The sequence below is a fragment of the Globicephala melas genome, chromosome 21 (genome assembly GCF_963455315.2).
Source record: "Globicephala melas chromosome 21, mGloMel1.2, whole genome shotgun sequence".
Lineage (NCBI taxonomy): Eukaryota > Metazoa > Chordata > Mammalia > Artiodactyla > Delphinidae > Globicephala > Globicephala melas.
Window position 1 is genome coordinate 13646963 of NC_083334.1, and position 565664 is coordinate 14212626.

The 565664-nt window shown below is 39.5% G+C and overlaps 5 protein-coding genes and 1 long non-coding RNA gene across 51 annotated transcripts; 4 read left to right on the top strand and 2 right to left on the bottom strand.

The window, feature by feature from the left end:
* Nucleotides 1-27427: 27427 nt before the first annotated feature.
* Nucleotides 27428-347230, bottom strand: SORBS2 (sorbin and SH3 domain containing 2). 38 transcript variants are annotated; one of them, XM_060291645.2, is made up of 28 exons: nucleotides 347059-347230; nucleotides 234108-234309; nucleotides 199736-199872; nucleotides 122715-122764; nucleotides 117869-117961; nucleotides 113198-113224; nucleotides 112831-112955; nucleotides 98204-98342; nucleotides 94387-94559; nucleotides 89224-89290; nucleotides 88495-88539; nucleotides 85775-85964; nucleotides 82986-83100; nucleotides 75129-75287; nucleotides 74354-74437; nucleotides 72516-72572; nucleotides 68292-68341; nucleotides 65442-65629; nucleotides 61498-63078; nucleotides 58857-58945; nucleotides 57443-57489; nucleotides 53160-53274; nucleotides 52946-53074; nucleotides 51381-51584; nucleotides 36169-36258; nucleotides 35480-35529; nucleotides 31689-31795; nucleotides 27428-29576 (listed from the first exon to the last, which is right to left on the bottom strand). In XM_060291645.2, the coding sequence occupies exons 4-28, from the start codon at nucleotides 122722-122724 to the stop codon at nucleotides 29515-29517; spliced, it is 3996 nt and encodes a 1331-aa protein (XP_060147628.1). In that variant the 5' UTR covers nucleotides 122725-122764; nucleotides 199736-199872; nucleotides 234108-234309; nucleotides 347059-347230; the 3' UTR covers nucleotides 27428-29514. The 38 variants fall into 38 exon arrangements, with proteins under 38 accessions (XP_060147628.1, XP_060147629.1, XP_060147627.1 ...); XM_060291646.1 differs by lacking the exon at nucleotides 347059-347230 and adding an exon at nucleotides 165284-165339 and having other exon boundaries at nucleotides 234108-234680; XM_060291644.2 differs by lacking the exon at nucleotides 234108-234309.
* Nucleotides 52722-419443, top strand: TLR3 (toll like receptor 3). The gene is made up of 10 exons (XM_030831266.2): nucleotides 52722-52805; nucleotides 66703-66781; nucleotides 97106-97230; nucleotides 314432-314564; nucleotides 396702-396871; nucleotides 409397-409478; nucleotides 411568-412019; nucleotides 413770-413961; nucleotides 416151-418003; nucleotides 418235-419443. Exons 5-10 carry the CDS (start codon nucleotides 396716-396718, stop codon nucleotides 418461-418463), a joined length of 2964 nt encoding a protein of 987 aa, XP_030687126.2. The 5' UTR covers nucleotides 52722-52805; nucleotides 66703-66781; nucleotides 97106-97230; nucleotides 314432-314564; nucleotides 396702-396715; the 3' UTR covers nucleotides 418464-419443.
* A 12476-nt stretch (nucleotides 419444-431919) lies between these two features.
* On the top strand, nucleotides 431920-462137 carry FAM149A (family with sequence similarity 149 member A). 6 transcript variants are annotated; one of them, XM_060291786.2, is made up of 14 exons: nucleotides 431923-433036; nucleotides 443568-443678; nucleotides 443965-444103; nucleotides 446559-446701; nucleotides 448020-448145; nucleotides 448817-448987; nucleotides 449571-449761; nucleotides 450829-450983; nucleotides 454443-454546; nucleotides 455017-455226; nucleotides 457962-458082; nucleotides 459520-459598; nucleotides 459731-459831; nucleotides 461897-462137. In XM_060291786.2, the coding sequence occupies exons 1-13, from the start codon at nucleotides 432351-432353 to the stop codon at nucleotides 459802-459804; spliced, it is 2310 nt and encodes a 769-aa protein (XP_060147769.1). In that variant the 5' UTR covers nucleotides 431923-432350; the 3' UTR covers nucleotides 459805-459831; nucleotides 461897-462137. The 6 variants fall into 6 exon arrangements, with proteins under 6 accessions (XP_060147771.1, XP_060147769.1, XP_060147767.1 ...); XM_060291784.1 differs by lacking the exon at nucleotides 459731-459831; XM_060291785.2 differs by lacking the exon at nucleotides 461897-462137 and having other exon boundaries at nucleotides 459731-461602.
* LOC132594418 (uncharacterized) lies at nucleotides 459110-468168 on the bottom strand. 2 transcript variants are annotated; one of them, XR_011377141.1, is made up of 4 exons: nucleotides 467761-468168; nucleotides 465366-466523; nucleotides 461525-461576; nucleotides 459110-460167 (listed from the first exon to the last, which is right to left on the bottom strand). It is a non-coding gene; the product is annotated as an uncharacterized lncRNA (long non-coding RNA). The 2 variants fall into 2 exon arrangements; XR_009560588.1 differs by lacking the exon at nucleotides 467761-468168 and having other exon boundaries at nucleotides 465366-466701.
* Nucleotides 467282-488563, top strand: CYP4V2 (cytochrome P450 family 4 subfamily V member 2). Of its 3 annotated transcripts, none has more exons than XM_030831363.3 (11): nucleotides 467282-467885; nucleotides 471918-472030; nucleotides 472419-472504; nucleotides 473304-473494; nucleotides 473907-473976; nucleotides 475452-475578; nucleotides 477544-477729; nucleotides 480750-480852; nucleotides 481663-481797; nucleotides 481891-482070; nucleotides 483302-488563. In XM_030831363.3, the coding sequence occupies exons 1-11, from the start codon at nucleotides 467672-467674 to the stop codon at nucleotides 483472-483474; spliced, it is 1578 nt and encodes a 525-aa protein (XP_030687223.2). In that variant the 5' UTR covers nucleotides 467282-467671; the 3' UTR covers nucleotides 483475-488563. The 3 variants fall into 3 exon arrangements, with proteins under 3 accessions (XP_030687223.2, XP_060147773.1, XP_060147774.1); XM_060291790.2 differs by having other exon boundaries at nucleotides 475524-475578; XM_060291791.2 differs by lacking the exons at nucleotides 481891-482070; nucleotides 483302-488563 and having other exon boundaries at nucleotides 481144-481791.
* Nucleotides 488564-503107: 14544 nt separating this feature from the next.
* On the top strand, nucleotides 503108-523027 carry F11 (coagulation factor XI). The gene is made up of 14 exons (XM_030884036.2): nucleotides 503108-503162; nucleotides 509540-509702; nucleotides 510974-511080; nucleotides 511753-511912; nucleotides 513144-513253; nucleotides 513967-514126; nucleotides 516428-516537; nucleotides 516630-516792; nucleotides 516883-516989; nucleotides 519507-519675; nucleotides 520924-521099; nucleotides 521785-521880; nucleotides 522429-522568; nucleotides 522842-523027. The coding sequence occupies exons 1-14, from the start codon at nucleotides 503108-503110 to the stop codon at nucleotides 523025-523027; spliced, it is 1902 nt and encodes a 633-aa protein (XP_030739896.1).
* The last annotated feature ends 42637 nt before the right edge of the window (nucleotides 523028-565664 follow it).

Below are 565664 nucleotides of genomic sequence, written 5' to 3' on the forward strand. Positions count from 1 at the left end.
TGTGAGTAGGCCTATGTTTGGGCTGCTGGGAAGAGGCAGTGACGCAGAGCAGTTTAGCACTTAAAGTTAGAAACTGCTGATGTTGTAAGCAGGGATGATTTCCTGGATCACTGCAAGTAGCAACACGCTGTGTGGGATGACTGTCACCCAAGTTCCCATTCACAGAGACAGCATCCTTGGTCATTTTCTTTGCTGGTCCTCCAATACTTCAGACGTGTTTTTGTTCCTCTCAATCTGTGGATATTTTACTCCTTTCCCCTTCCACCCCCTAAATGCCCTTCTTCTTCTGGAGAAACCTTATTCATCTTTCAAACGTCATTTCTCTGACACCCCAAGGAATTCCTCATTCCTCTAGGTAAATATCTCTACTTTGTATATATATATTCTTCAAGGACAGGGATTATGTCTTATCTGTAGCAAAAGCAGGACTGAACCTAGTCTAGGCTTCGAATCCCTGTTTTACCACTTACAAACTCTGTGACCTTAAGAAACATGGTTAATCTCTCCTTACCTGTGTTCCTCACTTAAAAAACAGGGCAAATAATATCTACCTAATAAGGTTACTAATTAAAAACTAATTAGGATAATGTATGTGAAACACCTATCAGAGTGATTTATTCATAAGAACTCAATAAATATTAAATTTTTTCTTCTTCCTTTCTTGTCATTTGTATTCACAGTGCTCGGCACAGTGCCTGGTATGTAGTAGAAACTCAATCAATTTTGGTTGAATTTACAAACATTAAAGTTTACTGATAGTTTACCACATCCAGGCACTGTTCTAAACCCTACAGATACATACTAACTCATTTAATACTCTCCGTAACACCATGAAGAAAACATTTAATATCCTCCTTTTATTTATGAGGAATCCAAGACACAGAGAAGTTAACTACTTACTGAGGCAAGCCCAGAGAATAAGTGGCAGAGGCAAGATTTGAATCCAGGTAGATGCCACTCTGAAGCCCATGCTCTTATCTTAACCTTTCTTTTTTTTTTTTTTTTTTTTTTTGCGGTACGCGGGTCTCTCACTGTTGTGGCCTCTCCCGTTGCGGAGCACAAGCTCCGGACACACAGGCTCAGCGGCCACGGCTCACGGGCCCAGCCACTCTTTGGCATGTGGGATCTTCTGGACCGGGGCATGAACCCGTGTCCCCTGCATCGGCAGGCGGACTCTCAACCACTACGCCACCAGGGAAGCCCTTACTTAACCTTAATTCTACAGGTTGATAGTTTACATATGATGTTGGACCTTCTGGAAATTTTCTGATGGTGATGATCTGGCCCACTCAGAGAGTTCCAAAAGTAGGATTGCCCTGTGCCTTGAACAAATCTATTCCTAGTATACCTCTACAGGGACTTCTGACTGCTCTTAAATTCTTGAGAAATTATTTCCCAAATAAAAAAGAGCCAATTCTTTCTTTCATGGGAACACCAGCTAGTACGGACATCCACAGAACTTACTCACGTGAGCCGTACTTAGAGGTTGCTTAATTGTTGTTAAGCCATAGAGGAGTCAGACGTGGCAGTTGCCCTTGATGAATAACCACCACCAACAGCAACAACTACCATTTCCTGAGCTTCTACATGGAAACACTACAGAGTAAGTCTTGCTATAGCTTCATTTTGCAGCTGAGAAAGCCAAAGCTCACAGAGGTAACTAATTCGCCCATGGTCGTAGAGCCAACAAATGTTTATACCTAGGTCTTCCTGACTCAGGCACTATTGGGGAAGCAAGAGCAGCAAAATTAGAGAAGCTGAATGATGGCTCCATAGTGGCTTGTCCTTGGTTTGTCTCAAGAGGAAAGAATGCAATATATGTTATCAGTACTCTCCTGGGTAGAGTTTTCACTATCTGTGTGGCCTCCATGAGACTCTCCTGTTATTTTAAGTTAGTAGCAGCGCAGAAGAGGAGCAAAAGACATAATGCAGGACGTCTTGGGTTTGAGGCTGGTTCCCCACTTAAGTCACCTAACGCCTCGATTTCTTACAAAAATGAGAATAATAATGGTACTCGGACTTCCCTGGCCGTCCAGTGGTTAAGACTCCTTGCTTTCACTGCTGAGGGCCCGGGTTCAATCCCTGGTCAGGGAACTAAGATTCTGAAAGACGCTCGGCCTGGCCAAAAGTTAAAAAAAATAAAATGGTACTCACCTCAAAGGGTTGTTGTGAGGATTAGTTGACATTACAAAGGTGCTTCAGTAAGGTAAGGCATTTTGAGGACATCTATTGTTCTGTCTGCCAAGCTTCTACGAGACAGAGAAAGACATTCACTTATGAGTGGGAGCATAAATAGAGAAGACACATAGGCAGAGAAGCAAGGATGTGGGCTGTTTATCACACACAGATTGGTAGCATTGTCACATGTATATCCCTGAGGGGCAAGAAGGTAACCCAGTTCATTAATTTTCTATTGCTGAATAACAGGTGACCACAAACTCAGAAGCTTAAGACATATAAATTTATTATACCACAATTTCTGTGGATCAGGAGTTCAGGCACAACTTAGCTGGGTCCTGTGCTCAGGCTCTCACAGGCTGAAATCAAGGTGTCAGTCAGGGCTGTGGTCAGATGAGGCTCAGGGTCTTCTTCCAAGCCCATTGATTGTTGGCAGAATTCGGTTCCTGTGGTTGTAGGACTGAGGCTCTCAGCTCCCAGAGGCTGCCTGTCATTCCCTGCTGCATGGCCCTCTCCACACATGGTAGTTTGCTTCTTCAAGGCCAACATGGGGACCTCACTCCAGTCTTTTGCTTAGGTGTCTTATGTAGCAATGTAATCAAGGAGTGACTATCTTACCATACTCACAGTTCTCTCCACATTCAAGAGGAGGGGGTTTTACAGGGTGTGTGCACCAGGGAGTGGGAATCTTTGCGGCCATCATAGAGTTCTGCCTACCACACCTAGTCTAGTCCCTAGAATCTTTCAGTTTTTCATCTGTATTCCAGCTTCCTGGCTTCCCACACAATTCCTGTGTCTCTCATTGCTAAATATTATACTTCCTTGAGTGAATCAAAAGACCCTATTTAACACATGTAAGAAGGAAGCATAAGAAAAACTTTCTTGTGATCTGAGAAATGAGCATTTCTAGTGAAAAAGGAAAAAGTACACATCAGACATATTAATTACTCCTGATTTAAATATTAGTTTAATATGAATTTTGATTTCAGCAAAATAGGGATTACATGACCTAAAACTATAGTTCCTCTAAAGTCAGACTTTTTCATCAAGAAAAATAGAATGCTTCAAAATAATTCATTTTCTGACTATTTAGATGGAAGAATATTTTTCTATGATAAATTTCACTTTAAAATTAACCAATGGGACTACAATAATTTTCTCTTTTTTCCTAACTCACTATGTAATTTTTCAATTTATGGGGAAGCCAGAAGATGAATTTCTTTGTAGGAAGTGAAACATAACATAAATATTTTCTCAGAAGAGGCCTGCACAGACAATATTAATTATAAGTGATGAAATGGTATAACCTTATGACATCTAATTTTGGCTGTGTTTTAGTGTATTGATTGATGGAATTCAATTTCCTTTTTACTTTATTTAAATGCATTTTATGGTTCCTGAGCAAAAGCCTGAAAGTGAGCAAACATGATAAGACTAACGTGCACAAAGTACACATTCCTTTCCAAACTGGAAAGTACGTACATTCCTTTTTTTTTTTTCCTTTGGTTACTTGGCCAAATAAGCACAGACTGTACTTGTGAATAAGTCAAGAATAAAGTCATAAACTTCAGGAGTGCAATGTTGAAAATTGATGTATGTGAATTTCCACGTAGATGAGATTCCATGGGAAGTCAGTACTGATGCAACAGCACAGAGTTGACTGTGCCTCTCACCCCTGGTTGGGGTCTCCTTGGGGCCTTTCCTTTCCTCCTTGCATTAGTGGGCTGCAGGAATCAGTGGATGGTGATGCCACCTCTGTCGCTGGGAGAACGTGGGGCAGACATGCTCCAAGTTTTCTAACGTTATTGTTTTTGCAGTGGATCTGGGTCTCTTTTCCTCAAATACTAACCCTCAACACAATAGGATCAATCTGCCCAATTTGCTCTTTCTTGTTCTCTTCCTTTCAGTTTGAAGGCAGCCCAGATACAGGTGGTGAGCAAACACTTGCTTCTGTTTTGCTCCGAGTCTTACTGGCACTTAAGTGATGGTATCTGTATCACGGGTACACCCATGGGGTTCCTGGGAAGATGGAGCCTCTGAGCTGGATGCCAGCACTTCTGGCCCTGTAAAACTGGCCCCCGCACCCTCAGGTCTCCCTGGTCACCAGCATCTCTGCTTCCCAAGGGGACTGAATGGACTTTTTACTTCTGGTGGTACCTCAAGCTTATGTTCAGCCAAGAATATCCCACCACAAACTCCTTGAGTCCCAAGCCTTACAGCTCTTGGTGACACATCTCTTTCCATTACCGTGGGTAGCCATTTGCCTATTAGCACATACACTGTGACAGCATGGCTGGTACATCAGCTGCACACTTGGCCCAGGATCCACAATTTTTCTACCTAGGCCCTGCTGTTGTGTCCGGATCCATCCTCCAGGCACCCTTCTCCCGTCGTTATGATAAATGTCTCTACAGTCCTTTGCTGTTCTTGGGACTCACATAAGGTTATGCTAGTTCATCAGGCATATTTTGAAACCTTCGGCTTTTCAGCAGAAAAGATCAGGACACTATTCAGTTTTCTTCTAGGTCCTCTGCCCCTTAGTAAGCTCATGGTTGTAAAATGATACACAGGGAAAGGCAGCACCCAGTAACTTTAACAGCTGAAATGCAGATAGATATGTTGATGGGAGCTGACATCTGTCTCCTCAGCCAGTGATGTCCAGGACTCAAGATCTTGCCATGCTCTACGTGATGTGAGGGTAAGGAAGGGATGTGAGTTGGATCCATACGGTGATGACTGAGTGCTCACAACATTCTGGGTATAGTGCCACTTACTTGCAGGTAACAGTGTTTCTGCTCTCAGTAGTCCTCTCTGACTAGATTCCATTTATTTCTCTTTATGTGTTGAAAAATTCTGCAGTTGCCAAGAGGCCTTGTGTGACTTGTTTATCAAGTGGTGTGATGACAGAGGAATTTTTCTCCAAAGCACTGCCATTATAGACAGGGTTCTGTCACTCTCTTGATTCCAGAGCAATACCTTCATGTTGAAGTGACATTTCTTCCTGGAGCATTTACTAATTGTCTCCTTAGGCGTGGACCTGTTCCTCTGAGTGATAAAATCCAGGTTTGGGGGCCTTAGCAACATTTTCTCCAATGTTTCCTGTATTCCTGAAGCAAACCCCTTCTGGTTCTGAGGGAACCACACATCTCTCTGCATGCCAGAGGGTGTTTGCCAGTGCCTGCTCCTTGGGACCAGAGATGAGCTTCTGAAAAAATATAACCATCCTGGGGCCAGAGAGGAGCTAAGTCAGAAGTTGCCAGATAGCTTGAGGAAGGAAAAGTACATTTCTCAAGGATAAAATAGTGTTAGCCTGTCAGTATCCCTGTCTCCCTCTTTTTTTTTTTTTCTGTCTCTATAGATTTACTTTTTCTGGACATTTTACACAAATGCAATCATACAATATGTGGTCTCATTCCCAGTTTTAGAGGAAAAAACATTCAGTCTCTCACCAATAAGTATGATGCTAGTTGCAGGTTTTTCATAGAATCCCTTTATTAAGTTGAGGAAATTCTTTCCATCTCTGGTTTTTGAAACTTTTTATCATGAATGAGTGTTTGATATTGTCAGATGCTTTTTTTTTTTTTGGCATGTATTGACATGATCATGTGTTTTTCATCCTTTATTCATATTATTATATTAAAATGATTTTACATTGATTTTTAGATATTAAGTCAACTTGTATTCCTAGGGGAAATTCTACTTGGTCATGGTATATCATCCTTTCTATATGTTGTTGGATTCGTTTTGCTAACGTTTTGTTGAGAATTTTTGCATCTAGACTCCTGAAGAATATTGGTCTGTAGTTTTCTTTTCTTGTGATGTCTTTGTCTGGTTTTAGTAGTAGAGGAATACCAGCCTCATGAGATTAGTTGGGAAGTATTCCCTCTTATGTTTTGTGGAAGAACTTTGAAGGAGTGGTGTTATTTGTCCTTTAAATATTTTATGGCATACACCTATGAAGACCTCTGGGCCTAGTCTTTCTTTGAAGAAAGGTTTTCAATTACTAATTCAAATTCTCTATTTGTTATGGGTCTATTCATGTTTATCATTTTCATTGAGTCAATTTCGTTAATGTGCACATTTCTATGAATCTTCCTATTTCATTTAAATTGCCTAATTTGTCAGCGTAAAGTTATTCATAGCATGCCCTTATAATCCTTTTGCTTTCTGTAGGATTGGTAGTGATGTCTCTCTCATCTGTCACTCCTGATTTTAGTAATTTGAGTCATCTCTCTTTTCGGTTGGTCAGACAAGTTCAGGTTTCTCAACCTCAGCACTATTGATATTTGGGCCCAATAATTTTTATTACGGGGGGAGGCTTTCATGCTATGTAAGATGTTTAGCAGCATCCTTCCCTGGCCTTGGGCAACCACTCATCTGCTGTTTTGTCACTATGGACTTAGTTCACATTTTCTAGAATTTTATATAAATGGTATCATGCAGTATGGACTCTTTAGTGTCTGGCTTCTTTCATTCAGCATAATGATTTTAAGATTCACCTATGTTGTTGTGTCAGTTGTCCAACCCGCCTCCTCTCCTGGCTTTTTTTTTTTTCCTAAGTAGATTCTATAGGATGGATATTCCACAGTTTGTTTATCTTTACCTGTTGATGAAGAATTGAGCTGTTTCCAATTTTGGGTTATTATGAATAATGCTGCTTTGAACATTTATGTATAACTCTTTGTGTGGACTTATGGTTTCATTCCTTTTGGGTGAATTCCTAGGAGTGGACTGACTGGATCCTACGGAAGGTGTGTATTTAACTTTTTAAGAGACTGACAAATAGTTTTTCTATGTGGTTGTACCATTTTGCCTACCAGCAGTGTATGGGAATTCCAGTTACTCCACATCCTTGACAACATTTGGTATTTTCAGTATATATCAAATTTTCTTAAAGTGTAAATTCATGTAAATAAATGGTTGCAGATATAAACAATTATGTATATTACAGGTAATCCTGAAGAATTATTGTGTTTTAGTAACTGTAGTAGTTTTTAGATCTCCCCCTTCTTTTCTTCTCTTACGTTGTATTAAATTGGACACTTAGGAAAGAAAATTCATATTCTAGTCACTAGTGGACAATTTAACCCATTATAGCTGAAGTTAACAAAAGGCACAGCTGTTAGTATCCTGGCAGGAAAAAATTTATTTCTCAAATCTCAAAATTACAATTGGGGAAGAATGGAGAAGAAAAAAAAAGTGATTAAAAAATTGTATGTGGAGGAGAGGGACTAGGTTGGAATATGGTGATTTCCACAATAGTTCTAATCATATATGGTCACGTTGCTGTCCTCAGACCAGAGCTCCACCTTTAGATTTCAAAGACTGGGCAGCCAAATTGTGCCAGACCACATCTATTAACCTTGAGTATGCTTTCCACTCAGTTTTCCATTTTCCACCATCACTCTCTGGCCATGTTAAGAGGGCCTCCTAGGAGATCAGAGGTCATGAGAAGTTGGCAGTAGCTGTGACTGATTCTCCAGTTTTCTCTGTAGGCCTTGATGCTGACCATTGCTGCCTTTACTATTAAGTTATCAGCAAACAAAGAAGCTGGAGCCGGGCTGGGTGAGTTGGAGGATGTGGGTAGGGTGATCCCTACCGGCCATAGCGAGTACCCTGGGAAGTTGTGAGTTGACGCGAGCTCCCCTGTATATGGTGAAGGTGTAGAAGAGCACAGGGGGCGCCAATGTAAGATGAGTGTGTAAAAGTGGAGAGAAAAAGGAGAAAAGATGAGGAGGTAGAGGAAGAGAAAATAGAAGGAAAGATTTTGTGACCAAAGAAAAGAGCTTTTAAAAAATACAAACAATATACAACAAAGTTTCCCATTTTTACAGTAAAAATACTCACTGTGATGTCTGCCTGCTCGTGCAACGGCATTTTTTTGGTGGTGGTGGGGGACCAGCACCATAGGAGGCACCTGTTATACCCACATGTGTCAATGCAGCCTTACCTAAATCATAGCACGTGCAGGATGGAGGCTGGATGAAGAGAAGTGGTCCTGACTTAGATCGGAAGCCTGGCTCTGCTGCTTACCGACCTCAATTCCTCTGGGCCTCAGTTTCCTCATCTGTAATGCAGTGGAGATAATATCCTTATCAAAGGGCTATTGTGAAGATCAAAATGAGACAGCATGAAAGTTGGCACTTGATATAAAGGTTGTCTGTTTACCATATTTTTGCATTTTCCAGTTTTGAAACATTATTCATGAGGGTTCCGTTTTGAATAATCTCTTAATTGTCATATATCTTCGAGGACATAGTGAGAAGATAGGATTAAAATAATTTCTTCTGGGTGTCTTTTACTTTAATTGCTTTGATTATTAGTAACCCTGATACTTGCAGACAGGCAGCACTTAAAGGATCATGGCTCACAAAGGTTTAATTCTTTCCACTCAATTACTGAAGCTTAGCATATTTTAGTCACCCTCATTTTAGATTTCATACTATCTGGCCTTGCACAGTTGCACCAAACTATCCTTCCCTCTTGAGGATTCTCTACAGTTTTTCTCCATTAAACCCTGTAATGAGTTTTGTTACCAAGATGCCTGCTGTTTCCATGCCTACAAGTCCTGTTTTCCAAACTGGCTTTTCTCAGGCTGGCAAGAGTGAACCGATTTAACTCCGGAAACATTGTAAACTTCCTGAAAACTTCAGTAGCCAGGAGTGCTCCCACAGATCCTCTACAGTGTTCTTTTTTAAAACATCTTTATTGGAGTATAATTGCTTTACAGTGTGTGTTAGTTTCTGCTTTATAACAAAGTGAATCAGCTATACATATACATATATGCCCCCATATCTCCTCCCTCTTGCATCTCCCTTCCACCCTCCCTATCCCACCCCTCTAGGTGGACACAAAGTACCGAGCTGATCTCCCTGTGCTATGCGGCTCCTTCCCACTAGCTATCTATTTTACATTTGGTAGTGTATATATGTCCATGCCACTCTCTCACTTGGTCCCAGCTTACCCTTCCCCCTCCCTGTGTCCTCAAGTCCATTCTCTACGCCCTGGTCTTTATTCCTGTCCTGCCCCTAGGTTCTTCAGAAACTTTTTTTTTTTTATAGATTCCATATTATGTGTTAGCATACGGTATTTGTTTTTCTCTTTTTGACTTAGTTCATTCTGTATGACAGACTCTAGGTCCATCTACCTCACTACAAATAAGTCAATTTCATTTCTTTTTATGACTGAGTAATATTTCATTGTATATATGTGCCACATCTTCTTTATCCATTCATCTGTCGATGGACACTTAGGTTGCTTCCATGTCCTGGGGATTGTAAATAGAGTTGCAATGGACATTGTGGTACATGAGTTTTTGAATTATGGTTTTCTCAGGGTATATGCCCAGTAATGGGATTGCTGGGTCATACGGTAGTTCTATTTTTAGTTTTTAAGGAACCTCCATACTGTTCTCCATAGTGGCTGTATCAATTTACATTCCCACCAACAGTGCAAGAGGGTTGCCTTTTCTCCACACCCTCTCCAGCATTTATTGTTTGTAGATTTTTTGTTGATGGCCATTCTGACTGGTGTGAGATGATACCTCATTGTAGTTTTGATTTGCATTTCTCTAATGATTAGTGATGTTGAGCATCCTTTCATGTGTTTGTTGGCAATCTGTATATATTGTGTGGAGAAATGTCTATTTAGTTCTTCTGCCCATTTTTGGATTGGGTTGTTTGTTTTTTTGATATTGAGCTGCATGAGCTGCTTGTAAATTTTGGAGATGAATCCTTTGTCAATTGCTTCATTTGCAAATATTTTCTCCCATTCTGAGGGTTGTCTTTTCATCTTGTTTATGTTTTCCTTTGCTGTGCAAAAGCTTTTAAGTTTCATTAGGTCCGTATTCTTTTCTTTTTCAAAATCAAATTTTCTGCTCTCTTTACAGATACGATGTTTTTCTGTCTATAATATAGCATCCATCCAGGCTGTTCTGCAGTTCTCAACAAAAAACCCTGTCTTCCCACCCCTCCTCCTTTCCAGAATCTCTTGAACGCTTTGATCTCCAGCTGCTTTTTTAGTGATTTTGGTTTCCAGAACTTTTACCTGTTGTGGATGAACATGTAATCCTTGAACTGCCTTGGCGATGACTTCCCATGGCGTCTGACACTGAAGACTAAAAATAGCAAGATGAAGCCCAAAGCATACTCCAAGGAAATAAGGTCGAATAACGTAACTGGATTATTCTTGGTTATCTTGCAGATATCCGTGTGACCAGACGTCTGCAAATGGCAGTGAGATCATTTCTAGTCGCCTTTTAATCTGTTGGCAGCTGGCTTCTGAAAGCTTCTTGAGAGTTTTTTCCTTTATTTCCCCAAGCCAAAGGCAGCCAGCAGTTTTGAAACTTTCCATACTGGCTTGTCATTTTGACTTTCACATGTAACTTTGTAAGGTTCCTTTTCCTTTCTTTCCTCATTTCAGGCTTGTTTTGGTGGCGGGGGGGGGGGAGGGGAAGGTAGCATTCTACTTTTTCACAGTGGTTGCTAAGAAAGCATCTTCTCTTTTTATAGGTCCCTAACAAATAGTGACAGCTGAGAGACAAATATGGTGTGGTATTTGCAGGAGGATGGAAGGCGGCCAGCAATTAGCAGCCTCTGAGCACCAATGCTCACAATGAGGCTTTTGAGACACAGGGCTGGCATCATGCTTCCACAGATTGCTTGCAATAATTTAAAAAGGTGCTTGCCTCATGCCTTCAATGACAAATGTATTTCCAGAAATCAGCCAGGGTTGTATAACTTGATAGGATTGTAAAATGACATAGTCTTTTCTTTTTCAAAGAAGCCTTTGCTTATGAACAGGAGCCAGATCTCCATATGGTCTATATCTATTTTTAGAACAGCGTTCTAGGACCTTCGGGTCAGAGGCTGGAGTGTCACCAACCAATAAAGGGAAGCCAGGAGTAGTTTCATTCATGTTCACCCTTTGTTTGGGGGCCTTTAGTCCATTCTGGTGGTGTTGCCCTAGAGCAGGATGGTGTCGATTGGACTGGAGTTTGGAAAAGCATTATGCAAAGAAAAGAGAAAATGAAGTTGTCTTTCTGTCTAATACTAATATCTCTGTGGGTATTTGGATTCTTCGTTTCCTAATTGCAGTATAAAAGAAATGGTTACCTGGGATAAAACAGAAGGCCCTGAAACGATGCTTATTGAAAAGGAGGCCTAGTGGAAGGGGGATGAGCATCTAGTCTTCTGTCAAGGAAAACAGAGAGCGATGGGTGATGGCGGGGATTATGACAGTGAGGACCTCTTCTAATGCCCTTCACACGTGTATCCACTCATTCAGTGCCCGCCACAGTCCTAACGGGGAGGCCCTGTAATGACTGCAGTTTACAAGGAAACAGAGGGCATATGTCACTTGTCCAAGATACGCAGTAAATGGTGGAACTGTGGTCTGAATCCAGGCAGCTTGATTCAGAACCAGTGCTCAGAACCATGGCACTCTGTTGCTTCTGTTGGGAGGCCTCAGTTCTCAAAACCTCAACTCGTGTTCTCCATCTTTTAGTTTGACCGACAGCACTTCTGGTTCGGGGGAGACTGCCCCGAAAAAACCTTTCCACCGATTTAGTGGGGAGAATGCCTTGCTTGCCTCTCTTTTTTTCCCTAACCCTCCTCTAAGGGGACACTGTGTGTGTAAAATCCTGAAATGACTGTGGAGGAAAAACATGAAACTTTGATATGCTAAGAATGGTAAAAGATTTAATGTTAATTTTTTCCCCAACTCTGTACACTGTACACAATGTGAGCTTCTCAGTTCAGTACCAGTATCTCCGGATTTTCTTGAACCCAGGAGTGCCTGGATTTATTTTTTCTGGGGTCTAAGTTATGTCAGAAACCATCCATAGGCACGTGGTATCAGGTCATCAGTGGAGAAAAATTCGAGTTCCTATTGGAGAGACTTCAATCCCACTGGAGAGCTGAGATACATATATGTCAATAGAAAGCTGATTAAGCAGCGTTTGTCCTTGGCTTCAGGATGAAATTCAAATTTCTAGTCATCAAGGTCCCTACTTGCCTTTTCATCCTCTTGTCGATGATTCTGCAAATGTGATTCTCTCTGCCTTTAATCCCTTCTTGTCATTCTTCGCTTCAGAACCTCTAGTGTCAATTATCTCCTTTACTAGCTCAGATGATTATACAATACTTTAAATACTTATTTAAAAATAAACCTGGAGAGCAAAATACTGGGAACAACGTAAATTCCCATAGACAGGAGCCTACTTGAAACTGTTTGGGGCTGAACGGAGACTTCTTTTTATTTTATACTCATGTGATTATTTTGTAAAATTTGCATGTTGTTTTTAAAAAGAAATCTAGCTAATTAAAAATGACCAGGCTTCAATTACTTTTAATGTTTATTGAGCATACCTTTTATGTGGCAAGGATATGAGGGAGGCCTCGGGAAGCTTCTCCCCTGGGCAGTGAGGGACAGGTGGGATTTATAACGTATGAGAGATGATACACATACAGTGGCTTATAATACAGCCTGAAAATGCTCCATTGACAGCAAGATTCACTTGTCATGGGAGCACAGAACAAGCAGTGGAGGGTAAGGAGGGGTGGGAGCATTAAAGAAAGGTTTACAGAGGAGATAATATTTTGGCTGAATTTTGAAGGATTTATTCACCCATTCAAAAAATATTGTTGAGTGCCTACTATATGCTAGACTCTATGACAGGCGCAGGGAGGACAGTGGGGAAAAAAAGGCCCAGGCCCACCGTCACTGTGGATGCAGAGGATCGTGAACTGGCAGAGGCCAGGAGCTGGCAAGAGGAGGCTGCCATGGGCAGTGGTCTGGGTGGCCGAAGGCAGTGTTGGGCTCAGATGTCAGCGGCAAGGGAAGCCATCGTCTGCCAAGAGTCCAGTTGGGACCAGCCGTGCCGAGGGGCACAGATCCAGAGCCCAGTGTTGTCAGGCCATTACTGTGCAGAGGCCAGCAGAGGAGGCCGGCTCCCCTCCCACCAGTGCTAGGAGGACTCCTCAGGTTTCTGCTATACCCAGATCGACATGGGAAGGAAGAAGGAAGGGGAGAAGCAATCCGTTAGTGAGTGTGCTTTAAGCTTAATGAGTCTGTACCAAAATTAAGTTCTCTTAAACTGGAAATGTCTGAGATATTAATTGCTAAATTTGAGCGAAAGTAAATTTTTACTGCCACCCAATGGGGTAAGAGTTCATAGGGGCAGTTTGGTTGGTTACACAGTGTATGATCCAACTGGTACGAAATAGCTAAAATAGGCAAATGCATAGAGACAGGAAGTAGATTAGAGGTTACCAGGGACTCGGGGGAGGAGAGAGTAGGGAGTGACTGCTAATGGGTGAAGGTTTCATTTTTTTTAAATTAAATTAAATTAAATTAAATTAAATTTTTATTTTTTTAACATCTTTATTGGAGTATAATTGCTTTACAATGGTTAGTTTCTGCTTTATAAAAAAGTGAATCAGCTATACATAAACATATATCCCCATATCCCCTCCCTCTTGCGTCTCCCTCCCACCCTCCCTATCCCACCCCTCTAGGTGGTCACAAAGCACCGAGCTGATCTCCCTGTGCTATGTGGCTGCTTCCCACTAGCTATCTATTTTACATTTAGTAGTGTATATATGTCCATGCCACTCTCTCACTTGGTCACAGCCTACCCTTCCCTCTCCCCATATCCTCAAGTCCATTCTCTAGAGAAAACCATAATTCAAAAAGAGTCATGTACCAAAATGTTCATTGTAGCTCTGTTTACAATAGCCAGGACATGGAAGCAACCTAAATGCCCATCAACAGACGAATGGATAAAGAAAATGTGGCACATCTATACAATGGAATATTACTCAGCCATAAAAAGAAATAAAATTATTTGTAGTGAGGTGGATGGACCTAGAGTCTGTCATAACAGAGTGAAGTAAGTCAGAAAGAGAAAAACAAATACCGTATGCTAACACATATATATGGAATCTAAGAAAAAAAAAAGGTCATGAAGAACCTAGGGGCAAGATGGGAATAAAGGTTTCATTTTGAAGTGACAAAAATGTTCTGGAATCAGACAGTGGTGATGGCTGCCCAACTTTGTGAATATACTAAAAACCACTCAGTTGGACACTTAAAAGGGACACGGTATGTGAATTACGTCTCAATAAAAAAATACATGCAAAAGATTAGATCAGTTAAAGAACATAAGGAAGCTACGACTTTCTTTATACATCTGAGTAGTTATATGAGTAAAATCCCCTCCAGATGATAATTGTTAATCAAACACTGATTTTCCAAAAATCCTAGTCTGGTACCATGTTATCTATATGTAGATAACAGTCTACATATAGCTTTACGTTATTTCTACCAAAAGAATAAACTTCAAGAAAACCCAAAAAACTCAACTAGTAATCAGAATTCAACTCAACTACCACTTGGAGCAAAAAGTACTTAGATAACTATGCAAAAATAAAGCAATCCACAAGGTATATAAACTCAATGTGAAATGACACTTGTAAATTCAAAAACTTTTGGTTAAGTCAGTGTTTTATCTTTCTGATTTCCTTTATCCTTTGAAGATAAGAAATGACAAACATGTTCTAAATTAGAGTGCTTCTTACTGCTATTAAATGTACTGATTCAGAACAAATTTTTGAATTTTTAGAATTTTCCTTCTTTACTTTTACATCTATTGATATTGTTATCACAGAAAACTTGTATGTGGAAAATAAATTACCATCATTCTGTTTGAAGAGCAAGACTGGAAGTGGGCCATTTCTCATATTGTTTTTATCATTCCTGCAGTCGGCTTGGCTTGGAGCCCCATAGTTGTTATGGACCTCACCATTTCCTTCCATCCTTAATCTAACCATTGGCCAAGTCTTGCTTATTTTATTTTTGTAACCCCTCTCACGTGTATTCCACTGCTGTTGCCTTAATTTAGACTATCCTGGGGACTTCCCTCGTGGCGCAATGGTTAAGAATCCTCCTGCCAATGCAGGGGACACGGGATCGATCCCTGGTCCGGGAAGATCCCACATGCCATGGAGCAACTAAGCCTGTGCGCCACAACTACTGAGCCTGCGCTCTAGAGCCCGCGAGCCACAACTACTCAGCCCACGCGCCCACAACTACTCAGCCCACGCGCCCACAACTACTGAAGCCCGCATGCATAGAGCCTGTGCTCCACAACAAGAGAAGCCACTGCAATGAGAAGCCTGTGCACCGCAATGAAGAGTAGCCCCCGCTCGCTACAACTAGAGAAAGCCTGCGTGCAGCAACGAAGACCCAACACAGCAAAAAAAAAAAAGAAAAAAAAATGTAGACTATCTTTTCCCCCACCTGGGCCAGCATGGCTGCTGGCTTCTTGGCCTCCATCTTGCTCCCTCTAAAGCCTCCAGGGTCGTCTTCTTAAAGCTTTGTGCCACCCAGCTCACTTCCTACACACTCTTTATTTTTGAATTGTTTTATTTTAGTTTATTTTTTATTGAAATAGGGTTGATTTACAATGTGTGCCAACCTCTGCTGTACAGGAAAGTGACTCAGTTTTACACACACATATATTCTTTTTTTAATATTGTTTTCCATTATGGTTTATCCCAGGTGATTGGATATAGTTCCCTGTGCTGTACAGTAGGACCTTGTTGTTTATCCATTCTAAATGTAATAGTTTGCATGTACCATCTCCAAATTTCCAGTCTATCCCTCTCCCTCCCCCCATCCCTTGGCAACCACAAGTCTGATCTCTATGTCTGTCCCATACACTCTTACACCACGCTTTCCTTGATTAAATCATCACTTTCTTCCATACCTCGGTTTATCTTCTTTACAAAGCTATATCATTTTCAACATTTCTTTCCTTTCTTAATTCTTTTTCTGTGTGAACTAGAGAGTTTACACCTTTAAATGCTTCTAAAATGAAGAAACAGTCTTTTCTTTTTTGAAGCTCCTTAATCATATACCATTCATTTTTCCTGTAGGGTGAGAGTTATCCCTGTCAGCTGCTTGGAACCCTTTCTGGAACAAGGAGGTAGAGAAATAAACCACAGACATTCGTGTCTTGATTATTTATCTTGGTCTCCAGAAAGTTTTATGCCCGTAGCCAGAAGGTTGTGTGTGTGTGTAGCATAATTATTTCTCTCTGAAGAAACTTGAGTATGTAGAGAAATATCATGTTACGAGTACACAGGACATTTTAGTTCTTATCTCTCAAATTTTCTCTATATTTTGTACTTTTTTCTAATTACCTTCATTAGCTTTTAGTGTCCTCCAACTCTCAGTTCACCTTTTCCTGGTGTCTGTTTTATCTAGGTACGTACTTAGGCCGACTCTTTTTCTTAAATAACTTTATAATGGAGATACAGTTTAAAAATATTTATTTTTTTCCTTTCTTGAGTCAAAAACCTTTGCCAGTTCTGCCCTCAGTATTCATTTACATAATTTTTATAGGAGAAATGCCAAGAGAAAGACCAAGGTAATATTCATTATTAATATTATATGATTGAAAAGCAGAAGGATATAAACTATTGTTTTTGCAAGCTATCTCTTGAGAAAGGCTTCCTACTTCCCATTATCAGATTAATAACTGAGCATAGATGCCTCTGTTCAGAGAGTTTTTTAATAGTGCAGAGAGAGAGCCCAGCATATTTAGCTGGAGTAGGTGGGGGGAGGTGCTGGGTATAGTGGAAGTAAAAGCAAAGCTGGGCCATATTCTGTCCTGGGAAATGGAGGAAAGATGGAGAAGGAGAGGAAGAATGGAGAGAGTCAGGTGTCTCTTGATTTTCCCCCCAGAGGCCTATGATTTCAGGTGAATTAACTTCAAGAGAGTCTGGACCTCAGGCACATCAAAGTAAGCTGGGCAAAGCAGTGTGACCAGGCAGACAGGGGGCCCTGGGGTTTAGTTTTGCCAAGCTACCGTCGTTCTTTGTCCGATGGGGATGCAGAATTGAGAAGTGAGGAATCTACAGTAGTGCACATGATGGTAAGGTGAGGTGACCCCACAGCAGAGGCTGGAGGAAGGGCACGACAGATGTTCAGGAGTCTGCAGCCTGCAGAAGCTAACATGAGGCTGACTCAGCCAGGAAGTGACCATCCTGAGCAAACCAAGGGTGATCAGGTCGCCAGTTACACCATCCTCAGATTTCAGCCCTGAAGGCCAGGAGACCCCCAGGGGACAAGGGACACAGCCCTGGAGACCAGAAGAGGTAGAGGACATCCTGCCCAAGACCCCAGGTCTTTCCCACTAACATGAGGACATTGAACCCTCCTTCTTCGCATTCATCTGGGAGCTATCTTGGGAAGGAAGCATAGGAGGGGAGGCTGTTCAGAAGGGCTAAGCATTTTCATCCTGCTGAGTGATTCTTTCCTAATATGAGTGCCTAAATCTTTGGAACAGATTGCATTCAAACAGGGTTAGGCATTTGATTAATTTTACATATGTATTTACATATTACAAAAATATATATTATTTTATAAATATATATACACAGATTATGTGTATGTATATATATATATATTTCTATTAACCAGAAGGTGGCGATTTGAAAGCCACAGTAGTTAAGAAATTACATATTTTAGGCTTTTTTAACTTGTGTGTAAATTAAGTCTTTGACTTCATTACAACTTTTTCCTTATATCAAAAGAAATACATCTTAATTATAAGAAGTTTAAAAAATAAAAGTATCTGTAATCACTGAAGATATGCCCATAGTCAACATTTTTGTGAATATTTTTCTAGTCTTATTTCAGTGTCTATACAGTCATGTGTTAGGTTGAACCCTATGAAATGACTGGTATTTGACTGTTTTTGTCTTATAAAATTGTTATTTCATAGGGCAAACCTAATACATTTGTTTAGGTACACACACACCCCTCTATTTTCTAGGCATATGTAAAAATATACATTCTTACAAAATGGGATCACATTGTTTTGTAGCATTTTTTCACTTAACAATGAATTGTGAACATGTTTATACATCATTAAATATTGTTCCATGAGGCTTTTTAAAATGATTACATGGTATCCTATAGTAAAAAGTGCCACAATTTAACAATTCCCCTATTGTTAGATATTTAGGTTTTATATAATTATTTGATGTCAGATATAACATGACAGTCATATTTGTAGCTAAAAATTTGAACTCATTCATAATTATTTGTGATGACTAAATATATATAGAATAAATCTATAGAAATAATAAAGATATATTAGAAATATATGTATTTATATTATTATTATTTATTATTAAATATATATATGTAGAATAAATACAGTGAAATGGCATTATTAGCAATGAATATATAGTACTTACAAGTTTTTGTTATGAATTGTCAAATTGTCATTGAAAAATTTTATCTAAATTGGTAAAATGTAAATTTATTCCCACAAACATGATAAGGAAATGAACTTTTGCATGGTTGCCAATTTGCTAGATAAAAAATAATAACATTTTATTTTTGATTCCTGGGATTGAATAATTATTTATATGCTTAATACTTCCATGTTTATTTTGTCTTTATCTTTTAAAGAAAACTGTCTCCTCCTGCCCTTTGTTTTGTGCTGTATGAATCTGCCCAGAAAGGAGACTGAGCTCATTGTCTGGCCTCAAGTCACTAATTCCTGTTCCCTCCCCAAGGGCAGAATTTCTCGCCTCAGAACCAATGTCTTTGAATTTCCATTTCTTTGAGATCCGTATCCAGTTGCCACTCAGTCTGCTGTTATTTCAGGAAAACATTTCCCCTAAAGATTTCATGGACAGTTTAGAAATGGAAGGAACTTGATGATTCAATTGATTTTCTTCATTTTACCAATGAGGATATTGACCTTTTGGCCATTTCAGTAACTTTCAATGTCACAGATCAGATGAGGAGAATTCAGGGCCCTATAATGGCGCTCTAGGCTTCTAGTCTGGTTGTATAATATATCCATCACCCCCAGTTGCACTATGGTTTCTGCAGATAGACTAGATCTCTGTGTTGGAACCGTCAAAATAGCTCATGGCTGGTAGCACTTTATCCACATTTCCTGCTGTGTTCTTTTTCTATTTCTAGCTTCTAACTCTGTTTTTATGTCACTTCCTTCTTAAGAACAATTAGCTTATATGAAAAATTACAGTACCTCCTGTTTTATAGGATACAATATATGCTTTAAAAATCTTATTAATTAAAAACATTTTTTTTATGCTCTATTCTGACTGTCCTCTTCAAACATCTAGACTCTAAAACTTGGTATTGCAGCCAAGAGGAGCATTTACAAGTAAATCCAAATGTTTGATGCTAATTAAATCAGTGAAAATGGTAACTTCAAAAGGAAAAGAAGGGCAGGGAACTAGCCTTTATTTAGTGCCAACTATGTGTTCAATTCTGCTTTTATATTTTTATCTCCTTTACTCCTCAAACATTATGTGGCTTTTAAAATTGTATCCATTTACAAGCTAACTGAAGTTGTCACCAGTTCAGGGCCACTTCCTTAGAAACCTGAGTCTGAATTTGAACAATATGCTTTTCATACTGTTTTACTGATTTGTGTTGGCAAAGCAAGGCATTCGTTCTATTATACTTTTTCTTTTGGTAAATTCTGAATTCCAGAGCGATCCTCAAATAATATGTCATTATCAGCACTCACACACAGTCAAAAAGGAGGCTTAGCTACATTTGGATTTGAAGTTTACACTGTGGTCTTCGTTGTTTCTTTAAATCTTTTCTTGCCGGGAAAAATAGCTCCTGAGGTAGGAATATTATTCACGACCCCATTTAGAAAATAGGTCATTTCATCTATGCATCATCAGTGTTGAGAAGTATGCTGTGGTTTTCAATACAGCTGTCTAGCAATTCATCTTTAATAGTGAAAGAAATACTAAGCCCATTAATCCCGGGGCAGATGTCTGCTAAGCATGTTGTCATATCATCTGACAGCTGACCAAAGGCATAGCTGTGTGTGTTGAGGGATGTTGGGTGGGTGGGAAGACTAGATAGCCCTAGCTCAGAGTTCATAAACATTTTGAGATTCTTTCATTAGAAGAGAGAAGGAGAGAAAGAGAATGAGGGAGAGGGAGAGAAGATTATATGTTAGGGGCCTCATTATAAATACTTTGAACAAGTAGGCACAGTGTTTTTCCTAGGGAGTAGGTCAAAGATCAGCTTGCTAATTCTAACACATTTCTGTCTGCCAGTAACTATCTTTCTTAGCTGAAGAGTTGGGGAGAAAATGCCAGTAATTCTAGGCAGAAGCCTATACTATCAGCAACTCTGATAAGCCATCTAACAACTGCTTTGTTTGTATAGGAGCAGCCTTTGAAGGGGGTATTCTTACTAAAAAAGTAAGCCTACAGATGGCCAACAGACACATGCAAAGATGCTCACCATCTTTGAATTAAACATCTTCTCTCGATATTGAGTCACCAAAATGAGCTCAGTGGAATGATCAAAAAGAGTTGTGTCTTGCTGTGTCAGAGCTCTGTGTCTCAGGCCCCAGGGGTGCTTAGTTGAGAAGTCGGCAGCATTCAGTCAGGAATCTTCAAGCCAGGATGCCTTGAATGTGTGGTCTTGATATCCTATTCCTTGTATCAAAACTCATCTGCAGAAAAGCCCAGGGGTACTGGCTCAAATACAGGCTAGCGTTTTTTGAGCAACAAAAGTAAAAAAGTGCGACGGGTTGGCATTGCATTAGAGACCCAATAAAATCAATGTTTATGCCAATCTAATTCTGAGACCAATTTTAATTGGTATAGTTAAAGACTAGAGAGTGAGTTTTTAGAAAAGGTATGCTGATTCCTTGCCATTTTTTGTCCAAGGGAATTTTTCCAGCATAAGTATTATCTATAAATTCTTGAGCCTATACCTCATCATGACCTTATCAATACTTACACCCTTAGGAAAAACATTGATATTTCATGAGTACCCAGTCAACAACTTCTGATATCATTAGCTTTCATTGTCTACCTTTTTGTAGTTTAACTGTCCATATGTATCATAGTGCATATCTCTCTCTTTCTCTCTCTCTCTATATATATATCTAAATGTCTATAGATAGATAGATATTTATAGATAGATAAATAGATATTTCTTCACTGGCAAACAGAGTTGATTGAGTGTTTCAATACTATCTTCTGTCCCTTGTGGGAAGAAAACTAGCAGGCTTCTGACACTTCCTTTGAAGGGTCTTTTCAGTGTGTATTTGAGATTACTTCTTGAAGAAGATCATTGAGAACATGGTGAAACAAAGTAGATCAAATAGTCTGGTCTTGTGGAATTAGGTGCCAACTAGAGATCTCAAAGGAGGCTGAGAGCCCGAGGCATCATCTGAAGAGACATCGGTATCTGTGTCCTTTCTCTTTTTTGTCTCCTCACCTCACCCTTTCCACACTGTACAATTATAATTTAGAAATGTTCTGTGCTTCTCATTGAGGGTGTAGCCATCATGGAAGCAGCATTTGCAAAACTTGGGAACCCAGGGTTTTGAAAGGTTAATAGAATAATACAGAAATCCCTGGAGCCTATGGAGACCTAAAAGTCTTTGAATATCTTCTCAATAGACCCCATACAGAGAGCTTCAGCCACTAAGATGAGTTCAGCCAATTTGTCAGAAGGAGACGGTGTGTCAATACCTAGTCTTATCTTCTAAAGATTCAGCAAAATGTTGTTTAATGACTCCATAAAGTATTTTATTACTGAACTCACTGGAGGTACTGACTGGGCTCTGATTAATGTGCAGTCATGTAAAAGACAATGGAGAAAGTTAAGATCAGAGATAGGGACTCATCTCCCTATGAAGGATACTCCTGTAGACTCAGAGCCTCTGCTGTAGGATGGCCTCATGGTGAGTTTCCTTGTCTGTGCAAGTTTGTGTGTAATTAACAACGAGTAAGAAGATCTTGGTAAAATTTTACCCGTCGGGGAACTATAATTTTTTCTGCATTAATGAATATACCACTGGTTATTTTTTATTGGGGTGTCTCTTTATGTGCATGAATGTGTGCGTGTGTGTGTATGTGTATGTGTGTGGTATGTGTAGGGGAGAGGGTTCTCTTCTCTGTGAAGGCATAAGCTGAACTATTTAACAGTTATCCTCTGTTATATCTTGTTTTTATATGCAAATTTCAAATTGAGGATGGGGGTTGGAGGATGGGGAATTTCCATGTTGTCACCCCTCTGGGGCAAGATATTTTTTCTGTATTTATCACCCATGAACAACTGGGGAGCAGAGAAAGAGTGGAGATGAGTGGCCCCAAGAGAAGGACTGTACTGTTTTCCTAGGGCTGCCATAACAACATACCACAGAATGAGTGACTTAAAGAAATTTGTTTTCTCACAGTGTCTGGAGGCCAGAAGTCCTAGATCAAGGTGTTAGCAGGGTTGGTTTCTTCTGAAGGCCTCTCTCTTTGGCTTGTAGATGGCCATCTTCTCCCTGAGTCTTTACATGGTCTTCTCTCTGTGCTTATCTCGGTCCTAATCTCCTCTTCATGTGAGGACACAAGTCATATTGGATTAGAGCCCATCCAATGATCTTATTTTAACTTAATTACCTCTTTAAAGCCCCATCTCCAAACACAGTCACATTCTAAGGTACTGGGGGTTAGGACTTCCACATGAATTTGGGGAGATACAATTCAGCCCATAACAAGGACTAAGCTCCTCGTTTTGTATTTAAACACAGTCACTATTACTAAAAATGTTGACTAGAGATGAGAATATTCCCACTCTTTTATTCACCAGGAACATAGGTGTGACTCTCATATTGTAGATGGTGTGAATAATTAGAGGGGCACAGTTGGATGCCTCAAGGGAAGCCTAAGGAGGTGGCACTGTCAACTTCTCACTCAGAGTTCAGGCTAGTCTTGTCATAAGTTCCCTACCGTCTTTGTGTCTTTGGGAAGGAGGTGAAGTCTCTCCCTACCATCCATGGGACCTCTGATCAGGTGACCGATTTCTGAACTTAATCTACCCTCCCATGCCCAGCCCTTGACTCCACCGTAGGAGAGACCAGCCTCTCTGCCCTGGATGGGCTTCAGTATCAGGTTCAGATGCTTTCCCAGAGGCCCCATTTTGCTCAAGGAGATTTTCCACAGTTTAATGTTCATCTGTAAGCACTTGTTTAGTTGGTACCTTGTGCAACCTCACTGACAATCTTACTCCTGGCATCCCTGGCCTTTATGCACCAGATGCCAAGAGCAGCTACATTTGTGACAACCAAAAATGTCTCCCTACATTGCCTTACGTCCCCTAAGAGAGGGACAAAATCACCCTGGGTGAGAAGCACCGTGTTATACGTTATGAAAATATTTTAGATCTAACTTTTCTGGAATGTATCTACTTTCAAAATAAATTATTATCTGTTCTCTCAGTTTTGATTCAACACTTGTACACTTAGCTAACTCCCAGGATGGTTCAGATACTGTATCCAACTGCTCTGCGTTTATACATTTATCATTTTAATATCTCTCTTCCTTTAGCTACCCCTTAGCTATAAAAATGCCTAATGCATGTGATGGCTTATGGCAAGGAGATAATAAATACTATTTTCTTCTCTCTCTTTATCTTTTCTTTCCTTCCTCTACCAATTCCTCAGATTGCAACAGATTTTCTAGCCTAGTGGTAATTCTGTAGTTCTTACCTCTTGGCTTTGTATTAATTGCATTTTCATGAATCCTGGGGATTAACTTTGGCTTTTTCTCACTATTTTTATAAACCTTGGTAATGTTGAAATGACTTGAAACATGATTTATTCACTTTATTTCAGAGTCCTGTTCAATGTTAAATGTAGGTTGTAAAATAATATGTTCAGTATGATTCTACTTTTGTTCACATACTAAACACACACACACACACACACACACACACCACGCTAATACACATGTGTAGAAAACACTCTGGATGTATATGTTCCAAATGGTAATCTTTACCCTAAATGAGACTCTTAGTGATTACATGTTTTTTCTTTTTGCTCATTTATATTTTCTAATTTTTCCTACAATATACATCTGTTGCTGGTGTAATTAAAAAAGACAAAAATGCTTTACAAAGTCATTCTCAAGCTTTCTGTATGATCAGTGCAAGATTTGACACTCATCCACGTGTGTTGTTAATGGTAACAAGAGTTTTGTTTGAAATGGCACTTATTTTTGGAAGACACCAGGACAACTGAGTCACCCGTTGTATTTTAGGGAAAAGGATGAAACAAGAAACCCCAAAGGAACAGGTGAAGATTCACTAGGCAGATTTCTGTCTTGTACTGAAAGTTTTTTGGGTCAAGATAAATGTATGTGCATGAGCTCAGATGGAACTTTCCTGAGCTACGGAAGGGCTGAATTTAGCAGTGAGCTAAAGCTCTCAGTCACTTAGCGCATCATCCAGCAGAGAATAGCTAGTGTGTCCTGGGGCTTTGTATACTGAAAAGAGGTCCAGTAAGCACACCATGTTCTTAGAGCATGCTGGCCTTGCCTGTCTCCAAATGGCTCCACGATAGCAAGCATTTCCCAAAGCACCACCAGCTGCCAATGTGACTCACAGGCAACGGCCTCTAGGATCTTCATGAATCACAGCTCACGGGCAGGCTCCTGCTCAGCTGAGACATGTCAGTAATTGAAATTATATCCTCACTGGTTACTGTGTACTTTTAGAAACCCAAATTAGCTTTCCTCAGGGAAACACTGTTGTGCTGGGCAAGGCATACACCTGTTTCTCATCATCTTGTTCACAGCTCATGCTGTTGCAAGCGCCTGGCCATTCGTGATGGCAGAATTTGCGAGAGGGAAGTGGTGGAGAGGGAGGGAGGTGGATAGATGTAGTTGTTTGACTTGGAGTGCACAATCTGATCAAAAGTGTTTAGCACCGGGCTTGGCTGGCTTAGAAGAAAGAGTACAAGCTTGGTAAATAGATACCAGGTTTTGAATCCAATTTCCATCACATACTTTGTATTAACATCTTAGAGCCTCAGCTTCCTCATCTATAAAATGGGCACAGAGCAGATTTCTTCTTAGATTTGTTGTGAGGATAAAGACATGGAATACTTGTAAATAACACATATGGCAGACAGATATAGCAGACATTCAGTGTTCCTTTCCCTCTAGTCACTTTCTAGGTTTGTTGCTGACAATTGGAATAGACCAGGGGTTCACAGGTTTTTTTTTTCTATAAAGGGACATATAGCAAGTGTTTTAGGTTTTGTGGGCCAGGAGGCAAGATTGAGGGCATTATGTACATACTTACGTTACAGAGAGAAAACTAATTTCCACCAATTTTTAATTGATGAAATTCAAAATATAATAATAATAGGTTAAAGTTTTTCTAATATAGACCGACCAGTGAAAAGAAAGGGATTCTTTTTCTGGGGACACAGGATTTCACTTAATTGGGGCTCAAAGTTATCATCAAATTTATTGCCCATGTTCATCTGTACAAACCATTCTTAACTTGCAGACCAAATAAAAGCAGGTAGCAGGCTGAATTTGGTCCACAAGCTATAGTTTGCCAATTCCTGGTGTAATCCGTTCACCGCTAATGTCAGTCTCTGCTTGTGCTCTAAACCAATCATCCATGATAGGTAAATAATTTGAAATCATAACTGCTACATAAACAACTATCGGAGGGCTACCATCTGGAAAGGAAGATGAAATAATTCAACCTTTAAATAAACAGGCTTTTAGAAGCTGACCGAGTGCTTATTCTATTTGATCCATTTGTGGCTGCAATCTGGAAAACAGTGGGAAGAAATTACCAGGCCACACAAAGTGACCACGTATGCACAGAGATCAAGCAGTGGACCATCATGGAAATAGTTACTCACACAGGTTCTTTGTTTCCTGTCAAATAAGAAATGGACATGCCTGTTTGTAGTAATCCCTCTAAAGGGGGGATTAAAATTTGGCACATAAAATAATGAGTGTCCCTTCCTGCTGCCCTTCCGCTGACCTGGCTGGCAAGTTAGTGGACAGATGTGAGTCCACAGCAGATTGAGGCTGGTGAGTAGAGAGGGCGCTTGACGGGGCTCGTTGTGTTGGATTCACAACGATGGATCCGACTCCACCTGCCAAGGTGGCCGTCAGTGGCACAAATGAGATGCACTTAGGAATTTTTGGTGTGTATTGCTTTTATGCATTGACATAAAATCAAGTAAAACAGGTCACCAAGCATCAATTTTTGCAGCAAAAATAAATCCATTCTACCCAGAATCCTGGCATTCACAGTGAGGAAGCACGGCAGGAGGGTCGAACTGTGGCTGTAGCCGTTCTGGAACCTACAGCAGTGCCTGGCTGGCTGTGACAGAAGTCTAGGCACAATGAAAAGCTGTTCAGGGATTCTTGAGCCCGGGGCTTTGACAAAGTTTCTGCTGTATCTCAGCAGACTCTACAGAGGAGCAGATGATAAATTCTCAAGTGGGACAAGGGAATCCAGATTTTGATGCATGTGGTTTTAAAATCCCAGATTTATATTTCTAGCGTGCCGAACACTTGGCAACAGATTCTCTTGGAGAGAGTAATGACAAGCAACCTCTGAGTACACCAACAGCATCCTTCATTTGATCAGATTCAGATTCACCTAGTTAAATTACCCATAAATGTTCTCATGAAAACAGGGACGAAAGAATAATATGGGTCATATTCTTTCTACAAAGGGAACATGTTTTTGTGGAAAGCTAATACATAGTGGAAACTATCCAGTGGAACAGAGGGGATCAGGGTGGGTATTAGGATGAAGCAACATGATAAGACATTGTTGATAACTGAATTGCCAACAGAGGAACGTACGTGTTTCTGAATACGTGAGTGATAGATATGGAAGAGGGCTGAAGCACATAGAGCAGAAAGGACTATGCTTTATTAGAAAGGATCCAACTAGAAGAGCTAGTTACTTACTATCTATGTGAGATAAAGGAATGACACCCAATGGCAATACATAGTTTGAGATTCATTGAGATCTTGTGAGTATTAACAGTGTCTGCCATGCCAATGGTGATAAAGCTTTTTAGGGCAACTGAAGAAAGGTGAATTTGGAAAGTGCTTACAACTTCTTGTAACTAACTTCTTCTTAGAAAAATAGCTATTTTTGAGGCAGAAATATTTTAAAATGTGTTGTTTTAGCTGAAGAGCAATGTTTAGCCAAGGAGTATTTAGCAAATGAGCTTTGGTGATGGGTTTAAAAAATATTTCTTCTCTGAGCTTATGCAAATGCATCTTTTCTCCATTTGTGTGTCAAGAGAACACAGAGCAAATGCATTTCCTCTGAGGTTTATCTAACCGATTGGGATAAAATACACAATTCATGTAAGGATAAATGTCAAGAAGAAGAACTGAAGTATACTTCCAAGCAAAATTTATTAGATGTCTATTCAAGAAAAACACAATGACCTTTGCTTGTAAGAATTCAAAGTCAATTACCTAAAAGCTAGGTATGAATATTTTTCCTTTTAAAATCAGATACAGAGAATAGAAACATTAATTTTTCTTAAATATGACAGGCAACAGATATTGAATTTTTTCTCATAAATGGCATCAAAGGTAATTATTCATTTATCAGCAAAGCTGCATGCAGTTGACCTAATTTCAAACCCAAAGCCTTTAAAATATAAAGCTGGCTGTGAACTTGACAGTAATCAAGGTAGTAATCAAGGCTACTCAAAGATGTTTCTTTACCTTCTTTCTAATGAAATTCCTCTCTAATCGGTAGTTATATACATTTCAGTTTGGCTGCTAAGATGTTTTATGTTCATAAACTTTTGCAGAAGTGCTGTCTTACAGAATTGCACTGTCAAGGCATAATGATGATTTGTGGGAGATGTAAAGGGTAATCTGTTGAAAGTGTTTTAGCTTAGTTTAAAGGAAGGATAAAGACCAAATTAGGAAATTCCCCTGTTTTCTCAACAACTAAATAGTCCATACAAAAAATGAGCAAACATATGTACAAAATTCTAGAGTCTACATGCATTGTGAAAAGATCAACCACTGTTCACAGAAGAAATGCCATAAAAAGTTTTGTCTATAAGGTGCTCAGGATCCAAATATGAATAGTTCTTATGCAAAGTCATAAGAAATACAAAGCTAGTTCTCGGGGTATGTGTAATTCAGGCACTGTTAAGCACATTAAATCTTTCAGGTCCCAATATCATCTTCAAGGTTTCTACTGCAGGGCAGAAAATTTAACCTGAATGATTTAACATTGCTTCTAAAAAGTGCCTAATGTATTCTGAGGAAATATTTTACACACACTAGGAAAATCAGGCTCAACATATTCCTGTCCTCAAATGTAGCCAGGATTCTGAGTTCCAGAGAAGAAAAATAATTATCATAGTAAAAATAATTGTACTGATCATAATCCTTACTAAAACCAGCCTTAATACTTGTGATGCTTCTGAAGTACTCTATTTCTATAAAATAATATGTGAGATTCCTTTACATTTCCATAAATGTACAACATATCTTATGGATTGTCTGTTCTCATACAATCTCAAATGTGTATGTGTACACACAGTGAAATCTTACCTATGAATATTGCTTACAGATGCTTTCAAGTGTCTATGTTAGAATGATTCTTTGCACCTCTCACTAACACTGCTTTCATTTAACTTTTATCAGATAAATAAAACACTAAGAGCTCATTGTTCATGATGCTGATTATTACATTTTAATATAAAATAGCAATGCAACTTTACAACACAATCGTTTTCTGTAATCTAGCTAAACCTCTTATATTCTCCTGATTATTACCAAAGGCTCTTATTCACTTATTGTTTGCACTTCTAAAAAGTACAAAAAAAAAAAAATCCTGCAGAAGACTCCTATTTGAAACTCACATTCAATTCAACAAAATCACACTCATTCGAATTAACTTTCCTACTCTCGCTTTAGATTCTGTAATCACTGTGCATATTACAACATGTAAGTGCAGGCAAACAATAGCTGAAGTACAGTTGTCATATCGTGTAAACCAGGACACTAGGCAAACTCGTGAAAGGAAAATATACTGCCAAGCTAAGAAGGTGAAAATGCAAACCCCAGCAAGTAGTAATAAACAAGCTTCTGGTTGCCTGAGGGGAGAACATCTTTCAGAGTGGACAAGAGAGCCTCCTTGAGACACTTACTTTTTTGCCTCAACTACTCAACTGTTATTAAGTATAATGATTTTCTTTCTGCTGCCGCATATTGACTTTTCAAAGTTTAGAGCAGACGGCAGGAATATGCACTTTCACATCGAAGCAAATCCTCCAATCTCCCCACCGCAGCGGCAGTTCCATTGCTGGTGGTTTGGTGGCAGATGGAGATGGTGATGGTGGGTGACTTCTATTGGAAACCAGAAGGCATAACAGCAGGAGGCCTGTGGAGATCTTTCAGGCAAGGTTATGCAGATGTGGTGCTGAAATGCAGCATAAATAATGGGGAGAGTGATTCACAGCCTCTTGACATAGTTCCCGGGAAAAGTACCAAAGAATTTGGTTCTTCTTGAGGTTCCTGAAAATAGAAGTGATACATGAAAGAGGGGTAACAGCCATTAAATGTCAGTTCATCTATGTGGGCTTGAAAACTCACTAAGAGAGCAAGCCCTCAGGGTTTGGAAAAGAGAGAAAACTCACTTGAAGGGATAGATAGGAAGACAAAGTAAGCAGTTTTATCTGTTTTGCCTGATGCCTCTGTTGCCTCTTGAGCTTAAATGCTGTGCTTCCATCACACCGGGCTGAACAGAAAGCTCAGCCTCTCAGTCTGAGGGGAGAGACAGTCTTGCTGAGGAGGTGGGCTTTTGTGTTTTTTTTTTGCGATACGCGGGCCTCTCACTGCTGTGGCCTCTCCCGTTGCGGAGCACAGGCTCCGGACGCGCAGGCTCAGCGGCCATGGCTCACTGGACCGGCCCCTCCGCGGTCTGTGGGATCCTCCCGGACCGGGGCACGAATCGTGTCCCCTGCATCGGCAGGCGGACTCTCAACCACTGCGCCACCAGGGAAGCCCAGAGGTGGGCTTTTAAGTACAATGATACTCAAGTCTGATGAGGCTCCATTACCGAGGCTGCTAGACAGGAGTGAGGAGTGGAATAGGAAACGCAGCTGGGAAGTGACATTTTCAAATCCAATCTTCTCAGTTAGGATAAGGCTGGCCACGTGATAAGGTAGGCTGGAAAAGCACCACAGCAAGGCTTGGTTCTGGGAGCAGGACGTCTGTCACAGCTCCTCAGCACAGTGTAACGTGAAGGCTTTACTGGGGCTGCCATCACTCTCCAGTTTTATTATCTCATACAAGATCATGCTGAGCGCCACAGCATTCATTTACAAATAGCGCTGCCAGGGTCCTTAATAAAATATAGAAAATTTGAACTATTTACCAAGTCACTAAAGAAAAGAAAGATAGACCACTACTAGTGGGCGGGGGTTCTATCACTGGGCATGTTTCTAATATGAGGAGTAAAACCAAATGCATAAGCGGCCATCATTATGATCGCCTTTGGATTAGAATAACATGATTTCTTTGAAACTGTTTGGAAGAGCTAGTGCACTAAATTCGTCCTTATGATTTCCAGCTCACATAGAGCGAACAGGGTCTCTACACTTCCCTTTTGCATTTACTGTCCTGGTTTGATGACTGATTTTCTTTATCCCTGTGTAGGTAAGCCATTTTACCTTCTTCTAAATGGGGGATTAATATAAACAGAGGCAGAGGCTTGTGGCTGCTAATGTGGCCTTTGCTCTTATATTTCCCCACTGTTGGCCTGTCTACAGAAAGCCCTTATTCCCTCATCTTTTGTCTCCTCCATCCTCCTATGCCTCTGATTCCTCTTTACCTCTTTCCTCTGTGACTTAGTATATGATACTCTTGTCTACAAAATTTTTCTCAGAAAACCTCTAGTTTTCTTTTAAGACGGTAAGAATGGGATTGTTTTTTAAGTGGTGAGAATGGAACTTCTACTTGGACCACACATTAAAGCGAAGGTGAATCACTGGTGTTTTAGGGCACCTACAGCAGACCTAGTCATGGGTGAGTTGTTCATTTCATCTTGTTTTCTCAAATTAGATCCTCACTGCTGACGACTAACATTTACCACTCAACAAGGGTATTGGTATTTTGCATCTAGGGAGCAGTTTCGTTGTTTTTGTTCTTAGATCTCAGTCTTTCCTGGTTGGTGCTATTTAAAGAAATTTTCTTCTCTCAGTTGAACTGGAAACAAAACCAGCAGAAAATCACGTATACCTGAAGCAGTAAATACTAAACTATATTAAAAATGCAATTGCCAGGCTTCCCTGGTGGCGCAGTGGTTGAGAGTCCACCTGCCGATTCAGGGGACATGGTTTCGTGCCCCGGTCCGGGAGGATCCCACATGCCGTGGAGCGGCTGGGCCCGTGAGCCATGGCCGCTGAGCCTGCGCGTCCGGAGCCTGTGCTCCGTAACGGGAGAGGCCACAACAGTGAGAGGCCTGCGTACCGCAAAAAAAAAAAGTCATTGCCTTGAGATTACATAGTGCATATGGATGTGTGAAAGATCAAAGGCATTATGAAATCAAAGAAAGCTTGACTATCGCATCCAACCGTGCAAGGGAGCAAACATAAGCAAATTACAAAATGGCCAATGTACACATACCCACAAACCATCCATCATCACATTTTTCCATCACGTCAATGACATCACTTTCTCTGAGCTCCAGCTCGTCTTCATTCCTAGGAGTATAGTTATACAGAGCCTGAAACCTTAAACAGGACAAATGGACGCGTTAAACAAAATCTTTATGCCTCTGTGAAACTACAGAAGAGAGTATAATATTTATTTTACTTTTAACATTTCTATTCTTATTAACATATTAATTAGGTAGTATAAGTCTTTGGTAAGCATGTAAAGTAAGTAGAAGTAGTTAGGCTTTCATGGGAATTAGACCACTCTAATAGCATTTCAAAACTCATAATGGGGAAAATTTATGGAAGATTCTAATATCCATAGTTGGATTAAAACATTTATAAATTGGACCTGCATTTCAATTGTCCAGTCATGGATAGCTATCATTCGGACATTAAATGATAGTACAGAATATAAAAGAAGTGATATGTGCATTATTCAGCTATATAAAAACAAGAAGGAATTACAGTTTTAATTAGCCATAATCAGAAGCAAGTAATTGCAGCTTGCAAGTGGAATTTTCAAAAGATTCTAAATTGAGATGCACAAAATGTCTCAGACACAACTTCTAAATCACTGTATGGGAATTACTATAACAGAGAAGTGTTCTTTGTTTTTTTTTTTTTTGTTTTTTTACCAGGAGGAATTCTTTAAAGCAGTTTAGTTTCATAGTTTGAATCAGTGTAAGTGGTGATCTCAAACAGTAGGTTAGGGACATACGTTCCTTTTTAAATGGGTCTCAGAGAAATTGTGTTCAATGTAAAAACTCTCAAAATAATCATATAAAAAAGAATTACTGATAGAATGCTGCCACTTTCTCTGTCTGAATTCTTTGAGAACACATATTTTGTTGACATTGATCAGTAGCAAACTCAGACATTGAATTTTTGGTAATAAAATAGCATGCATATTCATATGGACTGGCATTTTGGAAAGACACAAGTTCTAGCAGCTCGGGGTCAGGAAGCATTTGATATGCAGTGAACATGAAAACTTCATATTACCACTAAAATATTATCAGTATGTGAGGGGGATTTTTTTTAAAAGTTAGTGAATTTGTTTCTGCCGTTCTTCATAACAGTTAATGTAATTCTGCCAATGTAAGAAAATAAGAACCACATTTCAGGGCACTGTGAATTTTTTCAAGCCAACTTTAAAAGGTTGATAATATTGGATACTGCTCAGGAACAAGAATGATTTATTTTGATTACTTCATTCAGTCAGAAAATCATACTTTGGTAGAACAAAACTATTCTATCATGTCACCTGAACTCAAACATCATGTGATACACTGGGGCCTCGGCTGCATTGGCTTCTCTCCCTGTCCTTGAACTTTTCACATTGGGGGGTCTGGATAAAGTTGGATTGGGGGAGGGTGTATTGGGGAAAGAGCTGATAAGATGTGGTGCCTATCAGCCTCTCCTAGAAACATTATCTTCCCTGGCCTGAGAGCAAAGCCTGAAATTCCAACGTTAGAGATTTCTTCCCCTGTTAATATTTTGTCCTCCTAGTAAACCTTTTTAACCACTTGAGCTTCTGAGGTCTTCTATGGAAAAAGGATTCTCTGATTGTGGGGAAGGACAAAGAAAGGTAGCCTGAATCCCAGAGCCATGTGGAAAACAGACAGGAAGGTCTTGAATACCGGCATTCCTTAATTTGGATGTTTGCATGGGCCAACCCTGGTTGGAACAAATTATTCTGCTGTTTGATTTGAAGATGCTCAGGTGAAGGAATGGAGGAATATCTCTTGTCTATCCCTGGGGAAAGTTAATTTCACCATAGTTCCTTTTACAATCTCACATTTGAGGGAGATAGGCATTCCTGGGCTGTTAATTCCATGGATATACATTGCATCTCTCACTTTGGGAAACACTGATTCTCTGAGCTTTTCAGGCTTCAGCCTTCACCCAGGCACATCTCCAGCCACTTACAGAGACAGGCCTATTTAAGGCCACAAACCCCAGCTGCTTGAAGAATCTCAAGGTCCCAAGAGATTAAAAAAAAAAAAAAATTGGCATGAACTCCTTCACTTTGATATGATGAAAGCCACTATGCTTATCAGAGTTTACTTACCATTCTGGTTTAATTAGACCACCAAAAAAAAAAAAAATTTGGAAGTTTCATGGAAACATAAACAAACCTTCTGGAAATCCTCCTGCCTCTGCTGGCTTTCAAAATCAGTATTGCATGACAGGAAATGCAGTCGAATTACAATAAAAAAAATGCTGTTTTGAAAGATGTGTTGGTGAGATGAATGATGGTGGTGGGGTTAGGATGCCTCAAAAAGAAATCTGTCTTTTAAATAGGAAATGCTCAACCAAACTTGAAGCTCTCTCTATAACTTGCAACTTCTTCTATAACATATTTTACCATACTTCTGAATTGCAGTGACATTATAACATTATGTTCCTATTTTCACTCAAAACCTATTTCTTAAATGAAAGAGATTAAGTGACACCCATCTAATTGGCATTGTGATCAAATAGAAATTTAATAAAGAATGTTTTATGTCCAAAGCAGGACACTGAAAATGCCTTTTTCCACCTGTGAGCTCATAAACACGAGGAAGCATTAACTTTGTGACATGAAACAGTGTGACATCACCTACATCTTAATTCATAAATTCATTAAAAGCTGCTGATATAATGTGTTGATAATGCAGTAAACCTAAGCAGCCTTGGGATTTACTTTTTGTGATGTGATCCCTTCATCATTTGTGTAAATAAGGAAACACAAACCTTTCGAGTTACAAGTTATATTTAACATTTTTCCAAGTAAATGAAATTTTGAATTATTTGTACCTCCAAGCTATTTTTTCATAGTCTTTTCCTTAGCAAATAAAACCTTTCTGGCTGTACTCCGTGAGAGCCAGTTTCAGGTTAGAGATGGTTTCCGAGGAGCATGCTTTTAGCTGAGCACCAGGTCTGTGAGGAGTGAGGTCACCAGGCCCCCCTGGTTTGCTCTGCTCCGGGGGAGCAGAGCTTGGACAGTGGGCAGGAGGCACGCTGTGTGTGCTCAAGTCAGCCTGACGTGGTTTAGTCCTGTAAATGTTCCTTCCCAGTGTCTAGCTCTGCACTCAGAGTAGGCAACAGCCAACAGGAAGTGGATAACATCTGAATATCTCTCATGGGCAAAATGGGGCAGAAGGAGACCCTAAAAGACAATGTGTGACACCTTCAGATTGATTCGACTTAGAAAGGAGAGGGGATTTGAAAGAAAGTGTGAAAAGGCATTTTCCTGGTCCTCTGGGTAGTGAACATCGTGTAACTGAATGACAGTGCATGTTTTAATACTGCCATTTCCAAAAGAATGGAACTTTGGAATTATGCTACTAACGTATCACTGTAGGTCTACTTTGACATTCTCCTGCTCTTCAAATATGTGTAAAAACAATGTTAGAACATTTTCAGTGTATCTTTAAGGCTGTAGTTACTAGAATCTACGTGGTGAGTAGAAAAGAGCGGGAGACAGATTCATGAATCTTAGGAATCACTGCAGCATTGGAAGGGTTTTTTCTTAGTGCATAAATCAAAGTCTTCTCTGCAAAATCACGGATTTTTTTTTCTTAAATTAGCTTCTGTTCTCTGTTGTGAAAGATGGAGACTATTGCAATTTCTCTTAATCTGGGAGATGTCATCTCATGTTAGTTACTCTGATCTCTTTCATTTGCAAAGTTGTACCATCCTCGCTTATGGTACATCAGTTGTCCATTTTGTGGGTCAAGGTTAGTCTCGAATTTAGAAGATAAGAAGAATACTTACGGTTCCCCCCCACCTTGAATGTTTTCATGAGTAAACACAGGACGCTGTGGCTGAAATGAAATGATTTTCAATGTAATCAATGCTTAAACTGGTACTAATTAAAAGATAATTTGGATAATGGCATGGCACTTTTCTTGACATTTAATATTTCCTGTTGTAAAAAACCAAGAGGAAGGGAAAAAAACCAAATAAAGGGTTTCTGCTGGATTAATAATTAAAGTATTTTGAAAGGTGCTTTAAATTAAATTGAAATAACCAAGGTTCAAATGTTTTGAACATATCTGCAATCTTGTCTGCTCAAGCTTTAAGGAAGAGTCAGGGTTTAGTCCCATTGATTTTTCAGAGGCCAGGAACATGGCAAGAACATAGACACCAAATCACTAGACTGGGAAGTCTGGACACCTTCATACAACCTTATTCTTCAGCGTTTTCTCAAACAAGCAAAGAATAAACCACATTTAGTCTAACAGCAAAGTATCCACATTCATTCTAATATACTTTTCCTTCACAGACAACATTTTCACATACAGTACAGATAAACATGTCAAGAGGCAGACATGTCATGCTACATTTGAAGTTACACTCTCTGTTCTCAATGTGGAGGAAACACATGCATTTTTAAAAAGAGAAAACAGAGAGTATGAAATAGCATGTAACAAACAATATCCAGGTAACATGTAACATTTTACCTTAGAAGAGAAATATTGGTAGAAATTCCCAGTGCACTGAACTCTCAAAAGAGTTTCCTTTCTTTTTAAACTAAGCATCAAGACCAGTATCTGTAATAGATACTTATAATATTGGAAATGACAAGCCTTTGCGTCCCATATATCCACATAAAAATTGCAATGAATGAAAGTTCACACATTTCTTGAATATGTAAACACAATGTAGTTTATACCGACTACCTAAATGTTACCTTTTAAGGGGGGAAAAAAAGAATTTCAGTTCATTCATAACACACTTCAAAAGCATTCTCTTCTAAATGATGGCTGCATGGTAAAATGAGATAAACCAGAGTTTGCATGGCAAATTGCATGGCAATTGTAAGTGATTCTTTATTGATGACTGCATTCATTTTTAGATCCATGTCTTTAGACCTCAGGGCTAATTCCTGGATCCCGGAGTTAGGAATGGATTACTGAGAGGCTGGGAATTCCCCCTGCAGACTGTCCATAGAAACCCCATTGGTCCAAGAACGGAGGGGGACTCTGGGGCTCCTCTGAGTCTTCGAGTCTACAATCTGCTCCCTTCCTGCGTTCTTTATCCACTCCCTTCCCATCCAAGCTGTCTATCTAGCATAGTAGACTAGGTGCTTACTACTAAAACTTTAAGCTTTCAGTTAATAGTAATTGGAAATGTTTACGAACAGTATTCTTAGAAATTTCACTCAACAGTCTGTGCATGGAATATATAAGCATAAGATTAAAGAGTGGATAAAAATTATCAGACACATGTATGACTTAAGAGTATAATACTTACCCTATAAATCAACATAAAATAACTAACAATGTATCTATTATTAGAATTATAACATATACTATTTTAAGAATGATTAAGACTAAACCATTTTCCAGCCATTTTTATGGTCATTTAATTCAACATATTATTGAAATCAGTTTAAATGTATGAAGAGGTAAAATAAGTCATTCATAAGCCTATATCCTATTACCTTTCTACAGGTTCTCATCCAGTCATATATATATGATGTATGTCATATATATCTTATATATATGTTTATGCAGAAATAAGATTTGTATATATCAATTGCTATTAATATTTTGTAATTATTTCCAGTTTCCTTTTCTCAGTCTTCCTTTTCATTTTAAATCACTGCAGAATATTATTCCCTTACATATCTGTCTATACCTTTTTTGGTTGTCTTAACCATTTCTCTCTCTCTTTTGTTTTTGAAGTTCAGATTGATCTCGCCCTTTTCACTATCATAAATAACAATACCATACAATTTTTATACAAAGAACTATTTTCTTGTTTTGAACTATCTCTTAGGACACATTTCCAGGAGTAAAATTTCGGGCCAAAGATTATGCATTGAAGCCACACGATATTAAAAATGCTGGTGTTAGTTACTCAAACACACTATATTTAAAAACGCAATTAAAAAAATCGAAAATGCCATGTTTTGAATCACATACCAAGATAGCAATGGTTCTCTCACAAAAACAATCATAGAGCAGTTTACAGTGCACAACAAAGTTATAAATAAGGAAATATTATTTGTTCTTGTCTTAAGAGAAAATCTTTTGTAAAATATATTTCATTGTGCTCTAAAAATGGCATGCCTATTTCCACATATTTAAGCCATTCTAATATTTTTGAGTTGAGTAGAAGTTTCACTTTGATATCACGGCATCCAGTGCTTGGTAAAACTGGCTGGTCTAATTTCATTGCTCCCTTACGTTAAAATGTGAATGCAACTTTCAGGATTAAACTGTTCATTAACGTAAAACAATCTACTTATAAAATCCGTATAGCACCTTTCCGTTATTGTGATTACAATTCCCCTGGTTTAATTCCTTTAATTCAACTCATCTCATAAATCATTTCAATGAACCATCTCTGTGGCAATTATGAAAATTGGGCTATTGCCAGAAGTATGTGGCTTCGTTAATTCTACAGGCCTCTAAGTCTTAAGAACTTGTGTTCCTGGGTGTGTCAGCCAGTAACATCCTTGTTTTTACTCATCTTTCTCAATACTTCCTTCATATCCTTTAAAAGGATCTACCCCCACTGTTTTGTTTTTTCTGAATCACTGGTTTTCTATACTGTTCACATACTGAGGCTAGGATTTATCACAGCTTTTATTAGCAGAGAAGTTGTGTATCTATTATAATGGTGACTTTTAGAACTTTTCTGAGGTTACTTTTGATAGGAATCATCTCCATGTGAATATGGATAGCTAGGAGGCAGTTTTAAGGAAAGATGACCAGTTACAGCAACTGAAATAATTTATTTTAAAAGTCTTTTGGGACTTCCCTAATGGTGCAGTGGTTAAGAATCCACCTGCCAATGCAGAGGACACGGGTTTGATCCCTGGTCCGGGAAGATCCCACATGCTGAGGAGCAACTAAGCCCGTGTGCCACAACTACTGAGCCTGCGCTCTAGAGCATGCGAGCCACAACTACTGAGCCCACGCGCCACAACTACTGAAGCCCGCGCGCCTAGAGCCCATGCTCCGCAACAAGAGAAGCCACTGCAATGAGAAGCCTGCGCACCGCAAGGAAGAGTAGCCCCCACTTGCTGCAACTAGAGAAAGCCCGTGCGCAGCAACGAAGACCCAACGCAGCCAAAAATAAATTAATTAATTAGATAAATAAATTTATATTAAAAAATAGTCTTTGGTCAATAGAGGAATAAGCAGCACAGATACTTATGAGGGCATGTTTGTGTCTTTCCAGTGTTGGCGATGACTAACTATATGACCTTGGATATGCACCTCAGCTTCCTTATCTCTAAAATCAAGGAGGTGGACAAGTTGATGGTTTAGATCTTGTCCCCCTCAGGGAATCCATAAAGGAATCCACGTTTCCACAGATATATTTCCTCTGATACTCATTCAGTTGTCAGAGAGCTATGACAACTGGTTTTGGTTAATTCCCAAGTGTCTCAGTCATGTAAAAACAATTAATTTTAAAACAATAATTAAACTTCATTTTTCAGATCAGTAAACCAAAACCCAAAGATAATTTCTTAATATCACAAATAAGCAAGAAGAAGGAACAGAACTACAATTCTGACTCTCACTCTTTATTGCATAAAAGCTTACTATGATGGAATAGATAGCACAGGCTTTTTAAAATCAACACCTTAATTTTTTTCCTTTAGGCAAGTGTTTATGTTCTGTATGGATACCCAAACAAATTGTCGTAGAAGGTTGTCTTTTGCGTTTCCCCCTCCTTATAACTGGGCACAAACCCTGGGGCAAAGACCTGTGAGGTATCTGCACTCTTTTGCCACCTAATGGTGAGTAATGGCAGCAACATGTTAAAAGTTGTTTTGCCTTTGGACAGCTCTCACCAAGTTGCTTCAGCCTGGATTCATTTTGAAAGGATATTTTAAAGACCACAGAGCGATGTGGAAACGATATTCATCTGTTTTTCTGACCATGTTATTCCTATCCCACGTTTTAAATTCTTGAGAAAGGATCAGTCTTTAGCCACCAGTATTTTTGGTCTGTGTTCATTTGTATTTTCACTATCTGCTCAGGCATTTCTATTACTCATAACTTCTTAGCGGTTTTGTGATAAATATAGAAGATACATGAGTGACATTCAAGAAGCTCATATGAGCTGTGAGTTTAAAAAGATGATTTTGAAGTTAACAGATTGCAGTCACTGTGCTGGAAATTTTAAGCGAGAATTATGTCATATTTATATTTCCTTAATGAGTCTTAAGAGCACAATAAAAATGAGAAAACCCAATGAAACATGCTGTTTTTATAGAATCCTAAATATTTAGCTTTTTCCTTGGCAATGCAACAATCTTTTTTTCTCTTTTAGTGTAGCTGTTTTTTAGTGTTGTCAAAAGCAGATACAAATGAGACAGGTTTTAAACACATGCTAATTTTCAAAGCCAGAACCAATCACAAGCCACTGCTCATAAGAAAGTTGGTTTGAAATATCCTAGAACCTTAGGTATCAGTAAAATATATACTTTTCTAGCTGAGATAGTAAGGCACAGTCTATCCTAAACCTACCTTCTTACCTGTGCTTCTGCAGAGGCATCTGGAGGATTAGCTATATCTAGTACTAGGTAATTCTTAGGTGAGGATTGACCATTACTTTAAATACTAATGTGGGAAAATCTTTGAAAGAGCTATTAGCAGTTCTAGAGTTCTTATTTTTTTTTCCCAGAAAATGTTAGGTGTGGTACTTGCCAACCAGAATTAGATGAAATTCTCTTAATAACAAACAGTACCATGTTTATGTTTCTAGGCGTATTTTTCTTTCTTACCTTATACAATTATTTTAAATATTTAAATTATTTTTTAAATTGTGAAAACACAACTTTGCCTAAATTAGAGAATATAGAATATTTGTGTTCCACACAAACACATATAATAGAACATATAAGTACATAATGTAAAAATCTGACAAAGAACAAAACTTATGGTGACCCAAAGCATACCATCTCATTGACCCATGGGAATTTATGGATGGGCCATATTAATTTTGGAAAAGTTTTCTTTTTTGGCTCTGGAAAGCCCTTCTGTGAGAATCTCTCCCAATCAACATTCCTCATTCTCTATGGCAACACAAATCTCTGCCTCAGAAACAAAATCAGGTCTTATTAGGCAAGGCAAAAAGCACAAAAATGGCCTAAATACAGAGAAGTATCTACATTTCTTAAAAACGGAAAAGGAAATCTGTCATCAAGTCCTTAAAAGCTTGCAGAACCATAATCATGTAATGGAGCATGTAAGATTAAACCAGCGGCCATCAAAATAGAAATGGGAAAGGACCGATTCAGGCAGAGATGAAAATTCTCAAACTCCTCGGCTGCCGTCCTCAGTATTAATGGTACCAATTAGAATCCATTCATTTTCCAGGGCTGTCGATGCCATAGAACTAAGTAGTCAAAGGGAAAGTAATCTGACCTTTAAGTTCAATCAGAGCTGTCAAGAGACTGGGAGCCCCTGGAGTCCAGAGAAGCAGAGTTGGCTTGAAAGGGTCATGGAGTAAATGTGGCACGTGTCAGCAGAGCAACAAGATATTTTACAACAAGGGCCATGGGTTAAAAGAAATCCACATAAACTGAACGACACAGAAGCAAGCATCCCTGGAAGGGTGTGAGTTCAGTATATGATTGGCAGCAGCTTTATTCTTTGCACTAGAACTAGTGATGGGAAAGCAGTGATTTACACGAGATGGATGTGGAAGACAACATATACCACACCCTTATTTGTACAGAGGAGAATTGGGGCATGTCTTTTGTCACTTTTGGAAAGCTTACGCACACACATAAAGGAGAAGCTCATTGCCCAGAGACTCAGGATAGGATTTTCGTGTTGATCTGACTTCATAGCTGCTCATCATCATCAGAAAGGTCATTTCCTTTCAAGGGTACCTCCAGCCCTACTTCATTGGCAAAGCACAGCAATGACAACTAAGGAAGAGCCAGCCCACTGACGGCGGAGGGGTGGCCAGGGTGCCTGGCTCAAGGTGGGGCGTCTGATCCTACCCTGTGGGAACCGCTGAGCCCTCTGACTGGTGAACTGCAGGATCTCCAGGACATCACTGGGCTACGCGGAGGCTTACCCAAGACAAGTAGATCGCTTTTTAAATCAGCCTGGAAAAGCCGTAAGAAGTTAATTAGTTCTCATCTTCATTACCCAGCCTTCAGAGGAGCTTTCCTGTTTTTTTTTTTCCATGCACACACAGCATGCCAAACTCCCGAATGAGAGCAGAGCAGGAAGGGTTAACAGTCTGCAGACAGCTCTTCTGGCGGCCCAGAGTTTTCACAGCACAGGCATCAGTCGCTGCTTTACTAGGGAACTCACAGGCAGAGCAGAGAGAGATTTATAGAGGGAAGTTGGTATAGGGAAGATGTTTGAATGCAGTGTAGATGGCTAAGAACACTTACAAGAAAATTTATGTCTTTAATAGAATGCTTAACAATTGGTTTCAAGATACTCTCAGATCTGACCTGTTTTCTTTGTGTTTATTTGAATAGATGCAAGGTAAGAGCCAGGGAAATTCTGCTTCATATCCATCAAATTTCATAGACAGTGTCAATCATTTGTCACAGGTAAATTTTCTAATAAAACACATACAAAGAAAATATGGGGAATTCCCTGGCGGTCCAGTGGTTAGGACTCTGCGCTTTCACTGCTGAGGGCCCAAGTTCAGACCCTGGTTGGGGAACTAAGATCCCACAAACCTTGCAGCATGGCCAAAAAAAAAAAAGGCTTTTCTGGGGGAAATTGTGAAATACTGTTTAATTAAATACAGAATATTGTTCTAACTCCAAGCACCTTGTGACTACTTTGGTGTTCTTTCAAAGTAAGATTTTTAATATGACAGTGAGTAAACTAACCTTTCTTGTGTGTATGTTTTATTTTCTGTCCATTCATGGACAAGACCTAGCAATGTACTGTCTAGTATTTGATTTGGCTTATGGGAACTTTAGCAGGACTAATGGACTTTTTTTTTTTTTGCGGTACGCGGACCTCTCACTGTCGTGGCCTCTCCCGTTGCGGAGCACAGGCTCCGGAAGCGCAGGCTCAGCGGCCATGGCTCACGGGCCCAGCCGCTCTGCGGCATGTGGGATCTTCCCGGACCGGGGCACGAACCTGTGTCCCCTGCATCGGCAGGCAGACTCTCAACCACTGCGCCACCAGGGAAGCCCGACTAATGGACTTTTAAATAAAAGCATGTGCTTTTCTCAACTCTCATTTAGGAAAAAGTTCATAATAATTAGTAATGATTGACCTCATATCTTCAGTCTCTGGGGATGAAATGCATCAGGCATTTTTCTTTAAGGCTTGGGGCAGAGAATGCTTCATGTTCTCCAATATCCATTCTCTTCTTTGTCATCCCAGTAACAGAATCCCAAATGTTAGGTAGGCACACGGCCATTCTTAATAAGGTCTATTTTCCAAACTTCCTTGTATCTAGATGTGCTTATGTGGTAAGTTCTGACAGATGGGATATGTGCGGTTTCTGGAAAATGCCCTTCAAGGAAGAAGACATAAGCTTCCCTCCCCTTTTTTCCTTCCTGCTGGCTGGAATGAGAAAGGGACTGCTGGAGCTGCTGCAGCCACTTTGGACCATGCAGTGGAAGCTTTTCATTGAGCATGGTGATGTGCCAAAATAAAATGGAATCTCCTGGGATCCCTGATGACTGTATAGCCACATACCAACCCTGGATACCCTACATTTATGCATAAGAAATATATATTTCTACCTTGTTTAAGCTCTAATTATTTTGAGTCTTCTGGCACTGCAGCTGCCCCAATCTTGACTAATACAAGGGTTCTATAAACATCAAGACTCATAGAGAAAAAAAAGTAGCTGTTGGAATGACGTGGATAAACAACTGGAAAGATCATTTGAACATATTAGGAAGAATCAGGGCTTAATTTCATGTTGGAAACTATGCTCAAGGGGATTACCTTCCAGTGGGATGGCTCTAGGGTGAGGAGACTTCCTTCTGGGACCATAATAACTGAGTTCCTTGGAAGAAACCCAAGAAAGAGTCTTTCTCTCTGTTCACAAAGCGCTTCCACTGCAGCTTGAGTCCACATTGCTGCAAGACTCTTTTACAGAATATTCTTAGATGGAACTTGAAGCTCAGCTTACAGCAAAGCTGAGGATTATAATAATTTGTATTATGAAAAACCAATATTTAAAAGATGCTCAAAGACTAGAGAAAATATTGGATTCTGATTTATATATCAAACTCATAATTTATATGTACATTTCAGTCTTCCATCATCTATAAAGTCGTGGTAACTTTTACTTCCATGGAAGATTTTGGATTGCATATGACAGACTTACATTATCTCAGAAAATACTTTAAAAGAACAAAATTGCATTAAATTAACATGAGTTAAGTAAAACAATGGCTGATAGGGGTTGATAACATTGTTGTAATGATTTCATGCATACTATACTATGCCTATTAAAGCATTATTAAAATTTTATTTTCTTTTTGCTTTTAGTGCTAGGTTACTTTCCTTCTTTCTAATGAGCAAAATTTCTAACATTCTTGAAATGAGAGAAATAGGAAGCCTTCTTAAAGGATTCACATCAGTTTGTTACTGTGTCAGATGTGGATTAAACTATAATAATGGCCTAAAATTTGTAGTTGATGCAATTTGTATGTATACTTACAAGCATAACTTCAGTCAACTTATATTCTTTCTATGAGTAAAAAATAGATTTATAAGGTTTTCAGAAAAAGTGGGGGATTAAAATGAACATTCGCTCTCAAATATGAGATAAAAAAGAGAAAAAACTTCATTTTTCTGGAGTTGGTTATTTGATGTGGTTATTAAAGTATTCTTTTAAAACATGGTTACTGTGAATATCTCCATTCTCTCATACCATTCTGGGAACAACGGAAACATACAGAATGTATGAGATGAGCTTGGTTCTTGCAGGAGAATCAACCTGTTGAAGTTCTGGTTTTGTCCTTGACACTACAGTGGTGTGTTCCATGTCTCTACATTTGAGAAGGCCGATTCTCAAGTTACTTGCCCACTTATTGACTGAGCTTAAAGGCTGAAGAACAAGTTAGGGAAAGGCAAGGAATAAATATTTTGACCTTAAAAGAGAACCACAGAGAGAGAAAAAAAGGCAAATTCTTAGACTCAGACATTTTCTAAAGAATTATTATTATTTAAAAAATTTCCTAATTATTTCCTGCCAGCTAAGATAAAAACCTCAAAGGGCAAAGAGCAATATGTCTTTAAAATATACTACATTTTTTTCAAAGATTCCTTTCCTACGTAAGATAAAATTCACGTAGATGGACTATTTCGGTGGATAGATTTGGTGATGGGGGTTTGGAAGATTGCATAAATGGCATTTCTCAGGTGTTGGTGCTTCCTAGTTCAAAAACATGACTCTACCAGAGCCTTCGTTTTGTATTGTTTTTTGACTTATGTGCAGAGGCTCTCATTTCAGGTGGAGAAGATTGAGTGTGAGGTTGAGTCATTATTTGAAGTCCTTTTGTCTAAAGGAAAAGGTTTCAGGATCATTCTGGACATAGAAGTAAAACTTTTCTGAGATGGATTAATTTCATGCTGTGGTTGTCACTGCATCTCTTTCCAAGGCCAGTCATTAACTTTGTTAAAAATCTTTTATCATGGTATCCTAAGAGGGAGTTAAATACCAGCAAAGCTGCCAGCCAGCCAACAAGTCTCAGAGATGGATCTTTGTTAACTGCTACAAAAGAAGCCTCCTTTCCACATCCTCATTAATTTACTTCAATTTTGTGGAAGAACAACGCTCAAGACAGTGCCAAAGATCATCCAGCCCTTAGGCTCTTCTGAACCTGCTGATTGGTTGGGGAACTTGGGAGGCAATGAGCCCACTAAGAAGTGACAGAGAGTGACAGGCACAAAGCTGACCCCTTTGAATGGGATGGTTCTCCTGCTGACCCTCAACTTAAAAAAAAAAAAATCTAATAATCGCTTTTTATTCTTGTGTGAAGTTTAGTTTGTTCTTCTCCTCAATCTAAGTCTAGCTGCTATGCAAATATATCTTTCAAATTTTTGGACAGAGGCCATGCTAATGATGTTAAAACTTAGCAACCAATATCGAATGGCTTTTTAGATCTTGTGAGATGGCACCAACCTAAAGACGCACATCTAATTAATTAAGTTCATTGAAAGACATGCAATAAACCACACTCAAGATGCAGTTACCTTTAATTTTGGTGAGCTTATCTCCTGTTGATAAGAGTATTTAGGGAGGAGCGGAGATGAGTAGGGCTGGGTAGGCTGAGAAAGTGTGGGGACCAGGTCAGAGGCAGTGGCCAAGGAGGAATGAGAGGGAAGGGAGGAAAGCAGACAGCTGGGAAAGGATGTAGATGTTCTATCTCCCGAAGAAAGTGAAGATGGCTTAAATATTGAGGAAAGACAAGGTGCAATTATGCTTGTGTCCAGCATGAGGTCACATGCTTTTTAGAGAATACCCCCCACAGCTAAATAATTTTAAAGTTACCAGATACCCTGGGGCGTGTGACATTTATGACAAATTCTTGCTTTGAAAGCACTAACTGTTTCTTCTGCATTTGATTCAAAATTCCCAGTGGCTATGATCAGTTTCACTTTTTTCTGATATGAGCAGCTGGAGATAAGAACCCCCATAATCTACAGTTGTATAACGTAATTTGTGGGATGGGTCCTTCTAAACACTGAGGAAGAAAGCATAAAACCCTGCAATGACTCTTTGTAACTTGCTTGTGAAGTAGATCATAATTTATAGTCAGTTTGCTGCAAAGCTAGGGAAGTTACGACCTCTGTCTGTGCATGTGCGTGCATGGTGGGAACTGGCTGTGAAACTCACCCCCTGAGCACCACGCTGTGGGTGCTGCCTGCAGCCAGCAGTAGCAGTTCCTGGGAACCAAGCCACATGTCTAACCACATCTTAAACTTGATTAAATTGAAGGGGAAATTAGTTATTTAAGTAATTGACTTAGAAATCTGTTTGACTTACTGCAATGAATGAATGATCTCTATTACTAAGCAGTGTGTTTATTTTATACGAATGCAGACATGGCTCCCTTCTTTGTCCAGATGACATTTTCTCACCTGGTTAGGGGACGGCCAAGACTCAGGGTTTTGTGGGTGTCCGGTGGCCTAATGGGCACTCACCATGATTTAATCCCAAGAATACCCCATATAGACCAAATGCCTCTACATTTGTTATTGGTAAGATCTTAATTGGAAATTATGGGGTTTTAAAACTGATTTTCATTTTTAAAGATTTCTAAATAGAGGAGCCATGGGGGAAAGTGACTTGCTTAGTGGCATAATATGAATCATGAATTTTGTTCCATAATTTCAATATTTGCCAGTAATCATATTTGCTTTTTAATTCACAGATTAAATATTTGAGACATCAAGTTTTGTTTTTGTCTTTTTTGAAAGAGAGAAGCTTACAAGCTAAAGATTTAGAGCATTTCCCTCTTAACTGATTAAAATTATTGCCCAGGGTTCCTTGTTTGTAAGGTGAATATGTAGGACTCAACTCTTAGGTCGTCACCAACTTAAAGCAGTTACCTCTTCAGAAAGAGTGGAAAGGGAACTGCAGTATATTTTTCTTTTTTGTTTTGTTTTCTTTCTCTTTCTCTTTCTTTCTTCCCTTCTTTTTCAAACTGCTACTGCTACAAAGATATGGTGTATAGTTTTCTCACCCTGGAGGTGAACTAATCTCTCTGTGTAGCAATTTCCTCATCCCGAAAGTGGGAATAATAATATAACCCACCCCACTGAGCTTTGAAAAGTAAAGATGTAGCATTCTTAGAAAGCTGCCTGACACTCAGTAAGAGCTCAACTATTAGCTATTATTATGAATATTAAAATTAGAAAGACTTTAAATTACAAAAATCTTTAAATATGGATTTATAGTAATAAATAAATAATGGAATAATATCACATATTTACATCATCTTGTTAAAATTTGGTGTGTTTCTATCCATCCCTCCATCCCTACCTCATATAGTGCTGTGTTTCTTGCATCGAAACCTTCCAAGACAGTGTCAAAATTGATGTTTATTAATATGGTTAACTGTACTAGCTAACCGTAGTAAGACTGGTTAGTTCTTCAGGAATTAGGCAAAATTAGAGTACCTCTTCACTGGGTTTTGCTGCATCGCTGTCTTCCTTAGGACTCCTAGGGTCTGTGGGCATTGCTATTGGAAATTTTAAGCGGTCAGCTTCCCTCTCTTCTTCCTCCTCTATGTGCAGGAGTGGTGTCACCTCTGTGCCATCGTGGCCACACCACAAGGCATCTGGTTCTTGAGATTCTGGCCCTCTTCGGATACCTGCCAAGACCCCCTCATAGATTTCCTCATCTTCTTCTCCAATGACGGGGAGGGTTTGGGGCAAGGGACCCACACTAGCGTGTGCAGAGGTCACGAACTTATCACCTAGGACCTCAGGTACTTTTTCAGGGCCTGCAGAACCCTTCCTCATTGTCAGATCTGCAAAATGGTTTTGAGGTGTCTTTCTGGAATCCTGAAGTGGCGCTGCCCCAGGGGGCTGGGCTGCAGCTGAGGTCGCACCCAGGCGGGGGAGAGGTAGCAGCGAGGAGGGTGGCTTGGCAGGTGCAGACGCTGGCGGCAATGGGAGGACAACAGAGGGGTCCTCCTTAATTTCAAGGGTGGTCTCCTCTGGGGTATTTGGTTTGGCTTGGTCAGCAGGTAAAACTAAAGCACCAAGCTTCTCTAATTCGTCCAAGAAGTTGTCCAGAAAAGGAGGTAGTGTTGGGGCCAAAGGCTTTACCAGTGGACACTTGGCTGTCAGGGACAGCCACCCCGGGGTGATTCCCTGGAGAGCTCCTTTATCTGGGCCACATGAAGCTTTGTGCAAGGGAGGGGGGACTGGTTCGCTGGAAGCCAACTTAGAAACGAGCAGGATATATGAAGTTAAAAAAACATGAAAATAATAATAATGCATTAAAACACAGAGACAGAGAAATGCAGAAAGGTATGATGGTGAATATAAAAAATATTTTATGCTATGGTCTATATTTGCTTATAGTTTTTGAATTTAAATACATAAAATAATTAGTATGTTAATTAAAGATTTATCTGAATACTTTATACTAGTATTTGGAAAAGGTCTATTAAATGTCAAATGACACGATAAAGCTGTCATAGAGATTATAAGAACAGACAGCAAAATCTTTAGAGATTTAATTTACTAGACTACTTCTTTCAAAGCAGGTTTCCAGATATTGATTAAATGTAAATGACTCTGAAATAATGTTAATGTAGAATGAAAACCAATAATGAAGCCTTTTTTATTCCCAGAATCTGTTTAGTGTTCTTTCTTCCTGTGCCAAATCTTTTGAACCTTCATCATTTTCTCACTTGGGTTTGTGAGGTGATTATAACATACGGCATAAAATATTTTTACATCATTATATGTTAACACATTTCTAAATGAATAAGTTCTGAGAGATATTTTTTAAGAACAGAAACCCATGATCAAAACGAGACTGAACTTACATAACTGCTATTTCAAAGTTTTAAAAAATCCAAAGTAACTGTTGACATAGAAAGGGAGCATATAATGCGAACAGGAATAAACTTCTGCTAGGACTTCCATTCTTTTTTTCAAAAGCTGGACATTTTATATAATCTAGTGGAGGTCTAATTTATGAAGCTTAATCTCCTGAAGTAAAAAAATACTTCTGTATATCAATATTATCACTATATTTTGGATACATTGAACAAAACAGAATTTTTTATGTAAATTCATTAAAAGTTGTTCTAGAAGTGTTGCCTAGAAACATTCTAATACATTTATGTATTGTTTTTGGACTAGGAAGAATGCTATATGCTACACATATGAAGGCCTTGAGAGAGGCTGGTGGAAGACATTTTACTTTGGTTCTTTCCAGGTCGATGATTTGGGTTTGGAAAGAAAAAATCTTCAAGAAAGACTGCACTTGCTGGTTGACTGTTTAGGCTGACACGTCACTGGTGCACTCAGTACTCTTGGTCCTTGGGCCTTAGTATGGATCAGTGCACAGTGCACAGTACACTCTCCACTTAACTTTTGACTTCTGTCCTATGATAGGAATGGGGCTTTAATAGAATTTATTTAGAGTTTTTAAAAACAGAAATGTGATGCCGTGTCACCATGGGGTGGGATAAATGAGATTAAATGTCACAAAACATTTGTGAGCATCCTTACAGAAGATTCAAGACTAAAGGCTACATAGCACCTTTAGTGCTAGGAACATTATGTGGCTGAGGAGGAAAGGTCTTTAAATTCCATTATCGTCATGGCTACTGCTATCCCATTACTACCTGCTGCTACTACTACTCCAGCTCCATGACCGCCACAGTCACGAATATACATGTTAATGGGTTCAAAGTGCTTAGCCTTACCGTGGACTTGCTTCTACTGAAAGTTAAATTAAGTATCCCGAGATACCTATATCACAAAAATATACCTATAATACAAACATCATATAATTATCTTTTCTTCCAAAAGCATTAGAATTGGATTCTACTATATTAAAGGCAGAAATATCAGAAATAACATCAACTTACATTTGAGTCCCTCCTAAAATAAAGATAGTATGTCAAGAAATGTGATTTGAGTATGTCCAAGAGTGATTCATAAATCACAATGAATTCCCTCCTCTATTTATAAATATCAGTCAGAAAATAGGATATTTAACGTTTAGTATATTTTGGGTATCATGGTTTAAAAGTACATTACAGTTCTTTTTCTGAAAATGATTCAGTTCAAAACTACTGAGAAGTTCCCTTCACTTAGCCAGTGACATCATAGTATACATTACCAGTTGGTAAAACCATTAAATATTTTTCAAAATTTATGAAAGTAAGCTTTTCAACGTATTTTTCCCCAGCAGTGAGAATAAAACAATAATTAGTTATTAGTGAAATTTGTACATTTCTCGATTTACAAAATGTAAAATCTGGTATTCTAAGAGAAAACTTAGGAAACTGAAAATACGTTTAAATCATATTCTCAGCAAAGATTAAAACATTGTGATCTAAAATATTACATTGCCAATATTATGACATCATGTAAGAATTTCTTATATTTTAAATAAGCCTTTGTAGATACACACTTATTCTTTCTTATAAACTATTATTTGAAATTACAGTCGCTTTGAAATTTATCTGGTAGTTCTTTTAAGATGACTGAATGGTGGATAAGACAAAGATATGGATGAAGATTCTTTTCTTACTAGCAGTAGGAACTACTGAAGGAAGGATGTTGCTCTAAATGCTGAGCTCTGCTAGTGAAGTAAATGTACTAAAGAAGATTCTGGAAAATTTTATAACCAATCAAACAAAATTGGAAAGTACCAGACTGTTCCATTATCCAATGATAAAGGATTGAGAGTAATTGCTCAGCAACCCAGTCTTCAAAGAAAAGTAGAATAAATAAAATGCCTAGCCTTAGCCCTTTAAAAGAAAATGCTTCTCTTAAGATAGTAGATTCTTTATGTAGTTTCCCTTTATGTAGCTTAAACCTTTATGCCAGCACCCATAGGAAAAATTAAATTATATTGATTTGACCTGGCACTTAGAAACATAACATGTAAATCTTTTGCTTTGCCATAGATATGATGTTGTAATCTAATGTCCTAAAATCATGTACCGAGTATGTTACTCTGAGCTCCCAAATATTATACTAAATATGCTAGAATGTTTTCTTACCTTATTTGAACTTAAGCTGTGGATTCTATCACTAGAATAGCTGTGGGGTATTGGAGGGTCAGGGTAATCCTCAGCACCTTTGGTTGTATTCTTCTTGATGACTTCTACATAGGAAACAGGGAAGATGCCTTGTCTGTTGGTTCCTGGAATTTTACCTTCATACCAGTTTTGATCAACTCTTTTAAGAAGAATAATTCTCTCTCCCTGTAATGAATATTAGGAAAATGCATTAGAAATAGAGATGTGATAACATAAAAATTATAATTGTCAATGTTTTCTAATAAACAATAGTTTTCCATCTGGGAAAGCCTTATACTTCCAGTGTTTTGTTTTCGTTATGAGAATGCAACTAAAGCCTCAGAGCTTACTCCCAAATTATGGCTTATCAACATATATGCGGTTTAATCATCCATTCACAACATTAGAATCTTTCCTAAGGATATTTGGCCTTATACATGTTCATATTGGTACTGTGGGAAATGACATGTGTAAGTTATTTCAAAAAGCACAGTAGTTTAACCTGCAATGTGTCGATGACAGTACCATCATCTGATCACTGACAGATTCAAGGGAATGACCTTATGTAGGAAGAGCTTCAGAAAGTGCACTATAGCTTGCTGTGATGGTGTATCTGAAATGGGTTCTAGAAGTCAACCCCTGGAAGGGATGAAGTTGGATAGCACAATGTTCTTCTTCTTTATCTACATGTTCTGAGTTGTAACAAAGAGTGAGGCTAACAGGACAGGGCAAAGCTAGCATCCTAGATTATGCATAGCTGTGGCCAGGGCTGACATCCACCCGGTCTGCATCAAGATGGTGTAGCACCAGCATCCATTCTGATTGGTGGGTGGCCATGCCATAGCGATCAATAATATATATATATATTTTTTTTTTCGGTACGCGGGCCTCTCACTGTTGTGGCCTCTCCTGTTGCGGAGCACAGGCTCCGGACGCGCAGGCTCAGTGGCCATGGCTCACGGGCCCAGCCGCTCCGCGGCATGTGGGATCTTCCCGGACCGGGCACGAACCCGTGTCCCCTGCATCGGCAGGCGGACTCTCAACCACTGCGCCACTAGGGAAGCCCAATAATATTTTTTATGAACCCCCTGGCTTTTGCAATGATAGAACTTTCTACAGTCACTATTCCTGCTGGCTGCAGGATCAAGCCAATGCCACAAGACCCAGTTTAAATTTTGAATTTGATATAATTTTTGAATAGTAAGGCGCAGCAGAAGAACACGATTTTGAACTGTATTAAACTGCTATTTTCTTTTGATGTTTCCACATGTACAGCTCCTGATATGTAGCCCGAGGCACCCCTTGGAGACAATTTGGAGCCTCCCAGGCTAAACCACAGAGGGAAAGTCTCTCTGAGAAGCTTTGCATCCCACAGGCACCTCATCTGGAAGGACATAGGAGTGGCAGGTAACAGTGACTCAGGGCAGCCTGATGGAGTTCTTTGCGGAAAATGAGGGAGACACAAAAATGTCTAAGGAAAAAGATGACCTAACTTAGTTGTGAAAATATACAGCCTTTCAAATGCACCAGTGAAGAAAGCAGGTTACCTTTCTCAGCGATAGCTCCACATTTGTGTCAGCGCTGAAATTGTATTTGGCTACAGCTTCTCCGATTTCTCCAGGCTGGGCAGGGGGAGGCGGTCTGGCAGGCTGTGCTTTTTCAGGAGGTGTGAGTTTCTATGAAGGAGAACAGTTACTTATGCTTGACCTGTGGTAATCCTGGAAACAGCAACCACGTAAGGAGGAAGGGGAAGGGACTTACCTCCACGTATGAGATTGGGAAAATGCCCACTCTCCCGTGGTGCTCTCCCTCATACCAGTTTTGATCAATTCTCCTGAGGATGTAGACAGTATCTCCTTTCTTAAATGACAGCTCCCTAGAAGAGATACATTTGAATGGTTTTTTTTTTTTCCGGATGTATGGCGATTATTCTTAACATCAAGATTCTCGCTAGATCTGTATGTGGCTGGGAAATATACTTCCAATATTGAAAAAAATCTGTTGAGTCCAGTTAGATGAGGATTTTCCTTGAAAATTTTTAGAATTCCTTTGAAACACTGTAACTTTAGAAATGATTTCAAAAAGAACAAATGTAAACATCACATCTGATTTAAATCACAGGCAGATTAATATGAAATTTAAAGGTGGGGACAGACTTGCTGTCTAGTCATTGGTTTAGAGTAGAGGAGTCCGGAAGCTTGCCATAAGGCTGGATTCATTCCGCAGCGATTTTTACTTGTCCTGAAGCTAGTTGGTTACTTACTTCTCTCTCTTTCTGTCTCCTTCTGATATGTTAAAGCTTACAATAAGGAAACCAGTATCATTTAGCCTTAGCACAGAAGTGCCAACATGAGAAAAAATTTTATTTGTGGATCCTTGAAGCTGCTTGACAGGCATTTAAGTAGAATATCTTGATAATGAATTTATTTTGTGAAACAGAAAAGATTTTATACTTTGATTTTTCAGTGAGGCACAAAGATAAACATTTTTAAAAAGTGGAGTATAATTGACCTGTAACATTATATTAGTTTCAGGTGTACAACATAATGATTCAGTATTTGTATATATTGCAAAATGACCACCACCATAAGTTGAGCTAACAGCTGGTCACCACATATGTTACAATGTTTTTTTTCTTCTGATGACAACCTTTCAGATGTACTCTCTTAGATACAGTACAGTATTATTAACTATAGTCACAAAGATAAACGTGTTTCAAGTGCAAAGACATGCACAGATGGCTTGTAACCGCCTTTATATCTTTTGTTTTTTAAATAGAAAAATATTTTCAAGAAACTAACTATGCTTTTCCATTTGGGCTGTTTCTAAGGAGACAGTACGTAAATTGGAGTATTTAATTTTAAGTTATAAAGACATTAGTCATCATAAATAATTCACGCCTAAATTCTCACCCTCACTGCTTCAGGTTTTTATGGCTTTATCCCCCAGGTAATTGTGTCTCTGTGTTATTTTGCCTCCACAATTATGTCTCATTGGAGGGTACTTATTTCAGATCTTTTGCCAAGAGCCCCATTTTCACACACATCTGCCTTCCCACTCCCAAATCTTCTGCGTTGCTTTGTTCAGAATCTTGAGTTGGATCATTTGTGTGTGCAGAGTACATAATGGAGAGAGGTTTATATCAAATGTCGAATATTTTGTGTTGATTAAAAGAATTAATTGAAAAAAAGTTGCATAGTAAAAAGAATTATTACACATTTAGAAGTGCTAAAACTTTCACATTGAATCTGTGTTAAATTTTCAGTAACCCTAAAAGCAAACAAGATTCACAGGGCCTGACATTCAAATACAGTACTTCCCTCTTTTATGCAAGTGCCTAATGTAGAAAATAAAACCCCAAATGTTTAATGTTTACAAACCAACTGTTTTATTTATACCAGGTATGTTTTATTTCTGGAAATGAGAGTAGGAAGCTTAGCTTAAAAGAAAAATAATTAGTTGTCTCTTATTTACATTTTTTTAAGTGTGAAAAGATTTCTATGTGTAAAGACTTGTATTTAAATTTTTGAAGTCGTCTAGAAAAAACAGTGGTCTCACCCTCCAGTTTTCAAAATTATGTTTGTCTCATCTCAGAACTAGAATTTCTTTCTAAGAGTCCCATTTTGACCAGTTTGCTCCAACCAGCGCCTACCACCTTTGAACAGTGGCCACTGACAACCTTTGGGAATAGCATTTTATCTCGTTTTCCTCCTTAACAGTTGAGACATTATGTTTGGTGAGTTACTTAGTTGTCTTTTTGAAAATTAAACTTTCTTGTGTTAGGTAAAGAAAAACAGCTTTTAAAACAGGTAATTATTCGAAACAGAGATATCTGTCTCTTGTTTGTAAGATGTTAGGCACAAAAAGCACTCACATCTCTTGCAGGACATTTTGTCCTGCCCAAAATGTCCATGAGACATTTGGTCCACATGAAAAGGTCCTTGATATTTGGTCCTGTCCAGAACAATTTGGCATGAGCCAAATATGTTCATGGACATTTTGGATAGGACCAAATGTCTGCTAACCCTCACATCTAGCTAATGATTGAAATGACTTAAAAATGTGGCTGGTCCTCCTGAAACTTTCAGTGCCCTCTGGGTGTGTGAACCTTTTTTTTTTTTTTTTTTGAGGTACGTGGGCCTCTCACTGTTGTGGCCTCTCCCGTTTCGGAGCACAGGCTTCGGACGCGCAGGCTCAGCGGCCATGGCTTACGGGCCCAGCCGCTCCGCAGCATGTGGGATCCTCCCGGGGGCACGAGCCCATGTCCCCTGCATTGGCAGGCGGACTCTCAACCACTGCGCCACCAGGGAAGCTCTGTGAACCTTTTTTTAAAGCTGCATGAGTCATCCATAACCTTGATTTTTGTGTCAGGTACATAACTACATTGGGGGTGACAGACAACCGCTCTTTACATCTCCTGAGAACAGAACAAGAGGAATGTGATTAAGCTGCAATCAGATAAACTTATTGATGGTATGGGGGAAACAGTTTTTTTTCTTACTAAAATTATGGGATGGTTTCCATGGGTGATTGTTCAGTTCACTTCTCTGGAGGCTTATAATACAATTAGATTTCGTTGGTTGAGGAAGACCTTTGTGAAAGTGGGATGGTGCAAACAGCCCTTCAGAACAGCTGTGTCATTTACACTCCCACGGGCAGCGTGTGGGAGAGTGGGTTTCCCTGAACCTTTGCCAACGTCAGACGTTCACAGTGAGGATGTGGTCTTGGAGGAGGGTGAGGGGCTGGGCACTTGGAGCAAATGCAATCCAGTGACAGAGTCAACACCACAAACACCTCTCCTCTGCACTGTACCTCATCTTTCTTTCAATGCCTGTTTCTAATTAAGGTTTCTCAAAAAGCCTGTGAGCCCTGGGCATATTTTATATGCCCTGTTATTTCTCAGGGCTTCATACATCTAAGGACACTTTTGATCGATTTTCACAAAGAAGAAATGAAATTTACATGTTTTATGTCATTATTTTATAAAACTGACATGCCTTGTACAAATTATCACACCATATCCAAAGAACAGTAGCTAGGACCATAGTGTAGTAGAAACAGAGCAGATGTTACTTATCTCATCAAAAAAAATTGTAAGCTTCCCTTCAGGATTCTTTTTAACCCCAGATTTAAGCCATATTTGACATCTTCACTTCTAAAGAGAATTTTCTTATTTAGTTAATTTAATTCCCAAATTCTGAGTGATTTTATTTTTTATGTCTTCTGTCAGAGATAGATTCTTTAACTATTAATTCATATAATATGCATTTTTATGAATAAATGCTTTGGTTATTGTATATATATTCAGCTAAACAGCACGGTATAATTTAATGCCAATATCTTGAATTCTAATGGAGACCAAAGTTTCTTAAGTAAGGTCTGTGACATGGGCCATAACAGAGCTGGAAAACTCACTCCTATTTAAGCCTCCTTATGTGCTTAGTACTAGCCTTCCCCAACCCTATGCTCACCTGATGAACAAATTCCTAAAAAAAAAAAAGGTAAAAAAATTACGAGACAGGAGTATGAAAACACCAACATCAAAAGACCACAGGATAGAACTGTGCTCAGAGTCTCTAAGCTCTGAGTATTGAGAAATGGAGATTTTACTGCAGGAATCTTCATAAACAATTCTAGTCTTTAACCACAAGCTATCCTTAATATAGTTGGATAAATAAATGATATAAAATTCTCCAGTTAAGTGTTACTCCCCCAACAATTTATTTTTACTTCACTCTCCACATGAAAATTGTAGAAACAACGATCCTTAATTTCGTTTTTTTTTTTCCTATCCTTTTGAACTCATTGTGCTCTAACGTGTTTGGTGTAATTTAAAACTCAATGTTTCTCAACTAAACTCAAAATGAAAATAAAATTACCCACATCCCAGTCAATTCAGAAGGAACCATTTAATTAGAGTAGATTGCTGAATTGGGAATTAGGTCTTATTTGTAACACATCCCAGTGCAATATTTGTCTTTCAAAGTATTATTAATGTATTTAAAGTCAACTTAAATCATATAATGAACACTTATCTTACTTACTTGGATGTCTGAGCCTTAAAATCGTAAACAGCTTTTGCAGGCAATTTCTGAAAATGAAGGAAATGGTTAGCGCTAACTTAAAATTATGGATTTCCTATAAAAAAGCAGTTTCACATGAATTAAAGAGAAATGAAACCTCAAGGAATGATTAAACATATACAATTTAAATCATTTATGCAACTTATAAATAAATCAATTAGTTCTTTATTTAGATATTTAAACTACAACAGGAATGTAACAGATGACTTATTCACCCTAACTATTGAATATCATATTTCATCTTAGGAACTAAGGTAAAAGAATGCCATAAAAGGGGACTAAAATGCCTGCAGAGGATTCAGTCCTAGGTATAATTTTGGCTTTTCCTGGGATAATTATGGGAGGTCAATTGCTGTATGTCCTAAGTATTGACACAACTTCTGAATCATAATAAAAGGACTGGAAAAAGACATGAGGGAAGTCATTACCCCTTTTACTAAATACTAATTGACATAGTAGCAAAGAAACATTAGCCCACTTATCACTGAGAGGCTCGTTAGTGGCCAAAAGTATAGGCTGGTCACTTTATATTCCCTGGAGAGTTCAGGAATTCTTCAGCACACAGTAAACCAGCTGCTCATCTTTGAGTCATGATACGATGTGACTCGTGCCCACACTCAAGCTTCGGGGCCCACAGATCTGCCTGGGCCACCTGTAGCTACTTCCTCTCTGATTCCAATAATCCCCTCACCTCACTCTCTTTCCCTGTGACTCTGGTGAACTTTGGGCAACCTGGATCATTTCTGACTTCTTTGGGGGTCCACAGGCCCTGGACTATGTCAGACACCTGTAGAGAACTTTCTAGAGTGCCTGCCAGTCCAAGACCAGCCTTCAGTTTCTATCAAACCTTCATGGCTCCAAGAAAGTACAAGCCAGACCTCCAGCCCTGGCTCAGGACCATGGACAAGAACCAGTAGGTGGGTGGTTCTCAGGGGCAGTGTTTTTTTTTTTTCAGGGATCCTCTCTAACAAAAGCAGGCCAGCAAAAATTGTTTCTATGGAATTTGTATTGATTGGCAGCACGGCTGACCTAGGGCTGTCCCCTACATCACTGGGCCAGAAATTTGTACAGGGGAAACCTTCTTCCTCCAAGGGGCGGCCCAGCTCAAGACTCTTTAATTTATGGGTGTCAGGTCAAGATTCAGAGAGTCACTGTCAAACTGGATTACAACTGGGGGAGACCTGCCGCTAGGGTCAGAATGCAGCTGGCTTCAAGTCCTTTGCTCGGGCTCCAGGGAAAACTGTTTCTAGTTTCTCTACCATCACTTTTGTGTTTTTAATCTGGGTTCTTTACTGGTTTTGGAGGTAACTTCAGCTGGCAAGTGCTTTATCAAGTATATTGGTGAAAAAGACTCAAATGATACTAAAAAGACTACCTCTTTTTCTGGAGTTCCTCTTCTTTCCCTTGGTACACTTCTCCCCAAATCGGTCAGCGTGGATGTGTAACTTCTAGGGGACTCACGGTCTATTGGAAAGGACGGGGCCAGAGTGAGATTCCACTTAACCAAAGGCAGACTTGTTTAGCCATTTTTCCTGGTGGCAACTATTTACCCTTCACATTTGGAGAGACACTGCAATGGAACACATGGGTCTAAAACTCATGGGTAATTGTAAAGGTGTGATATAAGACAAAAACAGAGCATTTTAAGAGGAAAAATGGATATTCTCCCATTTTTTCCTTTTTCTGCAATACAAGATTGCAGAAGTATTATAATCATAAATATAAATATAATTGTAACATTGCTGATATAATTATACTGTAGCACCTGGTATAGACAATTTGCAGTTACAGGGATTGTTCACTTCAAAGATTTAATACTTTCTATTTCTATTCTTTTTGCCACCAGTTTATAATTACTATGATAGGGCCTGGAGAAGATGGAGAAGGTAGCAACGACTTAATTTAAGAACATAGTAATGAAAAAGAGAGAAAAATAAAGTATGATGATGACAGAACTATGTCATGGCCATTCTCTTCCCTCTTTCTCTCTGTTTTTATTTTTTTAATTTTTTTGCGGTACGCGGGCCTCTCACTGTTGTGGCCTCTCCCGTTGCGGAGCACAGGCTCCGGACGCACAGGCTCAGCGGCCACGGCTCACGGGCCCAGCCACTCTTTGGCATGTGGGATCTTCCCGGACCGGGGCACGAACCCGTGTCCCCTGCATCGGCAGGCGGACTCTCAACCATCGCGCCACCAGGGAAGCCCTCTCTCTGTTTTTAATTACTTATTGAGTCTGAAGATGGCATCTTAAAGCTTAAGGCTTAAAAGGCTGTTACCTATTGCCTTCCTTTGTGCTCAACTATCTTATTAGAAAGTGAATATCTATTCCAATAAACAAAGGGATAAAAATTTCTAAACAGAATGTGTTGCATTGGTTGCCAAATTACTTATGAACTATTGCATTGTTTTTGTTCACCTTAAAACAAAATATACATGGTTAATTACATTATAAAATAATGATTGCAAGTATCTATTAATGGTATCTTATATCGCATGCATTATATGTGGAAATGTAACGGATATTGAATAACTGGAAAAGTAGCTAATTTACTAAAACATTAGGTTATGACATGTCTCAATCAGTGAAAATTTCAGATTGTTGGCATTGATTTAGAAAATTTGAATTTACCGTTTTTGAAGCATGTCATATAGTATAAATGAAAGCAAAGATAAATACTAATAAGATAAACAAATGTGTGCAATGGTAACTAACAATTGGGCTATATATAGTACATTAATATGACATCTGAATTATGTCTCTTTTTTGCCTATAGAGATTATATTCTATGCTACAAATTCTGAATTACATGAGTTTGAATCTTGTTTCTGCTACCTACTGTCTGTGTGACTTTGGTCAGATTTCTTGTCCTCTTTGGGTATTGATTTCCTCCACTGTAAAACAGTATTTACAATATCACCTAGGTTTATGCCGTGTTAAGTAGATAATGTATGTAAAGCACTTTGCAGTGTCTGGTGCATAGAAAACTCTCTTGACAATCCAAGTTTCAGCCTGGAATACTCATTCCAGCTTCCTAAAATTTACACAGTAAACAGATGCACTTTAAGCATTAATGAAAAGAATTGGATAAAAATATCAAAACATCCTGTGTTTTTCAGTAACGTAAACCTGAAAAAATGTCCTCTGTATTTGAATTGCTATTTGTCCTTGTGTTCCACTTTAAGGAATAATCCATCTATGAAAATGAAGTCGAGAGTCACTTTTATCCTAAATAGTCTAATTCAAATGTCAGTATAGGGTTGTTTTAGCAGAAATAGAAAATAAATTAATTAAATAATGGAAGGGAAGAGAAAATGAATACAATGAATGATGGAAATGAGACATATATAGAGAGCTTAAAGATATATTCACAAAAATTTTATCCCAATTGTATCTTTTAAATGGAGAAAGTTATTAAACAAGTCCTATTCTCTTTTAATCGCCGATCAATTACTATATTACATATTTTGGTTTGCTTCCTGAGTGTTTTGATTTAGTATCTTCTATATAGAATGTCAGCAAATTATTTATTGAATGAATGACTATAAAGTTAATATAAGAATCAAGGAAAAGACTGTTAAACTATTGGTTTTGATTCATTTTCCAACAAAAAAAGAGCTAATGCAAAGTTGTCAGTTTCTTAAGGATACTGATACTCAATTATGATTTTTGCCTTGAAATTCTTTTAAATTGGTAAAATAAGTTTAATTGGTTGTTTCTATGTAACAGTTGTTTCAACCCTAACATCAAGCTACAAAATGGTTTTCCCTTTCGATTCTGAATGAGTAAATTTTTGTGAATTGATTATTACTTTAAGCCACACATCAAGTCCAGATATCCCATGAGCAAATGAGAACTATTCAGTAAGGCACGTTTGCACAACAAGCATTTGCTTCACAATGCATAATGAATCCAAGTGGTCTCACAGCTCAAGAATGATGAATGTAGGAATGGAAAATGAAAGAGCTGGAGGGTGGGCATCTGAACCACAAGGGAAAAGATAGAAAAGTTGATCCACCTTGGAGGCCCAGTGCACTGTCGTGGTCTTGGTGGTGGTAGTTGTTGTTGGTGTCGTCTTGGAAGGAGGCACTGTGAGGCATTCTCCCACAATCGTTCTGGTACAATGGACAATGAATAGCACCTTCTTGAGATGGTGGGTGGAAAGGCTGGTGCATGGGGCTCCTTTTTAGAGCTTTGAGTGATGAATTCCTTTCTGGAATATCTGGCAGCAGTTCACTGATAAGACGGTGCAGTATACTGTTGTCTGGCAAACTTCCCCTTCTCTTTTCAGCCTTAATTTGGTCACAAATGTCTTTAAGGGCAGAGTCCAGAGCCTCAAATACAGATGTTTTACATTTTGCCTTTTCCATCTGTTTTTTGGGAGTTGAATTTTTTTTCCTCCGAAAAGGCACGGGACTGACTAGAAATGCCAGTTTAGAAAGGCCAGGGTCCATTTCTTGTCTTCTGGGCTCTTCAGTATTTTCATGTTTAGCTCTTTCATGTTTTAACATTGTTGTAAATCGAGTATAGGAGGCAGGGCATCTGCCTTTGCAGGAGCTGATGAGGTGCCGGTGATGGTGGTGGTGATGGTGGTGGTGATGGTGGCTGGATCCATAAAAACTTTCAGAGGATGTGAAAGAAAAGTGATCAAAGTCACTCTCACTGCAAAAGGACGATCCTTCTACATGAAGGTAATCACTGTGGTCAGACACGACTCCATCCTGGTCACTATCAGAAAAGTCCAGATGGGTTCTGGGCTGCACATCACTGGTGACCTCAATGTGGATGGGCACCAGGGTTTTAGACTTGTAGCTTCGTTGTACCTGAGAAGGGTGTCTACTTTGATTTTCTTCCTCCAACAAAGACTCAATGGAAAATCGCCTTTGGGGACATAAACCATTTTGTTGTGGTTCTAGGGTTACAGGAGATAACATTTCATCTCCTAAATTTGGCATGGATTTTGACTTCTGAATCAACTTTTCAAATTCAGAAATGCGGGTGGGGACCATGTCCCTGGGCACCTCCTCCGTGGAGGACTGGCTGCATCCATGGAGCAGAGCCCTGTGTTGCTGCTCCTTTTCGTACTGCATTATTCTTGACTTTACAGAGCAAATCACCTCTGAATTCATTAAATCCTTGCGGTTGATGCGGTGCATTTTCTTGTACAGTTTTAGGAACCCTGGGGCATCGTGGGCTGACCTGTGTCGGAGCCTTGATCTGCTATTACTGCGGCCCTCTTGGATGTAGGGGGAAGCCCATGTTACGGGGCAGCTCTCCTTGGAGTCCTCTTCACATAACAGAGAACCCATACTTTCTGACTTGGCTTTCGGATCAGGAAAACTATCGCAGTCATCGTTTAAAAGGTCATCACAGCTACGGGATTTGATTTTGGGGGAAACCGTTTCTTCAGTGCTGCTCCAGATCTCTGCGTTTTGCCGGGCCATTTGCCAGCCATTTTTGAAAGTAATGGCCCTCTGCGAGTCATGTGGGATGTCCAAATGCTGTCTGTAAGTGTTACAGTAATCTAACTCATGGGAGGGGTTGCCGTTGAGCCCTGAGTAACTGCAAAGGGATGGACATATTTTGCTATCGTCCCCACCTTTTATTCCAGGGCAGCGTGGTGGAAGAGAGACGTCGGAGAAGTTAAAAGGCTCATAAAGAGGAGAGCATGTCAGTTAGCATCAGATAGCACAGCAAAGAGAAAGCAGTTAGTGGAGTTTAATCTAGACATTGATTGTTATACGTGTAGCTTCAACTTAGAGAAAAAAGCCTAATTCTAAAGCAAGGCAATGCTTTGGCAATAAATGTAGCTTTGCAGATGATAGTTAACAAAACCATGTATAAAAAGTAACTGGTGTCGCTAATACGCCTATTTCTATTGCATATTTCATCCATCTTTCTGCAAATATGGTATTCAAAAATCCAGTAGTGCCTTGTAAGCTAATAGCATGACCTGGTAGTGACTTAAAAGGTTTGTAATTAATACCAAAAATGCCATAGATTTAAACATCTTAATAGGGTCAGGATTTGAATCTTATTTGATTTATAATATTATTAATTATTAATAATATTATTAATTTATAACAATAAAGAGGTAAAGAGTAACTTATAAATTTACATTTAATTAATACTTCCATAACCGTATCAAATAATTTTTCATGGGCATTAGGTAGAAAAAGCTATAAGACAAAATACTTTCCCAAATTGCAAAATCAAGTTCAGTTGCTGTGAACTATTGCTGCTAATATTTTTCTAAGAAAAAACCCAACTAGCAACTCTTTAAACAAATGAATTTACCTCTTTAATTTCTCTAACTTCAACCTCTTATTAGGCAGTTTCCCATAAGGATAACTGGATATAATGTAAAACTTTCATCACAGTTAAATGCACTTGCTTTTTTCCAGGAAGGGTCTTTTTAAAAAATCATTTGCAATATAATAATGTAGAGCTAACCCTGACATCAATTTCGAATATCTATGGAAATAGTCTTTTCTTTTATGTTGCTGAGTTAATTAATAAATGAGAGGCCAAATTACATCTGATGGGACATTTTCTTCTTAGAAACAAGCCTAGTGGAGGAAAACAGCTCTATTGACAGCTCCTGCCTTCTCCAAATTCTTCAAAAGTGATAAGCACATTAAGTAGCTGTGTAGTATTTGAGAAAGGAAGTTGACTTAACACCCCCTAGGATAAAAACAAATATCTAAATTAATCAGAACCCTTTTAACTTTTGGGTGGTATCCAAGCATAATGAGTCAATGGCATTTCATGACCTATTGGTTTCCTTGGGGTATTTGTTTATATAAATGAGTAGAATCTAATACGGGTACTTCTGTTAATTTGAGGAATGGTATAGTGAAAGGGGATCCCTCCCTGTGAATCTCCCAGTAAGTAGTCATAGCTTTACTAGGCCACGGACAAGAGCTAGCACCTCCTGCCTATCCAGAGCCCAATCATCAAATCTTTTGCACACAGACCAGCTAACTCTTAGCTTTAATTTCATGTGGCAACACTTTCAGTGCCTACATTCAATCTGCGTAGCTGAATCTCTGCTACTTTATGGAAACTTCAGTTACAACTCACTTTCTTCACACACTTCAAATTTCTTCTCTCTTATGTTTCAACCCCAGAGGATTGGAGGAGACCCTGAGTCCCCAAATCCTAGGTACCTATGGATACTGGTTCATTCCTAGGTCTCTATTTTGGGAATATTCCTGTTACAGCTGCAGTAATGTGTAACTAAACAGAGACTTGAAGGAGTGACATCTTCCTTTCAACACAATTCACTAAATTTCAAGAGAGGAGACAGGCCATGCAGAAAATTGGCTTGGTGATATCTAAACTTTACAATTATGGCCTGAAACCAGTTAGTTCTTACTAGTGGACTGTTTTGAATTGAACACTATGTTACACGCAGAACATGGATATTCTACTGTATGTATGGATATTGACCAAAATATAAAGCAAGTGATTAAAGAAACAACTTTCATAGGTTAGACAAACTTTTGTCTAGAATTAAATAATTTAAAAAATCCAAAACCAATTTACATTTTAGGCAACAACATTCTCTGTTGCTACTTCTAGTTTCTATTCTATATATCTGATTAATTTTTCTAGTTGTAGTAACATTAGAAAATGTTGACAATATGCAAATGTTTGGAACTGTAATCTTTTAATAGCCTGACAATACAATATTTCATACTTTAAATTTGTTCCAGAAAACACACACAATATATTTGAAGAAAGAAAGCATTAACAGATGATAAGAGTCCTTTAAGCCACTCAAATGGTTCACCATCCTGATTTAGTCTGTGTATAAAGAAAGCTATTTTTCTGAAACTATATTTTATTTTAGACACTATTTACATGCTAACTATTTCTGGGTAGTTATCATTGGACCAGCTCTCCCATAGTTAAAACTTAAACTAGTAAATTGTTTATATGTCATTTATTGCTGCTCACCTTTTGCTCTTGATGGGGAAGAAGGAGAAGAACTAATGAAGGACTTTGTCAGGGTGGAGCTTGATCCTGGGAGGTCTGCTCGACCTGGGCTAGTTCTGCTTGCAGTTGGATCCCCCAAGCCCCTCGGCTGCCCCACCGCAGGCTCGCTCTTCCTCCTTTTCCTGAAGTCACTGGCCATGCTTGCAGAACTGAAAGAAGGAATCAGCTTCAGTTTGGTTGGTGTTGCAGGGGGTTCAACTTTGAATCAGAAAGACTAGTGGAAGGTGCTGGTGGCCATGGTATGCCTCTTATCTCCCATCCCCCAAACTGCATTCTTAGGAATTCATTCCTTGATATTAAAAACTATTTCTTTATAATCACCTCTTTGAAAATTAATAGACTCATCTGCAAACAGTGACAGTTTCACATCTTCCTTTTCAATTTGTATTTCTTTTATTTCTTTTTCTTGTTTGATTGCTGTGGCTAGGACTTCCTAGACTTAATTTTTTTAGAGCAGTTTTTTTTTTTAATCTTAAAATCTTTTAGAGCAGTTTTATGTTTACAGAAAAATTGATTGGAAAGTACAGAGAGTTCCCATATACTCCCTTTCCCTTGCACACATTTTCTCCTGTTATTGACATCTTCTATTAGTGTGGTACATTTCTTACAGTTGATGAATCATATCAATATATTATCATTAAATGTAATTAAAGTCCATTGTTCATATTAGGGTTCATGTTTTCTGTTGAACATCCTATGGGTTTGAAAAATGTATGATGACATGTGTCCCTCATTACTGTATCATATAGAGTAGTGTCATTGCCATAAAAGTCCCCTGTGCTCTACCTCTTCATCCCTCCCTCCCTGTGAACACCTGGTGATCACTGATCTTTTTACTGTCTCTAGTTTTACCTTTCCCAAAATGTCATATATTTGGAACCAACAGTATGTACCCTTTTTAGATTGGCTTCTTTCATTAGCAACGTGCTCTTAAGGTTCCTCCATGTCCTTTTGTCGCTGGATAGCACATTGCTTTTTATTGTTGAATAATATTCCATTATATGGATGTACCACAGTTTGTTTATCCATTCACCTATTGAAGGACACCTTGGTTTGCTTCCAAGTTTTGGCAGTTATGAATAAAGCTACTATAAACATTCATGTACAGGTTTTTTGTATGAACATAATCACCTTTTAAAGTAAAAATTCTCCTGTTAGTGTAATATTTTGTTACTGACAATTCAGTGTTAGGATTTGTACCATACATCTTTTCTCTATACAGAACAGTTGCAACAACATGAATATATCTGGAGGAGGGATGCCAAAATGGAGGAAAGGATTGGAAAAAACAAGAAGATCTGGTAAGACCAATTTTTCTTACCTCGAGCTTTCCCTATGGCTTTTCCTAATAATCTTAGCTTTAAAAAACTTACACTGAAATTCCAACGTTTTTCTGTTTAAATAATGAATGACCAATAATCTGATCATCAAATAAACTATTAGAGTCCTTTTACCTGGTTGTATTAAAAGGTGTCGACAGTTTGTAAGGGCAGGGACTTTATATCATGGTTCTGGATCTGAGTGTAATATCATTTAAGACAAACATTAGTGAACGAATATATACCTCACATAGCATGCTGTCTGTCAAATCATTAGATAAAATTCCACCACCACCAGCAGCAACAGCACACCAGCTCTTATGAACCAGAAGTATGCTATTTGCTTTACTGTCATTATTGTCTTACACAGCATGCACGGCAACTGCTGAGCTATGTGCTGTTGTCACTGTTTTACAAATGAATAAATGTAACCTGCAAGCTTTGCAAGTATAGAGGTGGAGCCAGACCTCAGAATTGGTCTGCATTCTTCTAAAGAGGACACCCATGTTCGCCTAGACCTGTTTTTGCTGTCATTATCCTGTCACATGAGTGTCTGTGTGTCTCTACGTAAATCCTTAGATCAGATTAGAACTAACTAAAATTCAAACATTTTAGGTGCATACATAATTGTAAAAGATATAAAAGAAGGGGTTCAGGGAGCTCCTTTCTCAGTGACATTAATGCTGTTGAATGGCACACATGAAACCAATGTACAAAGGACCCAGTTTACTTTTCCATTTATGTTGATAGAAATCTGTAGAAGGGCAAATTATTGTTATATAAATATTTGTTGTTGATGATATGATATGGCTGGGAGTTTGCATTATTCATTATTGTCATTCTACTGTGTCTGAACTTCTGTAATATTTTAAAGTAAGAGTGATATTTAAAGCCTACGAACAGAACTTGCCTTGGTAGACTCTTAGCACAGTTAGGACCTACAAGTTATTTTGCCAACTGTGTAAACTTCGTATGTTATGGAGCCCAAGTTTCAGTTTACTAGAGATAAAATCTTAGGGATTGAGTATGTTTCTGTACTTAGAATGCCCGGTATATAGTAAGTTCCCATTTATCAGTTGTAACAGCATTCCTGATTTGTGTGGTCAGAGTATAATGAACAAACATATGTAGAACATAATTTATAACATTTTTTCTAACTTATTACAGTTTTTTCAAATATATCATCACATCATCTAACAATATTGAAAATTAGATGTTTATTATACTTATCTAAGGAGAAGAAAACTGGGTATGGAGGAGACAGGGAAGGCAAGAATTTCTCAGCCTGTAATGGAATCTAGAATTATTTTACTTAATTTTTATACATTCTTGAATATGGTCATATAAAATGATGCAGAAACAAGTTAAAACAACTTCATGAATTATGGTGCTTAAAATAAAGATGAGGGATACATAATTTTTCATTTCTAGTTCACTGAAAAAGAAACCACTGATATAGAATATCCTGGTTGCATAATAATGAGACTCTTACCTAGTGGGTCTTTCCAGGCTCCTGTCTATAGAGGATTGATACAAGGAGGCCTGTTAAGATAGAAAGATAGTTCCATGAAAATTTTTACCATAGCATAATTTTGTTTGTCCCTGGACTTTATAGTAGGCATCCTAAAAAGAATACTGTCAAAATTGAGATTAAAAATACCATTTACTTTGGGCATAAAAATGTTTTCCAGAAGAGAAATCATGCAACCTAATTTCTACTTTGTTCTTATCTACTTCCTCTTCTAATATACAGTCATCCCTTGTGGTATCTGATGGGAATTGGTTCCAGGACCTCCCCAAGGATATCAAAATCTGAGGATGCTCAAGTCCCTCATATACAATGGTGTACTATTTGCATATAACCTACCCACATCCTTGCGTAAATTATCTCTAGATTACTTATAATACCTAATACAATGTAAATGCTATGGAAATAGTTGCTGGCATGGAAAATACAAGTTTTGCTTTTTGGAAATTTCTGGAATGTTTTGTGGGGGAATATTTTTGTCCCTAAGTTGGTTGAATCTGTGAATGTGGAACCCACAGATATGGAGGGTCGACTGTACAGCACCGCTCTTCTCTGTGTAACTCAAAATCTTCATAAATCAAACATTGCCTGAGGGGGGAAAAGAAAAATCAATAACCACTCCTTCATGTAGAAATAGACTAAAAATAGAAATTTCTTACATAAAGGAATGGTTTGATGTTTAAAGAAATATTTGTAGTCTTCAATCCTTATAAAACATAACCTTCTTTATAAATTTTTGTCATGTTGCCAGGTGTTATTTTTATGTAGACATAAAATGTAAGCAGAACTTCTTTCATTGGTTAACATAGACATGACTTTTTAATAAAAACCACAGAATTTGGTTTGAAATTAAACTAGACTACCTGGTTCTTAAATCAGGTACAGATTTATATCTTTGAAATTAGTTATGTTCAGGGTTAGTTTAAAATAAATGATTTAATGAACCAAAATATAACCTTTCTTTAGAAAAGTGTACTTTTAACATTTTAGTCAGAAAATCAGCTCTCAGTTATCCATGGTTTTAGGGACAAAGAAAAATAGATGATACAAATTGATAAATAATTCCAAATGCTTATTGTACACACCATTTTCATACTTCTTCATTCTGAACAATACAATGAAACAGATATTAAACAAAACTGTTAGATATGAATTTGAGATGAAAGTAGTTGTGGTATGATGTATGATGTCTAGGATGTATAGGGAAATGCCTACCAAGTATATACACACACACACACACACACACACACAATCCCCCTTGTGCATAACTCTAAAATTGCTTCTATTAACTAATATTTTCATTTTTACTGAATGAGAATGGAATTGCCCAAAAAGAAACAAAAGCATCTCTCTGCAAGAGAATATTACCCTCTCTTTTCTCTAGACAGAGAAGAGCATATTATAATACTTTTAGTTCCTGTAAAACATTTAGATTCTGAATTTCTCAATAAATATAAAGATAGAAGAAAATTGGTCTGCTAATCGGATAAGTTTACATGACTATTTTAACTATTCAGCTACTCTGAATTGGACACCAGAAAGGTGGAAAGATAAATACTAAATAAGAAGGATGGCAAACAAGTAATTATATTCTGATTTTGAAATATTAATTCTACATGTTTGCAGAAGAGCAACACCAAAGAGCCTCAGAGCACTGCCACCTGTGTGGCTCACAGCTTTCATGGGACATCCAACCACAAACCACAGTTGGCCATCAAAAAGTATCCATTGTGGAACACTCTTAGAATACCCCTAGAGTGATCAGAAATTTTGAATCACCAGCTAAATGATTTTGAATCATGAGCCTAAACAATACTGTAATATGAAATAAAACATAGTGTAAGAAGTGAAGGCTCTATACTGATAAATTAATTGTGTTTCAGACTTAGGCTAAGAAACTACAATTACTCCTCCTTGTGCTGGTTTCCACAACCTAAAATAAACTGAAACCAGTATTGTGATGTGTGTTCAAAGGAAAGGTTCAGTATTAAATTATAAGGAAACAATAAAAAGTCTAGATAGATGACTAAGAGAAAACCTTGTATGATAAGTATATGAATAGTACTCATTCTGAAATGGAAATTGTCTCCAGAAAGGAGGTAGCTATTTTGCCTATTATGATCTACTGAGTATTTACATATTACCATTATTTTAATAAACCTAAATGAAGGTCATGTTAATAAAATACAGACACTGAATTGCTCTTTCTGCTATGTGATTAAACTTTGCTTAAAAGTCCTTAATTGTTCTTTATTAATGCCAGCTTCTCACTTATATTTATGGATTAAAAAGTATGTTATTCATGGCATATACTAGGCAATTGATAAATGGTAGCTAAGATAATGTCTAATCAATTACAAATTTTACCAGAAATGTTTTACGTATGGTTATTAGAGAATCCAGTACCTTATCAGAGGATTTTTTAACACTGAAAAACCATGATGTGAAGTTAATAATATAGTTAATATGCTATCAGAACATACAGCACCCCCTTCTCAATCCCTAAGAGATAATGCAAAATCAGTTTACCATCGGCAAAGTGCTTCTTTATGTGATTTTTTTTGCCACTACTGTTAACATTACAGAATGCATAGAATTAAGTTTCTACTATTTTTATCCCAAGGATTATTGTGTAATGTTAATTATAGAAAAGTATTTCACAGAAATTAATGGTTAATAAGAAATAGTATTAAGTAAATAATTTGTTTCTAAAAGATTTGAGCTCTAAATATATCTTTTGGAATTGCTAAGAAGTATGGTATAAAGGAAACAGCACTGAAGTGAAGGTTAAGCGATCTGTTTTTTATTTTTAATTTGCCACCATATTATCATCTGATTTTGGACATATTTCTTAAAATAGTTGGACTCTACTTTTCTTGACTGAAAAATGAGTGAGTTAGACATGGCGATTTCTAACTCCATTTCAGTTCTCAATGAACTAACTGTCTTAAAAATATCTTGGAAATATCTGACCAAGATGTCTGAGAGAAATATCTGACCAAATTGAATTCCAAAGTAAATTCTTTGGCTGTTCATGTGTTGAAATGATACCCTTTCTTCAGATCTAGAGGTAACATGACACACAGAATAGAACTGCTTGTTGTATTTGATTTTCTTCAGATTATACACCTATCTATAGCAAATAAGCCTTTAGAAATGATTGAATTCAATAACCCAGAATGTTTCTGGTTACTCTATTTTACTTTTTATTTAATATATAAATATTTCAACACTTCTCTGTTTTAACATACACTGTGATGCATACCTCAGGGGAAATAATTTGGAATTGCAAATTGGTCTAGAAAGTTGGGTATTTCCTCCTGAGACTGTGCCTGCAATTCCAGTTGTGACTATCGTGTGTCAGTAGTATATCCTGCAGCATAGGTATTCTACTAGTTTTGTTTTCTAGTTGCATGTATTTAACTGAGTTAAGACTTTTCAATGAAAATATTTATTTTTCATACTCTCTTTGACTAATTCAAATAACACTTTACATTGCCAGGCATAAATTTTTTTTTTAACCTATCAGATCGTCATGAGCATTCCTATACAGAGATGGAAAATGCAATTCATCTCATTTGCCAGTGATAATCTATTAGAGTGGCTGCCTGGATTATAGCATTGAGAAGGATTAGTAATGTCTGCCAAGGGTATCTGACTGGGAAGTTGTGACACGTGTGCCAGTTATTTGTCAGCCCTATTCTTGATTTTATCTGATGCTAAAGTCCACAAATTGTATTTAGGAAAATGAAAGAATTAAATTTTAGGAATATGTGAGACATAAAAATCCGATTATCTAAGAATATAAACCGTCATTCTACACCTCCAAGCATGATGATAAAACGGCTCTGAAGAGAGTTCTAGCAGTATTTTACTCAGTATAATCAAATATATGCACTAACAGTACTACTTTTGCTTTTTGATTATCACACTCCTGGATACCAGGATGCATTGAATAGTTCACCTGCAAGTAATGATCGGAATGATTCTTCACCTATGTTTCACAAAGAGCCAACAATTTTGGTATAATTAATGTCCAGGCAATGATACTGGATACAATCTAGTGATGCAAAGACAGATTTTCAAAAACAGCTTAGACACTTTAGCGAATTGTAAAACACAGATGTTCAGAATCACAGTAACAGGTCCTAAGAGAGAAATCTGAAAAAGAGAATAATTTGTTTTTACCTCATTGGAAACACCAGAAGAATGATCTTGAACATAGTCCAGAGCCTTTTTAGGAGGCTGGGTGTAGATGCACCACATAAGCAGAAGTGTAGAGATGGAATGGAGGAGAATCAATGGCAGCAAGGAATGAACATGTGGAAAAGGTGACAACAGTTAGAAATTGAGCGCTGACAGTATCAGATACACATATAGAGTGACATGAATGGAGCAAAATGGGTGTAGCCCAGGAGGAAGAGTGCGATGTTCGTAAATATTCTCAAGCACTGGGCGAAATTACTAGTGATTTGATTAGTATATTTATAAACTCATTTCATCAAATCAAAACTAGCGCTCCTAGTCTCTAGCCACAGAGGAATGCAAGGTACATTAAAAGAACACCAGAGGAGCAGGTGGACAGCATGCTGGTGAGTTTCCATGTGTGGCCTGAAAATGATTGTAGAAAAACGCTGATAATTTAGGCTCAAAACAGAAATTGGTCCTATCCCTATAAACTGTCTAATCAACAATAACAACACATATAAATTAAAGCTAGGGAATTTTTTTTCTCTAAAGTAAAATGCATTTATGTGAGTACTTGGATTCAAATTAGGAAAAATATTCTTCCTATTAGTTATAGAAATTCTAAAAATATTATTTGGTTTATACTCATTTACAGTCACTTTTGATCCAGTTCAATAAGATACAATGAATCTAACCAAGTCTCCTTTGCATTTTAGGGGACAAAAGGGACTAACTACTATAACCACCTAGTATATAATATATGGTCAGTATATGACTGTATAAATCAGTCTATGACATGATAAAAGAAAGATTGTACTCTCTGATCTTTAATCAAACTTCTGTGCGGTGTATTCAGTATGTTCTTTAAGTGTTTAAAATTCAGAAACACCAGTGAGAGTATAAAAACTATGTAACTGACAGACATCAAATGCACTGCTGTCGGCGGCTGCAGTTCCCCAGTAAAACTCGAGTTAATAAAGGAAATTGCTATTTGAAGCTTGGGTTGATGCTTTATCCCAAACAGATTAAGCAGTTCTCGTAAGGTCCACCTTTGGTGGAGGTCTGGGGACTAGAGGAGTTGTGGTGGTTTTCAGTAGCAGGAGGAGAAATCAAGGTCCACAGGGTTTCCTCGTTTTTCCTTTTCCTTATATCCCTAAGGGCAAATGAGACATTTTATAGTGGGGATATCCTGGCAGTATATTATAGTGGGGATTTGCCAGAAGTTTTTGTTTTTCTGATAGGTCTGAGTTTAACTTCTGACACTGCCACTTAACTCTCTTGGGCAAGTTACTTAACCCCTCTGGCCTCCGGCTTCTTACTGGAGGGACACTGTGAAGACTCAGATCATTAGTATGGAACCCAGCCCTCTCCAGGTGCTTGGTGATTCCTCAGCAAATAGGAGCTATCATAATAGTAAGTTTTATTATTGTAAATTTCACAGTGCTTTTCTGATTGAGCTAGATCCAAATGGACTGTAAACAAATACAGATCGTCTATAAATCTGTAATAATTGTCTGACTATTCTAGGACCGATACTATCTCAACATTTTGAATCTGTAATCAATCAGATATAAAATAATCTAATGCATGATTTGGTGGGAAAGAAAAACTATATAGGAAGTGTCTGACATGTTTAAATGTTTGGTAGAGAAGTGAATGCGGGATAAGATGTACCAAATTTGTGTGTGTAGAATATACTTTTTTCAGAGTATTTTTGGTGTACATAGTATTCAGCTTTCGTTCTCTAAATGACACCTATCTCTTCTGATAACGATATGTTTTATAAATCAAACAACATTCTCCTAATCGTTTTATATTAACAGTCTAGCCTCACTTACCGGGCGTCCAAACTCCAGTTCTGAAAAGAATTTATACCAGGGCTCATTTTCTAAATCTATGTCATCTGGATTTATGCGATCAGTCTGGAGCAGATGTGAAGGAAAAGGGAAGGAAAAGTCACACTGAGCTAAGTGAGGGCAACGCTGTGAGGCATGAAAAACACATACATTCGCACACAAACATGCATCAACTCTCACCCAACAAATCTCAGCCAGAGAGAACAAAGGAAGTAAAGTAAAATGGGCAAAATTAGGATATGAAGGTGAGCTTTGATGGCATCACTTAGGCCCCTAGTTATTTTCTCCTCCATCATTTCTAGTTTTCTCCTTAGCTTGATGCATAAACTATGACAAACTCTCTGTGACAGTGAGATTGAGCATTGATAGCACAGCAGGATATTAAAACAGGCTCAACTCAGTCACCAAGTAGCTCTTCTGGGCGAGTCACTCCATCGCCCCTGCCCTCATTGGTCCCAGCGTGTAAGCCTGGAGTCAGCAGACAGTTCGCTCAGGTGCAGGCACTTGGAGAGCCTGGGGAAGGCAAGGGGTCACGTGGGAAGAGATACAAGGTGGGGGAGGAGTGAGAAGTGCTGGGAGACTGTTAGCGGGTTGTTTGGCATGAAGAACCCGGGGTCTCGGTGAGAAACAAAAGGGCAGCAAGGTGGGGGTGATGGTGAGTAGCCAGCCTCTGATTATCTTCTTAGCCTCTGGGGAGCAAGGGCTGCGTCTGAACTTCCCGACGGCATGAGATAAGTTAAAGAAGGAAGGAGCTCACCCAGATGGGAGAGAGAGCCGGGGTGCACGCGCTTGGTGTGGGAATGCTGGTCCTGGGCGGAGGGGAGGGGCTACCAGTTACTTCTCCATATGGTGACAGAGAAATAGGCTTCCGGCCAGGGTCCCTTGGAACAGGTGTCGGAGTGGTTGGGAGAGGGGGCTGTAAGAAAAAGGGGTGAAGGAAAAACTGCTTCATTAGATGAAGGTTCTCGATGGAACCAAGAGGTCACCAGCTAGCGGCACTTTGTGTCCTGCCTTAGGTAAGGCAGGAGGAAACGTTCAGGAAAGGTGAAATGTCCCCGGGGTCTCAGATAACTTAGGAATGGTCCGGATCACTGAAAAGGTGTGAAGACAGGAAACCTTCACAAAGTGAAGAAAGACCACGTTTTATGAGATACCCCGAGTATACCTTCTACCGGTCCACCTTGAGCTAGAGAAATGGACCTGGGTGGAGTTAGGTTTTTCATATTACTGTGGTCGGTCAAGGTTGGGGAAGAGAGAGGGAGAAAATCCCACCCTGGTTTGGTTAACACTTTAGAGAAAAATTTAAAAAAAAAATTTTTTTTTTTTGGTAATTAACTTACACCCCTCCATTGGTTTCTGAATGTCATATTTAAGATACAAAACCTAGGACTGTTAATATAAGCAGGTTGAGAAAATATATACATATTATATATATATGCTTTAATAATAGAAAAAAAGAGCATTTATTTTACCCAGTGATATCCTTAATCTTTTAAATAATACATGCCTGACCAGATTCATTCAGGCCATTGATTTTACATTAAAAAGGGATGCTTAAAGTACTACATATGGGTTATGACTTCTTTGAGAATTTATTACATGACCCTAATTAAGCATGGAACAACTGGACAGTAATATTTTAAGTCAGGGGAAAAATAAAAAAACTCCAGTTCTCTAAAAGCCATTCACCTGGGCCAGGAGAGGACCTATTCCAGGAGATATATGATGTGCTCATGGCCTCAAAGCAGATCCATATCATTCCCTTCCAGTTCCTAAAGAACTCAAGGACCTCCATGGAGTAACTACATCTCAGCTCCAGAAGAAATGCTCTACAACCTTGTGATCTTGGGTGCTTTGAGGTATGCCATATTCAAACAAAAGCCATCATTAGACATCAGCTTGTCCGAGTGTTTTGTTGGCCTGTTGCATTCCCAATAATTTTGTTAATAACACACAGTCTGTATTTAATAATCAATTATATCCGAAGTCTTTTTAGAGATGTGCTTTTTATTTCAATATTTTATGAGATTATAATAGTAGTTACAGGCAGTGATAGAAAAGTTTGAGACATCATAACACAAGAGCGAAAGGGCCTATGGTATCAATATGTGGTGACCATAATGATAAAGGCCATGTAACAACCCTGTGACATGTTTACCGTGAAGCACTAGGGGATTAAAAACAGACTATGATAATAGTTGTGGTGGTGTCACAAAGCCTGTGTCTGGACAAGCACAGTATTGAGATTGTTCTGTTCTTTCTTTTAAAATATTATTATATTTTATAATGTTATGGGGAACATCGTATAATTACTATGAGAAATGTTACAGAAATTTTGAGATATATTCTCTTACTTAGTCAACATTATATTTGGTTTTACGTTTCAGAAGTAACAGTGAAATTGATAGAAAATATTCTGGTAATTAATTTACCATTTTCTGTTTAATTAAAAAATTTGTTTCAATTTATCTCTGGTTCAATAGTGCAAAAGTAGTAATTGAGATTCTGATAGTACTGAAATACTGTTTTTCTCCAATCATCATTTAGATTATAGCTGCAGTATGTAGGTATTTTGTGGAATAGTTTGGCTGGAGCTGATATTTAAGGTAGTTGACACTAGAGAGAATTTTCCAGTAATTTTGTTCTGTCTGTAGAGACCCAGGACTGCTTCCACAGGAAAACTAATCTTTGGCTTTTTCAAATCTCACTGTTTCTAATGTTATATCCTTAATAATATTATTAATTCTTGATTTTATAATCTCTGTTTTCATGTACAGTACTTTATTTTGCTAAGGGGAGATAGAAACTTCTCTTAGAGGAGACATTTGTTTAAAAAACATTTTGAACAGTAGAGGGCAGCAAATGTAGAGGGCCAAACAAATAAGTATATTTGGTTACAACTTCACTTCGATTTCCACCTTAAAAAATACATACAACAAACAAATATACTAAATCCTGATTTATAGAAATCTATTTCTATGATAGACTATGGAAAAGGGAGCAGAATATCTACCATCCTGCACCCTACCTTGGAATGGCAACTTCCCATGAATTACGATTTTGTAGATTAAAACTTCAATTTATCGTCTCAATGGGCAACTGTCTAGAATTCATGCCAATAGAAATTAGAAGAGAAAACCCCCGCAAGGATAATTGGTAATTATCCATAACTTTGGAATTTAATGAAAGGCACATGCTTGAGCAGAGCCTCGATGGTAAAGAAATGGTAAGTGGCAGAACTAGAATTTTCTATATGCTGTAGTTGACCTTTTGAATCCCTTTAGTCAGGAAACAATTAAATGTATTATGTAGCAAATCTTGAGTCACTCTAAGGTACACAGAGGCCTCACAAAAGTCAGTGATACACATTCAGATGGTCAGCCAACAGACAGACATACATACTAATGATCTCACTAATTCAGCACTTTCCATGAGTGACTTGAAAGTTTTTTAGTCGTTCAACATGAATGTTAACATTCAGAAACTCATTTAGGAAGCATGATCGTGCTCATAAAAGACAACAAAAGAGCAGAGATACTGCTGTCCCTCTTTCTACCCTCTTTTGATCTCTTTTCATTTTGAAAAACTCAGCACACCTGGGCTTAACAATGAACATGGGGTCATGAGCTCAAGGGGAAGTAAGAAAACCTAAAATTATAAATCACACACAATTCTTATTTAAAGGTAACCTATTTTTGAAGTTTCGTTTTCTACAGTTTAAAAGCATTTTGTTGCTTTTCAGGTTATAAAAATTCTACTGTTCTCAGAATTCTTATTGTGGGCATGGGATTTCTATGTGCTGTTCCGAACAGAAAAATTGCCAACGTCATTTGGTCCTTTATAACTTATGCTCATTAGATTTTTAAGCTTTAATGACATTGGCTACTATGTTTTATATCTATTGAGATACCACAGTAAATGCTCTACACATTGTTAGTTGGGATAATTTTTTATGGTTCAAACCAACAGATGAAAGTCTCAGAATTTTATAGCTTAAGCTTTAAGTGACAGTCTTCACTGCTAAAGAAGCTTAAGTTTACTGAGGGCTTAAATTGCATTTCAACTCTGCCCTGTGTTTTCAATGCTTTTTCTTTCACTTTTACCATTATGTGCAGGTTTAATTATTGTAGAGGAAGATAACATCTCCCCATTATTTTCTATTTTCAAGCATAAAGGTATCCTAAATAAGTGCTTAATTGAAGTTATATTATTTTATTTTCATGTGGTTCACCTATAAACATATCCAGCCCAGATGGGATGTAGAATTTTTATTAATATAATCCAAGCAGAGAGTTTGCATGATTGTCTCATGGAATAAATTGCGGTTCAGATCAGTTTAAGATAAATTCCTGGTGATGGCAAAGTATTTTTCTAGATCAAACATTTGGCCCATTTAGTCATCATTTCTAAATTTATAGTCAAATGAGCATCTAGGCACTTCAAAAATTGTATTCAGGGGCTTCCCTGGTGGTGCAGTGGTTGAGAGTCCGCCTGCCGATGCAGGGGACACGGGTTCGTGCCCCGGTCCGGGAGGATCCCACATGCCGCGGAGCAGCTGGGCCCGTGAGCCATGGCCGCTGAGCCTGCGCGTCCGGAGCCTGTGCTCCGCAATGGGAGAGGCCACGACAGTGAGAGGCCCGCATACCGCAAAAAAAAAAAAAAAAAATTTATTCATTTTTACTTTCCTGTTAAAGAATATAAATGCATATTCCATTGATTTCTAAGGAAGAGGAGAATTCTTTTGGCCAGGGTCAGAGGAGGACTTCTCTTCCTCTACCCCCTTTGTATGCTAGGGAATCATGGAATTCGGGAACCACAGTTACTAATAGCAGTGTGTGGAATCCCCCGTGTGTGCTTTGATGGAGACCCATGGTGCCTTTTGTCACTAGAAATGTACAGACTTCATAGATAAGCAACAGAACAAGGATTAGGTCCCACCAGCTTTACCCACTAACTGCAAGGGTAAAACCTATACTCATTCCCTTACTGTTAATTCAGTGTATATTCACTGAACACCTACCATGTGCCAGGCATTGTGCTAGGTGCTGGGGATTTGACTGGTGCACCAGTCGGGGTCCCTGCCTTCAAGGAGCTTAAAGTCTAGTGAGGGACCCAGACAAGTAAACAGGCCATTACAATTCAGGGTGGTGAGGTGTAATGCCGTGTGCTGTAGGGGGGCTCACAGCAGGGGAAGCTTGGCCCCAGTAGTGTCCATTAGTCAGGATGGTGCCCTGGGGGAAGTGAGACAGGCCGAGGGGGAGATGGGATTTTCCACAGGAAGAAAGAGGTGGTGGAGAGAGTATTCCTGGCAGAGAGACAGCCTGTGCAAAGGTCCATGGGGGGAAGATTGAGAGTTCTCTGTAGAGCTGGAACATGGTGAGTGAAGCAGGAAGGGCAGGAAGATACTTGAGGCCGGAGAGGTCAAAATGGGGGCCAAACCACGAGGTTTTTTGTATATTACATTAAGGAACTTGGATTTTGCTCTAAGGACACTTGAGAGCTGGGAGAAAGATTTGAGCAGGAGGTTTTCTAAGATTGCCCTGGCTGTGGTGTGGAGACTAGATTGGAGAATTAGAGAAAAGAGTCAGTGGCTGTCATTCTAATATAGGCAATGGACAATTGTGGACCAGAAGAGAGGAGTGGCCGTGGCATGTCTCCTGGGAGGCAGGACTTCGAGATGGCTGGGGAGAGGGGAATCCGAGATGACACTTGGGAAAACTGGGCAGACGGTGGCATCATCTCGGAATTCAAAAGAGCAACAGAGCCAGTGTACCAGTCAACCCAGCGGCGGTGTATAATTTACAGACGTTAAAGATGAAAAGAGCAAAGGAATTCTCACAAACTGTCTTGGAGGAAAAAGACATGAAGGTGCCTAAATCTTGCAGTCCTTACATGTTGTACGTGTGCTGTTCCATCACTCTCATTTAGCAAACCTGCTCTCTATCCTCTCTCTCGTGTGTGTCCAAGACACTCTCAAATCTTACGTGAACTCTATCAAGATACAGCCACTCTCTGCAACAGCACCATGCCCTGAGCCCTTTGTTTTTGTTTTTCTGATTTAGAGAGGCAGCTGGAATGGATTCAGGGTTGATGAAAAGAAAAAGATAATAGTCGAGTCCTATAATAAAAACCTGGCCAAAATGATAAAGATGATTAGCTCAAATCATTTTGCGTAAGGCTGGCCTTCAGCAAAATTGTTTAGGAGGGATAAACATTTTGGTTCTTTCCATTTCTTCATAAGATACCCATTTTCATTTCCTTCCAAGTTTCTAGGTTCCTTCCACTGCTCCTTTCCTGTGGCAGCAGAGACCCATCCGTACCCAAATCTTCAGCCATACCCACATTCGAGATCTTTCCATTCTTCTTAGAGCTAGTTAAGTATACTGGTCTTCTGTCCTAACTACTCAGGGCCCAGGTTGCTGGTAAAATAAATCCAGTACACTAACATATTATAAATGAACAAATAAACTAACTTATACTGCAAAATAATTAAATAATCAAATACTCTAATTAAGGTGATAATGACTAGCAGCTAAGTGTGTTTTCGATTTAGCTAATCCTGGATGTGCAGCAGTATGGTGGTGATTAAGTGCACCAGGCATGAGTCTGCCTGGGCTCAACTTCCAGGTCCAGCACTCACCAGCCACGGGAACCTGAGCAAGGTTACTTAATATGTGCTCAGCCTCTCTATCTGTAAAACGGGAATTCCATACATCTACTTCATAGGGTTGTTGGGATCATTATATGATATAAGGCATAAATTACTAATTATAAGGCCTGACACATAAGTAAGTGCTCAATAAGGAGCTACAACTACTGCTATTGCTGCTGTTATTATTATTGCTATTTTTAAACCAGGAGCCTTCAAAGCTTTAACCCAAAGACATGAGTAAAGTGGAAATTTCAGTCACAATGACGGGCCTGTGAGTAAGCTCTTGATGGGGCGAATTCATTTGGTGTGTCTCCGTTTTAACCATACAGGAGATGGTCTACTTCTCACAAATGTGGCGCTACTCTGCATATTGATTAAATGATAGACTCCAAGTTCCTTGAGGTAAAGACTATGTTTTGCTCACTGCCGTGTCCCTCACACGTAGTACGATGCCTGGCACATAGGTGGGGCTTCACAGGTTTTGCTGCATGAGTAAATACTAGAAATATCCTGACGGGACTGCTTCCAAAATCAATCCTGTTTCCTGACATCACAGATACAAAAGCATTCCAGGACAGTGACATCCCCCAACATCCTAAGAGTCTCAGACATTGTTAGAATGATCATTAATGTTTCGTTACTTACATTTAAATCTGAGACTCATTATTTTGCATGATTATTTTGTTATTTTAAACTTTATGCAATGGTGATATCATGGTTCACCCACTTCTCATCTTAGAAATTTCAAAGATCATGATATTCAGTCATATAACTTAGAGAATGGGTTATATGTTTGCAATGGAACCTGCAGTTCGGTGGTGTTCCTTTTTTTTCTTTCAGTTTTTCTGGTAAAGTCCTGTTACTCTAAAAGGTATGAGTTATCTGAAGAAAGGCAAAGAAGGCTTAGAAAAATATCCTGTATGAATTATGTGATTATAAGGTTTTTGAACATGTTTCTCAAGAACATAATCATAAATACAGGGTTTCAAAAACTAAATGAAGGACACTTATATTGGGTGTGGTGAGCAACGGTTTCTAATCAAATTTCAGGGCTGGCCTTATGTTATATACAATAATGTGGTTTCTTGGATACTCTTAAAGGCACTAACAAAGAAAACTCTCTTTTTCCTGTTCACTGACACCTAAAATTCTTTTAAGACAAAGACAAGAGCAAATTGCAGCCAGGTTTTGATAGAGGGGATGCAGAGGAATTATAGAATTTCAAAGAGATCCTGAAGGCATTGATCTAGGAGGGAAAGCAAGGACTGGGGGAATCAAAGCAAAAGAGGGCCAAGGAACAGCCTATTTCTTCAGTTGTACTTTGAGGAGGCAAGTGGTTATTTTCAACTTTCTATGTCTTTTCCTTTGCTTGTAATTAAAATATATAATTGGGAGAAACACTGCAAAGTTAAATATAGTCTTGATCCATTAGATTGACAATCAGTCAGGAAACTTGAGGCTTGGTAACCTGAGGGAGATTTAATAAGAATCAATTAAAACAACTTGTTATAACAAAGGACATTTGGAAAATTTCCCTTTAAGCCAAAGAAATATTAAGAAACCAAAATGGAAACCAAGGGATGGAACTGCCTGGCCCATTTGTATCAGAGAATGAATGATTGTTCTCATTAGCAATGTAGACTGGCAATTCAGTGTTGCATTTGAGAGTTGTTCTTTTCCTTTTTTTAAAAATTAAACTCAGGATCATGATTAGGCATATTTATAGTTACATGAGAATGAGTCCTATGTTTGATGAGTAGGGACAATATACTAGAGACTGTATTTTTAATTCTGAGATAAGATACACAAATCACGATTCAAAATAAACATGATTTCTAAATAATGCCAAATAAATAAATTACCTTTGTGATTCAAAAACTGCTAAACGATATGAAATTCAGGTTTATTTGGGAACCCAGGAAACCTAGAGAACTGGCGTTCTGTTTAATGACAAGTGCTTACTGGTCTTTCATGCTGCAGAATGGATGACTTCCCAGGTTCATATTCAAAAATACTCCTTGGCTCAGAACGAAATCTCCTTGTGTCCACTTTTCTGTCTGGAGGGTCCCAGTCATGCCTAGAAATCAACAACAAATTACATATGAAAGTAATTCTCTGTGCTTAAAACTGTTGTATAAAACCACTGATTATCTGTTTTCAAAGCTAATTTTAGTATAGACTTTTTTTAAAGCTTTTCAGGATAAAATGTTAATATGCAAAAAAATAGCACATTTGTGTTCTGTTTTTCATAAATGATTTAAAGAAAGCCATTTCTTTGATTTCCTATTATATTTTCCTCTACTTCTTTTCATACAAGGACTATTCTCCTGCTGGCTCAATAACTCACACGAGGGGTTTGTATTGATAGAAATGCAGCCAGTTAGCTGCTGGTGAACTCTGGGGATCACAAATGGCAGCTGTGTATTTTTGTGTTTAGAGGAAGTAGCAGTTATGCTCCATTAAGTTATGTGAGTTTATCCCATCACTCTGTGACCTGGCATCCTTGATCCGAAGTGACAAGGAGTAATGTACACGTCATGTTTGATCTTGTTTATCTTGCAAGTGGCATCATAGTTTGTCTATGAAAAGTGCGAAAGTATCACTTGGGTTGCCATCCATAAGAGCAAGTTGTATGGCAGTGGAGACCCTCCATGGCTTTACCCTTGAAAACCCAGAGGCTGGCATCTATTCCATCGCGTAGGAGACCCTGGAATCAGCTCTTTTTCCTGAACTAATATCCTTCAAGAGGCAGGCAAAGAGGGACTTCAAAAGTAAAGCTTTTCTAGGTAGCTGAGGCTGAAGAAGGCTTCCTTTGAGAGGATCACATTTGAGGAAGAAGGATTTTCTGACTGTAGATGGAGGCAATTCTTCTGTTTTTTTCCTTTTTTTAAAAAAATGTATTTTAATTTATTTGGCTGCGTCGGGTCTTAGTTGTGGCATGCGGGATCTTTGTTACCTGTGAGGGATCTTTGTTGCAGCATGCGGGATCTTTAGTTGTGGCATGTGAACTTCTTAGCTGCGCATGTCGGATCTAGTTCCCCGACCAGGGACTGAACCCGGGCCCCCTGCATTGGGAGCTCAGAGTCTTAGCCACTGGACCACCAGGAAATTCCCATGGTGGGGGCAGTTCTGACCCATAGAATGGGATGAAATTCTGACTCCATGCATGTTGGAAATAGAAGTTTCTACAAGACAGGAGAATTAGGGGCAGGCAGGTCCTGGCTTTCTAGTAAATTGATGAGCAATATTCAGCAGATGTACTTTGAGCATCACATAAGACAATGTATATGAAAACATTCTAGAAAATTTTAAGGGATTATCGTGTTTCTCAATGAAAGATTTATTTTTACTAGACATATAGGACAAAATACATTTAAATCTGAGTTCATTTTGGTTCTTTTTTATGGCAGAGATAGTATTTTGTGTCTAGACAATTATTTCTCAAATTTAAGACATAACACCTATAAACACATAATCATCATGAGGAGACGGGCATTAAAATGAGAACTCTTCACACATAATGTATGTCTATCTTTGTGGTATCTTATACCCTATATGATCAGTTACTTTTAATGGTACAACAGGGCGTTGAATATAATATTTCTGGGATGGGTATGACAGATGGATGCTTAATAACCATATTAATACTGAATAATTCTTATATTCTTATTTATTATTGCTGGTATAGCATGAGCTATGGCTTTAGTTAGAGCTGAGTGTGAATCCTGGCTTGGACATAGTAGCTGCATGAGCTGAGCAACTTACTTTAATTTCCAAAACCACAGCTTATTTTTTCTCTTTCTCTCTAAAATGGGTTTAAAATAGAACATATCTCATTGGGTTGTTCTCAGAATTAAGTAATATAATACAGGAAAAGTGCTCAGATTAGTGGCTCATAGTGAGGTCTCAATGAAGGTTACCTATAAGTGGTACTATTAGTCATTATCCTAATAAAAATGGCCCAATAGAAGTGTGTTTATAAATTTTTATTTTTGTTTGAATAGTTTCTATAAAAATATTTCAGTGGGGAAATTAAAATTAGTGTGTGGAAATGAGTCACAGGTAGACACATTAATGCCTTACTTATGATTTATGAATAACCTTTTCTGTTTTTAAAAAGATACTTTTGTGATCAGAGGGGAAATTTTAAATCATTAATAGTCCTAACATTTCAAATCTGAGGAAACTGAAAATTAACTGCATAGTCTCTGACCTGCTATGCCAAAGGAAGTGTCAGTTATTTCTATTTATTTGTCTCATATGCATTTATTATATTTTATTTTATTTATTTATTTATTTATTTTTGCGGTACGCGGGCCTCTCACTGTTATGGCCTCTCCCACTGCGGAGCACAGGCTCCGGACGTGCAGGCTCAGCGGCCATGGCTCGCGGGCCCAGCCGCTCCGCGGCATGTGGGATCTTCCCGGACTGGGGCATGAACATGTGTCCCCTGCATCGGCAGGCGGACTCTCAACCACTGCGCCACCAGGGAAGCCCCATATGCATTTACTGATCAAAGAGTGGAGATGACGCTCAGTTACTTCAAGTCTAACTCAGGTGACCATGATATTATGAACCAATATTGTGAAAGTGTTCGCTACACTCTTGATAGAAGAGGTGAACATGGCACCTTTATAAGACTATACATATACTATCTCAGAAAGGTAAGCAGTGATTCTTCTGCTGAATGCCCTGTGGGCTTATTTTTATCCTAAGCTAAATACAGGACACTTCAGGGGAAAATGCCTTACTTTTCTGTTGAAGACCGATCTCTTGGTCGAAGTGGTGGGACTGGAGGAGGAATGTGCGGGGGAGGGACAGGAGAGGAAGCATCCTTAAAGGCGTCAGTGCCGTTGTCGGAGTGGCTTTTGGAGAGGGGTCTGTAGGTCTGGGTCTTGGCAGCAGGATGTGACTGAGCACGGTAGGGTGAGTTGTACAGGCCTATCACGAAACACAACACAGCAAAACAAAAACAGAACAGAAACAAATAACATTTTGAAAGTGCATTACATTATTTATACCCCACAAAAATATCCCATGATTTTACCGAGATTATTATCAGTAAACATATTCACAATGCATGCATTGGATGGTATGCTCTTGATTTATTAATATTATTAATTTATTAATCATTATTAATTCATTAATGGATTGCATGCACGAGCATTGGTTACAGTGAATCCTCATCAATTATTATGGAATTAGTAATAATTCCAACTGGTACTAGAAACAAACTTACAGATACTTAGCAAATTTTCTCGTGGATAGTGTAAACTAATATCGTAGTTAAGATTTTAGAAGAAGATTAAAAATACTTAATAGAACTGTTTCCAAATATCTTCTATTACTTTAAAAGCTCTGATTTGCATATGATAATTGACGTGTTAATTGCAATCAAACAAAATATTGAGCAAGTTAAATACATGTGGTGCAAGGCATAAGGAAACATCAACTCTCAATAAGCTTATAGCACATCTGGGGAAAAGAGATGTGATTAGAATTATGATTGAAAATAATTGGTAGCATATGATAAAGGCCACATGAGGAAAACATATTTTAGGCATTAAAGATTTTAGAAGATGGTGATTGGTCGGAGAATATATCACAGAACTGATGACACTAGAGTGAGCCCTGAAGGATTGGTTTGGGTGGGTCGGGGAAGAGGGCAGCGGAGATGGCAGAGGAAAAAAAGCAGCAGAAAGTGCAAGGCATAGAACAGCGCGATGTAAGGTTAGTAGGAGGGGAAGAGACTAATCAGAGTTGCTTTGTCTGCCGATTAAATGGTAAAACTCTAAAGGGCTCTGCAAGTTTATATGTAACTACCGTTCAATTGACTAATTCTAATGGATGCAAACTTCAATATGAAAAATAATTATAAAAATTCTGAATTTCCTGCCACCTCAATCTTTTGAGCTAAGTCTATTTTCATTCATCTGCTCCTCCTGAAGGTCCATGCAAATTGGCTATGACAAATGAGACAGTGTCTGCACTTCTGTTTTGCCTCAGTGCTACAGTCAGACTTCAACTTGAGCGCTTGTTCAGAACGAAACAGCAGACCCAAAATGGAGTTGCTTGTGCTAAGCCCCACAGCACCAAACCGAGACTTAACTTAGTTACAGTTCTGACTCTGCCAGAAATGGAATCTTAAAGCCGTCCATCAGGAATGGCCTGGCCAGCAGGAGTTAGATACTCTGCCTGACAGCCCCCTGCCCTCCCCTCAGGGAAAGTGACCTTGCAGTAACCCACCCGCTGTTTTTCTTAGTCTAACTTTCCTGTTCCTGCTCCCTTCTGCCTATTGAAAGCATTTCGTTTTGTTCAGCTCCTCGGAGCTCCTTTCTGTCTGCTAGATTGGATGCTGCCTGATTCATGAATCGTTTAATAAAGCCAAGAAGATCTTTAAAATTTTCTCAGTTGAATTTTGCATTTTAACAAGCGAAACACAGGAGAGGAGTTAGGAGAACCTGAGACCGGGAATAAAAGTTGAGGGAATCTTAGCAGGCCACCTGCTGCCGTCTGGAAGAGCGAGGACTGAAAACCAGATTCTTGCAGCTTGCTGAGCCCGTTCTGCTTGTTTTTTTCCTTCTACTTGTCGTCGGACACTAGTAGCAGAATCCTCAACAGTGAAAAGGCCTGAGTGCTGGCCTTCAGGCCTCGTGGAGGGGACAACCTCATCCTGTTTGGGGGTGTGGCTGGCAAGGGGACCTCGATGGGAGGCTGCAGCTGCTGAATGGGAGGTGGGCCTCGGAGACTGCTCTACAGAAGGCAATAACAGGCACTGTGCAATCGTCCTGAGCCTGGGGCCAGGAAGTGACAGGCGGCCCTGTGTGGGGTCCCCTGATGTGACATTTAGGAGAAAGCGATGATGGAAACATTTTTCAGGGGTCCCTCACTCCAGCCTGCAACCATTTCACAAGATACCAACTCACTCAAGTTCAAGTGGAAATGCCCAGAATTGAAGTCGTTCCATTATGACCGCTGGCAACTCTGAGTCAGAAAAGTGGTCCAGCAAACTGGGATGTTTAAAAATCCTTCAATAAATGATTGCATTTAGAGCAAAAGCATGGACAGGGTCACAAAATACCTTGCTTGACTTGTTTTTGGTGAAGTGTATCTGAAAGATCTTACGCAATTGTAATCATTCTCTGTACTGATAAAAGGAGATCTTTATCTTATTTTGTACCCCCTGTTACAGTATGTTCTTTCCTGCTGTCCTTCACACTTTGGTTAAACATTCCTGAAGCCGAGAATAAACTAACAGTGGGGATGAAGGAGATAAAATAGTATTAGTTCTCATTTCCATGAGAAAAGATCAAATCTTTCGTTATACATGCTGAGAAAAGAAAAAAAAGCATCTTCCTAATTGTAGAGACTGAAATCGTGCACTCAGAGTGGTAAAAAAAAATGACTGGGAAGTTCTTCCAAGCATGGGAGGACACAGTGTAGTCATGGCAAGCAAGGAAACCCATCCTACCTGCATTATATGTATAAGGAGTATTATACATGTCTGTGTCATCATCTAGAAAATGAAACATAAATATTATGGTAATACAGATTGGTCACCACATCCTAACAAGATAGCAGAACTTCAGAGAAACAACAGATTTGTTAGAAAACGAACACATTTTGCCTAGTTCATAAAACCATTTTTAAATTTTCAAATATTATGGGTTTTTTTTTTTCTGTTGTTTTTTGTTTTTTTGTTTTGCTGGGACTTTGCAAATTGACTTCTCTGGGCTGTTAACAGGTTTGCTCTGCTGCCCACTTCACAGCATACAGATATCAGTCCCTCTTCCTCCTTTCTGCCTGTCCTGGATCATGAATTTCCTTTAGTAAGTGCTTTAAAGATCCCTTGTCAACTCAGTGAGACCCAGCTACAGTCACTGTCTTGATATGGGGCAGATGCACGTGGACAGAGGAATAATGTGTCTCTTTAAGCAGATAATACGCCAGGCCAGTTTATACTGTGGATAGGGAAGGATGAAGGGTCACCTTCTAAGAGGCTTCCTGGCAACTCAGGGGTGAAGCAGCAGTGCGGGTGTCTGGGTGTTGAGGGGTGATCTAAGAATAAGGAGGAGTGTTGAAAAGAAGGAAGGGCCATGAAGTCTGCTGGGGTCTTGACAGTTTGTGTGAACCAAAACTACACAAAAGAGTATACATCCTTCAGCCCACAAGGACCTGATCAGAAAACAGAACTACATACCCGGCTTGTGCACCATGTGGATTTGCTTAAACATGGTCTTGTACCAGTCCTTTGGCCTGTCAACTGTCTGTAATAGAAAATGTCCAACAGTTACAAAACTGGTTCCAAATAAACATTGTTCCTCTTTGTATATTATATCTTTTTAAATAGAAGATTTCTGTTCTGACTCTTTACTGTGTCATGATGACATAGTAATTTATCCAGGGATACATGCCATTTGTAAATACATTACCCTTTGTTTGAGTGGAGGCTGAGTTGGAATGTTATACGCTATGGTTTTATTTCTTCCAGGTCACAGCTGTGCCCAGCCCTAGGTAGTTGATATTTGTGCAAGCTTATTTATATAAAATTAACTGAATAAAAGTTATAGTGTTATAATTGTTTGCTTCGCTCCTTTTGGTGATAATTATCATTATCCATAATAACTTGTTAGTATACTGGTCAAGACATTATTTTAAAAATTAACTAGGGAATATTTTGGACTCGAATTGTATTCTGATCATCGGCTTAGAATTAGAGAACTAAAAATTTGGTATTTACTAGTCTAAGTTACTAAAATACTGGCTATAGTAAACAATCTAGTGTCCTAGAGCAAGTCACAAAATATAGACATTGTTTCAAGATTTCTTTAACGTGATAATAAAATGTTGGCAACATTTGCTGTGCTAAACTGTAAGTTCCTTAAAAGCAGAAGCTCCTTATCCACCCCGCTTTTGACATAATATAAACAGTAGGCTGCAGTGGAAAGCTGAGCTTAATGTCAGATCAACCTAGATTCAAATCTTGGTTCCTTTCATTACTGTTTAATACTTCCAAGCAATAAGAATTTGAGCAAGTGAGGTAACCTTTTAGGGCCTCAGTTTTCTCTTCTCTAAGATGAAATAATTATATCCACAGCGTAGAATTGTTATGGAAATTGAAAGAGACAGTGTATACAAAAAGACCTAGAACAATGCCTAGAATATAAGAAATGCTCAATAAATCATAACAGTAGGAAACCTCAGATATTTACAGAATAAAACAATGAATGAATCCAGGTTATTGGATGGAAGTCTACCTAATCGTATACTGTGAAAGTGGACATATGCCTTTATAATCATAATTCAAGATTTTGCTTGGAGTGTCTTCATTTTAACTCTTCCAGGGTTATTCTGGTAGGAAACTTGACCATTCTGTATATAGTGACTAAATATACAGATTTTTCGAGGCAGTTCTCTTCACAGAAAATATTCTGTTAGGAAGGCCACAAAAATATTCTTGTATTTGTTAGACTGAGCTTTGGTGTAGATTTTATATCCTGATTTTTCTTTCCAATGTGGTCATCGTGTTTTCCATCTGGAAATTGAGGGTTTTGTGCTATATCTAGACTTATTTTGATCTCTAAGAATATATGATTCTGGTAATCACCACAAATACAGAGTAACATCAAGGGCTAATTGACTTTGTTGGGAATCACTTCTTCACTCATTCTAGGCTCTTTCTACAATGGAAATATTGAGTGGATCACTGGTGGACTTTATACTCAAATGGTGGCTGTTATTTGCTGGGCTAAACAAAGTAGATGAACATGTATCTTTAAGGGACACTTATTTTCATAAAAGATGGATTTGTCTTTCATTAAGCTTTAATTCCTTTGCAGTCTTTAGCAATAAAATATAAGACATAACTTTGTGTAAAAATGTTTCCCAGACATACCTGGACACAACCAATGGCAACGAGGAAGCTGAATAAGTGAGTTATATCGCTGTATATGGCAATGCATCCTGACAGACAGGAGTTTTTCCTTCACTTGCTGGAGGGCACATATCTGGCGGGATCTCTGTTGTGCCATCTGCTAGCTTTATATGGTGAGCACAGAGATGCCAGGAAATGCCCAAGTTGCTTGGCAAAGAGGAATGTGAAACTGGTAAATGGGAATACTAAAACTCTATGTCCCTTTCTAAAAGCAGTCCTCTAAGCATTTAAAGTCCCTTTTAGAAATGCCACCATGTAAGTTGTTATGGCAAACATTGAGATTAGGTAAACGGAAGTGTACTCAAATTTCCGGAAGTTTACTTGTGTATTTGTTCTTCAAAATGATTTTGCATGGGCAGTAACTACTAGTAAATCACTGTTTGGTGGTTTTCTATAACTTGGCTGAATAAACCTGAAATTTTACACTCCTGTAGTTTACAAAACATCAGAACTCTACATTGATTTATCGTGCAGAGATTTCCAAAAAGGGAAAAGACACATATTTTCTACAGTTTTGGTGATAATTATCATTATCCATAATAATTTGTTAGTGAGTATAGTGTTCAAGACATTATTTTAAAAATTAACTAGGGAATATTTTGGACTCGAATTGTATTCTGATCATCAGCTTAGAATTAGAGAAATAAAAATTTGGTATTTACTAGTCTAAGTTACTAAAATACTGGCTATAGTAAACAATCTAGTGTCCTAGAGCAAGTCACAAAATATAGATATTGTTTCAAAATTTCTTTAACGTGATAATAAAATGTTGGCAACATTTGCTGTACTAAACTGTAAGTTCCTTAAAAGCAGAAGCTCCTTATCCACCCCGCTTTTGACATAATATAAACAGTAGGCTGCAGTGGAAAGCTGAGCTTAATGTCAGATCAACCTAGATTCAAATCTTGGTTCCTTTCATTACTGTTTAATACTTCCAAGCAATAAGAATGTACACCAGTATACATTATTCTATTCTATTTTTGCCCCTTTCCAGCTTGGAAAAGACTCAAACGGTGTTATATTTGAACTAGAAGGAAAGAATCTTACATTTCACTTAACTACTCGCCTTAATTACACAGTCTCGTGGGATCTGAACCCTAGCGGTTTTTGTTGTTGTTGTTTTTAAGGATGGCAGTAAAAGGCTAACATAGACGTCCCAAGTCGCATGAGAGAGGGCAGTCTGGGAGCTGCTTCCCTTTCTTCAGATAGCTCAAAGGTACATTTGGTTAATTCTTGGCTTTTTAGAGTTTCCATGTTACTTTTTGAAATTCTGTTTCCTTGGTCTATGCTGGTTGTCTAAAATGAGACCCTGAGATGATACACTGGGACAGTCTGCCTTTGGTGTGTACACTGAGCAGAAAGCCCCTGTGAAGCAATGTAAGTCTGACAATCATTACTTTCTATGCGGATGAGAAAGAAAAACAGCCTTGGAGATTCTTGGCCTGCCGTGGCTCAGACATGGCGAGACTCCACATTTATAAACACAGCTATACTTGGGGATGTGCTCTGTGGGGCTGACAGATAAGAAATGTGAATGACTCTTCAGACCTGTACCTTCTCTGCAAACTTTGAACAGTCTACATAAGAGCACAGCTGTACATAAAAATGCTGGTTCCTTATAAGGAACTTCTGAGTTGCTTATATTTTTATTTTCTCTTTTATAGAGGGGGAACTTGCATTGAATGTCTAGTATCTGCATTTGTTTATGCCTATCTAAACATGCTTTTGATTTGGCAGTAGATTAAAAATATATAAATTTTTAATATTTCTTGATTTTTCACTAACCATCTATAACATCTCAGTTTTTTCCTTTTAAAACGTAAAAAGCAAGGTCTTGCTATTTAAGAAAATTATATCTTACGGATAAAGACAGTTCCAGCTTTGCATGTCCATTTGTGTCTATCATATATTGACTTAAAAACATACCTAGAGGTCTCAGATAAAATCAGACAATCTATAACTACACAGAATCAGGGATCTCCTAATTTGTCAAGGGTCAAAAACAAAACCAGTGACATTATACCTGTCTGACACTGTATCCCTACGTTATTAGGAAAAGAAATTCAAATTAAACCATTTTGAGTCAGAAATCTTAAAACAGAAACAAACAACAGAGTGCCACCACCGGAAACATGCAGCCACCATAAGATTAAGAATGTTAGTCACAATCCCTGAACTCTTCCTGTCACTTAAATAGGACAATCATTGGTTCCAACAGAGATGTTTAGGACTTTATAATTAGTCACATTCAGCATCCCCAGAATCTAATGAGTCTAAAGCCCCAGCAACTGCTCTACAGATTTACTTTCTGGCTTCCAATTCTAATACAGATGCTTGGAATAATCAAGTTTCAACTCTCCTCTCCGAACACAGGATCCCCATGTGATGAATGCAAATCCAAGGAGACAAGAGACCCTCAGTCTTTGTCTTTCGTTCTTTCTGAGCGATTCTAATCGTCCCTGATCTCTTTTTCTGATCTCTTGCCGGTTCTTTTCCTCTCTCCACCCTTGTCTTTGGCCCCCCAGGTTTGCCTTCCAGGCCAGTAGCTCTCGGCACCAGCCCAGCCGCATACGTGGGTGTTGCAGACCGAGTGTATGCAGTCGGCGCTCCCTTCTCTCACCACCCCCAGTTTCACCTGCAGAGGTGCTGCCGCTCTCATCCTGGCGCCCCCAGTATTCCTTCGCGCAGGCCAGCACAGACCTCCTCTCCAAGTGGACTGGATCAGCAAGCAGCTGCCTGCCCAAGCTCAGCCTCTGCTGCTGCTGAACTTTGCCAGAAGGGGCTGCCCTGAAACACCGAGCAATGTTCTGGCAGAGTTTAAAGACTTAAAAAAAAAAAACCCAAACACTTTCACTTATCGCCCCGGAGAGCTCTCAGCAGGCACAGCTGACGAGGGACACTAAAACGTGATGTGTATTTTCCTCAGACAGTTTTTCCTTTCCACGACATGAACTCCCTTCCCTCCAATCATCTCGCTGCCCAACACCCAATTCACGGCTCCCAGTCTCCTGGTGGTAACACATCCATCTCAAGAAACAAATCACCGGTTTATTCGCAATGCACATGGGAATTCAGTGCAGCCAAAGAATTCACATCTTCTTCTTTCTTCTCTTTTCTCTTTCTATTACCCCAACACTCCATGGAAAAGGTAAAACCAGACAAAGCCTACTTTTATCGTTTAACAGAATCACAATTTTCGTGATTTTTTTTTCGTGATTTTTAATTGAAATGGAAAAACAGATTGGGTCATTATCTTCAATCGACAGTTCCCTTTCTCTGCCACACACAGCATAATATTCATGAGAACTCAGATGGCACGGAGGGCAATCCTCATTATATAAGAGCATAGGAATGCACAAAGCCATTGACAATCCATCCTTTGTGGAGCCTGTGCACAGCCCCGGAGCAAGGCGCGCTGGCATTTCCTACCGTTCTAATTGCCGTGGGGATTCCGGATTCATCCACCGGCCCGATCCCCGGGTAGTGCGGCGCTTTGATGACTGTCACTCTCTTCTCCTCCTCTGAGGATCTGTACAGTGGTATTGAGCTGCCCATGCTGCCGTCCAGAGACTGTGCATGCTGGGGGTATGTCTCTGAGGAATCTGTGGAGAAAATTTGGTGAAATATACTTGATGCGCGAGGAATCAAATTAATGGAGCCTCATGCCTACCGTAATATAATATATTTAATTACATGTAATTACGTATAATTACATAGTTATATGTAAATATATAATACTATATTATATTTATAAATAAATATAAAGTGTATTTCCATCACTATATCTTTTAACTCATTGACCTTAAATTTGAGCCACTCATTGTTAACATGTGGGTATATATTGAATAGACCTCTAACAACAAGATCATCATCATTCAGTGTTGAGGGGAAGGAGAAGAATAATATTTGTTGAAAGACCATGCGGCCCCGTGGCAGCCACTGTGTTAAGAAAGCATTGTACATGCATTACTTCTTTTTTTTTTTTTTTTTTTTTTTTTTTGCTGTACGCGGACCTCTCACTGTTGTGGCCTCTCCCGTTGCGGAGCACAGGCTCCGGACGCGCAGGCTCAGCGGCCATGGCTCACGGGCCCAGCCGCTCCGCGGCATGTGGGATCCTCCCAGACCAGGGCACGAACCCGTGTCCCCTGCATCGGCAGGCGGACTCTCAACCACTGTGCCACCAGGGAAGCCCGCATTACTTCATTTTATGCTTCTAGTAATCTTGGGTGAGGGATCCATTTTATAAATGAGGGGGCAGAAGCTGAGACAAGTTTAGTAATTTCCTTCAGCTCATCATTTACATTACTATTATTTTGGTGAAACTGCTGACTACCATTATCTTAAAGTACTAAAGTGTACTTTTAGGATGAAAAATATGACTATTGAGTCTATGACAGTGATTTTATAAAAATAAAGTGAAAACAAAAATCACATAAGGAAATCTTCACATCCAAACATATACTTGGATGTGAAGGCTTATGGGTAGAGAAATGATCATAAGCTATTAATATTAACGTTTATTTAAGACTCCATGACGGCCACTAAAGTAAAGTAGCTTCGCTTTTACTTTAAAGTAGCAAAAACCATGACTTCTCACCCCTTGGATGTGAAAATTGCCCTAAGCATACATTGTGACTGAGATGTATCATGCTCTTCATGCCATCTTTGTTAATTTTTGGTATACTTTCATAAGAAACAGAGAGGACATAGGTGTACTCTGTATTCCACTTAGAGTTTACAGGTATTTATGAAAATCTACATTATCATGTATTTAGTACAATTGATAATATGACCTCCTGTTTTTCTACAACAAAGTTCAAAATTTTGCTGACCAAGTATGACTCTTGGTTTGTCAGATCTGTTAGTCAGGTCTCTTTTTATGTGCATATGGAAGAGTCCTTATGTCAGGGCAGCAGTCATTGTTTACATATAGGTATAGATATAAATATAGATATAGACATCTAAAAAGATATGACTGTGTTTTTGTAGCAAATTTATACAAAATTTCATAAGATTTTAAAAAAATTTAACTCATCATTATAAGGATAAGTAGAGATAAGACCTTTGTAGACTAATATCCATTATAATATTTGTAACTGCTGTTACTATGACTGTGTTTTAGTTTGCAACAGAAAAGCATTTTCAATCCATTTCTGATGAAGAATGAATAAGGCTAGGAATACAACTGCTTTACATGCCATTGTATGTAAACGTAGTATCTCTTCCAAGCAACTCTGAATTAAGACGCAAAGTGATATTTGACTCTGATTTTCCATTTAATTACAGAAAGGATTTGAGTGGGCAACCGTGATGCTAGTATTTCTATCAAACACTTTTTAAGCACTGAGTCTTTGCAAGCCCTAGCCTAAACAAACAGTGTTAACTCTCTTCATATGTGGGTCATAAGATTCTATGAACTTACAGCTTACAAGTTAGCGTTTTATTTTATTATGCTCTTATATGGTCTACTAACTCTCAGTTTTGCAGCTTTGTCCTCAACTTTATAAAGTTCCTCTAGGGCAGAACAGATTTGTATATATTCCTCAGGACCTATCTCAGCACCGGCCAACTGGAATTTGTTCAGTATTTATCTACAGAATTTCTTTCTCTGTAGTATAGTTTATATGTAAAATCCACCCATTGATATGTTCTAATATAAAAGCCTGTCCATACTTAAGTATTTATATATTTTGTTTGTTGGGGTGGGAGGGACAAAACTGTGTTCATTAAGGCAGGCAAAGGGGACAGAGTCCAACTTTGCTAATAATTATTTGGAAAAATATTATGGCTAGGATAATTTGTAGAGTTTTACTATAGATGTGTAATCATGCATAGCTCCATAAAGAATCTAGATATAATGGACTCCTGTTATAATACTACACCAGGGACTGATTATATAAGGGCAGTATTTTGGCACAAAGATGTTCTACTCTCTTATACTGTAAAGGGACATCATTATAAGATTCACAGATGATCCCAGGAGCAGCCTTAGAGAAGGTGCGAGTATATTTAGACATTTCTTTGAGTCTCATGGCTACATGTAAGTCGTATAGTTAGAGAGGTTTTGTTGGCCATAGAAGTTGAATTCCACAATCCATAGGCTGGGTGTTCCTGGGTAAACTAATAGCCTCATCTTATTTCCATACAGTGTCGGGGAAGAGAAGGCGCTGTCTGCTGTCAGTGAGGACATGGGAGTTAAAGCCCTGTGTTCTAGTTTCTTTCTCTCTGCTGGTTGGTGGTGGCCAGAGGATCGGTCTCCTGCTTTTCTGAGAGGTATGTTGTGGTCACGTGGTCCTGCGCCGTCTTCACTGTTTCTTGCTGCCCTGCAATCCTTCTAGTTGCTCAACATGGAACGTTTCTCCGCTTGAATTCAGATGATCGTTCGATTTGGTCTGTTTTTCAATGTTTGTTTGGTTGGGTTTTTTTGCATTTTTAAAAACTAAGAAATATTTATTACATTATTTTCTAAATTGTCCTAATATATTTTGCTGCATAAAAATATTTCTAACATTATATAGCACAGCTTCTTTTCCAGGAAGCTTTAAAGAGTTCATAAGCGCCATGAAATCGTATGTTTAAAAATTTATACGCATGTTCTAATGTTCATTTTTCTGAGTGGGAGGAGAGCTCTGTCTTTCATTTAGTTCTTAATTCCCAAAGGATTAAGAACTATCTTTCTATAAAATTCTGCATCGTTATTTAAAGGAACTCACATCCCTGACTGGTGGTCTTCTGGTCTCAGTTTGAATAGTAGTTTACTACTTTGGGAGGCAGCCTATCCCCTTGTTAAACTGTTTTAACTGTTAAATAGTTCTTCTTTATATATATTAAAAGAATTTTCTACAATGAAAGCTTTTCCACAAAAGAAAGGGCTCTCTCGAACATGGGTGGTATTTGCCACCCATGGAAATTCACTACATGAATGTTCTCCTGGTATATATGCACACTCCTCTCCCCAACTGGCCATCTTTTTCTTTCTGCCCCATCACCCCAAATATCTAATAGCCTTCTCCAGACTCAGATATAGATGGCAGTCATCGTCTTGGAATAGCCGGGTCCCCATTTTCTCCAGTGTTAAATCCTCTGCCTTTAATTCCTCCCCTAGGAGAGGCTCATTAAATAGTGGAGTATTGAATGTTTCTACTTCCTTTTCCAAAAATTACTTGGATGCTTTATATTTTTCTTGTTTGGTTTGTACCTGTTATATTGAAATTGTCATGAAAATCATGATTATCCGATGACTTACCAAGTGACCGGCCATGCTGCATGATAATGCTTGAATTGAGTGAGCCTGGTAGCGAGTAGGCAGAAGGGGAAAATGGCCTTTGATAGTAACTCAGCGGACTCACAGTGCCTCCAGAGTTTCCATTCAGCGTTATCTGGCTCTGAGAAAAGTGCAAAGACATCCTGTTAAAGCACACGGACCCCTGTAAACATCACTCCTTTAGATGACAATAATTGCTTCCATTCACATGACAGTAATCAGCTGTCCAGTATTTATTTACTAACTGATGTCGAGAAGGGCATGGAACTTTTTTTTTCAGTGTCTTCACTATCTTCTTTACTCTGAAAATCACTCTCTTTATATGTCAGAGGGCACAGGAGGTGATTAGGAGAATGGAAGCAGCTGACCAGTGGGCACATTGCTCTGCCAACAGTGATGTCCAAAGATATCAGAGGAGCCAGTATAAAGTAAACGTGGAGGGTGAATCTGCTCTAATGTCGTGACTTAAATCACACTGCTCTGGGTGTAGGATTTTAAAAGAACATTCTTTGACAAGAGGAAAGTGATCGGTTCTCAGACTTAATCAGGGAATCCTGTAGCGAATCAAGGTTTCCAGGGCAAGATGACTAACATAAGGAGGACAATTGTTTGGATTTATATATGTCATGAAGCAATCTATTCTGGAAGAATCAAATACCTGGTGAAGCATCAGAAAGTGGTGTTAACCCGCCGGCTTCTTCCTACTCATGTTTCATTTAGCACGTTATAGGCCTCTTTTTGGTTCCTTAATAATTTATTGTTTTGATTGCTTTATATTTGAGTATTTTCATATCCCCAGTGGTATTTCAAGATTCTTGTTGAAGATGGTTATATATATGCTTTTTAAACATATTTTTCTGTATAACATGCAACCTGGTGCTAATAGGATAGTAGATATTCAATAGATACATATTCTCATTGAATTGAATCAGCTCAGTTAGAGAGGTGGAGCTCACTATTAAGCATGCCTGTCTGTCCACAACATAGCACTGAGCATTGTGGAGATTGTATAATGCATGCAAATAAGATAAAACATTAGTAAGAGCATTTAGTTCAAACACCTTACAGCTGAATACACACAAAACACACATATGAGCATAGATAAAGAACCATAATTTGTGACCTTTATCTGCTTATTTTAAAACAAATTAAACTTCTCTCGTATAGGCCTGAAACATAGGTAGTCAATTAATTGCACATTTCCATGATTTTTCACTTTAAAGCAGATGTTTTCAAATAATGTAGAATTAATCTAGTTTCATTACTTTATAGCCATACCACACCTGTCCTAAAGTCAGTAAGCATATCATTACAATGATTGTGCTTAATGATGAACTACTGCTCTGAGCTGTTACAGAAATCATTGTTAGTCACCCCATCTTGAGGGTCATCTACCCTAGAGCACTGGCCATTCAGAGAAGTGTCACGCACTGATCTACCCAAATGCTTCAGAGTGCTTATATATCTTCGATGAATTATTCGAGACTATTTTTGCCTCCTTGCCCAAATCCAGTTTGGTTGATCTTTGTAAATATAATTTAAATATTATTGTTATAATTAATGTTAAATGCAGGAAAATTCTCCTTAGTAAAAACTATCATGTTACTATGTAACTAAACTTAGGAAAGTTGCCCTGCCTCCTATTTTGATGGTTTCAATAACATTGGTTATGGGTTAAACAAAATAAAAGCTGCAGATAGATTTAGCCTTTCATCATGTTAAATCAATTAGGATTTTACTAATGAAATAATACTATTAGAATTTTAGAAAATACTTTATTATTATAGTGAAATAATTATTAGGAAAACCATCTCATGGAGAAGGTACGTGCAATTTAAACTGTTACTTGAAACTAAGTTCAGTTACAGTTGGCTCCACAAAGCTATATGTATGCCTCTCAGGCTCCTGAAGAGTCTTAGAAACAGTAAATTAAATAGGCTAGTACATAAATTAATACACTATCACTGCTTTGTATTTTTGAGTAAAGGCATTCCTTAGAGTTTTAAAAGTAAAGAACTATTGAAAGCATAGTAGAACATGGAGAGGCTCATGCCTGTTGCGCTCCAGGTACTAGTGGCAGGGGAGGTATTAGCTGTGGAAAAGGAGGTTCCTTCTGTAGCTAGTCTCTGAATGCAACATTTCAGGGGAAAGTTTTATACCCAGCTGTTGAATTAATACTGAAGCCCATCTAAAGTATTATTAAGTATTTAGTAAAGATACTAAAAAGTATCTTTTGTCTTCTGTAATTGCAACGTCTTGAAAAACATATAGTTTATAATATTTCTCCAGGCATGAAATTCACAGATTTATGACCTTGATGCAACATAAAAATTATGTAGCACAGCTAAAATTTTCTCTATGACAGTGCATATTTAGAACTTCATTATGAAATCAATTTTAGAAAAAAATTCCCTTTATTTTGCCTAAAGTTATGTGCCTTTCAAATTGAAGCTATTATCTATACTTTATATGCAATAGAAAATCTGCGCCATAAAATTTTGAAACACTTTAGGCATTTATAAATCATTTATTAGGGACTGCTTGCCAAGTTGATATATTTAGATGAAATAAATATGTATGGGAAATATTTATATATTGTTCTAAATGGAAGACAAATTGTTGATATATAAAACAATAAATATTCATAAATCTCTATACTGGAGTGTCTTGGGAAAATAATTCCAACAAAATCATAGGGCTAAGTTTCTGCAATGTAGATTAAGGTTATTTGCATCTTTCACTCCTGTTGGATAGATGGGTTCAAAAGATGTAGCTGTTAATGAAAAGGGAGCAAGAAGAATTAACATCATACAGTGAGTAATCATGTATGTGACAAATAAGGAGATGTGAACTGTTCACACAGGGCACATTCATATGAATCTCTGAAGTAAACTGTTATCTACCAGGATTTAATACTGGATTAAAATTTTAGACTTTCTCTACTAGTCATCATCATATGTATACCTATCTAAATTTCTGAGAAAACTTTTTATTAAGGCAAATCACTGTACAACTCATTAGCTAGAGCAACACAGTGTAAACATAAGTGACTCTAAAATGAATGAAGAGAATATAATTGACCTTTTTAGCCCAAAATGGGTTTATGAGGATGAATGTAATGTATTTCCGTAACAGACTGTACGGGATCGGTTTAGATGGAATCAACATGTATGCAAATAAAAATGCTCGGCTGCAAAATCAGATGGCAGACAAGAAATTGGTCCTTTCGGTCTTTGGAGATCTGTTTAAAAAATGATGGAGCATAGGAAAGAAGAATAATTACATGCATGATAGCAGGGATGGTTAAAGTGATGCCATCTGTCATGGCAGACTGCTGACCCAAGGCTGGGCAAGGTGTTTCAGAACAGTCAGTTTGTCAGAGTCAGCTATCTGCAGCTCATGTGGGGTGTCTGAGGAGTACTCCCTGGAGGAGCAGGAGGGGTGCTCGCCCTGGGAGGTCTGTAGTGAGAGAGCCTGTGGCGTTGCTGTGGATAAGGCAGGCAGGAGCAAGAAGAAGGGGTTTGTAAAAACAATGCAAAAACGTCGGGGGTCTTTGCAGGTGTGAAGGCCCCAAATCAGCAGGTGGTAGCAGGGTAAGTGATGCTGGGCTGGAGCCACCATCTGGTGAAAAAGTGGTTGGGTTAAAAGTTACCACAGAAGGAGGGCGTGAAGAAGAGGCTTCTGGTGGGGTTTGTCTGTGTGTTTGTGAAGCATTTACCTCCAGCACATTGGCGGTTAAGTTCTGGTTTCCGAGCTGAGTTTGAGGAAAAAATAATGAGAAGAGATATAAATGATCCAATTAATAAAAACACCTCTTTTTGCAATGTGGCAGAGAAGGCAAAGCATCGGTTTTATTTGCAAGCACTCTAAGGAAATATATTCAGAAGAATTAGGTGCCAACCACACAGTAGAGGAAAAGCATGAAAACATGCAGAAAAGGAATCCAGTAAATGTTTTTTGGAAATAAGACCAGTTTTCACACAGCTTTAGTTTGGGGTGAGGGCTTAAGAGTGTTGGCGTAATGGAATTTTTTTTTCCTCCAAAGTTTTGGTTTTTGCACTTGTGACAACAAATTAATATCAAGTCATTCATTGGTTGGCAGAATTAGTTTTCCCTTCACCAGATTTCTCCCTACTGCCTCCTTGTTGGACAATGTCCCCCAAATATAAATCAGTTTGCCTCATGTTTTTCTGACTTTCAGATCTAGAGACTGATCAAATTAAAAACAACTAAATGGAGAGGGAATTTTGTTTCCTTTCCACTCATTGAATCTCTATTTTAACTTCACTATAAAATACTAAAGGAATTGAACTTTAAAATATCCTAGCAGTGCAAATAGTGGTACCTTTGTGTGAAAATGAAAAAAAAAAACAAAAAAACAGCCACTGATGATGTTAGAGTATACCCTAGCTGGTTAGAGCTACTGTCGGCTTAAAATCTTAGGTAAAGGAGAAAGAAACTGAAGGAGAGAGAAAAGGTTTAATACCTCCAAGGCTAAACATGGCGGAGGGGTGGTCTGTAAAAGGAAGAGAGCGGATGCCCCATTAAAGGTGTCATAGCTATCCATTTTCACCTTCATGGTAGCTGACCACACAGGGCAAATATGATGATAAGTGAATTCATTCAACATGAGTGAATAAAACTCTGAAGCAAATTTTGTTTCTTACTCCTCACCCCCACCTCCAAAATAAAGGTTTTTTGAGTGTTCAGTATGGGGCCAGTTGTAGCATAGATAGCCAAAGTATTATAGGATATTAATACAAGGATGGGGAATGTATTAAAGAAAACTGTATAAACTTAAAAATCTTGCCTAGTAAAGATTTAAGTGATTCTTGGCCAGCCATCATCTTCCTAACAGTTGATGTCATGCAGGCTGTTGATCTCATAAAAAGTTATAATTAATTTTTGTCCTCAGAATTTTAATTGGAGAGTTTTAAAAAATCCATTATATAAAAAGGTCTCTTGGCCACAGATACCTTAAAAATCTGAGAGCTATTGATCCTTCTCTTAGGAAAAATGCACAAATTCATGTATGCATAAAATTTGCATCAACTTTAGGGGTTCATGGATACTTGAAAGCACATCTTTAATCTAACAGGTTAAGAAACTCCAACCCTGGATAAAAAGACAGATTTTTCTATTCTATTCTTATCTAGTGAGGTTTTGTTGTTGTTGTTTAAAGACACACATTTTAAATGTGATACTTTTATACTCATATGTGGGCATTGCAAACTCAGGTGCTGACCCTGGGCCAGGAATGTATCCAGAACGTGCAAATCAGGCTAGGGGTTAGATAAGAGGGAATGACGGTCCAATCTCTACGTCTGCATCTTTATTGCTGTCCCGATACAGGGAGGGGGAAGGGTAAGCTGGGACGACGTGAGAGAGTGGCATGGACATATATACACTACCAAATGTAAAACAGATAGCTAGTGGGAAGCGGCCGCATAGCACAGGGAGATCAGCTCGGTGCTTTGTGACCACCTAGGGGGGTGGGATAGGGAGGGTGGGAGGGAGACCCAAGAGGGAGGGGATATGGGGATATATGTATATGTATAGCTAATTCACTTTGTTATACAGCAGAAACTAACACACCATTGTAAAGCAATTATACTCCAATAAAGATGTTAGAAAATAAAAAAGAGGGAATGATGGAAACTGGTAGAAGGCAAAGGGCATGTTGCCCCAAGCCAGGCAAATTAAAAATTAACTCAGTGGCAACCAAACAAAGAATATCTATAGTTATAAACCCTTAGGCCGTATGTTTTTTGGCTCAGTAAATGTAGAATCTGGAGGTGGAAGGGGAATAGTTGGATGTGGAGCTTGGGGTACAGAGAAAGGGAGCAGAGTCTGGCAGGGCCAGGCTGAGGGTGAGGTGAGCAAGGCACTTATCTTGGGTGCAGAATTTAACGGAGTGACAAAAACTCAGTCATGGAGATAAACACTATTTTAATGCAATCTTATGAAAAAAAAAATCAAAGTCAATACAAAAAAAATCCAAACTGAACAAAATATCAAAAATTTAAATAATGAACAGTGCCATGCCAGGTCATATTGAAGACTGAGGAAAAAGGAAAAATTTGTATCCTGGATTTTTAATGGAAGCAATAATATTATAATAAAATAATAATATTTTCAAAATTTGTTTTTTCCCAATCTCATTTTCAGTTGAGACAATAGCCATGCCTGACAAATTTCCCTTGGCCAACGATGATCTTAAACAATTTTTAACTAATTTAAGATGAAGTTAAAATTGTAATAAATTCTGTTTTGGTCAAAATAAAATATTGAAACTTAAAATAATGTTCAGTTTTGATACACTTACTTCTCAACTTTTCAGTATCTTTTAAACTGCTGAAATGTCCTAGAAAAAAATGACATACATACATAAAAACATACGTATATGGGGGAAATATTTTTCTTTCTGTCTCAGACTCTAATTGGCTTGACATGGCACTGTAGTCTGGGATCTTAACACTTCCCTCTTGAATGTCTTTAGTGGTTGAACTTCTAGGCCTCATTTCTCAAGAAACGTACGAAATATGTCTTAAATATCAAGTGAAAGGATGTGACAGGTTTTGTTCTCTACTTTTCAATAGAGCTGATAGTAATTTACTTGAAAAGAATATCTAGGAGAGAGTTATACAAAAATCAATCTTTATATTAAGAAATTATTTGTATCTTATTAGGTGTCATAATGGTATTTTCATTATCTTTTTCTCTTCATCCATTAGATAGAGGTACTAAAATTTCTACAAACCTAAGGATACCATACCTTATATTGGATTTAAACTACTACCAGGCTAATTGAGGTTGACAGTTGAAAACAAGTGACAAAATAATGAAAATTGCTGAAGCCTTGTGATGGGCTACTTAAAATGGGTTTTATTTTATAATTATCCATATCACTGTTAGGATTTACAATTTCCATGGTAACTTTAAAAGAAACAATTTAAGACTTTCTCTGAAAAAACAAGTTCGCTTTTACATACCACCCCATCTCCTTCTGTGATAATCACCCCCCTCTCTCACAGCCCTCCTGAGGGAAAGAGGAGGAAGCCCCTGGCTGCCATGTTTGTACCAGGCAAGCCCATTTTATTGTTTAGGAGGGGGAATAACTGAACTAAACTGGGCCAACGAGGCACTGCCTCTTTCCAGGGAATTTGAATTAAATGATACTGAATGCCCCAGTCAGGTAATCGTGTACCCCACAGTCCCAGATGCAAGTTCACACATAATCAGAGCCAGAGAATGTCATGGAAATCCACAGGCAACTTGGAGAGCTGAGAGGGCAGAAGCTAAGAGAATGTGGCTGACTTGCAGGGAGGCGAGACAGGAACTGGGTGGCCTCTAAGATGGACAAAGAGAGTAGCTAACTGGTCATTCCCCAGGCCCCCTAAGACCTGGCTTTACTGCCTGCATTTCATGATACAAAACTGCCCGGTAGCCTCAGAATAAAAACCCTTTTTCCCAGAGGTCTTAGCCTATAGTCCCTACCCACAACCTGGGTGACAAGTGATCTAAGATGGTCACACAGATTTGGGCACATTGATGGAGTGTGTTGTCTGGATCAGGGGAGTGAATATTTCCACTGTGCTACTCAGATCAGGAATATGATTTTGACTCCAAGAAGGTGTCACATCTTAAGAACATTGCCAGAACATGGGGTTCAAGTGTCAGATTATATCAGAAACTAAAGGCACTTGAACCTCCTGGTTGAGCTGTGGGTCTAGAGTCAGACAGACGTGACAAGTTGTCTACCTTCCCTTGGCCTCAGTTTCCTCATGTGTAAAAATGCAGACATTAATAAAACCCAACTCCTAAAGCCTGTGAAAATTAAATGAGAAAATGTATGTAAAGTGCTAGTTCAGCATTTTGTGTGTTGTAATAGCTCTCAATAAATGAGAGCCATTTTTAAAAAATTAAAATGCTTGGAAGGCATAGGAATTCTTTGCCCAAAGCAAAGAGCAGGGTAGAGAGAAGAGTAATGTGAAAAGGGAGACAACTTCATCTCTTTTGCTTCCTGTTGATGAAGTACAGAAGTTAAGAAGGCAGAGTGCCTCAATAAGAGAAATACTTTCTAATACTTAGATCTGAGAATTGCCCAAGCCTTGACTAGCTGTTCCTACACTAATTGAGCTCTCCATACCTACGTGTATTCAAGAAGAGGCAGGCTGCTCTTCTATTTGGAGGTGTTATAGAGGGGCTCCTAGGTGATTTCTAAATTCATACTGGAATCCCAAATATTCTCGACTGTTCAATCATTTAAACACACACACACACACACACACACACACACACGTACGTCAGGTGGAGGATTTGCCATAGACCTGATCAATTGATCTCATAACAAACCCATAAAAAAGAAGTCATGAGATATTGGCTGGCCATCCTAATAGAACACGTGAGTGATTAGAGCTGGTGCTGCTGGGACTGGTCCAGAAGGCACACTCTGTATTCTACACCCTTTCTATCATCCCACACTGCTGACATTTATCATGATTCAACCTTCCTTAAAACTTCTACATCTTGATCCCATGGAGCAAAAGAGATGAGTTTTCTCCTTTGTCTACATGACACTGAGACAAAGTCCCCTCTGAGTCCCCAGCATATGTGCAGGAGGAGTGTGAAAGTGAGGCTTTGGCAAATGCTTGATGACATTATTTCGTAGTAGAAGGGCCAAGTTTATCCTCCTGAAGCAAAGGGCACAACACTAACAAATGCCAGAGAAAATGTCTGGGGTGTAGATTTTGCTGTCTTTCGAAGCTTCTGGTTTAGGCATTCACTTATCTGACACTGAGAACAATGTGACATTTTTAGCAACAGGATGTCTGTTCACACAGTGACAGAGGGTAACATACCTCATTTTGTGTTCTCTCTATATATAAATTTGTAGGAGGTAAATTAAAACATATGCAGCTTATAAAACAATATGTTGTATTATCAGATACAGAGAGAATTAAAATTCCTAATGGTAGGCTGCAGTTTTCTTCTTACACTAATGGTCAGACTTTAATGAAAACAGCAGAAGTATGTAAATGAAACTTCCAGAACACTAATGTTTCCTTTTCATCTCTCAGTGTAGAGCATTTTTGTTTCTTGGGACTGCTAATTTCTTGGGAGGATAATTCTTTATAATAGAGCATATATTTGGCTAATTCATGATGTGTAGCTGACAGCTCTTGGCATTTACTGAGACTTCCTGCAAGAATGTGGAATGTAAGTATTTAAAACGAAAAGGTCACCACCGTGAAAGGCCATTAGGTGGAAAATCAGACAAAAGTAAAGTGTATCACAATAGGCAAGATGTGCAAACATGTCTAGACACCGATCAGTGGATGAATGGATAAAGAAAATGTGGTATATACAGACAGTGGAAGATTATTCAGCTTTAGAGAAAGAAGGAAGTCCTGTCATATGAGACAACACGGGTGAACTTTGAGGGCATTATCCTAAGTGAAACAAGCCAGTCACAGAAGAAGAAATACTGCATGATTCCACATATATGAGGGCTCTCAAATAGTCAGGCTCATAGAAGCAAAGAGTGGAAAGGTGGTTGCCATGGGTGGGGGAGATGGGGAGATGGGAGTTGCCGTTCACAGGTGGAGTTTCAGTTATGCAAGAAGATGACATGATTACATTCTAGAGATCTGTGGTACAACATCACGCCCATAGTTAACGGGACTCCATTGTACACTTTAAAATGTGCTAAGTGGGTAGATCTCATGTTAAATATTCTGACACAATTAAAAAAACTCAGAACCGCAACAGTTTTATGCCACCTTTTGAGAAAGTGTTATGAAAGACTATACACTGTCATCTCGGAACCAACTGTTGGTTGGATGAAACAAACTTTTATCTACCCATTCGAAGAATGTACTATTGAAAATAATATATTTCCTTTTCCCAATCAGATGCATAGTTTGGAAAAAGGATATTATTTTAAAATAACAACAGTTACTCCATAGTGAGAGATTATTATGTAGCAGGCAGTGTCTTATTCAAACCCCACAGCAATAGTGTGAGATGAATGCTATTATTATCCCCATTTTATAGATGAAGGAAGTGAGGCTCAGGGAAGGGGAATAACTAGATGAAAGGTCTTACATTAATAACCCCTTAAGGAGCTGATTGTCCAGTTGTTCTCCTCCCAGTCTCTCTTAAACTCACAAGAAAGTTCCCCTCCCCACTTCTAGGTCAGCGGTAGGTTAGCAGACCTCATCTTACACATGTACTGTCAGCAGCATTTATGCAGTTAATCATCTCTCCTTGATATACTTTCCTCACTTTCCTGGATTTCCTCCTCCCTTGAACCTCCTTAGCTGATTCCTCCTCTTACTGTTGGGATGCCCTTGGGCTCAGTCCTTGGGCCTCCTCTTTTCTCTGTAGTCATGCTCTGGTCATCTCATTCAGTCTCATGGCTGCAAAACCATCTATAAGCCGATGGCTTAGATCTCCAACCTGGACCTTTCACCTGAACTCCAGACTCATATATCCAACTACATAGTGGACCTCTCCATGTGGATGTCTCATAGACACCTTAAACTTACCATGTCCCAAATGGAACCTCTGATCTTCCCACAAAGCTGCTCTACTCACGGTTATCCAGTCTCAGTGCACAAAGCGTGGCAAATTCCATTTTTCCCCGTTGCAAAGATGCAAAACTTTGAAGTCAGTCTTGACTCTTCTCTTTCCCTTACCTCCAACATGCAATCTGTCAGGAAGTCCTATTTACTCTACTTTCAAAATACATTCAGAATTCGATTTCTCACCACCTCCACTGTTTCCACCCTGCTCGGAGCCACCGCCATTCACTTAAGTTGTTGCCATAGCCGCCTACCTACCTGGCCTGCCGACTCTCCTTCTTGCCCTACTATAGTTTGTTCTCCACTGAGCTGCCAGAATGATTCTGTTAGAATATAAGTCAAATGATGACAGCCATAGCCTTAAAATCCCCCAATGACTCCCACTTATATTGAGAGTAAAAGTTGAAATCCTTGCAATGGCTTCTAGGAGCATCTGGCCTCTGGCCTCTGTTACCTCTGACTTAACTTCCTCTTACCTACACCTCACATAATTCCTCTCCTTCCCTATGACTCCCTTGCTGGTCCATGAGCAGTCCCAGAGTGCTTCAGCCTTAAAGCCTTTACACTAGATATTCCCTCTGCCTGGAATGTTCTTCCCCCTTCAAAGCTGTTCTATCGACTGCATGAAGACTCTTTGACTCTCCTATTTAACATGGACTCTGCTCCCCACATCCCTGCTCAGTGCTGCTTAGTTTATTTACATAATCTCCTTCTAATGTATGTAGTAATCTACTTATCTAAGTTTTTATTAATATTTGTCCCCTCGACCCTCAACAAGACTTTAATTATCAGTGGTTTCAAATGCAGCTCTGTGACTAGAACAGACGACACATGCCCAATAAATATTTGTTGAACGAATAAAAGTGACAGCATCTCAAATCTTAACTTGTGGCATGGTGATTCCCTGAGGATTGTATTATGAAACCAACTGTCTCCAGTCAGCCTGGACAGTGACAAAGCCATAGGGAAGAAAGTTATCAACTTAAGTTTCCAAACATAATAAAATGATTTAGAAGAACCAAACTATGTCAGATGAGTGAACTGAGCTGTGAACGTGGTAGCATTTGCTCTGATTGCTCCTATACCTGCTTCCAGGGACACGTCCTGGGACACAAGTAAGTCTGTTGTCTGACACTAGCCCAGCCGTGTCTGTGGTGTCTCAGCTTGACTTTGCTCCCTACCTCATGGGATTGTGGAAGTTATTAATAAATGTGAATAAGTTGGAACAGCATCTGCATATAGTAAACTCTTAGTATTTGTTAGGTGCTATTGTTATTATTTCATAAGGGCTTTTAGAAAATACTACCTTTATTCAAAGAATTTACTCTAATGAATGAATTTTGCATATCATGATTAGCTGATGAAGGAAATGTTTTAGTAGAGGTATAGAAATACCCACTTGTCTTTTTAATCATCTAAGCTTAAGGTTTCTGCTTTATGGGTGTGGCAGGGAGGAGAGGATTTTGGTGTCAATCAGATGCCTGTTGAAGATTTTCTATAAAGCTTAAAAATATATCTCTTCAAGGATATGTCTTGAATGATCTTTAATAGCACAGCTACAGGAAATAGTATTATACAAATTATCTACTCAGGTATGAGTGTTTTCTAGACTCCCACTACTGCTGCAGTTGCTAGTGTATCTTTATAAATGGCTACCATTTACGCAGGGCTAGCTCTGTCCTAAGTAATTTACCTCTACTATCTCCCTACTCTTATCACAACCTAAGAATTAAGGATTAATTAATATTCTCATTTCTTTGTTCAGACTCATAGAGTAGTTAGGATGGTTGCCTCATCACATAGCCAGTGATAGAGCTTGGATTGAAATCTACAGTTTATCGTTAAAGCTTATTCTCTTAACATTACATCATTTTGTGGAAAAGCCAAGAAGACAAACACATTTCTCTTCTAACTAGATTAATAAATATCAGCAGAATGACACTATGGGAGAATTTTACGTATAAGTGAATAAAGATTTACTTCTTAATAGTCTGAGTACTAAAGATTGATTAATATACTTTCTGAAATTGTAAACTTAAAAAGGTAGAAATTGATCAAGTTTCAATGAAAATGATTATTGAACTACAAGAAAATAAACTCTGGTGGAATTAAGATGAATGTTTCTTGCCAAAGTGAATTGTAATGGACAATTATTTTAAGAGTTTTTACACATGTAAATAAAGTACAACCAAGGTACTCAAAGGTCTGGCATGAAAAATATTTCTTTAAAACTTAAAAGTACTTTGCAGTCTTAAGTGATAACCAATCATCAGTGATTTCTTATAAATACCTGAAAGGAAGAAACTGTTAAAACATTTTATTTCTGGATAAAAGATCTGTAGATATATATTTCTTTTTATGTAGATTTTTTTTAATTAAAAATACCTAGAAACTTATCGATGAATTTAGTATGGTTTTAAATAAGAAGATGGTTTCTTTCTCCTTTCCTGATTGCAAACTGACAAAGCATCGGATTACATAAGAAGCCCAAACCAAAGGAGTTAGGGTCTCTACAGAATGCTCTAAGAAGAGATTGGAAAGTGTAAGGTACCACTTGGCAGTCTGAGGACTGAGAGGCCGCAGCAACTGCAGGTTTTTGTCTCTCTGGCTGAAGAGGTATCTTTGCAGTCTCTGGAGAAAGCTCAGATGGCTGTTTGTGGCTTTCAGGATCGTGTCCTGAAAGGGGAGCTATCTGAATGGAAAGAGACGCTGTGTGTATCTCAGGCACTGGGTTAGGGGGTGGTGAGCAAGGCCTTTTACGAAATGATGGTACTTCAACAGATTTGGAAAACTGTGGAGGATTAAAGGGGATGCTACTTCCTGGATTCTGGTTATGGATTAGTTTCAATGTAGAGATTCTCCGAGTCTGAGAATCTTGCGTGTAGTCCTCTTGTAGAAATGGGGTACTCATGTCAGCTTTTGGTGGGGAACCTGTGCTGGAAGGTGGTGGTAGTGGATTAGTGATTTTTTGTGTATATGAAACAGTTGTGTTAGATTCTTCAGAATATACAATTGTCTGGCTGGACTCATCATTAGAATACATAGTTCCCTGAAGAGGTGTTTTGTTAGTAAAGAACTCTGTACAGGAGGGAATTTGTGTGTTAGTTACTAATTGGTCTAAAATGTCACCCTTTGTGTGACTGGTTATCAAGGAGCTACAAAAGCTCTCTTTTCTGGGTGGTGGAAGGGGTGCCTGGATTATCAAAACATCCGGAGAAAGAAATAATGTTGAAGGAAAAACAGAGAGAAAGTCAAAGTTAATCATTAAACCAGTGTTAACTCTACCCTTAAAGTAAAGCAACATGATACCTTCTTATTATGCTATACATTTTGATGGCCAGATTGAATGATCATTTTTCCTTTGTTTAGAATGTGTTTTAATTTATTATCAATAGTTGCCCCCTGGAGGAAAATAGTTTTATAGAGAATAGAGAATACATTATAAAGTTTGTCTCCATCTACATTCTGGGAAATTAGGTTAAAAGTGAACATATGTTCTCTTGGCATATTTTTAGACCTTGAGGTGTATATATATATATATATATATATATATATATATATATATATATATATATATATAGTATTTACTCACATTGTTTTGGTAACACTTTTCACGCCTGTAACACAATTTTACTAATCTCTCCAACACAGAGTTTCTTTAGTTAATATAATGAGCAGTTGTATAACTCATATTTATTGAGTAAATAATATATTGCTGACCTCATAACTTTGAAATCCAAATCATCAGCTGACAGTTTTTTAAGAATTAGAAAATATCCTAAAAATTATGTCAGAAACTGACCTGCTTTTATCAGCTGAATTAGAAAAAATATTCAGAAACCTGTTTTGAACTTAAGACTTGTCTTCCATGTTGTAAATACAAGTCAATACGAATACAAAAGCAAAACCATATCAAAAATGAAACATATCAAAATATGCATGTTACTAGAAAAGAGGCTCTAGAGCAGTGGCCTAATAGCCATGCTTTAAAAGAACACAGTAGACGACAGTGTGCAAGATTACCTGAACTGGTGATTTTTTTTCTTGTAGATTTGGTCGAACGCTTCTAAAACCTTTTGCTGCAAGAGAGGAATATGTAGCATCTCCATTCAGTGTCTCTTGATTTCGATCATTGTAACATCTCCAAGCTTTTATTAAGGGAAAGCAAATCGGATACAAAAATATCTACATTCACTTTTAACATTTTTTAAATAGAATTTATTTTTTATTTCCAAAATGGAAGTTTTCTTCTTTCTTTCTTAAAAGTTTAATATACATAAATGTATATGCAGTTTAAGTTTACGGTAGGATTAACAATGTGGCTATAAATATGTTTTTAAAAAAACTCACAACAAATGTAGTGGTTATTCAGAACAGTTTTTTTTTGTACCTGAGTCCGGTGACTGAGAATCACGCCCTAAAAGAAAAAGAAACGTTGAAATGAATACTCCGGTAAAAGAAACGAACAGTCGCGTAAAGATCATCTGGCCAAGAGCTACATGTATTTTTTGGCAAACGTTATCTCAGTTCTAAAACTCTGGGTACGTCAAATAAACTAATGGAAGTTTGTGCATTTATTTTTACTCCAATTAGAATGTAATTCATTAAATATCTATAATATATAATTAACATATATATCAAACACTGATTTTTCCCTCAGTAATATTGCAGCCATTCAATTTTATCTTATTATTGCTTAAGCTGGATGAATTTCTAAATATCAAATTAAAGGGTCAAATGGTTTGTAAACAATGAATGCTTCTCCCAGCAGTGAATCAAACCACCAGATCCTTAGCTTTCAATGCCATTGATTTTTTTGTAGTTTGCGGGGTTTTTTACCTTAAGAAAGTGTAAATACCCTACCATATTATGTGATATTTTCAAATTATTCTCTAGACTTTGAATTTTCTTTTTATTGCCATTTGAGTCATTTTATATTCAATTCTGAAAGAGCTGTTACAAGACATTCCATTGTCTTGCAGGAAGCATTTCAGTACTAATAAATTGCTTTTGATAATGCAGTTGGGAAGTGGCTCAATGACATGTTTACTCTCAGTTTTATTGGAATTATACATTCAAGTATCTCCTATAACTTATGATCAATTTTAGGTAATCAATTTATGTTGCTTGGCTCTATTATAACACATGGCCAACTTCACCTAGAATCATAAAGTCTTAATTTTGGAAAGGATCTTAGGGGTCATTCAGCTTAACCTTCTGTCCAGGTCCTAGATTCCTTCTGCATGTTCCCTGAAACCATTATTAATTGCTGTTATTTCAATGCCTAATAGAACATGAAAGTTGCGTGTAAAAAGGACTCTCTGTTTTCTGTCTAATGCTTAAGGAATAGTTATTTTGAAATCTAAATACATAAATTTGGAATGATAAACATTAGTTGAGAAATACAAGACTTTGATTTTTAGATAAAATATTTATAATAGATTCTTTCCAAATCAAAAGAAGAAAAATAAGTGTGAATTGGTACAGAGTGCATTAGAATGACTCCAGCTTAGGTGAGTTAGAGGAGACTAATAAATCTTCATTCTTTATGATAGTTGCTAATTTAGTACGGACTTATCTCCAGTGAACTCAAAATCAGAGTAATAAAATGGGTACCATGAAGTAAAAATAACTTTGAAAAGTTATACATGAAATATTTATTAGACTTTACTTCTAGGCTTTGATGGAAGCAGAAATGATTGAAATTCTCAAGCACTTAAATGATGATGAGGATGCTCTATAAAGAAAGCAAACACAGTGTAGCAATACAGAGTGATCAGAGGTCTGCTTTGGGGCACCCAAGGAGAGCGATTTAATAACCACCTGGGGGCCACATACCGTTTGTGGACAAGGAACAAGTTTTGGGATTCGGGGATGTGGCAATGAAAAGAGAAACAGCATTAATAATAATTATTATTACTTATAGTGTAATTATTTGCTTGAGAATAGGGAGTTAATTTTACTCTTGGTTTGATAAAACTGAGCTTATAAACAAGGGTACGTGCTGGGGATAGATGTGATAGAAGCCAAATGCTTGGAGGTGTGAGAGGTGTAGACTTGGTGAGGAAGAGGAGGGTATATTGAGCAGACTTGAAGGACACTTGAAATAAACTTCCTGTAATTGACAGTTTGTAGAGGGCCAGTTTTGTTTCTTCTTACTGGCCACCATATTGGAGGTTATGGAACCTTCAGTGGGATAAACATTAGGTGCAAGAATCAGAGGATAGTCACTCTAGGCTCAACTAGGGTCTATCCCTTTCCCCTCTTACCAGGCCCAAGTATCTCCAAATGAAACTGTACCTATGCTACAGGAAATATGAGATATTAATAATGGTGAGCTCTATGGAAAAGCCCTGCTTTACACTGTAGACACAAGTGTGTAGAATTATGAGAAAGGAGAAAGGATAAAAATGGCCATGGATCAAAACTTCAGGACAAAACCGTATTTTAATGAAGCTTACATTAATGATTAAAATCCTAGATCCATGTCAAGTAAAGAGAATAAAGTTTTTTTTTAAGGGTTGATAAATGACTTGGCAAGTGCATGGAGAAAATGGTTTTGATCAATATCATGAACATTATTCATGACCATTCACTTGTGAAAAACACAGAACTAGAATTCTAGGGATCAGAGCCCTTAATTTCTAGTATTCTTTAGTGGGAAGTCATTGCTTCTTTGAAAATTTAAGAATGAGGAAATGGGACAGATTTATTGTTCCCTGGCTGCTCCGCATGTGAAAATCAAGAGTCTTTGAGAACTAAGGACTATAACTGCTCTTCACTCTTACAATGAACACTCCCTGCGTCCTGGCAGAAGGTAGGGAACACCTGTCAGAGAAGTTGTCAAGGCCTTCCTGGCTTGGTGTCGGGCATTGGACTTGACGTCCTTAGAGGTCCTTTCCAACTTTATGATTCCAATACATGAATTGTCCATTGGGACTCTACTTCTTGTAAAAGCAAAAGAGAAAGACAGGCTGATTTAGTGGACAAATAGTTGATGACTAGCAGCTCATGTTGACTCTCTCATCTGGGAGGAGAGATTGGGAAGGTTAGACTCTTTTGTGGAGGTAGTCTAACAGCCTCTACTTAAAGGCTGTTCTATTTTAACAATATTTAAAGCAGTAAATATTTATTAATCTTTCTTTGATTCACAAAAAGACTGTCAAATAAGTTCTTATTATGAAGGCTACCGTATAATGTGAGTGGGCATACAAAGAGGCTGATTTCTTTCTTCAAAATGTAATTAAAACTTCTTTTAAAAGGGGCTCATACCTTACATGTCTAATTAATACAGAAGAGACCTATTTTTAATGTAACAATTAAATCCAAAATTGAGGGGACCTCATTCTCTAGAACTCTTACTCCTATTTGATATAATGGGAGTGATACGAAATTTAAAATGGTCCAGAGCGACTACTAACTTTTATTACTGAAGATTATTTTATATTCCCAAAGTATTTAACATTTTCTAATATTTTGACTCTGAAGCATTAAATATATTATATTAAGTTGAGTGATATGAAATTACTAATCTTCTAGCTTTGACTCTCCAAAATGGCAGTCTCTAGCTCAACCTAATAGTATTCTTTCTGTGGTTACTTTTATAAATAACAACAGTATGGCATTTTTGAAGCATTGCCATGTTCCCTAGCATGTGCCTTAATGGTCCACATCTGAGTAGCTTGGGATAGAATTTTACTTGGCTGAAATGTCAGTAATATTCATGGTATACACATTCCAACTACCTGATGTCCCTGGACTTCATTTTATTTACTTTCTTATTTCTCTTCATTCTCATTTCCCTCAGGTGTCCAATGTAAACACATTTGTAGTTTTTCTAACATTTTTCATGCTCACATACACATGAACAAACATGTACAAATACATATATAAAGAGAATTTTTTTCAAACCAAAATGAGATCATACTACATACATTGCAATGCAATTTACATTGTTTTAAAAAATGTAATATATTATGGAACCACCTGGCTTCGTATTTAAACTTAGGCATTGAAATCTATTTATGGATTGGAGGTGGTGGGCAGGAGTGGGATTCTCCACATGGAAGTTTGTTTTTTTCCCTCAACGAAGCTGGGTAGTTTAGGATCAAGTGGCTTTAAAGCTAAGGACATCCTGACTATTTAATTAACGACTAAATGTATGTGTGTAAAAGACACTAATATGCACCGTGAGAATTAGAATTATTTAAACACTCTTCATCCCTTTCCCACTTCTGCTCCAAAAGCCATGAATATTATAAAAAAAAAACAACCAAGGAACCCTCAACTAACCAACCAACAATCAAACCAACCAACCAACTAACCAGTCACCAAAACATATGGGTGTATTTCAGGGTCTAGAGAGGCCAGGGTGGAAGTCATGAGAGATTATTTATTATAAAGAGACTCACTTTAGTGAATGCTGAAATATCACACCCCCAGTTACTTTCTAGAGTATATTTATACTTGTGGGTGCCTGTTAGTCTTAATTGGACCAAGATGTTTAAAAATATATATTAGAAGGTTCTCTGCTTATTGGATTAAAGGAAGGTTTAAAGTCTCTTTCAAAACTAATATTCTATCATTATATTTGCAACCTTTGGTATAGAAGCAAATTAATAAAGATTCAGTTTCCTGCAAATCCCACTTCCTGACCCTCTGTGTCCCCAGCCCCCAACAATTTTTAGGTAAAAAACAACAAAAGCACCTGTGAGTTATCTTAATTAAATATTATGTTCCTTTAGTTCATGCGATGCAAAAACTTCAATAGTTATTAACACTTGCATTTACTTAACACATTTTTGGCAAGTGACTGTTGTTTTTAATTAGATTTTTAAAATGTTTTCTACAAGATATCAATTTCCTTTGGCTTCTTTATTTTTAGAGCAAAACAGTCATAAGGGATAGGAGCTATTCTTGAGACAAGAAAAATAAGAACTTGTGGGGCATTAGAAAGGTATTTACAGCCACTTTCATCATCCAAACAGGATAATTCTGGAAAGAAAGAAAGGTCAGAGAAAGGCATTCAAGTATGACATTCTGTGAGTTAGTGGTATTATACCTGCAGCCAATAGGTTTGGAGAACTTTGAACTCTCTTCACAGATGTTAATGTAACAGACATGGCAGCACGTTTGCGAGCACACCCACCGCTATCTGGAAGCAAAAAAATGATATAGCAGAGGCCACAGCAAAGGATAAAGCACATGCAGTATCATGCATTTTCAGTGAAATGTGGCAGACATCCATGAGAAAGATGGTCAGAACTAGTAACCATGGAATACATCTGCAGAATTTACACCCACCCCAAACTAAAACAAAACAAAACAGAAGAAAAAGCCAGGGGTCTGTCTTAGAAATAGATGCCAATGATTTAATAAAAAATCAGATTTTATACTTAACATTTTATGGGTTTTCTTTAAATAACACACAGCTATAGAATTCAACTTTGTTTACACCATTTAAATTCAACTATTAAATTTACAAGCAGTGTAACTAGCTTTTAGAGTTATGAATAACCTGTATTTCAGGATTAAGAGCTATGGTATAACATACTTTTGTATCCATCATATAGGTTTTACTGTATTCTAGCTATTATGATTCCTGCAAACAGCTTGAAGAACCTCTTGAAGTAAAAGTTGTTAGCTGTTATAGGTATAATATATTTGATACATAAGATTCATAAAGAAAAACAAATGGTGTTATGGCAATACTGTGTCTTCCCATGGTTATTATTAGTTATGGGAATAATTTGCCTAATTGAAATAAAAAACAATGTTGATATATACAGTACTGAAATGACCATGTTTTTAAAAATTAGTTTTTGTACTTTTGAAACATATGTATATGATCTATATATTTTCACTTATGCAAATCACAACATGAAGCAAAATAAGTGAAAATTCATCAGCTATTTTAATATGATTTGAGAAGTTTAGCATAACAAGACTTCTAAAATTGGAAGGTTAATGTTCTATTTACGAACAGATTCCAATTCCATTCCCACATTCCTTTTTATTTGGAATGTGCAATAAATAGTTTTGCTCATTCCCCTGCAACCAAAAGAACTTAAATTTAATTCTCTTTGAAAGTTGTAACAAGAAGATGAATTCTTTAACCACCAATATTAAACATAATTAATATATACTGCTGCATGCTAGTCTTATATATTATTTTTCTTTATTTCTTAAGGAGTGTATCCACTTTGTTTATTGGATGTGAGAGAATTTAAGAGTGCTTGAAAGTATGATTTGGACTAATTGTTGGTAAAATCACAAGTAGTAAGGTCAGCAGACCTTAAAATTGATAGAATGATTCTCATGTCAAAATATAATTTCTTAAATATTGATATATGCTTAAAATAACAATTTCATAAGCAGATAATAATTAAAACAGAAAAATGACTTGAAACAACATACGAAAGTAAATCAAAGACCAAATACAGAAAGACATAAATGGTAGAAACATACAACAAAATGTATCTTCAGGAGAGGCACCGCTAGGATTTTAGCAATCTCTGCAAACTGAAAATAGCTACGAGGGATGAGTGTTTCTGATAAAATGCAGGTAATATAATTGAATATGCAGTATATAGCAGCTATCAATGTCTAAAAGGGTTAAGTAGTCCAGGGTGTTGAAAGTGTAAATGGAAAGCTCTCTAAGAGATTTAATTTTCTAGTTCTTTTAATTTTGAACATCTGAAAACAAGCAGAGATGCAAAGGGAAAATTTCAGAATGAGGAGACCCAAGGTCACTGGTTAAACCTTTGGTTTCCAAAACTCTGTGTTGAGCACCCACCTCAGTGGATTCACAAGGGTTTGGGGACACAGTTCACATTTTTGAGGAAAACACAGCGATATCTATCAGACTGCATACACCACTGTCCTGAGGTAGTTCCCAGTTTCAACATGAGAGGTCGTGTTATCTTCCTGTAAATGATGTCACATCTTTGTAAAACTGGGTTTTTGGTGATTGCTGTGATGGAAAGCAAGTGCCCTGTGAAAGTAACCTGGACCAGTAACTGGGAGTGGTGACGTACAATCTAATTCCAAGTCTGAGAAGTTTTGTAGCATCCAATACGCACAGACATCCCAATACCAAGTAACTGTGGTTATAAAGAATGAGATAAAATGATTACTTTTCAGTTGAAGTATATTATTTTTTCAGATTGCTTCCGAGTTGATAGAACATGAGTACTTACTAAGTTGTTTGCACCTAACTACTTAATAAATACAACTGTTAGGTACTTCTTTTGGCTTGAGAGTGTGGTGGAAAATTACTGAGCTATCTTGGCACCGTAAACCAAGAAAGTGTGGGAACCTCTGGGTTAAATAATTTTTGTATTCTAGGTAACTCTAAGAACTAGATAAAATGACTGGAGAATTTGTCTTTATTAACAGGTTAATAAAGAGCTTAATTTGAAAAGTTGAGGCATTTGTGAAATTGCTGGAACAGAGAAATCTATTATATTCTGTTTCTACTTATTGTGTCGATACTTTCTGCTAGTTATTGAAGATACCTTTAAGATCACAAAATGAGGGTGCTGTCTTACATACTTAGGTCATCCCAAAGAATCCTAATGCTACCGTTACCTTCACACTCATTAATGACCTGCACACTCTTCCAGGCAGCAGCAAGACTCTCAGTAGCTGTTTCTACTGCTGGAAAACACTCACAGGAGTAAACCACATACAGTGAATCATTTGATGTCTTATTCTCTTTCCTCCATAGCTAAGATTTTCTTTAGAAAATAGTGGATCGAAAATTCCAAGAGTACAAATATACAAAACATGCTGTTTTGTGTATTTTTATACATTATTTAGATACTTTAGTATGAAAAATGTATCACAGTTCCCTTGGCTCGTTTATTATGTATTTGTCTAAAAACAAAGAGCTGCTTTAAAAGAATCTTTTTTTTAAACATTAGTGACTGAACATTGAAATAGTAATATATCCCTTTAATGATTGATAGGTATTTAAATAATGAAGACCCATTTTATTTATTGGATACTTAGGAACTAATTTCTACTTCATTTTGAGATACAGTGACAATGCTTTTTTCAACTTCCTACAGTATTATTTATATATATTTTCAAAATTGATATGTTTTTATAGCAACATTATAGTATTTTAACATTTTAAACAAAGGGTTCCAGTCACTTCTAATTAATTATGTATGCATGTTTGAATATCATCTTTTATATGCATACATAGATGTATAAATTCAGTCATATAATCAAAATATCTATGCAAATTAGCATTCCATATAAAGCCCAGCTTATTCCTTTTAATGAGAGGATGTTTAGAGGGTTATATTCATGCTGCTGTAACAGTAACTTGGCTCAAGTACCCTAGAGAACTAAACAAATTTACAAATTTCTATTTGCCTACTTTGTTATTATGGACTGAATTCTATGAATGGGAAGGTTAATTACTAAATGCATTGTAATGAATATGGTATATTTAGTATAATCACATATTATACCTCTGTCATAATAGGGTTATAATAAATAGGAAAATCAGACTCCACAAAATGAAGGATATTGGGAAGTTATGTTCAACTTAGGTCTGCAGGAAAATGCTGTAGAACAGTAAGTAAATATAACTTTCTCCTGTGCACGTCCTGCTGGAGTGATTTTGCAGTTTCATAGTATGACTTACCATAGCTCAGCTGTGGGCTCTCTATTCTATTTGCTTTCTTCAATCACTTTTCCCTAATAATATTTTCCTTTCATTTCCCATGTATAATTCTGTCATCTCCAGTTGTCCAAATGACTTTTCTTGGTTCATTTCCAGGGTTATAATTTCTCTTGATTTCTAAGCCTTCCTTGTATATTTCAACTGTTTCCAATATCCTCATCTTGCCTGGTGCTCTACACACCTACGGGCTGACCACATCTTCAGGGGCCAGCCGACCTCGAATTATCTGAGGTCGGTACGGCAGGTTTCTGCTAAGGGGCAGCCTCAGAATCATGTTCAATAGTGCATGTCTCTACACTTGATCTAGGGATTAGATATTGGTTTTCACCAGTGGTTGTTAATCCTCCCTTGAGGCATTTTGATAACAAGAGACAGCAAAAAGGCAACCAGCTTGACATGAGAAAAATGTCTTCCACTATCCTTTCTCCTTTGCTGTGGAGTGACGGCACTAAAAGAACTTTCCAGTGATCACTTGTGGATAGGAAGAGCTATTTTTAAAATACAAGTTACAAAATTTCAGTGAGACAGTTGTTTTCCAGAATTATTCAACCCTGAATATAAAAATTTCAGGGGTAGAGGAAGGTGAAAACATAAGCTAAAATGCTTATATTATGGAAAAAAAATCATATGTATCAAGCAAGTATCACAAACATTTTTACAGTTAATCTGTATACAGCACAAGAGTTCAGAGCATCCCTGTTATTAAGCTATTTGGAGATACTGTTCCCACATCAAAAAATGTAATGCTTAAGACTTTAGGTGTATTGTGTCTGTGGATTAATTAAGCTGATTTCCTGTGAAGCTTTGGCACTCTATCTACGGTCGCTGTCAACATAAAATGTTTACAGAACGGGGGATTTTAAATATTTTCTACTAGAGCAACTTGCCTATGAATTTAACCTATTTTAAGTGAGAGATTTCAAATGTATGCATTGAATGGCATGCTACCTCTTGCTAGGGTTTACAGGAGTTAATGTCATGATGTGATTACAGAGAAAGGGAGTAAGAATATACAGCAAAACGGAAAAGTCTACTTTTGATAGCTATAAGATTAAAACACAAAAACAAAGAAATCAAGTAATGAATTTAGACTATCTAAGAAACTCAGTATCACATTTAGGATCAGCAGAGGGCTAAACTAATGATTTAGGGCCAAGATGATATTTAGAGAGCAAGGCTGAAGAGTTTAGAACTAACAGAGACAGCATACCTGTGTTCATTTTGACCTTGGAGGGTTTGTTATTAAAGTCTTCAGTTTTCCTGTAGAAAAAAAATGATGTATTAATTTGTTCACTAGCATGGGGAACAAAATATCATGAAAGAGTGTTTTTGTTTTTGTTCTGTTTTGGTGTACCTGTGAGTTAATATCACATGATCATTAGTCTTATTTAAATTAGAGTTTAATAAGGTGGCCAGGGCTTCCCTGGTGGCGCAGTGGTTGAGAGTCCGCCTGCTGATGCAGGGGACGCGGGTTCGTGCCCCGGTCCGGGAAGATCCCACCTGCCGCGGAGCGGCTGGGCCTGTGAGCCGTGGCTGCTGAGCCTGCATGTCCGGAGCCTGTGCTCCACAGCGGGAGGGGCCGCAGCGGTGAGAGGCCCACATACCGCAAAAATAAATAAATTAATTAATTTTTAAAAATTAAAAAAAAATAAGGTGGCCAGAATTTATAATTCTATTCAAGTTAAACTTCATTTATTATTGGTCTTATTATCCTAAGCATAAACTTATGGTTTTGTTTAATGGTGACCATTAATGGATGAAAATGGGGTTTTCATTGTTAAAAATTAAATTGCTTTCATAAATATTTATAATAACAGTTTTTGTTCTCTAAGCCAGAAAGGATCACTGGTTGTTAAGCGTCCTCTTCCAGAATTTTAATAAGCACTCTGGTACTTTGAAATCATTACCTTACATTATTCAATTTATTATATTCAATTTGTTATAGAGTTAATTTACTACCAGGGAGTGTTTAATGTATTTAATATGTATGTTGAGCAAATAGTCAAAGAAGATAAGATTCATATATTTTTACAAAGATGCAAGAAATAAATGATTACTACAAAACCCACTTCTGTTTCAGTATCAGATATGGTGGTTTTTCCCATTGAAGTGTTTGCTATATAACAACTGAGATTAATTCATTAGAAATGGTTGGGAAAATGGTGCTTGTTGTAGAAAAACATTTTTTAATATTTGTATTATTTCTTGACGTGTGAGATGACTTAGTTCTTTCCCTGGCGTATTCTCTTAGCCCACTTTTAGAGTTTCTTATTTATCCATACCCTACAAACAAAGAGAAAGGATAGGCTCTTCAGGAAGCAGTTCTTTTAAGAGGAAGAGCTCTCTGAAAGATGTTTAACCCTGGCCACTTTGCCTTGGCTCCTGAGTAGGGCCTGTTGTTAATGAACGTGAACTTCCCCTGCACCACACATTCAGTTTCCATGTGCATTAGCACTCTAACATCCGATAGTTAAAACAATTTTTATCTATACCTCATGGATGAGTAGGGATAGGGTTGAAATGAAATCATCTGTCATGACCTGTCAAGAAAGACCTTCAGTAAATAAGTTTTTCTTCATTCTCTAAAAAGAGCACCAAATGAGCTTCCTGGCTTTCTTGTGTTTGCCTGTCGGGGTTCTGGCCCTGTCCTCTTTTCTGACCATTTCTCCGGTCCTCATATGTTCTACTCTAGCCATCATTCATCATTTTCTTTCAACATGGCCATCGAAGTTCACCTCTTATAGAAAGCCTGGTTCTATTTAGTACTAATGTGAAATTCTAATAATAAAATTAAAGTATTCAATTGGGAAGACTGGACAGCTACATCAAAAGAATCAAACTGGACTACTTGCTCACACCATGCACAACAATAAATTCAAAATGGATTAAAGACTTAAATGTAAGACCTGAAACCATAAAACTTCTAGAAGAAAATAGAGGCAGTATGCTCTTTGACACTGGCCTTCATAATATTTTTTTTGGATATGTCTCCTCAGGCAAGGGAAACAAAAGCAAAAATAAACAAATGGGACTACATCAAACTAAAAGCTTTTGCACAGCAAAGGAAACTATCAACAAAACATAAAGACTGCCTACCAAATGGGAGAAGATATTTGCAAACAATTTATCTGATAAGGGGTTAATATCCAAAATATACAAAGAATTCATACAACTTAACATCAAAAAAAAGCAAACAACCCAATTAAGAACGGGCAGAGGATTTGAATAGGCATTTTTCCAAAGAAGACATACAGATGGCCAACAGGCACGTGAAAAGATGCACAACATCACTAATCATCAGGCAAATGCAAATCAAAACCACAATGAGATATCACCTCACACCTGTCAGAATAATTATTATCAAAAAGACAACAAATAACCAGTGTTGGCAAGGATGTGGAGAAAAGAGTATACCCTCCTGCAGTATTGGTGAGAATGTAAATTGTTGCAGCCGCTATGGAAAAGAGTATGGAGATTCCTCAGAAAATTAAAAATAGAACTACCGTAAGATCCAGCAATTCCACTCCAGGGTATTTATCCAAAGAAAACAAAAGCACTAATTAGTAAAGATATACACACTCCTACGTTCGTTGCAGCATTATTTACAATAGCTAAGATATGGAAGCCAACCAAGCACCCATCCATACATTAATAGATAAAGAAGATGTGGTATATATGTACAATGCAATATTACTCAGCCATAAAAAAGAATGAAATCTTGCCATTTGTGACAATGTGGGTGGAACTAGAGGGTATAAGTGAAGTAAGTCAGGCAGAGAGACACAAATACTGTATGATTTCACTTATATGTGGAATCTAAAAAACAAAACAGGGAATTCCCTGGCGGTCCATGGTTAGGACTCTGCACTTTCACTGCCAAGGGCGTGGGTTCAGTCTCTGGTCAGGGAACTAAGATCCCACAAGCTGTGCAACATGGCCAAAAAAAATTTTTTTTTAATAATTTAAAAAACCAAAACAAATGAGCAAACATAACAAAACAGAAACAATCACAGATACAGAGAACAAACAGGTGGTTGTCAAAGGGGAGGGGGGGTTGGGGGAAGAGAGAAATAGGTGAGGAAGATTCAGAGGTACAGGCTTCCAAGCTGCAAAGTAAAGATGTCACAGGTATGAAGTGTACAGTGTGGGGAATATAGTTAATAATTATGTAATATCTTTGTATGGTGACAGATAGTAACTAGACTTAATGTCATGATCATTTAGAAATGTATAGAAATATCGAATCACTATGTTGTGTAACAGAAACTGACATAGTGTTGTAGGTCACCTATACCTCAAAAACAAACAAATGAACAAACAGACTCATAGAAAAAGAGATCAGATTTGTGGTTGCCAGAGGCAGGGAGTAGGGGGAGGGGGAACTGGATGAAGGAAGTCAAAAAGTACAAACTTCCAGTTACAAGATAAATAAGTACTAGGGATGTAATGTACAACATGATAAATATAATTAACACTGCTTTATGTTATATATGAAAGCTGTTGAGAGAAAATCCTAAGATTTATCATCACATTGAAAAATATATTATTTTCTGTTTCTTTAATTTTGTATCTCTATGAGATGATGGATGTTCACTAACTTATTTTGGTCATCATTTCACGATGTATGTAAGTCAAATCATTATGCTGTTTACCTTAAACTTATACAAGTGCTGTATGTCAATTATATCTCAATAAACTGGAAAAAAGTTATTTAAACCTACAAAAATTTTTAAATGTGAACACCAGTTAATTATAATGATACCTTCTACCCCAGGATAGGGGGAGAAATGGGGAAATAAAATAGCATGGAAAAAAATACACATAAATGATATGAGATGTATATATGAACCAAGAAGAGAAGGATTTTATCTTTTTTACACCTAGATTGAATTACTAATACCCGGTACTCAATAAATACTAAAACAATGAGCATATAGAATGGATAAAATCACAGTACTGATGTTCATCCCAATTTGTATTTTAGAGCTATAAACTGAAAACAACACAGATGACATCCTCATTATGTAGTGTTTTGGTATCACCTGATTGTGTATAGTGTTACATTCTTGCCCATCCACCCTGGAAGGACACTGCAGCAGTGTAGGAGAAGCAGGGCAGGAGTAATGTGTACAGTTGCCACATCTAGGGCTGAGAGAATTACCACAATGTTACACTGAATTTTACGGTAAAATTTCACAGGCCAATTGACATTAAATAGTGAATGAAGGAAACTTTATTATGATGAGTTTTATCTCTTATTTTTCAGCTGGTATAAATAAAGAGGCACATTTCTATTTTCTTTTTCAGAATATAAAAATAAATGTGGTACATAGCTAAGTATGTAGCCTTAATACCTAATGTACCCTACTTGGTAGCCTTAATACCGCCTGGATTGAAGGGATGCCAATGAAGTCAGGGAAGAAGGCAGTGGTCAGTGCAGGAGCCTTGAGAAAACTCCATCAGATGTATTTATTTTAATGTCTCAGGAGCAAAACTCCTAATACGTTAACCTTAAATGGACAAAATAAATGGAAAAGTAAAGCCTCGGGGGATGTCTGTGACCACGGCTGAGGCAACTGCTAAAACAAGAAGGAATAAACAAGTCTCCAGAAAAATGAGGACTGTAAAGACATTTCCCAAATTCTATTTATCACTCCTTTTCAAAACACTTGATGTTTAAAACTGCTTTAAGTTTTAAAACTGAATGACAAAGACAGTGTTTGAGCTGGAACAATACTGATTGATAAAGAAAACATCAAACAGAAGGAAAGTTAACTCTCAGAACACAAAACCTGCTACTCTAATAATGTTTTTATACCAAGTTAGGGAACTAATAATCAGCATTTGTTGTTTGAATTCAAATGCCGATATTTACAAAATATCTGACACTGAAAAAAGTAAAATTGGATTAACGGGAACAAAGAAAGGCGCCACAAATCCTTGAGCTTTTCATCTTTAAAGTGATGTATCCTGTTACTTATAAATGTAACACGTGAGGTTTTTTAGCTTCGCATTGTTTTAGATGTCAAAATGTGAAATGACTAACTTCCTAATCAGGCAAGACATTTTCCAAGTTTTAAAAGAAAAGCCACAGTGATTGAGCTCTGCAGAAGAACCCGAAACCGAAGGCTTCTTGGGTGACTAATAAAAATGCATGATTCTATTTCCATTATTTGTACTAAAGCCATTAACAAGTCCACAACTGAGAACTCTCTTTAGACAGTTTGAACTAAAGCGAATCTAATCTCTTTTGTTCTGTTCTGAAAAAGTGTCTTTGATTGTACTTACATAACAAGCACAGATTATTCTGGAAAGCATCAAATTCCTGGAGTGTTTGCACGCTACTAGGAGAGACAGTATTTCAAGTATTCTCTTAAATTGGAATTGAACCAGGTCCAAGACTATGAAAACTGACCATAAAATGCAGACTACCTTGAACCTCAGCAGAGGATCCACAGAGCAAAAACTATCTGTACATTAGAGTATCAAAATGGTATTCAACAGGTGGAGCAGAGATGTATTTACTTAAGTTCAGTTCTTGCTGAAGTTTTTATATAAAAGGCAACATTATATGTATCCAATTTGTGTGTAGCAATGGATTTGTTTTTCTCATAGGTCAGAGTAGGGCTCTTTCCCAATATGCATTGGCAGTAGATTGTGCTGGTTGTTCATGCATGGATAAGACATGATTTGGTGGCTATGAATTTCAGTGAGCAGATATCTCTCTCTCTTTTTTTTTTTTATGGATCAGAGTCGGCTTTATTTCCAACATGCGTATGACAACAGGTTGGGTAATTTAAGTTTTGAATGAGGATCCCAAGATGTTTGATTGTTCATTCATGGGCAACAACATGACTTTGTGCCCATAATCTTGTAATTCTGCTTGAAATCTTTTGCTTATGAGGCATCCCATTCTGAAGAGGACCAGAGGCAAATTCCCTCCTCAATTTTGGCCAAGAATTCCGTGTTAGTCATTTTGTTTTTGTAGACTTGATTTTAAGCACCAAGGCCAGCCATACAACTATAGGACTACATTTTAGCTCGGCTAATGTGAGGAGTTTAAGATTGGAGCCCAAAAGATTTTCCATGGAATAATTTTAATCCAGTAAATTGCTAGGTTATTTTAAAATTGTTCTATTCACAATTCATATATAATTCAGAAAAAAGGACTCACAGATAGTCAAAGTGGTGGGAAAACATTGAGGATGTTAGATTTCTTAGAGATATTTTAAACACAAGAATAAAAGTACGGTGCATATTAATTTTATGCACCAGATTTTAGCCTGAATTTACTTTGAAATGGTATATGTACCACTCTTTCTGCATAAACTACCCTGAGTGGTCAAATCCTTTCTCTCTCTGTGGTAGGGTTAGCCGTATTCATAAATGCCCAATGATTTCACTTTTCAGTTATAGCCAAATGACTTAATTTAGGCTGTTGACATTTATCTTTAGTTATCTTTTCTAATATATTAATGTGCTGCTTTGAAATGTTCACAGGAAATACCCTAAGTAGTTTATTATGTCCTTTACAGTCCCTGAGCTTAGAAAAATGAGAATCCACGTCTCCCCCTTTTCTGAATGGTTTCTCTGCGTTGACAGCCGGTATATGATGTCAACTCAGGGACTCCTTTGCCTCTGAGTGGGTGGTACAAATCATCTCAGTCACTAATGAGGGCAGCCTCCACATAAGAGCTTAAATCCCTCCCAACATTCCTGAGCTAATGGTGCCTGAAGATGGGTCCTTAGTATTCAGAAGCCAAATCATCCACAGCATCTATATGTGAGTGCTGGGATCAGAACACAAATAACATCATTTCTAGGAATAAGGCAGAATCATTACTGTGAATAGTGATGAGTGAAAGGACGCGAGGCCATTGACAATTTTCATAAAAAATGCAAAGTGTTCTTTTTAATTATACCAAATTTCATGATACCTGGAAAAATTTCCTCAAGAGCACCATATGTTTTTCAAGGAAACTAGCAATTTTCTTCCTGAGACTTTACAATGCAAGCTAATCACAATGTGTGCAGATTTTCTGTAAAATGTATACTAGTTAGAAGTCAATCCTGGTAGATAAGTTTCTTTCTGATGCTATTTCAAAGGCTCAAAGTCTGTGATTTACTCTCTTTTTTAATTATAAAAGAATACTGGTTTCTTTTTGCACTAAATTGTCATGTGATTTAATATTGCTCTAGTATCCTGCTGTCATGGTATCTTTTACTTTTATACTGCAATACTTAAGGATGATTATAGGATACATCTAAGTACTTACAAATGCATTTTTTCTAAGACAAAATTATTGATCAACTTGATAGTACCGTACTAGAAAATTTCTATTGGTTTCTATTCTATAAGTCAAAAGCCGTGTATTCCTAATGAAAATAAACCAGAACCTTAATGTGGATCTGGTGTGTCAGGCACATCGTCAAAGAAACGTAGAAAGAATTAGACTATAGAAATACGTGTTACAGGTGAACTGAATAGTGTTGGAAGGATAGGTCTTGAAGTCAAGTGCACCTGGATTCAAGTCCAGTTTTGCCCATTTCCAGCCATTTAAATGATTTATAGCAACATCATTATCATCTCCGGCAGTAGCAACAGCAGCAAGATCAAACCCCTCCCCCCAATGCAGCAAACCATCCCCGAACTGGATAACTGGCGTCATGCCCAGTCACCAATATTTTGAATATTTTGAGACAGACTTTTATCTTTGATTGAGTCATAAGAGTATAATCTAGACTTTCCTGAAAACACACAGAGTATATTTTATTGCTTTAAATTAAACTAAGCCACCACAGTTCGTAAGGTTTATTTGTATGTATTTTCCCATTACTCAATTATTCCATGCCCAACTTAGCAACATACTGGAATTGAAAAGGAATTCTGCTTTCCAGGCAGCTTTTCTTTCCTCCTTAAACAGAGCCTTCTTTTAGCAAAGTTCTCCCCCTGCCCCACCACCACTGCAGTGAATAAGAGGAGACAGACCTAAAGAAATGGTTCAATCAAACACTTGCCTCCTATGCCAGCTACGCCATTGCTATTGAACCTAAGGGAAAGTGACACTTAAAGGTCTTGACAATTAGCCTTTAAAAAAAGACTTTCCATTACCTTTGACAGCTTATAACCCAAGGTGATGGGTGGAGGAAAGAGATGTCTGTAAAATGTCACATAAAGAATTGTGTGGCAGATTGCAGAGTGATAGCATCCTGATGACAGCCATTCCTGTTTAGTTCACTAAGTGAAAGTATCTCCCCTGCTTTCCACCATTGCAGAGAGTACCATAAATTTCTACTTTGAGGAGCAAATCTTTGATCTTTGAAAAAAAAAGTGTACTTCTTTCTTTCTGATATGGAAGAAGTAAAACTGTCTCTATTTGCAGATGACATAATATTACATATAGAAAACCCTAAACATTCCACCAAAAAACTGTTAGAACTAATAAACGAATTAAGTAAAGTTGCAGGGTACAAAATCAATGTGCAAAAATCAGTTGCTTTTCTATACACTAATAACAAAATATCAGAAAGAAATTAAGAAAATAATCCCATTTAAAAATGCATCAAAAAGAACAAAATACATAGGAATAAATGAAACCAAGGAGGTGAAAGATCCGTACACTAAAAACTGTAAGACATTGATGGAAGAAAAGGAAGAAGAAATGGAAGAAGAGATAAATAAATGGAAAGCTATTTCAGGCTCATGGATTGGAAGAATAGTGTTAAAATGTCCATACTACCCAAAACAATCTACAGATTCAGTGCAATCCCTACCAAAATTCCAATGGCATTTTTCACAGAAATAGAAAAAACAGTTCTAAAATTTGTGTGAAATCACAAAAAACCAAATGAATAGCCAAAGCAATCTTGAGAAAGAAGAATAAAACTAGAGGCATCACACTTCCTGATTTCAAACTATATTACAAAGCTATAGAAAAAAAAATATGGCATTGGTATAAAAACAGACACATAGACAAATGGAACAGAATAGAGAGCCCAGAAATAAACCCATGCAAATATGGTCAATTAATTTATGACAAAGGAGCCAAGAATATACGATGGGGAAAGGACAGTCTCTTCAGTGGTGCTGGGAAAACTGGCCAGCCACATGCAAAAGAATGAAACTGGACCGCTACCTTATACCATATACAAAAATCAACTCAAAGTGGACTAAAGACATGAATGTAAGACCTAAAACCATAAAACTCCCAGAAGAAAACATAAGGCATAAGCTTGACTTTGGTCTTGGCAATGATTTTTTTGTATTTGACAACAAAAGCAAGGCGACAAAAGCAAAAATAAGCCAGTAAGAGTAAATCAAACTAAAAACTTCTGCACAGCAAAGGATATCATCACAAAAGGAAAAGACAACCTGCAGAATGGGAGACAATATCTGTAAGTCGTATATCCAATAAAAGGTTGATATCCAAAATATTTAAAGAACTCATACAACTCAACTGCAAAAAGCCAAAAACCAAACTAAAATAAAACAAAACTCAAAAAACCGAATTGATTTAAAAACGGGCAGAGGAACTGAACAGACGTTTTTCTAAAGAAGGACATGCAGTGGCCAATAGGTACATGGAAAAGTGCGTAACATTACTAATCATCAGGGGAATGCAAATCAAAACCACAGTGAGATTTCACTTCACACCTGTTAGAATGGCTATTATCAAAAAGACAAGAGATAACAATTGCTGGTGAAAATGTGGGGAAAAGGAAACCCTTGTGCACTGTTGGTGGGAATAAATTGGTACAGGTACTATGGGAAAAAATATGGAGGTTCCTCAGAAAATTAAAAATAGAACTATCATGTGATCCAGCAATCCCACTTCAGGGTATAAATCCAAAGGAAATGAAAACAGAATATTGAAGAGATATCTGCACTCCCATGTTCACTGCAGCATTATTCACAATAGTCAAGATATGGAAACAACTTATGTGTCCACCAACTGACGAATGGATAAAGATGCGGTATATTTACACAATAGAATATTTATTCAACCGTGAGAAAGAAGGAAATCTTGTCGTTTGTGACAACATGGATGAACCTTGAGGGTATTATGCTAAGCAAAATAAGTAAGACAGAGAAAGACAAATACTGTATGGTATCACTTGTGTGTGGAATCTAAAAAAGAAAAAAAGTCAAATTCATAGAAACAGAGAGTAGGAAAGTGGTTGCCAGGGGCTGGGGGCCAGGGGGAAATGGGGAGAGTTTGGTAAAAATGCACAAACTTTCAGCTATAAGATAAATAAGGTCTGAGGATCTAATGTAAAACATGATGACTATGATTAACACTGTATTATATAATTGAAATTTGCTAAGAGAGTAGAACTTAAATGTTCTCACCAAAAAAAAAAAAAAAAGGTTAATATGTGAAGTGATGGATGTGTTAACTAGATGGGGAGAATCCTTCCACAGTGTATACATATATCATCACTATGTACACTTTAAATATGTTACAACTGTATACGTCAATTATAACTTCCATAAAGTTGAAATTTAAAAATGTTAGTAACAGTTATGTTCAATGTAAAAAAATTGAAAATAAAAGAACCATTTTTTAAAAATTTGAGCTTTGCTAAATATCCTTTTTTTAAAAATTAAAAAACTTTTTGTATTGAAGTATAGTTGATTTACAATGCTGTATTAATTTCTGCTGTACAGCAAATTGACTGAGTTATATACATTTATAGATTTTTTTAATATTCTTTTCCATATGGTTTATCCCAGGATATTGAATATAGTTCCGTGAGCTATACAGTAGGATCTTGTTGTTTATTTATAAATTTCCTCCTATTTTTAATTTTAAAACCTTTCATTTTGGGCTTCCCTGGTGGTGCAGTGGTTAAGAATCCACCTGCCAATGCAGGGGACACGGGTTCAAGCCCTGGTCCGGGAAGATCCCACATGCCACGGAGCAACTAAGCCCGTGCGCCACAACTACTGAGCCTGCGCTCTAGAGCCCGCGAGCCACAACTACTGAGCCCGCGTGCCACAACTACTGAAGCCCGCGCGCCTAGAGCCTGTGCTCCGCAACAAAAGAAGCCACCGCAAGGAGAAGCCCGCGCACCGCAACGAAGAGTAGCCCCCGCTCGCCGCAACTAGAGAAAGCCTGCGCCTGGTAACGAAGACCCAACGCAGCCAAAAATTAATTAATTAATTAAATTTTTAAAAAAACTTTTCATTTTAATTTTTATATATTGATATCACAAATCATCGGATATAAAAAGAAATTATGTAATCTAGTTTAGTTTTATATATATCATATTTAGACTTTAAGTGGAAACAAACATTAAATGCTGTGGCAGTAATAAAGACATATCGTTTTATGTGTGTTTTATTTCTTAAACCACAACTTCTGAAAAGGACCTTGGATCAATCATCTTGATTTTTAGATTAGGCTTTTGAGGATAAGAGAAATGACTGCTCCAAGATCAAACAGTAAAAAGCTGACCCTCAAAAATGACTTAGCTTTCCTGACTGTTAGTGAAAAAAAGGCTTCTCCTTTTAAGGCATCTTGAAATGTCAACTGAAATCAAGATAATTCCCCTCAACACATTACAGTTAATTATAATACATTACATTAGGCATAGTTGCCTAATCGAGTGCTGATATGTTGGGGGTTCTAGGAGAGAAGGAGGTGTAGTACGAGGCAGGCCTGGCTAATGAATAAGTAAGGGCTGTTAGCAGAGGACCATAGGATTTATTCTTGTAGAACTAATATGGAAATAATGGTTGCTTATGACAAGGATTTCTTTTGCCCGACGACTGCACAAGCCCAAATACAAGGCTCTATTTAGACTTAAGCCTAGACCAATAGCTATTGCTATATATTTTTTCACAAAACGTCAGGGCTTTGAGAATGTTTATTTTAATGTATTTCCATGGCAATGTTATTTTATGAAATAACCGTTAAATAATCCTGCTTATTGTTAATTGACTATTAAAGAAACAGTCATACTTTTTCTTTTGATTGAACGAACACACCTGCTTCCTGAACACCTGAAATAACATTTACATAACTTAGCAAGGGCGAAAGCCTGCTGTATACCGCCAGTAGTGGTACAAACCTGTGTTTGTGTGTGCCTCAGATATGAAATGGTGAAACTCTGCTTGCTACGTGGAATTTGAATTTTGGGTGGGGGGGATGGTGATAAGAAATTTGCTCTAATTTAGTCATTTAACATTTAAAGAGTATTTCTCTTGCAAAGTTTATTTAGAATGAAAATGTATCTCAAGTCACTTCACATATACCTTAAGGTCACTGGACTAATTTGTGAAAAGCCAAGGAAGAAAATAAGGGACCACTGGGGGAAAATACTGTCTCTGAAGAAATTTTGAATCTATTAAAATTTGAACCTTTTGATATTTTTGTTGGCAAAAATATCAAAAAGTGGGCAGCTTATGATACTATTCATTCGGAGCCAATGAAAATAGATAATAAAGATAGATATCTTCCCTTTTCATTGTTAAAATTATGTATTTCTGTAATATTTGGAGTGCAAAAGTAGTTCACTAGATCTTTAGCGAGAAGTCTGGCAAAATTCTTCATGACATCTCTAGGTACTAACTGTAAAAGTGTTAGGTGGAGTTAGAGGTGAATGAAAAATCGTTTTCAGTAGTGCCTTTCCCTGCCTATGTATCTTCAACATTTTTATTTTGGGGAAGAATACCTGGCATGTTCTACAGAAGGCATACATGCGAGAGAGGATAGGTAATAAGTAGAAAGACAGATTATCTTGACAGTCTGAATTAAACTTCAACAGGGATAAATAAGTCTTGCAATTTAGCTAAACCAAATTATTTCATGATTAGGTTGAAAAGATTGATTTCTCAAAACTTTATCTGAAATACATCTAGGAGCTTCAGTGGGCTGTGAGCTCAGTGTGACATAGTGCTTTAAAATATAATTACATAAAAATGAACAGTGGTTGCAGAAATCAAGGAAGATTATGATCCTACTTTTATGGCCATGTTGGCACCTCCTCACCGCAATTTAAAAATGTCGTCTTTTTGCTGTTGTCCATGAACCAACTTGGTATGGATGTGAGTGTCTCACCAGGTTTTAGGGCCTGGCACTGAATGCTGAAGGGAGGTGGTGAGGCCACTGTGTGATTTGGTGGAAAGAGCTGCCACGAGAGTGTTAGCAGCAGTAGGAAAATTATTGACCGTACCCTGATTTGTTGTTGTTGTTACTGTTTTATCTCAGGGAAATCATCCGAGTGGCTTTTAGGATTAATGCTCTTAAATCATCCACACTTATGCTTTGCACTGACAGGGAGACAGGTAACAGTTGTAACTAGAAGCTTCAATATTCCCTTCAGATGTACCTGCATTTAAGAAACATGATATACAAATGGGACTGTTTCTCATTGCTGGGCTTTTAACAATCTGGTTTACAACTCTCATCAGAAAGGATGTAAATGACTCCATCCTGGAACTAAGTGCTTTAATAATTCTGAATTATACAACAAAACTGGGGTTGCTATCTATTGCTGTTTTGCTCAGCAAAATGCCAATCCAAATGACCTCACTTCTAGGTCTTACCCAATTCACATGTACCAGCATTCTTCATTTTTTATACCTAATATAGTCCTTTATACCCTGCCACTATTTAAAGCTAAAACTTTCACTCAATCCACCAAAAATAGGCAAAGAAAACAACCTACAAATTTATACTTAAATTATACTTTGGAGAACAGTGAAAATTATTTGAACAAAGATTTTGTCCTTTCCTAACACCTTTACCTGACACATTTGCTGCATCTAGAAATGGTTGGAATAGTCTTTTAGATGGTTGTTGAGCATATTTTAACATAGGTAGTTAAATCTTACTTGATCTGCTCCTTATTAGTCTTTTTTCCCCCTTTTATCTATGGGAACAAGCCTTCCACTTCCTTCCTTTTATTTTGGACTGCCACTGCTCTTTGAAAAGCAGAAAGACTTCATCTTGACATCACAACTGCATGAGGACAGGAACTCTTTCAGGGAACGCTGGGTTCCCCTGCAGGGTAAGCTGTGACATGAGGTCATGACCTTAAGGACCCACCCTGGGCTTTTTGTTCACACTGACTCTACTGTGTTCTACTTCAGGTTCACAGGTAGAGACTATCTGCCGTGAACATTCCCATGACAAAAGTCTGACACTCACTGACTTCAATATCATTTCTTCTCTGTTAATACAGAGCAGAGCATTCCCTCATTTCTCTCGCAACATTTGGAAACCTAGAAACAGTGTTGTGCCCATGTGCTATCACACCGATTCTAGCAAATATATTTGAGGAGAGCGATCCCTTTTCTATTCTCTAATGTGAACTCATCATTGTTGGAATGGTGCCTGTCTGCCCTTCCTGTGTCAGGGTAAGAAAACGGAGCTCATCATGTTACAGTTCATAAATGTATCAAATCAACAATTTGTACACCTTAAGCATACAAAATGTTGTATGTCAGTTATATCTCAATTAAAAAAAAAAAGAAAGTATAGCTCATATTGGGAGGGAGCAAAAGATAATGGGTGGGCCAGAATGTTAGCAACTTTCTTTTTTGTGGGAGGGGCGACTTCCGAAATATATATATACCCTCACCAGCATCTAGTAAGTGGCAGAGTCAGGATTTAACAACCCATATTTTAGGGAACTTTCAGGTACATGCTCTTAACACTCCATTATATTCTTCACTGTATTAAAGTGGGTATCAGTATTTAGTCTTATGTGTGTATATGTGCTTGAGCAAATCTCTGTACTTCTTTGCCTGAGCGTTTTAATTTATAAAATGAAAAGCTTGTTTTAAAATTCAAAAGCATATAAGGTCCTTTTATGGTGTGAAATTTTCTTAAATCCAAGAAGGGTATATTTAGCTGACTTATATTTATTGCGAACCTTTACAGTGCAAACCAATATGCTTACTGATATGATTGTATATAATATAAAGCAGAATCTTACTGGAAGTCAATATTTTAATGACTCATTTACACATTAAAATTAGGAAGAAAGAGATTTTAAAAGATCTGTATTTCTAATAGCATCAGTATGAGATAGATGTGTATTAGTACAAGTCCAAGCCATCATCCAAGGATGTTATCCTCTTAGCTGCCTAGTTTACTTAAATCCAGAAATGAGATCTATAGACCTCTTTCTATATAACATGTCTTCCCATATCATCTCGCGTGTCCTTCAATGGAGATGATCCATTTTAGGATTTCATCTCACCTAAAATGATATCCATTTTATAAATGTACATCCAAAACTATTTGTCTAAAAATAAACTTCAGTCAATAAATTATTACCACCTTTTTAGAGCTTTTTTCATTATGGGTGGTGTGACAGTGCCAGGGATATTGGAAGTGACAAGAATCATTGATTTTTTTGGCTTTCTATTAGATTTTGCAGTGGAAAAAACAGATAAGTCAAGAATGCAGTTTCAAATTCCAAATGTTACATTATTTTGCATATCTCGTATTTCAAAGAGTAAAGTCTGTTGACCTTTGAGGAAACAAAAGCCTAAAAGATCTCAGCACATTGTGTTCCAAACTAGTATTTTCATTACATTTTCTTACTGGCTGAATTAGTCATGTCATCACTTGCTAAACTATAATAGCATGGGAAGTACAGTGGTATTTCACGTTAGTTTTCACGTGGATAATTGCTGCTGCATGCTTTGGTTAATGTTGAGGTTTGGTATCAGGCTCACAAACGAATTGCCAAAGTCTTATGACCCACGGAAATTTCAATCAGCCCGTTCCCCTTTCAGAATCTTTGGAATTTGAACGTTTACTCAGCATAAATTATGATTTAATATATTAGGTTATTTGTATGGTAACTATGTGAGAAATGTGTCATTAAGTTAAAGTGATTGAGAAAGACAGTCAAATTAAGGAGAAGTATGAATTAGCGAATGTTTGTGAAGAGACAATTTATTTTCCTTTAAAAACATGGATTAACTCTAGGTCCAGGAAATCATGCCAAAAATGGGTCCTTTGGGGTCCCAGTTTAATAAACACATAAGAATGATTAGTACATATGGCATCAAATTACATGTAGTAAGTGTTTCATAAAAGGTTTATTTTATGTAGTTTAGGTATTTATGCTAGCATTTTCTTTAAGAACTTAGCTTTTAATACCATCAAAAGTAAATGGCAGCCTAGACCCTCATCCGATTATCCACATTTGTAAATTGATACATTTAAGTTACAATTCAAATATACTTCATATTTATTTCCCATTTCATGCTGGGTTCATGGTATTCCCCTCTCCCCAAACCTCACCCCATTTTCTAGCATGCCCTAACTCAGAGAATGGCACCATTCATTCATTATTTAATGCATTAATTCATAAATCAAAAAATTTGAAAGGCAGGCACTGTATAAGCAGAACATGGGGTTCACCCTTGACAACTCCCTCTCTGTCTGCCTCAACTCTGTATTAAACAAGAGACATTTAGCCCTGGAAGGGATACTATGTCTCTATCTCAGCCGCACAGCTCATTTGGCCAAGACATTTGAGTGTGAGAGGATATGCATTTTTAGCTCTCTGGTCTTTACAAGGGCCAGATACAGGTTAAGCATAATTTAACATCCAGAGTCAGGAGATGGGAGTGCATGAGGGTTAACAGTGATACAGGGACTAATATTATTGCTTCATGTTCCTACGACAGCAATGAACACTAAGTGGATATCTTCCAGTGGTATATAGGTAGGGGGCAGCAAGGCAGATAATATCAGCTCTTCATATCTAGCTTACCACTCCTTATCCCAACACGATGATTGCTGTTACTTTGTTGGGGGGGGCGGTGAGTGGGTCTCAAGTATACACAACTGGATGAATTGTAATCCTTGGCTCATGACAAGGTCTAATCATAATCCATGTACATCTCCTTCCCACCCTCCCTCTCTTACTTATCACTAAATGCCTACATACCCACCATCTAAAACAAAAGGTAGCCTTTGAAAGGAAGCTACATCTAACCGGATGGTCTTGGCCATTATTCTATCCTTTGCCTCCGGACACCTTAAATAACCATCATTCTGAATTCCATGTGGGTCATTCTCTTGCTTTCCTTATTATCTACTTTCATTGAAGATATATGTATATATATCTTCTACAAGTACACTCAATTTTTGTTGTTTTTATCTTTATAATGATGTCATTGTTCTGGATATAACCATATTCCTAAGATTTATCCATATTGCTGCCTGTTTCTGTAGTGTGTTCCTTTTGCCTTCCATATAATAGTCTATTGTGTGACTATACCACAGTTTATATATTTGCTTTCTTCTAAGTGAGCATTTGGGTTGCTTCTAGATGTTTGCCATTCTTGTATAGAGCTGCCGTGAATATTTATATACATGTTTCTTATTGCTTTGCTTATCAGTGAACTCCTTGCCAGAGAACTTAAATGCTAATAATAGCGCCTATTTAAGTGCTGTCTATGTGCTGGGAACTATTCTAACAATATTACATACATAGTAATTCACTTGAGCCTCACAGTAACCAAATGAGGTAAATACTATTGTTATTTTACTGACTAAAGAAACAAAAACTCAGAGAAGTTAAGAAACTTGCCCAAAGTCACATAGCTATCAAGTAACAGAGTCAAGCTTGGGAACCTAGGCAGTTTGGCTTCAGTTTGTGTTCTTAAACACTGCACTGTAGTGTCTCTCTTAGATCTAAGAAGCTTTAGGATTACAACAGTTTATAATATATAGTTTGGCTATTGACCAAAATTTGAGTGTGGGACTGTCATAATTTGGATTGATCAATGTATAGTATACCTTGTAATGAACAATACTGAAAATGCAGAGGCCTGTCGTAACTACTCTAAAACACATGTTCATGTAAACTTCCTTGTATATCTTTTATCATTGGCACAAGGCTCTTGGCAGATTTGTTTCAATGGGATGAGCCCTGTTTTTGACGCTGAAGGTATCATTGCTTGCCCCGCCAACCCAGTGGTGGCAGTTCTTTGATGCATCTGTCACATCTCTCTACATCTTTTCATCCCTCTATATCACAATCAGAGGGTGCTCATCTTTACAGTCACCCTGCCCATCTGCATCACTTTAAGGTGCCCAGGCTTCCTCTATGCCTTTGTGCTAAGGGCACAGTCTGGACCCTGGGTGGCTCTCAGGGAATCAGATAATGAGCTTAAAGCACAGACGACTTGGACTCTTACTTCCTAGAGAAGAAGATGCTCCTACATTAGGAGCAAAAACTCTCACCTACCAGTAAAGCAGCATCTTCAAAAACGTATGGACATCCTGGCAAACGAAAGGTTGCATGTCTCTCCTTAAGTTTACATATGTTACTACACAATAACCCATAATAAATAAATTTGGTCAAGAAACTCTATTGCCATAAATACACATAAAATATCAAAGACAGGAAGCACAAACAGCATTTGACTCCTTTGGCTCCATTAAGCCCTTGTTCATCCTGATTCTGAAGGTTTAGTCTCAAGAGGAAGAATGAGCCATCAGATGGATGAGTCATATTTTGGTTAGAATCACAGGAACATTCAAAAATGAAATCACTTTATTCCACTGAACAAACCTTATAAAAAGTAAATTACTTCATATACGTTTGGCAAAAGACTAATTAGCTATTTTGAGTTCTCCCTGGAATTATCTCACCCATTCTTTCCACCCTCTGTGACACCTGCTTCCATCTCTCTCCTTTCCCAGTGCTTTCCTGGTCACGCCAATAAAACAGGAAAAAAGCAGGAAATGTGGTTTTGACAACCTTCACATCGTTAAGGCAAGAGGGAAAAGGTCCCACAATCAGTAATCTTTTAAAAGCAAACATCTTTCAAAGAAACAAATACTTTCAAGACAGTTTAATATTATCTTTATCATTGCTTTTACATATCTGAACCTTTAAAATCTTCATTTTTAAAATCTGAATTAGAACACTATTTCTGGATTTCCAAACTTCAGCTACATCCGTACCTACCTCTACATGTGTAAGAGTGTACAGCTGCCCGGCTCTCCTCTCCCTTTCTTCTCTTTCTCGCCATGCAGGTTTTTCAATATTTATCAATACTTAATACAAAAGGCTGAGCCGATTATGCTTAAACTTGGATTCCTCTTCTTTTGTTCATCAAAAATTTCAATTCAGTCCTTCTTGTGAACCAAAGAGCTCTTCAGGTTCTTTTTTTTTTTTTTTTTTAATAAAAGGAAACTAAATTTACAATAAAACAGCTTACATTTTGCTGAAACTAAATGACAGGTTTCAAAGAAAGACTAATCTTTTGTATTAGGGTAGGGGTAATTATTGGTGACCTTCTTCTTCAATTTTCCAAGAGTTTGTGATGCATTTTTGTTACTTTTAAAATGAAATAAGCATAAAAGTAAATTATAGCACACCCACACACCTACATTTAAAAGAATATATCCCTGTGACTCGGCAGAAAAATGGACCTACTATTCCCTAACATAAACCTTCATGCGCCCTTTAATATCTTTGATGACCTCAAAATCCCGTCTTCCTTTATTGAAAGCATGCTCACTTGCTTTTCAAAGTTTGGTTCAAGCTCTTCATATCTCCCACTCTGGCCCAATCACCCACATCTTTGCATACTTCTAAAGCCTCACCACATGTGTCATTCTTCTGACACTGAATCATAAACTCTCTTGCAGCATTCTGATATGACTGCTGTTGTATTTAACTTTTTAACTTTTTACGTGCATTGCCTTTCCAGCAAGTTGTAAGTTCCTTGAGAGGAGAGAGGAAGTCACTTAGAGTTTTTGGCCTCAGTTTCCTCATATGTAAACCGGGGGGTGTGTGGATTTGACCTCTGATTTTCCTTACCTCTAGCATGCTGTGCCTCTTCTTCCCAGGACTGAAAGTCATCTTTATTATTTTAGCTTTGCTTTCACAAAACTTCCCCTAGCCCAGAGATCTTAAAGTCTAAACTAGAAGATACAAAATACTGCCTCAGTCTTGAGGCCTGCTGGCTGTGAATGCCTTTATTGTTCCTCATCTTGGGACATAAAATAACATCATGGACATAGTGGACAAAAAGTATGAAGTGTTTAAATTTATTACTTACATCATTTTTTTATTAAACAGGCAAAAGGGAATTTTTCTACTGCCGATTAAGTGTGTCTGAGTTTTGTTTTCGATTAGATCTACATTTACCCTCAAATTGTCAAGATGGATTAAATGTGTTTTGCCCAATATTTACCACTTAAGTTCCTTCCCGCATGATGGCATGATACCTGTATTTGTATTTTGGTCGTTAGTTTCCAGCACTTGAGTTGTTTTTGTTTCTGTCTTTGTTTTCTGTGTGAGATATACAGCTGCTTTTGTGCTGTGGGAGCCCCTGTATTATGAGTTATGGACCTTGTGTCGTACATTAGCGGGGGATGCTAATGGCAAAGTGAGCACTCGCCAGTCTGCTGCTCACACTGTGTGGGAACAAGTGGGTCCACTGGCAGTGGAGACGCAGAGAGACCATGTGCCTGATGGGGCTGGGAGGAAGCAAGCTCTTTGGGTAAACGTTCATGGGCCATCAGAGATGCAAAACTGAGTCATAGCTCTATTCGTAAATTGCAAATAACTATATCCCAAACATAGCAAGGATCCTACTAATGAGATATTTGGCATTATTTTAAAACCAATGTAATGCCTTCTACAATGAGATAGATTTATGTAACAGATCTCGACAACCTTTTATTACAGATATTTCATTTCTCGAGTTCAGCTAGAGCAATTTGCAGGAATTTACAGGTGTAACCAGTGTTTCCGTTCACACAGTCTCTTGCTGTACAGTCTCATCCAAATGAGCTCTAAGGGTCAAAGCACCTGCAAAAATGGCAGAGCAGGTGAAGCACATCTCTGGTGTCCTTCCACCCTTGGTCTGTGTTTTTACCTCCATCATCTTTTTGTATTATTTTTTTGTTTCATCATAATTGGGCCTACACTGAACCCAAGCAAAATTCCGCAACTTATGTTGGGGTTTAGGCAACCATACTTGGAACTGTGGTAGAGTAAGATATGAATGTGTTTGAAAGAGGGACTATGTAACCTAAAATTACAACCATTTGGAGATTCCTAAGTTTACTTCTCAAGCCCCTGCCTGTCTTCAGCATGCCAGGCTTGGAACGTCACCTGCCTATTGACCGTGTCCACTTGGATGTCCACCAAGCACATCAACCTGACCTTTCATTTCACCTCACCACCCAGCCTCTCCCCCTGCAGCCTTTCACTTCTCCGTAAACAGCATCACCATTTCAGTTACTCTGACCAACAGCAGTGACATGACAGTTGACTCATATTTTCCCTTCCATCCCTGACCCTCATTTATGAGCAGATCCTACTATCTCTGCCTTCAAAATATATCCAGAATCCAAATACTCCTCATCACCTTGTCTACTACCGCCTTTCACCTTAGTCTAAATCTGAACTATTTCAGTAGGCTTATGATTGGTCTCCTTTTACCTGATTATATCACCTGCATCCTGCCGTTCCCAAAGTGCTCAGAATGATGTCTCCAAAACCTGAGAGCGGTCACTCAGTCCCCTGGTGGAAACCCTTCATGGCCTCTCACCTCCCATTCTTACCACAGCCTACAGGGTCCTCCATGTCCTGGGCCCTCACTAGACCTCAGGTGTCATTCTGCCACTCCCTCCTTGCTTGTTCTGCTCCAGGCTTGCCAACCTCCTCCCTGCTCCTTGAACATGCCAAGCTCAAATGGTCCCAGGGTCTCTGCCTCTGCCTGGAACACTCGCTCCTTATCACCGGCTCACTCCTTTAGCCCTTCAGGTCTAAGTTCAAATGGCACCTTATCAGAGAGATCTTTCCTAACCACCCCCTATAAAATCCCTCCTCCATATTTCTTTTACCCTTTACAAGTTTTTTTCTTCAGAACACTTCTTATCATCTCTCATCTTCCATGTTTGTTTATTTTCTCTTTCCCACCCTAAGAACGTAAGCTCAGAAGACCAGGGACTTTTATCAGGGGAAAGTGATTCAGAGGCAGGAAATTCAGTCATGGGGTGGAGCTTCCAGAGAGGTTCCGCCTACACACTGGCATCCTGTGGCTCCACACAGGGTAGTTAGGGGAAAAGGGAGGAGATTACAAATTCTTGAAATCAATCTTTTTTCCCCACTTTAGTAAATGCAAAGAGGTAGTCAACGTTACTGCTTAGGCAGCAGTAGCAAATATTGCTGTTGTGGACCAGAGTGCAAGAGAAAGTCAAAGAGTAGACAACGTTGGTGTTTTAGAATTGGATCAACAGAAACTATAATCATTATTGTTTGCTACTTGCTCCGCTGTCATTATGCTGCAGCACTGCACAAATTAATACTGTTCATACTGAGCAGTATGGACATGATTTGCCTTTGTTGTCTTCTCATGTGAAACTAGACAATCACCATCCAACTTTGGACTCTGATCACGGGCATCGATTCCAAACAACACTGACGCTGCAATTCAGTGAAATTTAGAATCACTACCACTACTTGTGATCTTAACTTTCAGTTCTATAAATGGGATAGATAGCTATCACCTATCCTAAGTATAATGAAAAAATGACTTTCTTGGTGGTAAGAACCTTCATTATTTAATTGGCTGGATGGTGGATATCTTATCTTACATTATCAAAACATCGAGTTTTGTTAAGATTCTGAGTGGTGAGGTTTTGCCTTATAAAAATAACCCATTTAAATTTTAACAGGTTGTCTTCAATTTCTTTCCAAAGGAGTATCTCGAATAATGGGAGCAGCTAACAGGCTGGAGTGTAGTATATTTTTGAGCAAATGTCTCACAGTGAGCCTCGAAGCACCGCTGGTCCCCTCTGATTCTATACTCCGTCTATGCATGGCCATACCAGGTCTATACTGGAGTTTCGTGGATACACTGAGCTGGCATCATGTAGAATGATGGCAGATTACACAAACTTAATGTTTATTTAAATCTTTACTTAAATTTGCTTTAGGTCCTTTTCTACCTCATTACCACACAGAACTTGTATCCTAAAATTTGCGCAGAGATGTGTTTTACAATAGCAATAAGTAATACCATCTTGCTACCTGTGTATCTCGAATGATTTTACACTTTCACTTAAGTCAACTTCAGAACACATGATTCTATGACAAGATAAGAAATTGTGTTTTTGGACCACAAGTTAAAGCCTTGTAAATCATTGTCAAAAAAACAAAACAGGGGGCTTCCCTGGTGATGCAGTGGTTGAGAGTCCGCCTGCCGATGCAGGGGACACGGGTTCGTGCCCCCGTCCAGGAGGATCCCACATGCCGCAGAGCGGCTGGGCCGTGAGCCATGGCCGCTGGGCCTGCGCGTCCGGAGCCTGTGCTCCGCAACGGGAGAGCCCGCAGCAGTGAGAGGCCCGCATACCGCAAAACAAAACAAAACAAAACAAAACAAAAAACAAACCTACTTTACAGTGGCATTTTTCAAGAAAGGTTTCAGGAAATATCAAGATTTTCTAGTAAATATACATGAATTCATTTGCAAATAAAAACAAATTTACTAATCATTAGCTTTATACTGCTTTTGGAAAGCATGTCTATATAATTTGCCTAAACAGAGAGAGCAGTGTTAAGAGTAAAAGGGGGTGTCATTCATACTTATGTTGACATAACAGGCGTAAAATGAAATTATCCCAGACAGTAAGGCAAAAAGGGTCTTAACAAAATTCATTCTATTTTAATATTAATTTAGTCTCCAACACTTTAAGCTTTTCTCTCCAAGAAATATTCCTGCATGCTAAAAAGAGATAACAAAGTTAAGAAAAGGCGTATAGCAAGATCAAAGGGACAGATGTAAAACAAAATAAAATAACTTTTCAGATTAAAGAAGAAACATTTTAATTCAGCCCAGAATAATCAAGGCTGAATAAAAATGGGACTGAAAATTTAAAATCAGAAAAAGCACTGGTAAAATTAATTCTACTTTTCCCCTAAGTCCTAACTTAGCAGGATTAAGACACTTCTTGCAATTCAAAAGGTTTTTTTTTTTTTGATAAATGTAGATGAAACACTGTTTTATGTAGTGAGCAGAACATTTCTGGGGCTCAATAATTTGAAATATAAAGACTGAAACTGTAGATGGAATTAGAATCCTCACAAGTATGCATGAGTGACAGCCCCATTCATGTTTCTCTCTTGAGTATAAATGGCTTAAAGACAGAGATCATAAATAAAAAATGAAAAATACTAAATGCTCAAAAGATAAATAATAATACTAACTGCTTAGTAAGTGTTTTTGGAATATCTAACAGAATATTTTTAAAAGAAGGCTATTCATGCTCACTGCACAGTGTCCTATAATGCAACTCTGCTGGGGGGGCACCGAGAAAACCTAAAGTTGATTACATCTTTTAGTCTGCTCAGAACAAGAATACTTTTCCATATACAAACCACAGCAAGAGACCTAAAAGAAAGCAGTCCTATTCCTTTTCTTGAGAGAAAGAGACATAATTTCTGTATCAGGATTTCATAGAAAAAGTATTTCAGAACTAATATTTACGATCTGAATTATGAGCATTTTCAAGAACTGTAGCATCATTACCTTCTGCCCTCAGTTTTCAGACAGAGAGCTGGGGTCGGTGCAGGATAATGCCTGCTGCTGGGGGGGCGGGGGGGCTAGTGCGGTGATCAGGACTTTGGGGCCAAGCCAACTGGGTTAAAAGCCCATTCTACCATATCCCCGTGGATACCTTCTGGCAACCTACTTATCCTCTCTCTGAACCTGAGTTTTCCACTCTGTAAGTAGGAATAACAGTGGTGCCAACCTCCTAGCGTTGTTAAAGATCCAATGATTAATATACATAAAGCATTTGAAAGTGGATCAATCTGGCACATCAAGCCAAAAGTGTTACTTGTATCCCTGTTAAAAGTGAATGTTTCTTTGATGTTGATTCTTATGACTAGTGGCTGACTCATTTCAGATATGGGTCCCTTTCTTGCCACGGTCATTCATTCAATTGAATTCTCTAGTAGGGTTTTCTCTTTTTATAAACTAAACATTTTTAAGGAGTGTATTAACTCCTGGATTGATGAGATGACATGAATTCTCCTAGCGTCACACTTGCTTCTTTAGTGCACAGATGGCCGAATAAAACCTGCTCCGACTGCACCTTCATTTGGCACGTGAAGGATCCTAGAGCAGTGGCTTCGTCAGATGGACAAGGAGCCGATTTTGACTGACTGGTCTCATCAGCACACCAGACCATGCCGGCAGAGAAGGAAGCCCACTGGGAGGAAACATCAGGGAAGGCAAGGATGCCGTGACGCTGTCCAACCCTAGGCGACAGATGTCCCTTTATATGAGAGAGGCAGGGAACAGGCTTCGGCAAAGGGGAACCGCAGAGCAGCAAAATGATCTTGATGACTAGTGACACTGCACTGCAATTAGATTTTTAAAGACAACGAAAAAGATTATAAAACTCTTCAGTTCCTTTCACATAGAACTGCCCCTGCTTGGGACATTTTGCTGCCCGTTCTTCCCGCAACGTCATCAAAAACGGGTTCACTGTATCTGCAGGGTACTGAAAAGAGTTAATGGCCAGAGCAGGAGCTCTGCTGGCTTCAAAGTTCAAAGCTACATGTGCTCAGACTCAGCCACACAAATTATTCCCTGGGAGTAATCTTCAGTGCGTTGCTAGGAGATGACCGGTTTATGTTTTCCTTTGATTATAGGGCATAACCGCCCCACTGTCAGAATGCCAGAAGTTTAAAAAAAAAAAAAAAAAAGGCAGTGATTGCTTAAGAATCATTTTTTCCTGTTACTTGCAGTGAAGTATTGAATCCTGGGCCGTTTTGCATAAAGGGAGGAGATTAAGGGAGCCACGAAGATAAATGTAGTAGAATTTTAAGAATTGTTATCTGAGCAGGGTCAGTATTTCTCCACATGCCAATGTGGTTGGCATGTTACCAGTGTTTAATACATATTATTTGTTTAATCAAATGGAATCATAATTTTTAGTAATTTCTTCAAAAATAGTATACTAGTATCATGCATAGATACAGTGGGTGGCTTATGGCTTAAAAGAAGTGCTTACACGTACATGTAGGAGCCTAGCATGGGTCAAAAGAGATATGTGTCCACGCACTGAAGAGGATAATTAGCTCAATCCTCTGGATTGAAGTAAAAGAAAAGACTGTAACCCTTCTGGCCCCAAGACTAAGGCTCATTTCGTTATGCCATACCATCTTCTGAACATACTGTATATGTACAGCTATACATACTGTGAGCTACAGAATTCTTTTTCTATGAGAGCTAACATGTTGTAGTGACTGAAACTGACAACTTGGGTGTAAACAATAACTCTTACAACTTACTAGCTGCGGGACTTGGGGTGAATTACTTACATGCTCTGTGCCTCAGTTTCCACAACTATAAGATTGGGGAAATAACAGTACATACCTCACAGGATTAGTGTGAGGATGGAATGAAATAATATATGTAATATACTTAGAAAATAATATGCTTAGGAAAGTCCCTGGCACTAAAAATGATTAAGGGAATATAAGCTATCATTTTCATTTTCACTATGATTAGGAGCATTATTTTATTGCTCCCAGAATACAGCTCATCACCACCCAAGAGTTAGAGGATCAGGTATATGAAACTTCAAAAGGTTGGAAAGCCACACATTTAGATAAAAAGCGCAGACTTGCCAAAGTAGGAAAAGCTCAAGGAAGCAAAGAGAAAGCTGAGGTTTACTTAAATATCCTGTCTTGGTAGCTTTTGACTATCACCTTACTCTCAGTGACGGTTACGAATTTGGTAGATATGTGCTCCAGGCTACCTAAGATTAGCTACATATTAATCAGATTCTGTGCACAAGGACATCTATGTTTATTCCACTTAAAAGTCATGTGGTCCCGAGTGTTAAGCAACAGACAGTGCACTTTTCTGGGATTTGGGAGAACCTGGGATCCAGGTTCTATTTGCTAACTGGGTGGGATCTTTCTACCTTTGTGGACTTCCGTGTGTCCTCATTTGCAAATGAGAGAGTTGGACTTCTAGACGATGTTTCCTTGATCTCCACAATTCGTAATTTTCTGATTCCTCTTTGGAAGAGCAGTCCTGTGCTACAATTTCCTTTGCAGGTTAGTTCTAAGCAAACCTGCCCATGTGGAAATGCAGAGTTTGAAATCAGGAACTGTTAGATGATTTACTTTTGCTCTACAGATGAGTCATACTCTCTACAAATGTATTATCAAATTCCATTAAATAGCGAGTTTGCCCAATGACTCTAAAAGAGAACTGGTTTTCCAAAAATCAGCTTGTCTGTTGTCCATTGCATAAATAAGGGTGTGTCATAGAGTTCTTAAACGGTGCATTTTAAAAACTAGTCTGGCAAATCATTTTCTTAGAGAGAGGTGACAAAGAAAAAGAAAAGGAGGAAGGGAGGGAGGGAGGAAAGAAGGAAGGAAAGAAGAGAGGGAGGAAGGAAGGAAGAAAAAGAAAATTCAGTCTTTTCTGATTTGGAGAAGCAGCAGGTGCAAGTCACAGCTCTGGTGCTAAATCGAGAAAGCTCCTTAGAGAATGACGTATACAGACTTGCCCGTAGTATTTTTATAAAGCCTCTCAAACCAGCATGAACCACACACCGTAATTAATTATTAAATGTGATCCAGGCTGGGCAGTCTATGCTAACACAATTCAGATACGATTTTCCCTCCAGCATTTGGTTATCAGTTATGTGATGTATAGAGTAACAGTTATAAGGATCACTTTCTGCAACTCCATCCCTCAACCTACTTTTATTGTAAATAAACCAGACAAGGGGGGAAAAAAAGGCAAAGGGAGAAAGTGCCATGTTTCAAGAACATTTGTCTTGATATTTTAGTGACAAGCTTAATCTAATTAATTGTATTTGGCTCTAACTAGCTTAGCATAAGGTGTTAGCTTTCAGCTGTAAGAGGGTAGCACTTGACGAAGTGAGAAATCCTCCTTTGATTGCTGAAATCATCCGGGATGCATTTCTCATCTGTTTCTGAAAATGAAAGCTCTAGTAATATGTGGCCAAAAAAGAAAAAGATCACTTTTCTCATCCATAGTAATGGGGTTCGGTAGGAGACTGTAGCACGGTTACTAGCCATGGCAGAGATACCTAGCTGCCCTCTCACGCCCACTCTCTCCAAGACTACATTTCTCAGTTTTCCTTCCTTTGTGATTAAAGTTTGGCTGGTGAGTGTGAAAAGAATTATGTGTGCACCCGCCAAGGGGCCAGGTTCTTACAGGGAAGGGGGTGCCTTCTGCTTTCCCTTTGTTTCCTCTCTGCTGGCTGGAATGCAGACCTGCAGCAGCCATCTTGACCGTAAAAGGGAAGCCGTATGTTGAGTGTGGAGGAAAGAGACTGGGCCTCTGGTAATTACAGCAATACCAATCTGTGCTTTCATATGACTGGGCAATGAACATCTCCCTTATTTAAGCCTCTGTTATTTTGTATCTTTAACAGCACTGAGCTTTTATCCCAATGAGTGGACTACCATGATTGGAATCCAGCAAAGCATAACTTCTCCTTCAATTTATATTCATGCATAGTTATAAGGAGAACGTCTCCAATTTTATAGTAAATTTTATTTTCCTTCTAATCGTCACAGATTGAGTGAAATGTTGGCTAGCAAATATATTCCTGGTGGCACTATAACCCCTGCATCTGTTTCAAAGATCTTATTTCCTTCCTTCCTTCTTACCTTCCTTCCGTTTTTCCTCCCACTCTTCCTTGAATGTCTTATCATCTCTATTGGACTATAGATTCCTTCAGGCCAAGACCTACATTCCATGTTCCAATGTTTACTATCCCATGTCTAAACACAATGTTCTGTACATAAAAAGTTCGGAGTGAGCCTTTGAAGAAATACTCCAAAGACATGCACAGAGCTGTATTAATTTTTGACATTACTATGCGTTAATTGAATTCCTGAAATGAACAATTTGAAAACAAGTGCCTAAATTAAATATAAAATTTAATTTCTAAGTTTCCAGACAGATATTATTAATCACTAGTGATAACACATTTAAAGAAGAATTTCAGTGGAGTTTGAAGTGATTCAATACCTCAAGAAACAGCCCTAGGCACAACAAACAGTAGCATGATATATTAAATAAGATGGAATTCTTAAATCCATAAAGTCTTTAAGTATAAAGCACTTCAAGCCCATTATTTATTCCCTTATTGATCATTTCCAGTAAAAATTATTTAAAGATTAAGAGGGCAAAAACCATAAAAGGCAAAATATCCATGGAATGTCTTCAGGGAAAAAAAATGATTTATCCTGAGGTTTAGAAAATAAGTTCTAAAAATGTCTTAAATTCCTTATTTTTTCCTGAATTCTTCCTTTTTCCTGAGTTGATATTATAACAGTAGATTCTGATTATTCACATATAATGTAAACATGCTTTACAAGTGAGAAGATTGCTACAACCAAATAATGAATCAAGTTGTATTTTACCTTGTGTGTACTACATTGTGTATACAGTGTATTCTGTCTTTGCAGTGCAGGAACAGGGACAAAGTGAAAGTTTCTAGACATTTGGAAAATTTTTTCAGAAACATTTCTCAGCCAAGAAAGGCATTACCTTTGCTGTGGGGATGATTCTAGAGTTCCTGGTCTGTCTCCCTCATGGGGTTGGTCAGAGGCTAAAGTGAGACAATCTAGGACAATGTACACTGTGAACAAAAAATCAGCTACAAAGAAAACTAACTTCCTAATTCCTTCTCCTCCCTCCAGCCCCACCCTACACTCTTTCAAGTATGATAGAAATGTTTGATCTATAATCTATTTGTAGACAAAAATCACCACGGTAATTGAATTGGTGCCCTAACTTTCTCAAAGGATAACAAGTAGCAGCTCTTTGAAGCTTATGTAAGCAAACTTTCTGGAGCAACCGAAGTCTTGCCCTCTTTCCTGTTTTGTCACTTTTAATTGGAATTTTGATCCAGATGTGAAATGCAAACAGGGTTGAGAACCAAACAATTATGGAGAAAGAATTTTGGGGGGTATAACTAGAAGATGAACCCGAGACCACAGTTTCAAATAAGCCAAGTACTTTACCGTAAAGTAGAAGAAAAAAATACCTAGATTTTTCTGGAGAGAAAAATGGTTTCTGTATTACATGCACTGAAAAAAATGAGGAAAACAAGAACTTTTTTAGGAGACTAAACCAATCACCTGAGGAAAAGCCCTGTTCCAGAGAACTGAGGTCTTCCTCTTAGAAATTATGGACTTTTATTCCTATGTTGCTCAACTTCCAAATAATTTAAAGAAAACTATCATGCGAGATTATAATTTTTCTCCAAAACAGCTTTCTTAATGGTAGTAGAATGTAGTAAGGGAGAAAAATGAGAAGTTGTTTGGATTTTAGCCAAAACAATAATTAAAGTCCCACATAATTATATAAATGGGCACCGTTGATACCTGTCAAAAGGTCATGAGTTCTGTAACAGCTGTTAGAACAAATCGTACTTCAGAATAATCTGCAAAAGATAAATAGAAAGGAGCTCATGTTTTGTCACTGGCCCTAGACAGGGTGATGAAACAGCTATGACCGTGTTGTCAGGGAAGAATGTGTTACTTTTTGAGTTTTTTTTGTCGTTGTTGTTGGGTTTTTTTTCGCGGTACGCGGGCCTCTCACTGTTGTGGCCTCTCCCGTTGCGGAGCACAGGCTCCGGACGCGCAGGCTCAGTGGCCATGGCTCACGGGCCCAGCCGCTCCGCGGCATGTGGGATCTTCCCGGACCGGGGCACGAACCCGCGTCCCCTGCATCGGCAGGCGGAGTCTCAACCACTGCGCCACCAGGGAAGCCCCCAAGTTTTGTTTTTTATTAAATGAAAAACATCCATGAAAGTTTAATGACATAGGAGAGTTCCTAATTCTTTGGATCTCAAAATGCTTCTTATATCCTAATCAACTATGAACAATTAGATTTATTTTAAACTATTATTATTCACACAGTTATTTAATTAGAAAGTGGTATTATTTGGAAAAGTGTTTCTGGAACTTATTCTAATTGCGTTTAGCATGAAGCAGCTATGTTGCCTTTCTGATATCTTTAGAGGTGTGGAAATCCTGAATATCACTTCAGCCTTGGCAGAATTGTGCTCTACAATTAGTCTGTTTGTGGCATGTGATTGGTGATAAAAAATAATCAGGCATAGATCATAAGTTATTCTGGGACAGAATTTTGAGAAAGCTGTTGAAAGAGTAGGACTTGAAAGAGAGCAGAGAGGTCCTATTCCTTCATCCCTGTGTTGGGCCTAAGAACTTCATCTCCTTTTTCCTTTAACTAATGGCTGAAGCATTGAGAATACTTGATATTAAGTGTCTACTCACCAGAAACACCTGAGCTTTTCTTAACCCTCCTTTACTGTTACCCAAAACTCTACCCAAAATGGGCACCCAAAGTGCCAGAAAAAGAGCCAGTTTTGTAAGACTCAGTATAATGTTATTTTGTGTAATAGCTGAAGTGGGCCAGAGCTGAATTTCACATCACCATGGAGGGAAGAAGGAAAATATCTGAGAAATTAATCAATCCCAGAGCCACTTAAAGGTATATTGTATTTTGGGCACAACTTTGGCCATAAAGGTAAGCACCTGAAATAACACAGATGCCTTCTTGCTGGAGCGTAGCAGCAACTTCACTGAAAACACGAAGAAAAGGATTCTTTTGCTCTATCTCCCTTAAGAACTTTGAAAACAATCTTATGTTTTTGGAGAATAAGACCAATTTAGTTTGAATTACAGATCACATAGAACAGGGTATGTTCTAATAATCTTAAACCTAGGTAATAGATGTTGCGTATGTTCTAATAGTCTTAAACCTAGGTAATAGATGTTGGGTATGATCTAATAATCTTAAACCTAGGTGATAGATGTTAACAGAGCAATCTGTTTCTACGAGGATGGTGAGAAAATAATTATGAAGCTTTACGGGAAGCTAGGAGGAAAACAAAGTTCCAGTGCACCAGTATAAGTGTGTTCGAATACCCAGAAGCAGCAGAGATGCTGATCTGCCTTAAGAACTACCAAGTCTTATTCCATTAATTTCCTTAGAATAATTTCCAGTGTTTGTTAAGGCGTACAGAATCTGGAGGCTCGAGGTGGGAATTGTGTCTTATTCACACTGGAAATTCTACAGCTTTGGGGAGTTCTGTAGTGCTTCCTTTTGAAGCATGCATCTTTCTAGTTCAGTGATCTCTGTAGAGCTGAGGAAGAAACAGAGTTCATAGTCACAGAGCAGGACGTGAACCTTGCTTCTGTGATGTAAAGGTCCTGGGTTTATAAGGAGCGAGGAGAAAGTGGCAGTATATTAATCCATAGACTAGAGGTGCACTGCAGCCTCATTTTATTTATTTATTTATTTTTTGCGGTACGCGGGCCTCCCAATGCCGTGGCCTCTTCCATTGCGGAGCGCAGGCTCTGGACGCGCAGGCTCAGCGGCCATGGCTCACAGGCCCAGCCGCTCCGCGGCATGTGGGATCTTCCCGAACCGGGGCACGAACCAGTGTCCCCTGCATCGGCAGGTGGACCCTCAACCACTGCACCACCAGGGAAGCCCCCAGCCTCATATTTTTAATCACTTTACTTACTTTAAACTTCTCTTGGCGTGCCATGTACACAAAGGGCAGATACCCAGGAAATAACAATTTTCAGTGTTTTTAAAAGCATTTCTGTGTTAGCAAATTACTTGAATACTCCAGGTAATTTCACTCCTCTATTCTGAAGGCCAATTTCTTTACAAGTGGACAGCAGGAAGCTGTTTCGGGGGTATAAATTACCTTTCATTGTTTCAACTTTCAAGTAAAGTTAACAATCCAAGAAGCTTAGTATTAAGAAAATCTTGGGAGAAAAAAAAAGATCTTGGGCTTCTTGACTTACATATAGCATCTTTGGCTTTTTTTGAGGATGCTTGGGTGTTTTAAGAAAAGAAAAAAGACACCATAAATTTAGATCTTAAGCTGTGCTGGGACCACTTTGGTGTGTTTTTATTGATTACTTGGGAGTATTTTTATGCACAGAGAGTGAAAGAAGACAAAGGAGTGAGCAGCTAGTTAATGCTCTTCATAGCTACCAGAAGGAGCTAGTTATCCTTCAACAGCAAATATTTTCTGGAGTGCTGTGGTATTTGCAGAATTGACCTAACAGTTTCCTAATGCAACATCCGATGATCAGATCCATACTTTGTCTCTGAGATCTCAGGTAGAAGTACCTAACCTAACTCTCCTACTTCCCTTCACCATCATTTACACTGTTGCCAGAGGGCTCTTCCTAAAACTTAGCCCAATTATGTCACTCCTTCCAAAACTTCTCAGGGCTCTCTGTTGTCCAAGGTCAACTTCTAACAATTTAGTGTGACTGTATGGCCATCCCCTGATCTGACGCCATCCTTCTTTTCCAATCTTATCTTCCACCATGCCCCTCATTTCAGCCATGTCTACCTGCTCTTCCTCAAAGCCACCATGGATGGTCATGCTGTTTTCCCAATCTGGGTATAGAATTTCCTTAACCTTTTGGTTTCCCTAAATCCCACCCATTCTTAAAGGCTTCCCTTTCCCTAATTAATTACTCTTTCTTTCTGTGCTTTTTAAAATGTTTTTAATCTGTTCAAATCCTGTAACATACAATTTATTTTCCCCCAGGCAAAAATAGTCTCTGAAATCATGCATGTATTCCTCATAACCTCAAACACAGAAAGAGACTCTAAAACTGGCTTGTTCATATGCCTGATGCATTGACTGTCATTATTCTTTCTATGTTCTCAAAACACTCTCCTTTGGCAATACTAGAATACTTATCTATTTCATGTCTGTCTGTTTCTCTCACTGTGATACATGTGAGACTAAGGCTAATTTCTTTTCACCGTTTATCTCACATTCCAGCTAGTTCAGCACCTTGCACACCTTACATGCTTAGTACATTTTTTAAAAAAGTGAATCACATATAACATTGTGTTGCCAGTTTATATTTTAGTGGAGAGCTTTTTTTAAAAAAAAAACAATTACAGTAAATCTTTGACTAGTTCCATAAAAAGATTTAGACATCTATTTTCGAGCATTTCTCCTGTTAATATTTACAGTGAACTTCAGCCTTCTGTGGGTCAATAGCTATCAACCATCACAGCCTGCTCTCATCCCCTAGTTACAAAGGGGTGGGAATTATCCTGTAAAAAGCCCCATGCTGCAGAGATTCTAGTTTGGAATTATTACCACTGGTGCTGCCTACTCTAGCTAATTATTTGTATTCAAAAGAGAAGCTTCATTTGATAAAGCTTCTAAATGTAGGTTTCTGACACCTACCACATAGAATTCTATTCCAGAGGATGAGACAAAATGTGACATCCTAATACAGTTTCTAGAAGAGCTCCTATGAGGGAGTTACTTAATCTCTCCAAGTCTCAATGTCCTCACCTATAAACTTGTGAATTACAACTTTATAGTAAGAGTCCCAAAAGGTAGATTAATAGAAATTCTGACTCTGTGCCTGGGTATAGCATTGATCATTAAATATTAGCTATTGTTGTAGTTATCACTTTTTTGCTATTGTTCATAGAGTTCTTGTAACTACTACTATTAATTTCAGGGTCATCATCTCATTTTAATTCCATTTTATCAAACAAATTATCATCTTAATCTTTTTTTTGGGGGGGGCCTCTCACTGCTGTGGCCTCTCCCGTTGCGGAGCACAGGCTCCGGATGCGCAGGCTCAGCGGCCATGGCTCACGGGCCCAGCCACTCTGCGGCATGTGGGATCTTCCTGGACCGGGGCACAAACCCGCGTCCCCTGCATCGGCAGGCGGACTCTCAACCACTGCGCCACCAGGGAAGCCCCATCTTAATCTTTTGATTGGTTTTCCTGTCTCTAGTCTTCCCTCTCATCTCTCTCAATCCCTCTTTCCGTCTCTCTTTCTCGATTTGATGGTGCAACTGTTGCAAGGTTAATCTTTTGAAAAGGACCAGTGACTTCACATTATCTATTTATACATTCCAAATCAAGCCCAGCACAATATGTTCCCATCATAATTTTCAAGATGTTATATTCCATTTCCCTTCTCATATTCTGTTCTTTAGCCAAACTGGACTTTTTGCTGCTCATTTTTATGCACATTTTATGTTTCAGCCTTCGAGTTAAATCGGCACATTTTAACTGGGCGCCTTACCATGTGTCTGACATAGTTCTGGGTCTCAGGGGCGCCCAGGTCATCAAAACCAGTCCCTGTCTCCCAGGAACGCATGACTGGTGTGGTGAGGCAGATATGATTTTGAGTCACATCTTTTATTTGTTTCCTCCATTGGGATTACTCCTAATCACTCTTAAAATCACACCCATTCTTGGAGGTCCACATCAAAGTTGCCTGCTGTATATATAACATAAATTGCCTGCTTTCATTTAAGTGAATATAATTCCTTGTCTTCACCACTTTATCTTGTCTTACTTTCTGTTATTTGTGTTTATGTTTTCTTGAGGGCAAGGACCATGCTTTATTCACTTTCGTGTTCTTCATTGTGCCTTATACATAGTAGACTTTCAGTTAATACTGGTTGAATATCAAAGGGACGTATTAGTAGAATTTTATTTTAAATAGAAAAAAACCCAAAGTTTTCATGGATCATCTTTAAAAGATCTATCCCCAAAGATACTTAATCTAACAAAGCTTACTTGATAGGAACTCTGTGCTGCTTAAGCTAAACAGATTATAGTTTTGGAAACCACGTAGAGACATAAGTATGGAGAGATGTATATACACATGTAACTTGACTTAGGTTGAGTGAATAAGGAGATTGATTGCCTATTTTCTTGATGTTCTTTTCTTGTCTGTTTGTCCTACAAGTATATATGTATTAATATATTAGAAAATCACGGAAACAGATGCAAGATAAATATTATAGAAAGACACAAACATAAAGATAAATATAGTATGGGAGCCTGGAGATTGACCAGGGATTTCAGAAATAGAAGTAGTAAAAATGTGTCTGGGAGGAGGTCTGTTTTTAGCACATTTGGACACACATCTTTAAATATGAGACTCATTTCTGGAAAGAACATAGGGTCCTGTGAGTGAAGTATTGGGTTGCCTTGTTTTATAATTACTTGGGGCTATTCTAGAGAAACAACAAAAGTGTGAAGGGAAAGCAAAACCAAATGAGTTTGGTTTTTTGAGACATTAAATGTGTTTCTGATCAGATTTGGATCCCTGAACAGATGCTGCCACAAAAGCAGCAGCATCTGGAAGCCTGCACACTTGTTCCCCCCTTCATACTCCTCGGCGTTATTTCCATGGTTACTAAATGAGTCACTCACTTCAGTCAACACTGATGTGATATAAGCAGCTTCATCAAAGCAAATTCTCTTCCCCTCTGAAAAGTCGACAGATTATTAAGGAATGTCCTCAGTTTGCATCAGTGGTGCTTTTACTTCGGTGCTCTCGATTACACAATTATGGCTAGCTAAATAGGTGTGTCGGAGTCAACATATTGTGTTAATGACTTACTATCAAAGTAACAATACTCACATACAAGAGGAAGTTAGGAGGATTTTAATAAATTCAGTAATTAGCTTTTATTATACTCTTGGCATTTAAATGAGTCGATTTTATTTGTTTATTTCAATACTTTTGATTTTTTTCAAAGTTAGTGAAAAATTAATGATTTTTGTTACCAGATTACCAAATTAAGCCTTTTATGAGATCATACCTACATTAAGAAAGAAATGCCTGAAGAGATTCATTTCATTTCAATAAGCTTCTTTAACCAAATGTGTTCATTAGGACACAAGCCTTATTTATCAAGGTTATTAAACCATTATGCAACGATAAAACTTGATTTCCAATTAATGTCCCATGATTAGGCATATTTTGTTTTGATAAAACCAGGTTTGCTATACATTTTAAGATAAAGTAAGAGGAATAGCTTGTTCAGGAAAAATAATTAAACCCAAATAAAATCACCTCAATCACTGTTTTGAATTACTGATTAATGTTTGACCCTGAATCTGCTCCAGACAGGTTTTATGCTTTCTTTGATGACTAACTCACAGAAATATGATTTACTTTTAAGATTAAACACACACTGGTGGTACAATCCTTGACAAGGGGTCTGATGTTAAAAAAAAAAACACTTGAAATATACATGGTCAATGCCTTAAAATTAATCTGAGTTTTAGTAAACCTATGGAGAATACTGTGGACATTTTTAGAAAGTTCAAAAAAAGATTTTTATTCCAAAAACAAAGTGTTTGTATTTTGGGTCTGTGGGTTTATCCAACCAGCCCAAGAATAGGACTCAGATAAGGTTCCGTCTTCCATTATGGGGACCAGAAGATCTACCATAGTGCCAGTGCCTGCGTTCCCTAAAAAAGCCCATTGCATGGTATATGGAAAAATGTGGCCACGAATTGATGATTGCCTGGCTCTACCATCTGTCACCTAGGCAAACGTTTTCACCTGCTGTGGTGAAAGCCCTTGGCTTGCCAAATAAAACTGTATTTGTGGATGGGGATCACTTGAAAATATTTTGCTAAGGTTCTGTCTTTGCCATTCTGTCTAATTCTGGTCATCGGGATGAATCTTGTGTTCTAGGTAAATACTGGTGATATTTCTTTTAGTGTAAGCATTCTTGTCTCTTCCGTGGTGGTTGATAAGACTTTTTGGTGAAGCAGCAAAACTACAGGGCTTTATTTCTAAATCTGGTTATAACCAAATGAATCCTGTCTTCATCTCGTCATCACAGAATGATACACAATATCACCGGTTATTTTCATTCCAAGTTCTAAGGTTAATCATGGTGATTCTCAAATCAGGAAGAAAGTAAATTAACATACAGTGCTACTTACTGGTCTCCTGTGAGACTGCACGAGTCTCTCTATTAAACAGGACTATTAGTGTTGGGTTCAGTGCCTTGGAGATGGACAGACAGATGCAAATCCCTGGCCGCTCGGGAAGGAGGCAGAGGGGATGGCTGTGTTCCCGGCCACGTTCCCCGCATTCACACCATGGTGGCTACACATTAGGAGCTAAATGCATGTTTTCTGAGGGACTAAGTGGGACAGTAGATGAAGTCAGCCCCCCAGTCTTTCCTTCCTCAGCTGCGGAATACAATGATGATATCTATTTACCACTGACTGTGTGAGAATTAGATAATATATGGAAAGTGTTGAGCGCAGGGTAGAGAATATGATAAGAATTCTGTGACTGGGAATTGCTTATCTTGTACATCAAGGCCTTATCTCCGACTCATAGAAACTGCTTCTTTATTTCCTGTTCTCCTTTATTTTCTTATGCGGTAAAGTATAAGTGCTACCAGTATTAAACAAGTACACTCAAGATAAAGCTGCTAACACTTTAAAGTCTGTATACTTGAAAAACAAAAGGACTCTAGATGTTTCATTGACTTTCTACCCAGCTCTCTCCGAGCCAGCCAAGCAAATCTCTACTCTTTCAGAGGACTGTCCTCTAAGGGGCTAGAGACAGGATTTCCTTCTGCATTTTCTCTAAGTAAAGAGCAGAGCTAGATGCTTAGTGCTTTCTCTGTGTGCCTTGTCCTTATGTTAAACTGCTTCGGAGAGAACACCCCTCACCCTCAGGTCAAATGATGGCCGCAGTTCTGTAGGCAAGTGGATCACAGATACACAGGGTCAGCTAATTCTAGAGAATCATCTGATCTAACGTTTGCCCAGATCGCACATTTCCTGCCTGTGAAATACAAGGAATAATGCAGATCTTCAGTTTCCTGGGAACACTTTATTGCTCTTTCTCTTTTTCTTCTTACTTAGTCTAATGACTCATATTCCAGGTGGTTCTGCCCAATTTTAGAATTATCATGATCTACTTTGTAGGAAAAAAAAAAAAACTGTACCATTTCATGTACGGTATAACTTAACGCAGTTTTTTTGAGGGAATGAGCAAAATCCAACACTCAATGCAGAATTTCTGGCTCCTTTAGCATTAAGAGATAGAAAATTTTTAGTATTTATCATTGGGTTGTATTGTAATTTACTTATTTAGTGTAAACTCCCTGTGCAGCGAATTAATTTACATTTTCAAAGAATACTTAATGAATGGGGACAATATTCTCAAAACAGTGAAGTAAAATTGAAGATGCAAATCAATGCAGTGTAATTCCAATTTTGTTTTTTAAAAAGGTTACTATGAAATTTTTTTAAGAGCAGGAGAAAAATATCTCCAAATGTTCATTTCATCATCTCTCGGGTGGGTTGAATTTTTGTAAAAGTCATCTTTTTCTTTTTTGTGAAGCATGCCTTCTTCCACTCAGGGGGACTGTCAGGACAGCCAAGAAACTTTAAGAAGTCATGTTTTAGCTCTTATGAATCTCCACAAATAAAGGCAACGTATGCATGTGATGAATTGTAATAGAACACTGATGACTCAGCATTTCTGACAAGCAGTCCTTGAGCGAGTCCCTTTTAAGTTCCTCCAAGAAGGACAATCAGAGATTCCTCATGTGAACTGCTGCAGCCCAGCTTGCAGTAGGCGGTTTGCAGCTAGAACCCAGGAATAATAGCTCAGCTCAGGACCCTGCCCCAGAAGTCACAGGCTTGAGGAGGTCCAGGCTTTAAATGCTGTCCCACCTTTGGAGCCGGGCTTCCAGGCACCTGCCTTCCTGCTGGAACAGGTGAGCAAATATCAACCATCTTGAAACCTGGAAGGGGCTTTATCCTGACTTAGCTGCACATCAGTGTTCTACCCAAATTCCATTGTTACTGATATATTTTTTTTAAATTGATGTTATCTGCTTACTGGATATTTTTCCTATGAAAACCACTAAACAGGTCATTCCCTTCTATTAGGGAACAAATGACTCATGCCACTCACTATTTTGTATCTTTTTCTCATGGTCAAGTATCCATATTCTTTAACTGGCTGTTTTAAGAAACCAAGTCCCATTGGTTAATTTAAATCCTTCCTTCACCTAGGATATGTAAAACTTACTTTGATACACAGTGGCATCTGGACAGATTCGAATACAGAGGCTCCAATGCTGCCCACCTAATATGGGAGGAGCTGGAACTCAGAACAGAACTTTCCTCCAAATGGAAAACAGTTCAGATGGTTAATGCAAATGAGGAATTTCAGGTGTCTTTGAACATAGCATAATGCAAAATTACCGTCTCACAAATCACTTTCGCTTGTACCTATGTATGAAAAATTTATAAAATGTCTTGCCTTGTCATACCTAACTAAGCCTCTTGGTATTTACTGTTTCAGTAGGATTCTCTTTGTCTTTTTTTAAAATTATTAATTTATTTATTTATTTTTGGCTGTGTTGGGTCTTCGTTGTTGCGCACGGGCTTTTCTCTAGTTGCAGTGAGCGGGGGCTACTCCTCGTTGTGGTGCGCAGGCTTCTCATTGCGGTGGCTTCTCTTGTTGTGGAGCACGGGCTCTAGGTGCATAGGCTTCAGTACTTGTGGCACGCGAGCTCAGTAGTTGTGGCTCACGGGCTCTAGAGCGCAGGCTCAATAGTTGTGGCGTGCAGGCTTTGTTGCTTCGTAGCATGTGGGATCTTCCCGGACCAGGGATTGAACCCGTGTCCCCTGCATTGGCAGGCAGATTCTTAACCACTGTGCCACCAGGGAAGTCCCATTCTCTTTGTCTTTACACAAAGTCTGATGCAATGACTAAGCACTGACTTTTAGAAAGTGGAACTTCTCTCTCTCTCATTCTGCCTCTGTCTCTGTCTGTTTCTGGATGTACTTTCAAATCAGTGTGCAGATGGAGGACTAAAAGTGTCACACAGATTGTTACTGTAGATCATGGATAATAAATCCCACAGTGTGATATCTGTGCCCTGATATCTGACCTGCTTTCTTGAAAAATATGCACATTTAAAACCCGATTTACAGTTGAGGAAGTCAACATTTTCCTTTTAAAAGTAATATAGGAGTAGAAAATGGAAAGTTCAGTGGAGATTGGTGATCTTATAAGTTGTCTGCATAGGAATAAGTAACTCCAGGGTGTTCTGCAGCTCTCCAAATTCAGAACAATCAAGGGGACCCATGAAGTTTTAGGAAAACTCATTCCCTTGGAAGAAAATCTCAATATTGTGTGTGGATTGGAAGGGCATCTAAGTGTGACAGAAAGAATGTGAAAAAAGAATGATCTATTCCAAGGATGATCATAGTACTTAGAAAAAAGTAAGTTTCGGGCTTAAAGTTCAAAGTAGACCAAAGTGCATGAGTGATAGTGAGGGGTGGTTAGTCCTCCGGGCTCTGACCTCACTCAGAAATAGCCTGGACCAGGTGGGCCCGTCCTGCCAGTGAGACATTAGGCCACAGCCCTGCGTGGACCCCACAGAGCAGGTCAGTTGCAAGGATGTGGGAGAGGGTGAGTGCTGAGTCTGGGGACTGAGGGGTGTGTTTTGAGCTTGCGATACACTTAGGAGCTGCTTCTTGCTCGGAGACCCAGTGCCCAGGAGTGGCGACTGTACGGTGAACTGTGTCTCCAAAACAGTATGTTGAAGTCCTACTCCTGGTACCGATGAAAGAGACCTCGTCTGGAAATAGGGTCTTTGCAGATGTAATCATGTTAGGATGTGGTCAGAGAGGATTAGGGTGGGCCCTAAATGAAATGACTGGTGTCCTTTTAAGGAGAGAGAGATCTGTAGAGAGACAGACACACAAGAAAAAGGAACACCACTGTGTGACAATAAAAGCAGAGATGGGAACGATGCTGCCATCAGCCAAGGGATGCCAAGGGTTTCTGGCAACCACCAGCAGCAAGGAAAAGGTCACGAAGCGCTCTTCCCTAGAGCCTTTAGGGGCAGCACGACCCCTCTGACACCTTGATTGTGGACTTCTAGCCTTCAAAACTGTGAGACAAGGTATTTCTTTAGTGTTAAGCCACTCAGTTTGTTGCACTTTGTTATGACAGCCCTAGGAAACAAATACAGTGCCTAGGATATATCCTTTAGGCATCTCTTCTTTTGCAATTCAAGGCTGCAACAATTTGTCCGAAAGGGGTAAAGGATCTACTTAAGTTCGCCCTTTCCAGGGGGTAGATTTGGGTAGATTCCTCCATGATGAGTTAGATGAACACCATATGGTAGAACCAAATCCAGACAGCATTTGGCCAGGGTGGTGTCAGAAACAGAGAGCCGGCATGCCTGGGCATCGGCAGGTGAAGCAACCTAACTAGACTGAAGAGGCAGGCAGGGACATCCGGAAGTGGGGCCTTGCTGTCCTGTCCACCATTGGAGCCCAGTTGCACCAGGGAAAATTCAACATAAGTAGGTGGCTTGGAGGGCCTTAGAAGTCCTGCCATCAGGGATGCCTGTGGCTATCAGAGCATTCCCTGTGCTCCATGAAGTGTCAGTGAGCAAGAGACATCCAATCACTATAACGAGTAGGGACCACATGGGCGTGGCTGTAACTGAGAAGAGCAAGATGGGAGGAGTTTTAGGACAAGGATGGGGCCTGGTTATAGATTCCTCACAGTATTCCTAAGACCCCCAGCACAATATTCCACCGTGAAATAAGGCAGAGTCAAGAATTCCAAAACCATCGCTCTGGCCTCCCCCCCGTCTCACTTCCTCTCATTTCCCCACTGGCCTCCTGTAAATCAATCAGCTTAAATCAAAGGTGTCTCTGCAGAATCTCAACAGAATTCTGCTGGGACATGATAGGAATGAATGGCAAGGAGAGGTCAGAGTAGCCTCATATTCTTTGGTGCCCATCATTTTATTTCCTTAACTTCCCTGGTAAATCTTTTTGTTAAAATACATGCACAGATTTCCTCCTGGCCTTGTCAGCCCCAAGCCCAGGCAGCCGCGGTTCCCCGTGAGTACAGCATACCTTCTGAAGAAATGCACCCAGATCAGAATGGTATATGAGTCTGTCCTATTCTGGCTCTAGAAAAGAAACGTTACAGTAAATAGGTGGGTGGGATCGGCTCCACGATCACGAAACAACCAAAATAGCAATGAAATCAAACTCAGGAAAACTTCACTTTATCATTGTATATACACTTTCTTCTTGACCAAGTTTGATACCTTCTTCTCAAGAAACAGCTGCAAAAAAGAAACTGTGCAAATACTTGTCGTTAGTTTTAGTTTGTTACATACCACAGTTCGCCACCAGAATTACATAGAATAGGGTAGATGGGGCTTTTTTTTACCCAGGGTGGGTCTCAGGTGGGGCTGGAGCAGGCAGTGTGACTTTGGAAGCCCTGATTTGTTTTGCTGATTTATCTTCACTTTCCTTGCCCCTTTTGTTTAAAACAAACTTTCTCTTACAAAGCTTCATTACCACTGATGAGCATTTTAATAGAATGGAAGTAGGCAGAATAGCAAAGACTATAGTGTTAGTATATTTTATACCCACCATTCCCATCTCCTCTTTGCTTTTCTAGTCCTTCCCAAATCTATGTGGAGATAGGGGAGGTGGGAGATATAAAGGGTAAGAGTGAGGCAACCTCATTTCTGCAGGATCCAGTCAGCTCTCTGGAGTGTTCTCCCTCTGCGCCCACTGCATGCTCTATCTTCTCTCTACCCACAGCCAACTCATCCTGCAAGGAGACCCCATTAGGTACCCCTCCTCAAAGGATCTTTCCTCGATGTTTCACCAGCTGTTGATCCTTTCTTTCTCTACAATTCAAATTTCCATTGCCCAGATGCTTTTCACAAATTGAAAATCACCTCTCGGGGACTGCTCTCTATACCTTGAAGGGGTGCAGTAGCTCATCTGACCATTTAAGGCTCTAAGAGGTGCTAACAGAAGTTGAACACACTCTCCTCTCTCAGGTAAATTCTATTTTAAGCAAGCTATCTGTATTTTTGAAACATAGGATTGATCCTGTGGGCAGGAATTTCAGACCAGCCAGGAAGCAAGGGTCATGGGATGTGGGGAGCTACTTGGGGGCTAGTGAGGACTTGTCAGGGGGCCTCAGATCTTGTCAGGAGGCATTGCCTAGTCAACCTGTTTCAAGGGAAGGCCTTGATTTTAGGGTGAGAAGCAATACCTGTTTCTGCAGATAAATCAATCTTCTCACAGCAATAAGTACTCCCTTTTGACATTCTAAGAGATTTGCTTCAAATGAATCATAGTAAGCTATTTTTTCCCTTCTGGGCAGAATACTATTTGCAGACATCTGCAAATTTGGGAAGAAAGCTTGTTTCCTAAATGGAACCATTCTGACAAGGGAAAAAGGCAAACGGCACGCGCGCGCACACACACACACACACACGCGCACGCAACCCTCCCCCCAAATCTCTCCAAGTCTTCATTCTGTTTAAACTACCTGTTTATAAATAATATCTGGTGAAACCTCATTAAAAATGCATCTGCTTCTATGTTAAACTTTAGTTAAATCACCATTCCTGGACTATATCTTTAAAGTATTTGAGTGTGTGTGTGTGTGTAATTTTGTCCCCTTCATCTATCATGGATCAAAATAAATGGTTTACCTGCAGAAAACTAAAGTTTTGTGCACGTGCCTCGAAGTTCAGATTATTTAACAGTTGCAATGAACAAATATCTCAGAAAATATTTAGAATTTGATTTTTAATACAATACTAATGTTGCTGAGTTCCCAGCAACACAATTATAGTATCTATCGCAGCCAACACGTGTGTCAAGCTCTTTTCCAAACGTTATAGTAACTTAGCTAATCCCCGCCCCCCAATGGTAGGGCCATTGACAGGTGCCCAGTTACCCAGGTCCAGGCCGGGGAGGGGTGGGGCTGTGTCTCCCACACAGGCAGGGCTCAGATGTACTCTGCTACGGCTGCATTAAAACTGCCCCATCATAACGGTCGCAAAGGGTTTGCTCATCATGGCTTCTTGAGAGCTTGGATACTGAGTCGATCAAGAGCCATCTCAATAAACTTTGTAGTTGTGTCAGCCTCACCAATCACTAACCTTCATGCAGCTGCTGTAGTGCAAGTCTGGGTTTGTATGAAACTAAAAGGAAAAGTATGCTTTGCATCTAAGGCAAAGAAGTAGCATATTGGTGTTTTCATTCAAAAGTGAACACTAGCAGAATATACTACCCCAAGATATGCTGCTTTGGTATATTCATTATTTTGAGCTGTAGGCACTTGAAAAACAGCAAATGCAGGGAGAGGCTTTCTCTGAACTCCCTTATCTGCCTAAAGACAGATCCTCCAAAAGGAACTCAATGGTCACAGATCCCCTCTGAGAGTTTCATCAACCAGGAAAGTGGGACTCTTCTCACCGGAGAGGAGACTAGAAGTCAACACCACACCCAGACACATGTTGTCACAAACTATCACACCTCCTGTCTATTCTTCTAAGGGTCCATTCATCGTCCTAAATATCATTTACCGTCCCCTCAGAGGCCCACATCCCCCCTCCCCTTTCCCTGTGAAGATGGCATTTAAGCCTGAATTCTAAGCCACCTTGGAGAGTTTCTCATCTTTCCCTGTGTATCTCCCACATGTATGAGGTATACATGTTAATAAACTTCTGTTTGTTTTTCTCTTGTTTATCTGTCTTTTATTATAGGAGTCTTAGCTAAGAACTCAGAAGGATAGAGGGCAAATTATTGTTCCTCCCCTACAAAAGTCTACCCTTGTCTGCGAGTGCCCTGGGACTATTAAGGTCAAATTATATGGAAGTCTGTACATGAAGGAACTGGGTATTCTGGAGGTCATGGAGCAGACCTGGGACTCGGGAGAAATAGGAAGGGAGGGTGAGCTTTAAGGGGAGGTTGAAGCTAATGACATTCAGTGACCACAGCACTTGGTTCTGTTTGCTTTAACACAAACTCTGAAAATGAGGCTTCAGACAAAACGCCTTTTGCAAAGGAGCCAAGGCTGACTGGTCACTGCACAGGATTTGTACTGTGGGTGACTCCCAGCCCCCATGAGTTTTCCAGTTGTTTCTGATAATAACAGGGCCATTCTGACACAACCCGCTCAACCCAAGGGTCCTCCAGGACCGGGCTCAAGAGCTGTTCATTCAGAGATGGGTCATCCACACAGTGACCCACTCTCAGCAGTGACTTGGAATCGGGAACTGAGAGCCCATACTGAGGTAAACTGGAGGGTTCCCCAAATCCTCATCTGTTTTACCTAACAGTACATGCTTACCTAGCAATACTGTAATTTCTCCCTTTGCTCCCATCGCTAACATTTTTACTTCAAGTTACAAGTCGAGTAAAGCATAGTAAAAGCGTCTGAGTCCTGGGTCGCTCTTCGCAACCTTCATGAGTCTGAGCTTCTCACCTCATTTACTAAAGGATAGTAACCAGGCTAAGAACTGGCAGCATTCGTTGCTATTGAGATTGCCCACGGTTTCTCCCTTTTCGGCAATTATTTAAGGGCTTTCAAAGCACTGCTTCTTTCACTGTTTTTCAGGGCGAAAGAGAAGGAGAGGTTCATTTTCCAATGATTGTTTTGACTTGGCATTTATACCTAGAATTTCCACTGCTTTCAAGTCTCAGGTTTGGGCCTTAAAGAAGTTTGGTAGGAAGGGCAGTAGCGGCTGACACCCACCCACCCAGGACCGGAGGAGAGAGGAGGTGGAGGGCCCGGGGGACCATCCAGCAGCCGGGTCTCCCTTCCCGCAATCAGCGCGATCAGCGTCAAGACTTTACTCCTTTAGAACCTGCACCTCCCCTAGAATGGCTGTACTGTTTAGGGAGATCTGTGCTGACAATAAGGTGCAATTCAAAAGAAACGAGGTTGTGTATTTCTTGTTTTCTGTTTTAAAGTTAAGGGAGGGAGAATGGAGGTGAACTCTATCGTTGAAGAATAAAAAATAAGAAAAAACTATGTCTTCTCAAAGACTCTATAAGAGGGGCTTCCCTGGTGGCGCAGTGGTTGGGAGTCCGCCTGCCGATGCAGGGGACACGGGTTCGTGCCCCGGTCCGGGAAGGTCCCACGTGCCGCGGAGCGGCTGGGCCCGTGAGCCATGGCCGCTGAGCCTGCGCGTCCGGAGCCTGTGCTCCGCAACGGGAGAGGCCACAACAGTGAGAGGCCCGTGTACCGCACAAAAAGAAAAAAAAAAGAGAGACTCCATAAGACCCTTGACAGTTTGAAGGTTCTGATTCTGAAGCTTGGGTGGGAAGGTGAGGTACATATGGTATCTTCCCAGCATCGGAGAAAGTAAGGCATCTTTATGAGGATTTACGTTTTACATCGTGGGAGGAATGAAAGGACTTTCCCACAGATAAAGCCAAATCTCCACAAAATCAGGTTCTGTCTGCTGCCTAAAGACCCAGACCTCTTGTTGAACTCAGAGGTAAAATGGAAAAAAAAAAAAAATACTGTGAAGTTTCCTTTCAATAAACAAACATTTCCACTCTCCAGTCAGCAGATAGAAACACTCTTTGTTGACTTTAAATACGAGACCAAAAGAGCACAAGGGCTTACTAGTTTAGAAGAGATCATTTTCTAGTTGCTTAATCATCTCAATGAAACTGCTTTAGGGAATACAACACACTAGGGGACAAAAAGCATTGGAGAGAGAAAAGCTATGGCGTTAAGAAGGAATGGTAATAGCACATTTTTTGTGATTTCCATGCCTTCTTCTCCAGCATCTGCCTACGCTTCTAATCCAATCAGGGCAGCTTGTTTGTGTGCAGCTTTTAGCAGACACAGATTCTCCGCCGACCCTGGAAGAACACATGATCCACATTGGAAGCAATTTTTGTGTAAATGATTGTGCTGTTAACCTCTGAAGGTCATTCCGATATTTTCTGAGAAACTGGCTGCTTTAACTTCTTTCTCAGAATGCCTTGTGTTTCATGTGGGGTCAGGGCAGATGACAGCTTAGGCATTCCAACAGGAGTGGACTTAATGGAACTAATCCCCGTCAGGGGATGGGAAGTGATGGGACTCATAAACCCATTGCAGACGAGGATTTTCCTTCTTCCCTAACAGAAAGGCAAAACACGCTGTGCGGTTTTGCAACTGGTCAAGCTGGGAAATATTTTTAAGCTTTCTGCTTTGCCAAGTGTTTCAGGAAAAAAAAAAAAACTATTTTCTTTCTCTTTCCTGCCAAAAAATGTCCCCCCTTAAATATTTTTTTCCCATATCTGGCTACATGTCCAAGATTTCTTCTTTTCTAAGAATAAATAGTTTTTCTGGGGTTTAAAAATGCCACTTGCTCTATCAGATTAAATGTCTCTTTGTATAGAAAAAGCATTTGAAACATTCCATCAGTGGGTCTAAGGAAAGATCCTTACTTAACTTGATTTTGTTAAATTAATTTTGATTAAATTTTTGGTCTTTTAATTCTTTTTGTGACCCTCAGTGGAATGTTCAGGCTTGTTTTATAACACTTCCAATTCTACTTTTTCTCTCACTGCCCTCATACTATTCCCTTTTACCAGGAAACAGTAAACATGAATTAATTTCTGTCTTTGACCAAAATAATACCTCGGAAACGATACCAATGCAAGGGCACCCTCTGGGTTCCATTCTCTATTTTCATACTTAGCTGGAGTTAGAAGGGTTCAGCTGTCAGGGTTTCAAGAACTCTAGCATTAAAAAAGTGCGAACTTGCAAATTAGCTGTCAAGTTTAATAGAAGGTGAATAATGCAGCCCAGAGCTGACTTGTTTCCATTCCTGGTGTCCTATTGATCTTGCTGTTAGGTAAAGCACAGACACACAGGAACACTGAAAAATAGCAATTCACATGGCTTAGTTTGGTATTTTCTTTTTTATCAGCTGAGAATGGTAGTTACATTCACAAAGTCAAAAAGTTGAATAGTGTTAGAGTTGAGAATATAGGACAAAGTAAAAACAAGCTTGAAAAAGCAATAATAGCTATATACCTGAAATGTGATAAATATTCATAGAGAAATAAAGAACATTAGCTTTCATAAAACCACAAACGACCTGATGAAATACACTACAGATTTAAAGCTTAACATTGGGCAACAAATATGGTCATTTGTTACTGACATTTAACGAATTATTCTGCATAAATCTACTGTAAGCAAAAAGCATTCTAGGTTGATATGTAATGTTATTGCTAGTTAGCTAGTTAATTTTTAAAATCTCTTTGTGTTTGTTAGTGTGTGAGGGTGTTTGAGAGTGTTTGGTATGGGGGAAGGGCTTTATGGTCCTTTGTAAATGGTTCTCTCTAAATTTCCTTGTTTGCAAATCTTTATCACTCTTTTTAAAGTCTAAAAATGCAAGCTTATTCTATTTGGAGACCATATAAAGATGAGGATATGCAAACATTTAAGAGAGAGCACATGACAATATGATTCTGAAAATCACAAAGCTGCTTCAGAATAAACTAAGATTCCCTCAGAGGTTAATGATATACTGAGAAACTGGAGGATGCAGCAATTTATTTCGCTCGTCTTCAAATCCACTGTCATCCTGCCACCAACTGTACCAAATAAAATTTCCATCCCTATTCCATCTTATCACATGGCCATTTCCCCTCATGCATGAGGAATTCGTTATTTACATTTTGAAAAAATCAGCCATCTCAAAACACTTACGTTTTGTTGAACTAGGTCTCCCATGGTAAAGGATAAAACCCAACTCAGCGAGCCTGCTTCTTAGGAACGGCAAATCAGCATGGTGATGCACCCAAGCCAGAAAGAATACCCTTCATTTGCTGCAGTTGGTTTAGTATCAGTGCTATAAAAAATAGATGATGGAAAACCGGAGCCCTTGACAGAAATACAAGTCTGCTGTGTGTGGCTTCTGCAGGACGAGCAGAGCACAGTGTCGGTCTTGCCTATACATCGAACTTGGACTTTGCCTGTGCTGGTCAGCAGACGCATGTGCACAGGGTACTCATCAGGGCATCAGCATTGTGGGCATGGCAGCGCCTGCTTCATTTACATAAACAACAGAGAGCTATAAGCATATGCACCCCTGCAAGGAGTCAACGGGCACAGAAACTTCAACCTATGGAATATCACTGTGGGGTGTGCGCGCCAAGTTATTTATGGTGCTTGGGTTTTCCTCTTTGCTTTTGCAAAAAGGTACTTTCAAACACAAGAATGATCTGTGGCTTTGGCATAAGGAAAGCTGGAAGTCAGTGAAATAAAGTCCTGAAGGTCAACTCATCTGCGCTGCAGCATGGAGTGATGCTGAGAGGCCAGAAATGCAAAAGAAACACCTCAGACCAGTTCTCACTGCAAGTACTGGTCATGTACTGGTCCCGTGGCACAGAAATGGAACCCAAAAATGTGTAGAGAAAGTCTAACTAAAAATTGCCAAATTAGGACCTGTGGTCTGTGCCTTGCCTGAATATGACAAGGTCTATGAGTATAAGACATGAAAGAGAAACGTGGTCTGAAAACGTTAACATTATTTAAGAGAGAACAAGAGGAGTCAACAAGGAAAAAGGCAGAGTGAGAAATAGAGAGAAAAGCATGAAAAATACCTTTCATTTCTCCAGTCCTGTCACTGCTTTAGAACCAGGCTCGCACCTGAGACCCACCCCCCTTCTTACCTTCATTATGCACCCTTGCTTTTGTGGCCCTGATTGGACACTGCACTAGACGCTACACAAAGCAAACTAAAAATACATTTTTGTTTTTGTTATCTGCTTTATTTCTGGTCCTTTACGTTGGACTAAGCCAGCCACAAATCATACAGTGGCCAGCATACAAGAGCAAACTTGAATGCTTGATTTTCGAGGTGATTATTAAGATGCTCACCACCTCCCACCCCACCCAGTCCTCCCTGCGCTGTGGTCTGTACCGGCTCGTCTTATCTCCTGCCTTGAAGAACCGCTCCAGTCTGATGCAGTCTCTAGTCCCTCCAACGTTGGCGGCCTTCCAGATGCCCCCCCTTGCGTTTCTCGGAAATTGGTATCCCAGCCCCCTTGCATTCTTTCTGATTTAACTTGCCCCACTGGCTTCTTTATTCTGCTCATTCTTGGGGAAGAAAACAATTTCTAGTTCTTGGGGGCCAGCCCTGGCTCCAAGAGTTTGGGTGTGGGATTCAAGCAACCCTTGAGAATCTTATCTTTCAAGCCTGCCAGCTGGCATTTTAGGGCAACTCAATTCCTAAAGCAAGCAGTGAATAAAGATAAAACAAAACCCACCTGATGTAAAGGTGGTACCAGTACACATCAGGAAGACTGTCTGTGGAGACAGACTGCCTGGCTTTGTATCTTGTTCTCCCCATCGATTGGCCACTTAACTTTGCATGTCGCAAAATGGGAATAATAATAGTACCTGCTTTATAGTCTGCTCTTTCACTCACTCATCCATTTGTTCATTCCTTCAGTGAAGATGTATTGAGTACCTACTACCCCCCAGGCAAAAGGAATCCAGAAGACCCTAGAACAGCGTCCGTGCCCTCATGGAGTTTATATCCCAGTGCAATTTACTTCCCGGGTTGTATAAGAGAACCCACCAAAACAGCTCACCATAGTGTCTTTGACACAGAAAATACTCAACAGTTGTTAGCTATTATGATAATAACAAACTTTTTAGCAAAGGTTTAAAATCGGAAATAGAGATATATCTGCTATAGTAAAAAGGAGAGAAGATATAGGGAAGTCAGGAAAGAGGAATGTTCACTAAAGGCATTCATGAATCTGGCATTAAGTAGATTCTGAGTGTTTCCTAATCCGTAAGCTGTGCTATGGGATAGGGTGTTACACAGCTGGGAACTTGTATTTATAAAGCCCCTACCTGTGCACACACCATATGACCCCGCACCCAGCCGCCTAGCCTGCAGCATGTGTTGGTGCCCCCTTAACTCTAAAGGGCCGTGGGCAGCATGGCAACAAGTAGCCATGAGCCCTCTGGGCATAGTTGGTACCAGCTGCATTTTTCTGAGGAGGGATCTCTTTTACACCCATCTACAAAATTTCACCCTAGATCTGAACCTCAGATCTCAAGATCATACGGTGGGTAAGACTGAGGTTTTGTACTGTTACTGTTTATTAGATACACTTTCTTTTTAAAGTGTATCTTAACCATATTTTTACAATCACTTTCATTTATTATTGCTTTTTCGTAGCATCCTGGTGAGCAGGCTTGTTTCACAATCTGCTGCTTAGCGGAAATTTTCGATAAGTCATTTGACCTCCCTTAATTTCGGCACAGCGTGAAAACCTAGAGTGTTGAACTCACTCTGTCTCATGTACCCACTGGATTCCTGATATCACTGCTAATTTTGCGAAGGCTGCTCACCTTGCTCCCTGCCTGCTACCTAGGATGCTGAAGACCAGGACTGTGAGTCTTGTAATTGTTGCTTCCACATCGTCCTTCAGGCCTGAGGATGAAGTGAAGACATATATCTAAAAAGTGTGATATGCAATGATTTATTGCCTCCTTTCAGTATGTACCCCCAGTAGCTGAGAACTCTGTTTCTTTACTTCATAATCTACTCAGTTTCCTTGCCTTGCCCTCTCCCACTCCCACAAGTTCCATGTTAGAGAGGGTTCAGGTATCAAATGGGTGGTCAGACAAGGCAAACTTAAGATTCTTTGTATTATTTGTGTTATTTCTCTTCCACCTCCTAATTCTTCTTCCTCTTCCTCTCTTCCTCCTCTCCTTTTTATTTTTTTGTTTTTCTGTCTCCCACTTTTGCTTCCTATAGGTTCACGGGGCTGGATACTATCGTAACTATACAGTGACACTATGATCATGTCAGTGCAGGTGGTTTCCAAAGAGTATACCCCATCGTGTAAGTTACTGTATTCCTGTAGGATTTGGAAACCTAGTAGTTCCAGGCAGCCTTTTTTCCAGGATCCCCAAGAACACTTGGTGGGTATGGAGTCCAGTTTCTTGTATCAGTCAATCAGTGTCTTACCCTATCTAGAGTGTACTCTGATACATTTAGTAGAAAACCAGCTTAATACTTGAGGAGAATTTAAATATTATTTTCACAGGTAAAAAACAAAGTAGCATCAGACAGATGGCGTTTCTCTTTTCGGTTCTCTTCAGATGTATGTTTTATTTTTAGGCATAGACTGCCCCCAGCACCCACACACGGTTTGAAGACACCAGCTCAGGTGCCTCAAGAGTGCCTATGATGAAAACCTGTTTCATCCATCTCTTTGGTTTCTATCCCCTGGCCATGACTCTGACTGCCGCTTTGGCCTTCCTGAAAAGTGGGGCAGCCCCAGCTGTCACAAATAAGTCTTCCAGATCATATTTTTAGTTCTCTCCACTCATCAGAAAAACCTCAAGTCTATCTTCCTACATTATAAACTATGGGAAAGGCAGCAGAGGGAGGAATCACAGAAGTAATAACAAAATGACAGACACTCGGGGAAGAACAGCAAGTGACTTTTCATCAGGGTCACTTTTAGGTAAGATTTACAGGAGAGAATGTTTTCTCTACACTTAAGTGGCTTGAAAAGTTATAGAAAGATGATTCCCTAGTGACATAATTCAAACACATTTAGTTGTTTCTGAAAAGTCCTCCACTGACGTCACCATCAGGCATGTTTTTAGGGATGTTTTTCAGAACTGTGATGGATCCACATGGCCTCTTTTACCTGATTCGAGTTGCTTAAGTGGGAATGGAAGCTGTGGTTACAGGCTGGGACAAACTGTGACAAGCTATGACAAGCTAAGTTCATCCTGGATTGATGTACGGTTAGGAATGCCTGGTAAAATATTCCTGCGTGGGGAGATTTTCTTTCCTCATCAACCAGACTGTCTCCTAAACTAGTTGCAGCCTGTAGGCTTTAAGCTAGAAGGAAGGGATGCACCTTTTTGTGTTGCAGTAATGTGAATTTATCGCATGTGTTTGGATGTGAGCTCAAACAGGCTTTCGATGATCTATCTGATAGGAAAGGCCTGGAGGGTGGTAGTTAATGGGCAGTGTGTTCAGTAAGAGCCCCGTAGAAGACAGAGCATTCTGTCCTCTCTCAGGGACAGCCAGAGGTACCAGACTGTGCCATTGCTGGTCCCTTGCTGGTCCCTACCTGGGCCCCAGACAGTGAGTTAGACTCAGGTGATCAGGGCAATGGCTTTCCCCTGTCCTCTCCTAGCATACACTGCTCCATGCCTGAAGGGGGAAAGTTGTGGTCTCTGCCACCTCCTGGACCAGGGATCCTTGCCTTTCTCCCCAGTTTGGTCTAAGATGTTGTAAGAGCTGGTAACAAAGTTTTCTTCTCTTCGAGGCACATTTTGTGAGTTCTGGGGCGGTCCACTCTGAGGTAGAGAGGGCTGCTCTTGGTGACACTGTGGAACTGGGAAATTACACAACATCCAAGCATGTGGCCTTGGCCTCCTCAGTGATGACTGGGCTCCAACGAAGTGAACTGTGGCCCAGGGCCTCAGGGTGTGAAGCAGGGATACTGGGAATGACTGGCTAGGTTTTCAGGACCTCATACAAATCCTTCACGAATCCCACCCGAGGCCGCTTAGTCATTCAGGGAAGCTCTTTTTAATCATGCTGGCTTTGATTTTTAATCATGCTGGCTTTGATTTTTAATCATGCTGACAATTTGTTCTTGAACATATTTTCGGAGTTTAGCATTCATCAATATTACCCTTCTGTATTGACGTTTGCTTCTGGGGTTTGAAGTAAAGTGAGATGGGCAGCAGGGCGCTGAAACCGCTTAAGGACTGGTACAGTCTCCCTGCACACTAAAGCAAGAGCGCCCTCCACAGCCAGTCCAGGCTATCAAGGCAGGGCCCCAGGGGCAACTTTAAGGAGCTAATAACGGGTGGGAGAGACTTATCACGGATTTTGTATCCGCAGTTTTGATATTAGTGACATTTGAAGCATAAAGTCGATTTGTTCACCACCTCAAAGTAATTTTCTGATCCTATTAGATCTTGTTAGTGAATTGATTCATCAGTTTTTTGTAATCCAAGTAACATACTGAAAAATGAGAGGCAAACCTGGCTTATTATTAGAGCTGGTTCACCTTTTACCTTTGGCAACTATAGGATTTCCCTGGGCTGTTTCTGGAGCCTAATTTATTGATGAGCTCCTGTGCCCTACTGCAAGAAGCAGCACCTTTCCACCTGAAGAAATGAGGGGTGGAGCCCTCATTTCTTGGAAGAGAACCTGAGGAAGAATGAGAGAGAATTCCAAGCTAAGATGTTCTTTTCTCAGAGGGGAGCAAAGACCAAAAAGATGTTTAGAAATACGGCTCTGCTTGCTGTGGTTATGGCTTTAAAAAAAATGCATATTTAGGAAACTTTGAGCAAGACTTTTTAAATACAACTGATCCTTGATAAAGCCATGGAATTCTACAGTCACCAGCAGGGATCAGCCACCACTGCCATTAATCAACCTCTGGTGGTGGTGCTGAGAGGAACACTGAAACAGTGCATTATGGGAGTGACCCTAGCGCCACAGCCAGGAGGCAAGACGGCATGATGTTGCCAAGAGCAAAGGGCTCCCAGGAATTGCCCCTGCTCTGAGCCACCTCTGGGAACAGAGGAGATTTAATTGCTCTGAGCTTCCTGCCTTGTTGATACCCCACCGAGAGTCAGCCTTGAGGGAGACAGAAACAGAGCCCTCACGTTGTATTAAGCAACAACAAGAAAGAAGAAAAAAGACATTTTGTTTTCAATCTGAAATCTTGATGGGATTGGATATCAGAGCTAATTATATACCAATGAATTAATCACATGGACCTCTGATTCCTGGCCATTCTGGGTCAGAATTACAGAGACAAACGTGTGAAGTTGTGTAACCTTAGGGTGAATGGACTTTTAGGCCAGATGAATTTCAGGAAGGGCAGAAACTGGAAAGATAAGTTAGTTAACATATGCATTAAAATATAAGGAAATAATTTTGGAGATGTTGCCGAGGCAAGAGCAGGATGGGCCTGAGTGGACTCGTTTGCCAGGAGTTTACAGATCTAATGGAAGACTTCCTGTTGCCCGTGTAGACAAAACAAATACAGAAATGGAGATCAAAACCTTTGATGCAACCCAAAAAAGAAACTCCATATCTACCCAGAGTATACCCATTAGGCTCCTTATAAACAAAAAATGAGAAGCTATTTTGGGGCGATTGTTGCTCACCTGCTGCCCCAACTGGGTGCTATGGCTTCCTTTTCTGTCTACAAACACTGGTTGGGCTGGGTGCTAAGTGTATTCAATGGGGAACTAGTAAACTGTTCAAATGTAACCACTTATATGGCTACTTGCAAATACCTCCCTTTAATCCTACCACCATACTATTGAGAGATTCCCTGTCGCAGAGGACCAATCTCGATGCTGGAGTGTCACACAAACCCAGGTTAGAGTCCCTGCTCTGCCACTCACTAGCCTTGGGACTTTCAGAAAGTTTAACTCTTCTGAAGCTCTCCCTCATGTGTAAATGAAAAGCATGATACAAAGTATCACTCTAAGTGTCAACTGTGTATATCAAATATGTACAACTTATAAAATCCAGCTTCATTTCATCACCATCAAACTGTGGGTTTAAATTTCCCCATCATCCCAGCAATACTGTCTCTTTCCCACTGGAAAATATCAAGAACATAGAGCACATCTGCACTCAGGATCAAATCATATATTTGAAAAGGATCCCGAAAATTCAAAAGCAGCATATTACCTGTCATAACCTAATAGCTAAGATGACCAGCGCACACTGTCCCAATCATACGGCACAATCGAAAGCTGCAGAGTGGACCAGGGGCTGCTGTGGAGGCCCCAACATTTGATCTTTATTGGAGTTTACTGATAAAGTTGGTGCACTCTTTGCATAGTCATTTTGTACCATGTAGAAAATAAATGAACTAATTCCAAAGTAACAAACAAGCCCCACTTTCACCAACATTTCCTGAGTCACTCATTTGAGAATGAAATGCTCCCTCTTCATGGAGTGAGTAGTGCTAAAGAGTGATAGAGAACTTGAATGAGAAAACGTGGCCCCTAACTTTGTCTTTTGGTTTTTATTTATATTTTGAAACTTGGGGGTAAACTATAAGCTACTTAGGAGCGCTTAACTTTTTTTTCTCTCTCTCTTTTTTTTCCTTTTGATAGCATTTCTCTCTCTTCTCCTTGACCTTACACAGGTGTTAAAATTCAAATCACAAGAGCAAATAGCAATCACTTTCCCAGTATATATGAGGCATTATATCAACACATAAGGCACATCAAGGGATGCAAAAAATTTACAACATGGTTTCGGTCTCAAAAAGTTTGTAGCCTTGTTTGGGGAAACAAAACATACCACATGAAAAGGTCGTGATGTAGGATGCAAACAAGTGCTCAAACACATCATGGATGGATTGTTATATCACATGGGCACTTAAATAAATTGCTTAAAGGAATGCCATTAGCTCTAACTACTATATGAATTTGGAAAAGAGAGGAATCTGTGAGCTTTCCAGTCAAGACTGAGATAGAGGGCAGGGCAAAAAGGAACTATTTGAAAAGAATGTAGGTAGTACAGTCGATCTGGATGTAAGAACTAGTGCTGAGAACCAGGAGAGGAGGAAGATGAACAACAAACTGAAACAAGATAGGCCTGGCCTGAGAAAAAGTGAGATGAGCAGAAGGTCGGCCATCATCTTTGACCTTTTGCTAAATTAGGTGGCAAAGGGGCAAGAATAGTCATCCTTAGGCAAAGTCAATCTCTGACCAAGCTTGAGGAGGCTGGATTGAGGGCTGGGAGGGGCAGGAGAGGCAGCTGCCCAGTTGTCCTCAGAAGATAGCTGAGACTTTCTGAATGCAGGAGATACATATTGACCACAACAGAGGCAAAGTGTGTGTGTCCACATGTACACATGCATGTAATAGGCTGGGACATCTAAAAGCAGCAGGAATACGGAGAGAAAGGAGGCCAAGGAAAGATGCCTGACATTCCCCAGAAGCTTAAGCACTGGAATGATTGGAACAAGTCCAAGTTGCTTTGGAGAAGGGTTTTTACTAGAGTCTGTGTCTACAAACAAGTGAAATCACCTTTACATGGAGGTGAAATGTAGGGATATTTTATTATCTAATGCAGCGGTTTTATTCTGTAAGGCCATGGTGATTTTGACATAGGCATATTGGACAATCTGGAGACATTTCTGGTTGTCACACTGGGCGATGGGGGAGGATGCTAACTGGCTTCTAGAAGGCAGGGATGCTGCTAAACATCCAACAGCATACAGGAGAGTCCATCACAACAAAGAATTATCTGCCCCCAAATATTCACAGTGCCAAGGTCGAGAAACCTACTCTAGAGGATCCCAGTGAAAACCAGAACACGATCTTAAAAATAAACGACTCTACTTAGCTGCAAATTAGTACTGCACAGTCGTAAACGTTAGCATTATGCATTTGCTAAACATGAATTTAAGCAACAATTATTACTGTGGCTAGAATTTAATATATACATTTACTGTAAGACTTTTGAAAGCATATATTCAATTTCATCACTCTTTTAAAAAAATAAACTGAAAATACTCTATCAAAATCATGCCAATGGAAAGCAATGGTATGCTGAACTTAGTCCTTTTCAGAAAGAATTCAGATACAATGAGTGGAAAATAGCCTTAAAGAAGAAATTGAAAGAAGTGACAACTTAATTAAACTCAGCTACTGGTCCCATTTTATATTTGTCTTTCCAAACTGCTAATGAATTCTGGCCCATTTAGTCATGAAAAAATGTATATCCTGAAGAATCTGTATCCCTTTTGAGGTAATTAATGGATATTTATTAGACAAAAAAATGCATGTCTATTATTCATAATATTTGATTTTTAAATTGGCATTAACATGCTACATTTGGACTAGTAGGGGAAACCCCAGCCAAATTATAGAAAGCAGCTACTGAGATGAAAGACCTTCCACAAAGGGGGACCCAATCTCAGAACCAGTTAACACAGCCATGAGTACTTTATGGGTTGCTACAACACATTAGCCACAAACAATTTCCAGCCTAGGAAATACACTCAGTGTAGCTACTGGTGCATAATATATATTTGATCCTAATTAGACCTAATGAATGAATTTTAATTCTTTATCCACTATGTTTTGTAGGACACTGACCCACAAATACAAAAAAAAGGTTTTGGGGGAGTGGGTATAGAACTAGGGCCATTTTAACACCAGCACTAACATCTTCATTTTCCTAAGTCATTTAATGATGATGAAGGATTGTCTGGAATTCTTTTTTTAAAAATACGTTGTGGTAAAAAACAAAACAGAACACATTATCAAGAGAACTATAAATTGCATAAAGATTCAATAAGATGTACAACTTCGTAATAAGAAAGTTTTAGATTTCCTTTGTTTATTTTAATACATTGAGGAGTTCAAGGTAACGTATGCTTTCTAAAAATCTAATCTGAAAAATTTTAATTGGGGTATTGATTTGGAACTTGACAGGTTCAAGTCTGTTTTTAAAGATTATTCATAAAAATTCTCCTTTCAGATAAAGTAGAAAGGATAACAGTTTCATCTGAGGGAATTAAAAAAATGAATGTCTTGTGGATTCTTCCTTATGATAGAATAACTCTTATCCTCTTAGAAGGCAGAAATATTTAATGAGCATTGTCCAAAAGACATAAATGTAACTAAAATATTTTCAAATGAAATTAATGATTTTAAAAATCAGTGATTTTAAAAATTCTTTTAAAATCATGGCACCACTGCATTTGAGTTTCTGAAATTATTCACCTATCTTTTAAAAAAGACTTCCCTTGAGGAATATCTCTTCATATATAATCACAAAATCTATTAGGATATGTTGACATATTATACTATAGGGTTATGTAGCTCTACAGTTTCATCAGCAGTGTAAGGTTGGCTGATGTCTGTAATTGACAGGCCCTAAATTTTAGTGGCTTAACACAAGAAGATTAAATATCCAGTGCAGGTCAGTGGAGGGTGGGAGGTGAGGTTGAGGTGGGAGGCCTCTGTTTCAGGCAGTCAGTTAGGATCAGACCTAGTCGGTTATCATGCCCAGGCCACCCTCTTGGTCTTCTAAGCAATCATGCTCCTTTCCTTCTGTGATTGACAGTCTTGCTTCCAATAGCAATCATGTCCAGTTCATGAGAAAGATTTGATTAGTGTCCCCTGCATCTTTGTCTTAACATGGGGAAGAGTCACTGTCACCCGGAATGGGACTATAGACTCTGCTATTCATAGACTATATCAAAATGATGCTCCTTGAAAGTATTTGAAGAGTCATGAGAAAATAGTAGGCACCAGAAATCTCACAAATGTGAGGAGTCTGACATGAAAGACAGTTTTCCAGTCAAAAATACACAACTTGAAATTTGGTATAAATATCAGATCATGAATAATCCAGTCACATTTTGACTGGCAGACATTATCAGAGGAGACATTATGATGAAAATTGTCATAGAGTTGGAAGTAGCACAAAGTCTTGAAAAACCAGATTTGACTATCAGGGCGGGCTAAAGCATCCATTAACTTGGAACACAAGGGCTAAAGTTCTCATTTGGAACTTCTTATCATTCAGCAAACATCATTCTGTTCAGAAGCCACCATCAGTATAATTTTGGGCTAAGAGCAATCGTATTCATTCTTTCGAGACCTTTCCTTCTAATTATATATAAAGAAGGAAATGGCTTCTCATTCCTCATACCTCATGGGGTAAAAGTCTTTTATTTGTTCATCTCACTGATCCCAATCTCATACCCAGTTACATTTATTAAAAGAACAAATTTAACTTTGAATGTTAGAAAATAGATCTGAAGTAAATATCAGTGTGTATATATCATATATCTATATCTATATCTATTTAAGCCATCCAAGAACTCAGGGCTTACTCATTGTTGAATGTGGCCTGAACCCTGCATAACTTTAACCACATGTGGTCAGCCGACAAAAATTTATCTGCTACATATGCTTATAGGTAATACAGGTAACACCCAGGGCTGGGTCCTGAAGAGGGTTACCATTTCTCTACTTTTGTCATGGTTTCCTCATTGAACTGCATGGAAAAACAGGAGGTGCACTGCTCAGGGGGCTTGATCTTCTACTAGAAGACTTTAAGATATTGTCAAGTTTAGTTCATTTTTCTGGACTTCAGTGACTTCTATTACAACATAAGATATTTAGAGTATGCAAAGCCCCTTCAAGAAACATAATTTGACACAGAGTAGTAGTATCTGATTGATTATGCTGTCATTTCATAATTAGCCTCAGAAATGAGACAGGAAATTCATCTAAGTGAAGAACACAGAGCAGGACAAAATACCCTTACTGCTTTTCAAATTTTGATTTCTGGGTAAGAAAAATACACAACTAAACCTCGTATCAAATTTTAGTCTTTAATTTTATATTTAGACTAAATATAAACTTTTAGAGATTTTTGTTAATGTTCCTTTTCATTGTTAACTTGATATTCAAGAGAATTCAGAAGCCAATGTCTTTATAAAATAATTTCAAGATATGAAAATAGGGCTTCCCTGGTGGCGCAGTGGTTGAGAGTCCACCTGCCGATGCAGGGGACACGGGTTCGTGCCCCGGTCCAGGAAGATCCCACATGCCGCGGAGCGGCTGGGCCCGTGAGCCATGGCCGCTGAGCCTGCGTGTCCGGAGCCTGTGCTCCGCAACGGGAGAGGCCACAGTGGTGAGAGGCCCGTGTACCGAAAAAAAAAAAAAAAAAGATATGAAAATAGCATTTATCTTTAATTTCATTTGCTTTGTACCAACATCACAATTCTATTTTAACAGTTATTCTGAGTCCTTAGAAATTAAACCACTGTATTAACTACAGAGACAAGAGTATAAATTAGTTCAGCTATTTCAAATCCTTAAAATATCTGCTTTCCTTCCAGTTAGATCTATACAACCAGATGGTAAAGGTCAGGCTTAGGTGTTTAAAAATGATCTTCCTAATGGTGGCTTTCTTATTTTACTCTTATTATAAGAGTTGTTTGCAAGCAAAGGTTATACGAATTGGTTGGTTCACTGATATGATTGAGTGTAATAAACGGAAACTGCTATAGATTGTTAACGTAGAGGTTGATAACCAGAATATCATGTAATTTTTCATACAATTAGTAAGAACTGGTGATGCAGAAACTCTCAGGCCCTAAACAACAATTCACAGATTGCCAGTAAGTCAGCATGAATTTGCTTGTGTTATGCTTCATTTTTGGAGTAAATACATTTATCAATACCCATTTTATATAGTTCAATGAAGTAATCTACAAATATAAAAGCATTTTCCTTTTGGGTATCGCCATGGTCCATGTAAATGCTCATCAGTCAGAATCGTCTGCAGGAAGCACTCCAAGTCGCATGGTTTGGTTTACAGACCTGAGTATACATATTTCATTAAATACTGGCATTTATGTGCTCAAGTGGCACAGTGGCTTTGGAATCTACGGTCAAGTGGAGTAAAAATAATGTGGAAGTTTAAATCAATCAAAAAGGTATCAACCACCAATAAAAGCAGTTCAGGTTTTTTAACTTAAATATCATGCAAAAGACTTTCCAGAATTACACCATTCCACCAAATTGCTCTTGTCAGGGTCACTAATGATCTCCAAATTGTGAAATTCACTAGCCAAGTCTCAGTTGTCATCTTACTTGATCATTCCTCCTCCTCTGATATAATTTCTTCTCTTGGCTTCCGGCACACTGCATCCTCTTGCTTTTCTTCCTATCTCCCCAGATATGTCTTCTCAGAGCTTCATTGATTTGTTTCTCCTCTTCCTCCTGACCTCTCAACCTTGGAATATCCCAGGGATCTAGATACCCAGGGAGAACCAGTCACTTCTTGTCACCTCCTCCATCCCCACCCTGTCCAAAGCCATCATCCTCTCTCACCTGATGATTGCACTAGCTTCCTACTTAGTCCCCCAGCTCCCACCCTCCCCTTCTTACAGACTCCTCTCGACAAGGCAGCCAGGGTAAGCCTTTTATAGTGTAAGTGCCTCTCTGATCTCATCTTCCAGTTACTCTCCTTCTCTCTCGGCTACAGCTGGACCAGCCTCCTTGCTGTACCTCGAATAGGGAAGCCCTGGCTGCCTTGGGGTCTTTGCAGGGGCAGTTCCTTCTGCCTAGAATATGTCTCCCTCAGAGAGCCATATGGATAACTCCACACCTTCAAGTTTTTTGCTCAACATTTAAAATTCTAAGCTGCACTGTCCTCAACACATTCTCCAGACCCTCTTTACTCTGCTATATTTTAAAAGCACTCTGTTACTTTCTTATCTGCTACGTAATTACTTATTATGTTTATCTTCTATTGTTTGTTTCTTTTCATGGGACTGTAAGCTCGTTGGGTTAGGAATTTTGATCAGTGTTGTTCATTGATGTGTCCCAAGAACTCAGAACAGTGCTTTGCTCTTAGAAGGTGCTCCAATTGCATCCGTGTGAGTGAATGGTGGTGCTATATCTAGAGCGATCAGAAGGTCAGTCTTTCTAAGTCTGGTATGCCAAAAGCCGGAGGAGAGAACAGTTCCTTGGTTAAATATATGAAGTATGAGTTAAAACTATTTTTGCCTGATATAAGGAAAGCACCTTTCAAGTAACAACCTCAAAGAGTTGATTGCTTTTTTCTCAGTAATTCTCACAATACCACACATTATCAGGTTCATAAATTAGGGTAAGGTTTTCCATTGATATATCTAGAAATCGAATAAGGTTTGTTGTGTGTGTGTGTGTGTGTGTGTGTGTGTGTGTGTTGGAAGGGAAGAGGGGATGTCTTTTTCTAAGGGATGAGCTACATGACTGTAAGATAGGATAGATTTAATGACAGTGGGTAGAGAGAACATAGTTATAACAATTTACAATATCTCATAATAGTGAAGGAATCAAGTAGAGAAGACCTAAGAAATTTCTTTTTTTTTTTTTACATCTTTATTGGAGTATAATTGCTTTACAATGGTGTGTTAGTTTCTGCTTTATAACAAAGTGAATCAGTTATACATATACATATGTTTTCATATCTCTTTCCTCTTGCGTCTCCTTCCCTCCCACCCTCCCTATCTCGCCCCTCTAGGTGGTCACAAAGCACCAAGCTGATCTCCCTGTGCTATGCGGCTGCTTCCCACTAGCTATCTATTTTATATTTGGTAGTGTATATATGTCCATGCCACTCGCTCACTTTGTCACAGCTTACCCTTCCCCTCCCCATATCCTCAAGTCCATTCTCTAGTAGGTCTGTGTCTTTATTCCTGTCTTACCCCTAGGTTCTTCATGACATTTTGTTTTCTTAAATTCCATATATATGTATTAGCGTACGGTATTTGTCTTTCTCTTTCTGACTTACTTCACTCTGTATGACAGACTCTAGGTCCATCCACCTCATTACAAATAACTCAATTTCGTCTCTTTTTATGGCTGAGTAATATTCCATTGTATATATGTGCCACATCTTCTTTACCCATTAATCCGATGATGGACACTTAGGTTGTTTCCATCTCTGGGCTATTGTAAATAGAGCTGCAATGAACATTTTTGTACATGACTCTTTTTGAATTATGGTTTTCTCAGGGTATATGCCCAGTAGTGGGATTGCTGGGTCATATGGTAGTTCTATTTGTAGTTTTTTAAGGAACCTCCATATTGTTCTCCATAGTGGCTGTACCAATTCACATTCCCACCAGCAGTGCAAGAGTGTTCCCTTTTCTCCACACCCTCTCCAGCATTTATTGTTTCTAGATTTTTTGATGATGGCCATTCTGAGTGGTGTGAGATGATATCTCATTGTAGTTTTGATTTGCATTTCTCTAATGATTAATGATGTTGAGCATTCTTTCATGTGTTTGTTGGCAGTCTGTATATCTTCTTTGGAGAGATGTCTATTTAGGTCTTCTCTGAAAGTTGAATTTCCTATGGGTTGAAAGATTTTCCTTCACAATTTTTAAGGAATGTGAAAAATGGAATAATTTGATAAAATATAGCTGCGATTTGCATGAGTGCTCTTAGAAGTTATGCTCTAAGATAAGTATTCAAAGATAGGTGATGATATTTCAGATGGTAAGTCAATAGAATAAATCTATATCCTATAGTAATAATTCTGTAATTGCTTTCATGGTCTTATGTTACTGTTGTATTAATTATTTCAAAGTTTATCACATTTTGCAAAAATCCTGTATTGTTATCAATATTCTAAGTCAACTTCAGCAGTCACTTAAGGTTAGATCTTCAACTTCTATAAAACACTCTATGCCACAGCACTTTCATATTCCTATGGAGCAAATTTCTGTTTTCCACTGCAGGTCGGCTCATTGAAATGGCATATACTCAAGGATAGCTTAGGGCACTCCAACAAATGTTTTGATTCTACTTTATTCAACATATATTTATCACCCAGATTTCCCAGCTCTCGGGTTCAACTCTTAAATCAGGAATATAATATTCATTGAATTGGAAGTGCTTTGTTTAATACTTTGTATAATACTCATTGAATTGGAATACTCATTGTTTATTACTCTCTTTCATTCCCTTTTGTTACCGTTCATGGTTAAGCCAAACATGAGGAAGAAATAATCTGAAAAATTAAAACGCATCTATACAGATACCCACTTTGTGATTTCAAACAGCATTTTCTAGGGCAATACTGATCCCTGGCAAAGAAATGTCAGAAAAGTGCTCAGCTACCTTTTACAAATCTAAGGTCATGAACATTTCCAGAAAAATAAAAACATGTAATGCATTAAAAGCCAAGTTTCTCTATTTTTAGTTGCATGCAGATATTTTTGTTTGAAATAACTGAAATTCTTAAAATAAATTAGCCATGTTGCTGCTTTCAAAAATGTGAATGAGGGTATAAGTAGCAGAAGAAAAAATTGTTATCAATCCTACTCTGAATCATACTATTAAAGCAGAAAATATTTTATTTTAAATAACTGCCATTTCAGATACATAATAAAAATAATAGGAATAACCCCAACCACAAGATCTAATTCACACACACATATTTGTGTTGGTCCATGGAGGAAATACATGTTTGATGCTGAAATTATATATTTCTTTGAAATGTAGTTCAAAGAAAGAAAGAACACTTTAAACATCTTCTTTCACTTTTAAGTCCTTACATGCCTCAAAGCAAACACCTGAACATATGTCAAAATGCTCCATAGCTGCAAATCAGTAAGGTCTTTATTCATTGAGAAATTTCGTTTCCATATCCCTCTTGTTAGATTTTCCTTAGATGTTTATCTTGAAAATCCTACTCAGAGCTCAAATAAGTTTTTCTCAAAGTCACATTCATCTTTCATATATCATTTCAGAAATCACACTCCTTCAGTATTTAAATAGGAGCAAAGACAACACTATCTCCATAACCCATGGAGAATTTATATATACTAGTGCAGCTAGCTATCATTCTAAAGATATTTTCCACAGGAGACAAAGTCCATCACATAAACTCACGTGCATTTAGAGGGTGGATATTCAGTGATGCCTGACATACCTGTTTTTGGAGGAATCACGTCCACATCTCTTTATTCTTTACCCTCAGTAATTGATAAAAGGGGCCATCATTCTTGGCACAGGAAATGCCTCTTTTGATTGCTACCCCAAGTAATTAACCTTCCTAATAATTTCACTAAATTCCAAATCTAGCAGTCTTTTTGTCATTGACCCTTGGTTCTCAGAACTGTAGATTCTGCTCTTCTAGCCTCCTTTATCTTTCTTTCATGGCTCTTATTACAATTTGAATTACATGACTATTTGGCCAATTACCTTTCAATAACTACCTCCAACTGCACAGAGGATGGGGGCGGGGGTGACTAGTCCACAGGGACCATCACAGAGGCCAGAACAGACTACCGAGTAGACTCTTTTTATTTTATTATTATTATTTTTTTATGAAGTGGATTTATTTAGAGAGAAACACACTCCACAGAATGTGGGCCATCTCAAAAGGTGAGAAAAGGCCCCGAGTAGACTCTTAACAAATGATTATTGACTAGATGACATAAAGACCAATAGTGCCATAAATGTTAAAAGATCCAGACGTTTGGTATTTAGAATTTCACCCTTTATATTATGCTTTTCAGATAAAGTTACATTTACTGAAATTATGGCAATAATTCAAAGAGTGAGACCTTTATGCTGTTCCAGAATATAACTCCATACCTTGTTTTTATATTTTTTACTGAATATTAGAGCTCGGTACATTTAACCCTTGGCTGTGCTTATATTTAAGAAGAGTGTTCTCACATATAAATCAGAAAGGAAGGAAATCAGGCATTTACTAGTAAAACCGATTAGTGTTTTAAGTGACCACGGATAATGACTTTCAATACCTTAAGCGATTTCATATTTATTGAGTGAAATATTGTCATAAGGATCTTTTTATATTTTCAGTCATTTCTTTTTTTTATATTTGGTTTTGAAGATATTCACATTTTTTAGAGTTGAATGGCTATCTATCATCAAAAAATAAGAAATAACAAGTCTTGTTGAGAGTGTGGAGAAAAGAAACACTTGTGTACTGTTGGTGGGAATGTAAATTGGTGCAGCCACTATGGAGAACAGTGTGGGGGTTCCTCAAAAAATTTATTTCTTAAAGACTTCTTTCACTGTCACATATGAATCATATGGAGTTTCTGGTTTAAAACTTTGTGTTCTTACTATGGTCTGATTTTTTTTAAAACAAAACGTTTATCTTTTAGCATTTGCCTACAACCATCACATCAGTACATAATAAGTGGCAACCAAACAGGTGATTGGCGAATGTTGTTATTACTCTGTTAGAAGGAGAGTCTGAGGAAAAGGGCTCTTTGAGAGAAGTAACAGGACTGACACTGGATCTCCGTTCCATGGCTGGCACAGCGAGCCACACCCTTTCTACTAATGAGTCTGGAAGGGTTGCCAGCTCTGCCTTTTATCTGGGAAAACACAGGGCTATTTATGCCTGAACATCATGTACTGAATTTACTTCCATTGGTTAACATGGTCACCATTCCTGGTCTTTCAAGCCTGAAAAGAAAGCAAAGTGAATGTACTTGCTATATGATAGGGGAGTTTGGTAGTTGGGAGGTCTACATGCACAGCTTGTTTATTTTGACAAAATGACTCTGGCTTCAAGGGATTAGACTGGAAGGCAGAGAAAATGGATGTCAAGAGTGATCGGGACAGTACTGAGAAATCCTAGCCAAGAATGTTGCAGCAGCCTCTAAGCTAGGGCAAGGGGGGATATTGAAGTTGCAAGTGTAGATAGAATCAACAGTGACTAAGTTGGTATGAAGGAAAATTTGAAGGCTTGTTTAAGATTCTAATTCTGAGTAACTGGGTGAAATGATTATATTAAAACATAGCCCTGGGGAAGAAGAGCAGGTTGAGAGTTGGAAGATGATGAGTTTTAGAAGTTTTGAGTTTGAAGGACACTGAAGATATTCATATGCGATGTTTACCAGTTACTTGGAAATGCGAGTCTGGAACTGATGAGAGAGATCAGGGATAGAGACATAGATTTTAAGATTTTCATAAAGGAGGAAAAGGTGAACTGAGTGGAGATTAAACAAGAGGGACAGAACCCAAGGGAATACCTTTAAGGTCAGGCAGAGAAAGAGGCACCTGTAAGTGAATTCAGGAGTGATCAGAGAGATTGAAGGAAAATCTTCCAGTGTCACAGAAGGCAAAGGAGAAGAGGTTTTAATGGTCAGGGAGCTGACAGTGCATAGTGCCAGTAATCTGAAAGCCTTTTTCTCACATTTGTTTCCAAATATTACTTTTTATTAATTATGTCGTAATTGGTTTCTCAGCTTTAGTAACAATGACATGAAGAAATTCAAAGTAATTCTTTGTGTTATTAGAACTGCACAATTTCTTCAATGTGTTTATTGTTTACCATTCAAATATTTGACATACTTTACCTAGAAACCTAGAAAATATATTTTCTTTGAATTTTATGATTTAAAATAAGGAACTTTTGGCTTGTACTGAATTTTCAGACTACGTGTAAAATTACTTGTAATGAAAAAAAGGAAAAAAATTATTCAGTATAATCCATCATTTATCAAACGCCCTAAGAAAATAGTGATGTCTCCCAGCTTTTCCATTTTAGCATTTGGGATAACTCTATGAATAAAACAAACAAAAAACTCAGAATAAAAATTCTCAAAATTAAGCATTGATTCCTGTCAAATGATAATGAAAAATCACTAGGTTTCTTTCCCTGTGATATCAAAGAAGTGTTAAGTGTGAAAATTAAGGAACAGTTGTGTGTATGTAAATTTTTTGAATAAATTAAAATTTAAGAAATGTGCTATTAAGTTACAGAGTGAAGTCGTTATATTAAATATAGGTAGTCCTCACTGTGCACAGGATAACAGTAACTGGAAACTCAGGCATAGCAACCACATTATTGCTTTCTGTGCTTATGGTCCCGGTCCCATGGCCACTGAGAGGATTGCCTATATGTTATAAAATCACTTTTCATACGTTTATTGCATAGAGCATCTTGAAACAGAAATCCTTTCATCTCAATATATTATCCTAAAACCAATGTTAAAGAGGTAAGTTAAAATATACTTATTCACTGCTACATTCAAACCCAGTTGCAAATTCTCATAAAGCAAAATGACAAATTATTCACTATTTTAAAGAGCAAATATCACATTTAATAGATTCTAAGAATTGTATGTAACAATGCCTTGTGGAACAATACACACTACAAAAGTGATCTTGAATATAGGTTTACAATAGACATTTGCATGCAAAAGAACTAAATTCATTGTCTTTTCTAATTCACCATTTATAGAAGTTTTGGGCCCTAGGTAAAAATATAGACATATAGGCTAAACAACACACAACCTATTGTATTGCTTCTTTGTAAATTTTCAGAAAATCTGCTCTGCTTTAAAATTGTCTTTCAATATTATCGGCTGAGAAATATATTTAAAATTTTTTTGGTATATACAATGTATCTTAAATTTAAGGCATGGGAGATACGGGTCTTTACTCAGACATTCAAAAGATAAAAAGAATAATATAACAAATATCCATGTACCCACCATTCATCTTAAAATATAAGATATTATGAATTCAATAACTAATAAGAAGCTGCTGTATAAAAAAATAAAATAAAATACAGAGTCCTAAAAATATTTTTTAAAAGACATTATGGGGGCTTCCCTGGTGGCGCAGCGGTTGAGAGTCCGCCTGCCGATGCAGGGGACACGGGTTCATGCCCCAGTCTGGGAAGATCCCACATGCTGCGGAGCGGCTGGGTCTGTGAGCCATGGCCGCTGAGCCTGCGCGTCCGGAGCCTGTGCTCCGCAGCGGGAGAGGCCACAGCAGTGAGAGGCCCGCGTACCACAAAAAAAAAAAAAAAAAAAAAAGACAATATGAATTCAATTAAGCCTATCACACACGCCTCTGATTGAAATATCTTCCCTAACTCCCCTGAGGTAATCAGTGTCTGAGTTTCATATTTTTTCAGTGCACTTTTATGATATAGGTTTTTAATTGATGCTTTTTTTTTTTTTTTTTTTGTGGTACGCGGGCCTCTCACTGTTGTGGCCTCTCCCGTTGTGGAGCACAGGTTCCGGGCGCACAGGCTCAGTGGCCATGGCTCACGGGCCCAGCCGCTCCGTGGCATGTGGGATCTTCCCGGACCGGGGCACAAACCCATGGTCCCCTGCATCGGCAGGCGGACTCTCAACCACTGTGCCACCAGGGAAGCCCTGATGCTTTTTTTTTTTTTTTAAGGTTAAAGCGATTCTTTCCTGTGTCTGGTTGTGAATTTTTATTTTGAAAAGTTGTTTTGGGTTTTATCAATGTTTTCTGCATTGAGATTGATCTATAGTCTGTGTCAATTGTAAAGTTTTAAACCTCAAGTCTCATATGATTCATATATGATGGTGAAGGGAGTCTTTAAGAAGTAAATGACTGAAGCAATAGAAAAAGATCCTTACGAAAATATTCACTCAGTAAATATGAAAATGCTTAGAGTATTAAAAGTAGTTATTTGTAGGGGGACTTCCCTGGCGGTCCAGTGGTTAAGACTTCGCCTTCCAATGCAGAGGGTGCGGGTTTGATCCCTGGTTGGGGAACTAAGATTCCACATGCCTCGCAGCCAAAAAACCAAAACATAAAACAGAAGCAGTATTGTAACAAATTCAATAAAGACTTTAAAAATGGTCCACATAAAAATTTTTAAAAAATCTTAAAAAAAAAGGAGTTATTTGTGATTACTTAAAACACTATTTGGTTTTACTAATAACCTCCTAATTTTCTTCCTTTTTGATTTATATGTAAGATCATTCTTCTTAAATTAATAAGCACAGTCAAGTGTTAAATGTACAAAGCTATAATGTTCACTGAGAAATATAAACTGGTCTTCTGTCAAGTGTTTTTATTTGTATGCTCTATATAGTCATTCAGAACACTAACTAGGAAAATGATGTAAGTGAATATATAAAATTATGATTTAGGCACAAGTGATTTTTAACCCTTAATGCTTTTTGTTTAATTTCAATATCCAAAATATGGTAAGGAGGATAAAAATCTCACTGCAATCAAATTTTCTCACCTTAGCATAACTATTATCACTTTATTTCCAGACAAGTTTTTACACAAACTTTGGCTATTAAGTCATGGATCTCACCACATGAGACAAAGCCCAAGTGCCAACCTTATATTAATTTTGGAATATGAAATTCATCCATTGATTTTTAAAGTAAAGTAGCTCAAACACAAGCTAAAATGAAGCTATATTTTATATTGAAGACCAGTAGTCATCTTAAAAAAAACAGTTTTATTGTTTTTTACAAAATCAACTTTCATTATTCTTTCAACAAAAATCATCTAACTCTTACTGAATTTACCATTTTACTCAGCTTTTCAGTCTTTTACTTGGTTTTTATAAGTCTCTCATCAGGATTTTCCTGGTGGCGCAGTGGTTAAGAATCCTTCTGCCAATGCAGGGGGCATAGGTTTCAGCCCTGGTCCAGGAAGATCCCACATGCCGTGGAGCAACTAAGCCCGTGCACCACAACTACTGAGCCTGCACTCTAGAGCCTGCGAACCACAGCTACTGAAGCCCGCATGCCTAGAGCCCGTGCTCCGCAACAAGAGAAGCCACTGCAATGAGAAGCCTACACACTGCAATGAAGAGTAGCCCCTGCTCACCGCAACTAGAGAAAGCCCGAGCGCAACAATGAAGACCGAATGCAGCCAAATAAATAAATAAATGAATAAATTTTTAAAAAAAGAAGTCTCATCATAAGCCACAGTCTTTTGTGATATCAGTATAAAGTTTAGAAACCTGTTTACATTTACTTTTGGTTTTATTCTGCCTTGAATGAAAATAATCATATTTGATATAAAAAGAAAATTTCAATGATTTAATTTTATGTCCAACAATAGTAAATTATTGATTTTTATAGTAAACAATTGTTTACATGTTATAAGAAAACAATTTATATTTCAAATTTTAACACAATTTATAAATAAATAAAATAGAATAAGATTTTATTTATTTAAAACTTTAATTAAATAAATTAAAAATATTTTTAAAATTTATATTTCAAATTATAAAATGAATTTTATTGAAAGCAATTTGATTTTTTATTTAAACTCAACCACTAAGAAGTGATACTCTGTCAACTATTTACTTCTCCCCAAAGTTATCATTTTACTGCCCTGTACAGTCAGGGATAATGACCACTTCTTACTTCAGAATGAGGCCTGGATCTCTTAGTTTGACATTTAACATCCTTCTTGAATTAGCACAAAACTTATTCCTTTATCTCCAACACTCCCCTGCTGAATCCTTTAGTACAGGCCCAGCGTTCTGGACTATTCACACATGTGCACATGAAGGTCAACCAGATGCCAGATCATGCTTTCCAACACTTGGCTCTGCTGGTACCACGAGGATGCGGTTTCTATTCTAACTGCATATTTACACAGCCATATTTGTTTCTGGATAGTTTTCCATTCTTTTTTTTCTTTTTCTTTTTTTTTTCAGGGATTTTTGTTTTGGCCATGCCCTGCAGCTTGCAGGATCTTAGTTCCCCGACCAGGGATTGAACCCGGGCCCTCAGCAGTGAAAGTGCAGAGTCCTAACTACCGGACTGACAGGGAATTCCCAGTTTTCCATTCTTAACCATGATCTTTAATCTCAGTATAATAACAATTTTTTAAAAAGTGAATACTTTCATAGTAAAACAGCTAAATGTGGAATAGAAAATAGTTTTGATCTAGATCAAAACTGTATTGTTAACTATATTTGGTTGTTCATTAAATTTGCAGACAATGTACTTATGTATAACTTTTTCAGTGTTCTTAAGTGTTTTTAGCATTAAGAATTTGTTCTAAAGGTTGAGTCTTGTGTAGTTTTAAAATATTTAAATGGTCAGGTCAAACAAACACAAAACTTCTGAACACTGCTTGGAGCTAAATTTGAAACCAACCAAATTTCTTAGGTTTGCAAAATTGAACGAGAGAACTACCACTGAGCTGAATGCGTGTCAGGAGCAACGGCTCCACTAGAATTAAACCAGTTCAAAGTTGTACTTGGACCAGGATTTGCAACGGGTCAAAGTAGCCAAAACACAACATTTAAAAACACATGCTATACATGTGTTTTTCCATTAAACTAAATTCAGTTTCTTTTTTCAAGCCCAAATGTATCTTCAGAACAAGAGATTAGTGTTTCTATTCTATCTTTTCTAATACTGAATTGACCTTTCATTAGAGAGCACATTATTATTTTAAGCTGTGTCATTACTAACCTGATTCTTTTTGCTGACCTGTATCTTCTGTTTCAATCAACCAAGTCATAACTTTTGGTTCATTATACCACTGGCACATGTGTGTCTTTCTCCATAATCCTAATCCCTCTTTTGCTTACGTTTTTCTCTCAGTGAAATATAGGAAGTCAGAAGTTGTTATGATTCGAAATAGCTCTTTCATTGCTTGGACCAGTCATTTTCTTCCTATCCTCTGGCTATTATTTTTAACTTGTTTTATATCTTTGTATTTTGCAATGGGGTGGAATAGTACACTTTGAAAGCTCTTGACATGAGAGCCAACCTGCCATTTGCTATTTACCAGGAATGTAAAGTGGATGACGCGGCAATTTTGGGGGTCAGTATCCTCACCTGTAAATTGGGAACACAATGCCTGCATGACCAACCCCATATTAATAGTAATACCACCCTACCTTAAGATAGATGATCCAGGAAATCAAAGTAGTTATTGAATGTGAAACACCTATGCACTGGGTGAAATAAAAATACAATCTGTTATCTCTGATAATCCTGAGTATTAAATAAAATTACAGGTGTGGGTATTTTGCAGGTAGAGTTTTAGTTTCTAGGAGAAAGCCTAGTTAAAGAAGGCAGTATCAAACCATCCTGATGCTTCATCCTCTACTCCAGTTGGTCTCTTCTTATTTCCACTGCTCTCATCTTTGTCCCCTTCTTCTTCTCAGTTGTTTTTGGTTTAAATATAACATATTTGCTGAACAAAGCTTACAAATCCCCTCTTCCTTTCCAACCATTCAACACACACACACACACCCCTTCACAACCCAGCCCATTAGACTGTCACACAACAGCTCTAGGTAAAGCTTTTCTGAAGAAAATAGACTCTGCTGAGTACCCCTTTATCCTCAGTATACATTACATTACAAGTATCAGTACTGAACTTTTTAATGCTTACAATGTTCCCTAGGAGTATATCAGTTAAGCGGGCAAAAAAATATATATCTGGAAGTTTATTATTTTTCCACCAATACATTTGACACCACCTTTGGAGAGCGAACAAAAGGCATACTGTCAAGCAGATAGACCTGGACAAAATGTTACTCTTTGTTCCACACAAGCACAGAAGTATATTTAAGCAAAGAAAGACATTCCATGACTCTCCTGGGACTTCCTTCCTCAGCTGAATTATACCAACATGTTCACACCACTTGGTTCAGACTGTGTTGGAATTTAAAATACAGACTTCTATTTGCCAAAGATTCAGTCCCACAGCTATAAAAATTCATATTAGGATTGAACCTGGCTTTAAAACATCATAGAACAAATGGAAGTTTATTGGGAAAATGTCTATACACATGAAATTAGTCGGAGATATGAAAATAAGGGGTGTCCTTGTTTGACAGATTCTATACTTCTACAGGACAGCCTCAAAGTCGCCAGAAGTCACCTGGTTTGGGATTATGTTTCAAATCCAGGCTCACTGACATTCACGAAACTTTTGGCAAAACATGGGCCAAGTTTCAAGCAAGGCTGGGTAGAATACTTCTTTCATGTGGAACCTATGTGAAACTCAGTGGTTTTGGCGAGGTTTCTCCTTGAGTTTCACATTCAAACAAGCCAAAGTTTCAGCGTAAAATTAAGGGGCAGAGGGAAACAAAGAAACAAAAAAACCCAACAAAACACACAAAAAATGGCTTGCCTAAGAATTTAATGGCCTCTATCATGTTCCAAACCCATTTCATCCTTTGGATTCTGCAACTGAACTTGTATTGCCTTTTAGCGATACATTTCTCCTCAGCAATGCCAAATCAAGCCTTCCTAGTATTAAGGAGGAGAGTATTCTAGAACCCCCCAAGGCAGGGAAGTGTATGCTCAAAATAACTGGAGGATTTCAAGTTTTGAATGTACACACATCACAGAAATGGGATGATTAAAAAGCTCCATATTATGCAGATCTGAAGGGAGAAAGTTAGCAATTAAATGTCCAGCTTTTGGAAATAAAAAATTAGACTGAATAGCTCTAGGTTCTCCTACTATCTCAGTCCCAGTTCTAGAGATCACACTGCATCTGCTTCTAACCTGGAGGGACGTCTCCCATAGCTGACTCCCTACTCCACCCCTCTGAACAGGAGTCCTGCAGCCACTGGCTTTCTTCCTTGTCAGCAAGGTGCAGAGCACGGAGCACAGTGTATCAGTCCCCACAGTTGGGGACTTATACAGAATCCTGACAGGATCAGGCTCGTTCTACTCTTCACATTCACCAGGACACAGGGACAGCTTGCCAGGGAACATCAAACTCAGTATCTGGCTGAGGACTTAGAAAATATCCTTTGCTTGTGGTGAAGAAGAAAAGAGTGACAAACAAATGTAATATATACATGAATTTTCTCCAAAATAAAGAATTTGACTGAATGGCTAGAAAGTGCTACCCTCTGCCTATTTTAGGAAATACGTTTTTTTCATTCCTTAGCCCTCATTCAGCAGAAGTTTCACTACCAATACAGACTTCTGGCTACAGAGGATTTTTCTTTTCCTTTTTTTTTCTAGTTTTCCTTTTTTTAATTTTTTTTCTGTTTATTTTTTCTTCTTCTTTTTCTTTCTTTTTTTAAAAAAAGTTACCCAGAAGATGTGTGTTTAAAATGCATTTTTCTTTTGACATATGGTGTGACACCAATAAACTTCTTTGGAAACAAGAATCTCTAAATTCCAAGGACTTCAGTGTCCATGTTAAAAAGCAACAGTAAGTCCCCGAGGCACCCTGGTAATTTGGAGGCACTCAAGTGAGGGGTTGATAGAATCTGGTCTGTGCACCGTCATTTGCTGCTTGATTTTAGACATCTGCTTGGAGGGGAACAGAGAGCTATCATAAAGTCTATAATGGTCAAAGAAACTTGCCATAAAATAGTCTTGGCCTCTCAGTTGGGGGTCCCTGTACTAATAAAACCTAACACATATCAGTGAGAGAAAACCAAAGCTCAATAGCTTATTCAAAGGAAATAATATAAAAGCGTTAAACCAAAAAAAAAAAAGACAAGACTTTTTACTGAACATAGTAAATACTCATAACGAAAGTAAATGCTGTGTTTGAAGTTAAAGTCCACAGATCAAAGTCCTTTGCAGAATGTCAAGACATAAGCATAAGACAGGGGAGGGGAAGGCACAGAAAACTCTCTAAAATATTATATCGTCACATTGGAGAAACCTGCTAGCCGAAGACAGTCAGCTAGTTAAGGAATTCTCAAAACCGAGTCACCAAATTGTGCTAGGAGTATACAAAATAACAAAACAAACAAACAAACAAAAACTGTTCTCATTCTACGCAAGTAATAAACAGCACAGTGATGAAAGAAGGTACTAAGGTAGAGCTATCTCCTTGTCCTTAAAATAATTACTAATATATCTCCTTTCCTCAGGTAGTTGCATCCTTTTCCTTAAAAAAAAAAAGGCCCTTAGAAAGTTAAAAATAAGTAAGCCGTCTAAACAGGAAAATTAGGATGTCTGCAAGGCTCTGGACGACTCTGGGAATGAGGCTTAATTAGCGTTCTGCTGCAGTTCAATCACAGGCGGGTCTGTACTGCAGGTCAACAGGACAGAGTGCGTTCAGCACAGTTTAAAATTACAGCCACAGAAATGCACAGATGCTACTGCTGTATCCTGGAACACCGTATTTACCTGGAAATCGTTCAGCACCCCCGTTTATTCTCCCGATTAACAAGTTATTTAAAAAACATCAGTCATAAACATATCATAAACCAATAACATCACTCCAGAATTAAAGAAAAATCTTACCTACAGGCAGCCGGGTTCAACAGTTGCTCTGAAGAGAGGTAGGAGTCATTGGCCTTTTACACGTGGAGATTGTTTATTTAGCCCTTTTTAAACGGTCTTGAACTCCAGAGGTTTAAGATTAAGTCCAACCCAAGTGTCTGAAGGGAAAAAAAAGGCAAGAGAGAAGGCAAATGAGAGACGGAAAGAATCCCAGCTGCTGGGTGGTGCTACTGTTCTGAGAGCGTTTGAGCTATTTTCAGCATTAACAGCAGCCGGGGTTGTCTGCAAGGGATGAAAAAACCTTGCCGAATCACCACAGCCCCCCTCCGGGGAAGGGGGGCGGGGCAGAAACCAGGAAGCCCACAACAACTTGCTTCACTGTGCAAATATTCATTGACATTTTGAGGAAAAGTGCCAGCACGATTGAAAACAAAACACAATAAAACATTTCGACTGAAACCTTAAAGAAACATAGTGCTTTGCCATAATCCTCGCGTTTTCAAAATGATCCACCTGGTTTGTTGAAACTAAGATGTTCTATTTATGCCTCATTGAGAGGAAAGACTTTTCTTCTGATAGTTCCTTGCTTGCTCATACGGGTCTTAAAAAAATATTTTAGATCTCTCTGGGAGGAATAGCTGTTATCATCCTATCCTTCTTAAGACCGAAGACAAATGGTTTATTTCTAGCCCACACCCAAATTTCCAGTTTCATCAACTATGCTATTTTTGACAGCTACTGGGTTAAGCTGTTGACATTTCTTATCTGTTGGCAGAGATTGGGGTCCATTCAGTGACAAGACGCAGACAGGCACCCATCCCCTGCCTCTCCCTCCAAGGGCCAACGAAGAAATATTTCAGATTGGGTCACCAACAATGACTGGCAAACTCTGAGCTTTCATTTTGTTTGTAGAATGATGAATTAAGATCTACAAATTGTATTCATTCATTCATTCAACAGATATTTTTGTGGCAAGTACTGAGTCTACTCTCTGCCAAGAACTCTGATGAGAATACAACAGTGGACAAAATTAACAATGTCTTTGCCTCAAAAGGCTTCCAGCACACAAACGCAGCAAGAATAAGGACAGAATTTGCTACAGACTTCTACAGCTTCTTTTCCACAGGCTATTCAAACCATAGCAACTGGAGATGGAGATCTCTTTCTACTCTGACTGAAGGAAGATATGCGTCATCAGACCGACTCCTGATTTCCATTGCTTCATTATACCTTTAGCAACACCCCTAAGAAGGAAAATTAGTTACTTCCTACCAAGGAAACACTTAAGTATTTTTTATAAAAGCCTTTATTCTACGTAGATGAAATTCCTGAATCCTCTCAATTCCCTTTTCTTCATAACAAAGAGAAGGCTTGCGCAGTCAGAAAGTACTCCGGAGAGGTGTAAGAAGATTCTCTGATTTTAGTCCAGTATACAAACCACCTTGATATATTTTATAGTTAATATTATGAAGGTTGGTTACCAGAGGCTCAGATCAAATTCAACTCTTTCCTTGCAACTGATTAGAGAAACTACTGAGGAAAGAAATAGGTGAGGGAGAATAAGAGGTACGGACTTCCAGTTGCAAAATAAATGAGTCACAGGTATGAAATGTACAGTGTGGGGAATCTCTACAGTCAATAACTATGTCATATCTTGGTATGGTGACAGATGGCAACTAGACTTATTGTAGTGATCATTTTGAAATGTATAGAAATGTGAAATCCTGTTACACTATGCCGTGTAACAGGAACTAACATCATGTTGTGGGTCAATTATACTCCAAAAACAAACAAACAAACAAACTCACAGAAAAAGAGGTCAGATTTGTGGTTACTAGAGACAGGGGTTGGAGGAAAGATAATGGAGTGAAGGCAGTCAAAAGGTACAAACTTCCAGTTAAAAGTAAGTACTAGGGATGTAATGTATAGCATGATAAATATAATTAACACTGCAGTATTTTATATATGAAAGTTGTTAAGAAAGTAAATCCTAAGAGTTCTCATATAAGAAAAACACTTTTTTCCCTATTTCTTTAATTTTGTATCTATATGAGATGATGGATGTTCACAAAACTTACTGTGGTCGTCATAATGTACGTAAATCAAATGATTATGCTGTACACCTTGACTTATACAGTATTGTATGTCAATTATATCTCAATAAAACTGGAAGAAAAAAGAAAGAAAATACTGAAGACTGTGCATGATATGTTTTTTTTTTTTTTTTTTTTTTTTTTTTTTGGCTGTACACGGGCCTCTCACTGTTGTGGCCTCTCCCGTTGCGGAGCACAGGCTCCGGACACGCAGGCTCAGCGGCCATGGCTCACGGGCCCAGCCGCTACGCGGCATGTGGGATCTTCCCGGACCGGGGCACAAACCCGTGTACCCTGCATCGGCAGGCGGACTCTCAACCACTGCGCCACCAGGGAAGCCCGTGCATGATATGTTTTTTAAAAAATTTACACGACTGCTATTTCAACTACGACGGTAAAATAGTGAAATCTTTCAGCATGATACGCTCATGTTAAAACTATGCAGATATTTAAATTAAAAAAATAATAACTTATGTTTGAAATATATAATCAAAATTTTAAATAAGATTAACCTTATTTAAAAAATATGCAGCAGGGTTTTTAAAAAGATCTCTGTAGAATAATGCATTTTTCTGTTCATTTATTTTAAGCGGTCCCATTTTAATATGTCTTAAATAACTGTCAGTTTAAAATCGGATATCTACTTTACTTGGTCAAAATGATAAATGGTAATTCTGGCAAAAAAATGGAAGCCTAGCCTCAGAAAAAAAATTTTAATTGTTTTTACTTTTTCCTCCTTATACTAGTTTATAATGAAGAGGAAAATACATTTTTAAATTGGCCTTCCTTGAGAAACTATGGAAGTTAAGGGAACAGGTAAAGATTAACTCTTTGAGTACTAAGTCAACCATAATTTTTAAATTCCAAACTGCCTGCTTTTCACACCAATACTGAGAGAAGCCCATTGCCTCCTGTTTAACTATTATTAATCATTTTATGTCAATCTGCACTTGAATGAACAGGTTATGACCCTGCTAGCTCCCCATTTAGGATGAGTCCTACACTGCCAGGTGACTCACCCAGGTCTCCTTTGTTCCCCAAAGATCCTGACTGTCCAGACAGCCTTTCCATAAGCACCTTTTGACAGATTTGATGTCACAGAAGAGTGCAGATTGAGGCATATTTCTAAAGGTTAGAAGACTAAATTTTGGACTTTTGCAACCACTATGTCTTTTATAAGTTATTAATGCCTTGGCAATTGTACCAACTGTACTACTGTTAATGATTTTATTTATATTCTTTCTCTCTTTTTTTATTTTTACAAATAAGTTGATTTAAAATCATTGGAAAATGCTTATATTAGAGTTGGACTTCTTATATTGGTGTAGCACTAAATAGGGCTTTGGCATAACCCTTCTCCTGTATAAGATGGGGATAATAACAGTACCAATCCACAGAGTTGTGGGAGGGTTTACATGATGATGCACACAAAATGCTTAACTAAGCAATGCCTGATGCATAGAAAGCATAAAAGTTAATGCTATTATCACTGTAAGTCTAGAGCTTGGCTATCCAATATGATGGATACATACGGCTGTTGAGCACTTAACATGTGGTTCGTCAGAACTGAGATGTCACATAAGTGCAAAATGTACACCAGACTTTGAAGACTTAGTATGAAAAAGAGACTTGATCATATGTTGAAATGGTATTTCAGACATATTGGGTTAAATAAGATAATTTGTTAAAATTAATTTTACCTGTTTCTTTTTACTTTTTAAAATGCCAGAACTTTTTAAATGTACAAATGTGGCTTGCATTCTGTTTTTATTAGGCAGTGCCATCTAGGCCAGTGGTTCTCAAACTGTAGCGAGCATCAGAGTCTCCTGGAAGGCTCGTCAAAACACAGAATGCTGGGTCCTACCCCTCGTTTCTGACTGAGTACGTCTGGGAAGGGGCCTGAAATTCTAATTTCTCACAAGTCCCCAGTGATTCTTGACCACACTTGGCGAACCACTGGTCTCGATCCATGCTACTTAAAAGAGGGGTCCATGGGTCAACAACTAATTCTTGGAGGAATTAGAACACTTGTCAAGTTTGCTGGCAGAGATGCAGGCTCCAAAGACTAAGATAAGGACCTAGTTACAAGAACCCTTGCGCGAGGCATGAGTGGGACCGGCCGCCATGTTCACTGAGGTTCTTAAACTCTCCAAAAGGACAGGACTGGTTTCAGAGGCTCGAGCAAGAATAATCTTTCTGAGATGAAGAGGGGGGGAAATGGATGGAAATGTTGGAAGTCAGTCTAGCTGTACATTTCCTTCTCTCCCTCCATAGCACACAAGAAAAACTGAGATTGTTTTCGGCTAAGTATTTGTCTAATTAAAACAATGTAGCTAAGGCACAGTTGATGTAGAACAAACCATGCTAAAGGGTATTTATGTCTCAGGAAAGGATCTTATTAAATCAGATAACACTCCACTTGTTAGAACCATGAGGAAGATTGGTATTTTAGAGTAGAGTCTTCTGGATCCTCTGCCCCACCCTTAAATAAGCGAGCACACTAGTTTGAATGATCTCACCAGTTTGCCAAATGACTTCTCACGTTTTCAGGTGGCACCAAAGCCTTGTGGGCTCAAAGGGCTTCCTGAAAATAAAATTGTCCTTGTAAGAGAGAAAGCGGACCCACTGGTAATATTTAAAACTCCCAGTTCTGTATGCAGCGACCATTTGTAGCTTTATGTCTCACAGGTTGGTTGGTTGTTTCAGAAAACTTTAAAATATGTGTAATGCTTAACAGCAGAGAGTCTGGAGCCAGTGTGTCTGGGTTAGAATCCCGGTCAGTTACTTCACTTCCCTGTGCCTCTGTTTCCTCCTCTTTAAATAGGACCTATCTCAGTGGGCTGTTGTGAGGATTAGAATAGCTGTCATTTGAAAGGAATGTAGAAAAGTCTGGCACGTTGTAAATGCTATTATTGGTTAAATAATTAAAATATAGTAGAATCTAACTGTGCAGGTTAGCATATATGGCCAAATGTAGTAATTTGTTTTCAGATACCATGATGATTTCTAGGGACTTTTATATGCATGGGTTCTTGAGTACATGTATTTTGAGGGCTTCTTTGAGAGCTGTTTAAATTTTTTTCCCAGGAGAACTCCGAATTCTCATTTGATTCCTCATCACTTCCTATTAATTGAGAGGATCTCAGTAGGAAGGAAGTGAATGTAGTTTTCCCATGAATATTGTTTTCCAGGTTACATTTTTTTCCCCTCTGAAGTCCTTTGAAAAGTGAGTTGCAGTATAAATGTTGGAAGGTTTTCGTGGCCATGTCAGTTGGGTAGCATTGTCTAATATTCCAGGAGAACAATGCGTCATTCTCTTAGTCAAATATTTTAGTGCTTAGGGAGAGGCAGCACGACCGTCTGAAACAGTGGCATGAGTTTCAAAGATGTACCGAAAGGGCAGTCAGATTCTCATACTATAGAGACGATAGACATCAGATAACACTGATCAAAGGAAGGGATAGACCCCCAAAGTCTGGCATGTTGAATGCAAAATGAAGGCTAGATTAAGTGTACTAACATCTTTTACACTTGTCTGCTTAGACCACATGAAACAGAGTGAAGCATGCTCAACAAAACTGGTGATGCTTGGCAGCATCACGCCCTTAGTAAGTGTCAGCAGGGCCATCTCCAGGAACCTGAGTGGTACACATGTGGAACCGTCAATAACTGCACTGAGTGGGGAAACCCAAGCCCAAGAGGTGAGTGGTTTCAGACCAGTCACGCAAGCCCTCCGCACTCGTGCCCTGAAAGGGAGGGAGAAGAACTGAGCTATAAACCCCTTCCTAACTCTAACATCTCAACTTTTGCTTGGACTTAACAGAGATTCCATTTGGCCTTTCCCCCTCGCCCCCATAATCTACATCTAAAGTTGTCAAATCGTATGTCCACTTATTTCTGCTTGCTGGTTACCGATGTGAAGCGAATGTGTTTTAGGAGGTGATTTGCCATCTCATGTGCCATTATGCAATCTGGGACTGAATTTTACCAAATAATGTGAGAGTCTGAAGGAACGATTAAATAACCAGTATCAAATGCAAGAGGTTCTATAGAAATAACTTCTTAAAACCTTTATTCCAACTCACTTTTCTGGTTAAAACCTTATTGTTTTTAATCTTACTGTCTGAACTCTATGTGTATTTAGCAAGTGCCTCTGCCGTTTTATATAACCATGACTAAGCTTTTCTTGATATTTATATGCCATTGAAATTGAGCATGTGCTGTAGTTGCCACATATGGTAGAAAAATCGTTAAGATAAACCTTCGTAAAGGGGCCTATTTAAGGCTCTGCACGACCTGCTATCTTCTCACATCTCCACCCACATCTCCTAGCCTCCTTCTAGCTCCATTTCTTCCAGGTTCTCTGGTCTTCTCTCAGTTCCTGGGATGGGCCGTGGTCAGGGCCTGTGCGTGCACTATTCCCTCTTGCCGGCCGCCTGCCCTGCTCAGCAGTGGATTCGTGCACCCTTCAGCCCTCAGCTGAAGTGCCTTTTCCTCAGGAAGGGTTTCCCTGCTCCAGCCAAGGTCAAGCTTTTTTGTTGTTGTTTTTTTTTTTTTTTTGGAGTATTATTGCTTTACAATGTTGTGTTAGTTTCTGCTGTACAAGAAGTGAATCAGCTGTATGTGTACATATATCCCCTCCCTCTTGGACCTCCCTCCCACCTCCCCCCATCCCACCCATCTAGGTCGTCACAGAACACCAAGCTGAGCTTCCTGTGCTCTTATAGCATGTTCCCACTAGCTGTCTATTTTACTCACGGTAGTGTATGTCAATCCTAATCTCCCAATTCATCCCACCCTCCTCTTCCCCCAGCCCCCGTGTCCACATGTCTGTTCACTACGTCTGTGTCTCTATTCCTGCCCGGAAAATACGTTCATCTGTACCATTTTTCTAGATTCCACATATATGCGTTAATAGAGGACCTAAAAAGATGGAGAAATATACCATGTTCTCGGATTAGAATAGTCAATATTGTGAAAATGACTATACTACCCAAAGCAATCTACAGATTCAATGCAATCCCTATCAAATTGCCAATGGCATTCTTCACAGATTTAGAACAACAACAAAAAATTTTTACAATTTGTATGGAAACACAAAAGACCCCAAATAGCCAAAGCAATCTTGAGAAAGAAAAACAGAGCTGGAGGAATCAGGCTCTCCAACTTCAAATTATACTGTTTTTAACTCTTGAAGAATCACATTCCTCACATTCCCTCCAATGTCAAACGTTGCATTTGTTTGAGTGATTGATTCATGTATTTCTCCTCTTATTTCCCCTTCTCATCGTACCCCTGACGTGTGTTGTATTTGTGCCTTGCACAGAGGAAGGGCTCAGTGTGCATTTGATTAAATAAGTCCTGCTCAAGGCATTAAGCAACACACCATGGCATTTTTGCTGTATATTAACGAGAATTTGTAAAATAAAAGTATCTTGTAAAAGGCAAAAACCCTGTATTCTAATTAAGCAGCTGTTTCCAACCAAGAAGATTCTCTGAACTGTATTGCTTTGTAGTTACGTATTTAATTTAAAAGCTTTTTTAAGTATCAGATAGCACTTGTTTTCCCCCTCAGGATATAATATATTCTATTATCTTAATAATTTGCATTTATCTTCTAAAATAGGCTTGAAATAAATCAAGTTACCTGCATTCTCGCATCAACACTCCAGACCTTTTTCAGAACCATGTAATACACCATTAGGGTGTATTAATCACTCACTTGGGGGTCCCTGATCAAAATTTCTTTTGATTAGGGTTGTTGGAGAGAATGATATATTTGTCTGTATATTGCTAGACAGTTATAACCACCTGACTCCCTACAAGCCATACCTGATGTTGTTTATAGGTACCTGATAAGCAGAAGACAGACAGGCAGACAGACATGAAGTATCACACCAACAACACTGCCTGGTCAGGCCATTGTCATTCCTGTGACTTGAAACCCTTTCTCATGTCCATATAGTGCATTAGTTATAAACACACAAGGAATGACTAGCCATTGAGAAACTGGGAGATTTGTGATCTTGTTCTCTGGCAAAGGAGAGGAAAGGAGAGCTTTGTGTGGCCTGGGCTACAGAGCAGAATCAGAAACTGGGGGCTGATCTTTGTCCTGTTGCCTGGGAAGAGGCTGTGTAACGCTTTCTGCTACCATGGGCACAGGGACGCTGGTTATGGCCTAAGCATGTTTGAAGATGTACTGTTTTGTATATTCTTTTCATACATTTGTAAAACACTTTGAAGTCATCAAAGCACAGCATGAAAAGTATCTTTTCTGAGGCATTTAAAAAACAAACTAATTAACCCAACAATCCTTGGCACATTTCCATCGTTACTGTGGCCACAAAAGTTAATTTTGCAAGGACAGTCATACATAAGTAATACACAAAATGTTAGGAAAGTTTTCTTGAAACTCACAGAGATGAAATATGAGTGAAGAATAAAAAGGAAGAGTTGCCCAGCATTCAAGGGTTAGAAGGAACTACAGATTCGTTATATCAAGTGCATAAGAAAAACATCTTCCTAAAATGAATGCAGGTTAGAAATGGCAACCTTCAGATATTGAACATGTTAGTATTTTCTGTGCTATCTGTCCTCTAATCCAGACCTTCCTACCTCTTTGTGTGACCTGTTGGTGTGTCCTAAGTGGGTTACAGATGTTGCTGCAATATTATCCCTTCAGTTGTCCCCTGACCAGGCCATACCTGGGGGGGGGGGGGGCTGGAGCTTCTGGACCAGTTGCCTCTGGCTATTAGCAACCTCATCTGTTTACCTCAGTGCCAGACATAGAAAAGTTTGGGTGGGAACCGTCTGACCAGCAAGGTCAACCTCCTAAAAATAGCAACAATAGTCTTATTAACAAAAAGGAAACACAAGAAATAAGATGGTATGGGAGAGGCATGTTAGAAATGTCAAGAAATGAGTAATGATATCTCAATTTTACAACAAAGGGAGAAAATCACTGTTCAGACTCCAGGCTGAGCCAGGACTGGCCTGGTCTCCAGAGGAAGGTGCTAGAGGGCCTCTCCTGCCTGCAGCAGTGGGTAGTTTGTGTTCAGGCAGAGGGGTGGGGAATGGACATCTGAGTCAAAGTAAATGCTCACATTTTTACCTTCTAGCGAGTTTCCTCTTTTTCTCAGCAAGGGTTTCTCTCAGGGTTATTTTCGAATGAAGTTTCCCTCTGATACATTTTATTTTGCTATTTCCAGACTCATTATTTCCAGAAATAAATAGTGTCACACAGTCCTAGCAGACACAGTTTTCTACCTGTGGAGGATCCATTTTTGCTTTCAACTTTGCTACAGACTCCTGGTACCATGTCTATTTAAAAACGTACCTTCTCAGATTCCCTTGCAGTTTGTTCAGGCTGATAAGCTGAAGGCAAGACATTTCACACGCGCGATAATAACACAGAACCTCCTGAGGAGAAGGCTGCTCTGCCCTTTGCCCTTTAACCTGGCATTGCTCCTCTAGGCTGATGGAAACACAGATGCCCTTCTGGGAGGCACCTGCTTAGGCAGAGTTGAACCCACCCTGGGCTTCTCGTTGTTTCAGGGAAACCAACCCCTCGCCTGGTTAAAGGTAATCTGTCGCTTGAAGCTACAAACATACGTGACACAACCATCTAAGGACAACTTTCTCACATCAGGCTGGCTGAAAGATAGCAGAAGACAATTAGGCCGGCTATTAAGATGTCATGTACATGGGACTTCCCTGGTGGTCCAGTGGCTAAAACTCCACACTCCCAATGCAGGGGCCGCGGTTCAATCCCTGGTCGGGGAAATAGATCCCACATGCCGCAACTAAAAGATCCCACACGTGGCAACTAAGACCTAGCACAGCCAAATAAATAAATAAATATTTTTTAAAAAAGATATCATGTACAAAATAGTTTCGGAAGTTCTGAAAGTACTTCTGGGTATCAACGATCAGCCCTCACAAGAGTTGCTGCGTTCAGTTTCAGGCCCCTTATCATTTCCTAATGGATTGAAAACTGCAGTGAAAAACAGAGCTGATATGTTTGAAGCCCTTGGACCTGCAGCATTTGAATCTTTTTGGCTTTAAATAAATATAGTCAAGCTCTTTTTTCTAAAACTAACATTTAATGGTCAGTGATATCAAGAGAAATAAGAATATCATAATAATATACAGGAAATACAAAACAGGAACCCATTGTTTATCCTGTTCTCAGTGGACATTGCCAGAGCATTGTTTGGAAAACTTTAAACAGGGTCACTTCAATGTAGTTTACCAAGCTTTCAAAATCTCAATTGAATGATGGAGTTTGTCCTTGTTACAGAAAAAGTGATTTTGAGAAAATATTCAAGGCTAGGGATGTCTTGAGTTTGAGTATTAAATGACCTTAAAGATTTCGACTTATGATTTCTTAAAATGGTAAATGCTCTCCATCGTAATTGAGGCAAAAGCATATTGGATTAGGAAGCCAATAATTTTCCAGTTTTTAAATAAAACTGAAGATACACACACAATGTGGAAATTATTTTAAGCGTTCTTGTCTCATGGCTTCTGGTTACGTACCATAAATTGAGGAAATGAATATAAATTGCAATACATTCCATTTTATAACAAGCAGTCACGTATAAATATTTTCTCTTTCTATCCATATCTGTGAAGAACACAATGGCTGAGAGGAAGGTTCTGGAGGCTGTCTGCCACCATCGAATCTGACTCCACTGCTTCCCATAGCATGGTTACTCGAATCTCCTTGAGCTCCAGTTCTCGTGTTAAGAAAATAAGAGCTATTGCAGTACTTGACTCATCTGATTGGTATGAAGATTGAAGGAGTTAATATACGCACAGCTCTTAAGACAATGCCGCATACACAACAGGCATAAGTGTTGGTTGTTCCTGTTGTTATCATCATTTTTTCGATGGTGCATGACAGGTAGTTGAAAGCATGGGCTTTGAGGATAAATAGTCCTTAGTTAATTTTCTGGTTGTGCCCCTTATTCACTGCTTGGTTTGGGCATGATCTCTGAGTCTCACTTCCCTCAGCTGAAAAGTGGGAATATCATTAGTTACCGTAGAGCATTATTAAGGGGATTGAAGAAGATACTGCATGGAAAATCACACCTGGCACACAGTAACCATCAGTTATTTTTTAAAATCAGGTAGAAAAAAATTATTTGCAAAAGTATTAATTGATCTTTGCAAACACATGTACTTTCACTTTGCTGATGGGGAAAATGAAATGGATAGGACACACTGAGATACTGAATTTAATTTCCTTAAATTTATTTCAGATAGCTCACGTTCAGACGTTTATGGGGTTTAAAAAATTTTTAATTTTAAATAAGCATTCATGGAATTGTCAAACAGCTAGATTAAGAAAACTCCCATCTTTGCTAATGACTTTGCTAATGACTTTCTCTATGGTTGATATTTTCCTCTTTAAAGCAACAGCATTTTATCATCATCTTATTCGGTGAGTAGAAGGTGGAAGAGGAAAAGATATTAGCATTAAAAGGAATAACGCAGAAGAAGCAAAAAAGCATTGACTTTGTAAGCCCCTGTAAGCATCTATCATTCCCTTAGCAGGTGGGAGGAACAGAGTTATAATTCTATCCATCTTTGCTAAAAACAAACATATACTAACTTATATCCATTGACTACAATTCTGATGAGTGATAACTGAAGTATAAGTACCTCTGTTATAGCAATAATTACATAGCAAGAAAAAAGAATCAAGGTTTGGAATCAGGCTTAGTTCGCCTAGTGACAAGCCCTGTCACTTTTAGCAAGTTACTCAATCTGTCTGAGCCTTGATTTTCTTATCTGTAAACTGCAGACAATATCCCCTACCTTTTGGGGAGCCTTTTGAGAGGATGAAATGAGACTGTGTGAAGACCAGTTAGTTAAGCACCTGTTGTGGAAGGATGTTTGATGTATTGTTGTTGCTTGCTGTCATTTTCCTACTAGACTGTAGGCTCCTTGAGAACAGGCTTCCCTTTAAAAACACAAGTATCGTCTGTTCCCAGCACAGTGTCCGGTCCCTAGAATGTACTGAGTGACTATCTAATGAAACCAGGCAGGGATACCCTGCCTGAGAAACTGAAACAACCACAATAATACATAGAAGGCTTGACTTGTTTAAGTGAAAGAGCTGAGAGAGACAGGCATTGACCAATCGAACTTCTGTTCTGGGGAAGAGATTTAAGTAAAAAGTAAATAAAAGACAACCTTTTCCTCACACATATGGAAGGGAAAGATAAGCTCTAAGGAACAGAGAAGTGTTGTCACAGTGATCATTACCTGAGGGGATTGTAAACAGCATCTTTAAATAAGGCTATTTCTATATATCACCTATATTTTCTTCCTTTGTAGAAAGATGGTAATGACCTTAGTCCATGATTTCTGTGAGTTGTTGTCTGATTTCTTCTTTGAGTCATAGGAGTTTTTATGTATAACTCAGATCTTCTGATTTCTCTTTGATTCCCCCCGCCCCCTCCCACATTTTCTCTTCCCTACACTGAGTGTCTCCACCGTGGGGACTCAGAAGCTCGATGCCTACATCCAGTCACACTGATCCTGGAGAGGTGGGCTCTCTATGTATTGGCCTTATCCTAGGTCTCTGCTACAACACACATATCCTCAGAAACGGTATAGTCAGCAGATTTGGGGCACCAGTTTTGGCTTCCCATATTTCTTATCTTTCATTTAACCTTGAATCATAACTGGAAAGAACACTATAAAACCTACTTAATCATCCCCTTTATATTTTGAAAATTGGGATTCAGAGGATCACTTTATAGAAAATCACTAGGATCAGGGTCTGAGACACGCTATCCCAGTGGGGCTGAAAGGGCATAAAACAGCATCAGCAGCAGATTCTAGATCTAAGTTGGGATGAGAATTCCCCCTGGGTCCTGTCAGTCTGTACCACGAGCGCCAGGCCTACTCCATCACCGACTGCTACTTTCTTTTGCCTGGGAGCAGCTTTGATAGAAAGCTGTTCAACCCCCGATGAACTAAATTAGAGGTGAATGCTACCCACAATAGTAGACTCATTAAAGTATCAGGTGATGGCTTCAACTGCAACCAAAAGAGGTTTTTAGAGATAAAAAGAAATAGACATCAACAGTAGAGAAGATGAGGTTTGCAATAACTCTAGTAAGAAGGGATTCAGTGGTGGAAAGAAATTAATAGACTATATCCTAAAGAGACAAGAAGAAAAATTTGGAGCTTCCAAGTTCAGTATTAGGTATATTTTAATTGAGGTGTAGTCAGACACGCAAGTAGAATAAAGTGATCTTGGAATCAATAAATTATCAAAGGAGAATAATACCATTTAAGATAATTAGAAAAATGACTCAAAAGTGAGATAATTCTCAGTAAGAAATTATTTTTATTAATGCAGGGCTTGCTTAGTAAAACTCTTCTAAAAAATGGAACTCTTGAGTTCATTTTATAGCATTACATTAGGGTACACTTATTTGCCCAGTTTTGCAATTATACTCTGTAATGAATCCTACCTGCAAAGACAGATAAAGAGGGCTAAATTCAGGTTGCCTTTAGATTTGCATGTATAACGTTGGGTAAGAGAAGAAGGAATTGGAAAGGCCTTAACAAACAGTGCCCATCACCTGTGGCCAAACCAAACCTGAGCTATAAATTGCAGTGGCTCTACCATTCTGTAACGTGAACTCTGTTTTCTTGTTCCTGATTAAGATCTATCCACTTGGCCTCTTTTCAAAAGACTTGCGCGTGACACGTATACACTGATGTGTATAAAATGGATGACTAATAAGAACCTGCTGTATAAAAAAATAAATAGAATTCAAAAAATAAAAATAAATAAAAGACTTGCGCACATTTGAACACACCTTTGAGACTCCAGACTGGACTTCTGCACCACGTTCTATTTGGGTAACCACAAAGGTGCTGGGAATTTCAAGTAGTGACAAACGCCATAGTCTACAAACTGAAGAACACTTGCTGGTGAATACCTGATTCCCGAGTGTCAGAGCACCCCCTGGCTGTGGGCTCCAATTATTCTTTGGGGTTAGGGTTGATGTATGGATTTAGGACCAGGTTAAGTCATCTTTGTTGTGATGATTTTATTCTTCCAGTTAACGTAATATTGCTCTTTTTTTCCCCCATGAATCCTCAAAATTCAGTTTAAGGTCTTTTAAAAAAATTTTTTTTATTGGAGTATAGTTGATGTAAATGTTATGTTAGTTTCAGGTATATAGCAAAGTGAATCAGTTGTACATATACATATATCCACTCTTTTTTTTAGATTCTTTTCCCATATAGGCCATTACAGAGTATTGAGTAGAGTCCCCTGTGCTATACAGCAGGTTCTTATTAGTTATCTATTTTATACATAGTAGTGTGTATATGTCAATCCCAATCTCCCAATTTATCCCCCCCCTTATCCTCTGGTAACCATAAGTTTGCTTTCTACATCTGTGACATGCACCCCAATGTTGATTGCAGCACTATTTACAATAGTTAAGATTCATTTTGAAAGCTCGCTTTTGTGCTGCCCTGAGATGATTATTAGGTACTTTCACTGTTCGTAGGAAATGGTACTGCCCACCTTCTACTAACCATCTCCATGGAGAACTCATTCTCATTCACAGTAGCTCATCTTGTCTGGATTTTAATTGAATACAGAGTTATCAGAGCCTTCATGTTTCATACAGAAATTATTCAAAATACAGTCATAATAATGTGACTATTTGTCAAAATATAATTTATCAAGTCAGTGATAAATTACATTTATAATTTATATATTATATAGTTATATAAATAGATCTATTTATAGAAGGATAAATTTGTGTGGTGCCTTCAGAATATATTAGTTTCTTACAACAGAATCATTCAAGACAGACATAACATTGAAATCGTCTTGATTTTTAATGCAATATTTCATAAATCTCCTTTCTAAATACTAAAGAATCTTGAAAACATACAAGGTGAGGAATGTTTATGTAACTTTGCTGCTATTCTTGCTTCTCAACCATCCTCTCACTGTCTTAGTATATTTAGAAGTTTTGAGTTTCAAGTTTCTTCATATACATATAAATTCATATAAATTCTTACACTGTTTCCAAATCAAAGTGAGCAGTGCCTCAAGGGCTGCGTTTGCCATTTCTGTTTCCATGATAAGCAATATCCGTACAGTGATTAAAAGGTTTATGAACGGTCCTTGCTAATTTCTAGGCTGATGAAACGTGCTCTAGTTTCACACACTTCAGGAGGCAGGAGGTTCGAGGTCTTATTTCCTACTACTTATCTCCAGTCGCTGCTTCAGTGGTTTTGTTAACTTTGTTCTGAGAGGAACTAGCATTGGGCTAAGATATAAAACACAAGAACAATGAAGTGAGTAAATCAGTCTATTAACACGTACTGATTAGTGCCCACACTCGTACACAAAGACACATTTATACTAAAACATTCCTGATTCTCGCTTACATGATAATCACTGGCTTTACAAGTAAAATAAATGTATCTTTGTCATTTCATCTGTTGGATATGTACTAATGGCTTCCCCAAAATGGATAAGGACTATAAACTTCGGAAATTATAACAAGATACCTGAGTAGCTGCAGAGCTCTAAAATTGGAATGATCTCTACCTCAAAAGAGCCAAGATATCTATGGACTCATATTTCACTCCATTTATCTGCATAGCCAGTCACACTGACAGGTGGCTCTTCATGTAAAAGAAACTTCAACATTTTTTAAAATTGAAGTATAGTTGATTACAGTATTGTGTTAGTTTCAGGTATACAGCAAAGTGATTCAGTTTTTTTATATATAAATATATATATATACAGATTCTTTTCTATCATAGGTTATTACAAGATATTGAATATAGTTCCTGTGCTATACAGGAAATCCTTGTTGTCTGTCTATTTTATACATTGTAGTGTGTATCTGTTGATCCCACCCTCCTGATTTATCCCTCCCTCCTCTCTTTCCCCTTTGGTAACCATAAGTTTGTTTTCTATGTCTGTGAGTCTGTTTCTGTTTTGTAAATAAATTCATTTGTATTATTTTTTAGATTCCACATATAAGTGATATCATATAATATCTGTCTTTCTCTGTCTTACTTCACTCAGGATGATAATCTCTAGGTCCATCCATGTTGCTGCAAATGGCAATATTTCACTCTTTTTTTATGGCTGAGTAGTAATCCACTGTGTATATATGTACTACATCTTCTTTATCCGTTCATCTGTTGATGGACACTCAGGTTGCTTCTATGTCTTGGCTATTGTAATTAGTGCTGCTGTGAACATCAGGGTACATGTATCTTTTACAATGAGAGATTTTGTCTTTTCTGGATATATGTCCAGGAGTGGGATTGCTGGATCATATGGTAGCTCTATTTTTAGTTTTTTAAGGAACCTCTATACTGAGAAACTTTAACATTTTAAGGTCAAGAATGTTAACTTCCTTATTCTTACAATAGTCCCTTGGGCGGGTAGAAAGCATTTCTCATTTCACAGATAAATACTCTAAAATGCTTTTATCACTTAACAACTGACTTTATTAATTTAGGGCAGAACTCAAGATTCCCTGATCACATTTTCCTGAAATGAACGACTTTTGTAACTCAGCATTGATTCTGTTTCATTGAAATTGCTTTCCTCTTTCACATCACACAAATGGAAAGAAGAGCTGATTTTGGTGCCTGGTTATAAATATTCCATAATGTCTATCCTCTGAAAAAGTTTCAACATTGAGTTGAAACACACGAGTGTGGGGAAAAGCAATAAACGGTGTCAATGTGATTTAAAAGCATAGCAATGTGTTGCTTTTAATGATGTTTATTAAAATGGCATTTTTCATAAACAACTTTAAAGATTTTTCTAAGTACTAATTCTGAAAAGTATGCTTATTTTCAATGCAACTTTAAAAAATGATATCTATTTAAATTAGAATGAATATAGTTTGCTAATGCCCCATTTAATTATCACCCAATGGTATGCATAAATTCACCACCTATATTAGAAAAAATTGGGAAATATATTTATGAATACAGTAAGTATTTAAGAAAAAACTTTTCCACATTTCATATCATCATATGTTTTGTTTGTACAGGCTCATACATTCATGAATTGAGCCATTCAGCCTCATATACAAAGTATAAATAGACCTCAAGCCTATAAGCTCCACAAGGGCAAGACCTTCTGTTTTCTTCATAGAGTACAGTGCCTAATTCATAGAAAAAGCTTACTTAATGCCAATGAAAAATGAATGACGGAATAATGGGAGAACCAAGTCAGGCGAGGCAGGTCATGTAATGTATATTGAACAATAAATGTTTTGGATATGATCTTTTGAATTGTTTTTTCCCCCTTATTTTTCTTATTTTAAATGCTCTGGATAATCTATTTCACCTAGTGTGTTAGGACTTACCTGTGAAATGTAATTTGTCATACAGGTTAGGACTCTTACACACTATCTGTCATACTAGGTACTATCTTAAAAATGTGAAGAAGACAAGATTGTTTTTCCCTCAAAGTACCTGCTCTCAAAGTGGCCACCTTCTTCTTTAGATCACGGTGCCATGGTTAACAAAGGGAAATTGTTCCGTGTGTACGTAGCCACATGTATGTGACAAAGGGAATTGTTCGTAATTCTTTTTGAACTCCAGTTGCACTGTATTTGGTTCCAAAGTAGAGCTAATTATTCTTAATCCAGAGGTAGAACCATCACTGGCAGTAAACAGGCCCACTGACACTGAGCACAGAAAACCAAGATGGCAGTGATCAATTTTCCAGTGGGACATATTCCAAATAACCTCCCAAATTAAAGTGGAGGCGAATTATGACAATAAAAGGGAATTGATAAAATATTTATATCCAGAGATTTGTTTCGTTTTGTTTTTCTTTCCTATTGCTTAGCATTGTAGCATCAGAATTAGATGTCTAAACATCTAATTCTGTTTAGAACATCAGAATTGGTGCCCCACGAATTTCCTTTGGTCCTCACCTATATGCATCTCCTTATTTTGAAAGTTTCAAAACTTGAAGTTGATTTAGAAAATATGGACAAGCATAAGAAGAAAAGAAAAACCATCTGCAATCTCACCACAAAGAAATAATCATTATTGGCCTCATAGATTTTTTTTTCCTCCATACCTCTATTGTTGCGTTGTTTCTGCTCTTTGGGAATAAAGACACTTGGTGTAGTCTTGTAAAGAAATGTTTCCATAGCGTCCACAAAGAAAAACATAGAGAAGGATAACAGGCGAGTTATAACGTTTAGGGGGGTGGTGTTGCTAATCAGTAGTTCCCACAAAGAAGCAGAAAAATGTTAGAGCACAGGGCTTGGAATCTGGCCGACCCAAGTTTGATTTCTACCTTCCCCACAAGTGTGACCCAGTACAAGATGTTTAACTTCTCAGAGCCAGTTTCCTCTTCCGTAAAATGAGAATAATACCCTCATCAGAGTGTTTTTGTGTACAGTCAATGTGAGGTATTTAAGGAATTTGGCAAGCTGCCTGACACAGTATGCATTCAGGGAATGGTAGCTAATATTATTATTTATAAGAATACTTACGGTTATTTTACATTCCTAACTAACCTTGCAGATCACGAAGCTCAACACCACATGACATGAAGATTAATTTTAGATCAGCTCAAGAAAAACAGAATTAAGCAGGTAAATGTATTGGCAAACGACCGTATAATACATTCTGAAGCAAGTACTTTAGGATTGTAGGATTAATTAAAATTCTTCTCTGTTAGCTTAGTTAATGGCAGGATGGCTCTTCCTTGGAATTAGGTCTTTAGAAATGGTGATCTCCCTCGTTCTATCCTAGTATTGTGTTCGCAGTTAATACTCTGCATAGTTTGCCTTAGTGTGATACAATTCAGGCAAGACCAGAAGATACAGTAGTGTGTTGTTAGACTCTTCTAGAAGTTTCTTTGAGTTTTAAATTAAATTTCAGGTTTAAGAAATATGTGATCATTGCAAGTCTGGTGGGTTTTATATTTAGAAGTTTTAAATTATCTATTGTGGAAATTCATTGTTGTGTTATGTAATTTTTGGTCTGGGCCCAGTCGAACTTTATTATGTCAAGATCTCTGTTAGATCCCCATCACTCTTTCATCCCAGGAGAATTTTATTGACAGCATAGTTGTCATTTATTGAGAGCCAGTTATGTGCTAGGCACTGCTGTGGGTACTTTGCATGAATTATTTCATGTACTAGAACTAATGGGCCTGTGATCTAGGCATAAGAGCCTCATTCTTCTGGTTCCAAACCTGTGGTTGAAAGATGTTAAGTCACATGCCAGCACATCCTCGTAAAGGGCAGGCCCACGACTGGACCTTACCCTACAGCTCCCCGCAGGCTTCTCTCTGCCTGCTCCCTCCTTTCCTGAAAAATCCGAGGGACTTTCATGCAGAATTGGAGAAAACTTGTCTTTGACAAGGCTCATACAAAAGGAAAAGCAGTTATGGGCTATCAAAACATAAAAACTACTTAATTCATACTGTTATTTACTGACCTTTAAAAATTAGCAACCAAGAATAAGTAACATAAAATTGTTTACTAAATACAGCAAATGGCACTTCAAACTATAATTTGGATTTTTATAATAACCACATAAAGAAACAACACTGACAAGGAAAGGAGAATGGAGAGACACATGGAGGAGAAGGAAGGACAAGGCTGGGCTGGAGTCAGGGGGACCGCGGGGGAGGTGCACTCACATTCTTGAGTGTCTGGGGTCGTCTTGGTGCCTGGTGCTATTCAATGAGGCAGATCTCTACTTTCATATGTAACACACTACAGGGAAAGTCTGAAATTGATCATTATATTGACATTTTTAAGGTCGGGGGAGTTCCATTCACAGAAGGCCATAGATACAAAAATCCAAACGTGTCTTCAAGCATTGGCCTGGACCTAGAACTGCAGACACATCAGCCTACTTCAAACTCTCTGGCTATTGGGCTTATCAGAGGGAATTCCAGATTATGCCTCCTTGACCCCGTGCCCCTTCCCCCATCCTCTGAGGAGGCTCGATCTTCTGCTTGTATGTCGGAATGCGCTCTTACCATGGGAAGGGGTGGGGAAAGAGGGTTTTCTAAAAGGTAGAGGAAAATGAGGAGCTGCCAGATCCCTCCCACACTGGGGACTTCACAGGCCCCCTCGACATGATGCAGGGATCCGGGTGATGGCATTCTGATGACCGAGGTCCTGCCCGTGTGGGGTATAGGAAGGGTATGGCAGGACTCATGCCTCCCAAGGGCCCCAGCCTGGGGAGAAGCTGCATTTCCTCCAGCCAGGAAGAGATAGTAGATACCAGCAGAGATACCCCACGGTAGCTCAGACTCATTAATCATCTTATTAAGTCCACTGCGGTTGGTGCACAAAAGGCAAGAGTGTTCACATACGATGAATAAAAATGCAAGTTGTGTGCAGGGTTGGCTTTATGGGCCTGTGACCTGAGCATTTACATCTGACCCTGTGCTTAGAAAGGCCAGGTGCTGGGTTTAATACTCTGTTCATCATCTTGAAATTATCAAGGATTTTTGAATAAGGGGTCTAGCATTTTCGCCTTGCACTGGGCTCTGCGTATTGTATGGCATTCCCTTTTGTATGAAATTTCAACACAGATAATCAAAGTCTCCTGAAATTTCCGAGACTCCAGTCTCATATCTCACATCCTTCAGAGATAAAAGAACAAGGTCAGGGGCAGTGTTCTTCCTGTAGTTTACACCGTCCTCCTCTGTGAAACCCTTGCATTTAGTCTCACCCCCCTTCTCAGTTGTACTTTATACCAGAGTAGAGGTTTTAAAATGGAAATCTTATTATTTCACTTTCCTGCCTGAACTCTTTCAGTGCCTTCTCATCGACCTGACTGAAACAATGATGCCGCAATCTTGCTCTGGCCTGCTTGTCCGTTTTACTTTCTCTCTCTCCCCGTATCAAGCACCCTGCATTCCAACCACACCCAACGACTTGACTTTCAGTCCTTAGAACACGTCCTTCTTGCTTCTGTGCTTTAGCACATGCTGTTCCTCGATCACGGGGGCTCAGCACGTTTCAAAGCAAGAACCCACATATTCTTTTCTTTTTTTTTTTTTTTTTTTTTGCTGTACACGGGCCTCTCACTGTTGTGGCCTCTCCCGTTGCGGAGCACAGGCTCAGCGGCCACGGCTCATGGGCCCAGCCGCTCCGTGGCAGGTGGGATCCTCCCGGACTGGGACACGAGCCCGTGTCCCCTGCATCGACAGGCAGACTCCCAACCACTGCGCCACCAGCGAAGCCCCCACGTATTCTTTATACCCCAAACTCTTCCTCAGTGATGCCTCGGGAGCTCCTGCACAAGCAAAGTAGATCCTGTGCGTGTCCTCCATCTCTATGAATGCAATACCACGGTGAATTAGAATCACCTATTTTTAAGACTGTTGAGCAGTCACTGTTTGAGATGCGTTCCAAACACTTAGAAGAGTTGATTGTTATATAGTAATCTTGACTATAAAACCCTCACTTTTCTCCCTGACCCATCACTTTCATTTCATGCCTGTTGTTCTCTTGCCTCAGATGTTGAAACTCTCTATAACCACTTCTTGCTCTTTTCATTTAATTTGATAGACTCTTACCAGGTGTATCTTTTTTACACACAAACATAAGCATTACTTTTTCCCATTTAAACTCCAAGGGTGAGCTGGGACGAAGTGAGAGAGTGGCATGGACATATATACACTACCAAATGTAAAACAGATAGCTAGTGGGAAGCAGCCGCATAGCACAGGGAGTCAGCTCGGTGCTTTGTGACCACCTAGAGGGGTGGGATAGGGAGGGTGGGAGGGAGACGCAAGAGGGAGGAGATATGGAGATATATGTATATGTATAGCTGATTCACTTTGTTATACAGTAGAAACTAGCACACCCTTGTAAAGCAATTACACTCCAGTAAAATGTTAAGGAAAAAAAAAAGGAACTCCAATGGTTCTCTTATCTAAAGATTTAATCCAAACTTTATCATAAGGCTGATCCTGAGGCTGGTGGTGTGGCTACCATTCCTCCGGTGTTTTTGATGTTTTAGGTGATATGGCAGTCATTTACAATAATCCCACTTAATCCCAGTGTTAATCCTCAGAGGTGAGCGCTATTATCTCTGCTCTGAAGGTAGTAAAATAGGGATCTAGAGAGGCTGGGGGTCCTGTCCCCACATACTCAGCAGTCACAGGGCTGGAAAAGAAATCCAAGTCCGTGTGACTGCAAAGCCCATGTGCTTGCCCCACCCCACGCTAGGCTCGGTTCTCCCTATGGTTCCCTCATTCCAGACCCACTAACCCACCTCCAGCATTCTCTCATGCCCATTCTTTTGTACATGGTGTTCTCTCCATCCAGAACCTTGCACACTTCTGAGATCATCCAGGAAGATCATTCACACCCTATTCTGTGTGCTTGCTCACCACTGTACGGGTATTTGTGATGCTATTTGGTCATCATTAGCTTCCCCTCCCTCAACCCTGAAGACTATGAACAGCTCTCAAGAGCTAAGACTCTGGCTAGTCACCACTGAACTTGCACAGCCTGGAGAATCACAGCACATGCCTCTCTACTTAACTCATTTATATAAAAATGATTGTAGGGCTTCCCTGATGGCGCAGTGGTTGAGAGTCCGCCTGCCGATGCAGGGGACACGGGTTCGAGCCCCAGTCCGGGAAGATCCCACAGCCCACGGAGTGGCTGGGCTCGTGAGCCATGGCCCCTGAGCCTGCGCATCCGGAGCCTGTGCTCCGCAACGGGAGAGGCCACAACAGTGAGAGGCCCGCATACCGCAAAAAAAAAAAAAAAAAAAAAAAAATTGCAGACTTCCCTGGTGGTGCAGTGATTAAGAATCTGCCTGCCAATGCAGGAGACACGGGTTCGAGCCCTGGTCCGGGAAGATCCCACACGCCACGGAGCAACTAAGCCCGTGCGCCGCAACTACTGAGCCTGTGCTCTAGAGCCCGCGAGCCACAACTACTGAGCCTGCGTGTGACAACTACTGAAGCCTGCGCACCTAGAGCCCGTGCTCCACAACAAGAGAAGCCACTGCAATGAGAAGCCCACGCACCACAACGAAGAGTAACCCCCGCTCGCCGCAACTAGAGAAAACCTGCACGCAGCAGCAAAGACCCAACTCAGCCAAAACTAAATAAATAAATTTATTTTAAAAATGATTGCTACCTAGAGAACGGACTTGAGGTTATGGGGAGGGGGAAGGGTGAGCTGTGACAGGGCGAGAGAGAGGCATGGGCATATACACACTAACAAACGTAGTAAGGTAGATAGCTAGTGGGAAGCAGCCGCATGGCACAGGGATATTGGCTCGGTGCTTTGTGACCACCTAGAGGGGTGGGATAGGGAGGATGGGAGGGAGGGAGACGCAAGAGGGAAGACATATGGGAACATATGTTTATGTATGACTGATTCACTTTGTTATAAAGCAGAAACTAACACACCATTGTAAAGCAATTATACCCCAATAAAGATGTTAAAAAAAAAATGATTGCTAATAATACTTTCTAACACTTCTTGAGCATTTTCTACATGCTGGGCCCCCTTCTACACACTTAACATGCATAACCCAGTTAAGCCTCAAAAACTCTTGGAGATAATTTATCTTTTTTTTTTTTTTTTTTTTTTTTTTGCGGTACGCGGGCCTCTCACTGTTGTGGCCTCTCCCGTTGCGGAGCACAGGCCCCGGACGCGCAGGCTCAGCGGCCATGGCTCACCGGCCTAGTGGCTTCGCGGCATGTGGGATCCTCCCGGACCAGGGCACGAACCCGCGTCCCCTGCATCGGCAGGCGGACTCTCAACCACTGCGCCACCAGGGAAACCCTCCACTGGCTTTTATTTCACCTTTTGTGCCTCCTTGTTCATTCTCCACTGTGAACAAGACAAGGCTGCCACTCCATCTCACGTACACACTGGACGTTACCCATACTGCAGTGTAATAAGACTGTCCTTTGAGATTTCCCTTCTAGCTGTCAGGAGTTGATCTCATTTCTCAATTCCCGCTCATGCCACCTAGGTCCCAGCCTCCCCGGCTCCCTTGGAGGCTGGACTATTCCTTGTCCTTGAGTCTTCTCTCTCTTTGCTGCCCCCTCTCTGAGGTCTTGCTCCTGGAGAAGCCCTACTTCCTCTAGCACCTTCCTTCTCTCCTGCTGGCCCTTTCTCCATGGCTGCAAACAGGCTAAGCTCTTTGCCAAAACAAACAAATTTCTTCATTTGTCTCCCTCCCTCTTTTATTTTTCTTCCTACTGTCGTATCTGGACAGTATCTTCTCCATTTATCTTCTAGTTGTACCTGTTGCTTCCACATCCTTAAAAACATTCTCACTTCTTAATCTTTGGATGTGCCTTTATCCCTGCCCTGGAATGAAATGCTTCTCAAAGTCAACAACTGACCTATATGAGTAAAATACGATAGGCCTTTCACCTATCGTATTGGTGAAAGGAAGAAATGAAGAAGCTCCATTTCTTCTTTTTTCATGTAAAATGGTAATGATAGTACCTACCTCACAGGATGCCTGTGCAGATGACATGTGAAAGCAGTGAGGGGATGCTAAATAAATTAGTTAGTGGAGTAAAACAATTCAGGATGCCTACAAACCTTGCTTTTGCAAGCTATTATCAAAATCCCACCCCATTCAAGACCTAATTCAAATATCATTTTCTTTAAGTCATCTTCCCTGATCCTCTAAAACACCTCCCTTTCCTGAGCTAGTTATTACCATCTTCTAGAACTTTATCTCTTAAAACAGTTAAAGAACTTCTTTATCTACATCATATGACAGTTACTTTGGGGCATGTCTTTTGAAGAAATTATAATAATTACTGTTTCTGTCATCTCTTTTACTAAATTGTAAACTTTCTTAATGGCTTTCTGTTTCATTTCCTTTTTTTTCATCTTTTTATCCATGCTAAAACACATAGTAGGTCCTTGGTGAGTGTGATGTACATGAAAAAAAATGAATGATATGAAAATTCAAAAATTATTTAAAAATATACAACTACAACTTTGATATCTGTATTTGGGTCTGGTCTCTCTTTACATTGTTCCCAGAACTTAGGATCTCTCTCATTCTCCGTTTTCCCTATCAAAGCTTCTTTTCAGTATCATTGATAAAATCAGAAGCCAGCTAACTTATATTAACATACCAACAACTGAGACAACAATCTTCAAAAGTCTGGAAAAAAACAGAGTTAGAGAATCTTGTCAGTGTATGGTCAAGCCCAACTGCAGGGACAGGTGACTCTAGATATTCTAGTCCACTTAGCAGTTATGAACTTGTGGTTCTGATGTGTTTGTTGGGCAAATATAGTTTGAGGATAGTTTTTAAATCATTTGTCCCTGGCATTATACTTGTCAGATGCAATTCTGACTTTATTTCCTTAAAGAACGCACTGACCAGTTAGTAATCTGACCTTTTGGGAAGTGACATTTCTCAATGTCAGTCAACAACAGGCCATTCTGTTTTGTTGGCCAGATAAAATACTCTCACTCTGAGATGCATTACATAGTGTACAGATTTTTCAAAAAATGCTTTACTTTTGGTTAGAAATCAGAACATGTGACTTTTCCTAGTTTCTGCTGAACTTAAAACTCTTTTAGTTGAATGACCCTGTTGGAGGGGTCATTCTTGGAGGATTGGGGTCCTCCTGTTAAGCTCCTGTCCTCTCCACCCCACAGGCTTTATCTGGACCATGGAAGCCAGCACTTCTTCTAGGCCAGGTTAGAAGCAGATGCAGTGAAATGACAGAGGAGTCTGGAGACGAGGCAGTTCATAAATGGAACATTCCCCAGGAAACTCAATTTTATCATCATAATCTTTTAGTTCTTGACAGCTGCAAAGATCAGTGCCAAAAAGAGTGAACCAGAGTTTCGGGGGTATGTTTTCCCAATTCATTCCAAAGGAAGTAAAAGTTTAGGGTTCCAAATGATCATGATGTGTTAATACACCACATAATAATATATAGAGCAAGTGAAATTATTTTACCAGAGAACTGTCCATACGAGGCCCTGAGAGGACATTTGGGACTTTGGGTCAAAAGGAAGGTGATTTTCAAATTAAGTTATGGCTGTGTCATTTACTTTTACTAATAAAATGAGATTATTTATGGCTTTCTCATTTACTTTTACTTCTAAAATAAGATTATTTATGGCTTTGTCATTTACTTTTACTTACTAGAGTGATGACTCTCCTCTCTGCTGCCAATAAATCTAAAAATTAATTTAACACGTATTAAAAGCACTTTGTGCACTTCCGAAAGAAGGTTTTTTTTTTAACTCAAGAAGTCATATTAATTATATAAACTGGTTATGTTAGTCTTCTAAAATTAAATTTATGATGGGAAGGAAGTCAGTGATATAATCAGCTTTTAGACCACAAATCATATAAAAAATCATGTTTCTAAGTAAATTCATTGTCAAAGAATTCAGGATATATTATCAGTCATCTGAATTATTGATCTAAGAAAACCCTTTTCCCAAAACAGATATATTTTCAACAAATGAGTAAAAGTTTTTCTGGTAAAGGAGGTAACTGTGCTTTCCCACATTTTTATTGTTTCCTTGATTGTCAGAGATAACGAACATATAGTTAACTTGTTCAGGAGACTAAATTCTGGGGGAAAAGTCTGTAGTGGCTTAAATGAGCTGGATCATTTTTGGTTGTGTCATGATTTCCTCTGTTGAGGAAGTCTGATGTCTGAAAAAGGATTGCTCTGACATTTAGCTTCGTGTTTTATCAAAGCATACTAACCAAAAACAGAGTAAAACTATAACAAAACAAAACAACAAATGTTTAAGGATTTGTGGTCTGACTTAATTTTCTCATGATGGTTACATGGAATTACATACAGTTTTTATTACCTTGACTCCATTTCTTTTCCTTGGTGTCAATTTTATTTATTAACATTTGATTCAGCAGCCTACTCGGGTTAATCACCCAGACTCATCTACTGTTGGCCATTCCCATGACAAGATGATGCAGGTAAAAATAGAAATAAAACACTATTGCTCCCTCATGGAGTTCACTTTCATATGGAAAGATTAGATACATATAGAAAAAACTTCACTAAAATGAGATTAAAAAAAAGAATATAATTTACAAAGTGATACGAGAGCATCTAAGAAAGAGCAACTAAATGTGCTATTCATTCAGTCCCTCTTTGGGAACTAATTTAAGATCACATTCTGGAAAATTCCAGTTCAAATACCTTTAAAAGCTTTGTAAATTCCCAGATCCTTCACTGAAAGGAAGCTTTAATATATGTAAAGCTCTTGGGATAGTAGCTAGGACAGAGTAAACTTCATGCAGAGTAGCCAGATACAGAAGCCCATCAAAAGATGAATGGATAAAGAAGATGTGGGGTGTGTGTGTGTGTGTGTGTGTGTGTGTGTCTGTAATGGAATATTACTCAGTCACAAAAAAAAGAATGAAATCTTGATGTTTGTGACACATATGAATGGACCTAGAGGGTATTATGATAAGTGAAATAAATCAGACAGAGAAAGACTAATACTGTATGATTTCACTTACATGTAGAATCTATAAAACAAAAAAAAAAAGAGTAAACATCACAAAACAAAAACAGAGTCATAGATACAGAGAAACAATAGGTGGTTGCCAGAGGGGAGGAGCTGAGGGGAGGAAAAAAACAAGGGATGGAAATTAAGAGGTACAAACTTGCAAAATAAATGAGTCACAGGTATGAGATATACAGGATGGGAAATACAGTCCACAATTACGTAATATCTTTGTATGGGGACATAACAACAGCAAAATATTAATATCTGTAAGGCTCTTCAGATAGTAGCTAGTACAGAGTAAAGTATATAATTTTTTCTTATTAATATCTTTTGGATTGAAAAAATCAAATTATTTTTTTCTGTAGTTTATTGAAATCTTATTATTCAGGTTTTCATTGTTTTCTTGAGTTTAATCAAAACAGATATTTTGATTGGCCTTGGAAGGTCTCCCAATTCTTACAGTTTTTAATTTGAAAAGATCTCCCAGATGGCTACCTTTTTCTACACTGAATTCTCTGTTTAACTGTATTCTAAAGCCTTAAAGTAAACCTCTTAAATTTTGCAACTCTAGGTTTTAACTTTTCTCTCTTACACTTATCTAAAAAGGAAAAAATTACTCTTTAGTGTTGATCATATTGTTTGATGAATGTGATGATAACCTGAGACTTTAAGAAAGTTAAGAGTAGAAACCAAAATTTTTTGGTGTCTGAATTATTCACTAAATGACGTGTGTCCTTTGAGTTTTATCTAAGTTTCTGGTTATATTTCTCTTTATATCATTGTTAGAAATATAGTGCTTCTCACCAGGAAGACTATATTTTATTTTTAAAAATAATAGTGTTTTCTAAAATCTTCATCCTTTTTTCCTTCTCCTCAGTTTCATGACTTCCAAAAAACAAAAATCAGAAAATCTTGTCAATTACCATTTGATCTTTAAATTCAAGCAACATCTTGTAATCAATGTGTTGCCATTAACACAACATCGAGGGGAAAACTGTGAGCCATTCATTCATTCCACAAATACTGACTGAATATTTAACAGAGTGACTTGTTTGCCATGTACCTACAAGGTTTCAGCTGCTATTGTAAAGCAAGCTGAGTTTTCCCTGTAACTTTAATTCTGCGCAAGCAATCTGTACCTTTTCCCGTACTTGCTACTCTCAGGATCTCCCTTTACTTAAACTGGTTCAAGCCAGTGCTCAAGGTATATCAGACAACACAAGTCTATTCACACTGTTCCAGAAGAACTCAGTGGTTATAAAATTTTTATCTTCACTACTAGTAATGCTACGCTATATACGTCTCCAAATCTAGATATTGATATTTAATATCAAATCTAGATATTAAAAGTTATTTATCCCCACAGGATATAATAAGATTTACTGTACTGCAATTATATATCTGACAGATTAAATGTACATGCTTCAGAAAGTGCTCAAACAGTTCACCAGATGACACAGTTAGCACCAGAACAGCTGAAACTGTTATCTAATATCTTTTCCTTTGTGAACTTTAGTTCAGAGAATTGAAATCATTAGATGTGAAGGCATCCTGACAATCTACGAAATAGCTCACTTTTAAACAACCAAGTGTTGCTTTCTTAAACTTTTTTGGTTAATAGCGTAAAGTGAAGGAAAACCTTATAAAACATTAAGATCTTATATTAATAGGATCCAAAGAGGCAGAAGTAGCTGATGTGTCCACAGGTGGAGGATGAGGCCCTCACAGTCAAAAGCTTAAGCATGTTTCTTTCCATTAATGAGGCTGCTGTCTCTACCAATGGTCACCTTCATGGAGGACTAAATGTCTCTGAAGAAGTTAACTACCCCTGACTAGAAGTAGGGACAGGGACTTTTTAGAGGAGGACAGAATGAACATTTATACTAATACATTTTCTCCAGTGTGGCCAATTATTCCTTAGAATGTCTCATTTGCATATTTTTTGTGTGTCTACATTTTAAAAGTTTCTCATTCTTCATGCCATTCCCTGCTTAGACTCTTAAGGATTTTTGTAACAAGTGCTCTTGGTTAGAAGCCTATTTTTGCTACAGTTGGTTTAGGAATCTAAAAAGGAGAAGTATTTCCACATTGATTGGACTAACTTTCCTACCTACAGCAGAAGATACAATTCATTATAAGAAAATATTTTTGACATGCAATTTACACCAACTGTTGAGGAAACATCTCAAAGGAAAGTTAGAAGAATTGAATGTCTAGGTTATACAAAAATTTAAAAAGTAGGCAACAGTGCAAATTAAAGAACCAAAATATCACTAAAATGTTCAAATAACATTCTTATGAAAAATAAAATTTCCTTAAATTCTAACATGGAGAGAAAAAATTTAGGAAATATAATGGGAATATGGCTAGATTTTTTTTTTTTTTTTTGAGGTAGGAAAATTTTCTTTGAAAGTGAGATCTTTGGTTAGAGGTAGGAAAAGAGAAAGTTTTCTGGATTTTTGTTCAAATAATGCGTTTCAAAGGTGCAGAATTAATGCTGGATCTATGCATACCAGACCTGTAAGGGGAAGAGGAAACTACTGTCTTTTTGGCTAAAATTCCTGGTTGGCAAAACTTCTGTTTTGAAGACTGGGGTAAAGTGTAATATAGATCTACGTGGATATATCACGTTGCTGAAACTCAAAATAAAACCTTCTCTTTGCTGGTTCTCTGTCATTTATTCAAATAAGATCATCTTAAGTGAGCTTAAGCTGGAATGAGGTTTCTTATCCATTAATATTTAGAACTCAATAGTTATAGAAGTGTTCCCTCATAGCTAAATGTATATGTCTTAACTTTTTCAGAAATGTGGTAAAGAGATCTTGAAAATCTCCATATAATTCTTTGCAGTGATAATTTAGAATTTAATAGGCATCTATGATTAAACTATTTGAGGAACTTTGAAAAAATTATCTAATACAATTATGTACTAGTATACTTCATTATAAAATGCCACAAGAGCTCACTCATTTCATTTGAATGTCAACATAGTTATATATAGTTTAGGCCTTCAAAATATTATAAATTACTTAAAATAGAAAATCTTAAAAATGATGCAGAAATACTATAGAATCATGTTTCCTGAAATCTAATTACTGTGTACAATTTAAAATAATTGATTAAACACGATTAGTCTTTAAGATGCATAGAACCAATTTCAACTTTAGCTATTATTAAATTAGCATGTTACACATTAAAATCAGCTGGAAGATAGTCAAAATAAACTAAAGGACAGCGTGACACTTAAGAGTTGCTATATATCTTACTTTGATTATAAAATTCAATGCTGGAATATAGTGTAAAAGTGTCCAGAAATATGAATTTAAGTGGTTTACCAAATATTTTGCTTTCTAATTCTTAACATCTGGATATTTAAAATTTCCTAATCTTTGCTACTTTATGTACAAGAATTCATACTATATTAAGTCCAACTTTTGCTTTTTAGATGGATATCTTAGAGATGAGGGATTATATAGTTATTAATTCTTAATGTAATTTTTGATACATTCTTACTTTTTATTACAACATTGTGATAAATTTTCCATAAAAAGGGTATAAAAATTTAGGCTTTAAAAAAATAATAATCGTGCCATCTAATATAGAAAAAAGAGTGGGAAGTCTCTACAACCAAAAGCATATCTGTATCAAGAATGATACTAACATACTATTCTATCCGTCACCCAGAAACTCAAGTTATGGGGAAGTATAATGTAGCCAGTTATTACCAATAACCTTTCAGGTTTATAAGGAAAATCAAAAGAAATTCTCCTATTGTAGACTTTATTTTAATCCTTTGGTCTCTTCCCAATTCATGACCTCTACTTTCCTCTGGCTTACGGAAAACAATTCCGTAAGTAACTTTTTTATAATCAACTGCTAATCAACATCAGTTCAACATTAATTTTAAATGACCTGATTTTAGAGCATACTTCTAATAGGGATACTTACTGTACTTATTTTCCCCTGCAAATTTTATAATAGCTATAAATAGAAAAACAATATCCTCTAGATATTAAAGCTTCTAAGCTGGTTTTGTTTAAAACTTATATGCTGTAAATTTTTCTTTGAGAAAATTCTGATATATTATAGGACATTTATAGCTTTTATCCAATTGTGATCTTGAAACTAGAATTTCATATCAAGGAAATTAAAGCCTCATCACTGTTTGTAAATGTTTTGAGTTTCTCTGATCAAATGCAGTATAATAGATAATAGGACTTCTTTTTCGAGATCAAGCCTATATTTACGGTAACTAATAGGAAAACAGTCAAGTCCGAGCTTACCAGTACAATGTCTGAATGCCAAGTTCTAGACACTGGACAAAGTACAGTCAGAGGTCAGTAAAACTCTGGAAGCCCATGAGCAGAGACAAATGCGCTACGGTGCAATAGCCAGAACTACAGACATAAGATTCAGATGTAGCCGAAGCAGAAGGCGAGGAAGTGTCTGGGGAGACATTCTAGTTGGATTTTGAAGGATGCATGGCAGGTGGCTGCCGCTGTGGGGGAGATTTGAAGAAAAAGTCTATACAGAGGAGACTGGCTTTGCAAAAGTTTGGTATAGTGCGTTTGGGAAATTACAAAGTATTTGCTATTGCCAGCAGCTGAGTTGGGAAGTGGCAGAAATTAAGAGTACCTAAATAGATAAAAGCCAAGGTGCAGAGTGTTGAAGGATAGGGATTATAGCTCTGCGTCTAGTTCTCAAAATTGTTGCGTTAATAACTACGTAGATGTGTGGTGCAGAAGTGCACTTACAATGCTAATCTTTCATAGCATATCACCTTAAAAGGTTACTAATGGAGGGAAAAAAAGTACAGGTATAAAGTTTGTGTGTCACTCTTCCCAGTGGGGCTGACTCCTGTCACATATGTTGCCACCACAAAGGCAACAGGGTACAGCCTTAGGTATTTCCACACCTGGTTCTTCTAAAATCTCCCCCAAGAAAAACTAAGGCAAAATCATTTTCTTGCTGCAGGACTTTTCACTGTGTTAATTCTAGAAATTCCTTTTGCCGTGTAAAGCTCTGACAGGAATTAAATTGAAGAGAGACTTTTTCCACCTTTCCTCCTGCTATAGCAGAATCACTTCCTTGGCTGATATCTTTATTTATAAAATTTGACCTAACACTAGGTCTATTAGTTAAACTTTCCTTTGAAAGTTAAACGTAAGTGAAGTACAATGCTATCGTTTCACCATTTTATCCTACCCAATGTCTCACACACACAAATAGACAATATTCCTAGTTAGAACTCTTATTATTAAATGTTTGGAGATGATTTTCTGGACTGAGATTGCTTGTACCTTGAATTTTTTGAATATTTTTATACCTTGAATATTGGTGACATTTAGAAGAGAAGTTTTGAAAAATATTCTCCCTATGCTTTATAACTGTCTTATCTGAGGGCATAATGACATTGCTGTATTTGTGAAACAGGTGCTGTGTGCTCATATGTAGCAATGAAAATTATTATACTTAAAAGGTGACTCCTATGTCATCCACATATTGGGTAAAAGGATAGAAAATAAAAATATATTTCTTAGAAGTAGATCTCAGATCCTATTTATTTTATATTTCACAGTAGATTTCATCCTTAGCACATAGAGGTTTTTATTCAAAGTTTTCAACAAAATATTTTTCCCTAAATATTTTCCATAGAATTCTAAATGATCTGACGTTTCTGGTAGACCAACAGTAGAACTGATTTACGTAAAACTGAAATGTTGCTGAAACAATTTAATCATTATTCGGTCATTTCTTTACCAGGAATTTCGATTTGACTGACCAATTTCAATCCACAGTAACAGCTTTGTTCCTAAGAGACTATAAATCAAAGAAATACTCAGTAAGGAGCAATTCCTACTGCAGTTCAAAGTCTGTGCTATTATCACGTAGTGATGGACAGCAAACATCCATTGCAAATATTAGTACATTTGTTGGAGGAGGGTCGTGTTTTTGGTTTCACTCTCTGTCTCTGAAACCTATCTGCTTGTGAGAAAAGTTGTGCAATAAAAGAAGTTTTACCGACACATACTATAGCTATGCTTGAACTCAATGCAGCGATTCACTTCCTTTCTTTGCCTGGATTCCAAGCCAGGGAACACAATGAGGGTGTTGTGCTCTGGGCTAGCGTGGCATGCATGATACTCGGAAAGGACGCGTGAGCAGCTTCCAGTACCTACACTATTTGCTTTACAACTACCCGCAACTAAATCAAACAGCACACCAGGACTCTGTGCTCAGAATACGCAAGGGTACAAGCCACTGGCTCTTAATGACCTACATAGGGTACGGAATTCCTTAATTTAAACGTATATAGAGGTGTGTTAAGAGTTAAATACATCATTTCAGAGGCTTAAAAATAAATGCTTCACAATTTTCGAGCTGCTGATTTTCCACGTAATTCTCTGAATGTATGTCAAAGTGCAGGTCGTAAAAGAATCTATTGTTTCTAAGGGAGAAAGATTGTTGCTGGTTATGAAGGCTGTCCAGAACGACAGGCCATCGTGGTTTGTTAAAACAGCAAATATTTATTTTAAACCCCAAGGCATATTAGTAATTTTTTAAAAAATCATTACAATTTCTAGAACCTGAACTTACCGAAACAATTCTAAGTCTCTGACACTATTTTGTGTATGTGTATGTATGTATGTGTGTGTGTTTGTGTTTGTGTGTATGTATTTCCTTGGTAAATCCAAAGAACACGATGATTGTAAATGTTTAGGTTAAGTTTTGCTCGGAGTTATTGTTATGCTGTGCTTGAAAAAGGACAAAAAAGCTTACCTCTGTCAGTCAAGTGGCTACACAGGGACCTCCTTCTCAGCCTCAGCTTCAGCATGCAGACAGATGCTCTCTGAGCCAACAATCTGTTAACAGGAAGCAGGTAAACCCGAGAGCGTCCGCCTGCGTTACAGTCCAGTGCCCATCCGAGCACACACCTGCTTTTTCAGACTTGCCACTCATATGCTACAGCCACGCACAGGACCTGTGTTTGCAGAAGAAAACACCTCCTTTGGGGTCACTAGTTCTCAGGGTAAGCAGCTAGAGAGCTGCTGAGATAACATTGCAGGGAAGGCGAGCCTTCCCAAGACAAAAACCTTTTCTGCTGTCTGATAGCAGATATGCAGCATTATCTCTCTGCATTCCACGTTCTCAAATCAGCTACTAGGAAAGGCAGTCGACAGCTCGTCCAAATGGCAGCTGGCAGGCATGCTTGGCTGTACTAATTGTATACTAACATGCCCACTACTTCTCTCTTCCCTCAATAGATTTTTTTAAAAAATGCTTCTTCCAGGGTAAAGCTCAGCGGAATATGCCACACTGTTTTCCATAAGTAAAATGGCTGGTCCTCCCAGCACTGCTGCAGACAGCTCATTGGGTTCCACTGGCTTTTCGTAGTCATAGCAACAACCAACAGACAGACTTAGCAAGCATGGCTGATCACGTGCAGTGCACGACACAGCTTGTTAATTTCTTTTCATGAAACTCATCATTTTGGGAGGAGGGTAGCTTCTGTTATCGTTCTCAGTATTTCACCGATAGTGCAAGTGCTCTGAGTTTTCAGCTTTCAGGAGGAACTTTTGTTATATGAGCCAGTGCTTCATGTGAAATTGAGAAAGCGAAGCCCTTCTCAATAGATAGATTCGGGTCTATCCAGGTTAATAACATGCAAATCACTGTAGAGACAGTAATTGGAACCATTGTTAAAACAGCTTCCACCTTCGCGTCATAGCGTAAAGGAGACTGGCAAATGTGGACAGTTATACTTTCTGTTTTTCAGTGATAATCTTGTAGCCACTTAGCTGAAACAAAGCCCTATGGCTCATTATATGTGGCCAAAATAACCAAAGATGTTACCTGTGGATCCATGTATTTAATTATTTTAATACACTTTTTATGTACTACAGAATTTAAAATAAAATTCTAAAAATTCCTATTGTTTCCTACTGCAGAAAATGATTAACTCAATTATAATTTATGTGTAATATTAAAATACTTCAGGAAATCCAAACCAAAGTAAAACTGCTTTGCTTGGGCTTCCCTGGTGGCGCAGTGGTTGGGAGTCCGCCTGCCGATGCAGGGGACACGGGTTCGTGCCCCGGTCCGGGAAGATCCCACATGCCGCGGAGCGGCTGGGCCGGTGAGCCATGGCCAATGGGCCTGCGCCTCCGGAGCCTGTGCTCCGCAACGGGAGAGGCCACAACAGTGAGAGGCCCGCGTACCGCAAAAAAGGAAAAAAAAAAAAAAAAAAGCTTTGCTTTAAATCTCACCTTTCAAGCAGGAATAGTTGTGCTTCCTCAGTTAGATGGATCACATCCCACCCTTCCTCAAAATTTCACCTCTTCAGGGAATTTCTCATAATACATACCATTAACCATTTATACTTTCTGCAAAATCCCCACCCTTTAATACTGTCACCAGTCATATTGTTTGATATATTTTCAAGACGACATCCCGTTTATTTTTGTTTCTAGCGACGTGACTGAAATAGTTGTATTAATACTTTGCACTTGTAAACATAGATACTTCCTTCATTTGCTGCTAGTCGTCGATTTCCTGTTTTGTGAGTGTTGCATTTCCCAGCCTGTGTTAGGACTCCTGCTCCAGTAGTAATTCCCTAACTTTACTAGGCATAAGAATCCTGTGCATGCAGATGTGGGGATCCCATTTTCCTTCTGTCTCCAAACAGATTCACAGTTGGAGGGTCTGAGCCTGCTCAGGTTAGCATATCTGAAGAAACGTGGGTGGGCCTTTCCCACTCCACATTGTTTGCAGCCTGCTCTGACTTCAGGTACTTTTTCCCTTAAGTTATTTTGAGTTTGCTATTCTTGAACTTGCCCCTGCCTTCAATGTCAGCCTCATATTCTACTCTTCATTCCCCAGGTTTCAACAGTTTTGAATGACATCCCATTTCTGGCTTCCTTGCCTTGCAGATGTTCCTGCTTCCTAAAAGCTTCTCCGCCATATCCCATCCCCCCACCCCCAGCACCTTTTGCCTCCATCCCAATCTGCCTCCGACTTTATCTTTCAACACGTTGCTCAAACAGACCACCTCGCTAAAGACAGCCACGGGCAGAGTTTGTAGGGGCTCCTGTGTGCCTCCAGTGTACCTGGAATCTACCTCTACTATTATACACTTGTCATGCACCGTAGGTTATTAGCAGTCTTCCTTTCTTGTCTGACTTCTCTACTGCTCAGTCTACTCCCTGAAAGCCAACCTGGTCCATGTCTTATTTGTCATACTTGGAATATTCTAAGTTTTCAGTACATTTTGAAGGAGAACCTAAAACACTGTCTGAACAGGTGCTGAATGACTGGATAGTGTGAGGTCTGGGTTTTAATTCATCTTTTCAATACCATGCATTATTGACTTACTATAACTTCAGAAGAATTTAAGTGATTTTGATTAAATGTTGGCATTTTTAAAAAGTTATGAAGAAACATCCTAAGTTCATCTGGTGTCTTAGGGTAGCTTTTCTTTTCATTGTATGTTTGAAAATGTCTTTATTCTACCCTTGTACGTGACTGTTTGGCTAGGTTTAAGAATCTTTGGAGTCATTTTCCTTTGGAATTTTGAAGGTCTTCTTTTATCTCGTGGCTTCTTGCCCCAGGGCACCATCAACTATAAACCACCCAAGAAGAGAACTAGAAACCGCCCAAAGCTGCTCAGGATTAGAAACTGGGAAGCTGGTAGGAACTGAGACAAATCTTTTTGCTCCCATGGTGTCCCTCATGGGACCTCTGTTCATCATTATAAATCACTCTGTGTGGCAGGGGGTAGGGATTGGGGAGGGATGGTTGAGTGTTCTGTGCGTGCTGTGGCTTCATCACCTACCCCAAGCCTCTCCTCTCATATGTAACTCTGGCTGCCATGACCCATCACTGTTGCTCTGGCCCTCTGGTTCTGCTCTACCGCATGTAGAGCAGACTTTTTTTCTCCCTTCTAACTTGTTCATTGCTAAATACGGATTCCCAAGAAACAAATGTGATCGTCCCACCTCATCTTTCTGAGCCAGAGGAGATACCTCATAAGTTGCCAGCAGCTGTATACCTGGACTGCCCTAAGTCAGGTTCCAGTCCTTGATCCCATCAGCTATGGTAGGGACACTTGGCAGTATATAGTTTTCAAATATTTGCCACTACAGTAGGTGCAAAGTAGCAGCTCATTATCATCTTAATTTGCATTTCTTTAATTACTGATGAAATTGAACATCTCTTCATGTTCAATGGTCTTTTGCGTTACCTCTTCTGTAAATTTCCTGTTCATACCTCTTGCCTGTTTTCTCTATTGAGGTTTGCTGTCTTAATGTAGAATTTTAAACAAAATGCCTATGGAAGGTATTTTCAAATGTTTTATATATTTAAACATTACAATTAAATTTGCTATATAATTAAAAGTTAGTAAGTTACCCATTGATATATAAAGGGGAACCAGTAATTCACTGCTAATTGTTTTGGTTTTTATTACGCAGAATGTGGGTAAAAATCCCTGTTCAGAATTTTTTTTCAGTATGGAAGTGTATACTACCACAACCGTGATATAAGAATGATTTTCTAAGACAAAATCTAAAGTCATATAAATCACATCCCCCTAAAATGTTGTCAGCAAAAGTGCCTTTCCAAATTAAGATTACTTTTATTTTAAGAATAGCAAGTATCATGAAAGAAAAAGAAAGGCTGAGGAACGGATGTAGATAAAAGGAGACTCGAGAGAAACTGAAAACAGTGTGTGACCCTGGCTTGGGCACGAGATCTGAAAAAAAGATGCCATCAAGCCTGCCATGGAGACAGTAGGTGCGTGTGAATATGGACTGTATGGTATATAACAGTGATGTTTCCATTTCATACTATATTATGGTTTGAAAAATGTATGTCTTTGTTCTTAGGAAACACAAATTGAAGTATTTAGGGTAAAGGGCCAGGGGCTCTGCAACTTACTTTCAGATGGTTCAGCAGAAAGAATAATAATGTGTAATAATGTCTTATGTGTGTGTGTTTGCAGTATAATTTGGCTCTTATAACAAGAGATAGAAGATAGATTTATACCTATAACCTGTGTACATCTATATCTGTCATTCTACCTACCTACCTATCTCTCTATCTATCGAGGGCTAACACAAATGTGGCAAAATACTAACACCTGGTAAATCTTAGGTGAAGGATATTTCCAACTTAGTTTATTATTCTTTCCATCTTTCTGTAAGTTTGAAGTTCTTTGTTTTCAAGATAAAAAGTTTGGAAAATGGGGCTTCCCTGGTGGCACGGTGGTTAAGAATCCACCTGCCAATGCAGGGGACATGGGTTCGAGCCCTGGCCCAGGAAGATCCCACATGCCCCGAAGCAACTAAGCCTGTGCGCCACAACTACTGAGCCTGCACTCTAGAGCCCGCAAGCCACAACTACTGAAGCCCGTGCGCCTAGAGCCTGTGCTCCGGAACAAGAGACGCCACCGCAATGAGAAGCCCGCGCACCGCAGCAAAGAGTAGCCCCCGCTTGCTGCAACTAAAGAAAGCTCACGTGCAGCAACGAAGACCCAACGCAGCCAAAAATAAATAAATTTTTTAAAAAGTTTGAAAAATGAAATAAAATGAGAATAAAATAGTGTTCAAAACAAACACAGGTTTAAGATAAGATTACTTGATGAAAACGTTTATCAAAGTTAAAAGTAAAGTTGATAAATTATAGACTAAGATGACAATGATGATTGATATTATGAAGAGGCTACTTCGGTAGAGAGTATTAGAAACATTTTGCACTTTCTTATTTTTTTATTTATTTATTTATTGGCTGCGTTGGGTCTTTGTTGTTGTGCTCGGCCTTTCTCTAGTTGTGGCAAGCAGGGGCTACTCTTTGTTGCCGCACGTGGGCTTCTCATTGCGGTGGCTTCTCTTGTTGTGGAGCACGGGCTCTAGGCGCCGGGCTTCAGTAGTTGTGGCATGTGGGCTCAGTAGTTGTGGCTCACAGGCTCTAGAGTGCAGGCTCATTAGTTGTGGCACATGGGCTTAGGTGCTCCACGGCATGTGGGATCTTCCCGGACCAGGGCTCGAACCCGTGTCCCCTGGGCAGGAGGATTCTTAACCACTGCGCCACCAGGGAAGTCCCATTTTGCACTTTCTTGAAAGAAGTTTGATATTTCCCTACATTTACTGCTTATACTGATATAAGCCACTTATCCCTTGGTTCCCATATTGAAATCCTTCTTAATCCGGCTTCACTGCTATAAAAATTCAGCAGGATCACTGTTGACTGAAGCAATATATTCTCCAGTCACACCTATCCCTGCAGACTCCACAGCTGGGTGACAGTCTTCTAAGGGATCCTGTCCCTGATAGAGCAGGGAAGCTCTTTATACAACTTAAAGAACAGAACTTGAGCATGGTTTGTTTAATGGGGTAGCACAGACTGTTATAAAGCTTAGACTGAATTTTCTAATTCCTAGCAACACATAGAATATGCCAAAAGATCTTTCTAAATCTTGCATAATTAGATATGTTAGCAATAACATGAAAAATGTGCTTTTAAATGGGACCAAGATGGGAAGTGTGACAGCTACCTTGGATGGGATTAGAAAGAGGCTTGGAGGACCTCTGTGAAGCAAATGGGATTTATTTCTAAGATTCCATCTTCCAAGAAACATATGCTGGGAAGCCAACTTAGTCACAGGCTATTAATCAAATGCCTTCATATCCTCTGAGGAAGTCTGACCTTGATTAGGATCCAGAATGACCTTCATAAATGAGAGATACCTGAAACCAAAACAAACCCAGCAGAGTGAAGGCTTTATGGAAATCCACTTATTGAATGAATTACAAATGAGAAAATGATTACTGAAGAACAAAATCTTGCCAGAGGGCAAGGGATAAGAATATAAATGTCTGCTACATAAAACTGTTTTTAAAAGCCGAATGTGAAGTGAAATCTATTAACACAAAAATACCGTATGTGCACCACAGAAGTAAATTCCATTCGTAGTTACCAGAACCCACTAGAAATTCTGTATCCCCTCTAGATTAAGAGGAAGAGGAAACTGTAACAGAAGGTACAGAAAGAAGATTTGGCCAGGCTTAAATCCAGAGAACTTGGTCTTGCTGGCTAATAATAACAACATTGTTTTAAACATTTCAGGTTTATCAAGCTCTGGGCTTGCAGATGCCTATAACACCAGGAGCTTTCCAGAATGACTTTATCTGAAAATGTCCATTAATATGTGTCAGTACCAGGTGGCGGAAAAAATCTTAGTGTTAGCCAATAACAAAAGAAAAAGCTAACCTACAATGAACCTTCCACACCCCCCAGTCCCCCAGCCCTGGTAACCACCCCCCCCACAAACACACACACACACACACACACACACACACACACACACACACAAATACACAAATGCATCTTGCTTGCCCCCCCCCGCCCCCCAGAGAAAAGCACACTTGGCTTTTATTAAGCCCACAGGGTGAGAGATTCTTTGAGCCGTATAGAAAAAGCTGCACTTGCTTCCAAGGAATTTGATTGTTTATACTTCATAATGATAAGCTAAAACAGCTACCTAGAAAGAGGAGGCTGATGGCTTTTACTGTCCTACAAGGGGCCGTGGTTTGTTCTCTGAGAGGCACTCCGACCAGATTAACGAAGTGTAACTCAAGGGACCTTTTCCACTCACTATTGTTTCCTATGGAAACAGTGGCTCCCAGGTACCTTGTGGCGACGTGGCGTAGTGCCTGACTCCACAGAAAGCCATCGGGCTCTGCCGTCACCGCATTATTGAATTAGTAAGGGAACACATCAGCCTCAGCAAACAACGCCTGGAGAGAAGCACTTTAAAACAAACGCTGTTGGTTTCACCTGAGCCACTGAAACAAATTATGATGCACAAGGTGAAACTTGGCAGCCTCTGGAAACTCTGAAGAGGCAGCTGCCAAAGCCCTCAGCAGGCAAACGCACAAATCTCAGAGGAATGAAAATTAGAGCGGGTCACCTTTGCCCTTTAGAAGTACTTCTGATGCAACCGTTCAGTGAGATTTATTCATCGAAATGAGCAAATAATGAGGTGTGTGTAATACATGATTTGGTACATGTTTTAGAATCCAAGTGTCTGATACCAAATGAGAAAAATGTCGAAAACAAACAAACAAAAAACCAAAGGCACAAAATGTACTGGACTTAGTAGATGCAGTTAAAAAGCCTCCCAGTGACACAGTGACAGCATACACAGCTAGAAAAAAATGAACGACCTGTGTGCCCTTGCAGAAAACTGGATGGGAGCTCCATTTTATCAGGGTAGAACTGTACCCCAGAATGGTAATTATTTTACCAAATCTATCCAAAGCAGAATGCATTTCCTATGCTATCAAAAGTAAGACTTAGGTCCTAATTGCTGCATAGTTTTCTTGAACTGATAGTTGGGTAGAATGTTCTCCTTTTGGACGTTTTCTGTATCAAAGGAAGAAGATTAACTTTGTAAACAGTCCTTGTGGGTTTAAATTGGCACAAAATATCATTTCACAAACCACTTTACGATGGGCACGAGAGGGGATAAAGAATTCTAAGAGTTGACACCTAAACTGTATGTTGGAAGACATGGAGGCCTTAATGAGGGAAAGACATAGAAAAAAGTCTGTAAACCAAGGGGATAACGTGTAAGTGTAAGATGTGTGAGGGGCCTTGGTGGATTTTCTTTCATAAATTGGGTGAAATGAATGTATCCCCTGAGTGCCTCACAGGACTTTTATGAGGATCAAATGAGATAATATGAATCAGCTCGGGGTGGCCCCCTCAGGAAAGAGTCACATTTTTCTTCAAGGCTTCTACAGCTGGACTTTGAAAGCGATGCTACTCACAGACAGGGCCCTGGGGCAGCCCAGTTCCTGCTGGATTATATACTTCATGAGAGCAGGAATCATGTCTGTTTAGTCTTCACCTTATTTCAGTTGCTTAGCATAGCACCCGGTATGCAGAAACAGGCACGATGAATGAACAAATGAATGAATGAACAGCCTGGGGAAGTCGCGGGTGAATTGTATCTTCCTCCATGGCCGCCCCTCCATTCAATCCAACAAACATTCCTTTAACCTGTACTACCTGCCAAGAACCTCATCCGGTGTCAGGTTACTAACTTACAGCTCTTGTTCTGAGTGCAGGAAAGTACAAGTGACCTAAGTCGTTACATTACAACGTGATTTGCTCTTCGGTACAAATCTACCCAGGGAGCCAGAGAAATATGACTAGTCCTGGAGCTTCTTGAAGGGGTTCTACTTGAAGAGAACCGAGAGGTTGACAAGGGATTTACCAGTCTGGGAGCTCAGGGAAAGGATTGCCAGGCTGAGGAAGCAGCACGTGTGACGGAGACAGGAAAGCAAGTTCAAAGTTCGTACAACTTACATTAAGTGTAGCTAAAGCACAGGCTGGGGCAGGCGTGAGAGGAGATGAGGCTGAAAAGGTAGACATGAGACAGTTTGTGAAATGTTTTCTTGTACATGTACAGGACTTTGGACTTTATCTTTCAGGAAATGGGAAGCCATCATAGGGCTTTAAAAAGAACAAAGATGTGACCATATTTGTACTTTAGGAAGATAGCTCTGGGACACGTTTACATAGGCAATACATTTTTTAAAAAATATGTTAGTAAATGCTTTTTATTTTTATTTATTTATTTATTTTTGGCTGCATTGGGTCTTTGTTGCTGCACGCGGGCTTTCTCTAGTTGCAGCGAGCGGGGGCTACTCTTCGTTGCGGTGCGCAGGCTTCTCATTGCGGTGGCTTCTCTTGTTGCAGAGCATGGGCTCTAGGCACGCAGGCTTCAGCAGTTGTGGCTCATGGGCTCTAGAGCGCAAGCTCGGTAGTTGTGGCGCACGGGCTTAGTTGCGGCATGTGGGATCTTCCCGGACCAGGGCTTGAATTGGCAGGCGGATTCTTAACCACTGCGCCAGCAGGGAAGTCCCTAGGCAATATATTTTAATGGAACAACTCATAGGGCTGTATGTTTTGATTACTTTTTATAACTCATCATTATCAGACATTTATTGAACATCTTTATCTGAGGTTATATTAGGTGCCAGAGACGTGCCAGCAAAATGAAGGACTCATAAATCATAAGACATATCAGTATTTTATGTTCCTCTAAAGAGAAAAAAACTTGCCAGTAAAATTGTAACGTTCCGTTTTATGTTCGAATTTTTATTATTTGTTGGAATAGCTCTTTTAAATATATGTGGATTAAATTTCATCATCTGTCACTCTGGGCATACAAAAAAGAAAGAAAGAAAAAGTTGGGAAAGTAGTTAAGTTGTTCTTAAAATTCCTCACGCTCAGTGTTAAACTCCTCTGAATGGCATTTAGATGCCCTCTCTCCCTCCCTGCAGCACACACAGTATTATCATCTATTTAGTAGTTTTCAAAATTTGGCATGTTTCAGAACCACTTAGAAAAGTGGTAAAAAATAGAGGCCCAGGCCCATGCTTTGCTCCAGCAAGCCTGGGCTTCTGTATTCTTTGCTGTGTTTCCAGGAGATTCTATGACGCCCAAAGTTTGAGAAGCACTGCTCTATGCCATCAGGAGAGCTGCTGGCACAGGTGCACTGCTTAAAGTGGGTGCACATCTTCTGTGTTCAGGACTCCCTGACACTCAGTGAGTTTCGACGTACGTGCACATGCGAGGGTGGCATGACTGCCTCTGCCTAGCTGATAAGCGTATTGTTTCCTGGGATGTTTAAATGGCAGAAAGGTGCATCTTAGGATTATTGAAAGATGATATTTTCTTTCAGAAATAGGACGGGAATTTTACAAAGTAGGCAGGGAGTACATTAAAGAGGATGATTACTTGATTTCTGTCATAGGGAAATGATTAAATAGATCACAGTTCCTCCACACCATGGGAGATGTTCAGTGTTTAAAAGTAATTATGTAGTATGATATTTCCAAAATGTGTTCTGTGAAAGGCTATTCAAAAAGGGCACCACAGGCCAAAAATGTGTGGGAAAACCTGCAAACCATGTCTCTTTCTTAGTTTCATGGTGACCTCATACATCTTGAAAGCTCTGAGAAGGCCTGGAGTAAAGATCCTATTTGACTTTTTAAACAAAAAATGTTCCTATTTATAGCACAAAAGATGCTCATGTTATATTTAAAAAATCAGCAACAGCAATAAGCCCATAAAAATGTGCAGTAACACAATTCCATTTTTGTAAGTAAAATCTGGGACATAGTGTCAAGGAAGAAGGGCAGTCAGGATTTACACTAAACATTAACCATATTTAAAAATGAGTGATTGGATGACGTACAAAATTTCTTTACTTGTGTTTGATTGTATACTCTTCGATAAACTGACTATCTATAATAAAACAGTTATTAAAAATAGTAATAATGATCATGAAAAACATCAAAGAAAGATTTGAGCTTTACTAATATATTCTCCAGGGGAAGCTTTGATGAATATAAAGATAATTTCAATGAGAAGGTGGGAATCTGTTTTATATGATTTTTTCAATTCACGTGAGACTGAGGGGAAAAAAATGTTAGCCATAAAGTATAGTAAGAGCAGAGAAGAACAGAATAAATGTAGGCATTGGGTGCTATTTTTATTTGGTCTTTTTTCAAGGTCATATATTTATGGAATCAAGATTTTTAAACGAGTGAGTCAGACTGTTTTGTCTATGGTTTGATATAAAGGTCAAGTAGAGAATTCAGTGTATTGGATCTCAAAATTTTGTTCAGCTGTTGAAGAGAAATGACCTGAAATGAACAGTCTACAGCCTATACCTCCTGTGAGATAAGGAGTAGCTCTAACTAGTTAGGTGATCTTGGGTAACTTGCTTAACCTTCATGGGACTTGTTTTGCACACCGAAATGGTTATGGTTATTGTATTCGTTTCTTAGGGCTTTGTAACGAAGTACCACAAACTGGGTAGCTTTCAACAACAGAACTATATCATCTCAGGGTTCTGGAGGCTGGAAGTCTGAAGTCAAGATGTCAGCAGAGCCGTGCTCTCCCTGAAGTCTCCAAGGAAGGAGACTTACCGGCCTCTCTTTAGCCTCTAGTGGTCGCCAGAAATCCTTGGTGTTCCTTGGCTTGTGGCAGTATAATTCCAATTTCTACCTTGATCTTTATAGAATCATCTTGCCTCTGTGTGTCTGTGTCCAAATTTCTTTTTCTTATAAGGACACATCATTGGAGTAGGGCCCACCCCGGTGCTTTATGACCTCACCTTAATTTGATTACATCTGCAAATGCCCTATTTTCAAATAAGGTCACATTCACAGGTTCTGGGGCTTAGGACTTCAATATGTCTGTTTGGGGAACACAATTCAATCCATAACAGTTATGGTGTTATAATTATCATTTTTTTTTGAGGAAAAAGTTGTTGCTCTCAATCCAGAGTTGGGGCTGTGAAGAACTAAAGCATGGACAATGTTACTGAACCGAATTAATAAATGAGTGAATTCCCAGGAAATTGATGGGAAATATCAAACAAGATGTTTATTTAGATGCTTTTTTTTTCCTCTGCTGAACTGACTAGAAGATTCTTCTACTGGATATAGACTGAATCTACCATTATAAAGTTGAAACAGAACAACACAAAGGGATATATCTGATATGTTGAAGAGATCCTACCAGATCTCCTCCAGATTGATTGCTTTTTCCAGGAGAATCTTCCAAAGCAAAATTCTCCAAACCCACGTTCTCACTTCAAAATGCGTCCTCCCCCGTGTGTGGGCGGTGGGCAGTCTGATGCCCAGGCGTGGATTCTGAGATCCATCTGTGGACTTGCATGTTCTCTTCAGTCATCAATTTCTGAGAAAACATGTATGATTTCATTGTATCTACAAAGGCAGGCGTTGCTTCTTAATTCAGACTCTCCCAGGCTTTACACCATTGTCTGGTTATAGGTCAAGTATAGCAGCTTCAGACCAGCAGTCATCTAAAGCAGTTATTGCAGCTTTCTAAAGTGCCTAAAATCTCAGGGAATTATTAGGCACATGGAGAACATCTTTTTTGTTGTTGTTCATTTTGTTCTGGGTGTTTTTTTTTTTTTAACTGTGTTGAAAATCATTTGTAATTTCAAAGCATAGTGTAATAGTCCCATCGCTGTGTCAATGTAATTTTTTGAGCAGATTACCATGTGCCAGGCACTATGCTACAAGTTTATAAATATTAAGTCTGTTCTTCATAGTAGACCTGCCAAGTAGGAATTATTTTCATTTGAGAGATGAGAGATTAGGCTTCAAAAAATCATAATTTCCGATGTCAGAGAATTACATGATCTTTCTACCGTACTAAATTTCTTATTGAAACACTTTGTAAATTAACTTTCTGTAAATGTAGAGACTCCTGTGCTTTGTTTGGGTCAGATTACTGGAAGTCAACTGTAAAGAAATCGTGATGTTTTCAGGGACTTTTTTTCTGCCATTTATCCAGGATAAATCATCTTGATCATTCTCATTATAATTTCTGCATCATAGAGTAAAGTATTATATTTTTTCATTGCTTTGAGGTACTGCACATAGGACTGTGGCAAGGGAGGAAGAATTTTTAGAATTTAAATTATTATACTAGCAACAGTTATCACTTCAGTATCAAACTACAGAGTTGCTCCTGACATGAATGATACAATTGCTGCTTCCAGCTGTTCTATACACTGGGTCTCAGTCCACTGTGAAGAAAGAAGAACAATGGTTTTGATTTTCTCTCAGTTGCAGTGACCTAGATTACTCAAGATTTCTTCTCTCTGCTATAGAAGATCTTCACCTAGAACTCCTAAAAAGTGAAGTATCTTAGGTCACCACAGGGAGTCTTTCTGCAGTTAAGTAAACAAGTTAACCTGAAAGCATTTAAAGTCCATGGCTTAACAAGCCAAACAAGAACTTGATTCAAACAAAATCAAAGTAGGGGGAGCAGCGTTTTAGTCAGCAATATTTAAATCAGTGACACCTCCTCAAATGTGAACTCAAATCCTTGTAAATTCATTTGCCACATCAATGCATTTATAGCATAATAAACATTTCTTAGAGCTCAGATGCTCTGCACAACTAGGGGAACTTTCTCTAATGCTTTTCTTTACATTTAAGACTTGGTAGAAATATTTTTTGTCAGAGTGACCCATAAGGTACACTCATCAAGCTGAGGTTTGTGCCCTTATTGACCATTAATACCTGTTATTCCAGTTATACTGGTCTATGATATACATCACCCCAGGCCCACAGCACAGTGAGTCAGCATGTCATGGAAATATTTCTTGAGTATCCATTTGAAAATTTTCTTTTTCTTTGCCTTGTGCATTAGGCTTATACAAGTCATATTTTTGGAACAAAATAAGTTGGTCTTGTCAGCTGGTGAGTATAAGCAGATTTATTGAAAACAGAATTCAGAATATTTGAAACTATGATTATCTTGCAAAATCAGATAACATTCTATCTTTCCCTGATTTGCAGGGTCAGTGGGAGAAAAGGAAGGATAAAAGGCCAATGAAATCACACTAATTTATCCCAACAGATATTTTTCTGAGTTCTGTGAAGTGTCAGGCACTATAATTAGGTGAAATAACTTTAAAATAAGAACCAGAAGGCAAGATTTACTGTAAAATTTATCCCTAATTATGTGATCATGAGCAAATCACAGACTTTATGTTTCTCAGTTCCCTTATTTATATATTGGGAATGGTTTGGGTTCCTGCCCACTCCCACGTTATTATGAAGATCAAATGAATTTTTTTTTTTTGCGGTACACGGGCCTCTCACTGTTGTGGCCTCTCCCGTTGCGGAGCACAGGCTCCGGACGCGCAGGCTCAGTGGCCACGGCTCACGGGCCTAGTCGCTTCGCAGCATGTGGGATCTTCCCAGACTGGGGCACAAACCCGTGTCCCCTGCATCGGCAGGCGGATTCTAAACCACTGCGCCACCAGGGAAGCCCAAATGAATCTTTTTATTTGCTAGTATAAAGGACAATGCAAATGGAATGCAGTTGGTTTTCCTTCTCCACTGCTACGGCTACCTGCCCCCCAACCCCCATCAGCACCATCATTATTGTCATCATCATCATTAGTGCTGTGGTTAGTTCTCTAGAAACAGATGATAAGGAGGGGATTTATTCAAGAAGGTTTACTGGGGAGTTACCCTTAGTTATAATACCTGTAGGGGAGTGGGAGAGGGAACCTTGAACAAAGAGAGAAGGTGAACTCTCGTGAAGTTTCAATAGAGAACACAGAAGCTGTGGTGCTGAGGTAAGACTTCCAATTTGTCCCAAGTGAAGACACAGGGACTGGGCCTTTATACTCCCGCATCCATCCTGCAGGCTGCCTACATGAAGGGGGCATAACTGGCTGAAACCATTCTTGGAAAGAGACTCAGTTGTGAGCTTTCAGCAGTACATACTCCTGGGGGCTGGGTGGATGAGCACTTGGTCCTGAAGGGCAGATAGGAGGGATTTTAGCATCCTCTAAAATTATCATCATCATCATCATTGCCATCATTTGGGGCTTGAAATAGCCTTTAAGAAATCCTTGGGGGCCCAGTCTTTTCATTTCTCTTCTATAGCACAACAAAGAAAGAAAAGATAAAGCTGCCCTGATAGCAGTTAAGCACCACATTATAGCTGAACCTCAAGAGCATCCTAGAAAGGCATGAAACTTCGACCCACCCACAATCGTGGCAAGATCAGATACTACATGGTCCAAGAAGCAGACACATAACATAGTACATGAATTCCGTATCAAATATCTCTTGTCTCCACATTAATTGCCCTTTAATTTTCATTTCTTTAATTGGATGACAGATTCTCAGGGTGGGAGAGGGCTTTTTGCTGGTCAGTTGATTGAAGTGCTGCCTTGGGCTTGACCTCTTCTTAGAACCCTGGCAAACACTACCCAGCCTTTACTGGATGGACCAACTCCTGTGATGAGAGCTCCCTACATTCCCAAGCAGTCTATTCTGTTGTCAAGGGCTTCATATGTAAGTGGAGTCTGCTTTCCCAGTTGTTTACCAATGGTCCCGTTGCTGTGTTATGGAACAGCAGAACAGATTTAACCTATACCCTACGTGTTCCATACACATTCTTTTTGAACTAATTGTGCCTAGTTCCCAAAACTTGTTCCCAGTTTTTTGTTGTTGTTGTTTTGTTTTGTTTTGTTTTGTTGGCCATGCTGTGAGGCATGTGGGATCTCAGCTCCCCAACCAGGGATCGAACCCACGACCCCTGCATTAGAAGCGTGGAGTCTTTAACCACTGGACCACCAGGGAAGTCCTGTTCCCAGTTTGTAATAATTTTAAAACCTGTATCTTGCCTCTATCTTTTGAATATCTTCTTTTTCCTCTTAAACTGTGAAGATTGCTCCAACTTTTCTCTAACCCATGCAAAGAATGAGACAATCTTCATTCTTGCTACCATGCCTCTCTATTCATGTGACCTAGTATTAAAATACTAGACTCTAAGCTCCATATGTGAACACTGTGATGTGGTTGCTAAATAAAGCTCTGTTTTAAAGCCATTTATCTCTTAGTCTTGTAGGACTCTGCATAGACCTCAGTAAAACTTAATTTTGTCTCTCATTCTAACTCTTGGAGATCTTGATGGATCCTAATTTTGTTCTGGAATTTTTTTCCAGTACAATTAAGGTGATGACACAAACAAATTAATAAAAATATTGGACAGAACAACATGGAATATTTAGAGAAAGAGAAAATGAATGAGAAAAAGTAATCCCTATTCCATCCTCATCCTCACTCCCACCAGACACACAGACAGACAAACCAAGAGATGACTTTGAAGGACTATATGAAGCAGATTTAACATCCCACTTTCCACAAGGTAGGGGAGTGAGTTTTCCTTTAAGTTTTGCTCCCAATTTCTGTCACATAGTCTTATAAAATGTTAACAACTACCCCGTACTTACACACTGGAATAAAACATCCATGAAAAAATTATTTCATAAAGAATGTCAAGATATTTTTTCATTGATTATTAATTCCATCCATCTGCTTTGTACAATTCATACTTACTTATTTCTCCACCCAACTTTTTGAGTGGTACCAAAGATGTATCTCTAAAGAAGATCAAATAAATCATTTGATTTTCTGATTTAAATTTTCAGTTGAAATGACTTTACTGAATTGGACTAAGAAAGGGAAGAGAAGTATATCTAACACTTTTGCAGTCTATATCTTTTAATTCGGTAGTTTTCACTATAATTTTCCCAAGGGTCCCAGGTCCATGTATGATATAATTTTAAGAGGCACAATTGTAATTGCATATCACTTGATTACACATTTATACTGGCAATTTTGCAAGTCAAGTTGTATTCTTTTCACTTCACATTTTTTCGTTATTTCTATCTCTGATTACTATTATTAACTTAGATGTAGCAAATTGAAAGAAAAATAGTGAGAAAATTCTCATTGGCCATCTAGATGCTGTCAGATCATAGTTTGAAGAATGAGACGCTGAGCTATTGGAGGTTTCCCAATTAATGAATCTGCAGGATAATCATATAGAGGCAGGAACTCCAGCACACATGTGAGGGACTATGAGATGATAAAGCACATTTTTGCTGAATTATTCTTTGAATTACCCAATATCTGATTTTGAGTCTGCAAACAGAAAACGGTTGTGGGAGGAAACAGCTGAATAAACATCATCATAAACACTGAAGAAATAGGGGCATATCTTTAGTGTGTTGGTAAGACCTCCTTTTGATCTCTGAAGTGCAGCCTTGTCCAATTTAAGAAACGGAGTGGCTTCTGCAGTAAAAGTAAAGAAGCTGAGGTCCAGAGGATAAAGGAAAACTTCTCAGGACGGAGTCTTGCTGGTACTAATGCTTCTTTTTTTGAGGCACAACCTGAATAGCTCAGATTACTGCTGTTTGTCGAAGTAACATGGTTAATTATTTACCTTTCTCACCATTGGTTCAGATTCTTTTCCTATCAGACTGCTATGCCCAAACCCAAAACAAACAACCTCCCTATAACAGTTAGTGATCATGTTAAACTGGGTTTGTGTGATGGTGACAGAACATTTTTCTATTCTTTCCTTCATGGTTTCTCTTGCTTCCATTAACCATTCTGCTAGCAAAGGTTTCTCTTGCTTCCAGTAACCATTCTGCTAGCGAAGGTCAGGAATAATTTGTGCTTCTATGTTGATTGTACTTATGACTTGCTGTGACTTGGTTCTTTCTGATCTATTAAACCTGCTCTTTAGACTTCTTCCTTATTTTTTGAGCTATTCTAATTCCTCCATCCAGTAGGGTGTCTCAGATTTCACTAGAAAAAGAAGCCTGTTTTCCTACCCAAGGTTTTTCTGCTGTTTGGGTTTTTGATTATATGCTCTAAAACAGACCTAAGATGATCATCTAGAATTGGAATGATTTAATGATTGAAAATAATTAGACAGCAAAGCTGATATTTTGGGCCTTTCTCTTCTTTTCTCCAAGAATCCTTCCAGGAACAGAACGCTCTGTCCAAATGTGGCAGAAGGAGATTTGGTAGGTGGGGTGGGTGCAAGCAGGTGCTCTTTTTCTGTAGCAACTTTCAGTCTCAATTCCATGCTCAAAGGAAGCAGCCATTCTTATCCTTGACTTGGGGTCTGGCTTTTCCTACTTAAAGTATATCATTCTTGATCTTTTATCCTTACTTTAAAGGTCTTATGCAGTTGCATCTTTTATTATGACACCTGAAATCGTTTCTGGAAGCAAGGAAGATATAAAATAGGAAAGAAATAAGAAAGGAGTGGAGCCCAAAGGGGTTAAACAACTTGGCCGAGATTATACACTGTTAGCAACCCATTCATTCATTCGTTCAGTCATTCTAAAAAGGCTCATTAAGTATTTATTATGTCACTCATATTAGGAGAGGTTTTGGGCATAGAATGGTAACCAAGACAGAGGACTCAGGGAGCTTACAGTCTAGAATAGAAGGCAGGTCTCTTGAGTCGCAAAGTTCTGCTCTTTCCACTGTACTCTGCCATGTTATTGGCGCTTAAAAAATGCATTCCCTGTGTGTCTACCTAGGGCTGAATGGAAACAAAGCTGTGAAGCTAGAAAGACCTCCATTTCCTCCTCTCTAAATTGGAACTAATAATAGTATCTAACTAGCAGGGCTACAGATTAAATGAAATAATTCCTATGAAAGGCTCAGCACAGTGTCTAGCACATACTAACTGTGCAATAAATGTTAAATATTATTATTACTGTTATTGATGTTCTCTGGCTATAAATATAGTCAATCTTATAATTATCGTAACCCATTTTCAAAATCTAAGCTGGGACTCATTGCTGAACCAAATGAAATTCTCATCAATAATCATTAGTCTGAATTCAAGTGTAATGGTTGAGGTTTAGTATTTTCTGAAATTTGCTTCTTTGAAAAAATTCTTTTCCTCTCATAAGAGCAGAGTTTAGTGGGTTTGATATTTATAAGATCTCACCTTTCTAGCTGTTACGGAGTGTTAAAAGTATTACTGTACAAGTTGGAACATTTTTCTAAATTACGTTTTTCTCATACATGGTCTTAAAACGGCTAATTCCAAAGAACAAAGAATAAGTCATCCATGGAGAGTGAAGTCATAATTTTATTTTTATCTCTCCTGTCTGAGTATAACTACCACAGCACATCATGTCCAAGTAATGCGAACATGTCTGGTTGGCACAGCTACAATAGCAGGACTGATAAGTAACTGATCAGCTTATTCACAGAATTCTTTTCATGGGGAGGTCACTGTCCCCTTTGTTCCTGAATGTTTCAACAAAGCTTAAACATTCCAGAAACTGGTCATTGAAATTAAGTAAATGGCTTCATGTACACTGCTCCTGGGATTATCTTCTCGTAATACTGTGGCTTCTGTGCTTTTAAGTTTGCCTAATTAAATCCTTTCAAATGTAAGAAGTTAAGCAATTAGCACTACTAAACCACATAATTAATATATGCCTTAAACACACTTTTAAAAATAAAATGGTTTGGGAAAGAAAAATTTTGACTAATAGATTACTACTACATATGAGATACAAAAGGATTATCAGTGTCAACAACTATATGACTGTGGAATATTATCTTCATGTTTTTTTCATGCATAAAATGGGAATTACAACACCTATTCACAGGCTTTTACAAGGATTTTCACAGGGCGCTTAATTGAATTAATATTTAATTTTGATGTTTAATTTTCAATTAATATTTAACACTAATTCTCAACTAATTTTCCTTTCAATTAATACAAAGTTAAATGTAATAAAATTCAATAGTATAATTCTAATGGAAATAATTATTCTTAAATTTTGATTCAGAAGGCACTTGATGTTTTTGTGTCACACAGATAATGTCTAACTCCCTCACTGGACGAAAAGTTCCAGGAATGTAAGCCTGCACCAAGTAGCACAGTTCCTGGCACGTCACACACACTCAACAGGTAGTTCTAGAATTAATCAATGGGTAATAGGAATATAAATTACAACATTAGAAATGTCAGTTAGTAGATATTCAGGTGATAAAGTAATGGGTATACCAGCTTCTACAATATAAGTAAACACAAAATATAAAAAGTATACACATGAGACCCTAATTAGATAAACACATATATTTTAGAGTGTGCTTTTAGCATCTGTACATTTCTATGATGTGTTTAGGAGCGAAATATGCCCCCTTGCTCTTGAAAAGTTTAGATTCATGAGGTGAAGAAACAAATATCCGCATTTTATTCTCAAGTCAGGCAGGATTCGATCAACACTAAATGTTTATGCCCCTGTGCCAGACGCTGCCAGACCCTAAAACGAGAATCACTCTTCATGTTACCGAAATGGTGAATATAAATATTTCTATCTAAAATAATTTCAAGGTTGGGCCTTAAAAATGTTAACACCAAAAGTGACTGAGTCTAGATATTATGGAATATCAGTATACATTTAATTTGATTTGCACATGAGAAAAAAGTAATCATTTTTTGCTAGCAACTGCACTACTGTTTTCAAACATATTCCCAAAGTAAAAATGTTTGTAAGTTATAAAGTAGCCTAACCATGGAAGTTATAAGAAACATCAAAAATACCTCCAAAAATAATTTTCAAGAGTTGTATGGGAAAAAGTGGAATGAAATAAAGCATGCAAGTTACTACAAAAATGTTCAAGGAAAATAAAAGAATATTTCAATTCCAGTGGAGCTTAAAATTTTATTGACTTATAGGGAAAGGAATGAAACCATATCATCTTATATTCAGGTGATCCATTGACATTTTCCCCTGAGGAATCTAGACTACAGTAGAAAAAGAATTTCTCAACAGAGCATTAGAATGTGCTTACATAAGTAAAAATTTATATGGACATTGCTCAAAAAAGTGATAAAATGGAGAGATTTAAAATTTTGGTGTGTGTGTGCGTGTGCGTGCGTGCGTGTGTGTGTGTGTGTGTGTGTGCGTGTGCGTGTGTGTGTGTGTTTGCAGCAGTATTCAGCTAAGGGGCATTAAGTAATAGAAAAACACTTTGGTCAGTTCTCCTCCATCCAGAAACCAACATAATGGCAGGGGATTCCAACTTCAATTTTTTGAAAGCCCCCCTTGAAGGTGGGAGACTGGTTTTCTTCACAAGACGAAGAATCTCTGAAGAGACCCAGCCTGCCCTGTTGCCTTGAAGTTCCATAAACAATCTATTGTAGACTCAAGGTAAAATATGAAGTCTCTTGACATATTCATATGTCTCTTCCTATGATAGTGAAGCTTAATTCTGGGAAACCTAAGCAAGGATATAATAAACAATGACTCAGGTCTCCAGCATGATGCTGCTAAAAAGATTCAGGTGAAGAGCTATAGCTGCCTACCTGGAACTCTGATCATGAATCCATGTCTAAAAAAAAAGCATAGTTAAAAAGCATTAAAAGCATAATCCCAGAGCAATTTACTAAAATAGTTGGAAAATTAATGTGTTGAAATCCGTATTGACACAATGAAACTAACTGAACGATGACGCCCTGTAGGTTTCCCCGTTTTACAGTTCTCAACATCTCCTTCTACACAAGCTTTATTTTCTGCTTTGAAACAACAGCTACACTGCCAGGGTCTTTCCTGATCAGAGTAGATAAAAAGTCAGCTTATAAAAGAGGCCAGGTAATATACAGAGAAAAAATAGAGATTCTGAGGGTAAATATATTATAAAATTATCTCATAAGTTTATTAAAAGCAACTTCAACAATAATAATAATTTTAAAATCAATTATCTATTAAGTGCTTACTATGTACTCATCACTAAGTGCTTTATAGAAGTCACTCATTTAATCTTTACAGTGAACCTAAGAGGTAGGCGTGAAATTTATCCCCATTTTATAGGCCAGGACACTAAGCCTCAGAAAGTTAGAAAACTTGCCAAGGTCACACAACTGGTAAGTGGCGGAGCCTTGATTCAAACCCAGGGAATGTAGCTCAGAGCCTGACACCATAATGTCAGTAGCACTCAAGGATCAAACTTCTCTTATCCAAATAACTCCATAGAAAAAAACCTTATTTTGAATTTTAATGCCTGAAAGTGCAGAGATAAGAAGGAATTATGTGAGTAGTCAGAGTTTTGAAAAGATGCACTTTTGCCTAAAACTGGGCGTGTGATGTAAGGACAGTCACCCGGGATCTTTTGACTCTAGTGTACTCGGTTTACAAACGTGGCTAAGCTCCTACTTCTAAAACTGTATGGTGCTTATGTCCACAGAACACTCGGAATAACCACCACTTACCACTTCTTAGTAGTGGATATTTGATTGAGTCTATCTTACCCACAAAATGTTTTAAGAAAGAGATCTTACATATTCCTATTATATCTCTAGCCTATGCATACTGAGTTGTTGATGAATTCATATATACATACACACACACATCTGTAAGAAAAAAATACATAACTCTAATCTTGCTTATATGCAGAAATTGTTAAATTTACATGGATTTTTAAATTTTTACATAAAAGAAGAATTCATCAACTCTTTATGCCCAGAGAAATGCAGGCCCAAACACAGATGAAGGCCAAAGTATTTACTGGAGGTTGCAATGCCATTTACTCCTGAGCCAAGGTGAGCCAGGGGATCTAAACCCGGAAAATGTTTCTGCAATTGATTTTGGGCTGTAGTGTTTTCCACGTTTTATAAACAGGGAGGCTATTGTTTTCAAAGGTCTTATAATAAATACCTTTATTTTCCCCTTAAGCATTTCAAAAACCTCAGAAGAAAAGCCAAGTATAAGGGAAATTCTCATACAATCCTTAATCAAATGTAACTAGGTTGAAAGAAGATATATGTGTACTGCTTTGCTGAAGTGGCTTTCATTCTAATTAAGTTGAGGTAGATTATTCCTCTTTAGACTTACGAGCATAACCCCTAATATGACTGTAACATTCCTGCAGTCAGATCTTTCCGTATAAATATAACTCTTCGAGACGTCTTGAGATATTGCTTTTGAAAAGCTTGTAAATCTCTAGGTAGTGAATCATCATAAAAGTATTAAAATATGCAACCATAAATATGAAAAAGATCTAAGAGAAAAATTACTCAGACTATCCCCAAAAGGTGTAGCTTTTTAAATAATAAAAAAAACAGCATTGCTTCGAGAAAAGGAAGGATTCTGGATTCTTTTGCAGTCTGCATGGGCAAGTCATCTAACCGCTTCCATGTGAAGTGTTTTAATGTGGAGATGGTCTCTGACAGCTCCTCCACTTATCCAGGTCTAGGAGTCTGTATCCCTACGGAAATTCTGCATCTTCCTTTGTAATGTTTCCCATTTGATGCTAATTTCTGCCATGCCAGGAAGTGCACAGTACCCATATTATATGCACCCTGGGTCTGGTGGGCCCCTACTGTCCCATCAGCCTCAGCTGTCTTCCTGGCCTCCCAGCTGCAGTAGTCCAGCCGTAACTCGCGCCACCCCTGTGGTTGTAAAAGCACAGCTGCGGCCTCTGCCACCTCATTTCCTCACCCGCAGACTGCCTCCCGCTCCCACAGGCAAAACCGCCGTCATAACCAGTGGAGTTGGGGTCACAGCACATCACCGCCCAAGTCTGGCCCGATTCAACTCACTGACACAGTGGTTTCCCCAGGGGAGAACCTGAGGGAGTGGGTGGATTAACACTGACCAAGGGAGAAAAGAGAGCGAAGAGCCAGCAGAGCTAAGATGTAGTAGTGCACTCCACATGACCTAGCAACAGCCCATATTTCCTTGAGAAACTCTGGCCAGCTCAGTAATGTATCACCTCATCTTTGCTTTTCTTCTTTCCCTGCCTCACTTTCAGTTTTCCCTCACTCTTACGTCTTGGGATTGCAGAGCTCCAACCCTCCCCCATAGAGTATTAGCTTAGTACATAAGCTCTGCCGGGCTCTGGGTTCTAGAAAAACTGATTAAGACCTAGTAACAGTAACCGTACAGACTTCTCTGTCCTCACCTTGACACAGACCCTCTTATCACTAATAGCTCACCGTGAGGGTCTGTGAATCCCTAGCATCTCATATATGCTCACAAACAGGTCTGCTCAGCTACCTCAGAGCATCTGGTGGTGGTGATTTACGTGATATACATTTGTCCTTCCAGCAGGTCCCACTGTCTTCTATGGGGCATCAACCGGGCATCCTTTTCTTGCCCTGGCTTTGAGGCACAAAATCTTCAAGGTCCCAATGCTACATGGTGGTATTTTGCAAGGAAGGAGAGAACATTTCTCTTTTTTATATTGTGCAGTCTGTCTTTAGAGAGATCCGGTAACAGTGGGGCCCATGCTCTGTTGTGAAAAAAATGTTTTTTAACTTTCAGAAGGGAACTGAGTCAGAAGACAAATTCAAGAGACAAATGCCCAGGATAACCCCGATACAACCCTCAGATTCAATTTCTGTCACTAGCTCTAGGCAGAGAAAGAGGGCACCTAGACATGAATAACTTTCTGAGAATTTCCAAATGAGTCTCTCGACAAGGACCGAAGAAGATCTGGGAAAATCAGGCTATTTCACCCAAGATCCATGCGCTTAATGCAGTTCTGGGGACTCTGGCAGTGGCCCCAGGTATCAGGTGGGAGAGCGGCAAGAGACTGTTTTTTATTTTTATTTTTTGTTGATATTTACCACATCCATGTGTCCTGCAGTCATTATTCCAAAGCAAAAGCTCTAGAGCACTGGGTGTTCCCTAGGGAAGAGGCATGGGGGAGAGGCCAGGAGAAAAATGGAGCTTCCTCCCACGCATGGCAGTGCTTCATGTGCTCTTCTTTCTTTATAGTGTTGTTAAGAGTTGTTTTTTGATGGGATTGTCTTCTGAGTCTTGGACCATGAAGGGCACACTTATAAAACTCTAAGAAGCAAATTAAAAGCCAGTGCACCATAAAATAAAGGCAGTTTGTATGAATTAAAATGTGGTGTGCTTTAAGTCTGGAGAGGTGAAACAAGAAATCTTAAGTTACTACCTAGGATCATTAGGTATTTGGCTTGATCAAAGAAGGGCCTTCAGAGGGGCAGAGTCATAAAGGCAGGGGGCACTGGCACCAAAGAGAATGGAGAGCATCACTGAGCATCAGTGAGTGGGTGGAGAAATGAAGCACGGAGAAGCGTGTTTATTAGGTAGGGTATAATCTGGTGCTCACCATGAGCCATTTCCCATGGAAGAAGTGGAAAGGGTAGAGAAGAGCAGCTGAGCAGAGTTTCACACCAGCGCTTCCCTCTGAGTGTAGACATACTTGCTGACGGCAGCGGAGCGCAGGTGTGGCTCACCAGTTGTGAAGCTCCATAAGGAGGTTCTGTGCTGTTTAGCTTACTGGTAGAGTCAGGGTATTTTATGGATAAACAGGGCCTGTTCATTTTAAGCATATTGTTTAGGTAAACAGAGAAAAGTCAGCTCTTCCTATATTACAGAAATGCTCTAAGAAGAAAAGGCAACTTCACATGAATGGGTCAAAGAGAATGCCAAAGTATTAAACACCTACTTATTTGTAGACCCAAAAAAAGTCTCTCATTCAGGCTAGATGGAATCTGGCTGGCTTTTGGTGTGATTCTTTCATAAGCATCTCTCTTGTGTGGCCAACTGCTTGTACTCAGAAAAATAACAATGCTACTATCTTGCATATCTGATCCGCCACCCCTGCTATTAATTTCTTCTAAGCATGTCTGTACGTTATCTGAGCATATAAAACCCTTTTAGTTCCATTCCAATCTTCTTTTTTCATCAAATACAAGTAGGCAGGAGGAACGAAAATGTGTTACTCTTAGAAGAGAAATCAGAGATGGTGTCTCAGAAGTATGAAGTCCTGATCACTTTTTATGTACAACTGTGTTGCATTTCTCTGGGAATTCTTTCTTTGCATATACCCAGTCTTTAAAAATAATTAAAGGGACCAGATGCATGTAGTACTTATGCATGCATGTATTCATTCATTCATTCGTTTATCAGTGTTTGCTGTGTGCTCTGAATTGTCAGGCACTTGATGCCAAGACAAGGTGGCAGAATCCATCCTTTGAACATGATTGCACTCTTGCAGGGAAGACTGATTCATAAACTGACTTGACCACATGAATAGGAGCATCAAGAAGGTGCTTCTAGCTCAGACTGGGTGTGGGTGTAAGCAGAGGGGGAAGGGAAAGTGAAGGGAGAGGGGGTGAAGCAAGGCTTCCTGGGGGAGGTGACACCTGAGCTGTGTCTTAAAGGATAATGGGGCATTAAGTGGGAGGGCAGGAAGCATACCGGACAAAGTGGATGAGATGAAGAAAGGCCAAGCAGTGTTGCAGAAGAATAAAGGATGTCAAAAGGCCAGGCCTTCCTTCCGCTGTTATGGAACTTGAATTTACCTTGTAGGTGATGCAAAGCATTGAAGACACTTGAGCTAGGGAATAATACAGAGTTATATTTTAGACAGATTATTTTAAGAAACAGGCCGAAGAAAGGAACACCAGTTAGGCTGTTGCAAAAGATAATGAGGGTCTGAATGGAGGCAAGACATTTGAGATCTTTGAGGGAAGTGCAGCAGTGAAATCTCTAGCATTTGCTCGTGTATTGGAGGTGGGTGAGCCCGGGGACTGGATTGTTAGTGTTTCAACACCGTTCTTTCCTTCTATACTCTTCCCCTATATTGAAGGTGCGAGAGCACTGACATTTTTGTCACTCTTTATCCAACAGGGTCTCATGCTAGGTTCCCACAAGTCATACTCAGGAAAGATTTAGAAGGCAATAGAGAAGGAAAACACATTATTATTCCAGCAGTGGTGAGCAGGAGCATGTGTTTTGGTGGATGGCAGAATGACGCTTTGTGAGTAGCTCTGAGGGTCACTCCCTTTGGTGTTGTAGACAGCTGAGATCTTTGGTGGAAGTTCTTTGAAATTCCTATAATTTGTTTTCTTAAAGACTAGCAGTGACTTCTCTGACCTTTGCTTCTTTAGTGCTTCTAATTGATTCTGTAATTTCCTAATTCCCTGTATTAAATTCTTTCCTGCTTAAAATACCTGGAGTGGTTTCTGTTTTACTGAGCAAACTCTGATGGATGATACCCAGGTTTCTGGCTGACATAACCAGGTGGATGGATGAATGAATTATAGAATTTATCCATCATTCATTTCTTCATTCCTTCAGTATTGAACATTTACTATCTTGCCCAGGCATTGGTATACGTACTAGAGATACAGTCACTACTATCAAAATGATCAGTGAGCCTGCCCTCATGGAGCTTACCTTTTAGAGACAGAAAAAAAAGAGTACCAGAAACCAATAATTAGACAATGTCATTTCAGATGGTAGTAACTGTTAGGAAGAAAATAAAATAGGACTGTAGGAAAGAGAATGTGTAGGCAGTAGAGTGACTAACTTAGACTGAATAGAGAAAAACGTCACTAAGGAGGTCACATTTCAGCCTGAATGACCTCAGTGACCAAAAAGCATTAGTCATGCAAAGATTTATTTCTGCCATAAGTAGCAGCAAACTTGATTGGCTCAAGGAAGAGAATGGAGGCCCATGTGGCTAGAGCATAATGGCAAGGAGGAAAGTGTGAGGAGATGACGCCTGAGAATTAGGTAGGAGTCAGGTCATGTAGGGCCTTGTAAGCCCTTGTGAAGAGTTTGGAACAAGGCTTTAAAAGGTTTAAGCAAAGGAGCAATACAGTCAGATTTGTATTTTAAAAATTACCACTAGAGAAAACAGCTTGTTGAGGCACATGGAGAAGGTTGGATGAATGGAGTAAATATTAGAAATATTAAATCTGACATGCCTCTGGGAAATGCAGTTGGCATGAAGCTGGATAAATAAGCCTGCTGGGAAAGGTCTGGTATTGAATATGGAATTAGGAGTCATCTGCACATAGGGGACATTGGATACCCCAAGACTGTATGAGGTAACACAGGGAGTGTATGTAGGAAGAACAGAGCATCTGGTTGGGGCAGACTCTTTGGAATCTATAAGGGTAGCTGGAGTAGGAAGTTCCTACAAAAGAGATGCAGGAAGAAGCTCCAAAAAGGTGTGGGATCACGGAAGTCAAGAGAGTTTCAGTAATGGAAGTGACTGCTTAGTGGTATGGGGTTTCCTTTGGGAGTGATGAAAATGTTTGGAACTAGATTGTAGTGATGGTTGCACAACATTGTGAGTTTACTGAACGTCACTGAATTGTATACTTAACATGGCTAAAATGGTACCTTTTATATTATATATAATTTACCAAAATAAAAAAGCTAAAATAAAAAAATATATAAAGTGAAATGCTAGCAAGGATATATTAGAATAGGAACTCTCATTCACTTGTGGTGGGAATGCAGAATGGCGCAGCCGCTTTGGAAGACACTTTGGCAGTTTCAGATGTAGTGAAACATAAATTTCATGTAACCCACTAACCTACTCCTAGATATTTGTCTAAGAGAATTGAAAACATGTGTCCACACAAAAACCTGTACATGAATATTTCTAGGGGCATTGTTTATAATCAGTAAAACCTGGAACAACACACATATCCATCAGCTGGAGAATGCATAAATCAATTATGGTACATCATACAATAAAATGCTACTTGGCAATAGAAAGTAAAAACTACTGATGCATCCAAAAACATGGGCGAATCTCAAATGCACCATGCTAGTGGAAGAAGCCAGACACAGAAGGCTACATGTTGCATGTTTCCATTAATAGGACATTCTGGGAAAGGCAAAATTGTGGGGACAGAAAACAGATTAGGAGTTGCCAGGGGCTGGCATGTGGGAAAGACACTGACTACACGAAGACACAAGGAACTTTTCTGGAGCGATGAATATTTTCTATATCTTGATGTGATGAGAGTTACACGACTGCATGCCTTTTTCAAAATTCATATCACTATACACCTAAAAAGGGTTAATTTTACTATAATAAATTATACTTTTATAAACCTGACTTTAAAAAAGGACTGAGAATACCAGTTGCTTAAGCCAAATGAAAGGGTATTGGCAACCCTATTAAGAGCAATTTCATTGGTAGAGCCCGAAGCAAGAATGAGATAATAGCACCCATTTATTCAACGAGGTAGAAAAGCAAGGCGTTCTGTGGGGAATGAGAGAGTGGGGCTCTGCTGAGTGCTACATTAATCAAATTAAACCGCTGTGTGTCTTTTCCTCTACGATTGTAATTCAAAACCAGGAAAGTTTGGGGAGCAGGACAGAAGGAGGGGGACATGGGGTAATGATTCAGAATCTCCAAGGGCATTTGTGTTTGAAAAATCTTACTTATGATATTTAATTTGGAGAAAGAGCCCTATTTGTCAAATAAAAACTAGGGAAAGTAAAGCTTGACAAAACCTTTTTATTTGGTGAGAATACCCGGGGGGGGCGGGGGAAGACTCACTGTGGGATCATGATGCCTGTGAGGATTCTTCCGTGTGGCAGGAGAGGCAATGGAGATGAGGTATTTTATGACAAAAGGGCGCATAGGCTAAGACAACTAGAGAAATTCTGCCCCATAAACTTACACTCATCTTGTAGTTAACAATAGGCACAATACTGATATTATTTTAATTCTTCTTACCAGCACATATTTGAGTCTTAACTAACAAGAAACAATTTGTTTTACGATCAGAAAAAAGGCTTACTTTTATTTCTACCTACTGAGTAAACGGTGAAGTAAGTCACTTTCTTTGGGGTTGGTTGGAAGAAGTGATCCGATTTGGTTTCCCTGTGAAAACACCCTCCGTATCTTTTGGACTGATGCACCAAATTCTCACCCTGCCCAGCGTGGAGGTGACTGCTGAGTGCTGAAATGCTGCTACCATAAGATCAAGCCAAATGAGTGAGTCATGGTGACCAATTATAGCTCAGAATCCATCCTCACAGGATCTGGGGTCCCCGTGTTTGATCGTCCAGACATATCTCCCCTACTGCCACAGCAGCAGGTCCAAGCCAGACCTCGCAGAATGAGAAAGCAACACGTGGCACGTGTGAAATTCCCCTCCACTCTGTGGCCCTTCCCAGAGCTGCTGTAGTGACGATTATAGTAACCTTGACTCCATGAAGAATGTGACAACTTAAACCCCATAGACTACTTAGCAATGTGTTATTCCGGAGCAGTAAGTTGTACCCTAGGGCCCTGGAATGATGACTAAACTGCGGAAGCTCACATCTAAGGAGACTTGTTCATCAGGCTTAAGAGACAATGACTGAAATATCTAGAACAGGTGGTATCTCTTACACAATGGAAACGATTTCTTTACTATCATTTTTGACGGCTACTCTCATCAAAGAATAGTTAAGTCATCTTTCACATTAGAACTAGCTGGTTATTTATCATTCCACACACTTCTCACATTCATGCTGGATGCAGGGTGGACCTGATCGATACTCTAGGATCTGAACCATCCAGAAATTTAAGAATGCCAACATTTGTCCCCAAGTCATGGCTTGGGATTGGGGCAGTCCAGAGAATTTGATCAACCTCAGAGGCCCCTGGGGACTATGCTTTAAACTCTAGCCTCAGATACCTCCAAATTATACAGGTACAGTAGAACGGAGGCAAAGAGCGTGTAGCTATGGCAGTTTTTTCATAAAGGCTCTAGGATTCAGGTCAAGTTTAATGGTCTCCATGGTGATTTCAGTACTTCAAGGGCATTCTAGGGAAGTCGTGTGTCATGTGGATAACAATCAACCTGTGTTTCACCACAGATCCCCTAATATCATGAAATATAAATGGAAGTGGAAGTCAATGCACTGGGAGGTGACGGTGGGTGAGTTTCCAACCCACGAAATCCCACCGTGACACACAACCTTAAATATTGCTCTGGTACTTTATTTGTTCATGTCGATGACTTCTGTGACTTTGTGATTTTGAAACCAGGAAATCAACCTAAAGGGAAATTCGAATGAACAGAATTTTATGAAAAGTAAACTTTAAAAAGTATTAGGAAAATTGTCACAGAAATGAATATTTTCATGGTTCATAATTAAACCCAAGCTTTTTGTTGTTTTTTTTTTTGCGGTACTCGGGCCTCTCACTGTTGTGGCCTGTCCCATTGCGGAGCACAGGCTCCGGACACGCAGGCTCAGCGGCCATGGCTCACGGGCCCAGCCGCTCCACGGCATGTGGGATCTTCCCGGACCGGTGCACGAATCCGCATCCCCTGCATTGGCAGGCGGACTCTCAACCACTGCACCACCAAGGAAGCCCCTAAACCCAAGTTTTATATGTCCTTTATATAAGGACACCTATGTCTGTATCTGTATCTATAACCTTTTTACAAGGACTCTTCCTGACAAAGAGTTTGGGTCTCTCCTCTGACTATTAAATCCAACGGATACAGTTCCAGGCTTCATTCCTACAGATAATATATTCTAAACATTTTCAAGTTGCTTGAGATCATTAGATGAAGCAAAGTAAAACATCTACTGTGGCATTTCTACCACTGTGACTTATTTATATCAAAGAAGCAAATAACAGTGGCACACCCATGTCATAGTGACTTTGCCGCTAGCTGGTCTGGAAGAGTTTTGTTTTTGTTCTTTTGGATAATGCCCTTCAATCATGAGAGTGGTATCTGAACCTCCTCTTTAGTACAAGGACCACTGGTGTTCCATTTATCGGATCCACAGAGCAAGTTCTTCCTACGCAGGGTCAGTAAAGTTCCTTCCACCTTGGCACACGCTTCTTGGTCCTGTTGCCATTCCAGAGAGCAGGCACCATGTGATGGAGCCATGGGAGCTTCCCAAGTCCACTGTGAATTCTGGCTTGAGATCTTGCAAGACACCCTTTGTATTTTGGAGTAGGATTTTCCTTAATAGAAAAGTCTTCATTAGGTCTGTTCAGTTGACAAGTAAAGAATTCGTGAATTCAAAGTGACACTCTGAATTGACTGCTCAAACTGGTGGTTAGGTTAGATTGTCACTTACAGGAACTTACAGTTCCTCCCCTCACCCCCTTTTTGTTGAGATTCTGGTAGTATTCCCATGATAAAATAAGTTATCTCCAAGGCAAGGATAACTCTTCATTCATACACTCTGAAATTCTTGCTCCTAAGTAAGCCCTCTCCTGTCTCCACAATTATTCTTTTAGATGCAAATCTTTGATGCTTCAGCCCTCATTGAAGAATAAGACAGTAACGCAGCATGCCATGCTCTCCCAGTGCAGGCCTGGGTCTTTGCCTATAAAAATGGAAAATTAGCAGCCCATTATTTCAATTCCAATGAATGTGTCAGGACTATAAAAAGCCCTATTCCATCTGGTCCTCTTCACAGGAGACTGAAAGAAGACAGGCAGAATGTTGATGGCCAAAACCACTTAATTTCTATTGAGACGAAAAAAGAAATAAAGAGCAGATCTAGGTTGCCAGAAAACAGAAGACAAGCATACGTTCAGCAGCATCAGGGTTTCTACATTGCTTTTTGTTTGCTTGTTTGTTTGTTTGTTTTGCGGTACGCGGGCCTCTCACTGCCGCCGCCTCTCCCGTTGCGGAGCACAGGCTCCGGACGCGCAGGCTCAGCGGCCATGGCTCACGCGCCCAGCCGCTCCGCGGCATGTGGGACCTTCCCGGACCGGGGCACGAACCCGTGTCCCCTGCATCGGCAGGCGGACTCTCAACCACTGCGCCACCAGGGAAGCCCTCTACATTGCTTTTTGATCCACACATACACTGGCAATTACTGCACCGTGTAAGCCTTAAAATCTTCAAGATTGTATAGATACTAATTTAGCCTTGGTCTCTGGTTTGTTAAGAAGTGAAGCTCGTTCACAGCATAAGTGCAGAGTAGAAGAGAATCTGATTTGAAGATGCCTAGGAGACTTTTCTTCTCATCCTGCCTCTCAGGCGTGAGTCACCATTTCCTCTTAAAATAAGGAGAAGTACTAAATGTGGCTTTCATGTGGGTTGTACGATTGGTAATGAGTGAGCTGGGAAGAATGCACAGCTCCCTAACCATCCATGTGTCGTGGGTCCTCACAGCAATCTTGAGAGATGCTGAGCTATAAGAGGAAGTTTAAGATTCTGCTCCACTGGCTTGTCCCATATGTCAAGTCTAACATCTTTGTGAAAAAGTTTCTAGAGGGAAATGGAACAGTTTATTCATGGTTGTCAGAGAAACACAAGCAAATGACAGTGTGTAGTTCTTTAATATCCTGGCATTGTTGGTTTTAGAAAACTCTTACCCCAAATGATAGCTGACTCTAGTTGCCAAGTTCAAAACCAACCAAAAAATGGAGTTTTGGATAAATATATCAAAGCACCACAACCACCCATTTGGCGGGTGTTATACAGCTAATTTTATGGGTGAAGAAATTGAAGCTAAAATCAATAAAATCACTTCTCCAGAGTTTTATAGGATGAAGTATGTATCCTTTTCCAAATACATGATGTCGAACCAGAAAGTATGTTATCCTGGTATTCTTTGAGGCATGATCTTGGCTTCATTTGTTCATAGATAGGATTCCTACCACACCCCAAATGTGTGCATTGGGATTGCGGTCCAGTGGTGATGGATGAAAGCAGCTGTATAATGCTTTCTTTCTTGTGGGTATAATAAGGACAACATAAGGATACATTAATGAGATATATCTCCTTTCCACCTTTGGGGAGAAATATGCAAACATCTAATTTTTCGATGTGAGATATAAAATAACTGTCAGGATTTTTCCCTCTCTATTATACTTGTAAAAGTTCTCAAACATTCTCCTAGATATATGCATATGGTATTATCCCATCATCAGACAAGGAGTATAGAACCACAGAGAGTGTGCCAGAAGATTTCTCGGCGATAGAGCTGAAACCTAGGAACTCTGAACAAGGTCTAAGAAGGAAATGGAAGGAAAATCATTTTTGTTTTTTCTATTTGGCGAAGACAAAACTATAGAGTATTTGGTTTGTGTCTTGGATTGTTTTTCATGCTCTCAATGACTTTATTATTTTTTTTAATTGAGGTATAATTGACATGTGTCTAGGACTTTTGGTAAGGCTTTTAATCAGCACCAAATAGGTAAAAAAAAAAAAAGAGAGACATAGATGTGTTATTCAGATGTTATTCTTAGGTTACTTGTAGAAGTCAGCCATCTGTACTACTAGGCTTATCTTAACATGAGAGTTTAAGAAAATAGTCTCTGAAATAAAATATTTAACACGTAAATCATCCATTACAGTCTTTAAACAGGTAATTATACTAAAGAGTGTGACAAGTGCTTTTTTCAAGTATGAACAATTAGATGTTATTAAGTAAAGAGGGGAGGAGTTGAGGAAGGCGTCCCAGAGAGAGTAGAAACCTGAGCTGAGCTTTGAAGGTGAGCAGTAGCTGGTCAGCAAGAGTGTGGGGGAGGGGATGGCAGGCAGACACATTTGTGTCTGAATTTTCACAGGGAATATGAAAAAGATTAATGGTAATAATTTCTTGTTTTGAAGTTTAGCTACGAAACGCAGTGGTCCCATTTGAATTGAAATCTCTTTAATTATATAAGGTCACTGAGAGAGGCATATTGAATTTTCTTCACCTCATCCTCCTGGGCGGGGGTGCCTCTATACGCCTACTGTTATAATAGCAGTGCAGCATATTCATACCGCTGTGAACTTGAACGCCTGGCTACAGCTGACTGCTTCAGGGAACAGCAGCTGTCCCAAGCTAGGCAAGAACGCAATTGTTGCAGTAATGAACATCTGGGATACTACTTTAGCATTAAGATTTCTTTCAGTCACTTGAGGTAAATTCGGCTCAACTGTCAAAAGATGACAAGGCACTGTCTTGGTTATCCATTTTGCGGAACAAATCACTATGTTTTAAAGAAACAAAATGTGTCTATTGTGAATCTAAATTTGGAGCTAAAAGAATCTATCCTCAAAATGATTCTCTTGATAAGAGAGAGGCACAACTGGAAATTCTTGTGGTGGCCAGAGGACTCCTGCACAGTATGGAAGAGGAATGAAGAAGCTGCTCAAAAAGAAAGAGATGCAGGGATAAGAGAGACAGAGACAGAGAGAATGAGAGAGAGAATTTGCTCATCTCTGATTCCAAAAGCATCCTTGCCCTTGGGTGCCATGAAACTTCTCCCACAACATTAAAATGCTTTCTGCTAGTTTCAAACTATATAGTACTATCAGATTCCTCATTCTTAAATTTAAAGCATTTTATATGCACACATTTGTATGAAGACATCTTAAAGACTATAATCTCTTTATATACTTAAAAGTGCATTTAAATGATGGCATAATAAAGACCACAGTCTAATAGTTTACTCACCCCTGCAAAAATCATCATAGATTACCAGTTTCTCCAAGAATTAACTACCTTATTTTATTTGGGGCATAATTTTTCCTCACATTACCTTCTTACATTCTCTCCCAGATTGTAGGAGCTAAAATGAAAACTTGTTAGCTGTTTTTAGGCTAACAAGGATGGCGTTTCCTCTCTGAAGGCCAAAGACTTATGAAGAGTTCATTTAGGCATGTGCACATGGTAAATTTAGCTTTATCTACACAGTCCAAGTGTGTGATGTTCATAAAGCTTTTGCTTCAATACTTATTGTGGACATGCAAATTCATCTATTTGATAGGGGGCCATCTTTGTGTTTGTAGCAACTTTTGTGAAGTGCACCTCAGAACGCACAAAACAACAATAAGCACTTTACACAGAAAGCACTAGATTTTATTAACCACTTGAAATCCCTGGGGGGGAATGTCATTTCACTAGGAGGCTTCTTGGCGGCGAATCAAGGGCTTTTCACTACCTTAAGCACATTGATCTGGTAACAACTTTCCTTCTCTGAAAAACAAACCATTCGGGAAAGCACATTCTGAGAGCGAACTCAGAGAGGTCTGTTTGTGTTTGGTAAATATAAACACTGAGGAATCATCAGGAACCAAAGCAGAATAAAAACCCAGGATCTGTACCCAGATTAGATGTCAGTATTCATACTAAATCCTTCACCAGTCTCACTACCCACCACAATGCTACCCGTGATGTGTGCTGTTGTCATTTATACCTGCGCTCCTAGTTTAGCATTAAGATGCCATTTTCCATGGAAAGGAAAGCCAAGGAAGAGGGGATATATGTATACGTGTAGCTCATTCACTTTGCTGTATGGCAGAAACTAACACAACATTTTAAAGCAACAATACTAAAAAAAGATTCCATTTTCTTCTAGTCCCTTGAAGTAAACTATGGTTGGTTGTCAAAAGATGATAAGGCACTGCCTTGGTCGTTGGGTTTGTGAAGTGAACCACTTTTTTCTAATGAAGAAGTATGCCACTGTGATTCCCAGCACATACTCAGCACTCAATAAATGTAAATCAAATATAGGTCTGCATTGTAGATTACAACACTAAATTTCCACTCAAATTGCCGTTTATTAAAAAGTATAAAATTCAAACAAATTAACAATAGGATACAAATCAGTGCATTTTTCACATTCCTTTGTTACTCATTTAGTCCAAAGTCTAACTTAAATCATGCATGTAAACTAGGATGTTCCTCATTTAGAATAAGAAGCAGTGTCATGAAGCAGAAAGATCACGGGCTTCTGGATCAGGCTAGATTCCAATCCCATCTCCCACACTTCTAGGTGACCAGCTCAGGTTACCGACTCCTTGAGTTTTAGCTTCCTTATAGGTAAAATCCCAATAGTACCATCCAACTGTGATTCAAAATCATGGGACATAATAACTAGGATTATGCATTAATATGGCCAGGTCACTGCCTGGCAGGTAGAAGACACACAGCAGAAGTCACTTCCTCCTTCCTCCCATCTCCTCCCTTTTACACGTTATCTACAGCTAAGACCTTTGTGAGTTTCGTAATTCTGTAGATTTTTTCACTGGTGGCACCTCTAGCCACTCTTCCAGCATCACAAGTTAAAATACTCTGTTTTTCTTCACTACTTATTTTCATATTTCCTATTCTCACCTTTTCTCCACATTCTCCTTACACAGCAGAAATGAAAACGCTTTGGTAAAAGAAGGCACTGTGCATTTGTTGGGGGTTGCAGATCGCCATTTGACACCTTTTCTTTCCACCAGGTCCATAAATTGCTTTTTCGCTGAGGTTGCCATCAGCACTGGTTTCTCTTAGACAAGCCTGCATTTCAGAGCATGCCACTAAAGGGGAGGCACAGAAAGTGGAATGCGTTTTTATTCAAAGAATTAATTGGCTTCATGAACTTACTCTGTGTAGTAATTGGATAAAATCCAAAACGTAGGGGCAAACATATGACAACTTGCCAATTTCTTTCCTTGTGACAACTGCATCTATTTTTACGATAAAAGTAAACAAGGCTAAGAACTGTCAAAAGGAGTCTAGATATTTACAATAGTCTCCAATGATGCCTTGAAATTACTAATTATTTATTAGTTACTGTAAAACCTTTAAATTTTCTCAATATTGGGATTAGTCCATTTATGCATTGTAACACATGTGTACTAGGTTTGGGTGAACCCAAAAGTCTGGGGGAAGACAAAGACAGGAGAAAAATTGCAGGAGGTTGCAAACCAAACAACAGCTATCACCTTGCTTTATTTTGTTGTCTGAGAGGAGGTATCTCCCAAGTCTTTAAAAAATACAGTATTGGCCTTAACAAGACTTACTTTAGTCAAAAAGACTGAAGAAATAAAACTCATTCTGAAAATGGACTATGGTTTTTTCAGAATTTCTTGGGGTGGAAAATAAACACCATTTTATTTCCATTTCCATTTTTTTTCCAAGGGATAAAACTCAAATATTTCTGCAGAGCACATCTCATCTTCCTCATGGCTCTGCTCCCTGCTTTCATCCACTCCCCTCATGCCCTACACGCCAGACTCTGTGTGGTTTTTCCAAGTGCTGGACTAGTTTACAGTTCCCACTTTTACTGGCCTTGCTTCCTTGCTAGGAATGCCTGTTTCCTCTGTGTAAGATCACTCAATGGTCACCTCGTCCTCAAAGCATTTCCCAACCCCCCTCATTGCTATGGAAAATCAGCCTCTCCCTCGTGTTTTCACGCCACTATTCCCTGCATATACTTATATTCTAGACCCTATGGCACCTATTGCTCTTGCTTGTTTCCATACCATTCTTCTCTAGTAGACTGTAAGCTTCCTGAGGCCAGGCCATTTTTAAGCCACCTTTGAATTCTCAGTGCCTAAGAGGTGACCAGTAAAAGATGGCGAATAAATGGAAAGAGAGTGGAGTGGATACGAACTTGAAGCAAGAGGTGTGTGGATAATGAGTAAAACCTAAGGCTCCAGCGGCTGTTATTTCCAAGAACAGCTGCTTGGAAAGAATGAACAGGTAAAGAAACCAATACTATGAGTCACTTAGATGAATGGCAGGTAAAAGTGACACTGAGCCTTTACCATTTTTACCATATGCAAAAGATTCTTCCATACTTTATTAGCTTTTTTTTTTTTCCTGTTTAACTTTAGAGGTGGCTTGAAGGTGGCCCATAAATAAAAGGTCATTGGTAATTGCACAAGCAGCTGGGGTTCTGGGAAACTTTCCACTAGAGATGAAATAGAATTACACAGAATTATAATGGCAAATGAAAAAGGAGAAGAGTGAGAGAAAGAAGCTTTGCTCATTAAATCAGGAAACAGTTGTTAAATCTTTATAAATCACCATCACTGCCTCATATGAGGCACTGGATAAACAAGATGGTCAAGGTTCCGTTTCTTAAGGAGCTTGCATCCCAGTGCAGGGGGAGATGGACAAGTAAACAAACAAGTAAACAAATCAATGGCCAATAATTTTAGATAATGAGGAGAGTCAGGAAGATAATAAAGGGTGCCATGTGAGAAGAGCACAACTCAGTGGTCCCCAACGTTTTTGGCCTGAGGGGCTGGTTTTGTGGAAGACAATTTTTCCATGGAGCGGGGAGAGAGGGGGCAATGGTTTCAGGATGATTCAAGCGCATTGCATTTATTGTGCACTTTATTTCTATTATTATTACATTGTAATAGATGATGAAATAATTATACAACTCCCCATAATGCAGAATCAGTGGGAGCCCTGAGCTTGTTTTCACTTGCTACTCACTGATAGGGTTTTGATTTGAGTCTGCAAGCAATTGATTGATTACCGTCTCTGTGCAGTCAAACCTCTCTGCTGATGATAATCTGTATTTGCAGCCGCTCCCCAGCGCTAGCGTCACCACCTCAGCTCCTCCTCAGATCATCAGGCATTAGATTCTCATAAGGAGTGCGCAACCTAGATCCCTCGCATGCGCAGTTCACAGTAGGGTCCACACTCCTATGAGAATCTAATGCCGCCACTGACCTGACAGGAGGCGGAGCTCAGGCAGTAATGCGATCGATTGATAGGGAGCGGCTGTAAATACAGATGGAGCTTCGCTCGCCTGCCCGCTACTCACCTCCTGCTGTGCGACCTGGTTCCTAACAGGCCACAGACTGGTACCGGTCCATGGCCTGGCGGTTGGCCACCCCTGGCATAACTGAAGGACGACTTCTGTTTGGCAGATTAGAAAAGGTCTTGCTAAGGAGTTGACATTTTTGCTGAGACCTCAGTGAATAGAAAAGCCATGAGAACATCTGGGAGAAGAATGTTCCAGGCAGATGGGATGTGTGTGGATCCCTGAGCTCAGAGGGAGTTCAGAGTGCTTGAGAAATCAAGAGAAGGCTAGTGTGGGCAGAGCAAAGAGTCGGAGGAAAGCAGTGATTCATGTAAGGAGGCTGGAGAAGCGGAGAGGAGTCTGGATTTGATTGTGGCAGAATTTTAATTAAATAAGTGAAAAGAGCTCTGATTTCTATTTTATAAAGAGCACTCTGCCTGCTGTGTAGAGTCTTGATAATAGGGAAGCAATTGGAAGCAGGGCAATGACAGCAATCGTCCAGATGAGAGATGGCGGGTTGAGCAGGGTGGTGGTAGCAGAGAGGAGAATATTGAAACCACAGGGATTTACTGGGTACAGAGGGTGGAGAGGAGCATGATTGCCAGAAATATTGTACAAGTAGAACAGAAAACCCTGTGTGTGTGTGTGTGTGTGTGTGAGGGGGGAGGGGAGAGAGAAAGAGGGAGAGAGAGAGGAATTAACATTAAGTGCAATTGAAACCTGGAGATGCAGCAGGAGTTGGGTAGTGACTACAGTTTAGATTTGAAGAGGCCAGATTATGCAGAGCCTTGAGCCTTATAGGTCATGGTACAGAGTTTAACTTATCTGAAAAGCAGTGAAGGTTTTCGGCGGGAGAGTGACATGATAAATTTGACTTTGAGCGAACGTTGTATTTCTGTGACTCCAGTGAAGAGAGGGGACAGGAAGGCCATGAGATCCGGGCTCACCATGGTGGTGGGAGAGCTCTCTAAGCAGTTTTCCTCTTCTAAACACTAAGCCCATTGAGATCCCTCATGCGGCTGAGATCACTTGCTTGCCTTGGTGTGTGATTATTTACACATAGCCCTCACCTCCCGAACTAAATTCTTTGTGCATTAAGGGTAGCAGCTTATGTGACTCATTTCTAAAGCATTTAACAAGGTCCAAACAGTGTCTGACACATAATATGCAAGAAAACGTATTTCTTGAATGAATGTTCCAGTTTTAGGATCATTTTTGCTCTGGGGTGAGGCTTGGAGACTAGGCCTCTTCTTCCTCTGTCCCTCATTCCCAGGTCCCTCTCGTGTTTCCTTTACTCTGGGGATGATGACGGGGTGTCCGCCCTTCTCACATACACCTGCCACCTTCTGGACAGGTGGTTAAGCCTGGACTTAATTGCAATTGGGCAGCTGGTAAAATTCCTCTGCGTACCTACCTACCCTGTAAGAACCCTTGCACCTTGCACCTCATCCCGTTCGGTGGTCCAGAGCTGTTTTCTGTACACCCTTTTATCCCTGCCAGGGCCCACACCCTGCACCCCAGGCCAGTGGTGAGGTGGGCTGGGGACAGGGTGGTGAGAAGCTCTCAAATAGATTAAATTATCTGTTATCCTAATATGTTCAATGCTGATTAGACTAAATGCACAATCCCCTCACCTCTCCACATGGCATTTGCATTTTTACAATAGGAGAAGCATGGTGCTAAAAATTTTTTTAAACAGTGGGCTAGATTCAGAATTATAGGATCTGCCTTCTTTCAACAGTGTGTGTAATCTGAATACCAGTAAACCTTTATCAAGTGCCTGTATGTGCCAGGCAATGTGCCAGATACTGAGGTTGAAAAAAAAAGAGATAAAAAACTATGCAGTCCTATGAGGATACTTTCATTTAGTTGGGGACACAGATAGGTGAAGAGACAATTGCAATCCCGGGCAAAGTCCTGTCCTCATTTCATGAGGGAATTTATCACTATTTGTGATCCACCATCCTTACAGATTCAACTCATAAACAAAAGACCACATGTTAAATGTACTGCTTTCATATCCACTTGGGGTTAAGTCATTTCATAAATTAGTTTATAACTATCAGTGCTGTTGCATAAGATTATTATAATCACTCAGTCTCCAGGTTTCGTATTTTGTCAGGCGCCTTAATTTCATTTATTATTCTTCCTTTTGTTTGGGATTGAAACTCCAAACAGCTTTAATGGTATTTTTGTAATATTTAAACAGAATAGGATCCCACAGGAAACGTGGAGATATGCGTCACCTCCAAAGAGAAAGATTAGCTTGTCAGCTGTCACATTTTTATTAACCTGTGGAAAGTTATGATTATGAATTAAATGTGACATCTTCATTAAATGTGACTTTTATTTTCTCTTCATTTTAGTGTTATTTAGAAAGGATACTGGGTTCTTTGTTTAACTTTTTAGCTGTGAAATAAAGCGTAAAAGGAAGATAAAAGTCTCCACAGGAACACAGATTATTATTTACAAAGACTTCAGAACAAGTGTCACATGTTTTCCATCCTATTTATTTTGCTCCACAAGATAAGGCGAGGCATGCAATGGCTAACTCTTGCGTTACAGTTAATTTTAACTCCCATATCAATAAGCAGATGCCTTTCAAGTTATAAAAAGTATGCCGTTATTATCAACTGGAGAGAATGAGATCATTGTTCTTATCATACTATAAAAAGCCAGAAGGGCGAAAACATACCTCAGGAAAAAAATCTCATCCAACCAACGAAATACCTTTGAGGCAAAGAATATCACATTGAATTTTCCCCACGAGAAAGGGTTAGATGCAAAGAAAGAGATTAAAAGCCCCAAATGAGTCACAGGGATGTAATATACAGTTTAGGGAATACAGTAAATATTTTATAATAACTTTGTATGATGTTTAATCTATAAAAATATAGAATCATTATGTTGTACACCTGAAACTAATAAGTAAACTATACTTCAATAAATAAAAAGTAAATAAAAGCCCCGAATGGAAGTGATCTCTCAGAAATGAAAGGATTGTTGTACATGAGTTTATTTCGTGATGCTGTTTGTTACCTGCATGGTAAGTTTTTTTTTCCCCTGTTGATTTGCAAACTCTTCTACAAAGCAGAAACATTAGGATAGAAATATCCAGTTGACATTTGGATTATTATCACATTTGAAGATTTGAAATCATCACTCCTAACTATCACTAGATTTGTTCAATTGACTAGGGATTTGGAAGGTGGAAGCGGGAAGGGAATTATTTAACAATTTACCAAAAGAAAGTAACTTGATGGGGGCAAAGCAGACATGCTGTAGAAAGTGGGTTGTATGTAATGAGAGCAGGAGTAAACATTAATAGAAGTTGGCACACAATAGGGGAAGTTTGGATGGGCACCTTAGGATAAACCTTCACCTTGCCCTGCCCAGTCCATGGTCTTATAGCCCTGCTATCTCCCCAAATAAATGCTTAGTTTAGACATTACCTAAGGCATTCTTTCTGTTCTGTATTTTCCTGTCTTTGATGTGGCTGCCAAGGTGGAATAATTTAGAATTGCCTTTAATAGTAAAAGAAAATAATTCACATAAGTTTAATTATCAACCTCCAACTCAAGTGACCACTACGTAAGCCACCGTAACAATGGCACACTGGCCCTTCCCCTGCCCGGGAGCAAAGAAGGCCACAACCCACATGACTGCAGGACTTCTGCAGCTTCTTTCCTGTTGTCCCCCCATCCCCTGCCCTTGCTACTCCAGCCCTCACCAAGACCCACTAATTAGCTTAACTAGGTTGGAAATAATCCTCTTTGCTGGCGTGCCGTATACAAATCTCAGGCCTAAAATCAGCAGATTAACTATGTCCTGTCTCCCCTGAGACCCAGAAAAAAATAAAGCTCTGAGGGATTTAGGATATACGTGTATATGTATATATAGGCTTTGAAGGGTATTACAGTCTGGGGTGGGAGCATTGAAAATCACACCACACCACTTCCAAGAGCATCCTTACTAAAGGAATTATTCACCCACCCAGGAAATATTCATCTTGTTCCTACCTTGACTCCTAGGAGTCTCGTTCCACTTCAAACACTTTGTATTTGTCTCTAGTTCTTTCTGATGTAACCTCTGGTTCTAGTCTCAAAGAAGCCTAGTCAAGCCGTAGCACCATCAGGTTTTAAATTCGACTCCCAATTTTTATGATACCTTATGCAAAAATTCTAGCTCTTTCTCGATAAACATAACTTAGTTTCTCTTGCCCATGGTGCTGAGATTTTTATTTTAGCAATGAAACAGGTTTGGCTCTGAAGTACAAACTGTTCACAAACTGGTCTCAAATGACATGATTTAACTAGGCCTTTGCCATGTGACTTCTTGAGCTCTCACCCAGGAAATGCAGATCATGATTCGGACAAATTGCCAAGGGGAATTCCAGGTTTAGAAAGTCTCAAAAAGTAGTCATATTTGAGAGGGCTTTGATGTTTGCTAATCCCTGCGCTGGTTTCTGTAGTTACCAGCCATTCGGCATTGTAAGACACAGATAACTATTACTAAAGGGCGGCTGGGGGAAGTTGGTGTTGGGTGGGTACCAGTCAAGACAAAATGGGCCAATGTTTCCAGCCTCACAGCAAACAACCAAGTGTATCAAACAAGCCAAAAAGGAGGATTTGCTACAAATCACATTTTATTTCACTTCTAATTCAATTAATCCAATTATTAGTAACAACATTTCATTAAAATAAAACATCTTACATTGGAAATGAGTTTGAGTTATATAGAACTGCCCTTCTTGGATGCAAACGGTTAAACGCTCACACAAATATGTTACATTTAATGCACATTCAACTTTAAAAGGGCCATGAATGTGATTCAAGGGCATAATTTTTCTTCTGCCTGTTTCTTGTCCTATCATATATAGTGGAAGTAATAACAGATTCAGTGAGCCTGCCTTACATAAACTGAGGCTGCTCTGTTTTAATGCATTTAGCTCAAATCACTTAAAATTATTTCCTGGTGAGAGAGTCAGTTAGCTTTTTCTTATTTCCCCTTCTTTCTCCATCTCAAAATTCTTATTTCTAATCTGTACAACAAGTCGTATTTTATGACAAATTTATTTGTTTCCCATCTTGATGGTTGGCTAGAAACCTCAGTAGAAAGCACAGATTCCTGCCACCTCAGAATTTATTTTATCACTAGTACTACTCTCCCTGAATTGCCAGCTTCAATAAATGTACGTTTCTTAATCTGAATTGTATATTTCGGCTGGTTGCTAATTTCAATTTCACAATTTCAGAGTTGCCAGAATAAAGGCAGGATTCTGAGTTCTGAGAAAATGATACTGGCAGTGCTTTAATGAGAAGAGATCTCATTCAGGTGTAATGCAATGTACACTAAATATTGAAGTTTATTTTAAAGATTCAAATAGTACTTCCTATTAGCAAAGGGTTAAACAAATATTCTTAACTAATCCAGACTGTGAATGATGTCAAGAGGATCCCTATTCATCTTGTGAGACACACAGGCCCCAACAGAGCTAAAAGCGTGCTTAGGGTCAGAGGGGACTTTACATCATGACTGCAAGATTTGTATTTGCTGATCTTTCATTTCCTCTAGAGATGATATAGTAGGTGAGAATCTCTGTCCAAGAAGTCAGGCAAAGAGGAATGTTCACATTTCTCTTTGGTCTAAGTCAACTTAAATTTTATTTCAACCACTGGACTGGCAAGAGTTGGAACCTTAGTCATTACTAGAGTTTTTCCTTGAGCCCCATCCCTGCCGTTCAAAGATGCTGGTGTCTTTCTAGTTCCAGAATATGAGAGGCCCCAGTCCTGAGTACAAATGCGTCCATTATCTAGCCTTTCTGTATCACCTTTAGGTCTGCACACTCTACTGCTTATTGCCACACTGGGCTCTGGATGTCCCCCGTGAAACTGGAGTCTCACTATGCCTTGAGGTCCCACTAACTCCTCAGGCTACTCACAGGACAAACACCACCCACCTCCATCTCATCTGTTGGGAAGTCTCTCCCTCTGGACGCCTTCAAAGGCCAAATCCTTTCTCCCCTCCCTTTGGGACACCTGCCTAATTTCAATTCATTTATGCTTCTACGAAAGACAGGAAGTGCCCCTAACATTCAACGGGAAGTCAGAGAAGTGGCATAGAGGAGAGTAGCATTGAGTAGTGGAGCAAAAATAAAACGCTTCCACTTTCTACAGAGCAAAACCCTCAAATCTCAGGAAAAACGGATTCGTGTTGGGGGGAGGGGCATGGAGGGAAAAAACATAGAGAACACAGAAACGTGTAATATTTCAATAAATTACCCCGCCACTATTTAAGATCTTGATTGTTGGCTAAGGACCAACTTTTTTGTTCTGTTACCTGTTGTAATTTTTTCACATTGACCCCTTTCTCTAAAGCCTGCTTAGAGGAAGAGAGAAAAGCTAAGGGTATGGGGCAAAATTCAGAGGCAGGGAAATTGACTCCATAACTAGGAGCATGTCACGTTGTGTCCGATACCCACCAAAAAGCACTGGTTCTGAACCGGTGCGTAAAATCCTTTGTCTCAGGCAGTGGCTGGACAATTTTTCAGATAGAAATCTGAAGCTCATTCAATATAGGCCAGAAATGTTCTGCTATAAGTACACAGTGATAAGGACAAACGAAATCCTCTGGAGTTAAATCTAGAGGAGAAACAATGCTGATTTTATGGAGCATAAGACAAATACACAATCACCACGAAGTTCTGAATGCTCAGACTGTTGGGAAAGAATTTGCCTTTGGTGGTGAACAAGAGAAAACACAATGGACATGCATACTGGGGAAGGATGGGGACCACATCAAAGATCCAGGGACAGTGCTGGGCAGGTAGTTTTCTATTCCAAGCAGCAAAATCTACGAGCAAAGATGACATAAATAATTGATTGAAAAAATGCTATTTTTCTAATCTTTCTGATTTACTGAAGGACTGCATTGGGATATGCTTTTGGTTAGGATAGGCATTCAATTGATAGAAGAAACCTGAAAAACTGCAGCTTAAATAAATTAAGGTTTTGGTTTTTTCTATCAAAAATAATAAGTAGGGACTTCCCTGGAGATCCAGTGGTTAAGACTCCACACTTCCAATTCCAGGGGCGCAGGTTCGATCCCTGGTCGGGGAGCTAAGATCCCACATGCGGCGCGGCGGCCAAGAGAAAAAAAAATAATAAGTAAGCAAATCAAGATTTCTATGAAGAATCTGCTATATTATTACTATTGCAGTTTCCTTCTATCTTTGTGTTTTGACATCCTTAGTATATGGCCTCCTACTTGGCTCATACAGGATGGCTCCTGCACCCTCAGCTATCACGTTTACACAAGAAGAAGGAGAAAGAGGAAGGGCAATCAGGCACGTTACCAACATTTCATGAACCCCATGTAGTGACTGCAGCTCCCATTTCATTGACTCAAACTGGCTGCAGTAGATGCTGGGAAATGTAGTTTTCACTTGGGCATGTTTTTCACTTCAAATGCACCTGGGCTTCTCTTAGTAAGAAAGGAGATTTGATATTGGCTAGACAACTCGGAGTACATGCCATAGTCACCAGGCCCGGAATAGAGTCTCATGGACAGATCCACGAACTTGGAGATGGAGCCTCATTTCTGCTTTTGACTCTGCACGTTTAACAAATTTCCCAGCTATAAAATGAAGGGGAATTTTTTTCTAGTTCTGAGAGAATGGGTTTCTTTGAGGAATCATTTAAATGTGTCAGTTACTTTATGAATATTTTCTTCAAATAAAAGATAACCATGAAATATAAAGGCCCTTAGTACCATTTTGTTTATAAGCCTCTGGGGAATACAAAGTTGAAAAGTCTTCCTTAGTTGTTTACTGAGAGAGTAACACTTTCAGTCAACTGTACTGTACATTAGATATGAACTAATTATAACACCTGGCCACTATAGTAATTTACAAGCAGTACATTTTCAAACTTGTTGGGCCATTGTCAGGTTTAAACTTCTGCCTTTATCTGCCTTTTAAGTGAGGAAAATATAATTGTTATATATAGTGCCCATAATGAAAAGTTGGATTCCCTGCTTATAGGAATTGCAAGATTTGTGCAATCTTTAAGAGATATAAGATGCCACAGTATAACATACCACCACCTGCCCTGGGGCTCTCACAGAAAACACTTTGCTCTCTGGATCCGGCCTCTCTTCTTTTCATGACCCGCCATGGGCTTCCCAACTCTTTATCCCAACAAAGGAGACTCATTTGAACTAATCAGAAGCCTCAACCACTCTTACAGTGTTATGTTTCAAATGGTTTGTCTCTGAACCCATTTGAACTCTGATCACAATAACTGTATCTCCAATGAGAGCAAACTGCTGGCAGCATCAGAAAACCCAGCCCAGGAAGTTTCTGGGGTCAGCGTAGTTAGACAAATGTTGTACTGATAGCTCAGAGAGGACCACAGTGGCCGCTGCTTTGCTTTCTCAGGTGCCTTCTTATCACCACCTTTCAAAAAGGTTTTGGATCACAGTTGTTGCCAGGTGAATCCGGGGATCAGGCCTTTTTGGAAAGTCTTAAGGTTCCACTTTGGTGAGGTGAAGCTATTCGTTGGAAGGAATACACTGTTGTCCTTTTTAAAAATAAAACTAGTGTTAATCAAGAATTTTTTTTCTAAATAATTCCATGAACATTAAGGAAATAAGTCTCATTCATTCGTTGAAACTTTCTGAGCACCTGTTAAGTTCCCATTCTGTGTTAGGGTTTGAGGGAACACGGTTAAGTGACATTGGTCAGTCTCTTTCTTTAGCTTCTTTCCATGCACACGATGGTGAGTACCAGACCCTCTAGTACATTTTAGGGACTCAAAGGAAATAATTTCCCAAATGGAAAGTTAATGCAGCAAATCAAAACCAAAATGAGATATCACTTCACACCTGCAAGGATGGCAATTATGAAAAAGACAAGAAAAAAGTGTTGGAGAGCATATAGAGAAAAGGGAACCCTTGTGTTGTGCACTGTTGGTGGGAATGTAAGTGGGTGCAGCCACCATGGAAAACAATATGGAGGTTCCTTAAAAAAATTAAAAATAGAACCACCATATGATACAGCAATGCCACTTCTGGGTATACGTCCAAAGGAAGTGAAAACAGAATCTCAAAGAGATATCTGCTCACCCATGTTCACTGCATCATGTTCACAATTAGCCAAGATATGGAAACAACCTAAGTGTCCATTAATGGATGAATGGATAAACAATTGTGGCCTATAGAATGGAATATATTCAGCCGTAAGAAAGAAGGAAATCCTGCTACTTGTGTGAACATGGATGGACCTTGAGGGCATTATGCTAAGTGAAATAAGTCAGACGGAGAAAGACAAACATGGTATGATAACATTTATACATGGAATCTTCTCTTCATCTGAAATAGTAAAGAACTGATTGAATAAACCACAGTTCACATAGACATGATGATGCAGGAAAATAATGCTGTTGAGAAATAATAATGTGGAAAATGTGCCTACATTATTTTAAGTATAAAACACTCACATCATGGTTTCAATTTTGTGAAGAAATACACACATAAATGCAAAGAGAAAAGGTAAAAAAGCTATAGCCCAAACTATAAACTTTAGTTTTGTGTAAGTGGTGGAATTATGGAAAATCTGTTCATTAGAATGTAAGCCTTCTGAGGGCAAGGATTTGGGTCAGTTTTGTCTACTGTTTTGTTCAGCACCTGGGACAGGGCCTGGGACAGTGTAAGAGCCCGATAAATGCATGTTGAATGACTTTATATTTTTAGTTTTACATATTTATGATTTTTAAATTTCTGCTGCTTATTGTAATTGAAAAATGCATTTTAGGGGCCTGCTAAAGTTAGGCATAAGCTTTAGGGCCACATCATTCTCTAATAACATCTCCCTACACACATTCAACTCCCTATTGCTATTTTTATAGCTTTTATAAAGGACCTAATTATAAATGAATTCTGCTATATCATTAAGTATTCTAACAATTGTTTTCAGTTACTTGTTGACGTTAAACTTCCATTATTTGCCCTTCACTATAATTGTGTGAATGACCTTGCTACTAATATAGGGACAAGGCCATTTATTTGATTCTAAAGTTAAATAGTTATTATCACATTTTACCCTACTTTGTTTTTTGCGTGTTATAGGATATTGTGTTTAGTGTAAGGCTTTGCATGTGCAAACATTCATATATTTTAAGATCCTGGATCTTTTTATTTTTATGACTAAATACCTAGTTGAATGGAATCAGATTTCATCATAAAAGTGTAGGGATGATTTAGAGAATATGCTAGGGAGATAGTGTTTTGGAGATCCCCTAAAAGTTCTCACACCAGAACTCAGTGCTGAGCCACTTGTTTTATAATCTGCCAAAATCTGAGGTTAAAACTCTCCTAGATAAAAACCAAACCAAACCAAACAGACGAGAACAGCAAAAAAACAAAAACCTATCTTGGAGCATTGAAAGTCCCCTTGTGGTCAATCCATGTTGCTGTAACTGAGTGAATCTTCATGTTAAGGACATTAGTTGATGGCCACAGTTAACAGAGTGGCTTTTCTTTATTCTGTGTTCAGTTTTTAAAAATCATAAACAAGAGATATGACTCTATTTTCTCTGTTAATGTCTCAAACAACATAGAAACAGAAAGAGTAAATATGCAAGTCGCCCCCTTGGCGACTGCCTTCCCTCCCCCCCTTCTCTCTCCAGACACAAACACTGTGAACAGTTGTGCCTGGCTCCTTCCAGGAGTTTATCAGGGAGATGCTTACATACACATAAAAACTACACACTGACACATGTATACAGTTGTTGCTTTGTTTATCATAAATGTCATCCTAGAATCTGTATCGCTTTTATCCCTTGCTTTTTTTCATTTAATAACATGACTTGCAAGAGTTTTTTTCTTACTACAATATACACAAATCTAGTTGTTTTTAAGAGTTGCATAGTATGGCATGATATGGAACTGCTATACTTTAATAACCACCACCTAACCACTGGTGGTGGTTCATATTCTTTTCAGTTTTTCTCCATGAGAAACATTTCTCTGTATTTGTTCCTCTTCTCCATATACCTTTTGACCTGGGTGTAAGGTACTTGTGTCTGACAGAATTCTAGAAGAATTGCAATAACTTTTATTTTAAGGTTTAAACATTTTATGCATCTTAAACTTTGACCTTTACTGGCTAAATGCCCTCACACTCAAAAGGGGATTTACTCATTTATACTTCCACCAAAACTGGAAGGAATTAGCTGCCCTTGGCTGTCTCTGTCCCTGCTGCACTTCATTCTGTATTTGAAAGGAAGGGATTGGTCTTAATATGTCCAAAAGTTTTTCTAAAAGACAGAAGGGTTATCACTGGTCAGCTTTCAGATTTAGCCCCACTCTAAATGAACCCTCTTTTTCTGCTTGTATTATCTTACACACTAATAGACCAGACCATGGCAAACCTGGAAGAATAAAGTCCAAGGTGTAAGTACTACTGGCTTAGTTAAGTGCAAATGTGAATAACAAATGTTATTGCAATGCAGATATTAATACATTATGATGTTAACAACAACAAAAATAACAATTCAGTTAAAATGAAGATTCCAGGACAAATGCTAAATAAGATAGGATGCTGGAACAATAGGCATAAGTTTTGTTCTGGACAAATTGGAGTGTTATCAAACTATTCATGTCCCCCTAAAACCAAACTCTAAGAATCAGAAAATATGCTGATGACGTTAAAATAACATGGTAATTTTTTAGTTGATTAATTCTTTTTAGTCATGATTGTGTTTTAGAAGTTTTTTCAATTTTGAAATGCAATTTCTATTGGACAGTGAGACCCTAAGTCAGAGATCTGCTTCAATAAAAGAATAAAATTATCTGTAATAACCTCTGGATCATAAAGAATAGAAATTAATTAAATTTTCTTTAAAAATGGCTCCTGCGGGCACAAACAGCAGCCATAATAATGTCATAAATATAACTATCCGTGAAAGAGCCAGAAAGATAAAACCTATTATTACAATTTGCAATCTGTTAAACACATTAGCTCTAAAATTAAAGGCTGATTTAAAAAAAACTTAAAATTTCTCTTTTATAAAAGAGCCGAGATAAGCAGAAAAAAAGAGATTTGTTTAATAAGTTCCTTTTTCAAGAAATTACTGCAGTTACATAACAATTCAAATGCATTTACAAACCATATTAAACATTAATGCTCTCTAACTAGTCAGTGTAAACCACGAATCAGTATCACATATAGTTGATTTGATCATTTTGAAAGTACAACTATCTCTCCTAAAAATCATACAATTTAAAAAAATTAGATAATCATTGAAAAGGCAGAATTCAGCAGTTAATGTTCATTAAAAATAGAAATAAACAGAGACAACCAAATACAGCAACTCTTTACCAAAAAAACAAAAATACATATTATCCAAAGGCATGACATTGAAGTATTTTCAACTAAAATAAAGAACTAGACAGGAATATTTCCTACTACTCTTACCACCCTTGAAGGTTGTAGTATATATCATTAAGGTATAAAGTAATTATATAAGCATTGAAAAAGAAAAGATCAAACTGTCTCTTATTTCTGGTGATATTTTTTATATTTAGAAAAATCAGGCGATTCTCCCTAAAAAGAAATGATAAGAATTTGCATGTATATCAGATAAATATTAAAAAATAGCGTTTGCTCTACTTGAGCAATTAAGTAGAAGTGGGAATGTGAAAAAATTTATTAATGTAATTTGAAAAGCTATAAAATTTTCAGGAAATCCATATATGAAGATCACTATAAAATCTTATGAAAAGAACTGAAAACAAACAAAGCATTTGATCCAAGCCCACCCTCTTCCCACCCCACCCTGTCCCTTCCTCCTTCTCCTCCATCTTGGTAAATGACACCTCCATCTACCCAATTTCTTAGACCAAGAATCCCAGAGCCATACCTGGTTCCTCCCTCTTTCTCATCCCCACATCCAAATCCTCAGCAAGTTTTACTGACATCGTCTCTAACTACTTCCTGAATATAACTACTTCCCATCACCTCCAATGTCAAAACCTTAACTCCAGCCATTTTGGCCCCTCCAGGATCATGGGACCACCTCCTAGCCGGTGTATCTGCTGACACTCTTTGCTTTTTGCGTTGTTTCCATCTAGCAGCCAAAGTAACCTACAGCTCAGATCTGATTCTATTGCTCCCCAGTGGAGACGCCAGTTGTTTTTCACTGTAGTGGAAGAAAATTCCATCTTCTTATCTTATCCTACACCATCTGGCCTCTGCCTACCTCCTTGACATCATCTCTTACCCCTCCCACCTCATTCAAGCTGCTGAAGCAGCACCTGTCTTTCTGTCCCTTGACCAGGCCAAGTTTATGTCTATGTCAGGTCTTTCTACAACTGCAGCAGCTATTTTAATACCAACTCTCCAGTCACTTTTTGTTTTCTTCATGAGGACTTACAGCTATCTGAAATTATCCATTTATTTGTTCCTGGGTAAAATATCTACCATGAACACTAGAAAGTAAGCACCGCAAGCACAGGGTGTTCAAGTATCTGTCTTATGTCCTGCTTTACCCCATGCCTAGGGTTACTATGGCATATAGTGGGCTTTCAGTATATACCAGCTGTGTGACTGAAAGAATGAATCAAAGAAAACTGGAAGTGTTCCCACTTTACATTACAGATTGAAGATTTGAGGTTTGGCAAGATATGTAAATTGCCCATGATTAAATAGCTAAGATTTGGCCAAGTTCAGACTCAAGACCAGTTTTGTCTAATTCTTGTACATTTCCCCTCTGCACGCTACCTCCCCACTCTATTTCATTGCTATCTGTAACTTGATTCTTCAAATTCCATCCCTCTAGGATAGGAAGAGGAGGCCTGTATATCTTGTTTTTTAGTGAACCCAGCTGCACTTAATGATTTTAGGACAGACTGTTTTAAGTGCACTTTGAATCTTCAAATCAAACGTGGGTTATGCTGACTATGCTGCGTAGTTGGGGAGCATGTAAAGTTTGATATGGTTTCAAATGCATTTGGATTGTTCTATAATTGCACTGATTTCTTGAGAAAAGCAATCTTATTAAAATAAAATGAGGAATATTATGCCCTGTCAAAACTGATCTATCATATTAAAACAATTATAAAGTAATGAATGGTGTCTTAAGGAAAAAATACTGTTTTATTATTTGGCAGTTATATGTATGTCTTGAAAACATTTTAAACAAAGAACTCAAACACAGAAAACAAACCTTCTACAAAAATAGCAATATGGTATTCATAAACAACTAGGATAAATGCAAATTTCTCATTGATATTTTCTAACAAACATTGTGCTTAAGGCCACTTGGCACCTTCCTTTCTTGCCAGACTCTCAAACTACAGGGAACTAAATAGAACAAAATAGCCAATTTTCAACCGATAGCCTAGAGGCAAAGAGAACTTGAAAATAAGAACTGATAAGGGGTAACTGGTTCAGGATCCTTTCCCTCATTCTGTGATAGTGAGTGAAAGCTCTGGAAGGTATTGTCTATGGTAAGCATAAGCATCATGAAAAATGGGATGATAGCTATACAAGCGCAGCACTGAGATGAAGGAGGAGGAGAAGGGGGGTGAGGAGATACAAGGGGGCAAAGGAAAAGGAAAGAAAGAAAGGAAGGAAGAAAAGAGGGAAGAAAGGTAAGGAAAGGGAAAGGAAAGAAAAAAGAAGGAATTCAGTGAGCACAAGTCTGAATTTATAAAACAGCAAAATTTAAACGGCATTACACAATGATACCCCTTTCAAATTCTTAGCACTCTAGAAGGATCTAACATAACTTCAGTAAAACGAACTTTAGATGGTCAGATAACAAAACTATGATATAAAGAGGGATATTTCGAGTTAAGCAAATTGACAAACAAAATAATAAACCTTTACAGAACAGTGCATTAGAGGCAGCAATAAACAGATAATGAGAGTGAAAGCACAGGAAAAGAGATTAAAGCAAATGGAGAGAAGATAATAGCTTTGGAGACTAGACAACAATGATCCAAGTAAACAGTATTTTGGGAAAAAATATCAACCAACGTATCTTTCTATAAGAATTTTGTACCAAGGAAAATTCTCTGAAATTAGGGACAGAAACTGTGTTCCTGGGAAAATGCATATAGAACAATTGATACCAAAATACATCTTTTAAAATTATTTAACATCAAATATGAAAAAAAATTTTTCAGATATCCAGATAGAAAAAAAGGAAGTCATCTATAAGTGATGAAAAATTTAGGCAAGTCACAGACCTCTTCAGAATTTAGGAAATATGGAACAAATGAATTCTTGAAAAAATGCCAATGACTTTTGACTATGATATCTGGCCAAATATGTTATTAATCAAAGCAAAAATGTCAGTAATAGAAAAGTAATTATGAGAGGATGGGTATGAGGATGTACTTTTTTCTTACTATAACACTAACGTTAAATTATGGTGGGAATTTTGGTTACAGAATTTAAGGTGTTATAAATCTTGGTAAAATGAAAATAACAATATAACCAAAGAGCAGCCCATAAGAAAAGGAAAAGAAAGTATAAAATTGTTAATTTCCTTAGTCTTTCATATGATTGAGTTCATCAATAATACCTAAGTTTAAAACAAACGTATAAAAAACTTAATGAACCTAACTGCTTAATGGTTTTCAAAACATTTTTTTCATTATCTTGATGTTATCTTTTAGACACTAATATATGATGTGACAAAGAAATATTTATCTGCATTTCTGCAATTCATTCAGCTTTATATAATTTCTCCCTTCCATCAGTGCAAAATTACATTTAGTACCTTTTGAAAATTAAACTGGTGAAAAAGAAATGAAAACCATTCTTTCTTCCTGATTGGAAAGGAAGCAAAACCTGTCTTTATTCAAAAACAATATGATTGTGTGCATAAAAATTCCCAAAGAATCCACCAGAGACTACTATATTCATAGATAATGAGACGATATTAAGATGTCAATTCTTCCCAAACTCATCTAGAGATTGAATGCAATCTCAACAAAAATTTTAGTAGGATTTTTTGTAGATATCAACAAACCAATTCTAAAGTTTATATTGAAAAATACAGGACTGGAATAGTCAAAATGCATTTTTTCAAAAAAGAACAATGTTGGAGGACTCACACTACAGAATTTCAATACTTCCCATAAGGCTTCAATAATCAAAATAGTGTGGTATTGACAAAGGGATATACACATGGGTCAATAGGATGGAATAGAGAGTTCGAGACTGCCCCCCACACGTATACACCAGTTGATTTTGACAAAAGTACAAAGGCAGTTCAATGGAGAAAAAGGATGGGTTTTTTTCAACAAATGGTGCTGGAGCTTTTGGTTACTCCTATTCCAAAACATGAACCTTGACCCGTACCTGGCATCGTATACAAAAATTAACTCAAATCGATCATAGACATATATATAAATCTTTAAAATATTTGAAGTAAGGCTCCTGATGGCTCAAGGAATTCAGCCCATTCCAGCGGAAAGTGGCCCAGGTTCCTAAAGGTCTTTGGAGCAGTCAGCATGGGACTTCTGCACCTCTGGGGTAGGCTAGGGTCTGCGGCCCCTGTCCAGCAGGAAGAAGTTTCAGAAGAAGAGACCTTCAGCCTCTTACCCCTTAAGAATAAGGGTGTAGAGTCTCTCAGGGGGGAATGAGACAGGCTGGAACCTGGGACCCTTTGCTGCAGTGCTGCAATACTTGCAGCTGGACACACCTCTCCTCAAGCAACAAAATGCAAAGAAACTGTATGGGACTAAAAATAACTGTGTGCATGTGCAGTTGGGGCAAATTCTGGACAAAAGATACAAAGAGACCAAAAAACCCAACTGCCACTTTTGAAGAGCCTGGAGCAAAAAAGCAGGGGGTCAGGAGCAAAAACAGGGTACTGCGCATGCCCCCTGCACAAAACACCACCTAAGGTGTGAGCAAACACCTAAGCCACACCTCTGGCCTGACCCCTGGACACACCCCTTCCCTCACCCTACATAAGGAACAAGCTTGCCCCTGCCTCAAGGAGCGAGTAAGCAAGGGAACCTGTTGTTTGTTCTCGCTCCCCACTGCTGCAGCAGAGGCCCCAATAAAGCCTTGCCTGAAAAAAAAAAAAAAAAACGTATAGAAGAAAGTACAGAAGAATAATCTTTGTGATCTTGAATTAGGCAAAGCTTTCTTAGAAACGATAACAAAAGCACAATCCATAAGAGAAAAAAATTGATAAATTAAAAACTTCTTTACTATGGAAGACACTGCTGAGAAAATTTAAAAACAAGCCAGAGACAGGGAGGAAATACTAGCAAAACACTTACTGGGAAAAGAACTTACATCCATACTACAAAAAGGACTTTCAGAATTCACTAACAAGAAAACAAACAACCCAATTTGGAAAACGGGCAAAAGCTTCAAAGATATACTTCACCAAAAAAGACGTTAATAACAAATGAAGCACAGGAAAAAGATGCTTAATGTAAGTCATCAGGAAAATGCAAATTAAAACCATAATGAGATACCACTACGCACCATTAGATGGATCGAATTATTTTAAAACTTGACAGTACCAGTGCTGGTGGGGATGCAGAGGAACTACAACACTCATACATTGCTGGTGAGATTGCAAAATGGTTCAGCCACTTAGGAAACAGTTTTCTAGTTTCTTGTGGCATAAAACATGTACTGACGATAGCAATTCCACTTCTAGGTTGTTACCCAAGAGAAAGAAAGTTTATATCCAAAGTCCTGAGTACAAATGTTCAAAGCAGCTTTATTTATAATAGCCCAAACTCAAATGCCCTTCAACTGGTGAACACATAAACAAAATGTGCTACGTTGGTATAATGAAATACTATTCAGCAGTAAAAATAAAGAAACAAACTATTGTTAACATGCAACACCAAGGAAGAATCTCAAAAGCATTATGCTAAGTGAAAACTCAGACACAAAACTACATAGCTTGTGATTCCATTTATAAGGCATTCTGGAAAAGAAAAACTATAGAGACAGAAATCAGATCAGTTTTTCCAGAAGCCGGGAGAGGGAGAAGGTGATTGGCTAGAAAGGGGCATGAGGGGATTTATGGGGTGACGGTGACATTCTATATTTTGACTGTGGTGGACCTTACAGGATTGTATCTGCCAAAACTCACAAAACTGTACACATAAAAAGAGTGAATTTTATTGAATGTAATTATTCCTCAATAAGCCTGATTTTAAAAACTAAGTTGACATGTTTATAGTTCCTATATATGGAAATTGTTCCCAATTTATCTTTTCTATCTGGATGTCCTTATAGAGAGCTAAATATTAATATTAACACTAAAGATAATTATATATCAAGGTGATGGGACTTTGGGTGACATTTTGCATTCTTTACACATTTCTGTACTGCTTGATTTTTAATATAAGTGCACACTATTTTTTAATAATAGTCATTAGTTTTTTGCTTAAAGTTCAAAATAGAGGCTCAAAAAATATAAAGGATCAATAAGATCTGAACAAAGGGAATCCAGACCATCACTGAGGTTCCTGAGAGGGAAGATACGATTTCACTGGGGAATCGAATCACACTTCTTTCTGGTTTTCAGGTCATGAGCTGAGCAGGTACTTTGTAGATGAGTCATCATCTAGATTGTGATTTCTTCAGAATAGGACCCAATTCCTACATGATCTCTCAACATTCTTTAGTTCCAAACACACTCTTGACTCGTAATAAGTTTCTAACATTTAGTCTTTTATGAAGTCAGTGTATGCCTGGAATGCTCATATAATGGAGAGTTTCTTTAGTTATTTTATTTTATCTACACAATCTTTTCTCAGTCCTTGGAAGAAATGATTACATGTTATACATGTGCATTTTATTAAATACATAACAATAAATAAATATATATTATTATATATACAATAATTTTAGTAATAAAGTTATAGCCATGCTACTGATTTCCCTACAGAAAAGCCAGGCAACTAAACTGGTAGCACTGAATAAATTGATATATCAAATCCACCATCTGTTCTCAGTGTGTGCATCAGCTCTTCCACACCTGTCCTGCAATTATCTTGGGAATGACACCAATAGGAAGGAAAAAAAAAATCCCCAAATGTTCAAGCAATGTTGCTAGGAAAGAAGGTGCCATTTAGCAAAACTGAACTTAGAGATAATTGAACCCAGTTCACGGGCTTCTCCTTATAGCTCTGAAGGCTTGAGCGAGAAGTAAGTAGTTCTTCTGTGTAGCCTTCCGATGGGATGCTGGGGATGCTAAGATGCTGTTACGGGAGCTACATAACCTGAGAGTGAGGTCCAAGTCCACTCTTGCCCTTTCGCATTCCTGCCTGGGAAATAAGACGCAACCCCCTATGGCACTCGTTGCTTTGGCTTCTGCTGCTGAGTAAACAAGCCTTTCGGTGGTGGGGAGGGGCGGGGGGCTGTTCACGACCATAATGAAGGCTTAGTTCAGAGTGCTGGAGTGTTCAGGGCCACCCACTAAGGCTTGGGGTCCAAATCGTACTCCAGATCCCTTCCAGACTCATAGACCCCACTCAGCTTATGAGATTACCTCCATTGCCAATTACACTTCAAAAGGCTAGCATTTCATAGTTTACTTTTCAAATTCTCTTTAGGCCTACCATCTACATCACCATATATAAACTCAAAAAAGAACTAACCGGTTATTTTTATAACTTCTCATCACGCTCTTCAGAATTTTTAGGAAAAGATAAAATATGTAATAATGTAGACATGAACTTGAACACTTGGGTCCTTGTTTAGAATTTCTCTAGAATATCCTTGGCATCTCTGTAGAGAAAAAAAGGGTAGTGCGATGAATGCCAAATCGTGCTTCACACACACCCACTCCATTTTCCATTACACTTTTTGGGGATATCTTTTTTAGAGAAAAAGAATTTGGTCTTATTCATATGAGTTTCCATAAAGCAAAGGATTCTTGATTTTAAAACTTTATATTTTTTTAAATTGAAGTATTTGTTTACAATATTGTGTTAGTTTCAGGTGTACAGAAAAGTGGTTCAGCTGTATATATATATTTTTTCAGATTCTTTACTATTATAGGTTATTACAAGATATTAAATATAGTTCCCTGTGCTATACAGTAGGTCCTTGTTGCTTATCTATTTTATATATAGTAGTGTGTATCTGTTAATCCCATACTTCTAATTTATCCCTCCCGCCGCTTTCCCCTTTGGTAACCATAAGTTTGTTTTCTATGTCTGTTAGTCTGTTTCTGTTTTGTAAATAAATTCATTTGTATTATTTTTTAGATTACACATGTAAGTGATATATAATTTTGTCTTTGTCTGACTTACTTCTCTTAGTATTATAATCTCTATATATAATCTCATCCATGTTGCTACAAATGCAATATTTCATTCTTTTTTATGGCTGAGTAATATTCCACTGCATATATGTACCACATCTTCTTTATCCATTCATCTGTCAATGGACATTTAGGTTGCTTCCATATCTTGGCTATTGTGATAGTGCTGCTGTGAACATTAGGGTGCATGTATCTTTTTGAATTAGAGTTTTCCCCTTTTCCAGATAATATGCCCGGGAGTAGGATTGCTGGATCATATGGTAGGTTTATTTTTGGATTTTTAAGGAAACTCCATACTGTTTCCCATAGTAGTTGCACTAATTTACATTCCCACCAACAGTGTAGGAGGGTTCCCTTTTCTCCACACCCTCTCCAACATTATTGTTTGTAGACCTTTTGATGATGGCCTTTCTGACCCTTGTGAGCTGATACCTCATTGTGATTTTGATTTGCATTTCTCTAATAATTAGTGACATTGAGCATCTTTTCATGTGTCTCTTGGCCATCTGTATGTCTTCTTTGGAGAAATGTCTGTTTAGATCTTCCACCCATTTTTTGATTGGGTTGTTTCTTTTTTTGATATTAAGCTGTATGAGCTGTTTGTATACTTTGGACATTAACCCCTTGCCGGTCACATCATTTGCAAATATTTTCTCCCAATCCATAGGCTGTCTTTTCATTTCGATCATGGTTTCCTTTTCTATGCAAAAGCTTTTAAGTTTGATTAGGTTCCATTTGTTTATTTTGGCTTTTATTTATTTTGCCTTGGGAGACTGATCTAAGAAAATACTGCTACAATTTATGTCAGATAAAACTTTCTATTTTAACTTATAAGTTCCAAAAGGCCACTCTCTCAACTTATCATCCCTATTTAAAAGTTCTGAGGAAATCCAGGGCATTAAACATTCCTTTTTTTTTATAAGTGACTGCGCTCCTTGGTAAACCACCTGACAAGCTGGTAAACACAACTATTTACAAGCAAATACAATGTGTTACAAGTGAACACAGCAAGTCCATGGGCAAAGATAGAAAATTATGAACTGAGAAGGCATTTAGGCTGACTAATGACTTGTTCCCTGACTATGTCCAAAGAGTTTTAAACCCCTGCTAGCAATTGTTTTGAAAGAAAAAGTGAGGAGGGCATCAAAAAGTCTAGGGTATTTTAAGCTGTATTGAGAGACATACTGTTAATGTGGCGTGGTCTGCTTCTGCTTCACATCCAATGCTCAGGCCAAATCTGGGACATGGGATTCAGTGTAGGGAAGCACACACTCAAAGGGATTTAGGATATGTGTAGCAAGAAGAGGAAACAGCATGATGAGAGGACTGGGACTTATGAGGCACAAAGGATGATCGGCGCGATCTGGGTCATTCAGCCTGGAGCAAACTCATTGTGGCAGAAAGGGACGTTGTCACCGTCTTCAAATATTTCAAAGCTGTGCTTTGATGAGAGTTACATATTGTTCAGTGTGCCCCAAATGGTATAACTTAGACCAAATGGTTGGAAACTGCAGAGAAACGGATTTCAACTCAAGAAATACTCAGGCAACTCAAGAAAAACTCAAGTGAGAGGAACCTTCCAGCCAGTCTAAAGATACAAAGCAATGCTTGGGAGGTGAGTGTTGACTTTGTAGGTGCACTTGGGTCATATTAGCAAAGACCAGACAGCCAGTGGGAGCAGTAGACGGCATCCAAGGAGCAAAGGGATGGAGTCCATGGAACAAAGCGTGGTTGTTGAGTAAACGTGCGGATGTACTCACTTAAACACTCACAGTTCAAGTGATAAAAAAACTAATACATTTCTTTCTGCTAGTAGAATGCTGTATGAGCTGGGGAGAAAAGAAGGTGCTCTGTGTACTGAGGAAGGTTTTGAGCAAGCCAAATTAGATAGAGTCTTTGAAGAAACACACTTCCCTCTTTTCCACAGTTCCACAGCTGTTATAAAGATTTAGTTGTTTGAAGAGTTGAAAAACTACTGCTTAATTAACAACCAGTTTGGTTTCAGGAAGGGGAAATCACAACTTAGGGGCTATCCGAGACTGTGGTTTTTATTACTTAAGAGTTTGACACTGTAAATTCATACCAGGCCGTATGCACGCTTATGGACTAGAAACATTGTGGTTTGTTAAAAATATTTTTCTTGCAAGTGATTTGAAAAATGTTATTTTTGATATTTCAGCAAAATGAGCTACTATAACCTCAGTAAAACAGGTTAGCATTCTTAACACAGGGAACCGTAACCTAGCAAAGTTAGGAAAAAAGCAAAGAGACTGTCCCTCAAGCCCTCCTCCACAGATGCTCCCAAGGTGAGTCCCCCCCAAAAGCCTCACTCTCTCCTGCCTTCCTGTCCTGGTCACATTCCTCCCCAATTTTCTCATCTCTACCTATTCATCTACATCCTTTGAAGCCTGTGGACAGGTACTAGCTCTGTCCAGAAGTACACGTTTTCCCCTGATGGATGTGATCCCTAAAACCCTTTCAAGTCCTCACTGTGCCCCAAGGCTCACCTGGGCCCTTTCTAACAGTGCAGAGTGTGTGCATCTTGTCCCACTGTTGGCTTGCACGCTCACCAGCTCTGGGTCTGCCTTCCTTCCCATTCTTGTATCCTCTTCAATTTGGGGCACACTGGCCTGAACATAGTAGTGACTCCATATTTGTTGAATTTCAATGCCTAGAGTGTCTTTCCTGCTAGAAGATAGGCTCTTTAAGGGTAGGAACAAAACTATAAGCAATTTGTGTATGTTTTATAGTTTGGGACACAGCGCATCATATATAGTTGACCATCAAATTTTTTTTTTTCTTTCGGTACGCGGGCCTCTCACTGTCGTGGCCTCTCCCGTTGCGGAGCACAGGCTCCAGATGCGCAAGCTCAGCGGCCATGGCTCACGGGCCCAGCCGCTCCACGGCATGTGGGATCTTCCCGGACCGGGGCACGAACCCGCGTCCCCTGCATCAGCAGGCGGACTCTCAACCACTGCGCCACCAGGGAAGCCCTGACCCTCAAATATTGAATGAATGATGAATAAAAGAATAGAGTGAACAAAGAAATCACATAATCTCTCCGGGTTTGTTCAACTATGAAATAAAGGAATTGAGCTACGTTGTCTCTACAATTCCTTCCAGATCTCAAATGTTATGAGGTTAAGATTCTGTATATTCTAGTATTTCTCTTTTGCTCCAGGCAACAAAAAAAGTGAATTTTTGTATCTCCTGAAATTTAATCTAAGAAACCCTTATAACTCTTTTTATACTTTACGTTAAATTTGATGCCAAGTTAATTTTTTTACTCTTGTTTATACCAGAAATCCTTAAGCATCAGAGTAAACTAGAGTGTTGCAATTGCCTTAGAAATTAGCCTGAGTATACAGAAGAATAAAGATTTGAAAGAAAATATCCAGCAGTGAAAGAACTTTGAAGCTGTTAATGTTTTATTTTTTTTTAATTTTTTAACTTTTTTTTTTTTTTTTGGAAAATAGAGCCTCTTTATTGGTACCTGTAAGCTCAGGTACTAGGTATTCCCACAAGCTTGCGGGCTGGCAAGGCCTTCTAGGCAAGAGGGCAGGTCCAGAGCCTGGGCGTCTTGGCACAGACACAGAAAAATGAATAAATTACAGTTCTAATACTCAGGGACAATATAGAAATTATGATGCAAAATTCAACATCTGCAAACAAAGGGCATGAAAGCCATAAGGAGCCACCCCTCGCCCCTGGCCAACTGGCCTTAGGGTACAGGCAGGTGGACCGGGCTGGAGTACGGTGCCTGGAAAGCCCTAAGTGGTCAGGGGCGTGCTACAGGCCCTGGGGCAGCCTCTTGCCCTCTCTGGGCCTCCTACTTCCCCCTCCTACATTGATGGACTTGGAATAAAAGCTGCGTCCTTTGGGGACGGGGGAGATGGAGCAGAGGACAGGAAGGAGAGGGTTTTTTTTTAACTTTTTATTTTGGTTTTTGTTTGTTTTTTAAATTAATTTTATTTATTTTGGCTGTGTTTGGTCTTCGTTGCTTTCTCTAGCTGCAGTGAGCGGGGGCTACTCTTCGTTGAGGTGCGTGGGCTTCTCATTGCTGTGGCTTCTCTTGTTTGGAGCACAGGCTCTAGGCACACGAGCTTTAGTAGTTGAGGCATGTGAGCTCAGTAGTTGAGGCTCACATGGCATGTGGGCTTTTCTCAGACCAGGGCTCGAACCCATGTCCCCTGCATTGTCAGGGGGATTCTTAACCACTGCACCACCGGGGAAGTCCTATTAATGTTTTAGAATTGTGTCACATATCCTTAGGGGGCAAAGGGTAGACATAATCTGAAATATCCACTCAGGCAGCTCTATAACATTTCCTTTTCGCAAACACCAAGCAATCAGTGTTAGTTATTCCTCAGAACAGTGGCAGAATTCCAAATTATTTGTTTTATTAAGAAGGATTCTGATTGTAGAGCCGTGTTCATAGGAACATTATACACAACAGCCAAAAGGTGGAAGCAATCCAAACGTCCACGACTAGGTAAACGAAGTGTGGTGTATATTTACATGCAATAGATTATTTTAAAAAGGAAGGAAATTCTGATGTATGCTGCAATGTGGACGAACCTTGAAGACATTTTGCTGAGTGAAATCAGTCAGTCACAAGGGACAAATATTGTATGATTCTACTCATATGAGATACCTAGAGTAGTCAAATTCATAGAGACAGACAGTAGCATAGTGGTTCCAGGGGGGAGGGTAAGGAAGAAAGAAGAGTTAGTATTTTATTGGAGGCAGAGTCTGTTTGGGAAGATGAAAAAGATCTGAAGATGAACGGTGGTGATGGCTGCATAGTAATGTGAATGTACTTAATGCCGCTGAAGACTTACAAATGGTTAAAATGTACACTTACAAATGGTTAAAATGGTGAATTTTATATTATTTATAGTTTACCACAAAAAAAAGGAACAACAACTTGGAGCAGGTAAAAGGACAACTGTATCAAGACACAAGAATGAGGGAAGTATAGAATACGTTCTTCTTTGGTCCAAATACCCTGACCGTTATTATCTAGACCAATGAAGTGACTGGCCTTGAATTTGCTAAGGATGCTGTACGTGGAGGAGAGCAATAAAGAGACAGCTGTGAATGAAATAGGGCAAGCTACAGTGATTTCTGTTGCATCGTGAGGAGGAAGAGTGAAGAGATAGGTCCTGTTATGTTCAGTACTTAGGGAATGGGCTGTCTTGTGCCCTCCTATTTTGGACTGAATTGTGCCCCCATCTCCCACCCCAGCCATTCGTGTGTTGAAGCTTTAACCAACGATGAAATGGTATTTTGAGATGAGGCCTTTGGGAGGTAATTAGGGCTAGATTAGATCGTGAGGAGGCCCTCATGATGGGATTCACTAATAAGTCCGTTCTTCCTCCCTGCCCCATCCCTGCATGCACACGCCAAGGAAAGGCCATGTGAAGAAATAGCCAGAAGGTGGCCTTCCATAAGCCAGGAAGAGAGCTCTCACCCAGAACCCAATGGAACAGCACCTTGATTTTGGATGTCTAACCTCCAGAATTGTGAGAAATAAAGTTCTATTGTTTAGGACAGCCACTCTATGGGATTTTGTTATGGCGGCTCCAGCTGGCTCATGCATGTACTAGAGACATGTATGGTAAGAAGGCTTGATATAGTGTCCTGACATGTGCACCCTTGTGGCTGGTTGAAGCAGGATGGACAGTTGAAATACGGCAGACACAGCTCCCACTGTCACATCCAGGTCGAGGTGCCAGGGACTGATGGCTGGTGCTGGAACACACCCACTAAAAGGGCTTGAATTTGTAAAACTTCATCCTTTGCTGTGATCCTGAGGGATCTGGGCCACTCAGCACCTCATTCATAGATACTATGAAAGTCTGTGAGGGAAGGAATCATGGGAATACATGTGCATATTTTTAAAGAGTACAAATAGTATGGGAATATGTTAAAGGAGAAAAGACGAAAAAGAACAGAGCAAAAGGATCAAATGCAGAAGAAAATGTTGGCAGGAGATGTGGAGGGAAAGTGGGAGTAAAACTTGCCAAATGCTACATGGCCCCCAGCAGCTTTGCATAACATTAAAATGTGACTTTGACTAATTTTCCAACATATTACTTGGCTGCAGAAGTAAGAAACATAAAGAGATAGTCATTTCTGCTCTTGGAAGCCTTCAAAAATAAAAATAGATTTGAAAATGTCAGTGTATCTTTCCAGTTCCACAGACATCGTCTCCAGCCCCTTTTGAGACTGGTCTTAACCCAGAGCAGTTCTGTCCGTTCCAATTAAGCCACATGTTCCATTGAAAACTTGGTCAAGGATATCACAGGCACACGGATGTCTTATCCACAAAGCACCAATTTCCCCCTTTAATTGTTTGCCTGTCAGAATCAATATCTCTCTGGGGTCTGCTTTTGGGGCCCAGCCAATCAGCTCCATTGTGCTGACACAGCTCAGCTTATGCCAAACGGAGCTGCTGCCTCAGTCCCCATTAAGGGAACAAAGCATGCCATCATCCCAGACATCACACCCCATTGCTATGGCAAACATCACTGTGACTTGAAAATCATAGACTGTCAGAAAATGAAGGGGGCCTGGAGACCGTCTCATCCTAGCCCAGCATTCTCCTGAGACAGAAGGGAGCCACCACACAGTGAGCTCCTGACAGAACCTGGACGCACCCGCACCTTCTGATTCTCAGGCCACTTCTATCAGTATTTCTACCCTACCTAGTCCCGCCTTAGCATCAGTTTTTAAATGATCTCTCCATCTGATCACATTGCACATTTACCTTTAATTCTAGACCTAATAAAATGTGATGTACTAGTTGCATGCTTCCAAGAACCCAAGACACAGAAAAGAAAGAAGAATGGATTAGGGATCACTGGAGACCAAAATTCTGACCGTAAACCAACCTCTTATGAGTGACAGGGCAAAAAAGTGATGTCATTGAAGCAAAGGCAACTGATTATATCAAGGTCATGGTGTGGTGGACATTGTTTTGGCAACACAGCAACTTCTGAACTCAATGCCTGTTTGAGCAATTCCCTTCTGTAGGAACACCTACTCTATTAAACCATTCCAGTAAAGAATCCAAAAAAAAAAAGCCAGGTACACACTTTCCCTGGCTCTTACCTAGCTCAGCCTATGCTCCAGCCTCAGACTTTGCTTAAGGGACAGATAACCCAGAGAGGTGAGGTCTGTGGAGGACAGTTCAGCAGTGGCATGAACATCCCTTCTCCAGGCCACAATGGTCCTGGTGCCAAGGGTGGCATCTGGTGTTCCATGGTGATAGCACCACACCTGTCAGGAACCCTAGTAATGTGGTCCCAGAGCCTGGCTGCTTTCTTGCTCAGTGACCAGGTCTCAGTGTTCTTGGTCCCAGGTAGTCCTTTGACTGTGACTGGCCCAGACAAGGCAGCTGAGAATGAAAGACTAGGGTTCTTCTCCGAGAACTTGGCCATAACAATAAGAAACTTGAATATTATGACTTCAGCATACTGTAACATTAATAATTTTTTAGAGATATAAAATATAGGCAAACTATAGTTTGTCTTTTCCTTTCAAAAGTATTATTAATGAAAAAGTTTGATCACTAATTTGTAGCACAAATCTTCACTTGGATTGTAAATAGTCAGTAAGGATTGATTAACAGAATGTATTAGAGTGAGGTGAAATCTCAAAAAAGGTATGGCCATAATTATTCATCTCCAAAGAAGAATCAAATGATCATTAGCCCCCCCAAAAATGTTTTGGAATAGTCAAAGTGATCTCATTTAATGAAATTGGGTAAAATAAATAATGGACTCCACAGCAATTTTCTTGTGGAATTTGTTATGGGAAGCAAGTGGAAAAGATAGATTCCAGTGGATTCACGCATAAGGAAATACACTTAAAGAAAATGGGTCATTTTATGCATCGATGGATTCTGAGTTCAATACAATCTCCAAGAAGAGATTTAGACACATTTGCTGCTATTAGTATATTCAGCAGGTGTCAAGAACAACCAGGCTGTTGGATTAAAGGGAATAATAGTAGTTAATGATGATTGTATTAACACCCTCCCACAGAGCAGGGATTGTATCTTGAAGTAGTTTTCAAAGCAAGAACAGGCTGTAATGGGGGCTGACCTCCGTGGGGCTGGAAAAAAAGATCAGGGAAAAGGGAATGCTGATGGCCTTCTTTTTTCATTTAATCATGGGCACTAACATCAAAAGTCAATTTTGAAAGCGAAGCGAAAGTTGTGATAATGGGCTTTATACCTTCTCAAACAATTACAAGAATGAAAACTCTAAAAAGGGAAGAATACCAGAGAAATATAAATATTTGAGATATTATTTATACTGAGATTAACTAGAACGTTAATATGATGATAAGGTAAAACTTCAAACAGTGGAACTTTCCTGAGCTAGCTTCTTTCAGAAATACAAGTAAACTTTAACTTGCAGGATAATATTTACGTCAGTTATACTGAGGTTACACATTACAGAATAATTTTCTTTAAACAGTTAATAACTGGTTTTTGAGATATGGAAATCCCTTACTTCTGACTTCAATTTACTGCTCTGTTTCTAAACACAGAAATACTGTGTGGTGTAATAAAATGATTGACAAAGGGTGTTCTGTGACTCCCCCCCCACTGGGTGTTCTTTGTACTCTTTTCCTAGGCCCATGTGTCTGCAGTGTGTGCTCACTTACAAAACTTACAAAGAGCCATATCTTCTGCAAATGCTGCAGCCAGAGGGTTCTTATTTGAAGGATGATTTCACTGGGAAGTAACATCAGTGTGTTGATGAATTTCACTCAACAGTTCCCAGCTACTCTGATGATACCTCTCCGCCATTACAAGTACTGCTTACGCGTTGGGGGGAAAAGTTACCACATGCCAGCGATTAGTATGTATTACTGAACCACTGGAAAAAGTGCAGTCATCTGTAGCAACCATAAATATGGACGGTTAAAAGGATATGCCCCACAATCTCCTCCATGTAGTAAATAAAGTCACGGAACACTGACGGATATGGGTTCAAGCCAAGATATGAGAGAATTCAAAGAGCTGAAGGGTTAACATTCTACCAGAGGCTAACATTCTATCTAAGCACAATGACTATAATACATTGACTTTTTGACATATAAACTCTGTGTCTTTAATGAATGTTTTCTTATTAACATCCCATTCCTGCAGGAAGGTAGAGCAAAGATGATAGGGCAGGAATCTGATAATACTTTTACTTGTGTGATATCCAGGAAACTCATTTGTATCCTAAGCCACTGAAAGTTTTAAAATTTATATTCTAAATAGATCATCCTAGCAACCGAACAGTGGGTAAATGAAAGGGGGGGCAATATAAGGGAGATTACAAAGGAAAATATTTCAATAGTCTATGTCAAAGATAAGAAAGGCCTGAACGAGTACCATGTGTGTAAGGAAGGAGAGAAAGGGAGTTGTTGTTGTTATTTTAATTTAGGAGTTAAATCTGTCACACTCAATGATTCATTGAAGTATGGACTGGGTGAGAAAAATGAAAGAATCAAGAATAATCCTTGGGTGTTTCAGAGACAGTATTGCTTTGGGTTAGTCAGTGAATGGTGGCAAAATAGATATAAAACAAAGGCTACGAAGCAATAATTAAACTAACTTATGACTACATCGATCTGCATGTTGGCCCTATTGCTTAGTCTTTATCTCTGGGAAAAAGTCAAAGATGAAGTAGGAATAAAATGGGGAGTGACATGGAAAAGGAGTCAGTTCCAAGTCTTCAGGAAAAACGAAGAGAATATTATTTGGACGCCGTGAGCTTCACTATAGAGGCCAAGGCATCGTGTGATTTAATTGAGGTGCACTGAGCATAAATCTAAAAACCGATTGTCTAGGATGTCCCACACGATGTTGTGCTGATGTGATCAAATAGTAATATCCTGAGCAGCTCTTGCCTAGGGATGGTTTAATGGAGGCACATAAAGAGTACCAGGCTTTGGTTCAGTTTGCTGCAATATTCTGTATATATGTGCAGGTGTGCATGTGTATGCTGAGAGAGAGAGAGAGAGAGAGAGAGAGAGAAGAAACATTGCAACATTTCAGACTAAGCATCTGATTCAGTAACTAAAAGCAAGGACTAAATTTAATCCAGAGCCCAAGGATAGTCCAGTGAAAGCAGTGCAATGACCAAGTTGTCTAAGACACCATTTATGGACGTCTGTTTTTTCTGGGTCAAGGCTGACCTCACTTGGTGCAAATCCAGCATTCACAATCTCAACCAAATGAAACAAGATGATAAATTAGGTTGCATTTATTTATTTATTTATTTTGACTTTAGTAGTACTTTATTTATTTATTTTTTAACATCTTTATTGGGGTGTAATTGCTTTACAATGGTGTGTTAGTTTCTGCTTTATAACAAAGTGAATCAGTTACACATATACATATGTTCCCATATCTCTTCCCTCTTGCGTCTCCCTCCCTCCCACCCTCCCTATCCCACCCCTCCAGGCAGTCACAAAGCACCGAGCTGATATCCCTGTGCTATGCAGCTGCTTCCCACTAGCTAGGTTGCATTTATTTATTTTCCTGAAGAATTAGCCCTGGAATTCCCTTAGTCAGTCTAAAATGATGAAGCCATTTATAAAATTTAATTCATATTCATCTTTTCAGATTACATGTGTTGTGCAAAATGTTTCCAAAACTAGATTTTTTTCCCTTGCCTTACCCAAACATTTGAAGAGAAAAATTTACAGTAAAATAATTTATGGCAGAAATGTTTTTAAAATGTTGAGGGGTTATTTTTGGGTTATTATACATCCATACTAATCACTCAAATCCTCATGTCTATAGAGTTTTCTAGCAATGGTTATAGGATCTTTGGTTAGCATGCAAGGATAAATTTATATTTGCTAAATTATTCTTATTAAGGCAAATGTTATAACACTTATCAGGGTTTCAAACAATGAATTACAAGCTCCTTAGCATGTAAAGAAATGTCTTTACTGGACAATTCTTACGAGGCAAGCACTGAAACAAACAAAATCTCAAGCTTAAAGTTTAATTGGTCAGAAAATTCACGTAACCAGATCATTAGCAACCAGAATTTTGTGGTTAAAAGAGCTTCATGCTTTCTGCTTATTTTAACTTTTAAATCCTCAGTTTTACAAAATGTGAAATAGTAGCTCCTTAGTAAAAGTATAGGTATCGGGCTTCCCTGGTGGCGCAGTGGTTGAGAGTCCGCCTGCCGATGCAGGGGACACGGGTTTGTGCCCAGGTCCGGGAAGATCCCACATGCCGTGGAGTGGCTGGGCCTGTGAGCCATGGCCGCTGAGCCTGCGCGTCCGGAGCCTGTGCTCCGCAACAGGAGAGGCCACAACAGTGAGAGGCTCGCGTATAGGTATCATAAGAAAGACCTATTGTAAAAAGAGCTGTTTTGTAGATTATCTGTCAATTAGAATTATTAGTAGTTTGCCCTCTTCTTTGTAAATTATATCAGGAAATAATATTTTTCCTGCAAATAATATTTTCAACGAGCATATTATACTTCTATCCATTCTTCAAAATCTGGGTTAAAAGTATTACTTGAGGTAGAACTGTTGAAGAAAATGTCACTTTGAAATAATATTACTTTTTCAAAGCTCAATTTCTGAGTCTCTCTTTGAGAAGGCAAAAAGATAAATTATTTTAAAATCCTTAACTTACATTTTTTCTACTATATTAAGGTAACAATGATAATATTAGAGGCTACAGTGTCTCAAACAGTTATTAAAGACAATATAAAAAGACCATCTTTGGCAAGGCTGAGATTAAAAAGGAAGAGCTTCTAACTTGGTAGTTGGAATTATATATATGTATACATAGAGGTAATTATTATATAAATAGCATATAAATTAATATTATATAATAATTTATGTATATAAATCAATTATACATATGCATAATGCATATTCAATCCTAATTGCTTTCTGTATCTTACTAAAGCTGCTATAATGCCTCCTAAGTTGTTACTTCAGTTCACCTCTGTTGAGAACAAATGGTTTAGCTGTTCTGGGCTTTGTGCAACATTCCCAAATGACGTATTAATTCTATGACAAAGTAATTAAAAGCTCCTGCTCTGAAGCTGTAATTGCTGAGTTGGAATCTGGCTTTGCCATTAACTATTTGCACACCTTCAGAGAAGTTATTTCACCTCTCTAAGCCTCAGGTTCCTCATCTGTGACCTGACAATAGCAATAGCACTGATTCCATGGGGTGTTTTGAGCACCACATCCATGGAAGGTTCTCAGTGTGGTGACTGCCTGGTGCATAGTACGCATGCAGTCAGTATCAGCCATCGTCACTATTATTACTAAGAACTAAAGAGAATGTAACATAGCTTTATTTTTTGTAGTGATCTTCTGTGGGGTACGCCATAAAAAAATGATTTAGTAACTCTGGATCTAGAATTCAAAATCCTTAATCCTTAGAGAAAAAACCTAGGCTCTGAGAAGTTTAGAGGTAATCGATGTGAAGCATGTCACATACTGCCAGGTACTCAGTAAGGGGTAGGAGATGCTATTGCTATGGTTATCATCATGATTTTGTAAATTAACTACTTGTCCATTTTGGCTTGACACGTAGATGATTGAGACCCATGGGCAGAAGTTACCCATGGCTGTTTGGGACAGTATTGTGAAGAAGGCTGAGGCTGTGGTTAGTAAAAGTCTTTCTTTAAATTCCTTTTCCCCTCAAAAGGAGTTACCCTTTAGCTACCTGCTTATCTAGACCTCTTCCTTCCCCCTCTGGCAAATATGTTCTTGGAAAAGCATTAGTTAATTAACTTAAATAATTGAGTTTCCTATATTCTTTTCAAGCTAAATTTTTACATGTTTTACACAATTCATTAAACCAAGATAACAATGGAATGGCCTGCATGAAAATCTTTCTCAGAGCCTCTCAAATTGCACTATAACCTTGAATCTTTCAAAGCTGGCTCTGGTTATACAGGAATCATGTCCAAGGGACTTGCTCAATGCAAGATATCAAAAGTATTAAAATCTATAAGGCATGCAGAGAACTCTAGGATAATTTCAGTGGCGTATTGTCAAGATCATATTCGATTTCGAAAACTACTGGCCCATATGATTTTATCTTATTTGCATTGAGAAATACTAAGAGTATTGAGCAAAAATTGCCCATCCTTCTAGAAATTGACTCCCTGGGCAACAGTATGATGTATTTTTTTTTAATTAATTAATTAATTTTTGGTTGCGTTGGGTTGCTGCTCACGGACTTTCTCTAGTTGCGGCGAGCAGGGGCTACTCTTCATTGCAGTGCATGGGCTTCTCATTGCAGTGGCTTCTCTTGTTGCAGAGCTCGAGGTCTAGGTGCATGGACTTCAGTAGTTGTGGCATGTGGGCTCAGTAGTTGTGGCTCGCGGGCTCTAGAGTGCAGGCTCAGTAGTTGTGGCACGTGGGCTCAGTAGTTGTGGCGCACGGGCTTAGTTGCTCCTCGGTATGTGGGATCTCCCCAGACTATGGATCGAACCCGTGTCCCCTGCAATGGCAGGCGGATTCTTAACTACTGCGCCACCAGGGAAGCCCCAGTATGATGTATTTTTTAAAACTCTAGAAACTATTGTGTATTCATTAAAAGCTGCATTGAGACTGGAATTTTATTTACCTGAGAACTGTGGCCTCCTATTGTGACCCCAATTTTATAAATTTAATTTGTAAGCATATAACTCATATATTTAATTTTTGAACATGACTTCAGAGGGAAAAAGACCTGCATACATATCTACCACCCGTACAATATAAGAGTAGGAGGATCTCTGTTTATATACAAGAAGGAATGCTCCCACATTGGGAGACTATATTTTTGTGCTTTAGAAATGGAGACAGAGATTGAGAAGAACGTCTAAGTTTGTAGACACTGATGAAGTACACGTGTCCACTTATTGCACTACAAGTACCACTGCAGTGGTACTGGACGGACTCCAGAGTGGAACAAAGGAAGAGGCTTCTTTGGTGACAGTAGCCTCATCAACCTCAGGACTGTGGGGGGACACTGTCTCTCTGTGAGAAAGTCAAAAGCCTTCCTTGGGTGACTCTCTGCCTGCATGTGACACCAGAGGCAGGTGGGAATAAAAAAGAATGTTCTCTGACTCAGTATTTTCTCTGAAATTTTTGATTAAATAGATAACATTACATGCAGCCCAAAGACAGAAGCAACTTGTAAACATCCAGTGTTATGTGAGACAACCTCAAATCTGACTTTGATGTTGTGGAGTGAACTTGATGTTTCATCGGACCAAGAAGATGAGAGAGCATAACAAGAAGCAGTTTCCCAGGGAGTTATGGCGAAGCTCAGGTCTTTAAACAGAGACATAACCACCTGAGGAGTGCAGCGTCTTCTAGGGACAAAGCAATAATGCCAGCCTACCGGATGACCTAGCTGTGTCACTCCAGCAAATCAGCTGTCCCCAATCCACTGGCTTCAAACCCCTGGGGATAAAGGATAATTTCAAGGAGTTCATAAAACATATCTAAATTGAGCTTGTTTATAAATGATTGAATACATACACATATATACACACAAAACATATATAATACATATGCATAATACTTTTATTGTGTGTAGAAGCTACTTAAATATATGGTCAACTTTAGAGTAGTGTTTTATTTTCTCAATCAAGAGATACTAAAAGTTATATTATTTTCATTACAGAGATCTGCCAAATATTTTGGCTCAGAAAAATGACTCTCATGTGAAAATGCTGGAAGCCACAGCAAAACAGTATTCCATTACTAAAACATAACACTCTTCCATTTCTGAAGCATAGTGACATAAACCTTTTAAAATGGTTAACATTTGAGTGTGAATTAGGTTTTAATTGTCCTCTCTGTCTTTTTGTATGTATTCATGTGTACTAAATAATGACCTCATGTGAACTACCAAGTCGAAGACTTGGTTCTCTGCTGTCAGAAGAATAAACACAAGCTCTTCTGGGAGAGAGAGAACGACCCTCTGCTTCCTTCCCATATTCTGTCTGAGCCCAAGGTAATAGTGCAAGCGATTGCAGGACAGGGCTAATTTGGGACACGCCTCACTGTCCTTGCCACTCTCACATTTACTCAGGTAAAGACAGAGCAAAGTAAATATCAAAGTTATTTTAGGAAAAAACTGGGAGATTTTGATTAACAATGCTCAAACGTCTCAAGGTCAGGAAGGTGTGTAGAAAGGGGAGTGAAACCCTATTGTCTGCCCTGGAGATGGCTGAGTGTGGGCTGTGGGCATTATCCTCAAGCAAATGCTTTGGAGGAAATGATCGCTAAAGGGGAGACAGGAAAACACCAGCTTAGTTTATGCCCAGTGTTCACACACAGAATATAAAAGCTGTGTCATCTGTATAGACGCAAGAAATTATTGCTGTTTGCTCTTACAAGCAATGGCTTGTTTTATACCTCTCTAGATTTACTATGCCGCTCCATCCAAAAATGGAACAACTTTTGTTATTTATTTATCAATGCTTATTTGAATTAACCTTTTACAGACATTGGGAAGTTAATTATAATTATTTGTTAAGATATCTGAGTCCAAACCAGAAAATTTTAAATCATTTTTTAGCAAGACTGTTTTTGGGAAATGAAATAGATATTATTGAAGTTATTTGTAAAGTTTTCATTCATAAAGCATAGCTTAAGGAAATACCTACTGTAGCATGCTATAAAGAAATAACCATCAATAAATAAATGAATGAGGGCTTCCCTGGTGGCACAGTGGTTGAGAGTCCGCCTGCCGATGCAGGGGACACGGGTTCGTGCCCCAGTCCGGGAGGATCCCACATGCCGCGGAGCGGCTGGGCCCGTGAGCCATGGCCGCTGGGCCTGCGCGTCCGGAGCCTGTGCTCCGCAATGGGAGAGGCCCGCGTACCACAAAAAAATAAATAAATAAATAAATGAAATTTTCCCATTCTTCATATGATTCTACACGTATCTTGGATCAGGACTCTGATGCATATGAATATGATAACATTATATCTATATCTATATGAAAAGGCAAAGATCTTCCTTCTAATAAATGGTTTTTAATTATTACACTCCAAATCCCCACTTGAGAGAAATATTCAGTATTTATGTGGAATTGTTGGGAAGATTCGTTGTCCATCCATTCCTTCAGACACTCACTGGTCAGTGTTGGTTGAAGCCAGACCATGGGATAGTGGAGGTTCAGATTAAATTTCCTTGGTAGTCTGTTTCCCAGAGTTGCCTTTTGGTGTTATAATGTTAATTTTTATGGTAAGAAACTATAATAAGTATCATCTCAAATCCAGCGTGTGTGTATATACATATTTTTGGAAGTTTATAAACTTCATATGTAAAGATATAAGCTATATATAAACTATATATATATAAATATGTAAAATATATACAGATGTCCACCGATGTATGACGATACCAATGTATACACACTATCTCATTTAGAGCTCTGTAGTCTAAAATTCCATATAAGAAACATATTTTATTGAATGAATGAAAGAGTAAAATATTGAGTGGCATCACCCATAAGATTTTACTTGCTTAGAGTGTGGCTGTATAACACAGCTGGTTTAGTACAGTCCCATCATATGTCTTAGCACTTAACTGACTTGGGAACATGTTTAACAGCCCTCAGTGGAAGTTGGGAGACTAACACCCAATAACACCACACTGTTTAATTTATTGTTGCTGTATAATACATGTTTTTAAATCTGATTGGGCTAATCCTCTTTCATTGTTTTTTCTCAATATATTTCCTATGATTTTATCTCACCCTTTAAGTTCTATCATGGCTAATATGATCTATTATCTCTATGGACAGTATCCTCAAGTCTGCTTTGCCCAGGGCAGTCTGGTTTATGCCTGTTGTCCCAGCATATTATTTCATTCTCAAAAGTGTCCAGATTCAGATGATAAAGTATGTATTTCTCAATTCGGTCCATTTTATTCATTCCCACAGCCGTCACCGTTGTCTGACTTCCTTCCTCCCAGGCGTCCATCCAGCTCCATTACTTACTCCGTTCCATTCTCCTACTTCCTTTCTTCCTCTGCTACCATCATTTCTACTTTGCAGTCCTAATGGACGCCGCTTTTCTGCTTTAGATATCCTAAAACATGCATACTGAGTAAGTTAACTGATCAATTCACATCCGTTTTCCCCCAGATGTGTTACATTTACTTTGTCAAACTTCAAGAAAGATCTCTGTAGAGATTTTGTGCTTAATTGGTCTGGATATTAGTGTACTTGGATATTATTCTCAATCATTTAACAATTCTTATTTTATTCATTGAAGGATTCTTTCCATCCATTTTCCCCAACACTTAATCAAATTTTATCCAGAACTCAGAAGCCCATACAATGGTAAGTCTATAGTGAGCTACACAATTTGTGAACCTTATTGTAAGGATACATTAAGAATAAAGAGCCTTTTTTTTTTTTTTTTTTTTGTGGTACGCGGGCCTCTCACTGTTGTGGCCTCTCCCGTTGCAGAGCACAGGCTCTGGACGCGCAGGCTCAGCGGCCATGGCTCACGGGCCCAGCCGCTCCGCGGCATGTGGGATCTTCCCAGACCGGGGCACGAACCCGTGTCCCCTGCATCGGCAGGCGGACTCTCAACCACTGCGCCACCAGGGAAGCCCAAGAGCTTTAATTAAAAAAAAAAAAATTAATTATTTATTTATTTTTTGGCTGTGTCGGATCTTAGTTGCGGCACGTGGGATCTTTGTTGAGGCGTGCGGGACCTTTTGCTGTGGTGCGCGGGCTTCTCTTCTCCAGTTGTGGCGCGCAGGCTTCAGGGCGCGTGGGCTCTGTAGTTTGCGGCACGCAGGCTCTAGTTGAGCGGCGCGAGCTCAGTACTTGCGGCGCGCGGACTTAGTTGCCCCGCAGCATGTGGGATCTTAGTTCCCTGACCAGGGGTCACATCCGCGTCCCCAGCATTGCAAGGCGGATTCTCTACCACTGGACCACCAGGGAAGTCCCAAGAGACTTAATTTTTAACCTTAAATTCTAGAACCAAGGATCGCTCACTGTGGCAAATAGTTGATGAGCCCTTTACATATTTTATGATAAAACTAATATAGTATAATCCTTTTATTCTTAAAGCTTTCCACCTAAATTCATATTTTCATTCTCATACTGTATCTACTGGGCAGGTATTTTATTCTGAATAAACAGATGAGGAAAATGAAGAGCGAGCACTGGTTTTGATCAAACAATAAAAGTGCATGTAGAGCTGTCTGTCTTGATTGCTAGTCCTATTAATTTCTTTCTGAGGCAAAATAAATTAATAAAGAAGTAAAATTTGATGTAATTAATGATATAAAGTTATCTCCTTAATTCTCAAAAAATCTCTTTGTTGTTTTTATGAAGAACTGATTTTGGTTCTACTTGGAGATTAAGTGTAGCAATTTATGAAAATTAGTAGTCAGTAATGTGGATATAAAAATACTTTGTATACTTTATCCTTTCTCAACTGGAGTAAGGGAGAAATTTATTTTAGTAGGACAAAGCCTCTAGGTTATTCTAGAGTGTTAAAATATAAGTCCTATCCATATGTCTTAACAGGAAGGACAGTATGTATTGTTATAGAATGTAAATATTCTGCAATGCAGTTTAGTTGATATACTTTATAGGTACCTAAAGATGGGTACTTTCCATCTTTAAGAGTTTCTACTTGGTCAAAGTAGGAGAGGTTGGAGTGTATCTAAAATGAGAAGCTTAACCTAGGTGGACAAAAACCATGATTACCACTGAGATCCTGGCGGCTGCTTCTTTTTTTTTTTTTTTTTTTTTTTTAATCTTCCATTTCACTATGTTGATTATAAAGGAAAATAAACTTAGATTTTTTTTCCCCCTCTGGAGAATAGTGAGAAAAAAACTTGACCCACTGACTAAGCACTTGATAGCATGAATACTTTGAAATGTTAGACAACACATGGAAGCACTAAGCACTAACCGTTCAGTATTGAATGCTACCAAATAAGCAGCCGGATACTGCTGACATTAACACCCATTATTGTGTCACATTAGTTTTATGGATACAATAAACCCTCCTGGATGATGAACATTTTGCAATTCAAAGAATGACTCATGAAAAATATAGTTTTCACTTACTAAAGAGCTGTAGGATTGAATTTAGAAATGTCTTTCTGTGTTGAAATTGATTCAATTTGAATGGCAATCCAAACGCTATAATAAACTTTAAAAATGTACAAGTATGTTTTGCTTCTTTCATCTATTTGGGAAAACAGAAGCAAACAAATATAATAATGTTCCTGGGACCCACTGCACAGTTATATCTTATTACATAAACAAGCATTATATAAAACAGTCATGATTATCACTTCTGTTTATGGAACAAATAAATGAAATAAAGCCAGTTTCTAAAAGATGTTAAATGGCATCCAATAAAGCATTGTAACTGAAGTTCATTCTGACCAAAACTTTTTTGAATGTTTGTATACCTTGATTTAGATTGACCTAATGGGACAACATCTGGATTTCTTTTTTAAGTATCTGATAAAGCCATATCTAAGTATTCACCAAGTGATTCTTTTAAGACACATCTAAACCAATATAGTTAGGATAGAATTCAGTTTAAACTCGGAATCTGTACTCTGCTTTTATCTGATCTGAATAATTGAATTAAAAGCCTTAAGCAGTCACCTACCACTAATGATTTTCTCATTTCTTCTTGAGGATTTAATTAGATCAGACTCTAAAGAGCATGATGATTTGTTGGTCACCCCAGCAAGGCAGCAGTTAGAGGGAATGATTTCTTAACAGCAAGAAATGTCTTTCTTTGGGATCTTAAAACTAGAGTTGATTTCATCATTCTGGATTTTAGGATGTATGAACGACTTTTCAAAGACTCATTCATTGCAATGATTTACTTTGAATATATTCCCAGAAAAATATTTTTTTGAGCTTTGAAGGTTAAATTTTTTAGAAAGTTCATGTAGCAAACATAACTTAATCTTTATAATACCCCCTGTGGGAGATGGTTAACTCTTAAGTCACACTGAATTTAATTGTAGCAGCTCCTCATAAAACTATACACTTTACCCAAGGTTTTCAACACACATACCTTCAAATATGTACAACTATTTATATACAAACATTAACAAAAAAAAAAAAAAGAAAGAAAGAAAAAGAAAATTTGGAGTACCAAAGTAGATACGTCTTAAAGTATTCCCTTTCTAGTCTGAAATTCCATGAGTCTGTAACTGGGTTGTTTTCACTGTGGACAATAACAGGCTTGACCTAGCTTTGCCAAAGTTGCAACATCCAGCTATAAGCAAGGAAACACACAAAGCACAAAGATTAAAAAACCAAACTGAATGTCCATTTTTTTCTAGGCAACTTAGAAATGAGTATATTTTCTTTCCTTTTAACTTTGGGAAAAGAAGAATAATCTTGTATCATTGCATTTAATTGTTTCACTAAATCTCAGTTGAAAAATTTGTTACAGTATCATTTTCCCATTCCAGTGTAATTTCTATATACAGAATGTCTTTATTATTTCACTCTTTCTTAAAAGTATGCTTTGATAATCTAGTCTACGGAGTTGCCATTCTAATATGTTATCTTAGAGAAGCCACACATAGCCTTGTTTTCTAACAAGTTATATAGGCACATACTGGAATGTTATTCAGCAGCTGGTTCACAGATTGATGGTTTATAAATGTGCAAATATCTGAGATTTGGGGATGAAAGGTACTGTTACGTTATTACCATGAATGTACGATCACAGGAAATACTGTGGTAACCCAGGCCTGAAAGAATCTATTAAGTTAACATTATGCATTCTTTGGGTTTTGAGGTTTCTGAAACTCACCCATCATTCAGTGCCAATCGACATTTATAAATACCACGAAGCCTGACTATCAGGCGGCTTTGTTTCGCTTCTCTGCCCCTCCCTTTCCCTCTTCCTGTCCCGCCATCTTTATCTGACCTCTTAACCAATCATAGCTTGTTTATAATCGTTTGAAAAATAGTGTTGAAATGTTTATATACAATCAATTTGTAATTAATAGGAAATGACTTTATAAGGCTGTTTGATGCCTGCTGGTAAAAGAAAGCCAGGCTTGTGTCTAATGGATTTCTTTCCATCTCCTTCAGCAACAAGGCGTGGCAAAAGGATTGTAAATGAAGATGGACTGTGTGATGAATCACAGCACTCGAGACGGACGTGAAGGACAGGGAAGACAAAGGGCGTTCGTCTGAAAGGATGTTCTGTAGAACAAGGTCCCAGGTATCACTTTTCAATTTTTCACATTATTTTGAAAGGTTTTTTTGGCCTTTATACTGCTTTCAACAAAATTTTTATGTAATCAAGTGAACCAAATGAACAGTGGCTTTAAGAGAGATCTGAAGGGAGCATTTGTTTTCGAAGCGAGTTTTGCTGTGTTCAGTTTCATCTCCCATGAGTCTGTCTCTAAGGGCATTCACATACGCTCCATACATGTTTTATCTAACACCTTGCAAAGCATTTTCTTAAAATGTAAGTCTTGGGAACATTTTGCCTACTGACTAGAAGCCTAAACGATAATCAACTCAAAAGATCATTATGATGGCATGGAAAAATCATTGTGCATTGAAAAAAAAATCATCTATTTAGTGAGACTGTGTAGGAACAGTAAAGACAAGCAGGTTGGATTACAGTCACATACTGACATTTGACATCTTTTTTTTTTTTGCTTTGCTTTTTAACATTTCTTCCCTTTCCCTTCCTTCCTCCCTCCATCTCTTTTGCTCCTTCTTTTCTTTTAGAAATATTTATTAAGAATTTCCTATGTGCTAGACTTATACCAGAGAGAGAACATTAATAGGTCTTGCCTGGAGAGGCTTTAGGGTCTATTGGAGGAGAGACATTAATCAAATCATTGCTCCAGTGAATGTATAATTGCAGAGCAAAATAAATGTTCTGAATGAAAGGGACATAGCTCTATAGGAGGGTTAAACAAACAAACATGAAAACTAACACTGATAACTTGCCTGTTTGACATCTGGCCGTCTTGTATTAGGAGCAACATTTGAGCTGGAATACGAAGAGTGTGGAGTTAACTACATGAAAGGAGGTTGAGTAAGAAGTAGCACATGCAAAGGCCCCATGGGGGGAGGTTTATATGAACTTGTGTACCAAGGTAGCAGTGAAATGGAGGGTGGTTTAAAATGAGATTGGATAAGGTGTGTGAAAAGGTACTCAATATTACTTGTCATAAAGAAAATGTAGATCAAAACCACAATGAGATATCACCTCATGCCTATTACGATGGCTATTATAACAAAATTATATAAGCGTTGGTGAGGATGTAGAGAAATTGCAGCACTTGTGTACAGTTGGGGGGAAGATAGAATAGTGCAGGCACTTTGGGAAACAGTATGGGGGTTCCTCAAAAATTAAAAATTGAACTACCATATGAGCCAGCCGTCCCACTCCTGCATATAAATCCAAAAGAATTGAAATCAAGATCCCAGAGAGATATCTGCATACCCATGTTATTTGCAGCACTATTCACAATAGCCAAGATATGGGAACAATCTAAATGTTCATTGATATATATGATGAAGGAAAGGGAGTATATATACTGGAATATTCAGTCTTAAAAAAGAAGGAAATCCTACCATTTGCAGCGACACGGGTGAACCTCGAGGACACTAGGCCAGGTGAAATGAGCCAGTCCCAGAAGGACAAATATTGCCTGATTTCATTTACACCAGTGATCTAAAATAGTCAAATTCGTAGAAGCAGCGAATAGAATGGTGGTTACCAGGGACCTGGGCAGGGGTGGGAGGAGAAATGGGGAATAGTCGCTCAGTAGGTGTAAAGCTTCTCTGGTGCAAGATGAATACGCTCTGAAGACCTGCTGTACAACACAGTGCCTATAGTTAATACCCTACTGGGCACTTTAACATATATTAAGAGGATAGAACTCATGTTAAGTGTACTTACCACACCAAAACAAAACACAAAAGAACACAAAGAAATTTTTAGAGGTAATGGATATATTTAGTATCTTGATTGGGGTGATGGTATCACAGATGCAGGCATATGTCCAAACTCATCAAAACATACACATTAAAAATGTGCAGATTTTTGTTTATCAATTTATACCTCAATAAAGCTAAAAACATGAATAAAATGAGGTTGGATAAATAAGGAGAGGCTAGATCACATAGGGTCTAATGGGTCAGAAAGCTGCTGAAGGGTTTCAAAACAGAGAATGACAAGACTCTATTTTTTTCATTGTAAAAGGGCCATTAAGTTGCAATATGAATAGTGGACTAGATGGAAACAAAGATGAATGCAGAGAGACTAAATTGGGAGGTTATTTCAGAGTCCAAGCAGAACGCGGTGGCCTTCTGTTCCAAATCATTGGAACTAAATTAGAAAAATAGGGTCATCACAATGTTATTTGGCCTGTTTCCGTCTAGGAAATGTTTGTATAGGTGTGGCTTCCCCTCTAGGCAGTGACCGGAAGTCATAGCTGGGAGAATGGCTTGCAGAGTTATCCTGAACACATCAGTCTCAGTGCCCGTCATGCCCAAGGTCACCTTCGAGTTAAAGCCACCCAGTCACCTGCTCAGAGAAGCACAGTGAGGCAATTCTTTAATAACTATTATCAGTTGATCAAATTAGCCACCTAATTCAAGGAGGCTCTTTTTATAGGCTGATTCTTGAAGTGACCTGGCATGTGAATGGAGCATTTGATGCCCAAGATATGTCACTCCCAGTACATCTCCCTTTGATTAGTGGTTTTCAATGGGAGCAATTTTACTTCCCAGGAGATGTTTTCAGTGTGTGGAGACATTCCTGTGTGTCACAACTTAGGAGTTGTCCAGTATGTAAAGGACAGGGAAACTACTAAACATCCTGCAATATACAGGACGGCGCCACAGCAAAGAATCAAGAACAGAGCTGATCGAGACTTCCGTGTATCATGAATATGGCAGACAAAAACCAGTTCCTAACTCAGTAATGGAAACTACATGAGGAATGTGATGATTAAGGAAAACAGTTGAGACATAATCTAACAGTGTAAGTTATCTGCAGTACCTTGGATATTTATTCAACCTTGTAACTGATACACAAATGACATGTATAGCATGTCCAAATAAATTAGGATGAATCCACAGAGGCAGCATTTCATACATAAGACTCTAAATGAAATCACAGCATAAGCCAGAAGAAAAACTTTGTAACTCTTTAGATGATTCCAGGTGTCAGTATAGCATTTGCGTCGCCCTCTTAAAACAAGGGACATTGGGGGGAATCTTGAGGAATGAATTCTTCCACGAACTTATTTAGCAAAGTCGAGTCCCTTCTCTTATGACCCAACATAGTCAACCTGTTTCCTAAAGCATGAGTTTATGATCATTTAGTTCAAGCTCAAGCTCCAGCTTCCCTGAAAAGTATCTCTTAGATATTTTTAGTGCATAAGCATTCTGCCTAGAAGTCTGTCTCAGGTCTTACTCTCTCCACTGTCCTAGGCTGTCCTGCTGAAAGCAGACGCTGGGCAGCTCCATGGGGTGAGATGGGCACAGGCTCTGCATTCAGATAAAGTTTGGTTCAACTCTCATCTCAGCCACTTATTAGATCTGTGGTTGTGAATACACTCCTTAATCTTTCTGAGCCTTGGTCTCATGATCTGCACAAAGTAGTTAATAACTCTTCCTAAGCATTTGATAATTAAATAAGATAATATAAAGTTCATGGGCCATTTGTCTGTAGAGGTTTTTTTTTAATTTATTCTAATTTCTGGTCTGGAAAATCAGTCAAAGTGAGAAAAGTAAAATACATACTATGCTAGAAGCAATTTGACACATGTAGGCTATTTAAGCACTTCACAGAGACATGGTATTATATTGAGATAACTTGAAAGACGTGGTACAGTGGGCTTGCTTCACTGCTTATTAGTAGCCTTTTTAGCTTCTGTTTAATTTTTATTTCAATGGTGTCTTCCTGTCATCTTTCCACACCATGCACCTCTGGGGAACCCAGCCCAAGGTGACACATATCTAATGCTGAAAATTACATGTTGAATTACATAAGTGAACTATTGGCTTTGCTTTTCCCATTTCTTACCTTTCTTACGTAGTCACAATGACATCTACCGCTTTTATCATAATGTTTCTAGGCTCACTTGCAATGCCTTTTACATATATAATTTCCCATCAGCTTGATATTAACTCAGGAAATAGGGTAAATGATTTCTGACAGTATGAACATATATTTCAGATTCTACTAACATGCAAAAATAGTCGACTACTATTCTGAACTGTTAGTCAAAGAAATGAATTAACTTCAGACGTCACCTTCCTTATTAATCTTCCTCAATAATACGGACAGTATTAGCATTTCCATTTAAGGAAATGCAAACCGTATGTCATTCGCATTGGCTTAAAAGCAATTCTAAGAGGAAATATTATAAAATTAGGTAAAAATTGATAAGCAAATTAGATTTTTATGTCACACTGTATAAAATATTAAAGTAGCAAAATCTTAGGCTCATAGTTCTAGATTCAGGCTGTTTGGGATATTTAAATTGGTCTTCATACTTTCCATAAAAGAAAACTTTTAAATTCACTCCTTTTACAGATCTTGAATAGCCAGATAAAAATCAGAACTCAAACCAATTCCCACCATCTCTGATGTGAGCTCCCATTTTGTGAGCCGGATGACTTAATGGAAGCCTGGGGCAGATCAATTTACTGTAGCACAAGGTGTCTCTGTCCCAGGATTTGTGTCCCTGTATTAGTAGCAAGTCCAGTCATATATTACACACCTACTTTGGCTGTAACTGGAGATAGCTGGTGTACAATAGTGCTGAAAGAAGGGTACTTTTTCAACCGGGGAACTTGTAACAGATCCTGCTTAGTCTAGCGTCGCCACACAAAGTACGCCCATTCCATCCTTCCTAAAAGTGCTCAAGTGGTTGAAAGGGAAAAAATAGAGCAGAATAGAGTGTGTATGTCTGAGAGAGTCTGGCCACTCAACATTCCAAGTGTGATGTAACTTAAATCTTGACTATTTTAATTTTATTTTTTAATTGGCAACTCAAAAGAAATTTACAAGAAAATAGTGTGTTTGTGAATTTTCACTAGTTTCCCTCAAGAAGCTAGGCTGTTTCAGAGACTCAAGACATTAAATCTTGGAACTTAATCAAGTTAATTTTGAATTTTTGAATCAATTCAAAATGTTGAATTTTGAATCAGTGCAACATTTTGAATTTTGAGTCAAAGCAACATTTTGAATTTTGAATCTTGATTGAAAGGAAAGGAGAGAATGTTACTATTCTCTCTTTTTCTGATGAGAAAATTATAAGAAAAGTCACCAGCACAAATTCACAGAATATGGTAGTTCTAAAGATGGGTCATCAGAATGCTTTTCAGTGATCCATTCAACGAGACTTGCTGTCATGGGGGTTTGAATATTAACATGAAAGAAAGCTGGGGGACTTCCACTTTTGGTAAGAGCCCCTCAGCCCATGAGAGGCAGAGGACTTGGAGGAAAATGCTGACACCTTTCTTGTCAGTAGCCAGTCTGACTTCCCCTTCACTGAGGATGCAGAAGATCAGAGAGGCAGAAAGCAGGTAAACCAGATAGCTCTTGGCTTAAGTAGTATTTCTGTACTATTTGTGGGTTTCAGTTTTCCATGCTTCTCTTTCCCAGAGACATTAGACAGCTACCCTTTAATCTTTTCCTGGGCAGCTTTAATCTTTCTCCACTTAGCCATTTCTAAATTGGGGATAACACCAATACCATGAGGATTAGCTGAGCATATTTGTAGGTACTTAACAATCAGTGTAGGGTTTTGTTTTTTTTCACTTTTTAAAATGTCACTTGAAAATTGAATCTCATCTCTTATGGAGCTGATCAAGTTAACCATCTCCTAGTAATGAGTTGTCTACGGACGTGAAGATGAGAAACTTAAATCCTTGGGAATGGTGGCTTTGGAAAAAGATTTTATTAAATGTCTCCCTATTATCCTGGAAGAATATGTCTAACAACAAAGTCTGGAGAGAGAGGGAGAGAAGACAGGAGTGGGATCTATTTTAATTGGCAGAGTAAGAAAAGAGAGAATATCCATTGGAAGACACAGGTTTATAATGATCCTGAGCTCACAGGCTACCACAAAGCAAATGACATTTATTCTTTTATCAGCCTACCACCAACAGGTTGCTATTTTTAGCCAATTCTTTAATGCAAGAACTACCATACGACACTGCAATCCCATTACTGGGCATGTACCCTGAGAAAACCATAATTCAAAAAGAGTCATGTACCAAAATGTTCATTGCAGCTCTATTTACAATAGCCAGGACATGGAAGCAACCTAAGTGTCCATCGTCGGATGAATGGATAAAGAAGATGTGGCACATATATACAATGGAATATTACTCAGCCATAAAAAGAAACGAAATTGAGTAATTTGTAGTGAGGTGAATGGACCTAGAGTCTGTCATATACAGTGAAGTAAGTCAGAAAGAGAAAAACAAATACAGTATGCTAACACATATATATGGAATCTAAGAGAAAAAAAAAAAGGAAGGTCATGAAGAACCTAGGGGTAAGATGGGAATAAAGACACAGACCTACTAGAGAATGGACTTGGGGATATGGGGAGGGGGAAGGGTAAGCTGGGACGAAGTGAGAGGTGGCATGGACTTATATACACTACCAAATATAAAATAGATAGCTAGTGGGAAGCAGCCGCATAGCACAGGGAAATCAACTTGGTGGTTTGTGACCACCTAGAGGGGTGGGATAGGGAGGGTGGGAGGGAGGGAGACGCAGGAGGGAAGAGATATGGGAACATATGTATACGTATAGCTGATTCACTTTGTTATAAAGCAGAAACTAACACACCACTGTAAAGCAATTATACTCCAATAAAGATGTTAAAAAAAAAAAAGAAATAGTCCTGCATTCCTTAGCACTTCGAGTAACAATATTCTTCAGAGCCTTTGCTCCTAGATGCTAGCGTATTCAGACGCTCTACTTTTGGATCTACCTGTTACAGGAACATCACCAACTGCACTAAGCCACTCTATAGCTCGAAACGCTAGTTAGCATTGGGAAAATAGGAGTTGTTCACGTCATGCAAAGCATTCTTCATCTTATAAACAGATTCAGTTAGCAACATAGTCCCTTAATAAATGAGCTCTGGGTGCAGCTACCAGTCACCACAGCCCTAATCAAGCACAAGATAGCTACCTACAGTGAAGTTTACCTACAGTGGTGGCTCTCTGGGGGGTCATGCACTTAGCTTTAAAGGTCATGGTTAACTCTACTGTGTGATTATTCTTCATCATAAAACAATTCTAAGACATCAATTTAATTTTCTTCTGTCAGGTCGTTGATAATGGTGGTCCTCAGTAATCCCTCTCACTGCCTCAGCCCCCATCACCGACCATTACTTGAAATGATTTATAATTACTAGTGGCTGGGGGACCACACCGGGGCCTTGATTCTGCCTCTGGCTCTGAGCGAGTCATGGAACGCCCCCAGACCCCAGTTCCTTCTTCGAAGCTTCCTTCTAACTCTTACACCTTGAATTCCTAGGAATGAATCATATTCTGGTGATTTTCTAATTTTTTCCGGGACCCGTCGCAACCAAGATACCGCATTTCTGCTGCTTTCCTTCTTGTTTTATTATTTGTAATTAATGACAGCTATTGACCCCCTCCTTCCTCCATAAATGTAGTTGATTTTAATCTCCTCTCCATTTTTTCAGAAAACCTGTTAATTTTAAACTTTATAGACTTTCTGTATTTCTTAACATGTAGTAACCGTTATAGTTCCCAGAGAATTATATGGATTACAAAGTGATTTCACACAGCTTTTCCTTTAAAAAATGATATTCTCATATGAAATAGATATTATTATTCTCATTTATACATCAGGAAAGGAAGATCTAGGAAGTATAGTTACCTGCTTAAGGCTTCAAGGTCATAAATTGAGAGAAGTGAAATTTACAATTCACATTATCTTACTCCTAACTCAATGAGTTAGGACATTGAAGTTAGATACAAACCCTGGCTGAAGCTTTCTAACTAAGTACAAGGAAAAGGGAAAGCTATTAATCTCTCTGAGCTTTAGTTTTCTCCTCTGTAAAATGGCAATAATAATGACAAACTCTCACTGAGGGCATAAGGATTAAAGGAAGTAAAGTCGAATGTCCATCCTGCATTCTTCCATATTGTTCTGTTCTGGCCAGACTTAGATCTATGTGGCTCAAGTTAGAAGAGTAAGCCCTGCATCCTTTCCTGAAGAACTTATTCTCTTGGATCAGTCATAATACATGTTTATATAAACCTTCTTATAAAACATTTATGAAACTCTGCTTGAGATCTGATAGTCAATGAATACTCATTTCCATGGTGATGATTACTCTGGAATGTAGGCTTAACAGCATACTACATTTATAAGTAAAAAAGGCACAAAAGGAGACAAAAATCTCTCCTCTACCTACTTCCTTAGATATGGTATTAGGGTTCTAAATTAGCTTCTTAAACTTAAAAAAAAAATCTAAATTTTATTTTTAAAAAACCAAGAAAGAAAAAATGTCTCTTATTTTCTTACTTTCCTAAATCCTTAAAGCATTAGATTCTCAGGACAAGAATTTCCTACAGAAGCTCAATCAAGAAAGTACCATAGATTAAGAGGTAGAAACTTCCAGTTATAAAATAAAGGAAGTTATGGGATGTAATATATAGCATAGGGAATATAGATGACAGTAACTTTAGTAATAACTTTGTGTGGGACTGATGGTAACTAGACTTTGCCTGGTGACCATTTCAAGATATATAATTATCAAATCACTATGATGCACATCTTAAACTAATATGCTATTGTATATCAATTATATTTTAATAGAAATTTTTTTAAGAAAAAAGAAATTACCACATATTAATTCATTCCTCTGTAATATGTGTTACACCATTAGCATGGAAGCAGCACGAAAGCAGAGACCTGGTCTGTGCTGTCCCTTACTCTGGCTCCATAGCCTAGGGCACAGCTGTGAACCTAGTCAGTGTCTATAGATATTTGAGAAATGAGAAATGAATGAACAATGAAAATACAAAAACCCTCTATGTGTGTGAGGATAGATATACAGAGATATAGAAGATGCTCTTCTGCCCTCAAGGAGCTTGCTGTCTACTTCAGGAGACACAGCTGACAGAGAAGAGAGGAGTACGTACTACTGAGTGTAGGGGTGGTGTCAATGAGTGGCTAGAGAAGATACGTGACTTAGCAGTTCAGGGAAACAAAGGTTCACCGTAGGGATGGAAAAATCACAATAATCACGCTGACAAGGCTTTTAAATAGATACACGTGGCATTAAAACAATGACCGTATTCATGCTCAAAAGATGCCACCGTTTAAGTTCAAATGAATGCTGAAATCAAAAAAGCAAAGAAACTCGCCGTGATACGAGAACGCGGCTCTGTTTGCCTCCATGACATTCACTTGTCTTATTCTTAGTTTAATTTCCTGGTACACAGTGGGATTTGTTGAGGCCACTTTGGACTTTGTCCCAAAAGCAGTCGTTCTGCTTTCTGAGAATTAACACATCTACTGATGTCACTGGTCCATAAATGTGTGTATGTACAATTGGCTGTGGATTGATAAACACAACATCTTGGAGCCCTAGCCCTAGATATAGCATAGGATATGGCGGGTGGTCAGAATTCAGATTACAAGAAAGGGACACACGTTAAAAACATAGAACATTGTTTCTAATTTTAAAGATGAAAATACTCAATGGGTAATTAGAAAACAGAAATGTATCTTTATTTTATTTATTTATTTTTTTTTGCGGTACGTGGGCCTCTCACTGTTGTGGCCTCTCCCGCTGCGGAGCACAGGCTCCGGACGCGCAGGCTCAGCGGCCATGGCTCACGGGCCCAGCCGCTCCGTGGCATGTGGGATCCTCCCAGACCAGGGCACGAACCCGTGTCCCCTGCATCGGCAGGCGGACTCTCAACCACTGCGCCACCAGGGAAGCCCCAGAGATGTATTTTTAAATGTATACTACTACTTAGAGATAACCATTGAAAGAACTTTTGCTTATGTTCTTAAAGTCACAGTCACATGTTCAAAATATATATAAATAGGTATATTTATTAATGTATATTTGAAAAGTACATTTTGTACTTTTGTACAAAATGTACAAAATATTTGTACAAAATATTTGTACAAAAAGTACAATATATTATGATATTTATTAAATGTCAAGTGTCATTTACCCATTCTACACATTTTACTGATTGACAGTTGTGTCAGGCTCTGACTGTATCTGTAGTTCCAGGGTACATGGGAGCGAATATGATTCCATCTTAATGGGGTTACAATATAATGAGTGAAGCAGATCTTAATGTGATATCAAATGATATTTTAATTACAAAATGTGCAAGCAATATTGAGTCCAGATGCAGGGTTATAAGGTACTATAAGAAAGAACAAATTAGGACATAATCCATATTGCAGAGCATGGAAGTTTCCTCCGAGAAAGAAGGATTTAAGCTGGGAGGTCAAGGACAAGAAGTCACTCCCTTGATAGAAGGAGGAGTGGTATATGGGAGGGAAGGGTTCCAGGCACAGGGAACAGCGTACGCAAAGACTTTAAGGGAGAACCAACCCTTGCTGGAGGGCAGGAAGTAAGATGGAGAGTAGGGTGAGATGGGATTGGAGAGCGAGGCAAAGACTTCGTCACCCAAGATTGCATGCCCTGTTTGGGATATTGTGTGAAGCAAATGGAGGATCATGGATGGATTTAAACACAGGAGTGGGTATGGTCTGACTTACATTTAAAAAATTATTATCCTGGGGCTTCCCTGGTGGCGCAGTGGTTGAGGGTCCGCCTGCCGATGTAGTGGACACAGGTTCGTGCCCCCGTCCGGGAAGATCCCACATGCCGCGGAGCGGCTGGGCTCGTGAGCCACGGCCGCTGAGCCTGCGCGTCTGGAGCCTGTGCTCCGCAGCCACGACAGTGACAGGCCCGCGTACCGCAAAAAAAAAAAAAATTATTATCCTGGCTGCAAGGCTATGAGGGTATTGGTAAGAGGCTCCATCATAGTTTCCAGGGAAGAAGCCACAGTGTCCTGACTAGGGTGATGACAGTGGAGGAGATGGAGAGAAGTGGGTGAGTTCCTGATATATCTTGGAGGTAGTGCCTTGGGGCCAACAGGATTTGCTGCAGTATTGGGTGTGGGAGGTGAAAAGCCAGGGAGGGAGAGTTATAGAGGGCAGTTCTTAAGTTGCTGGTATGATCATCTCAGGGGTGGTGGAAATACTGAATCACATAGATGTTGAAAGGAGATTTGGTTGGAAAGAATTTAGTTTGGGACATGCTGAGTCTGAAATGTCCACGCTACATTTTTTTTTATAACCACACAGAATTCTATTGTATGAGTCAAATTTAAAAATCAAATCTACTAATTTTGGAATATACTTTGTTTCTATTTTAAACTAGTTTAGTTTAAACATTGCTCTGATAAACATCCTTATAGGTTTACCTTTGCCAGTATCACTAGTTGTTTCCTTAGGAAACGTGATAGGTTAATTGGCACGTTTAAACTTTTTGATGCATCACAAGACTTTTTCTTTACTTCTAAGTGAGTGACTTTGACAATCCATTTTGAGTACATCGTGGGCTCCCCTTGGACACCCACCCATTGTTGACCCTGACATTAACTCTTTCAATGAATCCTGATCACAAATTAAGTAGTCCTCAGCCAGTAGAGGAAATATGGAACTGCTCTTTGTAAGCTCAAAAACCAAGGAAAAGTCTCACAAAGAAGGTTATACCATTTCTTACTCTCCTTCTTATTGAATCTGTTACACTACTTTAAAGTCACGTTATTTTATTTTCACGTATATATTTGGTTTATTATTTGTTTAGTTTTCTTAACTTATTCAAAATACATTTTTCAGCACTCAGTACTTGACTGAAGGCTCCTAATTAAGTAAAATATGGGTCAAAATCCCATTAGGGGGACTTCCCTGGCCGTCCAGTGGTTAAGACTCCACGCTTCCACTGCAGGGGGCATGGGTTCGATCCCTGGTCAGGGAACTAAGATCCCACATGCCGCGTGGCATGGCCAAAAATAAAAATAGATAAAATTTTAAAATCCCATTAGGTCTTAATTTGAAAACTACATATATTTAGTTGGAAAATATAAGCCTAACTACTTCTCATTATTGATTGAATAAAGTTAAGGTTATATGTCATGTTTATTATTTTTTCATTAAGTTGTTTTAATTCATCAAGTAGGTCATCTTTTCCCCCAAAAAGTATCTTGATTAATTTCGATCTAGCTCTTCTTTCCAAAGCCATTATACCTACTGTTGTTATACTCTAACCACTTAAGGGGTACATAATTCCTATAATTTTTATCACCAAATGACACTGAAGTCTGATCCATTCTACCTGCCATGATGTTTTCTCAGTTTAATGTAAATTTTGTTTCTCTTCCCCTAGTTTCTGAAAAATATACATATTTCTAGTGTATTCTTTCCCTTCTACTTTATCAGAAAGGATTGAGCTCTCAAATGATATATGAGGATGCCCTTTGAGTCATTTGGGGAGGTAAGAAGAAACAAAGAAAATGTAAACATCCTTCCTTGTCTAATCCCACGAACAAAGAGAAAAACTACTATGGAGACAAGTCAAAAGCACTGTGGGAGAGCCAGGCATACAGGGCCCCAGAAGGGAGTCATTTACCCCAGCATCCCATGGATTCCATTTAAAAGGACGTTCTTCTTTCCAGCCATCTCCAGGGATTAGGCAAGAGTCTTAAAAGTACAACGTGCTAGGAAATCGTGGGCAGTGTAGCTTAACAGGAGGTGCGCGCCCCATGTACAGGCATTTAAAGTCTCTTTAAGAGAAAACCACACATTCCTGACCCAGTCAAAAACTACTAGTTTGCAACTAGTTTGCAACTCCAGATATATCATAGTTTGCAACTCCAGGTATATCATAGTTACAGTGATTTTCTTTTTTTTTTTTAATATTTTTTGATGTGGACCATTTAAAGTCTTTATTAAATTTGTTACAACATTGCTTCTGTTTTATGTTTTGGTTTTTTGGCCATGAGGTATGTGTGATCTTAGCTCCCCGACCAGGGATTGAACTCACACCCTCTGCTTTGGAAGGCAAAGTCTCAACCACTGGACCACCAGGGAAGTCCCTATAGTGATTTTCTTTAAACTTAAACGTTTGAATGAAATATTTTCCTGCTTCTAAAGAGAAGGAAACCATACTTAAAACAGTGGCTTCTAAATTTTAGTTTATACAGGATTCCCAAGAGGAGCTTATTACCAATGTGGGTTGCCGGGTACCACGACCTTGCAAGATTTCTGATTCTGCAGGTCTGTGGACAGGGTATTTGTGACAGGTGGCCCAGGCTTCCACGGGCACCTCATCGATCACTGTGTATCCATTTGATCCAATTCACACCAGTTGTGCAAGGACTGAATCTCACATGATGTAAAAAGGCTTCAACCTCTAAGTCATCGTTGCTCCAGCTTCCAAAGTCTTTCATAATTGAGTTTAAAATGAGTTTGAAGTAGCCTCCCATCAAACACCCCATTTTTATGTTCTATCAAAGGTCAACTTTTTTTTAAGACATCAAAGAGATTTTTAACTGCCTGACTTTTGGTGTTAGAGAAACGGGGGTTTGAGTCCCACGTTGTGCCATTTAAAGAAGAATGAACTTGGGGAGGTCATTTTACCTCTCAGCCTCAGTTTTGTCACCTGTAAAATGGAGCTAATAAGAGACCTGACCTCATGATGTGATTGTGAGGAGTAAATGAGATAATATATGCAAAGCACTTAGCACTATACCTGGTACACAGAATGCAAAATCAATGCTTGTTGTTATCATTATTCTTCTTCTTTAAGAATCAACACATTATGCTGATAACTTACGAGCGTGATAGTTTTGTGCTTATTTACTGGAGTGTTTTACATATCTACCTCCCTATTCTCCAAATATCACAAAATAACCTACAGTTGTAGTTTTTATTATTTCATGTCAGTGGGGAAGAAAAGTGTGTCTCTACTATAATACTAGGATTACAGTTTTAAATTGGAAGATTCCAAATCTCTTGAACTTTCTGTTTCAATAAAATATTTCTTCTTATCACTGTCATACATTATTCCGATCATACAACTTATGCAATATAATATTTCCTTAATTGTTATCCATTTGTTTCCAAACAATGTGAAAAATCATAGTTTCTATGTTCTTACTATAATATAAAAAAGGCAACATTCTGTGATGGAAAAAGTAGCAATGATCTGCATAAGAAATTCTGTGAATTTCTGCCTCTCCCTTCCTTAATTAATGCATTAATGCAACATGTTTTTATTAAAGTCCAAGTGCCTGTGAAATGTATGTCTCTAAAAACTCAGTGCATTGGGCTTCCCTGGTGGTGCAGTGGTTGAGAGTCCGCCTGCCAATGCAGGGGACACGGGTTCGTGCCCCTGTCCAGGAGGATCCCACATGCCGCGGAGCGGCTAGGCCCGTGAGCCATGGCCGCTGGGCCTGCGCGTCCGGAGCCTGTGCTCCGCGACGGAAGAGGCCACAGCAGTGAGAGGCCCGCGTACTGCACCAAAAAAAAAAAAAAAAGTATTATCATGATATTTCATTCTTATTCAAAATAGAGGAGGAAAAAGGAGGAAGGAAGGCAGGAAGGAGGACAGAGTGGGGAAAGTGGGAAAGGAGAAAAGAATCAATCTATCAACAAATGTTAGTTGAGCAACTACAATATACTTAACGCTATCGCAGGAGCTAGGAGAAAGTTTTTGTCCTGAAGAAGTTTATAGTCTGACTATGATAAAAAAGATTAGACAAAAAATAAAGAAAGGAAAGAAAGAAAAAGAGAGAGACAGAAAGAGAGAAGAAAATAATAAGGATATGTAAATAAATGGTCTGGCCTCAGTTTACAGGTGTTCAGAGTAAGGAGATAAAAATGGGAGAAAAGCAATTCCTTTATGAGCTTTTCCCAATGTACCTCTCAGGGAGGAAACCTCCTTCATATTAAAAACTCAACAAAAACAACTTAGGACACCAACTGGAGGATGGAGTCCCAAGGTCAAGAGGCAAAGAAATTACTTAGAAATAGCTGCACAACTCTGCTTAAGGGATGAAGAGGGATTTGTGTGATGCAGAGCAGAGAAGGCAGTGGATACAGGGCAAAAAGGGGACTTATCCCCTAAGAATGTGGAGAAATCGTGTTGAGGACATTCGAGGGTTCAGGAGACGGTGCTAAGTCATCTTGTCATAACCACAGTTTTTACAGTGTCGGCGGCCACTGCCAGCAAGAGGGAAGGGCTGTGCGTCTCTGCTCCTCTTAATTCTGTAGGCGAGGATGTACTTTGGCCAGTGACGACTGTTGCTATGAAAAAAAAAATTCCCTGCACATTAAGTGTTAGGTTGGCTAAATAGAGACCTATAAACCTTCACCAAACCAACGCCATTAAGGATCTAAGCCAACTGCATGGCCTTTACTCTCTATCCAGAGCCAAGCTTTTATTAGAAAATGTAAGGAGAACAGAGAGTCTCCCGAAAGCACGGTCACTGCATTGCAGGGCTGCATTCACTGGGAGCGTCGGAGACCAGCGTCGGTGCAGGTGCAGACTCCCTGCACAGACGAGCCACCCTGTGTTCAGGTCTCACCCTTCCTATGACTTATCCTCTGAAGGAAGCACACCTTTTTCCAACCACTCCTGAAAAGTTTCTCAAAACTTTTATCATCCGGGCTTCCCTGGTGGCACAGTGGTTGAGAGTCCGCCTGCTGATGCAGGGGACACAGGTTCGTGCCCCGGTCCGGGAAGATCCCACATGCCGCAGAGCGGCTGGGCCCCTGAGCCATGGCTGCTGAGCCTGCACGTCCGGAGCCTGTGCTCCGCAACGGGAGAGGCCACAACAGTGAGAGGCCCGTGTACCGCAAAAAAAATTCCAGCAAAAAAAAAAAAAAATTCCAGCATGATCATTTTTAAATTTCTAAATTTCATTGAAATTCTGCTCACAATTATCTTCTTGAATAATAAGTTATTCTATTCCAACATGGCATTTGATTGATTTTAATTATGACAGAATTTCCTGTCTGCTTGTTTCTTTAATCCGATTTTAAGGAAAATTCACTAGTCTTACACTAGTGTGAGAGTGAGTGCTTTAAGAGATTTAGATGAAAATGCTTCTTATACCTTTGAGAAGTGCATTCCCTGTCCACCTTAATATCTTTTTGTAAAACGTATTATGTTCTGCAACTTACTAGCTGTCCATTTGTGGGTGAGTTAATGTCTCTCAACTTCTTTTTACTCAGTCATACAGTAGGACTGATAAAAAAAAATTTAACAGAGATATTGTAAAAATTAACTACAATGGCAGCTTAACCATCTGCCTGAATTCAAATCTTTTGCTTTGGCAACACCATAATGTGTTAATCTCAAGGTCGATGGGCTTTTATGGTTATGATCATGACAAGCCCTTCAGAAGTGAGGAACCCCATCCATAGGTCCTGGGCATAAGAACACACACTCTGCCTTTTTGAAAAATACCTCTAGGTCTGTCCTGCCCCAAAGTGGTAAGAGATATATTTAGCAGGACTCCACATTTTTGATTAAATCCTCCTACACTCTTCTCATTCAAGAGCTCGTCAAGTGATGCCTAATTAAAACCGTAAGACATAAACCAACACTTTGCTTTAGTAAGAAGAGGAAGGGAGTGGAAGTGATGATTACAACATGATGTGAAAGAGGGCCGCTGCCTCCGATGGCATTGGAAGTCGGTCCCAGAGAGGTGTTCTGTACAGTCAGCTCCTGCATCTCCCGCTTTCTGTGCAGTGTCAGTGGAGAATTACTTATCTCTTTTTACACAGAATATCTCCTCTTCTCTCTACCCTTTCAAACTCAGTCTCATTTTTCTAAATAGCACGTTTGTTGTACTGCTCAGATACTTTCAATGGCTGCTCACTTCCTAGATTCTAGAGAAGTAGTTCTTAACATTTTGCAGTTCAGATATGGTTTTGATAATCTCAGAGAACCTAGGATCCTCTCCCCCAGAAAAATGTACACACACACACACACACACACACACACACACACTTTTATTTTGACTCAGTGCTCTAAAGCCTGTCCATAAACTCCAGGTTAAACCATTTGCTCAAGAAGATAAGAGCCCATATTTCTTACCCTAAAGTCAAAGCTCTCTATCACCTACCATTCATTTCCAATGACTTGGCCATTGCTGAAATCTCAGTTGTAAAGTATCCACTCTGATAATTATCACTTATCATATTAGATGACTTGTTCTAGCACTGCTGCTCTGAGAATTATTTATTTCTCTGAGAATTCTAGGGCACTGGCACTCCTAAGTTCTCGCTGTCCTCAGCTCTGCTCCCCATGTGCCACGTTTCTATTCAACAGCATCGTTGTCATTACCCATTCATGCAATCATTCCCCTTGTTGTCTTCTTTAATTCCCTTGTCCTTTAATTTTCCCTTTGTATACTTGTCCAGCAATATACCCATCTGGTTAAACCCAGCTCTCTAACTACTTTATGTCTGCTTCAAATAGTGAATGCAACTAAGGAAATGTGCACAAGCATGCCGACAGGTCTTACTTCACATACACGATGACACATTTCAAATAGGTCTTGGTATTGTCTGGCAGTTCTAACACATTTCCCAATAAATGTTTTTGTTCACACTCCTAGAGGACTTTTAATCTTCTTTTTAAACTTCCAGCTTCCACCCTCCAGCCACACACTATCAGTTGATGATCTTGCTTTATACTTTTTTGAGAAAACAGAAGTATTCTGATGAGAATGACTTCATCTTCTACTCCAAATACACCACTTGACCTAGAATTTCTCTTCTCTCCCACTTTATTGAACTATCTCTCCTTCTCTCTGTAAAAGACAAGCCATTCCATTGTGTACTGGAAGTTTTACCTCTTTCACTACTCAATAAATTCTGCCATGCAATTATTCCTAATGTCTCCCGGGACCATCAGTTTCTTCCTCTTCACTGGAATGGTTCCATCAGCATTCTAATATGCGGTAATGCTTCCCATCTTAACAACAAGATGGTGCTTCCCTTGGCTCCCATTGCCCTCTAACTGCTGCTACTCATCTCTTTACTCCCTTTCCCAGCAGAAATACGTACACTGTTTGTCTCAATTTTCTTACCTCCCATTCTCTTGATAATACACTCGACCCTTTCATCCCCATCATGTCAATGAAACCATTCCTGTCATAGTCACCAACTCTCTCCATCTTGTGAAACCCAAATGTGAAGTCAAAGCCCTCTTCTTCCTTGACCTCTCAGTAGCATTTGACCCAGATGACATGCTTTTTCTTGAAGCATTTCTTTCCTTATCTTCTAGGACACCACACACTCTCTGGGTTTCACTCCTACATGACTGACTGCTCCTTCATTCTCTACGTGTACCTCAGGGATGCTTCAGAACTTGGGCCTTGGTTTTCCACCTCTTCCCCTCCTTTGGTGATCTCACACGGTTTAAATGTCACTAAACACCGATGACTCCTAAGCATGTATCTCCAGCTCCAACCTCTCAGTTTATCTCCAGTAGAGTCAACAGCCCACTTACCACTGGGATTACTAGTGAGAGTTCAAACTTTCAAAGGGCTGAACAGAACGACTGCTTTATTAAACACCTTCCCCACAAACCTCCTCCTTGCCCATCTACCCTCTAATCCTCAACCACTTAACCCGTCCTGTAGGTTCTTCCACAGAACATATCAGCATCCTATTACATCTCGCCGTGTCCACAACCAGGACCTCTAACGACCCCTGTCCAAGCCTCTCGCCTCTCATTGGACTCTGCATTCATCTCCTCGCTGGTCTCCCTGCTTCCACGGCTGCCCTTCTGCAGTCCAAGAATAAACTTATGAAACAGAAATCGACTCATTTCATTCTCCTGTTTAAAATTCTCTAACACCTTCTCAGCACATAGAGAATAAAGTCCAGATTTATTACCATGATCTTTATCGACTTTTATACTGTGACGCAACCTACTTCTCTGACATTTCCTGCACCCGTCTCCAGCCAAGCTGGCCCCGCCAACTTGTTCCTGCGCGGGGCCTTTATCCTTGCTGAGTTTTCTACTGGAACACTCTCCCCCGGGGTTTTGCATGGCTGCTTCATTCCCATCATTCGGGGCTCTGTCCTTGTTCCTCTTCAAAGAGCTCTTCTAGATCACCCTACCTGAAAACACTACACCTGTTTATCCTCTAGACATGTAGTTCTCAACCGCGGGTGATTTTGCCACCCAGGGGCCCATTAACAATGTCTGAAGACAGTTTTGGTTGGTGCTACTAGGAGGGTGCAACCGGCATCTCATGGGCAGAGGCCAGGGATGCTGCTAAACTTCCTACAAAGCACAGCACAGCCCCACAGCAAAGAGTTATCTGGCTCCAAATGTCAAGAATGCTGGAGTTGAAAACCATGCCCTTGTTCTGCTTTATTATTATCACAGCACTTACTAGTATAATAACAATAGCTTACATTTGTTTCAGATTTACCATGTGCCAGACACTGTTCTGTAAATACAGTACAAATTATAAAGCTTGTCATGTATTTTTCTCATTGATCCTCACACCAACCCTACGAGGCAGGTACTATTATTATCTTCATTATATAGACAAGACACTGAGGCATGGAAAGCTTAAGTATCTTGCTCGAGGTCAAACTGGGGAACTGGGATTTGAGTCCAGACTGTCTGGCTCCAAAGCCTACCCCTTTAGCCATTACATTATAGGGCTGTGAGATTACATTTTTGACTATGTGTCTATTATCTGTCTTTTCCCAGTAGTATATAATCTCCATGAGAACAGGGTCCTTGGCTGTCTTGTTCATCCCTGGACCCTCTCTATCTAGACATATAGTAGGCACTCAAAAATCTTGAATGAGTGAAGGGTCCCACGTACCCTACCAGCATTACTTCCCATGATTTTCGCAAACAAACAGAGACAATTTCCCAGGTAATGACATCCTTCCTCTCTATCCTTGAGGCATTCCACTTTCTTTCCTTCTCTGTGACTCAGCCCACACTCTCTCCCAGGTCTCCTTACCCCTTTCCTCAATCCTTGCACAAATGGTACCCATTTCTTCAGCCTCGCCTCAAATCTTACATAACACATTTCAGTTCCCTATGTACATATTGTCTTCTGGTGGAAAGAATTTTAGAGATCATAAAGTTCAAATGATTTATTTTACATTTGAGAAAAATAAAACTCAGAAAAACTAAATAAGTTACTGACAAAAAGCCCCCTTTCTCTTCTGTTTGCAATTGGCATATAACTGAAATGCTGGTGGGAGGAGATAATTTGTAGAAGCTTCTGGGACAGCATGTCCCCTATAGCTTAGCAAAGTACTTTTCCTCAAGTACTGCCTTTACTTAGCTGACTACATTTCCCCAGTTTCATATTTTCTTTACTCCTAACCTTCAGGACAATGTGTCCTCATGTTCTTATTTAGAATAATTTCCACCTGTGCCCTGATTTATTTTAAAAAAGATCAGAAGTATGGTTCTTGCCTTTAGGGAGTTTAGAATAGACAGGGAAGAGACAATGTATGTTTTTATCTGAGGTCTTCCTTTGTGATTCATGCTGGTTCATATTATGAAGGAGTTACTGCAAGAACAGGTCATGGCTCTCCAAATTGTTCTGATTATTTCTGGGAGTGTAACAGAAGAATGTGGTTTTGATTTACACCTAGATGATGAACGGATGCTGGCATACTTAATAATTAGGACAAGAGAAAAGAAATTCCCCGGTTAACCTGTATGATATCATCAATTTGTTCTATAATATACATGGTTTAATTCAACAATAACTTATAGAAGGCTTTTGGCACTTCTTCTGATGGAAAGGAATTGGATAAATGGTGTTTCTGGTGAAATACTCTCTTCTTAGGTCACTGAACATGTGCAGGAAAGATATACCTGGAAAAGACTCTTAGGTTGTTTAAGGCAATTTCAATGTGGACAAACCTAGTAGTTATTTGGAGAACAAGATATTCCACAGGGTGACAAATTACCATCCTTCAGACTACCTGAGGATTCAAAGAGGAAAACCTTTCTGTATAATAGGAAGATCTGGCAGTCACCACCTTAACCAAAATATCCAGTGCAACATGACTGAAGTTGGACATCATTGAAGGTGTGCCTCCAGATGTGATGCCATGTAAAGCATCACTTAGGACATGGCCTTCCCCCAGACTGATAAACAGTTTCTACTCAAGCTGAAAGAACTAATTGCCAGTGTATAGGGAACAAAGGGAATGAGAAACAATGTAAACCTCATCGCAAAGAGACAGCCACACAAATACTGATTGTGGAACATTTTACAAGACAACTGGTTTGCTCTCTTCAAAGGTCAATGTCATGGGGAAAAATAGTGGAGGGCAGTATACTAGATTAATAGAGACTAAATACATGAACCTCAAAGATAACCTTGTTGAAGAACAAAAGAATAAAATCATTAATAAGGAATAATGGAAGAAGTTTGAAAATGAAATAGACATTAGATGATATTAGCAAACTACTTATTTTCTTAGTTGTCTTATAGAATTAACGCTGTGTAGAATAATGTCCTTATTCTTAGGGTATCAATATCTATGAGAGAAGTGTGTCATGATGTCTGCAACTTAATTTCAAATGCTTCTTCAAAATGCACACACATGGGGATGTAGCAATACAGCAAATGTTAATAATTAAATCTAGGTAGCAGATACCTTTCAACTTTTCTGTTTGTTTGAAGGTTGAATGTAAACGTGTTGAGATGAAGCTAATGGCGGTCTTCTGGAAAATTACCCACTAAAGCTATGTCCCACTCACATTTGTTAGCCTGTATTCTTTCTTAGGAACCATTTTATGAAAATTTCCTATCCTGTAAAATTACGTAAATAGCCATCTACTTTCCTTTTCCAAATCTGCTTCAAATTCTAATTAGTGATTGGCAGAAAGTATTAGAGTGCCCCCAAAAGAGATATTAGATACAAAATCAAAGCCATTGTATAGATACTGGCTTGGGAGTATCACGATCTGGATTCCAGCACTTATACTTCCATTAACATGTGTATGACATTGGCCAAACCACTTAAATACCTACAAAGATTGAGCCTCAATTTCATTTTATTTCAAAGGATCTGGATTTCGTGGTCTTCCATTTCTAACCGATGATTCCAGGCTATGAATTTGTATAATACAGTGAAATTAGATACTATAAAGACATGGCATGTCTAGAATTTGGATCTGCAATGCATAGTGCAGAAATCACACAGCGCTTTGATGCATTTATACTTTTCACACTGTAGAAAATTGAAATGTGGCACAGAGTCATAAATATTTAACAAGAAAAACTAGGCATATGAAAAGCATTCAGCAATACATGTGTGTGAAGCTTTGCTGAAAGCAGTCATTGGACAGGCAGATCAAGTGACTTTATGTCCTGGAAGATGAAACAAGTATAAAGGAGTATGAGTCTGTGAATTTTTTGCAAGTCATTGGTAAGCCAATAAATATTATGAAGAACCTAGGGGCAGGACAGGAATAAAGACACAGACGTAGAGAATGGACTTGAGGACACAGGGAGGGTAATGGTAAGCTGGGATGAAGTGAGAGAGTGGCATAGACATATATACACTATCAAATGTAAAATAGATAGTGGGAAGCAGCCGCATAGCACAGGGAGATCAGCTCGGTGCTCTGTGACCACCAAGAGGGGTGGGATAGCGAGGGTGGGATGGAGATGCAAGAGGGAGGAGATATGGGGATATATGTATACATATAGCTGATTCACTTTGTTATACAGCAGCAACTAACACAACATTGTAAAGCAATAATACTCCAATAAAGATGTTTAAAAAATATTATGGTGTGTCTAGCAATCATGAAACGTGTTTTCCCATTAATCCTATGACACAGATAAGTGTAGGATTCGTACCACCATCAACAGCTGAGACATTTGATGTCAAATATCTGTTACAAATCACCGTCTTACTGAATTCTTCAAATGCAGCAACTAACAATTCATGGGAAAAGGGCCCTGATCTCAAGGCTTTCAAGGATGCTCTGAATATATGATCATTAGTGCTCTGGGAACCTTGGAGATTATGAATCACGTTGAACTACATAGTCATACACACCAGTGTGTTCCACGTTGTACTCAAAAGTTAGTGTTGATTTGGAAAGGGCCCTGGACATTAAATAGAATATTGACCTTTAGCAATTATTAAGCTACGTGCTAGAGCAGCATTTGTTTGATTGCTTGGAGGTTTAGTCCACCTATTTGACTCTGTCAACTAGTTGATACAGTGACGATTGCATTGAGTGGTTGACCGTTTTGAGAAGTTTATAAACCCCATCAGATCTCTTCTAACAGGGTCACGTTGGATAAATGAGGAAGCCAAGCCAAAGGTACAGACAGAACTATCCACACGTAAAAAGTATGCCATATTAATTAGCAAAAGTTTAGGTCAAAAGGAAGCACATTGGGGCCTCCTTGGTGGCGCAGTGGTTGAGAGTCCGCCTGCCGATGCAGGGGACACGGGTTCGTGCACCGGTCCGGGAAGATCCCACATGCCGTGGAGCGGCTGGGCCCGTGAGCCATGGCCGCTGAGCCTGCGCGTCCGGAGCCTGTGCTCCACAATGGGAGAGGCCACAACAGTGAGAGGCCCGCGTACCGCAAAAAAAAAAAAAAAAAAGGAAGCACATTTAATGAATGGCATTTTACATCACGAATGAAAAATGATGGTAATTCAAATCCCAAGTTATATCCTGATCATTGCACAATTCTGGCAAATCTCAAAGAATATTTGATTTCATGTACAGCTCCTCTTATGGCATTTCATTTATGACATTTTTATAGGAAATAGGTTTTTGTTTGCCACTTTCATTACAGAGGATTCTTGCTTTTCTCATCATTTATTCATTCAACAAACATTTTTGGAGAACCAGGAAAATATAAAAAAATAAACATGGTCCATGTGTTAGAAATATGAACAGGAGGCTAAATGAGATTGAGAAAGGACATCTAGCTCATGCTGGGTAAGCATGTAAGCTGTAAAAAGAATGAGCAGGGATTGCTGCAGGATGTGACACACCAAGACGGAGGTGTTAGTGGTAGGAGTAGGGAAGTGACATGATGGAGGGGGTGGGGGACAATGAACCAGGTAGAAGCAGCAGCGTTTCGAAAGGCTTGAGGTGGTGTAACAACAAGATATGTTTGACAAAGTACAAGTAGCTCAAAGTGCATGAAATACAGAGTGGGGTGTGCAGAGGCAATTAGGAGAAAATCTCACATATTGAGAGGTGATCAAGAAAGATTTTGTAATCCACAAGGGAAGCTGGACTTTATTCTGAGAACACAGAGCTATCTGGGAAGTTACTAGCATGAATAAAGTGTGCTTTAGAAGGAGAATGCTGGCTCTTATGTACAAGTTGAACAGGGTGGGTCTAGAGATCTGTACAAGGTTGTTGCCATAATCTGAACCAAAAAAATCTGAGATTGTGAATTAAGGGAGTGGTGAGGATGAAGAAAAAAAGAGGTAGTTTGAAAGAGCAATAAACCCACAAACATGTTTGTAAGTTTAGCTATCTGAAAAAATCTGAACTGTGTGAAGCCTAAAGTTATGACGAGAGTTAGCTATAGCTATGAATTCCAGAAAAAAATCAACACATGACATTTATTGAACAGTCATGTTTCAAAATATTTTCCTTCGGTAGACAATGTTCTAATCAAAATGTCAGCAAAGGGAATACAAACCAAACCAAACTAAATGAAAAACAAAAAAAACTTCCATCTCCTCATCCACCTTATTTTCTCTCCTAAATAACGGATTCATTCTTTAAAAAATACATCAATGGAAGAAGTTCAACGCAGTGTATGTGTGAGCCTGGTTTTGTGAACAGGACATACTTTACAGCACACATCTTTAATATGTAAAATGTAAAGGGCTGAATAAGACAATAAAACCTTCTCCAAAATGTCACTTAGCTTTTTATTTTATCAAACAGATAAAATATAATTCAGTAACATAAAATGCAAAATTATGACCTGCTGGACTGCTCTCTACTCCAGAACTTGTCCTTTGTCAGTGTGTCAGGGTGATAAAACCAGACACCTCTCCCCGGGCAGTAACCCAAAATGGGTCCCTGGGCTATAAATGAACACTATCACTCCCCCAATTTCTACCCCATCCTCCAACAGTCACACACCCAGAGTAAGGACGGGGTCAAAGGACAAAGGAGAATGTTTCCACAGTTCACAGTCCCGGTGTCTATAGCTTTCCCCTTCCAGTCTGCTTGAATTCCCTTCCCGTCCTCTCCCTACTCCCTCATCCAGAGGAATGCAGCCCCCATATGAAGTTAGTTTTCAGAGTCCACAGTCATGGGACTCTTAGGGGATGCTCTATAGATGGGGAAATCTCACAGCCCTCGGTTACTTGAGCATGGAATGGAAGATTTTGTCTCCTCTAGTACCTAAGTCCCCTTTGCTTTCAATTTCTTAATTTTCCTCTAGTTCCAAACTTTGGGAATGATGTCATGTTTTTTCTTCTAAAGTAATTCACCTTTCCTCTAGCCTGAGCCATCTCCCACAGTTTACTGAAAGAGCCAGAACAGCAGAATAAAAAATGGTGTGAGCGCTAGAGTTAGGCAAACAAGTTCAACTCCAAGCCTTCTCACTTCCAGCTCTGTAGTCTTAAACAAGTCTGGCCACTCCTCTGTTGTCTCATCTGTAAAATAGGGATTACAAAATCCTTTTTCCCTTGGGGTTTTTTAAGCACATTTAAATGAATCAATTCATATAATGTACTGAGCATATGGTCTAGCGCTAAGGAAGCGCTCATGTGAATACATTATATTAATTCTGGAAGTGATTGGTTCTTTTTCTATCTATCTAGACCTTCTCCGGTTAGTTTCTTTGGGAACTGAAACTCATATTAATGCAGTCCTAGACTCCTTCCTCAGGAATTCCCTGATCTAGCTTCTCCTCTGTTCTTATATTTAATGTTTTCTGTCAGACCAACTCTACTTACCCGAACCTCTCCAGTCTCGATCAGCCCATTCTGGTTTAACTTTGTTTTACTTTGTTTATTTGTTTACATTGTATCTTCTCTGAAATCCCTGGGCTTCATTATAATTTTCTCCCTAAAATACTGGCCCATCTCAGGGAACAGTTTCACATCTTATAACACACATTAGTCTTCCCTATCTTCTACCTGTCTACCTTGCTGTTCATTCATTCATTCAAGCTATGCTAATCACTTTTCTCTACATTCAAGGAGTTCAAACTGTAATGGGGAAGATAGACAATATATTGTGATGAGTAGAATGATGAATTCCAATATTAATTAGATAACATGTGTAAAATGCTCACCTAAAAGAGCACCTGGCAGATAGTAACGATCATCAAATATTAGATATCTGATTATAAGGTATAAAGAATATCACTGAAATGAAGCACATGACTCCCGTTCTGTGTTCAGTGATGAACAGGAGATTTCTGGGAAATGGGAGGAGGAAGAAATTCTGCATTCCTTGTCAAGGAAACAACACGTATAAAGGCAAACATGGTGGAATGCCGACTAAAACAGCACTTGGTGTTGGCAGACTCCAAGAATTTCTAGGGAATGAGGGAAGGAGGCAGTGGACTGGAGGGGCAGGAGGTGAGGCTGCTAAATTAGGCAGATGTCAGATAGTAAAAGTCCCCTTTATACTATGCCAAGTCATGCATTTGGACTTGACTCTGGAGCAGGAAGAATTATTTGCAAATTATTAAATGCCTACTCTGCAACAGATGGCATCACAGATACTTGACATTCTTTATCCTGTTTAAACTTCGAGTGAGATACAAGGTAGATAGACATCAGTTTGGTTTCATTGTTATGGACATCAAAGGGTCAGCTGAGAAAATAGTACAGACAGGATTTGAATGAAGGTCCACTGGATTGAAATTTCGTGTTCTATTACACCACATTTTGGAAGAGATTGGACTAAGTTAGTGGGAGGTGAGGGGTAGCACTCGGATATGTTTTAAGAAAATGAATAATGTGAATAAATTTGATTTTTAAACTCATAACTTTGCAGCAGTGTGGAGAATAGATTGAGGAAGGAAGAGCCTAGAAGCAGAAAAGCCCATTAAAACCTGAAGCAGTAATATGGTGAGAGGTGTAGGAGTCTAAACAAAGAAGATGGGAAATTCAGAGAAAATGTTGAATCTAAGATCTATTTGGTAAAAATAACCGACAACATCAGCATTCTCAAAATGCTCACTGACATTTCATCACATGAAGCCCAAGTGATGGAGGCTTAACCATCTCACCGTAATGATCGGAGGACAAGAACAGGGGAAGGAAAGACCAAGAGTTTTTGCTATAAGCGGTAACTGGCCCTGTTAAGAATATTGTGGGAGCTCCCTGGTAGCCTAGTGCTTAGGATTTCAGGCTTTCACTGCCATGGCCTGGGTTCAATCCCTGGCTGGGGAATTGAGATCCCACAAGCTGTGCGGTGCAGCAAAAAAAAGAATGAGGTTTTGAACATCCGGCTACCGTTCAAAATTCAACCTATTTTTTTAATAACAAATAAGGAAGCACTCCCAGAGCTGGTGAATCAAATGAAAGTAGAGGCAGGTAAAGGATAAATTCTTGGAGAGGCGCTAATCAAGGGAGAAAGTTATGGTTTTGCCACAGTTAGTAACAGGGGAGACCAGCATGGGCTGCAGAAGCTCTATATTAATGTGCAGGCTGAGGGTTTGGAGGCAGTTTTCACAGAGATTCTTTATTCAACTCAGATATTTACCTAGTGCTTCTGTGTGCCCAATAGCATGGCTGGGCAGTGATAAGCGCCCCTTCCAGGATCCCAGTAATGATTTTTTTTAAATGCATTTTTGGAGCCTTAAGAAATATAAGACCATGCTGGGGACAATACTTTTAATTTTTAATACACATTTTGACTTGTCGAGAATTGGGTTTTTTTAAAATTAGTGTTTCCTGTTTTTCCACTAAGAACAGGCAGAGTGTGATTTAGAGAGAGACACTTCAGAACTTCACAGGGACCTCTACAAGGGGCGATCCCCTCCATAGCGCTGGGGAGAGGGAGATTGAAAGTCCCTGTGAACAAAATATGAATGGACTAGAGTCTTCTTCAGAAGAAGAAGCTGAATGTCCACCAAATAAACATACAAATGTTTCCCTGTGTCTGTCAGTAGGAAAATGTCTAATGGTACAGTTTAAATAGGAGAAAGAAGGATGCTACCTTAGACTGATTGATTCCCAGGTCATAAACCCAGGCGCTCCCTTCAAATGATCCCATACTGACATCATACTAACACAAAACAAGGCGACATTTTTTGGTAGTGCTCCAGCAGAATCACTCCCTTGTTTTCCATGACCTACATCAGAGGGATTTTGTAATAACACAGTCCTGGTTGTTCATAGGCAGGTACCATCACATTACCACTCGGGCATTTTACAGAAAACTTACACTTGGCTTCCCTTCTCAGTCCATGACAAGGATTTTGAAAAGTCCTAAGAAGGGTTTACAAAATCATGAGGGATGGACCCGGACTGCTCATGCAATGCCTGGGATACGGCTTTATGTGTTCCCTAATGATGAGGGTGTGGCTCATCACCCAGCTCATTCTAGAGGCCCAGCTCGATGACAGGCTAGCGCTGTCCTATAGTCGCTGCCCTTCGTCCCTGTTAGAAACCAACCTCCACCTCCCAGTAGGTGGCAGGTACTCCTGGTGTCCTTTGATGGCTGTTCTCACCAGTCCTCCCTGACATGGCACATTCTGGAGTTGGCTCCTTCACGAATGAGAGGAAACTGTTACTTTATCAGAGTGGACTTATCAGATTTGCTTGGGAAGTTCCCGGGTATCCGCAGTACCACGAGGGTGCCGGGACACATTGACCTGAGGCTTCGGAGAGATGCTGAACAAAAGGAAATTTTTCCTAATTCACAGATTTTATTGCAAGGTCAAATGGAGTCGATTAATTCAGCCACTTTACTCTTCACGGAACTTAGGTAGCTTGGTAGCTCAACATGCATACCTCGATCAGCTTCTTGGGAAATAAATTGTGTTAATAAGTTGAACGAACACTTGTGTAATATTTTCTATGAGACAGCCCTTTTGCTAGGCAATGGTAAATTTGAAGTCAGACTCTTAACTCCAATCTGGGGAAGGAAACAAACAAACATCCCCAAAACTCTAAAAAGAAGACAGTATTAAAAGAGGTAAAAGAAAAAAGTTAAAAGAGCTTTTTATGATGTTACTTTATCCAGAGGTGTTTACATTTCAGTGGTATCACAGGTGGAATTTAAGACGCTGGCCAGTGAGTGGGGGGTTTTTGACTTTGGGACAATCAGGACCCTCCCATTAGCCACACGGCCAGGGCAGCGCCCTAAACGTTCAGTCCTCTCGTAGCAGGACAGCAGGTGCGGGAAAGCAGTGAATGGGAGTTCATTTTAAGTTCAAGAAAATTGAGGAGGTACAACTGAGTTACCTCAAATGGGGAGAGTTTGAAGGGCTTTGCAAATGTGAAGGTCACTCCTTTTCAGAGGCTGTTTTGATGTTCTTTGTTTAGATCTAAGCTGAGCATGCGGACAGCCAGAGTTAGTTTTCAACAAAGCCATCCTCCACGTTATCTCCTTACATGCATCCTGGCAAAAATAATCATCATAAAAATAAACATTTTGCTCTGTCCCTTAGTTTTTTGTTTTTTGGGTTTTTTTTTTTGCAGTACGTGGGCCTCTCACTGTTGTGACCTCTCCCGTTGCGGAGCACAGGCTCCGGACGCACAGGCTCAGCGGCCATGGCGCACGGGCCCAGCCGCTCCGCGGCATGTGGGATCTTCCTGTACCGGGGCACGAACCCGCATCCCCTGCATCGGCAGGCGGACTCTCAACCACTGCGCCACCAGGGAAGCCCTGTCCCTTAGATTTTGTTTTCTGTCCCCTTGTTTATTCCCCTTCAAGCCAGTAGATAAGTTCTTCCTAAGAACAGCATGAGGTCACTGCTTGCAGCAAACGTCTTCATAGATGACCAAGGAAAACAAAGTGTGTATGTATCATGTTTCTCACCAACATTGCTGCCTACCTAGGCTTTCTACTTTATTTTGGACCCAGAGACCAATTTTACGTTCCTAGTCCACCAGGTCTGTCTGTAGGCGTTAGTAAGTTATCTTGGTGTGATAAGGTGTTTTCCAGCCTCCAGTGACTGCTGCTTCTCTCAGTAGCATCCCTTTTGCCTGGACTCCCCACCTCCCCACTTTTTTTTGTAATCTCTCTCCTACTCAGCAGTCCCCTATCAGCATCTGCTCTTAGGTCCTGCCCAAAGACCAAGGTGTAATCATATCTTCAAGTAGTCTTGCCAAGGCTATTTGCATTTAAATGGGATTCAAAGCCTTACACTGAAGGCATTGCTCTCACAAGGCAGAAATTTAGACATTGTTGGAGAGATGGAAGAGAATGCAGGGGGTGGAGGACAGCGATGAACTAACAAGGGCCTTTCTCCTGCTTCTACAGTAGTCAATTCCCTCTTCTAAGTGTAAAGAGTAATCACGTCTATACCCAGTCAACCCCAAGGAGGTCAGACTTGACTTTGACATCATATCTTTTCAATTACACCCTTCTCCTATTTACATAAACTACGTGTAATTATGTGGATTCCTCTAACTCTCACAAGCCAGCCAGGTAGGGCTAATCTGCCCAGGTTCACAGGTAGGTGGCAATGCTGGGACTTATTAAGCCAGATCTGTCTGGAACCAAAGGCCAGTCCCCGTCTATTATTTTACCCCCATACAGCTTCCGAGGAAAATGCCCCTTCCTTGCTTTAATTCCATCCCTTTAACCTGTCTCTTGCTGACCTAAAATGCTTTATTGATTCCAACCTCATTTTCTAACATTACACTTTTATTCTTCCTTTAATAGAAATATGTGTTACATCATGTCAGGTGTAAGGACACTTCTTATAGTTCAAGTACAAGATATCACCCTTCTATATTCTCTTCTGCAGAATAACACTAATTCCTATATTCCCATTACCATTCATCGAAGTTGCTACTGAATTCCCTATGGCCATCCAATTAATCAGCTAATTTTGCATTCTCCAAAGCCATGTCTTTTAAACATAGAAATAAAAAGGCAATAATTTCACATGTATAAAAAATATTCTTGTTTTTATTGTATAGTTGATTTTTAAATTTTAAGACTTAGAATTTTAACTTTTATATTATTTTATTATGATGAACGTATTATAACTAAATGGTGACTTTTCAAGTTTAAACAGTGATTTAAAAATATTAGCTATACATATTATTTTTATTGTTTATATGATATTCTATAAATAAAATCATGCATCTTATAAATATTTATAGAACCTGAAAGTCACAAAGTGTATCATAATACATAATTAATGATGTTACAGAGGCAAAGTGTATTTAGCGCCACAGACCATAATTAATAAATAAATGAATAAAAGCAAGGGTAAAAAAATACCACTGGCCTAGAAATTTAGAAACTATAACCAATGCCTTAATATCCCCCCTCTTTTAAAAAATACACAAAGAATTTGCATTACTTAAGAGAGCTTTCAGAGACATAATATGGAAACATTAGTCCTGATAATTAGCTATAGAGGTTAAAATGTTAATGGGCCATGCTTTTCAGAGATAACTGGAAAATGAAGCAAAGCACTTCCTGCATTCATTTCTGCTCCCTGAGACAACAGTTTATCTCAACTTCATTCAGGCCACCATTGATAATCCACCAATGTGTAATTTCAAATGTCCCACAGAGGATAACATACAACTTGCCAGTGAAACCTTTCTATATGGCTAGCAATTTAATGTCTTAGCCGTAAGTTAAATCTTGCCTAATGTATGGTAAATGATGGAAAGCCCCTGTTATATCCATTCCTTCCAACAGATAATTGATGCAGAGGAGAGACAAAAGAAGGGGCTCACTCTAAAAAATAAATGCCCCACAGAGCAATCTCATGCCTCACCTAATGCAGTGTGTTTTCATGGGTTTTTGTTACCCTGCAGCATATTAAATTATCCTCCCAATTACCTTGGCAACTAACACAAGGGCTCCTAATATGCTGATGACTTTTGGACAATTACACCAGCTGTCAGTAAGAAATGATAATTAAGGTATCTTAATTATTAAGCACGGTGAGAATATGCAAAGTGTTTGTTTTTTATAAAACTTGTGTCTAAAGCATAGAGGAATCCTCATACCGACAAAATTCTCTTTCTCTACCTGAGATCAGCATTGTGGTCCCTTTTCTCTCTGGGGCTGGGAGACAGCCAGATAAACTGCAACGACCTTTGAGATATGTGGTCCCCCTACTCCAGTCCGCCCCCCCCCCAGTTCTTTCCCTGGGTCTCTTTAGTTATAAAGGTAGCAGAATGTGATGATTTAAAGCCACATTTTTGGCCAGCTTACCTTCAGAACAATAGCAACAATAACAAAGAGTCAGTCCTAATAAAGGGTCTTTAAACAGTCGGCTTAAGCCACGTAAAAGTGTTCCTTTATTCTGCTTATTACCGTCTCCCCCAGAGGTTAACCGTCTTAAAACGGCTGGCATTTCGACTGAGACCAGGAACAAAGCATTACTAGAAAGCAAAGAGATCCTCCAGCGCCAGCATCTTGCTTCCCGTAATTCTCAAGAAATAGAACAACTCAATGAAAAAGAACCGATACCTTTGAACGAGAACATTCCAGCACAGGAATATCGTCTTGTTGGCTGCTGTGCAGAATGAGTTGCTTGGGCATATATCTCTCTCTTCTTAGCTACGGGGTCTGCTTGGTGACTGCTGCCAACATAGGGAGCGTTACAACATGTATGTGGTGTTCCTCCGCAATAAAAGGAGACTAACCAGCCCAGCTTGGCGCTGCTCGCCGGAGCCATCAGATCTTTAGACCCTCGCCATCCGATTGGCTGCTTGCTAGTCTCACTGTACTCGGCTGCCTTAACCTTCCACTGTGTTCAATATATTTTCCCCAGGGATATAGTCAGAGAATTGCTGGTTAGGGAATTGGAGGCAGGTTAAATTGAGCTGGTTTTAAAAAGCAGTGACATGATTTCCTATGAACATGTCTAATGTTTAATTTTCCAAAGTTCTACATAACCTACCCGGAAGAAACCTAATAAAATGGATATAATTTAACAACAGCAGTTTTGTGTTTCCTCTCTGAAAATACCTTGAGCTTACTGCACGCATAACACAGCACCGAAGTGATCAGGTGGCATCTTGCAGCGCAGCATGTCTGTATAATCAATATTAAATCAAAACAGATGGGGATGACAGAATATATTAAGAGGGTTATTAAAAATACCAGGCCATGCTGTTGAATGAGGCTGCTGAAGCCATCTCAAGAAAGTGTTATAAATCACTTACACAAAATGCTCTTACAATATTTATGGTTGACTTTATATATATAGCTACGATAATGAAAACCTAAAGATCAATGACAAGCAGTAAATGCTTTGTTACCATCTCTAGAAGAAAAATACCAGAAAGAAATATCAAATCCTGTATTCTATGAAAGCAGGCCAAATAAGGAAAGAATAAAAAAGTACACCTTTATCATCTCCTATCCATATATTAGTTTCAATTTTATACTTAACTTTGGTTAAGGATTTAGAGCAGAGTATTTTAAAATACCCATTGGTATATATATATTTTTTTAATGAGAGGCTTCAAATTAAAGATGGTGAATTGACTGCATATATTTAACCTTCTGTCCCTCACAAGACCTCACTAATATGACAATAAAGTTTTTATTTTAAAAACCATAAACCCACAAAGACAAAGAAACAGGGAAAATTTGCAACCAAATTTAGAGAATTGGAAAGCAGATGGATAGGTGGGAAGCGAACAGGGAAAGCTGAATCCCAAGATAGTAATGGAGAAAGTCGAGAAATGACACCAGCCCAAACGAGCTCTGGAATTAGAGACATAATGAATATTTGGAAGTAGAGATAAGGTGGGGCTAAAAACAGCAGGTGGTCTGACCACCCATCCTTCATCTTAATAGAACACTGGAGGTGTATTCTCTGGAGAGACTAAAACAGTCTCTCTGAACTGGCATGGGTTTAAAAAAGGTACCAAAATGAAAATATGAGAGTTAATGGGAAATGGGTCTTCTTTCCTGCACTCAGCTCCTGGGAGACAGGTAGCAGTGTGTAGACTCTTCAGAAAGGACATTTGAAGAGTGCGCTCTGGGGACTCTGACCAGCCCAAAAGATAAGACTCAAAGGAGCTAATATTGGACACTCCCTAACAAATGGCACAACCAGATGACCCAGCAGTGAAGCCACATTACTCAGCCGTACACAAGAGACTTTAGTGCCTCACTCTTATGTATGACAAATACCTAATATCAAAGCAGAGACCAGAACAAACAAAAAACAAGCAGGCAAAAAACAGGCAGACAAACAAACATGGAAAAAGTAAATTGGAGGAAACAATGGGTGTATAGGGAGAACAGTTAAATACTATCATTAATGCCCCTATCAAAATAAAAGATGCACAAGCAGCTCTCACTTTGCATGGTTCCAATATGCATGAATGTCAGTTACACAGTTTAGTTTATAGCACCATTCCCCTGGTAATACAGCTCAAATTTCGGTTACCATGGCGTATTAACTAAGGGTAATTGCATAGTGTACAAACTTTTCTGTTGGCTCTTCTGCCCACAGTCGCTAGTAGTAATAGGTGCACATCATGATCAGTGACCAATCACATCACTCTTTCAAAGTCTGTTGGTGATTGTGACCAATCACAATCACTGAGCATCTGTTAGTTCACACACAGACTGCAGAGTATGTAGTTATGTCACCGCATTGTCTCCAACTGATAAACCCATGTGACATTTTCCAGAATGGATGACGGAAAGAAGAAGTTGGCCAACAGAGATGAAATGAAAAAATGATCACACAGGAAGTGAAATTCGATATGATTAGTAAATGGAGGTACCAAAGCAAAATAGGAATGGGTTGCATAAACTATATTGCAAAAGTCCAGTGAATATAAAAGCCAAGGTAAAGTTGCTTGAACATCTTTTAGTTTAAATTTTACTAGGAACAGAAAGCTGCTTACGGTTAAAGACTGTAATTTAAAAAAAAATTAATTTGGTTGGCAGTCAGGTCAGAGTGTTAATGGTAGTCGCCACATTAAAAGAAAATGATAATTACAAGAGAACGGAAGAAGAAACTTTTATCACCAGTAAAGGCTAGTTTCATTGTTTCAAAAGTTGGCATGAATTGATTAATATTAAACTATCTTGTGAAATTGCTAGAACAGAAAAGGATGTGGCTATGAAATTTGCACCTAGATTCCAAAGATTGGTTAAGGCAACTGAGTATGATAAATTGGCAAATATTTTATATGGATAAAAGTGTTTGTGATGAAAAGGATGAAGATGTTTGAGAGGAAAATAATTTACATTAAAGGCTCTTGGAAATATTTCATGACACTAAAAGCACAAAGGATAAATGGTTGGAAGCTATCACAAACTTAGAAAGGAGTATGACAATTCACCAAGACATGGAAAAAAATGCCCATTTAGTGGTTACACCATGAGAAGGAGGCAAGCACTGTTTTCAGAAAGAAAACACTTTGATGTTTAATCTTTTTAATGTTTTAAATTACAGTATACTAAGTAAATATTAGTTTTATCATTTTTAATTTTCTATACATTTAAAACTGTTAGCATGAGTTTTAATGTTCTGAAAATGTTGTCCCAGTTCACAGAACAATTGTTATTTTCCCCATAGATTGTTAAGATGGCTTTGCATGGTTTCTGCCTGAACGCTCATTTTTACAATTCTGCACTGCCATGCAAAATGAAGACTGACTTTATTTTATCTGAGATCCAAGAACAGGCAGTTACAAGAAAGAAATACATGGAACATAAAAAAATCTCTTGGGAAATCTCAAGAAAAAATATTGGAAGATAAAGTTGAAGAAATATTCTTGAAAGTTGAGTAAAAAGATAAAAGAAGGAAAATCATGAGAAAAAAGGTAAGAAAATTAGAGGTTATAGTTGAGGAATCCAACATCTGGAAAACAAAAGATCTAGCAAGAGAGAGTGAGGAAAACAAAAGGAAGAAAACCATCAAAAAATAATTCAAGAGAAATTCCCATGAGTTTCCAGATTGGAATTACACCATTAAAGCACATGATTGCCTCATGATTGTGGAATTTCAGAAAACTGAGGACAAAGAAGATCCTATAGACTTTTGAAAAGAAAACCATGCATTTCATGTAAAGGATCAAGAATTAGGATGGTATTATTCTCCTCTTAGCAACACTAGAAGCTGGAAGACAATGGAAAAATGTCTTTAAAAGTCAGAGGGAAAATCATTTCCAACCTAGAATCCCATATCCAGCCGAATTATCTCTAAGAGTTCAAACAGAATAAGACATAATTTTTTGATATCTAAGGTTTTTAAAATTTCCATCTCAAAAATTTTTTTCTCAGGAGTTTAAGAGGATATGCCCCAGCAAACTAAGAGAATAAAACAAAAAAGAGGAGATGCAGAATCAAAAGAACTGGGATCTAACATGATAAAAAAGTCAAGGAGCCAGCCACCCATCCCCCAAGATGGTATAGGAGTAAGATTTTAAAATAAATGCTATGTAACCAATCCAGGGAGCCCCCAGCCCAAATTAGAGCAGGCCAGAAATTTCCAGGAGAGATGCTGCTGGAAGATAAAACTGATAAGATGTATAACCGATATTTTCAGAAAGATGCACAAGAAAATAATCCGTTGATGATGATTGCCTCTGGAGAGCAAAACTGGAGGGTCCAAAGTGGGGAGGGGAAAACATTTTGTCCTATATATTTTCTATACTGTTAAGTTTTCATCATAAAATTTTTAATGAAATTAAGTAATTTTAAAATGCTGTAACTTTTATCCAAGAAGAAAAAAAGTGCACTTTTGCCATTTAAGTGCTTGCACTTCTATAGTAACTTACTAATTTGATCTTCATATTGAACTTGTTTTCTAGTTTACAAAAAATAAGACTTTGATCCATATAAAAATTAGAGTAATGTACCAGGCTAAATAAGCATGTATAGTGTTTGTTACACAAATCATGTCACAAACATAATGTATTTCAATAATAGACATAAATTACTCCTTAAGATTTCCTTGAATAGTGAATAGTGTATTTGTAAGCTATTCCTTGAAAACCCTCCGAGGCACTTACTATGGGTAGAACTCCTTGGGGGAGGGGAGGTGATGTGGCTGTTAGTCTCTGGAGGTGGAACTAGAGATAAAGAATTCAGGGATGGCTGCCAGCGAGATGGCTAACATCCCCTCACTAAATCAGTAACGTTACTAAATTTATGTATTACTTTCTGGGAACAGAATTTTCATGAAGGGGTGAAGAGGTTGGGCTTCTGGTCATTATTATGGAACGAATAGAAGCAGGTCATATTGATATAGAATCTCGGAGGCAGAGAAAAGAAGTTACAGGGATTGAGAGAAATCGTGTGGAATGCTTTTTTTAAATTTTTTTTTTTTTTTTGCTGTATGGGGGCCTCTCACTGTTGTGGCCTCTCCCGTTGCGGAGCACAGGCTCCGGACGCGCAGGCTCAGTGACCATGGCTCACGGGCCCAGCCGCTCCGCAGCATTTAGGATCTTCCCGGACCGGGGCACGAACCCGCGTCCCCTGCATCGGCAGGCTGACTCACAACCACTGCACCACCAGGAATGCTTTTGATGGTAATTGCAGCGGAATTGTAGTTATGGTCAGGGCTGTTCAGGGTCTTCGTTGCTGCACGCGGGCTTTCTCTAGTTGTGGTGAGTGGGGGCTACTCTTAGTTGCAGTGCGTGGTCTTCTCATTGCGGTGGCTTCTCTTGTTGCTGAGCATGGGCTCTAGGCACACGGGCTTCAGTAGTTGTGGCATGTGGGCTCAGTAGTTGTGGCGCACGGGCTTAGTTGCTCCGCAGCATGTGGGATATTCCCGGACCAGGGCTTGAACCCATGTCCCCTGCATTGGCAGGCGGATTTTTAACCATTGCGCCACCAGGGAAGCCCAGAAAATACTTTTCAAATCAACCTTTTTGGTTAGAAAATAAAATAAGCATTCCTTTAGCATGTACCTTTACCTTCAGAATATAATCTGTAAGACTAACTTGTTATAAAAGATGGCTTTTCACAGCTGACATTTCTATTCAATCATATATTCATTTAGTTATTCATCAAACATCGTATATCTCCTTCATGTTGGTACCCGGATTTGTGTGGAACTGGATTTCAAGGTATAGAAAGGAAGACTGGAGGGAAGAGTATTAGAAAGAAGAGACTGATCCATCCTATAGTATAATCCACCCGGTCCATCCTGTACCCTCTACTTCATAGGATATACCCAAGGATATTACATACTCGGAGATGCCCTTTAAGTTTACCTCTTCCTATGCCTATGTAATCTATACAAGCAGATGCTAAGTGATCATGGACTTTTCCTTAAATCTTGGCTTTTAGAAATTAATTGAAAAATAAAGCAACTTCTGCTGTTATGGAAGTGAAATAGCTAACTTAAAATGGCAGACTGCCTATTTAACGAATTGAATTTATACATTTCTAACAGAAACTTTACTGTAAAGTAAGGGGATCTCTAAAGTTTTGAAATATAAATGTTAACTGACAGTTCCAAATCCAAAAACAAGGATACAGATAATTTTGATAATCAACAAATGGTATAAAAAGGCAGCCCCTTTCCTTCCTCAGCACACTCTGTTTACAGTAGTTTAGTTCTTTTGAGTCTGTCACTGCTTTTGTCTTCTCACTTCAAAGCCATATTCAGCTGCAGATTTCAAACACAATGCAAAAGGCTGGTGTCTGCTTACTAGAGCTGAAATGCTTTGTTTCAGAGTTGCCTTAACATCTAAACTTATTGGTCTAGATTTACCACCTTGACCTACTTCATTCATTTATTTTCATGAAAATTGAGACTTCTGGTGCTGATTCACTCACATGAAAGGCATCCTTTAGACCAGTGTGCAGATAAAACTAATTATTATTCTGGTAAATTGCTCCATTCATGTTAGCTCTTCTGGTCAATAACTAGAGGAAATAAAATACTTATATCTCTATAAGTTATTCTGGGGAGCACTGAGGTTTCTACTTTAAAACTTGTTTTAAAGCACCAGTATAATCCCTGATAAAAAATAAATCATCCCTCAGCTAAACTTCCTATTGTCTCCATCTCCTTCAGATACATTTAAATCATAACCACCTGCTGTTGACACTTGCCCCTACCTCCCCCACCCCCAATAAAGCAAAGGAAGATAGGGAAACAGGTGGAAATTGAACTGAATGCATTTTATTCAAAGCATCTTCCTTTTTCTTCCTTCTACGCTGGCTCAAGAATAAGAGGGTAGAGAGAAGTTTAAGGAAGGCCAACTCAGATACTGAGAATCAGAGGAGAAATAACGAAAATTCATAGTGTGCACTTTCTAGGAGAAAGCTGGTAAAGATCAAAACACAACAAAGCTGTTATTGAGGGTCAGCGCTTCCTTCATACCCACAGAGGTCCCTTTCATGGTGTTATGGTTATGGTGTTATGATGAAAGCATTCATCATTGGTATTCAATACCAAATGAGTTGCATCTATTAGATAAAAATTCATTTGTCTTTAATGATCAAATATAAATATAACTAACCAGTAAAGCATAAATCAGCACGAGGTAAATGGAAACACTTTGGTTAGTTGATATGATTCCAGTCAAAAGCTAGAACTTTGAAAATTTTATGTCAGCTTTTGCTGCTCAGTCACGGGAAAATGATGATATCCATTATATTTTTAACGCATTGAACACTTTTGTAGATTCCCATTCTTAATTTATCAGATTAGAATCCCAGAATGGAAATCAATCCCTGATGTAAACAAAGGATCTGGTTATGAAATTGAAAACTAAAGGTCAGTACTTGACAAACTAACTTTTTGCCAAAACTATTCAACTAGAATAGCTATGGTCGTATCTGTTTCATGAACAGGGGTTCCTGGTAAGATTTCATTTGAAGAAAGGAGTCTATTGCTAAAAAGAGGGTTGAAAATCACAACTCTAAAGTGGTAGCATTGGAATCTAAGTGGCAAAGTACCAATATGACATCAAGCATTATCTTTTCTTCCCTCTAAATGTACTCTTGTAGTTACTATATTTATCTATAAAATCAATTCATTTATTCACTGTGCCACTCCAAAAAGCATTCTGAGGCAGCTCACTTATTTCTACTTTGTAATTTAGTTGATTTGTATGCACCTTCTCCACTAAGTTATGAGCACATTAACAATAGATACCTCCCGTGCTGAATAAGTCAATGGAATGTAATCTCTGAAGCCCAGCGAATAATTTCAGATTCACAGACTCAGATTTTAGACTTGGAAGCTTAGATTTGAGATCATTATACACAGTTTGATAGTACAACCTCATTTTTATTAAAAATAGTATGTTGATGCATGGAAATCCCTCTAAAGATATTTGAGTATATCACTTTTTTAAACCTTAAGAATTTGAATGGTATTAGGTGGATGTTCACTCATCTGTTCCCCAGTAGACAGTGAAAGTCTTCTGCTTTAAGGGTTCTTGTGTTCTCCTTGACCCTTTGCATGTTCCAATACATTCTTTATTATTTTACTTTTTAAATACTTTTTTGAGATATATTTTATATATAGTAAAATGCTCAGCTCTCTGTACAATTTGACTAGTTTTGAAAAATATATACACCCTGTAACCAATCACCAAAATCAAGGTACTGAACATTTCTATCCCCTGTCAAGCACTTTCATTCCTCTTTTCATTAAACTCTCCTTACCCCAAAGCAATCACTGTTCTATTTATATCACTAAGAACTAAAACTCATATAAATGGAATTGTGTAGCATGCAGCTCACGTATGGTTTCTTTTACTCAACATAATATTTTGGAGGTTCATCCATGTTGTTGCACATATCAGTAATCCATACCTTCTTTATTTCCATTAAGAAATATCAAAACCGATGATCTATTTTCCTACGATGTACATTTGCGTTGATTCCTGTTTGGGGAAATTATAAATAAAGCTGATAAGAACATTTTTGATTAAGTCTTTTTATAGCATATGTTTTCATTGCTCTTGGATTAATATCTAGGAGTGGAATTGTTAGGTCATAGGATAAGTGTATATTTAATAGGGATGTTTAGTTCTTCTCTTTTTTTACTGATTTTTTGCCTACTCCTTGTAAGAATTTTTGATAGATGGAAATTAAAATTTCCTACTATGGTTGTACGTTTTGCTATTTCTCCATTTCATTCTGTCAATTTTTGCTTACTGTATTTTGAAGTTCTACTATTAGTTACAAATATATCTATAATTTTTATGTGGTAAATAGACTCTTTTATAATTATGAAATGTCCCTCTTTTTCTTTTTTAACATCCCTCATCATGAGGTCTACTTTGTCTGATAATATAGCCACACTAATGTCTTTGTGATTAATGTTTGCATGGCATATTCTTTTTCATTCTTTTATTTTCAACCTATCTGTGTCTTTATAGTTGAAGTATCTCCCATGTAATTGGATCTTGTATTGAGTCTTGAGTAGAGCCTCAGCTTAATCCTAAAGGGAGTTCTGCATCTTGAATAGCATCACAGAGTTGTCCTACCTTGAGGCAAAGGTGCTGAGGTTCTCAGTCCCAGAGCAGCCCGTCACCTTTGGGTGTGGGCTACCCTTGAGAGGGGAGGCATAACCTGTCAGACATTTCCTAGTGAGGTGCTTCCTGTCATCCAAGAGCAATTGTCCAGAGGAGGTACATCTGGGAGCCCTCGGGAGCTGACACTCAACTACAGGAGGAGTGCACTGCCAGCAACGGGTGGTCTCCAAGAGCATCCACTGTAGAGGCGTGAGGAAGTCGTGGAAGATGAAACAAGCAGAAACAAAGATATGGGAACTTATGGACGAGAAGTCATAACACAAGGTGGATAAAAGTAGAATATCCAGCTTATACCTAATGGAAGTTCTGGAAATAAATAGGTTAGCCAGAATGAGGGTCAACAGTAAGTAAAGATATATGCTTATTCTAACAAATGATGAACTGGGCTGGTGTGGATACCTATTATAAAATATAATAAGTGCTGGATAAGAGAGGATTTTTTAGAAATAGAGGAAGACATGATTACTTATATGGAAGGCACACTGAATTCTGAGCAAGATGAATATATCCATACCTACACTCATATTAAAACTACATAAAGTCAAAAATAAAGATAAAGAGGGAGAAAAGACAGTTTACCTATGCAGGTGAAACAATTGTGTAAACAGCACACCGCTCATTAGAAAAAGAAATGTGGAAAGATTATAGAACAACATCTTCAAACTGATGAGAGGAAGAAAGAAAAAAAAAGAAACCACCTCTCAACTTAAAATTATAAATACAGCTAAAATGTTAATTAAAATAGAGGAGAGTGAGCAGAAATGAGGATAAACCCCCAAAAAAAGACATCCAGAGCTCAAAGCAGAAATTCGTAGCCATGGTGCTAGTTGTTGAACACCTACCAAATTCTATGATCTGTATCATGAAAGGCAGTTAAGCCTCTGAGAAGCTTTTAATTTAACAGTCTTTTAATTTATCTGTATGGCTCTATGTCCAGAAATAGCCTTTGAAAAATGTAGTATACTAATTATACTTCATGCTCACACCAACTATTTCTTATTTTAAGTACAATTTTATTGTAAAACCCTATAATGGAAGAGACCAGGGCTGTCTTATTCATCATTTTATTCCCAGTTACTAACACATTGCTTGGCACCTTGTAGGAGCTCAGTAAACAGTTATGGGCTAAATACATGAATTGTTTGTCTAAATTTTGACCTCTACAACTTTCCCCCCTCCCAGTCAATATTCTTCTTGAAGTTTAGAAAAAATAATCTTTTTCTTAATCTTCTACTCTTTTGCATATTATATGGAATTTGTTTTTTCTGAAAAACGTGAGAATTGCAATATCTTTTTCTGGAAAGAAGAAATTAAGAAACTGTGGAATTAAGAATTCCAGAATACATTTAAATAAGACATAAATGTATAACTCATCTTCCCGGGAGAGCGGGAGTCCCAAAGTCAAATTCCTTAAAGGGCTAGACAGATAATAGTTATAAATGTTTAAAAAGAATAGATAGAAAACAATAGAGAGGTTTGTGACCTTTGATAAATACAATTAAAATATATTGAGGGATTTCCCTGGCGCAGTGGTTGAGAATCTGCCTGCCAATGCAGGGGACACGGGTTTGAGACCTGGTCTGGGAAGATACCACATGCCACGGATCTAGCTAAGTCCCTGCGCCACAATTACTGAGCCTGCGCTCTAGAGCCCAAGAACTACAACTACTGAGCTCACGTGCCACAACTACTGAAGCCTGCGCACCTAGAGCCCGAGCTCTGCAACAAGAGAAGCCACAGCAATGAGAACCCCATGCACTGCAATGAAGAGTAGCCCCTGCTCGCCGCAACTAGAGAAAGCCAGCGTGCAGCAACGAAGACCCAAGAACGAAGACCCAATGCAGCCAAAACTAAATATGTTAATTAATAAATTTATTAAAAATAAAATAAAATATATTGAAATTTACTTCCCAAAATACTATAGATTAGGTATTCTGGAAAACACCTCTTAAAAAACTTTTTGAATACCAGAAAAAATGCAATAAATATTTAAATGCTTCATTGAACGTTAACTGAAGGATCTGACTCTGTTACTAGGTGCTTAAACAGGGCCAATACAGTGAGGCCCTGGAATTGCTTGCTGACACCAGGAAGTTAGTTTTTCGTTCTAATGCAGGGAGGGATAAGAGGCGAGGCTTTATTTAGGTCAACACATGGTAGAGAGTTGGAACTGAGATTTCTTCATAAATCTAAAGTCCTTAAGATATTAGGCCTGGGCTTCCCTGGTGGCGCAGTGGTTGAGAGTCCGCCTGCCAATGCAGGGGACGCGGGTTCATGCCCCAGTCCGGGAAGATCCCACATGCCGTGGAGTGGCTGGGCCCGTGAACCATGGCCGCTGAGCCTGCGCGTCCGCAGCCTGTGCTCCGCAAGGGAGAGGCCACAGCAGTGAGAGGCCCGCATACCGAAAAAAAAAAAAAAAAGATATTAGGCCTTTCTTGATAAAAGAATGGGTTAGAAAAAAATCCATCTGTTGTCAAAGGGAAAGACACTTCTTTCTTAGCATAAGATCTGAGTGAGGAAAAAAATATTGTACTTTTAGGCGTGGCCTCATAAGAGTTTGTGCCTCCCGCATGATCTTTCAAACCTCCAAATGAGAAATTAAGATATTGGCTCAGGATTGAGGATGCCCTCAGGCATATGGTAGAAGCGAGTTCTTTCTGGAGTAATGGTCCTTCAACTGAGGTCTCCTAGAGACTCACTGGATTGAAATTAGTCAAGTAGGCTAGAAATGGCTCTCTTCCTCTTAAAACTTTCTGGAGAGCCTATTCTATCAAATTTTGTTAGGCTAAACTATTTTTAAGGTCACTTCCAAATAGGGCTTTCTGTCTGTCCAGTGTGGCTTGTGCCAGAGATCTAAGACTTTTGCAAACTATGTTGGTGCTTGACACACTGAAATCAACATGATAGAAATATGAAAAAATATATTTATGACTTTTTTTAAAGCCTTACTATTTATTTATTTTATATATATACGTATTTTGGCTGTGTCGGGTCTTAGTTGTGGCACGCGAGATATTCATTGAGGCATGTGGGATCTGTCATTGCAGCACGCGGGCTCTTCATCGCAGTGCACGGACTTCTCTCTAGTTACTGTGGTGCGCAGGCGTCTCTCTAGCTGTGGCGTGCGAGTTTTTCTCTCTCTAGTTGTGGCGCACGGGCTTCAGGGCACGTGGGCTCTGTATTTTGCAGCACGCGGGCTCTCTCATTGAGGCGCGCAAACTCAGTAGTTGTGGCACGTGGGCTTAGTTGCCCCACGGCATGTGGGATCATAGTTCCTTGACAAGGGATCAAACCCAGGTCCCCTGCATGGGAAGGCAGATTCTTTACCCCTGGACCACTAGGGAAGTCCCTGAAAAATATTTATATGGAGAATTCCAAACTAAATAATCAGCTCTTGTCCATATTATTAGAAATCTTACCCTATTAAGAAGATGGGCAAAGTCTCAACTAAAGGATTAACAACCAAATCAGCATTAAATTTTACTTGAAACATTTTATGTAAGCAATCTGGCTCTCAATTCTGCAGAAAATGAAAACAAACATGTTTTGGAGGTTGTTTTGAATCGAACAGAATGGCACTCACGCCTATATTTTCCAATCCTTGCCAAGCTGTGGAAACCACTCTAGTTAATGTGATTGAAACCCTCAGTGGTGGAGTTTCTTTTGCTTCAGTTTCACTAGAGCTTTACAGGCAGAAAATATTTCCAAATGGATGGAAATTTCAATTACCACTGACTACTTTTGGCCCTGCATTCCTGGAAAAATCCATATCAAATTGTCTAAGGCATTTCTGGCACTATTATCAGGCAAACTGTGAGCAAGTCGTTTATGCTCCCAGAATGAACTTGTAAGGTGAAGGTGGGCTGAAAGTAAATGAAAGGAACCAGAGACAATTTTTAAAAAATGAAAAACACACAAAGTTCAAATCATTGTATAAATTCAGTTGCACAGATATAACAATTGTTGCCATTTACTCTTGAAAAGACTAGAAGATAATTTTTCATTAATTGCTTTCAACTGGACAGGTCAATCGCTCCCTTGACTCATTTTAAAAAAACACTGACAGAACGTTTTTGCAATTCACTCCTGCTGGTCTGCTAAGGCATGCTGCTTTGCCACTTATGTCATTCTCTGAGCTCTTATAAGGTGGTGGAATGAAGTCAGGTCTAAAGCTTATTAGGGCCTTGGAAAGGAGAGTGAATGTTTAGGGCACAAAGAGAAAGAATCATTTCTTTCCACACTAATACAATCCTCAGAGAAGGTTTGTTATGTTTAATCGAATTGAATTGCGATGAGTTGAATCAAATTGAATTCAATCTAAATGAATCAATTGTAGGTATTACTGCTGGTTTTTAGAGTAAAATTATTTCTTTCTGAAAGAGTCCTTGAAGCCTGTCTTTCAACAAGGGCTAAGAATGTCTGTCTGTAATGTCTTCCTGGGAACAGTTAACAGATTTAATTTAGGAATGGTTCCTCAATATCTTTATTATGCAATATTAGTTATCTTTCATATCCTTTTTTTTTTTTCAGTTCAAACCATGAACAAAATTATGTTTCTTGCTTTGCTTCTTGTTAGCATCTGACTCCACAACTCAACTATTAAGATCTGGGAGGACAGGGACTGTATCTGTTTTATTCACCTCTCTGTCCCAGGACTGGCTTAGTGCCTGGCATACAGTAGCTGCTTAATAACTACTTAATAATGGATTAATTAATGAATGAAAGTAACCAGAAAAATAAGCTATTCATAATTATGTAATTATCATGGTACCTGAAAAAATAACTTAAAGGAAAATGTTAGTTTTTACATTTATTCTTAATAAAGTTGTGGTAGAAGTTGTTTCTCTCAATATTATCCTCTAGTTTTAGGTATGTAGAAGTAGTTGATGTCTTTGAAGTTCACTAGTCATTGTTGACATTGATATTTACAACAGGAGCAAACTGGTTTGAGAATTTGCCAAGGAGTTAGGGCATCCAATATATATACTGGAAAAAATGGAATAGAATTGAATTTATTTAGCCTTGACAGTGGACATATCCATTTTATAGGTGAAGAAACTAAAGCCCAGAGATGTTAAGAAGCTTGTCCAAGGTTAATGGCAAGGCTGACACATCTGTTCAACACTTTGGCCAGCAACTGTTCTGCCCATGCCATTACTGTCGTTGAGATTTGGATGTTACCCTGATCATCAATAGAGTACAAACAAAAGTAGGACTCCAAAATCCCTGTTCTTTCCAATATTCTCTTTTGCCTCCCACCATATTTTGAATTAGGAAACCTGAATATAATCCAAGATCTCCTGTATATTAGCCATATATTCCATAAGGCATTTCTCTCCTCTAAGCTTCAGTTTCTTTATAAGTAAAAATGGAAACAACAAGTACTTACTTTATCAGATTATTGTGAGAGTTAAACAAAAACTCTCTGCGAAAGGTGATACAATGCCTGGCTCTCAGGAGACATCATTCAAATCCAAGCCTGTTGTGAATTCCATGTATTCATTGTTTGATCCATATTTTCCAAACATCACCCTGAAATACATTGTCTAACCCTTTCTTCAACATCAAAACAGTTGGGATCTATTAAGTCAGTTTTACCTTATTCACTGTCTCCCAAAGTGCCCATGGGATTGAGCCTCAGTTGCCCACAGTGGTAACGGCTGGACGGCATCCACTTTATTGGCTTTTGACCCTTGCAATTCCCATTTCCCCACCTTCCTAGGCGGCGTCCCCAGATTCACCACATAAACTACTTGCATTTAAACTGCTTGTCTGGTTAGGGTTAAGGGGAACCCAATTCAAACAGGGCATGTCTTCATAGACTACCTGACACTTCTCTCCCAGCAGGTTCAAGCTTCTCTCCACAGTAATATCACAACTTCCTGTGTCCTATAAGGTGGTACAACTACTTTAAGAGGGAGTATGTTAGAAGCCTCTGGTTGGGTCACAGTAGAGTCTCCACTGGTACCCGTGTTGCCATTTCTGAACTTTTACCTAATTGCCGTTCATCTCCGTATAAACGGATGTTTGCTCTGTGAATCACGTGTCCCTTGTCCTTTCTCTTGTGATTCTGCTGTCATTTTCAATGTTTTTACTCTCTTGTTTTTGTGGCCCTAGCCCCTGCCTAGAGATACCTAATTTGATGCCATCCAAAGTCAGGCAGTAGCTCAGAGGGTATTCAAGGGAGTCATGAAACTTTGTACCACAGCAGCCCTCCAGAGTTCAAAAAGCATCATGGCCAATTCAGACCATAGATATGCCATGTAAAGAAACACTAAATAACTGCCTGGCGAGCAAATCCTGAGGGTGCCGAGAACCAGGCTGGACACAGGTGGGATCACGTTGTAGACAAAGTGAGACTCTAGAGGAGTGATTTCCCCAACTTACCTTATGACAGTGAGAATTTCAAAGAAGAGGCATCTAGTTTCTTGAGTAGTTTATTCAGCATTACTTACAAGACACCTATGATCGTAAAAGGTGAAACAAGAACCAACACTGACCAATTCTAATTATAAAAAGTGATATAATCTTCAGATTAGCACAATGCCAACATAAAGAAAACTGCCTTTTTCAGCTTTTCCCTCCATAAAGAAATTATAAACATGTGTAATAAGATTTTAAGTAACCAGATGGATGTTACCAAGATGAATCAAAGACTATTCCTTCTGAAGTATATTTTTCTTTAAAGTTATTAGTGCCTATTTCTTTTCAAAGTTTAACGTATGCTAAGATATGAAATGACACATTCTGCCCAGTATTCATTGTGGTCATGGAATCTTAAGAGTTCTAATACACTTGCCTAAAATATTGCTTTACTAAAAATTCAATTACACCTTGAAGTATATGGAAAATTCCCAGAACCTAAGGATATGAATCTAAACTGGGCATACTGTGCTTTTATTTATTTATATCAAAAAATCAAGTTATCAAATTATTGACAAAATAATTTTAACATCCAATAGGAAAGGCAAAATAAACGTGTCTGTGATTTTTTTTAAAAAAACACTTAACATTCCTGAGAGATTTTAGTATGCTCGAAAATTAGGTACAAAATTAAGCATCTGTAATTAGAAAGATAAACAATTCTAGAATCAGATGGTCCTGGATTCCATTTCCAGTTCCACCACTTATATATATTCTGTGTGATTTTCAGGCACTGGTATAGATGGGGAGATTGCAAGCTTGTCAAGAAGTCATGGATGCAGGGGAAGCCTCAGTGGTACTGTATCAATGACTGGCTTGTGGTCCAGGCAAGTGGGTCTAGGAGTCAGCTGGGCATCGACACCTAGTAGGTGGTCACTGCACACTGCTTTACCTGACAGACTGACAAACCTTTAAGTTTATTTCACTTTCATATAACAGCACTTAGTGAACAATGCAGCCCAGTGAGGAACAAGCTCCCTCCCATATTGTCTTCAGCATCCTCTCTCCACGACCAGGGGGGCTGGGGTTAGGTCACCCGCGGGCACCAGCGTGAGTGAAGGGAGAGAGAGAAGCACGTGCTCCATGTTTTAAAGACTGATCCAGAGGCAGATGTCACTTCTCCTCAAATTCCATGGGGAAACTTTGTCATGAGGCCACCACTATCTGCGAGGGAGGCTCAGAAATGTCATCTGTATAAGGGCAGCCACGAGCCAAGATGTTGCATAGTTTCTAAAGAAAATGTGGAATAAATCTTGGTGTATAACTAGCTGTGTTCCTCAGACTCTTCCAAGCATCACCCAAATATTTGGGTGTGATTTTCCATTCACAAGACACATCCCTCTGCTCTCCAAGGGGACTCCTAGAGTCCCACCAGTCCTGGACCCAGCTCGAGGTCTGGATTCAGATCTAGGTCAGGGGCAGTCTTTTTTATATGGTCCAGAGGTTGTCCAATGACCTATAAACTAAAAGGCCAGTTCTCTGTGTCCCCTTCACATATACATGCCCACACAGGGGTGGGGCAGGAATAGCATTCCCACAATGAAGACTTCAGTTTGGAAAAGGGAGGAACAAAATGCAGGTTCACTGATGGTCCTTAACTGGGCAGGAATTGTGTAGATTCTCTGCCCTGACCATCGACTGTGTCCTTGGCCAGTTCATCCTGTCACAGTGGGTTCTTCTCTCAGAGTAACTCTAGGTCATCATCCTCCTTAGCCCCTGGCCGTGCCATTTGAGGAGGGTCTTCTGGTCTTCCTTGTTCATTGTTTCCATGTTGAATCTGAAGTGGGTATGGAGTGGATGCTTGCTTGGAGTTTAAATAGTCCCAGGCATTTCTGTAAGCCAGGTTTGTGATTTCAAAAATTCAGCAGGCTTCTAAGTCATTTTCTTTCTTCCCATCAGCCCCAGGTTCCAGTCACCATACACAAAGCCCTTGTCTGCGCATAATGCTTGGGCCGGCCTTATTTCCTGAATTTGGGACATACGTCTCTTCCTTATTGTAGAGAGACCTCTTTTGATGACGTTTGAAACAGCGAGTTTATGTGTAAAGGCAACACTCTTAATCTGATCTTTTTTTGCTTTTGCTTAACAGTAAGTCTTTGAGAAAGGTTCTGAGAAACAACAGCTATGAATCTACTGTTGCTTGAAGTATAGACAGGAGGTATTTCCAACCCCATCTGTTCTATTTCATCTCTGCTTTTAAACTTGCCAATTCTTGCCTGTGTTTATTTCTTTCTTGTAATACCTTGCTAAATGCAGCAAAGACTAACCAGCACAGATTAACATTCTAGCACTCTGGCTACAGACTTGATAGGTACACGTGGTCTGTCTTTCAAGTTATCACAAGGGTGTAATTTTACAAATATTTTACCAGAGTATATCCAGTCTCCTAACCTGGTATATACCTGCCCTCACCTCCCACCACATGACTGCTAATCACACCTATTTTAGGTCCTGTTATGGTAGCATCCAATTCCAAGTGCCAATTTCTATATTGGTTGTAGAGAAGCTGGGCTACTAATATAAAGAAGTAGCATGAAACATTGAACTAAAACAGGGTTACCATGTAATTTATTTTGATACAGTGAAAGAGAACGCCATTTATAATTATGCCAAGGCAACAGGCATAGGACAGGACTGTCCTAAGCAAATTAGGACTATATTCATGCTATTTAAAGTTTAAGTGTTTAAAGTTGGAAAGTTTGTTTCCCCCTCTTGTGAGAGGATTGAGGTGCGTGGTCTGGATTGGCGGTGACTCCTCTCTAAAGCTCTAAGCAGGCCTTCAGGGAGCCAGGTTGTTCCATTTTCGTTTACCTCCATTCCGTAGAATGCTTTCCTCATTAGTTCAGTGATTCCTCCGCGATTTAGCTCAAGAGAAGATGTATGGAAGTGTCCTTGCCCAATATTTTAAGACAAAGATCAAGTGGCAAGCAAGATCACTTCATCCATATTGTGTTGATGAGCACTGAGCTCCACGGTCACACCTGTATGCCAGGAAGACTTGGAAATGCACTGTCTGATTGGGCAGTTTGGGGCCCAGCAACAACTCTAGTGCTATGGAAAAATGGAGGAGAGACTTTGTGCTATGGAATAATGGGAGAGAGATTTGGGTGGATTTTCAGCAGGCTCTACCAAAACAGCAATCTTCTTTATAAGGAATTATTTCCTCATGTGCAATGTAAAGGTAAAATTCCCAGTGTTCCTAGGCTTTCATGAGTTATCTATGATGAAATCTACCTGTCTTTATAACCTCCAGTTCATTTACTAAATATCCTGATTTGAAAGCTCGGGGGCAGAAGACCTAAATCGACATTTCTCCAAGGAGGATATACAGAGTGCCAACAAACACATGAAAGGATGCTCAACATCACTAATCATTAGAGAAGTGCAAATCAAAACTACAATGAGGTATCACCTCACACCAGTCAGAATGGCCATCATCAAAAAATCTACAAACAATAAATGCTGGAGAGGGTGTGGAGAAAAGGGAACCCTCTTGCACTGTTGGTAGGAATGTAAATTGATACAGCCACTATGGAGAACAGTATGGAAGTTCCTTAAAACACTAAAAATAGAACTACCATACGACCCAGCAATCCCACTACTGGACATATACCCTGAGAAAACCATAATTCAAAAAGAGTCATGTACCACAATGTTCATTGCAGCTCTATTTACAATAGCCAGGACATGGAAGCAACCTAATTGTCCATCGACAGATGAATGGATAAAGAAGGTGTGATACATATATACAATGGAATATTACTCAGCCATAAAAAGAAACAAACTTGAGTAATTTTAGTGAGGTGGATGGACCTAGAGTCTGTCATACAGAGTGAAGTACATCAGAAAGAGAAAAACAAATACTGTATGCTAACACATATATATGGAATCTAAAAAAAAAAAAAAAAAGGTCCTGAAGAACCTAGGGGCGGGAGAGGAATAAAGATGTAGAGAACAGACTTGAGGACACAGGGAGGCGGAAGGGTAAGCTGGGACAAAGTGAGAGAGTGGCATGGACTTATATACACTACCAAATGTAAAATAGATAGCTAGTGGGAAGCAGCCGCACAGCACAGGGAGCTCAGCTCAGTGCTTTGTGACCACCTAGAGGGGTGGGAGGGAGACACAAGAGGGAGGAGATATGAGGATATGTATATATGTACAGCTGATTCACTTTGTTATAAAGCAGAAACTAACACACCATTGTAAAGCAATTATACTCCAATAAAGATGTAAAAAAAAAAAAGAAAGCATCTCAGGGTGAAGCTTTAACCAAACTTATTGACATATGTGGTCTTCCACCATTATTTTTCATACTTGCACTTAGTTTTGTGATAGTTTCATAGTGTACTATCTATCTTTTCTAGGTTATCTATCTTTGATAGGATATCTATCTTTGATCTCCTCTTTTCTGGGGGAGTTGACATTACTTTCAATTGTTAAATACCAAAATCTTCATTGTTACATTAGTAAAAGAATCCTGGCTTTTCCTACTGAAGGAAAATCTTTTTTTTTTTCTTCTCTTTTCCCTAATACCTTAAACATATTTTATATTTTTCCTTGTAGTGCATAAGAGTTGAGAGACTATTTTAAGAGGAATAAACATCCAGTGTCCTTTGCTGGCTTTTATTGCTTTCAAAAAGTTACTGAAACTTATCTAAGAGTAATAATCATCAAATCATCTTTATTCCATCTTAGTAGGAGCACAGACATTTCTTTCTGTGGTGGATTCTAATCCCTCTATGCACCCAGTAGGGCTAACGGCTGATCTGATTCTTCCTGTTCCCAGGAATGAGGATTTTCCAGCACTTTTCATTACCCTCATAATTAACTTTGGAGCTTAGGGATTTACTAATTGGAGTCTTGACAATCTCTTACTGGTAGAGAGACTTGTTTTGGCAAAACCACTTAGAGGCAGTTTTCTCGGGATTGGGACGACTTAAAGATTTCACTGTATTCTGAGGGTGCCGAGGCTCAGTTCTTAGGACTTGTTAATCCTTCAACATTCCCTGTTTCATTTCTACTGTTAGGAACAAAAGAAGCTCCAACTGTCTCCTAAAATCTCCATGTCAGTGGAATAATAAGTGCAAAGTAATCAAGTACAGCAAGGTGCTTTTTCTCCTTTAGCTTCTCTGGGGCACATTATCCATTCTTGAACTCAGTTAACTCTTCAAGTGAGCCAGCCAGTGTAGCATTCAGACTAGGTTACTGCTGCAATAGCCTGAAAGAGCCGGTATACTTTGCAGAAGTTGGGACGTTTAGAAGTAGAAACAGCTGAGGGAGTCTGACTCACTGTTGTGCTGAGATAAAATCACTTTGCAAAAAAGCAGCTTCAAGGTGAAAATGCCAGTTTATTAATGTATTGTACAAACATGAATTTATGAAATCACTAAGTGTGAAATGAATGATTAATGAATAAAGGCTGAAAGGCTCACACTTACACATCGATTATAGTCACAGTAAAGGTGACATCGGAGGGCACCCTTCTGATCCTGCTGTTTTATTTCCATAAAATATGATCAGAAGTATGATGGTGCCTTTTATTTCTTCTCTTTGGATTTCCCTAATACAGTATAGAAAACTAAAGCCTTTCATGGGAATTAAAATGAAAGAGTCCTTTCAGAGTTCCAAAAATATTACCCAAACTCTGCCAAGATTAATATGGTCAAAGTTTCCATGAAAAGCATAATTTCATGGGAGTTATTCCTGTTCAGATGTGTACAAAAAATACCAACTTAGTACTCCTTTCTGATAGATATGCACCTGAAAAAAAGGTTAATTTGGTTCATCCTATTATTCATATTTCCACGGGTGCTGTTACTGCAGGTTCTGTCATTAGAAGGTTGAAGTTTAACGGTTTTTGATTTACACATTACACATAACAGTAACTTGCATTTTATAAGTCTTTATTGTTTATATGTTTACATAGTACTCCCACATGTTGGAGGCAACTCTGGCAGGTAGGATTATTATTTCTTTTCCAGTTTTTAACAACTAAGAAAGCAAAGTACAGAGGACTTCAGAGACTTAAGCAAAACCGTACAGCACGTAAATGGTAAATTAAAATTCAGGTCTCCAAGTTCAGTTGTTCAGCAGACAGAAAATTTCTGTCTACCATATGCCAAAACTGTAATAAACTGAAGAATAGGAAACAACGGGTTGCATTGAACATAGTTGGAGTTAGGAACCTCCACCTTTTTCTAATGTCGCACCTTAATTTCCAGAACCTGCACTGGCCACATCAAATGGTAAAGAAAAAAAAAAACCTCTTGAAAAACAAGGTCAAATCTAGACTTGGAGTCTCTGGGTCTGCCCAGGAGAGCTTGAAGAGGAGAAGTTGATTGGAGCATTTACGGTAACTATGCTGCCTTTGAGAGATACCATCGTTGTAACCAACACCGCGGTCTCATTAGCGCAAAGTCTCATCTGGCTTTGTGTGAGATTTTCCATCCAGTCCTTGGTTATTGTCCTTTGGTGGAGAGATCTGGCAAATGATATTTGAGTGACCTCATTCCCCTGAAACATGGGCTTAAGCCAGAAACTGAGTTCTGCAAAATGGACATGGCTTGGAGGGAAAGGAAAATATGGAGACGGTGCTATAAATGAGAGGTTGTCAAGTAAACAAATAAAAAACATCGCAACCTTAAATACGGCATCCCTTTTTAGGATCAATTAACAGGTGATGCAGTTCCAGGTGGACTGGTTAGAAAAAGAATTTACCAGATATAGAAGTGTTACATTTGGTCAGCTGTAAACCAGATTTGTTACCGAACCCAGGTCCGGCTGCTCGCTGCTTGAAAGCCAATCTTTGAGAGACAAGTGTTGGTAGGAAAGGACAGGTTGCTTTATTTCAGAGGCCGGCAACTGCGGTGGTGGGGAGTGCGGATGCCTGTCCAAAGGCCAACTCCCCCCACCCCCCGACAATCAGGGGGCAAGAGCTTTTATAGACGGAGGGAGGGGCTACGTGCAGAAACAGCACAGTCAGCTCTGACAGTCATCTTGAAATTGGTCATTGGTGGTCCAACCAGCATCATTTCCATTGTTTTAGGTACAGTTAATCTTTAGTTCCAGGGTCGGTTTGTTTCAGTTTCTTTGAGGCCGATTCTTGGAATTGTGGCAGCTTAGGTCATGGCTACAGTCTGGTCGTCATGTAGTTAACTTCTTCCACCTGGTGTGGGTTTCTGTAGCTACAAGACAGCTCACAGGATACGGCTCAGGATATGATCTATAGCCCTTGAGGAGGAACTAGAGGTCCTTGACTTTGCTTAATGACTAAACTATTATTATTTGGTCTCCTTTGACGCTTTTCCTTCGTTTCTGCATTTTCTCACTTCTCTGATTAAACTTATTCTTTGGCTAAAGTTTTTCCACAGACAAAAGGCAGGTGGAGGACCTGGAGGGGGGGCGGGGGGAGGGCAAGGACCGTAGAGTCCTGCTCCGTTTCAAATTAACTCTAATGACAATCAGATTTCCCATAAAATGGTCATTTAAATGTGGCAGAACATACATAAGACTTGCATCATACTCTACTTGAATATATTTGCAATAAATTATCAATAATACCTGTAGGTAAATCAACTATACTCCAATAGAAATTAATTTTAAAAAGACCTGTAGGTAAAAGAAACTTCAAAACCATCACCAGTATATTGACTTAAGTAAAAGGCAAGAGTAAATTGTGTCTTGGAATATCCTACCAATAGAACTATAATGTCTCAATTGTGATAGGGCTTACCATGTTATGCCTTCTATAGAATTAGATCAGAATGGTAAAGACAGACACATACATACATACTCATACAAAAAGGTGTAACAACTGAGTCTAAAGTATTTGTGGAAATATATATATGGAAAAAGTAATACATCTGGAGTAAATTTAGGCAGTAATGAGTGTCAGCATACAGAAACCAGGTTTTCTCTTTGTAAAGAACAACACAAAAGTGGTGCTTAGGGCACCTTGGTGTGACATGGTATGGCAAAAAGGACAATCCAGCTAGACCTCTGTTCGTATTTCAGGTAAGTAAATTTTTATGTGACTTCAGACAATTTTCTTCATCTTCCTGATCCTTAATTTCCTCATCTGTGTAATGGGGTTGGTCATAAAATAAGAAGTGCTTGACATTCAGCAGGTATGTTCCCATTCTTACTCTTGGTATAGTTGTTGCATATGATGGAATAAGTTTTGGCACCTAATACCTGATTTACTAGCAGGGTAGAACTTTCTAAGATCAATGCCATAAATTAGTATCCTGTAATATTTTTAACAACCATAGTTTTTGCAGTTTGAAAATTTTTATGGAATGTAAATTTACATGTTAAGTGTACAGCACTTTCTACCATATGTTCACAGATGGACTCATCTCAAACTACTGAATTTTCACGAGTCAGAAATTTAACATAGCTCTGCAAATAATATAGAAAAAAATACTATTCACAAACGGTATTGCTTGTCCCCTAAATTTTCAATACTTTCAACTAGCTCTTTTCTGTGTTCAGGTCATAAACCAACCCCCTATTCATGTGTCAAAGATGGATAGGAGGAATGAATGTACACTGGATTATACCTCAGCAGAGTAACTAACATGCTCTTGTTTGGTTAGAATGAGACCGTGACTATTGCTGATTTTAGGATGTTAGGAGCCACATTCTCTGAGTTGACAGCATAATTGCTTAAAGTCTGAAAAACAAGGATTCAGAAAAAACCGATCACTCACAAACACAACATTTCATGCTCTGGACTTTTTCCTCAGCTATAATAATGTTGTGGGAGCTGCCAGGTTTCAGATATGGGTCACTGGAAACTTTAGGGCTGAATTCCATTTAGCATCTTTTCATCAGCTCAGTCAAGCACTGGAGGCATGTCCTAGTGTCTAAGGTTCCTTGGAATGGCTTGTGTTTAAAAGTTACAAAGCTGTTTTATTTGCACTGATGTGTAAAACTCTAGGAGCCATTCCTTAACCACTTGTCTTCATGCCCATAAAAATCCTAAATATTTTTCCTTTATTTTCTAGGTCATTTAATATGTTCATATTTTCAATTAAATATATTGACTTTCAAGCTTCATTATTTTCAGCATTATACTATTGCCTTTGGCCTATAAAAATATGCTTTATATATAACTATAGAAAACAAAATATTATTTGGTAGTTTATAAGACATTTGGGTTTTCCTTTAAGTTTACCGTAGCAAATTCGCATGATTAGTTGTGGGTGAGGTGAGCCCAAATCCAAACACCCTGTATGGAATAACTTTTCAATGATTGGAAAGAAGATTCAAGTTAGCTTGAAAAGATCTTCTCTTTTTGCTGCTCATTCAATCACCTGCCTTTGATAATAGCGTCCTGATTTTCTTTTGGCAAAAGCCACGACTTTCCTCTTTACTCTCAGCCCTGTGGACTGGGGGTTCCTGATGCCATCCCCAAGCTCCAGGTTTGGGGGTTAATCCTGCTCTTGACCATGGGCATCTCCCATACTTCTGGCTACAGTGGTTGCATTAAGAATGGTCACATGACTTAAGCTGTTCTAAGGGGAGTTGATCTCAGGATTGTTACTGAAATATTAGGGGAAAAGGATCTTTCTTTCCTGTGAGGCAGCTGAGCTGCTATCATAAGCCTGGGGAAATGAGAGACATCTTGCCATCACGCTGAGAGAATCTGCCCCAGAATGAGGCCTGCATCTTAAAAACCGGAGCTGAGATATAAAGTCAGGCTCCTTGCCACAGGATTTATTCTGGGTTTGCCTGAAATAATAAGACAGAATTTCTCCTGAGCCCCACTATTCCATCTATTTATTTTTGAAACGTTAAAACGATTCCGTAATAAAGAGATACAAGTATAAAATTTAGAAACTTTGAACCATCCTCAGTGTAGTCTCATTTTAACAATGTGATCATGTAAGCACTGCCATCTCTTCAATTTCCCAGTCTATAAAAAGAGGGAAGCCATATTGAGATTTATGCACAATAACAAGCCTATTTATCTATGCTGAATGATAGAGGTAAGTGGTGGCTTTCATACCTCCAGTGTAGATGAGCCCACAGACTTTCCTGACAAATTATTGTATGCCTATATCATTCCAATACTTACCTATATACTTTCTTTTTTAAAAAATTTTTATTTATTTATTTATTTTTGGCTGTGTTGGATCTTCGTTGCTGCGCGCAAGTTGCAGTGAGCGGGGGCTACTCTTCATTGCGGTGTGCGGGCTTCTCATTGCGGTGGCTTCTCTTGCAGAGCACGGGCACTAGGCGCTCAGGCTTCAGTAATTGTGGCACGCGGGCTCAGTAGTTGTGTCATGGGCTCTAGAGCTCAGGCTCAGTAGTTGTGGCGCATGGGCTTAGTTGCTCCGTGGCGTGTGGGATCTTCCTGGACCAGGGCTCGAACCCGTGTCCCCTGCATTGGCAGGTGGATTCTTAACCACTGTGCCACCAGGGAAGTCCCCCCTATATACTTTCTTTACTCTTTGTCACCCCTTCCCTTCCTCACAATGTAGTTCTTCTGACACTTGTAAGACACCTGTGACATAAGAACCTGTTCTGAGCATCTCTTGCAAAGTCCTCATAAAGATGACAGCTACTTTGAGGATGACATCTCCCACTTAATTCTTCTCCAAATGTTCTGAAGGGGTTTCTTCAAATAATTTAAAACTGTCTATATTTAGGAATAAAAACTCTGAAGATGACTTCTGAGGATTTTCTCCCTCTGTTAAGAACAACTTTAAGAGATATATTTTCATTCTCGTACTGGATGCACCCCTACTTCTGGTTCCACTCCTGGGTGTGGGTGTGGGTGATCACGATTGACAGTTGACCTCCTATTGCATAGATGTTCATGTTTGTGACTAAAGAAATAATCAGAGACTAAGACGGCCACTCAGGTGGCAGTGATATGATCTGTGACATTCACCCAGGGGTGGTTTTTAGAGCTTTTAAAAAATACATCAAGTGAATAATAAGTTAGGTAGGGCCTCGCTTGGAAAAAACCTAATGGGAGCATAATCTAAGTAAATAAAAGTGACCAAGGAAATTTCTGGAAGAGAAGCTGTTTTCATGGATCATCACACTGCATCTACCAGAGTTGTAACTAATGGTCATGAGGAAACTACATGGTCCCGATGTATCACGTTCACAATATCTGGAAGAATCTTTAACCTTATTGCTTTATGAAGCCAATAGAAATACTTGAGAGGATGTTCAAAACCACGCCAAGGAGTAAGAACGATCTTCAATATGCTATACAGTTTACTTCAGTATGAGTCATCAAAAGCAACAAAAGCCAATACTGTAAGGTTTTAAAATTTCCAGTTCCTCCATATTGAGAAACTAGAAACAGTCTTTAGTCAAGTTTGATAAATAGATTACATCCTGATTGGGTCAGGATTCCTCATTATTTTTCCTTGCTCAAATTCTTATCATCAATTTATAGTCCAGGTTTGGCCCCGTGTCCGTATATGGCAGGACGTGTCTTTGTTGATGTCATTTCCAGAGGGTCCTCATCCTCTACATTGGCCAGACCTTAACCCTATTTTAAGTACCGTGCCTGCCACTCCTGAATAGGTTTGCTCTTTCTAAGACTGTCTTCAGAATGTCTCCTGCTAGTTGGTGGATTGACAGGGAATGGAATTTTCCTGTGTTTTCAATCTTATAGCTCATTGTTTTCTGTAAGCAGCATTCTACCCTCCTATTTTCCTTGCACCTGTTTGACATTAAATACCCCTCCAATAATTTGTATTCATTGGGAAATATATTACAAGCGTTCCTTCTGTGTTTTATTTATTGTATTATCTGGTCTTCTAATAGGACACTCTACTTTTTCTTTTTTTTTACTTTCTTCCTCGCTGGCAACTAGCCTTGAACATATTCTCTGCAGTATGTGGAAGATAATGTTTACGCTCCCAATCTTGAAAGAACTTCTCCCTAATCATTTAATGAACTATAATTAACCAAATGCATCAATGTTGCAAGTGTAACATGTGACACTCACATAGAATGAAGACAGGAGAACTAAAAAAATTCACAGATATCCAGACTTTGCCATATACTTTTGCAATTGGTAACTTGGGTTGGAGGGCCAGCTTTACAAATGATTTCCATATAGCCGGAGATGAGAACCACTAAAGGGAGTTTTGTTGAGGAGCACTTCTTCAAAAACTTCAGCACAGCTTAGCTTTCCATCATGGGCCCCGGACTGACTGCAGCTCCCTGGGTGCCCCGGTTCAGGAGTAGCTCGGGCCTGCGGGTCCAACACTGGTCTCACACTGAATCCCCCGAGTGCTCTCAAAGAGCACGGCCCAGCCCAGAACCACACGCACATACCAGCGTTTCCGGGCCTTACTGTGCATCAGAATTGTCTGTGGATAGTGTAGGAACCATCTCACCTCCTCAGAGAGCCCATTTCAAGTGGTCATGGGTGGGGTCAGGTGACTAAACGTTTTAGAACTGGGTACGTGGTTCCAGTGAGCAGCCAGCGTTCAGTAGCACTGGTGTGTGTTTGCCTGTGCACACGTGCGCATGTACCATATACGTACGTGTATTAACGTGGAATCTACTGGAGCCTCAACTGAGAGTGAATATGGATGTGTGGCTCCCTGTTGAGGCCTCCAGAGGTCTGTTTATCTGAGGAGCCAGTTTTAAGGGAAGAGGGACCCACGTAAGTTAAGCCTTCGTCCCAGGGATGGACGGAGCGAGTCTGTGTGCAGCATGATGTCCACTCTTCAGCTCTGGCCCTGCCCCAGTCCCACGTGCTGAGTCCCGGGACAGGGAGAGCTTTAAGGGAAAAACAAACAGCTATTTCAGGTTGCACCAGGCAACAGAACGAAACACAGGGCAGTCTCCCAACTTACAGATGACCTTTTGCTTGGCTTTTGCGCAAGGAGGCCGCCCGTGCACTGCAGCAGTGTCTGAGGTGGGGAATACGGGCACAGCTCATGGCACACGGCAGGATGTGCCTGGCGGAGGTCTCCAGGCACCCAATGGACAAGGAAACCCACTACTCCACCAGTGACCTGCACGTACACACCTAGTGCCTTTTACGGGTGCCTTGAAAGGACTTGGCAGGATGTTCCATGTGATCAGGTGTAACTAAGGAAGGGCTAGTGACACTGCTATTATTATTATTATTAATCCTTAGCGTGACCCTATCTATTTATTCAGGCTAGAAAGAACCGGAGCACACGCGTGCACACACATACGCATATATGTATACACGCATGTGCGCGCATATAATACACATGCATGCGTGCATGTTCGCATGCGTGTAACACGTATGTGTGCATGCCCGCGTGTGGCGCATATATGTGCGGGTGTGTGACATGTATGTACGTACACATACACACACACAAAGGACCACCATTACATGGGAAGGTGACTGCAGGTTCACACTCCCAGGGAAGCAGGAGGCAGAAAGTCAATATGGAAGCTGCCCTCCAAGCAGAAGATGATGAGGCCCCTAAGACCTAGTGGACTTGGCCCTTCTACAACCATAAGAAGTCTTATGACATGAAAATGGACCAAGTCTGCAGCACCAACACTGGAGTCATATCTTGTATGGTGTGTAAAGACATACACGCATACACGCATACACACACACAACTACAGGTTATATGAGTTTGTTCTGGTATTGACCGAAATCCCTTCTCTCTTGGAAGGGATTGGTTCTCTTGGTTATAATTTTCAACAGTTCCAAGAGAGAAGGGATTTCGGTCAATACCAGAACAAACTCATATAACCTGTAGTTGTGTATATATATATATATATATATATATATACACATATATATTTTTCATTTTAAAATTCTTTGTCATTTCTAATCTGTCTACAATGGACTAGCTATTTTCTCGTTAAAGGGCATTTCTTACAGCTATTGAAAAATCTAGTAACTGTCTACAGCAAATAAGTCACACCTCAAGCACTGAACACCTACTTAGGAATTTGCCTCTGCCCACTTTCGTGTAATGCTGAGACCAAAGTAGATCTGCCACCTTCCAGAGCATTCTACAAAATAAATGTCTCTCAAAGCTGCACATTAGCCAGAAATGTCTTCTCTCCATGTGAACTGTGACAGAGCATGACTGTATATAGATGGTCCTAAATTGGGGTGAGAAGGAAGTCACTTCACCGTTAAATACTTTCTGAAAATGTCTCTCCCACATTGCAGACAATGTTGATTATATGTTACTTCCTAAACGTCACTATCAGATACCCTGGTCTTTTCATCCAGGTTTTACTATTTAACTCTTCAGAGTTACACATGCAGAGAAAGGATTCAGAGTGCAATGAACATCTCCTCTGAGACGTTTTTAGGAGAATTAAATTCCATAAGAAGTTTTGAAATTTTGTAATCCAAAACATCAAGTCTATAAATTAATGACACATCTGGGATTAGCCACTCCGGATATGTGGGTCTGATGTTGGGCTTGTTTTCCAAGCTCTCTGGGGAGGACATTCCACAAACTCACATATTTTGTCATGAGATTTTCTTTATTAAGGAAAGAAGCTCAAGCATTTACAAAAAATCATTTCAAACAACACAGAAATTGGATTTACTTTGTTTCCTTATTAACTGACAACTCCCCCTTTTCCTGTTCCCACCAAAGAAATTGGTATCAATTGCATGCTGTGCTAAAAGAGATAAAAGATGTTTTTATCAGGAAATTCCCTGGCAGTCCAGTGGTTAGGACTCCATGCTTTCACTGCCAAGGGCGTGGGTTCAATCCCTAGTTGGGGAACTAAGATCCCCCAGGCCGTGCAGCCAAAAAAAAAAAAAAAAAGATGTTTTTATTAGAGTTCGTGAAAATGACTAATTAGATGTTCAAGTTTTGAGGCCCAATAATATTTTCACCATCCACAAAATTTTTATGGATTCCACACAGACTTGTCAACACCTTCATTACTATTCCTTTCAAAGGTTACATGTGAGTATTCCATGTGACGCCAACAGACTGGTAAAATACAAGAACTTGATGTTCTTGGATTTTTATTTTGTTTCCACAGATTCATTCTTTTGAGAATCTGGGGACATAGAATATACAAGTTTGGATGGCTGTGGGTTAGATTAATTTAGAGTGGGGAAAAATCATCTCTTACCCTCTCTTTTATACTCATACACCTAAACACACACACACACACTTTTAACTCCATTTTTTTTCTTGTACATAAAGGTATAAGAAGTAAACCAAGTGATATCTAGACTCCTGGGACTGAGGGTCTATAATTTTATTAAATGTATCACTCATCACTGATCATGATCAGATGTACAATTCCACCTTAATTGGGAATATAGAAGGCAGCACTCTATAATCAATAAAACATAATTTATCTGAGAGCACGTTATTAAATTTACCAAATAACCTAGAATTTTTGCTCTCCATTTATTAACTTTAAAAAATCACGATAGGCAAATGACAAGCGGGATTTTAAAATGCATATTTTAAATCCACGATTTCCTGACTATGTGATTTGATCAGCATGTAAAAATCCCTTCCTCTCACCTATTCTATATCTAAACTATTGCAGGATAATAGCCTGTTAAAATCCGATGACTGTCAGATCACTTAGTCCTATACCCTTATTCAGAGGCAAAATAGTAAAGACTGAAATAAAGGGACTCAGTAAAGGTCACCTTCAGCTGGATCAGGTCAAATGAGGACTGAACACAGACCTTCAAGACAGAGGTATTTGTTCAGCATTGGCTTACCCCAGCACAGTTAACCTTCAGGTTAATGCTAATGAAATACTACCATATTATCCAAATATAAATTAATCATACTCAGCATATTATGCTATTAAGGAAAGAAGTCTGTTTAAATACTTTAAAACTATTTTTAACAAGGGAGTCATTAAAAAGGATTTTCTGGCAAGCTTATGTTAAGTAGAGAAATCTATTAATCTGAACGTTTGCCTCCAAAGTATTCTTATTATTCAAATTTTGATTCATCGCAGGCAAGACCACAGGTATTAGCCTAGTACATCTAATCCATGCGTGTTTCAGATAAACAAACAGCTGGAAGCAGATTGCATTTTGTCTGCTTCTGTGTTTTTCCTCTCTCTAGCTCTTCAGCTTACCTGCATGCAATAACTATCACACACCCTTGCTAAATGTTATCACCATTCCTCCTCCTGAGACTCATGCTAACTACCTTGGGCCCGTGGAGCCATATAATGGCCAACACAGGGAACCATGTGACTCACTGTCTCTGCCCTACCTCCTCTGTCCTCTGGGGAGATCACACATATTTCTACCATTGATTGGTAACAGTTCTGTTAATTCCACACCAGAATGTTCTTTCTCATAGATACTCATTCATTCAGTAAGGTTTATAGAGCCTCTCCTTGGTGCTGGGCACTCTCCTGTTCTGGTGTTACAGCAGCGAATCAATAGACAGGTATCCCTGCCCCTGTGCACTTGTATTCCAGAGAGAAGGACAGAAAAATACATCACTGGATATATAAAAGTGATTAGTACCATGGAGATAAAGAAAACGTAGATAGATTATAGGTAACTCCTAGCAAAAGGGACACTTTCCAAAACAAGAAATGTAATCTCACTACATGATTATTTTCTGCAGTAAATCAAAGCTACAGAGTCACGCTCATGTAACTAAGTGTTAATACGATTAATAATCGATACATATTGCAATGGTGGAATTGGTGATGCAAAGAGCATAGTAGAGCATTAGATAGCTGATCTAGCAGCTAAATCCTCATCTTCCATAACAGTGAGGTAATAGATATTGTCTAAAACATATTGCCTAATTGATTAATCAAAAATAGCAGCATAAATAGATTAGTTTCTATTCAGGAGTATTAGTTAAGAAAGTAAAAATTGGTTGCCCCTGGAGAGTACATTGATGAGAGGTTAAGAGTAGGCTGGGGTCTGCTGTTTGCATTATAAGCCTTTAGGACATTTGACTTTTTTCACGAACTCTGTGCATCTATTGCTTTAAACATTTTTAAAGATAAAAAGTAAAAAAATGAATAGAAAGAAAAAATAGACCTTGATGAAACTGACTTATGACCTACAGGATGAACTATTTTGCTACTGACTAGCAGAATCAGAATTAAAGGCCAGGCTACATGAACGCAGAGTCCACGTGCCGCATTTATGTGATGCACCGTTCTATGTGGTTGAACGAATACAATAAAATAGCATCATTGCACTATAGGAATCAACCAGTAAATGACAGCTCTTAGTATTATAATTCAATACCACTGATTTGATAATTGTGTGGTCTTAATCTCTCTCAATCACATTTTTCTCATCTGTAAATTAATAACACCAACCTTAGAGAATTTTTGTGTGAATTAGGAAGATGTCTGAAGATCACCAAGTCCTAGAACTCCAGAGAGGAAGGAGGATAAAGATTTGCCTTCGTGTTGCTTCCCCAAACCTGTCCATCACACACCTCACTCAGCTGAGCCCCGGGCAGGGGCAGGTGGGCGACTGGAAAGTAGACTTCAGGAGACTCCTTCGGAGTCTGACATCTTTCTTCTCATCTATGGCTCTGCTCTTTTCTTCTTATACGAATTACAGATTTTTCATTCTTCCAAACCCCATTTGTTATTAATGTAGTAGTTGTTTCTTATACTCCAGAACCACAGCTACAGAATCCCTCCAAAGCCAAGAATTAACTTATTTTGTTCTCTACTGTTTTAAGATACAGGTTTTATAATTATTGAGGTATGGAAAAACCGAGGCATCAGGAAATGATTGCCAGTGAAAGATAGTTTGTTACAGGTCCCAGGAAGAGGGGGCACATCGCACCCGTAGGTAGGGGGCTACCCGTAGGTAGGAGGCTACCTACGGGGATATTCAAGTAGGTCAGGAGGCAGGGGGAGCAAAGGAAAATGTGGGCAAGAACTTTTCCTGTGGCTTCCATGGGGAGAAGCAGGTAAGGAAAGGTGAGCTCTCTGCGGATTGGCTAGTTTGAATAATTTTCATGGGCTCTGGGGCACAGGGGTTGTCCCGAGTTGTCTGGTAATCTCTGGGGTAATTAGTTCAGGAATTAGGCCTGAGTCTGAGAACCCAGTAGAGAAGGAGGTCAGGGCTATGGGCTCTGGAATGATTGGTTTGCATTTTGAAAGATGAGGCTTTTGAAAGGCTGAAGGCGAGTTGTTTATTATCTCTAGGAACTGGTTCACCCTGGAAGGGGGAGTCCCTCCTGGGTCAGCAAAGACCCAGATGCAAAGCATCAAAATACAGACAATACAAAAGGTAAAAACTTCCAATTATAGGATGAAAAGTCCTGGGGATCCAGTGTACAGCATGGCAACTATAGTCAACAATACTCTATGGTATCCTTGAAAGTTGCTAGGAGAGTAGGCTTTAAACGTTCTCACCACCACAACCGCAATAAAGAAATAGCAATTATGTGAGGTGAGAGATGTGTTAACTAGCCTTAACGTGGTATCATTTTTCAATATATACACATGTCTAATCGCCACACTGTACGCCCTAAACTTATACAGTGTTATATGTCAATTATATCTCCCTAAAGCTGAAAAAAATAAGAAAAAAAATAAGACATGGTTAGTACACCTACATTCTTCAGTGTCAAATAACACTTGGGGCAATGGATATTCTTATCTTGTCTCCCCACTTGGAAGGAAAAAGGGAACTATTAGGGAGACTTTTGATATCGAAAAGTATTATCCCACTAAACACTCTGCACATTCTGTAACACGGAGCCTTGCTAATCAAGACCATCACCTTATCGATGGATATTTTATTGTTGTTGTTATGGAGTTTCCCTTATATGCGTCTCTGCATTTGTAAAGTATGAATGCTGTATATTTTATAAGTGGTTTGAATGCTTGGCCCTGTTGAAAGAGTCCTGCTGTGCAAATTGTTTTGAAATCCCTGAACTGATCAGCCTAGAAGCTTAGCTAGTTCCAGGGCCTTCCATGGTTCCAATCCCAAAGTCTTCATATCAAATCATCCTTTGCTTATTTTGCTACCAAAGACAATTGCATTTAAACCATTTCTGGAAATTTTTAACAGGTGGCAAGTTTCTGCAGGCTCTTCTGGCACCATGTATAACTGACCCTTGACCTTCCGTTTTCTTAAACTGATGAAAACATAGCTGTGTTCATACAGATAAAGAAGTATTTCTTAACTGCCCACTCTGGGAAAATTCTGTGTTAAAAGCTTGATTTACTAATTTATTCAACACATATGTAATGTGTCAGACACTTTTGCAGGCATTGAGGCTACAGCAGTGAACAAGATAGACAAAAGGTCCTTTATGGGGCTTATTCCTTATTAAGGGGGGGCTGGCAATAAACAAAGTAAAAAGTGATGGGGTGTCACAGGGTGCTACATGCCACGGGGTGAATGAAGCAGAGGGGAGGAGGCTTGGGGAGAAAAGGTCTCTGTAGAGGTGACATTTTAGCAAAGACTTGAAGGATGCATTGGAGAGGATTGTTGGAGATGGGAAAGGAGAGGGAGGGAGCTGGAAATATAAGAGGTGGCAGTTAGAACTTGGGATGCTTGAAATGGGGGTCATGGAGAGAGGATATAACAGCGGTAAAACCCATTCCCTGACCTGCCGAACTTTATGGTCTCATGAGAGAGATAAGGTTGATTAACATGAAATCACTGGAAATAGGTAATTAAAGATGAATTCTGCTGTGTGGTTCACACTAGCAAGTGAATTCTGTGTTAAAACACTAAAGGATACTTATCTTAACATTTGCCAGAATAATCATTAACCAGATGACAGGCTTCGTAACCCCTAAAATTAGGGCACATTCCCACACTCATCATCACGACTCTCCAAACATTTCCTCAGTGTTTACGACATAGTTTACTCTGCCAAGTATCAGGAACTGGCAAAGCCATGCGCGTGAATTTCCTGAGGGAGGGTATCTTTTGTGATCCGTCCCTTGTGGGGGAATGTCCGGCATAAGGCTGTGATGGGATTTAGAGGTGTCTGAGACGACAGCTCAGGGGAGGTCTGTGGCTGAAGGAGAATGTCAGGAGTTGTCACAGATACGTGGTGATAAAGAGAGAAGGGGAGGAAAGTTTAGCTTTGATCGGTTGCTCCCTCAACCTGGTTGTATGGGGAGAGATTGTATATAGGGAGAGATTGTGGGAAAGGACAACTCCTGGTCTGTTGAAGACCCCAAGGAGAGTCAACAGCTCGGGCTCCCAGGGACACAGCTCCCTTGTCACTGTCCTCTTCTGTAACACGGGCAGCAGCCGTAGAAGGAAGCCTGGCTCTCATGGGGCTTTGAGGATAACAGACGTGAACAAGGGTGGGTGTGCAAGGCAGAACCTAGGAGGGTGTTGCTGAAACCTCTCCAGGATTCCCAGCGGTAGCTGAAGGAAGCATTGGACGTCGTAAGCAGGGAGCTGCCTGGAGAGCGTGTGTCTGCAGGCAGCTGGACCAGCAAAACAGATCATTGCTGTCAATGGGCTGTCGGAAGAACTCACAGCCTGGTTAGCTCTGTAGAAGCCAGCGTCTTATATCAATATATTTCAGTTCATAGCTCAGCACTGTGTAAGTCATTTGTAGTCAATTTTTATTGAATTGAAACAAATTATCAATCTAGTCTCTCTGGAAATTGCCTTAACGCACAAGGTAGCAGAAGGGATACAGCCAGAGGGATACAGATACTCAGTTCCGAGGAAGGTGAAACCTTGAAACTCCAAATATGAGTGAAGACTTCACCTATGAGATAGAGAGTATGGCCATGCATGGCTTTGTCTTGCTGCAGAAGCTTCGTAGACCAGTAGTTATTATCGGCTGTCAGCATCGTAACCACAGCACCGGCCGTGCTGGCAGCGAAGCCAGGCAAAGTTAGGGATCATTACTTTCCACAGCGAAAACTTTTACAGGCTACTTCTATATCCTCCTGGAAACACTCAACTGTTGTGCAATCATCAGAAGCATCTTTCCACCTACACACCCGTAGAAGCATTTTGAACATCAGTTAAAATACATGATACTTGAGGTAGTGTGATATGTATTTTTACGTGGTAGTTTTTAAAATAGTATATATATATATTTTTTTTTTCTATAGTACGCGGGCCTCTCACTGCTGTGGCCTCTGCCGTTGCGGAGCACAGGCTCCGGACGCGCAGGCTCAGCGGCCATGGCTCACGGGCCCAGCCGCTCCGCGGCATGTGGGATCTTCCCGGACCGGGGCACGAACCCGTGTCCCCTGCATCGGCAGGCGGACTCTCAACCACTGCGCCACCAGGGAAGCCCTAAAATAGTATATTTTATGCAGTAATCACAGGAGCAATTTTTTCCTCTCTACTTTTTTTTTCTTTTTAACATTTAGAATATTTTTTTGCATCTTTATTGGATCTCTCTCTTCTTTTCCTACCCTTTATAATTTTTCTGATGCCCAATAGTGATCACAGCAATCCATTCACCATTTTCTTTTCTCTAGGAAATGAATCAGGCTGAAAATCTATGAGCCTGTGATAACAATTACTCATTGATAGCTTAACGCTTAGGAAGAAGACTAGGTTTGGGTTTTTTTTTTTTACATCTTTATTGGAGTATAATTGCTCTACAATGGTGTGTTAGTTTCTGAATTATAACAAAGTGAATCAGATATACATATACATATGTCCCCATATCTCTTCCCTCTTGCGTCTCCCTCCCTCCCACCCTCCCTATCCCGCCCCTCCAGGCGGTCACAAAGCACTGAGCTGATCTCCTTATGCTATGCGGCTGCTTCCCACTAGCTATCTACCTTACGTTTGGTAGTGTATATATGTCCATGCCTCTCTCGAGACTTAGTTGGAACCCCAAAGTAGAGACTGGTTAATGAAAGAGAGTCTCCTCCCTCACCCAAACTGTAGCACCTGGTGTAGATCTGCTAGTGCTTGGGGCTGGCAAATGAGACACTGTCTAGAACTGGGGATTCCTGACATTTACCTCTTAGGTGCACCCTGTGAAGGGGTGGGAGAATTTGATTGCCAGGTTCCAATCTTTTCTCTTAGAACGAGAGCCTGGCAAGACGTGCAGAGAACAATACTGCACTCTTGTGGTCAGAGGGAGAATTGGACATGAAGACGCGTTTTTATTTTCCTGACTGATGCTGTCAGTAACTCCCAGAGCAATCTACTGCTACCAAAGTGAAGGAAACAAGTAATACAATTTACGGGATAAAATCCAGGCCCAAATAATCCTGGTTTTGTCTGACTTGTCTGGGTCATGTCTACTGCCTGGTCTGATTCAGCCTTTGGGACAGTGAGTCGTGTATCCATTTTATTCATAATTCAGATTTTCTAATGGCCAATTCAAGATGTTTCTATCTCCATTAAGTATGTATGTAGCTTTTCATCAGTTAAATGAGGAAACAATGTCTCCTGTCCACCCGATGGGCTTACGATGAGGATCAAGTACAAGTATATGAAAACAGTTTAAAAGTATAAAGCTCTGAACAAACATTATTATGGAGGAAAATACATGTTTATCTGTTATCATTGAAAACAATTCTCTAATTCAGTCCTGTGTTTTAGAATTTTCACCTATAGTTACAACATAATAATGAAAAAATATATGTATATGTACACACACAAGTAATAAAAAAAATTATATTCTATGCAATTACCTCCCTTCTAGACCTACTGATGAAAGTTTCTCCAGGAAGAAAATTCTTTATTGGTGATTTTTTTTTAATTTTTAAAATTTTTAAAATTTATATATTTTTGGCTGCGTTGGGTCTTCGTTGCTGCGCGCGGGCTTTCTCTAGTTCCGGCGAGCGGGGGCTACTCTTCGCTGCAGTGCGCAGGTTTGTCATTGCGGTGGCTTCTCTTGTTGCGGAGCACAGGCTCTAGGCACATGGGCTTCAGTAGTTGTGACACATGGGCTCAGTAGTTGTGGCTCGCGGGGTCTAGAGCGCAGGCTCAGTAGCTGTGGCGCACGGGCTTAGTTGCTCCGTGGCATGTGGGACCTTCCAGGCCAGGGGTCGAACCCGTGTCCCCTGCATTGGCAGGCGGATTCTTAACCACTGCGCCACCAGGGAAGCCCCTTTATTGGTGATTTTAAACTTTGAAAGATATACGTCCTTACTCTTTTATGATTCACCCAAAGGGATTTTCTTTAAGGACTGTATAACCCACATTTTCAGAGCATCCTCACAGTATGGTGCAACCATTATTATAAGCACGCACATACTCGGTATGGAAGGAAATGGACAGTGGAGAGAGTTAGCCCTAAGACAGTGACATAGTTTCCTACTAAGTATCACCACCAGCTGATCTTTCTTTAAATCACTTCCAGGTTATTAAAATACAAGGAAGAGAATGATCATAAATAACAGCTTGGATTGCTGAATTTTTCACTACAGTAGGGTTAAAAATTGGGTGGTGACACTTAGGTTAAAATTATTTAACGTGGTAATTTTTTTTTTTTTTTTTTTTTTGCCTTCAGTGGAAAAATATTCTCAGTAAAATCTCACATTCAGAAACAAAACAAGAGGAAACCTATTCTCCTATGCTGTGCTGGGAAGATGGAATATGAAGGAACATTTCCAACCAGGAAAACAATGACTTAAAGTAACTTGGGGTGGGTTCCTTTATAGTATGATCCTCGAGATATTGAAGGTCAGTCATGTCAGGCAGATGTTCACAACTATTTTACTTCATGCTTATTTGAAAGTTCAAACTAACAGCCAAAGAGGTCAAAGCGATGCTGAGACAACCAAGAAAGAAGCAGCTGTTAATGTGCAAGTGGAATTAATTTTCACTGTGCAGGGCTCAGCCCACCCAGCCCTGCCCAGGTGGAACCTTAAATACCAAGGAATGAGGACATTGGTGTGCCAGCGTTTAAGTGCCAAACTGGGGGATTTTCTACGGCATCATTTTTTCATCCCCTTCTATAGTCTGATACTTTCTCTCTTCACCAGCCTGATTCTTTTTTTTTTTTGCGGTACGCGGGCCTCTCACTGTTGTGGCCTCTCCCGTTGCGGAGCACAGGCTCCGGACGCGCAGGCTCAGCGGCCATGGCTCACGGGCCCAGCCGCTCCGCGGCATGTGGGATCCTCCCGGACCGGGGCACGAACCCGCATCCCCTGCATCGGCAGGCGGACTCTCAACCACTGCGCCACCAGGGAAGCCCACCAGCTTGATTCTTTAGTCAGTAAAGAAAAGGGAAATTTTTCAGACGCTGAAATATTTTTCTCTATTTTTAGAATAAAATGTTTGTGCCTTTACTGTAAATTTTATATAGTTCAAAAGTTACTCTTCAGCGTGTATTGCCATGAAGTTGAATTTTTTTTAAGTATAAACCAGATTATTTATTATTTATTTATTTATTTTTGGCTGTGTTGGGTCTTCGTTTCTGTGCGAGGGCTTTCTCCAGTTGCGGCGAGCGGGGGGCCACTCTTCATCGCGGTGCGCGGGCCTCTCACTGTCATGGCCTCTCCCGTTGCGGAGCACAGGCTCAGTAGTTGTGGCTCACGGGCTTAGTTGCTCCACGGCATGTGGGATCTTCCCAGACCAGGGCTCGACCCCGTGTCCCCTGCATTGGCAGGCAGATTCTTAACCACTGCGCCACCAGGGAAGCCCGCGAGTTGAATATTTTAGAGTACGTCCTACAGCTTCCCGAGCACACAGACTCACGCACATCGGCTGTGCTTTTCTTGCTCTGTATTGTTCTGCTCTGGAACTTGTGGCCTGTGTGTTTTTGTGTGTATACTGTGCACGGCTTTCAGAAATGCTATGCAGATGCCAGTGGAGACCGAGCAACGGGGCTGAGTCTGGAGGCCTCCAGACAGGCTCTGCCGATGGCTCACCCACTTCATGAGACCCCCTGGGCAGCCTAGCTTCCCGTCCGGCCTCCTGTTCCTGTCCTTGTCTGTGTCACCAGCTTCTGATCTTGGGCTTGTCCACGGACTAATGGATCACTGTGCTCACACGCCTGGGAGTTGACATCTTCTGCTCTGCTAATATTCTGACTACTGGTGGCCTAGGGCCCATGCTCTCACTCGGGCATCTGACTCTGGCCAGCCTCTGTGTGGCTCCATTGGTCCTGTCTTGGCACTGACATATCATACTGGGCTGAAAGGGGCCCCAAAAGGAGAGCTTTGACAACTGCATAGCATCACTTTTCTTTTCAGAGCAATACTGCCATCTCCTCCCAGTGGCCTGGGAAACCGTTAGCCAGACACCCAACCACTTGGGGTACAACAAATCTAGAGGTTCAGAAGAATATAGAGGGCAAGCGTGAATGATAGCCTCCTAGATATGGGTTTCAAACTTCTGTTTTTTTAGAAAAAAATACTGATTTTAATCATATACAATCTACTAGATTCTCTTTTCCTCGTCTGGTCGACCTAGAACCTGACGACCTTGCAGAAGTGCTGAGCTCAGTCACAGCTGAGCGTGACTAGGATGGGTTTGACCCACTAGACCTCAAGAAGAGAATTCTGATCCGGGCTAACCCTGGAGTAAGAATAAGAGTAAGAATTCCATTTCCTTATTTGTGAATGAGGAATGGAAGGAACACTGTTCTGTGTCTGTCTCCTCACCGTTTCTGTCTGGAAAACCCTTGCTCAAAATTTCAGAAATAACTCAGATAATTACACGTCGTCGGTGCCCATAAGTCCTACTTACTCAGGTCTGTGTTCCCACCGTGTTTGGTTCCACTCCTATTATGGTCTTCACCCCTCGGCTTCATAACGCTTGTTTATGTGCCTTTGCTCCGTCTGGATTGTGAGTAACTGCAGGGCAAAGACTGTGCCTTATTCCTTTTGTATCCTCAGCTCTTTACATGGTGATGTGCAAATAGTAGACGCTTAATAAATGCTCGGTGGGGATTCCCTGGTGGCGCAGTGGCTGAGAGTCCGCCTGCCGATGCAGGGGATGCGGGTTCGTGCCCCGGTCCGGGAAGATCCCACATGCCGCAGAGCGGCTGGGCCCGTGAGCCATGGCCGCTGAGCCTGCGCGTCCGGAGCCTGTGCTCCGCAACGGGAGAGGCCACAACAGTGAGAGGCCCGTGTACAGCAAGGAAAATAAAAATAAAAAATAAATAAATTAATTAAAAATAAATAAATGCTCGGTGAATTAACAGATGTTTCACATCGGAAGCTTTTAGCAGTGCAGGTGCTTTGATCTCTTGCCAGGGAGAGAAGCACACTCCAGACCCCAGGGCTGGCTCTCTAAACAGAAACAGAGAATTCTGCTTCCACTTAGGATGTGGAGAGCTTCAAGACGTTGTCTCCCCCCCACTTCAGCCGTGAGAAGAGGCCAATCTACAAAATCATTAACATTTGGGGGCACATCGGAAAGCAACCGAATGGACTCAATTCTGAAGAGTGACAAACCCATTGAGGGGAATGGGTGGCAAGACTCACCTTGACAGAGCACGGGAGGAGGATGGAGCCGCCATAAAAGCAAGTTGGAAGAAAACAGCTAAAATTTTCACAAATTCTTAAAGCCCAAGGACAGGCTAGAGAGATAATTTGGAATGTCTGGGAGCCTGAGCCACAGGGAGCAAGTGCCCTCACATCTTTTCTCCACTTGTCCTCCCCTGTGGGCGTGTGAGAAGGATGGGGGTGCAGAGCAGGAAGCAGGCCCTGACACCATGATCTGCTTCTGAGGGAGCAGCAGAGGCAGATCTGCTGCCCTTGGGGAGGGGCCAGAAGATGCTCAGGGGCAGGGTCCTGCACTGGGCACAAAAGGAAGGAATGTACTTTTTATGGCTGAGTAATATTCCATGTTTTCTTTATCCATTCATCGGTTGATGGGCTCTTGGGTTGCTTCCTATCTTGGTTACTGTGAATAATGCTGCAGTGAACGTTGGGGTGCAGGCATCTTTTCAAACTAGTGTTTTTGTTTTCTTTGAATAGATACCCGGGAGTGGAATCGCTGGATCATATGGTAGTTCTATTTTTAGTTTTTTGAGGAACCTCCATACTGTTTTCCATAGGGGCTGTATCAGTTTACATTCCTACCAAGAGTGCACGAGGGTTCCCTTTTCTCCACATCCTTGTCAACACTTGATATTATCTTTCTGATGATATCCATTCTAACAAGTGTGAGGGGGTATCTCATTGTAGTTTTGATTTGCGTTTCCCTGGTGATGAGTGATTTTGAGCCCCTTCTCATGCACCTGTCGGCCATCTGTATCTCATCTTTGGAAAAAAAGTCTGTTCAGGTCCTCTGCCCATTTTTTATTTGGTTTTTTTGGGAGTTTTTTTTTTTGACATTGAGTTGTAAATCTTACCATTTGCAGCAACATGAATGGACCCAGAGATACGCTAAGTGAAATAAGTCACACAGAGAAAAACAAATGCTGTATGATTTCACTCACATGTGGGATCAAAAAGACAAGACAAATAAATGCACAGACCTATAGATACAGAGAACAAATGGGTGGTTGCCAGAGGGGAGGATACGGCTGGGGCGATGGACGAAATAGGTGAAGGGGTTAACAGGTTCAAACTTCCAACTGTAACATAATTAAGTCATGGGGATGTAATGTACAGCACAGAGAAAATAGTCTGTAATATTGGAACAACTTTGCGTGGCGACAGATGGTAACTAGAATTATTGTGGTGAGCACTGCATAATGTTATAAAACTATCAAATCACTATGTTGTATACCTGAAACTAATATAATATTGTGTGTTAATTATAACTCAATTTAAGAAAGGAAAGGAATTACCTTGGGGTCATTACCTTGGGGTAGTTTCCATGGGGAAAGGGGCAGGGGTGTCTCTCGTGCCAAGGCTGTCAGAAGCTTTGCCATCAGGAGCAGCAGCTGAGAGAAGCAACACAGCACAGGTGTGTCCCTGTGTTAATCTTGCTGCCACCACCTGCCTCTCAGTATCCACAATGTGGAGATCGGACAAAGAGCTTCTGGCCAAGCGATCTGGATGCATCTAATGCTTCTGCCCCCAGACTGGCTGCAGAGCCCCTCTCCTCACTGCCTGGCGTTGCTCCTTGCTTCCATGGGACCACAGTCAGGCCTTAGCTACGAGGGAGTCTGGGGAGTGTCATTTGAATTTTTTCTTTTTTGGCTTTTCTGCTCCTGCAGTTCAAAGAGGCATTGTAGCTAGAGTTCAGGAAGGGATTCTGTAAGTAGGTTGGAATAGGAGTCAGAAGAGCCAGTCCATAATATGTACTGCCCCTACCATCCAACTAGATGGATTTCCATCGCGCTGTTTATTTCCTCAAAACGGAATGAAACGCTCATGGCTGTTTGTTGATTTTTATTTGCCCCATGCCTCCCTCTACCTCATTCATTTGTAATTTCCACTCATGCAGGGACCCTGTCCCCCTTGTCCTTCAGTGGATGCTCAACTATAAACCACAGTGCCTACCATATAGCGGGCCCTCAGTAAATACTGGAGAAAAGTCAGCAGACCCTTTGAGAATTAGATAAAAGCAAGCGATGGCCCTTTCCACGGAAAAATACTTATAGGCACGACATTTACATTCCACTTTCTGAGATTCCCCAGGAAGAAAGTATAGTGAGGAGATGAAAATGAGGTGTGCCCTTATTACTTTGCTATAAATGTAGCGATTTTGCTCTTAGAATGATTACATTGAATGTGACACCAAGAGTAGAAAGGCCAGAGTAGAAATGTTTCAGGCCTCGGTGCAGGTGGGAGAGGCCAACGTGTCACTGGCAGGTCACTGCCCTAAAAGTGCAGGCCAGCAGCTAACACCATGTTTGGAAAAGCCTGACTGCCGGCAGAAACTGCAGTGTATCTCCATCTGGCATTGACACAAATTCCTGGAACCCGGGCCAGCTCGTTTTTCAGGCTGATTGGCTGGCAACAGAAAAGGAAGAAAAAGAAGTCTTAGGTCTCAGGGTGCATTTTTTTCCTTCCCCTTCTGCAGCTTAAAGGAGGCTCAAAGCCTAAGAAGGGATTCGCAGTCCTTGAATAATAGCCAGAAAAGGAGATTAATAAGAAACGAAGGTGTGTGAGTTTCAGAGCACTGGGGGATTTTCCTGAGTTTTAGTATTAGAAGAATTTAGGGCTCTGCCTGGCATGCAACTTCCTAGTTCTACTGGTATCGCCCACCACGTAGCTCAGGAGCCCCCATTTGCCTTCCCTTTTCTTTCACCAGAAAGGAGCTGAAGTCGAGGTCAGTCACAGTGTCACAGTAGGGTGGTCTCCCAGCCCCGCCCGGGAGGGGTTAGGGCAGGGACCCTGGCCCAGGCTGTCACCTCAGGCTGCTGGTGGGAGAATAGAGAGGAGGGGTGCTTTGCTCCATCTGGCTACCCAGGGGCAGGGGGGAAAGTTCTGGTGCCTTTGAGAAACCTGGACTTGGCCCAGAGACATACTCCTTTCAAGTGATGAATTTGTCAGACTTCCATATTTCAAAGGAGAGTCAGCAGTGAACAAGCAAACAAGTGTTTGGCAAGTTAATCAAATGGTTCCAAACTCCTTGATAACAATTGGCTTTCTGCATCAGTTCTCTTTTTCCAATGGGGATTCTTCTTTATGATCTGCCCTCCTAAAGCTGTGTCATTTGGCCAATTTATCAACCCTTATAGACTCGTTTTTCTCCATATGAAATATGGCAACATTCTTGAAAAGAAAGTTCTTCATCCTCATCTCCCTTCATATGAGGCATGGTTCAAAATGAGTATGATGTTTTCTGAAATGTATTTTCTGAGCTACTTCCTTTCAGACATCGTCTCCATTTCTGGTAAATCTCAATGGCTGGGCACCCCAGCCTTTGGGGTGGTAGGTTTCAGTGCTTCAGGGGTAACGTGGGTTCCTGCTTGCAACAATATGCTCTAACAGTGGAATTGGGATTTTGTTGCTGTGGGCTGCAAGACAATAAGAGCAAAGGCTAGACTTTGGGGAGAAGAGAATGAGAAAGAAAACAGAGTGAGCCGTAGAGAGCGAGAGAGACGAGGAGATGGAGACAGACGAAGAAAGCTGGGAAAAGAGAGAGAATGAATTTCATGAATCTCTTAAGTATGTAAAGATGCTGGGCTCACAGAGCTTCTGTCCTGATGGTAGAGAAGTTACCTTGTGCCAAGCAAGGCGTGGTCAGGAGACCTCTCCCGCTTTACTAGGAGGATGTGGTGGGCGCAGGGAGTTTTGAGGGGAGGGAGCGAACAGCTGTGTCTCTCCCCTTGGTGTTGGGAGAGGGTGATAAGAAGAAGAGAGACGCGATCTGGGAAACTGAGCCTCGACTGAAGGGGGATTTTAAATTAAAAAGTCAGGTTGAACTAAATCTGGATTCACCATCCTGTCCCATCATTACCACCCCCAGCAGACTGACACTCCTGAGTGAGATGTATCCGTTATAGAGAAACTGAGAAGCCACATTTTCTTTAGCCACCTGAGTGCAATGTGGATAATTTTGCTGCCCAGTGACACAGTTCAGCTTAGCCAGTGACTGCATGTCTACTTTGTTGATGAAGAGTCCTGTGAGAGGCAAAAGGAGACCATGAAATGATATCCGAAATCATCTTGATGATCAAGTCCTTTCTTTTTACTACAAGGCACTGAGGCAGAAAACTTAAAAAAAAAAAAAAAAGGAAAATTGGGCACATCAGTTTCTTCCTAACCCATAATCCCCCACAGAAGGGCAAAGTTTTCATCCATCTGAACTCCAGTCAAGCCCAGGTCAGGTCAGTTCAACATCTTGAGTTAATTTCAGCCATGATGGGTGTTGAAATTAATTTCCAGGCCCAAGATGCAGCCACTCCTGCCCGGGTGACACATCAGTAAACCAAGACGTAGATCACTTTTGTGTCCCTGTAGATGCTCCTCTTGACCAGAAACGCAGTCTATGCAGGCGGCCAACTCCCAAAAGCCAAGGTGACTCTGGGCTCTCTACTTACTTCCTATTCCTTACTCATTTTCTGTTTTCTCTTCCATATTCCTTATTCTTTAACCTATAAAAGCATCCTGCCTTCCGCCACATTTTACAGTTCTGTGGACGCTTGGGAACAGAGACTTCCCGTTTCATGAAGTGTTAAAGTTTGTTTCTATTACCTAAATTGTCTTCCTTAATCATTTTTAGCGTCTAAAAGAACTTTACTTCGGAAGAGCAGCTCATCAACTTTTGTTTCTATTTTTTGAGAATCCCCAGATTTATATTAACCAGTAGAACAATCAGCCCTCATCTCATAACTGACTTCTTTGCTGTGACTTGCAGACTGCTGTAAAGACTAGAAGATACTCAAGAAAACAAGAGCAGGAAACCCAAAAAGGCGACTAACGCACTCTGGGGGAAATTAAACCAACTGCCTAAAGCCGATTCTAGTACCCTCCAAAGAACATAAATATGTGGTGAAGAAAGCAGAGGAAATTGTCTGTACTTGAAACAGGCAAAAGCCAACCAACCAACCAAACAAACAAACCCCAAACCTATCATTTCTTTTAAATAAAAGTTAGTTCATTCATTAAAACCGTACCTATGTGCATGAAGATTGCTACGTGCATATGTTGGGCTGCACCCTGCAGGCCTGCAAGCTCTGTACTTGCCCAGCTCAAGACCGAAGAAAGAGTCCAGAGTCACTGACAGAGGCATGAATGGTTCACTAGATGCGGGGGTAGGGATGGGGTTAGGGAGGTTACCAGTGATAGAGGGAATTGACAACTGAAACCAGCAGAGGAGCACAGCCCTCACTGCCCCTTGGATAAACTATCATAGTGGAGGTAGCTCTGATCCAAAGATTAGAGCAGTCGCTAGCTGGGGTCGGGGGCAAGTATGTAGGCAGCTACTTAGGCTCTATGAGTAAGAGGGAAGGTCAGTCAAGTGAATAGGGTGTAGGTGAGGCAGGGACTGGTCGGGCAGGGGATGTACAGGGAGCAAGAGAGCAGCCATCTTGAGTGGCCTGACCAGACAACCTACAAGTGTTATTATTTATTCAGTGTACACATTATTTTTTTTTTAAGAGTCTGGGGATATTTTTAAGATTTTTTTTTTTTTTGGATGTGGACCATTTTTTTTTCTTTACGTCTTTATTGAATTTGTTACAATATTGCTTCTGTTTTATGTTTTGGTTTTTTGGCCATGAGGCATGTGTGATCTTAGCTCCCCGACCAGGGTTCGAACCCACAACCTCTGCATTAGAAGATGAAGTCTTAACCGCGGGACCGCCAGGGAAGTCCCCATAATGCTTGATTCACATATAGATTCTCAGTCCCCTGCTGTAGCATTGTGGTTCATCCCATTCTCACTTCCCGCCCCGCCCCCCAGAAGTAGGGAAATACTTCTAAAGATTTATGATGATTCTTAAAAAAAAAAAACACACACACACACAACATTTCTGGCTATTTTCCTAATTAACATCTAAACGTATACCCATTTACATTATTACAAGTAGAATTAAATTGTTATGACACACTTTACGGTGTGAAAAAAAAACGTTATTTTTACACATATCAACATTTTGATAAATAATTCTTAAATATACAATTACCTATCAAGAACTTGGTCATTCTTAGTTTTAAATATAAAGAAGTAATATGGGGACTTTCCTGGTGGCGCAGTGGTTAAGAATCCACCCGCCAATTCAGGGGACATGGGTTCGATCCCTGGTCCCTGGTCCGGAAAGATCCCACAGGCCGTGGAGCAACTAAGCCCGTGTGCCACAACTACTGAGCCCACGTGCCAGGGCCCGTGCTCCACAACAAGAGAAACCACCGCAATGAGAAGCCTGCTCACCGCAACGAAGAGTAGCCCCTGCTCGCCGCAACTAGAGAAAGTCCGTGCGTAACAACAAAGACCCAACACGGCCAAAAATATAAATAATTAAATTTATAAAATAAAAAAAAAGAAGTAAATATGCTTTTGTACATACTCGATGACTATTTTAATGGACTGGCACATGATGGGAGAAACTTTTCTCCCGACATTTAATGTAAATAGTGGGAAACAGGTAGAGAAATTATTTCTCTACATTGCAGACCATCAGTTATCTGTTGGTAAAGGCTGGGTGGAGGTGACCAGCAGACTCAACTCTGTAATGTTTTTATTTGCATCTAAGACTGTTGACCCATGGACTATCCTCTGAAGAATTAAAGCCACTTCATTTCCTATGTTTCCCTGATACTCCCCAACGATCCAAGTTACCAGTTCAGTTTTATTTTTACAAACTCACTACTCAGATTCAAATTTCATTTGCAAGCTGAGATGAATCCAAATCTGCCATTTCAATAAGTATCGCAGTTAATCTATTTTAGTGAGCAGAAATGTAAGGCATGTAAGCCAAAGATAAATGTGGAAAACAAAATACAGAAACACTAGCAATTAACATGACACAGCAGGGAAGCAATGGGAGAGCAACAGGAAAGATTACACGAATGAATTAATTTGAAAGAGAGGAATTTGAATGAGGGCCCTACATTCAATTACTGGCAAAGGATGATTAAATGATCAGGACAAGAAAATAGAATGGGAGGTAGGGGGTCGGGTGGGGAGAGAACCGGAAAGTAAGTAAGTGTTCGAGGTGGGAGAGGTCAAGGGAGCTAGTCCTTCATCCACTGAGAAATTCCTTCATTGACTGAACAAGTGCTTATTTAGAATAAAGTTTGTAGAAGGTTATGTGAGAGATGAAATACAGGAAACAGAAGGGAGGAAGAACAAAGGGATACACTGGTCTTGACCAAGAGTTATGGGCTCTTTAAATTGGGAAAGTGAGGGTAGAATAATCTGATTCAATTCGTCTGTCACAGGAGGGAACTAATGAAAAGCTGTGTTCTTCTAGGCAAGGATGTAGATAAGAGAGATGAAGTTGTAGAAAAAGGGAGCAATGTCCAGGGAAGGCTGGGAAAAAATGGGAGGCAGCGACACCTGTGATACAGACAGGCAGGCTCACTGCTGAGCTTGACCCAGTGAAGGGGAAGGGAAGGATGCTGAAGACAGAGCTTGGCCACAAGCACAACATACCAGCCTTCCAGAATTTAGAAGAGAAGCAGCCCAGCATGTGGATGTAAAGCTAATGTAGACATCAGTCCCTGGAGTTTCCATAGACATGGGAATATCGGCCCTATGCACGTTTCACTTACACCTGGACAACCAGTGGGAAAGCCCTCTCTTTTTTCTACCACTGCAAGGGAGCCCAAATCTCCATGCTGCTGCAGGTCCAAACAAGGAAAACAAGAAAACAGAGAAGAGGAAAGAGGGCAACAAAGAGCAAACTCAAGGGTCTAAGTACTCTAATCTCTGAGTAGCCTATTCAGTCACTGAATTTTAAAAAGAAATTTAATGTTGCCAGTGTTTAGAATTTTCACGTAAATGAAAAAAAAAAAAATTGATCTCTTTGCTCCATCTAGCGTTGCAGCTTGAAATGACATGCTCCTCGCCGCCTCTCACAACCCGAAGGAACTGCAGTGATTCACAACCACAGAACCGGAAGTTGAATGAGGGACACGGTCGGATGAGCGTCTTCTGTTGCGTAACCCTGAGAAGTGCTCCAAAGCAGATCGTGCATTCCACGCACCAGGTGAGTTTTCTCCTTGGTATCCAAGGATATCCCCAAATCTGAGGCAAGGCAGTAACTGTGATCCAATTACTGACTTGGAAGTTCAGATATCGGACACGACTCTAGCTCCCAGTGCAATGAGAATAAACATAGCCTACAGGTTAACTTGAACATCAGCAACTACATCGTAGACTATAGAGAATTATGTGTAATTCTAAAAGGAAGGAAGAAAGGGAGGAGATAGGGCATATCATACCTATGTATATAACCATATTTGGTAAAAACAAATGAATACATTGAGTAAAATACAGAGTCATAAGGCTATTTAATTGTAATAAGCATATTGCTAAAAAGTATTAAATAGGAAAGTAAAATTATCACCGAGATGCTAATAATAGTAATGACCATTCATTGAATATTTACTATATGCCAGACGTGTACATACACTATTTTATTTAATGCTTACAATAGTCCTCTAAAGTAGGCATCACTGGGCTTCCCTGGTAGCGCAGTGGTTGAGAGTCCGCCTGCCGATGCAGGGGACGCGGGTTCGTGCCCCGGTCCAGGAAGATCCCACATGCCGCAGAGTGGCTGGGCCCGTGAGCCATGGCCGCTGAGCCTGCGCGTCCGGAGCCTGTGCTCCACAGCGGCAGAGGCCACAAGAGTGAGAGGCCCGCGTACGGCCAAAAAAAAAAAAAAAACAGGACCTTCAAGGATTGAGACTTATTATGTAAGACCTAATTGGTGAATGGGTGATTGTCCCCACTGCTTCTACATTTTTAAAAAATGTTCTTAAACCTGGAAAGAATAAACGATGCCTCACGGTGGGTTACTACAACCTTAACGCTGTAGTCCATCTATGCAGTCTCCCATACCGAGTACCCAATATTATTAAATTACTAATTCCATCCATCCCATCAACAACCAAGGAACACTTCCTATTATAGATGTGGCTGCCGTGTTCTACTCAGCACCTATTTCAAGTCTCTCAGCTGTAGTCTGCCTTCATCTCCAGAGGGACGCTGTGCACGTTTTCCTGGCCACCAATGGGGTACCTCCATAGTTTGACCACCATGTACCATCTTTGAGGACAAGACCTTACTTGCATCCATCTTTCCCCAGGAGCACAAGTATGACATTACATTGATGACAACCTCCTCAGAAGAGATTCATTTGACATGCTCTTCAGGGCATACAAGTCCACAAGTCCAATATCTTGTAGTAGTTTTTGGGTTCTGGAATCAGCATATTCCTTTTTTACCGATTTTACTCAGTCTCATGCCTATTAGCACACCTCAGATGAAGCCACTCCAACAGAAGTCTCTAGAATCTGTTCAAATTAAAGTCAACCAGCCTTCCTGTTCGTGCCCTCAGAGACTCCTTCACTGTAGTGGCTTTAGCAATCTCTTCCCGTGCTTCCTGGAATCTCTAGACCACATATGATGGCCAAGAAACTGCCCTTCTTGGCCCCGTGCTGTAGGTCATTAGAGCAAAAATTGTTGGCCATGTACCGGGTTCCCCTGTAAATAGGATTTGTCACAGACTCTGAGCCTATGACCCTCCATACTCAGCTTCCCATTACATCTTGGTTCAGAATCCCACAGGCTCAACTTGGATACCAAGACCTCTTTAATACAGGTTTGGATGGAGCCATACCTGGGCTCTCTGGCATATTCTACCTGCAGGGGAAGTGGCGTCACCCCTCCTCTGTCCTTTGCCAGATACCATGGTGTGGAGGAGGCCACCATTCCCCCAGACCCCTTGGTTACTTGGGGAGTCCCTTGGGATTAAATGAGTGAATAGCAATGGGAGTTTTTATGTTGTACAGGTGGAACTGCCACCATCATATGGGATGGAGCTCAGTTGAATGTGGGTGCTTTCCATCTCAACCAGGATGTCCCCCCGTAATGGATGGGACCCAAGCGTCAGCACAGTTGGCCAAGATTCAGGCAGTAATCTTAGCACAGTATACCCTGGTCAGCAAGTGGTTCCATCTGCACATTTTTACAAACTCCTGGGTCACTGCCTAAGTTGTACCTTTCAGAGCAGAGAACTCTTGGCTCCTAGATACCAAAACTATGAGTCAAAGTCACGTCTCTCTCCATATACAAGATCACAGCATAAGGCCTTACCAGGACACTCCTTACCTCCTTCAGTGCTCCAGACATTACTGGTCATAACCAAAGCACTCATTTCACTTCTCAAAACAAAGTGTTGTGCTATGATGCCTTCTGTAAAGGGCACTGAACGGAACTTACAGGCCCCTCCTAACAGGTTAAACTGAGAAGACTAATGGGCTCCTCAAGAACTTCTGTTTAAGTTACAGAATTACAAATAAACCATTAAATAGGTCTCCACCCTTCCCTAGGCCTTAATCTCTCTTAACTCAAAGCCCCTCGGTTGACTCACATTTCACGCTAACTTTAAAAAACTTTCCCGTCACCCTTTCCTGTATTTAAAGGACGATGTGTCTCTCCTCCAAGTATACAGACTTATATATGAGGCCCTTTAATAATGTTTCACCCTATTTTTACAGATTTTCTATCCTGCTCCCAGCCCATGTGGGCTGAGGCCAGATCAAGGGTGCATACTCTCCTGGGATCCATTATACCGTAGATTGTTCCCTGGGCCAAGACACCTGTCCATCTGATATAAGAGCCACTAGAGCCTAAACTAAAACCTTCCTCTATATTCAGGTTATAAGAGGTAGATCATTAATCTGGCTCTCCCTGTGATCCTCGCTAGGAAATTAAAATCAGTCTTCCAGGGCCAGGCCCTCAATAGAGTGAACTACCCAGAAGGGAGATAGGAAACTCCACTTAGTAAATGAAAATCACTTTCAGAGATAATAATGGAATCCACATCATATCCATAATAATACAAATAGAAAAACCCTCTTTGGTAAGAACATTTGCCAGGGGAAATCCACCAGGCAACAGAAGACTGTCGAGTGCAGCTGCACACCATCCGGTTGGCTGTTGGTCTTGTAACAACTGGTCTCAGAGTTTTCATTAGTTTGCGATCTGGAGGCGTAAGCCTTCCAAGTAAGCCCTTGTTTCAACCATACATGATGAATTCTGATGGCCCCTTGCCATCCAGTTCAGCCCAAAGACCTCACTAGCTTGCCCATCACCAACCGAACTGACAACGGAGGCAGAGGGCACCTCGTCTTTGGCTACATTAGAGCACCTGCCAACACACGAATGCTGAAGCTCCAGCATCAGACAAGGATACTGCAGTTGCCGAACACCTGACACCCTGTTGACCACATGCATCCAAATCAGGCCGTTGGATTTAAGTCCTATTTGCAGTAAAGTCTCTCATCATCTGTCTGGGCAAAACCTTGGATTATTGGGAGCTTTTAGATCCAGCCACCCTTAATTAGGATAGTAATCGTGCAATTGCCAGTTGGGTTCCGAAGCTTTGGTCCAATTACAAAAGATCACCAATACTGGCATCACTTTTGCTAGCTGTGATGCACCCAGAGAGCCCCCTTGATTTAAAAGATATCTACAAGCTCCCAGGCCCAACATTGCCTTCAGATTCTATGAGGAGCTCAACCTTGTTATGATACCATATGGTCACAAAGACATGACCTACATCAACCCAAGTGGGTGTCCATGTGGGAAGGATATCCTGGTCCCACATCCAAGACAGCATTGCCCTGGCCCAGGAGCCTGCTGCTAAAAATAACATTGCTCTCTACGACAGATATAACTTCATCCCGGGCTCTCAGATCATTGCCATGGCTAAGGTGCCCACAAATTGGACATGGGACATGGATTGCTTTCTTCCTCTGATACTAGGGATCCTATTACAGTTCCTGAGCTCACTGTCTGCTCACTGCATGATCCTCGTACACACCTTGCTCGCTGCCAAAACCCCTACACTCCCATGCCTAAAGGGAAAACTTATCAAGGTTACTACTAACTGTGCCATTCTAAATATAAATGAAAATTATTAGTCCAACCCTCGACTTCCTGGGGAGAGGTCTCCCACTTTCCAGTGCCTTCTCTTACTCCCTCCCCCAGCTTTCCACCACGACCCCCCACTCTGCATTCTGAACACCCCTTCCCTTTGGTTATAAACAAATACATTAACCTTTACATATACCTTCCTAAATGATTAATTTATACCTTCCAGCAATGTAACTGCCAGACCTCCCACCTTGACCAAAGAAATACACCAAGATATTATTGTCACAAAAATTACAACTCATATTTTAACACACTCTTTAACTCCACCAAGATATTTTTAGAGACTCCAGAAATTGCAGTTCTGTTTTCTTGGCTGATACCATATAAATGAGGAACTTGCTGATGGGCTGGCCACCAAGACTCTTTGTACTTCTTTTCTTTTTTTTTCTTTTATTTTTGTTAACATCTTTATTGGAGTATAATTGCTTTACAATGTTGTGTTAGTTGCTGCTGTATAACAAAGTGAATCAGCTATATATATATACATGTATCCCCATATCTCCTCCCTCTTGCGTCTCCCTCCCTCCCACCCTCCCTATCCCAGCCCTCTAGGTGGTCACAAAGCACTGAGCTGATCTCCCTGTGCTATGCGGCTGCTTCCCACTAGCTATCTATTTTGGTAGTATAAGTCCATGCCACTCTATCTCTTCATCCCAGCTTACACTTCCCCCTCCCAGTATCCTCAAGTCCATTCTCTACATTTACATCTTTATTGCTGTCCTGCCCCTAGGTTCTTCATAACCATTTTTCTTTAGATTCCATATATATGTGTTAACATACAGTATTTGTTTTTCTCTTTCTGTCTTACTTCACTCTGTATGACAGACTCTAGGTCCATCCACCTCACTACAAGTAACTCAATTTCGTTTCTTTTTACGGCTGAGTAATATTCCATTATATATATGTGCCACATCTTCTTTATCCATTCATCTGTCGATGGACACTTGGGTTGCTTCCATGTCCTGGCTATTGTAAATAGAGCTGCAATGAACATTGTGGTACATGACTCTTTTTGAATGATGGTTTTCTCAGGGTATATGCCCAGTAGTGGGATTGCTGGGTCGTATGGTAGTCCTATTTTTAGTTTTTTAAGGAACCTCCATACTGTTCTCCATAGTGGCTATATCAATTTACATTCCCACCAACAGTGCAAGAGAGTCCCCTTTTCTCCACACCCTCTGCAGCATTTATTGTTTGTAGATTTTTTGATGATGGCCATTCTGACTGGTGTGAGGGCATATCTCATTGTAGTTTTGAGTTGCATTTCTCTAATGATTAGTGATGTTGAGCATCCTTTCATGTGTTTGTTGGCACTCTGTATATCTTCTTTGGAGAAATGTCTATTTAGGTCTTCTGCCCATTTTTCGATTGGGTTGTTTGGTTTTTTTGATATTGAGCTGCATGAGCTGCTTGTAAATTTTGGAGATTAGTCCTTTGCCAGTTGCTTCATTTGCAAATATTTTCTCCCATTCTGAGGGTTGTCTTTTCGTCTTGTTTATGGTTTCCTTTGCTGTGCAAAAGCTTTTAAGTTTCATTAGGTCCCATTTGTTTATTTTTGTTTCTATTTCCATTTCTCTAGGAGGTGGGTCAAAAAGGATCTTGCTGTGATTTATGCCATAGAGTGTTCTGCCTATGTTTTCCTCTAAGACGTTTTTTGTTTTTTGTTTTTTTTTTCTGGTACGCGGGCCTCTCACTCTTGTGGCCTCTCCCGTTGTGGAGCACCGGCTCCAGACGCGCAGGCTCAGCGGCCATGGCTCATGGGCCTAGCTGCCCTGCGGCATGTGGGATCTTCCCGGACCGGGGCACGAACCTGTGTCCCCTGCATCAGCAGGCAGACTCTCAACCACTGTACCACCAGGGAAGCCGTCCTCTAAGAGTTTTATAGTGTCTGGCCTTACATTTAGTTCTTTAATCCATTTGGAGTTTATTTTTGTGTATGGTGTTAGGGAGTGTTCTAATTTCATTCTTTTACATGTAGCTGTCCAATTTTCCCAGCACCACTTACTGAAGAGGCTGTCTTTTCTCCATTGTATATTCTTGCCTCCTTTATCAAAAATAAGGTGACCATATGTGCGTGGATTTAGCTCTGGGCTTTCTATCCTGTTCCATTGATCTATATTTCTGTTTTTGTGCCAGTACCATATTGTCTTGATTACTGTAGCATTGCAGTATAGTCTGAAGTCCGGGACCCTGATTCCTCCAGCTCTGTTTTTCTTTCTCAAGGTTGCTTTGGCTCTTCGGGGTCTTTTGTGTTTCCATACAATTTGTGAAATTTTTGTTCTAGTTCTGTGAAAAATGCCATTGGTAGTTTGATAGGAATTGCATTGAATCTGTAGATTGCTTTGGGTAGTATAGTCATTTTCATGATGTTGATTCTTCCAATCCAAGAACATGGTATATCTCTCCATCTGTTTGTATCACCTTTAATTTCTTTCATCAGTGTATTATAGCTTTATGCATACAGGTCTTTTGTCTCCTTAGGTAGGTTTATTCCTAGGTATTTTATTCTTTTTGTTGCAATAGTGAATGGGAATGTTTCCTTAATTTCTCTTTCGGATTTTTCATCATCAGTGTATAGGAATGCAAGAGATTTCTGTGCATTAATTTTGTATCCTGCTACTTTACCAAATTCATTGATTAGTTCTAGTAGTTTTCTGGTAGAGTCTTTAGGATTCTCTATGTATAGTATCATGTCATCTGCAAACAGTGACAGCTTTTCTTCTTCTTTTCTGATTTGTATTCCTTTTATTTCTTTTTCTTCTCTGATTGCTGTGGGTAAAACTTCCCAAACTATGTTGAATAATAATGGTGAGAGTGGGCAACCTTGTCTTGTTCCTGATCTTAGTGGAAATGGTTTCAGTTGTTCACCACTGAGAACGATGTTGGCTGTGGGTTTGTCATATATGGCCCTTATTATGTTGAGGTAAGTTCCCTCTGTGCCTACTGTCTGGAGGGTTTTTATTATAAATGGGTATTGAATTTTGTGGAAAGCTTTTTCTGCATCTATTGAGATGATCATATGGTTTTTCTCCTTCAACTTGTTAACATGGTGTATCATATCAATTGATTTGCGTACATTGAAGAATCCTTGCATTCCTGGGATAAACCCCACTTGATCATGGTGTATGATCCTTTTAATGAGCTGCTGGATTCTGTTCACTAGTATTTTGTTGAGGATTTTTGCATCTATGTTCATCAGTGATATTGGCCTATAGTTTTCTTTCTTTGTGACATCTTTGTCTGGTTTTGGTATCAGGGTGATGGTGGCCTCATAGAATGAGTTGAGGAGTGTTCCTCCCTCTGCTATATTTTGGAAGAGTTTGAGAAGGACAGGTGTTAGCTCTTCTCTAAATGTTTGATAGAATTTGCCTGAGAAGCCATCTGGTCCTGGGCTTTTGTTTTTTGGAAGATTTTTAACCACAGTTTCAATTTCAGTGCTTGTGATTGGTCTGTTTACATTTTCTATTTCTTCCTGGTTCAGTCTTGGAAGGTTATGCTTTTCTAAGAATGTGTCCATTTTTTCCAGGTTGTCCATTTTATTGGCATAGAGTTGCTTGTAGTAATCTCTCATGATCCTTTGTATTTCTGCAGTGTCAGTTGTTACTTCTCCTTTTGGATTTCTAATTCTGTTGATTTGAGTCTTCTCCCTTTTTTTCTTGATGAGTCTGGCTAATGGTTTATCAATTTTGTTTATCTTCTCAAAGAACCAGCTTTTTGTTTTATTGATCTTTGCTATTGTTTCCTTCATTTCTTTTTCCTTTATTTCTGGTCTGATCTTTATGATCTCTTTCCTTCTGCTAACTTTGGGGGGGGGGTTGTTCTTCTTTCTCTAACTGCTTTAGGTGTAAGGTTAGGTTGTTTATTTGAGATGTTTCTTGTTTCTTAAGGTGGGCTTGTATTGCTATAAACTTCCCTCTTAGAACTGCTTTTGCTGAATCCCATAGGTTTTGGGTTGTCGTGTTTTCATTGTCATTTGTTTCTAGGTATTTTTTTATTTCCTCTTTGATTTCTTTCTTGTACTTCTTTTCTTCCTTTCTACTCTCATGATAAATGGTTTTCTATTCAGTTTAGGGCAAATTATCCCCAATCTCTAGAAGTCTCCTCTATTATTGTATTTAGGGCCCTCAAATATCCCCCAAAAACTGAACTCAAAACTAATGTCCAGACATCAAGGGGTCAATTGTAATACAGCTTTAAAAAATGCTCTCTTGACCCAGTTTCGAGGCCCTGGCCAGGGGTCAGTCAGCTCCTCTTCTTAAAGAACTTACTCATTTCCCTTGTGGGCATTTCACACTCCAGGCCACTGTACCACAGGTAATTTAAACAGAAAGAAATGTTACCATTTCTTTTGAAATGGTATTGATGTTAAAGTGTACATTCAACTCTTATATAGGCCTATTTCTAGGTAAAGTAAAGAATAAGATTAACATTTTATATAGGCTGTAAACTCTAGCTTACAGCTTTCTGAATTTCACTAGGTTTGTGTACTTTTTCTCCAAATTTTTAGCCTAGTAAACCTCCCCCTCCCCACCTTCCTTCCACTTTTACTTCTCATTCTTTAAGGACCAGTTCTCATATTCTTATTATAAATCATCCCAGATACAGATACAGCTTCCTGTTAGGAGAAAAGCAAGAAGCATGTTCAAAAGCAACTGCCTATCCTTTTCAACACTGGACACTCTCTTTAATTTTCTGTGTTGATTCAAAATTTGCATTATAAAATGGAGATCGACATGCATGAGCATTAAACTGTCACCAATGACCAGTTTAATCTGATTACAGTAAGTTATTAGTTGCTTTTGTGTGTGTATGTGTGGTACGTGGGCCTCTCACTGTTGCGGCCTCTCCCGTGGCGGAGCACAGGCTCCGGACGTGCAGGCTCAGCAGCCATGGCTCACGGGCCTAGCCGCTTCGCGGCATGTGGGATCTTCCTGGACTGGGGCACAAACCCGTGTCCCCTGCATCGGCAGGCAGACTCTCAACCACTGCGCCACCAGGGAAGCCCTATTAGTTGCTTTTGATACTTTGAACTTCTTTGTGTTAAGTGTGATTGTTAATGGCTTTGTTTGACATTTATGATTCCATTCACTGGATGCCCAGTAGGCATCAGTTCATTCAAATTTAATTAGGATATTTAAAGTGTAGGATGATATCATATTGTATATCAACTATACTCTAATTTAAAAGAAAGGGAAAAAAGTAAGAATAACAAAGGCAAATGGTCTTAGCAGCAGATTTTGATTTGAAATCAAGCTGCTCCTCACATAGACAGGGGTATCACCACAGGGTTATTTATTTAATCATGACTCTGTAGAACAATTCCAGGAGGCCAATTTACTCATAATAAATACTGGGAAAATGTCCAAGTTGAAAGTAAATAAATAAATAGAAAGAAAGTAGGATGCTAGTGAAGTTTGGTCTGGAATTTTATTTTATTCTATTTTGTTTATTTTTTGTCGTGCCACACGGCATGCAGGATCTTAGCTCCCTGACCGACGATCGAACCCATGCTTCCTGCAGTGGAAGTGTGGAGTGTTAACCACTGGACCTGGAATTTTATTTTTCATATTAATAAATGAATATCAAATTTAAGGCATAGAGTTTGAAGAGACCTTCACCATATCCTGAGACTGTCAGTGAAGGAGAGTGAGACCCATTCACACGAACCCACCTCCCAGATTTACAAGAGAGAGGAAGATATCACCACTTTTCATCTACCACATAAAATTACAAAAAAATAAGGAAAAGCTCAAATTAAGCTAGAAGCTCTGTGTGTCAAATGTTGGTTTCTTTTTCAGAGGGGAAGTTCAAGTTCAGTCCTGCTCAGTGGACATGAGTGAGAGTAACAGGAGGGGCACAGTGTTATTTCTTCTCATTAAAGTTCTTGCTGAGTTTGTTGTCTGGTTGACAACGAACTTAATTTAAACCAGCTGAAGCTCAGTGAGCAGAAATGGAAATGACACTGGCAAGAGGAATTGCACCTTTACTTTAGAGAAAGAGTTCACAAAGAAAAAAGAAAAAGAGATGGCTTCTGGAATTTCAGACAGTTCAGAGCAGAACCATGTCCTTTCTGAAGGGTGGCTGTGAAGGGAGACGGGTCAGCACAGTTCAAAATGACGGTCTATCTGATGCTCTGAGGGAAATGTAGCTGTTTATCTAGGTCCATAATATACTCATCACATTGTAAACCCATGGGAAGTTTTTGTCTGTTTTGGAATCATAGTTAACATACAGTATTATATTAGTTTCAGGGGTACAACATAGTGATTCGATATTTTTATACATTATGATCACCACAATAAGTCTAGTTACCATCTGTCACCATGCAAACTTGTTCCAAGATTATTGACTATATTCTTTATGCTGTACATTACACACCGGTGACTTATTTATTTTGTAGCTGGAAGTTTGTACTTCTTCATCCGCTTCACCTACTTCATCTGTTCTCCCGCCTTCCCCCGTCTGGCAACCACCAGTTTGTTCTCTGTATCTATGAGTCTGTTTCTGTTTTGTTTGTTTGTTTCTTTCTTTCTTTCTTTGTTCTTGTTGTTTCGAGTTCACTTATGGACATATATCATAGTTTTGATTTAATTCTCTTAAAAAGGGAAAAATAAACTTTTTCACTGTAGCACCTACCACCGTAATAGCTAAATAAGTTAATGCATAATTAAGAAATATACACTGGAGAGAAACTGACCTGTGCTGTATTTAGAGCCAACATGAATTGAGGACTATTAATATCTGGATGAGAACTGGTATTATGCCTAAACTGATTATTGCATTATGAGACTACCAATAAAAATTATTTTTTGGAAGCCATTCTTTAGTTCAACCAACATTATGGAAAACCTGATATTTACAAGAAGTCCTAAGGTATAAGAGATGGGTGTGTAGGGTTGTGGGGGGAATGAATTTCATTTATCTGATGATACCTAACACATCACTCCAAAATTTTTTGGTTTAAAACTTGAGTCATTTTTTTGTTTACTCCTCTGGAATTTCGGCAGGACTTGTGGGGACAGCTCATCTCTGCTCCATGGGATATCAGCTGGGGTGACTCAACTGGGATTGGAAAATCCACTCCCAATATGGCTTACTCAATGGCTGTCTTCTGGGTGCTCAGTTGGAGCTATTGGCTAGACCCTCGGTTCTCCTCCGTGTTGCCTTGCACAAGTCTAGGCTGGGCATCTCACCACACAGCGGCTGGGTTCTGAGAGGAAGAGGGACAGTTCTAATATGCAAATACTTATCCAGCCTTGGCTTGCTGCATGCTACTAATATCCCGTTGGCCAAAGCTAGTCACGTGGTCAAGTCCAGGGTCAATGTGGAGACCACACAAGGGTCTGAATACTGAATAGCAGCCTGGTTCACTGGAGCCCAAAGTGACAGCCTACTGTGGAAGACTGGCCGGAGAGTTACACACAAAGAGCACACCCTGTCCTGCCTTCAGGTACTCACAGAGAAGAAACCTTTTGAATAGTAGTAACGTTTTACTGCACATCCCAGTGGGTAGATGTGGGGGACAGTCGTTTGCCTGCTTATGCCATTATGTCCTAGATGTGACGGCAGCATCAGAAAAGGGTAACCACAAGGTGGTCCAGCTAAGGCTGGAGCCCAGGAAAGGGCATTTTGCACCCTGATACCAGCTAACTTCTTGCTCTCAATTCTGCAGTCAAGTCAAGCTAGTGACATGTTTCAACTGTTCCAGGCTGTTTTCTTACTTGACTTGTATAAAGCATTAAGGCGACTTGCGGTATGTCCTCAGGCAAATCCCTCGCCTAGCTCTGTTTCGTTTTCCTCACTTCTCAAACAAGGGAGCTGGATTCAGTGATCTCTGCAGTTCCTGCCAATTGTTATATTTTACTGTATAACATTATAGTTATCCTATGATGTTATATCAACAATGAAAATGTGTTACTTTTTTGACAAGCATGTTCCTTACACTAGTTGAAGTCAGTAAAGCTAATTGATAACTAAATAGTGAATCTGAACTTTCTCCAGGCTTATCAATTTGTTCCCTAACAGATTCTGACCACGTAAAGTGGAGCAGCATGTGTTAGGACCGGCTCCTGGCCGGCTCCAAGGCCAAGCTCTTTCTCTGCTGTGAAACTTGGTCTCTTTGATCAAAAGGTTAATTTCTGCATTATTTGTCTTACAAAGTTGCTAAGAAGATAAAGTGAGATAAGAGAAGTGAAAGTGCTTAGCTTTAATTAGGGACTGAGTTTTTTTTCTGTCTCTCTAACCGATTCTGACAGCCATGAATCAGGCTTTGGTTTTTTTAAAAAAAAATAGAGGAATTCGCTCTCTGTTAGATATTCATTAACCTCTAGAGCCCTGCCCACATCAATGGGCGAGGGCTTGATTCTTTCAACTTTCTCTGTTGCTAAATCTGTGACCCTCTTAATAAAACCCAAGGGACTGTACAGAAGAAGAAAAAACAAGACATTTTTAAGAAACAATTTAAAATACCTCTTGCTGAGATTGTGATTTTTTTCATTTGCCCTTCTTAGAATGTACCAAGGAGAAAAGAAGGTTTTTTTTTTTTTTTAACTTTAGTTTCACTTTCCAGATTGCAGCAAACTTCCTCACTTCCCAGATGAAAACGACTGGATTTGAACTAATGAAAAAAGGAACGGTCAGCTGCCATCAGAGTAAGTGAAGGTGCGTATTTTAAATTCTTCCTGGGATAGGATCTCTCATGTTGGGTACAGCTAGAACGCTTGTTGGCTTTAGCATTCTTTGATCTTTCTTGGGTCTGGTGCTTGAGATCGAGTCGGAATCATTCAACATGGAGAGTAGAAAAAGAGGAGAGAATATAGGTGTGAGGAGACTTGTATCACAACTCAGAAGACAAGGAACAGCAACAGTTTCTCATTAACATGATGAAACGTTTTATGCAGTATTTTTTTTTTTCCTTTGTAGTGTTCTGTAACTGGGAAAGCACATTAGGGAAGCGATGGAAATCATCGGGCAACAGCCTTTTTTAAAAATCACATCTTTGTCTTAAGGATGCAGAGCCCTGTGAGCTTTAAAGAGTTTATCTCCTCTCAGTTTTCTTGGCTGGAGAGGAGACAGGGGCTGGCATTTTATAACGTGCTCGACAAGGAGAAAACACTTCAGGTATTCCTAGGAGTAAGAAAATGGCTTTCTCTGGCCTCATAAAGGAAAACGGAAGAAGATGAGACATGGAAAGATCTTCAGATGTGTAGGAAGGTCAGAAATGAGCAAACATGGGCTGGTCGGCCTCGGGCGGTACTGGTTTCAGGAAGTTGGCTCCCAACCTTACAGTAGGATTATGTGTTAGTGTGTGTCTGCAGGTAGATGCGCCTGCATAAACTTAGGGGAAAAAATATTGTGAATTTACAAACCAAACTGTACAAGCCAAACTGCAAATAATGATTAAGCACCCTGGCGGCAGACGCCAGGTCCCAAACATGATGCAATATTGTCTTTTACTTGGACAAAGGAATGTGTAGTCCTCGGTTTTCCAAAATTGCAAGGCCCAGTGAATCTACTTTTCATCTCTTTTTAACTTCCTTTGTTTCTGTTACGTCTCATGAAACATCAACTCTTCACTCTAATTTCATTCTCTCGCTTTTTTTGTTTGTTTTACTGTAGCACATTCTAGAATAACTTTTTCATGCCGATTGTCTACTTATAAACTTACTGAGTCTGTGCACATCTCAAAACGCTTCTTCCCCTTATCTTTAATTGTTCAGCCTCATATGAAATGTGGGGTTCAAAATTATTCCCCCTGCACGTTTTGAAAGCTTAGCACTATTGTTTTCTAGTGGCTTACGTTGCTGATGGAAAGTTTTGTGGAATCAGGATCTCTTTCCCCTGGAAGTAATTGAGCATATGTTCTCCTTAAAAGGTTTTAGGATTTTTCTGGTGGATGATCACTATTCTGACGTTTCAAAAGAGTCTGTGTCTTTTTCCTTTTTCACTCATCCTGCGTGGCATTTGGTGAGTCTCTTCCATCAGGTGAAGTGTATCTCATATCTGGGAATGTCTTTCAGTCCTTACATGTTTTGTAAATGGCTTAATCCTTCTCAGTAATTCTTACCTCTAGCTACAGCCCTTCCAGAAGAGTTAAATGTCACCTAGGCAAAGGAGGGGAATATATTTCGGGGACTATGCCTGTGAGTTGGTAAATAGAGGTAGTGCCCTTATGGTACTGGAAAGAGTTTTCAGAATGGGCTTTAGAACTATAAAGAACAATAGATTAACAATAGGTTGTAACAATAGATTGTTACAATCTAATTGTAACAGTAGATGAAATGAAATTTTAAAATAACTAAGGAAAAACGTGAAGAGGATGAGGAAATAGTATAATTAAGTTCCTCATCTTTTCGGTAGGAAGAATCTACTTAAGGTCCAGAAATGAAGAAGTAGAAACACAAGCATATTATTTAGGTTTGTGGAAGTGACCATGAGAATTAAAAGTAGAAACAGTCAAGAGGTTTACCTTGGAACGTTGCAGCTGGGGTGGAGGTGAAAAGCGAGAAGCGAGTTTGTTTTTTGATCCTTTTTTGTGCTGATTGAATTATTTCCATTTGATGTATTACTTGTATAATACGTACTTGTATATCATAAATGTTACGAGTAATGAGATCACATTTGTTACATATATTACATATATAGTCACATTTGTTACATATATTGCAAGTAATAAACCAATGTATATGGAAGCGCATGTTATTAATGCTGCCCATTACTTTGCTGTTTTTCTTTTATAAGGCAGAATCATGAGCAGGGATTTGCTTTATCGTATCTACTCCTTTTTGGGACTGTTGCCCTTCTGGATACTGTGTACATCTTCTACCAACAAATGTACTGTTAGACATGAAATAGCTGACTGCAGTCATCTGAAGTTGACTCAAATACCTGATGACCTCCCAACAAACATAACAGTGTTGAATCTTACCCATAATCAACTCAGAAGATTACCACCTGCCAATTTTACAAGATATAGCCAACTTACTATCTTGGATGGAGGATTTAACACCATCTCAAAGCTGGAGCCAGAACTGTGCCAAAGTCTCCCTTTGTTGGAAATTTTGAACCTCCAACACAATGAGCTATCTCAGCTTTCTGATAAAACCTTTATCTTCTGCATGAATTTGACTGAACTCCATCTAATGTCCAACTCAATCCAGAAAATTCAAAGTAATCCCTTTAAAAGCCTGAAGGTAAGATGGAAATGAATATTTCCATGTAAGAAATGAAAAATATGTTATTGAATATTGTTTTCAAGTCATTTGTGCATCTTTAGACTTCATGTCTAAATATCAAGGTGAAGAATAAGAAATCTGATCTACCCAAATGGGTAGGAGGGCTCCACACACAAATATGGCCATTATGATTGGAAATATTTTCAAGAGAGCAAATACTGTAATTTTAAAGAACTCTCCTCTCTTGCATCCTTCCACTAGAAATAGAACTTAGATTCAAGAGGTAGAGACCAGAGAGGAATCAGCATATCCCATGAAGAATGGCAAATAAACTCTCCACACTGCTGATTTAGTACCTGCAATAATGAAAACATATGTCGAGTCCAAATTCTAATTTAAATAAAATTAACAGTTTGAGGCACGATAAAGCCAACTGTTCAGCTAAAAATTACATACTTTTGATTTAAGAAATCTTCTACAGTATTGCTTTTCAGTAGCTACCACCTTTTTCTTGTCAGTACTTTGCTTGAATTTAAATCTGTGAAAAAATATGCTAGTGTCTTTAAATCTGAGGCAATTATTAAGTGCTTTTCTTATATCAAAGCTATTTTCAGAACTCTGTTTTCTTCATTTTGTGGGCTTATAAAAAACTGAGCATTCCTCGACCTCAAATACCAAGAATAATATATAAATTTAAATATTCTTAGAGACATTTATAAAATGATTTGCTTGCTAGCTAGGGATTTGAAATTCTTTCTTGTGCCCTCTTAGATTCTGATGTAGATGAAATGATGTCTTTGGGCACAAAGACCTCAAAATCCGGTTAATTGCCGGCAAAATGTTATTCTTATTTTTAAAACATAAATAGAAGTCTTAAGCTCTTTGATAGACATTACATAAGATATTGCCCTAACATGTATCAGTTTTTCCTTACATTTTACCTGAGTGGAAGTTTACATGTTCAAAGGTAGCACAAAGTGACAAAACATCCTACAGCACAGACAAAACAAAATAATAATATTCTGTACTAGTCATGATGCAAAATTTACATAACTACCGATCTTTCTCAACATGAAAATCTTTTAAAAATTTCATGAACAGCAACATTCTCCTCATGCTTCTTAAGAAAATATTTCTTCATCTTTTTTTTGTTGTTTAGTCTCAAGGTTGATGCATGACACTATGTTTGATAAGCCACATGAATATTTCTTACATCATAAAGAAATGCTTATTATAAATAAATAAGTAAATAAAAATGCTTATTATGAATATTCCTTACATCACGAATAAGTAAGCTGAAGTCATTTTATTTTGGTAAGAGAAATAAAGTGATTCTTTGAATTAAGAAATTAGTCTTTGGGGCTTCCCTGGTGGCGCAGTGGTTGAGAATCCGCTTGCCGATGCAGGGGACACGGGTTCGTGCCCCGGTCCGGGAAGATCCCACATGCCGCGGAGCGGCTGGGCCCGTGAGCCATGGCCGCTGAGCCTGCGCATCCGGAGCCTGTGTTCCGCCACGGGAGAGGCCACAACAGTGAGAGGCCCGCATACTGCAAAAAAAAAAAAAGAAAAAGAAAAAGAAATTAGTCTTTGTAGCAATGGTATTTTCGATCACAACCAAGATTTTTTTATTACTCCTACCGTCAGTTTTCTGTAGAATAATAAAGATGTGACATTTTGCTGTCCAGTTATTTCTAAGATTCATGTACATTTAAAAGAACTATTTTTTCATGGCAAGACTGTAACTTATATACATATTTTTTCCCCTCAGAATTTAATCAAATTAGACCTAGCTCATAATGGTTTATCATCTACTAAATTAGGAACTCAGCTGCAACTGGAAAACCTCCAAGAGCTTCTACTATCAAATAATAAAATTTCTGCACTAAGACGTGAAGAACTTGATTTCCTTGGCAACTCTTCTTTAAAAAGATTAGAGTTGTCATCAAATCAAATAAAAGAGGTAAGATAAAAAATTTTGTGTTGTACTTTTAAGTGTGGGCAGTCCCTAATTGTGTCACGTGGGTAAGAATCTAAAGGTAGAGATGGAGAAAGAGGTGATAACCTTTGTCACATCTTCTAGAAATCCTTCACACTTACTGCTTAGGGCCATTGACGTTATCCTCGCAAGAAAGGGAGTTTGGTAGCAATTTGGAGCTGGAGCTCTGCTGTCAAACAGAAGTGGGTTAAAATCCGTGATCCATTACAGACCAGGACTTTGGCCTTGGGGAACTTAACCTCTCTGGGTCTAGTTTCCTTGCCTGTAAAGTGGAAATAATACTATCTCTTGCGCAAAATCCCTGGAAGAATTAAAATAGTATGATGGTTAAGAGCACAGGCTTTAGAGTTGGGTTAGCTGACTCCCTATGTGGCCTTTGTCTGTTAATAACTGTGCAATTGGGCAAGTTATTCAAGTTCTCTCTGCTCCAGTTCTCTAGTTTTAAAATTGGTATAATAATAACACTTCCCCGTAGGCTTATGTGGCAAAGAATTTAGCACAGTGCCTGGCATTATAGGTAATGCTCGATAAACAATAACTAGCATTATATTTTTACAAGCACCTTCCTATATAATGGAGTAAACCTAACCTTCTCTTTTTGGGTCTGTGATCTTCAATTTATTCATTAGTTTTGCATACAGGTGTGTCTATATTTTATTCCTTTACAAGCCAAGAATAAGAATATTGGGAATTCTAAACAAAACCAGATTTTTAAAGCTATATTAATTTTCAGATTAAAAAATAGACTGTGAATGAAATTATCCTGAAATAATAATTAAATATTTTATGCAAGCTACTCAGGTTCATTTTTGAACAGCATTTTTTTGTTGTTTAGAACATTTATTGTAGAAATATATAAATAAATGTAAAATATATAAGTAATGAGGAGAAAAATAAAAATTATCCAAAAGCTCATAGTCTCAGGACAACCAATGTTAACATTTGGGTATGTTTGTCTCCAGCTTTTCTCTGTGTAATAAAAGAAAAAACAACGGCAACTGAAATTCATAGAGTACTTAACTGTGTGGCCAACACTGTGACAAGTTCTTTTTTAATACAATTTTGTCTAGTCCTGTAACCAACTTACGCTTATCATCGTTTTACACAAGAGTAAATTGAGATGAAGAAAGATTAAGGAACCTGTCCATAGCCTCACAGGTGATGGACTGGTGACAGAGCTGGGTTTCTGGCAGTGTTAGACCAGGGCCCCACGCTCTTAGCAGCTGTGCTGTGCTGCCTCTCTGAGAATGATGGTGTATCCTGCCTTTTAAAAGTAATATCATAACATGAATATCCTCCATGTCATTAAGAATTATTCACAAACTTAATTTTAGTGACTGCAAAATAATCCTATCCTATAGATTTACCATAATTAATCTAATCATTTCCTGCTTTGTATATTGACTCACTTTCTTCCACATTTCTCTCATGTCATCCATTGGCCCTAACATCTCACAAGTGACACAGTAGAAATCAGAGCCTCTTTGCTCTCCCAGGAGACTTGACCTCTATCCTCTTTGGATCCCCTCCCTCCTGCCTCTTGCTCTCTTGCTCCAGCGCTGAGTCTCATAGCAGCCAAGGCTTCTAGTGAGGGACTGGGGGGCAGAGCAGAAGGGAGCTGGAAACACGGTAATGAAATAGTCAGGAGAAAACCTTGGTGGGAAGACAGAGAGGATCGCTGGAGCTCAGAGTCATAGAAAGGAGAGTGCATGTCAGTGTTTCATAGTAAAATCCACCCATTCGTTCCAGAATGTTCACTGAGAGCAGTGGTCATGAAGAGGGAAACAGGATCTGCCCCAGAGGTGACTTTACAAATAGGTTATTAATTACAGTTAATACTCAGTGTGATGAAGTAAAAGTACCAGGAGACTTAACTCAGCCTGGGAGATCAGGGAAGACCCTCTGACGAAGTGGCATCTAAGCTGATAAGTGGCATCTATGCTGAGTTACCAGTGACCAGGGGAGGCAAGGGCTGGAGCAGGAGGTGGGTGATGGTACAGAGGAAGGAGCTGGGAGACAGAGGGATGGAGAGAAAACCCGGAGAAGGCGGTGAAAGAGGAAAGGGGATTGAGTAGAGAATATGCCTGCTTTTCAAGGGTCACACAGACTCGTTGTGTTTTGGTTATTAACCTCTTTTTCCGTCCCACTCTTAGTTCTCTCCAGGGTGTTTTCATGCAATTGGAAAATTATTTGGCTTCTCTCTGAACAATGCCAAACTGAGCCCCAGTCTCATAGAAGAGCTCTGCTTGGAATTATCAAACACAAGCATTCAGAATCTGTCCCTGAGCAACAACCAGCTGTACACAACCAGCAACACGACTTTTGCTGGGCTGAAGCAGACAAATCTCACAGTGCTCGACCTTTCCCATAACAGCCTAAGTGTGATTGGTAATGATTCCTTTGCGTGGCTTCCACATCTAGAATATCTCTTTCTGGAGTATAATAATATACAACATCTGTCTTCTCGCTCTTTTTATGGGCTTTCCAACGTGAGATACCTGAATTTGAGACGATCTTTTACTAAACAAAGCATTTCCCTGGCTTCACTTCCCAAGATTGATGATTTTTCCTTTCAGTGGCTAAAAGTTTTGGAGTATCTCAATATGGAAGATAACACCTTTCCAGGCATAAAAAGCAATACTTTCACGGGATTGACAAGGCTGAGATGTTTAAGTCTATCCAACTCCTTCTCAAGTTTGCAAACTTTAACAAATGAAACGTTTTCATCACTTGCTGGTTCTCCTCTGCTCATACTCAACCTAACCAAAAATAAAATCTCAAAAATAGAGAGTGGTGCTTTTTCTTGGTTGGGCCACCTAAATGTACTTGACCTTGGCCTTAATGAAATTGGGCAAGAACTCACAGGCCAGGAATGGAGAGGTCTAGAAAATATTATTGAAATCTACCTTTCCTACAACAAATACCTAGAGCTGACTAGCAACTCTTTTGCCTTGGTTCCAAGCCTTCAACGACTGATGCTCCGAAGGGTGGCCCTTAAAAATGTGAATAGCTCCCCTTCACCTTTTCACCCTCTTCCTAACCTGACCATTCTGGATCTAAGCAACAACAACATAGCCAACATAAATGATGAACTGTTGAAGGGTCTTGAGAAACTAGAAATTCTGGATTTGCAGCATAACAACTTAGCTCGCCTCTGGAAGCATGCAAACCCTGGTGGTCCTATTCATTTTCTGAAGGGTCTTTCTCACCTCCACATCCTTAACTTAGAGTCTAATGGCTTTGATGAGGTCCCAGCAGAAGTCTTCAAGGACTTACGTGAATTGAAGAGCATCGATTTAGGATTGAATAATTTAAATATCCTTCCGCCATCTGTCTTTGATAATCAAGTGTCGCTAAAGTCATTAAGCCTTCAGAAGAATCTCATAACATCTGTTGAAAAGAACGTTTTTGGGCCAGCATTCAAGAACCTGAGTAATTTAGATATGAGCTTTAATCCATTTGATTGTACATGTGAAAGCATTGCCTGGTTTGTTACTTGGATTAATAATACCCATACCAACATCTCTGAACTATCAAGCCGTTACCTCTGCAACACTCCACCTCAATATCATGGTTTCCCAGTGATGCTTTTTGATATATCACCCTGCAAAGACAGTGCCCCATTTGAACTCCTTTTCATGATAAATACCAGTATCCTATTGATTTTTATCCTTATTGTACTCCTCATCCATTTTGAAGGCTGGAAGATATCTTTTTATTGGAATGTTTCAGTGCATCGAGTTCTTGGTTTCAAAGAAATAGACAGACAGCCAGAACAGTTTGAATATGCGGCATATATAATTCATGCCTATAAGGATAGGGATTGGGTCTGGGAACACTTCTCCCCAATGGAAGAAGAAGATCATACACTCAGATTTTGTCTGGAAGAAAGGGATTTTGACGCAGGTGTCCTTGAACTTGAAGCAATTGTTAATAGCATCAGAAGGAGCAGAAAAATTATTTTTGTTATAACACAGAATCTACTGAAAGATCCATTATGCAAAAGGTAGGTGAACACTCTGAAATGTATTCTTGTTTTTAAATTGAGCTTTTAAATATTACTAACATTATTACTCACAACTCAAAGTATTTTAAAAATAAAATTAAGAAGAAACGTAACCTGATTTTTAGTGACAGATTAAAGTTAATTACAAGGGAAATGTTAATTTTAGAGCTTTGGTCTGTTAAAAACTGTATATTGATATATACCTTAATTCAGTTATTTTTTTTAACTTAGATTCAAGGTGCACCACGCAGTTCAGCAAGCTATTGAACAAAATCTGGATTCCATTATATTGATCTTCCTTGAGGATATTCCGGATTATAAACTGAATCATGCGCTCTGTTTGCGAAGAGGGATGTTTAAATCTCACTGCATCTTGAACTGGCCGGTTCAGAAAGAACGGGTAAATGCCTTTCATCATAAATTGCAAGTAGCACTTGGTTCCAGAAATTCAGTACATTAAATTTATTTAAAGACTAAATTAAAGGAGTAACTTTCCTAATTTAAACAAGGCCCATGGTAAACTTACATTTTACTTGACAAGAATGCAAATCTGTTCATTCATATTTATAAATAAGAATACCACAAGTGTCTCTCTTCTATGGAGATATATCTCCCTATTTCAGGCCCTTCATTACCAATCGAGTTAATTTTACCCAAAATGAACAGGTAAGAATATCCTTTACTAATGAATACACGGTTGGGTTACTGAGGCCTATCAAACAAAGTTTTCAAGTATTCCTCATTTAAAGAAAAGTTAGAGGTATATGAGTGTCTGTGATCATTATATTTGGGGGTTTTTTTCTGGATGCACTCAGAATAAAATATAACTTTTATGGGTACCATGCTGCTTCGATTGTGAAAGAGTAAAATATACAGCCATATTTTTAAAAGCTGAATTACAGCAGTTTTTCAACTGAAAAGCATTGTATTTTAGTGGCGCCTGTCACAGTGTTGATTTTGTTAAATGTTAAATACCATTTCAATATACATACCCAGGACAGAAAATGTTTGCACTTCATTTCGATTACTTAATAAATAAATATTTTAATAAATACTTATGTTTCCTGATATTTGGAATTCTGCTATATGAGGCATCAGAAGACACTATTCTTTTACTTAGAAGTATTGCAGGAAGGCTTATTTCCTAAAGGTTAATTCGTAGATTGGCTTTGTGGAAACAAAATACTGTCTTCCCCTGGTCACAGACTCAGGACATGGCCCTGGCCAAATCATGTGGTTCCACTGGGATTTTTTCGACAGCTTGATCTTGAAAATTACAGTGATAAACAAAATCTTAACTATTCCCAAATCATTACTGATGATGATCCTGGTATAATACCTTCCCATAAAGTATATTATTATACCATAAAAAAGTATGCTGTGTGTAAATTAGTCCTTATGATTATTTTAAGTTTTATTTTCATTTTACAATAAAAAGAGTCTGATTATTGGAAATAGACATGAATAGCTTTTTAAAACCTTTATAGTTCTGGTATTCAAATATAAAGGAGAGTTGAAATGATCATGTTGAGATAATTTCTATACTTGAAGCATGCATTTGTCTGCTGAATTTAGGGAGCATTTGAGATGTCACACTTTGGAACTTTGATTTAAATAATTCCGTATTCTCAAGGCTAAGTTCACATAATCCTAAAAAAACGTAATACCCGCTGTACTGCTGGTTCTGAAGGACTCTACAACAACATGAATATACGGAGAACTCATTTTCAGTCTCTTATTATACACCACCCTCACACTTGAGACATGTGTTTTATAGTTTTTTTGGTTAAGATTTATTTTCTAACTGTGAAATAATCCTGTTTTATTTTGGCATCATAAAATAAAAATCACAACTAGTTTTTTCTTGATGCACTTTGTATGTTATCTATCAATATTCTCAACCTCACTGAAATATTTCTAAATCTATTATTATTATTATGAATTTATCAATATATTGTCGGTTCGTGGAAAGCAGAGCAGGAAGTAATTTTGCTTTCTTTCTCTGGTTTATTTGTTTATGAGGTAGTTGATTACATGCGCACAATTTAAATTGAGCTCATATGTCATTTTTTTAGAAGTTGCTTAATATTTATGAGGTTAGGCTATACAAGGGGTGGCCTGTTTAACTGAATATAATTAAAACTAGTAAAAGGCATAAGCCTTGACTTGTGTTTGACCCACACAGGAAGCAGCATCCTAAACTCTGCAGGCTATCCTCTCTAATTGTTCTCAGGAGAAATCTATCTCCCTTGGGTTCAAGACAAAGGGAGTGCAGAAAATGATGTTTATCTGACCTATTTGATTTACACACGTGAACTGACTTGTCTGAATTCTCTCAGGATGTCATCATGTAATCGGTTCACCCCAACTCCTTCCCGTTTTCACTTTTAAAACAAAATCCAGCTGAATCAACAACATGGAGTTTGAAATAAATCTAGGAATTTAGATTTTACCTAAAAATGACACCTTTTAGGCTGTAATAAGAAGTAGATGCAATCAATCTGTTAGTGAGTAGGGGGGTTTTCAATGCCATTTATTTAACAATGTTTACTTTTCCCAATGTCTACCTTAGACTGTTTGTAGAAGGGTCTCAGTAGTAAGTGATGGTGATCATGAGAAAATGTAAAGATTTCCAACTCGAGAGCTCAAAATACATTTCTTACGATCTATAGAGACAGTGGGCATCAGAGATCTTTTGGGGGTGACGAAAATGTTATAAAATTGGATTATGGTAATGATTTCACAGCTATGTAAATTTACTAAAAATCGTTGAATCATACACTTAAAACAGGTGAATTTTTGGTACAAAATTATATATTAATTATATATTAATAAAGCTGTCAAAAAATTGTATTCATTGAGGAGCTAGCTACATGTGCCTAGCCTTGTGCTAACTAAGCAGTACGGAGTATGATTTGATATGAAATGTATTGTAGGAAATGGGGCAGTAGGAGCTAGGGTGGGAAGGAATTCTTGGGGATAGACCTGGACAAGGAAGGCTCCGTGGAAGAAGGTCAGACCTTTCAAAGGCGGGTAGGATTTTGGTGAGGGAGAAGGAAGATGGAAAGGAGGGAGGGAGACATGAGTCGGTGTTGGGAGACAGTGGAGATACTGTGGAGGATGGAACCAGAGGGCGTGGCAGAGGAGTTTAGATTCAACGGGTTAGGTAGTTTGAAATTGTAACGTTATAGGTTTCTATTGGCAAAACCAGAAATTATAATAAAATTCCCTCTTGGGGTCTGTTACTTAGATTTATGTGACACCTGGTTGAATAGAGGAGCATAACTTATAATTTCACAGTCCAAACAGCCAGGCTTACTTTCACATAATAGAAGGGGATTTGAAGTATTTTTTTCCCCAATAAATATATAAATCTATATTAAAATAGCAAAGCATGACAATCGATTGATCATTAGTTACTAATTACACCAGGTGATATGTTAGCCATTCTTAGCTCTTGCAACTAAGCTTTGATCCATCTTCCTGTCCAAGGAAGAAACTGGTTCTGTTATGTGACTTCCCCCCCCCCCCCCCCCCCCCCCCGCCAAGTTTAACAAACAACCATGAGGGAGGAGTCGTGGCACTTTTCAATGGTGGAACTTTTCCAGTTCTGTGTGAGAATTTCTGGGAAACCTGTTTTGAATTCTTAGCTTGCTTTTATCTTAAGTCAGTTCCCCAGGAAACAGACTCCAAGATGGAGATTAACTGAAGCAGGTTAGGGGAGGGCTCTGATTTACAAGGGAGTGAAATAAGTTGGATTGGGAAGAGAGAGAGTGATGAGCTTTGAGTCAATTGCAATTGCAGCTGAGGCCTTAGTGGACCCCATGGGGAGCTCTGGAGTGGGAATGGCCCTACAGAGTTGACGCAAATCTAGGCATAGGGGCTAGACTGCTATACCCTCACGTCAACCAGTCATTGGATGCAGACAGCCCCAGGAAGGAAGTATGACTTGAGCAAAAAGATTTGCTACAAAGCAGTTCCAAAGTAGGGGCTCAGTTGTGAAATATCAGAAGGCAACGCTCTGGGCACCTGGAAGAATAGATGCCCGAGCCCTTGACGGGGAGAGCTTGGTGGTTCACTACAGCATCCACTACACCTTCTAGGGTATTTATCGCTCCACTGGTTTCTTTAAGCACTTCTGCAAGGTTGCAGCCATTTTGTTTTTAAAAAATAAAGTCTCTTCCAGAAATTCTCAATCTGCCCTGATCTATGGATTTTGAAAAGGCAGAAAAAAGGGAACCAACTCAAGCTCTGGAGCTCACAGAGGATAATATTAAAGGAGATAGCATTGTCCCACTTCCTTAAGTTAAGTTTCATAATGTAATCAGTGTCACTATATTGGTTCAGTCAATCAAGGTGATGAAGAAACAGCAAGAATTTCCGTTTACTTTTATTGGTACTCTAGTCCAGACAACTCTTGTGGGAATCCTTCTTTGATATACCACCCGCTGCCCTACACACCATGCAGAATGAATCACTTCACTACTTAGGCATCCGTAGTACTTTATTCATACCCTTCGTCCAACTGCACATCGGGTTCTGCACACTGTTTAGATCTGACTCTATCCCGAACCCCCAGAACATAAGCATCTTGAATACAGGGAGCCTCGTCTTATTCATCTTACTTGCCTTGATATCTAGATGAATGACTGGAACATAGTAATTTTTCAAACAAGAGTCTGGGCTGAAAAGTAAATGTTAGATTGGTGGTGTGGCAGTGGAAATAGACACGTTAGCTTTTTTAGAAATATATTTTTACCATCAGGAAATTTTGTATTTGGTAGTTCTGTTTCCGGGAGAGAAAATAAACAAAGAGAATCAGGATGCTCCAAAATTCCCTCCAGCCTCCTGCAACTCTGCAATACCTATTCCAGAAACATGCCAGTGTGCCACGTAGGCATGGTCCAGGGAGTTCCAGGTCCCCACTTAAATAAAACCTTAGTTTACGTTCTAAGTTTTCTTGGGATCAGGTTATTAGGGATTTTTTGCTATTGAATTGTAGTTCCTTATATATTTTGGAAATTAATTCCCCCAAGTTTCTAGAACCAATTTCAACGTGCGCTGGTGGGTGGGCTGTGGCAGGGGGAGGCAGTTCCCACGCACCCAAGTAATTCTCTGACACCAGCTGGGTGTCCTACAATTCAACTCAGTTCTGACACCATCTACCTGGAGAGAGCATCAGATCCCACAGGTTGAGGGCTCCGTCCTCCAAGACTGCCCGCCCCCCCCAATTCAGACACCAATCACAAGTCTAAGTTGTCACCTGATTGGATGAGAGTTCCAAGGACCCACTCCTTGGGTTCCATTAACTTGCTAAAGTGGCTCACAGAACTCAGAGAAACATTTTACTTACTAGATTACTGGTTTATTATAAAAGGATATAACCCAGGAACAGCCAGACGGAAGAGAGGCCTAGGGCAAGGTATGCGGAAAGGGTGTGGAGTTTCTGCCCTCCTGGAGCTTGGCCACTATCCCTGAATCTACAGGTGTTCACCAACCCAGAAGCTCTCCAACCCTCATACTTTTGGGGTTTTATGGAGGTTTCATTATATAAGCATTGTTGATGAAATCATTGACCACTGGTGACTGAATTCAGCCTCAATCCCCTATCTCCTCCCCAGAAGCTGGGGGTGGGACTGAAATTTCCAGCCCTCTGATCACATGCTTCACTCCCCTGGCAACTAGCCCCAATCATGAGGTTCTTTCCAAGTCACCTCATTAACCTAAACCCAGCTGTGGTGGAAAGGGCTTGTTAGGAATAACAAAACACCAACTTCACTTTTATGGCTCTGAAGTGATTTCAGGAACTGAGAACAAGAAACTAAACATTATAACAAAAGGTGCTCCCATTACTCTTATCACTAAGAAAATTTCAAGGACTTTAGCTCTGTGTCAGAAACGAACAAAGGCCAAATATATATTTCTTATTATACCTCACAATATCACAACCCGTTATCAGATACATGGTTTTCAAATGTTTTCTCGCATTCTGTAGGTTACTTTTTACTCTGGTGATTGTATTCTTTCCTGTGCAGAAGCTTTTTAGCTTGATGTAGCTCCACGTGTCTATTTTTGCTTGTGTTGCTTGTGCTTTTTGTGTCGGATCTGTGCAATCATTGCCAATACCAGGGTCATGAAGTTTTTCCCTTGTATTTTCTTCTAGTAGGCTTACAGTTTATAAGTTTTTCATCCATTTGAGTTGACTTCTGTGTATGGTGTAAGATAAGGTCAACGGGTATATGAAAAGATTCTCAACATCTGGGAAATGCAAATCAAAGCCACAATGAGGTATCACCTCACATCTGTTGAAATGGATATTGTTGAAAAACCAAAGGACAGCACGTGTTGGTGAGGCTGTGGAGAAACTGGAACGCTTGCACACCGTCGGTGGGAATGCAAAATGGCGCCGTTGCTATGGCAAATAATATGGAGGTTCCTCAAAAAATTACAAATAGAAATACCAAATGATCCAGCAACCGCACTTCTGGGTATTTAGCCTGTAAAAAATTAATAAACAAAGACCAGAAGAGGGAGCTCTCATACCCAGTGAGGATAGCTGAGCGCAGCAGGAAGAAGAAAGATTCCTCTTCTTTCCTGGCAAGGACTCAGCCGATGAAAAGCCATGGACTATTTTTACTACAGCACTCCCGACTTCCTTTTCCACCCTAGAAGGATGGTCTCCTTTCCTTGCTGTGTGGGGACTTGCACGCAGCTCACCATGGTTACAGACCCCAACTGCAATCCTATGCTGATCCCAAATAAGTGCATTTTTGCTGGAGAAATATCTGGCAGTCTATTTGTTTCAGGTCAACAATCCAAAAGCCTTAAAATCAGGATCTCAAAGAGATATTAGCACTCCCAGGTTCATTACAGCACAATAGCCGAAATGTGTAAATAATCTACTATGTATTATAATAATCTAATATATATGTGTATATATAATATATATTATATCTAATATATAATCTAATTATATATATTTAATATATAAATATATATTTATATATTAATAAAAATAAATAAATATATATTAAATATATATTTATATATAATATAATATTATATATTAAATATATATATTTATATTAGATTATATATAATCTAATATATATAATCTAATATATATATATATATATATTTATGGGCCTCTTAAAGGTAAATTTATTTACATGCACCCTGGACAGTAATTAACACACTATGACATTTTGTCCATGCTATATAAGAAATTACTTTTTAAAAAGGAGGTATTCAAACTGTCCTTGAACTCACATTTCTATGACTCCCTTCTTAAGCCTCCTCCTTTCCTTTGTGTTCATTGACCCCAAGGCTTTAAGCAGCTAGGGAATGTTTCTTGCCAATTACCATAACACCAAAGAAATGACCACTAGAGGAGTGCAAAGAAAGAAGATTCTTGATTGGCTTCCTGGCAAATTGATGAGTCATTCCCCAACAGTGCTGTAATTTTAAAAAACTGTTTAAATTTATCATATTATCACTGTGCTTTTTAAAACTTGTTTTCCTCACAGTGACCTTTTCTTGCTACACCTTAAAACTCTAAGCATCATATCATTTATAATCTGTTGATACACTGAACTTGAAACAATCGAAGTGTTAGAAGTCAGTATAAGGTAAGAATATTTTATGCCCGTGATGCACTGTATACCACTCCAAAATGTGTGACTCTGGCCTAAGGATTATTTTGAGCTGAAGACAATTGAGGAAAAGCAGACCCAGGATGAGCAATCTGCACCCCACTCCCCATCTGTATGAGAGCAGAGCGGACATTCCCCTTGTGAAGGTCAGCCCTGTGCCTCCCACGCCAGGAGCGGGGAGAGGGGAGATGGTGCCACAGAAAGGTCTACATTGACAAACCTTACTAAGCAGCCACGTCTTCCATCACTTTCCACCTATATATCCCGACCCCCAGTTTGCTGTCCCTAGAAACTTCAAGTCCTCTTCCTCTGTCTCATTGATCTCGAGTGGCCTCAGCCTGCAGCAGCTTGAAGCAGGATTTCAGTTGCCAGCCAGAGACTGACGTCAGGCTGCGGCAGTGAGAGCCCTGACCTGTGGCCGGTGACAAGGCCCCTGGCCCGTCAGCTTTGTAGAAATGAATTCCCACAAAGAAACGGAAAGTAGTGAAACAAGTAAAGTGTTTATTAGGAGGAAAAAGAGTACTTGTGAATAGGCACACACGGGCGAACTCAGAGAGAGAGTCGCACCCTCGTGGTAGTTTGACTCACTCACATGGGGCATTTCTTCCGGGTTTCCTTTGGCCAGTCATCTTGCTTTGCCTGGTTCTGAGTCTGTATTTGGTTTAGCTCAGGGTCCTCCCATGTGTGCGTGCATCTCTTAGCCAAAATGGATTCTAGCCAAGAGGCCTATGGGTAGGTTGACATCACTCCCTTTCTGACCTCCAAGGAGCCTTTCTGCACATGTATAGTCAAGAAGCTCTCCTTGACCTTGAGAATGAGAACTATGTGGTCTCTTTTATCTGGGCAGGTCTCGCCTCTCCTATTATCCTCCTGCTATAATCTTCACCTTGGATTATCTGTCCACAGGGGACAGACTCCAGCTGCTCAGCCGGGGGCCCATCTATCTCCGGCCTCATTGTCACTTCTCTTTCAACTTATTTTTCTTTCGTTAAGATGGTCTATAAGCCCGATTTCTAACCACCCTTTTGAGTTCCTCATCACTGAGTTCTCCTGTGTGTATGTGAAAGAATCTTAAATTGGGCACACCCCGTGCCATGGCTGTTCCTTCAGCTGGGCGCTACACACAAAGGGCTCCGTCTGTGAGAGAAATCCCGGTGCTTGGTGTCCTCATGACATGGAGTTTTGCATGCAGATCGACTTAAAATGTACCTCTTGTTTACATAATTTGCATAATTTAAAAGCATAATGTTGCCAAACTTTGGAAATGTTAATGTTCAAACTGAAAATCTCCACTACCTGTAACTTCCCCTCTGGATCAGTATGTGGTTTATAATCCCAGCCAGTGGTTTGATCTGTTCCAGTGTAATTTCCATGAGCTCTGCCTCAACTGGAGAACTAGTATTTGTGAATTTTTTGTACATAAGTGTCTGTTACAAATATTTTAGCAAACACTTTCTATTTCTCTGGCTTGTGCATATCTTGGCTGGCATTACAGAAAAATAGTGCAAACATTATTCCCTTACTGGGAAACTTTTAAATTTTTCTCTCGTTAATCTATCTTTTGTCAGTCTTTTTCGGGGCCCAGCCAATGAACCTAAATTTTCTTCCTCTCCTACAATTGCAAAAATTTTTTAGAACTCTTAACCCGTTATGAAGTTTTCCTCTCTGTCCCTCTTTTGGAGCATCTTAGTTTGTGAAATGTTTTTCATGAAGAGTCAAGGATTTTTACTCTTTTTCTCCCCAGCAATTACCTTGCTTCTGTGAATTTTTTCAGATTTCAATTTACTGGTTTTTCATAAGACTGACACGTATTGTGGAACACCAGTTCATGTGCCCGATGCAGAGTAAGGCCAAACAATCTGCAGCGTTGGAGTCTGGAACAGAGAAAGGTTTACTGCAAGGTCAAGCAAGGAGAACAGGTGGGTCATGCTCAAAAAACCCGAACTCCCCAATGGTTTTCAGGAAAAAATAGGCAAATTTAGGGTGAGGGCTGCAGGGTGTGCAACTTCCTTCTGATTGGTTGGTGGTGAGGTAACAGGGAGGTCTTCCAAGACTCAGCCAGAAGTTACCATCCTCCACGTGGATGGGGGCCTTAGTTCCTGCAGAAGAACTCAAAGATATTTTTACGTGTATCCCTTGAGGAGGAGCCAGGACCCTGCTTTAATGGCTGCACTATTGTTTCTTGATTGTTCCTCCTTTGTTTCTGCACTCCCTCACTTCCCCCATTAGTAACTGTCTGAATCAGCCTTTTGGAACCCAGGGAAGGTCTAGGAGGCTGAAGAAACCTTTTCCTACAAACAAGAAACAGGGGACATGGAAGGATTTGTACCCAGGAGGACCCCACAGGGTCCTGTTCTGTTTCATAAGTCTTGCACACCAGTTATTATGTGCTAAAACTGATGCTTTATTCTGAATCAAACTCTCAAGCACAAGGCTGCTGTGTACCTCCAAGTTCTCTTTAAGCACAAACTTGGACGTGCAGACCCTTGAAGTGGACAGAGATCTGCTGATGAGACCTAATGCCATTGAGCTCGGTAGCCCTACTGCACGCACGGATTTCCTGTGCTTGGCTGGAGGGCGACGCAGCCCAGGAAGGGTCAGGGCACAGCTTCAGGTGGCTGCTGCCTGAGCCCTGGGCTTCATTTGTGCTGTGATAAAGAGCATCCTTTCCATGTAACCTGGTGTCAAACGTGATGAAAACTAACATCTACTGAGAGCTTACCCTGTGCTAGGCTCTGTTCCAGTTCCCAAGCATGTATCAATTAATGTAACTATCAAAGTCCCATTTTATTTGAGATAGGAACCGTTATCACCCCTAGATTACAGGTGAGGAAACTAAGGAACACAGAGAGACTTGGTTGTTGGCCAGTAGCAGAGATAATATGAACCTAGGAAGTCCAGCTCCAGAGGCTTCCATACCCTACCGTCTTCGTCAAGGTGCTTAGTAAATATTTGTTGAATCAGCAAATACCTCTCCTTGTCCAGAAGTTTAGTGTTTTATTTTAATAATAAAATTTGATAGTACTTTTCTTTATAGAATATTGGCCTTGGTGTCATGCTCAGTGAGACAATTTAAATCCCTAAACAGATTAATTCCTCAGGTTATTTGTTTTAACTTTCAGGTTTTCAAAACATAACATTTCTTCATAGCAACATGGCCATCACTTCCTAATACTTTCTCAATGATGTAGCCAAGCATTATTATACACATCAGAAAACCAGTTCATTAAATTGTTAATTGATCAATGTAAGCATGAGAGTTTTATCACATAAAACATGGCTGAGACATTTCTAATAAAGTCCGTCTAAAATCAACGCTGCCAAAGTTAGAAACAATGCTTTACTGCATTTACTTTCATTTCCTTACTCTGCCTGAGCCAGACCATTGTGGTACATCACCTGGGGCTCATGTTTTGAGAATGGCATGCTACAGGTAATTAACAGAAAAGCCTGGTAGCATCTAACATCTGTCTGAAAGCCTGTTGATGGATGAACAATGGGTATAAAAGACCTAGCATCTTGTGAAGAATTGTTTATCATGTTTGCAATTATTGGTCATTTTCAAAGGACCCTTAAACAAAAGGATCAATCATTCATCCGTTGTGCATTCTTCATGAAGCTGGCTGGCCAGACGTTTACATCCCCTGTTTAACCCACAATGATATTGTTCCCCATCCTTTTTATATTTTCTGTCATCCTCCCTGTAGATTTTTTTTTCTGCCACACAGCGTGGCACACGGGATCTTAGTTGTCCAACCAGGGATCGAAACCTTACCCCCTTCAGCGGAAGCACGGAGTCTTTTTTTTTTTTTTTTAACATCTTTATTGGAGTATAATTGCTTTACAATGGTGTGTTAGTTGCTGCTGTATAGCAAAGTGAATCAGCTATATGTATACATATATCCCCATTTCCCCTCCCTCTTGCGTCTCCCTCCCACCTTCCCTATCCCACCCCTCTAGGTGGTCACAAAGCACCAAGCTGATCTCTCTGTGCTATGCGGCTGCTTCCCACTAGCTAGCTATTTTACATTTGGTAGTGTATATATGTCCATGCCACTCTCTCACTTCGTCCCAGCTGACCCCTCCCCCTCCCTGTGTCCTCAAGTCCATTCTCTGCGTCTGCGTCTTTATTCCTGTACTGCCCCTAGGCTCTTCAGAACCACTTTTTTTTTTTTTTTAGATTCCATATATATGTGTTAGCATACAGTATTTTTCTCTTTCTGACTTACTTCATTCTGTATGACAGACTCTAGGTCCATCCACCTCACTACAAATAACTCAGTTTCGTTTCTTTTTATGGCTGAGTAATATTCCATTGTATGTATGTGCCACATCTTCTTTATCCATTCATCTGTCGATGGACACTTAGGTTGCTTCCATGTCCTGGCTATTGTAAATAGAGCTGTAATGAACATTGTGGTGCATGACTCTTTTTGAATGATGGTTTTCTCAGGGTATGTGCCCAGTAGTGGGATTGCTGGGTCATACGGTAGTTCTATTTTTATTTTTTTAAGGAACCTCCATACTGTTCTCCATAGTGGCTGTATCAGTTTACATTCCCACCAACAGTGCAAGAGGGTTCCCTTTTCTCCACACCCTCTGCAGCATTTATTGTTTGTGGATTTTTTGATATGGCCATTCTGACCAATGGAAGCATGGAGTCTTAACCCTTGGACAGCCCAGGGAGTTCCCCTCCCTGCAGATATTTTTAGACAATTATGATAATTATTTTAATTTGTAGCCAGCTTTTTACAGCCAAATATACCCACTGAAGACTTTCATAGAGGTACCAGGAAGATTCTATGATCATGAAGCACCCCAAATATTAATTACTACCCCAATAGTGTATTTGTTTTCTAGGGCTGCTATAACAAAGTGTCACAAACTGGGTGGCTTAAAACAACAGAAATGTATTTGTCATAGTTTTGGAAACTGTAAGTCCGATATCAGATGCCCGCAGAGCCACACTCCCTCTGAAATCTGTAGGGAAGGCTCTTCCTTACGTCTTCCTGACTTCGGGCGGTGGTCTTCAAAGATTGACATGCTTCGGCCTACAGCTGCATCACTCCAACCTCTGCCTCTGTCATTATGTGGTGTTCTCCCTGGGTGTCTGCATTCAAATTTCTCTCTTCTTAAGGGTATTGGATTAGGGCCCATGCTAATGACCCTGTCTTATGTTGATTTTATCTGTAAAGATCCTATTTCCAAATAAGGTTACATTCACACAGACTGGGAGTTAGGATTTCATCATATCTTTATGGGCAACACAATTCAGCCCGTAACAGATAGGATACATGCAAACACACCTCAGAGACAGACTGCTTTCAAGGCTGGGATTTGCAAGAGGAGGAGCTTTTCTGTAAGCCTTCTTGACAGTATCTGCCTACTTAAAGAAAATCCTGTGCATAGAGGGAAGTGGTTAGTAATGAAAGCATAGAAATATCTGAAGTTAGAGAGCTGAAGACAGGTGGGTGAATCCCGCACTGTTCATGTAGGGTTGCTCTTCCAAGGTGGAGGAGGGTGCTTTGCTCCTCTGGTTACTGCCCTCTGTGTATGGAATATATATCATATATATGACTCACTCCCCTTGCTTTGATTCTGTGCTCACCTAACAATCTTCCAACTTAATTTGACCTCAACAGGAATTCCTCCCCTAGGGAAAGAGCAGAGGACAACACTGCAGTTATTAGTTACCACATTTGAGTTGGGGCTTACGCATCAGTATTTTTGAGTCATGTTGGTGGGGCTCCATCCTAAGAGGCTGGTCAGCTATGAAGGTCCTGGGCCTGTAAAATCAGGAACCCTGAGACATGGCAGCAGACAAGGGCTGCTCCCAAGGAACTGGGTGAGCTGAACCAAGCTTCACTCAGCAATGACCCTTTTTGCTGCCTGTCCATTCAAGTTAAATTACATATGTTCGGAATCAATCAGTTGATTAGCAGCTTAAACCTGAACTCTCATACTCCAGAAATGATCTGAATACATGTTTTTATTAACCTTCCCTCCTATCAGAGAGCTGGCCATGGTTCCTTTGGTCTTGTCAGATTGGGTAAGTCCCAGATCTTTTGGAATCAGGGTTATCGTTCCCAGGTTTATGGTCAAATTCCTCACCATCAGCCCAGAGTTCTGCGAATCTGGTGAAGCTCTAAGGGTGATGGAGAAATTGGAGAGTGTTCCTTTAAGGCACGGATCAAGGAGGGGACCAGGTGTCCGTTGTAGACGCAGCCCCAGGCTGCAGTCTAGGGCCCAATTAGCAGTGAGCTAAGCAGGGTTTTTGTTTAGCTTAGCAACGGCCTGCGCGGTCCCGGGGGCCCGTCGGGGTATCTGCGGCGGGCGGAGGCCCGGGCCTCTATCCTCAGCTCGCGGTGGCTCTGGCAGCTGCAGAAGTCGCCTCCGTGGGCTCCCGGACCCCTGGCCCTCGGGGTCTCGCAGCACTAGGGCAGAGAAGGGACTGCTCCCCGCGTCGGGGAAGGTCCGGCCGAGCGGGGCCGAGCGCCTGGCGGGGATCCTCCGCGTGGAGAGAGCACCAGAGGCTCCCGGGGTGCGCGGCTTGAGGGGACCCCACGACCCCCGTCCCCGCCCCGGGCCGCCTCGTCGCCATCCCTACGGGCGGCGGTGGATGGAGCCCCGCAGCCCGGCTCCCCGCGGGTTTGAGGTTCGGGCAGCAGCCAGGACAGCATTTCCAAGGCCAGGACATGAAGGTCGCTGTGTTGGACCTTGGGTCTCTCTTTGCCAAAATCTTCAAGACCTCTACGGCGCCCGCGGCGGTTCCCTCGCCGGTCGCCTCCTCCAGCCACTCGCGAGGCGCAGCCACCGCAGGGCCGGCGGGCATCGGGGCGGGCACCTGGCTTGGCACGGCCCCGCCCTTGACCCTCTTTCCAGCCCTGGCGCCCGACTCCCGCTCCGGTTCGCGGGGGGCACCAGCCCTGCAGCAGCCGACACCCGCCCCGCTCCGTCCTCTGCTCGCCGCCTCCCACCCCCGGGTCTCGGTCGCGAGCCGCACGGCAGAAGCGGGAGGGACGCCCCTCTGGCTGCCCAGTAGCCCGAGAGCAGCCAAAGTCCGGTCCTCGCCCCCGCCCCTGCCCGCGGCCCCCTCCAGCGGCGTCTGCGGCGCAGCCGGCTCCCCAGCCCCCCAGGTGGCCGTGGCGCGGCCGCCCCCAGGCCCTGGCGGGGTCTTGGCGGCGCTGCCGTCCATCGGGGGCTCCGCGGGCAGCGGCAGTGTGACCGCGAGCGCACGGAACCGTCGCCCGCCCGGCCCCGGGGAGCGAGAGCCCGGCGCTCGGGTGCCCCCCGGGCCTGGCCCCAAGACCCTGTTCTTCACCCTGCCGGACCTCGGCGAAGAGTGGGCCTCGGACAGCGACTCGGAGGACGGCCGAGAAGCGTGAGTAACGGCTGGGGCCAGGCAGGTCCTTCTTGGGTTGGGACCCCTGCGCCTCCACCTGTCACACCCACCTTGCCAGGCGCCCGTTACAAAACTGCACTATTTGCAGTAACTTCCACTAAGTGCCCTGGGTACGTCCCTGCACTTTTCTTGGATCCTTATTCCTCGGCTTTCTTTTCTTTTCAAACAGAGGCTGTGACAGGCTTTTGATCAACTTTCTCGGAGGTAATCCTCTGCTGTTCACTAGCAGAGAGGGAGGGAAGATGAAGCGGGACTTGAAGGAGAGGAGGACAAAGTTTTGTTTCTTTTCTAGCTGAAGTTTTGACTCAGGTCATTTGATAGCCAGGTTTCCTTAAGGACTTTGAAAGGAGCCTTTCTCTAATGCAGGATACGGCGGACGTGCAGGGTACCCAATACCTACACTGGCGGCTATAATTTTAAGAAATGGTGAGACACACGGCGCCTCCCTCCTTTTCAAGGATCAGCCCCAATTCTCATCCTAAGTGGGATTTTTTGTGTGTGAGACATCGAGTTGATTTACATATGTATAACATCATCTGACTCAATGGATTTGTATCATATAGCCTAGAGCTCCTGTGTTACTGCCATGGGGCCCTGAGGTACTCCGGAAACGCTGACTGACTTCGTGGGAGCCATCTCAATGGGAATTAGGGGACACGTCCCTCAACACACCGACATACACACACACACACTCACATACTACCCTTTCACCACCAGAAGCAGTGATGAAAACATCCCTCTTGTAAAATGTGGATTTTAGAACAAAGGCAAATTTTATTTTTTTAATGAGAAGATATAGCTCCTCTTAGTGGGTATAAAAATGTTCAGCCTTCTTGAATTTCACAAAAGGATAGTGAAATGTTCAAAGGCAAACCAGAAAGTCCCGTTCACAGATGGAGATTTCTGTATTGTAATCTAGCAAAGGAAGAATGGTCAGGGAAGAATGGTCAGGCCTGTTAGCAGAGAAGCTCTCTTCTCCCCCCAAAAATGGACAGGAAAACTTTTGCATTAAGACTGATTCTAACTCAGTCAAAATTTAAATAACTATTTTCACAAAACTGCGTGACGTTCATCTCAGTGCTAAAATAAGTTAAAGAGTAAGTTGTTCCTTTACATTTAAAATATTATATTATGAAATAGATGAATCAACTGATTTTTTTTTTTCCCTAAGGAAAATCAGTTGCATTTGGATAAGTGGCTAGAAGGAATTAGGCCTTTGTTATTGGCTACTGGTCCTTAACATTTATGCAATTAATGTTTTATGAGCAAATAGATATACACACTGACCTTAAACTCTAGTCTTAGTGTTTTTTTCCAACAGGCACTGAAACATTCAGCATGGCCAGTGGAAAGCACTGGTGTTGATTTCCGTTCTTAAACATCTTAAACCATGTTTGCATTGTCCAAAAATGCTTAATGGATACTTTTTGAATAACACTGTATTTGGCACTATTTACAGTATGCTAATCTACATTAGCAAAGATATCCAATTGTACCGAAAGGGCAGACATTGAATTTTACACAATTGCTTTGAGGAATAATAGGTACAGATACGTGTGTTCAAGGATGTTCCTAATTATGTGCCTTTGTTCTCTCCATGGGATGTCTGACAGCCCTTCAAGTACATTAGTTTTGTATTTTTTTTACATATGCAAATAGTCGTGTTCCCTTCCTTCCATACCTCCTTTCTTTTTTTAATCATGAAGTTAACAAACGGATAAGGGAAAAGAAGAAAGAAAGGAATTTTTCCTTCAGTCTTATAGACCTTTTGCATCTTGAAGTATATTTTTTTCACTCCCAGATTTCTGGGGTGGCTATCTATAACACTGAATAAACAAACATGCTTCAGCACTGGATTTAAATTTTACAACTACTACCTTATCTGTCAGTTTGCAGCTGCTAGTTATTAGCCTGCCGCTAAACTAGCAGTTAGCGGCTGCTAGTTATTAGCCTGCCTGATTAATAACAAAATCGTGTACTTGGTTTTCTCAAGCCCAGGGATGCAGAGAGTGGAAGATGGTTAAAGTAAGAATAAGAGAGGGAGGGGGGAAAAGCACAGCTAGAGAGAATGTGGATAGGTGTAAAACAAGTGCAAGCAAATCTTGAGAAACATGAATCTAATTTGAAGACCACCACACTCATTTACAAAGAAAAGTCCTCATTCACAGTTTCTATTTTTTGGAAGAAAACCCATGTATTTTACCTTTGACCTGATTCTGTCCTTGGCCTTTGTTAAAACGAAAAATAGTGAAATTACTTTGAGTGGGGACATACGCAAACTTTCAATTCAGAGCCTTTTCATTTTTCACCAAGGTGCTATGTAATAGCATGAGTTTTGATTTCTGATTCATGGATTAAATAAATGACTGGCCCACAGAAGAGGGGTTTGCCCTTTTCAGTCCACAAGACATACTGGTGGCCACATTTGAACCAGAGGCCGAGATACTGAGTGGCCTTATTTACCTCTCTACTGCACCCCCCAGATGTGCGATTCAGCACTTTCATCCTCACCTTCACCTCCCTGTGTCTTTCACATATAACGCCGTCCCTCATTCACACTGGTTTCTGGTCTCCCCAGCCCTCTTTCCTACCTCCTTTTGCATTTCCGGTTTGAACTACACAGTTATCACCTTGTAAAAGGGCTTTTCGTTTGTTCTGCAAATAGAAGAATTTCTAACAGTAGATAAGGCAGATAGATGGAGAATTGCTGTGTATGAAGGTCGGTAGAGTTAAACTTCACATGGTCAGGAAATATTTCTATCTTTTTTAAATTATCGCTGACAACAGAGAGTCATTGCTCTTTTGAGTGACTGAGTTTTCTTGTTAAAGTCACGTAAGTGTGGAAATATCGTAGTTGGTGCCTGCAGGACTTGTTAACTTGACTGCCAATGAAATGAATGCAGGGACTTCTCTGAGGCAGCCCAGAGTTGGAGCGATACTTAAGGACCCAGGCAGGAATCCAATGAGTTGGATTCCAATCTCAAACCATTTGCTAGCTGTGTAATTCTGGGCAAGCTCTTCAGTTTTCCAAACTGTAGGTTTTCCACCTGGACAAAATGGACATAATAATACTCTCCTCACAGGGATGTTCCAAAAATTCATTGAAATAATATTTTAAGTGCCTAACACATGGAGAAGTGTTTAAAAAATAGTATCTGATTATTATCTGCTTCTTGGCACAGGAATGAAAATAGAAAACATGTTTCATTGAAGGATACACTGCAGGAGAAAAAGAGAGCGACAGAAAAAATTCATTGATATTTATTGTACAACTGTAATAAATGGCATCTTTTAGTGCAATTATTTGGGAGAACAAGTTGCAGTACACTCTAATCTTTCATTATTTTCCCTGTAAAATTTACAGAAGATAAAGGTTACTTTAATTAGTATTACTACTCATTGCTGTACAATACCTGGAAGAAAATGTATTTGCCACCCTGGGATCAAACTTTTTTACTTTGCGAGACACTGCTGAATAACCAGTAGCATCACAAATCAAATCGTACATAGCCAGTACTTTGTATAGCTCTTGCGCATTCCTACCCAGTGATCGTATTATATATATGCACAGCATATCTTTTTTTAAATGATAAACTCTTTGTCCTGTGACACTTAACACACATCCACAAAAGGCATTTAATAAATACTTATTAAAAGAATAAATGAAAGTATTTTCATCACAGAATCCACTTTCATGGATTCCTAACCTTATAAAAATCAAGAGGAAATTTAAATGTCCTTCTTTAAGAAATTGTCTTGGGCCTTCCTGTTTCATTGTCTTGGAGTTTTCCCAGAGTTAGTAATGCTTCCTGCTGGGAGTTTGCATTTCCACAGGGATGAATGGTGAGCTCAGTAGACAATTGTCATACGACTGTTACTTTCTATTACAGTCATATGACCATCAATTTCGTTAAAAATAGTAATGAACTTGACTTGGTCGTTCATGTCTAGCATTTGCTTAAACCCAAGAAAAGAATTTTGTTCTTAATGTCATACAGTAGGTTTTTAAGCTTTAAATTATCTTCTTTACTTTGTTATTATATTTGAAGTCTCAAAAATTGAATTTGAGCTATCATGTTCTGCTGTGTATTTAAAAAACACATTCTGAATTTCTTCTAATGTGATAGGTAACGTGTGTACTTGATATGTTAGCAGTTACCAGTTAGTTACCTGTTACCAATCCGTGATAAGTACAGAAAGTGAGGATAAGTCTTTAGAAAAGTTTATAGCAATTGACAGAGTAACTTTATGTCTGTTGACTGATAACAAACTTTTGGATTTGTATTTTGTGTATCTTTTTTTTCCATTTTACTTCCTAGTAATTTATTTTCATTACACTTTAAAAATTATAACATCCACAATTTATAGGAAATTTTTTTTTTTTTTTGAGGTATGCGGGCCTTTCACTGTTGTGGCCTCTCCCCGTTGCTCCGGACGCGCAGGCTCAGTGGCCATGGCTCACAGGCCCAGCCGCTCCGCGTCATGTGGAATCTTCCTGGACCGGGGCATGATCCCGTGTCCCCTGCATCGGCAAGCGGACTCTCAACCACTGCGCCACCAGGGAAGCCCCATAATATTATTCTTTACTTTTTTTTTTCCCCTGTCATGTCTCCTTTCATATAAATAGTATTAGCAGGTATGTGTTTATTTTAGGTACCATCAGTTTTCCTGATTCACACACACACATACACACCCTACATATATATACATATGTATGTATCATTAATTTCAGAATTTATAACCACTTACCACTTTAAAGCTGATGATTTGTAAACATGGTGAGGACCCTAGTATCCGTAGTTCAAGAAATGGATCATTGTTTTGCTGTTGGTAGTTGGTTTCTTATTATCATCTTAGGGTTGTCCATTAAGAGTCAGATTCAAAATAAATAAACTGGATTTTTCACTATTAAATGTAATAGGCATGGTTTACCTCTGTAAATGCTGAGCTGGAGGAATAGGTGGGCTTCTTTGTACCTATTCAGATTTAGAAGGCCTTAGATCTCAAAGGAGAATGGATGCCCACAGCAGGCTGGACTGTGTTCCAGTGTCCCCTTTATTCATTGTAATTATTAAGAATCTCTTACTGGGAAAAGGCACGCGACAGGTGGTGTCTGCCCTTGGACATGTTACTTTGAAAATGTGTATTACTTCAGCCAACTCACCCGTATTTCTCTCAGTTTATGAAAATGGTGGCTTGGCCATTTTGCTATCTCACGGCATAGAATCTGGTGACTCTAGTCCTGGTATTATTGTATGACTTCAAGATTGAAACAAGCACATATTAATAAACCAAAACACAGGTGTACTCTCCGGTTTGTAGAAAAGTTATTGGACTGTATAGATAAAGCATCTGTTTGAAGATGGGAGAGACAGGACGGCATCGGAAGCAAATCTTCGGTGCCTAAGTAGACCTAGAGTTCCTGTTAATCAGATTAGCATCTTGCATTTAACAGGCTGAGACTTGAATTTTTTTTAAACCTCCCTCTACTTCCCTGCCCTCCCCCCCGCCACGCCCAACTAGGAATCCTTCGATGGGAGGGTGGGGGTAGGTGAAATTGTCTGTATTTCTCCGGTTCATTCAAATTCTATTTAAAAGGATTAAGGACAGCAAACACCTGTCTGGGTAGCCCCGGGGAAGGGGTAGGAAGGCCAGACCGGTGCGCACTGGAGGCCCAGAGAGGGCAGTGGGGCCGGCGGGTGCCCAGAGGCCTAGTGGCCCGTGGTCAAAGCTCAGGACACTGGGTTATAAAATGTGGCCCCTGGCAGCGGGAAGGGGGCACGGCGTGGTTTTCCGGAGGTCGGGATCCGGGGAGAGTGGGACGCGGACCGAGGGCAGAGGGCGGCGGGTGGGAGTGGGGGGCGCCGGCAGGCTCCGGAAGAGGGGACGCCGCGGGGAACCTCCGACTGGCCCAGCCCGACCCCAGCGAGGGGCGCGGCGGCCAGCGGAGGAGGAGGAGGGAAGGGCGTGGGCCGGGAGGCGTGGCGTTGCCGCGCCGCGCCGCGCCGGAATCTGGCGCTTTCGGGGCCGAGGGAGCCGGGGCGGGGGAAGCAGCGCCGGGCGAGCGGAGAACACCACGCCCATGGACCGCGCAGCCCGGGCTGGGAGCGCCCCTGGCCGCGCCGCTCGAGACTCGCGGTTCCCGGCGGTGCCGCGGCCGCACGTGCAGGGCTAGCGGGCGGGGCGCAGGGCTGGGCGGCCGGGGAGCCCGGGCCCCGGGGGCGCGGGGGCGCCGCCTGCAGGGGGCCGGCTCGGGGTGGCAGCGCCGGGCGGCGCCCAGGCCTAGGGGCTCTGGGCCTGGCCCGCGGGACGCGAGCCCAGACCTGGGGCTGATGGTGATTGGGTGAGTCCTGATCTGGGAAGGGCGGGGAGGGGGGGGGGATGAGCTTGCCTTCGTGTCACCTTTTTGTGCCACAAGCGTGATTTTTATCTGCTTGCAAAGTCAGAGTCCATCTGGTCTGTTTCCCTGCATCCATTCCTGAAATCTCTTGCTGACGCCATCAGGCCCTCCGGAGCGTTCGTGGCGTCTGAGATGACATCTCTTCAGTCCCAAGAGCCGGGAGCCTCGGTTGCTTCTAGAATGAGCTTGTATAAGTCAGGGCTTACCATCCTGCGTTCCAACCCATTCAGAATGCAGTACTCATTTCAGACAATCTTTTTAAGCAGAAATATAAATTTTGAAACCTGCCATCACTGTTTAATAATTGAATTTCATTTTTAAAGTAAATTTATTTATCTACTTATTTTTGGATGCGTTGGGTTTTCATTGCTGCGCAGGCTTTCTCTAGTTGCTTCGGGGCTGTGCAGTGTGCAAGCTTCTCATTGCGGTGGCTTCTCTTGTTATGGAGCGCAGGCTCTAGGCACGTGGGCTTCAGTAGTTGTGTCATGCGGGCTCAGGAGTTGTGGTGCACAGGCTTAGTTGCTCCGCGGCATGTGGGCTATTCCCAGACCAGGGCTCGAACCCTTGTCCCCTGTACTGGCAGGTGGATTCTTAACCACTGCGCCACCAGGGAAGTCCGTAATAATTGAGTTTCTATAGGGCAAAGTGGCAGAGGTTTGTGGGTTATCAAGAGGCAACTTTTTTTTTTTTTTGCGGTACGCGGGCCTCTCACTGCTGCGGCCCCTCCCGCCGCGGAGCACAGGCTCCGGACGCACAGCCTCAGCGGCCACAGCTCGCGGGCCCAGCCGCTCCGCGGCATGTGGGATCTTCCCAGACCGGGGCACGAACCCATGTCCCTTGCACCGGCAGGCGGACTCTCAACCACTGCGCCACCAGGGAAGCCCAAGAGGCAACTTTTAAAAAGTAAAAGTAGATAATCTAGTAATTTCTTTGACAACTGGAATGGAGTGACTCGGGGAGATTGAGACTGAGCTTTAATTTAACTTTGATGCACCAACAAATTAGTGCAATATAGTTTGGTGGTTGCACTTCAGTCTACCCTAAAACCCAGATCCTGTTCTGAAATGAACAGCCTTTAACCTTCCGACTACCAGCATTTTATCATCTCTAAAATGTAAGCCGTATGGACAGGAACTAGTGTAAAACTGTTATGTCTACGTATTATGTAATAAAAGCTTATTAGACATCCCAGCACTTTCAAGTTTTAAGATATTTATAAGACACATACTGTAAATTGTGTATACTTTCCTAGACTCTATAGATTACATGAGTTGATAGTTACAGGGAATTAAAGATGTTCAATATTATGCCTGAAATAACTCTACAATGGATGGTTAGAGGACAGAGAAACCACAAGATTCAAAACAAAACGTAAAAAGAAAAAAGGCAAGTTCTATACATTCTGTTCTTCATTCACAATGTCAGTAATGTGGTTCCTGGAGAGACATGGAGATCAGATGGCCTGGGTCCTGGAACCAGCTGCAGCCCTATCTATCTGCTTTGTGACCTTGGAGAGTCATTGAGTTTACTGGGCTCAAATTCCTCTTCAGAATTCCTCTGAACTTTGTGGTCAAACGTATATGTTATTAAGCTGAACTCTGACGTTTAAGACATTCCACAGAAGTATAGGGACTTCGAAGGAGAGGAGGCAGGGAAGAGCCCAGGAGAAAAGAGCTGGAGAAACGGTGTGGAGGCAGCTGGTGTTTTCAGGCATCTGTTTTATGGTAATCCGTCCCCTACCCAGCATCCCTGAGTCTTGAAGACCTCCTGTCCTCAGCTACACCTTGAAGTGCGTAGGAATGCTGATCTGCGCAAGGATATGCTACAATGTCAAGAGAGGAATTCCTTCTTCCATTTTGTAAACAGCTTTCTTCTTAGTTTGAAAAGTCACCCCTTTTCCCCCTTAGAAAATGGCGAATTTTCTGAAGGAAGAAATTATTGTTCATTGAAAACAAAACAAACTGGCCTGAGTCTGATTAGTGAATTTAGCTTTCCAGTTGCACAAAAGGCAGAGGAGAAGCTCAAAGAAAGAAAGGTGTATGTGAGTGGATTAGACACTCCATAAAAAGTCATTTTGGGAGAGATCTGCTACGCTAAGAGCTGTGGATCTTCCTTCTTCATAAAGGATGAAAAATTCTCCGGCAACATCTTGGATGTGGAGGATATTTTCATGTCCAGTCACAATGTCATCTTTTGTATTAAGCAGGAACATTCTGAGTAATTAGAGGGCCAAAGCACGCTCTTTGTTTGAGGTACTAATTTAGTCTTTGCCTAGTGATTCTTCCAATAAACAGAGAGCATCTCTAGGTGTCAGGCAGTATTTTAAGTGCTACAGATAGAAGACAATAAAGTATCAGGAACATCCCAATAAAAAACTAAAGTCCCAAGAGAGATAGGAAATGCCGGGAGAGCTGAAAAAAACCCAAGAAAATGGTGTTTTCATCATGTGGCATATGCCAGCAATAATAGCAGTGAAAGCAACCTGATTTACCCGGCTTGATTACGTAAACACTTTACAGACTTCATCTAATTTAAGTCTCACAACAACTGGAGAAGTAACTTCTCAAGCACACAGCCTGTCAGTGGCAGAGCAAGATTCTAATCCATGTTATTATTCTATGGATATTACAAAAGAACAGTATTTTATCTAATTCACCACCCTGAGGTTTAAAATTCTTTCTCAATAACAAGCAAATTAACTCATATACCAGTATATAGTTTGTAACATTCAAAGCAGATCTATTTGATGTAATTTTTTGTTGATTGCCTCTTTTAATGTCATAAGCATTTTTATGTTTATCTAGAGTTATAGAGTCACGTGGAAATGACTGAATAGGGCTAGAGGTAAAGCAATTTATTGGCATAAAAGCTTGTCCTGTGTTCTTTTCTCTGCTACTCTTTCTTTAACAGCTTTATTCTCAGGATTGCTTGGTGTACTTATGACTGTTGAGCACTAAAGAGAGGAAAAAAATCCAATAATTCTGTTATTCTCTCTTGTAAAGATATCTATATGATCGCTCACCTCTGTTTATAGTAATTAATTTGTTTTAAAAATTATCTTTTTTGAAAAAAAAAAAAAAAAAAAAAAATTATCTTTTTTGTAGAGTACTGTAGGTATACAACTAAGGACAGAACTGATTCTCTGATTAATATTTTTTTAAAACTATTTACATAGAGAAATATAAATGATGAAAATTAGGTACCATTTAATTGAAAGCAAAAGCAAACTTTTTAAATGAGTGGTGTCCCTGTTAGAAATATTGAAAGTTGACATTTTTTCCCCAAATGACTATCATATCTTAAGTTAATATAAAATATAAGTTATTTGTATGGGAAAATATTATTTCTATAAAAGAACAGAACTTGTTTACTGTTAAACGTTAGGAAGGTATTTAACTAGAGGGAAGTAAATGTTTTAAAAAGTTCAATGAAAGGACATTTTAATGATTAACACTAACTGGGCTATACAAGCCAGGTTTAATGCCTTATTTAAAATTGAGAGATTTCTTCTGTTTTAGTTTTCCATTACTCTTAATATTTTAAAACTCTCTACAAATCAGGCTACAAACCAAGCTAGAATGCCAAACTAAAGTGAGTTATTGTTTGTGTGTTTCAGTCATTTCTTTTATTTCTTTATGTGTTTAGTGATTCAAACAAAGTTGATATATTTCGGAATTAATAAGGAATTATCGAGTTTTTTTCGTGCAAGGCTGGTTGGCTTTTGCAAGCTCCAGGGCACCTGGTCAAGGGATACGCGGGACCTGAAATCTAGCTCATGTTTCCACTGCCGAGTTTTGGAGTGAGGCTCCACCTAGGTTTGGAGCAACTTATATCAGTCTGGCTGAGTCACAAGAAGTTGTTTTTTTCCCAGTTTACATAACAGTTCATGTAGGTTAATAACAACCTTGATTCTAAGAAAAATAAAAATGGTAGGGAACTAGGCTCAGTGTCTTGAGGTGTGTGTGGGGCGTGTGTGTGCACACACCTGTGTGTTTAGGGGGACATGGTAGGAGGAGAGGGGCAACTTTCTACAAAAGGAAATTTTAAATGTCTTAATGAATACACTTATTACATTACAGATACTTTTCATATTTTATTTTATTTTTTCAGAAGAGGACTGCCAGAAGGATCTGGAAAGCAGAGTTTTCCTGTGAAAAGCAAAGATCCTTTACCTACACATTTTACAAGAAATGTACAGAAAGCCATTGATAAATATACCCGGTAAGAATTAGTCTGTTAAATGTGTCTGATTGCAGAATGAAAATGTGCCCATAGTGAATATGGGAAACAAAGTCACTGATGGGCCATGAATTTCCACAAGTAAAATTAGCAGGTTTATTTTTAGCCAACTGAAATGTTGCACTGTATAAATCTTTTAAAGTCAGTGTGCTGTGAAAATTAACCAATATATTTAAATAAAGAAAGAGGAAGTAGGCACAAGGTCAAGCCACTTCCCAGTATGACCTCTTCTCAGTAAATGTTATTTATGTTACATTTCTTCCTACAGTGAATCCGTGTCATCATTTTCATCAAATGGAAACCCCATGCCCACAGAAGCTCCCAACTCCTGGTCTGGGTCTGGGACACAGAGTTCAACCACAGGCTTATCAACCGAGAGGAGCTCCATTTACTCTTGGAGAGATGATGTATGTCTCACAAAATTTTGGATAATCCCATGGTTATAACTTATAATGATGACTTGCTTTCTTATTTAAAAAAAAATCTTTTTACCAATTTTAAAAGCATTACCTAGTCCACACATACATATACATAAATATAAAAGCACTTACATGTCACACATGAAAACTGAAATTACAGAAACTCTAAGTAAAAATTGCCCATAATCACATAGTCCAGAGTCTTAGATGTTGTTAATTTTGTTTTTTCCACCTCCCAACCCTCCCCCTCAGGTTGTTATATATGATTTCTTGTATAATACCTATGGCTGGAGATTCAGGAGAGACTGACAGTTAGGGGCTTGAGTAAGAGAAAAATTGGGGGAAAATAAAAGCCGTAAAGAAGAATCACCATGATTAGGGAATTTCCCCTGAATATTCTAGAATATTCTAAGCCAGATGTTTTACTTTGAACGCTAGCTGGAAGATGTTAACTGTAACCCTTTAGGGCGACTCCGCTGGGTGGGACTTGAAGTCTGCAGCCCAGGCTCATGTTCAGATCTCTGTGATTGCATGGTGGCCGACCTCTTATACCCTCAAGAGTCGGTGAGAATTCGCAGACACAGGCTTTGGTGAGGCCCCTGTGGCTGTGGACGAGTCCCCAGGCGAGCTCCTTGGATGTTCTAAGTCCTGCCTCTTTCTTGTTTGTGTTCTGGTTTTCATTTACTTATTTAAAGGCCGCTCTTGCCCGCATGGCGCGCGGGGGTCTGCTCCCAGGGATGGTTTTTTTTTTTTTTTTTTTGCGTTACGCGGGCCTCTCACTGCTGTGGCCTCTCCCGCTGCGGAGCACAGGCTCCGGACGCGCAGGCTCAGCGGCCATGGCTCATGGGCCCAGCTACTCTGCGGCATGTGGGATCTTCCCAGACCGGGGCACGAACCCGTGTCCCCCGCATCGGCAGGCGGACTCTCAACCACTGCGCCACCAGGGAAGCCCCAGGGATGGTTTTGTAGCAGCGATTGTGCAAGGGGCCAGAGGGAGTGGGCCGTGCTGCGGGGGGAGACTGAAGGGGAGCCAGCTGTGAGTCAGGCCCTTTCAGACAGGATGGGACTCTCACTTGGGATGAACAGCCCGCACCCTCACGCCCGCGCCCTGCCGCCCTGGCTCTTCGGTCAAAAGTGTGCCGACGGGAAGATGGCTGAGGACCATTGCTTTATGAAGCAATACGGTCCAAATTCTGGGATTCCTTTGGTACAAATTTTCAGGTAATTATCCATAGAGAGTCTTATGCCTTCCATGTGTAGAATTTATTCCAGCCCCTAGACAGTAAATTTTGCTTTGAATCTAAAAACATTCATTTACTTTTTGATAGGTAATATTTGCAAAAGCAACAAAATACAAAAGACCGAAAAATGAAAATAAGCCCTCTTCCACACTCCAGCCACCCAGTCCCCTCGTAGGAGGCAAATACTCTTCTGAGTTTTCTCCTTATTTTCATTTTAAAAGGGGTAATTCAACTCCCCTGCAGTCTGGGAATCTAGTTTGTTATCAGTTGGGGGGAAGAAGTAACATGGAAAATATCGAATTTTTGCTGTGAAAATCTATGAAAAGTCTGTGAAAATCAACCTAAATTGACCATTTTGCATCAGGTATGTCAGGCTGAATACGCACTTGGCCGCTCTGAGTTGTGGGTTAGATTTCAGGTTCACCTGCCACCCTCCAACCCTCGGGGAGAAAACTGAACAGGGCTCTCGCCCTGCAGCCCCCGGTACAGTGTTGGCTCTTCCAATTGTAGTTATGTTCATTTTTTCCTCACTGGCTGTGGAGACGGTAGGTCTGTTACTTCTCCATCATGGAGAATATATGGAAAGGCTGGAGGGTTTTCTCACTGACCGTTCACTGTGGCCATAGCCCAAGAACCTCTTAAGGCCACACAAGAAAAACGAATGCTCTGGCCCCGCCCTAATAACCACATCTCTTAGGACACCTAAGGTGGGTTTCTTTTTCTGTTTCCTTGATTAAAAGAAAGTGAATGGCCCTTTCTACGAAATAATTTTCCTTTTCATTAGAAAAAAAAGTTTGTAATTTGCAGATGTACTTAGGTGTCTCATGCCCAGCTACATGAGGGACACATGTCTGTGTGCATATATGTGTGCATGTGTAAGTGCTTAGATATATAGTGTGTGTGTCTGTCATTATCCATGTCTGTGTCAATATGTATGTTCATACCTGAAACTATGTCTATGTACAATCTTGAATAGGTCTCATAACTCTAGTTATGAGAATTTCTAGTACTAGAAATTATCTCTATTTAACAGTTAAGGAAACTGAGTCTCAAAGTGGGATGTAATTTTTCAGGAGAGTAAACATTGGAGCCCTGGTATGTCTGGGAGGGCTCCCTCCTATATAAATTTGTAAGTATCATTGATTCTGAAGCCCGTATTTACAACTTCCGGTCTTGTGACTAAATGTGCATTTCTGTTTTAGGAGTTTGACAAAGCCAGTGCACAGAAAGTACAGCAGTTATTCTGGGAGGTCGAGGAAATGTTATTTGAAGGGAAAGTAAGCCCTCACACCCAGAATCTACAGGCTGAATGCAGTGAGTGGGCAAGAAGGTCCCTCCATCTGAGGTAAGGGGATTGTTCACAGTAATTCTCCAGAACGTGTTTGGGAACCGCTCACTCTTGACCTGTTCAATAAGTTGGGTATATTTTGAGTAAAAGCACTTGTCAAAATATGTATCTGGAACACATGTCCTTTACTGAGAAATCACGCCTTTGCAATGGTGTCTGTGGAAATCTGGAGACATTGCGATACTCAAGTGCATTTTAATTTGTGAGAAGCAAATGTAGCTCATCCCCAGAAAGGCATTGCATGCATCACAAATGCGAGAATGGAAGAAGGGCAGGAGTTATCCTTTACCTTCACACGCACTAGTCTGTGAGCAACATGTATCTGCCCTTGAGAGCAGTGCACAGGGCGGGGTTGGGCAGGGGAGGTGAACAGAGTGATTATTTGCTGAGTGATTGGATAGGTGAATCTGACCATCTCACCAAGATTCCTTATGTAGGAAGGATCATCTATTTTTTTTATATCAAAGATGAAAGATGTAGATGAGTAAAAAGGGAAGATGTTCTTCCTTCAGTTACTCAGCCAAACCTACTTAGAGGGAAAAAAATAATCCACGTCAGTTATCTGAAGTTCCTCTATATTATATCTGGGGAGAATAAATTAGAACACTTGTACAAATGTTGATAGGTTTTCTGGTTACCTCAACTAAGTAACTTTTTAAAAATCTTGACTAAATAGGTTTTTATTTTTCCTCTCCAGTCCTTTGTAAGCCCCTGCCTTAGTGTGCACTAGATATTAATGATGGATACGGACTTTTCTAGGCATCATGGTGCACTTGCCTGAAATCCAGGAGCTCAGATCTGTTTCTTTCAGTGTTGTCTTACATAAGATAAAAATGAAGGAGGAGAGGGTAGAAAAAAGAAAAGATGACAAGGACTGTAAGCCTAGTGTATATATTTACATATTTTTCTGCATTATGTATATATCAGTTAACATTTGTAGAGAGCTTCTGTGTGCCCAGCATTACCCTAGTTGTCTGAATCTGGTTACATTATCTATCAGCTACTCGTTAGTCCTACAAGGGCACTATTATTCTATTTTGCATACAAAATCGAACTGATGAAATCAGTGGCTCAGGGAGCCTGAAAACTTTGCCTCAGGTCCCTTCATCAATGGCAAGAACTGTCTGTCCTCTTCCCTCAAAGCCTGTGGTTTTCCTGTGATCCTGTTACACTGCTCATGTACTAATATCTACCTTATCACTTCATACACGCTCCTTCAAAATACTATAGGGAAGTCCATTACCCAACTTTTAAAATTGCAAAACATCTTTCCCTTTCCAATCAAAAATATTAGTTTCCTTTTTTTCACTTGCAGAGTATTAGGAAGACAGCTTGTCCTGCCCACTGATGAAGGGGTCCAGCATTTTCAGGGCAGTAAACCTGCTTCTGCCATCCACAGACCCTTCTCTGACGACTGTGAACCCAGCAGCAACGTCAGAGAGTATGTTGCTAGAAGTTACTTTTGAAAAGTATTTTAAATTGCATTTTAGTTATACTTTTTCATGTCTATCTGAGCCATGAGCCTTGGCTCCAACAATTTGGAAGATTGTTGATTTCAATGAAGGGCAGGTACAGAGCGTTTTTTTTTTTTACCCAAGATGCTTCTGATTTGCAGTTGATGATGGTGATGGTATGTGTGTGTGTAATACAAATATCAAGGGAGTTAACTTTTAAACTGTTTCAAAGACTCTGAAAGGCAGCCTAGATGCAAAATCAAAAACTGCTTTATTGTGATGGATCCTAAGCCACAGGGCAGTAACAGAATAAATAAAGCTCTATTCGTTTTCTTTTGCTCACTAACAGATTTTGGTAAATCCCTCTATGCCATTCACACATATTCGGGACTGTGCCATGATATCCCTTCATTACAGCAAAGAGGATAGAAGCTTGTAGAAAAATTTAGACTTTTAAGAAGCCCTTAAAAATCTGAATGATGTCTGAGCCAAAATGTTGCTTTTAAGTGTATGACTTTTGTCAAATGTAATATTTAGTGATTTTTAAAATTTGGGACTCTGTGGCTTTATGGATAATTTAAAGACCCACCACGATCACGTAGACATTGTATTGTTGACGTTCTGCAAACCCTCACGGAGAATCTGATTTTCCCCATAGGCTGTGCATCTCTGGCTCTCAAATAGTCCCGGCGGCACTCTCAGCCCTCACTCTGCCAGGTCCTGTTGGCACAGGGATTGCGGACCTCACGGCATGTTCATCCCTGGAAGAAGAGGTTTATGATGTGGATGGGAAGATTGAAGAGTATTTCGCTTTTGACAGAAAAGAAGAGTAAATAGAATTTTATTTGATATTGACTTAGTACAATAATATTTATTGGGCATGTATTTTGATTATATGCTCATTTAGTGTTTTGTGCATTTTTCACTTATCCAAAAGATTTTCCATCCTTTTGAGAGTAACGTGCTCCCCAAAGCTTTTAGATTCCTGGCAGGATGTAGATATGCTAGAGCAGCGTTTCCCTTTCTTACTGACAACGTGGCTCAGACAGAAAACAAGAATCGTGTTCAGCATGTTGTAGAAAGTGGAAAGGCAACTAGCGGCCTTTGTCCCCTGGGGCTCCAGGTGCCCTATACCTGGCCACCCATGGGGGCAAAGGGGAAAGTCCAGTCTTTGCACTAAATGCCTATTTGGTTCTTAGACAAAAGCTATCAGTATTGCATAATAAACATTTGCCTCCTGATTGAAAGCTGATACATTAAAAAATAGCAAAGTGCTGTTTAAAAAAGAATGTTGGGTTTATTTATATATGTACGATGTATATATATGCGTGCATGTTGGATAGATAGATAGGTGGCATTATTTGAACTTCAACCTTTGATACTTTAGTGATGAAAATGGGTTTTGTCCTTAGTGACGAGGACTGTCTTGAACAAAACCCAGCTCAGCACCACAGGACGTGGCATAAGCACGGACTTCCTCCTGTTTCCCCACATGACTGTGTCAGAGATGCGGTGGCTGCAGAAGTGTTTGATCACATCTGGACAGCTGTGGTGGAAATACTGGAAAAGCTGACTAGAAAAAACTGGGAAGTTACACTCACAGGTACTTAATTTGTACTTAATAAGTTGACCTAATGAAAAGAAAAAATAATTCCTGTTCCTCAGCTTTCTGCCCCACGAGTTTGGCCAAATCTAGGACCTGACTGGGGTGAGAAGGGAAGTTGGGTTTTCTGCCTTTATTCACAAGTGAGCTTTAATCACTTCATAAAGGACATTCTCGTTTTTTGAGCTATAAAAATGAGGTAGAGGCATTCCTGAAAAAAACACAGAAATACACAAGAAAGAAGCTACAAGTCACTTTTTAAATTCTGGCTTAAAAAAATTACCTAACTGGGGCTTCCCTGGTGACGCAGTGGTTGAGAGTCTGCCTGCTGATGCAGGGGACACGGGTTCGTGCCCCGGTCCGGGAAGATCCCACATGCTGCAGAGCGGCTGGGCCCGTGAGCCATGGCTGCTAAGCCTGCGCGTCTGGAGCCTGTGCTCCGCAACGGGAGAGGCCACAACAGTGAGAGGCCCGCGTACCGCAAAAAAAAAAAAAAAAAAAATTACCTAACTAATGTCTAATAATGGGATATTGTTTTTTAACTATAGATGACATTATTTATAAAATAAAATGTAAACAAAGCTAATTTATTAATCACTTCATTTACCTGTATAAAATGTTCTCTAAACTACTTGAAACTGAGCAGAAACAAATTATGGAAATTTCAGTGGTGGACAGTAGTGACTAGTATTAACCAATTTGTATAATAGGGAAATAATCATTAAATATTAATAATTAAATTTTACTTAATTAAATTTACTTAATTAAATGTTACTTTTCCCAATCAAGGGGATTAATTGGGATATTATAAAGTACCAGGAATCCTCCTTGCCCCAGTGTATAATCCCGATTTTTCTATGTCCCACTGCAATGACAGTCATTTCATTAGATGCTCTTGGAAAGTGTCAGCCCATTGCTCTGTGGGGTCTGTCCTCTCTATAGGAAGGTTCAGCAGCCACAGCAGACTCATGGTATCTCAAGAACAGATATTCTCTTTGAACAGGGGATTTTAAGTACATGTATTTGATAGTATTTTTCTTAATAATATTGATTTTTCTTTGGCACAGAAGGAAAAAAACAGAAAGAAAAATCGAAAGTAGCTGAGACTAAATCTCCACCTATGGTCGTTTCCTGTATTAATGCTGATGTGTCCAGTGTTCCCCCGTCCAGAAGTTCTGAAACTCGAAGTGTATCCCTGGCTTCTCATCTTAACCCACCTCAGGTAGATGCTTTTCCACTCTCTCTTTCCTTCAATCTTTATATCTCTGGCCTCAGTTTGTCAAGAGTGCCATTCTATTAAATTCTGTTATCAAGATATTTGGGTCTGTTGGCCAATAAGACTAAAATTTAAAAATAATTATTTCATGGGGTTGAATAGAATCACCAGATTCTTTGATAGAGTAGGGACACTCAGATTTGAGACTTTCCACCTGCTTTGAACTGTAGAGCTGTTTCCATATTTTTGAAGAAAAAAAATGCTTTCCCCCAATAGTTCTAGCCAATTTGAAGGTTACAGATGTTCTCCTGTCCTCCCACCAAAGTGATAAAAGACTCAATCAATGAGTATAGGTTGGGTTCATTCAACATTGAGTTTGCATTAAGTGAACTGTATTAGGTGTTTTAAGGAGATGTAGAGATGAACACAGCATATTCCCTGACCTAGTAAAAGTGAAGAGTATGATACAGGTCAGATGCAAAGTCTTCTGTGAGCATTGTGCAAAAGAGTTGTAGGAGAAGCAGGGAGAAAATGATTTATTCTGCCTGGAGTGAGGCTTTATCTTTTTTGGTTGGAGGTGAAATTTGAACAGAAACATGAAGAAATGGGTAGGCTTTCCTGGATAGGAATTCTGAGTGGGTCAATTCAGACCCACATGGAGGAGTGAGGGAGGGGAACAGTGATTGGACTGAGGCTTAGAGGATGAGATACTGGGACAAGCAGAGTCACTGTGGCAAGACCAGGGCGTTTGGAATCAAGAGACCTATGAGGGGAATTATCTTGGACATGTTTAACTTTTCTAAACTTCAGTTTCTTTATCTATAGAACGAGGGTAATAATATGTTGTGAAACGGATTGTTGTGAGGATAAAACCATATAAATATGTGAGAGCTCCTAACACAGGTATATACTGGGAACTCAATAAATTTTTCTTGAATTGTGTCCCTATTCAAAGATCTAGTGGAGGGGCTTCCTTGGTGGCACAGTGGTTAAGAATCCGCCTGCCAATGCAGGGGACACAGGTTCGAGCCCTGGTCCGGGAAGATCCCACACACCATGGAGCAACTAAGCCCATGCGCCACAACTACTGAGCCTGTGCTCTAGAGCTTGCGAGCCACAACTACTGAGCCTGTGAGCCACAACTACTGAAGCCCGTGCTCCTAGAGCCTGTGCTCTGCAACAAGAGAAGCCACCACAATGGGAAGGCCATGCACCACAACAAAGAGTAGCCCCCCCGCTGCAACTAGAGAAAGCCCATGCGCAGCAACGAATACCCAACGCAGGCAAACATAAAATCAATAAATAAAATAATTAAAAAGAAAAAAAAATGATCTCGTGGAAGGTGAGGCTGGAAAGGATGAGCTTGCTTATGGGAGCCCTTCAGGAGTGCTAAGGAGTTTGGACTTTATGTTTGCACAGCCCGTGTGCTGTGGGGAAGCAGAAAAAAGATAAGACAGGATTCCTGGTCCGTACAAGTTAGTTGGAGGGAGTCAAGCCATACCAAACAATAACACACACACACACACACACACACACACACACACACACGCGCGCGCACACACACACACACACACACACACACGATATGTTTAGAGTGGATGAGAGTTTGAGCTTTGGATATAGACTACAACTTTGGAGTCCAATGTCACAAGCTATTGACTCTGTGATCTTGAATCTGCCCCTTTCTTTCAAAGCCTGTTCCATTATCTACGGGATCTATGAAATAGGAGGCCATGAGAATTAAAGGAGATAAGACATTTAGTACAGTGTGTGGCACAGAGCAGACTGTTAGCTTTGATTATTATAATCAGATGCTAATTATAGATCATATCATATTTTATTGTATTATAATTAGATGTCTTTTAGCTCATTAGTGCTGTGGGGCTCAGAGGGAAAGTAGCATACCCTCACAAAGTAGAGTAATACATGAACTAAATCCTAAATGACAGGCAAGATTTATTAAGCTGAAAAAGAAAAGGGAGGATGACAAGGCAGAGACAAAAGTATGCACCCAGCATAGGAGCAATAGGGCCCAAGGTTCACGGAGCAGTGGATTGAAACAGAAATATCTCATAGGGTTGTTTTACCCTCTAGTTTAAGGGCTTACAATTAGTCTTTGTTCGTGCTGTTCAAAAGAAACTTTTGGAATTGCTACCAGTTTAATGAACTTTTTGGTCTCTTTAAACTGCTCTGACAGGCTCAACAGTATTGCTCACTTTTCATATTGAAGTATGAATCACATAAAGGAACAGTTGATGACAACCTAGAAGAGAACATTTAACTATCAGGCAATATAAATACACTTGAAAAATACGGAGATTTTAAAACCTAAGGATTTATTTTAACAGCTATTTTGTTGTGTTTACAGTTTTTTATAGTTTTTTAAAATGCTTTTTACGGCTATTTTGTTGTTTGCATTTGGATAAAAGTTAAAAGAAAGTGAATGGGCAACAAAGTTTAAAGTAAAAGTAAAGTACTAGTAGAGTTTATTTTGAAATAGTCAAAGCATTTTAGTGATAATCACAATAGGTCTTACTTTATTCCTCTAACATTTACTTTTATATATATTCAACATGAGGAAAATGTGATTGGAGTGCCACATTTTTCTCGAACTATAATTCTAGTTTCAGAAATCCTGTTTGCCTGAAGCTATATATTATTTTAAATCCTAGCTGGTCATATTACGGGATGGAATAGGAAATTAATAATTACTTAGCCCTGACTTCATGCTTTCACCAAGGTTATCGAATTGAATTCTCCTAATAACTCTATGAAGTAGGAATCATTATCCCCCAGAGTAAAGATTAGGAGGTTAAAAATCTTTCCAAGATGACCAAGCAGGGGGCATTAAGAACTGGGATTCAAATGCAAGCCTGTCAGACTCTGGTCTCAGGTTTTCCCAGGCTCTGGAGCTGGTCCGGGAAGCTCACTGGGGTGAGCTGTGAAGGGTTGGGTCGGAGGAGAGGTGCCAGACAAGCTGACCAGTGGGAGCTGGGACACCTTTTCTTTGCTTCTCCAGACTCTCTGTCCACCCTCTTCACTCTGGTGAAGGTGAACACACAGCAAATGAACAGAGGGCTCCCTGCCCTGCAGCTTTTGGGAGCCAGAGCACGGAGGAGAACGAGGCCTGGCTTGTTTCCTCCTGGCCCTTCTACCAGGTCACAGTGGGTTGGTGGCATTTCTCCATCAGCTACCCGGTCCAGATTCCAGAAGCCTCTCCCTCACTTCTTGCTGCTCCGAGCCTAGGTGTGGTAATGTGTCCCTACTGTTAACAAGCCTTGGGGAATTGCTCATTCCTTATTCATTTCTCTTCACACGTCTTTAGAAAGTATGGTCCCTTTATTAAATGCACCTCAAGTTAGCCAGTTTGAGGCTGCCCTTTGTTTCCTGTGGGCTCCTGACAGGCATCCGTAATTGCAACGGCTCTGGGTGCTGTTTAATTTTTATTCTTTTCACTTTCCTCAGATTCATCGCTTCTCCAATAATTTTTATAGTGACTTGAATGGTGTGATGACAATTCAAGCAAAACCACTTCAGCAGAGACCTACTTATTTTGCAGATAGAACACAGTACGTATAAAAAATAATCACCCAGCCTCTTCCCTGCGCTGGACACACTCGACCACTAAAGACCACTGAGGACGAGATGATAAGAATTGCATTTAATCCCATGCTCCAGGTGTGTCTGAGCACATAACAGCCAATGCATAAGAATGAAAACAGCCTGTTCTAATGACAACCACAAAACAATTCCTGTTAGGTTGGGGCCGATAAGAAAAGGGGACTGTAGCTGTGAATTCTTAATCTTGTGGGCTATACGGTTTGATTACAAACAGTGAGAGACTTAAAACAATGAGATCTCTTCCCCCTGTCGATGATCCTTCACTGAAATTAAAATTGAACTGGAAATGCTGGTCTGTCCATTCATTCAACAAATAGGACTAAATTCTACGTGCCAGGCTGTGTTCTAGACAAAGCCTAGTAATGAGCAAATGCATAGAGCTTACATGTGAGTAATGAACTTGACTTCCCTCCCCCAGGAGTGAGCAAGAGGACAGATCACTGGGTTCAGGGGCCGGTGCTCTTGCCTCGGCCCAGCACCGTCTGGCAAGGATCTTGGAGGCTCGCGGACTACAGACTTCTGCAAAGAAAACACCGGCATACAGGAGGCTGCCTTCTCTTACCTCAGAATCACAGAGAATAAAAATCCCCAGCGTGTACAGTGATGAAGTTCTTAGGGGAACGAAACTGTAAGTCTTGTTTCTCTGGTGGTAAAACAAAGGTCACGGAGGACAGAGATGCTTGTCAATTAGGGTTTATGGTTTATTCTGGACAAAGCATCCCGTCAAATCTTACGTGGACAGTTTTCTAAGTAGCTCATTATTTGGATATTTAACATGAATTTGTTCCAGTAGTATACTTACTACTAGATACTAGCTATTAGCTAGATACTAGAATATAAAGTCAGGTCGTGTACCTACAGCACAGGCAGCTAAGTGCAATGAAACTCCTGATGGAGAGGGTCTTAGATGGGTTTCAATGGCTGAATCTGTAAAACTAATCATTAGCTAATGCTTTTATATATACACAATTAATACTTTCATTGTGAGGTGTAAAAACTGATGTACATAAGATGCGGTTAAAATAAAAGGGACATATACCCATTAGTTTTTATTTATCTTGAAGGGCGAGTTTCATTCTGTGTAGGGAATTTCAGAAAATCTTTTGACCTTAGGAATCAACATCAAATCATTGCCTTATTAGAAAGGAATTTGTCTCTTCCTTTATTGTAGAATTACGAAGGAGCTTTCCAGTTTTCTCACTCACTCAAGTGTGAGGCAATACTTGTGTTAACAACAGCCAGTGTTTGTTGACTGCTTTCATGTTCCCAGCACTAGCTAAATGAATCACATTTATCTTATTTGTGACCTACCACAAACCTTTGAGTTGGTACTCACATTATCCCAAATCTAAGATGAGGAAACAGAGGCTGAAAGGAGTCGAATAACTGGCCAAAGATCACTCCCCCACAGTGCTGCCTGGCTTTGGAGACCAGCCCCTGGACCACCGGGCCACCAGGCTTCCTGCAGCACGGGAGGGAGTTATTACAGGGACCGCATCTAGGTCCCCCTGCGGGGGGGATGTGTAAGCAGCTGCCAGTGCTTAACGAGTGACTAGACTCCTTCGAGATGCACTCCACAGCACCCTTTACAGCTTTATGATAAGTCAGCGTTTCTTTCACTAGTCGGAAGTGCTCTTTCCAGCTTTATTGAGTCTGCTCTGTTAATTCTTTCAAGATCTCACTCCCTCCTCCATGTCACTTTGGGCACCTGGGACCCTCTTCGTCATCCTCTGCCGTGTCAATAGCACATTACTGGCTCTTTCCTCTTCCTCCCAGCCCACCCAGCCTCCACTGTCAGGCTTTCATCAAAAACCTTTTCTATTTTTTACTGAAATAAATTCAGACACCTCCAACTGTACATTCCCTTCCTGTTTTGTCCTGGCCTCTCCCTATTTGTAGATCCATGTCTTTCAACATTTTTAAAATTATTGCCATGCTAAAAAGCCCTTTTAGCGTATCTTTTCTAATTCCTCCCCCACCTGTGAAAGTTTAATATAGTGTAGAGTTTTGTACTTTTTTTTTTTTTTGCGGTACATGGACCTGTCACTGTTGTGGCCTCTCCCGTTGCAGAGCACACGCTCCAGATGCGCAGGCCCAGTGGCCATGGCTCACGGGCCTAGCCACTCCACAGCATGTGGGATCTTCCTGGACCGGGGCACGAACCCGTGTCCCCTGCATTGGCAGGCAGATTCTCAACCACTGCACCACCAGGGAAGCCCTATCAGACATTTTTGAAAGCATGATTTTAATGACTAAAATATAATTATGTGGGTATATAATAATTTACTGTGTTGCCCTATTACTGAAAATTTTCATTTCTTCTATATTTTCACTATTATATTGTACAGTGAACGTTATCTTACATAAATTTTAGTAAGGATGTCTTTAAACTGTTTCCTGGTGGTAAGTCCTAGAAGTAAAGCTACCAGGTCAAAGGTTATGGATATTTTTAAGGCTCTTGAAATATTTTTCCAAAGTTCTTCTAAGAATGGTTCTACCAATTTATAGACCCACTAGCAATCCACAAGACTATTTCCTTGCAGCCTGTAAACTTTAGTTAGTATGTATATTTTAAAACTTGATGAATCAAAAATTGTCATATTTTAATTTTCATGAATTTATTATTAATAAATAAATGAATTAGAATCTGTTTCTAGAATATCCATCTCTATTGTGCACAAATTAGACAATTTAATTTTTCAGTGTTAATATGTGGTAGGGAAGGTCTTTTATCATCATTACTCTTCCTTTGTTGAACTTACCCATGTTGACAAATTTTACAATCTGGTTGTCAAATTTAAAAAAAAAGTATCACATTGGACCTCATAGCATTAAATCTATTAAAAATGTAGGAATAATTGACACTTAGTTTTCCCATCAGAGAACATATTTTGCCTTTTATGACCTTACATAAAGTTTTGTGGTTTTCCTCATCTAGGCCCTGCACATTGAGAATTAATTTTATCCTTCATTGATTGCTCTATTCCCTAAATTTCTACAGTGCTTGTATTCAGAACCAGACACCGTAGCACTATATTATATCAACTGCATTGCATTGTAATCTAATGACTTGATTTGTTTTCAGTACTTTGTAATCTTCTTAAGGAGAGGAACTAGATATTCAAAAACTTCCGTGTTCTGCGCAGGGGCTAGCACAGCTGAGCACTCAGTAAATACAGGCTCACAGTCCTTACTAAACACAGAGGTGACTGGGGCTGGGACTCAGTCCCCTGCCCATCTTGTAGAAACTCAGCTCATCCTACTTGGCGTTTCCTTTGGGAGACAGGTTGTGATTAATAGCTTCGCGGTAAGGTCTGTTTGTCTCTGTACCTGGGTGCTCAGGTCATGTTGTTGTGTTCACAGGCAAACTGGCGTGGACCGCACGGCCTCCCCACCAGTTCAGACCTCAAGGAGCAGGTTGCCATCAATAGGCTCAGAGACTGGGGAGCAGAATATGGCAGTTCCCGGATGGCGTCCTGTTTCTGTAAGACAGATTTCTTAATATTTAAGTGCACCATTTACATTGTTGCAAGACAAACAAACATAATTTGGACACTTCCACATGAACACGGTAGCATAAAATGTCTCCATGATCTGTTTCTTGAAAGTAACTGGCTTGTGAGAATTTATAGGAGGTGGGAGGATTAATTCAATATTTTGTGAAATAAAAACACGGCCCGAACTAAATCAGAAAGTCCAGGTGTCAAGGCCATATCTGACGGTCAGGATGGTGTAGCGAAGAAAATAGCATGAAGATTACGTCAGGGGACAGGCAGATCTGTGTTTGAATCCTGCCACACAAACTCTTCATATGATTTGCTTCCAATTAGTCTCCCTGAGCCTTAATTTTCTCACTTATAAAAGGGCAATAATGATTCCTACCTCAAAGAATTGTTATAAGGATTAAATGAATTTATAGATGTTAGATAATGCCTGGCATAGATTAAGAACACAGTAACATACCCTGCCATTTTTCCCAGCTCTCATTTTTACAGTTAATCTTTGCCATGTTCAATGGAATGTAGGCATAATGTCTTCTTCACCCAGGCTCAACTCAGCCAAGCGACCACAGAAAGTCTGGGGAAGGTATGCTGCTGATAGAAAGCCTAACCAGGTTTCCCCCAGATTTATAATGACTGCTCACTTCACTCCAATACAAGTAACTTGGGTCTATTTTATAAAACACAGAAGACCCCCAAGTGTGAGAACATAAAGCCTAGGGAGAGAAAAACCAGCTGAGGCAGGGCTTTCTCTCGCATTCCTTCTGCCTCCCTGAATATAACAGTAAAACTCATTCTCAGAAGGCAAGAGTTGCAAAGCTTTAATATTTAACTTTAGAATATTGTGGCTTAGAGTGGAATCCTAAAAGCAGTCAAATACCACATTTAAAAAAAGTCAGATGCTTCACAAATGCAGAAGAACATTTCTATCATAGTTTAATATTAAGAATTTTATGCAGTTAAGGTTTTTAATCCATATTTACTTATTAAGGCCCTACCACTTTACCGGGTTAAAAACTACAATTACATAATTAAATTGATAGGTGTGTTTAGTGGACCTTATACTTAGCAATATCTAAATAAAAGTTTTCAAATAAGCGAGTGAATGAATGATAAACGAGCGACTGATCGAAGCATATATAGATTTTCTTTTGTCTTTTTAAGGATTGCATTTATTTTAAACAAGAGCATATCATCCTTCATTTAGCTCAGAGGAAGGCATCCACAAAAACATGTGTTGAGCACAGTACCTGTCCGTGTAGAAAGATCACCCCTTCAAGAAAGATCTCTGGCCACGGAACAGTTTTCAAGCCCAGCACATCCCATACATTTTGGGTCGGTTCTCTGTTAACCATAACTTTCGTTTTTAAAAATATTTGAAACGATAAAACTCATCCCTCATTTTATTTTTCTTCTAACAGTCAGATACACCCCGAAAAGGTTCATTGACACTGAGGGAATTTGCTGGTCACACATGGACAGGTCAAGGTTTTTTGACAGGTCGGTGTTCTCCATATACAAATAAAATGATGTAATACGTGAAGTTTCAAGTTTTGGAAAGAGAAATTGGAGATTATCGACCTTGAGAGGACAATTTTGACCAAGAGTTTGTCATCTATGGCTATATCTCAGGAATCTCCATAAAGAGCAAAACTGCAAAGACAAGCACTTCTCTGCCGTTGGTTAAAAAAACAAAAAGTAACTGAGTAAATCTGAAGATCGAAGTGGTTTTGGTAAGCAATTCATGAATCAATTGGGCAGCATCTCATGTGGCAAACAGAGATATTCTGAGGAGCTGCAGGGCATGGAAGGCTTTTATAAAGGAAGGCAGGACAGGGAAAGGAGATCATCAGCAAGGAAAAAAGGAAAGTTCATTGGAGGAAGGTAAAAGCTCAAGTGATGATAGCTTGTTTTTGGCTGACCTGCAGGGTTTTCCATTGGCTGGGCTTGTTGCTGGGCAAGAAGGAAGTCTTCCTTCCTCCTGCTGGGGCAGGAATGTAGCTGCGCTTCCTGTTTGGGAGAGCAAGGTAGTCTCTTCCTGTTGGGGTCAGTCAGTTACTGATGTCTTCCTGGTGGGGTAAAGGTGAGTGGTGGGCAGGGCATGAGAGCTCCCACTACTGGCTTTCCAACCCCAACTTTGGCTTCGGTTCCGTTTTATTAATTCGCACAATCTTAAAGGAGAAAATGCCCAAAGTTTCCTAATAATTTAGAGCCTCACCCTCATAAAAAAGAAAATGCTGTCTTGAGTCTTACGAGAAATCAGTGTCTCTCTCTGCTGTAGAGTTTCCATGTTTTTCTTCTGAATGAAACTCTATTTTCAGATTCTCTTTGAAGATCTCATTATAAAAATGCTTCACAAAATTAATACAAATCTTCTAGTTATATTTTATGATGTAGAGTTTTACAGATAAATACTTATTCTCAGGTAGTATGCCATTTAAAGAATCAAGTTTCTAGACTGAATTCAGGCCTATGATGTTTTAATTTTCAAAACCGTTACCAACATTTTTGTTCAAGGAGGCAACGTAGCATCGTCATGAGGTGTGCCACTCTGAAATCAAATGCCTCGTTTCCATCCTGACTCGAGCACCTACTAGCTGAGCACTTTAGGAGAGCCTCAACTGCTCCGGGCCTCAGTTCTTTTATAACAGACTAGATGGAGAAAACAATTATTGGAAAAATGTATGGAAAGGACCTAGCTAGATGCCAAGCATACACTGTTTGCTCAAAAAATATGAATCATTTGTATTATAGATAATCTCAAATGTAGAGGATAATTTGCTGTTTTAAGGGAAATAATAATATAACTTTAAAATAAATCTAGTATAATTCAAGCACTGGGACAACTCAGGTTTATCACTGTTTATGTCAGCCCTTCTATAGTTCTATAGCATAGTGATGTCAAAATTTCTCTATTCTTTTGAGATTTTTCGCCTATGCTCATAGCTCTAAGCTGCTGTGTCTTTTTGTTGCTTTTTGCCTTGTGCATTCCCCAGGAGTATTCTCTGTCATTTTCAATGACAATAGTTCTTTCTCTAAAAGGCAGCCATGGTATGTGAGAGAGAGAACAGTGACGGTTGATAAATATGATTCTGCGGATGGCAATAGACAGTGGCTAAGGAGTTTCGGAGATGTTGACTGCAGCGTGCTAAGTGGAGATGCCAAATAGTTTGTTGGGCGTACAGTACTAGAGGTTAGGAGAGGAAACTGGGCTCTGAATTTGTTTAAAATCTGCACTCTTAATTTTTCACCAAATACTAAGTCACTGTATTCTCTTATCAATAACTTTGTGACAACTGTCATTATTGCTGGTTGGAGGCCTTTTTTATGTCTATAGAAGTGATTGAGGGTACATAAGAGAGATGTTCCTATATTTCTAAAGATTTATTTTCTTCTTCTCTGACAGGCTTGTGGTCTCTTGCTTACCTTTGCTTCCAGGTCCAAAAGCGCAGGGGCTATTAACTTATCAGCATTATTCCTGTAGCAGAAAAAAAAAAAAGGAAAGGAGAAGCTGAGGGACCAAGAGTGGGAAGGACTTCTTAAGGTAGCTGACAGAGTTCTCTGGGGGAACTCACAGCCAGGACCAAGGCCCAGTGGAGGGGAGGCCCACCCCTCTTTCTTCTCAGCACCCAGCGTGGCAGTTTTTCCAGATGACTATTTCCTGATTTGTGTACAAGTGACATTGAGTTTTTTTTTTTTTTCGTTTTAAAAAATATCATCTGCATGGAACATATAACACGATCCTTTTGGGACCTGGGATTTGTAACATTTTAATGAGAATTTTGCTTGGTGTTTCAGGTTCACAATTTCCACCTAAATCTTTTCAGAGGACAACTTTGACTTTCAGAAAGAGATTCCAAGTGGCGTGTTGATGTGACTTCACCAGGACTGCAACACCTGCTGAAGCATTCAAAGCCTTGGTACACCATTTATCACTTGAAAACTAGAAGAAGTATTGTTATATATCTGTCTGACAGTCTGAGATGTTCGACTGCCTGAGAGAAATGCAAACAAATAAACAACTTAATTTTGAACACTTTTTGCTGTAAAGAGAATACAAGTCAAACCCACCAACCTTCTTCATTATCGGAAGCATTCCAGTAAAGGTTCTTTAGGCTTTGCTCAGAAGAATCTAATATGTGTTTATAATTCATCCTTTTATTAATTATACACAGACACACACATGCTTAGTGTGTGTATTCACACACTACTTCGTATATGAAAGTATATTATCTAGGAATATGCCATTTTATCTAGGAGTATGTAACTTTATGTCTTTTGAGATTTTTTGTCTCATTCTATTATTAATTCCATCAAAGTCCTAGTCACTAATAGATATTACTCCCTCCTTTAGAAAACAGCAAAGTCACCTTTGGTACAATATGACAGGTTGACTAATGTTCAGATTGTTCTAGTCATTGTGCTGACTTTCTTATACCTTTTTAAAAAAGCACTTTAGGGGCTTCCCTGGTGGCTGGTGCAGTGGTCGGGAGTCCGCCTGCCGATGCAGGGGACGCGGGTTCGTGCCCCGGTCTGGGAAGATCCCACATGCCGCGGAGCGGCTGGGCCCGTGAGCCGTGGCCGCTGAGCCTGCGCGTCTGGAGCCTGTGCTCTGCAACGGGAGAGGCCACAACAGTGAGAGGCCCGCGTACCACAAAAAATAAAAAATAAAAAAATAAAAAATAGAAGTACAGTGGTCTAGACTCATACCTTATAAACATTTTCTATTGGAAAATAAAGTACTAGTTTGGAGATAACATAAAGTCTTGGCTTTACCACTCACTTAAAAAAAAACAACAGCCTGCTCATGCATATATTTTAACACCTGTATTGAAGATAATACAGATAATAATCTAGAGTTTATTAAATAATGCTTAAATCAAGGATGGTGTAGGGCAGTGTTTTCATAATAATCTACTTTGATAAATGAGTCTCATCTTAGAATTTCCGTAACAAAGTTTGAAAACGGCAAATCAAATTACTCCTGAGATCAATTTTTAAACTAAGGTTAGTGACTATATTAATTAAAATGTCAGTTTATCCAAAACCAAGAAGAAATGAAGAAATTTAAAAATAATATAAAAACATGTAAAATACCATAGAAAACTACTAGATTGTATGAATTTAATACTAAAGGAAGTATCCATAGAGTTGTTATTCTGAACTAGAATGGGATTTCTATACCAATTAAGAGATACATTTTTATAATATAAATCATTTGCATATTATATTTTTATTGTCATTGTTTTCTTATGACTACAGATCATGGTTAGGATGTTTAATTCCTTAATTTTTAATAAAAAGTGTTGAGTTTTCAAAAATTCATTACATTTATAAAATCTTTAGATTCCCAATTTTCAATATAATTTGTGTAAATATTTCTCTATTCTGCAGTGTCTAATACACAGGTTACTCATTCATTTATTTCCAACTCCATAGCAAACTTTTCCCTGTGAATTCAAAATACATGTCCATACATGTTTGTGAGGGTTTTACCTCATTTTTGAGTACACCAATTTAATCTTCATTTCAGAAAATGGCATTCCTGTGCGGCAATCATACTTGATATTTATCAAGCACCTCCTTTGTATAAGATTCTGTTCTAAGCATTGGGCTGAACAAGACAAAGTTTTGCCCTAATAGAACTTATACTCCAGTGGAGCGCACAGACTATAAACAAATCAATAGAAACGTAAGGTGAGCTAACAATCAGTGCTATGAAGAAATATAAAATAAGGCCATGTGACAGCGGAAAGAGTTGCAACTTTAGATAGGACAGTCAGGGGAGGCTTTATTGCAGAGGTAGTCTTTGAGCAAAGACTCAAAGCAAATGAGAAAAGAAGCCATGTAGAAATGGAAAAAAGAATTCTAGACAGAGGAAAAAACACGCAGCCCAAAACAGGAGCATACCTGGAGGTTTGAAGAGCAGCAGAGAGGCCAGTGGGACGTGGGATGGGATTAGCAAGGGGGTAAATAATAAAAGAATGAGATCAGCAAAGTAATAGGAGCTGAGGGTTTAAGATGCTTTCTGGCCTTGGAAGTTGTAAATTATCCGAAATGGGGAGCCACTGGAGAGTTTTGAGGACCAAGTGATGTAATCTGACATGAGATGATGTTTCAGATCAGATGGTAGTGGTGCAGCTGGGGAGGAGTCAGGGACCTTGGGTGTGTTCTCAAATTTGAGCCAATAGGATTTGCCATTGGACTGGATGAGCAGGGTAATAAAAAATCCAGATTGCCTCGAAAGCTCTGGCTTAACACTTGGAAAGATGGTGTTGGCCTTTCCCGAAATCAGAAAAAGTTCAAGAGGAGCAGATTTGGAGGCATGTTGAGACATGTTTGTTTGAGATGCCTGAAGTGGAGATGTTGAGGTGTTTGGATATCTGTCCCTGGGGTTTAGAGAGGAGGTAGAGACTGGGGTGTGTGTGTGTGTGTATATATATATATGGTATTTAAGTACTGAAATGGATGAGATAACCAAGAAAGTGAGAACTTAGAAGCAGGGAAAAAAGAGTTCTGAGCCCCGGGCATCTTAACATCTGGAGGTACGGGATGTGAAGAGAAACTAGTAAAGCAGACAGAATAACTGGTGAGGGAGAAAAAAATCAAGATAATATGGAGTCAAAGTCAAATGGGGGCGGCGGGGTTCAAGGAAGTGATAAGGACTCAAACATGTTGAATGCTGTTGATAAGTCAATTTAGATAAGGTCTGAGAAATGACTTAAAGATTTAGCTACATGGGAGATATTGGTGATCTTGACAAGATATGTGCTAGAAGAATGGACAACACAAAAGTCTGAAGAGGCTTCAGGAGAGAATAAGAGGAGGAATTGAAGACAGTAGGAATTTACACTGATCATTTGATGTGTGTGAGTATATAGATAACATAGTTCTATATCCAGTGAGAATTTATTTTTTTAATCTAAATTAGGTACCTTTTTCATACTGGGAATCATTCCAAGTGAGATAAAATTTAAGGAAATCAGTGTTAACATGTACAAAGGCCTTCTGTAGTTTATAACACATTGTGGCCCACGACTTTAACTTTCAGAAGCACTTATTTGAAGCTGGGGAGAGTAGCAAAGACCTTCCAAGTGGGAAGGGATTCGTCCTTTACTGTAGAATGAATCTTCAGGAGAGAAAGTAAGTTCACACCTTCCTACTCAGTTGGATTAGTTCCATGAAGCTGACAATGAATGTGGTTACAGAGGCAGACAGATTGTCTTCACCCTGGCACAGCACTGTTTCCTACACAGAGCATCCTTACCTTTTACGGTGGACCTTCTATGATGCAGCACTGTGTACGCTGCTACCAGGAGAGAAGGATGCATTTCTTGCAGGCCTGGCCATCTGACTGGTTTCCTCTGAAATGTAAATATTCCAAGGCAGTATGAGAAGGGTCCCATCTGGTAACAAGAAAACCACAGGAAAGATGAAAGGGAACAAAGGGACAAGGCTTTTCTTTTGTTGACCCTTAAAAAAAACCTTCAGTGTCCTGTTCCTCACCCACAAATTGCCTTCAAAATAAAACTAAACCGTGTACGCCTGGCAGTCAAGGTTTATTTCAGCTCGCTCCATGCCACCCATCAACATCATCTCGCTCTAGGCACCCTGAGCTACCTTGTGCTCCAAGCAGGGGCCCCTACACCGTCTCCTGAACCCCTCATACCCTTCCCTGACCTGGAGCACTTCTCTCGTGCTGCCTGGAGCATTCACTCCCCCCACCCCATCCCTCCCTCTTTCTCGACTTCCTGAGGTCTGCAGTTGTAGGTTATACTCCTTGTTTTGTCCACAGGGATTAGCAGAGAGTCAGATATAGACAAATCTTGTACTTTTATAGCTTTAATTGGCCTTGTGGCTCAGCCTCAGTCCTTTAGAGAGAAGGAAATGAGAGCCCAGAAGATATACTGAAAGATATTACACAGATATATTTTTTTGAAGTGTTAAAGTAATTCAACAATATGGAAGTGAATAACATAAAAAGTGTAAGTTCTTCTCCATTCCCACGCAGTCGAGTTGATCATTATTTTTCTTTCCAGGTATTAATCTAGCTGCAGAGAAAAAAAATTCTCCCAAAGAGGGCATTACATTATATACTTTGTTCTGCAACTTGTTTATTATTTTTTTCCACTTAATATTTCATGAACGTCTTTCTGTGTCGGTATATATAGATGACTTGAAGAAATTCAGTTGGAGAAAAGTCTTAGTATGTTTTTCTCTACATCAAAGAGGCTCTGCAGGTGGCTGCAAGTAAAGCTAATCCAATTAAGCAAAATAAAAATACAGGGTATTCTCAATATTCCAGCTTCCTTGGCACTTTTCCTATAGCTTAGGGACGTGCTGCTAGGAGAGGGACCCTCCATCCCAGCGCCTTTGTGAAGAAGGATCAAGTGTACACAAGGGAACCAGAGTCAGGATTGGGTACCTGGAGAAAAGAGAGAATTTGGTAGTTAGGGAAACCAGCCCCTGGGCAGAAGTGGAGCATCCTCCTCACTGTCCTTACCTTTTCCCTCCGCAGGCTCAGAGGTTTGTCTCCTTTCCCTTTTGAGAGCACTCCATAACTACTGTCTCCTTATCGAAACCTCCCCTCCCAGCATCACTTACCTCCACCGCTTTCAGAGAACGCGACCTCCATCCTCTCCCACCCGCCCTTGCCTTGTTCTCTTGGGGTGCTACCTTTTCTTGTTCCCGAAAATATTTTGAAAAATATTTGGATCACAACAACCTTACTCAACTCCCCTGTGTCGCAATCAGCCATCCGATGCAGACTGATAACTGGTGCCCCTAAGGTCGTGTCCCTAAGGCTACTCTGGATCAGAGTAGGTAGCTGCCCGAATGACCCCGATGCGGATGCCAGGATGCAACCCACCTCCGGGCGGGTAGGCAGCCAGTCCCAGCGGAGTGGACCACTGGCAGATGTGCAAGGAAATGAGCTTAGGTACCCAGCCGGGAAAAAACGAGCTCCAGAGGCTGAGTTTCAAACCAGATACGTCTTTGTTTCCATTTTAAAATATCCTGCGCACTCTAGCCTGAGTTGTCCCGCTCCCAGCAGAGAGGGTCCTATAAGCCAAAGCTCAGCCCCCTCTGGCCCCGGAGCGCCTCTCCATCACTAAGCTGCCTTCCATTTCACCTTCAGCATCCTCCCCGCTCCACCCACTAACGTGCCACCATTTACATCAGCGCAGCCCACAATGCTCGTTTCCCGGACTTTCGTTTTCTGCTCGAAGCAAACAAAGAGGCCGGTTACGTCGGCTTGGGCCCCCGCGGTGCCTGATCTAGGAGCCTCGGAGACTCCAACCTTGTCGCGAGAAACAGGGCTGCCCCCGCTTCAGGGCGGCCAGGCCTGTGCCCACCTCTGGCCGGACGGGGAAGTGAGCGGGGCCGGCGACGCCCCCTTCTGCTCCCGGAGCGCCCCGCAGCCTGCGGGCGCCGCCCGACTTTCCAGAGGCCAGGAAACTCCGCCCGGGGCCGGCGCCCTTGACCTCCCGGGGCTGCACCGCGCCCGCCGCCCCGAGCATCCCGCCCCGCGGTCCCCGCAGCCTCAGTCCAGGTGCAGAGCGGCCCGCAGGCGCGATGCTGGCGCTGTGGCTGCTGAGCTTCGGGCAGAGGTTGCTGCTCTGGGGCGGGTTGTGCGCGGTCTCCCTGGCGGGCGCCATCCTCACCCTGCACCTCCTGCGGATGGTGGCGAGCTACGCGTGGACATGGCAGCAGATGCGTGCGGTCCCAACCTTGGAGGGCGCCTACCCCTTCGTGGGACACGCGCTGATGTTAAAGCCGGACGCGAGAGGTAAGGGACCGCGCCCAGGCCGGCCAAGTCTCCGTCCCAGGGATGGGGGCTCCCGACCTGCGCCGCGCCGCCGGCCTTCTTACAGCCTGGACACCAGGGCTTGAGGTGCTGACGCTGGGAGACAGGATTTGTCACCCGCTGGAGGATGGAGTCCCAGTTCTATCCAGTTTCCTTGTGACACCTGGCAAAATTGCTAGTGCCCTCCGTTCCCAACTAACTTTTTCTTTGTGTACAGCGTAGGTTGCAGCATCTCTGAGCTTTTGTCCTGAATTTTTGCTTCTTCTCTTCCCACCTCCTACCTGCTCCTACCTCAGAGCACTGCAGTCTTTGCTTCTGTCTTGGCTGTTAAAGCCTTAAAGGCAGAAACTTCCCTGAACAAGGCAAATCCTTAGAATTTAGAAATATCTCTCTCTCTCTCTCTCTCTCTCTCTCTCTCTCTCTCTCTCTCTCTCTCTCTCTCTCTCTCTCTCTCTCGACTGGAATATTTAACATAATTCTCTTTGGAATTACTTTCTGAGTGAAGAGAATGACAGTGTACTGTCTTTTATAAAGGGACTTTTTGATCCGTCATACAAGTACTAGATTTTGGCAACAGGTAAACTTTTGCTCCATTTCCAGCTTTGCAACCAAGTTGATGGATTTGGGGAAGCTGTTTGAAACTCTCTAAGTTAGAGGGGTTTTGTTTGTTTGTTTACCATTTACTTGTAAATGTATTACAGAGTAATTTTAAGGATGAAATTTAATGCATGTGGTATCTAGATCACTGTCTAGAACTTGGTTAGACTAAGTTAAAGTTGTCAATCAACCATTTATTGAAGCCCTGCTTTGTGCCCAGCATTTAGCTCAGCAAAACTGGGGATATCAGAATATTCTGAGAAATATTCCCTGTTCTCAGCACCTTTGTCTCTTATACAGGAGGCTGTGCCTTTCATTTTGTGGCTACTGTCCAAATTCTGCCCTCAGTAATTCCACCTGGAGTATTGCAGTTGCTTTCCCATGAGCCCTTTGAACTCTAATCTCTTGCTTTTGCATCTATGTCAGCACCCGTCTTCCTCAGCTGCCACCTGCTATTGGACCTGATATCTTCAAACCACAAATTCAGACTTCCCTGTCTCCTCTGTCAGACCAGACCAAGGCAGGCAGTATATTAGCACGAAGCCAGATATTTTGATACTGTTGACCTGACCCAGCTCTTTTCATGGCAATGTTACCAACTGTCTTGACCAGAAGACATTTTGAAGAAGTGCGGTAATATGGTTAAGGTGGTGCATTCTGGGGTCTGACTGCCTTGGGTACAAAGCCAGATTCCACCATTTACCAGCTCGGTGATATATTGGGCAAGTTGCTTAACTGTGCACAACTTCCTCAATTGTTTAATGACAGTAATAACAGCGTCCCTCCCCATATAACTGTGGTGAGGCACAAAAGACATAATACACCTGAAACCCTGAGCACTAGATCTGACATACAATAAACTGCCATAGCAAGTAAATATGACATAATGAATGTTAATTATTTTAAGATTATTATTATTAGGTTTGGCGTGCAAACACTTAAAAAAATCAAGACTATTGATTTAATTTTATATGCAGTGGACATCCCCAGCCTTAGCCCTTCTCCAACTTTGAACAACTTGCCCTGAAGCTCAGGGGTGGGTGAAGCTTAAGGATGGAAGAGGACCAGGGATGGACTGAGCACGAGCACATTTTTTGACATGGAAAAAGAGCTGAAGAGCTTCATGGTTCTGTTTTTTATGCCATACCAGTTTTTCCCCTTGCCCAAATTCCCACGTTAAAAAAAAAAAAAACGCTGTCAAAATCTCAAGCATCATATTAGTAGCCTCACAGTGAGTTTGGGATGAATCCCACTGTTGTCAATCAGGCATTCCCATTGCCCAGGAGAAGCCCTGGATACCCATATGCCTCCCAACTAGCCTTCCCCTCCACAAAATTGGAAAGGAAGAAGTAAAACTGTTACTCTTTGCAGATAACATGATATTATAGAAAACCCTAAAGATTCCAGCAAAAAAAAATTATTAGAGCTAATAAACTACTTCAGTAAAGGTGCAGGATACAAAATCAATATATAAAAATCAGCTGTGTTTCTATACACTAATAATGAACTATCAGAAAGAGAAATTAAGAAAACAATCCCATTTACAATTGCATCAAAAAGAATAAAATACCTAGGAATAAATTTAACCAAGGAAGTAAAAAAGGTGTACACTGAAAACTATGAGACATTGCTGAAATAAATTGAGTAAGAGACACAAATAAATGGAAAGATATTCCATGTTCATGGATTGGAAGAATTAATATTGTTAAAATTTCCATACTATCCAGAGCAGTTCTCAGATTCAATGCAATCCCTATCAAGCTCTCAATGACATTTGCCACAGAAATAGAATAGTACCAAATTTTGTATGGAATACAAATGACCTCAAATAGCTAAAGCAATTTTGAGAAAGAACAAAACTGAAGGCATCACACTTCCTGATTTCAAGATATATTACAAAGCCATAGTAATCAAAACAGTATGGTATTGGCATAAATGCAGACACATAGATCAATGGAACAGAATAGAAACCCAGAAATAAACAGATGGTGGTCAATTAATTTAGCACAAAGGATCCAAGAACACATAATGGGGAAAGGACAGATTCTCAATAAATGGTTTTGGGAAAACTAGACAGACACTTGCAAAAGAATAAAACTGGACCACTATCTTACACCATGCATGATAATAACTCAAAATTGATTAAAGACTTAAGTGTAAGACCTGAAGCCGTATACCTCATAGAAGAAAACATAAGTGGTAAGCTCCTTGATTTTTTGGATTTGACACCAAAAGCAAAGGCAACAAAAGCAAAAATAAACAATTGAGACTACATCAAATTAAAAAGCTTCTGCACAGCAAATAAAACCATTAAGAAAATGAAAAGGAAACCTACAAAATGGGATATATGATTTGCAAATCATATATCTAATAAGGGGTTAATATCCAAAATATATAAAGAACTCATACAAGTCAACAGCAAAAAACCCTGAACAATCTCATTTAAAAATGGGCAGAGGGTCTGAATAGACATTTTCCCGAAGAAGGCATACAGATGACCAACAGATACATGAAAATGTGCTCAACATCACTACTCGTCAGGGAAATGCAAACAAAAACCACAATAGGACTTCACCCCACACTTTTTAGAATGGCTATAATCAAAAAGACAAGAGGTAACACATTTTGGCAAGAGAGAAGGGAACTCTTGAGCACTGTTGGTGAAAATGTAAATTGCTGCAGCCACTGTGGAAAACAGTATGGGGATTCCTCAAAACATTAAAACATTAAAAACTGAACTACCGTATGATCCCTCAGTTTCACTTCCAGGTATATATACGAAGAAAATGAAAACATTAACTTGAAAAGATATATGTACGCCATGTACACTACAGTATTATTTACAGTAGCAAAGACATGGAAGCAACCTAAGTGTCCATCACTGGATGAATGGATAAAGAAAATGTGGTACACACACACACACACACACACACACACACAGAGGAATATTATTCAGTCATAAAAAAGAAGGAAATATTGCCATTTGTGAAAACGTGGATGAACCTTGAGGGCATAATGCTCAATGAAATAAGTCAGACAAAGCAAGGCAAATATTTTGTGATCTCACTTCTGTGTGGAATCTAAAACAACAACAACAAATATCTCTCTGGGAGATATTAAGTGACTTGTCCAAAGTAAAACAAAAACAAAAACCCCAAGGAACCAAAAGACACAATAAGGAACTTATTACAAAATTTTTGTCTTTTAAAAACTTTTTATTGGAGTATAGTTGATTTACAATGTTGTGTTAATTTCATGTGTACAGCAAAGTGGATCAGTTATACATATACCCACTCTTTTTTAGATTCTTTTCCCATATAGGCCATTGCAGAGTACTAAGTAGAGTTCCCTGTGCTGTATCCTTATTAGACAAAATTCTTGTCTTGATTAAATTTAAGATTAAATATTTTCTCCCAGATTTTTTTCAGCAGATGATTCAGTACACTGAAGAATACCGACACCTGCCACTGGTGAAACTCTGGCTCGGGCCCGTACCTCTGGTGTTCCTTTATAACGCAGAAAATGTGGAGGTGAGTATGTGGCAGATGTGATCAATATTCCACTGTCTGTCTGATGGTGTGGGAATCTCATCAGATGTGGTCATCCTCCGGATTCACCTGCCTCTCCCCTCTCCCCTCAAGAAATGACTCTGCTTGGTTCCTAGTTTGTGGGAGGAACCAGGAATCATCTTGGACATTTTCCTTCCTTTCAACTCCATTTAGTCCTCAAGACTGAATGACAATTACACGTTCAAAACTCTAATTACATTTCTTTGAGGCACAGGAATGAAAATGAATCACAGAGAAATAACAATTATGAAATCTTGCTTTAAAAATTAGTTGTGTTCTAGGCAGGTGTTCTTATAACTGAAATTGTTTTGATGTCTATATCCCTCAATTTTTTTTTTCTCTTTTAAAGGTAATTTTAACTAGTTCAAAGCACATTGACAAATCCTATATGTACAAGTTCCTAGAACCGTGGCTTGGCCTAGGACTTCTTACAAGGTACCTCAGTGGAAATTTGTAAAGCTGTCTTGTAGAAACAGTTATTTCTATGGGTAATTTGTTATTTCAGGAACTGACACAAGGTATTCTTCCAACAGCAAGATTGAGGTATTGGGAATTATGGGAGAAGCTGGAAGGAAAGGTCCAGCTAACAATGGGCCTTTGACAGATAGGGTGTGTGGTAATCTCCAGCCACTATATTCAATAATGATAATCACTAGTGTTCCAAAAAAAATGAGGAGGTACTGATGTATAAATGGAGTAAAGCCAAGGATAGTTTGCAGAAGGGAAATCTTGAAAATATAATGAAAAAGGCAGTCACCCTCGGAGAAGTGTATCGAACACAGTAGCCTCACTTCTTGAGTTGGCACCCAGAAACAGGACTCCATCCTCTGAGAAAGGGCCTAGCAAGAGAAAGGCAGGACCCTGGTGGGGACTTTGGAGAATTCAAAGATAGTAGAGATGAAAGAAAATCATGGAGCAGTGGATCATCTGAGGACTAAGATGTTGATAGAGGGGAGAAAAATTCTAATTTTTAGAAACTCAGAGCTTAGAAATTTAGAACAATTCTTAAATGTTTCCATTTTTAATGAATACTCTTCTAAACATTAGTAATATAGAACAGTATTCAAAATATTCACATTCTGTAACTATACATGAGTCTTTGTCATTCTGACCAAAGCATTTGAGAATCTGTAGATTAAGCTGTTTCAAGAGAACTTGATGATGACTATCTTTACATTTTATTTGTTTCAGGTGTTGCTTCTTTTTTCTTTGTAACCGTGTATTTTATTTCTAGTACTGGAAACAGGTGGCGCTCTAGGAGAAAAATGTTAACACCCACTTTCCATTTTACAATTCTGGAAGATTTCTTAGATGTCATGAATGAACAAGCAAATATATTGGTTAATAAGCTTGAAAAACATGTTGACCAGGAAGCATTTAACTGCTTTTTTTACATCACTCTTTGTGCCTTAGATATAATCTGTGGTAAGTCTCACTGATTTATTTTTAAAGTTAGGATGTAATGATAAAATGGCACAAATAGAAAATAACAGTCCATAGGGCGGGGCGGGGCAGGGGAGAAAGGACATTGGGTTCTTCTGGAAGGTCCTATTGCTAAATTAGCCACCTGAGAAGCAGCAGCCATTCATAGGACTTTGGACAAATGGTCACTGAGCCAACATGACCAGAAGGTCCGAGGGAAGGAAGGGCAGGAACTGGGAGTAAGAGAAGCAGTAAGAGAAGCAGGAACTGGGAGTAAGAGAAGTGGGAAAAGAACAATTCTACAATATATATGGACAGAACAGGACATAACGTCTTTTTTCAAGTGTCTGCCACTGGAAAATGTAGCCAAGATATGTGCATGAATTGAATGGTTGCTTCTCACTATATTTTACAGAAACAGCTATGGGGAAGAACATTGGTGCTCAAAGCAACGATGAGTCCGAGTATGTTCAAGCAGTTTATAGGTAAATGAAGTCCTAATTATTTCTAAAATTGTTATCGGGAATTCCCTGGCAGTCCAGTGGTTAGGACTCTGCGCTTTCACTGTTGAGGGCCCAGGTTCTATCCCTGGCCAGGGAACTAAGGTCCCGCAAGCTGCGTGGTGTGGCCCAAAAAAATAAAATAAAATTGTTATTGATCAGGGCTTTAAAAAATTCTTGCTAATAATTTCTGTCTGTACTGTAGCTTTTTCATCGTTTCAAAGTGAAACATTATACTAAAAGTTAATCTAACCATTTAAGCATATCTTTCAACAGTACAGGAATGGTTATGACACATCCAGATTATGCAGTAATTTTAAATGACTATTTTATAATATATCGAGAGATTACATTATGATGCTAAGTGATAAAAGAAGGACATAAATTTTTTGGTAGTTTGATAACCACTAGGTATAAAAAAATTATTCATAGAAAAAGCTAGGAGATACTATACCAAAATGTTAGCTGCGGTTATTATTGTGTGTGTGCTCTCTTTCTTATTGTGTTTTGGTTTTGTTGTGATTCATTCTCCTTTCCTATATTTTCTGCACTGAGTATGTATTATTTTTTAATTGAAATAATCAACTTTACTTTTAAAATTGCTTGTGATTATTTCCGCTATTAAGAGGCAGGGCCAGGATTTGATTCAATGTATCCTATCTTTAAGTCCACGGCTCATTTCACTTCATCTTAACAACTACTTGTTGAGCATCTATAATCTGCCATTCACTGTACAAGGTACTGACTAGTTTTATATGGGCACATGAAACAGAACAGCAGGGGAGACAGGCATTGAAGCAAATGAATATAAACTTATAAATTATAATAATTGCTTAGAAAGAAAAGATCAAGTTGATATGAGAGGAAAACAGGGATGTGTTTTACAGATTGCGTGGTCAGGAAAGGTCTTCTCTGAGGAATTGACATCTAAGCTGGTCATGAAGGAGGAAGATCGTGTAGAGGTCTTTCTGCTTCTCACTGGGAATAATGAGGGTGGTGCTCGTGACAGCTATGTGACGGATGGGCATTTAACGAGCACTTTTCTGTGGAAGAGGGCAACCCGTAGTTTACTGGCACTACGGAGGAGTGAGAAAGCAAATGAGTGGACACTATAAAGAGGCAGATTTCATATCAGCTTGTGCTACAAGAGCCACAGGCAGCCTGGGGTGGTCAAGAACTCTCCCTGGAGAAAAAGAAGCAGAGATCAGATGACCATTTAGTAAGGATGTTTTATAACAGATTCTTCATTCCTCTAAAGGACCCATTAAATGTTTAAGCTTCACTGGATGTGTAATACCCCATGCCTTCATTGTTGAGTGTAAAGCCTGGATCTTAGTAGCCTCTAAGACGAATCATTATCATCCCTACATATTAGCCACATTGAGAGCGGGCATCAATTAGGTGCTCAAGAAATACACATTTTCAGTGTATCAGCTGATGTGTTTTTATCCTATTTATAGGATGAGTGATTCAATACATCAAAGAATGAAGATGCCCTGGCTCTGGCTTGACCTTTTGTTCTTTATATTTAGAGATGGATGGGAACACAAAAGGAGCCTAAAAATCCTACATAATTTTACCAAAAATGTAAGCCCTTGATTTTTTTTTATTGTGATAAAGTATACACAACATAAAATTTACCATTAACTGCACTCCCAGTGTTCTGAAACCATCACCACTCTCCATTTCTAGATCTTTTATATGTCCAAGATTTTTATGCTGTGTTAACATACCCTGGAGCCTGTGTCTCATAAAATAAAAGTTGAATAATAATGGAAAGAAGGAGACAGTGTGATTACATTTTAATTATGTACTCACCAAATATTAATTAAACACTTGTTAGGTGCCAAACACTGTACCAAGTGTTAAAAACATAGTAATAAGTAAGATACGTATGTCCCCTGAAAGAGGTTAGTCTAGTAGAGCAGGTTGTCTATTAAAAAAAATTACAAAATGTGATATGAACTATAAATATTTATTAACAAACAGGGCGCTATGTTGAATGAATAAAGAGGAGGGGATCCATGTCATGAGAGTCTTAGGGAAAATGTTTGGATTAGGCGGTAGCTTTCAAAGGCAAAGGGCATTTATAGCAGTATCTCAACTTGGAAAAGATTAAAATTAAGTAGATGTCACTATTTTACTTCCAATTAAAAAATAACAAGGAGATAGTGATATTGTCTCAGATATAAGATGTCAGTCTTGTGTTAAACATGTGCTTTTGACAAAGCAATATTTAATTGAAAATATACATCAAATTATGATTTAAATGTACTGATAAAAGTACCAATTTAAATATATTCTCTCTTTGCTGTCAGTTTCGGTTTAAACTATATTGGCATTTCTTCCTTACAGTGAGGTACAGCCTGTCACCAACAGATCATGTGGTTCCCAGTCAGGAAATGGATGAATGAGGTGTTGGATTGAGGTGGCCACAGTGGAGGACAGAGTTATCTCCATTACTGGGCAGTAGGAGAATGACCACATTTTTCCTCAAATTACATGCATTACTATCAATATCAATAATTAATGAATTCCAAATTGGATGGACAATATTATTTATTTAATAAATATTGGAAGTTGCATACTGAGTGCCAGGCCCTAGGGGGTTCCCCCAAGAATGAAAGGAGATACGGTGTTTTGTCCTCAAAGCACTTAGGATCTATTCATTCAAATCACTTAGTAGTAGGTTTGGTCAATTGCCTGATAGGAGAAGAAAGTTGAAATGTATAGCCAAATTAAGTTTATGGGCTTTAATTCTTTTATTCATTCAGCAAAGATCTAAGGAACATCCTTAAAATGCCAGACAGTGTTCTAAGGGTTGGAATTATATCAATGAACAAAGACAAATTTGCTGCCACATGGATGGTACATTCATGCATTATATTATATAGCAAGTATACTATAATGTCAGGTGTAAGTGAAATGGAAAAAAAAATAAAGTAAGGCTAGGAAGATAGTGAGTGCTAGGGACCAGGTTAGCAGTGATCCGGGAAGGTCTTTCTGATGGTGTGAGAAGGGGTCAAGACCTTAAAAGGAGGGAGGGAGTCAGCCACACTGGCACCTGAAGAAAGAGAAATCTAGGCAGCAGGAACAGTGAGCACATAGGCTGAACTGACTGCTCAACCTGCTGTTTCTTGTCCCCGATGCAAGCTGTAATGAGAGCAATCCATTATTAGTCTATTATATAATGATTGCATTCTCCCACCACCTAAACTTTTTCTCATTAGCTCATCCAAATCTCTAGGGCACCACCTAGGGGACTACTAACTCTATTCCCGTGTTAGAAAGATGGCAGAAATAGCCCTTGAATATTCTGAATTTGTCTGACATTAAATTTGTTTTTAAAAGTCTTATCAAATAATGCCCTAAAATGTTAACAGGAAGCTTTACTATATTTTCCACGAGAGCCTAAGTTATTGTTGAGTTAGAACAGGAAAGGTTTCATGGAAAAAAAATCCATGAAAGAAGCTAGTATATTTTCATAAGAAAATATATTATGAGGCTACATCAAATTCCAAACAAGAGCATACGATTGTTTAACTCATACAGGTCATCACTGAACGGGCCAATGAAATGAAGAGACATGAAGAAGGTAGAAGTAATGACAAGGACTCTCCTCCACGCAATAATAAACGCAGGGGTTTTCTCGACTTGCTTTTAAATGTGACTGATGACCAAGGGAACAAGCTGAGTTATGAAGAGATTCGAGAAGAAGTTGACACCTTTATGTTTGAGGTATTTTATCTCATCACGTTATTTTCGGGTATCATTAAACAAATTGCAGTTATTTTCTAGAATCTTTAGCATCATTTTTAAAAGTTTATTCAAGTTTTAAAGTAGCTTCATATAACTGAGGATGAGTCGCTACATTATAATTAGAAATTACAAAATGTAAGAACCTGATTAAGTACCAGATCAGCTTTCTTCTTCAGAAAAAGCCTTTGACTCGTGTTGAGTATAGCGCTAGACACATTGTTTTCTCAGGAAAACCTAAAACCCATTGGATTTTTCCAAGTAGAAAAGAAGTCAGAAATTGCTTTCCCTATATTGCTTCATGCTTTTTAAAAATTTCTGAAACCCACACGTCTGTCTTTTCACTACCTCCTTTTTGAAGTTCTAGCAAATGAGTGCTTAGCTCTTGCTTTGAGCTGCCCAAACTAGAGAAGATAGCAAGAGCCCTCCGACAGAGAATTTAACTAGATTGTGATTCTAAAGGGATTTCTGACCTTCAAATAATGAAAAGAAAGATGCAGTTTTTACAAAAGGTAATTCTAGCATTATTAAATATTACAAAGAGTGAATCTCTCAGTGTGTGGATTGCCAAATAAAGATGAAGAAATGGTTTTAAAAAGCTCCCTGTGGTAATATCCTGGAAGTGGAGGAAAGTGAAGGGCATGGGTGGCTTTGGATGGCTCAGTACATGCCAGCCATGGACGGTGTGAGCAGCCCTGCTTGCAGGCACCTGGGTACAGTGTGCCTCTGGGTACAGTGTGCCTCTGGGTACAGCGTACCTCTGGGTATACTGCCAGATCGCACATTCTCCCGGGGGCACAGTATAGGAAAGCAAGCTGTGTCAAGGGTCCCTAGACCCGAGTTCTCATTCTGGCTCCATGCTGACTAGCCTTATGAGATGGTGCCAATCATCTCAGATTTCTGTCACAGCTTTCCTGTGTATAAAATAGAGAGATGGATTAGATCAGTGGTTTTAAACTTCTTTTTTAAGCAGAGTGCTTCACTGAAAAGAAATTTTATGCAGAAAATGGACATCTAAATTAGCTAAAATGTGGAGCAGTGTTAAGCTGGGGTCTCTGGGGCCAAATCCCACCTCTAACCTGTACTAGAGGTGGGACCTCGGGTAACTCATGGAGCCTCTCTGGGCTTTGGTGTCCTCACTGTTATAGCACGGGCCTCGCAGGATAATTATAAGGATTAGATGAATGATTTTTTAAAGCGCACGAAGAATCTTGCCCGGAGCATGGGAAGGGTGTGGTGGATATTGGCTATTATCACTTGAAGTTAAAGTGGAGAGACCATCTCACATCTCCGCCCTGCATACACACGCACACACACACGCCCACATACACTCTCATGCACACGTGCACACACACTTCCTTCTCCTACCAAAAACCTCTCACTTTCATGAAAACAACCAGAATAATGATCCGTTTCTTCCAGCTCTAACATTGTTTGAAATTCTAAGTTCTTTCTTCTTTGCATCAAATAGGAGACACACCTCGTATGATTATAATATGGTGACCTCCTCCATAGAGAGGTTGCAGGTTATTACGACCACACCTTTCCTGCCCCAGGTGCTGGCCACTGGATACTAAGGTTCCTGCCCCTGCCCTGTCCCACTTCTATAAACTGTGTGCTTTGTGCTTTGCTTAATCCTGCTTTCCTCGGGTAGCAGACGCGTGGAAGCAGGAAGTTCAGCCGACATCTCTTACACATTGGGATCAGGCTTCCACCTATAAATTCAAGCGAAGTTATTAAGAATTCTTTAGCAAGAGCACTTCCTCCTGTGACTGGTAAACAACTGAGTGAAATGGGTCAGATCTGGTCCACAGCTCAGGGTAGTCTCTGTGAAGGAACAGCAAGCCTGAGAAGAGGCAATGGCACCAATATCAGAGACTCGGAAAATATGTATTTTATAAAATTGCAGAATAAACCTCAAACAATTCAACTTCGAAGCTGTTTTATGAAGCAAATGCTTTGGAGATTTCTGCCCAGAAAAAGAAAAATTATAACCATCACTTTTGTTGCATGGGGAAAATGGAAAAGTAAGAACTTCCATAGAGGAAACAATTTGTTTTCGGTTTAGTTCCCCTAAAAGTCTTATTCATAGAGTTATAATATTATTATTGATTTTCCAAACTTTTTTTTTTCTGCAGAACTCCTGTAAAACAAAATTCTTCGTCTGTTCTTAATCTCTAAAATGTAAATATCTGTATCAGGTATTTCACAGAGTCTTTCTAAAGGAAAATTGAATTAGTTTCTGCAAAGTACTTAGTATTTTGCCTGAAGCTCAGCAAGTATTACGGGAGGCTATTTATCAACTTCCTGACATGCAGGATGTTACTCAGAACCACACACAGACACCCTGGCGTCCAGGGCTGACAGGTAAAGCCTACCTTACAAATGCTAGAAGGTGGAGGAGTACAGATCTGGTAAACTGGCTCATAAAAGTCAGGCTTTTTCCCCTTAAAAACAGTCAAGAGCACCTAGTTCCCTTGGAAGGCCCCCTTATTAGCACAGCCTAGCCACTTCTCACCACATATGCATAATTCTTCTCAATTATGAGAAGAATAACCATTATGATACTTTTCAGATTTAATCATCTACAGCAGATCATTTATAAGTTGACTCAGAGGTTCTGTTCCTATTTCCCTTTGGACGGTGTACTTACAGCCTTCCTTTCATTCCTCGGAGCATCACAATTACCTTTTTATACCATGTATTACTGGAAAAGATTCCTCTTGGTAATCTCCCGTCCCTCACAGTGATTCAGGGAGTTGATTGATGGCTTTTGGAGCTCGAAGGACCTTAGAGTGTTGAAATATCTATCTAAGCATGAACCTTACCTTTGAAGGGATTGTTTTATTTGTTTGTTTCTCACCAAGGTGAAATACTGTACTGAATTAATTTATTCTGTTTGGAATCGCAGTGCAGCTGTCAAATCCAGAGACAATTCCAAATAGAGTTCTCTCTTCTAATCTTCGCAATACTACTCCACTATTTTTTCCTTACATTTGTAGGGTCACGATACGACCGCAGCTGCAATAAACTTGTCCTTGTATCTATTGGGTTCGTATCCAGAAGTCCAGCAAAAAGTGGACAACGAACTGGAGGAAGCGTTTGGTATGTTTTGTCCCTTCACTGGTTACACTGTGGGTACCACGTCCATGGAAGCAAGTGCCGTTCCTGCTCATGAAGCATAAACAGCAGGACCAATGTTTATCGCATAAACAGCAATAAGCAGGAAGCCTCCCCTATGGGATCCCTTCCAGTCCCAGTCTTCTTAGCAAAGCCTTATTCATCACTTACAGAATACAGGCATTTGCTAATTGCATGGCATGTGACTGCACTGGGCTAGATGCTGGGGATGCACAGATAAATGTTACTGTCCTCAAGCATCTCACTGCTTAATAGATGAAGCAGACATATCTACATAAAGCACTGAGTCACGGGGTCAAGGAAAACTGTTTCATACAGCATTGCGTCTGGCCACGAATGAGAGAGAAGATGCATTAAGCCGGTAGGACAAACTTTTCTATGACACAACCCGCAGTCCGCAGGTAAGCTGTCCTAGGCTGATGCCAGCAGTGATGTCACTGGAGTCCCAGCACCCCAAAAGGAAACTCTGTCCCATTAATCAGCCACTCTCCTCTCTTCCCCCAGCCCCTGGCAACTGCTAAGTTACTGTCTGTCTCTATGGATTTACTACCTGTTCTGAATACTTCCTATAAATGGAATCCCACAACATGTGACCGTTGGTGTCTGGTTTCTTTTACTGAGCATATCTCATTTTATTTTGATTATGGGTAATACTAGAAACTCTACTTTAGCTGTAGGTATTTAACATGTTTTGATGCATGTATTCTTCAGTGTCCCATCCCCTAAGCTCAAATAATCCTTTCCTTGTTTATCTCATGTATTTACTTAAACCAGGGAGATCTGATTGTCCTCCTACCTTAGATGACCTGAAGAAACTTAAATATCTGGAATGTGTTGTTAAAGAGAGCCTTCGCCTTTTTCCTTCTGTTCCTTTCTTTGCCCGTAATCTTAATGAAGACTGTGAAGTTGGTAAGAATTCTATAATTTGAATAGGAGGGAGAGTGGATTATTTTAATGTCTGTCTTGCTCCATACTCATGGCCTATTGACTACTTCTTGACAGCGGGTTACAAAATCGTGAAAGGCTCTCAAGTAATCATCATGCCCTATGCACTGCACAGAGATCCAAGGTACTTCCCCAATCCTGAGGAGTTCAAGCCAGAACGGTTCTTTCCCGAGAATTCGAAAGGACGTCATTCATACGCATATGTGCCCTTCTCTGCTGGACCCCGAAACTGTATAGGTTTGTATCTAACAGAACTTGTTTGACCTTTCAGGCCTGCAGAGTAGGGGGTTTCACACAAAAATTTCTTGAGATGTAGCAGCCCACAGGCAACTGTCTTTTTAAAAAACTGGCTTCCTCTTCCCTCCACTTTACTATACATTACTGTTTTAAAATGTGACTGTCATAAAGTGTATTAGTTTGCTAGGGCAGCCATAACATGGTACCACACACTGGGTGGCTTAAACACAGGAATTTATTTCCTCCCAAATCTGAAGCTAGAAGTCCAAGATCGAGGTATCAGCAGGATTGGTAATAAATACCTGCTTAGCTTGTAAGTGATCTTCTTCTCCCTGTCTCCCCACATGGTCTTTCCTCTGTGTGTGTCTGTGTCCTAATCTCTTCTTTTTATAGGGACCACCAGTCAGATTGGATTAGGGTCCACCCATCTGATTATTTTATTTTATTTTTGACCATTTTAATTTAATTACTTCTTTAAAGTTCCCATCTCCAAATAGTCATATTCTGAGATACTGAGGTTTAGGACTTCAACCTATGAATTTGGGGGGACACAATTTAGCCCATAACATAAAGCATAAATAGTTTCATGGTAGAGTTTGAAAATGTTGTAGCTTTTAGATTAAAATAGAACACACTTCATATGGTACAAAACCTATTTATAACAATTAGTTATATTTAGCTTAATTTCTGTGTTTGTTGATTTTAAGAACTGCATTTTGCAAAACCAAAACACAAAATGCTTACCACAAGGCCAGATGAAGTGCTTAAGCAAAGTGAATGCATGTCACCATGCATTATAAACACTTTCAGCTTCAGAATCTCTAGCATTTTATCATTTATGTAAATGCAGACATTTGTAAATTAAGGCCAGATTTAAATGGATGAATCTGACGCTTATTTAGTACCTCTCAAGTAAATTAAATTTAAGTTAAAGGCCCAAATAAGAAATCAGTCGAGAGTGGTGATTCTCATGCTTAAACGAGCCCAGGATTCATCTCAGGTTTTGCTAAAATACAAATACCTGGCCCACTTCAGCTGTTCAGATGCACTGGGTGGGAACAGGAAGGGCACTCAAGAATCTTCATGTTTTACAAGCACCCCAAGTGATTCTGATTCTCCCAGGGCCCACTGCAAAAATATAAAATTGCTTGCTTCCTCTAATTGGACTTGTGATTTCTCACATTTGAGATACATCTATCACTAAAGTGTTGCTATTTACATTAATTTGAAGGTCAAAAGTTTGCCATGATGGAAGAAAAGACCATTCTTTCCTGCATCCTGAGGCATTTTTGGGTAGAATCCACCCAAAAAAGAGAAGAACTTGGTCTGGCAGGAGAACTGATTCTTCGTCCAAGTAACGGCATCTGGATCAAGTTGAAGAGGAGAAACACAAATGAATCCTAACTATACTACTGGGCTGCTCTCTTACCACAAAAAGGTCTTTCTTTAAAGGAAGCTTTGCATTTACAATTTGTAGATCATGAACTCAATATTCTTAATCCCTAAACCTAATTTTTTTCTTGTCCCCATTTACCTTGGGGTCAAGTCTACCAAAGCGTGAGTTTTCATATCTCCATCACCATCATAGCTCTGACCCCTGGTCTTGATCCCAAAAGTAAACTGATGACTGTACCCAAATAAACACATAAAACCTTCTCAGCAGAGGGATCCACAGGCCAATCCAATTTCAATCAATGGACCCAAAGGATATAATTTAATTGAAGTTCCAGAATATTTTTAAGGTATTCTTGTAGACTCAGGAACATATACATGCATGTATATATATACATTTGTTTGAAAAGGGTGAGTAATTAAGTACTTAGACATAAGGAGCTTAAGTTTCAAGAATTATATCAGTGGCATCAATTATGAGAAGAATAACAATTATGATACTTTTCAGATTTAATCATCTACAGCAGATCATTTATAAGTTGACTCAGAGGTTCTGTTCCTATTTCCCTTTGGACGGTGTACTTACAGCCTTCCTTTCATTCCTCAGAGCATCACAATTACCTTTTTATACCATGTATTACTGGAAAAGATTCCTCTTGGTAATCTCCCGTCCCTCACAGTGATTCAGGGAGTTGGTTTATGGCTTTTGGAGCTCGAAGGACCTTAGAGTTTATCAAGTTATGCCGGGGGCTCTCCCTATCCACGAATTCTGAATCCATGGATTTAACGAATGGCTGATCGAAAATATTTGAAAAAGAATTCCAGAAAGTTCCAAAAAGCAAAGCTATTTACATAGCATTTACATTGTATTAAGTATTATACGTAATCTAGAGATGATTTAAAGTATACAGTTGGAGGTTCAAGATGGCGGAGTAGAAGGATGTGCGCTCACTCCCTCTTGCGAGAGCACCGGAATCACAACTAATTGCTGAACGGTCATTGACAGGAAGACACTGGAACTCACCAAAAAAGATACCCCACATGCAAAGACAAAGGAGAAGCCCCAGTGAGAGGGTAGGAGGGGCACAATCACAATAAAATCAAATTCCATAACCGCTGGGTGGGTGACTCACAAACTGGAGAACAATTATACCACAGAAGTCCACCCACTGCAGTGAAGGTTCTGAGACCTGCACCAGGCTTCCCAATCTGGGGGTACAGCAACGGGAGGAGGAATTCCCAGATAATCAGACCTTGAAGGCTAGTGGGATTTGACTGCAGGACTTCAACAGGAGTGGGGGAAACAGAGACTCCACTCTTGGAGGGCACACACAAAGTAGTGTGCACATTAGGACCCAGGGGAAGGAGCAGTGACCCCATAGGAGACTGAACCAGATCTACCTGCTAGTGTTGGAGGGTCTCCTGCAGAGGTGGGGGATGGCTGTGGCTCACCAAGGGACAAGGACACTGGCAGCAGAAGTTCTGGGAAGTACTCCTTGGCATGAGCCCCCCAGAGTCCACCATTAGCCCACCAAAGGGCCTGCAGGCTCGAGTGCTGGGTCACCTCAGGCCAAACAAACAACAGGGAGAGAACTCAGCCCCACCCAACAGATTAAAGTTTTACTGAGCTCTGCCCACCAGAGCAGCACCCAGCTCTACCCACCACCAGTCCCTCCCACCAGGAAGCTTGCACAAGCCTCTTAGTTAGTCTTATCCACCAGAGGGCAGACAGCAGAAACAAGAAGAACTACAATCCTGCAGCCTGTGGAACAAAAACCACATTCACAGAAAGACAGACAAAATGAAAAGGCAGAGGGCTATGTATGAGATGAAGGAACAAGATAAAACCCCAGAAAAACAATTAAATGAAGTGAAGACAGGGAACCTTCCAGAAAAAGAATTCAGAATAATGATAGTGAAAATGATCCAGGACCTCGGAAAAAGAATGGAGGCAAAGATCCAGAAGATGCAAGAAATATTTAACAAACACCTAGAAGAATTAAGGAACAAACAAACAGAGATGAACAATATAATAACCGAAATGAAAAATACACTACAAGGAATCAATAGCAGAATAACTGAGGCAGAAGAACAGAGAAGTGACCTGGAAGACAGAATGGTGGAATTCACTGCCATGGAACAGAATAAAGAAAAAAGACTGAAAAGAAATGAAGACAGCCTAAGAGACCTTTGGGACAACATTAAATGCACCAACATTTGCATTATAGGGGTCCCAGAAGGAGAAGAGGGAGAGAAAGGACCCAAGAAAATATTTGAAGAGATTATAGTCAAAAACTATAACCACCCAAGAGATAACCACCCAAGTCCAGGAAGCACAGAGAGTCCCAGGAAGGATAAACCCAAGGAGAAACATGGTGAGATACATAGTAATCAAACTGACAAGAATTAAAGACAAAGAAAAATGATTGAAAGCAACAAGAGAAAAATGACAAATAAAATAGAAGGGAACTCCCGTAAGGTTAACAGCTGATTTCTCAGCAGAAACCCTACAAGCCAGAAGGGAGTGGCATGATATATTTAAAGTGACATACAATGGAGAAAAGACATTCTCTTCAATAAGTGTTGCTAGGAAAACTGGACAGCTACATCTAAAAGAATGAAATTAGAATGCTCCCTAACACCATACACAAAAATAAACTCAAAATGGATTAAAGACCTAAATGTAAGACCGGACACTATAAAACTCCTAGAGAAAAACATAGGAAGAACACTCTCTGACATAAATCACAGCAAAATCTTTTTTGACCCACCTCCTAGAGTAATAGAAATAAAACCAAAAATAAACAAGTAGGGGGTTTCCCTGGTGGCACAGTGGTTAAGAATCCGCCTGCCAATGCAGGGAACACAGGTTCGAGCCCTGGTCTGGGAAAACCCCACATGCCGTGGAGCAACTAAGCCCACATGCCACAACTACCGAGCCCGCATGCCATCACTACTGAAGCCCGTGCACCTAGAGCCCATGCTCCTCAACAAGAGAAGCCACTGCAATGAGAAGCCCGTACACCACAATGAAGAGTAAGCCCCGCTCGCTGCAACTAGAGAAAGCCCACGCACAGCAACAAAGACCCAACGCAGCCAAAAATAAATAAATTAAATTTATTAAAAACAAACAAAAAAAACCCAGATGGGACCTAATGAAACAAAAGCTTTTGTACAGCAAAGGAAACTATAAACAAGACGAAAAGACAACCCTCAGAATGGAAGAAAATACTTGCAAATGAATTAACGGACAATGGATTAATCTCCAGAATATATAGACACCTCATTTAGCTCAATATTAAAAAAACTAACAACCCAATCCAAAAATGGGCAGAAGACCTAAATAGACATTTCTCCAAAGAGGACATACAGATGGCCAAGAAGCACGTGAAAAGCTGCTCAACAGCACTAATCATTAGAGAAATGCAAATCAAAACTACAATGAGGTATCACCTCACACTAGTTAGAATGGGCATCATCAGAAAATCTACAAACGACAAATGCTGGAGAGGGAGGGTGTGGAGAAAAGGGAACCCTCTTGCACTGCTGGTGGGAATGTAAATTGATACAGCCACTATGGAGAACAGTATGGAGGTTCCTTAAAAAACTAAAAATAGAACTACCATATGACCCAGCAATCCCACTACTGGGCATATACCCAGAGAAAACCATAATTCAAAAAGACACATGCACCCCAATGTTCATTGCAGCACTATTTACAATAGCCAGGTCATGGAAGCAACCTAAATGCCCACCGACAGATGAATGGATAAAGAAGATGTGGCACATATATACAATGGAATATTACTCAGCCATAAAAAGGAATGAAATTCAGTCATTTGTAGTGATGTGGGTGGATCTAGAGACTATCATACAGAGTGAAGTTAGAGAGAGAAAAACAAATATCGTATATTAACACATGTATGTGGAACCTAGAAAAATGGTACAGATGAACCAGTTTACAGGGCAGAAATTGAGACACAGATGTAGAGAACAAACGTATGGACACCAAGGGGGGAAAGTGGCGGGTGGGGGTGGGGGTGGTGTGATGAATTGGGCAATTGGGATTAACATGTATACACTGATGTGTATAAAATGGATAACTAATGAGAACCTGCTGTTTAATAAAATAAAATAAAATTCAAAAAAGAGTAAACTCATTCAAAAACAAACAAAAAACGGATATTGACAAATACAGCTCTGATTCTAAGGACCCTGTATTTTGTTTATTCTGATGTGAAATCCTCCGTTGTTTTCTTATTTCTTTAAGAAAATATTATCTCCTAATAAAAAGAAAATATGTTCATTATGTAAGATTTATTTGGAAATTAGAGATGAAAAAATAGAAATCACCCATAAAATCACCCTATGGAGATAGTAGTAATATCTCGGTATATCTATTTCTAGTGTTGTCCTATACCTAAATATAAATACATATTTACAAAATTAAGAAAAAAAATAAAGTATACAGTTGGATGTGTGTATCCATATGCAAATACTACACCGTTTTATATAAGGGACTTAAGCATCCATGGATTGGTGTCTGCGGGAGGTCCTGGAACCAATCACTTGTGGATACCCAGAGATGACTGCACTCCCTTTTATTAGAAGGGAATGAATTCAGTGGAAATGTACGTTTCTTCCCAAATTTAGGCCACTAGTGGGTGATAAGGTTGGCAACAGAGGTCTTTAAATCTCTCCACTCCCATTATGGTGACACTTCTACAATATGCTCTTGCTTTATGGAACTCATGTCTCGATACGTCATTAGAACACAGATGTTCTGCCTCTGATTTTGGCATATTTCTTCTAGAATTCTTTCATGGTTAAAGGAAAAGAGAAGCCATTCATCTATATTAGGTAACCCAGTCATGTCTCACTTAGTATTGGACTTTCAGTAAATTCAATCCTCCAGAACATAACTGTCAAGCTGATAACTGACGCCCACTCCCTGAATTTTAATGCCATGGACAATGTCTCTAGTCCCTCACTCAGTGACTTTTTAAAACTTCATTTAATAAGTAATTTTAATAAAATTGTTTTTTCAGTTTTTCCAAGGCCATAGCTGATAGAAATGACAAATTAAGAGGATGGAAGATGTATTCTTCAATGGATATCAAATAAAAAGCTTACAAAAGCAAAGCCACCTGGGAAACACCATAGGCTGCAGCCCACTTTAATATCCAAAAGACGCCAGTGTAGACCACCCAGCCCCTAAGCTGGTCGGAAAAGTTAGGAACATATGTGATGCAAGTAGAAAAGAGTCCCATCCTATGGTTAACCTTCTTATCTAGAAAGTGGATATACGTAGAAAATCTTGTTCCCAGATGACCTTGGATAATTGGAGTTTTATTTGTGGAAATCAGTCTTATTTATCAATTTTATGCACTTACGTTTAAACCTTTGTGTTTGTTTGTTTGTTTGAAGTGACCCTACATTAAATGTGAAATTCAATGTAAAGTAAAATATTGCTACATGTTACCTTTTGGACTAAAATCTTCATTTAGCCCCAGAATAATCTGTTACTCATATTTTTAATTGGAAATTCTCCAAAACCATGTCAGAGTTGGAAATGAGAAATTATATCATCTTCTGTAGTATGGAAATGCAGATGCTGATTTTTTTTAATTAAAGGATGATCAAATATCCATTTATATCCCCATTACCTGTCTTACTTCTACTCAAAAGAGGTATCTCAAGAAAAATAAATTTTAAACATGGGTGCTACATTTTATTCTAAGAATTGATGTCAGTTTGAAATATGAATGATTTTAAAGGATAAGTTAGTGGATGACTGATTCATAATGTATTTAAAGTAAAAGTACTTTTGAGTTGATGTCGTTAGTGTCACTCAGGCTTTCTAACAAAATGATCCTCACGCTGTTATCACAGACTGATTTAGAGTTTCCCATACTCTGAAGAATAAACTAGAGGAGAAATAGAAATACCAGAACGTTTTGCTTAGCTGATAGCAAAAAGTAAAATCTCTTAGGGCTACCTGGGAGTCAGCAAAAACCATAAGCATCATTGGGTCGCAGGGATTTACAGCTTAGAAATCTCTCCAGGTGGTGGACTGTTGAATTGATGTTCTATTCCTTGTCACAGACAACCAAAGAATGTCAGCTTTGAACCAACAGACCTTTCTCACAAAGAGATACTGGGCACAGAAGGGTCAGTTTTTACCCTGGAAGGTATCTGGATCAAATGCATCTATTTCCAGCATCTAATGAGATGCTGATAGAAACATTTAACTTTGACCCCCTTTTGCTAGGAACAGCACCTTCTTTATTTTTGGAGTTATCGTGGGATATCCCCACCTTCTGTTCTCCTCATCCTTTTGCTTCCCCAAACCACACCCGCTGTAAACATGTGGTTCTAGAGGAAGCAATGGAGAGCCTCCCTCCTGCCCAGTCGCTCTCAAACTTTGAGTCTCTAGGACTTCTTTTATACTAACAGCAGAAGGAAACTCTGTTTTTAAAGGGGTCATGTGATGAGATTAGGCACACCCAGATAAGCCCCATTTTGATTAGCTCAAAGTTGACTGTTTAGTAACCTTAATTACATCTGCAGAATTGCTTTTGTCCTGTAACATAGTGTAATCATGGACAGACAGGGTACCCCAGCTTCTTCAGTCCCTGGGATCTGAGTGGGAAATCTTGGGAGACATTTCAGAATTCTGCCTACCACTGCCTCTTTCCAACTTCATTCTGATTTGGTTCTTCTGAATCTACAAAGAAATTTTTAGTTTTAATGTATTATGAGAACATATGTTTCACTGTAAGAAAAATTCAAAAGAAACACAGAAGTATATTTAAATAGGTTAAAATTGGTAATTGCACCTTTTAGGGAAACAACCTCTGAGGGTTTCTGCTGTGATTCGGAGAGAGGGTAGTTTTTCTCCCAGTCACCTTTTTTTCCTGATGAGGCCAGTAGCAGATGAAATCTCCAATTTAAATTCTTTAACATTGCACAAGCCAGAGGACTCCCTTTTGTCGTTTGCTGGTGTACCAGTTGATACCCTGAATTTAAATGGCGGTACAGCATGAATATTTGAAATATGCTACTTCACTACAGCCAGAAACTATTTTATTGGCAACATTATCCTACATTTTTAATAAACACTGTTCTGCATTGCAGTAACATGCATTAAATATTTATTTAAGAACTAACTCCCTAAAAATCTAATTTACTAGCCAGAAAGATGTATTGCATTTTTGAAGAATAGTTAGAAAACAAAGGGGATTTAGTGGGCAAGGGATTATAGTCTTTAAATATTTTTAAAAGCACAAAAAAGAGAATAAATCATTTTGTATGGATCTAGTAGGTTAATCTAGGAATGATGGATAGAAGTGGCAAGGAGGTATACTTCAGTATATACGGAGACTTTTTCTTAAAAATAAAAATAAAATAGAATTCCCTGAACAGGAACAGCCTCCTAGGAAAGCCAGTATGTTCCTTTCAGGTCTAGGTGTCCTGACAGAGAAGTCTAAACTCTATGCTAGGACTGCTAACTTTGTCTGACAAGGGGCAGATAGTAAGTCTTTTCAGCTTTGCAGGCCGTACGTACTGTTTCTGTCACAACTACTTAACCCTGTAGGGTGAAAGCAACCATGGATAATACAGGAATGAATGAGCATGACTGTGGTCCAATAAAACTTTATTTACAAAAACAGTCTGTGCACAGTGGTTTGTCAATCCCTGCTATGTCTTATTTCCTGAACTGGATGGCAGGAAGACCTAAAAATTGCCCAATTCCCTTCCATCCTTAAAACTTCAGTGTTACAGGATTCCTTCACTAGGATATAGGAAGGCATGGATACCATTTGCCAAAAGGGTCTTCGTGCCTTCCAGGATGATCTATCCATTCCCACCCCTTATTCAGTTGTGTATCCAGGTTATTATATTGGAAAAGTCTAGTTAAGATTTATTATGACCCCGAAATAACTAGGAATGTTATTATGGATCTTTTAAAAAATGGAAGCCCCTACATGAATTCTGTGGTCTTATTATGAAATAGTTAATGTATTTAATAGCTGAATACAGGAATGGGACGTTCATAGAGTATGCTGACAGGACGAAAAGTTGAAACTGTTGGCAGAAAAGCAAAGTCAATATCAGAGCCAAGCAAATACTGCCTGCCTAGAGCCCCATAGGGAAAGCTCAAAGACTGGCCATTTTTAAGTGGCGAGAGACACCCTCACCTCCAGAACCACGAAGCAATTGTGTTTTCAGGTAGAGAATTTCTGTTATTCTGATTGCTTCCAAATAGTTTTTTTTTCTTCTTTAAGCATGAAGAAACTACTAGTTGATGTTCTAATTCCCTGTGTATCTAGAGAATGTAGAAGGAATTAATATTCTTATATGTGGAAATATTTAAGTAGAAGATATTTTTAAATCAAAGAGAATACTGAATGATTTAAAATTTTAAAACGGGCTTGAAGATTTTGAATATCGTTCCTTAGGGACTCTGGACCGATACTATTGCTGTGGTTTACAATAATTTTCTTCTTGTTCAAATCAAGAGGCTTCACAAGTGTTTAATTGCCATAATTACTAAGAACATAGGTGCCAAATGAACAATAAACACAACAGTAGCCTAGAGGTCTCAATTTGTATCTTGTGCCAAGTCCTTGGGTACAAAATGTACAGAAAACCCTTGCTTTCTATACTGGTAATTGTGTGCTTAGATTTGCTATTCAGACATTTACAAGAAAATCTGTAACAGTTTAAATTAAGGTTCATGTTGAATATGATCTACAACCACTAGAGTTATGTGTGTGTTGCCTTCTCTTTTAGGATGATTTCATTCAGACAAGCAGCTTACCTCATTTGCTTGTTTGCTACAGTTTCCTGTGGTGAGTGGACTATCTATAAGACATAAAGTTAAGGGTGAATGTTTCTCTTCCACTGCTCATTGATAATTCCAGCATGAAATATTACCTGTATTGCTGCACAGACCTTGCAGTCTGGGAAGTAAACTAACCCCTTTTTCATGCTAGCACTCCAAAACATATTGGAATGTGTTTATTTCAAGTAGAGTTTGATAGTTTAGTGATGTAATAAAAATTCTAAATCCCCTAATTAATGGGGCAGTTGCCAAAAATGGAATATTATCCTTCAGAACTACCCAGCCCAGACTTCGAAAACAAACTTATGGTTACCAAAGGGGAAACATGGAGGGGAGGGATATATTAGGAGTTTGGGATTAACATATACACACAACTGTATATAAAACAGGTAACCAACAAGGACCTACTGTTCAGCACAGAGAGCTCTACTCAATATTCTGTAATAACCTATATGGGAAAAGAATCTGAAAAAGAATGGATATATGTATATGTATAGCTGACTCACTTTGCTGTACACCTGAAACTAACACAACATTGTAAATCAACTATGCTCCACTATGAAATAAAAAATAAAAAATAAACCACTACCCGGCCCAAATTGATGATTTACTTCCAGAAGGGAAACTGATTGAATTTGCTCTATGCGTTTTATTTGGACAGCTTGCCACCAAAACATTTATAAAGGAATTGATATGAGAGGAGTCAATTTCAATGTATCTAAGGTGAGCAGTGTTGAAGAATGCCAAGCAAGGTGCACCGATAGCGTCCGCTGCCCATTTTTCACATACACCACGCAAACCTTCTTCAGTGCAGGGTACCCGTGAGTAAAATTCACAGTGTCTGTTCTCTCTCATGGTGTTTTTAGGATTTAATTGTATTCTTCATAACCTGTTTTTTTTTTTTCCCAGCTGAAAACCGGACAGGGCTTTTAGATCTAACCACTCTTCTTATTAACTCAATTTTGGCGCCATTTCTCCTGAAAAGAGTAATTTCCATTTGGTCTGCAAATTTCCATTTGTGCTTGCAGAATGAGGGTTCAGCAAATAATGCAGAAGAATGGCTCCCACTGCATCCTCACCTTAACCCTCCCTCTGCAGAGGGGGGATGTCTATTTGATGAATAACACAGAACCCTAACCCAGTCACCACCAAGGTCTTGCTTTGTTTATTTTCCACTGACCATGGATCATTTTCAACTGGAAATGGACTTCTGCAGGTACCTGGAAGTTTAGGAAGCAAAGTAACCTCCGCTTTTCACATTCAGGAACAACTGCCTATTAAAGTACAGTCCACGAGGGACACCTACTAGTATAAAGGTGCTGGCTAACGTGGAATCTGGATTCTCACTGAAGCCCTGTGCAGACTCGGAAATTGGTAATTGTATGGCTCTTACTTCACTCCGTGATTGTAGTAGGCAGAAAAAGAGCTCCCCAAAGACATCCACATCCTAATACCTGGAATCTGTTACCTTACAGGGCAAAAGAGGCTTATTAAATATGTGATTACGTTAAAGACTTTGAGATGAGAGATTATTCTGGATTATATGGATGGGCCCGATGTAGTCACAAGCGTCCTTATAAAAGAAAGAGATACCAGAAGGGACAGAGTCAGAGAGAGAGAGAGAGAGAGACAGAGAAAGAGAGAGATTTGAAGAGGTTACACTTCTGGCTTTGAAGATGGAGGAAGAGTCCATAAGCCAAGGAATGCAGGTGGCCTCTAGAATCTGGAAAAGGTAAGGAGCCCTGTCGGCCTCTTGATTAAAAAGCCCAGTAAGACCCATTTCGGACTTCTCGACTGCTGATCTCCAGAACTGTGAGATAATACATCCGTGTTGTTTTAAGCCACTACATTTGGGATAATTTGTTACAGCAGCCATAGGAAACTAGTACAGTGACATTGTAGAGAAAACTATAAGGTCATTTCTTGGTGGTGTCTGTTATCTAGTGAAATGACTCTAGCATAATGAATCAATGAAACCCTGTAGTCTCAGACACAGAGGTAATTTTCACTGAATTATCCAGAAACTTTGCTATGACATTCTACCTTATTTAGCATATCAGCATGTCAATGATAACATGTTATTGAAGCCAAATAGCCAACAGTCACTTCTACACAGTTATCAAGTGCCGACCCTGTGCCAGGCCCTGAATGGGGAGCTCCTGGGAAGACTGGGAAGTTGGCAACTACGCATACCTTTCCCAATCTGTTCCATCCTCCCCAGACACACCTCCTCCACAGTGTGTTCCAGATTCATTGCTTCGAATTAACTGATTATTTAATTTTTTAATATTCACATTTGGGTTTTTTTTTAAATATAATTTCTTTCTCTTTATTGATATTCTCTATTTGGTGAGACATTGTTTTCATACTTCTCTTCAGTTCTTTAGACGTGGTTTTCTTTCGTTCTTTGAACATATTTAAAATAGCTGATGTAAAGTCTTGGTATAGTAAATCCAATGTTTGTGCTTCCTCAGCAATGGTTTATACTGACCTTTAATTCTGTGCAGGGGCCATAGCTCCTTGTTTCTTTACATGTCTCATAATTTTTTGTAAAAAAAAAAAATCAGACTTTTTAAACACTAGCATGTGACAACTCTGGAAATCAAATTCCCTCCTTCCTCAGAGATTTTTGTTGTTACCATTTTGTGTTGTTGTTACTGTTTGGTGACTTTCCTGAACTAACTGTGTAAAGTGTTTAGTCTTCGTTATACATGGCCACGGATGTCTCTGCTTGGTTTTCTTCATAGTTAGCTAATGATGGGACAGAAGTTTCCTTCAGTGCCTGGAACCAGTGAGTTTCCCAGCCTTGAACAAGGGGCTTTTTGTGAGAGTTAGGGCATGCCTACATTGCCTCCGCAGGGATTTTGCAACTTTGCCCTGGTCTCCACTTTCTGCTGACACAGAGCTCACAAAGGTCAATGTCAGCCAGCTCAGGGCTTCCTCAGATCTCTCACAGGCTTGTGCACAGCCTCGGTCATGCACACAGTCAGCTCTATACATGCTCATGGCCTTCTAGATGCCCAGGGATATGTCAGAGATTTTCAGGCTTTCCCTGGTTTTCCTTTTAAGATTTTTATTGGCTTGTGGTTTGTCCCAGCTGTTATTGCTGTCTTAGGCAGCTACAATGTTGTGTAATGGCCATACTTGTTTTTTGTGACAAATACTTCCAAGGAAAACGCTGTTAACACTGAGGAAGCTCTGAGTCAGGTGAAAGAAACTCAATCCTTGGGAGTGGGGTTTTCCTGAGAACTTCCACACAGTCAAATAATGACAATGATCTGGGGAGCGAGCTTTGGGGCAGCTCCAGCTCCGATCTGCCCCCTCCCGGGGCTGTTAGGCTGCTGGATTTCCCCGTAGTTGAGGGTGTTTTCAAGGCTTCTGTGGAGCTGGGGAGAGGGGCTGGGAACAGGGCAAGTTAAAACCCCACAAAACTTGCTGTTCTTATTGAGATTCGGCTGGTTTTCTTGAATAAACTCTCCCTGGACTTTTATAAACCTTTGGTTAATTCCTAGAGTTCTGAAACAATGTTGATTTTGACAATTCTGCCAGCGCTCTCATTACTTTTATGGAGGAGAGGATTTTGGGAGGTCCTTACTCTGTCATTCCCACTAACATCCTGTAGTGCTTTCAGTAAACGAAACAAATGAAAAACAAACTAGCTTTAAAAAAGAACATGGTCTTTGGAACAAGACAGCCCTTGTCCTTCTGTCATCTGGACAGGTCAGACTGTGACTGCACTTTCTATTCAGCTCTGTGCTCCACATTTTGTGTGGAGCAACAGACAAGTGGAACACTTCAAAGGAGAGTAACCCGAATGGTGAGATATCTAGAAATCATGGAAAATAAGATACAGTTAAAGAAGCAGGTTCTTTAAACCTGAAAAAGAGTCAGGATGACTGTTTTAAATTTTTCACTGGGAAAAGGACTAGATTAATCTGTGTAGTTTTATAAGGCAGATACTACTATGATAAAAATAAGAAAAAAATTCCAACACCTGCAATGATCCACAAGTGAGCCTTGTCATGAGGTAGTCAGCTCCTTGTCACTATAAATGTCTTAAATAAATGTTGAACAACTTGTCAAGGGTATCCTTGAGAGGATGCAGTTGTAGGTAGGTATGGATGACCCATAAGTTCTCTTCCAGCTTCAAGAGTCTGGTGGTTTTTTTTTTTTTTGAAAAATATAAAAAATGATTTAATTAGTTGAGTTCTAATTTCCTAAACTGCCCATCTGAAGATATTATGTTATGGTGAACACTCCCAAAATATGTCCAAGGGGAGCCTGGACACTGGTGGAAATTAAACTATTTGTAAATAAATTGTTCTTTGTGAAAAATGCTCACTTACATTTACTCAAAGAACAAAATATTCTTCTATTGTCAAAGGTTTGTTTTTTTTCAAAAATTATATATGTATACTTTTTCCAGTTTTATTGAGATATAACTGACATACAATTATAAACTTATACATGCATAAGTTTAAAGTGTACAGCATAGTGTTTCGACTTATATGTGTTGTGAAATGATCACTGCTATAAATTTGGTTGGCATCCATCATCTCATACAGATACACACACCAAAAAAAAAAAAAAGAAAAAGAAAAAAAAAAAAATTTTCCCCCTAATGGTGAGAACTCTTAGGAACAACTCTCTTAACAACTTTCAAATATACCATACAGAAGTGTTTTTTATGGGTGAATAATATTCCATCATATATATATATATATATACACACACACACACATATATATGCCTATATATATGATGGAATATTTTATATATATATATCTATATCTATATCTATCTATCTATCTATCTATATATATATATATCTATCTCACAGTATCTTTATCCCTTCATCTGTCAGAGGAAACATCTTAAGTTTCCATGTCTTGGCTATTGTAAATAATGCTGCCGTAAACATGGGGGTGCAAATAGCTCTTGGACACAGTGTTATTTCCTTCCAATATATTCCCAGAAGTGGAATTTCTGGATCATATGATAGTTCTGTTTTTAATTTTTTGAGGATTCTTCATACTGTCTTCCATAGTGGCGTTTGTTATCTCATATCTTTTTTTTTTTTTTTTTTGCGGTATGCAGGCCTCTCACTGTTGTGGCCTCTCCCACTGCGGAGCACAGGCTCTGGACGCGCAGGCTCAGCGGCCATGGCTCACGGGCCCAGCCACTCTGTGGCATGTGGGATCCTCCCGGACTGAGGCACGAACCCGTTCCCCTGCATCGGCAGGTGGACTCTCAACCACTGTGCCACCAGGGAAGCCCTCTCATATCTTTTTGATAATCATCATTCTAACATGTGTGAGGTAGTATCTCATTATGGTTTTAATTTGCATTTCCATGATGATTACTGAGGTTGAGCACCTTTTCATACCTTTTGGCCAGTCATTCTCTTCTTTGAAAAAATGTCTATTCGAGTCCTTTGCCCATTTGACAATTAGATTATTTGGTTTCTTTTTTTTTCTTTTCTTTTTTTTTCTTGGCTTTTGAATTGTGTGAATTCTTGAAGTATTTTGGATATTAACCCCTTATTAGATAAATGTTTGCAAATATGTTTTCCCATTCTGTAGGTTGTCTTTTCACTTTGTTGATAAAAATACTAATTTTAAAATTATTTTGAATATGTAAAACAAAAACTGAAAGATAAGAGTGTCTAGGCTTTCAGAACATAGGCAATAAGAGGGAATTTGAAAGATTTTTATGGAGATGAGAGGATAGCAGAGAAAAAGAAAGTTCTTTGGTCAACCTAAGGCTCTAGGGTGGTCCCAACGCTGCATTAGAGCCCAATACAGGGCTCTCTCTCTCTCCTTCTCTCTCTCCTCTCTCTTCGTTTGTGTGTGTAACTCGACCTTCTCACCTTTACTATTTTTATCCAAAGAAATGACCTTAATGTAAAAGTCATCATTCTCATTTGTTTTAAGACTGTAGTCTTACTCCTCTATTTATTTGATTGCCTCCTTCTGAAGTTGTACATTGTTTACCTCATAGGGAAAATCCAAAATACCCTACAAAAGACAAATGTTCCTTTGGTATCAAATGATGAATGCCAGAAAAGTTACAGAGATTATAAAATAACCAAACAGATGCTCTGTGCTGGCCATAAAGAAGGAGAGAAAGATGCCCGGAAGGTAATGCATTGGATTATGAAAACACGTAACAGGCCACTTGAGAAAAATCATTTCAAAATATATTTTTTCCAAGAGTACTTCACTATAGTTTTCCAAATAATTCAGAACCAAATAATCTGAAAACTTCACAAGAAGTCTTTAACAAATCGAATATACACATATAATTTTTTTTTTTTTTTTTTTTTTTTTTTTTTTTTGCGGTACACGGGCCTCTCACTGTTGTGGCCTCTCCCGTTGTGGAGCACAGGCTCCGGACGCGCAGGCTCAGCGGCCATGGCTCACGGGCCCAGCCGCTCCGCGGCATGTGGGATCTTCCCGGACTGGGGCACGAACCTGCGTCCCCTGCATCGGCAAGCGGACTTTTAACCACTGCGCCACCAGGGAAGCCCTATAATTTTTATATATTATATATTATACATCTCACAATCTTTGCAGGAGCATGCCACATCTAAGGGAAGACAACTGTAATACAATAATTGTGCTAAAATAGAAGAGCGTTAGATTTATCTCACCTTGGGTGATGATGTCAAAATTTCTTTGTTGGAATGAACAGAAAATGCAGCCATACGCTACTGACTTAAGTCACTTTCACCCCATTCAACAGCTGAGGCCCAGGAGTATCTGAAGAACTGAGAAATTTTTTGTGTGTGGTGTGACTACAGAATTCTAAAGGCACATCTGTCATAACCTATCATTTTATTTTTTCTACTCACTGTGACACAGGGTGATTCAGGTGGTCCCTTGGTTTGTAAACACAATGGAATATGGCATTTGGTGGGCATCACCAGATGGGGCAAAGGCTGTGACCGCAGGGAACAACCAGGAGTCTACACCAAAGTTGCTGAGAACATGGACTGGATTTTAGAGTAAACACAGGATGGCGATGGTCAGTCTTTGATGAGGTAGCCAGCTTAGAGCATTCGTTTTACAACCTGCGTTCAATTCAAGTACTGAGCCTTGGGGTCCTCATCTGCAAAAACGTGGGGAGTGGTGTCTACCTCCTGTCCTTGTCATAAGGGTAAAAAGGGCCGAAGCATAACGCTTTCAACTTTCAGTAATAATGCTGTAATGGGAGAGAAAACAACTGAGGATCTCCACGACTGTTTGTTGTGAAATAAAATGGCAAAAGAGTGTGATTAAAAAGTGTTTTCTTCTGATAGTGAAACAGACTGGAAGATATGTGACTCCAGATTCTAGCACAGTGCCTGGGATCATTCTAATCTCACCACCTCCTCTGGGTCTCAGCCTATCTCAGAGATACTAAATTCTTCTCTCGACCTCACCTGCGTGGTTGTTCATACCTACTACTGCCTGCCTCACTTGGGGTGAAAAGCCGGTAAGCTTGGATTTTGTTCTGCCGGGTGGAATCGAAGAAACCTGTGTAACATGCACTTTTGCAAGGAAGAGGTGGGTTATCTGAACCTAGGAGAATAGTACAGTGCACCTTTTTACGTTGGCCTCCTACCTTGGGGCTAAGCTTCAAATTTACCTTTTCCTTACTGTCTCCTTCAGTAAGTTCTATTTCCCCCATACATCCCTTCCTGTAAGAGCTTTGAAAGGACCTGCCAGTGTTCCCGATCTGGGGTCATCTTTCTACATAGGCATTTGGCCACCAGGCACTGGCTATTCCACACCTTCAGAAACTGTTCAGATAACGGCAACATTGTTATGATAGACATAAAATGAGATTGTCTCTCTCTGTCTCCAAATATTGAAATAAGCCAAGGAAACTGGCAACACTTTCTAGATTTGGAAGATCACACTCATATCAGCAATACTGTCCCTGAACAAAACACAATATTTCCTCTGGTACCTATAACTTCAGCAAGTTCTGAAATGGGGACTGACTTGTCGTTATATTCTTCTCTTTGTCTTCAGAATATTTTTTAAAAATCATGACTCCATTTATAAACCTAAGATCTTGTTTTGCTTTTCTCTGGAAAATATGAAGTCTTCTCTGAACCGTAACATCTTTCTCTAAAATTTATTTAAATCAAACGTATTTTAAAAGGTTTTAAATTTTTTATTTCTTTTAGGTTTTCAGGGGACCACATAGAGATCCTTAGAGCTAGTTAGTGTTTAATGTTCTAAGCGAGGACCTGAAATTTGGAGAGAGAAAGCAGCTTGGCCAGGGAAGCACGGGTAGCTAGTGTAAGTGCAAGAGTCTGGTTTCTGCTTAAGTTACATGACCAATAAACTAATGAAAGATCTGGGTAACAGAGGACATGCACCATCCTGATTTCCATAGAGCTTCTAGCCCTTCTTCAAGGTCCATGGGAAGGCTCTGAACAGAAACATAATTAAGTGAAACCCCACAAAGTATTTCACAAGCTTTCCTCTCTATGAACTGCAACAAGTCCTACCACTAGGAGGTGCCCTTATGAACAAAGGGAACTGACCTGCTGTTTTGGGATTGCTTGTCACTCAACAGCTAGACAGTCACTTCTTAGCTCTCCATTGGTGTCTTAGTGCACTGAGATCTAAAGAAAGTTATGTGGACTTCCCTGGTGTCACAGTGTTTAAGAATCTGCCTGCCAGGGCTTCCCTGGTGGCGCAGTGGTTGAGAGTCCACCTGCTGATGCAGGGGACGCAGGTTCGTGCCCCGGTCCAGGAAGATCCCACATGCTGCGGAGCAGCTGGGCCCGTGGGCCATGGCCGCTGAGCCTGCGCGTCCGGAGCCTGTGCTCCACAACGGAAGAGGCCACAGCAGTGAGAGGTCCGCGTACAGCAAAAAAAACCAAAAGAATCTGCCTGCCAATGCAGGAGACATGGGTTTGATTCCTGGTCCGGGAATATCCCACATGCTGTGGAGCAACTAAGCCCGTGTGCCACAACTACTGAGCCCACAGGCCGCAACTACTGAAGCCCATGCACTCTAGGGCCCGCATGCGGCAACTACTGAGTCCATGTGCTACAACTACTGAAGCCCACACGCCTAGAGGTCGTGGTCTGCAACAAGAGAAGCCACCGCAATGAGAAGCACACGCACCGCAACAAAGAGTAGCCCCCGCCCACCGCAACTAGAGAAGCCCGTGTGAAGAACCAACGCACCCAAACGTTAAAAAAAAGAAAGCTATGAAAGTCACATATTTTTCCATTTTTCAAAAGAATTTTAAAGTCTAAAGGCATTCAGTGTTTGCAAGTGGGATAAAAGAGAGCTGGGCTCATTAGAATGAATCCTACCTTCCTAGGCCTCTGAGGAGGTAACACTATATAAATGGAAACTGTGATTGCAGAAGAGCAGGGCATCTACAATCGGCCCCTTACTTTCTACCCACTCTGTAACCCCCGAACAGCTGAGTTTCATTTCTCTGCTATTCTGGGCATCAGCAAGTCCATCAGCCTTCCCTTGTTTTCTTTTTAAATGGTGAGACTCAAGTTAGCCTGGAATTAATGATTAACAGTTGCTATTTGAAATTGCGGTTAAGTGCAGCTTTGGCCAGCAGGCATCCTAATTGTGAGTTTGACCAACTGCTAAGGCACATGGGCAAATTCAAGTTCTCTAAGCTTCTCTGTATGTCACTTGTTTGAATGCATAGTAAAATGAGAGAAAAAAATTAATGTATTGAAAAAGCAAGCACCTCTACCAAGGTATGTGTTTGATACGCAAAGATTTTAAGGACTTTCACAGGCATGCTGTACAAAGAGACGATGTTACATCACACTGGGAACCAGTAAAAGTAAATATTAAAGTTAAGTGAACATTACCTGCAAAATCTCATTTAGAGGAGGATGAAAACCATTTTGGAAAAAGAAAGACATTCTTATTAAGAATTGCAGCAAACAAGGAGTTTCAGGTATGATTTCAAAAATTATTATTTAAGATTTCCCTCAAGCAATTATTCCCTGAAGTGCCTTTTTCTATTGTACCATGGGGTTTTTAAATTTTTTTACAATAGACAATGATTGATTTTTAAAATGTGTCTGATTTAACATTTTGGAGGTTTTTAGTTAATAACCATAAGCAATGTGGGAGGAGATGGGAGATGCAGAACGGAAGAAGAGTAATAGTTTGTACTCAATAGCAAGTATTTTACAAATTAAAAAGATTTTCAAGAGCAATATGAACAAATCAGAAGACTTGATTTGTCTCACAGCAGGTTTTTCATACAGCTGTCAGTTTAGGGCTTTGTGGGGATAAGTACATGTATGAGTGACCAAGACAACCTAGGAGTAGATTTGTAACATAATTTTTAAATTAGAAAATTTTGTTAGTAAAAAATCATTTATAGCTTCTTTGACAGATTTAGAAAAGAAACTTCAAAGATGGAAAAGAAAGGAAATGAATTGAAAGAGAAGAAAGAAATGGAAAAATTGGGATGGGGAGAGAGTCAGATGATGGCAGTGAGAAATGTCTGATTAATAGTGAGCTGGAGGCCGAGGAGAGGGAGGGAAGGGAGGAGAGTGAGAGGACCCTTCCCTTTTAGCCGTTGGTCCTTCGCAACCATGAACGTGTTGACCACTGCACATACGACCATGCTGAGGAACGCTCTAGGGTTGGGGAAGGATAAAGTTCAGCTTACGACAGGAGCTCTGTGAACACTACTGAATTAACTACTCCTCTCCCTCCGTATTTCTTGTAAACTCTGATATCAGTAAGTTACTTATAAATTCACATTTTGTGTTCTAAACACATGTACATTTTTCTTTTTGTAGGATGACTTTATTATATCAAATGGTACATTTCATTTTATTTGCCTCAGTTTCTGGTGGTAAGTAGAGTTTTATCTTTAGTATGGCCTGGGAATAGCTTGGTTCCCTGACTTGTGATGAGAAAACAGAAGGGTATAAGCCCAGAGAGGAAAATCACACTATTGTTCAAAGCAGGGAAGGAAACTGAGGTAAAGGAATTGTTCATGATACTAAGAATCTATGTCTATATCTATATCCATATCTATACTATGTTTATGTCTAAATCTATATCAAACATTTAAATGATATTTAAGACCAATATTAAAAAGCAGAAATCTTGACTTGCCTCACTGATTAGTCAATTTTCCATAAAGCAGTCAGTTCAACGCGACACAAACACACACACAGAGGCAATTTTGGACTGAAAAATGTCCCCCAAAATGTCCAAAAATGCAAATATTCCTACATAGTTTATGCATCTCAATAATTTAATCACTGCCGTGAATTCTCCACTCTACGTCATGTCCACTAAGTTTGTTTATAAATTACTTAACCAATATTCAGAAGGACATATCAGTTCAAGTATTTTTAGCCCTTATACTTATTCTTTATTTAAAATGAAAGTTTAATCATTCCTTTTAAAAAAAGCCTTACATATATTACATTTAATTTCTGCTACTGTTGCTAGCATTTAATGCACAGTAAACTTTTTTCTGGCATATGTGGAAAATGGTAAATCTAGGTAAAGAGATTTAAAATAAAACACTACAGTTCATAATTTCGTTTTTCTTTGTGACAAGATTCTTATCCAGGTTATTATACTCCTTCATTGTCATCATTATGAAATAGTATTGTTATTTAATTGATAGGTCAGTAGTAACTCAATGGACATATTTTGAACATTGGACCCAAGAACTGCATCTCTACATATATACATCCTTTACATATGCGTATGGAACATTTACAAAAATTGACCACATAAAAGGCCCTAAAGCAAGTCTCAACAAATTTTAAAGGATTAAAACTCTACAGAGCATGTTATCCAATCACAATAGAATTGAGATAAAATGTAAGAAAAGACAACTGGAAAATCACAAATGTTTCAAAATTAAATAATACCCTTTTAAATAAATATCAGTCAAAGAAGAGATCACAATGGAGATTAGAAAATGTATTGAATTGAATAATAATGAAAATATGGCTTATCAAAACTTTGGGACATAGCTAAATTGGTGCTGAAATCAAGTGTGTACACTTACATGCATATATTAGAATAGGGAAACTGTAAAAATTAATGATGTAAGAATCCAGTTTAAGACGATGGAAAGAGAACAGCAAATTAAATGCAAAAAAAACTAGAAAGAAGAAAAAAATAAAACAGCAGAAATTAAGTAATTGAAAAACAAACATATATCAGGGAAGCTTAACTTAGTCACAGTCTCCAAAGCATTTTGTAAGGCCAGTGTGATCTTGATACCAAAACATGACAAGGACATTGAGACAGGGATATTACGACATTTTGACAAATCATAGGCCTTTTTTCCTTGTGAATGTAGGTGCAATTATCAGAAACAAAAAAAATTACCAAACGTCACCCAGCAGTATGTTAAAAGAAACCCAAAAAGGATGATTACATTGTGACAAGTTTGGGTTTATTCCAGGAACAAAAACTTAGTGTTCAAAAATCAGTGGATGAACCACTTCTGGGTATACACCCAAAAGAAATGAAAGCAGAGTCTCAAAAAGATATATTCATAGCAGCATTATTCACAATAGCCAAACAGTGGAAGCAACCCAAGTATCCGTCAACAAATGAATAAACAAAATGTGGTATGCACGCATTAATAATGAAATATTATTCAGCCTTAAAAAGGAAGGAAATTCTGACACATACCACAAAATGGATGAACTCTGAGGATATTATGCTAAATGAAATAAGCCAGTCACAAAACAACAAATACTGGATGATTCTACTTATGTAAGTTATCTAGAGTAGTCAATTTCATAGAGAGAGAAAGTAGAATGGTGGTTGCCAGGGTTTGAGGGGAGGAGTAATGGGCAGTGTTTAATGGATATAGACTTTCAGTTGGGGAAGATGAAAAAGTTCTGGAGACATATATGTTACTATAATAAAAAATAATAATTTAAAATACATGCAGAAAAAATATATGATAAAATTCCACTTATGCTAAAAATTCTTAGCAAACTGGAATTAAAAGGGAACTTCCCTCTTCTGTTAAAGGATATCTTTAAAGAAACAAACAGACAAAAGTCTAAACCAAAAATCTTCACGAAAGCTAATAAGAGTGAAATACTGAAAGTTTTTCCTAGGAATTGATAATAAGACAAGAATACTCACTATTAATTACCATAAACATTATACTGGCCTAGTCACTGCAATAAGAAAAGAAAAGAAGTAAAAGGTAAAGGACGAGAAAGAAACTCTCATTGTTCATGGATATGATTGTGTCCCTCAAAAAGTCCAAAATAACCAACACATAAATTAGTTGAGCCAATAAATTATATGAGCAAGAATTCTGGAATACAAAGTCCATATACAAAAACAGGCACTTTCTAGTTCACCAAAAACAGATTAACCAGTTTTTACTGGCACTAAGAAGCTGTGTTTGGATTTTGAAAATCAATCTGCCTTGTAAATTTAAATGATCCAATTAGTAGGTGGTATATTTTAAGAAATACAGCACCTATATTAAACATGTAAAATCTGTTTAATTTACCAAATAAGTAATAAGCTTCTTAAAAGTAACATTTTAATATAGCATGCTTGCTTTGCACTAAGAGGTGGGATTTCCTTGGTCAACGGGACTATTTCGAGGTGCGAATAGACCCTCTATTAATGGAGGCTGCCGTACAGCTTCCTTAGAAGCAACACAGAGCCTGGGGAGAGGAGGAAGATTCTGTTCACCCTCAGGTCATTCTCAGGGAGCTGCCAATTTTGGAGAAAATCATGTTATATACAGAGGTTATTATAGATGGGTAATACAGAAGGCATATGGGGTGGATTTTTGAGGAGAGCTGTGGCAGGATCCTTGACTCTCTTCTCCCATGTATCCCTTGGCAGTTTAGTGAACTGGACTCCATCCTCAGAATAATGTTTTAAAGAAATAGTGAAAATACATAGGATTACCAAACAAATAAACTATATTTAAATATAGTTAGTTAAACTGTAAAAAAAATTTATATAGAAATAGATGTGCTTCTTATTAACACTTCATGTAGTAAGATTTAGTGGTGGGTCTAAAACTGCATAGTAATTACCATCAAACTAGCAATGAGTGATAATGATATTTTGAGATATCTGCAACTATAGTGTTTTTAAATCTGCGATTTTTATTATGACAAAGGCACAGATACTGTGAACCCTAATGCATTTTTTTCTTACATTAATAATGGAAAGATATGCCATATTTTAGTTAGAAGCTAGGGAAAATAAAGATGAAATTTGCCCCCATTTAAGTCCATGGACTGTATAATCCTAAAAGCCTTAGTGATAATTTCTACTGTTTTTTACCTATATACTTTCCCACATATTTATTGGTATGTTGGTTATTACTACAATAGAAATTAGTTATTTTTAATTTTATTTATTTTTGCTACAATAAATTTAAGTGATATTTTATTCTGTCCAAATATTTTATTTTTTAATATATATTTATATATTTGTTTTTATATTAAGAAAACTAAGGGTTATATTGTAGTATTTGTCAATAAAAATATACCAAAATTAAAAACTACAACACTTTTATTCAGTGACTAAGTAATAATGACCTAAAACTCCACAATCTGGAATATTCAATATCTCTTTCTAGAAACAGAAGCAAATTTTAATTTTATGCAATTTAGCTTTGTTTGTATTTTTAACTTACTTATGGTTTCAGTGGAAGGGGATTCAATAATTTTTCCAAGAGTCTTTTTCCTGTTCCTGCCTATTTATTTATTTGTTTGGTTTTCATTTTTGTTCCAGTTTTATTAAGGTATAGTAGATATACAGCACTGTATAAGTTTAAGGTGTACAGCATGATGATTTGACTTACATACATTGTGAAATGATGACCACAGTAAGTTCAGTGAACGTCCATCACCTCATAGAGATACATTAAAGAAACTGAAAAAAATGTTTTCTTATGATGCAAACTCTTAGGATTTCCTCTCTTAACAACTTTCATATGTAATGTACAGCAGTGGTAATTATACTTATGCTGTACATTATGTCCCTAGTACTTATTTATCTTATAACTTGAAGTTTGTACCTTTTGACTTTCTTTATCCAATTCCCCTCTTCTCCAACGTCTGCCTCTGGTAACCACAAATCTGATCTCTTTCTAAATGAATTTGTTTGCTTGTTTTTGAAGTATAATTGACCCACAAGACCATATTAGTTCTTAAAAAAGAAAACAAATGAACAAACATAACGAAACAGAAACAGTCATAGAAAAACAGAATAAACAGGTGGTTGCCAGAGGGGAGGGGGATAGGGGGAGGAGAGAAACAGGTGAGGGAGATTAAGAGATGCAAACTTCCAGTTGCAAAATAAATGAGTCACAGGTATGAAATGTACAGTGTGGGGAATATAGTCAATAACTATGTAATATCTTTGTATGCTGACAGATGGTAACTAGACTTGTCATGATGATTACTTTGAAATGTACAGAAATATCCAATCATTATGTTGTGGGACAGGAACTAACAGTGTTGTAGGTCAATTAAACTGGTCCATTTAGGAAATAAAACAAAAATAAACAAATGGGACCTAATGAAACTTAAAAGCTTTTGCACAGAAAAGGAAACCATAAACAAGACGAAAAGACAACCCTCAGAATGGGAGAAAATATTTGCAAATGAAGCAACTGACAAAGGATTAATCTCCAAAATTTACAGGCAGCTCATGCAGCTCAATATCAAAAAAAAACAAACAACCCAGTCCAAAAATGGGCAGAAGAAAAAAAAAATGGGCAAAACACCTAAATAGACATTTCTCCAAAGAAGATATACAGCGTGCCAACAAACACATGAAAGGATGCTCAACATCACTAATCATTAGAGAAATGCAAATCAAAACTACAATGAGGTATCACCTCACACCAGTCAGAATGGCCATCATCAAAAAATCTACAAACAATAAATGCTGGAGAGGGTGTGGAGAAAAGGGAACCCTCTTGCACTGTTGGTGGGAATGTAAATTGATACAGCCACTATGGAGAACAGTATGGAGGTTCCTTAAGAAACTAAACATAGAGCTACCATATGACCTAGCAATCCCACTACTGGGCATATACCCTGAGAAAACCATCATTCAAAAAGACACATGCACCCCAATGTTCACTGCAGCTCTATTTACAATAGCCAGGACATGGAAGCAACCTAATTGTCCATCGACAGATGAATGGATAAAGAAGATGTGGCACATATATACAATGGAATATTACTCAGCCGTAAAAATAAATGAAATTGAGTTATTTGTAGTGAGATGGGTGGACCTAGAGCTTGAGTTATTTGTAGTGAGGTGGGTGGACCTAGAGCCTGTCATACAGAGTGAAGTAAGTCAGAAAGAGAAAAACAAACACCATATGGTAACACATATATATGGAATCTAAAAAAAAAAAAAGGTTATGAAGAACCTAGGGGCAGGACGGGAATAAAGACGCAGACCTACTAGAGAATGGACTTGAGGACACAGGGAGGGGGAAGGGTAAGCTGGGATAAAGTGAGAGAGTGGCATGGACATATATACACTACCAAATGTAAAAGAGACAGCTAGTGGGAAGCAGCCGCATAGCACAGGGAGACCAGCTCAGTGCTTTGTGACCATCTAGAGGGGTGGGATAGGGAGGGTGGGAGGGAGGGAGATGCAAGAGGGAGGAGATATGGGGATATATGTATATGTATAGCTGATTCACTTTGTTATAAAGCAGAAACTAACGCACAAAAACAACAACAAGAACAAAACACACACACACAAAACAAACCAAAAAAATGGGTCCATTTAACATAGTGAGGTGATGTAGTACATTATCACATCCAGGGCCATCGGATGCCACCCGAAGATGATCAGTGTGGAGCCTCTGTTTCATATAAACATGGCGTTTAGACATGGAGCGGCACTGGGGAAAGGGAAAAGCAGAGGTCATTCTAGACCTGTGAGCATTTTTGCCAGTGAAGATCTGAGAAACGAATCAATTGCTCACAAGGCACCCACGTCTCCAAGACAATCATTCAGAAGCACCATTCCACTGAGGCACACATGCCATTTAGTGATTTTCTTTTCTATCTGGGGCTGCTTATCCAATAAACTAAAAGCTTTTATTGCCCTGATTTCCATGTTCAGGCATATTTCCTGTTAAGTAGCCCTACTTCACTTGCCTTTGTGAGATTATTACCTGATTGGGTACGTGCGCACTAAAATCCCAAATAACACGTGTCGTGTATTATAACACAGAGTGTGTGACCAAGCTGTTCCAAGATGCCTACTTTAAAGGAGGAGACATTACTGTTGTTTTCACACCAAATGCCAAGCACTGCCAAATAGCCTGCACCCACCATCCAAGGTGTTTGCTCTTCACTTTTATGGCTGAATCATCATCTGAAGATCCTACCAAGTGGTAAATGTTTGCTTTTCTACATAGAAGAAATAGATTTTATACGACAGACGGACAGATAATTACCAACAATAAATTGCCGTCTACCATTTTATAAAATTTAATGTTAACAATTGGAAAATGTATTTTCCTTCCATTGAAATATTAAATATTACAGAAAAAACGGTAGTGTTTAGGCAGGTCAGGAGGAACAGACATGCCCCTCAGTGTGGTTTCTTGTGGTCTCAATATTAATGATACTTTCTCTCTGATTTCTTTCTACTTTAATGCCAATTAATCATTTTGTTCTTTGCTCTTCAACTGATTATTGATATTTGATATGACTTAAACTGGTACTTTTCCCTCAATTATTTTATTAGAAAAAAATTCATTATTTATAAAGGTAATTTGAAAGAATAGTACAATGATTTCCTATCGCCCCCAAGACTTTTTGCCATTTTTGTCTTCCCTATTATGTATGTGTAGATGTCCAACCATTTGAAATAATTTGAAACCATCATAACACTTCACTCCTAAATATTTCAACATACATTATCTTACACAAAAAACATTAAAAATTAATAAGAATCCCTTTATATCATCTCAATTGTCCCCCAAGTGTAATTTATAGCAATTAACCAGAATCTTATTAAGATTTGCAAATAGCATCTGGTGGTTTTGTCTCTACAGTTATATTCTTAAAATTTTTAGGACATTCCATCCACCATTTTTGTTTCCATATTGAGCTTGAAAATTTAATGATAAAGCTTTACGGCAGAATGAAGTTATTAACATCTTTGTGCATTATTACTGCATTCATAGTATTTACATAGTGCCCTGAACTTATAAAATTTACTATTCTAGAATCTACAACAGAGATTGGCAAACTTCTTCTTAACAGGCAGAGAGTAAATATTTCAGGCTTTGTGGGTCCAGAGGCAAAATCAAGGATATTGTATAAATACACAATGATTTCAAATGTAATCATTAAAAAGCATAGAAACCCTTCTTAGCTCATTAACGGTACAGAAACAGGCAGAGAGCTGCATTTAACCAACAGGCCATAGTTCACCCACTCCTGTTTCCAGTTAGGAAGGAGCATTACATGTGATCTTTTCAATGTCGGGATGTTGGAATGGAAAACAAGCTCACAGTCTTGCTAAGAATATATTTGTTTTGGCGTGAGACAGAGAAGTTTGTTTCCTTCTCTTTGACTCTCTGTGTGCTAACTTTTAAGACCTGTTATTTTAAAACATAAGATTTTCACCCAGTAATGTTATTTTTTTTAAAAACAGGTTTACTTGCATCCTGAAAGACAGTGTTGCAGAAACACTGCCGATGGTCAATATGACGGGAGCAATTTCTGGATATTCTTCTAAGCAATGCTCAGACCAAATAAGTGGTGAGATGTCTTGCTAGAATTGATATATACTAGTTATTGTGATGTGTACGTGCAATTACATCAGGTATGGTTTTGTGGCTATGAAATAAAACCCTGCTATATGGAAACGAGGTCTCCTAATGAAGTTCTTTCCGCATAGAGGAAAAACTAGCATACATGCATGTCCCCCCTACCCCATTATAGTTCATTAAAATTTATCTCATAGGACGTATCTAACTACACCAGTTCATCATTCACTTATTTTCTTTCTCCTTCTCAGCTTAAAGTTTTATATGAAAGTCCTTATTAAATATATTAATTCAAATCAAAGGAAGCAACCATAAAGGTTAAGATGACCCTTGTCTTAATGGTGAGATATTCCAGATACTTGAATAGCTTAATTAGTGAATCAATCCATCAGTGGAGTTAAGGAAACAAGAGACATCAGTTCATAGAGCTGAAGCAGAAATGTACAAGTCTAATATTGCTGCAGTGCAAAAAGGACACTGACATTCTCTTACCGTTTCCACGTGAGAGTAGGAGTTGAGCAGATTAAAATAAAACTAGACGCCTTCTGAGGAAAAGTCAGGGAAAGAATTGAAATAGCAAGTCCGGAGGGACGGTTGCTAAGATAGAATTATCAGATGCCCCCAGAGACTGGAAGATAACCGTATTTTCTGATTTTATTTCCAGCTTGCAACAAAGATATTTATGTGGACCTACATATGAAGGGCCTGAACCATAACAGCTCTATTACCAAGAGTGCTCAGGAATGCCAAGAGAGGTGTACGAATGACAGGCACTGTCACTTTTTTACATTCGCCACAGAGCACTTTCCAAGCATAAAGTATCGGTGAGTGAGCTGTGGACTGAGCCCAAGGACCTTAGATTATCTGACAGAAAACAAAATGGGATTCTTTTTTTTTTTTTCCTTCAACTTGTAGGGGTCAAAAATTTATTTTTGACCCCTACAAGACAATTCTATAAGTACTCCCAGTTTTCTTGATGGAAAATGCATTTAAAGTCCAACTTGGATGCATTTCATTTTGTAGTACGGAGTCTGTCTTTCAATGACGCTTTAAAAAAATGTTTAATGCATCTCCTAGCTAATTTGAAGAGCACTACATTTTTAAAGTGGCAATTTTGAAACAATTACAGTGGTCTGACAGTTCCATTCTCAGCCTAAAGGATGCTACAGTATGAAGCTATAGAATCAAAATGAAAAAGCTACTCAGATATCCTCCCAAACAACAGTTCCCCACCTGAGACAAAGTAACTGAAACCCATGTGAAGTATTTCAAAACTTGCCCCCTACTGGATTTAGAAATATTCCAGGTATAAACCTCCTGTGTAAGAATATAAAAGGATCTGATCTGTAATTGATTGATCTCTTTTCTCTTAAAAAATATTTTTAGGGAAAAATATCATTAACTTTTTAATTTAGAAATATTTGAGATGTTCTGGATTCATACGGGAAGCTACACTTACCTGAAATCCAACAATGAAAGAAAAGTTCAAATGACTGGTATTTGGATTTTAACATTCTGCTCTAGACATTCACGAAAAGGAGATGAGTGGCAATAAAGCGTCAAAGATTTGTTTGAAGAAAAGCAATGGTAACACAGCATGAAACCCTCAAATTAATAATTAAGTTTTCAGGGCTTTTCTTTAGCTCAGCTCAAACTACACCTTTTTACGTATTTTACGTCTAAGATTCAATGCAGCATGAACAGCGAGCCAGGAAGTTGTGAGTTGCTACGTATTATAAAAAAGTTAAAATGCTAAAATTGAGCAGAGCTTGAGAAGTCATCAATTCCTACACCCCTACTCTTCATGTCACCACCCATCTAAAGCTGCCATCTTACTGATGAAAATACAAAGCTGACAAAACTCACAGGACCACCAGCTCTTGGCAGAGTTGGGACTCAAACCAGCCGTCCAATCTCTCAAATCAATACCTTTCAGAGCAATTCTTTAGCTGTCATGCCCAGGCTGTCTCTAAATGTGCGTTTCTTATTATCTTACGTTTTTCCGTATTTGCATTTGGAGGGATAAAATGTTTGTCCACTTTGGTCTTTATTTAGTAACATTTGTCTGTTGAAGTACACCCAAACGGGGATGCCGACCAACATAACAAAGCTCAGTGAAGTGGTGTCTGGATTCTCACTGAAGCCCTGTGCGCTTTCTAATCTGGGTAACTATTATTTTCTTAATGAGGTAGTTTAGCCATTAAATAGTAGGTGCTGATTATGTGTACGATGGGCATAACTTAGGATACCAATTTGTGCTTACTGATGAAATGGACCCAATGATCTTTCATCTTCTTCTTGAGAAAAAATTCATTATGTTCTATATGATTAAAGCTTATATTTGAATTTAAAGCTTAAAACAATCACTTCAGTTATCCTAATTTTAAAAAATGTAAAAGATCTTGGGATAAACTAACTTTAAAAAATTACTAAGACCTTGTTTCTTTAGTGCAATTTTAGGTTCGCAGCAAAATTGAGGGGAAGGGATAGAGATTTCCCATATACCCCCTGCCCAGACACATGCACAGCGTCCCCTATTACCAACGACCCTCGCCGGATGGTACATTGGTTACGACTGACGAACCTACACTGACACACGTATAGTCACCCGAAGTCCACAGTTTACATTACGATTCACTCTTGGAGTTGTACATTGTATGGGTTTGAACAAATATGTAATGGCATGTTTCTATCATTAGAGTATCATTCAGAGTATTTTTCACTGCCTTAAAATTCCTCTGTGTTCTGCCTATTCATCCCTCCCTCATCCCCCAACAAACTTTTTATATGGAATTTACGAACACCATGAGTGGGGTTTTACCTTTGCCAATGCTGCTGGTGAACTGACTTTCTAAATACGGTTTCTTCTGTTGCACAGCTTGTATCAGGGACATTTTCCCTAGAACCATGTTTGCAGACAGTAACATTGACAGTGTCATGGCTCCAGATGCTTTTGTCTGTCGCAGCATTTGTACTCACCATCCCACTTGTTTGTTCTTTACCTTCTTTTCTCAAGAATGGCCAACAATATCTGAAAGGTAAGGAGTTAAGATTGTGTCATGTGTTATCTTTTCAAACAGTTGATCAAAAGCCACCATTAAAAACTCTGAGCAGGGGCTTCCCCGGTGGCGCAGTGGTTGAGAGTCCGCCTGCTGATGCAGGGGACGCGGGTTCGTGCCCCGGTCTGGGAAGATCCCACATGCCGCGGAGCGGCTGGGCCCGTGAGCCATGGCCGCTGAGCCTGCGCATCCGGAGCCTGTGCTCCGCCACGGGAGAGGCCACAACAGTGAGAGGCCCGTGTACAGCAAGGAAAAAAAAAAAAAAAAAACTCTGAGCAACTACAAATTTTATCTAAATGTCTGTCAAGGATACATAAAAGGTGCAAAGAAGAATTCCTAGTTCCTCTTTCTTTCCATTCCCCACCTATTGACTGCAAATCTGGTGTTACCCAGGACTCTCGCCTTTCCTTATGTTAGGGAGGTCTCTGCCTTCAGAGAGTTGCTAGTTCTGAAAGGAATGAAGAAAATAAAGGTGGTCATCTTAGTTCAGTGCCTGGTTAAAATAACTGAACCTGGAGCAGAAAGAAAGAATTGGAAATATCAGTGACTTGTCAAATCCAAAGTGGAGAGGGGTGGAGCGATGGCCTTCATCAACAGAAGCGTGGGTAACGGTGCAGGGAGATTTGAGAATTTAGACCCTGCTTCCCTACCGATGGGTATTAACATTGGAAAGCGCAGGAAATTGCTATGATCATCAAAGGGATGTTTGCTGGGGTTGCTGCTCCTCACTAACAAAATTCACTAAAAAAAGAAGAAGAAATCTTAAGATTATTTGCTTAAAAATCTAGATTGTATGTATTATCTTAATCTGAATTCTCAGAGCCCTTGTTATTTGCTTGACGTTGCTGCTCATTGCTGGGGAGAGTGTCCCCCAAAGCCATCCAGCCACAGTAAGCCCCTGAGTTCCTGTTTATCAAGCAAGACTGGTTTTTTATCAAGTGAGGATATAATTCCGGAAGTATAATGCTAGGTTTGTCACATGAGAATATATCTGTTACTTTCATTTTCTCAACATGGTTCTAAATGCGGGGATACCATTAGTCAACTCAATAGATTAAAAACCCTGCACTACTTGGACCAGAGTGGAAGTAAAAGAGAAGTGATTAGATTGGGATATATGGTCAATGTAGAGCCAGTAAGATTTGCTGACGGACTGAATGCCAGCTGTGAAGTAAAGAGTCAATGATAGCTCCAAGATTTTTGGCCCAAGAAAACTGGAAGGATGGCAATGCCAATGAAGAAATGGGGGAAGATTTCTTACAGAGATGATTTCAAGAGGCAAGAGGTGCCTGGTAGCCATCCAGAGAGAAATATTGAATTGGTGGTTAGAAAGGGAAGCCTGGGATTTAACAAGGGAGGTTTATGCCCTAGATCTGTGTTAGGTGTCACCAGGATACAGCTGGTAATTAATGCCATTGAAACTGATGAGGTCACCAAAAAATTGAGTGCAGTCAGAGAAAGAGACAAGGTCAAAGACTGAGCCTTGAGGCATTATAAACTTCAGAACTTAGAAAGATGCTTTTGTAATGTGTTATTTTGTCTTAATCACTGCTCCTTTTTTTATTCCTTGTATAAAATTCCCAATCAGTACCCATAAGAAGAGCAACACGTTTAATCCGCATTACAAGGGGAGAGAGGAACATGGGTGCTACAAGCCAAGACTTGGCATCTTAAATTTACATTAATGAATATTAAATAAAACTAAATATCCATTTCCTCAGCTGTATTAGCCACATTTCAAGGACGCAGCATATGGCTGGCTAGTGGCTATTGTATTGGCTGGCATAGATGTGGAGTATTTACGTCATTGCAGAAAATTCTGTTGGACAGCACAGCTCCAGACCGTGATTTTGTGCTAATTAGGAAAAGCTACTTCCTCCCAGAAAGATGCTGCCTGGGTAATGGAGTCTGTGGTGGATTTTGCTTATCCCTGTCTACGCCTACAGCAACTCTGGGTAGCAGATTTGTAGGTAGCATGAAAATTCTTGAATCGTTGAGATAGTCTAGGAGAGTTGAGAGAAAGGAAATAAAAAAGGAAGGTACTAGGAACAGTGCTGTTGAATAGAGCAAGCTTAGAAAATTTAGAGGCAGTTTGGTAAATTTGTCTACAACCTATGGATCATGGAGTCTGAGTCAGTGATTTATGAATAGTACTTTCAAAATGGGAACAACTTCCCTATTAAATGCCAACAGGAGCTGACTTCTGTATGTGCTGTGAAAATGTCTTCTTCTTTGATATGTTTTACATGATATCTCTGTATTTCCCTTTTTTACTGTTAGAAATCTGTGTCTACTTAAAACGTCTACAAGTGGGTTGCCAAGCGCACGCATTAGAAAGAACAAAGCTCTTTCTGGTTTTAGTCTACAAAACTGCCGGCACAGTGTCCCAGGTAAACAATGAAAGCTCTTCCTTCTGATTGACAATCAACAAATGTGCGCTAGGGTTTCACGTCTCATATCTGATATGTGCTTTGTTGTCTAGTGTTCTGCCATTCTTCATTCTACCGTGACACTGATTTCTTGGGAGAAGAACTGGACATTGTTGACGTGGACGGGCACGAAGCCTGCCAGAAAACATGTACCAACAGCATCCGCTGTCAATTTTTTACCTATTCTCCATCTCAAGAACCTTGCAACGGAGGGAAGTAAGACGTATGATGAGTTCCACAGATGCTCCTGCCCCATCTAGCTGCAGGGAGGAATTATGTTTATACCATTTTGTTTCCAACCTGCAGGGGTAAATGCTACTTAAAACTTTCTGCAAATGGATCTCCAACTAAAATACTTCATGGGAGAGGAAACATCTCTGGATATACGTTAAGGTTATGTAAAATGGATAATGGTGAGTTTAATGTCACTTGAAAAAATACATCCCCTGTATACTGAGTATGTCATGACTAAGAGAGTCAGTAGTAGCTACAGAGGGGAGAAAATTAGTAAAGTAATGAACTTAGATGCAATTTTCTGTTATTTTCACTGCTATCACTCAGGCTGACCTGTTTTAAAGGTAAATATTGGGCTTTGACTAAACTCTGTGTTGCGTGGCATTAACTGAATATGTGTTATAATTTGATACATTTGTATAACCAGTATTTCCTGGTGAGACTCAGGCTCAGCCCAAATTTTGATGTCTTATTGTTGTTATCAAGGTCAATAATCTTTCTTATTACCCTTTATAATAGAAATATCAACCAGCATCTTGGTTAATCAGATTAGTCATTTTCTTTCTATTGGCTATTACTTGATCTTTAATTCCAACATAGTCATCATATGTTTGGAAAATTATGTATCTGTGCAAGAAATACTCAAGTGGCTCCTTCTCCAGGGCCTTCAGATTTCCTGCAAGTGTTCTGCATATTTATGAATATTAGCAAGAGTTACAATAAAACCTTATTAATTTGTAACAATGAGTATAGCAGGGTGGAAATAGAAAGACTGTCTATATTAAACAAGACCTATAATAACATAAAAATTATAGTACACATCAGTTCAGCAGTGCTTCCATTCCAGTGGCCAATTTCTGAGCATAGAAACAAAAGATGGTTTGTAGGCAAACAACACTGTGTAAGGGATGAAACAGGAAAGAGCCTAATACACACATTCCTCTCTAAATTATTGTAATAACCTATTATGACTTTAATGTTCATTGACTTACGTACACTACATGTTTTTAGACTTTTACTGCTTACTGCCCAATATTATAATACAGTATAAATTAAGTTGCAACTGAGATTTAATGAGTGAAATGGAAGTGATAATTATGCTTTGTCGTAGATTTCAAAGTATGAAAATCTTCCGTGTCAGAAATATTGGCTCTACTGAGAGGTGAATAAATCCTTAACTTCTGAGAACTTGTTTTGTATAATAGAACATACAATATGACTGTATACTGTGTCCAATGCTAGCATCCTAGCTGGGAAATTCTGCCTTTCTAGGGCTTAGAGGGGCTCTGATGGGAATCTGGATGGCTCTAGCTTCTTTAAAAAGACAGTAAATTGAGTTGTATCTCATACGTTCTCTGTTTTTCTTACAATAAACTTACCTAAGACAAGAAGGAGTATTTACAATCATTCTGTTGTCTTGGTTCTACCAAGCAATAGAAAGGATGCAGCAAATTTTGCTGTTAGTGATGTTGACATAGTTTAAAAAAGGGAACCAGCACTTATACCTTTAATTGCAGAATTCATTCTCTACCCTCCTTCCTGCTCTTTTCTAATGAATCTAGGGACTCTGGTCTCTAGAGGTTACAGAATAAATCAGGGGTAGATTAATAGCTAAAGCAGAAAATATAAGATAAAGGAAAATAAAATCTGATGTCTTTTTAGTGCATCTTCTGAAATAAGTGAAACTAGATAATTAGGTTTTGCTGCATTATATTAGATGAAATAATACCCTAAAATGAGAGGGAATATCTAACTGAGATGTTTATCATATCTTGTACTGTCATTTGTCTACGCTATAACTTAACTTTGTGAAGATACAGAGCAATTGCCATTCAAAGAAACATCTCTTAACACAAAATGTAAGGCTAAAAACAAATATTTAAAGCATTTTTTTTGAACTGAGAAACCAAATAGAATGAACACCAAGACCTATAACTCATCTTAATAAGGTCTTTATTTAGTTGTTCTTAATATATTTTAGTTACTGATCTATTAATTTTCTAAGGCAAGAAAGAAAACAGAAGGGTGAGTTTGAATCAAAGTCCTTGGAAACATCAAAGGTTGAGCAGAAAACCCCAGTCTGTCAACAAGACCAAAGGGCAGGCGCAGCTCACAAACAGAAGAGCAGCCAGGTCTGGGTGTGAGTAGAGCAGGAGTGACTGGGACCAAAGGGCAGCTGGAATGGAAGGGGATGGGGAGGAACTGGACAAAGGCCACAAACTGAGTGGAAGGTGCTGAACTTTTCTTTGTAACAGTAGTTCTTAAACGTTAGTGAGGCTGATTAAAACTCAGATGACTAGGGTCCACTGTCAGAGTTTCTGATTCCCTACGTCTGAGGTGGCTCTCACGAATTTGCACTTCTAACAAATTCTCAGGTGATGCCATTGGTCGGGGGCCACACTTGACAACCATTGCTTTAAGAGAACCATTGAGGTTAGCATTTGATGGAGGGTAAGATTGCCTTGCCGCCCCAGATGAGGCATTAGCTGGGGGCATGCGATTACAAGGTGACTCATCATTCAGTTTTTATGTGCATGTTGTGCTTTGCCAACTTGATTCTAAAGTGTCTTCAAGTCAAGGTCATGGTAAATTATTGAATCCAGGGAAGGTTTTCTTCCCTGTGTGCCTGAAGGAACATAACTACTGTTGGAAAATGAAGATGTAGGAACCAACTCACTGCAATCCTTCTGTTGTAGCGTGTACAACGAAAATCAAGCCCAGAATTGTTGGAGGAACCAAGTCTGTTCTTGGAGAGTGGCCATGGCAGATAACTTTGTACATCACATCACCCACCCAGAGACACCTGTGCGGAGGCTCCATCATCGGAAACCAGTGGATATTAACAGCTGCTCATTGTTTCAGCGAGTCAGTACCACTGCTGTTTTTACTCATTCACCATACTCACACATATATTAAATGTATCCCTAGTATTTTAGTACAATTTTAAAGATGTAAATTATCCTATTTGCCAAATTAATTTTCTGTCTTTAGTGATAAAAAGCAAAAAGGAAGAGCCACTCATGATCTACCAGCATCAGAACAGGTGCAGGAACATGGCTGTTTGACTTCATAATATTCCACTTTTCCAGTTAAATGTATACACATCCCCAGGGGAGCTCTGGTTATTTCCTATTAAGAGCGTATCATCTTCTGTGCACTGTCTGGGCATTGGGTCCAGAACTAAACTCGGAGACAATTTCCTGCTCCCTGAATCTAATTTCCCATTTATTCCCCCACTTCTTCTCCCTCCCCCTCCCCCTCCCCTCCCCCCTCCGTCTTCTCCTCCCTTGTCCTCAATCTTTCCCTTCCTTCTTCTCCTTCTTCTTCTTCTCCTTCTCCTTCTTCTTCTCCTTCTCCTTCTTCTCCTTCTCCTCTTCCTCTTCTTCCTCTGCTTCTTTCTCTCTCTCTCCTCTCTTATTCTCCCTCCATCTCTCTCTCTTTCTCTCCCGCTGTGGTTCTAGACCCATAAGGAAGAGTTTATTGTACATCATCAAACTGGATTCCCTACTTAAGTCAATTTCAATACTGGTAAACTTAACAGCTCCATCGGGAGAGCATTCAGAGTATATGTAATCCAGGGAATTTTAGCTGGCCAAACTTCCTCTTTGCACCTCAGTATCTTCTGGGTTGTTTCCAGACACAGTTTTGTGTTTTTGTTTATTTTATCAGTATGCAACTTACTCATATTATTACTCAAAGATTCATTTGAGGTCAATAGTCTATTTACCCTTTACATATGGGAAAATGGAGTACCAGAAAGTCCAAGAGAATTTCTCAGGGTCACAGCCAACGACCCCAGCAATGAAAGTAAAACCCAGAACTTTTTTTCTTTTATGTGTGTGTGTGTGTGTGAGCGTGTGTTGAAAGGCAGAAAAAGTATGCATTGATTTTTGTGTCTTTAACATAAGGCAAATGATAGCCCAGGACATTCCATATAGGAGGACTATGTGACTGAAAAATCTTAGCATAAAATCACTTCTTTTCACTTAAAAGCCCACCGTTGGCAGAAAATATTACCTAGTTAGTAACAGTCAGTTAAATAGCACTGTACCTCAAATGCTTGGGAATTAGTCGGTAAAGGAACTTTCTTTTCCTCGACTGCTTACTCCTTAGGGTAGAGTCACCTAAAGCTCTGCGTGTCTATAGTGGCATTTTAAACCAAGAAGAAATAAAAGAGGATACATCTTTCTTTGGGGTTCAAGAAATAATAATTCATGATCAGTATGAAATGGCAGAAAGTGGATATGATATCGCCTTGTTGAAACTGGAAATGACAATGAATTACACAGGTATGGAAAATTTTAAACAGAAAGCTGTCTACAGTGACTACATGGAGACGATGTTTCACGCTCCCAGATTCACGGCCAGACCCTGGCAATCTCTCCATGTGTTATTACCATGAAAGGGGGAGGGGTGCCGAGTTAGTCTTAAGACTGTTGGGGGGAGGGGGTGCCGAGCTAGTCTTAAGACTGTTGGGGGGAGGGGGTGCCGAGCTAGTCTTAAGACTGTTGGGGGGAGGGGGTGCCAGGCTAGTCTTAAGACTGTTGTGCTTTCCTGATGGCTACATCTTATTTTGGGGTATGGGTGAAATGGTAGGTTGTCCCCAGGCTTCTTCAGATGCACAGAATGACATAACTTGATAATATACTGGAATATTAAAGAGGATTTTTATCTGCTTTTTAAGGAAGAAAGGATTGTGGGTCAGAATGATGAAGCAATTTCTACAGGGCCACAGGCCTCGCGAGAGTGATGGAGTTAGTGGAGAGGGCTGTGGCTTGTCTCTCTCGTTCCCTCATCCTGGGATGTGTGACAGATAACGCTGAACACGAAGGATGAAAATGTATGACGAGGAGACAAAAAAAAAGAATATAATAAATAGGGAACACACGAAATAATGGAACATGAAGGAAGTTTTTCCTGGGAAAGAAGATGTATTTTGTTTCTGATCATTAAACTGTGATTTTTAAAATTTAGATTCTCAACGACCCATCTGCCTACCTTCCAAAGGAGATAGAAATGTGACGTATACTGAGTGCTGGGTGACTGGATGGGGGTACAAAAAATTAAGAGGTAAGAAATGATGTTTCTCTGTGTGCTCCAGCTCTAGATACAGAACACAATTTAGTCGTAAGCTTTTCCGCTATATCAATTCATACAGCTAAAATGAGAGTAAAATAATAATATTATTCAATTGCAGAAAACATATTAATAAAGATGGAAAGACAAAAATCACTCAAGTGAAGACGACACCTCGTCTGTTTGACTGGAAATTTTAAATATGACAATTTCTTTAAAGACATTGTTTTTAATTCAAAACCTAGCACTTTTCAGTAAATGTCTTAGCCTGTTATCCAATTATTTTCTCTGGGAAGTAATTCCAGTTAGAGCCGTAATTAATTTTGGACTTAATTAACATTAACAAAACGGTACTCACAATAGTGAGAATAACATCTTCTCTATACTCTGTAATTATAAAAGATCTATGAAGTAAACCTAATATTTTTTTCCTTCTAGATTTTTAGATAGGTATGGTTTTGATTTTAAATACATATATTTAAATTTGTATATATATTATATATAAGTAGTTGTTCCATTAACAAACTAAAAATTTTTTTCAGACAAAATACTCAATACTCTCCAGAAAGCCCGGGTACCCTTGGTGACAAATGAAGAATGCCAGGCAGGATACAGAGGGCATAAAATAACTAATAAGATGGTCTGCGCAGGCTACAAAGAAGGAGGGAAGGATGCCTGCAAGGTAACAGTGTTCTCAGCCAACTGAATACACTCACATTAGAATGTTTCATGCATTTTTAAAGCAGTCTTCTGCCAATGAGCGGGGAACACAGTGGATTTGTTTTCCTAACCCTGAAATCTGATAGACTGAGGGAAAAACAAGAAATCCTGTTCTTTGAAGTTTATTAAAGGGCCAAGACAGAATTTTAGGTGAAATCACTCTGATGAAAGTGTATTTAAGGTGAGAAGTGTCTGAACTGATCTGCGTGCCTTTTCTTTCCTCCATTTGTCATAGGGAGATTCGGGGGGCCCCCTGTCTTGTAAGCACAACGAGGTCTGGCACTTGGTAGGCATCACGAGCTGGGGCGAAGGCTGCGGCCAAAGGGAGCGACCAGGTGTTTACACCAACGTGGTCGAGTACGTGGACTGGATTTTGGAGAAAACGCAAAGCAGCTTGAAAGAGTCCCCAGATGCCATCTGACTCCCTGAAGGGTAAGCCAGGTTATTCCCTGGAAGAGGGTTTGGATTTCACCCAAGAAGACACTGCACCGTCATCTTCCTCCACAGGCTACAATTCTGAGACTGTAACAGATTGAAGGGGCTTGGTATTGGTAAGAACACACCAAACCTGTCACTTGCAATGCCCCCAGTTCCGCCATCAGCAGAGGGCGATCAGCACCCAGTCTCTTGCTCGCTGGTTGCACCTTTCCTGAGCCAAACGAATACTATAAGATTAAGATATTTGAGGATGAAAACATACCCAGATAGACCAGAAAAGAATCAGGTAGTGGCACCAAAGGATCAGGTAGAACTGCTCAAAGAAACCACTGTAAAAAGATTTGTTAAATGAAAAATGGGAACTAGAGAAAATGGAAACAAGGGCAGTCACCATCAAATCGCGAGACTCTGGGCTCTGCGTACATGCACACATCTCTTTTGTAAAGAAAGAACTTGACTGAATTTGATGGCAGGTTTTCAGAATAATCAAGAATTCTTGTCATGTCATTTTTTAATATTTTTAAAATTAGTTTGGGTAGAGACAAGCTATGAGTGAGTGTGAATGTGGGTTCCAGAATTTCTGTATGGGAAAGGATTAAAAGCAGCAATTCACCTGGAAGTGGGACCTTAGGGGACGAATCTTAAAGGTGTTCTTGCCTAGAAAACTATTTGTGCGTGGATTTCATATTTATTTGCATAGTTTTGGGTAGGGGAGGGCTGATGAAGATGAGGGGCTAAGCTAAAGACCTCCTAAAATAAGCTGCCTCTGTGAGTGTGGGTTTACAAATCTACGTTTATAGATGATAAATGTATTGACAGAAATCAAAATAAAATACATCCATACTACGGGGAAAACGGTTTGGGAATAAATGGATGGTTACAGTAACGTCTTCAGCATCTTGAAAGTATTCTCAGTACTGGGGTGTTCCCTGTAAATATTTACCCGGTTATATAGTGCAAATATTCACCTGGTTATTGTTGCTGATATAGTTTCATAATCTAGAATTTTCGTTGTCTCCACCAGTTTTCAATCCATGTCAACCACTTACGCCAATATTCAATCCAATATGTGCAGTATTTCTTGAACAGACTGAGCTGGTGGGATACAGTAGTGAGCCAATAAATAGATCCCTACCTTCCTGAACCTTCCGGTCTAGCTAGCAGGAGCCACAAAAATAAAATAATTACACATGTATAAAATATATGATATAATTGTAAATGGAAATGAGAGGGAAGCACAGGGTTCTACGAGAAGTTAAGGAAGAAGAGAGTTTAGGGAAGGTTCAAAGACTGGGATAAAAAGGAATTTGTCTGAGGAAGAAACAATAAAAACAAAAGCAAACAAACAAACAAAACCCCCAGAATCAAACAACTGGAATGGCAATAAGGCCTGAGCTACTGTCCTACCTCATCAAAGACTCAGGGAAACTCTGATCCATTCTGATAAAGAGGCATGTCCCCAACTGGGCCTGTTCAGACCCACTTCTCCCTTTACCTTGTGGGTCCTGCCTTGTCCTCTAATATTCCTTTCTTATGGGCTTTTCCCACATCCTCCATCAACCTGAGTCAGAATGGGCCTTTCCCTGTCCTTGTACGAGAGAATTTTCTACATTCTGGTTAATGTCTTTAAAATTCATATTTAGAGAATTTACCTACTGCCCTGAGGCTCCAGCAGCAGTGAATGGTGGTCCTGTGCTGAGGCAATGGTTTCCTTTCTTAGCCTGCCTCTCCATGAGACGTTCTGAGGCCGCCAGGTACCCTGAGGAAGGCTTCTCTGGGGGCCTCTCCCTACATCCAACCCATTTCCCTCACGGGGTATGTACGCGGTGCTCATTCATCAGAGCAGGGCAAGCTTCTATCTTTCTTTCTGTCCTTTCCAAAGCCATCGACAAACTGAAACTAACTCTTTTGAGCAATTTTTCAATTAGGAATGTGACCGTGTGTGTGTGTGTGTGTGTGTGTATGTGTGTGTGTGTGTGTGTCTGTCTGTCTGTCTGTCGGAGGGCGGGGGGAGAAGAGCTGGGGAGAGAGATGGAGAGAATGAAAAGGAATATTTCCAGTAACCACAATACTTAACACACACTCAGCCTCACTGCCTCTCTTGATGATCCCTCATCTTCAGATATAGTTTTAATTTCCTAGGGTTTCAGTAACAATTTGCCACTAACTGAATGCTTTAAAACAACAGAAATTCTTTCTTTCCCAGTTCTGAAGGCTAGAAGCCTGAAATCCCTCTGAAGGCTAGAAGCCCCCTCTGAGGCCCGCAGGGGAGGGTCCTTCCTGGCCTCTTCCAGCTCTGGTAGCCCTAGGCCTTCCTTGGCTTGTGACAGCACCACTCTGATCTCTGCCTCTGTCTTTACATGGCCTTGTCTCCTGGGTCTCTCCGCCTCTTCTCATAAGGACACCAGTCACATTGGATTAAGTGCTCACCCAACTGTGTAGAAGTATGTGCTACATGAAGTATAGAAATTATTGTCATTATCCATTTAGTTCAGACTTTCCGAGAAGAGACTATATTTAAAATACCCGCTGCAGCAACTGGCACAAAACAGATATTCAATGAACAGTTGTCTCTCTTTTGCCCTTGAGCATCAGACAGTTTTATTATAAACGTCGTAGTATGTGGTGGGATTCCCAGGTGGAGATTGTGATTGTGCATGTATGTGTTTGCTTTACTTGCTCTTTCTAAAGAAGTGTCAACATTTATCTTTTATCTACTGAGGCAGCTTCCCCACTGCACCCAACACCCCCGGGGAACGTGTGCACATTTTGTAACTCCAAGAAACTTTCAAAGGACACTGTGCTGTACCCAGGCAGAAACTTCCATATCCTGTGAGGGTCTGTGTTAATGCTCAGACACTGTGAAATAAACAGTCAACGGGCACTCGCGACCTTGGTTGGGAAGGTACTTTAAAAAAGAATACAGGGGGGCCTTCAAGATGGCGGAGGAGTAACATGCAGAGATCACCTTCCTCCCCACAAATACATCAGAAATACATCCACACGTGGAACAACTCCTACAGAACACCTACTGGACGCTGGCAGAAGACCTCAGACCTCCCAAAAGGCAAGAAACTCCCCATGTACCTGGGTAGGGCAAAAGGAAAAAGAAAAAACAGAGGCAAAAGAATAGGGACGGGACCTGCACCAGTGGGAGGGAGCTGTGAAGGAGGAAAGGTTTCCACACACTAGAAGCCCCTTCGCGGGCGGAGACTGTGGGTGGTGGTGGGGGGGGAAGCTTCGGAGCCGCGGAGGAGAGCGCAGCTATGGGGGTGCGGAGGGCAAAGCGGAGAGATTCCCACACAGAGGATCGGTGCCGACGAGCACTCACCAGCCCGAGAGGCTTGTCTGCTCACCCGCCGGGGCGGCGGGGCTGGGAGCTGAGGATCGGGCTTCGGTATGAGCGCAGGGAGAGGACTGGGGTTGGTGGCGTGAACACAGCCTGCAGAGGGCTAGTGCGCCACGGCTAGGCTAGCCGGGAGGGAGTCTGGGGAAAAGTCTGGACCTGCCAAAGAGGCAGGAGACTTTTTCTTCCCTCTTTGTTTCCTGGTGTGCGAGGAGAGGGGATTAAGAGCGCTGCTTAAAGGAGTTCTAGAGGCGGGCGCGAGCCGCAGCTAAAGGTGCAGACCCCAGAGCCGGGCATGAGACGCTAAGGCTGCTACTGCTGCCACCAAGAAGCCTGTGTGCGAGCACAGGTCACTATCCACAACCACCTTCCGGGGAGCCTGTGCAGCCCGCCACTGCCAGGGTCCCGGGATCCAGGGACAACTTCCCCGGGAGAACGCATGGCGCGCCTCAGGCTGGTGCAACGTCACGCCGGCCTCTGCCGCTGCAGGCTCGCCCCGCATCCGTACCCCTCCCTCTCCGCGGCCTGAGTGAGCCAGAGCCCCCGAATTAGCGGCTCCTTTAACCCCGTCCTGTCTGAGCGAAGAACAGACGCCCTCCGCTGACGTACATGCAGAGGTGGGGCCAAATCCAAAGCTGAACCCCTGGAGCTGTGAGAACAAAGAAGAGAAAGGGAAATCTCTCCCAGCAGCCTCTGAGCAGTGGATTAAATCTCCACCATCAACTTGATGTACCTGCATCTGTGGAATACCTGAATAGACAACGAATCATCCCAAAATTGAGGCTGTGGAATCTGGATGCAACTGTAGACTTGGGGTTTGCTTTCTGCATCTAATTTGTTTCTGGTTTTATGTTTATCTTAGTTTGGTATTTAGAGTTTATTATCATTGGTAGATTTGTTTATTGATTTGGTTTATTGATTTGGCTCTCTTCCTTTCTTTATATATAGATAAATGTGTCTTTTACTCTTTTTGTGAGTGTATATGTCTATGCTTCTTTGTGTGATTTTGTCTGTATAGCTTTGCTTTTACCATTTGTCCTAGGGTTCTGTCTGTCCTTTTTTTTTTTTTTTCTAGTATAGTTTTTAGCACTTGTTATCATTGGTGGATTAGTTTTTTGGTTTGATTGCTCTCTTCTTTCTTGCTTGCTTTTTTGTTTTTTCTTTTTTTATTACTTTTTTCTTTTTAATAATAATTAATTATTTTCATTTTCATAACTTCCTTCCTTCCTTCCTTCCTTCCTTTCTTTCTCTCTTTCTCTCTTTTTTTCTCCCTTTTCTTCTGAGCCGTGTGGCTGACAGGGTCTTGGTGCTCCAACGGGGAGTCAGGTCTGAGCCTCTGATGTGGAAGAGCTGAGTTTAGGACACTGGTCCACCAGAGACCTCCCAACCCCACGTAATATCAAATGGTGAAAGCTCTCCCAGAGATCTCCATCTCAACGCTAAGACCCAGCTCCACTCAATGACTAGCAAGGTACAGTGCTGGACACCCTATGCCAAACAACTAGCAAGACAGGAACACAACCCCACCCATTAGCAGAGAGGCTGCCTAAAATCATAATAAGTTCACAGACAACCCAAAACACACCACCAGACTCGTTCCTGCCCACCAGAAAGACAAGATCCAGCCTCATCCACCAGAACACAAGCACCAGTCCCCTCCACCAGGAAGCCTACACAGCCCACTGAAGCAACCTTACCCACTAGGGGCAGACACCAAAAACAATGGGAACTACGAACCTGAAGCCTGCAAAACGGAGACCCCAAACACAGTAAGTTAATCAAAACGAGAAGACAGAGAAATACACAGCAGATGAAGGACCAAGATAAAAACCCACCAGACCAAACAAATGAAGAGGAAATAGGCAGTCTACCTGAAAAAGAATTCAGAGTAATAATAGTAAAGATGATCAAAAATCTTGGAAATAGAATGGAGAAAATACAAGAAACGTTTAACAAGGACATAGAAGGACAAAAGAGCAAACAAACAATGATGAACAACACAATAAACTAAAAATTCTCTAGAAGAAATCAATAGCAGAATAACTGAGGCAGAAGAACGGATAAGTGACCTGTAAGATAAAATAGTGGAAATAACTACTGCAGAGCAGAATAAAGAAAAAAGAATGAAAAGAATTGAGGACAGTCTCAGAGACCTCTGGGACAACATTAAATGCAACAACATTTGAATTATAGGGGTCCTGGAAGAGGAAGAGATTAAAAAAGGGACTGAGAAAATATTTGAAGAGATTATACTTGAAAACTTCCCTAATATGGGAAAGGAAATAGTCAAGTCCAGGAAGCACAGAGTCCTACACAAGATAAAACCAAGGAGAAACACGCCAAGATACATATTAATTAAACTATAAAAAATTAAATACAAAGAAAAAATATTAAAAGCAGCAAGGGAAAAACAACAAATAACATACAAGGGAATCCCCATAAGGTTAACAGCTGATCTTCTGGCAGAAACTCTGCAAGCCAGAAGGGAGTGGCAGGACATATTTAAAGTGATGAAAGGGAAAAACCTACAACCAAGAGTACTCTACCCAGCAAGGATCTCATTCAGATTTGACAGAGAAATTAAAACCTTTACAGACAAGCAAAAGCTAAGAGAATTCAGCACCATCAAACCAGCTTTACAACAAATGCTAAAGGAACTTCTCTAGGCAGAAAACACAGAGAAGGAAAAGACCTACAAAAACAAACCCAAAACAATTAAGAAAATGGTAATAAGAACATACATATCGATAACTACCTTAAATGTAAATGGATTAAATGCTCCAACCAAAAGACACAGACTGGCTGAATGGAGACAAAAACAAGACCCACATATATGCTGTCTACAAGAGACTCACTTCAGAACTAGGGACACATACAGACTGAAAGTGAGGGGATGGAAAAAGATATTCCATGCAAATGGAAATCAAAAGAAAGCTGGAATAGCAATTCTCATATCAGACAAAATGGACTTTAAAATAAAGACTATTACAAGAGACAAAGAAGGACACTACATAATGATCAAGGGATCGATCCAAGATGAGATAGCAATTGTAAATATTTATGCACCCAACATAGGAGCACCTCAATACATAAGGCAAATGCTAACAGCCATAAAACGGGAAATCGACAGTAACACAATCATAGTAGGGGACTTTAACACCCCACTTTCACCAATGGACAGATCATTCAAAATGAAAATAACTAAGGAAACACAAGTTTTAAATGATACATTAAACAAGATGTACTTAATTGATATTTATGGGACCTTCCATCCAAAAACAACAGAATACACTTTCTTCTCAAGTGCTCATGGAACATTCTCCAGGACAGATCATATCTTGGGTCACAAATCAAGCCTTGGTAAATTTTATTTATTTATTTATTTTATTTTTTGTGGTACACGGGCCTCTCACTGTTGTGGCCTCTCCCATTGCGGAGCACAGGCTCCGGACGCGCAGGCTCAACGGCCATGGCTCATGGGCCCAGCCGCTCCGCGGCATGCGGGATCTTCCCGGACCGGGACACGAACCCGTGTCCCCTGCGTCGGCAGGCAGACTCTCAACCACTGCGCCACCAGGGAAGCCCGCCTTGGTAAAGTTAAGAAACTTGAAATCGTTTCAAATATCTTTTCCGACCACAACACTATGAGACTACATATCAATTACAGGGAAAAAATTTGTAAAAAGTACAAACACATGGAGGCTAAACAATACAGTACTAAATAACCAAGAGATCACTGAAGAAGTCAAAGAGGAAATAAAAAAAAAAAAGTGAACAGCTTGTTAAGTGGATAACCTAGACTTAAAATTCAGTGGGCCCAGCAATTAGTATCATTAATAAATATAGTAACACCATTTTGACTAACAAGAATAAGAAAAGAATGCAAGTAAGAATATTACAATATGGGACTTCCTTGGTGGCGCAGTGGTTAAGAATCTGCCTGTCAATGCAGGGGACATGGGTTCCAGCCCTGGTCCGGGAAGATCCCACATGCCGTGGAGCAACTAAGCCCGTGTGCCACAACTACTGAGCCCGCATGCCACAACTACTGAAGCCCCCGTGCTCCCCAACAAGAGAAACTACCACAATGAGAAGCCTGTGCACCACAACAAAGAGGAGCCCCCGCTCGCAGCAACTAGAGAAAGCCCGCGCGCAGAAACAAAGACCCAATGCAGCCAAAAATAAATAAATAAGTTAATTAATTAAAAAAAAAGAATATTACAATATGCCCCTCTTGTGGAGTGCCTGCTGTGTGTTTTACTCCTTGTACCACCATGCAAGATAAGGTATTATTATTATCATTATAACATAATATCATGTTGTTGCTTCTACAGGGGGAAAAAGAAAGAAAAGACAAGAAGTTTTGCAAGTATTTTCTGCTCAATTCTCCACTTTCCCTCTAGATGGCACTTTGATACCTCCTTTTGCCACATTTTAAACCATAGCATCTGGACAGAATGCATTTAATTTATAAGTAAACAAATTCTATGTATATGTAGTATCTGGAAACATTAGATCAAATCAACTGCTTCAATTCAAAGTCTCTTGACTTTTCAAATATAATTGTTGTAAATATCGAGTCCCTAGACAGTAGTTTGTCTTTTAAACCACGTGCTCCAGAGCCCCCACCCCCCTTTGGGGACCCCTCACTTCCCCTTAGTGACTAACTACAGGAATCCTCAGCAGCGGGTGACACTGGGTCCTGGGTACCAAGGTGTGCTCCTAAAGACCTCTAGGACTGCAGAGGGAGTGATCAACTGTCTTCCACCAAGCCATTCCCGTTGTCACTTGCCACCTTGCTGAGTCACAAGCCTCAGGACTTCTTGCCATCTCTCTGTGGCTTCCCTTCAGCTGTTGCAGCACTTTCTACCACCCCGCAACCGTCTGGTCATTTCCAGTCTCTTCCCCACCCTTGCTTTGCTCCACATGGGAACGGAATCCCCTCCCTTAATTACTCAGTATTGTAAAGATCACGATGCAATATTTAAAACAAACAAGCAAAAACCTTTGAGTTCTGAGGGCTTGGTGATAAGGAAAAAAAAAAGAAAAATACACCTCCCCTCAACACACACACACACACACACACACACACACACACACACACACACACACACACACACACACACACACACACACACACACACACACACACACACACCCTACGTTTGGAAGTGGATGGAGATACAACCACTCCAAGACTCCGTGAGTCAAGTTCCTCCTCAAGGTTTCCTTTCCGGCTGTGTGTTTCCCTGGCCCCCCAGCTTGCAAAGACCAGCTGGCTTGGGGCTGAAGCTTATACTATTTCACAACTTTGACAAAGAAACCCTCTTAGGGACAGAATGTGCATCAGTATTTGGGTTTGTCCACTATGTGTGGACAGAGAAAAGGCCTGGACTACAAATCTTCCCTGACTTGTGGACAGTGTCTAGTAAGTCGGCCAGCTGGCTAGTGACTTCAAAAAAAATTTAAAAACTGGTGGGAAGAAAATCTAGGGAAGAGTGATGTAGGTGCAAGTCGTGGAAAGGGCAGTGTGAAATCGTCAGAGCTTCCACGTGTGCCCACCAGAGGGCGCAGCAGTTAGTCTGTGAACGGAAGACTAATTCTAGACTCTAGAGTCTAGAATTGAGAAATTTCTTGACGCCTTAAATGTCATTCCCCTCGCTGTTCTACCTTAGCGTGTCTTCAATTTGTAGCCCTCGAGTTTTCAAAAATTACTGGAGTCCAGTGTTAGTTCGAGCACCCTATAAAAAATTGTCATTCCTACTAACCAGAGATACTTAAGTATTGTCAAGGGCAAGTTGTGCAGAGCCCATGAAAAGTGACAGGTACTACCTACCCGTCTTTATCTGGCTCCCACAAAGCTCTTTAGAAACTTCCACCCGCAAGCTGTGCCTGGACATCGCAGGGATGGGCTCGAAACGCCTCGGCCACTACACCGTTAAACTAGAATTACCATCTGTGGAAGAAAAAAGATAGGTCCCTTCGTAAAGTGAGTCTAGATGGTGGCCCTCTGCTAAGAGGTGCCTGTTGGGCAGATATTTATTTGAGTGCCACATACTTTGGGGGGTAATGAGGCCTTAGGAAGTCATATTTTATTCCAACATTGTCATTAAATTGTATATGTAAGGAAGAGAGTATAGTCTTAGAGTACACAGCAAACTTGCACATAAAAGTATTATTTCAGAGTGAATTTCAGCTCAAGATCTGACTTCTAAAGTTACCCCAGGCAACAACAGCCACAAAGCAGAGGACTCAAAGATGCTAATGCCAAAAATATTCGACTCTTAGCAACAAACTAACAAAATGAACTGTGTTGCCAACTAGCCAGTTCAGCCAAGAATAATCATTCCAATAGATTCTGAGGCCTGTAACTGTCATTTTATTCCTGAGCGTAAGAGACTGGGAAAGAAACTTTTAAAACACAGTTGTTAATTATATGAATGGGACATGTTAAATGATGTTTCATTGGGAGAACTTATGAAAATGATATTATAGTCAGATATTTTAATTTTTTTCTTTCAAAAACAATGAGTGAATCTAAAATATAATTAATGAATTTTAAAATAATGCCAACTTCTTTTTTTTAACATCTTTATTGGAGTATAATTGCTTTACAATGGTGTGTTAGTTTCTGCTGTATAAAAAAGTGAATCAGCTATACATATACATGTATCCCCATATCCCCTCCCTCTTGAGCCTCCCTCCCACCCTCCCTATCCCACCCCTCTAGGTGGTCACAAAGCACTGAGCTGATCTCCCTGTGCTATGCGGCTGCTTCCCACTAGCTATCTATTTTACATTTGGTAGTGTATATATGTCCATGCCACTCTCTCACTTCGTCCCAGCTTACCCTTCCCTGTCTCCGCGTCCTCAAGTCTCTAGAGAAAGCCCACGTGCAGCAACAAAGACCCAATGCAGCCAAAAATAAGAAATAAATGAATAAATAAATTTTTTAAAAATGAGATGAATACAGAATTGATAAGCCGGGACAGGAGCTCCAGCACCACCCGTGTCCCTGGAACAGAGACTGAGAAACCCCTGGGGCACTTTGGAAATAAGTTTCAAACCAAGAATAATCAATACTTGTAAGAAAACAAATCCAGAAAGCTTCCAGGGTCAGCTAGTGGCAGAGCCTGGTGGTCCCTCCACTGCACCCAAGGCTCCAGCACATATAATGTCCTGCCATTATATATATTATGTATAATATATATATATATAATGCATAAATATATACAATGGAATATTATTTAGCCATAAAAAAAGAAAATCCTATAATTTGTGGAAACTTGGATGAACCTTGAAAGTATTACCGTAAGTGAAATACGTCAAAGCAGCACAATTACTGAATGATCTCAATTACATGTGAAATCAAAAAGCCGAAGTGACCGACACAGAGAGCAGAATGGTGGTTGCTAGCAAGTGGGGGAAATCAGGAGTTGCTGGTCAAAGGGTACAAACTTCCAGTTACAAGATGAATAAGTTCTGGGGACCTAATTCACAGCATGGTGATTATTGTTAAGAACACTGTATTGGGGCTTCCCTGGTGGCGCAGTGGTTGAGAGTCTGCCTGCTGATGCGGGGGACACGGGTTCGTGCCCCGGTCCGGGAAGGTCCCACATGCCGCGGAGCGGCTGGGCCCGTGAGCCATGGCCGCTGAGCCTGCGCATCCGGAGCCTGTGCTCCGCAACGGGAGAGGCCACAACAGTGAGAGGCCCGCGTACCGCAAAAAAAAAAAAAAACAAAAAAACACTGTATTGTATCCTTTAAAGTTGCTAAGAGAGTAGTTAGGGAAAACATCAACGCTCATAAATCAGCTACATTTTACAGATGCAGAATATGAGGCTCAAGAGATTAAGTGATTTCCCCATAATCACAAAGCTAATTAGTGATAAATCTGAGTTTAAACAATGGATCTAAACTTCAGTTTGGAGCTCATTTTATTATACATGCTGCCATCGTGATCGCCAGTTATGGTAAGATTTTCAAAATCCTAAAGACCACACACTTAACATTAGAACAAAGAGAACTCTGTTCTTTCTTTTTGGAGCGTCTCCTCAAATCATCACCTTTTTATGGGAGAGCATTTCTAGCTGTTACTCTGTGCAGACGATGCTCAGATTTGCTGTTCCTTCTATGTTACAGTAAATACTTAATGAAAACACTTGCTTCAGTGTCTTTGTTTAGCTGAAGAAATAATGTCTTAATACTAACTCTTCAAAGATATTGTAAAATGTTTGCTGAAGACAAAAACTATATGTTACCTACAATGAAGCATAATAACAAAAGGAACACCTGTGGACTCCTCTCCTCCCCCAAATACCTTTAATCAACCTGTGTGAATTTTCTTCATTTTATTACTTCCTCTTCCCCCAAGATAATGCTTAGCATTACCTCTTTTAAAAACCTTTTAAAAAATTTAGTCACAAAATGGAAAAAATTATATTAAATTTCGTTTGTTTTTAAGTTACATAAATTTTTTTTCCTAGACTGTATGCAGTTTTCAGAAAATTGCCATTTCATTCAATATTATGTTCCCAAGATTTTTTCACGTTATTTCATGTAACAGGAGCTAATTGATTTTCTGCCAAATCATGTTCTACCAGGCAAAATACATTTATTCATTTTTTTATCAGTGGATACCAGGTCACTGACAATTTCTATTGTGAACAATGATATCATGACACTTTTATGCTAGTCTACTAGGCAAGTATTCAAATTTATGAGGTACTGCCATATTGACTGTTATAATAATTTATTATATAAATTGCTATAACAATTTGAATAATCAGATCTTTATTTTTCCAAACTAATGTTTATAAAATTGTGCTTCATTGAGATCTCAAGACGTTATTTCCTGAAAAGTTAGTGAGGGTAAATATCTTGTAGTTGTTTGTAATTTGGCTTCCTTCTCTTTGAAATAACTCTTCATGTCTTTTGCCTGTTATTCTACTTGTTTGGGGGTTTTTCTTTTTGACAGGTAGCAGTCTTAAATATGATTCTTTTCTCAGTTATATGTATTGCATGTATCTCCTCCCAGCTTATGAGCTGTCCTTTTTTATTTTATTTAATTTTTTGGCCGTATTGCGCAGTTTGCGGGATCTCAGTTCCCCAACCAGGGATTGAACCTGTGCCACTCGCTTTCACGGCAGTGAAAGTGAGTCCTAACCACTGGACCGCCAGGGAATTCCCAATGGGTTGTCCTTTTAACGTTCTTTATAAAGTCTTCTGATGTACTTTAAGTAAAGAATCTGATATAATTAGAGTTATCAGTCTTTTATTAGTAGTAGTTTTAGGTCTATTGAAAGCCCTTCTTCACTATTAAGTTTATAAAATGATTTTCCTAATTTTCTTCTAGAAGATCTGAAGTTTTTTTGTACTGCATTTAAGTCTTTCATCCATCAGGAACTTATTTTGGGATATGGTGTGTAGAGGGGGTCAATTTTCCCCACATGGATAACCAACTGTCCCAGGGCTGTTTTGGAAGCTTGATCCTTTTTTCAGTTATCTGCAATGCCACCACTGCTTTCTTACTTCGGTTTTGCGTATACGTGTTAGTCTAGTTCTCGGCTCTTTATTGCGTTCCTCTTCTCAGTCTGTTGATTTTAGCGTCAGCACCACATTTTCTTAATTGACCATGTTTTGCAATATGTCTTCCTCTGTGGTAGAAAATGATTTCTCCAATTCTCTTTCTTCAGCATCTTGTCTATTCTTAGGTGTTTGCTACTCCATCTTAATTTTAGAACCATATTGTCAAGTTTGTCAAAAAAAAAGAAGAGAAAGAAAAAACAGAAACTATAGGGGTTTGACTGGAATTGGGTTGAACCTAGATTAATCTGGAGAGTGAATACTATCGAGTATACTGCTTGGAGCTTTATGATACTGAGTTTTCCTACCCAGGAACACAGAATTTCTCCGTGGCTTTTGTCTTTGTTATTGTCTTTCAGCACAGTTTTCTAGTGTTCTCCATACTATTTTTAAACATCTCTCGCTAGATGTATTTCTGAGCATCTGGCTTTTGTTGAAGATTTTACTTGTAAAGCCATCTGGGCCTGTAATTTCTCTGTGCAAAAAAATTTGATTACAGAGTCAGTCACTTTAATGCAAAAATATTTGGTTTAATTTAATACTTGAAAAGCCTGAGTGGTCGCAATGTTTTTCTCTAGAGAGGAAATGCATCTTCTTTTGCCAAGATCCAGGGAGCACTTCTGACTCAGAAGCACTTCAGCTTCATGGAGGCGGGGGTGGGAGGGGAGTGTAGTCCGGGGTACCACTCACCTTTCTGGTCCTGATTGCTGTACCTTACAGGGACTTTGCTTTTATGTGAATAAAACTTAGTACTTACAGCTCTGAAAGATGTTTAATGCAGGACGCAGGTGTTTTCCAGTGAAAGGGCCCCTCAGAATATCTAGTCCGACATTCTGCCAAAAGCAAACATCTCAAGGCTGACTCTTAGGAGGCCACTTAGCATCATTCATGGCTCCCAGTTGCTACAAAAAATAATGTAGGAATGTTGATCCTGATGGAAGGTGGCTGAAGGGCCTTCTCTTCTATTTAGAGGGTATGCTTATTTGAGGTGGGCATTGATGGAGGCATCCCTTGACACTGCTGCTCCCCTCTCTGGTTTTCCACACATCTACGAATCGGGGAGTGGTGAAATGAGGCCATTTCAACCCGACAGTGATGCTTGTGGGAGTGCTTAATGCATTTAGGCACCATATAAAGTCACGTGATTCCTAGTTTTGCTGATCAATGTACTCACTTTTGCTGAAAGAATAACCCTGTAAATGGTTATTGAACTCCAGTGAGGTCTGCATGTCACAGCCTTGACCTTGGAATGAGCAGCGATGCTATTATTTGTGATTAGGCTCCAATCTTTCCTCTGCTCTCCTTTGTTTATGTGGACCTGCACTTGAGCACTGCTCTCGAACATTTTTTCTGAGAGTTCCTGTCACCCACCACCCTTGAAATGAACAAATATGCCTTATTCATCTCTATGTCAACCACTAGGCTGGCAAACGTTTGGTGTACTGAACTCTTCAAAGAGTGGGGGAGTGAAGGGTACAACTTGTCCCCTTTCTACATAGTCTTGGTTATACATACTGTTTAAAATCAGATGCAACATGATCCTACCTACTCATTTGTAACTTGGTTTATATATAACCTTTTACTGAGTACAACAAATAAGTTGAAGCACAAATATCTTTGGGAGCATCACCCACAGGAATATATAAACTTGGCAAGTAGATGAATTGCAGCTCATTCTAAATGTCAGAAACCTATCTGGAAATTACTCATCAGCCTCATTTGAGAGGCGAGCTCCACCTACACAATGCAGCCCAATTAGCACTCATGCTTGTGTTCTCTCTGATTTTACACTACATGCATATACAGTCTGGATTCTATCTTATCTAATTCGTGAAATAGTTTTCACCATTTTATTCTTTCAAATAACAAACATATAGTGATTTTACTAAGTGTACACTATGCTGGACATTAGGAATACAATAAAATGAGAGAGACCAAGTACTGACCCTACGGGATCTCAGAGTCTCCAGGAAGAGACAGATACACAGTTGTAGGAGCGTAAAAAGTACTTTGAAAGAGGTACATACGCAATACCCAGGACAATCACTGAGAGTAATGAATTCTGCCTGACAGTCAAGAAAGGCTCAACAGAAGAAATTATATTTGAGTCAGATGGCAAAAAAAATACGCAGAAATTTTTCGGGATGAGCACAAGAGGAACATCTCAGGTGGAGGCACAATTATGATGTGGTGGCTATGAGGACAGTGGATTGGAAAGAGAAAAGCATGAGCTCACATCTGGCCCATTGCTCCTTGCGCTTCCGTTGAAAATCATTTTCTTCTGAGAGAATAATTTCTTCTTTGCAAATTAGGCATAATTATCTATCACACAAGGCTGTTGTAGGTTTGACTGAGATAAATTAAAAAGTGCTTAGCATAGTACACTGGTTTATAAAAATCAGTCAAGAAGTGGTAGCTTTAACTCACAAAGACAAATAAGTCATGATAAATCATTGTCAAGAAAGGAACTGCAGGTCAATCATTGTTTTTAATATTTTCCAATGAAGTCCAAAGTGTTCAGAGACCCATCTCTCATTGCTAATTTACCACTGCTTTTTAATCTGATTCTAAAAAGATTCTAAAGAGGAGGAGAGAGGAGAGTTTTTTCTTCCCCCACACTTACATTTATCTTAGTTCTGATTCACTGTGATATCAAGCAATGGTGATTTTAACACTCTGCAGCATTCAGGTTAAAACAGACTGGAACGTAAGTGGTTGACACTTGATAGCACTTGATGTTCTGATAATAACAGCTGGCTGCTTTGTATTTCAAACGTCTTTGAACTTCCAGCTGACTTCTCCTCCTTCTTAGGAAGGAAAGGGTTATTAGCAGGTCTGTAAACAATTTCTCCCTCCTAATGAACACCAGAAGCAAACCTGGCCATGAGCAGAACCCTGTGCAAAGGTGAACCGTTAAATCGGGGTCTCTCAGGGTTGCCATACACGGATTACTCATCTAGTAACGCTTTTAGCATGATATGCCGTGTCTGTCTAGAATAGATCACATACTGTCAATAAACTTGCAATGTGTGGGCTGCAGCTGTGTTGAAGAATAAACACTGGAACCAGAAGAAGCTACATGATATGGAAGATAAGTAAGCTGAGAGACCCCTACACACAGCTTTGTATTACCTATTCTCCACAGACTTCTCTCTCAGACACCAAACCTCATCCTGGCAGAAATGGGGACTCGAGAAGCTCTATGTCATGGGTCTGGGCACTCCTGGGTACCGATGTTGCACATACTATTACTTTTGTTATATATTTTACTAATCATCAGTAACAGTCTGTGCTGGGTATGAAATGTATTTTGTGTGAGTCTGATTGACAGGTAAGGGCTTCGTGTTCATTTGATTTAAAAAATCATAGAGAAATTCAACCTGAAATTGTCTTCACACAAAGGATTGACTCTAACCACACCTCAGACTGAAAAAAATGTAACATTAGGTTAATATACTCTTACTGTTGTTTGGACCCAGAAGTTCTGGAGCTGCGTCTCTGCTCTGCTGTTACCTGCTTCTTCTGTAGTGTTATGAAGCGTGTAAGAAGTTCTACTGAAACAAATACTTTACATTTACTAGTAAAGATAGCTGCTCAGGCTGAACTTTTCTGATAACAGTAATGATCTCATCAGTTATTTAAATAGTTTAAATAGTGCCTTGGAGAGTAAGAAGATCTGCCATTAAGAGAAGAAAAGGCACAGCTGAGTTGTCTCAATGAGTTGAGATGCTCACTAGCTAATCTTCTCCAAAGTCTCCAACGATGTCCTGTTTAATGGCCACTAGAAACACAGAAGCATTTTAGTAGAGGGCTCTCAATCTAAAACCTTTTTAGCTGTAACATCGATTACTTTGTACATAATAATAGTAACACACATAAGAGCAGCCAACTTTTACTGAGAGCTTACTATATGCCAGATACACATGGGAATAGAGAATCCCAGAAAAGACATCCTGCATTAGTTCATTTGGCTAGCCACTGGATGTCTAACTCAAGTTATGTGTACATTTATTAATTTGGGTCAATTGACATAATTGACCAACTGTTCAAAATTGTGCAGATGGCAAGTACAGGCAGGTCCCAAAGGATCATGATTTATGAGAAGATACATACTGCATCCTGCCTCGATAGAGAAGAGAACTGCTTTCTCCCAGGCAGCATTAAGTCTTCATCCTGGGGTAGTAAAGGAGAAGGTTCTGTTGTTGCTCTAATCATTTTTATCCTTAATCTTCCTAACTTGGATTTCAACAATCCAAAATGAACAATGAATATTCACTGACTGAGTGTAATGCTGTACAGTTGGGTGGTATGGAAAAAAGAGAGTTCCAGAGTCCTTCAATAAAATCTCCAACAACCCCAGCGGTTGATTCAGATCATCTAATTCTCATCAAATTCTAAGCAGGACAGAGTTGGTCAGAGGACTTAACCCCTAGTGGAATCTGGTAGCACGGGTGTGGACAGTCGGAAAGAAAGCCTGCCCTCCAATCCCACCTCTGCTTGTGTGACTTTGCCTAACTTATCAAATCTTTCAATATTTCACTTTCCTCACCTCTAAGAGTGGAGACACTAGTAACTACCACATTGGGTTGTTGTAAAAATTGAATCCAAATGAGATGATATACATAATGTGCTGGGACACACCAAGCGTCCACTAGGTGGTGGCTGTTATTATTTTTATGGTTATTGTTAACAAGGACCACTTGGGCCAGTTCATCGCAGTGATATTAGGCCTCCATTTCCTCTGCCTAAGATTTCAGTACCCTTCCTGCCAACTTTGACTGGAACCTTGCCCCAAAGCTCTTTTCATCTGCCTTAAGCTTCCGTAGCAGACCCTGCTTCCTTTATACCTGTCCCACCAATACCATACATACCTCCTCCCTCCCCCACGGGCTGGCTGTATTTCTGCCACGGAGTAAATAGTCAAAATGATGCCAGTGCCCGCCTGGTTTTTTAGTATGAGCTGACATAGTAAGTTTCTTCTCTATTGCTGCCTTACTTAACAGCTGGACATCCTTAGGTCTCAGAAATAGCCTCCACCAGGGCTAAGCTTGCCTTTTGTACAATGAGTTACTTGGGGGCTATACTTGCTACAGTTGGCGGCATGAATTGGATTAGGTTGTGCTTCCCAGGCTCCTTGCTTAGCTTCGGTCTCCTCTCTGTCTGCTTAGATCCTGGCATGCGACACGTGTGAGCATTTTATATATAAGGACACGCAAAGGAAAAAAATCACGGCAACTTCAGCAAAGAAACTTACAATTCACTTTTCAACACAATCTTATCATTTACTCCAAAAATACCTGAGTAACTGACACAAAACCTATTATTATTTTACTACTATTTCTGTATAGGTAGAGTCCTATTAATAAATACCAGCATAGCATCCCATGCAAACCTGTGTTTTATCCTACCTTATATTGGTGTGCTAGTGTGGATATACAAAAATAGAGGTGTATCTCAAAAAAAGAGGTGTATCTCAAAATCCTTATCAATTTCTCTCAGTGTATAGGAAATCCTTATCCATTTCTCTCAGTGTATAGGAAAAGTATAGCAAAAACTGTATTTTAATACCACTATAACGTGTCATTAATAATATTCAGCATTATTTTAGCAGAAGGAGTTCTGGGTGTTTTTCTGAGATCAAAAAAGTGCTTCTAAGTAGAAATCACAATGTTTCCCCCACAACCAACTCATCCTCTAGATTCTTCGTTTCTCAATAGGTTTTATTTTTGTCCTAGTCATGCAAGCTTATAGCCTTGGAGGCATTCGAATACTGTTTTAGCAGAAGATACAAATATATAACTGGCTGTATCTTTTAGATAGCATTGTATTGAAACTAGCCAAACATGATTATCTCATATAAACATCTCCTTTGTGTGTTATTCCTCACAAAAACCTTTTTAAAATATTTATTTATTTTGGTTGTGCCAGATCTTAGTTGCGGCTCGAGGGCTCCTTAGTTGTGGCGTGCAAACTCTTAATTGCGGCATGCATGTGGGATCTAGTTCCCTGACCAGGGATCAAACCCCAGCCCCCTGCATTGGGAGCGCAGAGTCTTATCCACTGCGCCACCAGGGAAGTCCCTAAAAACTTCTATTGAGGGCTTCCCTGGTGGCGCAGTGGTTGAGAGTCCGCCTGCCGATGCAGGGGACACGGGTTCATGTCCCGGTTCGGGAGGATCCCACATGCTGTGGAGCAGCTGGGCCCGTGAACCATGGCCGCTGAGGCTGCGCATCCGGAGCCTGTGCTCCGCAACGGGAGAGGCCACAACAGTGAGAGGCCCGCGTACCGCAAAAACAAACAAACAAACAAAAACTTCTATTGAGACAATTTTCAGAGCAATTTTAGGTTCACTGCAAAGCTGAGGGGAAGATGCAGTGATTTCCTGTGTACCCACCTGCCCCCACATATGCACCGCCTCCCCCATTGTCAACATCCCCCCACCAAAGTGGTACATGTGTTTTAATGGATGAACCTGCACTGATGCATCATAATCACCCAGAGTCCACAGTTTACGTTAGGGTTGGCTCTGGGTGTTGTACGTTCTTTAGGTTTGGACAAATGTATAACGATGTGTATCCACCATTATGGTATCATACAGAGTGTTTTCACTGCCCTAAAAATCCTCTGTGCTCTGCCTATTCATCCCTCCCTCCACCTCCTACCCTCGGCAACCACTGAACAGTTTACTGACTGTTTACTGACTCCACAGTTTTGCCTTTTCCAGAATGTCACCACTGTTGGAATCGTACAGTATATCGCCAGTTCAGATTGGCTTTCTTTACTTAGTAACACACCTTTTAGTTTCCTGCACGTCTTTTCATGGTTTCGTAGCTCATTTCTTTTTGGTGCTGAATAATATTCCATTGTCTGCATGTACTACGGTTTATCCATCCTCCTCCTGAAGGACTTCTTGGTTGCACAAAGGCTTTTTGGACTGTATTTGGTGCTAGACAAATGATATTCCATAATCAAAGCAGTACCCCCACTTCTCCGTACACTGTAACATTAGTATCCCTTTTATTGAGGCTTAGATTTACTCTAATAATGTCAATATGACAGACAGACACAGGTGTGAATTAGGCAATGTTTTACTGTACGAACTCTATGAGTAGTGTGTTGTTTTTTACACTTCTGAAATATCCTACATAAAACCACGCATGCTTGTAAAAGGCCTCTATGAAAATGGAATTCCCCTCACCCCGAGTGGGTATAATTTTGACCACTGCAGGATGAGGGAACTTTCTGAAGCAATTGTTGACATGGAAATAAACAAAAAGGCTTTCTGCACCGGTGACCAAAAAGAAAAATCCAAACTTTAGGAAGAGACGCGATGGCTTCCCAGTTGCAGTCACACTGAACACACATTCTACCAACTACTGGCATGTTTTGTTTTTCTGTAACAAAAAGCTTCTTTATATAATATAGGTAATTAGTCATACTCAGTTGGGGGTTCAGCTCAGCTTCTGTCTCAGTAAACAGAACCAGGGGGGATTAGCTCTGGTGCAGGATGCCTGCCAAGTGCTAACCCCTACTGGACGGATGAAAATAAAACATTGTTTAAAAGTCTTGTTCTGGCCTTAAACACTTCCCTACGTTTTCGCTATACTGCCGCAGCTAACACACGTGGTTCCTCAAACTGCGTCATCCTAGGGGGCGCTGTTCTCCTGGGACAAACTTGTTTCCCACACTGTATTTGTATGTGGGAAACCTTTCGGTTGCTAAGTGTGTTTAGTCATTCCAGAATGGTCTTTTCATAAAGAAAACCTGAATACGTAATCACCTTGCTTAAAACACTTTAAATGGTCCTCAGTGCTTCTAGGATAAAGATCCCAATCCCTCCTGTAGCCTCTGGAGCCTAACATCATCTGGCCTCTGATGGTCCCTGCAGCCTCCACTCATATCACGTGCCCCTGCCCCTTGCCTTCTGCTCTCAGCATCCACCACCTTCTGTCACCTCTCTCCACAGCCCCTTCCCATCTCTCCCAGGAGTCTGTTCTTCTCACTAGTTGTAGCTCAACTGTTACTTCCCCAGGAAGCCTGTTCTGACCATTCAGAGTACATGATAATCCCTGGTACAGGCTTTCTTGGGGATGTACCACTTCTCTGCACCTCTTTTCATCACATTTCATATGTACATGTGTCACATAGAGATATATGTCACACACAGAGATTTGGCATAGAAGGTAGTGACTAGGGTGGAGTCTGACTTTTTTCCTAGATATTTCTCTGAAAAATGCAAGGGCTACTGGTGAGAGCAGACTTGCGGTGGTGACCGTTGGCCTCTGCTCTACAGAGATTTTGTAACTCCTTGGAAAGAAGAGAATCAATCATCCTCCCTTTCAGTAGCTAGAAATTTAGAGTAGTTGAAATATGTGGGAATGAACCTCTGAGGGCCGAAAATGAGACATATTTGGGAACAATTCTTAAACTCTGTTTACCTACACGGAATATAGTTTTGTGAACTCACTGCACTGATGCTGTAAAAACTAGACGTTGTGGTCTATCTGTCTCTAAATAAGTGTTTTCTCTCCTTCAATATTGCTGTAAACAGTGGCATCCATGTAGCATATGTTTGATTTTTTTAATGTTTCATATACAAACTACCTTCCTGCAAATAAGCTTACCTTCCTATCCAGACATTTTTGTTGTATACGTGTTCTACCAGTTAAATACTTTTGCAGGTTTAATCCTGTATTATTTCTCCTGTTTTGTTTTGAGTAAAAGGGGGAAAAATTAAAAAGCTGGAATTCCCCTCCAAAAATGTGATGTTAAAAAGACATATATCAGTTACGCATATCTGTATGGTTAATATTTGTCTCATGTCCCAAACTCCAAGCTTCACAAAGCAGGAGACTATGTGGATTTTGCTCTTCATGGCGTTTCCAGGGCAAGCCTAGTTCCTGGGATGTAGCTGGCCTCCAGTCACACATTTCACTGAGGACAGGGAAGGACTGGAAGTTAATCGGCCTTTTTTGTAAAGAGAGCACGGTCATTCCAGTCAGCACCTCCCAGGTCAGGTTCTAGCGCTAGTTCTACAACTTTCTGCAGCTGTGCCCTGCTGTTGGCTACTCACTCTACTCACTACCCTCATTTCTCCTGCCAGTTTTGCTTGCATCTTTCTCACTTCTATTTATTGTCTTGCCTGGTAACCTGCAAGTCATTGATCCCTTATTCAGCCAGGCTCTAGTCCAGGTCGCCTTTTGTACGTGCTGAGCTTGACACTTCATATTGTTACCAGGAAGCGCTGATGAGGCCATGCACGAACCCAGGTGATGGCAGAGGCGAGGTCAATTGTCCTATGAAGGCCTCCTGCACCTCAGTTGTTTCACGCCAGGGAGTGCTATGCTTTTAGGTTTTTACCTCAGGCAGTGATTCACGCCTTTCAGGGCATAACCTGTACCAACTATTCTGACAATCTTTGCACACTTGCATTAATTAAAAAGGACTCTAGGTTTGTCGAGAAAAAGAAATCCATGAACTTCAGAGGTATTTGGATTGCTCAGAGATGTAAACTGCTTCCTCAAAGCTTTGACAGGCAAAAACACAATAGTATTTACACGTAGACAGATTCTTTGGGAAGGTCAAGGGTACATAATTTCAAACTAAATGTTCTAAGATGTTAACTGCCTTTTTTTTTTTTTAACCCTTGGTATCATAGGACTCACCAGTGATGCCCCAAACAGTATCTATTTATAGAGATGTATTGATAGTCCTGGTTTATTAAAGTGTAACTCAAATTCAGTCTGAACTTGACCTAAATTCTAAGTGAATTCTGCACCCTCTGCATAACAAGTCATTGGCCTTTGGGAGTGAGGGGAATGGGCAGTCCTAAGTCACTTGATTGTTATGAAAGTCATTCACAGCCAAGTCAACAAGCTGGTCAAGTTGCCAGCATTATGACTACATCAGAAGAAAGCTAGGAAAAGACTTCATTGTTCTTGAGATTCAACCCAATCAAGATCTGAACCTTAAAATTTAAGTAATAATTCAAAATAAATGTTCCTGAAGTAAAAACAAGACCAAAATCTATGAAGTTGAACCACATTAAGTTGCCAATATTCAAGAATAATTTACCTTTACCAATGGCAATTTCATCTTACTGAATATATACTCATTTAAAGAGCCCGCTAGGATCTGGGCAAAAAAGGACCCATAATTCTCAACCTTAAAACATATGCCAGTAAAATTACTAATGTTTATAGATCAAGAAAAACATATTTCTGTGCCTCTAAAAAACAAACACAAAAATAAAGCCATTTACAACGGAAAGAAATCTTGATTCACATCAGATTTCTCCCTGGCATAAACAAAGCAAAAGAACACTGAAATAACATTTTCAAGAAACGCAAGGAAAGAAAGTATGACTCAATTACTTTCTATCCAGCGAAGTTTTTTTTTTTTTTTCCCCAACTTCCAAGGCTTTGGAAAATAGTTTAAAACATACATATGCATCTGGAATATTGCAACCATAATTTTTTTCTGAGGAATGAACTACAAGACAAGCTTCATCAGAACATGTGGTTATAGGCGGAGCTTTGAACAAAGTACTGAGCATTAAGTGTATTTACATGTAAATCTAAGATTAAAACAGGATTAGGATAAAGATGGAAGAATAATGTGCAGACGTTAAACACTCCAAGAAAGTGAAAACGATTCCACTTTAAAATGAGAGGAGGGAGAAAATAGACTAAACTCATTGACTGCTGCATGGAGAAGAGATTATAGAAGCTAGTGAACCAAACAGTAAACTCCTAAGTCAGGAAAAAGGAAACTAAGGGCTTTATAAGAGATATTAATGTGAAAGTTACCACCAGGAGAAAAAAAAGCAAACCTTTCTAGAATCCTATAGAAATACAAAACCCAAGTATAATTTTATTTTTTAAAAAATATGAGCAAAGGAGTGGTTGCCAGAGGTTATGGATGAGGTGAGAACTTAAATATAAAGGGTTAGCACAGGGAGTGTTTGGGGCTGATGGAACTGTTAATGCATCTTGACTGTGGTGGGTGTTATACAAATCAATGCATGTGTTAACATTTACGGAGAGAAAATGTCTACGTTACTGTTTAGTTGATTCATTTTTTATTTAAAAATATAACAAAAGCATGTTTGTCAACTTACTGGATAAATAAATGAATAGCCACCTTTCCCACTATTCCCCCAAAATGAGCCAAGAAAATAGACGGTATGGTGAAAGACACATTATAAACATAATTCATACAGTAAGTATAACTTAAAATAATGACATAGAGAGCAAACACATCAGTCCTATCAATATGTGTAAACTGGCTTTACTCCCCTGTGGTAGGCTTGTGAAACATAATCTACAAAACACTGTTCCACACTGTAATTTGAACGCAGCCTCCATCTTCTTGCATTGTTATAACCTCTCCAGCAGTCAGCAGCAACCCACTTACTCATTTTCTTTCAAAGCTCCATCTTTTTGTGGATCATCTCGTTACTTTGCTATTTCTGGTCTGAGGAACCTACCTGGTTATCAGTCCATTTATTCATTAGTTCATTCTTTTGCATAAAAATAGCTGGTGGAAAACATCAGGATTTCATCTTACTAATTCTTTTTCAATTTTAAAATAATTACTGTATTAATATGTTAGGACTGCCACAATGCTTAACAGAAATTTGTTTTGTCACAGTTCTGGGAGCTAGAATTCCAAGATCAAGATGCCATCAGCGTTGGTGTCCAGAGAGACTTCTACTCCTGGATGGCAGACGGTGGCCTTGTTGCTGTGTCCTCCCACGAACTTTCCTTAGTGTGTGCACCTTGAGACCTCTGGTATCTCTCCTTAAGAGGAGGAATCCTACCTCCCTACAGGCCCTATCAGTACCAGTGCCCTTTCATCTTTTCACTTTAAGTGCCTGACTAAACCCCATCTAAAGGTAAATCTAATCCTCTGCCTTCTCTGTCCTTGTACCTGGACAACTGAACGTGATTGTCACACATTAAATTCATGTCCATGTACCTCAAGGGGACCATTAGGGGGCCAGACAACTCTTCTGCACTTCCTGAGTCCATTTGATCTTTCATTGCCCTAGATAATTATTTTATACCTTTATTTTCCTCAAATCTCTCAAATGTTACTTCTCATGTTTGATTCTTATTTCAGTGAGAAAACAAAAGCTATCAAAACATACCGTAAAACTCACCTGTTTAAAGTGTACAATTCAATGGTTTCTATTATATTTAGAGTTGAGCAACCATCATGTAATCTAATTTTAGAACACTGTCATCACCCCAAAAGTAATATATGCTATTTTCTCTTTTATTCTAAAAATATATTTACCTATTTATTTAGTTTTGTTTTTTTAATCTGCTCATTAAAAGCGAAAAAAAAAAAGACATTAAGGGGAAAGTGAAATTCCTAGAATTACTAAGCATGCCAAGAAGTTATAACTCACAAAGTGTTTCACTTAACTGCCATGCATGGCTGAAATCATTTAATTAGCCAGGCCAAAATGCACACTTTGTTGTGGTGTATTCTCTTGAGTGCACGTCCAGGGCCACATCTTTGAACGTTTTCCAGTTTGTTGTGTCTTTCTCTAATGCCACTGGGCTCTTCCGTGGGCTTGGCAGAGATAATATAGCAAATTCCAGATCGCTAATTCCCACAAGGCAGCCATTCTGTCATGTGCTTGGGATGGCACCACACGCACATGTGTATTTAACACACGTTTTCTTTTTGCCGTGACGGAAACCCTTTAATTTTTATTAGCTCAATTTACTGCAGGAAGGAATGACATCAATTCCTGCGTGAGGTGATGACATTAATTCCCGCGTGAGGTGACTGCAGCCACATGGAAGCTCTGGACTCCTGAAGCTCAGCCCCCGTGGCCCACAGGCAACATGCTGCCGAGTCAAGCTGAGGGCTCTGAGCCTCTCACTGGCTGACTCAGTGATGTGCTAAAACTGCAGCCCTTAATCTGGCTGCACAGGAACTTTAAAAATATCCCTGTGCCTGTCCCCATCCTCACACATTTGAATTTAATTGTCTTAGGGGGAGGTCCTAGCAAGGGTCGTTTTAAAAAGCTCTCAGCTTATTCTAATTTGCAACCCAGGCTGCGAACCACTGTTCTACTAGTGACTAGGTCAGGATCATGTTAATCAGTCGAACCATGTGAAATTGCCGTCTTCAGGGGGCAAAACCAGTTCAATGTTGGCAATTTCATACAATTCAGTCTAATTTATGGGCAACTGGTTTTTATTTTTGAGGGGGAGGTGAGATTGTCCTTCCAAAGTCATTCTACAGAAAACCCCCGTCCGGTGACAGGGAAGCCAATGATCTATTCTGTCAAGACGCTGCCCCTTGATGGACCAGACCCCCTGCATCTCCCCTTCCAGTGGAGCTTAAACATTCAGAAGCCCGAAGCTGCCAGGCATGAAGGGAAATGAGCAAAGCAGGCCAAGGGTGAGACAACCAGAGGTTTCCAGGGAACATGACAAAGAGAGAAGCTTCGTGCCTCCTTCAAAGGCATTTACATTTAAGAATATATATATTTTAGGGGCTTCCCTGGTGGCGCAGTGGTTGAGAATCTGCCTGCTAATGCAGGGGACACAGGTTCGAGCCCTGGTCTGGGAGGATCCCACGTGCTGTGGAGCAACTAAGCCTGTGAGCCACAACTACTGAGCCTGCAGGTCTGGAGCCTGTGCTCCGCAACGAGAGGCTGCGACGGTGAGAGGCCCCCGCTTGCCGCAACTAGAGAAAGCCCTCACGCAGAAACGAAGACCCAACACAGCAAAAAATAAATAAATAAACTCCTACCCCCCAACATCTTCAAAAAAAAAAAATATATATATATATATATTTTAAATACACGGCAGGCCAAATAAAACACATGGATGGGGGAAATCTGGTGCTCAGGCCTGCAGTTTGTGACCTTGTCCTGAAAGGTAGATGTTTATGGAAGAGGGAGGTGGCCCAGAACAGGGGAGGACACAGGATACTCGACACAGCGGGCCTAGGAGCCCAGGGAGAAAGCAGCTAACAGCTCACTGCCATGCCTGGTGTGCCCCAGGGGACCCTGTGAGAGAAACAGGGAGGCAAGACACGTTGGCACGGGGCCCTTTGGGGAAGGGAGTGCAGGGGACCAATGAGGGGGTGTGCAAGCGTTTTGAGAGAGGCTAGCACATCCCCGGCAGAAATGGTACTACCAGGATAGCATTTCCTCCATGACAATGCATGGGAAAAGAAAAACAGTTTGACAATGCCCAGACACCCGCTGACCTGTTTCGCCTCTGGCATTCTGGTTTTCATTCACTGTGGCGAGCACTCACCCAAACCCGAAACACTGGGTGTCCCAGACGCATTGTCCTCACTCCCCTCCAATCAGCACCAACTTCCACCACCCCTGGCTCCTGAAGACTCCTCCAATCCAGCTCCTTCCCTCCAGCCTTACCACCACTGCTCCTGTTCAGGCTCCCTTTTCTCCCCCTGGATTATGGCAGTGATCCCTTCTCCAGCCTCTCTGTCTCCAATCTTTCCACCCTGACTCCTTGCAATCCGTTCCAGAATATCCTTATAGGCAACTCCATCTGGAAAGATCTTTCCAAAAGGAAATCTGAACCACATTATCTGCCTGCTTATAACCTTTCAGTGACCCAAAGAATAAAGCCGAAGGTTCTCAGCAGAGCATATAAAACCCCCAGGGTTGGGACCCACTTGCCCCTATAGCCTTCTCGGTCTTCTTTGCCACACACTTTACATTCTGGAAATAACTGTAAAGCTTTCCTGCACACCCCATGCTAGTTCATGCCTGTGTGCTTTTGCTCAAGTTGTTCTCTGTTTGGAATTCCCTTCCCACATTCCTCCAGCCTTTCTCATCCTTTAAAACGTCATCGTTATGGAAAAGTAAGTACCCCATCTCTCAGCTCCCCTAAGCCTCTGCATATCCCTCTATCTTATAGTGATTTAAGATCTTTCTTCTGTTTAAAATATAGGCATTTACTATATGTTTCCCTCTAAACTTTAGATACGTCCTATAAATTTTGGTAGCTTGTATTTTGTTTTCATTTTCTAATTTCCCTTGTGATTACTTCTTTGATCCATTGTTTTTTTTTAGGAGTATGTTGTTTAATTTCCACATGTTTGTGAATTTCCCAAATTTCCTCCTGTTATTGATTTCTAATTTCATTCCATCATGGTTATAAAACATACTTTGTATGACTTTAGTCTTTTTAAATCTATTGAGCCCTGTATTACAGCCTAACACATGAGCTATCCTGGAATGTTTCTACTACACTTAAGAAGAATGCACATCCTGTTTTATTGGGTGGCGTGTTCTGTACGTCTCTAGGTCTAGTTGGTTTATAGCGTTGCTCAAGTCTCCTATTTCCTTGTTGATACTCGGTATAGTTGTTCTTTCCATTACTGAAAGTGGGTATGTATTAAAGTCACTAACTATTATTGTTGAATTGTCTATTTTCCCTTCAATTCTGTCAGTTTTTGCTTCATGTATCTTGTGGCACCATTATTAGGTGCGTATGTGTTTATAATAGTTATGTCTTCTGGATGGATCCTGACCCTTTATAGTTATAAAATGTCCTTCTTTGGGACTTCTCTGGTGGTCCAGTGGTTAAGACTCCGCATTTCCATTGCAGGAAGCGTGGGTTCGATCCCTGGTCGGGGAACTAAGATCCCACATGCTGCACGGTGCAGCCAAATTAAAAAAAATTAAAAAAATAAAATGTCCTTCAATCAAGTCAGAGAATAAAAGAATACAGTTTGAAAGAGAAGGAATGAACATAGTATACTCACCTGCCATCGTCCTCATTATTTGGAAACAGAACATTTGATTAAACAAATAATAAAGTGTCAGTTCATCTTTAACAAACTACGGTTCCATTAAAATATGACGTCAGTCTAAAGAAACAAATGAATGTCTAATGTGCTTCTACTTATGACATTTTTATGTTATGTGATTCTTGATCACTTCAAGAACACTGCAGTTTGTAGACTTTGTTTAATGACCCCGAATTGTGTGGTTGGCTATTCTAATTTTAAAAGCCAAAAACTACTGCAGCAACAACAGGAGTTCTTTCTACGAGGGTGTCTTCATAGGAGGAATTCAGGGTTGCTTTTTTTTTTTTATTACTGTTACTGAATTGAGATAAATATTTCTATATGAAAAAAATGGAGTTAGTGGGAAACAAGGTAGATGGGAAACGACTTCATTGAAGTAAAAAAACAAAAAAGTTTGTGAAAAATGATCGAATCCCTATTGTGCAGGTCTTGAAGTGCTGGACACCGGCCATGCTTCTGACCAGTTCTTCTGAAGGGCTGCGGCTGCCCCTGCCCGTCCCTGCTCCTCTCTTCAGCTCTCCCCCCACAAAGTGCTCTCTCCTCTCAGCCAATGCCTTAGTCAGCGTTCTCCAGAGAAACAGAACCAATATGTGCCTGGCATACACTGGGTGATCAATAAACATGTGAAGGAATGACACACATTTCTTTTATGCATCTATTCCCCACGTGAGTGTTTTGTATTGTTCACTTCATTCTAGCTTTATTTTTTTCCAATTTTTATTTCCCTGGGTCAAACTTCTCACACTTTACCAAGATATTATCTATACAAAAAATTGTCCTTATGACTATTATGTAATGATTCAACACTGCACATGTATAAACATTGCTAAAAACCACAGTCTCCTTAAGAGCTGTTTCCTATAGCTGATTTGATCTATAACACTCAAGACTACGCTTTCACTTACTTAAATTCAGTGGTTATCCCAGACAGATGGTCTTTACCAATAACAGGAACCAAGTTATCATAAACAACATCTAATTGCAAAAACAATTTTTGCTCTTTCACTACATTTTCTTTTATATCTTTTAGTTATCCATTTTTCATAACTACAGTGGAAAATCATATGGTTCAAGTACCTTATTTTATGTGCCCAAGTTATTTAAGGTGAGAAAGAAGATATTTTTTGATTCCCATTTTGAGTATGTACTAGTTATTGGAAACATAGCTGTAGAATAGGTACAAGGTGTATTTTAGGAAAGTACAAGATGAAGCTGGAATCTAGTACCAGAAGATGAAGAAGTGCTCAAAAGTGATGGGACAGATCAAAAAAAAAAAAAAAAAAACCCAACCAAAACAAAACAAACAGAGAAGACAACTTTGATGGGCTCCTATATGCCAGACTGGGGGCGAGTGGAGCATTGAAATAAATAACAGCAGTAACAAACTCTATCCATTGAACTAAATAGGAAAACATGAGTTCATCCAAATATAAATACATGAATATTTTGAAAATTTGGTGAGGAATAGGGTATTTATATAATCTCAAAGTACTTCCTCACAAAAATACGAATTATAAAGAGTAATTCATCAAGTGTTCAAACGGACATCATTAGTTTTGGGACAAAGTGAAATCCTGTGACACCTAATAGGACGAAACGAAATAGGATTATCACATCCAGGATAATCCTGCCAGAAAGTATACCCTGAACCTAGTCGTGAAGAGATCATGGAAACTCCGCAAATGAGGGACACAACAAAATAACTGAAATCTTCAAAAGTGTTTAAGTTATGAAGTCAAGGAAAGACTGGGGTATTATCCCAAACTTACAGACTTAAGAGACATGAAGCATAATTCTGTACTGATCATTTGGCTAAAAAAGAGAGGCATAGATGAGAGTAATGTTTCAGAGTCAACTTCCCACTTGTCATGGTCCTATTGTAGTAACACAGGAGAATATCCTTGTTTGTAGGAAATACAGACTGAAGTATTCAGGGGCATTAGGTCAGCAATTTTCTCCCAAATTCTCCAGGAAAAAATTTTCTTGTACTGTATTCACAACCACAGTTTAGTTATCCAATTCGCCTACTGAAGGGCATCTTTGTTGCTTACAAGTTTTGGCAATTGTGAATAAAACTGCCAATTGTCACAAGAACTGTACGTGTGCTTTTAGCAGTAAACTTAAAGCCAGCAGTGATACACAACATGAGTAATCATACTCTGTGATAACTTCCCTAGACAATTTTTTCCATCCTGAACATTGGGGTCAAAAATAGTTTGAAAACAAAAAATAGCTTTCCATTAGAATTCTTTAAATTTCTTACCCAATTCAGCAGTATGATCTGAAAGTTATCAAATGTTTTCCATATGATTTGTCCCTTCCCCAGAAGCAACCAACCCTAAGACAAAATTACTATCAACATTTTTCCTCAACAAAAATGTTTCCATTCTTTATACCTTCTCTTGCTGACAACACATATCCTACTTGCTTTACACACTGAAATGCTTCCCTTATCATTTTTAGTAGCTTTAATTACTAAAATGTTATAATTTTTAACCCTTAAAAGCCTTAACCAAACCAAGAAGCAAGTAATCGAACTGTTATACCAGGATTTACTTATTGGCAAACTTAAGCACATATTCCATAACCTCTAAAACCTTACATTTTTCTCATAGCATAATTTCTCTTTAATGTGGCTGATACAAGATGCGTATTTAATAAACCCAAACATCTTTTGAAGTTCTACTAATTAACCCAAGACCAAAGTCGAAGGCAAAGTGGGCTGTGTTTGTATTTTAAGGACATGATAAGAATTAACTTAAGGCTTTCTCTTAGGCATATTTTTGTTCTCTTCGGGTCAGAATTTTGAAAACAGTATTTTATCAAGCTAGCTCTCTTTAACTGCATATGCAAAAAGAACCAGTTTTGGAATTTCAAAAGAGTTTAATCTTAACCATTTTTTCCGGAGTCTAAACAATACTGTCGTCATATATTGTTAAAAAAAATTATCTTTTTTTTCTTTAGTCATAATCTCACAGCTAAAATTTTTCTAATGAAGTTAACCTGAATTTCCCACTTTACAAAAAACAATAAAGATACCAATCACACAAATGGAATATACACTCACCCACCAGAAGACAGAACTGTCACAAATCTCAGGAAAAGGAAGAGGAAGACCCATACGGAGTCCCAAACAAATACCTCCCAGACACAAACGGTCCTCGACATCAGAACCAACTGACACAATGCCCAAAGAGTGCTTCGTGGGCTTCCCTGGTGGCGCAGTGGTTGAGAGTCCGCCTGCCGATGCAGGGGACCCGGGTTCATGCCCCGGTCCGGGAAGATTCCACGTGCCGCGCGGCTGGGCCCGTGAGCCATGGCCGCTGGGCCTGCGCGTCCGGAGCCTGTGCTCCGCAACGGGAGAGGCCACAACAGTGAGAGGCCCGCGTCCCACCAAAAAAAAAAAAAAAAAAAAAAGGGTGCTTCGTGCTCAGAGCAGAAGTTAGCCTGGGTGCACACCAGTGGACTTACTTGGTCTTGGAGCTCATCAGCTTGTCCAGACGCATGTCTCCGTTCCACCAAGGAAAAGCGTAGATTGGCAGCCAGTGCCCAGCAGGGGAGAAACAGGGAGGATCCCCCGAAACAAATGTTTTTGGCAGCTGCTAGGAACGTCCCCTCAAACCCCCTTCTCAGGGCCAGCGCGAGCCACAGGTAGCGGGCTCCCTGCAGCCGTCGTGGCGTGTCGTCACGGCCTCTGCGGCTCGGCTGGGGCTGGGGGTTGGAAATCCCGGGAGCCAGATGTCGCGAGAGCGCAGCCCCACGGTGGGTGCCAAAAACTGACTACAGGTGGGGTCTGGCTGCCCCCTGCGCAAAAGCCAATAAAGAGAGAAGGCTGATGGGAAGGGAAGTCCGCTTTATCTCAGAGGCCAGAGACCCGGGGCGGGGGCGGGGCGGCAAACTCCCGTCCAAAGGCCAGCTGCCCCCACTAGCAATCAGCGGACAAGAGTTTATCGAGATGGAGGGAGGGGCTACGTGCAGGAACAGCAGAGCCGGCTCTCACAGTCATCTTGAAACTGGTCCTTGGTGGTCTGACCAGCGCCGTCTTGCTTTAAGTATAGTTTAGTCTTCAGTTCCAGTTCAGTCCCAGGGTCGGTTTGTTCCCATTTCTCTGAGGCCAGCTCTCGGAATTGTGGCAGCTTACGTCAAGGCTACAGCCTGGTCATCATGGAGTTAACTCCTTCCGCCTGGTGGGCGTTTCAGTATCTCCAAAACAGCTCAAAGAATAGAGTTCCTTGAGGAACTAAAGGCCCTTGACTTTGCTTAATGTCTAAACTATTATTATTTTGTCTTGTTGGACTGTTTTCCTTTGCTTCTGTATTTTCTCACTGAAATCTGATTAAACTTATTCTTTGGCTAAAGTTTTTCCATGGACGAAAGGCAGGCTGAGGACCTGGGGGGTGGGGGCGGGGGCTGAAGGACCGACCATAGGGTCCTGCTCTGTTTCAACATCAATTTGAATGTCGCCTAATGTGCTTGAATACAGTGACAAAGTGGAGTGCAAACACGTACGTACACACACACGCACACACGCAAAAATCCCCATGGCCGATAGTCATCAAGAATTTTCCTACAGCTTAAAGCAACAGACAGTTGTCAAGAATTCAGTCAGCTTGGTCTTCCTCATTGTAATATTGAATACAAGCCAATACAAGCCCTGAGTTCTGCTCTAGCAAGGCTAAGACCTCATCTTAAACCCCTACTTAGAGATTTCAGTCCATTTGATCCAAATAGGAATCATGTTTCTCCAGGGGGGGCTCCACCAGCTTGTATTGGGCCCCCGGGCCTACATTCCAAGAGTGATTTCATGGTTATATTTACCAAGCACTTCTGAAATTTTTCATTAAGTCAGAACCTTAACAACTCAGGAAGTACGTTTGTGTAAATAAGAGGTTTTACCACACACAGAGAGATGAAACAGCAGTGTGTGCATGCATGTGTGTGTGTGTGTGTGTGTGTGTGTGTGTGTTCTGGGGAAGGACACTCATTAAATGGGGCTCGCCCCATGCAAACGCTATAACAGATTACAATGCTTTCACAGTGACACAGGCAGAGTTCCCGAAGTAAACCATTTCCCTTCCCACCTCTTTGGCTGCGTTAACGTTCCAAGCCAGGGGTGCATCAGCCTTGTCCCCATTATACATGTTGACAGCGGATAAGTGGTTTCACTCTGTGTTCATATCTCCTTTTGTGAAGGAATCAGAGCATCTGAAACCCACGAGGGGAGAAGTTGTGTTTGCAATTACATCTAATTGCAAATTACTTACAAATAATCCCTGTGCCCCATCGTGGTTACTGCCGAGGTCCTCCAGATACACAGGACTGAATCAGAATCGCACTGCTTGAATTTCAAGTTAACATATAGGAAACTCGTAAGTCATGAGGAGACGGTTCTGATTTTAATCTACTCTCTGTTACTCCAAGCATATAACTATTATTTCAGCATTAACATGTACTACAGCTTTTTAGGAGTGGGGAGAAAAGAGCGCTAAAGCATCACAATTCAGTTTTTATTAAATATGTTACTTCCTAGCATGCAACCCTGGACCACCCTGAAATATTTGTTTCTCGGTCAAAGGCCATGACTACTCATAAGCAAGCTTTGTTCACTTTTATGTGCAAAGGGTAGAGATTAAATTAATATATGTTAATGAAACCCACAAGATAAATTGAGCTGAGTGAATCAAAGAATGAGTGGATGTATGAATGAAAGAATGAATGAATAAACCAGACAAGGGGCAGAGTGAGAAGGGGCACCTGAGCCTCAGAAGCACCAGTACTTGGGCCAAGATTAAATGGAGAGTATTATTTTCATTTTGTTAAATGGAGCAGATGGGAGAATGAGAGGGCACAGGATAGGAGACTGTGAACTTGACCTTGAACATTCTCATCTTATTCTTCCTGAAGAGGAGGGACTTGATCGTGTTCATTCTTCACCAAATGGCAAACATAATGCTTCTGGCCTTCATTGACTGGAGTAGATACTCAGAAACAACTTGGCTAATGAACAGCAAAAGTGGCATCTTGAGACTTCGTTGCACCCACATCCTGTAGAATCTCCAGGGTTCAATGCACTGAGTTGGTGGAAAACAACAAGCATTCAAATGACCAAAGCTCTTCTGCGTTAGTCAATCAGTTCAATGATCTAAACTAGTGGTTCAGGAAACTTCTTTGAATTATAGCATATCCCATAAGGGCATGTTTAAAAATGTAAGAGATACATTTTAAAAATAATAAACTATTAAAACGCGTTATTTGAAAATTGGGGTGGGAGTGAGGGAGGAAACAGTAACAACCATAATAAAGCATCTATTGAACATCTATTTTGTGCCAAAACTGCTGGCAGGAGGGGCTTTGCCCTTTTGCTGTTGGATTCACTTCCGGAGATGCTGTTCAGAAAGCTGGTCCGTGGGAAGATTTGAGGCCAGAGTAAGGGCTTTGAACTTTAGCCTTAACACTGACCTCTGGGAAGTTACCTTGTCTGTGTCTTGGTTTCCTGAAATGTGGATAATAAAGAGGGTCACAGGATGGGTTCAGAGAGTTACTAAGTGCAGAAGCCTTGGGATGTGAGAAGCTCTCTCTCAGGCTGTTTGTATGGATTCCACACCACACCTGTGGGGGATTAGCCACCCCCCCCCCCCACCTCCTTCTCAGCTGAGGAAACTAAGTTAAGTAAAAGTTAAGTAGTTGGTTCAACATCATATAGCACCAGTGACAGGGCACGATTCTGAACTCAGGTCTGTGGCTCAAAGCCATTGATGCCTTGAAAGTGTGGGTGTTTGAGAATATGCCCCGAGGGTCCTTGGTTTAAAAAGCAGCCCTCCTTTAAAAAGCAGAGTGAGAAGGACGGAACTTTGAGCTATGAAATTAACTGATCCTGAAGGTTGCACAGCTCCCCAGGCAAGGGTGTGGACGACTGTCCAATCCAGTCATGGAACGGCCCGCCTGAGTGAAGAGGGCTTCTGCCAGGTGCAGCAGGAGGTCTTGGTAAGGAGGATGGGCTCCCAAGGTTGAAGGGGGCATTCCCATGTGCCAGCTTTGTCATCATGGACAAATGTCTCAGCTTTTCTTATATAAAAGGGGGAGGATAATAATAGATACTCCCCATACCAGAGTTGTAAGGCTTATATGGCTAAGCTCATAGAAGAAAGCCTGGTGCATAGACTCAGCACGGTTTGTTGTTATTATTCTGGTAAAGAACAAACCTAGCCTTGTCATTCAGTGTGAGGGGGCCTCCTGAAGCATGGATCATTGAAAACCACGGCACAGGCATTATATGGGAGAAGCATGACCTGGGGGTAGTTTTAAATTTTGTGAAGCTCCCCCTTAGAAGTAAAAATGCAGCATTTTTATTATTAAAATAAAAGCTCAGAATTTATTATTAATAGAAACTATCTCAGTCCAATAAGTGCTTTTGGTCGGAGAACCTTTTTGCATTTTGAACATTGAATTTAATTAAAGGAATTCACGTTTTTAATAAGATTTACAAATTAAGCTTTATTTTGTCTGTCCTAACTTAAAACATCTATTTGAAAGTATGCTTATTTTTGAAAGAAGGGGAAAATACTCATTTAAGGTAAAAATTTAAATCACATCATTTAAAAATGTCTGTTTGTAATCCTAATTTGCAGGTGGGTTAACGTTTCAAACTTGGCAAAGAAATGGAGCCGTGCTTCTAAGTCTTGACGGACATGAGGGGGTTAACATGTCCTCTGGGTAGACTATTCGTTCCTTTTCTTATATTCTCCCCTCATCCTAAAACCGTTAGGTAATTTCCATAAGCATCAAAATGAATGGAAACAATAGTTATGAGACATTTTGAGAATTTCATTTTACCCTTGAAGATCATTGGATAATGGCTCTGGTTTAGAATCTTTGAGTTCATACTTCTCATCTCTTCCTTGTAGACCCTGCACAAGGTCTTAGCTCTGTCCAAGATATATTTGGTCCCATGACATTTTCATTCAAATGCTATGCATTTTCTTTCTCCTCTATGTCCAGCCTCATCTGAAAATGGAGGCCCTTCTATGGTCACACTTTCCAACAGCACAGTGACAAGTGCATTAATTTCCTAAATGTTCACAGAAGCAGAGGTTTTTCTTGGGGAAAAAAAAAATTACTGTCATTCTTTTCAAGTGTCTCATTCTGTTTGCAGTAGAGGCAGTAAAACGCTGGTGAGGAAATTAAATTCTGACAAACAACTCTGTCTCTCATCTAGTGCACTAACTGAAATTGAACCAAACAACTCTGTCTCTCATCTGGTGCACTAATTGAAATTGAACCTCGTGCCTTAGATGAAGAGCAATCAGAAACTTCACAGAATGAATGCGAGTCTGCAAAAGACAAAGAACAGCCCACATTGACCTTCAAAAAGTTGCTGACCAGACTCAGTAGGGTGGTGAAAGTAGGGAATGACAGCTAAAGGGGAACCCATCAACTGAAAAAAGGCTGGGGGCGCTGGGTAGGGGGTTAGGATATTTTTCCAGATCTGATAGCTTATAAACCTAAATGTTACATTTATATGGAGTCCCTGAAAACTGAATGGAAATCAAGGCTAATTCTATGAAGATGATTGGTTCTCATCTAGACTTTTTCATAGAAATAAATTCACAGGAAGAGAAAAAAGAGCAGGATTATCCAGAATTCCCTAGATCAGGGCTTTCTTGTACCAAGATGCTGACCCTCCAGCCCTCTGGACAATTGGGAGGAGCCCGGGTCATCATAATACACAGCTGGAACTCCTGGTTTAGAGCAGCTTAGTCCCTCACGCCACTGAGCCATAAAAACATCATCTTCTCCGTGTGCCATGACATGGAAGAGGCAGGGGAAAAGCAGTGTCACAGAAATATCACAGCAGAGCACTAGATTGATTGTTAAGGAAATGTAAGAATGCCCATAGAAGTTCTACCAGTTTTGTTGTCTTAGGTCTAGAATTTTGTTATATGCAATACTTGGAAAATAAGTAATCCACATATCTAAAAATCTGTCCTGAAGAGGAACAAAAATGAATATACAAAGACATTAATGTTGGATAAAAAAAGACATTAGTGTTGGGATTGCCGTGAAAAAATCATAAACATCTTACAAGTAGCAAAATAGATAGGTTATAAATCCATACTATGAAACATTATGCATCTCTTTAGAAAGGCATTTTCTAAAAAGGATCATTTACACTGTAAAGTGGGAAAAGCAGGGGGCAAAACTGGATACAAAGTACCAAGTTTGTAAATCAATCTTAGGCAGCACACTCAGAAAATAAAATCAGACTATACACACAAAATGATAATGGATTTGTTTCTGCGAGATAGGATTTGTTTCTGGGAGATAGGAATCTAGTAGTAGATTCTTATCTACTTTTTTCAAAAACTTTTTACTTTGTTTAAACCAAAAAATATAAATAAATACATAAGATTTATAGAATGGCAGATTTTAAATGCTGGATTGATTGCATTCCAGAAATCTTAAGAAAATGTGTCTGGAGTGATCATTGCATTTCTACTCTATGAAACTACACGATTGGGAACACCATATAGATGTTTTTAATTTTTTTTAAATTAAAAGATATAAAACATTTCAAAATACTCTTTTTATGCAGGCGAATGACAAAATGAAGAGAACAACAGCCCCGTCCAATGTCGTCTGGTGATGATTTGAACAGAAATAAACTGTGCATAACCAGAGTGTCCCCATGAAAAGACCTAGAAAGGGCACTGTGTTGGAATTCTGTGCTTGTTAGGATGGCCCACTAGTAGAGTAGAGCTGGTTCTGCGTCATCCCCAGAAGCAGAAATGCTAAAAGGCAGCAGAGAAGGGAAGCAGGTGTTTTCCCTAGTCTTGGAGTTTATTAATCAAGTGCAATAAGCACGTTTCAATCTCCTATAATTCTTATATTTAAATGTTTTAAAACATTAAAAACTTCGAACGATTCTGCTTAGTAAGAAATCATCCCAGAATCATTAGAGGAAACCAAGAAAAGAGACACCAGGGAGTATCTTTAGAGCCTGGCAGCGTCTGGCAGGAGGCAAAAGTTCAGTGACTGTTAGATGGCAGCGTGGATGAACCCATCCAGAAACCCTCGGTTTACACACAAATAGGTCCCATGAGAGGAAACCTCTTGCAGCAACGTTCTTCAAGGAAGAGAACTGAAAGAGTCAAAGCTTCTAATCCCTGCTGATAACCTGGTTACTAATTTGTTTTAATTATCAATAAATAACATTAGGTAAAATTCTATAACAGGTCATTTTGGCAACTCATAGCACTGATTTCCTACAGCTTTATCTAGTATTTTCATCAGAAAGAGTAAACAACAGCTTTTGAATTCATATCACTCATTAACAATGAGTGTGTCCTGGGTGTACCTTTCCTTCTTCCATCACCATGCTTTTAGAGTCAATCCCCCACTTCCTAGGCTCACGCTTAGTTTCTTTGGGAAGGTACGTGAGAACTTAGGCGGCCAGTTTTTTGCTTTCGCAAATTAAAAGCAATCCAAAAAGCTTAACTCAGCTTCTCAGCACCTGGAAAGCATCTCTCTCACTTTGCAGCAGATTAGTATGACAGCTCCACACACTGTATGATAAAAACGAATGTGGGGCTTCCCTGGTGGTGCAGTGGTTGAGAGTCCACCTGCCGATGCAGGGGACACGGGTTCGTGCCCTGGTCCGGGAAGATCCCACATGCCACGGAGCGGCTGGGCCCGTGAGCCATGGCCGCTGAGCCTGCACGTCCGGAGCCTGTGCTCCGCAACGGGAGAGGCCACAACAGTGAGAGGCCAGCGTACCGCCAAAAATCAAACAGACAAATAAAACGAATGTGACAAGCACAATTACCTAAAGTAAATTTACTCTTCCTGCCACACATACACACAAATCTAAATTTTAGAGATAGAATTGAAAAAAATAAGTCTGAAATCAAAATTTAAAAGTTCAAATGTTTTTAACTAGCATTTTTTTTCTAATGGATATTTAGCCTGTAAAACTCTTTCCTTTTAAACTAAACCAGTTTCCAAGGGTAGCAGATAAAGAATGTGACAAATAACAAGTGGCCTTCAAATAGAAATATACTACCAAAAAATATATAAAACACGGAATCCAGGTGAAAAGGACATTTAGCAGTGTCCAGAAATACTGAAAAAGTGGTGGAATTTTCTAAGGCATCTGAATTTTGCAAGGGAATTTTAAATGAGTAACAAGCAAACAGTCAAAATGAAATCTAGTTGGGGAAAGTGACAGACCCTGGCTTCTACCTATCAAGATTTATGGAAGTAAAGGGTCTTTAGGAAAAAAAATGGACAAGCATATGCTAGTTATACTATGTGGCTGCTTGGATTCTTCTGTAACAAAAGTGTTCAATTCATATAGTTTGTGTTATGTTAAAGTAATCATTTTCATTTGAGATCTTGGGTCAGTTGTTTATTCATTTCCAATGAGCCCAAGATGATGCCTTTTCTTAAAAAAAATAAAATGCAAATAGTCTTCAGTTTAAAATATGGTCTGTATAATATTTTAGAAGGTCAAAGTATTGTAAAAATAAAAAATAACAAAGAGTGCCAATGGTGGCCAGCAGACTTCCAGGATGGTCCACAAGAACCCTGCCCTGGGGAGTACATAGTGTAATTCCCGACTTGAGTGTGGACATGAATACAGTGGGAATTCCCATGATTAGGTTACACATCAGTTGACTTTTAATTAATCAAATGGCAGATTATCCTGGGTGGGCCTGACCCAATCAGGTGAGTCCTTAGAAGAGGGTTTGGGCCCCTCCTGAGGTCCGTTGGCTTTGAAGATGTAAGCTACTATGTTATCAGAGGGTCACAGAGCTAGAACCTGAGTCAGATGCTGCCAATCAAGTGGGCACTGTCAGTGAGAAAGCAGGAAACTCGGCTGTACAGCAAGAAAATGGGGACCTCAGTTCGATGACCCCAAGGAACTGGATTCTGCCCACACCATGTGAACCTGGATGAGGACTCCAGGCCTCATAAGAGACCCCAGCCCAGCTGAACACTTGGTTTCAGCCTAGCAAGATCTGAGCAGAGAACCTGGCCATGCCATGCTGGGCTTCTGACCTGCAGAACTGGGGTAACAAACGGGAGCTATTTTAAGCCACCACATTTCTGGTAATTTGTGGCGCAACATGAAACTAACATACTAACGTTCTAGACACTGGGAATCAGTGGTTAAGAGCATATTCCAGACTTCCAGTTTAAGGTGGCAGAACATTCTACTTCTTCTCTTGAAAATCCAAAACAGGGAAAGGGGGAAAAAGTTAAAAAGCAGCCCCATTTTCAATGCAAGTAAAAAGGTATTAACTATAAACCACACTACAGTGTATGAAGATGGGCGGTGCGGGGAGCGATAAATCATGCCTTAGCAGAGGAGGAATCAGACCTCACAGCCTGGAGAGCTCGTGCAGCCTACAATGACTTCTCACTGGAAAGTGGGTGACAACGGGGTACCAGGGGTGCTGGCTGTTTCAGTTGTACACAGACCTGTCTTTCAGCTCCGTCCTGAACAGACTCGGTGACAAGAGGCAAAGAGGAGGGAGGAGGAATGTTCCCAGAAATGACAGCTGGGGGACTGCGTGCATGATAAAACCGCCAGTCTTCCCATCCAGCCAACTTTAAAATAAGAGCAACGGTATTTCTCAAGCTGGAAGTGCGAAGTCCCTCCTCTGGAGAAATAGATCCTTGAAGTAAAAGACCTATAGATATCAGCAATGGTCATCTATTAGTTTTGACCACGTCCTAAGAGGCACTTTATAAATCCATGAGAGGCCACACTTGTTTCCCCTCTTTTCTTCGACCTTCTTAACCTTGGGGCCTTTATACTAGCTCTTCTGCCAGGAATGCTGGTGCACCAGGTGGCCCTGTGGCCTCATTCTCCCTTATCAACTGCAGGTGTTTATTCAAATGCCAGCTTGCCATTGAGGTCTTCAGCTTTCACCTCCCATCCCCCATCCCCCCCACCACTTTCCTTCCCCAATAGCAATTTTTCTCCTCAGCAGTCATCACTCCATACTCTGCTATGAAATATCTTATTGATTCATCATCTCCCCTTGCCACCTACCCTCCCCCCATGTAAAATCCAAGGAGACAGAGAATTTTTGTCCATACAGAACGATACTCAGTAAGTGAACAAAAGATTTTTTTGAATAAATTAATAAAATAGTCACAAATTCTAAAAAATAAGTAAAAGAAAAATTAAGGCAATTAAGAAAATGAGAACGTTACAAAGTAAATGGAAATAAACATCACATGTTACTTAGCTCTGTGGTGAATGTTTACATCATCAAAACAATGAAAACACTATGTGTGAATTAAACCAAAAAGGAAGGTGTAACTAAGGCGAGGATAACAAGAGCAATGGAGGTTTACAGGCTACATGATCTGCAATTCCTAAAATTAGTGACTCAAGAAGTGACAATACATACACTTAAAAATTTGAAAGGAAAAATGAGAAAACAGCTTAAAGGGTTGTAAGTGGTTATAGCAGAGTGCCTGAGTTTGCTGGTTTTGGTTATACGTATTTTAGCTCTCTTTGATGTTTAAACTCTGTATATATATCGTTTAATAAAATAACAAAGGCATTTTACCTAAAGGGAAACTGTGTCTTTGCAAAGTTCTAAGAACGCTTGATTCTGTATAATTCGTATCACAGTGGCTGGCACATGGTCTGTACTGAACATATATTTGTGGGACGGAGAGATGATTTTGACTATAAATACACATGGAAGATGGCTTCTGAGTTTCACGTTAAATCCTATAGAAGTATGATGTGTTCTTTGACAACAGAAAGATAAAATACTTCATAAAATGCTTTGTTTTTGATATAAATCATAGGATAAAACCATAGATGCGTTTCAATTATGGCCAAGAAATAGCAATA

Excerpts from the sequence above, each read along its gene's own strand:
- SORBS2 (XM_060291644.2), bottom strand. Across the intron at positions 63,079-65,441 it reads TTCCCCATCAAGAGCAAAAG|GTGGGGACGATAGCAAAATA; the intron begins GTGAGCAGCAAT and ends CTGGAATAAAAG. Across the intron at positions 36,259-51,380 it reads ACAGCTTAAGTTCAAATAAG|ATACTGGTCTTGATGCTTAG; the intron begins GTAAGAAAACAT and ends TATCTATTACAG.
- TLR3 (XM_030831266.2), top strand. The coding sequence starts at position 396,716 with ATGACATGCTCCTCGCCGCCTCTCACAACCCGAAGGAACTGCAGTGAT. Across the intron at positions 396,872-409,396 it reads TCGTGCATTCCACGCACCAG|ATTGCAGCAAACTTCCTCAC; the intron begins GTGAGTTTTCTC and ends TTCACTTTCCAG. Across the intron at positions 409,479-411,567 it reads AACGGTCAGCTGCCATCAGA|GCAGAATCATGAGCAGGGAT; the intron begins GTAAGTGAAGGT and ends TTCTTTTATAAG.
- FAM149A (XM_060291786.2), top strand. The coding sequence starts at position 432,351 with ATGAAGGTCGCTGTGTTGGACCTTGGGTCTCTCTTTGCCAAAATCTTC. Across the intron at positions 448,988-449,570 it reads GCTTTTGACAGAAAAGAAGA|TGACGAGGACTGTCTTGAAC; the intron begins GTAAATAGAATT and ends TTTTGTCCTTAG. Across the intron at positions 450,984-454,442 it reads CTCATCTTAACCCACCTCAG|ATTCATCGCTTCTCCAATAA; the intron begins GTAGATGCTTTT and ends CACTTTCCTCAG.
- CYP4V2 (XM_030831363.3), top strand. The coding sequence starts at position 467,672 with ATGCTGGCGCTGTGGCTGCTGAGCTTCGGGCAGAGGTTGCTGCTCTGG. Across the intron at positions 473,495-473,906 it reads TGCCTTAGATATAATCTGTG|AAACAGCTATGGGGAAGAAC; the intron begins GTAAGTCTCACT and ends TATATTTTACAG. Across the intron at positions 473,977-475,451 it reads TATGTTCAAGCAGTTTATAG|GATGAGTGATTCAATACATC; the intron begins GTAAATGAAGTC and ends TCCTATTTATAG.
- F11 (XM_030884036.2), top strand. The coding sequence starts at position 503,108 with ATGACTTTATTATATCAAATGGTACATTTCATTTTATTTGCCTCAGTT. Across the intron at positions 513,254-513,966 it reads CTGTGCGCTTTCTAATCTGG|CTTGTATCAGGGACATTTTC; the intron begins GTAACTATTATT and ends TCTGTTGCACAG. Across the intron at positions 516,793-516,882 it reads GAACCTTGCAACGGAGGGAA|GGGTAAATGCTACTTAAAAC; the intron begins GTAAGACGTATG and ends TCCAACCTGCAG.